Here is a 576,716-nt window from a genome sequence, read left to right as displayed (position 1 = left end):
CCTTGATGATTAATGATATCTCTGAGAAGCATCTTTTCATATACTCGGTGGCCATTTGCATGTCCTCTTTGGAAAGGGATCAGTTCAAGTCTGTTCCTCAATTTTAAAATTGGATTATTCTTACTTTTGAGTGATAGAATTTCCTTAGGTATTATGGAATATTTAATTCCTTATAATATATGATATATATATATAATATACATATGAATTATTTATTTGCAAATATTAACTTCCCATTCTGTTGTCTGTTTCCTTTGCTGTGCAGAAACTTTAAGTTTACTGCAGCTCTGCTTGTCTATATTTGCTTCTGTTGCTTGTTCTTTTCGTGTCCTATCAAACAAATAATTGCCAAGACCGGTATCTCAAAAAATTTCCCTTATGTTTTTGTCTAGGTCGTCTACAGTTTTGGCTTACTTAATGGTGAAAACTTGAGAGCATTTCTCCTCTAAGGTCAAGAGTAAAACAATGACGCCCACTCCTGCCACTGATGTTCTAGAGAGTATTAGAAGCCCTGGCCAGAACAGTTGGACAAAAAAAAAAAAAGAAATAAAGCCCGTTAACATCAGAAAGGAAGAAGTGAAATTACCTCTGTTGGCAAGAGACATGGTCCTAGATGCAGAAACACCTAGAGAACCCACAAAAAATTGTTAAAATTAATGAACTCAGTAATGCTGCAGGACACAAAATATCAGGTAAAAATCAGTTACATTTCTACCTGCCATATTTACCTTTAAATGTGTATTTGTGATACAGTCACATTATTGCTCAACTACTGAGTGGATTCATCTGATCACCAAGTCAGGCATAAACGACAGATCCCAAGACTCAACACCCTGCACAAAATTGCCCAGATCATATTTCAAGATTTTTTTTTTCTTTTTAACTCTCTTAAAGCATTATTCAGACAATTTTTAAAAGTTGTTTGCAATATATAACCTATTTTTTTGTGCTATCACCTACAATTTTAAAGAATTTCCCTAACAGCTTTCACCTCTGAAAATTCTAGTTAACCTTCAAGCCTCATTCTATTTGAATTCTATTTACCAAATTTTAACTCTCCCTCTTTCACAGGCTAACATATTATAAATGTTCCTTTTGTTACTTAGAAATTCTTTCTCATCTTCTGCCTGTTTGTTTACCTGTTTTAGTGATATCTGTTGGTATTGTCAGCTACCAAATTTTAAATTCTTTATTGGTAAGAGTGTTTTAAGAGCCTGACAGTCAGCTTTTTTGACTGGAATGTAAGGACCTGGCTTCAAGCCTCTGATTGCTTAGGCTTCCACTTCCGAAACATCCATCTCCAATAAACACCTTATCAGCTTCACAACTTGGTAAGGAGCCAGGCTGCCCCATTCATGAAGCTCTTTTTCTTTTAGAAAGCTCAGGTTGACTTAGACAAACTGACCACTTGATTGACAGCGTGCTGTACCCATTTGAGCTTTAATCCTCACTTTTATGTTTTAAATTCACCAATGACAACTGAACCCAGACAACCCGCCCTCAACCCTAATTAACATGGAACCCCAAGTCTTCTCTTTCACTGTATCACCGATGTACTAAAATTGCTGTTGTAAATATCATCAACATACAAACTCAGGTTGCTTCTCCAGGGCAAGATTAGCTAACAAACCCTCAAGCCATACACCAGTTGATCAGAGAATTATAAACTGGAGACATTCTGGCCTTCTAAACTGCAATTAAGAGATGTCACAAGACGATTAACCCCACATTCTTTGTTCTTCCCCTCTAAAAGAACCTTGGATGGAAAGACCAGGCTGGAATGTATCTGAGGCTCACTGACATCCTGTGAGAAACCCCTGCTTTGCTGCGGTCACCCACGGTCAGAGTTTGGCTTTCAGGGCACAGACCCTGGAAGCCTTGCTTAGAAACAGTGTCTTTTTAAAAGTTTTAAATAGTTAAATGGAGGGTAATTGCTTTATAATGTTGGGCTGAGTTCTGCCATATAGCAACATGAGCCAGTCATGGGTGTTATGTTCTTGCCTCTTGAACTTCTTTCCCACCTTCTACCCCATCCCACCCTCCTCTCGGCTGTCACAGAGCACAAAGTTGAACTCCCTGTGTTACAAGCAATGTCCCACTATCGGTCTGTTAATATTTTACATATGGTATTATATATATTTCAATGCTATTCTCTCAGTGTGACCCACCCTCTTCTGCCCCCACTGTGTCTGGAAGTCTTTTCTCTTTGTCTAAGTCTCCATTCCTGCCCTGCCAATAGCTTAATTGTATCATTTTCCTAGATTCTATATATATGCATTAATGCATGATATTTGTTTTTATCTTTCTAACTTGCTTCATTCTATACAGCAGGTTCTAGGATCATCTACCTCATTAGAACTGACTCAAAATCATTCCTTTTTATGGTTGTGTAATATTCCATTGTATACAAGTACCACAACTTCTTTATCTACTCATCTGTGGACAGATATCTAGGTTGCTTTCATGTCCTGGCTATTGTGAATAGTACTGCAGTGAACACTGGGGTACATGTGCCTTTTTAAATTATGGTTTTCTTAGAGTATATGCCTAGAATTGGGATTGCTGGGTCATATGGGACTTAATTAAATTTAAAGGTTTTTGAACAGTAAGGGAAACCATAAACAAGATGAAAAGACAGCCCTCACAATGGGAGAAGATAATTGCAAATGAAACAACTGACAAAGGATTAATATACAAACTATACCAGCAGCTCATGAATCTCAATATCAGAAAAACAAAGAACCCAGTCAAAAAATAATGGGTAGAAGACCTAAGCAGACATTTTTCCAAAGAAGACATACAGATGGCTAATAAACACATGAAAAAATGCTCAACATTACTTATTATTAAGGAAATGCAAATGAAAACTATGAGGAGGTATCACCTTACACTGGTCATAATGGCCATCATCAAAAAATCTACAAATGCAGGAGAGGATATGGAGAAAAGGGAACCCTCTTGCACTGATGATAGGAATGTAAATTGATACAGCCACTATTGAGAACAGTTTGGAGGTTTCTTAAGAAACTAAAAATAGAACTACCATATGACGCAGCAATCCCACTCCCATACCCTGAGAAAACCATAATTAAAAAAGACCCTGTGTACCCCAATATTCATTACAGCACTGTTTACAATAGCCAGGACAGGGAAGCAACCTAAACATCCTTTGACAAAAGAATGGATGAAGATGATGTGGTACATATATAGAATGAATATCACTCAGCCATAAAAAGGAACAAAATTAGGTCATTTGTAGAGATGTGGATGAACCTAGAGTCTGTCATACAGTGTGAAGTAATTCAGAATGAGAAAAAAGTAAAGTAGCATCTATTAATGTACATGGAATCTAGAAAAATGGTATAGATGGACCTATTTGCTGGACAGGAAGAGAGATGCAGATATAGAGAACAGACATGGGGACCCAGTGGGCAGGGGAAGTTGCAGTGAATTAGGAGACTAACGTTGACACACATATGTGACTGGGCTTCCAGAGGGCAAAGAGCCTGCCTGTCAATGCAGGAGACATAGAGGTGCAGGTTCGAACCCCCAGGTCAGGAATATCCCCTGCAAGAGGGCATGGCAAACCACTCCAGTATTCTTGCCTAGAGAATCCCAAGGACAGAAGAGCTTGGCAGGCTACAATCCAGAGTCGCAGAGAGTCAGACACAACTGAAGTGACAGCACGCACGAACACATGCATATATATATACTACCATCTGTGAAATAAACAGCTAGTGGGAAGGTCTGTATAAGACACGGAGCCCAGCTTGGTGCTCTGTAATGACATAGAGGGGCGGGACGGGGGCAGGGGAGTCTCACGATGGAGGGTATGTACACATATGTATATACATCCATATAGCTGATTCACCTTGTACAGCAGAAACTAATTTTTAAAAAGTCAATATGTGCTCCCACCATTTATCCTTTTCCCTCTACACATGTGCCTTTATCATGAGGGTGGCTCCTTTGACCAGAATTTCATAAGAGAGACATGCGTACCTTATCTACAGCCAACCCACAGCTGATATGTAGCTTTATTAATGAAATGAACCTGTATTTTGCTAATCTCTTGGGATCTGTGAATTACTACCCCAACACCACCTGGCAAAAAACGGAGCGATACAGTATGTACTAAACCATTATAATTATAGTGAGTCTAACTCGGTCATGTGGTCTACTGTCAAAACACCGTGGATTTATAATTTCACACAGAACTACAGGCCTGAACTGCTTATCCTCGGTGAACAGAACAGATCAGTGTAACCATTTTTCCCCTGGAAGTCAACCATTGAATCTATAATGGCTTAAGAACCTCAGATCTATTTCTACAGACTCTTACAGACTCCTCTCATATTGCTCTAGTTAACTTCTTGAAATTTTTTAATGAATCATAATAATCTATTCAATGATGAACTTGATAATGGTGTAATTTTCCCCTTCCTCTCAACCTGAATATTTCTTATGACAGCAGCTTTATTGAAAATATTTCCACCATGAAAGTTTTTCTTCTTGCATGATAACTCACTTAATTGTGCTTAGAATAACCTGACAGTGAATTCATTGTCAGATGACACCTTCCAGATGTGTCATCACTGTGAGAATTTTCCACTCACCCCACAGTTTTGCAGTCCAAGGAAGAATGGTTATATCTTTGGAGTCCAGAAATAGTTATATCATTTTGCTTATTCCAAAAAGCTTCACATCCCATGGGAGGTATTTGTTAAATTGTGTATTTATGACATAAATGGAAAATAGAAACCTGCAACTATGCCTGTATCAAATGTTGGCATGTTGTAAAATTATGTTTAGAATACCTGTCTCACTCCTTTTGCTTTTTCTATAAGCCATTTTGTTTTTAGGTTTTCCTTCATTACATTCAGGCTTTTCCTGTGTTTGCAAAAATTTGTCTTTTTAAAATATCAGTTCATATCTATAAACAGTGCTGCTATGAACATTCAGGTGCTTATACCTTTTTGAACTTTGCTTTATTCTACTTAATGCACTGCAGTGACCTAAATAGTAAGGAAGATCAAAGGGAGGGGGTGGATATATAGATACATGATTCATTTTGCTGCAGAGTAGAAGCTAACAATATTGTAAAGCAACTATACTCCAATAAAAAATAATTAAAAATAAAATGCACTTCAAAGATTCATAAATTTTTGGCCAAATGATGGCACTTTTATATATTTTCCTAAGAAACTCAAAACATTTTCAAATAGTCCTATCAATTGACCACATGAATGAAAGACACTTAATCTGCTTTTTTAAAGGAAGGTGAAATTATCCACCCTGAAACACATGTGACTAAGGAAATAGGAATGAATCAAAATGCAATTTCCATTTTCATCACTATGAAGTACGATTCTTCACAATCAAGTGAAGTTCAAGTGCAGGCCATCTGAATGCCCCCTCCCTTGAGCCCTATCACTTAGACTCAGCATCACACAGAGCCTGTGTCAGTCTGCTCCCCCCTTCTCTCTTCTTTTTGAGGCACCTCTTCTAACTCCCACAGAAGGAGAGGAGAGAGGCAAGTTCCTTCCCTGGCTGTCCTCTAGGAAGCTGTGGCTTTAATTCAGGATACAAGAATTATTATTAATTTCAGAGATATGAGTGAAAACAATTGGGGTGGATTTGTTTGAAAATCTATAGGTTCCCTGCAAGGTGTACACCTGGTGACCCAGATGGTAAAGAATCTGCCTGGAATACAGGAGACACAGGTTCAATCCCTAGATTGGGAAGATCACCTGAAGAAAGCATGGCAACCCACTCCAGTATTCTCGCCTGGAGAATCCCAGGGACAGAGGAGCCTGGCGGGCTACAGTCCATGGGGTTGCGAAGAGTCAGACACGACTGAGCACAAACACACACATACAAGTTGCACCATATTAATCAAAACATCAGTGCATCCTTCATCTGGAGTCTGGGCTTCCCAAGTGGTGCTTGTGGTAAAGAATCCACTTGCCAATGCAGGAGACGCAAGAAATGTGGGTTTGATCCCTGGGTTGGGAAGATCTCCTGGAGAAGGGAATGACTACCCATTCCATTGTTCCTGCCTGGAGAATTCCATGGACAGAGGAGCCTAGAGGGCTGCAGTCCATGGGGTCACAGAGAGTCGGACATGACTAAAGGGGCTTAGCATGCACACAGGCATCTTGAGTCCACCAAGATGCCCTGATGTTGTGGAAGAACCACTGATGCTGGACAATTTGATGGAATCAAAGTTAAACTTCTGGCACAATGCCAAGCCCTGCCTACCCTATCTTTGACTTCAGCATCCTACTGAAATCCTACTTCTGTCTGGCTTTTTCTTTCTTTTTTTTTCCCCCTGAATGGGTCTTCTCTCTTCTTTTTTCTCTGGCATATTTAAAACAAAATATTTTCCTGAAACAAGTTGCAGACCTAATGTATTGTTTCTAGAGTTTTGTGAGTAGTACAAGTTGTTATTGACTATTTTGAAGAATAGGTGGGAAAGAAAATTACATCATTCCCTGAGAGACATTTCTAGAAATGTATATATGTTTAAAATTTGTGTACATACATGTAAATGTATATATTGTTGTTTTTTATTTGCTAAGTTGTGTCTGACTTTCTTTTTTTTTTTTTTTTTATTTATTTATCTGACTGCACCGGGTCTTAGTTGTGGCATGTGGGATCTTATAGTTGTGGCATGTGGGACCTAGTTCCCTGACCAGGGATCAAACCCTGGTTCCCTGTAGTGGGAGCACAGAGTCTTAGCCACTGGACCACCAGGGAAGTCCCGTGTCTGACTCTTTGTAACCCCATGGACTGCAGCATGCCAGGCTCCTCTGTCCTTCACTATCTCCTAGAGTTTGCTCAGATTCATGTCCATTAAGTCAGTGATGCTATATAACCATCTTATCCTCTATTGCCCCCTTCTCCTTTTGCCTTCAATTTTTCCCAGCATCAGGTCTTTTCCAATGAGTTGGCTGTTTGCATCAGGTGCCCAAAGTTCTAGAGTGTCAGCTTCAGTCCTTCCAATAAATATTCAGGGTTGATTTCCATAAGGATTGACTGTTTTGATCTTCTGGCTGTCCAAGGGATCCTCAAGAATATTCTCTAGCACCAAAATTCGAAAGTGTCAACTCTTTGTCACTCAGCCTTCTTTTTTGATATTTAGTTCAAGAATAATTACAATATTGTGATGGTTTCTGCCATGCATCAATGTGAATCAGCCATAGGTATACATATGTCCCATGAACCCCATAAACAGTATGAAAATGCAAAAGTGAATATTATGTGTGTTTATTTACCATCCTCCTGTTTACCCACTCTTTCACTTTCCACCCACCCTACTCTCCTGACTTTCATGAGAATATTTTGTCCATGTTCTGTTTCAGACAATATCAAGGGAGGAATTCAGACTAGCACCCTGTACTGCCTGAAATAAATTCTGGCAGTTGTGTTTTACAATATATGCAAATATAGATTCACTACATTTCCTTTAAGTAAAGATCAGAGTGTACCATACACTTTGCTTCCCCAGCCCAAATACTTTTTCTTTCCTCTTTCTGAGAGTTTGGGTGCAATTATTTTGTAAGATCTTTAGTATTGTTTCCTGAATCCTCTAAATGAGAGTTAAGCCATGATAACTTAGTGAGTTGCAACCAAGGCCCTCTGGGGCTTGTGTTTCCAAATGGGCTTGGTTAAAAATAACAGCTCCATTGCTAGCTAATCCATATAGAAATTGTGGGGATTTGGTGTCCAATTCAAATAACGCTGCCTATATCTGAATCTCCTTCTGAAATGCTGGCAAATAATTAGAGATGGGAAGATTTCACCAAGCGACAGCTGTGGACATAACCTTAGTTCAAATTTTTATGAATGAGACCAAAATAGAATGAATTCTTCTGCCCTGCTTGGTCTGGTGTTTTCTGGGTTGTCCCCGCATCAGAGCCATCCTTGGAAGTGATCCCACTTCTCTGTTTATAGGGATCAATACCCAAGCTATATCCATATGTCCACAAAGGCTTACAGAAAACTGTATCTTTTCTCCAGTCTTGAAATGCTCATCAAAATTCTGCATGCAGAACTACACGCATTCTAAGTTTCCACAAACTGTACATTCACTACAAGTATTTTTTGATGCTTTTGAGTCACTCACTGAATACTCTGGATTATGGGGATGAGTGATGTAATATAAAACACAGCTTTCTTCTATCCCAGGCCACATCCCTAACATCCCCCAAGGAAATCCTCCTCATATTCTAGTCTATTGTAGCCTATCCTTCTATCTGAAGCAATTTAACAAGAATTCGTGTAACGAGAAAAGTTTCTATTTTTCTAAAAGTATCTCTGACAGATGTCCTTCCCTGTTCTTACAGAATTATCAGTAAGTTGTTCCAGCAATGATGTAAACTTCCATAGCTTTTTCCTTCCTATTTTTTTTTTCTTTTCATAGTTCTTCAATTATATCAAAACACAAATTAGTTGTATTCAACTGAATCTCACTGGTCAACCTGCATGATCACCAGACTGCCAATGCCATCATAAGATTGCCATACCAAGCCCCACGGTATGGCATCCTTGGTGTCCACTGGTGATGAAATGCATGGAGGAGGTAGGGTTACATAGAGAGCAAGTGACAATATTGCATACGCCTTTAGCACACATTGTCATCTTTACTGTCTCCTTAGTGTTTGCCTCCTCGGAGAAGGCAATGGCACCCCACTCCAGTACTCTTGCCTGGAAAATCCCATGGATGGAGGAGCCTGGTAGGCTGCAGTCCTTGGGGTTGCGAAGAGTCAGACATGACTGAGTGACTTCACTTTCACTTTTCACTTTTATGCATTGGAGAAGGAAATGGCAACCCGCTCCAGTGTTCTTGCCTGGAGAACCCCAGGGATGGGGTCGCACAGAGTCAGACACGACTGAAGTGACTTAGCAGCAGCAGCAGTTTTTGCCTTCTAGACTGTTGTACCACAGGGAAACTACGCTTAAATGTATCAGCTAAAATCCTTATTTCTCTCTTTTTAACTCATGTTTAAATCATGAACCCAAAACAATCAACTGTGGTGTCTTCTGATAGTTATTTCTTGAAAGTCATATAGATGGCTATAAACAAGCCACCCTCAATCCCTGTGTCTCAGGTCACTAAGTGAATTGGTTAAAGGGGCTAATGAAAGCTTTTAGTTATTTGTGTTTACAAATGTATCGTTAACCCACCTCAGTGAAGTGGTACCATCCCTAACCCTATTAATGAATTTCTCTGTGGGATCTAGTGAAAATGCTCTGCTGGGGAAGTTAAGCACTGGGTTCTGGTGACACTCAGATGCTGGCAGTTCAGGTATGCCGCGCTCATCTCTAGGTCTGTTTCTCCTGACGTGTACTCCCATGGATTTCAAAGAGCTAGGGAAAATTTAATTATATTTCTTTCTTATTTCCCTTTCTGTACAAGATAAAGAACATGATTAAAATTCAAGATATTGATAGTTTGTTTTCATTAGAGCATAATGATTTTTTTTTATTTCTTTTTTGTTATTTCTTATTTCTTTCCTTATTTCTTTTTTGTTTCTCAGCTGTAGTTCATTGGACTGCCCTGGTGGCTCAGAGGGTAAAACAATCTGCCTGCAGTGCAGGAAACCTGGATTTGATCCCTGGGTTGGAAAGGTGCCCTGGAGAAGGGAATGGCTACCCACTCCAGTATTTTTGTCTGGAGAATTCCATAGACAGAAGGAGCCTGGTGGACTATCACCAAGAATTGGACACGACTGAGGGACTAACACACTTCTTGTAGCACAGTACATAGAGGACAAAGAAGATTTATAATGATACAATGTTTCATGAATATGAAAAATTTCATAATATAGTTTATTTCCACCTATGAAAGTTTTGATAACCAATGAGAAGAAAATAAATTAATTGTGGTTGTCCTTCCTGGCAAGAAGTACTGGGGTGTATCATAAATCTTCAGCTAACTTGAGCATAAAAGCATTCATGTATATAGTTTTAGAGTTGTTCAGAATGATATTCTATAATGTATAGTCTTTCTTAAAGAAGAAGAAAGAAAACTGAAAAAGAAAAAAATATATTAAAAGATTTTTTTCTTCATGATAGCATTGAGGCAATTTTAACCTTAAGGAAGTTAGTTTTAATTTTCATAAAATTCTTTTTTATAGAGGTAGATAAATTTGTGTATTTTTTCTATCTGTGTCTCTATTGGTATGACTCAAAATAAAGTTGGCTTTAGGTTAAGCATATTTCATGTAGATATTTGTTAATCTTCATTTCATCCACCCATTTAATAAACCAGTTGTAGAAATAGTATTTTTGGTGAATAGTGATTGCTAATGTTCAGGAAAGAGAATTTTAGATGAGGTTTTTTTTTTACTTACTGTTGAGAGGACGCTGATGGTGTAGAATTTGGTACCAAGAGTAGGGTTCTGAAAAAGGCAACTACTTGGCAGAAAATAGAGGAGGACACTAAAATCACCTAACTAATTAACTAACAATGGGGAAGCTGGTTAGACTTGTTTTAAGGTCATACAGTACTTGGGTAAATGATAATGATTTATATACTCCAATTATTGATTTATGAGTAGTTTACAAATGGAGATGAACAGAACTTTTGGATCATTTGGCAATTTTAATGTAAAGAGAATACAATATTGAAAGTTGGAGAAATAGTGGGAGATAAGTTTGAGACAAATTTAAAGTCCAGTCTCTCTGAGCACCTTCCGCTTGTCATTCTTTGCCAGATAAATGAAACTGGCCCCAGAGGAAATGACTGTCCCACTCAGCCTGCCCTGAGGGTCTGGGGTAAGAACAAACCCGGAGCACTGCAGGCAGGATACTGGATTTCCACACAAAAACTCCTGGTGAAGTAAGCATTTTGGTTGGGGCTGTTAGCTGAGAATTGACTGATAGAAAAAAAAAAAGAAAAGAGCAAAAATCTCTTAAGCATTGAGTTCGGTTGCTCAGTCATGTCCAACTCTTTGCGACCCTGTGGACTGCAGCATGCCAGGCTTCCCTGCCCATCACCAGCTCCCGGAGCTTTATGTGTCCTCTATTTCCAAAGAAGAGGTAAACTTGTCTAATGAAAATTCCTAACCAAAAATGAATTTCTAGGTTGGCACACTCCCACCAAGAAAAACTGAGCTGCTAAAAACTTGTTTTAGGCTGAACTAAAAACAGAACACAGCTTTCCCAATATCTATCTCTGATTTGACCATGTAGGACAGGCAAGAAGAATCTTCTCAAATGGTGAAGCCAAGAACTATGGATTTCCAAGGAATATGGAAATTCAATCAGAAAACAGAAAACATGCAAATTGGTCAAAAAAAAGAAAATGGCAAAACAAAACCCCTCATACCGTTTTTAGAGTAATCTTCATTGTTTCATTCCATTAGGAGTAATTTCTAAATCCATTATACATTTCAGATCAGGGGTTGGGAAAATATAGCCCATGGGCCAAATATGGCCTGTCTCCTGTTTTTGTAGATAAAGTTTTATTGAAACACAGTCATACATATTTACTTATTGTTTATGACTGCTTTCGTGTTACATAGCTAAGTTTTATTGACTGAGATCCTATAACTTACAAGCCTAAAGATATTAAATATCTGGCCCTTCCCTGGTGATTCAGATAGTGTTTGTTAAGATGTCAAGGATCAAAAACTTTTCTCTTAAGTAAATATTTTAGGCTTTCCAAGCCAAGTGCAATATCTTTTGCATAAAGTTTTAACCATCTTTTGTAAATGTAGGAAACATTCTTTGTTCTAGGGTTACACAAAGGGCTTCCCTGCTAGCTCAGCTGGTAAAGAGTATGCCTGCAATGCAGGAGATCCTGGTTCAATTCCTGGGTTGGGAAGTTCCCCTGGAGAAGGGATAGGCTACCCACTCCTATATTCTTTGGTTTCCCTGGTGGGTTAGATGGTAAAGAGTTCTTCTGCATTGTGGAAGACCTGGGTTCAATCCCTGGGTCGGGAAGATCCCGTGGAGGAGGGCATGGCAACCCACTCCAGTATTCCTGCCTGGAGAATCCCATGGACAGAGGTGACTGGTGGGCTACAGCCCATGGGGCCGCAAAGATCCGGACGTGACTGAGTTACAAAGCACAAGGTTACACAAAAGCAGACTGCAGGCAGAACTTGTCCATGCAGCTGTGCGTGGCTGACTCCTTGCTCTGGATGGTGCTTCCTCCTATTCTGGGGGATCAGCCAGCTCTAGAAGTTGTTCCATCAGCTGCATCATCTGGATTCTCTTTCTGATGATTGCTTATCTTCCATAAGTCTTGCCTGGGCTTTTCAAATGGTAGTTGCAAGACAGAGCAGAAGTGTCCACAGTCTAGTGGCCTACGTTCAGAGGTGGAGTTCTGAAAAGTCAGTCACGTTCTTTTGGTCAAAGCACGTTATAAGGGAAGCTGGGATTTGAGAGCCGGGAAGCAGACTCCAACTCTTCATAAGAGCGGCTGTGCCTATTTAAAAATAACCATTTTTGCAACTTCTTCACTATCATGCTTATCCTTTTCCCTTACTTTCACTCTATGTTGGCTAACCTATCTTTTAGGTACATACTACAGATACCTCTATCAAGATGTAATGAGAAGGACTTGAACAGAAATGAGAGTTTCTGGGATTAGATCTGGATGAAATAGCAGGACAAAGATTTACCACGTGGAAGACTGAGAGTGCCTTTTCTACAAGCATAACAAGCATTATTAAAAGGAAGAAGAGAATGAGTGGGTGTTTGATATTCACTGGAGCGGTCCCTACAAGTCTCTCCTATTGATATTTGACATCCAAGTTCAAATCCCAATCTCCTGCATTCTTTCTCTCCAGAACTACAGGATATTAGCTCAGGTGCCCACCTTTCTCTATGACAGCCAGTACTTAAGGAAAGGCTACACTTGGCTCAGTCTCCAGGGGTTAGATACTGGTTGGTCCAAGCTGGTTAAAGTACCCACACGGCTCTGCTAGTGAGATGTTAAGGTCAAGGCATATGGGACAATCCTGGATGGTGATTGTTTGTGAGAGTGGTTCTACAACTATCAAGATGAGAAAGAGAGAGAGAATCTCATCTTTTTCTGGATTTTGCTTATCTGAATATAGTACCCTAAACCTCTATAGTCATCTTTCCATCTTGTTGAAATTTAGACTGAAAACACTGCCCACAAACGGAGAACAGCATAGCTGAAATACTAAATGTAATCTGTGAGTGCAAAGTCACTTCAGTCATGTCCGACTCTTTGCAACCCCGTGGACTCCCGCCAGGCTCCTCTGTCCATGGGATTCTCCAGGCAAGAACACTGGAGTGGGTTGCTGTGCCCTCCTCCAGGGGATCTTCTCGACACAGGGATCGAACCCGCACGTCTTATGTCTCCTCCATTGGCAGGCTGGTTCTTCACCACTAGCACCACCTGGCAAGCCCAAAAAGTAATCTGAGTCTTAGTGATGTCCCTGAGCTGTCCAGCTATACAGGTACTTCAGTCTGTTCCCCTGCAATTATATAAAAGAATACAGGCCCTGATTACCTGAGAAATTCTGTTTGTTTCCACACTCACATTCACATTATTTTAGCTGGATCACCTTACTAAAAACAGAATAATGACAACAGCAACAAACAACAAGAAATGAATGTAAACGGAGTCTCATCTGTAAATATCAGGGCTTCCCTGGTGGTGCAGCTGGTAAAGAATCTGCCTGCTGTGCAGGAGCCCTGGGTAGGAAGATGCCCTGGGGAAGGGAAAGGCTACCCACTCCAGTATTCTGGCCTGGAGGATTCCATGGGCTGTATCGTCCATGGGGTTGCAAAGAGGTGGGCACGACTGAGCGACTTTCACTTTTTAAAGAGAAAAAGGTGTGTTAAAAATGGATGGAGTGTGGGATCCCATCCCTTCCTGGATTAGGTTGAGGTGGGTAAAGAGAAACATAGAGGAGTCTTGAAAGAATTCTAATTCATGATTTCACCATGACAATCAAGACCAGTGTCTATTTAAGAGTGTTCATGGAAGTTAATTGGCAGTAGCAGGTGGTGCAGGAGGGTGGAGAGATGGAGCTTGCAAAGAAACCTGCCGACTCTTAGAGACACACAAAACGCACACAGCATTTCAGGAACAAGGCGGCTTTTACAATTCAGACAAAATTGACAGTCAAAATCAGGCTGTCTCAAAATATAACTGGATGATGAATAATTTGAGTCAAGTTCTCCCCCTGTCCTCACTCGGCAAAGTGGGGTTTAGAGTGAGGTATCATCTCATGGATGATGAGTCAGGCCTGCCCAGCTGGTAGGGCAGGAACAATTCAGGGATAGGGCATCAGGAAGACCCTGGCAGGCAGTTCAGACGGAGATCTGTCACTGCGATGGGCCTTCAGAGAATGCCTACTGTGTGCACAGGTGAATGCCACAGTGTCCAAAACAAATAAACAGCCTTTTAAAGACCGAGTAACAGAGCTATTTCATGGTACATCAGAGAGTCTGTTCAGTGTCTCTGACACAGTTTGAAAATACTTTAAAATAGGATTGAAGGTCCTACTTTAATTTAAATCAGTTATATGTTGTAGTGTTTAATATTTTATGTACATTTATATGTCCACTAATTTCCACAGTGAATTCTGTGAGACTAGAATATCTGTTTTCCATGGAAGGAAAGGAAATGGACAGGTCTTGAAGAAAATCCTTATGAGTGTGCAAATTTCCCCACTTCTTCATGAGGAAGGAGGAGAATCAGAATTCAATTTTATATAGGACTTATTGAAAAAAGTCAAATTAAAAAATAAAAAGTAAAATTGATGATACAGTAGTATTTTATCTATTTTTTTTATTTTGGAAAGGATTATAGCAAAAAAAATATTAATTAAAATATCTCCAAAATACTTAATAAAAAAGCAACAGAACATTATTTGATAAAACCAAGGGCATCTAGCCTGTACAATGTAATATCAAAATGAAAAATGTGGAAAACATGGACCTCCGGAAAAAGTAGCAATGTCTAAAATCAATAAATTTTGCCACATTGTAACAAAGATATTCTATTGATTTTTCAAACCAGCCTGTGTTAGTTTGGAAAGTTGCTGTAGACTATATATTTATCAAGATTGATTAACATGTATGTTATGGAATATTCAATTGTCAAGCTATCCAGCCAAATTATTTGAACCTGCAATGATCTGATGTGTGTCTTGTACTAGATGTGACAACAGTTTGTCCTCAGAGAACTGCTATGAAATCTTCATATTACACAGCATTTTATTACCAATAGGACATAAACAACACTCACCAACACACATAAAGACTACTTCTTAGATTTTAAAACATGATCAAATTTTGTTTTCCAGAAAACTTTGACATAATCATTTGTCAAAATATTTGAATTAGACTACGTAACACATTATTTGCTGTACTAAGTCTTTGTTTGTATTTAATAGAGTATTTTGAGAACAGTGCTTCTGCTTATGTGATCATACAAAACTAGCAGTTTCATTAAATAATCTGAAAGCATAAGGAAAAAAATAAACTTAATGGATTTGCATGACCACTGGGTCATGTCAAAAATATTATCTCTCACATAATTTGGTTTAAAAGCCGTGCATGCATGCTAGGTTGCCTCAATCATGTACAACTCTTTGTGACCCCATGGACTGTAACCCGCCAGGCTCCTCTGTCCATGGGATTCTCCAGGCAAGAATACTGGAGTGGGTTGCCATTTCCTCCTCCGGAGGATCTTCCTGACCCAGGAAAGATTTATATGATTTATATTATATATAAATTTATATTTATAAGATTATAAGATTTATATTTATATGAGTGTGTCTCATATCTCCTGCATCGGCAGGCCAGTTCCTTACCACTAGTGCCGCCTGAAAGTGAAACTCCCTCAGTCATGTCTGACTCTTTGCGACCACGTGGACTTACAGTCCATAGAAGTCTCCAGGCCAGAATACTGGCGTGGGCAGCCTTTCCCTTCTCCAGGGGATCTTCCCAACCCAGGGACTGAACCCAGGTATCCCACATTACAGGCAGATTCTTTACCAGCTGAGCCTCAAGAACAAGAATAGTACTGGAGTGAGTAGCCTATCCTTTCTGCAAAGTGGATCTTCCTGACCCAGGAATCGGACTGGGGTCTCCTGCATTGCAGGCGGATTCTTTACCAACTGAGCTATCAGGGCAGCCTTGGATAAGGCTGAAAGAACCAACAGGTATGACTCTAGTACTGTGGATAAATATTTCTTATTCAAAATAGCTATCTAGAATTATCAAAAGCAGTCTAACATTCAGTCAGATTTATTTCCTTTTTAATTTGATAAGCCATGTATTTTTGTACCATAACAATTTGAAAACAAATTAGGATAATGCATTAGATAAACATTAACTGCAATCTTACAACCTAGAAATAGCATTGTTTAAGCCAATATGTGTATAGATGTTTTCCTATACATGTGCACACATACATAAATTCATATAAAGGATAAATATATGATTTTAAAATGACCAGTATATCTCTATCTATATCACAAATACTGGACTATACCAGAGTGGGTTGCCACTACCTTTTCCAGGAGATCTTCCTAACCCAAGAATTGAACCTGTGTCTATGGCATTGGCAGGTGGATTCTTTACCACTGAGCCACCAAGGAAACCCATATAGCACAAATGATAGAAGAACCTATCAACAGCTATTGCATAAACTGAGAAAGACAGCACACCTATTTTTTGTCATATTCATTATATTAATGCTAAAAACAAAATTAAAATTAATTAAAAGAGCACACTAATATTCATAAAATCATATCACATTACTTTTTCACGAATATTTTGTCATTTGTGTTATGGTATATTTAAACTAATAGAACTACATAAGCTAAATTTAAGTATTACTAGTTCTTGATCCTTTACACATTTTATGACTGCTCTTTATAAGATTCCTAATTTTGACTAACCTCTCAGAAGTCTAGATTTAAATCTTCAGGCAATATTTTATCAACCTTGTTATTGGAGAACATCTGGAATCAGTAAATAATTCTAGAGTCATCAGTCTGTTTATGTTTTGTGTGTGTTTTTATTCTGTTGAAAGTTAGAGAGAAGTATAATTCTTCATTTCCAGTCATAGGTAACTTTTTTTTTCCAAATTATATACTTGCATGTTTGTTCCTTCTTTCTGCCCTCCCACCACATTTTTTTAATGCTGTGTCTGCATTCTTTCCACTTACTTGCCTAACACTGGGGTCTCTTCAGTTTTGTATACTACAGGGAATTTTTTCCCATACATTTTTGTCAGTTACTTTATTTCACATTTCATCTGTAGCCACAGTCATTAGTGGAATGATCTAGTATCATGTATAGTTTTCAGTTATGTCAAGTAGCCTGCGTTCATACTAATGCCAGCATATCTCTATATATACCATCTACACCATGTTTACTATTCTAACCTCACCCCTTCTGCTTATCTGTACCCTCCTATAGGATGGGCATCTCACCCTCAGCTCCTGCCATTCATTTCCTTAGTTTTTCAATGCTAGTACACACGCATATGGATTCAGAACGAACAGAACCAACGTTACTGCAGAAAATGATATCGCCTGCCTAGACCCTGGGCTGATGGAAAACCCTCTTACCTTTAATCTTACAAAAGTCACTCATTTCCAAAGTTATTTTACATCAACAACTTTTAACCCCATCCCCTGCCTGACATATGTTATATGTTAGTATTTGTAATACTGATATGTTTTCACAGTCTCTATTCTGTCCTATGAGCCCCCAACCTCTTCCAGGCTTTTATTTGCATTATGTGAAGCTGCCTCTCTATGGTGTAAAGTTTTATGAATTTTGACAAATGCATAAAATTTCTCAATTGGGAAATAATAATAGAAATGAATCTGTAATCTTTACTTTCCAAATTACTACTATGTTAGGAAGATTAAAAATATCATACAAATTGTCATCTGCCTCATTGTAACTATCCACAGGGAGAGTCTCTGTTATATATTTCATATATACAAGATAATCAAATATAACTATAAAAATAAGAAAGTTGTTGAAGTGATGTAAAACGTGTGCTCATGGGGAAACATATTAAAAAATCTTTGGTTACTGTGTCTGTGTTTTCTTGAGTTTGAAAACTAAAGTTTTTAAAATTGAATCAGATATACTGTGTGCATGAAATGTCATATAATATGAAAGTGAAAAAAATCCAAATTTGATTTTATTTTAAAAACGTATTCTGCTGATTATTATCTCAAGAAAATCATTGTGGAATAGTTACTGTTTTCAGTAGCTTTGGAAGACTGGAACTGACAGGACACCCTATGAACAGGTACTTGGTGAGGATCAGTGGTGAGCGCAGTGACCTCTGCTCCGAGCTCCGCGGTGACCGAAATGGGGAGGAAATCCAGGAAAGAGGGTTGTGTGTATCCATAGAGATGACTCACTTCGCTGTGTGCAGCAGAAACTCACACAATCCTGTAATGCAACAATACTCCAATAAAAATTTAAAGAATATAAAGTCACTATTTTTCCCCAAATAGTACATACAAGCTAATTATTATACTCGTGAAAATTTATGTAATATACTCGTAAATAAAAGTCATCCTTTCTGTCACTTGGTTTGAATAAGTTTTCAGAAGCGAAATTGATCTTGGCATTTACATTCAGAGTTATTGGCATTGTGTCATAGAATAGCACTGCCTTAAAAGATGAATCATGCACCATTTTTCTGCTGTGCTTATTGATTACCCTTCAGCATATAAAGAGCTTGTAAGGTTAAAAAGCGTTTAAAGATTTATTACCTGTATTGATTTACTTTTTTTGGTGGTGTTGAAAGCAAATATAATTCTGTTACGGCAAAAGATACAGTAAACTTTACTGCTTAAATACAAAAATTTAGCAACTTAAGGAATGTTTTCAACATGAAATAAAATGTACTATCTCTACTTGTTACCTAGATTCTTATTTCATTCTTGAGATGTGTCACCTTTCTGGTGTCTACCTCATTATATTGATTAACAAAAACTAAACAAATCTCAACTCCAGCCCATGGCATGCTTCCTTGATTATGGATATTCTTAGTTCAACTCTCCCAAAACATGATATGGGTAATTGTTTAGAATGTGACCAGACACACTAATTTTATCCACTTCCTCTATGTACATCTAGCTATGCATTTGCTTTCCTCTAGTTTATCTGAATCTCTATGTCTATATATGATTATCTAGTAAAAATGTATTGTTAGATATATGCATATATTTATCATATTTATCACATGTATACAATGTCATGCATACATATTTATCACATGTATACATGTGTGTATATGAGAAAATACATGCATGTGTATATGTATATGTCCCACATACATATGTATGCCACTTACACATATACACACATGTATAAATTTCAAATGTTTTCTGCATAAGACACATGACTTTACATGTGCTAGATTACTGTAGATTTTTAACATGGTGTTCTAAAAATAGCTTTCTGTATTTCTAGCTTGTACTTTTTATGTGAATGCTAAATGAGACCACAGTCATTACTTGATATTAGAAGATTTGCAAAGAGAACTCAGACACCACTGAAGATGCACAAAGAGAATTCAGAGACCATTGCTGCATTCACTCCGGGCAAAAGACAAATGGAAGCTTGACATCATCTGTGACAGCAGCATGTTTGGCATGCAAACTACTCCACCCTTCAGGTTTTCTACAGTTTTTAGTGTTATGTTTCCATACCATATGTATTAAGCAGGCCAAGAACAGGGTTTTAATCAGGAAAGTGAACATTTCCTTTGATGATTATAGCTGTCATTGCATTAGGGTCTATCAGAAAAGTTGTGTAAGGACTAAAGTACATCTGTACAAACACAGTTGGATGTTGTTTCACAGACTTGCAGTATCTAATCTACTAAATGTTACTAGCCTTTTATGAAACAAGCCCTTATTTCTGTTTAACATGGTAATATCACAATCATGGATTGATGAGCCTTATTATTGTCCTCTGTCCTATAACTAATACTTGATATAGACAAGAGCAAAACTGTTCAAAATTATCTGAATTCAACAACGAAAGGAACAGAGAAAAGGTTTCCAATGTCACTTATGTAAATGTATGCCTAACGGAAAAAGTGGGATACTGCTAAAAAAAAGTCAGAACATGTCAATTAAAAGAATTACAAATGAAAACATACATCCATCTCGTCAGAAACTGACAGATGTGGGAAAGAAACATCAGTATTTCAAGGTTGTGTCTTAAAATGCCCAACCATAGGGAACTCCCTGTCTGTCCATTGGTTAGGACTCCGTGCTTTCATTGCCAATGGCGCAGGTTCAATCCCTGGTCAGGGAACTAAGATCCCACAGACCATGCTATACAGCCAAAAAAAAAAGTGTTATACCATATGAGATTGCTATTTTTTAACTCTGAAACTAGAACCTCCCCACCTCTGACATTTTTTTAATGTTCTTTAAAAGGTCATATAAATATCATTTCATATTCCAGACTAAGTACAGACAAACTAGCTGTATCAAAAGTATGATTTCATACAGATGGCTAATAAATGCAGGAAAAGATGCTCAACATAGGTCATTATTAGAGAAATGCAAATCAAAACTACAATGAGCATCATCTCCATCTGGTCAGAGTCACCATCATCAAAGTCTACAAACAATAAAAGCTTGAGAGGGTGTGGAGAAAAGGGAAACCCTCTTACACTGCTGGTGGGAATGGACATCAATACAACTACTATGGACAACAGGATGGAGATTTCTTTAAAAACTAGAAATAAAACTACCATATCACCCAACAGTCCCACTACTTAGCATACACCCTGAGGAAATCATAATTGAAAAAGGCACATGTACCCCAACGCTCATTGCAGCACTATTTACAATAGCTAGGACATGGAAGCGACCTAGATGTCTATGGGCAGATGGATGGATTAGGAAGTTGTGGTGCATATACACAATGGAATATCACTCAGCTATTAAAAAAAAAAAGCACATTTGAGTCAGTTCCAATGAGGGGAGGATGAACCTAGAGCTCTTACAAAGCGTGAAGTAAGTCAAAAGAGTAAGACAATACCATCTGTTAACCCATATATATGAAGTCTAGAAAGATAGTATCAATGATCCTACAGTCAGGGCATCGAAGGAGACACAGACATAAAGAACAGACTTGTGGGTACAGTGGGGGAAGGGGAGGGTGAGATGATTTGCGAGAATAGCACTGAAACATATACACTGCCATCTGTAAAATAGATAGCCAGTGGGAGTTTGATGCGTGATGCAGGGAGCCCAAAGCCAGTGCTCTGTGGTAATCTAGAGAGATGCAGTGGGCAAAGAGGTGGGTTTAAGAGGGAGGGATATATGTGTACCTATGTCAATTCAAGTTGATGTATGGCAAAAACCACCACACTATTGTAAAGTAATCCTTCAACTAAAAAATACATTTTTTTAAATTGGAAAAAGTGATTTCATTACTTCCCACCTACCCAGGGCGCATATTTCTGTGTTCCTTTGCATCCCCAAGACATGTGGTGTGTAGCCTTCCCTCCTTCTGTCTATCGAGACTGCCTCCCAACCCAGACCATTTCTTGATGAGAAATTTGATGTAATTAAAAAAGCCCATCCCTTGTCATCCCACCTTACCTATCTTTGCTGTTCCTGACTATGAACAGAAGAGCATGTCCACTTCCTCTTTTCCTGCTTTTGAAACACCAGAGTTTGGGAAATATGCCTCCCTCCCCTTTTTTAATACAAAGTAATACAACTTCATAGATTAATCCAGAATTAATGGACTTAATGTGATGTTCTATTAATACAACTCTTTCTAATTAATTCTCCTTCTGAATTTTTCAGTGCATCACTTCCAAATATTACCCCAGAGTTGATTCCTCATCTCTTGAGCTCTGTTAAGCCTTGAGGACCAGGTTTGCTTTCCACCCTTGACTTCCCAAAGCAGTGGAAAGGAATCCACGTGGTAATGCAGGAGACTCAGGAGACACAGGTTCGATCCCTGGGTTGGGAAGATCCTCTGGAGGAGGGTATGGCAACCCACTCCAGTATTCTTGCCTGGGAAATCCCATGGACAGAGGATCCTGGAGGCCTACAGTCCATGGGGTCACAAAAGAGTTGGACACAATTTAGGACTAAACAATAGCAACAACATAGAGGTATATAGATGTCTCACATGTACACACAGGCCTGCAGGCATGGACTTATGTGAGCATTTTAGTTCTCCCAGTTCTTCAAAGCTGTGACCATTATTTCTCCTTTCCCTCATATTTTCACTTCTTCCTCTTTCCTGGGTCCATCCTTTGCTAATAATCCCTACCTTTCCTGCTAACATTGAATGAATGCATGTGTGCTCAATTGTGTCCAATTCTTTGTAAGCTTTTCGACTGTAGCCCACCCAGCTCCTCTGTCCATGGGATTCTCCAGGCAACAATACTGGAGTGGGTTGTCATTTCATTTCTCCAGGGTATCTCCCCAACCCAGGCATCAAAAATGAGTCTCCTCCATCTCCTGCATTGCAGGCAGATTCTTTACATTCTGAGACATCAGAAAAGCCCCCCCCTCAAAATTAAAACAATGAAAAACTAATATCTTCCAAAACAGTGTCACCCTATTTCACCGCTAGCCTTTGTTATCAAGGGCTTCCCTCATAGATCAGTTGGTAAAGAAGCCACCTGCAATTCAGGAGGCCCCAGTTCGATTCCTGGGTTGGGAAGATCCACTGGAGAGCTTCCCTTGTGACTAAGTTGCTAAAGAATCTGCTAGCAATGCAGGAGACTTGGATCAATCCCTGGGTTGGGAAGACCCCCTGGAGAAGGGAAAGGCTACCCACTCTAGTATTCTGACCTGGAGAATTCCATGGACTGTAAAGAGTCGGACACAACTGAGTGACTCTCACTTTGTTATCAAACTTCAAAAGTCTCTATTGATTAATATTCTTTCTGTAATTCCTGGTAAGAGTCTTCTCATCATGGTATACAAAATTATATCATGATTATCATTTTGTCATTGTAATTCTTCTTCCTTTTTTTTTTTTTTTGTCAACCAACAACACATGCAGAGTCTTAGTTCCACAACCAGGGATCAAACCCATGCATCCTGCGGTGAAAGCATGAAGTCTTAACCACTGGACCACAAGAAGATATTGTATCTGCAATATCTTCCTGGTAACTTTCTATAGTATCCAGAAACTCTGACTATTCCTTCCAAGCACTCTTCATTAGCTTTTGTCATTTAGACTCTTCGGTTTTCCTTAATGTATTAATTCTTTTTCTCACTCATGCCTTCTTCTTCTCTTCCCAGTCTTTCTAAATGTAAATGCATTGGGAAGATCTGTCGTCATTATTCACAATTGTCTAGCAGTTTTCTCATAAATTCTGTACTGTAATCATCTGTTTTAGAATAACCAAGAGAGTTTTAGACACCTGTACATTCTCTTGTTGTGATTCAAATCTACTGGATCAGAAAATCTGGAGCTGTAACCCGAATTCTCAGCTTCTAGCTAGCACTCTTAGTGATTATTCTATACCCTACAGATTGAAAATTATTGCTGTATACACCGCCCCTTTGATAGTCTCATTTAATTCTATAATTTAGTGTGTTACCTCTATGATGCTATTTCTAAAATGATATCTACAATCCTGACCTTATTTCTGCAGTCGTGTTACATGTTTCCAACTACCTGCTTGATATCATCATGTAGAGTTTCTGCAATAACCCCTTAAGGCTAAATATACTCAAATGTCCCCATTAGAGATTACTATAAAATTGATGCAAATTTAATTGATGATTAATATAAATATATTTCCAATTAATGTGACTGTGACAATTGGATGACTGGACGAGTAAACAGCTAGGTTAATTTACTGACCTTGACCTCAACATAAATCAGCTTTTGTTTTTATGATAATATCTTCCAATATAGTTTAGCAGAATGTATTTGCTTTTAATCTTCAAAATACATGGCTAGTGGGTTTTAGACATATTACACATTCTGATAATTAATAAGAACTCAGAGTCCTTGAGTGTCTCTGGTGTCTTTGTGCATGTTTAAGTATACATGAGATTTCCATTTGATTTATGGGACCGGAATAGTTTTTAATACTCATAAAATAGTAACATTTTAAAATGGGGATTTAGTCAGTTAAGCCCTTGATCACTTGAAAAAACATCTTTACACGTTGTTATGTTTTGAATTTCCTGAATGTAATACTCAAGCAACACACGTTGTAAATTAAACAGCAACTTGCCCCAGGATGCACAGTGCTGAATTCATATTTTCTTGCATAGTTTTATTAAACTGGAAGTGAGTCCAACACTTTTATAAACTTTCAGTGCGCTCAGTAGTCTGATAGATAAAAGAGTTATTTTAAATTACCATAACTGAGAATGGATGTACTTTGAACCTCACTATCAAAATTTTATAAACAGATGTGACATTCATCTGCCCATTGTATTAAAGAGAGAAATTTAAGGAAATTTAGCATACTAAAATTATAACCTAAAAATGATTATGATAAAGAAAACCTTTGAACATTTTCATGCTATTTAATATTCTATTACAAGGTCATTACACTGGAAATGCATTAGAATTAAAAAGACGGTGTATACACCTTTCTCTTCCAGTTACATAACCTTGAATATTACTTTGAAATTAAAAGGCAGGGAAAATTTGTATCTCATAGTACTGTCGTTCAAGTCATTCAGTAAGAAAATTTACAAAGCACAAAAATTATGCACTATTTCCATGCAAAAACAAACTGTGCACAAACAATCTCTCTAATATTGGGCTGCAGCCAAATTATATATAATAAGACTGTGATTGGTATGACACCATGCCCTGTAGAGGAATTCATATAGTTTTATTAGAAATTATTGGTTTGGCCAAACTGTTTGTTCAGGCTTTTCCATAATATGTTATGGTTTTATATACTCCAAATATAAGCCCAGTTCAAAATACACATACACTGATTAAATTGTTCTATATTCCACTGAGAAACTATGTATTTTTACAAAAGCCCTATTCTACGTGTTGGGCTGTCATTCTTTGTGCAATAACTTCATAGGCATCAATATGTTTTAATTAATACTTCAATTTTAACAGAGACGCCTGCCAGAGGTAATCTAATCTATTTATCTAAGGAGAGGACATAGCCTCTTTTCATTCTTATATATATAGAAAAAGATCCTGCTTATGAACTGCTGAAAAAATTTACATCTTAATTAAGAGATAGAATACTCCTTTCTCTGGACTTACTAGAGAAAAATGAACAAAAAAATGCACTTCCATTTGAGACCAAATAGTGCTGAAAAGTGGTTTCATATGATTCCAAATAACTGTCATCTGATAATTCCTACATTGCTAATATGAAGGTTTCTGAAGTCGTGTCTGACTCTTTGCAACCCCATGGACTGTAGCCCACTAGGCACCCCTGTCCCTGGGATTTCCCAGGCAAGAATACTGGAGTGGGTTGGCATTTCCTCCTTCAGGGGAACTTCCTGACTCTGGAGTCGAACCCAGGTCTCCTACTTGGCAGATGGAATTCTTTACCACTGACCCATCTGAGAAGCCCCTGATCTGAGGTACAAGAGGAAGTTTGCTTCTTACGTATGTATGGGAAAAACAGTAATTTGGAGAAAGGAATTCTTGAAAGTCTAATAGTGAGTAAATGAGTTGACATCTCAATACCAGGCAGTAAACAGATCAAAGCAGTACATGCTGGTCTACTTTTTCTCATCAAAAAGAAGCCATGAGTACCACTGGGAGGCCGTGGTAGCTAAGCAAGTGTTAGTTCTTGGGCCTATCTGACCCTCTGAGGCCCCGTAGACTGTAACCACCAGGCTCCTCTGTCCATGGAATTCTCCAGGAAGAATAGTGGAGTGGGTTGCCGTTCCCTTCTCCAGGGGATCTTCCACACCTAGAGATCAAACCCAGGTCTCTCACGTTGCAGACAGATTCTTAACTGCTTGAGCCCCCAGGGAAGCCCACCAGGTAAGTTAAACAAAGCCCCCCTCCAAGAGATGTCCATGGTGGGCACCTGTCATATGCTACCTGACATGGAAAAGGGGACTTTGCAGGTGTGGCTGAGTTAAGGATCTTAAGAAGAACTATGATTATGAAATCAGAGGTCAGAGTCAAAGAAACTGACATTTGAAACCGCTGTGCTCTTGGCTTGAAGACAGAGCAAGGAGCCAAGAGGCAAGGAAGCCAGGAGGCTCTAGGAGTTGATAAGTACAAGGGGATGAATTTTCCCCTCCAGCCTCCAGGAGGAATTCAGCCCTGCTGATACCTTGAGCTTGGCTCAGAGATACGCTGTCAGAATTTCAGCCTCCAGGATGATATGATAATAAATTCCTGCTGTTGTAAGCCACTCAATTTGTGGTCATTTGTTACAACAACCCTAGGAAACTAATACAATTGTTCTGTCTATAGACCGTCACCTGAAAAATAAAACTTGATGTAGAATAGAATAGTTCAACTTCTTCATTCATTTATACAAACATATAGTCACTTGGACAGCAAGGAGATCAAACTAATCAATCCTAAAGGAAATCAACTCTGAATATCCATTGGAAGGACTGATGCTGAAGCTCTAATACTTTGGTCACTTGATCCGAGGAACTGACCCATTGGAAAAGACCCTGATGCTGGGAAAGATTGAAGAAAAAGGAGAAGAGGGTGAAAATATGTCCTTCTCTGATCTTATATACTATAAAGTGTGATTTGATTTTTACTTAAGGGCATCACTGCTCTATCTAATAATGAAACAACTGATGTCCCAGATCCAGTGAAGAAACACTGTCAAGGGAGTTTTGAAGATTTGCTGTTTTGTTTCCGTGAGATACTAACTACATAATCTTTGATAAGTTCCATTTTAAAGTCTGTTTCCTCATCTGCAACCTTAGAAAGCAAGACAGCTTCTGTATGACACTTCACATGTTTATGATATGAAAAAGCATATCAGACCTGGAAAGAACTGCAGTGTCCTTACTTCCTTTCCCCAAGAAGAGTACACTACCTTTATATAAGATCTTCCCAACCCAGAGATAGAACCAGGGTCTCCATCACTGAGGGCAGATTCTTTACCATCTGAGCCACCAGGGAAGCCCCAAAAGCAAGGGATTTAGCCATTAGCCTTTCAATTCAGTACAACAGCACTTCCTTTGGAGGGAACAAATGTAGAGCAATTCAGGTTATTACGATTGATTCAATGGAAAAGAAGCTGACCTTAAAAAAAAAAAAAAAAAAAAAAAGAACTGTTTGAAATATGAACCAGAAAATGTTGACAAGTTCTGTTACTTAATGTGTAAGAAGCTATGCAGTGTATTTTCATTTTAAGTTGCTTATTTTAAGATAGGTAGGTAGGTAAATAGGGCTTTCCTGGTGGGTCAGCTGATAAAGAATCTGCCTGCAATGCAGGAGACCCCAGTTCAGTTCCTGGGTTGGGAAGATCCCCTGGAGAAGGGGCAGGCTACCCACCCCACTGTTCTTGCCCTTCCCTGTTGGGTCAGACAATAAAGAGTCTGCCTGCAATGCAGGCGACGCGGACCAAGGAGATCGCCTGGAGGAGGGCATGGCGACCCACTCCAGAAGTCTTGCCTGGAGAAACCCATGGACAGAGGAGCCTGGGGGGCTGCAGCCCATGGGGTTGCAGAGAGTCGGACACGACTGAATGAGTGAGCGCACACGCATGCACCTTGTTCAGAGTGTAGATCGTGGGAGGAATGGGAATGATGGAATGGAAGAAAGGAATGAAAGAAATGTCAAGAACAGATGTCTTTTGATAACAAGCTTGTTCCCTTTAGCTGAGTCCCTCCACTTTCTCTTCCCATGTGTTTTGGTAATTCCATTTCCCCTGTCATCAGTGCTCACTCCTGCTCAGAGACACTGGGGCTGTCAGCCCACCAGCATGCCCAGGGGCTGTGTTCAAGGGAACTGGGGATCAGACTGACCAGAAATCACTACTAGATGCTTTTAATTCCCTTGAAACTATAGGGAAAAGAAACATAACTCTACTTGGTTGTTATGAAAACATGCACTTATATTTCAGAAACAAACTTTCAGGCCAGGTCATTAAGAAAAAAATTACCAAGGCATTATGTGCTTTTCTAAGTGACATGTATTATCTGACTCCACATTATTATGACCCATATTGTATATCTTGGGCTTCCCTTGTGGTTCGGACAGCTGAGAATCCACCTACAATGAGGGAGACCCAGGATCAATCCCTGGGTTGGGAGGATCCCCTGGAGAAGGAACTAGAAAACCACTCCAGTATTCTTGCCTGGAGAACTCAGTGGACAAAGGAGCCTGGTGGGCTACAGTCCATGGGTCATAAAGAGTCAGACACGATTGAGTAACTAACAGTATCAGTATAGTAGTGTCGTATATCTTATATCCTTGATACTTATTTTAATACATTTAAGTCATAAAAGTGCTATAAAGTTATGACAAAGAATTTCAGTAATAAATAAAAATATTATATGATCATATCCTCTGAATCATTTTTCTTGTCTATTTATTACTTTTATTTCTTAATGGAAAATTGACTTCTGCATTTGAAATGAAATGTTTTACCCATGGAATGCATTTTATAAAAGTCACAACCTATTATATGAATTAGAGGACTGCAATTGCATGTATTTATATTCTGACTTCTCTATAGAATATAAAAATATCCATACTTGGTATTCTCCATATGATTCATGTTCAATTTAGGAGCTAATGTCAAGATATATCAGTAATATTGTAGATTAAAATTTCTAGTATTTTATATTTTGAAAGTGATTTATTTATAAATACTTATATACAGGTGGCTTGGGAAGGTACTGAATCAAATGGCTTGACAAGAAAATGACTTATTTGAGAAGAAAGTTGGTTTGAAAAAATGAATAAGTCAAAGAGAAAACAGAAAACAGGCATTTTTCTCTATGAATTAGCCTCATTACTAAGGAGTAACTCTTAAAAACCTATAACAAGAGAGATTACTAATTTTCTGTTTTGTTTTAAATAAAAATTAGAAAATATAGTATATAAAAATGTACAGAAATTATTTTTAGAAAATTATTATCACACTAATTGCTTGGTTTCCATGAAAAGTAGACAGGATGAGAAAGTACGATTCTATAATTTATACATCTGCCATTTTTTTATAATCATGAAAGAACAACTTTAAAATGCCATTTACTGCTCATTAATAATATTCAGAAGTGAGAGATAAAATGTGCTTATATTCTCCAAACGGATTTTGCCCTTTTGTGATAAAGGCGCTAAAATTGAATATTTGTGTGCTGGAATTCCACAGGGCGTCATATGCTTTGGGAAAAAAGGACACTATGTTCATTTTAGCCATCCTTTTTCAAAAGGATTCCCAATACTTCTTTAACATTTTAATAATGATAGAATTCCATAACACATTTCATCACGTTCTGTTATATTCCACAGAAAAAAATCACTTATAGGAGACACTTACTGTTGTTCTGCTTAGTTGATACAGAGATGTTTTTATTCTCATTTACATAGAAGTGTTGCATGTTTGAACACAGATCCCTGACTTTTGAATATATGTAAATGTGTACATGAATGATGACAGATGTCCCTGAAAGAAAGTGTTAGTCTATCAGTCATGTCTGACTCTTTGTGACCCCATTAACTGTAGCCCACCAGGCTCCTGTCCATGGAATTCTCCAGGCAAGAATACTGGAGTGGGCTGCCATTTCCTTCTCCAGGGGATCTTCTCGACCCAGGGATCAAACCTGGGTCTCCTGCATTGGGCAGAGTCGTTACCATCTGAGCCACCGGGGAAGCCCAGATGTCCCTGGGATCCCCACCTTCCCACTGGGACTGTCAGTGTGTTCCAGAGACTGCTGTCTGCCCGTCTCTGCGGCTGCCATGAAAAGTACTGTGCCCACGTGGCCACAGCCTGGATACCACAGAACTAAGACATTCTGTCTTCATGCAATAACTCTAGGAACTTGGTGTATAAACCCTTCAGCCTCATTGCCCATAGTGTAAAATAATGATAGAGACATCTGTTTTAGACAGATGAATTTCAGAATTCCCCCATAGTACTAAGCTGCCAACACTCACAGTGCTTCTTGCCTTCATAAAGCACCATGTAAAATAGTATTCCCTGGATAATTTCCCATGGGTCTACCAGTGTTCCTTGCCCCTTGCAGACAAAACACCCAGTGGCTCAGGGTCAGCTGCTGGGGAACACGAAATGAACACTTCATGTGCGTCTTTTTACTACACTTCATGAATAAAGACTATCAATATAGATAGACACATATTTCATATAACATTTTTAAGAATATATATATAAACACATGCTAATCACAGGGTTTGTGTGCTTGCGTGTGTGTGTATATATATCAGAGGTTTCCATAAACCTTCTCAGTTTATCACTTAATAGTGTTTTTCCCTGGTTCTCTGTTTCATCCCCACAAGCTTGCATTTCCATATGTCTGTGGTTTTTCTTGCTTCTCCTCACCCAAAATTATGTATGTATGAAAAGACACACATGTAATATCCATTACTTGTAAAATAGACAATATACTCTAGTTTGATATCTACAAATACATGTGTGTGTATATATACATATATATTTTTATATGTTGGTGATTTATATATGTGTATATATATATATTTATTTATATATATATTGGTGTTGTTTATAAGTGCTAGGTCATGTCTGTTTCTTTGTGACCCCATAGACTGTAGCTGCCAGGCTACCCTGTCCGTGGGATTTTCCAGGCAAGAATACTGGAGTGAGTTGCCATTTCCTTCTCCATCAGTTCAGTTTAGTTCAGTCGCTCAGTCGTGTCCGACTCTTTGCGATCCCACAGACTGCAGCACACCAGGCTTCCCTGTCCAGATTTTCCAGATTTGTTGGCATACTGAGTGTAGCACTTTCACAACATCATCTTTCAGGATTTGAAATAGCTCAACTGGAAATTCATCACCTCCACTAGCTTTGTTCATAGTGATGCTTCCTAAGGCCCAGTTGACTTTGCATTCCAGGATGTCTGGCTCAAGATGAGTGATCACACCATTGTGGTACCTGGGTCATGAAGATTTTTTTGTATAGATCTTCTGTGTATTCTTGCCACCTCTTCTTAATATCTTCTGCTTCTTTTAGGTCCATATCATTTCTGTCCTTTACTGTGTCCATCTCTGCATGAAATGTTCCCTTGGTATCTCTAATTTTCTTGAAGAGATCTCTAATCTTTCCCATTCTATTGTTTTCCTCTATTTCTTTGCACTGATCACTGAGGAAGGCTTTCTTACCTCTCCTTGCTATTCTTTGGAACTCTGCATTCAAATGGAAATATCTTTCCTTTTCTCCTTTGCCTTTTGCATCTCTTCTTTTCTCAGCTATTTGTCAGTCCTCCTCAAGCAATCATTTTGCATTTTTGCATTTCTTTTTCTTGGGGATGGTCTTGAACCCTGTCTCCTGTACAGTGTCACAAACCTCCGTCCATAGTTCTTCAGGCACTTTGTTTATCAGATCTAATCCCTTGAATCTATTTCTCACTTCCACTGTATAATAGTAAGGGATTTAATTTAGGTCATACTTGAATGGTCTAGTGGTTTTCCCTACTTTCTTCAATTTAAGTCTGAATTTGGCAATAAGGAATTCATGATCTGAGCCACAGTCAGCTCCTGGCCTTGTTTTTGCTGACTGTAGAGAGCTTCTCCATCTTTGGCTGCAAAGAATATAATCAATCTGATTTCGGTATTGACCATTTGGTGATGTCCTTTTGTAGATTCTTCCTTTTTGTTGTTGGAAGAGGGTTTGTTATGACCGGTGCCTTCTCTTGGCAAAACTTATATCTATGTTTAACCAGGCATAAATAATCTACATTCATCATGGTTCATATAAATTTTTATACTATGTTCAATGCCATCCAGTCTTAAAGAAATAATTGTGAATTTTTGTCACTTGAATTTATGCTTGCTAAGCATACTGGCTACAGCTACTGGCAAAACTTAGGGGGAAAGTTGTAAAAACAAACTTCACAATTCATCTACTTTTAAGGATTGCAGTTGATACTTTGTGAAACTATTCAAAATTTTATAAGTGACTCTATCATGACATTAATTTTAAACATAAAGAAATATTTTTCCATCAATAGGGCTATTTTAATATAGATTTATATGTAGAGTGGGGATATTTTCTGAAGGAAATATATATTTCTATATTGATAAATCAACATGGTATGAAAGACCTAGACATTTTCTTAAAGTATATACTTATCATATTTTTATAATCATAATGAATTCATATATTTAAATCACTTAATTTTTGCTTTCCCAACAACCCAACATTCAAGTTAAATAGGAAAAAATAATCTTGCACTGAAAGAAGCTAATTGCTTATTACCAAAGACTTGTTTGTTCTTTATCAAAAGCAAATCTTTTGTTTATATAGACTTACATGAGGTATTATTTAGACTGTGACTTATTTTTTGATACTTTAAATATTGAAATGAATTTTCACATAAAATGCATTGAGTTTGGCATATTGTATAACTTTCTGTCCCAGAAACTAGTAATTTAAGATTTTTGAAAGCAGGGAAGACTATTGAGTAAATATCATATTATTTTAAACTGCAAATAATCTATCAAGTTTTATCTTTTATGACTACTTATGGAGAAGGGGACAACAGATGATGATATTGTTGGATGACATCACTGACTCAATGGACATGAGTTTGAGTAAACTCTGGGAGTTGGTGATAGACAGGGAAGCCTGGCATTCTGCAGTCCATGGGGTCAGAAAGAGTCAGATATGACTGAGTGATTGAACTGAACTGATTTTTATAACATACATTTTCTAGATCAGTCTTAATTGACATTCTTATGTCATTAAGGACATTAAAGGACATTCTTATGTTCCTTTCATAAAGTATTTTACATTCCCTTGCTTTGAATAGTATGGAGGTTCCTTAAAAAAAATCTAAATATAGAATTACCTTATGATCCAGCAATCCCACTCCAGGACATATATGCAGAGAAAAGCATAATTCAGAAAGACACATGCACCGTAATATTCATTGCAGCCCTACTTACAGTAGCCAAAACATGGAAGCAACCTAAATGTCCATCGAAAGAGGAATGGATAAAGAAGAAGTGGCATATATATATATATATATATATATACAATAAAATATTACTCAGCCATAAAAAAAGAACAATTTCTTTTTTTTTTTGCAAAATAATACCATTTGCAGTAACATGAACGGATGGACCTAGAGATTTTCATACTGAGCAATAAGAGTTAGAGAAAGACAAATATTATACGCTATCACTTATAAGTGCAATCTAAAAAAAATGGTTCAAATGAACTTATTTACAAAACAGAAACAGAGTCACAGATATAGAAAACAACCTATGATTAATGGTGGGGGAGGGGAGGGGAGGAATACATTGGGAGATTTACTATATGTAAGATCCTGTTGTATTGCACAGGGAAATCTACTCAATACTCTGAAATGGCCCACATGGGAAAAGAATCTAAAAAAGGGTAGATACATATATGACTGATTCACTGTACAGCAGAAATTAACACACCATTGTAAACCAACTATTCTCAAAAAGTTTAAGTTCTTTTCTCTAAAAGCAAAAATACATCACCCCTAAAACGACACAGGTTTATGAGGTTATATAAGAAGCATGTAATACATAGGCCTAACGTTGGACCTCTGTCCTTTTCTTTAATTCACTAATGTGAAGCAGTTTAAACCCTGAAGAAACACTTGCTCCATTTTTCAAACACAGAATTGCTTGGGATATTTGGAATGTGCAGGAAAACCCTGGGGATCATGCATCTGTATAGAACCAAATTCTCCTAATTTGATATCATTTGCTTCATGCTAAGTAACCTGTAAAATGTTGAAAAATTGCTGGTTTGAAATATTTCCATGCCTGCCTTTCATGCCCTTGGGAGTCCTTATATAAGCAGCTTCCAAATTTTGCAAGTTTCTTGAGTTCAAGCACACCACAAAGAACATTTAATCCCTGATGCAAAAAACAGGAAATGCGCATTCAAAGAAAAGAATGAGTCATTTTTTTCCATATCTATAGGAAACAGGTTATTTTGTGTTTCCTGAGAATTAGAGTTGAATAATGCCAGTTTCAAAATGCTTTAGCATGTTATAACCATCACTGTCTTTGTAAAACTATCTGGAAGTGGTCGAGGGCAATTTATATCCATTCAGAGTGTAGGTGATGATTGGCAAAGGTATTATTCCACAAAAACTAAATGCAGATGTTATTTTGCCTGTCTCTGGAAAATGTTAATATATGGCTTTTCAGTCCATAGGAGGGAACTGCAGGGCATTAGAGATGGGGAGTGAGAACTGTGGCTGTCTCACAAATCCTGCCCACTCTCTGCAAGTGGTCAGCTTGGGCGGTGGTTGCATTTCTACTGAAGGCCAGCAGGGGGTGCCTCCCCCACCACCCGAGCTCTCCTTAACTTCCCTGCACTGTTCGTATGCCATTCAGACCAAGGCGTGGCAGGACTGTCTTCTATATTAGTCCTTGATTCCCTAGCTAAACCTTGTTGTTTCTGTTATTCCTGTCCAAACTCGGCAAGGATCTCTTAAAATCGGATTGTTTTGTGAATTAATTTTAAAATTGCATTTAGCAAACATAAGGAATACATTCTCTGTGTGGAAGCAAGGAATGCAAGAAAATTCGGTGTATGTTGTCAACTACAAATTGGCACTTGCCATCTACTTCTACAGGGACTTCCCTGATGGTTCAGTGGTCAGGAATCCTCTTGCAGTGCAAGAGCCATGGGTTCCATCCCTGGGTAAGGAAGATCCCCTGGAGAAGGGAAAGGCAACCCACTTGCATATTCTCGCCTGGGAAATCCCAAGAACAGAGGAGCCTGGCGAGCTACAGTCCATGGGGTCGAGAGAGTCAGACACGTCTGGGCGACAGCACACACCGACCTCTAGGAGGGTTAAATCATGTGCTCTGGCAGCTGCTGCCTTTCACAGCCCCTGAAAGGCGTTCATGTCAGAGATCAGAAACGAGGCAGTCTGTGCTCTGGGAGAAACTGGCAGAACAGGTCTTCAGATAGTTACATATTTTCAGGAGCAGATTTTATGAGCCCAATTCTTGTATCTCCTCATATCTAAAAAAGTACCAAAATTCTTCATGGTGGTGACTGCTCCCCATGACTAGCAGAAACCTTCTGCAAAAAATGTCTGCTTGACTGCAAGAATTCTCCTTTCACCTAAATCACATATATACTGACTTTACCCCTGTTTCTTTGAAGCAGTTTCTCAGAGCTATCTGAGGTACTATCTCCTGGGCTATAGTCCTCATTTTGCCCCCAGTAAAACAACTCACAACTCTAACATTGTGCATTTTTAAGTCAACAATATAATAAAAGACAGTAAACCAAACGACATATAATTTATGTAAAAATGTTTTCAAATTGACCTTGCAGAAAAAAATGTTCGTAGAAATTCTTTGTCTTGCCCACTTCCATTACATAATTCTGCTTCACTTACCGCCTTTCTACAGCAATGACTTCAAAAGAAAACTGTAGATAATCTCTCATTTTGAACTAAATCCTTTTAAACTGATTTAGAAGGTTTATTTTTGGAACCCACATGTCGAATAGCTCTGCATCTCTTACTGAGATGTTACAGTATAAAAACCTTTGCTCAACTTTGGAATCTGTGTTAGTTTATTAATTACTGTGGACTCATTCTAAAGTGTTTCACTAACGCTCAAGGGACTTTAATTCACAACTCATTTACAAAACACCCCGCATTAATGACACTTTTGTGGGGGCTTTTATATGCTTCATCACTCTTGTCTTCCTAGTTTAGAATATCTTTGAATTAAATTTTCACCTCTTTATTAGGTATAAACATGAACTTTTGAGTTTTCTTTAGAATTAGACAAAGAATATTTGATAAAATATTTTCATTCTGAGTGATAAACTCATCAAACTCATTTCTCTCTTACAAATTAATTAATTTGTTGACTGTAACTTTTTAAAGGTTAAAAAGGGGAATGTTCTCAAAGGCGAAATTAATAACCTTTATTTAGGCAAGTTCTTTGGCAAGTTTAATTACAGGCAAATATTGAACAAGGAAAGAAAACTTTATTGCTGACAAACACAAGTCAGAATGACATTGAAAATAGTCAATACTTCTTATCCATGTTTTATCTGGAAAATATATGATAAACTACTAGTGCCTAATTTATCTCCCCATTTAACTACAGAAAAGATTCATGTGATAGGAATTTTAAAGGGCAGCAGAATCTAATATGAACACTGATTTGAGAAAATCAATTTGATTTTTAGATAATTAGGAACTGTTTATTAGCTGAGTGTCCACAGGATGATAATTTAAATCATTTTACCAAGATATTAATGTTAATATTTTTAAATGTTTTTATATCTTTCAGAAACATGTAAATTACTGAGTTACTTTTTGCTTCCATCATTAATGTATGCAGATAACAAGATATTTAAAATCTTATATATTTTAGAGAGGTCTATTGGTATTAAGCTGGCCCATTTACCTTTTACTTTCCATCCCTATATTTTTGGTTTAGTCTATCTTTTGTTTGTTTGTTTTTTATTTATTGATTTTAATTGGAGGCTAATTACAATATTGTAGTGGTTTTGCCATACATTGACATGAATCAGCCACGGGTGTACATGCGTTCCCCATCATGAACCCCCCTCCCACCTCCCTCCCCATCCCATCCCTCAGGGTCATCCCAGTGCACCAGCCCTGAGCGCCCTGCCTCATGCATCGAACCTGGACTCCCGATCTGTTTCACATATGATAATATACATGTTTCAATACTATTCTCTCAAATCATGGTGCAAATCTTTTTACTACAGATAGCTGAATTTGTTTCTAAAAATCCATTAACCCTTGCTTTACATTTTATTTTTCAGTCCATAACATAAAAATTAACTTTTGACCTACACACCTTTGGTCAATTAATCTCTGAAAAAGGAGGCAAGACTATACAATGGGGAAAAGATATTCTCTTCAGCAAGTGGTATTGGGAAACCTGGATAGCTGTATGTTTATCAATGAAGTTAGAACACATCTTCTCACGATACACATAAATAAACTCAAACACAAGACATGATACCATAAAACCAGAAAAGAATACAGGCAAAACATTCTCTGACATAAATTGTCCCAATGCTTTCTGATGTCAGTCTCCCAAAGCAATAGAAATAAAAACAAAAACAAACAAATGGAACTTAATCAAACTTAGAAGCTTTTCCCAATATAGGAAACCACAAACAAAACAAAAAAGCAGCCTATAAATGGGAGAAAATATTTGCAAATGATTCAACCAACAGGGGTTAATTTCCAAAATGTACAAACAGTTCCTACAACCCAAGAACAAAAATAGGAAAAGGAGTAGGTCAAGGCTGTATATTGTCACCCTGCTTATTTAACGTATATACAGAGTACATCACGAGAAATGCTGGGCTGGATGAAGCACAAGCTGGAATCAAGATTGCTGGGAGAAATATCAATAACCTCAGATATGCAGATGACACCACCCTTATGGGAGAAACTGAAGAACTAAAGAGCCTCTTGATGAAAGAGAAAGAGGAGAGTGAAAAAGTTGGCTTAAAGTTCAACATTTAGAAAGTTAAGATCATGGCATCCAGTCCCATCACTTCATGGGAAATAGATGGGGAAACAGCGGAAACAGTGGCTGACTATTTTTTGGGTCTTCACAATCACTGCAGATGGCGGCTGCAGGCATGAAATTAAAAGACGGTTACTCCTTGGAAGGAAAGTTATGACCAACCTAGATAACATATTAAAATGCAGAGACATTACTTTGTCAACAAAGTCCGTCTAGTTAAGGCTATGGTTTTTCCAGTAGTCATGTATGGATGTGAGAGTTGGACTATACGGAAAGCTGAGTGCCGAAGAATTGATGCTTTTGAACTGTGGTGTTGGAGAAGACTCTTGAGAGTCCCTTGGACTGCAAGGAGATCCAACCAGTCCATCCTAAAGGAGATCAGTCCTGGGTGTTCATTGGAAGGACTGATGCTGAAGCTGAAACTCCAATCCTTTGGCCACCTCATGCAAAGAGTTGACTCCTTGGAAAAGACCCTGATGCTGGGAGGGATTGGGGACAGGAGGAGAAGGGGACAACAGAGGATGAGATGGCTGGATGGCATCACAGATTCGATGAACTTGAGTTTGTGTAAACTCCGGGAGCTGGTGTGGGCAGGGAGGCCTGGCGCGCTGCAATTCATGGGGTCGCAAAGAGTTGGACACAACTGAGTGACTAAACTGAACTGAACAACAAAAAAGCAAACAACCCAGTTGAGAAATGGACAGAGACCTAAACAGACATTTCTCTGAAGGAGAAATACAGGTGACTTACAGGCATATGAAAAGATCCTCAATGTTGCTCATTATTAGAGAAATACATACCTAAAGTACAATGAGATACCATGTCATCCTTTTCAGAGCTTCCATCATTCAAAAGTCTACAAATGAGAAATTCTGGAGAGGGTGTGGAGACAAAGGAGTCCTTCTACACTGTCGGTGGGAATGTAAGTTGATACTGCCACTGTGGAAAGGAGGACCATCCTCATAAAACTAAAAACAGAATTAATGGTCCAGCAATCCCACTCCTGGGCATGCTGCTGCTGCCGCTGCTAAGTCGCTTCAGTCGTGTCTGACTCTGTACGACCCCATAGACAGCAGCCCACCAGGCTCCCCCATCCCTGGGATTCTCCAGGCAAGAACACTGGAGTGGGTTGTCATTTCCTTCTCCACACTCCTGGGCATATATCGAGACAAAACCATAATTCAAAAAGGTACATGCGCTCCTATACTCATAGAAGCATTACTCACAATAGCCAAGACCTGAAAATAACCTAAATGCCCATCAACAGATGAACAGAAAAGGAAGACGTGGCACTTATATACAGCGGACGGCTACTCAGTCATGAAAAGAACAAAGTAATGCCATTTGCAGCAACTTAGTTGCAACTAGAGGTTATCATACTAAGAGAAGCAAGTCAGAGAGAAAGACAACCACCATATGACATCATTTACCTGTGGGATTGATAATGTGATACAAATGAAACTGTCTGTGAAATAGGAGCAGAGCACAGAGGTGAAGAACAGATGGATGGCTCCCAGGAGGGAAGGGAGGGAGAGGGAAGGCATGGGAGTTTGGGATTAGCAGAGCCAACAGTTATATATAGAACGGATAAACAACAGGGTCCTCCTGGATAGCACTGGGAACTACATTCTCTATCCTGTGATAAACCGTCATGGAAAAGGATATGAAGAAGAATATATGTGTATCACTGAGTCAGTTTATTGCACAGCAGTAATTAACACAATATTGAAAGTCAACTATACTCAAATAAAAAAGAAAAAATTAAAAAACTTTTAAAATAATAGGACTTATTAGAATAGTATACATTTTTTACAGGCAAATAATTTGAAACACTTTAAATGACAGTATATTAATGGCCTATACACTTGAATGTGATTTACATTATTCCATAGCAAAATAAATTATGTACAGGGCTATATACTTTTAAATGGTATATTAAAACAATATCTTAAAATGCTTTATTTGGAAATCATTACACTTACCTTATTTTTAAACCTAGTGAAGAATATAATTATACTTAACAGCTAGAAGCAATCTGCTTATGGAGGAGCTGAAAATTGAGGAGTTAATAAGAAATAGTCTCTCCATCTCATGTAGCACTGTGCGATATTAATGTGAGGGTCTAATTACTGTTGTGTGATTATAATGCTGCTATTATTTTAGGCTGAGATAAAGCAGACTGACGACAGCTATGCAAATATCTAATATTGTAATAATGTCTCTTAGTTTAGTAATTTATAATAAATGACCAAATCAATTAATTCATAAAAGGTAGGCAATTAACATTTTCCCTTGCATTCTTTTATGGTAGAAAAGACAACATTCAATTCTTTGTGTATTTATATATCAAAATGTTGAGTTATTCTTTATTTATTAAATTAACATAGCTAATTATGAACACTAAAAGATAACATTTCAAATTATCATGCCTTGCTTATTTCTAAAATGAAATCTCATATTATTTTCTTATATTTTTGTATCAACTAATTTATCCTCTATGAAGCACATTTTTTAAAAAAGTAACAGCATAGGTTGGTGTTTGACCTTTCATAGAAACTATTAAAACTACCTAACAATGCTTCTGGATGCTGCTTCTTTGATGGCTCTTGAAAAAGAATTTCTTTTCATTTAAAATTCACTTGTCTCCTTGGTCACATCCTGTAAACTTTCTGGGAGTGAAAACTGCAAAATGTCATCTGTAATTGCTCGTTAAACATCCTTGGATTTATTTAATAGTTCTAAATATGCATCTCTTTTATGTTCCATTTTCCCGGATATAATTGGCATGTTTATTATGAATTAAGAACAGTGAGAGTATACTCAATTGCTGTCGATTATTCACAAGTCAACACCTGGATGATTTGAGATGCCCAGTTAAAAATAACTATCACAAACATGTGAAAATAATCAAATTTATGAAGTGAATATATCTGTCAACAGCAATCCTACTGCCAAGGGGTGATAAAACTTCTCACCATGAGTGATTCAGAAGAGAGTATGCTCAATTGCAAATCAGAAAAGAATCGAAGTGTTTTTAATCTATTACATAGTTAGAAGAATTCTTTAATTTTTGTCATATGATCCATGGGAATGAAATACTTCATTTTATAACAAAGCAAAAATTAAGGGAAAAAATTTTTTAAAAATTAAAGGGAAAAATACCTTTAGAATATATGCTAAGCATGTGGAGAGTCTCAAAATCAAATCCTTAGTTTATATATATTGCTCTTTATGGATTGAAATTTGTTTTAGATCTGGAAACGCAGCATTATACACTACGATTGGAATTACAAAGTAACTATAGGGATACAATTCAGAATAGTAGAAAAACTGTTGAAACCAAATATGGAATATAAAATAGACTGTATAAACATTCAAGATGTTTATGCTAATCAGGATATATCAAAATAACTATATATTCTGATAAACTTAATCTTTCATTTTCCCTCCAAAAGTTTTTACAGGCAAGTCTCTCAGAATTTGTTCTACCATACTGTGCAGTTAAAATTATTCTTCACTCCTCTTCCTGGAAGTACCCTTCAGGAATTATTGCCAAGCAAGTTTTTGATTAAATATTAAATGTAAATGATTTTGTTTGTCATAAAAAAAGTAACATCAGTAAGTGCCTCGTGGACTTTAATGATGACTTTCTACTTAAAAGATACTCAAATGGTGTTACCGAGATACCACTGCCCCAAAAACTCCTACTTGAGGCGGTCCCAAGTAGGACTCAGAGTCACAGCAAAAATACCCCTGACATTTAATTTGACGTCACAGTTCAGCTCACGCCATTGTTTCCCTCCAAACTCAAGTTCAAGGTCGCCTGTTACTGTGCATGGACAGATTAAATAGCTCTGTTCAGAGAAGGATCGCCTATGAGTCCGGGGCTGGCTCCTGCAGGGTCCCTACTGGTTCTTTTCTCTTTTCTTGATGCATGAACTTGCATTGGACAAGAAGTGAGGAAGAAACAATACAAATGAAGGTAGAGACATGGTGTGAAAGAGGAGAAAATGCTCTTGGTATCCCTGTGCGACAGAAGCTGTGCTTAGCACTTGACACACGTTATTTCACCTAACCATGGTCCTATGAGACTGGGTTTGTCCTTCTCACTATTAGGAGAAAATTCAAATTCTTAGAGGGTAAATTTCATACTGATATTTTACAGTAACCAGAAGTCAATAACCATAGATGTTTATAAACAAGTGTACTGCTAAAATTCAGTGTTCTTTAACTATTGCTTGATTAAGTCAAGTTTTCTGAAAAATAAATGAAATAAAATAAATCCATATATATTTATCCTAATGAAATAACATGGATTGCAATCTAAATTCTAAATAATTTCATATATTACATTAGGAAAAAATGTATTTTAACCTATTTTCTTAATGATTATTCTCTCAAACTGTAGGAGTTATTAAAGTTTAAAACATAATGTTTATCTTTCAAAAAGATTTTATTAACTTAGATGCGATAAATGAGTCATATCATGCAGCTTAAAATATTAGAGGGGAATAATCTTTGATGATATTGTGTAGCATCCCATGGAGTATCTGCAAGTGAGAAATTGCCATTTAGTAGAGGGCGTCTCATACCAAAATTGCAATTTGCTCCAATATTTGTACTGCTTATTCCTTAGTTAACATATTATATAATTCACTGAGCTTAGTATTCAGGTCAACCCAACAGGCCATTAATTAAGACCACATGCGTGCAATTTTAGGATCAGAGGGTGTGCTTTAGTCTAAAAAATTATAGAAATGTACAGTCTTTTTATTTTAATAAAGTGGAAATGATCATCAGATAAATTGTATAAAATCCAAGCCTAAGTAGATAAATGAAAAACATCTAAGTCTAAATTAGGGGACATAAGCTGGAATATTAATAGAAAAGTAGAAAAGTGAGGCAATAAACAACTAGCATAGAATAAGATTAGCATGGACATTTCTAGGTTAAATTTCTCTTAAACATTTTGTCTTTGCTGATACCTCCTGCTTTTCCAGTGTCACAGTATATATATATGGTACTTATCTATTTAAATCTTACAGTGACGAGGTTGCCACCTAAGTTCTGAAAGACCATTCACCTCCAGCAAAATTCAGCTCTTTCTGGGTGTAGGACAAGAGGTCATTAGCTTCTAAAGTTTCCCCATCTTTACATTTTTTCCTCTAAAGTTCAGAGAAAACCATCACTTTTTTCTTTTAAGGTCTTCACCTGATTAATCTAGGTCCACTCAGGATAATCTCCTTTCAATTAACTCAAAAGCAACTGTTTCGGAGCACTGACTACCTCTAAAAATATTTCTTCACCTCTGGCACATAACTGATCTCTTTACAGGAGAGAGTCCTGTCAAAGAGATGGTGGTTATGCAAGGGTGTCATCTTGAGAGTTATCTTTGGATTCTACCTACCACAGCTCCCTACTTAACCATGAGATAGTATTGTACGTACTAAACGAATTATGTTTATTTAGCTACCAAATAGGCTTAGTAATCACAATGACTGCATTGGTCAGAATAGGCCAGGTTAAGCCACATTATTTAAAAAGAAAAAGAAAGTCCGATGAATTGGCCCAGCAAAGATTTCTCTTTATACTCACTGTGTGTGTCCATTGTGAGTATTGGGGGCACTTCTCTACATACATATCATGTACCTAGCATGACAGATTTCAGCATCTTGTAGATACATTATATGTCTTTCCTTCTTTGCATTCCCCACATACAATCAATTGATAATTCTTACTGGGTTTATCTCCTGGCTAACTCTCCCTTTCACATTCTTCAATGTATTAAAATCAGCCACAAATTATTCTCACTTATCTTCTCCTGACTCCTACAATCTGTTCTCACAAGCTGCTAGAATGAGCCTCTAAAAATATGGGGTGTCATCTTATTCCTCTGCTCAAAACTCTCTAAAGCCTTCCCATTTCACGTAGGGTAAGGGTCAGCATCGTGGGGGGCGTGCTTCTAGAATAGCAGTGTCAGGAGCTGCCATCCTTCTCAAGTAAAACATGGTTACTGGTGCCCTGATAGCTGCTGGAATCTGCCTGCAGTGCAGGAGACCTGGGTTCGATCCCTGGGTCGGGAAGATCCTCTGGAGAAGGAAACAGCAAGCCACTCCAGTACTTCTGCCTGGAGAATCCCATGGACACAGGAGCCTGGTGGGCTACAGTCTGTGGGGTCGCAATGAGTCGGACAGGGTTGAATGACTAAAGACATCCCTGGAAATTATCCTAAAGGCACAGAACAAATGAAGACATTGTTTTTCAGGAAACTCCTCTAAATCGCGGTCGGAGCAGAGAACTTGCTCCTTCAGCCCAGCTGAAGGCCGGCCCGCTGGGGCCGGTGTGACCGGGCAGCTGATCTGGCGCTGGGCTCAGCCCCGAGTCTGGCACACCATCCTCTGGGGTTTCTCCATCAGCCCAGCGCCAAGGGCTGAGGCTCAATTCCTAGCAGCGAGGTCTAGGAGAGGAGGTCCCCTCGTCCACAGCCCCAGCTGGCAGGGCAGAGGCTGAGAAGAGAGAGGCCCTGATTGCCCTCACCTCATAAGCACAGAAAGGATTCTCAACAGCATTTCCCATCAGTGAAAGGAAAATGAAAAGCAGAAGGCTACAGTCAAAATGCTGATGATAAGAAATACTGTTATGGATGTGGAGCAATGGGAACACTTATTCACTAACTGTAGAACTGTAAAATGCTACAGCTGCTTGGAAAATAGCCTGATAGCTCCTCAAAAGATTAAATGTAAACCCACAACTCATGCCTAGGTATGTACTCAAATTGGAAAGTGAAATGGAGAGGCACTCAGTCCTGTCTGACTCTTTGTGAGCCCAAGGACTTTGTGGAACTGGAATACTCCAGGCCAGAATACTGGAGTGGGGAGCCTTTCCTTCTCCAGGAGATCTTCCCAAATCAGGGATTGAACCCAGGTCTCCTGCATTGCGGGTGGATTCTTTGCCAGCTGAGTCACCAGGGAAGCCCAAGAATACTTGAATGGGTAGCCTATCTCTTCTCCAGGGAATCTTCCTGACCCAGGAATTCAACTGGGGTCTCCCGCACTGCAGGTAGATTCCTAACCAGCTGAGCTATCAGGGAAGCCCAAATTGTGTGTCCACACAAAAGCATGGATGTTCATAGCAGAAATTTTCCTAATAGCCAAAAAAAAAGTAAAGAATCCAAAAGGCCATCCACTGATGAGTAAATAAAACAATTGTGATAAACCTATTAATATACGGCGTTCACAGGTGGTTCAGTGGTAAAGGGTCTGCCTGCCAATAACAGAGGAGCAGGAGACTCAGGTTCAATCCCTGGGTTGGGAAGGTCCCCTGAAGAAAGAAATGGCAACGCACTCCAGTATTCTGGCCTGAGCAGTCCCATGGCCAGTGCAGCCTGGAGAGTTACAGTCCACGGGGTCACAAAGATTAGGACATGACTGAGCACAGATGTATACACCTATATGGAGATTAGTATTCAGCCATAAAAAGGAATAAAGAAATGTACCACGAATCCATGCCATGAGATGGATAAACCTTGAAAACATCACTCAGAATGAAAGGGCCACACACGAGTATACATAGTATGACTTCATTAATATGAGGAGTCTACTATAGGTAAATCTGTAGAGACAGGAGGGAGGTATTGGTTGGCAGAGGCGGGGAGCAGGGAGCTTGAGGAGTGACCGCTGATGGGTACAGAGTTTCTCTACAGAGTGAGGAACATGGTATGAAATTAATTTCATGATGATTAAATTGCATATTTAAAATAGGTGAATTGAAGAGTAAGTGAATTATATCTCAATAAAGCTTTTTTAAATGTAAATGTTCTTAAATTAGCTTATTTAGGTCCACATGATCTTTACCCTCTTTATAACCTGATTTTTCACCACTTGCTCTCAAACTCCTTTCAAATCACACTGACCTTTCTTTTCCTCATCACAATTCCCACCAGGGGATCTTTGCATAGAATGTTTCACCTTCCAGGAATGCTCCTCAAGTAATTCATGGCTAATTTCCCCACATCACCATGTCAGTGATGACTATTCTGACTTCTTTATGTAACTGAACAATTGGAACTCACCTGTACAACCTCCAGGGTTCCGGCCCCAGTTGTGGGTGTGTCTTTCTTGCCAGCTCTTACTGTCATCTACTGCCTGGTCACAGATTCATTTACTATGATTATTCTCTGTCTCATTCCAGGGACCTTTGGCTGGGGGGCTCTAAAAGTTCATGCCCGGCATAGTCATCTGATTTAATGACAGATCATTATTCTGAGCTGGGATGTTAGTATCTCCCTGCTGGTCAACAGTTGCTGACCTGCTATTTCACCTCCAGTATTACTCATGGTTCATGCCCAGCGTCCATCCCCACCATATATTTCTACCACACAGAGAAGGATCTCTCTAAACCAAATGTGTGATCCTGTACCTCCTTAAATAAATATCTGCAACCACTTTCCTTTGCAACCAAAATAACATCAAAATATTAAATTTACTTCAATGTCTTTTCCTTCATTTGTAGCCTCATTTTTCATCGGAGCCCCCCTTTCAATGACATATTCACACTGAACATTTTTTTTTCATTTATTTTTATTAGTTGGAGGCTAATTACTTTACAATATTGTAGCGGGTTTTGTCATACATTGACATGAATCAGCCATGGATTTACATGTATTCCTCATCCCGATCCCCCCTCCCACCTCCCTCTCCACCCCATCCCTCTGGGTCTTCCCAGTGCACCAGGCCCGAGCACTTGTCTCATGCATCCCACCTGGGCTGTGATCTGTTTCACCCTAGATAATATACATGTTTCGATGCTGTTCTCTCCAAACACACTGAACATTTTTATTCTCCTTGAGTAAATCTATTTTTCTTGCTGACACATCTCATGGGACAAATTTTTTTCTCTGCTTGTACTTGATTAATTCCTACTATGTTTCACATCATGACCGTTTTGCTCCCAATCACTTATCTTGATATAGTCCAGGTAAGCTATGGTATGCATCTTAGAACATTTCTCTGCATTAAACTGGTTATTCAGTGAACATGAATATTTTTAAAATAGTGAATCTCAAAGACTTATATTCACTACACATAGTACACTCAACGATGTATTCATAGCACATAGCACATAGTATTCATTCCACATGTATTTATTTGCTCTTTTATATAAAATTGCGTTGACTAAAACATTTGGTTCTGTGAAACATTTGTCTTATTATTATAGCAGACATTCTTTTATTTCTAATTAAACTGTTTCATTGTATTTTTGGGGTGATGGAGTCTGTCCATGAACAAGTATGGACATAGCTTCCAGATTTGGACAATTGCAAATGTTCCCAGGAGTTTCTTTTGGAATTATTAAAAAATGTGCATCTATTCTTTAACTGGCATTGCTAGCTTAGAGGCTCATATTTATCATACACACAGAAAACTTTCTGAAGAACTAAACCACTGCAGACAGCAGTGCAATGTGGCAGTGGATAGGGTAATAGTTAACCTAATACCAAAGAGCCAACCATTCCAGCCTTCTGTATGCACTTTCCAGATATTTTGTACATACATGCATACCAATGGACATGGGGATGAATGCTCAAAACAGCTTTCATGGCACTTGGAAATATCCCAGTCATCCATCAACATGAGAAAGCATGATTATGCATTTGAAGAATGGAATATTATACACTATGGAAAATAAGTGAACAACAGAAATACTCAAGGCACTAACTCTAGGATATAACACCCTTTTCAGAAAACATCATTATTCATAGAATTGTGACTGGGTCCTAGAATTTAAAAAGTCCTTATCTGTACATATATAACACTATATGTACATACTTATCTGTACATACATAGATAAGCTGCTATGCATATGATAGATAAAAATATATTTCAGAGACTATACTTTCTGAGAAAGTGCAGTAATTATCAGTTATTTTGTATTACGGGCTTCCCTGGTGGCTCAGATGGTAAAGAATTCACCTGTGATGCAAGAGACCCAGGTTCAATTCCTGGGTCAGGAAGATTCCCTGGAGAAGAGAATGACCATCCACTCCAGTATTCTTATCTGAAGAATTCCATGGAGAAAGGAGGCTGGTGGACTACAAACATGAACATTAAATACATACTAGGGATATCATTAAACATAATTTCTTATCTACTATTTCTATGTGTGTTTTGAAAAAAATCAAATATTTCATCCAAAAATAAGTATTAAGGTGAACTATCCAGTGGACTGCTAATACTTTGCAAGACTGAAAATAATTTTTTTCAAAAATTACAGTATTTGAATAAAGTTTCTAAAATCTTACTAGGAAATCTTTTTTTGTGTGTTTTATAAAATTTTTATTATCCATTATCTTCTTCCCACAGCTACTAACTCTTGAAACACTTATTTTTCCATGGAATAAAAAGGGTTACTGTTGATGAAGAAAGTGATTGACAATATAGAGTCATTTTCATTTTAAAACAAAACAAGAAGCATTGCCAGATGCTCTATCTCTCTTTCTTCCTCTTTGTTGGCAGTCATCCTTTTATCATTATCATATAATTTGTTTGGGGGCTGTGAAGAGGATTGAAAAGAACATTGTTCTCCAACAATAATATTTGTCTTTCTTACAGATTTTTAAAAAGCTGCATGTCTGTGTATGTATATTAATCAGAGCTGTAGTCAACTCACTTTTTCTTCTTTTCAATTTTGCATTTACATGTGGATAACATTGTACCCACTCCAAAATGAATGGAGACAAGATGAGCAAAATGAGATGAGACACAGCAAGGTAAAAAGGCAAGATTAAGATAGACAAACAGAAGAAAGACAATAAAATAGACAGAAGGCTAGGGAAACATAACCCACAAAGATGGAGTGCTTACAGAATGGAATAAAAAGGCTGGTAAGTAGAAGTGAAGTCAGCTCAAATCTATCAGGGTTCTGGCAAAAGAACACTGTCTCTGTCTTAGGCAATGAGCAACAGTTCTCTAACAGCTCTTCCTAAAGCCCTGCCTTTTCTTTCATTTAGCCAGTTTCTAAAGGAAGTGGATGCACTACTAAAACTTCCTAAATTAGTTGTAAAGTACTAGTTGCTACCTGTTACAAGAATATAAAGGGTTTTCCTGATGGCTCAGACTGTAAAACTGTCTGTAAAACCTCCACCTGCGATGCAGGAGACCTGGGTTTGATCCCTGGATTGGGAAGATCCCCTGGAGCATGGGATGGCTGCCCACTCCAGTGTTCTTGCCTGGAGAATTCCATCCACGGAAGAGCCTGGCAGGCCACAGCACATGCAGTTGCAAAGAGTCGGACATGACTGAGAGACTAACACATGGACACACACAAGAACATATCAATGATTTTCCTTAGGATATTAAGAAATAATAAAAAAGAAACAATAAATTACCATATAAATTGCTTCAGACTTTAGACTGCATTTCAAGTTTGCTATCATTTATGCCAGTGAAAGAGAAAGCTGACTTGTATTTCAAAATATAATAGACTTTTAAAAGGTATGAATATGATAGCTATTTAATTAAATAAAAAGATGTAAGAATTATTTTTAGTGGATGACTCATTCCTTATAATCCTTAGAATCTCAGAGCTAATTTCAAAAGAATTCCATTAACATATAAAGCAACTTCCTACTCTTACAACCACATAGAGCTATTTAATCTCACTCTTCGCATATTGTTTATACTAGCTTTGGATATAATTAAATCAATTTATTTCCCCTAAATGGTTCAAGTCTAAATCTTTTGGCCGTGTCCTTTGCATTATGTCCACTGAATATCTATCTCCTCAATTAAGCCAACATGGTATTACTTTTGCCTAACCAACCATAACAAATGTTCACAATCCATAAGTATTACTTTTCCACATCAACACTCTTGCCATTCTTATAGCTCAGGGGTGTATTTGCATCACTGTTATTCATGCTTTGTATCAATCCTACTGTTTTACAACCATTTTATAGCAAAAATAGGCATTCATCACTACTTCCCAAAAGTTTAACTGTAAAACATTTTAGAACATTTATGAATATATAAAATAATTTGCACAGCAAAGGAACCATTGATAAAATGAAGTCAACCAATAGAATGGTAGACAATGAAGAAACCCACGAGAGATTAGTCACTAAAATATACAAACAACTCACACAACTCAACACAAAAAAAAAAAAAACAAGAAAAAATGGGCAGAAGACATTTCTCCAAAGAAGACACACAGATTAACAAAAAGTACATGAAAAGATGTTTAACATTACTAAGTATTCAGTTCAGTTAGTCAGTCATATCTGACTCTGCAACCCCATGGACTGCAGCATGCCAGGCCTCTCTGTCCATAACCAAATTCGGGGGCTTATTCAAACTCATGTCCATCTAGTCAGAGATGCCATCCAACCATCTCATTTTCTGCCATCACCTTCTCCTCCTGCCTTCAATCTTTCCCAGCATCATGGTCTTTTCAGATGAGTCAGTTCTTTGCATCAGGTGGCCAAAATATAGGAGTTTCAGCTTCAGCATCAGTCCTTCCAATGAATATTCAGGACTGATTTCCTTTAGGATAGGCTTGTTGGATCTCCTTGCTGTCAAAGGGATGCTCAAGAGTCTTCTCCAACACCACAGTTCAAAAGCATCAATTCTTCGGCACTCAGCTTTCTTTAGAGTCCAACTCTCACACCCATACATGACTCCTGGAGAAACCATAGCCTTGACTAGATGGACCTTTGTTAGCAAAGTAATGTCTCTGCTTTCTAATATGCTGTCTAGGTTGGTTATAACTTTCCTTCCAAGGAGTAACCCTCTTTTAATTTCATGGCTGCAGTCACCACCTGTAGTGATTTTGGAGCCACCAAAAATAAAGTCAACCACTGTTTCCCCATCTATTTCCCATGAGGTGATGGGACCAGATGCCATGATCTTAGTTTTCTGAATGTTGAGCTTTAAGCCAACTTTTTCACTCTCCTCTTTCACTTTCATCAAGAGGCTCTTTACTTCCTGCCATAAGGGTGGTGTCATCTGCATATCTGAGGTTATTGATATTTCTCCCAGTAATCTTGATTCCAGCTTGTGCTTCCTCCAGACCAGCGTTTCTCATGATGTACTCTGCATATAAGTTAAATAAGCTGGATGACAATACACAGCCTTGGTATACTCCTTTCCCAATCTGGAACTGGGCTGTTTTTCCACATCCAGTTCTAACTGTTGCTTCTTAACTTGCATACAGATTTCTCAGGAGGCAGGTCAGGTGGTCTGGTATTCCCATCTCTTTAAGAATTTTCCACACAGTCAAAGATTTTGGCGAGGTCAGTAAAGCAGAAGTAGATGTAACACTAAGTATGAGAGAAATGCAAATCAAAACTACAAAGAGATGGCCTCACACTAACCAAAACATCTGTCATCAAAACATCTATAGACAATAAATGTTGGATAGGGTCTGGAGAAAAGGGAAACCTCCTACACTGTTGGTGGAAATGCAAACTTTTACAACCATTATATAGAACAGTGTGGAAATTCTTTAAAAAAACTAAAATAGAACTACCATACTATCCAGCAATTCCACAAGTGGGCATATATCCAGAGAAAATCATAATTTGAGGAGATACATGCACCCCAGTGTTCATAGCAGCATTATTTACAAGAGCCAAGACATGGGAACAACCTAAATATCAGCAGAAAAATGGATAAAAAAGATGTGTTACATGTATACTGAATACTTAATAGAATAGTACTCAGCCAAAAAAATAATATGCTATTTACACCTACTTGGATGGCCCTAAAGATTATCATAGTAAGTGAAGTAAGTCAAAGACAAATATCACATGATATCACATATGTGGAATCTAAAAAAAAAATAAACTGTACAAATGAACTTGCTTACAAACATAGAAATGGAGTCATAGACTTAAGAAAACAAACTTATGTGGGGAAATTTGCGGGAAGGGATAAATTAGTAGTTTGGGATTAACATATACACACTACATATAAAATAATAAACAAAGACCTACTATATAAAACAAGGAACTCAACTCAATATTCTGTAATATAATTAGAAAAGAATCTGAAAAAAGATATATGCATATATAAAACTGAATTACTTTGCTGTGCATCCTGGAATGTGAAGTCAAGTGGGCCTTAGGAAGCATCACTACGAACAAAGCTAGGGAAGGTGATGGAATTCCAGGTGAGCTATTTCAAATCCTAAAAGATGATGCAGTGAAAGTGCTACACTCAATGTGCCAGCAAATTTGGAAAACTCAGCAGAGGACACAGGACTGAAAAAGGTCAGTTTTCATTCCAATCCCAAAGAAAGGCAGTGCTAAAGAATGTTCAAACTACTGCACAATTGCACTCATCTCACGCTAGTAAAGTAACGCTCAAATTTATCCAAGCCAGGCTTCAGTAATACCTGAACCATGAACTTCCAGTTGTTCGAGCTGCTTTTTGAAAAGGCAGGGGAACCTGAGATCAAATTGCCAACATCTGTTGGATCATCAAAACAGCAAGAGAGTTCCAGAAAAACATCTATTTCTGCTTTATTGACTATGCCAAAGCCTTTGAATGTGTGGACCACAAGAAGCTGGAAAATTTTTAAAGAGATGGGAATACCAGACCACCTGACCTGCCTCCTGAGAAACCTGTATGCAGGTCAGGAAGCAACAATTAGAACTGGACATGGACCAACAGACTGGTTCCAAGTTGGGAAAGGAGGACAACAAGGCTGTCTATTGTCACCCTGTTTATTTAACTTATATGCAAAGTACATCATGAGACACTCTGGGCTGGATGAAGCACAAGCTGGAATCAAGATTGCCGGGAGAAATATCAATAACCTCAGATATGCAGATAACACCACCCATATGGCAGAAAGTGAAGAGGAACTAAAGAGTCTCTTGATGAAACTGAAAGAGGAGAGTGAAAAAGTTGGCTTAAAGCTCAACATTCAGAAAACTAAGATCATGGCATCTGGTCCCATCATTTCACGGCAAATAGATGGGGAAACAGTGGAAATAGTGGTAGACTTTTTGGGGGGGGGGCTCCAAAATCACACAGATGGTGACTGCAGCCATTAAATTAAAAGACAGTTACTCCTTGGAAGGAAGGTTCTGACCTAGAGAGCATATTAAAAGGCAGAGACATTACTTTGCCAACAAAGGTCCATCTAGTCAAGGCTATGGTTTTCCCAGTAGTCATATATGGATGTGAGAGTTGGACTATAAAGAAAGCTGAGTGCTGAAGAATTGATGCTTTTGAACTGTGGTGTTGGAAAAGACTCTTGAGAGTCCCTTGGACTGCAAGGAGATCCAACCAGTCCATTTGAAAGGACATCAGTCCTGGGTGTTCATTGGAAGGACTGATGCTGAAGCTGAAACTCCAGTACTTTGGCCACCTGATAAGAAGAACGGACTCATCTGAAAAGACCCTGATGCTGGGAAAGATTGAAGGCAGGAGGAGAAGGGGACGACAGAGCATGAGATGGTTGGATGGCATCACCGACTCAATGGACATGGGGTTTAGGTAAACTCCAGGAGTTGGTGATTGACAGGGAGGCCTGGAGTGCTACAGTCCATGGGATTGCAGAGTCGGACACTATTGAACAACTGAGCTGAAGTGATCACATTATTTCAAATCAACTCTACTCAAATATAAAAAAATAAATTTAAAACTGTAAAATAAAAAGACTTCTTGAATGTAAAAAAGAAAAAAAAACCAACAACGGTACAGGCTGCCACCACTTCCCACTCATTGAATACCTAAAACTAAATACCATATGATACAAATGCCATAGAATACATGGGCAACTAAACTCTTAAAATAGGTTATTGGGAATACAAAGTGATGCAGTCAGTTAGAAAGCTTCTTAAATATTTAAACATAGACTCACACGTGACTCACCAGTCTCACTTCTAGACATTTACACAACAGAGGTTAAAACATATGTTCACACTTAAAAACTGTACTGGTTTTAAGTTCTCCAAGCATAATACCCCTGAAATAGAAACAACCCACTGACAGCAGATAACCCCACTGACAACTCCTTGGATCAAATCGTGATTCATCTTTATGATGTAATACTGTATCCAAAGGTAACATCAAGCTATACGTACAGCAACAGAGACACACTTCAGATGCCAAATGCTAGGGGAAATGTCTGACTAAGGTGACCACAGACTATACGCTTCCACTTACATTTTAGAAAAGGCAAAACTACATGAACAGAAAATAGGTCAATGTTTTTCTAGATATAGGCGAAAAGGGAAGTGGCAAATACAGCTTTGGGGGTATAAAAATGTTCCTTATCTTGACTGTTATGGTGGTCACCTGGTGTAGTTTGCAACAACCTAGGGAACTAAACATTAAAGTGAATCTGACTCTATGCGAATTAGGAAATTTAACTTTCAATGAAACTTAATTTTAATTTAAAGTTAAAAAATAAAGCAACTTTGATACTCATCCCTAACCCTACCATTGAATGAACAACATAGTAGGAGAAAGAGGAAAAGTCATAACTTCAGACCAGGACAAATTATTTCAATACTCATTCTAGGCTCTTTTTTGCCTTGTTTACCTGTGTTTAATCAACATCCATACATATGTTACTTGATAACAGAGTCTCGATATAATGAGCCAGGAATGAGATGATGCACAAGGGTGCGTTTTTAAGTGAAAGGGCTTTGATTTCTCCTAGACGTATTAGACGATTCCTCCCACCATAATCAACTACAAAACTAGGCAACATAGACAATGGGCTTTAGCTATGGCTAATATCAGCCCAGGTCAGCAAGGCTTGGAAGAATTTTACTCAGCCTGCCTCAGAACAATCTCCTACCCAGGTGCAGAGAGGTTGGGTTGAGTGAGCAGAGCCCAGGAGTGTTACTGAGCAGAGGAGGCAGAAATCAAGGTGCAGATCCGCTGGAGCATGTGTGGCAGGTACGGAAGAGCGCTTAGCTATGGAGAAAAAGCAGCAGGGTGGGGGGATTCCCCTTAGATTATTGGCTACAGGCTGAGGTCTAAGTGAGCAGAGCAGAATCTCTGAGGGCTCATCAGGCAGCACCTAACAGGCATCCAAGCAGAGTGAGGATGCTTGAAATTGAACGTCACTGCTTAAGCCTCTTGCCATGGGATGCTGGTTCCCTGGCCCTTTCATATTGAAAAGATGCTCCTTACTCTAATACATCTAATTAATGTTAATTAATGCATCGCTACTTACTCTAATACATCGTTAATGCCTCGACACACACCTGAAACGCTGAGCTGCTGTATTCACAATTAAAACAGAAATTTCAAACTACTTGCTTATCACTCTATTTAAAATATTAAAATAGACTGAATAGAAGTGCAAACAACACAATTTCATGAAAATAACTGTTTTCCAAAACAAAGCTTAGGAGTGGTAATGTCATATATTTTTGCAAATAACTTAAATGTCCAGCTAAATAGAAGTCAGTTGGATTCTCAGAACTGCCTTCTTTTATCTCTGATCAAATATATTGTTCAGTAGAAGTATATGCTGAAAAATATGGCTTCACACTGCTGTGTGGCTTTAAAGGGAGAAATATTCTTATCCTTCCCTATTATCTTTGCATATTCTTCTTTGGTTATACATTCCAAATGAAAAATCTTTTTTTTTTCCCCTCTAATAGAGACTATTTGCAAAGGGCAAGCTCTGACTATATCGATGAATTGATCTTTTCCCCATGGCTGGTTTTGTAACATGAGTAAGCATCCTCATTTATAAAACATAATTTCAGTGAATTATGGTTATCTTGCAAACGTTGACACATTTCATTATACAATGTTAAAACAAACTACATTCTTAGTATCTCAATGGATCTCACGAGAAGCATTTTAAGTTTTGGGAAAATGTCACATCTCTGGTTGAAGATTAAAGTTTTCCTAAACATCCTCTCCCTTTTTTGTTCCAAATAACTCAAGTTATGTAAGTAAAAGCAAATACTGTCAGTTTTTTCTTTGGAGTGACAGATCCGACTCACTTGGTTCATTGTTTAGAAACTCAGCAAAATACACGAGTTTGAATAGATGTAATTTGTCTTTCAGTCACTCTTAAGTTGCCTCGTGGTCCATGAAAAGGGCGTGCCTGGTTCAGTTTTAAAGTTAGTCTCCTCGTGCTCTCCCTCTGAAAATGTCGCTCTTCAGAATTCAGCGCAACTGCTCTACGCTTCACATTTTGCCATACCCAAAATTCATAATCATACTCAAAGGTTCAGGATTTAATAAAGCTAGTAACTTAGGCTGCTTGATCCAGGACATTCACAAATAAAATTGTCTTTGTAAAAAAATTAAAGCGTACAGATTTGAAATATACTTACTAGCACATGTTGGTGCCACTAACTTAACTGATCTTAAGGTAGTATCAGATCAACCATTGATTTTGCACATTTTTTATAAGTGTCAACATTAGGAAAAAAGTGATAAAAAATGTACACACATTATGTTTATGAAAATGAGCTTACATTTATAGATGCCCTGAAAGCATATTTGGAGAAGGAAATGGCAACCCACCCTGGTATTGCTTGGAGAATCCCATGGACAGAGGTGCCTGATGGGCAACATCCCATGGGGTAACAGTGAGTCCGACATGCCTGAGTGACAAACACTTCATTTCAAAGCATATTGGAGACCGCAAAAGTCAGCAGACTGCATTTGGGAACAGATCCATTTAAAAACTACTTAAGATTCATCCTAAAAAAACTCTAACATATATTTACTATAGGAAGTTGAAGGTTTAGCATGATCCATACAAGGATTTTTCTGCATGTCTATAATCATTACAATGTAAGTATAATCATTTATTGTTCATTTATGTAGAGAGTATTTTGCCTTTCTGTGCTTATTACTATTTTCAAGTCTTAGTGCTCAGAACTCACCATTCCTTTAATCTTTTCCTTCACCATTTTTGCCTTATTTCTTATCTCTACTATTTTAAGTTCTGTGCAATGTAAATATTCTCCATCCATGGAATTAGAAGTATATTAATTTTTTCACCTAATATTCTAAGGTCTTAATCCCCTTTACTTGATATTCCTCAATTCCATTTTGTTTTTTGTTTAATGAAAAACTCTAGACTTTCCCCACAACACAGGCTTTACCACACTGGGCTTCCTTTTGATTTACAGAATAACTTTTTGTATCTTTCTGTTGCATTCAGTATCCCACACACTCTCCATGGTGTGAATGATTGCATTTTCTGATCAATTTATAAATGCAAATTATTCTGCTAGAGACTAATATTTACTGAGTTCTTGCTGATTACTGACTTGCCTATGCACCAACAAATTCTCTACAACACAATGAATCTTTTTCATCCAGCGTTTACATGGGGGAAATGATGCCCTATGGAAGATCAAGGGAGGTGTTGTACTATGTAGTTGGAGTGTAGCAGAGCAAACATTTTATAGGATGACGTCCATCGAACATCATTGTACCAGAGCCATCATCTTTCTCTCAGCAGTGTGTTTAGTATAATTTTAGAGGAAAAAATAACACTTTTCAAAATTACAGTGAAATGCTCTGAGTTACAGTTACCCTATAAATTGATAGCTAATGAAATAAAGAATCACACATCCTTTTATTTGGTTATCAGTGGCTAGAAAATCTTCCTTTGTTACAAATTTTTTAGCACAACATTCATAAAAATTCACGAATCAATCCATCTGAACCATTTCTTTGCTGAAGAAATAGTCACATTTTCACAGTGAATGTGTGTCAGAACTAAACACAGTAAGGGAATCTTGAGTAAAATACAAAATATTGCTCCGATGTTGTAACACTGCACAGACTTAAGTCTTGATTAATTATAACTTTGTCATTTGATTGATAGTATCATAGTAGATCACACAGACCTTTTACCTTGAGGGCCTAAAACATGCAGACAAGAAGCACTTGTGAGTGAACATGTTAAAAATTCAATATTCATGAAGATCCACAACTGAAGATTGTTTCCATAGGTCTGGGGCATTTCCAGAGATCTATATTCTTTTAAAACCTGATATATATGTACATCATATTAAGAATCATTCTACTATGATAACAATTTAAATAATATCTGAAATATAATTAATTGTGTATCAAAGTGCACGCATGCTCAGTCACTTTCAGCCGTGTCTGGCTCTTTGTGACACCGTGGACTAGAGCCGGCCAGGCTCCTCTGTCCATGGAACTTTCAGGCAAGGATACTGGACTGAGTTGCCATTCCCTTCTCCAGGGGACCTTCCCTGACTTAGAGATAGAACTCACCTGTCTTGTGTCTCCTACATTGTAGGTGGATTCTTTATGGCTGAGCCACTGGGGAAGCAATGCATATCAAAGTACTCTTTCTTAAACAAAAAGACTAAAGTAAATAATTCCTTCCATTTTCCTTTCAGGCACTAGAGCTTTCTTATATAGTTTGGAAGAAAGATTGTTGTTAGCAATAAAATCAGTATCCTATAACTAACTCTATTTTTAAAAGGCCATATCAGCTTGCTGCTCTAATATAAACATGGCCTGGGCTGTCAATAGCAAGCTAGGTGGGTTCTTATTTGCACACAGCAGGAAGATCTTTCCTGCTCATGCTGGGGTTCTCCTTTTATCTGTGGTCTAACTTTTTGCCTTTCCCTTTGGAATAAAAGTACACAGAAAGCCTTATCTGTACGTCATGCATGGACCCTGCTGCTGAACCCAGCACAGGTCACATAGTCAGGCCATCAGTATCAGAGATGGGGGATAACTTCAGACACTCCACCTGAACACAGTGGAAGGGAAGGAAGTTCATCCAATTTACTCATTTCTTCAAGATTATACAGGATGCCAAAAACTTTTCAAAAAGTTTTATTAAGAACTACAAACAATTTTCTCATATATAATCAAACTGAGGTATAGGCTGTAAATAAAAAATACAATGTCACATTTAGAATCATGACCAAGGAGAAAGTGGTTTGTCATTGTTATTTTTTTTTAATCATCAATAAAGCAAGAATTAATCATCACGATATATAGTTAGGAAGTCAGATAAGAATGGATAAATATTAGTGGATGAGATTAATAATCATGTGGAAGAGATAAGAGAGGCCCACTATGAGCTGATTGTATTTCCATGGACCACATCCTTTTAAAGCTGGCCTCCACTCATTCAGAACTTTCTGGCCCTGGGGTCACTTTTTAATTTTTAAACACATAAACTTTGTTTCATATATTTTCAGATTTTCATTCTACTTATATTTGCTTCCACATCGGTTTTGCCCTGCTACATTTGTCATTGGTTTAAATCTTAAATTGAGAGTAACACCTTTTATAGAGATCTACCAGGTCTAAATTCCTAAGACCCTCTCCTTCCTCTCATCTGTATCAATCAATCTTATTTTTCTTTATGGTTCTTTTCATCAAATGAAATAATCTTATGGAGACTGTGTTTCCTGTAACTTTATGAGACTAGGATTTTTGTTTACTGTTTTATCACCTAGAATAAATGGGACAAAGCAAGTGTTCAGATGATTTATTGAATTTTCATTAATGAGCAAAAAAGTACCATCTTTATTATGTTACTGTTACTTAGCATTTGTAAATTATATACAAAATAACTTATAAATTCACTATGGAATTATTTTGCTCATCTATATAATTTACAGATTAAAAAATTCTAATAATTTTCTGGTAACTATGGCTATTTTTATCAGAAATAAATCTGTTATAACTTTTGTGTGTGTGTGCTCAGTCATGTCCAACTCTTTGCTCCCTTATGGACTGTTGTCTGCCAGGCTCCTCTGTCCATGGGATTTTTCCAGGCATGAACACCGAAGTGGGTTTCTATTTCCTTCTCCAGGGGATTTTACTAATCCAGGGATCAAATCCACATTTCCTGCTTTTTTAGGTGGATTCTTTACTTCTTGAGCTACTGGGGCTTCCAAATTATACCTTTTGCCCAGATCAAATCAGTCTATTGCAATTTAACATAGTAGCTTTATTTTTCCAACAAAAAGATCAAAAAGTCTTCTCATTAACATTTAATAATATTTTATTAAATTTATCACTCAGTTCAGTTCAGTCGCTCAGTCGTGTCAGACTGTTTGTGACCCTATGGACTGCAGCACCCCAGGCATCCCTGTCCATCACCAATTCTCAGAACTTGCTCAAACTCATGTCCGTCAAGGCAGTAATGGCATTCAACCATCTCATCCTCTGTTGTCCCCTTCTCCTCCCACCTTCAATCTTTCCCAGCATCAGGGTCTTTTCCAATGAGTCAGTTCTTTGCCTCAGGTGGGCAAATATTGGAGTTTCAGCTTCAGCATTAGTCCTTCCAATGAATATTCAGGAATGATTTCCTTTAGGACTGACTGCTTGGATCTCCTTGCAGTTCAGGAGACTCTCAAGAGTCTTCTCCAACACCACAGTTCAAAAGCATTTATTACTACATGAAGAATAAAGGAAATACTAGTATAAACATAAGATTAAATGCTAAATTTTCTGTTGACTTATTCTAAAATTACTGCCACAAGTGAAACAAAATACACGTATTTTCATGTAGCTTGGAGACAAGGATTCAAAGAGATAGTTAGGGTCGTGAAATGAATGACACCTGTGAGTTCATGACACTGCATTTGCCAAAATTTGAATTTCAGAGCATAAAGAGTAAGCTATAACGTGTGTAATTAAAAATGTTTAAAGACGAATCTATCCATAAGATGTTACAGAAAAACCCAAACAAATTTTTTGGCATAGCCAGTATGCTCTTTGAGGGTGCTTACCCATCAGATAGAACTTCACTATTTTGACATTATGCCACTTCCCATCTCTTGCCTTTCATTATAGTGATATCTACTGTCCTTTCAAAATCCAAATTGTTAATAGATTTTGTGTTTAATTTTGTAAATTAATTTTATTTACAATTTCTAATTCAGTTTCAGAGAATCTATGTCTTAAAGAAAATCAAATATTTTTATTACACATGTTTCTTAGAAAAATATCTGACATAAATATGAACATGCCCTATATTTTTTGTTCATTCTTGTATCTAAAATAATACGATTGCTTTTTTTAAACACTTTTTCATTAGCCAAATTGTTGTTTTGTAACTTCGAGATACTCAGTAATTCATAAACTTAAACATTTTAGAAACTACTAAACACAAAAGAATACAGTAATGATTTAACTTATTTTGGTAGTTGTACTCTTTATTTTTCAAGTTAACTTCTTTATATTCTGTAAGATTAATTCAGCTGGTTGTTTAATAGATTGTTAGAAATAATCTGACCTATTTTCAGGAAATAAAAGTGAATTTCTATTTCATTGGGTGGCTATAAGAACTATAATGTGAATCCTATTAATGTTGCTTCTACAGCTAAGGACAGCTGTCCATTGATACATTGATAAGGTAGGAAATTTAAGTAATTACTCAGATATTTTAGGGAAAATAAAATGCTTCAAGTACAATACTAAAGATTTTGTTTAGGTATATTTGTTTTTCCTTTTTCATGGAAATAGAGATATAGAAAGCCTTCAGAACACATTTTGAATGCCTACCATATCTAGTTAGATCCAGTAAAATAAATTCCACTTTTTAAACAAATTTCTTACTCATAATGGAACTTTTTCTATGAATATATGGACCCCACTGGACAAGTACCTCAATCTTGAAATGTGTTTACAAATCTGGATTCAACTAAAAGTAGGTACTAGTATATGATGTGAACATGCAGCACCCAAGTATTAACTCCACATCTGGCCACAGTGTATAAACTCCCTTATCCTACTTCCTGCATGAAGTTTACATTTTCACCTCTTGAGAGGTTCCTGATCTTCTGGTGTGCCTTGGAAAATAGTATGTGTATTACTCAATATCCAAGTGGGGATTATTTTTCAAGAGAGACACCTTAGTGAGAAACACTGTCTATGACAATGCAGGAGAAGTGAGGTGGGGTACCAGGACACCAAAGGAATCTGTGCTCAATGTTTTATACAACGTAACACAACATACAAAATGTCAACACAAAAACTTCCCAATTTTCCATTCATTACACAAAATGTACACACTAATTTGAAAAGTAAGACAGTTGAGCATTAATTTTGTGTTAGATATAAGGTTTTCTGAAAACATATTCATGTTTATAATGTTTTAAAAGACTGCTGTCACCATGCTCCGTCAGGTCTGACTCTGTGACCCCATGAACTGCAGCCCGCCAGGCTCCTCTGTCCTTGGGATTCTCCAGGCAAGAATACTGCAGTGGGTTGCCATGTCCTCCTCCAGGGAATCTTCCCCACCCAGGGATCAGAACCCAAGTCTCCCGCATTGTGGGTGGATTCTTTACTGTCTGAGCCACCAGGAAAGCCCAAGAATATTGGTGTGGGTAGCCTATCCCTTCGGAGAAGGCAATGGCACCCACTCCAGTGCCCTTGCCTGAAAACTTCCGTGGACGGAGGAGCCTGGTGGGCTGCAGTCGGACACGACTGAGCGACTTCACTTTCACTCTTCACTTTCATGCACTGGAGAAGGAAATGGCAACCCACTCCTGTGTTCTTGCCTGGAGAGTCCCAGGGACGGGGGAGCCTGGTGGGCTGCCGTCTGTGGGGTCGCACAGAGTCAGACACGACTGAGGTGACTTAGCAGCAGCAGCAGCAGCCTATTCCTTCTGCAAAGGATCCTCCTGACCCAGGAGTCAAATTGAGGTCTCCTGCGTTGCAGGTTGCATTTACCAGTTGAGCTACCAGGAATTGATAACACTATATCTCAGAAAACATACTATATGATTATTTTATTTATAAAGCTTAAAAATTGCAGAATCTAGAAGAAAATATTAAAAGCTTGCAGAATTTAATTTGTCAAAGGGGCCATCATTTATATTTGATAAAAGTATTCCTGTATTTAGGAAACATAATTATAGATAGATGAGACATGGTAGGGATCTTGTAAAAAGAATGGCATCATATTGCTTGCTATTATTGGCAAAAGTTGTATTTTCCTATTTTTAGCATGACAGATAAAAGGGTATTTCTCAAGTATTAAATTGCCTTTTACTATAATTTTTCACCTTGAAGTCAATCCACAATACATGCTTTATCACAAATCAAATGATTATATATTTTCGGGTGTCTCTCTGAGCTCTTTATTCTTTCACTTTTTCTCTATTTCAGTCCCATTATAATGTCTTCAAAATTATTACTGATTCTATTTGAGAATCTCTTCATCTTTCTGATTCTAGGACAATATATTGGTTATTTTTATCCTTTATTCCGCTGTATATATTTTTGTCAAACTTAACCACAAAAATTTTTGGTTTTCTATAGATTTTATAGATTAAGAAATATTGATCTGTATGATACAGTCTTATTCACAAAGCTGTTATATGCCTCCAATGACTTATGTTTGTAATATATACACCATATAATTTTATAATTTTCCTCAATATAAAATGTATATTTTGTTGTAATTTATAACTACTCTCAATATTAACTAATTTTTGGATATTGAAAAAGAAACCTAAAATTGTATTCATCTGCTTGTTTACAGTATATGAAAATGTAAATAAGAAAGTTGATTTTTAAAAATACAGAAAAGTTGCAGAACTTTTCTAATTCTGATTACTGATCTCTAATTTATGCTGGGTTTCTGCATAATCATAATAATGTAAATAAGTTTTCAGCTTTCTATTTAATCCTTTTTCTCATACTGATTCACTGAACATATATATACCCATAAATACATTTGATGAAGGACTTGCTTCTAATATCACACTACCAATTATTAATAATGTTTGCTATCATTTTGATTTTATGTATCTTCATTTATTACAAAAATAATGAGTGTCTAATACATAAACTTCAATAATGCAATCAAAAGCAAGAGGACTGTGTTAATGGTTCAGTACTCTTGAAGTGAGTAAGGACAATTCAATTAACTTGATATTTTCTATATTTTATATCATGTTTTTTTCCTTCTAATTGGTCTGAATTAGATTTCTCATAACCTTTTTTGTTGAAGTATAGCTTATTTATAATATTAGTTTCAGGTGTACAACATAGTGATTCAGTATTTTTATAGTTTATACTCCATTTAAAGTTATTACAAGGTAATGGCTCTATTTCCCTGTTATTACGTCTCATTTTCATTTCTGTTTTAATTTATGCCTGCCTTTTCTTTTTTCTTTCTAAATTTTATAACAGATCAGTCATTCTTACCAGTGATTTTGTGAAGCAGGTTTGGCACTGGTTTTATTTTTTTATTTTTATTTTTTTGTGTAATAAAGTTTTATTAAAGTATAAAGGAGATAGAGAAAGCTTCTGACATAGGCATCAGAAGGGGGCAAAAGAGTACCCCCTTTGCTAGTGTTAGCAATGGAGTTATATACTCTCCAATTGGCATTGGTTTTATACTGTGAGATTATAGTCTTTCCCGGGTAAGTTCTAACTTATGTTTGTTGAATTTACTTAACTTTTTAATCTAAATTCTGTAGTTTCTTAGTTCACTAATTTTCTGGTTATTTATTTCAAGGCAACTATTATTATCATGTTAGAATCCAAACTGTTTTAGCTGTATTCTTTATTTTTTTCTCAATCTTAATTATGTTAGAAGGAAAACCATAATTACTATATATTAACAAACTTTTTGTTTCATTTCTTAATTTCATGCCATATAGAATTTTTTTTTATTTTTTGAAAAATGGATTCCTAGTTTGTTTGGTCTGTATATCACCAATGTTTGAAAAGTATAAATTTTTTTGTAATTCTTTAAGAGATTTTACGGATGACCACAAAAAATTCTATTTGTATGTATTGTATAAAATGTGTAACCTTGCATTTATATTTTTATGTGTTTAGTGCTATTTTGTATTTGACCATTAAATTATTACAGGGTTTACATTAATATATCTCAATGAATTATGGATTTACCTGTTTTTCCTTTTCATATTTATATAATAAAGCTCAATTACTAGGGGACATGTAAGTTTGAAATTGTTTTAACTTATGGATTTAATTTTTTTATGAAGTGATTATTTCATTTATCTCTAGTGATGCTGCCTTGAATAAATGTTATTTTGTCTGATAATTTACTCACATAAGAGAACTACATGTTAATATTGTATCAGAATTTAATAAATAACAGCTGGTGATGAGACAGAAAGCCATTAATACATATTATTTAAAATGCTGATTAACTGTTAAAAGAAACAATTATTGTATTATGGGATAGGACTTTTACACAGACTAGTATCTCTAATTTACTAGGTAGTCTAATTTTTCCCTTTAATGTATTATATTGTTACTGTCATCTATACACTGTTGAATTTCTCTTTTTTATAAATTCTAATTATATTCTGTGAACTCCTTTTATTTATCTAAATGTCCTTTGGACATTGTGCATGTTTTATTTTACAATACAGTATATAATTTTTCTAAAATTGCTTCTTTTCAGCATCATTTTCAGTTTATTATTTATCTTCCAAGATCTACACACTGATGATTTTTCATCTTCCTTTATACATTTATATGCTATTCAAACTCCAAACTCATTTGTAATAAGGATGTATCATTTTCCTGCCTATTCTATTCAATTTCCTCTCACCATTTAGAGATGTCTCCGTAGAACAGGATGAAGGATTCCCTGACTGAAGGTAAATGAGAGTTCAAAAACTATAGTTCACATCCTCAAGTCAGAAAACCAGTGAATAGGCATAGGAATTATTATTTAGTGTCCACAGTCATACACTCGAAGTAGCCTTCCCTTAACTCTTATTTCCCTCTGCATCTTTTTGCAGAATCTATTGATCACATAAAAGCACCTGTCTTTACTAACAAGGAAATTTCTATACTAAGGATCCTGTAGAAAATGCAGATTTCAAAGCAAGTAGTTCTCAGTCTCAGATTGGGAACTAATAAAATTGCGCATATTTGATTATAAATGAAACTGTTTTCAAACAAAATATGTTGAAAAGTTAAAATAAATACTTTTAACTTTGTGAGTGTATGAAGTTTTTTCAAATACAAAATAATTCTATAAGAAACAATAATTCAACTAACAGCTTTTTGATTGAAATATTCAATAGTCAAATCTGTAGCAATATGGTTTCATTTTGTTTTTGCTTTTTTTTTTTCCTTTTAAAACCCTCAAAAAAATAAGTTTTAATTTCTACGTAATGCGAGTGTCTGTGTAAGCATCTATCTAATTTCTATGGTACTGACTCTGGCTCCTGAAACCTACGTTTGCATTTCTTAGAAAGGGAAGCTAATTGTGATACTGTTTCAGCTTCATATATTTTCTGTCAAAAATCATTAATTTGTGAATCTTTAAAGGACCTTAGTTTCTTCCTGAAGCTTTTTGGTGTTAGATAATGTATTTTTAACTGAACTAATTCACCATATTTGTTGCCTCCTGATTCCTGGGTAGGTAGGTGTACTTTTACTAATCTGAAGTGCAGGGAAAACTCCTTACATCAACCTCACATTTTTTCTGTTCACAATTACTGTCCATGTCTGGCTCCTTTTGTGCTAAATGTGTGGTTGAGAATGTATTTTCCTTTTTGGATCTCTGAGCCCACTTTCCACCAAGGTACTGTTATAAATTTTGTTATTTACACACCCATTTACCATTTAGAATCCCAAGCAAAATGTCACAGGATACGATTTTGTAGGTATGGAGTCATCTTCTGAGTATGATTAAGAGTTCTAATGTTTAAATATCTTTGACTTATTTTAACATACAGAGTGGGTTGTGGTGGTGTTACTCAGTATACTTAGGTTGAGGTCCTAGGGGAAAAAAAAAGTGAAAATCACTTACTCTTAGGTTCAAAGACTATGGCACAATTTCTGAAAGCTTGTGGCAAAATACCAATTGACTCAGTTGTTTCATTTAAAGATAATTCTTCTGGAAGAGAATAAAGAGAATTGTTAACAAATGAAAAGAGTAGGAAAGATGGAAAAAATTCAAAATAGTAAATTGTAAAATAATTATTGAACAAATGTGTTTGGATGAAATTATTAGGTCTGCTTAGGACTTCCCTGATGGCTCAAGAGGGTAAAGCATCTGCCTACAATGCGGGAGACCCAGGTTCGATCCCTGGGTCAGGAAGATCCTCTGAAGAAGGAAATGGCAATCCACTCCAGTACTCTTGCCTGGAAAATTCCATGGACGGAGAAGCCTGGCAGGCTACAGTCCATGGGGTTGCAAAGAGTTGGACATGACTGAGCGACTTCACTCACTCACTGATGATTATATTAAATATCATTAGGGGATATAAGTGATAGCAAATAATTCAATGGTGTTAACTAGTTTGAACTGTGATGGTAAACACCATTCCCTGGTGGCTCAGATGGTAAAGAATCTGCCTGCAGTGTAGGAGACCTGGGTTTGATCCCTGGGTCCGGAAGATGCCCTGGAGGAGGGCATGGCTACCCACTCCAGTATTCTTGCCTGGAGAATCCCATGGACGGAGGAGCCTGGTGGGCTACAATCCACGGGGTCACAAAGAGTCAGACATGAGTGAGCATGCCAATTTGCTTTGGGGAACGTTTTCATCTTCTCCTTCTAATCTTGCCTTTAAGCCTTTAATTTTATGTGCAGAGAAAACACTTATCCATTTTGTTTTCTGATTTTTAAAGATTTTTGTAGCATATGTTCCCAGAAGAGTACCCTCCATCCACAATATCATCTTCCTGTGATAAATATTTGATCATACTTGAGATGGAAGCATTAGCTCACCTCGAAACACATGAAGATTTAATTAGAACACTGGGGCCAATATAGGCAACACAGAATCAATCTCCACTGACCAAGGAGGCCTCGATATTTCTCCTCAGCTTGACTGAACTTGATACAGGCTTCTTTCTGCCTAAAGCTCCCTGACCTCCCTGACCCACTGGCCACTGAGTCCAGATGACCTATCACACATGTCTCCACCGTTTTCTTAGACACTGTTCATTAGCAAACTTGGAATCCTGTATTCTTTTTCTGCCCTTTTGTGATATGAATCTTCTCTAACGCCTACTGCAACTTCACAATCCTGGAATATTGCTCTCAATGATCTGGGAGCCATATCTTTGAAATACTGGATTTGCCCAAAAGTTCATTCAGGTTTTTCCAAAGGAACCTTTGGGCTGACCCAATATAATCATGAAGACATTGCCCATCCCCCAGTTTCTCTGGAAGGGTTGGACCCTAACTTCCTTGGAAGTCTGGTTCCAAGTTTCAAAACTATCTCCTGTCACAAGGAAGTAAAAACCAGTTAGAAAATACAGATGGACTATAATCACCCAGATTTCCACCACCCCCCCCCCCACTTTCCTTCCATATCGCTGTCCTGTACTGACATAATTTTGAGGAATCAAGGTATTGGCTGTTCTTTATTACTACACTTGTTTTAATTTTTAGAAATTTCAATATGCATGTGTGTTTCAGTTAGATGTTGCAGTATAACTAACAACATCTGAGCTCAGCTTACCATAACACTGTTTGTCAATGATTAATCTATAGTTTTAATGGGTGCTGCTTCCAGTATCATCCGGGATCATTCACCTGCCAGAGGGTAGTTGTGTTGATGTGACTAGGTTCTTTCACTTGATCTAGTTGCTTGGGATCTTTTTCACAGTCAGCTAGTGAAGGACAGAAATGACTCATCCACTTTCCATGGAATTTCACATTTCTATAAGTAGTCAAGTAATGACAAGCTTTATACACAGCCAAAGATGTTCTCAAGGCAACCAAACAGAATAAAGAGTAAACCATGAGCACACTCATGCATAAAAGGCAGCCCAAAATGTGCTTTTGTCTAATCCAGAGATGAAACAATCTGGAAACACTGCTTTGGTCAAAGAAAGTTAAATCATGATCATAAAGTAAGTCCAGTGGACTAGAACGTTATGGAGAAAAACCATACACAGAGGAAAGTCATTCATTATCAACTGGTAGATTAATCTTTCAACATCGTAATCACTCAGTTTCCTGAACTCTTTTAAATAACTTGTTTCATCCGACTTCTCCTAATTACAATCAAGATTAAGTGTCAAAGAGGAAAAACCAGTAGAAATAATCCATCCATTCAAATACAATCCAATGAGAGGACAAAAATCTAGCTTTTTAATCTATGCCAATATAAGTATTAAGTCTGTCTCCCAATTAAAATTACATAACTCTTCACTATAGAACAATGTTAATAGATGGAGAATAGAAAGTCTTGCCTACTCCCTTTTCCAACATGAACATAAAAGATGATCTTTATATGATCATCACTTTCAGTTCATTTCTGAAAATACTCCACTCATGTGGATTTCAAACTCTAGTAAAAAGTACTAATTAGATAAAAGTATATGTTGATATGGGCTTCCCAGGTGGTTCAGTGGTAAAGGATCTGCCTGCCAATAAAAGAGCCACAGGAAATGCAGGTTGGATCCCTATGGTGGGAAGATTCCCTGGAGGAGGTCATGGCAACCTACTCCAGTAATCTTGCCAGGAGAATCACATGGACAGAGGAGCCTGGCAGGCTGAAATCCATGGAGTGGCAAAGAGTCAGACACAACTTATTGACTGAAAAACAACATATGGACATGTATTAATACATTGATATGTAAGAATATGTCCTACTTGTGACCCTATCTCCGATACTGCACTGGAGGAATCATATTGCTACAAGGAATCTGAGTTGCTTGTGTTTTCAGACACTCAAGGCATTTCCCTGACACAAGTCATCACCAGTTTTCTGCAGGGGGGGCTCTGTCTCAGAGCTTGACTTCTTTCCATCACTTACATTTCTGCTCAAATGTCATCTGTCAACACATACCCCTCCCAGGGTGCCCAGTAAAGTTTTACCTCCATTTTTTTTTTTTTTAATTCACAACACAATAATTCTAGCACATTTATTGGTTAGGTTGCTTTTTAAACTTAACTCCATTCTGTCCCACTCAATTGTACGCTGTATGAAGGCAGGGTTATTGTTTGCCCAGTTATTGCTTATTGACCAAAACAGAGGCTGATAGATGGTAGGGAGTCAGGGCATTACTGTGATCCAGGGCTTAAATAAAGGCTCACTTTGACTTAGTTAAATCTTACTATGTATAAAACAGCTTACTTGTCAGAACCTACTCTATAGCACAGAGAACCATCCTCAGTACTCTGCAATGACCTAAGTGGGCAATCCAAAAAAGAGGAGATATATGGGTACATGCAGCTGATTCACTGTGCGGTACAGCAGAAAACAACAGACATTGTAAAGCAAGGATATTCCAATGAATTTTTAAAAATTCTGTTGTCATCTTCAGGATCAGTTCCTTAAAAATCAAGTAAAGGCAGCACTTCATTGGGCCTGAACTTGTGCTTTATATTTTTGATGATCAAGACTATTACATCATAATTGAAATCATTTACCTGTTACAAAACTTAATATAACTAGTGTGAAAAAATATAAAAGAAAAGAGGCATTAAACCTATATTAACAGATGGAAACATATAGAAAAAGTGGCATATGGGAGCAAATAAATAATGCTGAGGACCAACAGTCATAAAATCAGAGATTTAAAATCAATTTTGTAGAACACAGATTACTTGTTACACGTACAAGTAATTAGTTTAATTATTTGCATTTAACTTAAAAATTACCCAAATGTTTTCTATGTGTAAAGAAGTCATTGAAACGATTTAATACTGATTAGCTGAGGTATAGTATCTGTATCAGTCAGTAGGTAGCCTCTTTGATTAAAAACTGGATGTTGGATTTTTCTTTGTGCATGTCTGAGAGAGAGAAAAAGAAAGAAAGCAATGTGAAAAGAAATAAACTCATCCTAGCTAATAAGGCATATTTGTTAAAGAGAAAAACTGAATTTTCCAATTAAATGATTCATTTAAGAGTTATAATCCATTTCTAGTATGCCAGTTGATTGGGGTGTATTATAACAATCTAAAAAAAAATTCTGAAAAGTGGTATATCACAATTAGTTAACTGTGAATTTAAATCAAAGTTTACTACTGAGTGATTAAATTTTACAAGCCTGTGACTATTTATTCAATCTTTTAATTACACTAATTACAAAGGATCTATATTTTGATGACAAAATTAAAACAACAGAACTTATTCTATCAACTTTTAAGTTAGCTACTGTAAAGTGTTTACTCATTAATTGAATTTTAATGACCTCAGGAAGGATGAATCTATTTTACCACACTTGTCTCCTCACTATTTCCTGTTAAATACATAATCTTCAACTTTGCAGCTTCTAGCTGCCCAGAACCAAAGGTACTTGCTTTTTTTCATTCCTGGTTTAGATGTTAAAGCATAAAACTAGACTCATATACAAATCAATAAACAAATTCTTTAATATAGATTTTTCCCTACTTACAACAACTATATCATTAATATATGATCAACTCTAAGAGTTTGCAGTTTAGAAAATAAGTATATACCCTAATCACCAATAGTTGATGACTTAATGAACACCAAATAAATAAGAAGGTATACCTATAAGTATTGGTGAAATTGCTTTTTGAATTTTGGTGTGATAATGTAACTACATACCGTGGCATATATAGACATAAATTTGACCTTTAATTTCTACAAATGCTAATATTTAATCAATTTGCCTAGATCGATGTTTATGAAGTTAGATTTCTTATGTGAAAGTTTAAGTGAAAAGTCGCTCAGTCGTGTCCGACTCTTTGAGACCCCGTGGACTGTAGCCCACCAGGCTCCTCCATCCATGGAATTTTCTAGGCAAGAGTACTGGAGTGGGTTGCCATTTCCTTCTCCAGGGGACCTTCCTGATCCAGGGATTGAACCCGGGTCTCCTGCATTGCGGGCAGACACTTTACCGTCTGAGCCATATAATGTTCGTGAAATCTATTATTCACAAATGTCATAAAAACATTTTCAGACAGGAGGCAAAATTAAAATTGTATAAATCAAGAATAGAGACTGGACTCAGGGAACAGTGACTGCCTTAAAATTGAAGAAAAACAGTAAATGATAAAAAACTGTTGTGTATTATCACAATTGTGCACAATATATTTATATGCTCTGAAATAAACATTTTTTTAAATATAATTTTTACTGGAAATTTAGAGTTTTCTTAAAGGAGCCAACTTTATATCATTTATTCTATGATACTAGAAAAATAGGCCAACAGAAAGAAAATTTAGAAAATCTAAAGCAATTAATTCCGAGGAATTATGTTATTTGTTTAACATTTTTATGAAGTAATTAGAATGCATTTGCAGCTAATATGAGATTCTGAATTTGGTTAGTTGTATCTTTAAAAGTAATACCTCAAGTAAAAGAAACTATCATAAAATTTTCCCCACATCTAAACAGCATGAAGTTTAAAAAATATTTCTTTGGCAGGAAGATTGTTAGCCAAAGTACAAAAAATTGTGCAGTTTCCAGGAAAATTAAATTTAGGAAGCATTTGTATAACTAAAATTTACAGGAAAATAGTATTGTTTTGCTATTTTGCATTTGTCATAGTACTCCTGTGTGTTTACGTTAAGTAGATCCTCAACATATTAACATAAAACATGGAATAAATTGACACCATCCAAAAAGTTTCATAAGCGAGAAAGCAGTAAGCCACGCTTTGTACTGACCTTTGTGACCTGTAACTAGCTCAGCAGTGCCCAGCTCTGCGTATTTACCAACATTAGCTCAGTTGCTAAAGAATCCACTGCAACACAGGAGACCCTGGTTGGATTCCTGGGTCGGGAAGATCCACGGGAGAAGGGATAGGCTACCCACTCCAGGATTCTGGCCTGGAGAATTGCATAGACTGTATCCATGGGGTCGCAAAAAGTCAGACACGACTGAGTGAATATCACTTTCACCATTAACAAGATGGTCTTTCTGTCTCCACTTCAAATATTGCCTTCTAATCTGCCACCGTCTTTCACCAGGATTAAGCTGCAGCCTCTTCTTTGATTTGGCCACATTCAGCCACCTACTCCATTTCCAATCCTCTCTCCAGGGTGTCACCTGAATTACAACATTAACCACAACCCTATTCCTCCCCCATGTAAAACTAGAAGCTGCCACATCTGCGGGTCTCATCTTTCCAATCACATGAGTCTTATTCGAGGCTCTTGAGTGTGCATTGCTCCTTCCTGCCTTTGCTAAAAGTTGATTGGCCATCTCTGGGCAGAAAGAGGGTATAATATGTGGCTTTCAACAATTAAATTCTGGACATTTTACTGTCTACAAAGACTGGCCTCACTCTTGACTTATGGTCTCTGAGTGGGAAGACCCTTTAATTGGGATATTTAGTTTGCTTTACCCTTAGAATTAGGAGAAACACAAAGTAACTTTGCTTTTTGAAATAAAATATTGTCAAACCTAGGGTTTCCCCTCCATTAACGCTGATCACACTAGGAGTCTTCAACAGCACTTAACTCTCTTGTAGCTGAGATGTGTCATTGACAATTTGAAACTGTAGTGGTTTGGTCAACCTGTTTTGTTTATTTATTTATTCTTTTTATACAGTTTACACTCAGACACACGAAAATTAGAGGATTTTTTTCAATATGTAAGATAAGAAAAGTTAATGTTACAGTGATAAGGAAAACCATGAATGTGGGACAATGGCAGCTACCTAAATCAAACATAAAAGAACTGTGGACTGTTAAGACAATAGCATTGAATAGATAAAACTAATCTTAATTTTTTTTCCCCATGTTTACCTAATTAGATAGTTGATTCTTATCTCTTTCAATTAATGCTGAGGATTGGGCTCAGGTTCAGATTAACTCTGTGATTTTCTAGTTTTCAGGGAAAAAATCAGTATCTAAAGAAAATTAACTGCCCAATAAATTGGAAAAAAGATGATTTCATCTGACTCTGCGACATTTGTGTGCATCTCTGCCTACTGCTCCATTGTTAGCTATTGGCTTAATATAACAAACTTTGGCTCTGTAAGAAGAGATGCAGGATGACTTTCCTTTCTGACAGTTTAAGTGTTATATTTGAACTTCTAAGGTGTGCAAGGAGTGATGTGTATGAGGAGGAGGCAGTTAGCAGGCTAGGCTTTAACATCCCCACTGGGACCTGGATCTCTGGCATCTGGGAACTGAATACAGAACAGGCACATTTTCCTGGATTGTCTGTCTGATATATAAATTGGACACAGTGAAGTTAGTATTTATTCTTCCTGATTTGGGGGGTCAGTAGAGCCTCCTGGTGGATGTTATCAAAAATCTCCTTCATTTCTGTTGAAATAGAGCAGACATATCAACATGTAAGCTAATCTACTTCTGGTTGAGAGTAGATGCTTTTCTTTTCAGGAGGCCAAAATTATTAGTATAATAGCAACATGAGTATCATCAACAGCTCTCTATCTAAATCCATCGGGAACATAAACTCCTCCAATGCAACATGACAGGAACTAGAAAGGCTGAACACAGACACCAGCTTTTTACGGTCCTCACTGTCCTACCTTTTCCCCAAACAATGTTTTATCACTTTAATTTGCAAATTTAAATCTTACATTTATTCTGTTAATTTTAAAAATATTTTTATATTGATGATATGGTAAGTGAAAGCATTTTCATACTTTATTTTTAGGTATTACATTAATAATGTATTTTCCTCAGTATTGCTTTGGCAACTCTGGGTCTTCTATGCTTCCATGCAAATTTTAGGATTATTTGTTCCAATTCTATTTTTAAAAATGTCATGGATAATCTGATAGGGATTGCATTAAATCCATGGATTGCTTTGGGTAGTAGAGCCCTTTATACACTTATATATCAAGTCTTCCAATCAAAGGACACAGGATATTTTTCAATTTCTATGCATTATTCTTTACTTCCTTGGTGAGGTTTATTCTTAAGTATTTTACTTTTTGACGCAATTATAAAAGGGATTGTTTACATCCTTTTCTGATATTTTACTGTGAGTGTATCATGCTTATGTTAAAGTGTGTTAATGTGCATTATTCAATATAGAAAAAAAATATGTCAACAATGTCAAGAGGCAAAGCCACCCTTCAGGGAAGAGATTGCAATTGTGTTATTTGAGTATAAAATATGCCCTATTTATTATCTTCCCTCCTTTAAAAATCTTCGTCTATTAATGTAATCAACTTTTATGCAACAATTTCAATTTTTACTTGGTGATATCATTAAAATAATTCTATTTAACTTTATGTCCTAGCTGTGTCAAACCAGCTTTACAAATACAGAAAAACATAGGCATGTCTTGAGTGTAATTTTTTTTTAATTCAAGATTACCTACATTCAGTCTTTATGTTTATACAGAAAGTTATGTTTTCAAAAGGCCTCAGAAATAAGTGTTCTATCACTGTTAAGTATAACAGATAGTTTAGGAATGTTATTACAAAATAAATCCCTCTTTCTTTGCTGTCTGACAGACAGCCAACCATGTGTAAATTACAATAATTCAGTCATCATAACCTTTTCAAGTAACTTCTGAAAGACATTTAATGTTAAAAAATAATATGTGTAGGAATATCTCAGAATAGAAAAGGTAAATGAGATGAACATGTGAAATAATATTTTTAAATAATATTATTGCAAATAGGAAAACTCACCATTAAAGGCTACCATACACTAAAGATAGGAAATCATCTGCACACAAATATGATAACACAGCTAGCAATCATGAGAAGAGGACAGTACAAACGCCAGACAATGGAGATGCATTTGAAGTTAAGAGACCAGCAACTTAGAACAATCTTTATATATAATACATATAAACTGCTATATCAAAACCTCGTGGTAACCACAAATATGATATAGGTATACACACAAAAAGCAAAACCAATCCAAACACAGAAAACAATAGAAAAAGATCAATGAAACTAAAAGCTGGTTCTTTGATCAACTTTTAACCAGATTGATCAAGAAGAATGGGAGAGGACTCAAATTGATAAAATTAGAAATGAGAAAGGAGAACTCACAAAGGACTGGACAGAAATATGAAAAGACCCTTGAGAGATTTAGTACAAGTAACCATGTGGTAATAAAATGGACCACCTGGAAGAAACAAACATTCTTAGAAAGGGACAATCTTGCAAGACTGAGTCAGAAAGAAAAGAAAATATGAACAAGCCAATCACAAGCACTGAAATGGAAACTGTGTTTTTAAAAACTTCCCATAAACATATTCCAGGACCAGATGGCTTCACAGATGAATTCTATCAAGCATTTATTTTTTAAGTGTGATGCAAAAGTAGTTTGTTATGATATCATTTATGTAAAATTAAGTAATATTTCCAGTAGAAATGATCAGCTACATCCTTGGGAATCTAGCATGTCACACAAAGGAATAAGTATTTTTGATAAAATAACACTTCAGTTATAGTGAACAGTTGATCGGAAATTTTGTTCTTAAAAAAAGAGCTTCAAACTAAATGGTAAAATCTGACAATTTTGAATTGTCAGAGCAATCAAACATTTAGGCAAGAGTTAATACCTTAAAAAAAAAAAAAGAGTTAATAACTATCATTTAGAAACTTTCAAAAATTGCAGAGGAAGGAACATTTCAAACTCATTATATGAGGCCATCATCATCCTGATACCAAAACCAGACAAAGATACCAGAAAAAAAGAAAATTATAGGCCAATATCATTAATGAACACAGACATAAAAATCTTCAACAAAATACTGGGAAACTGAATCCAACAATACATTAAAATACATTAAACAATACATTAAACATCATGATCAAGTGGGATTCATCCCAGGGATGCAAGGATTTTTCAATATCCATAAATCAGTGTGTTACACCACATTTTAGAAATGAAGAATAAAAACCATATGATCAATTCAATATATTCAGAAAAAGCTTTTGAAAAAATTTCTCATTTATAATAAAAACTATCCAGAAAAACGTTGTAAAGGAAACATACCTCAACATAATAAAGCCATATAGGACCAACCCACACCTCAAGAGCAAAAACAAGACAAGGATGTCCACTCTCACCACTTTTATTCAAAATAATTTTGGAAGTCCTAGCCCCCATCAGAGAAGAAATAAAAAGAATCTAAATTGAAAAAGTAAAACTGTCACTACTTGCAGATGACATGATACCATACATAAAAATCCTAAAGATGCTACCAGGGAAATACTAGAGCTCATCAGTGAATTCAGTAATGTGGCAGGATACAAAATTAATAAGAGGAAATCTCTTGCATTTCTATATTCTGATAACAAAAGAGCAGGAAGATAAATTAACACATTATTGACCCAGAAATTTTTGCAGAAACTAGCACCTATTACCAGAGGTGTGTTAGGTATGTGAATATTGAAATAATATTCAGGTTATTCAGGTAACAAAAGACATATTTATATGTCTCTAGTCAATAATGCATTAAGGAAACAGTCCCATTTACCATCAAAAAGAATAAAATACCTAAGGAGACAAAAGACCTATACACTGAAAACTGTAAGATGCTGATGAAGGAAATTGAAGAGGACACAGACAGATGGAAAGATATATCATGTTCTTGGATTAGGAGAATCAGTATCATCAAAACGATTATGCTACCTAAGGCAATCTACAAATTTAATGAAATTCCTAGTAAGTTACTGATAGCAATTTTCATAAAACCAGAAAATGGATAGGATATATATATAGAGGGGAACCCTCCTATCCAGTTGGTGGGAACATAAGCTGGTACAACCATTATGGTGAGCAGTATGGATGTTCCTTAAAAAAACAAAAATAGAGCTACCATATGACCCTGCAATCCCACTCCTGGACATAAACCCAAAGAAAACCTTACTTTGGAGAGTTACATGCATCCCAACGTTCATTGCACCACTGTTTACAGCAGCCAAGACATGGAAGTTATCCAAATGTTCATCGGCAGAGGAATGGATAAAGACACACACACACACAGTAGAATATTATTCAGCCACAAAAATCACATGGATGAACCTAGACATAACATACTAAGACAAAAACAAATATCATATGATGCCACTTATATGTGGAATACAAAGAAATGATACAAATGAACTTATTTACAAAACCGAAATAGACTAAGATTCCTGTTAATGTTTGACAGAAGCCAACACAATTCTCTAAAGAACTCATCCTTCAACTAAAACACAAATAAATTTTAAAAACTTATGGTTACAAAAGGGAAAAGTAGCAGAAGGATAACTTAGCAACTCAGCATTAACATATACACACTACCGTAAATAAAATAATCAACAAAGACCTACTGTGTAACACAAGGAACTCTACTCAATAGTCTGTAACAATCAATAGGGGAATAAGATTTGAAAAAGGATGGATCTATGTATAATGGGGGGCTTCCCAGGTGACACAGCAGTAAAAAATATACCTGCCAATGCAGGAGATGCAAGAGAGGTGGGTTCAGTCCCTGATGGGAAAGGTCACCTGGAGGAGAAAACGGCAACCCACTCCAGTATTCTTGCCTGGGAAATCCCAAAGACAGAGGAACTTCACGGGCTCTAGTCCATGGGGTCACAAAGAATGTGACACTGCAAACCGACTGAACACACACACGTGTGTATAACTGAGTCACTTCATTGTAAACCTGAAACTAATACAACATTGTAAATAAAGTAATATAAAATAAAAATTAAATTTAGAAGACATTAAGATAAAATTTAGCAAATTAACAAAATTATTAATAACTCAGTTCCCATCCAGTGTCCTTAAATCTCTCCTTCCAGAAACTGCTTTCTGACAAGGTGTTTGGCTGCAGACAAGCCTGGGTGAGGTGCCAAGCTGCATAGGGTGTGCGCGGTGCTGGGAGGCGTGGATTTAGGGACACCCCATGAAGGCTGGACCAGCAGAGGTGACGGTGGGGACACAGATGGGCAACCCCAAGACAGGGATTTGGAATCAGGACAAGTCAAAGTCAGTAACAGGAAAAAGTCAGCCCTCAGATGCGAGGGTGGTGATTATGTAGGGGAATAATATTTGCCATCGTAAAATGTCTCTTTCGGTTTATGGGTTATTCCAAGCTGAAAACAATCAAGGTCCAAAAAAACTCAAGAAACATCTTTGATTTTCTAAAAATTAGGCAAAGTGCAGGCTCCTGGAGCTGAGGAAGGATCTGCCAGGCTGTGGGTGTGTGGGGTGGGGAAGCCTGGCAGGGCCTATGGATCTGAGTCCACTCTGTCCCATGCTCTCTGTCTGGCCCAGGAAACATGTATTAATCAGAACATTTGCTTTTCCTTCTCCATGTAAACTGCCTTCCTCCCTTTGAAGTCCCTACACCACTCTCCCCAATGCCCTCAGACCTTATCTGTCTTTAGATGAAGATATTTAAGGTGAGAAGTTCAGCCATTTGGGTGAATTACTCAGTTTTTCTAGGTCTCTCCCATGTATATATCATTTTTAAAAGTTTCATTGTTTCCTGTTATTCTGATATCAATTCAGCTCTTGGATCAGTCAGAGAAACCCAGAAGAGTAGGGGAAAATGTCTTTCTCCAACAATTCACACTTAACCAAGTGAATAAATGTATAAATGAATCTTCTTTCTTCTTCCCTTTAAGTTTTGAGACGTGTATAAATGCACCTGAAATTTTACTAAGATCCCTGAAGTTTCTGTGTGGAATTGAATTTGAAGCAAAACTAACAGCACCTATAGTTATGAGCTCAGAAACACAGAGGTCCTGGAAAAATCAAGGTAAAGCTACAACTGTTATACACTAGGACTAGACAAGACTCATACTGGAAAGCAAGGAAAACTAAATTCTCAGGGCTTAGATTACCGAGCAACACACAAGAAGGACCCCACATGGATCAGCTCTGCAGACAGGAAGTGGACTCCAGGTTCCCTGCAGTGTAAGAGCAATTCCATAGTTTGTGAACAATCTGTTCTTGTGGAAGTTGAGTGTGTAAGTTGCTCAGTCACGTGTCCAGTTATATAGTCCAAACCCCATGAACTATAGCCTGCCAGGCTCCTCTGTCCATGGAGTTTCGGGGTGAGAATACTGGAGTGAGTAGCCATTTCTTTCTCCAGGAATGGAACCCGGGTTTCTCGGCCTGTAGGCAGATTCTTTACCTACTGAGTCACCAGGGAAGCCCCAATCTGTCCTCAGGGGAAGCAGAAAACTCTATGCTCAGAGCAGAGAGGAGCCAGGAAGGACACACACTGAAGCTTCCCCCAGTTGTGTTAACGCTGAGTTTGTAACTCCCTTCCACCCCGCACACAGCTGATTCCAGTGTGGGAGCCGGGGGGTCTCAGCCAGATCTCTCAGATGACCCCAGCCCCTCCAAGGGGAATTCAGACACCAGTCCCTTTCTTCTCAGACAAATCAGAACCTTCCTAAAATTAAGTTTCTGGAGGAACTTAATTAGTTCATTGTGCTCTCACTACAGGATTTTTTTCTTGATCTCTCAGCAAACTAAATTGAAAAATAAGTTTGACGAGAACAACTCACACCAGAGTGCTGGAAGCATCCCAACAGTCCAAAAAGGTGTTGAAAAGAACGAGTCTCTGTGCTGGGGCAAAAGTGTTCAGCGTTTTCCAGATAAGCTTTTTCTAATTTCTAATGAAATTTCAAGAGGAAAGATGAACCTTACTTGCCCTTCACAAAAATAAATGTTGTCTTTAACGTGTTCAGTGAAATAAAACTGGCCCACGAGTGATTACTGGGGACGGTTAGTGCTAGCAACTTCCCACCATTGGGAGGTGGGAGGAATCCTGAGCCCCACCACCCCTCCTGCCCTCTTTCTCCACCCCGGCTCCCCGCGTGGCCTCTGGGTGCATCACCCATAGGCCTTCTCGTTTCCACATTTCAGAAAGAAGAGCGTGAAGGCCTCTATTTTTATTCCAAAGGTGTAAATGCCTGGTTTTCCATCTCATTGCTGACCAGTCTATAGATGCTGAGAGCAAACACTTTCATGAATGCATCTGCCCCACCCTCCAAGGCTCCTGAAGGATTCTGTGAACCTGGGGAGCTTTGGTCTACTTTCTCACACTCAGTTTTGGATCAGTTCATTCTTTCGATAAACATTTCTTGACTGTCTGCCCTGCAGAGCTCTATACTGGTAACTGTTCCCCAGAAGTGTTTAGAGTTTGGGGGTGAAGATACGAGTAGAGACAACACAGTACAATAGTGATCAATTTTTTAAAAAGTGTTGAAAGAGTGAGGACTCTGGGAGCTCAGACTATTTTAGGGTTTCCAGAAAGGTTTCTGAAGGAAGTGATGTCTAAGCTGAAGTTTGAAAGTAAAGAGGAATTAGCAACCCACTGGAAATGATGTGGGAGATTCTCTAGGTCAGCTGAAGCTTTCTGTGGTGGACTCTGGCTGGGACATAGAATTCAATGCACAGAGGCTGAGATGAAAGTAAAGAAAAGGTTCCAAATGAAAGGGAGCCATTCAGCCAACAGCAAAATTCAGTGAACAGCAAAGAAAGACTGCCCCCTCCCCAAATAAAAACATGAGAAGGGCACCAAATCCAGGAGGGTTGTGGTGTCACAGAAGGTAGGGAAAGTGCGTGTCAAGATTGTGAGAAAATGATGAACAACAGGCATGAGAGACTAAAAGCATTACAGGACATCAGCCAGACCGTAAATAAGACACAACACTGGCCCACGACGTGCAGCGGCCAGCCCTGAGGCCAAATCCCGGCTTCTGCAACAGGCATCATAGGGCCAGGACTCTGGCTGTCCTGGAAAGCCTGACAGCTTTCCTACATTTTATTATTTCCCTCATTTCCACCATGAACCAACCAGCAGAAAGCAAATCTGCTCCCCTCACCAATCACACAGGATACCCTGCTCCTGGTTCGCCCACGGTCAATTTCCCTGTGCCCCCAGTCTTACACCGAGACACACCTCAAGCCTCGCCTTTTGATTTTTCATCCCAAAGCTTCACCCCTCCCCGATCTGCCCTTGAGTATCCTTCAAACACAAGAGATGGTGGTGGACACTTTGGCTACAGAAAGTTCTGAATAAATAGCCCCCGTTGGTTCCCATTCGGATGCTGTTTATCTCCCCAGGTATAATTTTCTGTCTTCTTTTTTTAAGAAGCTTGATTAGGAGGGGGAACAGAAAGAGCACAGACTCTTGCCAAGATGGTGGCAGCCGCTCAGTAATTCTTGTCCAATGGCATCTAATTTCTGACCGTTGCAAGGGGATCAAAGGACCTAAGAAAATAGAGCAGTGGGATGTCTGAAGCAAGTAAGGAAGAATTAAGTTTGCTGCTGGCTTGCCACAACTCCTGTGATGCAACTGCAGGAGTGACTCAAAGCTCCTAGGAGGAGGACTCCTGGATGCCTGCTTGGTTTGAATCTCGCCTGCTTCCTTAGACGGAAGAGGACGGCGATTAACAGCATGAAGCGTGCAGTTAGGCTGCGGTCAGAATACCAGCTCCACCGCTTCCTGCCTGTGTGCATCTAAAAGAGTCATTTCTCTGTGCTTCAGTCTCCCCACCTGGAAAATGGAGATAAAGCCACTGTTTAGTGGCGAAGTCATGTCCAACTCTTTTGTGACCCCAGAGACTGTAGGCTCCTCTGTCCACAGTATAATAGCACTGAACTTTGGGGGATGTTATTTTGAGGATTAAATTTTACTTGTAAAAACATGTACAACAGTGTCTGAGCCATATTAATTACTACCTAATTAAATAAAATTATTTTCCATGTCTTTGAAGGATTGCTAAACAGCTTTCTCTAGCCCAGATACGACATTTAAGTCTGAATCACTACATCCTATTATGTGGGTGATGTCCTTCCTTGAATGTCTCGTGGGCAAGCGTCCCAGAACACGAGTCACAATCCCATATCTCCCTGCAGTGTGTTTGATGGAACCTGTGTAGTAACAGAATAAAATTAGAATCACGAGGTCTCCATGAGGGCAACTTCTCTCCATTTCCACGGAGTCCGCTGTCAGCTTCTCAAGCAGGGTTGGTGGATAGCAAGTTGGAGGAAATTTCTAGGAGGCGTAAGAAGATGGTGATAGAGTCCCTGGGGGTTTACCACTAGAAAGGTCACACTCACCAGTGAGAATGTTTCCAGGTATTATGATCATTGACACAACAATGATGCAGCTACAAGTGGCCTCTTGAATTTTACAATCAGGAGACACAGGTTCAATCCCTGGATTGGGAAGATCCCCTGGAGAAGGGCATGGCAACCTACTCTACTATTCTTGCTGGGAAAATCCCATGGACTGAGGTGCCTGGTAGGTTACACTCCATACAGTTGCAAAGAGACGGACATGGTTGAAGCGACCAAGCACACACAAAGTCACACCTGACCTGGGATGTCATGTCTGCAGGTGACCAAGAAACCCAAACTAGGATTCTCCACTTCAAGAAAGCCTCAGTAGCATATCCCTCCAGTCTACACCACAGAGACAGACGAGACAACAGGCTGCCCTTAGTCCTATGTCCCCGGCCTGGGAGACGGCGCCCCTGAAGCCCAGGGCTGCTGCTGTGGTGACCTGCCAGCCCCTCCTGCAGCCACTTTGCACCATCACACCCAGTTAATTGTTCCAGGTGCTGTCAACTCGACTTTCTCAGTATTTCTCCAGTCTTCCTTTTGGTGCATCTTCGAAGCTTCCACAGCAATCCCAGCCACCACCATCTCCCCACTATCTTACCCTAGCCCCTGCCCCAATACCCTGAGTTCCTACATTCACTCTCCTGCAGTTTTCTCCACCAGCAGTCAGAATGTTTTAACGTTCAAATATAATTCTTCCATCTCTGCTTTAAACCTCAAAGAACCTTCTGCTTCCCAATAAAGGCACCATTATGCCCTCAGCTTGTGCCAGTCACCCCCTACATGAACTGGTCTTGATCCTCACCAGTCACTGTCCTCTCTGGGGTGAGACATCTGGTTTTTGATTTTCTGCCTCCAGGGCTTCCCATCAGTGGCTCTTCACTCCTGAACTGATCCCCCCGACTTTGAGCCATTAACTCTTTCCAACATCTCAGTCCACTGAAACACCACTGTCACCAAGACAACTTGCCTCTCATATTTTTGCTTAACAGGGTTATTACCAATGCAGTGAAATAATTTATGTGCAATTTTGATACCCATCTCTCCTACTAGACTATCAGCCCCATGAGATCAACATTCAGCCTGGACTGGGTGTTTGTTAAAGGTTTATTGTATAAATAGGAGAAGGCTGTGGAGAAGAAAGTAGATTTGCCCAGAGGATGGTGACAGATTATGGAGCAATATTTACAACCTGCTTTAGATTTAGGGCATAATTTAGAATGATAGCTATATGGTTCAGCAGTGAAGACCAGAGGTGAAATAGGTTTTTGCTTTTGTCTTTTTTAAAGTATACTGGAACAATAGAACAAGGTAGTCAAAAATCTGTCAAAAATTATTTAAGTTGATAGGATTTAAGAATGAAGACTAGTCAAGAAAGAATTTGTTTCTGGTCTCATACATATTTGACTTGGTAGTATATGCAGACTCACCAATTGAATGTAGAAATTCTGAACTTGATTTCAGGTTAAACCAGAACAAAGTGTTGAAGAAAAGGAAATAATTTCTCTGTTCAGGTACTACCTTTTAGGCTTCTATCGATTCATGGCAGAGAATCGTACAGTAAAATCAATAAGACAATAAAAACTACTAGCAAAAAAAAAAGTTCATGTTTACTAGATTACCTATTTACCTACACAAAGACCAAGCTGATTAATATAGCTCATTATTAAAGTTGCAGGCACAAACACTGTTGCTTTTATTTTTTCTTTTTTTTAAGAAATGGGCATAGATTGTTTGCATTTCCAAAAAGACACACGGTTTACTTATCAGACCATTGTGGTTGATATGAGGTTAAAATTATGTAAATTGTCTTTACAGTGATGTAGTGTTAGTTTAAAGGACTTTTTAAAGTCTTTGCTCAGAAAATGCTGAATTGGTTATCAAGTGATCCTGGACATTGATGGTTAGGAAACTAATTTTACTAGGTATTTTGCATTCACTTAAGAAGTTGTAGGACAGATAAACAACTCTGCCAGATGTGCTGTGTCAGAGTAAGTAGATTTTGTTTTAGCTGAGCCCAGCAACTCTTCCAGGGTGTCCTGGGAGACATCCCATTCAGGGCAGGACATGAAATCAGGTGTGGAGCACAGAGGCAGGACAATTTACTGTGAGTGGTTTTAACTGTCTCAGCAAAAAAAAAAAAAAAAAAAAATTCATGAAGGAAAAATGTTAGCCACCCTCTCCTTGCAAAATAGAAACCTAACAACTTTAAACATAAATGCTTGCCTTTCTTTAGACTTTATACCATTTCTGTGAAAGCTTTTTGAGATTTATAAGTGTGATTTTAAAACAATTTTCTGCTTCTTTATGATAACCCCTAAGCCCCTCTCAAAGAATCACAGATCTAAGGGTACGGCGGAGGGGTGGTAGGAATGACTCATAATCATTACACACAACTAGTTTTTAATTGCCAAGTAGTAGTGTAACTATTAAAAAAAGAAAATAAAATGTGTAGATTTCCCTTTCCCTGACTCTTTCATTGTCACAACGCTGCTTCTCTACTGTTCTTACTTCAGTTTTAGGAAAAGCTCAGAAAACTGACATCTATCCAACTCTGTAAGCACTGCTGGCAGTCAAGTTATCAGGCTGCTTACATGGAGACAGTAACTGTCCAAATTCCTCAGAAAAGCTATCACAAGTCATCATGTCATGCTGCAAGTCCACTTTCTATGAGGGCATATATGCAGGCATTAAGCAATCTGGCAAGAAAATAACAAAAAAATATAATAATGCATTTATGTTACTCAGTCTGGCTCAAAATTAACAGCTGCCGGTTAGTAATACTGTGGCTCATTTGTGCATTTCTTTCTGGAACTCTACAAATGCAGGACTGTACCAGAAATGGAGTCAACATTCCCACGAACTAATTTCCTAAATATGTTGGAAGACTGGAAAAGTGGAAGTCGCTCAGTTGTGTCTGACTCTTTGCCATCCCATGGGCTATATATTACATGGAATTCTCCAGGTCAGAATACTGGAGTGGGTAGCCTTTCCCTTCTCCAGGGGATCTTCCCAACCCAGGGAAGGAACCCAGGTCTCAGGCATTGCAGGCAGATTCTTTACTGACTGAGCCACATGGGAAGATTGAAAACTCCTATTTAAATGAGCTAGTGTTTCAATTTCTGAATTGAGTTTACCGCGAACCAATGCAATATCTCCAAATACCCACTCTCCATAGTGAGGAGGTTTAATTCAAACAAACAAAAACAACAGGGACATTCTTACATATTTAAACTTAACACTTTATCCTAGCATCCTTTCTTCCCTTTAGGAATTTATAGAAATTTACCAGGAAAGAAGGAACTATCTAATCCTTGGTCCATGTAGCAAAGAGGAAAACTAACAATTCAACTGCTAACTTTGACAGTATACTATCATATTGATAATAATTATCATCCTCTTCCTATTTCTGACACTGGAATTATTCTAAAATTTGAAAATAAAATTTAATGTCCATTGTGATATTTTGACAGTGAAATCTTTTCAAAGTGTGACAGTTTCTTCCCAGCTGACAAAATAATTGTTACTTTTGGGTTCTTAGATTTAAAACAAACAAACAAACAAACACTTCACAATAGTTTCAGTGAGGAGTTTGGCTTCACATCCAAAGGCTTCACTTCTCCCTGCACCCCCGGACACCTCCCTGCACCAGACTTGGCGCAGAGACAGCACACAGCCAACTCTGGAGGAAGCTCTGGTTAAAGTCGTTGCCCTCCACCCTCCAGGCAGCCCTGTTCTTAAGAAGACCTGTGCTCTGTGCTTGGGGACCTCCATGCAGGGGTTGCCCTGGGCTGAGACCCCCTTACGGGAGGTGGGCAGGGGTCAGGGTTGCAGTGGAGGGCAGAGGGGGAGGAGACTTGAACATCCCTTTCTGGGCCAGGTTCAGGGACTCAGCAGTCCTCCTTTCTGGTCCTTCTCTTCCCCCTTCTTTCATCTTTGATCAGGGCTCCTGGGCTTGATGTTGGGGTGCTGTAGTAGCATATTTGGAATATTTGCTCTTGTTTACATTTTTAACATCTGAGTATCTTTGGGTTTTAATAAGACAGTTAAAAGACCATGATTATTTTGATAGCTGAAATGTTGGATTTACCACTTTTTTCATTTACTGGATGTTACATTAATCTTGTTTCCTTTCTTCCATTTATTCTCAACATACAATATCTTTTGTTGAAATACTGAGAACAATCATATTTCTATTTTTCCAATATTGTTTCTTATATTTCAACTCATTTTTCTATTAATGTTGAGAATTTCAGGCTCCGTAATGTTCAACTAATCCAAAAGGAACATGCTTTTGCTCAGCACCACAGAAATATACTAAAATCTGGAATTTTTAAGAATTTTATGAATTCTCAGGGTAAATACAGTGTATTGTGTTTCTTTTATTTGTCTTAATTTTGCGTTTTATAAATATTCTGTTTCTAAAGGTTTACATAAGTGCAAGTAAAGGCCAGGATGGAGAAATGCAGAAAAGAGGAGATATTTTATTAAGACAAATATCTACTGAACTGTAATATGTAAACAATGACAACATTTATGGATATAGCTATTTCCCTTAGAAGACATCATTATGAATAGGCCTACGAAGAGAGGAAAGATAAGTGTCACCAATTATTTTTGAATTAGAATGGATGTTTCAAGAAAAATTGGTATGAATAATCATACAATGAGCAGTTAGGAGAACTGTGACTACAGTTTATCCTTTGCCTTTTAAAGGTATATTTATTCATAATCATTTTCAATTGAATGTGACAGGGATCCTACTTGCCAAGCATGAGTAGATACCAGTTATGTGAATTCTTTTCAAATAGAATTTTCCAGCTACACAAATAATTTTAAATCCTTTGGAAAACATACATACAAATATTATACTCCACAAAAATTCACCACTTTATCCAGGAATATGTGATTAAACAGTAAGATCAGTGCAGAGGACATGCCCACAACAAGGGTAAGTGAGGAGACCCGGCTCCCTCCTCCCCAGTGTCCCTGATAGAACAGGGAGGAGGGTCAGAATCTCACCGAGAAACGCAGTCTTGCCTGCTAGGAACCAGGAGAGGGGAGACCAGAGCCGGCCTCCCTGCATTTTCTACATTCACCACGGAAGGGCTGGGTCATCCCTCCCGCCCTCCCGACCCCAGTGAGGACACCGCCTCACCGTCTTCCCCAGGTCCACGCGGTCCTCCGTCCGGAACAAAGCTCCCGGGACGCCCCGTCCCAAGCGCGGCGGGAGCCATCATCACCTGGGTTCAGACACCCTCACGGTCACGTCCTTCCTGCCGGTGCCTGCTCTGTCCTCCCGGAGGAGCGCCCGGGGGCAGAGACCAGACTCTGTCACCAGGAAGGACGGTGGGGCTGGGCGCCCGGAGGGAACAGAAGCGACCGGAGCCGCTTCCCGGTTCCCGCCCCCCAGCCTTGCTCGGAGCTTCTCTTCGGCTGCGACGGCTGCACCCCCGGCAGGGGGCCGCGGAGGTCACCTGGTGCCGCTGGTCAAGCCCGCTCAGCGCCGGGGCGCCTGCGAGAGCGCTCCTGCCTGTCGTGTCCGAGCCTTTCGTCCCTCGGGGCCGAGGTCTCGGGGTCCCGGTCCCCCCGCATCAAGCGGGGCTGAGGTCTCAGAGCTCTGGTCCCCCCGTGTCCCTCGGGCCGAGGTCTCGGGGCCCCGGTCCCCCCGCATCAAGCGGGGCTGAGGTCTCAGAGCTCTGGTCCCCCCGTGTCCCTCGGGCCGAGGTCTCGGGGCCCCGGTCCCCCCGCATCAAGCGGGGCTGAGGTCTCAGAGCTCTGGTCCCCCCGTGTCCCTCGGGCCGAGGTCTCGGGGCCCCGGTCCCCCCGCGTCCCTCGGGGCTGATGTTTTGGAGCCCCGGTCCCTGGTGTCCCTCGGGGCTGATGTCTTGGGGCCCCGGTCCCTGGAGTCCCTTGGGGCCTATGTCTCGGGGCCCCAGTCCCCCCACATCCCTCGGGGATGAGGTCTCGGGGCCCCGGTCCCCCCGCGTCCCTCGGGCCGATGTCTTGGGGCCCTGGTCCCCGGAGTCCCTCTGGGCTGATGTCTCGGGGCCCGGTACCCCCGCATCCCTCGGGGTTGATGCCTTGGCCCGGTCCCCGCTTCAGAGAAGCGCCTGGAGCAGCACTGCAAGGCCCCTGAGCTGAGACACCAGTGGATCACGCGGATAGCATGGCGGCTCCGTCTCCTCTGAAGAGGCCTCATCCGGGTGGTCTTGGCATAGGTAGGGGTGATGACAAGTCCCTGAGGAGACTCAGAGACGCTCCGGGGGCGCTTCAGAAGGATGGAGACTGCCCGCCGGATAAGCGGGACCCGCTTCTCTGAGGAAACAAAGGCTGGTTATTAAAACCAGCAGCTCAATTCCAGAAAAATTGAGACCAAATCAAAAAATGGTCCAAAGAACTAAACAGACATTGCCCCAAAAAAGACTTACAGATGACTAACAAACACATGGAAAGATGCTCAACATCGCTCATTATCACAGAAATGCAAATCAAAACCACAACGAGGTACCATCTCATGCCCGTCAGAATGGCTGCTATCCAAAAGTCTACAAACAGTAAATGCTGGAGAGGGTGTGGAGAAAAGGGAACCCTCTTAAATTGTTGGTGGGAATGCAAAGTAGTACAACCGCTATGGAGAACAGTGTGGAGATTCCTCAAAAAGCTGGAAATAGAAATGACCCAGCAATCCCACTCCTGGGCATACACACTGAGGAAATCAGATCTGAAAGAGACACGTGCACCCCAATGTTCATCGCAGCACTGTTTATAATAGCCAGGACATGGAAGCAACCTAGATGTTCATCAGGAGATGAATGGATGAGAAAGTTGTGGTACACAATGGAATATCACTCAGCCATTAAAAAGGATACATTTGAATCAGTTCTAATGAGGTGGATGAAACTGGAGCCCATTATACAGGGTGAAGTAAGTCAGAAAGAAAAACACCAATACAGTATACTAACACATATATATGGAATTTAGAAAGATGGTAACAATAACTCTATATGTGAGACAGAAAAAGAGACACAGATGTATAGAACAGACTTTTGGACTCTGTGGGAGAAGGTGAGGTTGGGATGATTTGAGAGAATAGCATTGAAACATGTATATTATCATATGTGAAACAGATCGTCAGTCCAGTTTCCATGCATGATACAGGGCACTCAGGGCTGGTGCACTGGGATGACCCTGAGGGATGGGATGAGGAGGGAGGTGGGAGGGGGTTCATGATGGGGAACACATGTACACCCATGGCTGATTCATGTTAATATATAGCAAAAATCACTACAATATTGTAAAGTAATTAACCTCCAATTAAAAAACAAAACAAAACAGCGGCGACGGTCCAGGACGCCTCCCTGACCCGGGGGTTGGCAGCGATCAGCCAGGCTCACTCCAGCCCTTTGGCTTCCTGCGCCCCAGTGATTTTTCCAAAAGACCAATTAGCTCCGTGGGAAATGTTAACTAGAGACAAAAATACAAGCAGGACAGAAAAGTGTGAGCGATGCCTTTCATTTTCTTAAAGTTAAATGTCCCCTTTGTTCCCAGCAATATCTCGCCTGCCGTTCAGTCTCAACGGGAGAGAGGAGGTTTCATTGCCCCTAAAAAGCGCTTGGAGCCCTGGGCGCTGCGCTGCAGAACCACGCGCAGTGACAATGGCTTTTCTCTGTCACTCCCCGGCTCTCGCCCGTGTCCCTCTTCACCCCACTCAGTTTTTAATTTGCTTGTCATACAATACCTCTAACCTCGTCTATAAGTGAAAAATAATAAAGCTCTCAGCATGACAGAGCATCACTGTACATCACAGCACTGAAAACGGGCGCGTTTCACTCTGTTTCCAAATTCCCTTCTGCCGTGGCTGCTGCAAACCAGCAATCAAACCCCAACCCGGCCAGGGACGCCGACTCCCTGCGATCCCCGCGCTCAGGTCGACATCACGCAGGATCCTCTTTGTGAAGTTTCCAGCATCTCCCCCGAAGACATTTACCTTAGGCCGCCCTGTCACAAGTCTCAGCCACTTCAAAGACTGACAACTCACTCAAGAGAGCTTTCTGCTCGATGAACTCATGTCTGCCTCCGAGTGAGGGCTGAGGTCCTCCTTCCTTTGTTCTGCGCTGATCGACTTGTGCCGAGACTGATTTTAGAGTCAGAATTTTGGAGCTTGGGAGGATCTTGCAAATTCCATAGTACACGTCTCTGTGTATCTACAGGTTATGTGATGTGCTTGAAGGTCACCGGATTAACTAGTGGAACATCAAGCGCATTTCCCCCTGGCTCCAGGTCCCCAGCCTCACTCTCTTCCTCTGCTGTGTTAGGAGGACTGATGTTATGAAGCCCTGCACCGTCTAAGGGAGATGAGGTCAAAGATCAGCTCCATGCCTGCGCCCCCCTATTCCCAAGATGCATTAGGCAGGTCTCCATGAAGCCCACGTCAGTGATGCTACACAGCTCACTTGATGCAGTTTGATTGGCAAGTTTCTCTCAAGTTTAGCTTCAGGCTGGAACAAAGGGAAGGGTCAGCCCTAAATAAACCATCTACCAACATCAGTCTCCCACCACACAAGCACACGACCAGCAAAGGATCAAGAGGGAGTTTTATGAGAAGGAGTTTCTTTTAACGTAAACACAAGGATCTGCTATTACCGCTAAAATCCAAAACACAAACAGCACTAAATTCTGGAGAATTGGAGCAACGGGAACTCTCATCCATTCCTGGGAATAAAACGGTTCAGCCATGTTGGAAGACAGTTCATCAGGTTCTTACAAAGTCAAACGGAGGCTTATCATCCAATCCAGCAACCATGCCCCCAAGTGTTTACCCAAGTGAGTGAACTTTTATTCATACCAAAACCTGGACATGAATGTTGACAGCCGCTTTACTCATAACTGTCAAATTGGTATCAACCAAGATGTTCTTCAATAGGTCAATAAGCAAACAATGGTACATCTAGATCATAGAACAGTATTCAGTGATAGAAAGTAACAAGTTTTATCAACCACAAAGAGATGGAGAACCTTCAGTGTACACGGCAGAGTGAAAGAAGCTAGTTGTAAAGTCTACATACTGTATGATTCTAACTATGAAATTCTGGAAAAGGCAAACTTGGGCAGGAAAAAGAGTACCTTTCTAGAGTAGAAAGAGTAGGCTGCATTGGTTTCCTGGGAGGTGATGAGGTAGAACAGGTCATTTTAGGGAGATGAAACTGTTCTGTATGAAACTATAGCGTTGGATCCCCTGTGATCCCTGTGAAGGTTGCTCAGTCATGTCCGACTCTTAGAGACCCCATGGACTATACAGTCCTTGGAATTCTCCAGGCCAAATACTGGCGTGGGTAGCCTTTCCCTTCTCCAGAGGATCTGCCCAACCCAGGGATCAAACACAGGTCTCCTGAATTGCTGGCAGATTCTTTACCAGCTGAGCCAGATCCCTGGCCCCTAGGGATAGTAACCCTGGATAGGTGCCATGAATCTGTCAAAACCCATAGGACTGTACAAAGAGTGAACCCAATGTAAACTTTAGATAATAATGTATTAATATTGCTTCAATTATAATATACCACAATGCGAGATGTAAATAGGAGAAACTATGCCCCTATAAAGGGACAAATGAGGATTCTGCTCAATTTTTCTTTGAAGGTGAGACTGCTCTAAAAATAACAGCTGTTTTTAAAAGTGTAAACACCGTATATTCAATAAGAAAAACATTACCACATTGAGGTAGTTCTTGATGACATAATCTTCCACCTACAAATATTCTCATCATTCAATCCAAGTTACTGAGTTGAACCCTAGATCAAATTTATTAGGTGCTAGGTCATTGTTCCTGTGGACAGTACATTCTTGTGATAATGGTATCATACATTTGTGAATTGCTGACATAATTGCAAAGTATCAGTCTCAATTCTTTGTGTTAACTCATGAAATCTCAAGGAGGGGGATCATTAGTATCATCCCCCTGCAGATGTGAGAACTCAGGCTCTGAGAGACAAAGGGACTTGCCCCTAGTTACAGACTGAAAGATGCTGAAAGATCTGAACACAGACCACCTGGTTCTGAAATGCTTGCTAAGAACCGCTGAATTCGAGCAGAGAAAACTAAGGTAAAACTTAGGAATCTGACATGTGATTACAGTTCTTCCCAGAATACGCAAAATTCAGGGATGGAAGCAAAAATGAACAAAGTAAGATTAGAGCCTCAAGAAAACTCACTGTCAACTAATGAACTGTATTAAATGTCTGGAACAGCAGAGGGGGGACCTGAAGGAGATCTTGGTGGGGGTTGGGTGTCAGACTTCAGAGAGGATTTCTGCCAAAAGACCCTAAAAGGAAGAAGGTGAAGCAGAGGGGCAGGGGAGAGCACTTGTATGTGGGACGTGCAAGCAGTCTGACACACCTGCCTGAGCAGGGGGAAACAGTCCACGATGAGGCTGCCTGGGTCAGACCAGGGGGACAGTCCATGCTGCTGCCTCCCCGAGGGCGGCCCCGCTGCAGCATCAGCACCACCTGGGGACTTCAGACGCAGATTCTCAGGGTCCATCCTCAATCTCAGCATCTACTCAGCTGACCCTTGAACAGCTCCGGCATGACGGATACTGCTTATAATATGCTCTCCATCACAGAATTCCTCTGTATCCTCTGGTCCTCCACGTCCGCAGGTCCACATCCCAGGAGTCACCCAACCAGGGATCTTGTATTACCATGTAGCATTCACTATTGAAATAAGTGGTCCAGGCAGTTCAAACCCATGCTTAAGGATCAACTACTTTATAACCGCTCCAAGTGACTCTAGCATAGCATAAGTCACTCAGTCATGTCCGCCTCTTTGCAACCCCATGGACTGTAGCCTGCCCGCCTCCTCTCTCCATGGGAATTTCCATGCAAGAATACTGGAGTGGATGGCCATTTCCTTCTCCAGCAAGCGACTCTAATGAGGCTAAATTCTGAGAAACAGTAGTCTAAGTCAAACATTGGGATGTCATTTGGTATGAGATAGAAAGCTACAGAAGGATATTATGAAGGGCAGAAACAGGTGGAGCAAGGAAATTGTACTCAGCTAGTCAAAATGGAGTCCCAAGGTCATTCCAAGATGCTTTGAAAATACAGATCACAGAATCAACTGTGCATCTTGAACCTCCAAAGAGTTGCCCTGATGTGACTAATTTCCAAAACAAAGACTTATTGGCCATAAGTCTATTCTTTGGCCACTAACTAATACCTCAAGGCATCCCCACCTTAGACATAGATTTACCTTCCACTTACAAGCAATACTGATATGAACCCAGAGAACATATTTAGGTTACACAATCAGGAAATGAAGCCTTGGGACTCAATGAAGACGGCCTTGTTTTGTTGCTTTTTTTTTTTTTTTAAAGCCCCCATTTGAAAACTGGCTGGGGGCTACCTCTACTTTATAATGACTCTATCTCCTTTAAAATCTCACTCATCGATGAGGCTGTAGTTGGGGCATGGACTGCATAATTCACCTTGTCTCCTCTTCTGGGAGGAGGGCTCCCACTTTACTCCAGCTGGTTCAAAATTGAGGATTTGGAGGCCTTCAACAACTTGCAACAAATAAAAAAATCATGTGACAAGAGGGCAAAATCTTTGAAAAACTGGCTCATGGAGAGACGAAAATTGTACTAAGGACAATTGTACTAAGGACACAGCTGACGACTGTAAAAAGCCACCAACCCATTGTTGGCAACTGTAAGTCGGGTGATAAGGAATCAGACACACATTCGAGGAGCTGAGGAAACCACCGATACTGTCAGAAAAATTCTGTTCCTGTCTAAACTGTCCTGGTTCAGCCACTGCCTCAGGAATCTACTGGAGACCCCGTGTTTGAGATTTCTATGTAATTCGGTGGGTTGCTTCCATGAGTGTTCTATTCCACTTGTTTAGGACTTTTCGGTTTATACGTCTAAAGGGTTATGGGGAGATGGAAGCATTTATTTACTACAAAGGGATCCATAATAAAAACACACCCATCACTTTGATTTATGTGATTTCCAAGCCACTAGGATGGAATCTGCTCCCTTCCTGTGAGTACCATGAACCTCCCACGGGTGCCTTCGCAGACACATCTGTCCAGCACAGGACACACTCCAAGCCCTGGACAGTCATTTTTCAAAGTCAGTTATTCAGAGCACAGTAAACTTTAGAACAGATATTAATAATATGGATTTCCCTTGCCTGTGGCCTGCCTACTAGAGAAACATCAATCACACGTTCTGCTTTCCTACCTAGGATTTTAAACCTTATGCATTTTACTGGTTTTCTAACTTTACCATCCATGTGACTAGCAAATCAAATAATCTACCATCCCAGAACAAATGAGTGATCTAGTGATCTAGCAACTGCTACTTTTTCATTAACCACAAAAAAGGCTTGATGCATTATGAAAAAGCAAATTAGGAATTTTTGTGTAGACAATATAGATTTTAGAACACTTTCTTGAAATATTGGCTGAATAAAATTTGATTATTAGTATGTCCCAAAAAAGTGCTTAGTTGCTCAGTTGCGTCTGACTCTTTGCTACCTCATGGACTCTAGCCCTCCAGACTCTTTTGTCCATGGGGATTGTCCAGGCAAGAATACTGGAGTGGGTTGCCATTTCCTTTTCCACTCAAAAAGGTAATGTGTATTTAACTTTAATCAAATTACATTTATTGAGACAATTAACCAACTATGTCGCTCTTCAGGACAAGTTAATAAGAGATACAATAAACCTCTTCCCAAATACCATTTATCCTTTTTCTGGTTATAGAAAATCTAACACAAGTTCCCATTTTAGACTCAGACACAAATCCAATTGATAAATTATTGAAGTACATTATTGAAATGCAGTTTTGCAAAACACTGTATTTATCACTTCTGTTCACCCAGATGTCACCTGTGCTGCATACAGGCACAAGATTCCTATCTGGGCAAACTTGAGTTAGGATGAACATGTTCCTATGAGACACTGAGACAGACTGGGACCTGGGGCCCCTTCTGCAGGGCTTGCACCTGGACAAACGTCTCTGTGAGTCACAGATGCAAAGAAACAAGGGATGAGAAATGTTGTCAGGCATGCGCAGTTGGGGTAAATTAGGAACAAGATACAGAAAGGCCAAACACCAACTGCTGCTTCTGAGACGCCAGGAGCAGCAGCAGGGTCCTGTGCATGACCTCTGCACCCAGCACCAGCAAGGGGTGGGCAGCCCACCAAGCTCCCCTCCAGCCCAGCTCCCCACTCCACCCCACCCTCACCCCATTTAAGGAACCAGCCCGCCTGCTCAGGGAGCAGCAAGAATGCTGTCACTGATTCGTGCCCCTCATGCCACAGCTGAGTCCCAGTAACGCCTCACCTGAATTTCTCCTCTGTCCTCCTACCAATGAGATTGGTTAAAGAGTCCAAGAACCTGCCCTGGTAATTGTGACAGAGCAGCAGTTATAAAAATTAAGTTTACCAAATTCAACCCCTCATCACCAATGCCACAGAATTTCCAATAAAGGGGCCAAAAATTCATTAGCTCTCATTTCACATTTTATATTTGATCTGATTTGTTAGAATGTTCTTCCTCATATTGACCTCAAGTCACTTAAACTTCAATCTTGCTTTTGAGTTCTATCACTTGGGATTAAACAGTGTATCTTATTTTTTAAGAGTATCACATTCTCTTATTTTCTTCCAGTTATTTATTTATTTTTGAACTGTTCTTAACATGCCAAAGTTTTAAACCTTTTTGCAAAGTTTTAAACCATTTCACTTCCTATTCTCCAAAAAAAGTGGTTTGTCTAGTGTGGGTTTGTCAAGACCAGGATAAAAGAGCAAAGCTTAAGGAAACTAGACTTTGTATCAGATGCTTGGGGGGAAAAAATACCTGTGTAATAAAAATGTTGCAGGCATCTTTACCTGGAAATAAATGTAACTAAGTGTTCTCCCTGGAGATTAGGAGGGTTTTGCTTGGTTGGTTGGCTTTTGGCATTTGTGGGGATTTAGGCAACCTGCACCCAGTCCCCCTTCCTAAGCACCACCCTATCGGTCCTTCCATTAAAGGGAATGGACTATTAGGGCGTCCCAGCCGAGGCTAGTGGTAAGGAACCCACCCGCCACTGCAGCGGAGATAACAGACAGTTCAATCCCTCAGCGGGAAGATCCCCTGGAGGAGGAAATGGCGGTCCACTCCAGTATTCTTGCCTGGAGAATCCATGGACAGAGGAGCCTGGGGGGTCCGTTCCACGGGGTTGAAAAGAGTCGGACATGACTGAAGGGACTGAACAGGTAGACTATTAGGAAGCATGGCCACAGCAGAGGAAAACCACCCACGCCAGTGACGCTCATCACGGTGCCCGAGCTGTAAGCGGCGATCACTGAGTTTCTGAGGGAAATTCATAGATAGTGCTAAAAACAAGACAACAGGCCATAAATGGAGACACTTACACTTAAGCCACACAGAGCCAAACCAAGACAGACAATTGCAGTTTGGCTCTCCAGGAAACAGAATGTCAAGACAACCAATCAGGAGTCAGTTGATGAGCACTGGAAGGTGACCTGGCTGGGACACCCCAGTCACCCCCGAAGGAAAGTGACTTTGCAAAAACCAGCCTGCTCTTCTTGCAAAGTGTAGCTTCCCTGCTCCCGCCCCCCTCTGCTTGTAGAACTCTCATCTGTGCATCCCTCCGAGCTCCTTCCTATCTGCCGGGTTGGATGTGGCCCAAAGTGAGTGGGTTTTTACTCAAATAAATTGCTTAAATTTTTCACATGCCTCCGTTTATCTTTTAACACATAAAATATATATATATATATATATATATATATATATATATATATAAATTTCAATATTCAATTGGTTCCTAATCCAGCAATCACAGCTATAGGCATTAAATTTTTAAACACAAAGAAACAGATGTTTTGCAATAATTCGTGTACTCCTGTCAACAAGGTTCCCTGATCAATGGATCTTATCAAAGAAAGAAATTAATCTGATGTGACTTGCTCATAGTGAACTCCGTCTGGACAGTGCTTCTTAGGTCTCCCATGCATGCAAACATCCTGCTCTTTGAATAAAATGCATAAAAAGCCTGCCAGACATCACTGTTAAACAGACAAATCTCTGTTTTTCTAAATCTGACAATGTCCCATTTAAAAATCAGAATGGCTTTGTCATGATGCTTCTTGAATTTTCTACATTTCAAATAATGACCTGCCTGATTCAGCAATTTCCAATTTTATTTGCAAATGCCTTTGTTAGGAGAAGAGGAAATTTGAACCTAAAACTTGACTTCGTTAAAAAAAATTTTATGTATTTGCATGAGTTTTATATTATTATTTCTTTATTATCCAAAATAAATCAGCCAATATTTTTTCTCTCTATGTTTAAGATAAGAAGGATAGAATAATGATGCTCAAAAAAGTAAGGATTTCCTGAAGTCAAAGAACTAGTGAGTCACAGTGCCAAGTTCCAGTCTCTGTTTGGGGAAAAACAGTCCTCTTTGGGCTTTTATCTCTGTTCTTTTACACCTTTTTGTGTCTGTGAAAATAATTCAGGAGATGGAAATACAGTAGCAGTTCAAAAAGCCAGTCCTTATCATTTCACAATAAACCCTAATGGCAAAACCTTCCTCTTCTGATCTTTGTAAAATGAAAAACTAATGAGACAGATAAGTAAATGAATAAACTTGTGTTAGCATTTTGGCCTCTGCTCATTTCAGGGCACAGCCTTCCTTACATGCTACAATTCTGTGCCGACACCTTCTATTTGCCTTGAAATGAGAGCCCACCACTTCTTCTCCGTCTTGTGTGCCTCCTTTCAGAAATCAGAACTGAGACAGCTCCTACACAAACAACCTCACTGGCATCTTTAGATGCTGTGCCCAGCTCATTATGGGGAAGTTAAATAACTGCACACTGGATTGAAAGGCAAGAGAAACACAACCGTCTTGAGAGATTTCTTGTCCAAAGGCTTCTGCTGTGACATGAAGCTGACATTTCACTTAAGCTTTTGAAAACTACTCTCATAGAGGACAGCAAGGCAGGCTGGTTCTTCCTAATTTCTCCTTCCTTGGCGATAACACAGTTTTGGATAAGATAGTCACATTTCCTTATGTTCCCTCACCAACTGCTGTTTGATTACGTTCAGAGAATCACTTCAGTCAACTGTTTCTCATGTCTCTGCAGTTGTCAAACTTTGCAAGTATGTAAGTTTCACTATGTATCACCTAGGATGCCTGGTTTTAAAAATCAGGAACTTTGGTGTCACAAGCAGAATTTATGGGACATTTAGACGCCCAAGAATCTGAATTATCAAGAATATATTAATACCTTAGGGACTTTTGGTGTGGGTGCTGCATATTTGTATTTTGAGGAACATTGTTTTACTGTGTAAAAGTCAAATTTTCAAAAAGTTCCATCAGGATTTCCCCCTGATTATCTACCTTTATCCCGAGACGTGATGGAGCCAATGGCTAGAAATCAGCTTGCCTGCATCTCTTCTGCACACGTCACTCATGTTATCAGTTTGTCCATCTGGCTACATAGTTCAATCATTTTCCTGGAATAACACTTACTTCAGTGTCTCTATCCACCTGAAATGTTCACTGACAGCTGGAATTCTCTATGCAGGGTAGATATTTTTGACACATAAGATTGTTCTGCCTTCTCCATAGTTTTCTTGGTATAATATATATAGATAGATACATACATTCTTCATGTTGAATCTCAAAACTTTTTCTTCATTCTATTGAGATTACTATATGGTTTTTATTCTTCAATTTGTTAATGAGGTAAATCACATTGATTGACTTGCATATATCAGAAAATGCTTGCATTTCTGGGATAGAATGACAAGTCTTAAAGGTGAGTTTTTTCCTTATGTTTTAAAAGAAGACTATGGCTGTTTCTTACAAAACTAAAGATAGTCTTGCCATATGACCCAATAATTGTATGCCCACATATTTAGCTAACAAGTTTTAAAATTTTATACTTATAAAAACACAGAAAATATCCTACATGCCAAAAACTAGAAGCAACTAATATATTCTTAAATAGGTGAATGGGTAAACAAACTTTGGTATATCCATACAAGGGAATACTATTCAGCAACAATAAGTGTTCTATCAAGCTACAAAACAGATGCATGAAATTGAACATTTCTAAGTGAAAGATTCAATTTTGAAAGATTATATAATATGATTCCAATTGCTTGACATTCTGGAAAAGGTAAAACAGTAAAAAAAAAAAAATCAGTGATTCCCAGGAGTTTGGGAAGGAGAAATGTGGATAGTTAAAACATAGACTCATACTTTTCCCTTCACTTTTGATGATCATAGGGCTTTTGAGCCTTTCTCTTAAAACTAAGATAATTTTCTTACTTCACTCAGCTGTTTCAGCATGCATAAATACTGATGACCACTGAGATAGAAGAACTACTAAAATACTAAGGTGAACGTTTGAAATGATGCTTAATACTTCTGTTGAAAAGGAAATTATATTGAGCATTGTATGAAGTATGTAAAAAACAGTAACATATTTTGACACATCTGTGGGTATGTGTGTGTGTGTGGTTATGCCTAATTCTTTTTGGGAAAATATCTTATCTTCTTTAATGAGAATAATCTAGTTTGCAAAATTCAGGACAAGAGTCATGACAATGTTTTACTAACATACAGAAACATGTGTGAGTCATGACAATGTTTTACTAACATACAGAAACATGTGTAAGTAAGAGCACATTTACCTATTTCACATATTATGACTTTTCTAAATATTTTCATAAATTTTGTTAAGAAATTTTGAGCCTTCTACCTTGGAATAGTTCTTTGAACTTCCATGATATCCTTATGGTCATCTTACAAGCTCCCTTGTGGCTAAATTATTGCTGAGTTCCCTCTGGGCATGTATATTATAGGTTCTACCATAAATAAAAGATTTGCTAAAGTTGCTAAAGTACTTGTTGGTGTTATTATATATACTTTATTCATAACCAGAGTACCTTATTTTACTTGGTATCAGAGTATTAGAACATGAATTACATTTACTTTTGTGAAATAGGATGTGAGTAAATCAAACATCTATCATGTTTGAAGATGTTGACCTTCATGTTATCATTTAGCTATCTCATGTTTGTCTCTAATTTTATCTGAAACAGTTATCTAAGGACTCAATTAAGTTATTGCTATTTCTGTACATAGCTTATTTCCAATAATATGGGGGTGTGTGTGTATGTGTGTGTGTTAGTTTTGTTTATTTGCTTGCTTTACATTTTAGGACTGTCCACTGATATTTAGCAAGTGTGATACATAGTTAATATTCAGAACTACTGGAAAAATCACCTGAATCAAGATATTTGAGGAACTACAATGGCAAATCATCAATCAGAAGCAACGGCTAGAAAATAGATGGAAAGAGTAGAATAAAAGTAGATTCCCAAGATTTACAGCATTATAAATGCCAGGTCTTCACCTCCTCAGATTTCTGTGACCTTCTGGCATAGATGTTATAGAATGGAACTAAAGCATATTTTTCAATTGGTCCCTAGACTACTGCAAACTTGTTCTGATTGATGACATCTTCTGACTCATCTATGATCCTAAGGCCAAAGTTTTATCAGAGTCCATTAGCATGCCAAAGGCATATATACACATATATATGTATAGATCCTAAAATTTACAGAATGTTAGAGTTTAGTCTTATTATTCAGTTAGAGATGAAAGTATGGTGATTCAGATGGATGATAAATATCATCTCACTAGATGGGAGTCAAATAAGGAAATTCCCAACTGAAAATCTGAGCTAGAGAATTACAATATCATTTATTTCAAAATGTAAATTTGCCCTAACTGTAGAAGTTAAAAATATCAGTATTTGAAAAATTAAATTGCACCACAGTAGCTGGTCTGTCAGAAAATGAGATTAAAACAATTCCTATTGTAGAGATCTGTCCAGAAAAAATATATAAGAAAAAAGGTGGTCTGGTAAATCGATACAAATTGTAGTTAAGCTAAATCTAATCAGTATCGATTGAATGAAAATTTGGAATTCATGGGTGTTCTAAAAAATCTGTTTTCTATTTTTAACTGAGTATTGAAACTTTAGGAGAGTAAGAAAGATATAAAATCAGCATTGATTTCTTTCCATGGCAAAGCTCAGACCTTTAAAAATACTCATTAAAATGTGGCTTTTTAACTTCTTGTCTCTAATTGATTGCTCTGACAATGCTTATGACAGAAGTTGCTCCATTTTAAGAGCCAGCTTTTATTTTTACTCAGTATCCTCAGCATTTTCACAGGGGAATAAAAAGACATTTGTTGGAATATGAGCTTGTAATTTCCGTTATTCTTGACACACAGCTTCCACATATTAAACTGGTTATTTTCATCAAATAAAAATTCTGTTTTCTCATCATATGCTATTATTTAATTGAAAATAATTTGGCATGCATTGCATAGATATATATCTAAACCACATCTTCTTTTCACTGAAGAACGACAACATTTTTAAATTAGTAGATTAGACACAATTATTAACATAGATAAACTGTATCTTTGTACATTTAATGACACATATTTTTATCTAAGCATTTTGATTTCACCCATATAAGATAAAATGCTTTCAAGGGCAAAAAAAATGGGTGGTAGATCAATTCAGTTGGCCCTTGTTCTTAGTAGAATTCCAGGTACCTGGAAGAAAATCATGGTATGCTTAAATGTTAGGGCTTACTTAGTTAAATGTTAGTTTTTAACTAGGATGGAAAAAACAAGCTTTTTTACAAGAAGAATTTCTAGTGGATTTACTGTATGTAATCCACATGCAGTTTTGAGCAAAAAAAGGAACAAAAGACGTTAGCAGTTGATAGGATTTTTTTTTTTTTTTTAGCTAGGGCAGATTTACTCTGTTAATCTTTTTTTATGTTCTGCATAAGTTTTAATGCAAATTGGAGGCAAATATAATCAAGAGCTAATGAAACAAATTTTAGGAATCCTACTTTATGTGTGTGTGCGTGTATGCTTAGTCACATCCAACTCTTTGTGACCCTTTAGACTGTAACCCCCCAGGCTCCTCTGTCCCTGGGATTTCCCAGGCAAGAATACTGGAGTGGGTTGCCATTTCCTTCTCCAGGGGATCTTCCCGACCCAGGGATCAAACCTGGGTCTCTTGTGTTTTCAGTTTGCAGGTGGATTCTTTACCCACTGAGCCACTGGGGAAGCCTTTACTTCCAAGGAGCCATCCAAAACTCTGGGAGGAAACCCAAATAATATCTCTACATAGTCCAATATACTTGTAAACTGGAAAAAAAAAAAAAAAAAGAATTTAACTGCAATGAGTTAAGATCACTTCCTTTTATACATTCAAACTATTTTCCTATCATACTTCTATTTTGGCTGGCATTCCCTATCAACTTTGGGAAGAAATATGGAGAAACTAAATGGGGATAGATTGAGTCTGCTGGGCTATATTTTTGTAGCTTTTTCAGTTATACAGCTGCTTAGTTTCATTCTCGCTATAAATGGTGGTTTCTAGGATCACTGCGGCCAAACACTACTTGGAGGTGTATTTTGACGCGAATGCTGCCATGGTCTGAAATTCTCCTGGGGGAAGTCCTCAGGTCCCGTTTGATGGCGGCAGCGCGCACCACCGGCTCTGTCTACCTGGCACTTTGCACTTGAGCAGCTGCAGACACGCAGACGGAGACGGCTGCTGGGAGCGGGGTGGGAGGCGTGGGGTGGGACGGCAGGTGGGCCGAGGGACCGGGCAGGCAGGGGCCAGGGAATCGGCGACCGGCGCCGGCAGGCGCTTATACCTGGGCGGGGGGCGGGGAGAAAACCGTGAAATTTGCCAGTGGGGTTCTCCCTGGGAACCGGGTTCACCCCACTGCGTGATCCACGCGGGCCGCCCGCTCTCCGCCCTGGTTCTGCGTCTCAGCTTCGCAGCCCTCCAGGAGCGCCGCCTGGAGAGCAGGAAAAGGTGCTTGCTCACTTGCTCTGCCTCCTTGGGGCGGGGGCAGGAAGCCCTGCCAGTTCCGTTCCATGCGCTGCGTGCTGCAGGGGCGAGGGGACCACACTGGCAACCGGAAGCTGTTCTTCCTTCCTTTCTGTGCGGTTATTCCCAGGGCTTTCTGTTCCACTGTGTGGGTGAAGTTTCTCCAGTGGCCTCCTGAACTGCCTCGGAGGAGTTTTCCCTCGCTGCCAGCTGCTTAGCTGTTCATTTTTGCTGGAGAGACAAAGGCTGGAGTCTACTCTTTAAGCATCTTGATGACCTTGGGAAAAAAACAAGGGGGAAATTTGAACACAAAGGAAAAAAAAAATTCAAATGTTGAATTAAGAAGATAAGAATTTATCCTTTTAGGGTCTATTTTTAAAATCCGTGTACTGTAACTTCCTGGTTGTTTCAGTGAGAGCCTCTCAGTCGTGTCCGGCTCTTCACGACCCCATGAATTATGCAGTCCATGGAGTTCTCCAGGCCAGAAAACTGGAGTGGGTAGCCTTTCCCTTCTCCAGGGGATCTTCCCAAACCAGGGATCAAACCCAGGTCTCCCACATTGCAGGTAGATTCTCTACCAGCTGAACCACAAGGGAAGCCCTGGTTGTTTCAGCTGATGGGTTAAATCAGCTTTCACTGATAACTGCAGTGCTTGGAAAAATATAGCAGTCAGATGTAATTTCAGTTACCTTCCATTTTGTGTGTGGAAGCCCTGACAACCAGTTCCAGCTTTGTGTTTAATCTGTGGTAATAAACCGAAATTGGCCTAAGCATTTTCTTTTCCTGTAGTTCCCCAGTATACCCAGTACATAGTTGTTTCATAAATCATCTCTAGTTATGGTTTTACCAGAAATAAAATACATTGCATCTAGCTATCTTTTAGAGATAATTTGAATGGTTCATTATCCTATATCTACGGCTTACCTAACCTGGCTTGTGAGTCAGTATACACTTCATCAACACCAGCAAAGTGTGCATAAACAAGAGCTTTATGAGTCTTAAATGATAATTATTGCAATCTAATGAATTGCATAAATCACATATAATGAAAGCAAATAAACAAGCACACTGAGATGAGCATATTAATAACGTAAGTTTTTCAAAAGCAATGAATACTTTAATTCGTATGGTATATTTGCAGACAGCAACAACTTGGATTTTATTTGTAAAATAATTAGCAGCTAATCTAAAGGGATATAACTGATCTACTGGCAATATTTTACACTGGAAAATAAAGATTAATTTTATCTTTGAAGGAAATTATTCTGATAATATCCCTTAATTTGAAAGTCAATATTAAGAGGGAGAAAATGAAGATTGATTTAAGTTCAGACTGATGAACTTAAATTTATTTCAAAATATGAATTATTATACCATGCTTCACAATTCCAAATAATGTGTGATATGCTATCATTTTTGGTGATCTGCTCATTCAAATGCTAATTGGACGTAGCCCACTAGGCTCCTCTGTCCATGGGATCTTCCAGGCAAGAATACTGGAGTGGGATTTCTTTCTACATGAGATCTTCCAGACCCAGAGAACGAACCAGCATCTCCTGTGTCTCCTGCAGTGCAGGGGGATTCTTTACCACTGAGCCACCTAGGAAGCCCCACCAGGTAGCAAATGTAATTAGTGAAACCACTCTTTTCCTCAAGTAACATGCATACTTTCTAGGCTAATATATTTTATATAAGTATTTTATTTCTCTTGACTTTACTTAACCATCATCCTCCTGTCCACAATTCAGTTTGAAGACAAAGTTTTTTCCAATCCAGTGAACTTCCCATTTACATGTACATGTATGGCTGAGTTCCTTTGCTATTCATCTGAAACTACTGCAATATTGGCTAAACCCCAATACAAAATAAATAAATAAAGTTTGGGGGGGCAAGAAAACAAAAGATAAATATTATATCATAGTAGCACTGTCTCATATTTGAAATCTACATGTTTACTCATTGGTTAGTTTATGCTATAACAATACACCATGCTCTGTGGTAAGTTTGGTATATTAAAATGACCAAGATAAAACCTTAATATCAAAGGGTTCCTAGCTGATTGTGAAAAAGAGTTATACTAAAAAATTAAGCATGATTTAATATGTCATTTTTGTGATTTATGCCTAAGACTTAGTATTGAAGAAAGAGCCATACCCCAACTAGGCCACTGAGATTTTCTTCACTGAGGAGTTTCCCAAGTGAGCAAATTGGAAATTGTCAAGATCAGAGCTATAAATGAAGCCTAGAACCATTTTAGAGATGAAACACACCATGCCCTACCACAGTACATGTACAGAGACAAATCTCCAACTGCAAACTTCAGGAACTGAGTGGCCACTCAGAAGTAACTCTGAATAGTACAGCAGGTGGCAAGAAGCCAATGCCTGCAAAAGAACCAGCATATGGACATCAAAGTTAAAAGGTGAGGGGTGATGACCTTTAAAAAATGTCACTGTTCATGGCTTCCCTTTTTTCAGCTAACCTACTTACAGAGGTGAACCAGTTAGATCTCAAGAACCAGGACATAATAAATATAGTTTAATATTTGGAATCCATGAAGAAATGTCATTTTATAATATTTTTGATAAGTATGTTTTACAATATAGATATAATTTCCAGGCAACAGATTATTGACTGCCATTTTATTCAAGGAAAAGGATAAAAATACATACATGTCCTTATTATTTTCCCATAAGATAACTGTAGTTGCTTTCATTGATAAGTTTCACATGCATGGTATTTTTTTTAATTTAACTTTTCCATGAGAAGAACTCAAGGGCTACTTCTCTCCAATGTGTTAAAATCAATGCCCATCACTCCAAGTCTATAAAACTAGTATATTCCAGTAAATGCATAGAATAAGTGTCAGAGGAACTGTGGTACAACAGAAAAACAAAAGCCTGTACAATGGTCTTTGTCATAAGTTCTTGGCAGAGAGCTCCTAAAACCCTTGGAATGTCCTGACTGATAGGACTGTCTTTTTATAATGAGTTCTTTCTGACCATCCCTGGGTTTATGCTGATGAGTGACTCTTGGGGCCCCCAGACAACTTCAGGATGGGGACTGGTCACCAAAGGAGGCAACCATGCCACCACGGAGACAAAAATATACAATAGGAACAAGATGGTCTCTTCAGCAAGCCGTGTTGGGAAAGGTGAGCAGTGTGTGTGAATCAGTGAAGTCAGAACACAGCCTTTCACCAGACACACACACAAACTCAGAATGGCGTAAAGACTTAAAGCACGAACTGTTAAACTCCCAGAAGAGAACATAAGCAAAACATTCTCTGACGTGTTGATAAACCATACAAAGTTTCCTGAGGTCAGTCTCCCAAGCAATAGAAATAAAAACAAAAATAAACAAATGGGACCTAACCGACCTTACAACCTTTCGCACAGCAAAGGAAACCACAAACAAAATGAAAAGACAACTTACAGACTCTGAGAAAATATTTTCATATGTTGTGACCAACAAGGGCTTAATTTCCAAAATATACAAATAGCTCATACAATTCTACAACAACGAAACAAACAACTCAGTTGAAAAATAGGCAGAAGACCTAAACAGATACTTGTCCAACGAAGAAATACAGACAATACGCACATGAAAAGATAGTCGGCGTCACTGATTATCAGGGAAATGCCAATCAGGACCCCTGAATTTAGGATTGGCCAGAGAGAAACATGGTAAACTAGTGACCCCATTTGTGGCTGGCGTCTGAAGTGAGGAAAGTCTTGTGGTACTGCGTCCTTAGTATCAGAATTTAATTGAATTATAGGATATCCAGTGGGTATCAGAGAATTGAAGAATTGCTTAGAAAACTATAGAGAAACACACAAGAGAATTGGGATGTTGGGATAGACCAATAGAGGAGATTACCTTACCTAGAGAGATAAAGTCCTTAATAATGGCAATGTGCATTTGGGAAAAAAAAATAATTAGTTTTTGCAGAATCAGAAATATTTCATACAGGTTCATCAGGAGCTTCACTGGGTGTAATTTGGAAGGTCATGTAAGAAAAAAAAAAATGAAAGCAAAGATTATGGCTTCATCCCTACATGTGGTGCAGAAGAAAAGGGAACCATTTAGTGAGCAGTTCAAGGTTTTCAAAATTCAGCATCATATACATTAAAGAAGCACAGAATGGAAATGGAACATCAGAGGTGGCAGTGTCGGGGACACTCTGCTGCTGAAATAAAAATGATAGAGAGGAAATTCTTTTGCAACTGAAGTCCTAGGAATTTCAAAAGGATAGTAAAACAAAGTTTTAGGGGAGAGGGAGCACAAACTCTAGGCACGGAGGCCTCTGAGGACACAAATTTTGCAAGTTTCAGCAACATCCCTCAATCTGAAGTACCTGAATGTGATTCTCCAACTGAGACAAGTGTGGAGACAAGACAATTCCACCGCTGGGGGAAGGAGCTCACAGATGCACGGAATCCCTGCAGAGAAAAGGAGGAGTCAGTATGCTGACAGGTCCTGTAAACAAGCTTTGGAGAGGTGTGGAGCCAGTATACGCACTGTGACGGACGGTGATTGTGTGCGCTCAGTCTCTCTGTAATGTCTGAGTCTTTGCGACCTCGGCGACTGTAGCCCACCAGGTTCCTCTCTCTGTAGGATTTCCCAGGCAAGAACACTGCAGTGGCTGCTCTTTACTTCTCCAGGGGATCTTCCTGACCCAGGGATTGATCCCATGTCTTTTGTGTCTCCTGCATTGGCAGGCAGATTCTTTACCCTGTGCAACCTGGGAAGCGAAGATTAAAAAAAAAACATAATTTAAGGTTCTGATATCAAGAGATAGTAGAGACTATTGATCAATGAGACTTCATTCAAGACAGCATTATGGGACAAGAAATAGATAAAAGGTAGACAAGAGTAGAAATTCATAATATACAGATTGGTCATTAAGAAAAAGACTAGGACATCATGAAAGAGCAGTCACCATGAAAAATTCTCACTTTCGAGAAGACTGGACTATTTAAAATATTATTCCCTTAGAGTGAGCATTCTTGTTTTGATAATTGGTTGCCCTATATACGGCAACCAGTACAATAAAATCTCTTAGTTGGAGATCTCTGCTGGTTGGGTTTTATATATGTGACCATTTTATGAGATTCTGAATGTTAACAGGTTTCCGTTCTGGCAAAAGTGAAACAAAAATCACAATTTGTCTTTTATTTTCTCTGTCTTCCAGAAAAGACCCTGATGCTGGGAAATAGTGGGGGCAGGAAGAAAAGAGAATGAGATGGTTGGATGGTATCATCGGCTCAATGGACATGAGTTTGAGCAAACTCAGGGAGATAGTGAAGAACAGGGAAGACTGGCGTGCTGCAGTTCATGGGGTCGTGAAGAGTCAGGCGTGATTGAGGGACTGAATAACAACAACAGAAAAAGAATATACATACATAACAACAACAATTAAATTTCTGTTCAAATCTGAAGAAGATTGGGAAACAGAATCCAAGCTCCAAACAAACGCCTGAATAAGGCATTCTTCCTAGAAGTAAATAGGCAAAAAGAAAGGCAGGGTGGGGATATTTTTAGAAAGTAACTTTTTCAGGAGAGTACAGGTAAATTGTGTTACATTGATTGATGAATCTAATTGTCTTCAGTAAATCATAGAGCTAAATCTGTTCACATTTTTCATGTTATGTGTTCCTGAGTAAGTGGATGGTGCCAAGATACAACCCCAGAGATGTCATATTTCATATTTCACAATCTCATCCCTTTTACCTGTGGTGAATTCACTTCACAGATGAAGGGAGCATGAGGTAGGGCATTTTTTAAAAAAGCAAACAGAAACTTGACTAGAGGGAGAGAGACAATACTTGAAAATACTCTGTGATCAGTTTTCTGGACTCCTGCTCTGAAATGTTTTATTGACTCAGCACACATATTTAGCTTCGTGATTATTTGTGCAATTAAGTCAGTGTGAATACCTTATTCAAATGCCCATATTGAATGATGCAGAGATTTGAGAAGCAGAGAAGGGCACCGAGTATTTCAGCATATCTCCAAAAAGTGGCAAACTCTGGGAGATGGTGAGGGACGGGGCCCTGGCAAGCTCCAGTCCACGGGGCTCGTGAAGTGTCGGACATGCATTGGTGATGGAGCAGCAGCGTTGAGCGCACACCCCGATGTGGTCAACAGTCTTCAAACAGTTCAGAGTCACTGTCCCAGAGGCATCACTGACTTCCTGCTTTATCACACAGATGGAAGCCCTCGCTCTCCTCTTTGCTGTGAGTCTGATGCAGCTGCCAGCCTTCAGCACTGAACAATGTGGGCAGCAATACCTGTCAAGACAAACGGAAAATGAAACTGATCAGCCGGACTTACCTACGCCTCCCAAACATATTTCCCTTCTTATTTCCTCTGCAATATTTTGAAACAACCTTTATATTCCTTGACATTTAAGTAGTAAGATTATATTTTATTCAAGCACCTTTTCTTCACGTGGTATCATAGTTTGGTTCCAGACTAGGGATAAAAGAGATGTAATAGACATGAAGTGAAGTGGGAAATTGCAGAAGAGAGAAAACACAGACAGACAGACACAGAAAGATGTGATGAGATCCCTTCATTTCTAGGCTTATTACACAATTGATATATGGTGAGTCTACTGGATGAATTTTGCTGTATTTCCTTTTATTCGAGATGTTTTAATTTTGTTAGTTTCATTATGTTGGAAATTTTTATTACAATAGTTTCCATAGTAAAGTAACAAATAACCTCAGGTTAACTGTTGCAAAAATCTGCAGAGGCTTTATAGGCTTCCTTAAACAATGCAGTTTCAAGCTTACCTAGTAGACTGTAATGCATGAAAATGCGATTTTTATTGGGATGCTGAGAGAAACAGTGTGATTTTATAATCAGCTTTTCATGACAAAAATTATTCTACTAACTGATAGTCTTTTCCATGGCAGGTTTTTGAAAATATTGTATTACAAGTATCAGTTTTGTTTCTCTTCTCATGCATGGCAAGCAAAAAAAAAAAAAAAAAAAAATACTTCCATCTACTTTCAACAAAGATGAGCATATGGCTCCCTGTCAGTTTCAGATCTTTTCTCCTTGAATTGCTAACAGAAAACAATTAGCAAAAGACATCAAGCCTATTCATGAATCTTTTTTTTTTCCTTAACCCTCTTTCAAATACATAAGGCATGTTCTTGTGGGATTCATTCAATCAAAATTTATACACATTTTCATTTACATATTCAAGATTAAAAAGAATTTTCCAGCAGAAAATAAATTGGAAACGTTAAACAGCATATTTATTCACTATGAAAATAATGAAATGCCATATTTACCTAGAGAAAAAACACTTTCTACACCCAGATAAATTCATTCATTATTTCAGATATTTGTTGACACCTACTGTGTGCCAGAAACTGAGCAAGCTTGAAGCACTACTTGCTTTCCTGAAGTTTATAATCTAAGCAAACTCTGTACAATGGATTTCCAAATATACATTCAAATTCAGGAATGGGATCTCCCATGGGTTCTGCCTCTGAAATCTTAATAATGAAATGTTGATAAATCCAGAGATCTGTAAATGTGTTGGCATTAACTGTTAAATATGAAAACATATTGGAGAGTCAATCTTAAAAATGCAAAAGAGCACATAACATTTCACTATTTTGTTCAAATCTACTTGTAAAATCATTTTCTTCTTAAAATATTTCATTTATATATGGTCAAGTTTTTCTGTACTTTCAGTTAGACTGAGCACACACAATCACCTCTTTTTGAAAGTTTTGCACTGTCCTCTTAGCTCAGTTGGCAAAGAGCCCCCCTGCAATGCAGGAGACCCTAGTTTGATTCCTGGATGAGGAAGATCCACTGGAGAAGGGATAGGCTACCCACTCCAGTATTCTGGTCTGGAGAATTCCATGGACTTTGTTTAGTACCAAATAGAACTCGTAGAATGTCAAGTTGATATTGTTCGTTATTCAAATAGTCGAATACTTATTTGATTTACAATGTACTCATTTGAGATATCATAAGCTTTGATCTTTTCTAATTTTCACCCAGTCTGAATGATTTTAACATGAACTAGTTAAATCCACTCTATGAAAGTTGTGTTACATGCTCCTACTTTAGAATTCAGGGATAAAAAACTAAATTGCATGCATACTCAGAAACTAAATTTAAAGATAATGAAACATTGTTTTGTATAACAGATTTATGGTAGTGGACACAAACTCAAATACTAGAATTTTTGTCTTTACTTGAGGGCAGGAGGAGAGGGGCAACAGAGGATGAGATGGCTGGATGGCATCACCGACTCAATGGACTTGAGTTTGAGGAAACTCTGGAGGATGGTGAAGGTCAGGGAAGCCTGGCGTGCTGCAGCTCATGAGGTCACAAAGAGTCAGACACAACTTAGTGACTGAACAACAATATCGGAATTTTATTTTCTAAAAATGCTCACAGATTGGGAGAAAATAATAACAAATGAGGAAACAGACAAAGGATTAATCTCAAAAATATACAAGCAACTCCTGAAGCTCAATTCCAGAAAAATAAACGACCCAATCAAAAAATGGGCCAAAGAACTAAACAGACATTTCTCCAAAGAAGACATACAGATGGCTAACAAACACATGAAAAGATGCTCAACATCACTCATCATCAGAGAAATGCAAATCAAAACCACAACGAGGCACCATTACACGCCAGTCAGGATGGCTGCTATCCAAAAGTCTACAAGCAATAAATGCTGGAGAGGGTGTGGAGAAAAGGGAACCCTCTTACACTGTTGGTGGGAATGCAAACTAGTACAGCCACTATGGAAAACAGTGTGGAGATTTCTTAAAAAACTGGAAATAGAACTGCCATATGACCCAGCAATACCACTTCTAGGCATACACACTGAGGAATCCAGATCTGAAAGAGACACGTGCACCCCAATGTTCATCGCAGCACTGTTTATAATAGCCAGGACATGGAAGCAACCCAGATGCCCATCAACAGATGAATGGATAAGGAAGCTGTGGTACATCTACACCATGGAACATTACTCAGCCGTTAAAAAGAATTCATTTGAATCAGTTCTAATGAGATGGATGAAACTGGAGCCCATTATACAGAGTGAAGTAAGCCAGAAAGATAAAGAACATTACAGCATACTAACACATATATACGGAATTTAGATAGATGGTGGCGATAACCCTATATGCAAAACAGAAAAAGAGACACAGAAGTACAGAACAGACTTTTGAACTCTGGGGGAGAACGTGAGGGTGGGATGTTTTGAAAGAACAGCATGTATACTATCTATGGTGAAACGGACCACCAGCCCAGGTGGGATACATGAGTCAGGTGCTCGGGCCTGGTGCACTGGGAGGACCCTGAGGAGTCGGGTGGGGAGGGAGGTGGGAGGGGGGATCGGGATGGGGAATACGTGTAACTATATGGCTGATTCATGTCAATGTATGACAAAACCCACTGAAACGTTGTAAAGTGATTGGCCTCCAACTAATAAAATAATATTAAAAAAAAAAATAAAAATATAAGCCAGAAAAAAAAAAAAAAAAAAATGCTCACATTGCCAAAAAGCAAACAGTTTTTCCTTTCAGAAGAAGTTAAGGATGATGATAAATGTAGCAGCTGGTATCACCTGTAGAGATGGCCTTCTGGGGGCATATCTCTGTTACCAAAATTCTCTGAGCCTGCACAAGAATAACCAGTTTAAGCAGACAGGCAGTGAGCAGTTCCAGCTGAACTGCTGATCAAGACTGTGGTTCACTCCTGGGATTTCATCCTCTGGACAGGGAGAGGGACCGCGTGGAATTGTTGTGTTTCTTTCCTGAGAATGCCTTTGGACACAAGTGCTTCTAGTGGTTTTTATTCCCTCTGCAATTAGGAACATGAGTTATACTCTAACACACCTATAAAATACCTGTGGTCTAGACCTCCGCTCACCTGGATTCTTTTATGTGCACCTGGCAATGATTCAAAAGCACTGAGAAATCTTTTTGAAAATATATCTTCAGTTGTATCTCCTCTTGGACATCTATGGAAGTTATGAAACACCAAATATAATGATTGCAATAGTATGCATGGAAGATCATTTATCATTTATAAAACATCACATTCTTCCGCAGTCTTTCTATACAAAGATTGTCAGAATATGCAGACACATCCTTCAGTGGACATAGTAATATGGCTTTTGAAAAATGAATTGTGTGCTTAAAAATGTGTATATGAATATATTTTATTTTTAAGGCAGTGTTATTCAAAAATTGCTTAATATTTTGATGGGCTTTAAAAAGGCAGTTTTATAGGTATAGACTGTTAATAATATATATTCTACCATCCTTGGTGGCTCAGACGGTAAAGTGTCTGCCTACAATGTGGGAGACCTGGGTTTAATCCCTGGACTGGGAAGATTGCCTGGAGAAGGAAATGGCAACCCACTCCAGTATTCTTGCCTGGAGAATCCCTTGGACAGAAAAACCTGGGAGGCTATAGTCCATAGGGTCGCAAGGAGTGGAACATGACTTCACTTTCACTGTTAACTGGAGAATTTATGTGCACTGTAGTTGGATTAAGCAAAATGCTTCCCTTAGTTTAATATATGTGACAACTAAGGGAAATGTGTAGTGCATTCGACATCCTCAGCTCTCATGTATTATTTGCGGGGGGAGCTTACCAAGGATTAAGAGATGTGTAGATCTCTGAATGATTTTCCTGTCATTTAAAACCTATTAAAATTACACTTATTCAAATCTAATTTAAAAATTCATTCATTTAAGAAGTTTTTTGGTACCACAAATAAATTGTTCTGTTCAGTGAAGAAACACTTTCAAATGTAATTGATCTTCACTCTATTGACACAGAATCAAGTCAATATAGTATCACCCTGGCAAAAATGTTGACTTGAAATACCCCACTAAGTATGTCCTATTTTCATTTCCAAAAAGCTTTTGAAATACAGTCACTGAAAAATGAACATCTGTGAATCTATTATGAATCTATAGATCTCTTAGTAAATTTTATCTGAAATAAGTATATAATCTATTTGGGTAAAATCTCTGTTGAAATGACTTCTGGTTCCCTGGCTCTGTCAATTCCAAACTAGTGATTTTGTGAAATTTCTATTTTTACTTTTTAAAATTGCTGCAGGCACATAGTTTCAGAATTTGTGATTTTCAACTGACCAAAATATGCCAAAAATATTTGACAGAGGCTAAGTGACCTATATGAGAAACTAGACTACTGTATATTATATATGTGTATATATATATATATACACACACACACACACACACATATATATATATATGAGAAAGGGATACAGATGTTAACCTTTAACACTTCTTAATTGTTGCGTTATCTAACCCAGTTCTGATCTCAGTAAACGTTTTCACGGGGACGTCTGACTTCGGCAGAAACATCTGACTTTGGTATTTCTCCCATAACTCATGTTTTTATTCTCCATTGCCTCTTTATTAGTTCAAGATTTTGGTTTTGATTTGTTTAATTTTTAACAGGTAAACATATGACCTCCAAGTCATATTCCAAGAACACTCTACTCAAAGAAATTTCATCTTGAATTGTGATGGCAAACATTTTCATTACCAAAGAAAAATTGTGCCCTTACAAGCTGTGGAATGAATTAAAGATTATTATCTTTCTCTTATCCTTCTAATAACATTTTTTATACACATAAATAGGAGTTGCCTTGCTACCTTTTCCCTTTTAAAAAAATATATTTTAATAAAATCCAAACATATGTTACATACTATTGGGCTACCATGGGGATCCTCAAACAGTCAGAAATGACTTATCCCCTCAACAACAACATTTATTATACTTATACATAATTATGGCTTCCCAGGTGTCACTAGTGGTAAAGAAACTGCCTGTCAATGCTGTGAACCTAAGAGATGTGGGTTCCATCCCTGGGTCAGGAAGGTCCCCTGGAGGAGAGCCTGGCATCACACTCCAGTATCTTGCCTGGAGAATTCCATGGACAGAGATGCTTAGAGGGCTACAGTCCACAGGGAAAGAGACAGGCACAACTGGAGTGACTTAGCATGCACGAATGCATGCATGTTTTCTAATACATGTACTTGAAAGAAAGTGAAAAGTTAGTCACTCAGTCATGTCAGAATTTTTTGTAACCCCATGGGCTGTAGCTCAAAGGCTCCTCTGTCCATGGAATTTTTCACACAAGAGTACTGGAGTGGGTAGTCATTCCCCTCTCCTGGGGATCTTCCTGACCCAGGAATTGAACTTGAGTCTCCTGTATGGCAGGCAGATTCTTTGCCACTGAGCCAACAGGGAAGCCCCTGTTTTCTAACATATGTGCTTAAAGGTATGCATTTCTTTCCTCTGCCAGAGCTGTGAGGGGGTTAGTCTTGACTTTCCTAGTGAGAATCTGGAGGTAAAATCCAGGAAAAGGTGAAAGCCACCCTAAGACTAGCTAGGATACCTACAAGTGATTGACAAAATCCCCTAATTAAAACACTTCCTGTGCTTTGACATTTGTCTGATAATGCCATAATGCCGGCGGTCCCACTCATAATTTCTGTTGAGATTTTCTCAGATCTCCCCCGACTTAATGAATCCATCTGTTACCCAGGTATGTGATCTTTCTCGCTACTGTAAGAACCAAAATATTAATGTTGTTGCTCAGTCACTAAGTTGTGTCTGACTGCGACCCCGTGGATGGCTGCAGCACTCCAGACTCCTGTGCCTTCGCTACCTCCCAGAACTTGCTCAAACTCATGTCTATTGTGTTGGTGATGCCATCCAACCATCTCATCCTCTGTCACCCCCTTCTCCTCCTGCCTTCAATCTTTCCCAGCATCAGGCTCTTGCCCAATGAATTGATTCTTTGCACCAGGAGCCCAAAATATTAGAGCTTCATCTTCAGCATCAGTCCTTCCCATGATTATTCAGGGTTGGTTTCCTTTAGAATTGACTGGTTTGATCTCGTTGCTGTCCAAGGGACTCTTGAGAGTCTTCTCCAACATCACAATTCGAAAGCACTCAGCCTTTGGCACTCAGTTCTTTGGCACTCAGACTTCTTTATGGTCCAACTCTCACATCCGTACATGACTACTGGAAAAGCCATAGACTTGACTATACGGACCTTTTTCTACAAAGTGGTGCCTTTGTTTTTTAATGCACTGTCTAGGTTTGTCATACCTTTCTTTCCAAGAAGCAAAAATCTTCTACTTTAATGGCTGCAGACAATATTTATACATTGTCTCTTTAATAACAGAAAAATCAAACATCAGAAGAAATTCCACACCCAGTACAGATCCATCTGCTGGTTAATGACTAAACCTTATTTTTGTTCTCTCACTTTATCTCTTTCCTTTGCACTCACATATATCTCAGCTTTTTTTTTTTATTATTAAAATAATCAATACTGGCACTATTTGTGCCTTTAGATGCTCTTGCAGAATAGATGAATTCTCATTTATCCCATCAAGGGATTTGCATTTGTCTAAGTGAATGAATCATTGGCACCAACATTTCCTTCTGTTTGTTTTCCTCTTTTTCGCTGCCTAGCGTATATGCAGCTCCGCGGTGTGATGTTCATTATTATGCCTACTGTATTAGCAACGATGATATGGCTAACAGGCTTAGGAGAATCTGTTCATTTTATGCTTCATTTAGTAGGTAATAGACTTGTTGGTAGATTTGTGCTGCTGAAAAATCCTCCCATGCTCTCTGAGCTTGCAGTGTACATGGAAGTAGCAGGAGAAATGCCTTGTTGAAAGAACGTAATTGAATTTTCATTTACTTGCTTTCCTTGGGAAGTGGCTACATTAAAAGCAAATATTCACACCTAGTTTGAATGTTGAAGACACAGTTTAAGGCTAAGTTTTGGAGGCTTAAAAGCTATGGAAGATAATAGCAGAATTGTGGGTTTTGCATGATGGATCATGTATCACACATATAATTTGATTAAACCTTAGATGGATTCCAGGATGAAATCCTTAATAAAAAAAAAAGTCAGAGTGTCTTCTTATTCCATAGGGTTACAGTCTCTTAAAAAAGCATCACACATATGCAGTACATCATACATATGTACTACAAAGAAATGTCAGTTGCATAGGGCATGATATATATCATGTATGACTTTTTGCGAAACCACAGCCCGACAGGCTCTTCTGTCCATGGAATTCTCCAACAAGAACACTGCAGCGGGTTACCATTTCCTGCTCCTGGGGATCTTCCTGAGTTCAGTTCAGTTCAGTTGCTCAGTTGTGTCTGACTCTTTGCGACCCCATGGACTGCAGCATGACAGGCCTCCCTGTCCATCACCAACTCCCGGAGTTTACTCAAACTCACGTTCACTGAGTCAGTGATGCCATTCAACCATCTCATCTTCTGTCACCCCCTTCTCCTACTGCCTTCAATCTTTCCCAGCATCAGTGTCTTTTCAAATGAATCAGTTCTTTGTATCAGGTGGAAAAAGTATTGCAGTTTCAGCTTCAACATCAGTCCTTCCAATGAATATTCAGGACTGATTTCCTCTAGGATAGACTGTTGGATCTCCTTGCAGTTCAAGGGACTCTCAAGAGTCTTCTCCAACACCACAGTTCGAAAGCATCAATTCTTTGGCACTCAGCTTTCTTTATAGTCCAACTCTCACATCTATACATGACCACTGGAAAAGCCATAGCTTTGACTAGATGGACCTTTGTTGACAAAGTAATGTCTCTGCTTTTTAATATGCTATCTAGGTTGGTCATAACTTTCCTTCCAAGAAATAAGTGTCTTTTAATTTAATGGCTGCTGTTACCATCTGCAGTGATTTTGGAGCCCAAGAAAATAAAGCCCTGTCACTGTTTCCACTGTTTCCCCATCTATCTGCCATGAAGTGATGGGACCAGATGCCATAAACTTAGTTTTCTGAATGTTGAGCTTTAAGTCAACTTTTTCACTCTCCTCTTTCACTTTCATCAAGAGGCTCTTCACTTTCTGCCATAAGGGTGGTGTCATCTGCATATCTGAGGTTATTGATATTTCTCCTGGAAATCTTGATTCCAGCTTGTGCTTCATCCATTCCAGCATTTCTCATGATGTACTCTGCATATAAGTTAAATAAGCAGGGTGACAATATATAGCCTTGACATACTCCTTTCCTTATTTAGAACCAGTCTGTTGTTCTATGTCCAGTTCTAACTGTTACTTCCTGACCTGCATACAGGTTTCTCAAAAGGCAGGTCAGGTGGTCTGGTATTCCCATCTCTTTAAGAATTTTCCACACTTTGTTGTGATCCACACATTCAAAGGCTTTGGCATAGTCAATAAAACAGAAATAGATATTTTTCTGGAACTCTTGCTTTTTTGATAATCCAATGAATGTTGGCAATTTGATCTCTGCCTTTTCTAAATACAGGTTGAACATCTGGAAGTTCATGGTTCATGTACTTTTGAAGGACCTTCCGGACCCAGGGATCAATCCCTGGTCTTCTGCATTGCAGGAAGATTCTTTACCATCTGAGCCTTTAGGGAAGCCCAATACATATCAGATCAAAAGACCAAAGTGGCTTAATCTTCTTTATTACTCTGAGAATGTCCTCAGAGGTGATCAACATATGTCACTAGGTGAGAAATATGCCTTTAACTGGTCTTTTTTTTTTACAATTGAATAGAAAAATTTATTATTTTCATTTTCCAAGTGTTTTCTTTTTCTATCAGGGGGAACAAAAAAGAAATCTTAAGGTCAGTTGTTACTTGCTGCTAAATTGATGGTAGTCTTTGGTGGTTTAGTCTGTATGTTGTGTCAGAGTCTTGCAACCCCATGGACTGTAGGCTCCTCTGTCCATTGGGATTCTCCAGGCAAGAATACTGGAGTGGGTTGCCATTTCCTTCTCCATTTAACTGGTCTTATACCAGTTATACCAACAGTTGGAATATATCGAGTTTATAGGGGGACCTCTTGAATATACCTTTACTTTTTAAACACCAAATATATACTGACAAACTTAGCAGTTTTAAGATGATGGCCAATTTTGTTTCCTCTCTCTCTCTTTATTTTCCTTCCATTTTTTCAAGATCCAAGAAAAAATTCAAAGCAAAATGTTAAACATTTTTGTCATTGTTACTTTGGCTTATTTATCTACTGATTGTATTTCTCTGTTAATAAGGATAGGTTACTTTATGCTACAAAACCAAATAGTGCCAAGATCATCTTAGCTTAATACAAAAATGTAAGCTTCTTTTAATTTCTTTCTTTTTTTTTGAGAACTAAGTGTGCAAAATTGGTTTAATTATCTAATGATTGTGATGAATGAATTCTTATGTCTGTTATTTTAGCTTATGGAAATTTAGAATTTATAGTACAATTTTAATTTTACTCATTAGAAATGATCAAAGGCTGGTTGCATACTTTATTATTAATAATAACATGAGTTCTACAATTTAAAAAATTTAGATTTAAATTCCCAATTGATAATATTCTTATGAACAAATTGACTATGTGATCTTAAGCAAATCATAAAAAGTTCTGATCTCGATTTTGTTATGTGAAAAATAAAACTATGATTTCTACACATGGGAGAAAGAATACCACATGAGATTCCTTCTACATGGAAATAACCAATGCCATGTCTGAAACCCAGGAGATGTCAATAAATGTTACTTTTATTTTCTTCATTTTCTTAATAGCTTGATATAATAAACAAAGAAAACATGAGGTTATGCACTAAGGCGTATTAAGAAAGGTACTTGTTCTCATGTCCCTCTAGGAAAACAAAACACCCAGAGCAGAGACCTCTGCAAGTTCATTCCTTCTGAAACCCTGAAGAAGCAAAATCCTAAAGAAGATGGGAAAAGAACAAGAGGGAAAGGGAGGCATGGGAGAGGGGAGAAAGGAGGAGATGGAGAAGAAAGAAGAGTTGAGACATGGAAGCAAACTTATGGTTACTGAAGGGGAAATGGAGGGGGACGGGATACATCAGAAATTTGGAAGAGACATACACACTGGGACATATAAAATAGAAAAACACCAAGGACCTACTGCATATTACAGGGAACGCGACTCAACATTTTGTGAGTACCTATACGGGGAAAGAATCTGAAAGGGAATATATACATATATATGTATAATATATATATGTGTGTGTGTATATATATGTGTATAATTTATGTAAGCATGTATGAAAGTGAAAGTGAAAGTTGCGCAGTCATGTCTGACTCTTTGCGACTCCATGGACTGTACAGTCCATGGGATTCTCTAGGCCAGAGTGCTGGAATGGGTAGCCTTTCCCTTCTCAGGAGATCTTCCCAAACCCATGGATTGAACCCAAGTCTCCCACATTACAGCTGAGCCACTAGGGAAGCACTTATGCATGTATATATGTATACATATACATATATATATATATATATATGTATATAAATCACTTTGTTGTAAATCTTAAACTGACACATTGTAAATCAACTATATTTCAATTTAAGAATTAAGCTAATTTAAAAACATGGACAGTCTGTATCCTGCTGCCATTTTTAAGGGATTTAGAAACTACTAGGCCTGTGCTCTCTAAATGTAAGATAGCTACTGTCTTCTATTGGAGAAGGGAATGGCAACCCACTTCAGTATTCTTGCCTGGAGAATCCCATGGACAGAGGAGCCTGGCGGGGTACAGTCCATGGGATCGCAAGAGTCGGACATGCCTCAGTGACTAAACCACCAACCACTGATTTCTACAATTATATAGTCTTTAGCTTATCAAGCCCCCAAATTTGGAGTAAACTTAAGTTCATGTCTCTGATTTATCCCTCCTTGATGGGGCTGAATTCTGAAGGTAAGAAACAGCCCTTGCAGTATTCGTTAGTGCTTCAGGCAGAGTAGGAATTATGTGAAGTCAGAACAGCAGTGAGTGTAAATAAATCCACCTGTTCTAGTGGGTTTCGTGGTAACTCAAACAAATTAAAATATGCTCTATTCCAGACAGTTCATCCAACTGAACTTGATTTCCAGAGCACATGCTGATAAATAAACCACTGTTCCAGAGAGATGATTGTTATTTACATATTATATTCTTAGCACCCACATCTAGGCAAAACACTTAGGGGCCTAAGAAGCACCAATTGGGTAATTACCCAGGTGACTTAGGCTAGTATCCCTATTTTAGTTAGGTAAGTGCTCATCATACTTTTCTTCATGCTTTCATCTAATAACTAAATTTATTTGACTTTACAAGTTATCAGATTTCAAGGTGCTCACTCATTTTATCTGTTATTGTTATTGTTTAGTTGCTAAGGCGTGTCTGACTCTCTTGCAACCCCATGGACTATAGCCCACCAGGCTTCTCTGCTCAAGGGATTCTCAGGCAAAAACACTGGAGTGGGCTGCCATTTCACTCTCTGTGGGTTCTTCCCAGTGCAGGGACCAAACCAGAGACTCCTGAACTGGCATGCAGATTATTTACCAATGAGCTACCAGGGAAGCCTGACCCATTTTTAAGATGATATTAAATATTTTTAAAGCATTTAAAACTGAAATGTTCTGAAAGTTTTACTGAAAGTTCCTTAGAAAAAAATCTTTTAGCACAAAATTATTTACCCAGTTCACATTCAGCAAATTGAAATATATTTTCTAAGTAATTTATCCCCAAATTTGGACGATTTATAGAACTAGGTTTGAAAGCCATATTCTTTTTTTTTTTAACATTTCATATAATTAAAATTTATTTTAATTAATTCTGGATTGGGCCACTATGAGATAATCAGGATTATTGTGGATCCCAGTGAACTTTCAAAATTAGATGCAAAGACGAATGCCCAACCTCAGGACAGAGTGCTACGCTCTACTCTGAAAATCCAGGTGGGCCTTCTTGGGAAGTGTGAGAGCATGTTTCAAAAAGAAGGCCCAGTATGTCCATGTTCTGGTTGAGGATAAACGAACAATCCCTTGAGTAGAAGACACTATTGTATTACATTGGGATGCTTGCTAATGTGATTCCTGAAGTTTTTTTTTTTTAATTAATTATTTATTTTTTTTTTTCATTTATTTTTATTAGTTGGAGGCTAATTACTTCACAACATTTCAGTGGGTTTTGTCATCCATTGACATGAATCAGCCATGGAGTTACATGTATTCCCCATCCCGATCCCCCCTCCCACCTCCCTCTCCACCCAATTCCTCTGGGTCTTCCCAGTGCACCAGGCCCGAGCACTTGTCTCATGCATTCCACCTGGGCTTGTGGTCTCTTTCACTATAGATAATATACATGCTGTTCTTTCGAAACATCCCACCCCCGCCTTCTCTCACAGAGTCCAAAAATCTGTTCTGTACATCTGACTCTTTTTCTGTTTTGCATATAGAGTTATCATTACCATCTTTCTGAATTCCATATATATGTGTTAGTATGCTGTAATGTTCTTTATCTTTCTGGCTTACTTCACTCTGTATAATGGGCTCCAGTTTCATCCATCTCATTAGAACTGATTCAAATGAATTCTTTTTAACAGCTGAGTAATATTCCATGGTGTATATGTACCATAGCTTCCTCATCCATTTGTCTGCTGATGGGCATCTAGGTTGCCTCCATGCCCTGGCTATTATAAACAGTGCTGCGATGAACATTGGGGTGCACGTGTCTCTTTCAGATCTGGTTTCCTCAGTGTGTATGCCCAGAAGTGGTATTCTTTGAGTAATGTTATTTTCACTGAAATTAAACTTTTTGCTAGTGTAAGGTTTTAATTATTGGTACTTTATAAAAGTGCCAACTTTGAAAGTTGGTATATTTGCCCTTGCTTTTCAATGATTTATTCTGATATAATTATATGAAGAACTCAGGGAAAGAGGAATCTTGGACAAAGGCTTATGCCTGACTATTTTGTTAAAAAGATCAAGTCTAAGAAAATGAAAGTGAGTAAAAAGTTGACTAAGGAAAGCAAGGGTGGGAGAGCCAATAACACACTTCATTGTTTATCCTGTTCTACCTTCTGAAATTCTGAACAGACTCTAGCATGCATCTGTGTTCTCCCTATAGTTACTCTCATGTTTGTTTCTCTGTCAAAAGTCTACAGTCCCATCACTTTATATTATGCAATGTTATCTAAAAATCAACCTAAAATAAAATTTAAAAAATAAAGCTTTAACTCCTGTCCAGATGGAGTAACATAGACCAAATGTATCCTTCTACTGAAACTGCTAAAAAAGAAAGAAAAAAAAAAATTAACCAAATATTTAAAAAAAAAACCAAAACTGATACAGACATTGGATGTCAGCAGTGCAGTAAAGCAATTCCTGAGAAATAGTTACAAAAGCATGAGTCCTAAAATTGCCCAAATTACTGCCTCAAGCAAGTATTCAGGCCGCTGGGCACACAACGAACCCTAGCAGGATGCTGCAGTCACCTATTAGTTGAGGAATGGAAGCCGTTCATCTAAGGAGCCCTGATGGCTGGAGTCTGCGGGGATGAGAGGCAGAGAGAATTGCAGAGACAAAGACAGACAGACAGATGGACAGAGCAAGAGGCAGAGAACATAGTGGAGTGCTGCTGAGGTCTTTCTTAGGTCTCCAGGCAAAAACTGACCAGATCATGCATGGGCAGGAACTATCCAGCGTCTAAAAAATAACCACTGAGAAGAATTACAGGTAGTAATCTCTAAAGCTTCCAAAGGACCAGGAATAATTTGCATTCCCCCTGGCCAGAGTGGAAAACTTTATACTCTTCAGAGTATAGGGTAGAATACTAGTAAGGATATTGATGACTAGGCATTCTAAGAGGCCAGAAAATACAAAACACAAATAAGAACAAAACCATCAATAGAGGCAGAACTATATGAGACAAGAGGTGATAGAATCAGTAGACAGGGACTTAGGAACTTCTATTGTAAGTATATTCTTATAGCAACAAAGGTAGAGAAAAGAATTGAAAGATATAACAAAGACAAAACGTAACTTCTAGAGAGGATGGTAACAACCTCTGAAAGTAAAAATGATGTACATTGTGGGCTTAGCAACACATACTCCAAAAAGAAATATTAGTGAACTTAAAGAGACAGCAAGATAGAGAAAGAAAATGACATAAAAAAGAAACTAGAAACAATCAACAAGTTTACAAGAAAAAAAGATTAGAGAGCATGAAAAACCTATGGGGCAGTTTTCAGTGATCAATATATGTGAGTCTGGTGTGCATTTTAGAAAGAAGGAGGGAACACAGGGAGAAGAAATACTTGAAGAAACCACGGCTACAATTTTATAACATTAAGGAATAACAGGAACTCTGAGAACAAAGGATCTCAGTGACACAACATAATACATGAAGAAAATTATAATAAAGCATACATGATCATCAAATTGCATAAAAATTATGATAAAAGCAGATTAAAATGGACAGAGAGAAAACATACACAGATGAACAATGATGAGGGCGAGAGACCACTGTTCTGTTCAGAAACAACCTGGACGACAGTGAGTTGTCAAGGCACTGCGGAACAGCTATAGCCACACTGCTGCTGCTGCTGCAAAGTTGCTTCAGTCGTGTCCGACTCTGTGCCGACCCCACAGACGGCAGCCCACCAGGCTCCCCGTCCCTGGGATTCTCCAGGCAGGAACACTGGAGTGGGTTGCCATTTCCTTCTCCAATGCATGACAGTGAAAAGTGAAAGTGAAGTCGGTCAGTCCTGTCTGACTCTTCGCAACCCCATGGACTGCAGCCCACCAGGCTCCTCTGTCCATGGGATTTTCCAGGCAAGAGTACTGGAGTGGGTTGCCACTGCCTTCTTCGATAGCAACACAAATAAGAACAAAAAAAAATGTTACAAATTAAAAATTTATGTTTACATATTTCAAAGACAAAAGCAAAATATTTTCTCTGATGAGCAAAAGCCAAAACAATTCATCACAAGTAGATTGGTCCTACAATCACTGTAAAAGGACCTCCACCAGGATGAATGAAATGATACTTGGAATTTAAGTCACCTTAAATGGTAAATATATACATAAATATAAATTTTCCTCATTTTATTATCTTTAAATACATTTACCCATTTTAATCAAAATCAGTAAGAATAATAATCACATTAATTGTACACAGTACCATATGAAATTTTGTCAAATTGGATAAGAAGCAAGAACAAATAAAAATTGCCTAAAAAATTACTTTAATGCAAATATATAATGTAACATAAATGCACAAAATGTTTAAAAGTAAATGGATGGGATGAATGCCATGTTATGATGAAGCCAAGGAACATTTAGCAGTTATATTAATAACAAACTAAGTAAATTCCATGTCAAAGCTGTTAATGGAAATAATAGGGATTTTCCGAATGATCAAGGGTTAATTCATCAGGAGGATATAATAATCCCAAACATTTATGGACCTAATAAAAGAGCTTAAAAATAAATGATGGAAAACCTTACATAACTGTAAAGATACACAAATCCACAACTATAGTAATAGTAACTGGTAGAAGCAAGTTGGCAGGCAGTCAGCAAGGACCTAAATGACTTGGCCAACTCAGTCAATTTGAACTAATTGATGTTTACAAAAAATTTCCCCCAGAAGAGCAAAATATACATTCTTTGCTACATCTACCACTAACTGATTATTGTTTTACCAAATTTCCAAGAAACACCAATAAAATGTTTGGCAAAGACTGAATTCCATCAGTGAGTGTTGAGTAAATGAATAATTAATACCTGAGTATATCTCTGTATCTCCATTCTGCCAGATGACATTTAATATACAATTTAATGTAAAAATGTGGCTAGTGATATGAAATATGGTAATATATTTTCTGAATTCACAGAGTATATGCACAAGAATACAAAAAATGCTGTTGTATTTAGGAAGAATTTGCCTTTAGGTTGACTTAGCAGCAGCAGCAGCATACATTCTAATATTTAACAAGAGAGGATTATGTTTGATACAATATCCTTGATGTTTGTGTGTAATCACTGTGATAGGGACAGTCGATGTCTTCAGCGGCAGAATGAAGAAACCTCTCACAAATGACAATAGCTGCTCAGATTTGTTTTGTGAAGAAATAATATTTCCAACACCTTTTGTGTCAAATGCTGCTTTCAAAATACAACAGACACTCTTAAAATATTGTTTTGGAACTGAGGTGATACCTAGTCCTGTACATTGTTCTTTCTATTTGATATTCCTCATCACAGTTTGTGAAATCAGATTGTTTTAAAATAGAATTATTATAATTCCTATCTTCCTTATGTGCAAAGAATTTAAAAAACAAACATACATGAAGTGTGACGTCAGGCAGAACCAATTTTCCTTTTGCATTCCTCTGTTTGTTATACGAACCTGTTGTTCCATCCTACACTGTTCAGATAGGCTGTGGACACTGCCTCTAGCCATCAATCAGGCCATAACACAGGAAGTAGAAACCACTCTAGGTATTTTAATCAGTAAGAGGCTTAGTTCAGAGTAGAAGACCTTATAAAATCATGGGAACTGTTGGCAAAAAAAGAGCTAGTGACAAGCCTGCAAGGTGAATCACTGAGCCTTGCTGGCCCAGTTTTTCTATCGAATGGTTCCTAGGGGCTTAGCTGCAGGAAATCATGATGATACAAGACGGCAGGAACAACCAAAACTGCATGAAGATCATCCCTGACTTTCCGCTGCCCACAGAAACCCGCAAACAATCAGCTAGAAGGCGGGCCAGTTATTCATCAGGCGGCTGAGCTAAGAGGGAATGTATCATAGACCAGGCTATTGCTCTGATACCACAGAAGACAGAAAAAATTAGGAGGGCGTCAACAAGAAGTCCTTTACCGTATTTTTGTTTTTTTGCAAAATAACCATAGAGGTTGTACAGTTCACTTTAGTTTAATTCCGGCTTCCCAGGTGGTAACGAACCTGCCTGCCAATGCAGGAGACACAAGACACCCAGGTTTGAACTCTGGTTCAGGAAGATCTCTGGTAGAAGGAAATGGCAACTCACTCCAGTATTCTTGCTGGGAAATTCCATGACTTGGGGCTTACAGTGCATCAGGCCCCAAAGAGTTGGACACAACTGAGTACTCACTCACTCACTCAGTAGTTTAATTGAATTATTATTATTTTTAAATCAAACTGAATCAGGCTTTCACTCAGCACCACCTTTAAATTGCAGTTGTTTTTAATAATGATGGGGCACACAACCCTTTGACATTTTTCTAATTAAATATACTATTGCATTAGATTCAGTTGCACAGTGTAGTAATCCGATGTTTCTATACCTTAGGCAACGATCACAGTAAAGCAGGGCTTCCCTGCTGGCTCAGTTGGTAAAGAATCCATCTGCAATGCAGAGACGTGGGTTCGATCCCTGGCTGGGGAATATCTTGGAAGAGGGCACAGCAACCCACACCCATATTCTTGCCCACAGAATCCCACGGACAGAGGAGCCTGGTGGGCCACAGTCCACAGGGTCAGAGTCGGACACGAGTGAAGTGACGGGGCACACACAGTAAGGCCAGGGCCGCCGGCATCCTACCAGCTTTGCAGAGGTATAGACTACACTCCCTCTGTGTTCACAGCACCCAGGTTCAAGGCTTTGCTACTCTTTCTTGAATCTGATGATCCCAGCAGCCTACACAGCATCCTCACGGGGCTGTCTAATAATTGTCACAAGCAGGTGTACAATGTATGATTAATAGGTCACAGAAAGTTCGTTTTGGTTAAAGTTCGTATTAAATCATGTGTAAGGCAGAATGACTTCCTTATACTTCAACTTCCATCATTTTCCCCTTTTAACTGTAGATCTTTCCATAGAAAGTACTGATGAACAATATACTGCTCTGGCATTGCCAGCCTTCTGCTTTGTGTCTGTCCATGTTCCTTGGTGCTATGCCTACTTTTTGTTTATATACTAAATAAATATATTATATACTGCCTAGTCATCCACATCAAAGGGGCTTCCCAATCGGTCTGCAGTGCAGGAGCCATAGGATACTCAGGTTTGATCCCTGGGTTGGGAAGATCTCTTGGAAGAGGGTCTGGCAACCCACTCCAGTATTCTTGCCTGGAGAACTCCTTGAACAGAGGAGCCTGGCAGGTTACATTCCACAGGGTTGTAAAGAGTCGCAGGTGACCACAGCAACTTAGCACACACACACACAGGCCACATCAGAGGAAACTAATCAAACATAAACAAGTAAAAATAGGTGCTGACAGGGAGACCTTTTACAGGTCTCAAAGTCAGACACAGGTCAGAGTCAACTAGCAAAAAGCCCAGATGACCCTCAGTGCTCAGAAGAGAAGTTAATGGGTACACACCCATGGAATTACTTGACTTGGAGCTTCCAGAAGCGTCTTTCCATTCCACCCAGGAAAAACATCAGTTGGCAGCCAGTGCTGAGCAGGGGGAGAAACAGGGAGGCTCCTGGAAGCAAACAGTTTCTGCAGCTGCTAGGAACATCCACCCAAACCCTCTCCTGGGGCCAGCGAGCCATGACAGGTCCAGTGGGCTTCTCGAAGCCCTCCTGGAGAGTCATCAAGGCCACACTTCTGCTGGGAATGAGGGACACCAAGTTGTTGTGAGAACACAACAGCCCCACATGGGCACCAAAAACTGTAACTGAAAGCAGGGTCCAGCTGCCCCAGGCTCAAAAGTCGATAAAGAGGCAATGCTGATGGAAAGGAAAGTTGGCTTTATTTCAGACCAACACCAGGGGCTGGGGGAGGGGCAGACTCTTATCCAAAGACTGACTCCCTCCCCACCCCCCACCCCACCTCAACAGTCATGGGCTTGGGCTTTCATAGACAGAGGGTGGGGGCTGCATACAGAAGCTGCAGTCAGCTCCGATGGTCACTTTGCAACTGACCATGTGGTAATCAGATGAGAATCATCCTGACTGTTTTAGGCACACTTAACCTTCTGGTCTAGGGTCAGTTTGCTCCCATTTCCTTGAGGCCAATCCTTAGAATTGTGCAGTTTATGTCATTCTGGCCATCACACTGTTAATTTCCTCCACCTGCTGGGCGTTTCTGAGTCTATAAGACAGCTCACAGGAGAGGGCTCAGGATGTCATCTATAGTCTTTGAGGAGGAACTAAAGGTCCTTGACTAGGTTTAATGACTGGACCATTACTATGTAGCCTTGTTGTACTGTTTTCTTTTGTCTCTGCATGTTCTCACATCTCTGATTAAACTTATTCTTTGGCTAAAGTTTTTCTGCCAGCAAGAAGCCAGCTGCAGACATGAGGGGCAAGGACGATAGGGTCCTGCCCCATTTCTATAACAGGTGATCGGATGCCATTGGAAGAACGGGGCTTTTCATCTAATACCAAGTGCAAATCTAACTATCTGCCAGAAGAAAGGACATTTTAGTTACTTGGGAAACAGTTAAATGAACTCAAATTCATGAACTTCACATCCTTTCTCCAATATAATATCAATACGCCAAGCCACTTTTCTATAAACAGTGGGTAAAGCAAACTGCATGGATGGAAGGAAACTCTGGGATGTCTATGCAGCCAGACGTGCTGTTTCTGTACATGGTGTGTGGGCCAGTGGGGCCCGGATTGCCCAGGTGAACCATCATTTCATTTACTGACGCTTCTCTTCTCTCTGATCCAAAAGGAAAGGACAAAGCTGAGAACTACAAGGAAGTGCTAAATGGATACACAGGCTAAATAAAACTGTATCTGAAGCCTCCTGGGTGACTTTAGCCAGACACTGGAAATGTTCTATAGGTGAAAGATAGATAATGAATAAGCCAGTGCTTACTAAAAAATAGCTTAAAATATTCTGGTGAAAACTGACATTCTGATCAGTAGGCAGCCTAGAAGATATCACCTTGACATTCGATAAACACAGGTGTTTATTCAAAATCAACCATAGCAAAAAATGTTTATCACATTAAATTCAAAATTACCAGTTTTGATTAAAGAATCACACTTTGTTACAGATAGCTTCCCTGGTGGCTCAGCTGGTAAAGAATCTGCCTGCAATGTGGGAGACCTGGGTTTGATCCCTGGGTTGGGAAGATGCCCTGGAGAAGGGAATGGCTACCCACTCCAGTATTCTGGCCTAGACAATTCCATAGACTATATAGTTCATGGGGATACAAAGAGTCAGACACAGCTGAGCGACTTTCACTCACAGATAGGTTAGGTTACAGAAAACAGATTTTGATACTATTTGTATTTAATCCAAAGCAACACAATACAAAGCCTTCCCAGGTGGCTCAGTGGTAAAGGATCTGCCTGCCAATGCAAGAGATGCAGAGTCTATCCCTGGGTAGGGAAGATCCCCAGGAGAGGAAATGGCAACCCACTCTAGTATTCTTGCCTGGGAAATCCCATGGATAGCCTGGGGGGCTACAGTCCATGGAGTTGCAAAAGAGTTGGATGTGACTTAGCGACTGAACAGCAGCAACACAATACAAATGAGTATGTATTTTGGTGGTGATGGGCACAGTCGATATTCTGTTTTTTTGTATAGTTTTGCTCTCATCAATGAAATTTCATAAGAAAAGGAGTTCCTTTAATTTATTACACACTAAGAATACTGATAAGACTTATCAGGCTTTATGCTAGAAGAATCAAGATTTGAAAGTGAGTTTACAAGTAAAAATTTTAGCCCTAGCTGTACTGTTATCTCTTCTGACAAGAAGTTCTGCCTGCCCTGAGTTTAGGCAAATTGTGCTTAACACGGGACATCACAAGTTACCTGCTTGCAGATATTCTTAGTAACTATTTTTGCATTGAACTTTGACCTATCTGTATGAAAAGGTTCTTACAGCTTCAAAATGTATTTTGTGTCCCCCTCTGAGCCATCCCTGGTGGCTCAGATGGTAAAGAATCTGCCTGCAATGAGAAGACCTGGATTCAATCCCTGGGCTGGGAAGATCCCCTGGAGAAGGAAATGGTTACTCACTCTAGTATTCTTACCTGGAAAACCCCATGGACAGAGGAACTCGGCAGGCTACAGTCCATGGGGTCCCAAAGAGTCAGACCTGACTGAGAGACCAATACTTTCACTTTCAACGCAAAATGACAAAAACATTTGCCTCTGCAAGCTTTGCCATCTCTAATGGAGCTAACTGTGCCAAAGTTGTCAGGGTGGTACCAGGGAACATGCAGCCATAGCTGGTGACTCAGTACTTTGCATGGTTCTGATGAAAGAAGAGGTAGAAAGAGAAAAAAATTAAATAATGTACTGAAATTTGAGCAGGCACAAAGGAAATTTAGCAGCAGTGAGAAGGTGCAGGCATTTCTGCTATGAACTGGAATAGCCAAGGGCAAATAGTTATTATGAATGTCCAAATATTCACTTTTAGCAGAAAGCAGTGAAGAAGAGAATGGCAACAGCATTTATTCCCAGGAATTGATAAACTTCTTTCCACATTCATCCTGTCATTTAAGTGAATGGGTTTGCTCAGGCAAAGGGTGATTTTTTAAAATACTCAATATTTTACTCTAATGCATCCTTGCCAACACTAGAGTTATCTTTGAAAAATCTTGGCTACTTTAATACTTGAAAAATATTAACCATTAAATTCATACTTACTTGATTATTAGAGAATTTGATCATTTTTTCATATGTTTACATTTGTCATTTTACTTATGTGAATTATTTACTATCTTACTTATCCCATTTTTGTTTTGGAATTTGAAAGTTTTTGTTTTTTATTGGTTTGTAAATATTCTATAAAGATGGAGAATCTTATAGCCATATTTTAATAGTTTTCTTGGTAATTAATTTATAAGAAATTTAGAGGTTTTCATGATTACATGTAATGTAGAAATGTCTTTTCCTTTACTACATGTAAGCTTAGAAAGTTTTTCTCTATCACAAGATACTTAAGATCTTAAAGTATTTTTTACCACTGCTATTTATTTATTTAACAGTTGACAGATAAATTAATCTGTGCTTTGTTTTCTTTTATGGTGCATAGTAAAAAGCCAAAAATTTCCTTAGATAGGCAAATTCTTGAATTATATCTGTTGATTATATCCATCTCTTAAAAAATAAAATACTCGATATTTTAGTTATACAATAATACCTTTTGCAAAGACTTTTAAGGGTACGTGATGCCAGTGGTATGTAATACATACTCTAAACACTAGAGATACACATGTTATTTGAGGAACAATGCTTTAAGCTCTGCATGTTTATTATAACCCTGTTAGGTTCACATTTGATAGCTTCAGTAATTCTCTAACCATCATCATATCTTGGGTTGCCAGGCAATTCCAAAACGCTGGACTTGATGGTACCACATGCATTCCCTTCCTCCCTACTTCAATGTTGTCATCCAACCCTATATTTTGAGCTTTACTAAGGATTCAGTCTAGGGACAACCAATGGGATAGGTTGTCATATATGCTGAAGATCAAAGATATTCTTTACATACTTTATTGATATTACTAAGTAGAAATTTTATGAAGTGGTCATTTTAAGTAAATTTTATATTTAATGGAGTTTCAGTTTTACAAAAAAAAATTGAAAAAATAGTATTGACATAACATATGCTGTACACCGACCCCCCCCCCATTGTTAATATCTTGTCAGTAAGGTACACTTGTTATGATTAATGAAGTAATGCTGTCTGCTAAGTCATTTTGTGTCCTATTCTTTTTGACTGTAAGGACTGTATGTAGCCTGCTAGGCTCCTCTGCCCATGGGATGGATACATTATTATAACTCAAGCTTTCCAAGCAGCTGAGTGGTGAAGAATCTGCCTGCCAATGCAGGTGACATGGGTTTGATTGCTAGGTCAGGAAGATCCCCTGGAGGAGGAAATGGAGACCCACTGCAGGATTCTTGACTGGAAAATCCCATGGACAGAGAAGCCTTGCAGGCTACAGTCCATGGGGTCACAGAATTGGGCATGACTGAGTGACTAAACAGTAACAGTAACAACATTATAAAACATAATTCATAGATTATTCACTTTTCTGTAATCTTACCTAAGGCTCTTTTTCTTTTCCTACCCAGGAGCTCATTCGGGATATCACATTACAGATTCATCTTGTCTCCTTAGGCTTTTCTTGGCTGTGACAATTTCTAATATTCTTCTTGTTCTTGATGACATCGACAGTTTTGAAATGGTCAGGCATTTTATAGGATGTCTGTCTACTGAATTTTGTTTGATTATTGTCCATGATTAGGTTGAGTTTAGGACTGTGGGGATGAAGACCGTAAAGCGTCAGTTTCATCTCTGTATCAGGGTTCATGCCATCAGTCTAAGCATCGGTTTCATCCCCGTGTGTCAAGAGTCCACACTGCCAACCTGAAATTACGGTTGCTGTGGACCTTGGTCACCTGGATGAGGTCATACTCTCTGGACTCTATACCACTTTCCACAACTTGCCTCTCTTCATACCATAATTTTGCCACTTGCAATGCAGGAGACCCTGATTCGATTCCTGGGTCAGGAAGATCCCTTGGAGAAGGGCTAGGCTACACACTCCAGTATTCTTGGGCTTCCCTTGTGGCTCAGCTGGTAAAGAATCTGCCTGCAGTGCAGGAGATCGGAGTTTGATCCCTGCGTTGGGAAGATCCCCTGGAGAAGGGAAAGTCTAGTCACTCCAGTATTCTGGACTGGAGAATTCCATGGAGTCACAAAGAATTAGACACGACTGAGCGACTTTCACTCATGCGTTCACTTATATCATTATAGTCTCGTAGAAATCGTTTGTGTATTAGAGGTAATAACCCAAAGCTACTTTATATATTTTGTAGTTAAAGTTGATCAACCCTTGACCACTGGGGGCTCTTTCAATTGATTTGGTGACACCTGACATATATCCATCTGTGTGTGTGTTTGGGGTATACGCCTTAACATTTTCTGAAAGTATAAGACACTTTGGGTTAACCACCACTTAACTTTCCTGCCCCAGGCCTAGAATCAGACATTTCTCTAAGGAACTCTGGCCCATTTTATTGTTTTATTGCTGATCCACTTACCCACAGAGAGAATCTTGAACTTCTATTTGTTTGGCATTATGAATAAAGCTACTGTAAACATTACTGTGCAGATATTCTTGTGGATACAAGTTTTCAAATCCTTTACTGGATCATAGGATAAGACTATGTTTAATTTGGTAAGAAACTGCCAAACTGTCCCTACCCTGTCCCCACAAGTGTATCGTTTTGCTTCCCATCAGTAGTGAATGAGATGTTACATTCTTTGTATGGTGGTGGTAACTAAGTCATGTCTGACTCTTGTGACTCCATGGACTGTAATATAGCTTCCAGGCTCCTCTGTCCATGGGATTCTCCAGGCAAGAATACTGGAGTGGGTTGCCATTTCCTTCTGCATTCTTCAGTAAACTCACCAACAATTGATATTATCATTTTCTTGAATTTAGCCATTCTAACAGGTATGTAGCAGTATATTATTGTTGATTTTGATAAATTATTTTAAGATAGCATTTTCTTCTTTAATTATTTGAATTTAGAAAAGTAAATTGTTTAGATATCAGCTCATTGGTATCGATAAACAAGAAAAAAATGCTGTATAAAAGGGTAAAAAGAATTTGGTTTCTTAACCATGAAAGTTTATGTTGGTAACATATACCACATATTGAACTTGGCCAAGTCTTAGAAATTAAAGAAGAAAGGTCACAAATGATGGAAAATGTTTCTAGATACATTCTATAAGCTGGTTTCTCAGTTTTCTGAGTTATCACCTTTTGATGCAAAGTAGGTTAAAGTATAAATTAGGTAAGAATAATAACACAGGTGTGCATATTTGTGATCTCAAATATATAATCATTCCTTACTCTTATAATCATATATACAACTCATTCTTTGCCTTCTAGTATCTTATTTAATTGGAATTTGTGGATTCAACTTATTTAAAGTATTTTTATTTAGGTGACATCATTTAGATGACAAGATAATACAGGACAATTTCTTAAAACAATAGATCTTCAGAATATTTGCTAAATTCCAAGCAAATCCTGTTATTTAATTCACTGGAATATGAAATAGAATATATTTTACTTGCTTTGTGCTTAATGTGAAAGCTAGTAAATCTGCTCTCTCATTGCTTTCTCATAAATGTTTCAAAAATGTCTGGTATCAACCTGCTGCTGATCCTTTACAGGCTAAAATGATGAGGATATTGTAGACATTTTGCCTGTAGCATCTTTTATTTCTTTGGAAAGGAATTAAATAATTTAAGAGAGAGAACAATTATTTTGCTAAATAACAATACAACCTTTTTCTAATAGATTCAATTATATAGGAAATCTTTTGACTAAATTCTATCTTTGTCTACTGGCCTGAAGACATATATAATGGGGTGAAAATACTAAATATAATATCCAACAACAAACTTGTTCTTTTGGTCCAATAGGTTTTAAGTGAAAGTAAAATAACTATGTGTGGTAAAAATAAAAATGATCTGTGCAGGAATACTTTCAGTTGAACCCAAGTAAAAGAACTTTTAATTGTAGGCTTTGACAGGATGAGAATATTAATACAATGGCAGAGTGTGAACTGATACCATTGCCATAAATAATTAAATATCTTAAAATTTTTCAATAATAGCACAGCATTCCTCCTTCTTTTAAACTCTTCATCCATTTTTACCTTAATATATTATTTCTTAAATTTATTCCTTTCCAAAGAGAAGTGGCATAGTTTGAGAGAAAGAGCTCTGTCATGTTAATCTTTTTATTTCCATCATTCAGCATAAAGTTTATCATAAATTATGCACTCAGTAAATGTTCACTGGACTGTGCTTTAAACTGAATTTAAAAGGAAGTATTTCGTGGAAGTCAGACTTATATGAAACTGAAGGTACTATTGCAGAACACACTCAGTATATACTGAGCTTGCCTGGTGACTCAGATGGTAAAGAATCTGCCAGCAATGGGGGAGACGGTGGTTCGAGAGTTGGGTAGGGAAGATCCCCTGGGGGAGAGAATGGCTACCCACTCCAGTATTCTCTGTGAAGTATATACTAGCCATGTTTATACTGGGTTGGCCAAATGGTTCGTTCAGGTTTTCCATAACATCTTAAGAAAAAACTTGAACCAACTCTTTGGCCAACCCACTATTTGTCATTTAGTAACATCATACATTTAGTAACGTTATTTTCTTGGGCTCCAAAATCACTGCAGATGGTGACTGCAGCCACAAAATTAAAAGACACTTGCTCCTTGGAAGAAAAGTTATGACCAACCTAGACAGCATACTAAAAAGCAGAGACATTGCTTTGCCAACTAAGGTCTGTCTAGTCAAAACTATGGTTTTCCCAGTAGTCATGTATGGATGTGAGAGTTGAACTATAAAGAAAGCTGAGTGTCAAAGAATTGATGCTTTTGAATTCAGATGTTGGAGAAGAGTCTTGAGAGTCCCTTGGACTGCAAGGAGATCCAACCAGTCAATCCTAGAGGAAATCAGTCCTGAATATTCATCGGAAGGACTGATGCTGAAGCTGAAACTCCAATACTTTGGGTCCTGGTGCAAAGAACTGATTTATTTGAAAAGACACTGATGCTGGGAAAGATTGAGGGTAGGAGGAGAAGGGGACAACAGAGGATGAGATGGTTGGATGGCATCACTGACTCGATGGACATGAGTTTGAGTAAGCTCTGGGAGTTGGTGATGGACAGAGATGCTTGGCATACTGCAGTCCATGGGGTCACAAAGAGTCAGACATGACTGAGTGATTGAACTGAACTGAACTAATGTCATACTACCTTATATTTCCGGAAGGGAGTTTATCATGTGAAAAGTATGACTCTCCACAGAGCCTAATACTGAGAGCAAACAAAGGAAACTCCAAAGTTCTGGAATAAATTGCTTTCCAGGGGCCGAAGAGAGGACTGCTCATTTTTGTATTTACTATATTATAAAGTACCTTAACTCTAATCTCAATTGTCTAATGAATTGGCAGATTTTAATGAAAAGTTGTCTAAGTCTTCACAAACATTCAATTCTATCCTGCAAATGAAGACAGGAGGATTTGGCAAGATGTCAAATGAAGAAAATGCAACAGAGCGAACAGTTCTTAGAAATAGTATTACAGAATATCCACTTACCATTCTCAGGATTCTCCTCCTGGAGAATGTCAGTCAGCATCTATATTTGACTGCAGGAACAAGAAAAAAGACTTGGGACCTGATTACAGAATATTATATGCATATATGTGTATATATATCAGTAATACTTTTTAAAAATTTTATATCTAATTGGCTTATGTAAAATTTTTTAATCAAACAAAAATAAGGAATTTCAAAACCTGTCTTCTGTGATCCTTCTGTATTACACAGCTAAGGCTAATGAAAATAAAACTTTCAGTTGGGCTATATACATATTGCAACTATAGGATAAACAGTATGCATCTGTGCATAAACCTAGGGAAATGATTACTGCTTATTCATTTTGTTATAATATTTATTTAGAGCAGGTTTACATTTTATTAGATTTATCAAAATTTGTTTAACCAATATGTAAAAATAATATGGGAGAAGTTAGACAAAAGAAATAATGTTTAATTACATTATTTATTGTGACTATAACATCAAATTGTTTGAAAATGCAATGATAGAGTTATGATTCCATCATTAATATGTAATATGTAGATTGGAAAACCTTAGCACAAATTTTAATATCTGGTCAATATTCATATAGTGTCTATTTAATTGAATAGGGACTAAAATATATTACTAGACTAAAAATTTCTTTTGATAGGACAAGTATCAATATTTGCAAAGAAACTGATTACTATAACTGATTACCATATCTTAATTTTTACTTATTTTTCCCAGCTATAATATAGAGGTTGTTCAGACTGGGAGAAATTCATAAGTTAATTAAAATCTAATAAAAAGATAAATGTGATCATTTGTTGATGCAAAGGATCCCAGACAGTTCTAACAAATTTTGATTACCTGAAAGGTTGGGTTTTCTGAATGTAAATTTTAGCATAACCAGGAACACTTTGATCTCTATATTTATAGTTGAAAGTATACATTGGCTAATGTTTTGAACCATATTTCAGTGGAAATATATTTATTTGGGTTTTATAAACTAAAACTAAACTAAAAAGTTTAAAAACTAAACTAAACTATAAAATAAAAAAATTATTAACGAAATAAAATCCTATGTCCATTTATAAAAATAAACATATAATTTGTTCATATTTTTATTTATTTTTTTATTTTTTTATTAGTTGGAGGCTAATTACTTCGTAACATTTCAGTGGGTTTTGTCATACATTGATATGAATCAGCCATAGAGTTACACGTATTCCCCATCTCGATCCCCCCTCCCACCTCCCTCTCCACCCGATTCCTCTGGGTCTTCCTAGTGCACCAGGTCCAAGCACTTGTCTCATGCATCCCACCTGGGCTGGTGGTCTGTTTCACCATAGATAATATACATGCTGTTCTTTCGAAACATCCCACCCTCACCTTCTCCCACAGAGTTCAAAAGTCTGTTCTGTACTTCTGTGTCTCTTTTTCTGTTTTGCATATAGGGTTATCGTTACCATCTTTCTAAATTCCATATATATGTGTTAGTATGCTGTAATGTTCTTTATCTTTCTGGCTTACTTCACTCTGTATAATGGGCTCCAGTTTCATCCATCTCATTAGAACCGATTCAAATGAATTCTTTTTAACGGCTGAGTAATATTCCATGGTGTATATGTACCACAGCTTCCTTATCCATTCATCTGCTGATGGACATCTAGGTTGCTTCCATGTCCTGGCTATTATAAACAGTGATGCAATGAACATTGGGGTGCATGTGTCTCTTTCAGATCTGATTTCCTCAGTGTGTATGCCCAGGAGTGGGATTGCTGGGTCATATGGTAGTTCTATTTCCAGTTTTTATGAAATCTCCACACTGTTTTCCATAGTGACTGTACTAGTTTGCATTCCCACCAACAGTGTAAGAGGGTTCCCTTTTCTCCACACCCTCTCCAGCATTTATTGCTTGTAGACTTTTGGATAGCAGCCATTCTGACTGGCGTGTAATGGTACCTCATGGAGGTTTTGATTTGCATTTCTCTGATGATGAGCGATGTTGAGCATCTTTTCATGTGTTTGTTAGTCATCTGTATGTCTTCTTTGGAGAAATGTCTGTTTAGTTCTTTGGCCCATTTTTTGATTGGGTCATTTATTTTTCTGGAATTGAGCTTCAGGAGTTGCATGTATATTTTTTAGATTAATCCTTTGTCTGTTTCCTCACTTGCTATTATTTTCTTCCAATTTGAGGGCTGTCTTTTCACCTTACTTATAGTTTCCTTTGTAGTGCAGAAGCTTTTAAGTTTCATTAGGTCCCATTTGTTTAGTTTTGTTTTTACTTCCAATATTCTGGGAGGTGGGTCATAGAGGATCCTGCTGTGATTCATGTCGGAGAGTGTTTTGCCTATGTTCTCCTCTAGGAGTTTTATAGTTTCTGGTCTTACATTTAGATCTTTAATCCATTTTGAGTTTATTTTTGGGCATGGTGTTAGAAAGTGTTCTAGTTTCATTCTTTTACAAGTGGTTGACCAGTTTTCCCAGCACCACTTGTTAAAGAGGTTGTCTTTTTTCCATTGTATATCCTTGCCTCCTTTGTCAAAGATAAGGTGTCCATAGGTGAGTGGATTTATCTCTGGGCTTTCTATTTGGTTCCATTGATCTATATTTCTGTCTTTGTGCCAGTACCATACTGTCTTGATGACTGTGGCTTTGTAATACAGTAAGCCCAGGACCAGATGGCTTCACAGCTGAATTCCACCAAAACTTTAGAGAAGAGCTAACACCTATCTTACTCAAACTCTTCCAGAAAATTGCAGATGAAGGTAAACTTCCAAACTCATTCTATGAGGCCACCATCACCCTAATTCCAAAACCAGACAAAGATGCCACAAAAAAAGAAAGCTACAGGTCAATATCACTGATGAACATAGATGCAAAAATCCTTAACAAAATTCTAGCAAACAGAATCCAACAACATATTAAAAAAATCATACACCATGACCAAGTGGGCTTTATCCCAGGAATGCAAGGATTCTTTAATATCTGCAAATCAATCAACATAATACACCACATTAACAAATTGAAAGATAAAAACCACATGATTATCTCAATAGATGCAGAGAAAGCCTTTGACAAAATTCAACACTCATTTATGATTAAAACTCTCCAGAAAGCAAGAATAGAAGGAACATACCTCAACATAATAAAAGCTATATATGACAAACCCACAGCAAGTATCACCCTCAATGGTGAAAAACTGAAAGCATTTCCCCTGAAATCAGGAACAAGACAAGGGTGCCCACTCTCACCACTGCTATTCAACATAGTGTTGGAAGTTTTGGCCATAGCAATCAGAGCAGAAAAAGAAGTAAAAGGAATCCAGATAGGAAAAGAAGTGAAACTCTCACTGTTTGCAGATGACATGATCCTCTACATAGAAAACCCTAAAAACTCTTCCAGAAAATTACTAGAGCTAATCAATGAATATAGTAAAGTTGCAGGATATAAAATTAACACACAGAAATCCCTTGCATTCCTATATACTAACAATGAGAAAACAGAAAGAGAAATGAAGGAAACAATACCATTCACCATTGCAACAGAAAGAATAAAATACTTAGGAGTATATCTACCTAAAGAAACAAAAGACCTATACATAGAAAACTATAAAACACTGATGAAAGAAATCAAAGAGGACACAAACAGATGGAGAAACATACCGTGTTCATGGATTGGAAGAATCAATATTGTCAAAATGGCTATTCTACCCAAAGCAATCTATAGATTCAATGCAATCCCTATCAAGCTACCAACGGTATTTTTCACAGAACTAGAACAAATAATTTCACAGTTTATATGGAAATACAAAAAACCTCAAATAGCCAAAGTAATCTTGAAAAAGAAGAATGGAACTGGAGGAATCAACCTGCTTGAGTTCATATTTTTAAAATGTAAAGCCTTTAAGGTAAAATTTTAAAGTTCACATATTTTAAGAATAGCTTATTGATAACTACATTAATAAATATATGTTTTCTCACTAGTAAATAGGTCAAGGAGATCCAGCTTTTCCTTTGGGAGCTAAAAAGAATACCTTTAGGGACCATTAGGTGTATAACTATACCTGCAGCTAAATTCTAAAGCCAAGTTCTCATTTCTCTGTGTAAATGGAACTAATGGATAAAGTTTTGTAAATAGGTCAAAATAAGTTTTAACTTCATAACTCTCAATATAAAACATTTAAATTAAAAAGTAGAATTGCAATTACAAAGTAATATTGCTTATTTTTTTAATCAGTAAGCACTGAGTTCTTAAAATCAAAATGTATTATTTAAAAAAGTAATGTTTCTCTTTGTTAAGGTTTGTTAATCCAAACAAATCAAGAATATCCCTATATGTATTATAATTGGTTAGTTTTCTTCTAACATAAAACAAGGTTCCCTAAGAGTGAATGAAACAAAAACATTATTAACAGAGGTTCCAGATCTTTAAGATAGTATTTACCATTGAAAATACTTAGTAATCTCTCTGGTATCTTTAAGTTTTTAAACTTAAGTATCTGATTGTAAATCACTTATTATCTGATTGGAAATATGGCTGCAGATTAGAAATATCCCTTACTGAAGCATATAAATTCAATATACATTAGAATATAAATAAATGAAGGTAAAATTAACTTTTTTCCTTACCATAAAAGAAGTAAACTAAGTTAATTAATAATATCTTGATTGATATTTTGCAAAGTATTTTCCTGAGGATCTTCAATTATGACATATAATTAAAATAAGATTATTCATAATCCTTCTTCATACCTTAATCAAGTAAGTTTATTTCTTTATTCCAAATCAGCAATGTCTTAATCAGTCATACTTAAGAAAGCATTTAACCCTCCAATGCCAGTGTGGTTGTGAGAGACATGTTTTTAAAATACAATTTTTTAAAAGATTTCTTGGGTATGGACCATTTTTAAAGTCTTCATTGAGTTTGTTACACTGCTTCTGTTTTATGTCTTCATTTTCTGGCTGTGAGGCATGTGGGGTCTTAGCTCTGAACGAGGTATCAAACCTGCACCTCCTGCATTGGAGGGTGAAGTCTTAATTACTGGGTCACCAGGAAGTCCCTGTGGGACTTCCACTTTCTAGGTAGTTCTTATAAGAATCCCGAAAATAAAGAATTACATTACATTTAAGGATTTTAGACCAGGATTTATGCACAGAAAATATTTGTAGCTCTTAAACAGAATTAATTCCAAGAAAACATTATAGTATCTGACTTCATATTCACACTGCCATTTTAATTAATTACTTGTTTGTCAACTAATGTTTATGAACCCTTAGAATGTGATCAAAATGCATCTAGTCCCTTGGTTTGCAAAGTGAGATGGTGGTGCCTCTTCTATGAGTCAGGTGGAAGGATGTAAGAAATTACTAAGTATTTTTATAATAAACATAATACAATTGATATATAATTACAATGAACGTATTTATAAAGTGAAGAAAAGGCATGGTGTAAGAAATTCCTCTGAGGAAACAGGACAGACATTCCTCTGTAGTTATTTCAGTTAAGTGTTTTTTTGTTTTTTTGTTTTTTGCTGTAGCTGAATGTTATCTGGCACCGTGATGATGAAGTAGTCTCAGAAATCTGATTTTCCCAGACCTTATTCCTCCTAACAGGAGGAGAATCAATCTAAGAGTCAAAAGGGGTTCCTTGTGCTCATGGGGACACTTTCCAACTAAGGATATATCCTCACCAACCACCCAAACTGTTAGACACAGTCTTGGTGCCTTCACTTCATATTTTTGAATCCTTCCAATCCTGCAGAGTAAATATTAAGTTTGAAGATGAAATAGCTCAGAGACTCGACAAAGAACACTTGTCTCAGTCTAGCTTTAAAATATCATCTATTCACCACATGATGCTTCTCTCTGCATGTGGATATGGACAACTTATACCCACTTGGTGTTTCAGTTCCTGAAATTGAATTGCTGGAAATTTTCTTTCACATTTCCATTCTAGCATAACAGAAATCCTGACATTTGTAATTCCTTTATAACTTATGAGGAAAATTGTCATAATCATCAATATTTTGTAATCATCAGCAATTTTACTATTTTTGAATTTTTCAAAATCAGAAACATTTTATATCCAGCTACTACACATAAGGGGGGCATTTTATCCAATTTTATTAATACTTAATTTCATAAATTTCCTCCAAGAATTCATGCATGAATATTAAGAATTAGTCTTTTAACTATAAAATGTGCTTGGATGCTCAGTCGTGTCCAACTCTTTGTGACTACATGGACTCTGGCCCACCAGACTTCTCTGTCCATGGGATTTTCCAGGTGAGAATACTGGAGTAGATTGTCATTTCCTTCTCCAAAATATAAAATAGCCTACAATTATATTTGTGAGTTTGTTTTCCCATGCTTGCTGTTTTTGTCCATGACAGTGGTAAACTGACTGTTCCTATAATAGAGACAATTGACAGACTTATACAAAATTGAACATTAAGTTTTCACTCAAGGAACAGAAACATCACACCCATTGTTAACTTTTTTGGGAGAACAAGATGATTATGAAAATAAATACTAAAAGTCTAGTGCAAAATAAGCTTGTGGATGCTACCTGTAATCCAAAATTTACGTTAAGTAAAAGAATTGATGAGGATGACTTTCTAGCAGACTCCCTCTGAATTTTCTCAATGTGGACAAATGTGCGGTATGATATTGAGAACATGTCCTCTGTTGTTTTCCCAGCTGCCTAAAAAATAGAGGATGTGTTCAAAGTTCCCATGGATCATGGATCATGTAGCTAGCCAGGTTCTTCTGTCTATTGGATTTCTCAGACAACAGTACTAGAATGAATTGCCATTTTCGCCTCCAGGATATCTTCCCCACCCAGGGATGGAACCCACATCTCCTGAGCCTCCTGCATTGGCAGGCAGAGTCTTTACCACTGACCCACCTGGGAAGCCCCAGTCTTTGCATATGCAATTTCAATTAGTTCAGTTCAGTCACTCAGTCCTGTCTGACTCTTTGCGACCCTGTGGACTGCAGCATTCCAGGTTTCCCTGTCCATCACCAATTCCTGGAGCCTACTAAAACTCATATCCATTGAGTCGGTGATGCCATCCAACCATTGCATCCTCTGTCATACCCTTCTTCTCCTGCCTTCAATCTTTCCCAGCATCAGTGTCTTTTCAAATGAATCAGTTCTTCGCATCAGGTGGCCAAAGTAGCAGAGTTTCAACTTCAGCATCAGTCCTTGCAATGAACATTAGGGCTGATTTCCATTAGGGTGGAATGGTTGGCTCTCCTTGCAGTCCAAGGGACTCTCAAGGGCCTTTCCAACACCACAGTTCAAAAGCATCAATTTTTCGGTGCTCAGCTTTTTTCACAGTCCTACTCTCACATCCATACATGACTACTGGAAAAACCATAGTCTTGACTAGACGGACCTTTGTTGACAAAGTAATGTCTCTGCTTTTTAATATACTATCTAGGTTGGTCATAACTTTCCTTCCAAGGAGTAAGCGTCTTTTAATTTCATGGCTGCAGTCACCATCTGCAGTGATTTTGGAGCCCAGAAAAATAAAGTCTGACACTGTTTCCACTGTTTCCCCATCTATTTCCCATGAAATGATGGGACCAGATGCCATGATCTTAGTTTTCTGAATGTTGAGCTTTAAGCCAACTTTTTCACTCTCCTCTTTCACTTTCATCAAAAGGCTTTTTAGTTCCTCTTCACTTTCTGCCATAAGGGTGGTGTCATCTGCATACCTGAGGCTATTGATATTTCTCCCGGCAATCTTGATTCCAGCTTGTGCTTCTTCCAGCCCAGCGTTTCTCATGATGTACTCTGCATGTAAGTTAAATAAGCAGGGTGACAATATACAGCCTTGATGTCCTCCTTTCCCAATATGGAACCAGTCTGTTGGTCCATGTCCAGTTCTAACTGTTGCTTCCTGACGTGCATACAGATTTTTCAAGAGGCAGGTCAGGTGGTCTGGTATTTCCATCTCTTTCAGAATTTTCCACAGTCTGTTGTCATCCACACAGTCAAGGGCTTTGACATAGTCAAAAAAGCAGAAATAGATGTTTCTCTGGAACTTTCTCACTTTTCGATGATCCAACAGATGTTGGCAGTTTGATCTCTGGTGCCTCTGCTTTTTCTAAATCCAGCTTGAACATCTGGGAGTTCATGGTTTACATACTGTTGAAGCCTGGCTTGGAGAAATTTGATCATTACTTCACTAGTGTGTGAGAGAGGTACCTTTGTGCAGTATTTTGAACACTCTCTGATATTGCCTTTCTTTAAGATTGGAATGAAAACTGACCTTTTCCAGTCCTGTGGCCACTGCTGAGTTTTCCACATTTGCTGGCATACTGAGTGCACCACTTTCACAGCATCATCTTTCAGGATTTGAAATAGCTCAACTGGAATTCCATCATCTCCACTAGCTTTGATCATAGTGATGCTTCATAAGGCCCACTTGATTTTGCCTTCCAGGATGTCTGGCTCTAGGTGAGTGATCACACCATTGTGATTATCTGGGTCATGAAGATCTTTTTTGTACAGTTCTTCTGTGTATGCTTGCCATCTCTTCTTAATATCTTCTGCCTCTTTTAGGTGCATACCATTTCTGTCCTTTATTGTGCCCATCTTTGCATGAAATATTCCCTTGGTATCTCTAATTTTCTTGAAGAAATCTCTAGTTTTTCCCATTTTATTGGTTTCCTTTATATCTTTGCATTGATCACTGAGGAAGGCCTTCTTATCTCCCATTGCTATTCTTTGGAACTCTGCATTCAAATGGGAATATCTTTCCAGTTCTCCTCTGCCTTTCACTTCTCTTCTTTTCACAGCTATTTGTAAGACCTCCTCAGACAGCCATTTTGCCTTTTTGCATTCATTTTCTGAGGGACGGTCTTGATCACTGACTCCTGTACAATATCAGGAACCTCCGTCCATAGTTCTTCAGGCTCTCTGTCTGTCAGATCTAACCCCTTGGATCTATTTGTCACTTCTGTATAATCATAAGGGATTTGATTTGAAAAGACAAAAAGATAGGACACTGAAAGATGAACTCCCGAGGTCAGTAAGTGCTCAATGTGCTACTGGAGATCAGTGGAGAAATAACTCCAGAAAGAATGAAGGTATGGAGCCAAAGCAAAAACAACACCCAGTTGTGGATATAATTGGTGATGGAAGTAAAGTACAATGCTGTAAAGAACAATACTGCATAGGAACCTGGAATGTCAGGTCCATGAATCAAGGCAAATTGGAAGTGGTCAAACAGGAGATGGCAAGAGTAAATGTCAACATTTTAGGAATCTGCGAACTAAAATAGACTGGAATGGGTGAATTTAACTCAGATGAACATTATATCTACTACTGTGGGCAAGAAGACCTAAAAGAGATAGAGTAGCCATCATGGTCAACAAAATAATCCAAAATGCTGTACTTGGATGCAATCTCAAAGGCGACAGAATGATCTCTGTTCATTTTCAAGGCAAACCATTCAATATCATGGTAATCCAAGTCTATGCCCCAACCAGTAATACTGAAGAAGCTGAAGTTGAGCAGTTCTATGAAGACCTACAAGACCTTTTAGAACTAACCCCCCAAAAAGACATCCTTTTCATTATAGGGGATACAAAAGTAGGAAATCAAGAAACACCTGGAGTAACAGGCAAATTGGGCCTTGGAGTACGGAATGAAGCAGGGCAAAGGCTAATAGAGTTTTTCCAAGAGAACACACTGGTCATAGCAAACACCCTCTTCCAACAACGCGAGAGAAGACTCTACACATGGACATCACCAGATGGCCAACACTGAAATCAGATTGATTATATTCTTTGCAGCCAAAGATGGAGAAGCTTTACACAGTCAGCGAAAACAAGACCAGGAGCTGACTGTGGCTCAGATCATGAACTCCTTATTGCCAAATTCAGACTTAAATTGAGGAAAATAGGGAAAACCACTAGACCATTCAGTTATGACCTAAATCAAATCCCTTCTGATTATACAGTGGAAGTGAGAAATAGATTTAAGGGACTAGATCTGATAGACAGAGTGCCTGAGGAACTATGGACGGAGGTTCATGACACTGTACAGGAGACAGGGATCAAGACCGTCCCCAAGGAAAAGAGATGCAAAAAACAAAATGGCTGTCTGAGGAGGCCTTATAAATAGCTGTGAAAAGAAGAGAAGTGAAAAGCAAAGGAGAAAAAGAACAATATACACATTTAAATGTTGAGTTCCAAAGAAAAGCAAGGAGAGATAAGAAAGCCTTCCTCAGTGATCAATGCAAAGATATAGAGGAAACCAAAAGATTGGGAGAGACTAGAGATCTCTTCAAGAAAATAGAGATATCAAGGGAATAGTCCATGCAAAGATGAACACAATAAAGGACAGAAGTGTTATGGACCTAAAAGAAGCAAAAGATATTAAGAAGAGGTGGCAAGAATACACAGAAGCACTGAACAAAAAAGGTCTTCATGACCCAGATAATCACAATGGTGTGATCACTCACCTAGAGACAGACATCCTGGAATGTGAAATCAAGTGGGCCTGAAGAAGAATCACTATGAACAAAGCTAGTGGAGATGATGGAATTTCAGTTAAACTATTTCAAATCTTAAAAGATGATGCTGTGAAAGTGGTGCACTCAGTATGCCAGCAAATTTGGAAAACTTAATAGTGGTCACAGGACTGGAAAAGGTGAGTTTTCTTTCCAATCCCAAAGAAAGGCAATGCCAAAGTATGTTCAAACTACCGCACAATTGAACTCATATCACACACTAGTCATGTAATGCTCAAAATTCTCCAAGCCAGGCTTCAACAATATGTGAACCATGAACTTCCAGATGTTTTAGCTGGTGATAGAAAAGGCAGAGAAACCAGAGGTCAAACTGCCAATATTCGTTGGATCATTGCAAAAGAAGAGATTTCCAGAAAAACATCTATTTCTGCTTTATTTACTATGCCAATTCCTTTGACTTTGTGTATGACAACAGACTGGAAAATTCTGAAAGAGATGGAAATACCAGACCACCTGACCTGCCTCCTGAAAAATCTGTATGCAGGTCAGGAAGCAATAGTTAGAACTGGACATGGAACAAGTGACTGGTTCCAAATAGGAAAAAGAGTATGTCAAGGCTGTATATTGTTCACCCTGCTTATTTAACTTATATACAGAGTACATCATGAGCAATGCTAGAATGAATGAAACACAAGCTGGAATTAAGATTTCTGGAAGAAATATCCATAACCTCAGATATGCAGATGACACCACCCTTATGGCAGAAAGTGAAGAAGAACTAAACAGCCTCTTGATGAAAGTGAAAGAGGAGAGTGAAAAAGTTGGCTAAAACCTCAACATTCAGAAAACTAAGATCATGGCATCTGGTCCCATCACTTCATGGCAGATAGATGGGAATAGTTGCAACAGTGGCTGACTTTATTTTGGGGGCTCCAAAATCACTGCAGATGGTGATTTCAGTCGTGAAATTAAAAGAGGCTTACTCCTTGGCAAGAAAGTTATGACCAACCTAGTCAGCATATTAAAAGGCAAAGACATTACTTTGCCAACAAAGCTCTGTCTAGTGAAAGCTATGGTTTTTCCTGTAATCACGTATGGATGCGAGAGTTGAACTATAAAGAAAGCTGAGCACTGAAGAATCTATGCTTTAGAACTTTTATGTTGGAGAAGACTCTTGATAGTCCTTTGGACTGCAAGGAGATCCATCCAGTCCATGCTAAAGGAGATCAGTCCTGAGTCATGAATGCAGGGGCCCTCTTGATTGATTATAGTCCCCTTTTAAAGGAGACTGCAGAGAGCTCCTTCTCCCTTTCTACCATATAAGGACACAGAAAGATTCCTTTTGGACTGTCCCCCAGGGCTGTGAGAGAATGAATTCTGTGGTTTTAAGTCACCACTTAAATCCTTAAGGCATCTCTTGGAATATAACACATGGTCCAAGTCTCTTCATATAATTCTTTCCATTTCAAAGAATCTCAATTATACTTAGATTGAAATTTATACCTTTTTTTCTAAAATTATAGAGGCTTTTAAGCTTAGAGTGACTGGTCTTTTATCTCTTTATAGATTTTGTTCATCAATTTGAGGTTAGAAATGAATTTTTAAAACACAGCTGAACCATGATTTATAAAAGAAAAAGTGATTAATTTGACATCATTAAAATTTACAACCTCTGCTCTATAAGAGACACTGAGAAATAGAAAAAGACAAGTCACAGACTAATGGAAAATATTTGCAAAACACATTATCCGTTAAAGGACTTATATACAAAGCACTCTTAAACCTCAATAAGAGACAATTAACCCAATTGAAAATCTGTAAAATACCTTAAAAGGCACCTCACGAAAAGAGATATACAGATGGCAATTAATTAAACATGAAAAGATGCCCAACATTATCAATCACTAGGTAACTGCAACAACGTGCCATCACTTCGCATCTTATAGAATGGCTAAAGTTAAAAAAAAAAAAAAAAAAGGTCAAAATAAAAAAGAAAACAAGATATCAAGTGCTGGTGATGTGTGAGATTTTGGCCCAAACTGAATGCAACCAACATGCCCTTAAAAAAAATGACTGGATAAACAAACTATGGTACATTTAAGTGATGAGATATTATTCAGTAATAAAAGAACGAGCCATAATGCCACAAAAATACACAGAGAAAATTTGAATGCCTATTGTTTAGGGAAATTAAATTGCAAGAAAAAGCTAAAAACTCTGAGATTCCAAATATATGACATTCTGGAAAGAGCAAAGCTATAGAGACACAAAAAACAGTAGTGAACGCCAGAGACTTGGGGACAGGTGGGAAGGATGAATAAACGAAGCACAGGAAGATATAAGTCTTGATAATGTTACAAATTTCTCAAAATCCATAAACCTATACACTGAAGAGTGAATCCTGATGTAAACTATAGGCTGTACACAGACTTTAGTTGATAATAATGTATCAATATCAGTTCATCAATTGTAACAAATGTATCTATCATACTAAGGCAAAATTCTAAGAATAAACAGTGACTGCCAGTAGAGACGGTTGTATGTTAGCATTCTCTTTTATCTCCTCAATTCTCAAAATACAAAACAGTTCTGAAATCAAGTCTATTAGTTTCAGTAACAATATAATGTAGAGAACTAGATAACCTGGAGTAATTATATTAAATCAATTTAATATTGATTTCAACTCTAAAATGCTATTACTGGACATTGTGTCATGGGGCAAAATATATTATTCCACTGCATTAATGCTCTTTAAAACCTCCTGATTTAACATGGAATTTCTTTTCCCTTTGCTTCAAGCTTCTATGAAAAGGGTGCTCCATTGGAGTAATTCCCCTCATTTCCTCACTTATTCCTCCTCAACAAAATCAATAAGCTCAGTGTGTTTAAAGAACATATGATGGGGAGACCTAATGGGGCAAAATGACTCAGGGAATGAGTGGTTGTCGGGGTCAGATTATGTAAGATACTACAGCTTATTTACTTTTATCACAAAGGGAAATCCTACTAAGGCTTGTGGTAGTGTAACAATGTTACTTGATTTATGTTATAAGAGGATCATACTCTTAAATGATAGTATAGGGGTCAAGATGGGCTTCCGTGATGACTCAGTGGTAAAGATTTTACCTGCAATGCAGCAGATGTGGGTTCGATCCCTGGGTCGGGAAGATCCCCTGAAGAAGGAAGTGGCAACCGAATTCAGTATCCTTGCCTGGATAATCCCATGAACAGAGGAGCGTGGTGGGTTACACAGTCCATGGGGTCGTGAAGAGTAGGACATGACTAAACCACCACCACAGGAGTCAAGAGCAGAGATAGAAAGTGTAGCTAAAAGTCAAGTCCAATAGTCTATGAAACAGATGATAATGATGTAAGTTAGAATGGTACCTCAGTGGAAGTCTTGAAAATTAGAAAGATGAAGGAAAGAATTTGCTGAAAGAAGCAGGGGGAAAGATATGAATTAAAATTCTTTTAAAGATTGAATTATGGAAAAAAAATAGCATTGCTATTGATTGATTTGGGCACCACTGGGTCATAACAGAGTTAAGATTTAAACTAAAAGAGCAGAGCAGAGATAGATGGCCTAAATGAATAAGCTGATCTAATGGAAACTTATACTTTTGCACTACGAATAAGCAAATAGAAAAAGAAGGAAAGGGGGGCTAAAAGATATGTTATTTCTGTTTTACATTTTCCCTGAATCAACCATTGCTTTCATTGGGTTGAAGAATAAAAGCAAGAATCAATACTCAATGATTTTCTCTCTAAATATATGTATAAGAAAGAAATGTGTTTAACTGCAAGTAATAGAAAAACCTGGCAAAGTAGAATAAACACGTGGGTGGTTTTTTTGTTTTTTGTTTTCTCTCACACATATCATTACCCAAAGGCTGGGCAGCCTTAGTTCTGGTTCAGATACTCAATATGATCATCAGAAGACCAGGCTCTTTCTCATTCTGCTTTATCCAACTCGCTGCCTTGACATTTCTCCTCATGTTTATTGCATTATAGTGGTAAGAAGGTTGTTGCTTCTCTGGGCTTATGTGCATGTTCTTGGCAGGATGAAGAGGAATCATGAAGACACAATTCTCTCTCTTTACATCAGCAAAGTGAAAAGTTTCATAGAGACCTTCACAGCACACTTGCCTTACAGGTCATTGACAAAAGGTGTGTCCTGTTGCCTCTTTTGATGAAAATAAGACTCAGCCAACTGAAACTTAGATACTTACAGACAAGGAGAAAAGCTGTGGTTACCTGTTCTCACATGCTGACAACTCTGTCTCTTTCTCACACACACATTCATGTGTATATTTTCACTCATTTTAATTCTTATATTAAATCATTTTTGATAGTATATTCGGTCTTCCCATTACTGTCAAGATTAGCAAAAATACTGGACAAGAATTTTATATCTTTTTATGACCTTGAGAAGTTAAAAACACTGTGACAAGTATGTGAATTAAAAAAATGGCACATATTACTTAAAATTTTTTGTAAAAATTGCCTATACTTTTCATGTTTCATTTTAAGCAAAGGGCTGACTACATGTACTTCTTAGGGAACTGTTGCATGCTCTTAATATTTGAAATGTCAAAAATTATTTTTCTCTGGTACAGAAAAGTAACCACTCATCTCAGATTTTAATCTGCTACCTGAGACCTTAAATCATGGATCCCAGAGGGCACAGACTTCTGACCCATCCCTTTTTGTGTGTTATAAAATTCCCATCAGTGCTAGAATCTGGGTAAATAATTCAGCTTACTCATTGCTATAAAAATACCAGGGACACCGAGCACATTTTTTTGAAGTGTCCCAGTCTCTTTCAGTCCAATAGTCGAATCTGATTTTTGACTATTTTACTCAAATAGTCCAATCTGATGGTCTATTTGTCAGTATAATAAACCTAAAATCTTTTTCAGCTTTGTATGAATCTGAGTTGAATTCACTCTCCACATCATGCTCCCAAAGAGGTATCCATAATTCTTTCCAAGATAGGTGGCCTGGAACTACTACCCTTGTCCTGGGTGGTCTGTGTCAATGAGACCCTGAAGAATTTGAGTCATCCTTTAATGTACTGAGAAGGTCAACCAGGTTCTGCTTAAATCTTCCAAGATTCTTAGAAAAGAATCTGTGAGCCACATATGGAACATTTTATTTGATCTATATGTCCAGGTTCTACTTTACTTTGAGAATCTGTTGCTGGTGGAGTAATTGAAGATGAGAAAAAGTTTATTTTTTTTTCATCACCCAACCCAATAAATCATTATTTTCCTATTTCCTTTACCTTTGGCTTGCAAATGGAAGAGCTTGTTGGTAGTTGGTCTCTCTCCTCCTTTGTCTTATAATATGGAGGCCCATTAAATGAATTACACTTTCAACATTTTGCCAGGAGATATCCACAGCCAATCCACATGTTCATTACTTATTTTCCCCAAGTTGCTGGAGGAACAAATGGGTCCATCATATTGCTCTTAGGTAATAAGTGAAAGTCACTCAGTTGTGTTCGACTCTTTGTGACCCCATGGACTATACAGCCCGAGGGATTCTCCAGGCCACAATTCTGGAGTGGGTAGCCTTTCCCTTCTCCAGGGGATCTTCCCAACCCAGGGATTGAAGCCAGGTCACATAAGTCTCCTGCATTGGCAGGCGGGTTCTTTACCAGCTGAGTCACAAGGGAAGCCCAAGAATACTGGAGTGGGTAGCCTATCCCTTCTCCAGCGGATCTTCCCAACCCAGGAATCAAACTGGGGTGTCCCTCATTGCAGGTGGATTCTTTAGCAACTGAGCTATGAGGGAAGCCTATTAGGCAGTAAGATGACCTATTATTCCAAACTGCAAAGGGAAATGTCTTAGTATTTTCTAGCCTTTGGGAGTGATTTACTGACTCCATCGTCGGCCTCTGCTGTGGCTGGCCCCAGAACCAACACCACGTGTCTGTCTTTTGCTGTCTCAGTGCATCCATGTGAATCAATTTTCATAACATAGAAGAAAGCACTTATTTGACACACAATTTGACAATCTTTTTTTTATATATAGTTATTTGTTTACGTGTGGCTGCATTGGTCTTCATTGCTGCGTGGGCTTTTCTCTAGCTGTGGTGAGTGGGAGCTACTCTCCAGTTGCAGTGCTTCTTATTGCAGTGGCTTCTCTTGCTGTGGACCATGGGCTCTAGGGTGTGTGGGCCCCCGGCTCTCGAGCACAGGCTGCGTGGTTGTGGGCACAGGCACGTGGGTTGTGGGCACAGGCTGCGTGGGTTGTGGGCACAGGCACGTGGGCTTAGCTGCTGCAAGGCACGTGGGATCTTCCGGGACTGGGTGGAAGCCGTGTCTCCTCCATGGGTAGGCACATTCTCTACCACTGAGCCACCAGAGAAGCCTGAAGATGGGCTTTTTTATCTTAAAATGTTTTATTCTTAGCTCTAAATATTTTATATCTAGAAAACATTATTTGAATATATTTACTGCTTGAGTTTATTTGTAGAACATGTCAGTTATCTCCAGTGTCTTCCTGGTGTCCAGGGATTCTCATCGACACAGGCTCTGTGAGTCTTATTCTGTTTTGTTGTTTCTACTGGTATTTACATATGGTGGCTTCTTTCCTTGTATACTTTGTCAATTTTTCAACAGGGAGTTTCTCATGATTCTTTGAGGTGTGAGAATTCTTTGAATTAAAATGGATTTCTCCAGAGAGAAACCATAATTGATTTTTTCTCAGTGGCCTGGGCTCACTAGGAAGTCAGAACTGTTTTAAGTTAAATCACTGGTCTGAGTTTTAAAAATCCACTTGAGAGGATTCCATTCATTTGTCAAACGCCTAAGAGACCCGGCTGCTTTCCCTTCAGCTTCTCAGGCACACACGGCTTTCCTCCTGGCCCTGCTCCCTGCCTCCCACTCCTTCCATTCCCTTCTCTTCATTTTATTACCACTGAGGTTATCCTTCTGTTCATCACTGTGTTTTGATGATTTTCTCAGTGCCCCTCTGAGCAGGATGTGTATTTCAAGCTCCCTACTCCACCGGCCTTACATTCAGGGACCTTTACTATCATACCTATCACTTTGTTGTTCTTGTTCAGTCGCTAAGACATGTGCTACTCGCTGTGGCCCCATGGACTGTAGTCCACCAGGCACCTCTGTCCATGGGATTTCCCAGGCAAGAATACTGAAGTGGCTTGCCATTTCCTTCTCCAGGGGGTCTGCCTGACCCAGGGACTGAAATTGCATTTCCTGCATTGGATTCTTTAACACTGAGCCACTACGGAAGTCCTATAATTATTACTTAGGATGGGTCTAAACTTTTCTTCTCATTTCAGAACCTTCAGGACTTAACCTAAAGCTTAAAATTGCCCCATATGGCAAACACACTCTAGGAAAAAGTGTGTTTCAATAACTGAAGTGTCTCTCTGTCTGGTGTCACTTTATGTTTGGGAGAATGTTCTTTATATTCTTGCCAGATGATGAAAATATTCAAGAAGACTTATAATGTTTTGGCAAACATGGCTTATTGTTTTCAGGAAAACCTAGGTCAGACCTGCAAACTGCCAAATTACAAAGAATGGAAAACTTCTTTCCTTGTGCAGAAAGAACATAAAAGTTAGATTCAGACTCATTTGGCCCATTATTGCACATTTTATAAGTTATTTTTTAACAACTTTCAGAATAGTTCCTAGATGTGCAGACAATTCAATCTATATTTATATTAGTACCCCTTTTATACTATGCACTATACTTTATTTTTTTATTTTATTTTTTTATTAGTTGGAGGCTAATTACTTCACAACATTTCAGTGGGTTTTGTCATACATTGATATGAATCAGCCATAGAGTTACACATATTCCCCATCCCGATCCCCCTCCCACCTCCCTCTCCACCTGACTCCTCTGGGTCCTCCCAGTGCACCAGGCCCGAGCACTTGTCTCATGCATCCCACCTGGGCTGGTGATCTGTTTCATCATAGATAATATACATGCTGTTCTTTCGAAACATCCCACCCTCACTTTCTCCCACAGAGTTCAAAAGTCTGTTCTGTACTTCTGTGTCTCTTTTTCTGTTTTGCATATAGGGTTATCGTTACCATCTTTCTAAATTCCATATATATGTGTTAGTATGCTGTAATGTTCTTTATCTTTCTGGCTTACTTCACTCTGTATAATGGGCTCCAGTTTCATCCATCTCATTAGAACCGATTCAAATGAATTCTTTTTAACGGCTGAGTAACATTCCATGGTGTATATGTACCACAGCTTCCTTATCCATTCATCTGCTGATGGGCATCTAGGTTGCTTCCATGTCCTGGCTATTACAAACAGTGCTGCGATGAAGAGTGCACGTGTCTCTTTCAGATCTGGTTTCCTCAGTGTGTATGCCCAGAAGTGGTATTGCTGGGTCATATGGCAGTTCTATTTCCAGTTTTTAAAGAAATCTCCACACTGTTTTCCATAGTGGCTGTACTAGTTTGCATTCCCACCAACAGTGTAAGAGGGTTCCCTTTTCTCCACACCCTCTCCAGCATTTATTGCTTGTAGACTTTTGGATAGCAGCCATTAGACTGGCGTGTAATGGTACCTCATTGTGGTTTTGATTTGCATTTCTCTAATAATGAGTGATGTTGAGCATCTTTTCATGTGTTTGTTAATCATCTGTATTTCTTCTTTGGAGAAATGTCTGTTTAGTTCTTTGGCCCATTTTTTGATTGGGTCATTTATTTTTCTGGAATTGAGCTTCAGGAGTTGCTTGTATATTTTTGAGATTAATCCTTTATGTGTTTCTTCATTTGCTATTATTTTCTCCCAATCTGAGGGCTGTCTTTTCACCTTACTTATAGTTTCCTTTGTAGTGCAGAAGCTTTTACGTTTCATTAGGTCCCATTTGTTTAGTTTTGCTTTTATTTCCAATATTCTGGGAGGTGTGTCATAGAGGATCTTGCTGAGATTTATGTCGGAGATTGTTTTGCCTATGTTCTCCTCTAGGAGTTTTATAGTTTCTGGTCTAACATTTAGATCTTTAATCCATTTTGAGTTTATTTTTGTGTATGGTGTTAGAAAGTGTTCTAGTTTCATTCTTTTACAAGTGGTTGACCAGTTTTCCCAACACCACTTGTTAAAGAGGTTGTCTTTTTTCCATTGTATATCCTTGCCTCCTTTGTCAAAGATAAGGTGTCCATAGGTGAGTGGATTTATCTCTGGGCTTTCTATTCTGTTCCATTGATCTATATTTCTGTCTTTGTGCCAGTACCATACTGTCTTGATGACTGTGGCTTTGTAGTAGAGTCTGAAGTCAGGCAGGTTGATTCCTCCAGTTCCATTCTTCTTTCTCAAGATTACTTTGGCTATTCGAGGTTTTTTTGTATTTCCATACAAATTGTGAAATTATTTGTTCTAGTTCTGTGAAAAATACCGTTGGTAGCTTGATAGGGATTGCATTGAATCTATAGATTGCTTTGGATAGAATAGCCATTTTGACAATATTGATTCTTCCAATCCATGAACAGGGTATGTTTCTCCATCTGTTTGTGTCCTCTTTGATTTCTTTCATCAGTGTTTTATAGTTTTCTATGTATAGGTCTTTTGTTTCTTTAGGTAGATGTTAATAGATGCAGAGAAAGCCTTTGACAAAATTCAACACTCATTTATGATTAAAACTCTCCAGAAAGCAGGAATAGAAGGAACATACCTCAACATAATAAAAGCTATATATGACAAACCCACAGCAAGTATCACCCTCAATGGTGAAAAATTGAAAGCATTTCCCCTGAAATCAGGAACAAGACAAGGGTGCCCACTCTCACCACTGCTATTCAACATAGTGTTGGAAGTTTTGGCCATAGCAATCAGAGCAGAAAAAGAAGTAAAAGGAATCCAGATAGGAAAAGAAGTGAAACTCTCACTGTTTGCAGATGACATGATCCTCTACATTAAAAACCCTAAAGACTCTTCCAGAAAATTACTAGAGCTAATCAATGAATATAGTAAAGTTGCAGGATATAAAATTAACACACAGAAATCCCTTGCATTCCTATATACTAACAATGAAAAAACAGAAAGAGAAATTAAGGAAACAATACCATTCACCATTGCAACAAAAAGAATAAAATACTTAGGTCTGTATTATACTTTAGATTAAGAATAATTAAATTGGTTTATCTATATACAGTTTTAATCAGAAAATTAAAATTGATAAATGGGCATATCAGTATACAGATGGAGTAGAGACAGATACATTGATAGAAAGTTAGCTTGCTTAAAAGAAAGATATATTAGAATGTATCTTGGAGATTATAGGTTACTTCTTTCAATTCAAGCTCTACAGCCTCTTAAAATGACAGTCCAGAATTCAAATTGCTACCAAGATTTTTCTAGATAATGATATCAATAAAATAAGTTTATCCTCACTACAGTTTTATAACCATTATAAACTGGTCTACAGGATCTATTATATACTTTGCTTTACATTCTTACCCTGTTATTTTTAATATGTACAACCTACCCTCAACATCAAGAACATGGTAATAGAGAGTTAACTGAATAATTTCTGTTCTAACAATAAAGAGACATGAGTTGATTGCTTTAAAAATGCTTATTTGATTACATTGACTTGTATGGAGTTAAATCAAGTTGAATTGACACAATAATGATGTATATCAAAAAAATAAACTAGGGATATTCACGATCAGTCAGAGACACAGTTTGCTAAATTATTAATAATGATGAGAACAATTTTATTTCTTGTAGGATAAGCAAATTCTATTTTTTTGTTTTTTTCCTGTGCTTTTATTTATTTTCTCAATTTTTGCTTTGTATCAGCATACAGCCAACAACAATGTTTGATAGGTCCAGGTGAACAGTGAAGGACTCAGCCAGACACACACAGGTGTCCATCCAGCCTGCATGGGAGGTGAGGAAAATCCGTTTTTTTAAATTTAATTTTTATTGGAGTATAGTTGCTTTACAATGTTTTGTTAATTTCTACTGTACAATTTCTACTGTGAATCAACAACAATTTCTACTGTGAATCAATCATACATATATATCCCCTCTTTGTTAGATCTCCCTCCTATTTAGGTCACCACAGAGCAATGAGTAGGTTCCCTGAGCTACATAGTGAAGTTGCTCAGTTGTGTCTGAGTCTTTGTGACCCCATGGACTGTACAGTCCATGGATTTCTCCAGTCCAGAATACTGGAGTGGGTAGCCTTTCCCTTCTCCAGGGAATCTTTCCAACCCAGGAATGGAACCAGGGTCTCCTGCATTGCAGGTGGATTCTTTACCAGCTGATCTAAGAGGGAATCTTGAGCTATATAGTAGCAAATTCTATCTTTAATGGGCAGTACATGTTAATCATTGGTTATTTCTAAACAGAAAGCTAGAGAAAAATGGTTACTGATTCAGAGATCTTTTAAATCATATTAGATTCCACGGGCTAATGAAGGGAGTGGTAGCACAGGTGAGCACCTATGGCCATCCCTTGTTTGGCCAGTCTGCTTTACTCACATAATTATCCAAGACTCTTATTTATAAGGTGTAATTGGCCCCTGGTAACTGGCAAGCTCACCTGATGTCAATTCCCCCCATTAATGGTAGCCTCCTTCTCCCCTTAGTAGTGAAGGCTTCTGCTATGTCCTGTCCACCATCCACTGCACATGGTGGGGTGTTGCTCCAGGACCCTTTTTATGAGGTTCCCTTGTCCAGTAAACCATCGATGTCACTATAAAAAAAAAAAGACTTTAACATTTCATTAGCATTAAGGTTATCTTCCAGAATCAGTACAGTCGCTCAGTCATGTCCGACACTTTGTGACCCCATGAATCGCAGCACACCAGGCCTCCCTGTCCATCACCAACTCCCAGAGTTTACTCAAACTCATGTCCATCGAGTCAGTGATGCCATCCTCCCATTTCATCCTCTGTCATCCCTTTCTCCTCCTGCCCCCAATCCCTCCCAGCATCAGGGTCTTTTAAAATGAGTCAACTCTTCACATGAGGTGGCCAAAGTATTGGAGTTTCAGCTTCAGTATCAGTCTTTCCAATGAACACCCAGGACTGATCTCCTTTAGGATGGACTGGTTGGATCTCCTTGCGATCCAAGGGACTCTCAAGAGTCTTATCCAACACCAATCTTTCAGAATGTGTCACAGTAAATTTGTGACAGTGAAGGGAAAAAGTAACAATGAGGTCCAGACACCTGAAGAAGGAAAATCTTAGACCCCATGATGTACAGGGAAACAAGAGGCATAAACCAACTTTATTTTTCCAAACAATATTGCCTATAGCCTTCCTCCAAAAGAAAATATCCTAGACAGTTCTCCCAAACTGTGACAAGCACCTTACATTTAACTGACTACTGGGTCTACCATCCCCTGAAAGATGAGTAAGGCTACAGTTCGATCAATAGTCTCCTTAACATGGAAATGAATCCATCAGAAGCAGTCAGGGATGCTCCAAGCTCCTACATCTCCCATGCAAATGTCCACCCATACTGTGGGTATCTTCCACAGTACCATCCTCAGTCATTTTCCAGACATGAAAAATAGCTAATGACTTGAACTAATAAGACAGATAGGAGAACTACTCTAAGCCGTACCTTCAGGAACAAGGATTCAGTTATTCAAACTGAACTGGGGACCCGAAGGTCTGCCAGCCAGTTAGGAGGTCATTTTAGAGCACATATCAATCTGTACTCCTGAACTGATGTAGCTGATGCTTAAAAACTCCCACAGCTGTGAACATCCTCATTCCAGGGACACCATATATGACCTTGGGATTTCACTTCTTGTTTGAAAACTAAGCATGAACTTGCTTTTCTGCTGGAAACACTCACTGAGAGCTTAGGTCAATCCTTAGAGACCTTCAAGTTATTTCAGGAAACACCAGAGAATCATGTAATGCTAAGATGACCTGAGCTTATCCTTGATTCCTTTGGGCAGCTTCTGGGAGAGATAACTAAATTTTCATTCATGATCCCTCTTACTGGCCCCATCCTTTTTTCCTTCCCTCCCCACACAACTATTGATCTGCTCTGACACTGTAGATTAGCTTGCATTTGTCTAGAGTTTTGTATAGATGAAATGATAGACTATGTCCCCTTTTGTGTCTCTTTTCTTTTAGTCAACATGTTGGGCTGGCTAAGAAGCTTGTTCATGATTTTGGTAACATCTTTTGGAAATACCCAAATGAACTTTTTGGCCAATCCAACACTTATTGGGCTTCCCTGATAGCTCAGTTGGTAAAGAATCCGCCTGCAATGCAGGAGACCCCAGTTCCATTTCTGGGTCAGGAAGGTTTACTGGAGAAGGGATAGGCTACCCACTCCAGTATTCTTGGGCTTCCCTTGTGGCTCAGTTGGTAAAGAATCTGCCTGCAGTGCAAGAGACCTGGGTTCGAACCCTGGGTTGGGAAGGTCCCCTTGAGATTGTAAAGACTACCCACTAAAGTATTCTGGCCTGAAGAATTCCATGGACTGTAGTCCATGGGGTCTCAAAGAGTCAAACACAACTGAGTGACTTTCACTTTCACTTTCAATACTTACTTGGGCTTCCCAGGTGGTACAATGGTAAAGAATACACCTGCCAAGGTGGGAGACACAAGCAATGTGGGTTTGATCCCTGGGTTGGGAAGATCCCCTGGAGGAGGAAATGGCAACCCATTCCAATGTTCTTGCCTGGAGAATCCCATGGACAGAGGAGCCTGGTGGGTTATAGTCAATGGTGTCCAAAGAATCAGACACGACAGCACCACCACCACCATAATACTTACTTCGGCTTTCACCACAGTTTTTACATGTATCAGTAGTTCATTGCTCTCCATTAATGGTACTCGTTAATGTTCCCTTGTGGCTCAGATGGTAAAAAATTCATTTGTAATGCAGAAGACCTAGGTTCAATGCCTGGGTTAGGAAGATCCCCTGGAGAAGGGAATGGCTACCCACTTTAGTTTTCTTGCCTGTAGAATCCCATGGACAGAGGAGCCTGGCAGGCTACCACCCGTGGAGTCGTGAAGAGTCATACATGACTGAACACACTCATGATGATGGGAGTACAGACGAATGGTTGGTGTTTGAGGAGAGGGACATGATCTTGTGTATGTTATTGTGATAATTGGAGATTTCTGTTGACTCACAAAATCATGAGCATAGAAAATCAAATGAATCGAGGGGCAAGGTTCGATGGGAAATAAAGCAGTTTTATGGAGCACACAGGACTAAAAAATTAGTAGGATAGATATGATTTAGGACAGAGAAAGGGAAGACACCTTCAGGACATAAGTAAGGCAGATGTTACATGTTTACAAAACAGGGAAACAAATGACAGTAATCCATTTGAGAGGATGGACAGGCAGAAAATATATAGGGAGATTTTTAAAAGACTGACCTTTTATTATCACATATTGAGTACTGAAAAATAAAACTCACAAAAATAAACCTTGTGTTGAAGGCAACTTTAACATCATATTTTATCGAAAGGAATATCTCAAAAGAAAGACTTCCTAGTTAACACATTACTAAATGTAGATTTAACTGTTATTTTGAATTTCAAATAAGTACCTTCGGTTTTACTAAAGAAAAACAACATGTACTCTGTATCTCTCTAGGAGAATTGTGAAAAGTTGTATGAAGTCTAGAAAAGTGGTACAGATGAACCTATTTGCAGGGCAGGAATAGAATCACAGATATAGAGAACAGACATGTGGACACAAGGTGAGGAAGGGAGCGTGGGATGAACTGGGAGATTAGGTTGGACATATATACACATATACACATATGTGTAAAATAGACAGCTAGTGAGAAGCTGCTGAATAGTGCAAGGAGCTCAGCTCAGCCTCTGTGATGACCCAGATGGGGTGGGATGAGGGTGGGCTAGGGAGGGAGGTCCACGCTGGAGGGGGCATATGTGTACATAGAGTTGATCCACTATGTTATACAGCAGAGACTAACACAATATTGTAAAGCAACTGTAAGTTTAATCTATACCCTAATTAAAAAAATAAAAATACAGAAATTAAATTCATTTTTTTTAAGTTGTTCATCCTGTTTTATTTTTATCTTGGTCTGGAATCAAGCCACCCCAGTAAGGAAATTACCTGTGGGATGATTCAAGTAGGAGTCTGAAAGGGTTAAGTCTTAAAGGTATTTCTTTAGATGCCATTTCTCTGAGAATCTCCTTCTCCAGGAAAGACCAGTGACTCTGTGTTTCTTGCCACTGCTCACTACTTATCCCTGGGTGTCTGTCAATCTCCTCCTTCCCTAGACATCAGGGCACTCACTGAGGCCTCCCTCCTATTGATCAGGAGCTCGTAAGTAACTCTGCATAGTCGATCTTTGCAAATAGACTTTGTCTACTTCTTCATGTACATTAATAATTCATATACAGATGAATGCTATAGAGAAATGCTGACTAGAATAAAATAATACATGAGTACTCACTGAGTTTTTAAAAAAATATTCCCAGGCTATACATATATATATAAATAAAGTAAGTATATATGATCATAATGGAAAGAAGTTATTCTTTACTGTGACCTACCTGAATTATAAAATTAGCTTTAAAATTTTGCTATGAGTATAGAAAATTAGCAAAATCAAAATATTAAGTGGAAGAGCTATATTTTCAGAAGTGTGACAAATACTATTTTAAATTATGCACTATCTTTATTTCCACTAGTTCAAACATTTTATACTTAGAATTTCACTGAGCTCAGTTCACTTTAGTCACTCAATCGCATCCGACTCTTTGCGACCCCATGGATCCCAGCATGCCAGGCCTCCCTGTCCATCACCAACTCCCGGAGTCTACTCAAACTCATGTCCATCAAGGCAGTGATGGCATCCTCCCATCTCATCCTCTGTTGTCCCCTTCTCTTCCTGCCCTCAATCCCTCCCAGCATCAGGGTCTTTTCCAATGAGTCAGCTCTTCACATTAGGTGGCCAAAGTGTTGGAGTTTCAGCTTCAGCATCAGTCTTTCCAATGAACACCCAGGACTGATCTCCTTTAGGATGGACTGGTTGGATCTCTTTGCAGTCCAAGGGACTCTCAAGAGTCTTTTCCAACCCCAAAGTTCAAAAGCATCAATTTTTCAGTGCTCAGCTTTTTTCACAGTCCAACTCTCACATCCATACATGACCACTGGAAAAACCATAGCCTTGACTAGACGGACCTTTGTTGACAAAGTAATGTCTCTGCTTTTTAATATGCTACCTAGGCTGGTCATAACTTTCCTTCAAAGGAGTAAGCGTCTTTTAATTTCACAGCTGTAGTCAACATCTGCAGTGATTATGGAGCCCAGAAAAATAAAGTCTGACACTGTTTCCACTGTTTCCCCATCTATTTCCCATGAAATGATGGGACCAGATGCCATGATCTTAGTTTTCTGAATGTTGAGCTTTAAGCCAAATTTTCATTCTCCTCTTTCACTTTCATCAAAAGGCTTTTTAGTTCCTCTTCACTTTCTGCCATAAGGGTGGTGTCATCTGCATACCTGAGGTTATTGATATTTCTCCCTGTAACCTTGATTCCAGCTTGTGCTTCTTCCAGCCCCGAGTTTCTCATGATGTACTCTGGATGTAAGTTAAATAAGCAGAGTGACAATATACAGCCTTGACATACTCCTTTTCCTATTTGGAACAAGTCTGTTGGTCCATGTCCAGTTTTAACTGTTGCTTCCTGACCTGGATACAGATTTCTCAAGAGGCAGGTCAGGTGGTCTGATATTCCCATCTCTTTCAGAATTTTCCACAGTTTATTGTGATCCACGCAGTCAAAGGCTTTGGTGTAATCAATAAAGCAGAAGTAGATGTTTTTCTGGAACTCTCTTGCTTTTTCGATGATCCAGCAGATACTGGCAATTTGATCTCTGGTTCCTCTGCCTTTTCTAAAACCAGCTAAAACATCTGGAAGTTCACATTTCACGTATTGCTGAAGCCTGGCTTGGAGAATTTTGCACATTACTTTACTAGCATTTGAGATAAGTTCAACTGTGTGGTAGTTTGAGCATTCTTTGGGATTGCCTTTGTTTGGGATTGGAATGAAAACCGACCTTTTCCAGCTATGTGACCACTGCTGAGTTTTCTAAATTTGCTGGCATATTGAGTGCAGCACTTTCACATTATCATCTTTCGTGATTTGAAATAGCTCAACTGGAATTCCATCATCTCCACTAGCTTTGTTCATACTGATGCTTTCTAAGGCCCACCTGACTTCACATTCCAGGATGTCTGGCTCTAGGTGATTGATTACACTAAGATTATCTAGGTCATGAAGATCTTTTTTGTATAGTTCTTCTGTGTATTCTTGCCACCTCTTCTTAATATCTTCTGCTTCTGTTAGGTCCATAGCATTTCTGTCCTTTATCAACCCATCTTTGCATAAAATGTTCCCTTGGTATCTCTAATTTTCTTGAAGATCTCTAGTCTTTCCCATTCTGTTGTTTTTCTCTATTTCTTTGCATTGATCACTGAGGAAGGCTTTCTTATCTCTCCTTGCTATTCTTTGGAACTCTCCATTCAAATGGGAATATCTTTCCTTTTCTCCTTTGCTTTTCACTTCTCTTCTTTTCACAGCTATTTGTAAGGCCTCCTCAAGAAGCCACTTTGCCTTTTTGCATTTAATTTCCTTAGGGATGGTCTTGATCCCTGTCTCCTGTACAATGTCACAAAACTCTGTCCATAGTTCATCAGGCACTCTGTCTATCAGATCTAGTCCCTTAAATCTATTTCTCACTTCCACTGTGTAATTTTAAGGGATTTGATTTAGGTCATACCTAAATGGTCTAGTGGTTTTCCCTACTTTCTTCAATTTAAGTCTGAATTTGGCAATAAGGAGTTCATGATCTGAGCCACAGTCAGCTCCTGGTCTTGTTTTCGCTGACTGTGTAAAGCTTCTCCATCTTTGGCTGCAAAGAATATAATCAATCTGATTCAGTGTTGACCATCTAGTGATGTCCATGTATAGAGTCTTCTCTTACGTTGTTGGAAGAGGGTCTTTGCTATGACCAGTGTGTTCTCTTGGAAAAACTCTATTAGCCTTTGCCCTGCTTCATTCTGTACTCCAAGGCCAAATTTGCCTGTTACTCCAGGTATTTCTTGACTTCCTACTTTTGCATTCCCGTCCCCTATAATGAAAAGGATGTCTTTTTTGGGTGTTAGTTCTAAAAGGTCTTGTAGGTCTTTATAGAACTGTTCAACTTAAGCTTCTTCAGCATTACTGGTTGGGGCCCCTATAATGAAAAGGACGTCTTTTTTGGGTGTTAGTTCTAAAAGGTCTTGTAGGTCTTTATAGAACTGTTCAACTTAAGCTTCTTCAGCATTACTGGTTGGGGCATAGACTTGGATTACAATGATATTGAATGGTTTGCCTTGGAAACGAACAGAGATCATTCTGTCATTTTTGAGATTGCATCCAAGTACTATATTTCGGACTCTTTTGTTGACCATGATGGCTACTCCATCTCTTTTAGGTCTTCTTGCCCACAGTAGTAGATATAATGTTCATCTGAGTTAAAGTCACCCATTCTAGTCCATTTCAGTTCGCTGATTCCTAGAATGTTGACATTCATTCTTGCCATCTCCTGTTTGACCACTTCCAATTTGCCTTGATTCATGGACCTAACATTCCAGGTTCCTATGCAATATTGCTCTTTACAGCATTGTACCTTGCTTCTATCACCAGTCACATCCACAACTCGTGTTCTTTTTGCTTTGGCTCCATCCCTTCATTCTTTCTGGAGTTATTTCTCCACTGATCTCCAGTAGCACATTCGGCATCTACCGACCTGGGGAGTTCCTCTTTCAGTGTCCTATCATCTTGCCTTTTCATACTGTTCATGGGGTTCTCAAGGCAAGAATACTGAAGTGGTTTGTCATTCCCTTCTCCAGTGGACTGCATTCTGTCAGACCTCTCCACCATGACCTGACTGACTGTCTTGGGTGGCCCCACATGGCATGGTTTAGTTTCATTGAGTTAGACATGACTGTGGTCCTGTGATCAGATTGGCTAGTTTTCTGTGATTATGGTTTCAGTGTGCTTGCCCTCTGATGCCCTCTCGCAACACCTACCGTCTTACTTAGGTTTCTCTTACCTTGGACATGGAGCATCTCTTCACGGCTCCTCCAGCAAAGCGCAGCTGCTGCTCCTTACCTTGGACGAGGGGTATCTCCTCACGGCTGCCCCTCCTGACCTTGAATGTGGAGTAGCTCCTCTTGGCCCGCCTGCGCCCGTGCAGCCACTGCTCCTTGGAGGTGGTGTAGCTCCTCTCGGCCGCTGCCCCTGACCTCGGGCATGGGGTAGCTCCTCACGGCCATGCTTCTGCGTGATCTGTCGCAAATACCATTATTTTGGTTCAAACACTGGGAAATAAATCTATTATTAGGAGTAACCATAATGAGCAGAGAAGTTGAGTGCAAATCCTTACCTTTTTTACCTAACATACCACATTAATTTCAGCTCCTTTTCACAAAATCCAAAACTTTCCTTGACAGAAAAGTCACTAGATTCTGTCAGGGTTCATCCAGTGTATACTATTATTTGGTTTATTTACATAGGACCTACATTTGAAGGTTGATAACATTCACATGTCCTTCTAATGTCACTATGAAATCCTAACCAATGGACAATGCTGTTGAGATTTTTCTTTTGTTTTCTTTAAAATAGTTTGCTAGGATCTTCCCTGGCGGACCGTTGTCTAAAACTCCATGTTTCCAGTATGGGAGACCCAGGTGTGATCCGAGGTCAGGAAGCTGAATCCTGCTTGCCACAACTAACATCCCTGCACAGCCAAATACAAAATTTAAAAAAAAGCAATAAAATGCTTTTCTAATAAGTAAAAATCAGATTGAAACTTGCTAACAACATGCAGAAATGTAAAAATACATTCCTACTCACTGAAAGATCACAATAATTGATGGAGCAAAAAAGATATATCAAAAATCATTTTAATAATAACTTCAAAAAAGCAAATTGGGTGTTATCAGGAAAAGTGTTGTTCAGTCGCTTCAGTCACGTCCAACTCTTCTGTGACCCCATGAACTGTAGCCCTCCAGACTTCTCTACCCATGGGGATTCTCTAGGCAAAAATACTGGAGTTGATTGCCATTTCCTCCTCCAGGGGATCTTCCCCATCCAGGGATCAAACTTGCATCTCCTGCATTGACAGGTGGATTCTTTACCACTGAGCCATCAGGGAAGCCCTCTGAAAATTCATGCCTCCATAAAAGCAACAATAAATGCCAAAAAAATACCCCAAACAAACCCTGAATCAACTTTTTCAGAACTCTGGAAATTAACTAAGGTAAGTAACAACCTGAAAACATTTATTCCAGCAAGGAACTGAGTCTCATTAAGAACAGGAGCTTTGGGGCAATTAACTTGCCTTAACCTCAACCTCCACTGCTAGCTCAGCAGCAGTCTTGAAAAACAGCCCGACATTCCCAGTATCTAGGAGGCAACGTGGAGCTGGTGCCATTAGAAAGCCTCGTTTTCAAAGAATTATTATGATTTCACCTCCCTGCTGCTTCCCTGGAAGATCCAACTTAAAAAAACCTCTTTACTTACCCTGACTCAAAGATCTCCCTGAGTTCAAATTTTCTCCCTGGGAGGGTGTTTGCTAAAAATGCATTATGTGTTTAAAGTTGCTGTAGCTTAAAGGAATGAATAAAATTTGGAAAAACACTAGCCTAATCATAAAGGTTGAAAGAAAGGATCAGAGAGGAGTTAACTGGTGGTCCTGTGGTTGAGACTCCACTCTCCTAATGCAGGGGGCGTGGGTTTGATCCCTGGTCAGGAAGGTAAAATCTCACAAGCCACATCACATGGCCAAAAGGAAAAAAAAAAAAAAAAAAAAGAGGAAGAATAAGAAAGGAGATAACCACAAAGGTGAAAATCACTGTAGTGATTTTGTGTTATTTTCACATCATCATTCAAATATTTCTGTTTAGCCCAGCCTTATTTTCGCTGTGCTTTGGAGAATTAAAGGAAACATCTTCCATGCACACTTGGGAAAAGTATCTAGAGGCAGAAATACAGCTTTTGTTTTGAGACAGAAAGAGTATGCATGGGCTTCCCAGGTGGCACTAGTGGTAAAGAACCCACCTTCCAATGCAGGAGGCTTAAGAGACCCAGGTTCCATCAGGGATGGTTGGGAAGATCCCCTGGAGATATATTCCACTCCAGTATTCTTGCCTGGAGAATTCCATGGACAAAGGAGCCTGCGAAACTCTAGTTCATGGGGTTGCAAACAGTCGGAGACGACTGAGGAACTAACAGGTTCATTTTAATTCTCAGCACCCTGCGTGTATTCTGCCCTGGCAAACTAACATATTTTCTACACATATGACACAGCTTTCAGGGTTAAGATACTGACTTCCAGGCGCTTTGGTCACTTGAGCATTTGCTTTCTTGAGCAAGCCTAGAGTTAGCAGTTACCGGGTGATGGCTAGATTTAATTAATCATTATGTTCTTGGGGGAAAAAAAACCTAAGCAGAAATTAGTAAACTCTTCATTGTATAATCATTTTTTAGTATTTTTCTTTTCCTTCCTGTCCTTTCTTTCATTTCTTCCTTTTTCTTTCCTTTCTTTCTTCTATTCTTCAGGGAGATCACAGAAACACTGCACTTGTAATGACCAGAGGAATAATACTTCGTGCTTGATTTCCTAATTTGCAGAATAAAGCTAGAACCAACCACAAACTAGCCTTCCAGCACACTTACACATCTGATCAGTAAATATCAAGTGAGTGAAACTGTACTTGTCCCAAAATGTGGGACAATTTGCTTAGGAAACTTGAGGTTCTTTCTATATAAGAAAAGCAACAGAGTTTCTCAAAATTGAGAAATAAAATGAAACAAACAAAAAGATGGAAGAATGCATTTAAGCCTTTTATTTAATTGATATTCTAACAATATATTAGCATTTAAAAATATTTCAGCTATTCAGAAATAGAGTTGGCTAAATTAAAGTGTGCCAAACAGAAATCAAAATTATGAGCTGGTCCTAGTTTTCACTTTGATAATCTCTATTTCCTCCTTTTTCTCCATCTGACTGGCTCACAAGTGACAAAAATGCATTTCTTTTATCTTTCTCTGTATTGGCACAGCGTGGACTTGTAACAGGAAAACGAAAATTGAAACTCGGGAGTAAGATGAGGCTAAGAGTTTCAATGTCCACATGTAAACATGGATTTAGTCACCGCTTTCGCTCAGATGAAGGGTTCTGTATGAAGAGGCTGATCGGTAACAGACACGACGTGCCTAGACCCTGCTTGCTTCTCAAACACACAGCCTCCTTCAGGTTCTGCTAACAGCACCTCACCTGATGAGAACAGGATTAGTTTCCCAGGGCTCTTTTGCCTGTCATCAGTCACCGTAACAAGCCTTTAGCACTTTGCTCAGTAAATCAGTTGTTTCCATACATGTTGTTGTTGTTTAGTCGCTGAGTCATATCCAATCCCTTTGCAACCCCATGGACTGTAGCCTGTCAGTTTCTTTTATCCGAGGGATTTCCCAGCCAAGAATACTGGCATGGTTGTTTTTTCCTTCTCCAGGGGATCTGTCCAACCCACATCTCCTGCATTGCAGGTGGATTCTTTACCAATGAGCCACAAATGAAGCCTAATATTATGTTGAAAAATAGTAAAAATAAATAATATTTTTCTTACACACTTCCACTCTCCCAGGGGCAAGAGTATTCCTTAACTTGCCTTCCATAGGGACTCAGTGAAGAGAGACCAGGACTGCTTAAAGACTTTTATACTCTGAGGCCTTCACAAATGTATGCTGATGAAGATCCTCAAAGTTGCAGTTTGTTTCTATTTAAGATGAAGATGACAGAGAAGACAATGAGTAAACTCAGTCTAGTGTGATCAAACCACTCATCCACCTGTGTGATCTGCAACTGTTCCCAGCATTGCCCCTCCAATGTTCTCAGGCCTACTTTGCCATCAGCATATGAGTGGAGTATAAATGACTGTTTTCCCTTCCAGTGCAAGTAACTTTTTCCCTTCCTTTCAAGTAACTTTGAGATCTACTTTCTTTTTTTCTTTCACATCATTTTACTTTGGAATTGAAGTAACTGTAAGATAATTATTTTGTGCCATAGTTCTATATGTATTTTTTTAATGAATGTAGCTCAGAGACTTGTATTTGTTTCCCTTTCTTTAAAACTAAATATTTCTCATGCTATTCTATGATCATTTTTTCCCTTGTAGGCTGAAGAAATTCTTAAAAAAATCAGAATCCATAAAAATTGGTGTCTCCTTCATGGGGGATTTTATTATGTCATAATAGAAAGTGTGTCTGAAACCATACAAAACTGTGACTTATATTTCCATTTATGCTTAGATAAGATGTTTGATGGATTGTATATTATAAATTTTCTGCAGTCAGTACAAATTATTCTGTAAACTCATTGAAGGAATGGCTACAAAATATGCATCTCAATTAGGTGATCTCAGCTGCAAGTTTGTTGGGCTCCAATCATTAAGTTAAAGTAGCATATAAAAAGACGGCCTTTTCAGAGGCATAAATGATTACTAAAGTGTCTTATAAATTGTGTAATTTAGATCTGGGATGGTTTTCAAAGAACCATATTTTAGACATAAACATTTATAATATTAAAAGACCAGGCTAGGCTTGGGTGCTATTTTCTCTCAGAGTAAATGTTATAATTTCCAGAGAGGATTCCCCCACCATGTTTTTTTGACCTATTTTTACAAGTTACTCACAACAATTTACATTGGCATTCATTTTTATACTTCTGTTCATGTGGGTTTTGCCACTTCCTCACATTAGAAAGTAAACTTAATGAAGTCAAAGAGCTGACTCATAGGAAAAGACCACAGTGCTGGGAAGATTGAAGGCAAAAGGCAAAGGAGGCAGCAGAGGATGAATTGGTTGGATGGCATCACTGACTCAGTGGACATGAGTTTGAGCAAACTCGGAGAAACAGTGAAGGACAGGGAAGCCTGGTGTGCTGCAGTCACAAAGAGTCAGACACAACTTAGCAACTGAAGAACAAAAAAATATTTTTCCTTCACAATTTAATAAAAATGAGTTGCTGAACCTGTATAAAACCTCAGATGATGCACAAGTTTTAAATGTTGTTTAAATTCATCACAGTACCAGAAAGCAGAACAGAGTTTGAAGATGATGGATTTGTGGTGGTGGGGATGGTCGTGGAGGGATCTTCATGGAAGTAAAAGAATGTTGGCATGTTACTAGTAGTATTCAGCAGCTTGACTGCTTCCAGTAGGGCCCCTCAGCTAAACTGGAGGTTTGAGATTAGCACTGTGGTTGATAAGAAAAATAAGGAAGCTCCTTGACTGTCTCAAGGAAAATAAAGGAGACCACTTACCCCTGATATTTATAAATCTTAAGGAAGCAAAGGAATGAGAAAATAAAAGGAAAAGAAAAGGAATAAAGAAAAAGAAAAGAAGCCAAATTAAGAGAAACCAGGAATAAAACCTGCAGCCTAAGGGAGTGTAAATAATGGAAGAAAAGGCCAAAGAGAAAAGGTGAGCTTTGTGTGGTGGTACTTTCAATAAAACATCTCCTAAGGATGAGCCTCATTAAGGCACCTCACCTTGCTGTTGCCAGCTATGGAAGTCTTGTTTGCAAACTGCTATGTCCTTTACCCTCAAGGGTGAAGAGGAAGGCAGCACTCCTGGTAAGGGTCCTGCAGAATCAACACATGCAATTGCTCTCAACTCCCCTGTGACTATTTATGAATGCCATTATTTTGTTATCTCTTCACACCTCTAGATAATGCAGATTATCTCTTTATGTCAAAACGTTTTTGTGTCAAAAGAGGATGGCAGCTATTCTAGCTGTCACACTCTGATAGCTAACTGCTCACTGGAATATCCTTGCCAAAGCCCTTTAGCCTGGCACAGTGTGAATCATTGTCAATGGCATTTAAAAATCTGTTGGAAAAAAAATATATTTTGACTGTTCATCAAGTATTCCAATGAACTAAGATTACATCTTGTCTTTGTGAATTCAATTATTAATTGATCAATCACTTTGCCCTAAAATAACTGATGGTTTAGGATTTTCTGTGCCTCCAAGGAAATTAAATGCAAATCTCTGTCAGTCATCTGTTCACAAAGGCTCCTTTAAGGAATCCACTGGAATACAAATGGAAGGCCCCGCAGCAATTTTGGTCTGCTCTAACTCACTCTCTTTTATTTTATTTTTTTCTTAATAACCCCTTCTTTAAGGTGCCTATTTGATTCCTCTTTGACGTTTCTCCCTTAAAAAGGAAATGTGATTCCAAGGTAATATATCAAAGTACTTAACACTGATACAAATTAGAGTTCTGTCCTTTTTCTTTTTTACACAAGTTTCCAGTGGATGTAGGCTTTCAGAAGCCTGAGGACAGAATGAGCTTCGAAGTCTCAGCTATTTGGAACTTCAAGAACAGAAGTGTTTCTCCCTTTGAGATTTTTCTTTTAAATCATAAGCAGAGAGAAATAGTCATTCTCTGAAAATCTTGAATGACCAGTTTTGGGACTTTTTTTCTCCCAATACCCTCTGGTGCAGAAAAATCATTTATAAGGAATATTTTGACTGCAATATCTAAAATATAGAATATTTTCATTTTTGATATAGCTTGCACTACTGAATGAAACTATCTCCATCTTGGGCTTCCCAGGTGACTCAGTGGTATAGAATCTGCTTGCCAATGCAGGAGATACAGGAGACGTGGGTTTAATCCCTGGGTTTGATCCCTGGATTGGGAAGGATCCCATGGAGAAGGAAATGGCAACCCACTCCAGTATTCTTGCCTGGGAAATCCCATGGACAGAGGAGCCTGGCGGGCTACAAGAGTCGGACTCAACTCATCACACATAGCACACATCTCCATACAACATTATATTCTATATCATCCAGTTAGCTAGGGTACACGCATTGCGCCTTCTCTTTGTCATTGCAAAGGAAGATAGCAATGAAAAAAACTTCCTACTCATTTTTCATTCATTCATTCAAAATATTTACTTCACTCTTCCCAGATCAAACAAGGTGCAGATTTTATTATTTTAATGAAAACACTCATCTCTGCTGCTTATGAACTAACAGTCTCTTGGGGAAGACTCAGTTACTGTTCAGCTCAGTGATCCCTGTGACTACTAGTGACAGCACCTCTGAATCAGGAAATTTCTGACTCAGAGAAGAAATATTCAACCCCATATGACAGCAACACCTTTGCTATTAATATATAGGCAAATTCTTTCCTAAAGTCCAAATGAAAAAGTAATACAAAAGGGCTCAAATATTTTGACAAATCATCTTTCTTGTTTTAATCTCTGACCTACCTTGGACTCTTTTCCTCCTAAAACACCATGTATGATTACCAAATATTACTCTACTCTAAACAGTGCTAATTATCTTGTGAGTCATATTTCTATGTGGATCCACGCAAAGTTAATGAACTCCCAAACTCCACTGTCTGTACCTCTTTGTCACTTTATTTAAATCTAGCGTCTGCTTATTCTTGTTGCTGTCATTTCTCAAACTTGAGTCTCTTCCCATCACTCACTGACAAATACTGTTAATACTAATGTCTCCATTTTTCTTACTATCCAGTTACTTTTTCATTTCAAGAGATTTAACATTCATGCCCATGACACTTTTCACAGACGTAGTCTCTCAATTTCTTGGCATTTTCTCCTATGACCTGTTCCTGAGCTGAAATGTATCCACATATGAACATGGTCCCACTTTGGAGTCCCTAGACCTAGTAACACCTAGAAGTATTCCTAACAATCTATTCTCTGTGGGTGCCTTTATTTTAGGGGCTTCCCAGGTGACTCAGTGGTAAAGAAACCACCTGACAAGCAGGAGATGCAGGTTCAATCCCTGGGTCAGGAAGATCCCCTGAAGGAGGAAATGACAAGCCACACCAGTATTCTTGTCTGGAGATTCCCATGGACAGAGCAGCCTGGCAGGCTACAGTCCATGGGGCCAAACAGTATCAGACATGACTTAGGGACTAAAAAATAACAACCACCTTTATTTTCACAGTCCTTTAGAATTATTAGACACAGGATACCTGTTGCATAAACAAATTAGCACTTCTAGTCCAATGACACTTTAACTTCTTTCCTTATTAGCCACCTTTTGCTTTCACAATCCTGGCCATCCAATTTTTTTTTCAATCCAACATTGAACCAGATTTTATCAAATTGCCTCTTTGCTTTCCTTCCACTATGATGCTTTCGTCAAAACCTTATACCTGCATTGAGTCTAGCTGCCTATTTTTCCCTGTCTACAGGGTTCCAACAAAGTGTTGCTGAAGAGATATCTTAAAACCAGGCTGAATCTATCAGCTATGAATCTATGGTTTCCAGTTCATCTTCACTCACAACAGATGATTAAAACACTACATCACAGATAAAAGAGAAGGGTGGGTCAATGTTGGATCTTTCTTACTCAACATATAGCTTACCAACATGATTCCTATTTTTTTTTTGTCACCAACTTCTTGTCCTTGTTGTTGATGTATGTCTGTTCAGAATCTCTCCACCTGCCTTTTGAATAGAGTATTGCTTAAAAGCTGTGGAGTGAGCATGGGTTTGAATCTTTACTCTGCTACTTAATGCCTGTCTAACTGTAATGGTATCTGTTCAATGGCTCTGCTTTCTCACCTTTAATTAAAGATAAGTGATAAATATCATTGGTATTGCCATTGTCACTATTTCTGAAGGTCATTGACTATTCCTCCTGGTGAAAACTAATACATTTGAAATATCTTTCTCTTCCCTAATTCTGTCTTCCCCAGATTAGTTTGACTGCTATGATTGCTTTTCAGGTTAAGAGAGGTGCTCTCTTTCCTATCCAACCTTAGAGACAATTTCTGGCCTATCAATCAGTACAGTTGGCTACATTGACTTGTGTGGTTTTTTGAGACAGTTTTAAAACACACTCTCCCTCAAGCACTGAAGAACCTTTTCTCTAAGACTTAACGTGACTTATAAAGCAAGTTCCCACTTGGAACAATTGCAAATGGATATTTATTCAAATAAAATATAAACGAATGAAATCCTCTTTCAAAAAATTAGAGTTGAAAAAAGCAACTGGCAAATCACTTTCATCATGTCAGATATGATTATGTAGGGAATTTAGTTTCTCATAATGAAACAGAACAGGACCCAATGGTTCTTGTACCCAGCATCCTCAGCCTGCCTTTTGTTGGCAGAAGAACTTTCGCCAAAGAATAAGTTGAATCAAAGAAATGAGGAAATGAAGAAACAAAGGAAAACAGTCCAACAGGTCAATAATAGTTTGGTTATTAAACACAGTCAAGGACCTTTAGTTCCTCTTCAAGGACTATAGGTTATATTCAGAGCCATATCCTGTGAGCTGTCTTATAGAACAGGCCACCAGGTAGTACAAGATAATGACGTGATGACCAGACAGTCTTGACAACAGAAGCTGCCACAATTCTGAAAGCTGGCTTCAAAGAAATGGGAACAAACTGATCCTGGTACTGGAGATTAAGGGTACTTAATCAAAATGACGCTGGTCAGACCACTGTTGTGGCCAATTTCAAGATTCCTGTCAGAGCTAACTGTGCTGTTTCTGCCCGTAGCCCCCTCCCTCTGTCTATAAAAGCTCTTGCTCCCTGAAGGTCAGTGGGAAGGAATCGGCCTTTTGGCAAGAGTCTGCCTCCCTACCTCCTCTCACTGCCAGTCTCTGCGATAAAGCAAACATTCATTTCCACCAACCTTGCCTCTTCACTGACTTCAGAGCTGGGAGCAGCTGGACCCCACTTCCGACCGCAGGTTTTGGCGCTCACGTAGCTCCTCTCTGCTCTCGCGATATTGTGATCTCCCGCATTCCCAGGCAGGACTGTGGCCATGTCAGTGCCATGGGATGGCTGGGAAGAGCTCCTGCTGCTTGTCTGCTCTTGGCTTGCTGGCCTCGGGAGGGAGATTTGGGGAGACGTTCATAGCAGCTGCCGAAGCCATTTATTTCAAGAGTCCTCCCTGTTTCTCTCCTACGCAGCACTGACTACCAGCTGACGTTTTTCCTTGGAAGAACGGAAAGATTTTTCTGGAAGCTCCAAGGCCGAGTAAGTCTGCGGGTGTGCGCCCGCCTAGCTTCTCTTTTGGGCACGAAGTAGTTTGACTTGTATCTGACGTTGAGGACATTTTGTGAGCACACAGTGTCGTTTGGGCATTTTGCCAACTGCTTGTTATGTGTGTCTACCATGGAGGACCATTTGTGAACACGGAGAGGCGTTGGTACATTTTGCCAACTGGTTGTGATGTGTGTTTGATGTTGAGGACCCTTTGTGTGGGGAAGTATCGACCTGGGATTCTGTCCTCGGGCATCCTCTTGGTAAACCTGGACAGTCTGTCTTCTGGTGTGTGTGTATATTCCATTTGTGTGGTTGGTATCCTTATTGTATTTTGTAAAATAGGAAACTCAGGATCATTTTATTAGAAAAACTTAAGCTATGAGAGTAATACCAAAGAAAAAGAAACTTTTTAAAATGATATATGACAACAGTATTCTACACCATTAACTTATTAGGGACATGTCTTTGGCTGACAACAATACCATTCTTTTGAAGATAATACTTTCATCCCTCTTCTCTCTCATTCCATTTCTGTATAATCTTTTAATTGAAAACTACTTATATGAATAGTCTTCTATATCCATTTTAGGATATCTCAAATTATAGCTTGATTTACCTTCAAAAATCAACTTAATGATTACAGAATAGAAGTATCCTAGGAAAGTAGGAGAGGGAAAATGAAAAATAGTGACAATGAGTTCCTGTACTTTCTCTGAAACCCATGTAAATGTTAGTAATACCCCAGTACTTGCTCATTCATTCCATAGGCCAGTTTCCTTTGTGACGTGCTAAATGCAGTTGTTCAGAGGGTCTGGTGGCTTCTAGCAAGTAGATCAGCGCTCTCTTCTGATGGATTCACCCGTCAGAATGGTTTTTAAATATTTTCATATTATTTTGCTTCTGAAAAAGATACATCTTTCACATATCATTTAGTGTCATACAACAATCCCCAGGCGTTTTGGCACCAGAAAATGGTGACGTGGGAGAAAATTTTTCCATGGACTGAGGGTGGGAGGGAATGATTTGGGGACAATTCAAGTGCATCACATTTATTGTGCATTTTATTTCTATTATTGTTACATCAACTCCCCCTCAGATCATCAGGCATCAGATCTCGGGGGTTGGGGACCCCTGGTATAATATATAGTAGTTAGTAAGCAGTTGGTATTTTTTGAAGGACTTTGGAAATGTTAGCTAATTAAAGCTTCACAATCAGCCTACATGGTAAGAACTATTAGTTTTCTTTTCATGCATAAGAAATTGGAACCCAGAAATGTTAATTAATGTCCTCAAGGGCCACACATCATTGGTCCTGTCTCCAGAACTGATAGCTAGTGATCTTTTAGGCAGCTCTACCCAGAAATCACTAGAGTCACCTTAAGAGACCTGATACACCACATATGAATGATGCTTTGCGTGTGGTATTTCAGGTATAGATTTTAATTTAAATGTCAGTGTCTCAACCTAAATAGATTGTGAAGTGTGGTTCAATCTATACCGACCCCCAGAATGTCATGTTTATAATTAATAATCACCAGAGATACAGGCAAGTTTAATAGTGGGTTTCTGCAAACTGTAGGTAGATTTTTGTCATCTACCCTAATTTTCAGTGAGCTAAGTGTTTACTTGAGGATGACATTCCCCTATGGTACTTGGTAAACATGAATACAAGTGTTAAAAATATAATCATTTTGTCACTCTACCACATACTATCCTATTTTATCCAAGTTTAAAACCAAATGAATTGCAGGAGTAATGACACCATATGGCAATCTAATATTATAACAATTAATATTGATCCTTGTTGTTGTTGTTTAGTCTCTAAGTTGAGGCCAACCCTTTGTGACCCCGTGGACTGTAGCCCACCAGGCTTCTCTGTCCATGAAACTGATACATGAACTACATAATAAATAAAAGTAGGAATATGTAGAAAGTGTCTTGAGTTGTCTTGTTTATTGTGCCTCCCTTTGTACTATCTAGTGGTAAAGAACCTGCCAACAATGCAGGAGATTTAAGAGATGTGGGTTTGATCCCTGAGTCAGGAAGATCCCCTGGAGGGCATGGCAACCCACTCAGGTATTCTTGCCTGGAAAAAATTCCACTGTCAGAGAAGCCTGGAAGGCTACAGTCAATGGGGTCATGGTAGGACATGACTGAGTAGCTAAGCATGAACTACCTTTATTACTTGACTAAACTTGCACTAGAATACCTTACTACCACTCAGTCTTCTTCAGGAAATATCTGAATTCTTTCAGAAGACCAGTGACTTGATAATCTGAAAATCTAGTAGTATTCCTGTTTTCAACATGTCCATTTATGATATCTTACATTATAGTGAAGAGAATTTTATAAAAGCACTTGAGCTATATTTCAAGACCTCGTGGCTACATCACTAGTCCTTTACTGTTATTAAGTCATGACAGGAAATACATCTCAAGTCTGGAATCCATCACTGACACTTCTTTTCTCCCATAACCTGCATGACCAGTGGAGCATCGAGTCCTGTTGATTCCTTCTCCTGAAGAGCTCCCAAGCCTCTCCTTTTCTCTGCATCTGCACAGCCACCATATAGTTCAGACCACTGTTGCTCTTACCTGGAGAGGTGCAGCATCTCACCTGTCCTTCTAAACCCACTGGGGAGTGGATTCAGCGAAACTCATGCCAGGGTTTCATTGTAGCAACTTTTTTTTTTTTTAAATATCGTTTTAAATGTTGTCATCTTGTGCTTAGCCCCATTCATGGTGGGCAAGACTCTCAGGGAATTATGACAGTCAAGACCCCATGGCATAAGTTCTTCAGAGGTGCTTGGGAGTTTCCTGATTCCAGAGCCTTCCAGCCAGTGCATTGCACCAAATTTGCACAGGTCTAGGAAAACGGATCTGTCAGTCTACCCAGCAGTGAAATGATGGGAAGATGAAAAGCTGAATTAAGTCTATGACCAGGTGAATTCTGAGAGATGTCGGGGTAGAAAATAGCTGTCATAGAGGTAGAAAATCTCAGAGTATTCCAATTCTGAATCCTAATAAATGCAGCTAAAGAAAGATCAGATAAACACTATTTATTTGCCAGGTATGTCTTGGACCTAAAGTATTTGCATCTTAAATATGACAGACTGCATAAAAAAATATCTTAAAGATATTTATCAGCATTTCCTATCAGTGAGAACTGTACTTATAAATATTTATTGTATTTCATATAATAAATGAGTATGAATAAAAAAGCAATAGAAAGACTCTACATCTATATACTAAATTAATAATATGTAAATTATAGCAATCATTTAAAATATATCACATATTTTCAATAGATACCTAATAGAGGAGGTTTCAAAGGTGAATTAGTTATGTAAATAATTATAGTAAGGGGTTTATGCAGTCATTAGAAAAAAATTGCTTCTGAAGCTTTTATGAATTTCTGAAATACATGGGTAAATCAGGAAAGTAAATATTGTGTACTCAATCACAAAATATTATAAGGCATTTGTTATGCACCATTCATTGTTAATGTCAGTGATAAAACAATCAATGAGAAACGGCCTTGCTCTCGTAGGAATTCACTGTCCCTTAGCAGAGCACTAGACAATAATAATCATTTTTGGAAAGAGTCACTTAAACACACAAAAAAATTCTGACTTAAAAAGCTGTCCTAACTTTGGTAATATGCACTCTCCAAGGCTTAGTGGCATTGCTGGAAAGAGTTAGTAATGTAGAGACCTTTATATAGTAAAATCTCATTTTGAACCTAATGGAATTTCAGATATGGATACATTTTTAAACAAAACATTTTTGAAAATAAAACTTCAGATGTAAAGGAGGATAATTGGATCATTTGTGCACAGTCGCTCAGTCGTGTCTGACTCTTTTGTGACCCTATGGACTGTATCCTGCCAGGCTACTCTGTCGATGGAATTATCCAGGCGAGAATACTGGAATGGGTTGCCATTTCCTACTCCAGGGGATCTTTCCCACCCAGGGATTGAACCCAGGTCTCCTGCACTGCAGGCATACTTTTTACCACCGGACCACCTGGGATCATATATTTGGCAAATTGAGGAGAGCTGTTAGTTCAAAGTAAGTCTAAGTACTTCCTCCTAGGACTGATTCTCAGAAAATATGCATAGTTTAGGCCTAAATGTAACATTGAAAATGGCAATCAGCTATGACAATACATCTAAAGAAAATAAAATATATAACATATCAATTGAATAAAATGCCCCCTTTTTTTTAAGTTGTAGGTTGGTTATCAAAACAGGAAGTGTACATTTAAAAAGAAAGAAAATCTATGATTTTTTCAGTTCCAAAGAGTCCTAGGATCTCTTAATATAACTCTATACTTATAATGTTTTTTAAAATCTTCTTTCCTTAGTAACTGGGCTGAAAATGCCGTATTTGATTCTATTTGACAGAAGTGAACATAACAAATGAAAGGCAACAAAGTCATAAAAGACCTAATGATGTTGAATTATTGTTCTGTAGCACAAAGGTTATCTAGATCTTTAATGATATTGTTTCTCATATTTTAATCAAATCATCAATCATGTATCTAAGAAGATCATCCATGTGAACTGATAAAATATAATAGTTTTACAGTGAACATATCAGATATCAGACAATGCCATAGTGATTTGCAGCAATACATAATACAATTCCTATTGAAAAACACACCAAAATATTATATGTTGATATCTTGATGTTAACCAAAAATGCTTTGTGACTGAATAATGACAACAAAGCCATAGGAAAACTTGAAGGAAGAGAGATGGGTACACACAGCAGTTACCTTTTTTAATCATGGATCCCAGGTTTTTAATTATATTTTCAATTTCCTTTTTGCATAATTAGCTCTTTTCCTACAATGAACACAGTTAAAAAATAAATCCCAAAGAACAAGCAGACCAATGGAGGGAAATTTTCATGCTATTTCCATCACCCTGATAACTCTTCTTTCTCAAATTCTATTTTATTGTATCTCTTCTTTCAGTTCTTGTCATTCTGTCTGCCATGCTGTGTCAGGAAAATAACCGTAACTCAGACTGAAATATATGAAGACATTTCTTTAGCCTCAGTAAAGAATAAAGAATCATACTTCTCAGAAAATGGAAGAGTCATAAACAAAGAAACAAAAATTTAGGATCAGTCAGCTCTCTGAATTTGTGCTCCCAAGTTCTCATTAATTGGGTCACAGTTTATCTGCTGCACCTGAAATTTCAACAATTAACATTTCCTTTCAGGTTAGTAATGCAGATACAGACAATAGCTATTAAAATACAGAAAAGCCAGATGGGAAACTACATTAACATCCCATTTACTGTTAACTTAATTGAGTTTTTTTTTTTTTTTTTTAACTTTTTGCTGTCACTAAAGGATAAACAGGGGGACAGGAGGAGAATGCTGACACTGGGCTCACAGGCAGATGTGGATAAAGCTGGTAGATACCATTTAACTAAGAATGAGATTCTAGGAAGGAGCTCATCGGGGAAAGGGCACTTGAGAGAACCCAAGATGAAAACAGTGTCAAGAGAGATTTTATCAACACAATCATTGTGCCAAGAGAGACCTCCACAACTGCAGAAAGAGCCAACAGTCTACATATCAAGCAACATTATTCACAGTTTAAAAGCCCTTAACTGCCCAGGCAGGCTCTATATTTGATTTTTTTAGAATTTCTAGTTTTAAGCATCAGACATAGTATTAGCTACCATTGCTAAGATTATTTATAATTTTATACTCTTTACAGTATACTATTGTAACTTGTTATCAATAAAGATCCTCCAAAAGTCCTAACTGATTCTGTTAGTGTGGACTTTAAAAACCATCAACATATTCGTATTAAATACAGCAACAAAAATCTAAATTCTTATCATGACATCTGCTATTTTCCAAGATCTGGCCTTTGTCCATATCTGTAACCTTGTTTACAGGCTGTTTTCATGTAAATTTTACTCTAATCTAAACCCATGATCATAGAATTCCTCATCCAACATACAGCAGTTTGCTGCAGTGCTTAAATATTATGTCAAGGTGTTACTTTTTCCTTGAATAGCTCCCTTAGTTTGATGCCTGGAAAACACTTCACATTCTTTAGCATTAACAGGTAATTTTTGCTGTAAATCCTTTCCTGGCTGTGATCCATGAAGATTGATCATTGCCTTTATAAAACTCTCCCCACCCCCAACAACTACCATGTGTGTGCTTAGACCCTCTGTCATGTCTCTTTGGACATGGACTGTAGCCTGTCAGACTCCTCTGTCCATTGGGATTCTCCAGGCAAGAATACTGGAGTGGGTTGTCACTACCTTCTCCAGGGGATCTTCCCAACCCAGGGATTGAACCCAGGTCTCTTGCACTGCAGGTGGATTCTTTACCGTCTGAGCCACCAGGGAAGCCCAGCAACTACCACGATGCCTACCATATTCATTTTCACTTAATTGCTTAGATGTTTGTTTCTTTTTCCTGCTCTGCAATTAGGGCAGGGATAATCCCAAGTTCAGGGGCTTCCCTAGTGACTCAATTGGTAAAGAATATGCCTGCAATGCCAGAGACTTGGGTTTGACCACTGGGTTGGGAAGAAGGTCCCCTGGAGAAGGAAACGGCAACCCACTTCAGTATTCCTGCCTAGAGAACTGCATGGACAGCAGAGCCTGGTGGGCTCCAGTCCATAGGGTTGCAGAGTCAGACACGACTGAAGTGACTGAGCACACGCTGGATGTTGCTCCCACAGCCACTGCTAAGAGGCAGGAGTGAATTGCCCTATGCTCAACCGCTCACTCAAAGCTCAGAGCCCTGGGAGATGTGTGTCGGGTAGAACTGTGGTCTTGCCCACCACTCACTTCACTAGGAATCCCAGAGAGGAAGAATTTGGTGTTCCTATGATTCCATACAGAAAGGAGAGCAAGGGAATTTAATGTTCTTTAAATACTAAGTAAAATCAGAGAGAATAATCCCCCCCAAGTGAAACTGATTTGTTTGTGAGCTGTGAATGCAACCTAGACAACTCACATAGGCAACATCACTATCACAATTATTCTATTAATTTCATTGGAGAATTTTTCATCCTATGATTTCAAAATTCAATAAACTGCTGTATTAGATTTTCATCAGAGTTCTGTTCATATCCATTTTTGATGACATTTATAGACATTGTAAGAAATTTTAATGGTAATATTCTGTACTTATTCACAAGATTTTTTAGCAGAATAAATGTGAGACATTTCAAAATTAAAAAGAAGCATCTATGAATCAAGAGGATTTTTAGAGATAAAATTCTCTGGGGTGATTGGTAATCATTACTTAATGTGGCCCATCAAAACAAATAAATAACTGAAGACTATAGTTATAATTTTATGTGACTAATGTAAGTATGTATTTCCATTTGAAAAAAGAAACTATATTTTGAAGAATAAACTCAATCTGACATTCAAGGAACCATTAACTTCAAACCTCAGGCTTTTCCTGAAATGATAGGCCTTTCCAATGGTAAGAGAATTTTAATGAAGGGAATGGAAATAGCAAAAGAAATGACATTTCATGTCATTTTCAAACAAAATTTCCTCTGGACCCTATCAAATAAATGAAAGTAGAAAAGGATTATATGTATCCAGTCATTCAACTCATCTTAGATATCATAGTATCTCAACAACATATTTATTTTACCATCAAGCATTTCCTAAAATGTATTTTTCTTAGCATAGAAATATGTCTCAGATTTTTCCCCCATCATCAAATATCAAACAAGAGGAAATTCGCTAAATAATTTATTCAAAAACTGCTAAATCATTCAAAAACCTATGTAGTCATTGATATAAGTTTATAAACTATTGGATTACATGTTAGCATATGCTAACATTTGAAATAAATATTTAAAATAAATATTAAAGAAATATCTCAATAGTATAATCTAAATGTGTGTGAGCCTTGTATATTTCAGTCAATTGAGTCACTCAGTCGTGTCTGACTCTTTGTGACCCTGCTGACTGCAACTTGCCGGGCTTCCCTGTGCATCACCAACTCCTGGAGCTTGCTCAAACTCATGTCCATTGAGTCAGTGATGCCATCCAACCACCTCATCCTCTGTTGTCCCCTTCTCCTTCTGCCTTCAATCTTTCCCAACTTCAGGGTCTTTTCCAATGAGTCAGTTCTTCGCATCAGGTAAAGTATTGGAGTTTCAGCTTTAGCATCAGTCCTTCCAATGAATATTCAGGACTGATTTTCTTTATGATTGGGTGGATCTCTTTGCAGTCCAAGGGACTCTCAAGAGTCTTCTCCAACACCACAGTTCAAAATCATCAATACTTCAGCGCTCAGCTTTCTTTGTAGTCTAACTCTTACATGTGTCTACTGGAGAAACCATAGCTTTGACTCGACGGACCTTTGTTGGTAAAGTAATGTCTGCTTTTTAATATGCTGTCTAGGTTGGTCATAACTTTCCTTCCAGGGAGCAAGCGTCTTTTAATTTTATGGCTTCTGTCACCATCAGCAGTGATTTTTGAGCCCCCCAAAATAAAGTCTCTCACTGTATATTTGTATATTATTTATATAATAATAAGTTGGGTGTATATTTAGAGTTTACAGATGTTTAAATGTTCACGGTAAGTACAACATCATGAATTGTATCAGGTCAAGAGAAGAAAACTGAACTCTATTTTAAAAGACAAATTTCATAACTCAACACATATTATTCAATTTAATAGTATAATTTTTCCATTCTAGTTTAAACTATGAAAAGTACACGCATATTCTTATTAGATAGGTTTCTGTAACATAAGGCCTCTTGAAAGCCCTGCTGCCGAATGAAGTGTTTTGACTAAAAATTATTCTCATACTGCTTAAACAAATCAAATTGTAAGCACGTTCTTTTGAACATTTTTCTTAGACAAATCCCTTGAGTGGTTATTACCCAAAACTTTGTATAGCAGTTTATTTTTCCCTGTCAAATCAAACAGTCATTACATGAGAGAATTAAAGTAGGGCAGTTTAAATAGAATTATCTTACTAAATTTCACCTCAAATTTTAAAGAAATTTCAGATTTAAGAATGCTGAACCTAAAATAACAGGTTTGCAAGGTTGCAGAATATTGTAAAATGCTGCCGTTAATGTAAAATCCTTTCTGCAGTTATTATTTTCCATTCATCACTTTTTACCCAAAGCACACACAGCTCCAAAGGCCAATATTCTTCAAGACAAGTAGTTTTGTTAACTTTTTTAAAAAGTTCTGTGTTTTTTAAATCTGATTTCATTGAATGATTTTAAACTGTGTATGTGAGTTTAGACCTCAGCTTGTCGATGTGATGTCTAAAAAAATTATGGGATAATAATGGAAAATATCCACAAAAGGTTTATGGTACATTTATTTTGAAATTTTTATTGGAGCATAGTTGTTTTATCCACAAAAGTTTTGAGGGGCTAAGTTAGTTAAATACAGGCAAAACAGTTTTGCCTCACCACACAGGCCTTATCATTGCTCTCGGATCCAATAACTACATTGACTATTAATATTATTGTCATCATCATCATCATTATTGTTTAAGTCACTCTCTGCAGTTGCTTAATCATGCAATGATCCTTCTGTTAATACTGAGATTGACATAAATAAAGTATATCTGGTTTCTTTTCCTACAGTGCAAGTGAAAGTCACTCAGTGGTATTCAAGTCTTTGTGACCCCACGGGCTGTACAGTCCATGGAATTCTCCCAGCCAGAATGCTGGAGTGGGTAGCCTTTCCCTTCTCCATGGGATCTTCCCGACCCAGGAATTGAACTGGGGTCTCCTGCACTGCATTCAGATTCTTTACCAACTGAGCTATCAGGGAAGCCCCTACAGTAAACTGTCACAGATGTAATTCACTGTCAATTGCATTTCCTGCCATAGAGAACGCTTTCTAGATATTAAAGGAAAAGTGAACGTATTTATACCATAATAGTAAAATGGAGCTTCTAAATTCAAAAAGCACGATAGGCTTTATGCTTTATTCTCTGCAGCTAAGAAAGGGAGAACAACGCTCTTTACTGTGGAAACTCATATTTCTTTAGTCCTTCACAAAGGAAAGTACAATTATTTAAAAGTTAATTTTTGTGAGGGGGAAAAAAAAAGTGAAATCAGAAATGCTTACCTCCTTGCTGTTGACAAAAGAAAGCTCCTAAACATAACATTTAATTCAGTGTGATGAAGTTGAATATCCTCAGAACTGAAAAAAATCACTGAGATGCACCAAAGATAGAGCACTTCCCTTAAGTGTTTTTGTTTCAATAAGAAGAGATTATACACTGACCTTTTCTTTAGCTGCCTTGGTTTCTCCATTTTTAATCATTATACAAGATTTGGTAGGAATCTTTGCTGACACTTTGCTCCTCAAGGGGCAATTAAGAGTTTAGTGGAAAAGGAAAATCATTTTACTTTATTACCGAAAATGACAGCAGAGAGGCCAACATATTGGGACTGCCAAAGCATTCTCCCAATCTCAGCAACACAAGAATCCATACAGCTGTGCTTAAGGGAAATTGCATATCCGAAAAAAAAAATAAATTATACACATCACGCATAGATCTGTTACAATTACCGACTGCTATCTTACTCAACATTTAGAGCTACTTCACTTAATTTTGTACCCTCGTGCAAATAGACTTGTTCCTAGCAAATCTGCTATTTTGTTTTTTGCCTATCTTACTCTGTTTTATATTTCCAAATTATAATACTTTGATAAAGATTTTACTTTTTAGTGCCAAAAAATAAAAGGAACATCAGCATTATTTTCCCCCAAGTGAATCAATTTAAACTAAACAATTATGTTTGGAGAAGGAAATGGCAACCCACTCTAGTATTCCTGCCTGGAGAATTTCATGGACAGAAGGGCTTGGTGGGCTACAGTCTGGGGGGTTGCACAGTCAGACACAATGGAGTGACTACACCTTCATTTTTCTTTTCGAGCAGTTATGTTATTTGAGAAATATCTGTATATATATTTTAGGAAAAAATACTCAGTGTAAAATGTAATATGAAAGATTTATTATTCATTGTAACTGGTGTAATACACCAGCTACTGTAACCTCCCCCCCCGCCACCAATTTTTAGCAGCTTAGCACAGCAGAGTTTCATTTTTCCTCTCATGTTGGTGAAGGATAAATGGGGCTTATTTTCCATCCATCCTGTGGTTTCCTTGCCCCTTGGAGGCCCTGATTTTTCCACTAGAAAATTTGTATGACGGGGAGAGGGGGAACAGGAGAGATGGAGAGAGAAAGTGAAGGAAATTGAACAAGAAGACATTTTAGAGGCTCGGCCTGTTGATGCACGTGGTCTCCCTCTGGTTCACTATCTAGGAGCCAGATCTCCACGAGATTTTCAGGGGTGTGATGTGGTCTTGACATTTTTCCTGGGAAAGAGATTATGTGTGACCATCAGCATTCTCTGTAGGAGTAAGTTTCCTTTGAAAAATGTTCTAATAGGTTTCAACTTAAATTATGAATCTTCTTTGAAGAAAATGTTTATTATTTAAAACCATAATCACTGTAGCCACATCTTTCTCAATGAAGATATTAAGGACAGAAATGAAATATAATTTACATCACAGGTGTACATGCTCAGTCATTCAGTCATGTTCTACTCTGCGACCCCATGTACTGTAGCCCACCAGACTCTTTTGTTCAAGGAATTTTCCAGGCATGAATAATGGAGTGGGTTGCCATACCCTCCTCCAGGAGATCTTCCCAGCCCAAGGTTCTAACCTGTGTCTCTTGTGTCTCCTGCATTGGCAGGTGGAGGTGGGTTCTTTCCCATTGCACCACCTGGGAAGCCAGCACTAGTAGAAGCTGCAAGAGCAAACTTATAGATCCACTGTTAATCATTTATCTCTGCCCTGAGAACCCTCTGTTTCAGAGACAGAAAGCCCCTTTAACCTTTGGTTAATATCAGCCACTGAGATTTCTTCTTTATTTTTTCATTTGTTTTTTGTTTGTCTGCTGTTTCTTTCTGAAACAAAATCTGCTAAAGCAGAGAAGGCTGATATATTTTAAACAACCTGTGTTTTAATTATTTTTTAGATTGCCTGTCTCTCTGCATTAGAGTGTAGTTTTTGTGATAACAATAATCCTGTATATTTTATACTCTGATTTATGCCCAGCACCTAGAGAGTAGCTCTTATAAATGTGCTGGACCTCAGTAAATACCTGTGTAAGGCATAAATATTTAGGGAAGAGTCTCAACCCATTTATTTTGTGGAGGAAGCTACAGCAGGAAAACTGTCTTAAAATTAATCTGCTTCAAGTTTAGTACAAAATATGGTTAAAATTGTATGCACTATTTGTTTTAAAAGAAAAGGACACTTTCCTAAATAAATTTAGTAAAATAGCAAGTATGTAGAATGGAGAGAGGTATAGTGTTTCCCACTTACTAACCTGCAATTCCCTTGAGAGGAGATATCCTTCATAATATCTCTAAATAATCAACAGTCTACAGTAAATGACTACTAAGATCCCTTTGGGCTTCCCTTGTGGCTCAGCTGGTAAAGAATTCGTCTGCAATGTGGGAGACCTGGGTTCAATGGGTTGGGGAGAGCCCCTGGAGAAGAGAAAGGCTACGCTCTCCAGTATGCTGGCCTGGAGAATTCCATGGACTGTATAGCCCATGGGATTGTAAAGAGTTGGAGAGGACTGAGCAGCTTTCACTTTGGATCCCTTCGGATTATAATCTTCTACAATTCTATAGGGCTTTCCTGGTGGCTCAGTTGGTAAAGAATCCAACTGAACCACCTGGAATGTGGGAGGCCTGGGTTCGATCCCTGGGCTGGGAAGATCCCCTGGAGAAGGGCATGGCAGCGCACTCCAGTATTCTTGCCTGGAGAATGCCATGGACAGAGGAGCCTGGCGGGCTGCAGTACATGGGTTCACAAAGAGTAGGACAGGACTGAGTGACTAAGCACACACAACAGGGTTCTATAATACCCTATCTTTACAGAAAACTGTAACCCATTTATTGCCAAGGAACACTATATAAATCCAGTTAGTATTTCTAAACAGCTCAAGTGAAAAAGAATTATTTCAGGAATCTTGCTGTCTTATGAGAAGAACTGTCTTCTCATAATTGTATGAAAGTTATTGATATATCTAAGTATTCTCTACAGAAGTCAAGAGTTATGGAAATTCATCCTGTGAACTCTTCATTTTATAAATTAATTTCAGTGGTGTATGGGATTAGAAAGGCAACATCCTGTGAATGCGGCTATAAATATTTTAAGGTGTGATCTATTGTTAATGTGTGTTTTAAACATATGGAGAGGGGAGAATTAGCTCTCTATGGGCTATATGTGTTCTCAGTTCTGTTCAGCCCCTTGCAACCCCATGGACTGCAGCCCACCAGGCTCCTCTGTCCGTGGGATTCTCCAGGCAAGAATACTGCAGTGGGTTTGCCATTTCCTTCTCCAGGGGATCTTTACAACCCGGGGATCAAACCCACGTCTCCTGCATCTCCTTCCTTGGCGGGTGGATTTTTTCCCACTGAGCCACTTGGGAAGCTCTAGGTATTGATAATCACACTAGACCACCCTCTCTGAGTATGTTCCCTTCTGGGGATATGTATAATAATGATCTTCTGAAGTTGTTTTGATTCAAAAGACTAGAACATAGATAATAGTAATGGTCAATATAAAAAAAAAAAAAATCACAAGTGATGCATCTAGAATTGGAAGCTACAGTAGAAAACTTAATGCCTCTGAGAAATCAGGGAAATCAGAAAGGAAAAATAATTTTAATGCTGCCTGTAACATCCTTCAGAAAAACAGTCTCAGCACAGCCTAAGTTGTTCTTTCCTCAGGCGGGTGGTAGGAAGAGGTCAGAAGGAACTGAGCCTCAGCAGAAGGAGGAGAGGAGTCATTTGACTCTCACATTCTGTAATTAAATTGGTGGTAAATTAATTTAGTGATTCAATTTCTGCTCCTCTCACTTGGCTTTGAGCTAATTAAGATTCTCTATCATCCTGTTGAGTAGTATATCCTCAATTGCTAAAAAAACATTATAGTAGTTATTTAATAAATTCTTATTGAGGAGTTACATGAATTGATCAGTTGAAGAGCCCCATGGAAGATTGAATTGGCAGTGAATGTCTACTTATGACTACTCTGAGAAATACAAAACTGTGCTCTCAAAATTTATTAAAAAATAGTATAAAATTACAGTGATATGATTGTATTTATTTATTTACAATTTCCAAATTATAAAGACAGCATCTTTTTTTCTTCTAAAAGAGAAATAAAGGAATATTAAAACAATGTATATAAAATGGCTCAGTTTGGTGGTACATTTGGGAACTCACCTTAAAATAATATAAATGATTAAAGATTTGCCGTAAATTATTTGATAATTGGAGAAGGAAATGGCAACCCACTCCAGGATTCTTGCCTACAAAATCCCATGGACAGAGGAGCCTGGTGGGCTGCTGTACATGGGGTCGCACAGAGTCAGACATGACTGAAGTGACTTAGCATGCATGTATGCATTGGAGAAGGAAATGGCATCCCGCCCCAGTGTTCTTGCCTGGAGAATCCCAGGGACAGAGGAGCCTTGTGGGTGACCATCTATGGGGTCATAGAGAGTTGGACACAACTGAAGCGACTTAGTAGCAGCAGCATTTGATAATTAAAAGGAGAAGCTAAAACATAGTTAACCCGCTGAAGGGTAAAAAAATGCCAAAGTTCATACATAGGTATAGAAGTGCACATAGGTATAGGAGTGCAAAATTAAAAATGCAATTAATTATATTACAAGAAACATTAAATATAGAAGACCATTTTTTATAACTATAGAATTTATTAGGCAGTAGACTGAGCTCTTGAGGGAATGGATTGTAGATTTTGTACTGTGAATCATTTAAAAACTGAGCAAATTGAGCACTTAAGGATGCCCTAAAGGGAATAGTCCTTTATTAGGAATAGGATTGAAAAGATGAACTAATTTAGTTTCTGTTCATAATGTTACTTATGTTATCAATCTTTGGCTAAAAATGTATACAAAGATAATAGTCTCACTATCTACTTGAGTGGTTAGAATATATTAAATAGAATATTAATGTTACTAATTAAAGCATAGATTAAATATTATATAAAATATTAAATTTCAGATTTATAGTAAAATATATTCTCCAGGTTAGGGTTGAAATAAATTATTTAAATGAGTGCTACTGCTAAGCTTTATGAGAACTATATGCTTCTTAGATGACATATGAATATTTTTATGAGATCATTATTTTAATTTGATTAATAATGTAGCAAAGTACAAATTAGGATAAATTAAAATTTTCAAATAATAGGAAATTTTGAGCATGTGTTTATATGTAATAGCCATTTTTAATATTTTAACCTAAACTCAATCATACTTAAATTAGAGATGATGTACCATTATTTTATCACAAGTCAAGAGATTGTTATTGGATAAACTATTTCAGAATTTTGAAAAAGTGCAATTTTCTGGAAATGGTTCATAAGATGGAGTCCAACAGCTTGTTTTAAATAGTAACTCATTTTTATTTATTAATTTTTTCATTTTTTGTCTGCACCCGACAGTATATGGAATTGCAGTTCCCCTAGCAGGGATGGAAGCCCTGCCCCTACACTGGAAAGCACTGAATCTTGACCCCTAGACTTGTAGAGAAGTTCTCCTGCTACACAGTAGAAATGAACTTAACATTGTAAAACAGCAATGCTCCAATAAAAATCAGTTTTAAAAAATCCGTGCAAGAAAATTGAGGTAGAATTGCTGCAATAATACAGGCTATTCTCATTTAGAAAAATAAGTGCTCCTATCAATAAATATAGTTCTGATTTCACAACTAAAAACAGCTCCCCTGGGGGCTCGGTGGGTAAGAACCCGCCTGCCAATGCAGGGGGCATAGTTTCAATCCCTGGGTTGGGAAGCTCCCCTGGGGAAGAAAATGGCAACCTACTCCAGTGTTCTTGCCTGGGAAATCCCATGGACAGAGCAGCCTGGCGGGCTACAGTCCATGGGGTCTCACAGCGTCAGACAACACTTACCAGCTAAACAGCAGCAAACAATGTAAGATAAACTTTCAACTTCTTTAAATATTTTCAACATTCATAGTCTTTGTGCAGCTGCCTGTATGTGCCTATCTTTCTACTCTTGGGGGAGAAGTTTGCCCTGTGATCTTCTCTTTCACCTCGATTCAAGGAGAGTTGTTCCCTTTTCAGTCTGTTAGCTTTCTACTTGTTTGGATGAATTGGTGACTTCCATGTTCTTCCCACACAGAACCAGAAACCAATCATCTCCTATTCTTGTTCTCCATGACTAACTGTCCTTTCCTCTCACAAAAGCAAATTCCTCTCATAGCTAGCTCTCCTTCTTTGCCAGAAAACTTACTGTAGTATCTTCCTCATGTGTCAACAAGAATTAAATTAGAAAGTAGAGGCACTTGCCTCAAATATCTTTTTCCTTAGTCAAATGAAAGTCATTTTATCCCATTAGAATGTATTTCAGTGTCTTGAGGAAATATGAAAAGTTAGAATCATTCAATAACAAAGTACAACTACTTTACAAACACAAAAACAGTCAGTGTCTATAAAGTTAAAGTTAGTCACTTAGTCGTGTCCGACTCTTTGTGATCCATGGACCCTAGCCCACCAGGCTCCTCTGTCCATGGAATTCTCCAGGCAAGAATACTGGAGTGGGTTGCCATTTCCTTCTCCAGGGGATCTTCCCAACCCAGGGATTGAACCCAGGTCTCCCGCATTGCAGGCCGACTCTTTACCAACTGAGCCACATATCTATAAGCATATATAATTCTATAAATAAGCACTGGTAATACTTCTTAAATTTATAGTCAATACAACAAATTGAGGGTCTTAGTAAGGTTTGTGTTGCTGAACTTTACTGATAAAAGTCTTTCATGTGTTAAAATTTTTGACCTTCACAACAGTACTGTGATGTTTTTCTTATTATTATTCTTGCACTACAGGTCATGCAACTGGAACTAAGAAAAAATATATGCTTTGTTTTTGGGTGCTTAGACAATTCAGGTATAAAATAAATTTTGAATCTAGTTTTTTTAATATTTAATTTTATTTTTAAGTTACATATGCTTAGTTCAGTTCAGTTCAGCTGCTCAGTCATGTCCGACTCTGAGACCCCATGAACTGCAGCACATCAGTCTTCCCTGTCCATCACCAACTCTCGGAGCTTGCTCAAACTCATGTCCATCAAGTCAGTGATGCCATCCAACCATCTCATCCTCAACCATCTCATCCTCTGTCGTCGCCTTCTCTTCCTGCCTTCAGTCTTTTCCAGTGTCAAGGTCTTTCCAACGAGTCAGTTCTTTGCATCACGTGGCCAAACTATTGCAATTTCAGCTTCAGCATCAGTCCTTCCAGTGAATATTCAGAACTGATTTCCTTTAGGGTAGACTGACTTGATCTCCTTGCAGTCCAAGGGACTCTCAAGAGTCTTCTCCAACACCTCCGTTCAAAGCATCAGTTCTTCGGCGCTCAGCTTTCTTTATAATCCAACTCTCACACCCATACATGACTACTGGAAAAACCATAGCTTTGACTAGACAGACCTTTGTTGGCAAAGTAATGTCTCTGCTTTTTAATATGCTATCTAGGTTGGTCATAGCTTTTCTTCCAAAGAGCAAGTGTCATTTAATTTCACCATCTGCAGTACTTTTGGAGCCCAAAATTATAAAATCTGTAACTATTTCCTCTGTTTCCCCATCCATTTGTCATGAAGTGATGGGGCCAGATGCCATTAACTTAGTTTTCTGAATGTTGACTTTTAAGACAGTTTTTTCAGTCTTCTCTTTCACTTTCATCAAGAGGCTCTTTAGTTCTTCTTTGCTTTCTGCCATAAGGGTGGTGTCATCTTCAGATCTGAAGATATTGATATTTCCCCTGGCAATCTTGATTCCAGCTTGTGTTCATACAGTCTGGTTTTTCGCATGATGTATTCTGCATATAAGTTAAATAAGCAGGGTGACAATATACAGCCTTGATGTACTCCTTTCCTGATTTGAAAACAGTATGTTGTTCCACATCCAGTTCCAACTGTTACTTCTTGACCTGCATACACATTTCGCAGGAGGCAGGTCAGGTGGTCTGGTATTCCCATCTCTTTAAGAATTTTCCACAGTTTGTTGTGATCCACACAGTCAAAGGCTTTGGCATAGTCAATAAAGCAGAAGTAGATGTTTTTCTGGAACTCTCTTGCTTTTTTGATCATCCAGTGGATGTTGGCAATTTGATCTCTGGTTTCTCTGCCTTTTCTAAATCCAGCTTGAACATCTGGAAGTTCATGGTTCACATACTGTTGAAGCCTGGCTTGGAGAATTTTGAGCATTACTTTGCTAACATGTGAGATGAGTGCGATTGTGCGGTAGTTTGAGCAGTCTTTGACATTGCCTTTCTTTGGGCATGAAAGGAATGAAACTGACCTTTTTCAGTCCTGTGGCTGGAATTTAATTTTGTTTTGAAGTTTTACATATATATATATTTACACACACACATATATATTTATGTATATATATGTACATATATATTTATGTGTATATATTTATATATGTGTATATATAAAAATACATACATATATTTATGTATATATATTTACATATATACATATTTACATATATATATATTTGGAGTATAAGAGATTTACAATGTTTTGTGGTTTCTGCTGAGGAGTTTTGGTACATATATACAATGGAATATTGCTCAGCCATAAAAAGCATGAACTTGAGTCAGTTCTAGTGAGGTGGGTGAACCTCGACTTTGTTTGACATAGTGAAGTAAGTCAGAAAGAAAAAAAAATATAGTATATTAATGCATATATCTGGAATCTAGGAAAATGATATTGAGGAACCTATTTCCAGGGAAGGAATAGAGATGCATATGTAGAGAATGGACTTGTGGACACAGTGGGAGAGGAGGAAAGTTGCAGGAGAAAGTCGCATCAGCATATGTATGCTATCAGTTGTAAGATGGATAGCTGGTGAGAAATTGAGTTGTAGTATAGGGAGCCCAGTCTGGTGCTCTGTGATGACCCAGGAGAATGGGATGGGGAGGGGAGAGAGGCCAGGGAAAGAGGGGATGTATGCATAATTTTTGTTGTTTTGAACCCTGTTTTTTATTTCTTTTTTTAAGCTTTGACTCACAGTCACTCTACAGAGATTCTCCCCTAAACTATATTTTCAGCTTTATAGGAAATACTTAGGAAAAAGTCTCTTCTCAGTTGACAAATAATAACCAAGGTTATGTCTATAAATGTATCAAATCCCTCACTTTGCAGATACATTATCCTTGACCTGTTAATAACATCTGAGAGTTTGAATAAGGAGTCACAACTCTTTGATCTTAATTGTAAATTTAATGTGAGTGCAATGTAAATTTCAATTTTCTATTTATCAAAAACCTGGTGAATGATTTAAAATTTCTTCCAAAGGGCCTTGTTAGCTTTTTTAAAACTTTATTTACTTTTAATTGGAAGATAATTGCTTTGCAGTATTGTGTTGGTCTGTGCCATACATCAATATTAATCATCCATAGGGTTAGCTGAGTTTTGTGATAAAATATGATATCCATCAGAGATTTCCAACGTCATGCTTTTAATTTCCCAATGATCGGTACTCTTCAGCACATCTTCAGTTTTAGTGTTTTACAGGGATTATTTAATAAGAGTGTCTTTCCAGTGACAGCCAATTGTTCCAAGTGCAGGCATTGAGGTGTTTGCCTTTCTTTAGAAACTATTGATCAAATATGTTTCAATTCTGCCAACATTTCCCTTATGACCACCCTAAAAATAAAGCAACCCTGATCTGACACTAAGGTGCCATTCTGCTTTCAGTGAGTGAGTTTGTGTTGTTGATTGATTTGACTGAGCACAGAACTGGAGCCTGTTTACACTTGTTATGAAGAAAAGGAGAGAGGATGAGGTTTCCTTTTCAACTGTGTATCAACACAGTGATGCTTACCCTTCAAAACTGCCACGGTTCAAATTCTGCACTACATTTTGGGGGACCGCTCCTTGCCAACTGTAAGACCACACGAGTATAAAAGAATAAGAGGTTTTCTGTTTGTTTTCACTGTGAAAAAATTTCCAGCATAGTTCTGACAATATACAGTGAAGAATATCTTTTCTCTTGTTTTACGCTGAGTCATAGGCTACTACTTTCTCGACCTGAACAAAAGAATTAAACAGATCTATGTTTTTATTCATGATCTTTGAATGTCAGTGTTATTTACTGATAAATCCTTTTCTTCCAACCATTGTTCACTCAGGATACAGAGGGAAAGAAACAAAATTCTTCTGATTATCTCTGAACATCAGTTTGGCTGTGGATCAGTCCAGTTGGAGCATAGACACTTACCCCATACCCAAGATAATTAGGAAAGAGTTCTTTCCAAATGAAAGAATGTCTAGTGGATAAAAGGTCTCTTTCAGTTCCACATCAGGTGGAAATCACTGGAGGAATTATATTCAAAATAGGTGGTGGTGGTTTAATTGTTCAGTCATGTCTGACTCTTTGTGACTTTATGGACTGTAACCCACCAGGCTCCTCTGTCCATGAGATTTTCCAAGCAAAAATACTGGAGTGGGAGCAACTCTTCAATTACAAATATTCCTTTAAAATGCTGAATTACTGAGCTGAACTTTGATTTCTATTTTCTATAAAATGAATTTATACATGACCTACTTACTATGAATGTTCTGTCACGATTATTGGAAAAATCATTTTTGCGCATTTTTTCAACTTGCTTTTTAATTTCAATTCTATAAAAATGTTACAAGGATAATTCAATGATTGGTTTGCATTTGTTCCACAGAGTCTAACTCATGGGATTTATATCTTAAGGTCTTCAAATCTAAATGGGTACAGACAAATATATAATTTTAATACCTAGTATAGTGTGTTATGAAGAGTTAACAAGAAATAAATCTAAGTGAAAGTAGTTTTCATTGAAGAAGATGCTGTTTATTTGAGTTTCATGAACTCATAGTTTGAGTAAGAGGTAAACAGGAAGAAAGCTACTCCAGAAAGATGGAATAGTTTGAGCAAGTCATCAAGACTAAAACATAAGACATATTTCTAGAAATGTGACAAGTCATTTAGAATTAAAAGCATGGCATGGGAATCATTACAAAAGAAATGAAAATGAAGACAAAGAATGGAGTCAAATAAGAGAGGTGAAAAGATTTAAATTGTGTATTTTATAAGTAGTTTTTTCCCACACAAAACAGACTCTTGAAATATGAAAGCAGCCCAGAGTGGCTTGTAAGACTTTTCAGGAGTAAAAACCTATAATGTCCAAGGTTAAAGTAGAACCTTTAATAACATCAAAGGTGTACATACATGTATTTTTAAATTTTTCTCCCCAAAGTGAATAAATTTCCATTATCACCAAAATACCGTCACTGAAAGTGGCACCACTTTTCTTTTTTCCATGTTCGCTTCTGCCAATGATGACCTTGGATCTCATCCACGTTTTTGGCTGAGCAGTAACTGTCCTGACTTCTGTGATATTCCCCACTGATGAGCAGAAGATTGCATCCTTAAACTTTAGCTTGGATGGTTGGTGCTTTGAGCATTGATACGTGACCAACCCCTGGTTTTACTTCAGCATGTTTTCTCTATAAATTGCTATATGGTGGTATTGATGTCTTAGCTATTAACGAAGGAAACTTTTCTGTTATTATATGGTACAGTGGCATGATCATGAGCTACAGATTTTTAAGAACTAGATCTGAATTATGGCTCCGTCATTAACAGGCGAGAACTTTTATTTATAAAGTGATTGTAATAAAAGAACCTAGTAAGGTTTGATGATAAGTACAGTATATACTGGACGGTTTCCAGAACAGTTTCCACTTTAACTGTAAAGCACAGTTACTCCAAGTGCAACCGTGCTGTTTACCTGAATAATCCACATGCTTCACTCCATCCACATCATCTGTGCCTCCATTTTCAGGCTTCATGGTCCTTCCTCATCTCATGTAAAACATGACCCCGTCTGTGGTTCTGAAATTAATATCAATTTCATTAATTTAAAGATCTGCTTCCTTATTGCATGTTATGTAAATATAAATTAACAACTTTCAGAGTTAAATGAAAAGGTGGGGGATATGTGAAGCATATGATCCCTGAGACCATAATGACAAGTGCTTCTCTTCCAAATACTGACCTAACTCATTAAATGTGTAATGCAGTGTATGTGGAAGGTCAGTCCTGTATTTAGAATGCTTTAAATGATTTTGAACACATCAGTTCCTTCATCACATCTTAGTAAAAGCTGCCCACAATCCCTTGAGTGATAACCACGTGTCCTCTGCCCCACTCAGCTTTCCAAGTGCTGCACCTCCAGTGTCCAAGTTCTGTTACTGCAGGTCTTCTGCCCCCAAAACAGAGCCATTCAGTAAGACACTCCCTTTTAATAATTCCTCTGGGGATTTTCACCTAGTTTTGGCAGAAGAAATTCAGCCTTTGTATCAGACTCTGGGGCCACTTACAGAAATGGTTTGGGAAGCTTATGCTCATATCCACACCACCACCTTCTCTCCTCTGTGTATCACACCCATATAAGACACAATACATGGACAGCCTTAGAAGTACGTCTTTTCTGTGGAAAAGTTGCACTTTAACCTTGTTTTCCATCAGCAGAGTTAACCTTGGAGAGAGGCCAGTGCCCCGGTCATGACAGAAGAGCCCCTTTACAACAAGCGACCCTAGGGACACAGCTCCATCTCTTGTAGTGGACAATGCTAATACAGTAGATTTGTGGTAGTATTTTCAGCCATGAATAAAAAATACACAAAGGCATTGCAAGGGAAAGCACACAGGGGCACTGCAGTGTTTGCAAATAGAGATGCCAGTTGCCGTCATCTTTCGTTTGGTAAGCATTTTCCAGTAAAGCACTGTAGGGCTGCCCTGGGGGTCCAGTGGTGAGGAATCTGCCTTGCAATGCAGGACACCGGTTCCACCCTGGCCCTGGAAGACCCGCATGCCAGGGGGCAGCCAAGCCCATGCGCCACGGCTACTGAGCCTGTGCAGTAGATCCTGGGAGCCACAGCTACCGAAGCCCGCCTCCCTCAAACCCGTCACAGCGGGAGAAGCCGCCCCAGGGAGAAGCGCACGCCCGCAAGTGGAGAGTAGGCCCGCTCTCCAGAGCTGGAGAAACCCACACACTGCAGCAGAGACCCAGCGGAGCCAACAGACAAATACCGAGAAAGAAAGACAGTGCGGTGCAGTTACTATTCTACTTTCACTTTGTCAAGAGTAAATTGTCTTCAGGGATCTGCTCATTCACCTGTACAGTACTTGTGTGTGGACGTTCACTCAGAGGTCTACAGCTGTCCTCACGGACCAGGTTGGGGTGTAAGCAAGCCGTAACTTGAAGCCGTCTGTACTCCTGTGAGGAGGGTAGACACCACCATTACATGTTTCATTTTAGAGGAAATGATTGTCATAAACAAGGTCATCACTTTTTTAAAAGATCCACACAGCTTATGAATTATTTTGATGTAACCATTTGAATTTTCTGCCCTAGAAAAAATATTTTAGTGCTAGGTATCAATATATGGAAGGGAAGTATTCACCATGCTGTTCATTTTTTGTTTTATGCATCCCTCAGCACAAAGGAAGACTTTTAGGATGTTTTTCCATTAATGTGTTTGTTTAAGGAAAGCTGGAGTTCAGCAAGCATTTTTCTTGCCTCTTTGATTCATAGACTCTCCAAGGCCCTTGCTTCTTAATGCAGGGCATATTGATATACTGATTTAATATAGTAACAGCATTATTGAGATATACCTCTCCGATGCCATCAGGAACAGTGAACCAGATAAAACATTTGCAATATTAAAATCAATTAAAATTTTAAAAAATGTTAAATTGCATTGTTAGGATGGAATCAATTTATGGAGTTTATGGTTTCTGAGCAATTAAGGGAGAAAATTAGACTGGGATTTCTTGTTTCTCGTGCTCTTTTAGCCCAAGTTGTTTTGGTAAGTTAAGTACTACCAATGCCTTCTATTGAAGGCCTCTGTAAAATTTTCTATAAAAATGATGGTTTAAACTTCCACATCTTTGTTCAGTTCTACTTAAGATTGATGATGCATCATGGCATTATCGACTCAATGAACATGAATTTGAACAAATTTCGGGAGATAGTGAAGGACAGGTAAGCCTGGCTTGCTATAGTCCATTGCAAAGAGTTGGACACCACTTAGTGACTGAACGAAAACAACTTAAGATTATCAGGTTTTAACTTGTTCAAGTCAATCCCTATTGCTAATTCAGAATCTTAAAAAAGGCACGCTGACATTTCAGGGGAACAGCTATAGTGTCATGCTTTAGTTCAAGAGGAAGGAAGGAATGCTCTCTTCTAAATTATTGATAAATATTTTAAAGATTAAAGAACTGTGGCATAGTAGGGACAGTCTCCTTTCACTTCTCTGTTCCTTTGATCACATTAAGATTTCTCTGTATCATCTTTAAGACATCACTTACTGGTAATAACAGTGTTCTGCAAATCACATAATGGAGCAATAGCTAAATCATTAGGTGGGCTGTGAAGGGTGATGAAATATGAAAAAAAAAATGCTGCTGAAGAACAAAAGTCCCTAAAAATGTATAGAAAACCTAACAAGACCTGTGATTATGTGCTGGTATGAAAAAGTATGGAGGTCTGTAAGAACTGTAAAAGGGTGATTGTGTGTTTCTGTGGGCTGGGTCTGTTAGAAAAGGCTTCTGGGAGTTTGGAATCTCCCAGGATTTCAGAGCTGTGTGATTTAAATTTGAGGAAGACATGGATATAGAACATTATTCTATGTATTGCCATTATTAACTGCAATGACTCTCTTACAAATAACTCTTTCAAGTTGCATGCTGGATGCACCACTTGTAGGAACCATTCCTGGATAGTAAATTCCAGGCATGATGGAGAGGACTCTCGGCCATGGCCATCAGAATAGATGTCTTTACATTCTCACCCATGAGCCTATCAACTGATGATGAGTTCCTTTTCTTAAGAGAAGGGCTAAAAGTCTAGATGCTTTTTGACCTTAAAATCCTCAGGCTACTCCCTACAAAAACACTTAGAGAAGATGTAGAGTGTTACTTAGTCTACATCTTGTATCAAAACAAGAAAGAATTATTAGCGGCAGTATATATGGAAGATAGAAATCTGTGCCGTAGTAAGTTGACCAGTAGTTGATAAAAGTCTTGGCTGAAAAGCTAGAGAGGTGAGAAAACTTAGAAAATAAGGACTTATAAAAAAAATAGATTCTGATTAATTTTTGATAGATTTATTGAGAGAAGAGAAAAGACTGATTTGGGAATTTCAGGAGTGAAATTTCAGGTATCATGGTCAGTGATGAGTGCAGAGTAGCTGTCAATAGGTATTGTGATGTGGAGATTTAGGAGTTTAGGGAGATTTAGAGTAAAGGGGCTAGCAAAATAAATATTAGGAAATGTTCTGAAAAGAACTTAAAATACGGAAATATATCTAAAAGTAGCATGAAAATGAGAAAGTAATATAATCACTAATGTAAAGGTTATGGTCAGAAAGTCAGAATTATCTAGTGAACTTATGGTAAATAAATGTCACATAGTAAAGTGTTGTTTTGGAGAATTAAAAAGAATTAGATATTTGGAAAGTGTTGAAGTGTTAGAAGAAAAAGATTACTATAGCTCATTCCAGAGCAATAGGAAATGTGGGCGGAATTGTGAGGGGAAATTTTTAGAAGGCACGTTGTTGGATAGGGATAATAAAATTGGTCAAAAACACCACTATATTTAAAAATGTAGGTCCTGGAAAAGCTCATTTGTTTATTTAAAAAAACAAATTGGGTGTGATTTCCACAATGACACAAAATACTTAAATGTCAGCTAAGCACTGACTCTCTTTTCTATTTGTCTCCTATTTCTAATTCCCCATAACACACCACACACACACAACACACACACACACACACACAGAGCTCTAAATGTATACAATTCAGAACACTCAGGAAAAAATTAACTGATGTCAGATTATGTAAAGCTAGAATTAAAATTTCATGTGTAGAGGTATGCAACAGCATTCAATAATCAACATATTTTATAGGGAATAGAGTAATGTCATAAATATCTTTCACTTGTTCACAGATAAGCTATTCTTTCTCTTCATCTTCAGACTATTTTTAATGTAATTTTAGTACAGTTTTCTTCATATGCCTTTCCAGAATTATTTCAGCCTGTCCATCTAAGTAAATTCACTTTTATAGAATGAAATATTATAATGGAGTCTTGTAATTTTAAATAACCTCAGAGAATGGAAGCACATTTTTTCATTTTAAATTTATTTCATTTTTGTACTCATGCTGTGTCTTGTATCAGCTCTGACCTGTTTGTCATATATTCTAGGATTTTACAAGGATAACAAAACTAATTTAAAATATTTGAAGAGTAACAGAAAATAAATAAAAATTTCAAGTACTTTTCTTGAACTTATTCTTGGAGAATTAAATTATATTTCTTCAGAACATCTTAAATTAGAACTATGTTTTCAGTTATTAGTCATCCCTGTACTAGTTGACTTTTTGAAATAAGCTTTTAAGATGTATCCCAATAACAATAAAATTAATATTTTAATCACTTTGCATGAAGAAAACCAATTAAATCAATATTAAAAAATGTTTGATTCCATACAGGAAACAAATTTATTAACCTGAGGGGAAAAAAATCTACTCTTTCTTTCTAGTCTCATAAAAATTTTCTCTTTAAATATCTTTTATAAAATTCTCTGATTTCGTCTACAGATGCATCTACCTCTCAGTCTGCACATACATGTATTTATTAATGAATATATAATATACATGTGTGTATATATGTGATATATATGTGTGCATGTTTATACATACATACTTTTATTTCTCAAAAATCAGATAAATTTATTAAATAATTTTACTTTAGAAAGCAAAAAATAAAGGCAAATGTGTTAATTTCTGTTTCTTTCTTAAACCAAAAAATGTCTGTAATTCAACATTCTGTAAAGGCATTCATATGGAAATATAATAATATATAAAATGCTAATAAAAAACCAATATGGTTGAAATATTATTTTCCATATAGTATGGAAAATTTAATTCATTTAGTGAATGAACGTTTAATAATGATCGAGTAAACATTTAAAAAATGAATGCTTCACTACATTTTAAAAATGGATACTTCACTACATTTCACATCAGAGGTCAAGATAGGTATATTATAGAAACCCTAGTTCATTTTATATGGAGAGTTATATTTTATACTTATAGTGATGTACATAACACATAAATAGGATTGTTTCCTGAAAGCATCTTTTCCTAAGGTAGCCTCATAACAAAACAAGAATAAAAAACAGTAAACAGCTTTCTCTTATACCTTATGGTAACTTTTATTGTGTAATATTCTGTTTTATTTTTATTTTAAAGTTTCTGTGGTTTGTTGTCTACTTTTTTTTTCTCCCATATGATTTGGCATGTGGGATCTTGTTTCCCTACCAGGTATCGAATCAGCATACTCTGCTTTGTAAGCACAGAGTCCTAACCCTTGGACTGCCAGAGAAGTACTGGTATCTACTTTCAAAGTAAATTCACACTGCTCAATTTATGATGGGGCTTCCCAGGTGGCGCTAGTTGTAAAGAAAAGTTAGTTGAGTCACCCAGTCATGTCCCACTCTGAGACCCTGTGGACTGGAGCCCCCCAGGCTCCTCCGTCCATGGGATTCTCCAGGCAAGAACACTGGAGTGGGTTGCCATGCCCTTCTCCAGGGCAAGGAATCGAACTTGCATTTTTTAAGTCTCCTGCATTTGCAGATGGGTTCTTTACCACTAGCACCACCTGGGAAGCCCCATCATAAATTAAGCAGTGTGAATTTACTTTGAAAGTAGATACCAGTACTTCTATGGCAGTCCAGTGGTTAAGACTCTGTGCTTACAATGCAGTGTGCGCAGATTCGATACCTGGTCAGGGAAATAAGATCCCACATGCTAAATAATATGGGAGAAAAAAAAAGTAGACACCAAACCAGAGAAAGTTTAAAATAAAAATAAAACAGAATATTATACAAAGAAAACCCACCTGCAAATGCAGGAGACTTAAAAGGCACAAGTTCGATTCCTGGGTCGAGAAGATCCCCTGGAGGAGGACATGGCAACCCACTCCAGTTTTCTTGCCTGGAGAATCCCATGGACAGAGGAGCCTGGTAGGCCACAGACCATGAGGTCACAAAGAGTCTGACACGACGCTGAATATATATAAATTGTATAGCAACATATAATTTATTTTTAAATCTCATGTTTTAAATCATATTTCAATTTATTTACGAACTATATTCAAATGTTAATATAAAATAGAATTTATTTTCAAATATTGTTTCCTTATTCTCTGTACATACTTTTCAAGATATAGTCTTAACAGATGAATTGTTCATTTTTCAGGTTAAATTTAAAGCCATTTTACTGAAATTTAGATCTTTACAAATTGTTTGGGGGAGACTTTGTTTATTTAAATACTTTCAGTGCATAAGCTACATTAAGAGTTTCTGTTAGTTTTTTTTTTTTCTCTTCTTATTCTACTCTTCAGTAAATTTTTAGAGATTACTTCACTAATACTTGTGTATCTAGGACAAAGATGTAAGTAGTTACATATTAGTATTCAGATATGCAAAGAAAACATAGCTTATTTATTTTCTAGTGACTGATTTATCCTTGCTCATAAGCTCTTCTTACACCCTAAGCTGACAGAGGTCTTAAGTAGTCCATTGTATTTTCTCTTTAAAATTGTCACTTTCAATGATGAATATTGCATATTATCATGTATGCTTCCTTTATATGAAGTATCTATACCTAACCGTATCTATTTTACATGCTATAGGATAACTCCGTCTTTCCAGTGTAAAATATTAAGTCTGTACTGTGTCCTTCTCCTCTTTTGTTCTGCGATGGCGCCAGAGTACAGGTGTCGTGTGACTCCAGTGGGACAGTGATGTAGCCTAAGAGAGGGAGCCACACTTGGGTTTGCTGTCTTCTGGACTCTGCGTGGTTTCCACGAAGTGGATTTTGATCTAGTTTCTGGTCTCTTATTGGGGTTCCACTGTTTCCTTTTGGCCTTTCCGGCATCTGTGTATTGAATACTTCTTGAACTCACAGATCTAGTTGTTAGTGCCAATTATAGACACCTGCTCCCGGGTGTTCTTAAGCCGATCCTAAGATGTTTTCTCCCCATCAGGCCTGTCAGCGCCTCTGTTTCTCCCCTCAGGACTCAGATTCCCGCAGTGGATAAAATACATAGACCTACATATGTAATCAGCTCAGCCAACTCCGAGTATGATGAAGATTCACATGTAGACACATCAGAGTGAAGCGACAGAGAGAAAATATCAAAAGCAACAGAAGAAACATTTACATGCCACGTAAAAGGGAATTTTCACTTTTGACAGCAAAATAAAGACATTTAGAGAAAAACAAAACTGAGAAAAATCATTACTGGGAGACCAACCTTATAAAAAAAATAAAAAAAGAATATCTTCTTGCTGAAATCAAGGGAACCAGATGGTAATTTGCCTACTGGTGAAAAAGCAGAGAGCATCAGTAAGGTAAGTATGTCCACATCACTAGGGTGGGGAAAACCAGGCCGTGATTCCATTTATGTTTACGCTCCTGCTCTCTGGAGAAACCCAGAAGACGTGTTTGTGTGGTTGCAATGTCTTATCCATCCTTCTTATATTCCGCCATTAGCTATGACTTAGAATAAATATTTAAGTGCTTCTCTAAGGAGGAAAGGAGAGGAGGGGAGGGAATTGGTAAAAAAGTGGCTGAGATGTGCATAGCTCAGCACCTCCATTATACTGCCCTGGTTTGACATCTATCTTGCATAAATTTCATTAATTACCACCTTGTAGCTTAACCTAAATGTCAATGTTCTGTATTTATTTATCATTTATATTTATACTATATGATTTTTCCAAATCTCTTTAGGGGAGTCATTTATATAAAACTAAACAAACAAATAAAACTTACTGAATCCCCACCTTGAAAGCATAGTGTTCATATACACCAAACATTATGACTTGGTCAGTCATTGAAATTATCAGGAGATGATGACTAATTTTCTTCTCCTCAGTTAAAACAAATACACTCTCATATACTATTGCTGTTATGAAAATGAAAATAGCAAGTAACTGCTCAAAAACTAAGGTTTGATCAGTGGATTTACATGTTTTGTAATGCAGTAAACAATCTTTTACAAAATCACTAATTTACATAGAATTTATATATTTGTATAGTTTATATAATAAAACTTAAAATCTCTAATTTATAGTTTGTATATATAGTTTGCATAGTAAAACTTTCAAAGTGCCTATGACAATAGTTTGTTAAGAAAATTTAGAGTTTGATTTAAACCTTCATAATTCCTCAGGCTTTTCATTAATTATTTAGTCATTATACTTTAATGACTTAATATAATTAATGCAACTTCCAAATGTCTGACATACTCTAGGATTTTTAGCGTTTTTCTGATACAGATCAACTTCACAATTACTGCATGAAGATTTTTGCCAAGAATGTAATTTTTAAAATCAATTTAAAGAGACTTCTATCGTAAGATGGCAATGTTGACCTAGGTCTCAGATTTTTCTCCCCTCACACTTAATGATGCAACCAGGAAAAAATGTATCAAAAAATATAGTACCACAATTCATCGAAGGAAGACAAAGCTCAGTGCCACACTTGAGACTCTGAGAAATAATGTGAAATCAACAGAAGACAATATATTTTAGTTTGGGGAATTATCAACTATTATTGGTGAAAGGAGTGAAGTACAAGAAATAAAAAACAAATCCAACTAATAATGGGTTCTCTCCCCAAACCAATGGAAAACTAAAGCTCAGAAACTTATTTAAGACAGAATGTTAATTCCATAATTAAGCCACAACACAGGGAAATTCCACAAAATTCAATATTTTGTTCTTGTTTTATTTTTTCTCAGCTGGAAGGAAAGCATGAAAAGGAAGAACAGATAAACATAATCACCAAGAATTAATTATCTTTAGACTTAAATAGAGATTAACTAGATGGCATATAAAGAGATAAAAATAAGATAAAATGCTCCCCAGGAACTGGCACTCTATGGGGGATGTTTTCCCACATATTCCAGTTGTATTTTCACTCTTCTCCATTTAGAACTAATAAGGACTTGGCTAAGTATTTATGTAATTTACATTTTTTCCTCCTGTGACAGACGGTCTAGGGGTTGTAATTGCTCCCACAATTAGTCAAATCATGGAGATTACTGTGCCTATAAAAGCAATGTTTGGAGACAAAAATGCAGCTTGGATGGAATGCCCCCAAAAGAATAAAACAAACAAGCAAACAAATATTTCTTCAAATAGGTGGACTGACATTCAATAAAGGATTTCTTTTTAATGTGTAGAAGGGATTTCAACATTTACACAATGCAGAGAAGCTTCCTCTTAGCTCTTAGTCACTTAGTTCTAGTCACTATCATTAGAATATCAGATGTGTCAATTGTCCAACAAACTAAAGCATAAAGAGAAAAACAAATATTGGATATTAATGTATATATGTGCAATCTAGAAAATGATATTGATGAGCCTATTTGCAGGGAAAGAATGGAGACACTGATATAAACAGATTTATGGACCCATTTGGGAAAAGAAAGAGTGGAATGAAAAGAGAAAGTAGCATAGACATCTATACACTGTGTGTGTGTGTGTGTGTGTGTGTGCACGTGTGCACTCTATTGTATAACAGAAGCCAAAACATTGTAAAGCAATTTTCTTCCAATTAAAAATTAAAAAAAAAACTCAAACATTAAATGAAATGTTAATAATAATTTTCAGATAAATGGGGCTAGAAATCAAGGCAATAATAGCTGACCCTTGCAGAAGGATTTTAACTGCATGGGTCCTTTTGTACATTGATTTTTCTCAGTAAATATATTGGAAAAGTTTTTGGAGATTTGTGACACTTTGAAAAAAACTTACAGATGAATCATGTCATCTAGAAATGTTGAAAAAATTAAAAAATTGAGGTATTTTCCTGAGTGCATAAAATTTATGGAGATATACATATGACATACCACATATGTGTTCATTGGCTGTTTATTGGCAAGGTAATTGGTAAGGTTGCCAGTCCACAGCAGGCTCTTGGTAGTTAAGATTTGGGAAAATCAAAATTTATGTGCAGATTTTGGATTGTATGAGGGCCAACACCCTTAACCCTCATGTTGTTCTAGAGTCAGTTGTAGAGTGTGTGTGTGTGTGTAAGTGTGTGTGCGTGTGTGTGTGTGTGTGTGTGTGTGTGTGTGTATGCACACACGCTCAGTAATGTCTGACTCTTTGTGACCCCATAAATGTTATGTAATCATAGAAGATTCTTGGGAAATACATTCATGTTCAATGTGTAACCAAAAAGAAAACATTGCACACCTGTAAAAGTTCAAGAACAAATATGAGAGCAAAAGTGGTATAGTGTTCAGAAGACATCTTTTGTTACAAGCTAAAATAAAATTTCTCATATTGAATGATTTGCTCAATATAGTAAAGAACAACAAAATGTCAGCATCAAAGACCAAGTGATAAACAATGTAAACTAAGGGATATAAAAGGGAAACTTCCGATGATAATTCATTGTAGGGACAAAAAAAGACTACGTAACTAATCAAGATTTTAGAAATATCAAGATACATAATAGACCAATTAAAAAGGTTTTGACATTATTATCAGATCATAACAAGGAATGAAAACATGAAAAAGTCAAAAGCTGATTGAAATTAATAGCTATCGAAGGTAGTATATGATACAATAAAAATATACTGATATAGAGAACTCCACCGATTAAATGACAGCAGAATTACTTTCTGATATAAAGCCCTAAATCAGTGTATCTATATTGTTATAGACAAAAATTTAAGCAGGCAATTAAACTAGACATCAGTTAACTTTATCGGCAATAAACTACAAAGATAAGGAAGACACAATTTCAAATATTATGTATCAAAAGATTTACTTAAAGATATATTTTATCAACTCTTTCTTTTATTAAATTACTTATTTTCCCATGTTACATGTTGCTTATTTTCAAAAAAGATAAAAGAAGAGGAACGAGAAAAAAAGTGAAAAGAAAATGAAGGCAATGTAAGCACACCAACCAGTTTGCCAGTCAGCACACTGCAATCAATACTGTGTCTTCAAAGAATGGAGCAAGACACATCAAATCCTGAGAAGAAGAGAGTGGGAGCCAGCTTGTAATACTTGGCCAATTTCCATTATGAAAAATAGCCTAAGTTTCTCCACAAATATTAGCAAATCAACTTCAACAGTGTATAAAAACTGTAATATACCATAATCAAGTAGGATTTATCCTAGGTATGTAAGATCATTTCAACATTGAAACATCATTTAATGTAATCCATCATTATTGACAGACTGAAAAAGAAAATCACGTGATCATGTCTATATGATATAGAAATAGGTGCAGGAAAGCATTTGAAAACCCAACACCCATTCACAAAACAATAAATAAATGAATTTGACTACATTCCAACCAGACTTCAAACCTCAAACTTGCAATAGAGAGGAACTAGTTTTTGGTTTTTTTTTTTTTTTTTAAGATTTATTTATTTTTGGTTACTTTGAATCTTGCTGGACGCAGGCTTTTTCTAGTTGCAGAGAATGGGGGCTGCTCTCTAGTTGTGGCGTGCAGGCTTCTTCTTACGGCAGCTTCTCTTGTGAAGGACAGGCTCTTGGTGCATGGGCTTTAGTAGCTGTGGCCCGTGGCTGCAGAAAGCCTGGGCTTAGTTGCTCCACAGCATGTAAGATCTTCCAGGACCAGGGATTGAAGCAGTATCCCCTGCATTGCAAGGCAGATTCTTAACCACTGGACCACCAGGGAAGCCATAGAGAGAAACTTCTTTAACTTGATAAAGACCATTTCTAAAAAAACAACAGTTAATATCATACTTAATTAGGAAAGTCTACTAAGTTCAGGAACAAGGAAAGGATGTCCCGTTTCACCCTTGCTTTTCAGCATTGCACTAGAATTCCTAGTTATTGCACTGTGAAAGAAAAAAGTAATAAAAGGCTTGAAGATCGAGAAGGAAGAAATAAAATTGTCACAGATAACATACCTGTGTCAGGAAGCTCTGCTGGAGAAGGGATAGGCTACCCACTCCAGTGTTCCTGGGCTTCCCTTGTGGCTCAGCTGGTAAAGAATCCACCTGCAATGTGAGAGACCTGGGTTGGATCCCTGGGTTGGGAAGATCCCCTGGAGAAGGGAAAGGCCACCCACTCCAGACTTCTGACCTGGAGAATTCCATGGACTTTATAGTCCATGGGGTAGCAAAGAATTGGACACGACTGAGCAACTTTCACTTTCACACGCTTGTCTTGATGCTAGAACATGATGCTGTAAATATAATAGAGAACTGACAAAAAATCGTCCAAAAACAAGCAAGTGATCATAGCAGAGTTGGGGGATCTTGCGGATGGCAAGACAGTTACTAACTAGAATGGGCCTCCCATAACAGAAACCACTGAAGTTAAAGCAAACAGCTTTAGATCACCTATGTTACAGGAGGTATATTCTATGTAGTTCTTTTATGCCATAAGCACTGTCTTCTTGCTGGAACACTACTGTTACCTTTAAAAGAGGAAGTTTGTTCCAGATCTTTTGTTACTAATTGTTGACACTCTAAGCCCCATTTTTGTGGTGTTTATTTGCTCTATATTGTTGGTTTCTAAAATAATAATAATTTATATTACCTTTACAAATATTATCTCACCTATCTGAACATTCCTAAACCAATTTTATACCCTTCCCCAAAACCACACACCATGCATCCATCCACACTGAACTTATTCTCAGCAACTCTTCAAACTTATTTTCACTTTACGAGCACTTGCCCTTGCTTTTCTTTCTACCAGAAATTAAGTTTCCTCAATGTCAGCTTTTCCATGGAGGCTTTTCCTCATCTTTCCATACTTAAAATTCCCTTTCTTGTACATTTCTATATTCTGATGTTTGGCACATCATTCCGCTGTTATTTTCTTTTTTTTTTTTTCCATTTATTTTTATTCTTTGGAGGCTAATTACTTTACAATATTGTAGTGGTTTTTGCCATACATTGACATGAATCAGCCATGGATTTACATGTGTTCCCCATCCCGATCCCCACTCCTGCCTCTCTCTCCATCCCATCCCTCTGGGTCTTCCCAGTGCACCAGGCCCGAGCACCCATCTCATGCATCCAACCTGGACTGGTGATCTGTTTCACCCTTGATAGTATACTTGTTTCAGTGCTATTCTCTCAGAACATCCCACCCTTGCCTTCTCCCACAGAGTCCAAAAGTCTGTTCTGTACATCTGTGTGTCTTCTTCTGTTTTGCGTATAGGGTTATCATTACCATCTTTCTAAATTCTATATATGTGCATTAGTATACTGTATTGGTGTTTATCTTTCTGGCTTACTTCACTCTGTATAATGGGCTCCAGTTTCATCCATCTCATTAGAACTGATTCAAATGAATTCTTTTTAACAACTGAGTAATATTCCATGGTGTATATGTACCACAGCTTCCTTATCCATTCATCTGCTGATGGGCATCTAGGTTGCTTCCATGTCTTGGCTATTATAAACAGTGCTGTGATGAACATTGGGGTGCACGTGTCTCTTTCAGATCTGGTTTCCTCGGTGTGTATGCCCAGAAGTGGGATTTCTGGGTCATATGGCAGTTCTATTTCCAGTTTTTAAAGGAATCTCCACACTGTTTTCCATAGTGGCTGTACTAGTTTGCATTCCCACCAACAGTGTAAGAGGGTTCCCTTTTCTCCACACCCTCTCCAGAATTTATTGCTTGTAGACTTTTGGATAGCAGCCATCCTGACTGGCGTGTAATGGTACCTCACTGCGGTTTTGATTTGCATTTCTCTGATAATGAGTGATGTTGAGTATCTTTTCATATGTTTGTTAGCCATCTGTATGTCTTCTTTGGAGAAATGTCTGTTATTTTCTACTCATGTGTTTAATGTCTGGGACTCTACACTCAAAAACAAGCTCCTTTGACTCTACACTCAAAAACAAGGAAGAAGTTGTGTCTGTTTCTTTCAAACTCACATCTCTGACCCTAGAATGAAGAGTGTGTACTCTTCATCAGACTCAGCAAAAATTCATTCAGAGGATGGAAAAATGAATGGATACAAGAGTGGGTGAATAAATAAATGTGCACCTGGGTGACCTTATAATTGAACTTCCAAACAAGGATACTGTAGAGGCAATGTTTAATAATTTCAGCACATCAAGAGACGTAAAATTGGGACATTTATGAGCTTAACGCAGTTGATTCCGGGAAAAGGAGTAAGCATGATCACCCTATTTGTCAGTTCTAGAATCCTTGAATTCTAGATACAAAGATAACATGTTTACATGTTTACATACAGTTTCTGTTGTTGTGGTTCATTTGCTAAGTCATGTCTGACTCTTTGCAAGTCCATGGACTGCACCAGGCTTCCCTGTCCTTCACTATCTCCCAGTTTTTGCTCAAATTCATGTTCATTAAGTTAGTGAAGACCTTAAATTCAATCTTAGATATTGAATTCAACCTTAAATAGATACTTTTTAAGGGCTAGATCATATATATTCAGAGATTTTTAAAAAAAATTTCTGCTTTAATGCAAAAGCCAATTTTCAGACACTTAAACCCATCAGAGATATCAGTTCAGGCATGACATACAAGTGTCAGGCAGACACATTGACCATTTTTGTGTTTAAAACTTTGCACTTATTCTGAAGCCTTTCTATTAGATAATTTCATAGCTCAGACAGTATCAGAGAGTTCTAAATTTATACTTTTAAAAAGAGTCTAGAGTTAATTCTGCTACCATCATGACCTGAGTGGAAGATTGGGAACAAGTAATGAAACTTTCTTTGGAAGTTCTTCAACACCAAATTCAGTATATAGCCTCAACTGCAATTGAGGCTTAATTAAAAAAAAAAAGAAAAAGAAATGATGACAAGTGATTTATCACCAGGGTACTAAGACGTCAGAAAGAAGAAGAGAAAAAAAAAAGCAAAATAAGGTAACCAGACATTTATATCTATAGAAGCTGGATTGGCAGCAGGAGCTCCTGGTAGTCGCTCATTGCTGACAGACATACAGGCTGAAATTGGAAGCACAATTGATATTGATGGGTACTGGTCATTGAAGGGAATCATGCTGTTTGCAATAAATGATGAAAAAATTAAGGGCACCGCCCTAAAAGTATTACCATGTCACCCTCTTTATTGCCATATATCATTTTGCAGAGGAGTTACTGTCCAACTTGACATGGATCAGAGCCTTTCACATAGAAGAATGGAAATCACAAGTTTGTTATTTCATTTAAAAGTTTCATAATGTGCATAACTATCAAAGGAAAAATACCCATTAATATCACTCAGCAGATAGGGTATCTGTAAGTCTTATTTATCTTATTTATCTATAAGCTAAAATGAAATTATAATGACGACAACAAGAAATGCAGCCATGTTAAGTGATGTGGCACTTGATCTCAAGGCATCTATACTTGGCCAGAGGGACGGACACATTGCCTGCAAGGGCAGAACAAGAGCAAGTTTCCGAGTCCATTCTCACAAACAGTCTCCAAGGTCCAAAGTTTACTGTAGATGGAGAGCCAGCAGCTCTTTGAGCCCCGAGAAGAGATAAAGTGATGAACAAACAGAACACACAAACTGAATTCAGATGTTGTTTAGTCGCTAAGTTGTGTCCAGCTCTTTCATGAACCCATGGACTGTAGCCCACCAGGCTCCCCTGTCCATGGGATTTCTCAGGCAAGAATACTGGAGTAGTTTGCCATCTACTTCTCCAGGGGATCTTCCTGTATCTTCCTGACTCTGGATTCTTTACCAGGGAAGCCCTCTGTGTTCAAATAGAGGAATACAAAAATAAGCAACTCATTGATAAAGAGTGTGCCCCATATTGTAGTTGCTATGGTGAAAACAAAGCAAAGCCTGGGAATAAGAAATTATGTCCAGGGGACAAATATAGCATCAGGGAGTAGACATAGACATTTTAGGACGGAACGGTCAGGAATGATTACCCTAAAAAGAGACTATGAAAGCAAAATCCTCACCTAAGGAAGTGTGGACATAAGCCAGGCAGAGAGGGAGGGGAGAGCTTTCCAGAGATAAGCAAAAGTAGTTTCTCTGGTTAAAGAGGAATAAGTGGGTAAAAACATCATGCTGTATAATATGTGAAAGGGCCACAATGATATTTTGGAATTATCAGATTAACCTGATCTATTTTGACTAATATATCAGGTATTGTTTATGTTTATTTTTTCAAAAATATTGCTCATAAATATTTTGCTATAGTAAGTACAGTCAATATCCCCTTTGGGGACCCACAGATGAAAAATCAGTTAGTTTAGGTCATTGTGTGATGTTATTTAGTTTCTCTCTTTAACCAAACTGTTTTCATAAAGTATGGTTCTTCTTCTGTTGCTCTTTAGTTGCTCATTCCTGTCCAGCTCTTTGCGACCCCATGAACTGTAGCCCGCCAGGCTCTCGGTCCATGGGATTTACCAGGCAAGGATACTGGAATGGGTTGCTATTTCCTTCTCCAGGCGACCTTCCCAACCCAGGGATTAAACCCATGTCTCCTGCATTAGCAGGCGGGTTTTCTGCTGTGCCTGTCCATTAAACTTACACATGAAGCCATCCTGTCAACAGAGACTGTTTGTTCTCTTTGACTTTCCTAAATTGGGAACTTTCAGTTTTGTAGGAGTTGAGGAAAAATATCATCATCATCATAACAATAATAGTAGTAATTATAATAACAGCAATTATAACTAACCTGAAATGTGCTAGCAAAAAGTCTGGTCTATCTACTTGGGTTAAATCTGCCAGTAAATAATTTCTCCAGGATATTAATAAACAGAGTTAAGTTCTTCTCTGCATGTAGGAAGTATTCATCATTAAAATATCATTCTATGAACTTTAAATCTATAAAAGTCAAATTTAAATGCATAAAAGTCATCAAATCTATTGATGATGTAAAGTAGTAAAAATGAATTGTATTGATCCTACTAGTTTTCAAGGTTATGGATTATGCATTTCAGAAAGAAAGAAGCACCAATTTTTTTAAAAGATACTCTTGGTTCTATTAAAAAAGAAACAGCATTTTTACGATGCTTTATTGGTGCCAGCTTATCATCCCCTAAGGTTCCTGGTCCTCCAAGGGAAAAAAAAAAAAGTATCAAAAGACTGTTAGTTTTAGACCTCCTGAAAATTGCAGATAAGGGTTAGAGAGTTCATTGTGCCATTGAATCAGATTCATCTTATAGATGCGCAGATCAGGTGGGCAGACAATGTGCTTTTTCCCCATCCCTTGCCTTTTATCACAAGCAAACAGACCTGAATAAAGGCATCTACCGCCTATTATGTATCTGTGAACAACCAATCACATCTCGTTAACATAATGTAAAATATTGGGTCTTTTAGTCGGAAGTGACACTATTTTAATAGCATCACAATTTGCTCCAGACATGCTGGTCTTTCTGTAATAAGACGTTGTAAAAGACGGCAGCGAGTTAACTGTCTTTGGGAAATTGAGTGAAAAGCAGTTCACAGCTGCACTTCTCTATATAAAAGACTTGGAGAAAGCGAGAGAGTTCACATATAACCTCATTAAATAAGACAGCAAGTCTAAGTGGCATCCAAAGCTATTAAACAAACTACATTGGTCCATAATAATAAGAAACATATTTCACATCTGTTGCATGGTACAGGGCTTTTAACAAGTAAGAGGGATAACATGCTGGAAAAAGAGTCGCTCTTCTCCATCAGTATATCATTGTCAATGGCAGTGCTGTCTCAAAAGAAGCACTTATCTCATACACTTTATTGCTTGATAGCTTGCTGATTGCTTTTACAAAGCAATAAATTGATGGCCTGATTCAGTACTGACATTAGGTTATGTTCATTTTCAGTGATTGATGTCTTGAATTAGAACTCTTGTATTCTTCTCTGTTTAGGGATATGAAATGCTAAACAGGCCTGTCTGATGTCACAAATAAGGCAGAATAACTGATGCCAAATGAGCTATATTTATTCATTTAAATAACTAAATGGCTTTTCCCTCTAATAAAGTTTTCATAATTTATGTTTTAGTGTCTCTGTTCCAATTAAATTGTCTAGCCAAATTAAAAAGAAAAACTTGAAAAAAGGTGTTGCATATGTAAACTTTGCAGTTTCAAGGCAGATGAAGGAAAGACTACAAATCAGAATAAATTATTGATAAGTTGATTAGATAAATATAATAATTTGACTAACTTTCAGATTTCAAAAGTGGAATGTATTTATTACTTTCCATTAACTGGAGTTATTGTTTGGTTTTTGTAATTTTAAAATAGTACTGAAGCTAGAAAGGTAAAAATTAGTAAAACAGTAGAAGAACAGAGCTAGTGTTTTTGTTTTATTTTGTTTCTACTCTTTTTTCAGAAAATTTACTTTGGCAAACTTGATTAAAATAACTAATATTAGTTACATTCCCATAGAAAGTAGCAAATTCAGTGTTAACATCTTTAATAGTTCAAGAAAATCAAATAAGAACTGTATTCCCAGTCCTGTATATCAAATAAGGAAGCATCTGAGGTATAATTAATCTCTCTAGACTGGTGGTTCTCACCTAGGCATGATTTTACCCCCAGGGAACATTTAGAAAACGGACACATATTTGACTGTAACAACTGGGGCATTGACATTCAGTGGGTGGCCCCAGGGATGATCTTAAGATCACATGGCACAGAGGACATCCCCATACCACAAAGAATTCTCAGACCCAATGTGCCTGATGTACTGGGCTTGAGAAAACTTCCTGTAGATGCTTCAAGGGCAAGGCCAGGTCATGAGTCTCCTTGCTTACAAGTCCCTGATCCTGTTAAAATAAAACAGCTTAGCAAACAGATGGACGTTGTCTCTCTGACTGTGTTCTGCGCCTTTATATCAAATCTCTCTGCGCCCATTTGTGGAATAAGAATGTGTCCATGACCGCAGACATGGAACGGGCAGGTGGAGCAGGGAAAGGATAGTCTCAGGCATGTTAACATGTAGCCAACTGGGCATTCTGAGCAGCAAAATGGAGTCACATAAATAGTGAGGGGTTACTGGGAATAAATGAAGGTGATGTTATCACAGTGCTGATTTGATGACTGGAGTTGGGCTTTGTGAACAAGAGAATGTAACATGCTTCAGAAAAGACGTTTAAACCCATATTAAGTTTATGTGTTAGTGAAAAGTGAAGTCGCTCAGTTGTGTCTGACTCTTTGTGACCTCATGGACTATTTCTTAGCAGGCTCCTCCATCCATGGAATTTTCCAGGCAACAGTACTGGAGTGACTGACATTTCCTTCTCCAGAGGATCTTCCCTACCCAGGGATTGAACCCTGGTCTCCCACACTATAGGCAGATGCTTTCCTGTCTGAGCCACCAGGGGAGTCTTAAGTACATGTGTTAACATGCAATTAATTGGAAGAGCACTAAATTTTAGTGCCACCTTTCTTTACATTTAAAAAAAATTTTAATTGAAAGATAATTGCATTATAATGTTGTGTTAGTTTCTGCTGTACAGTAACGTGTTGGTGTTGTTCAGTCGTTCAGTCATGTCTGACTAGCTGTGACCCCATGAACTGCAGCACGCCAGGCCTCCCTGTCCTTCACCCTCACCCGGAGCTTGCTCAAACTCCATGTTCATTGAGTCAGTTTTGCCATCCCACTGTCTTGTCCTCAGTCATCCCCTTCTCCTCCTGCCTTCAATCTTTCCCAGCATCAGGGTCTTTTCTAATGAGTTGGCTCTTCGCATCAGGTGGCCAAAGTATTGGAGCTTCAGCTTTAGTATAAGTCCTTCCAATGAATATTCAGGACTGATTTCCTTTAGGATGGACTCATTTTGATCTCCTTGCAGTCTTAAGGGACTCTCAAGAGTCTTCTCCAACACCGCAATTCAAAAGCATCAGTTCTTTGGCACTCAGCCTTCTTCATGGTCCAGCTCTCACATCCATACATGACTAATGGAAAAACCATAGCTTTGACTAGATGGACCTTTATTGGCAAAATAATGCCTCTACTTTTTAATGCACTGTACAAAGGATGAGATGGTTTGATGGCATCACTGACTTGATGGACATAAGTTTGAGCAAGCTCTGGGAGTTGGTGATGGATGTGGAAGCCTGGGGTGCTACAGTCCTTGGGGTGGCAAAGAGTTGAACATGACTGAGCAACTGAGCTGAACTAGGTTTGTAATAGTTTTTCTTCCAAGGAGCAAGTGTCTTGATTTCATGGCTGCAGTCACCATCTGCAGTGATTTTGGAGCCTAAAAAAATAAAGACTGTCACTGTTTCCATTGTTTTCCCATCTATTTGACATGAAGTGATGGTACTGCATGTCATGATCTTAGTTTTTGAATGTGAATCAACCATAAATATACGTATATCCCACCCCTCCTGCATCCTTCTGACCTCATCTGGACCTCCCCTCCAGAACTCAAGACAGTGACCCAGGGAATTTTTTATTTATTTCTGCAGTTGTTCAGTTGGAGTGTAGTCGCTTTACATTGCTGTGTCACTTTCCGCTGTCCAGCAGAGTGAATCAGCGCTGTGTATCCATGTGTCCCCTCCCCTGTGAGACCCACCTCCACTCCAGGCCATCCACCCCACCCACCCCTCCAGGTCACATCGGAGCGCAGAGCAGAGTTCCCTGCACTGCACAGCAGCTTCCTGCTGCCTCTCTGCTTTACACCTGGTGGTGTCAACGTATCAGTGCTGCTCCCACAGTTCATCCCACCCTGTCCTTCCCCAGCTATGTCCACAAGTCCATTCCCTGTGAATCGTCTCAATTCCTGCCTGCAAGTAGGTTCATCAGTACAATTTTTCTAGAGTTCATATGTATATATATGTTAATATACAATATTTGTTCTCCTCTTTTTGACTTCACTCTGTATAGATTCTAGGTTCATCCACTTCAGTTCAACTGACTCAAATTTGTTCCTTTTTGTGACTGATTAATATTTCAGTGTATTTATGTACCATACCTTCTCTCTCCATTCATTTGTTGGTGGACATCTAAATCACTTCCATGTCCTGGCTATTGTAAATAGTACTGCAATGAACACTGGGGTGCATGTGCCTTTTTAAATTATGGTTTTCTTAGGGTTTGGGTGCTAGTGGTAAAGAACCCACATGCCAATGCAGGAGACATAAGAGATGAGAGTTTGATCCTTGGATGGGAAGACCCCTGGAGGAGGGCATAGCAACCTATTCCATTATCCTTGCTTGGAGAATCCCATGGACAGAGGAGCCTGGTGGGCTACAGTCCATAGGGTCACGCAGAGACGGACACTGCTGAAGCGACTTAGCACAGCACATGATTGGTAGTAGGATTGCTGGGTCATATGGTGGTTTTCCTATGTGTTTCTTAAGGAATCTCCACACTGTTGTCTGTAGCGCTGGTATCAATTTACAGAAATCTTGTGTGTGTGTGTGTGTGTGTGTGTAAAAGACAGGGAATGGGACCAATGATATAATGTTTGTGTGCCATAATTGGCTTTTATTATTTATGGAGATACAAAAAAGATCTTCATGACCCAGATAATCACGATGGTGTGGTCGCTCACCTAGAGCCAGACATCCTGGAATGTGAAGTCAGGTAGGCCTTAGAAAGCATCACTACGAACAAAGCTCGCGGAGGTGATGGAATTCCAGTTGAGCTATTTCAAATCCTGAAAGATGGCGCTGTGAAAGTGGTGCAATCAATATGCCAGCAAATTTGGAAAACTCAGCAGTGGCCACTGGACTGGAAAAGGTCAGTTTTCATTCCAATCCCAAAGAAAGGCAATCCCAAAGAATGCTCAAACTACTATACAGTTGCATTCATCTCACACACTAGTAAAGTAATGCTCAAAATTCTCCAAGCCAGGCTTCAGCAATACGTGAACTGTGAACTTCCAGATGCTCAAGCTGATTTTAAAAAAGGCAGAGGAACCAGAGATCAAATTGCCAATATCTGCTGGATCATCAAAAAAAGCAAGAGAGTTCCAGAAAAACATCTACTTCTGCTTTATTGACTATGCCAAAGCCTTCAACTGTGTGGATCACAATAAACTGTGGAAAATTCTGAGAGAGATGGGCATACCAGACCACCTGACCTGCCTCTTGAGAAACCTGTATGTAGGTCAGGAAGCAACAGTTAGAAGTGGACATGGAACAACAGACTGGGTCCAAATAGGAAAAGGAGTACATCAAGGCTCTATATTGTCACTCTGCTTATTTAACTTATATGCAGAGTACATCATGAGAAATGCTGGGCTAGAAGAAGCACAAGTTGGAATCAAGATTACAGGGAGAAATATCAATAACCTCAGGTATGCAGATGACACCACCCTTATGGCAGAGAGTGAAGAGGAACTAAAAAGCCTCTTGATGAACGTGAAAGAGGAGAGTGAAAAGGTTGGCTTAAAGCTTAACATTCAGAAAACTAAGATCATGGCATCTGGTCCCATCACTTCATGGGAAATAGATGGGGAGACAGTAGAAACAGTGTCAGACTTTATTTTTTTGGGCTCCAAAATCACTGAAGATGGTGATGGTAGCCATGAAATTAAAAGATGCTTACTCCTTGGAAGGAAAGTTATGACCAACCTAGATAGCATATTAAAAAGCAGAGACATTACTTTGTCAACAAACATCTGTCTAGTCAAGGCTATGGTTTTTTCAGTGGTCCTGTATGGATGTGAGAGTTGAATTGTGAAGAAAGCTGAGCACCGAAAAATTGATGCTTTTGAACTGTGGTGTTGGAGAAGACTCTTGAGAGTCCCTTGGACTGCAAGGAAATCCAACCAGTCCATCCTAAAGGAGATCAGTCCTGGGTGTTCATTGGAAGGACTGATCCTGAAGCTTGAACTCCAGTACTTTGGCCACCTGATGCAAAGAGCTGACTCATTGGAAAAGACCCTGATGCTGGGAGGGATTGGGGGCAGGAGGAGAAGGGGATGGCAGAGGATGAGATGACTGGATGGCATCACCAGCTCGATGGACATGAGTTTGAGTAAACTCCGGGAGTTGGTGATGGACAGGGAGGCCTGGTGTGCTGTGATTCATGGGGTCGCAAAGAGTCGGACACGACTGAGCAAATGAACTGTACTGAACTGAAGTGGTAGAAAACATAAAACAAAATTGAAATTTGAACAAACTATCTTTCTAATACAGTGGAGTAAAATAACATTTTAATTTAAATGAAGACTAAAAGTAGCAAGTGAGGTCATGTGGGATTGTGCTGAGATCTTTGCATATACATGACTGGGGTTTGGATCATATGATAAGATACAGTAAAACGCTGAAAGACTACTCAGCCAAGGCAAATTGGACAGAGCCAAAGCCACCTTTGAAATACCTAATATTCTCTATTGGGGACTCTGCTTATTTGTACAATTCTTAATTTTTTTGTCTCATGTGCGTTTTATGTGCTATGCTTAGTCACTCAGTTGTGTCTGACTCTGTGGCCCCATGGGCCATGTGGCCACAGCTGCCAGGCTCCTTTGTCCATGGGGATTCTCCATGGAATCCATGGAATATACTGGACTGGGCTCCCATACCCTCCTGTAGTGGATCTTCCCATCCCAGGAATCGAATCAGGTCTCCCACAGTGCAGGCAGATTTTTACCATCTGAGCCACCAGGGAAGTCCAAGAATACAGGAGTGGGTTATTGGTGGGTACCAGCTGAGCAACCAGGGAAGCCAAAGATTGAGACAGGGTGTTAATAATGTTGCACATAGTATTCAATAAATTTATCTCTTTTTGCTTTATTTATTGTTCAGAAAGTTCCTCCAAAATTTTGAGGAAGTTGTTTTGGACCAAAAACTAGGGGAGCCTTTTCAACTCTTGATGATGAATGTAACAGACATTTGCCTATGAGATGTAGCTTCTTCTCATGTTACCTGTGATGCAGACAGAGCTGATTGGAGACTCCATAGGATTCAGTAGGCACTGAGATCACAGTTCAGTTCAGTCTCTTAGTCGTGTCCGACTCTTTGCGACCCCATGAACTGCAACATGCCAGGCCTCCCTGTCCATCATCACCTCCTGGAGTCCACCAAAACCTATGTCCATCGAGTCGGTGATACCATCCAGCCGTCTCATCCTCTGTCATCCCCTTCTCCTCCTGCCCTCAATCTTTCCCAGCATCAGGGTCTTTTCCAGTGAGTCAGCTCTTTGCATCAGGTGGCCAAAGTATTGGAGTTTCAACTTCAGCATCAGTCCTTCCAGTGAACTCCCAGGACTGATCTCCTTTAGGATGGACTGGTTGGATCTCCTTGCAGTCCAAGGGACTCTCAAGAGTCTTCTCCAACACCTCCATTCAAAGCATCAATTCTTCAGCACTCAGCTTTCTTTATAGTCCAACTCTCACATCCATACATGACTACTGGAAAAACCATAGCCTTGACTAGACAGACGTTTGTTGACAAAGTAATGTCTCTGCTTTTTAATATGCTGTCTAGGTTGGTCATAACTTTCCTTCCAAGGAGTAAGCGTCTTTTAACTTCATGGCTGCAATTACCATCTGCAGTGATTTTGGAGCCCCCCAAAATAAAGTCAGCCACTGTTTCCACTGTTTCCTCATCTATTTTCCATGAAATGATGGGACCAGATGCCGTGGTCTTAGTTTTCTGGAAAGAGTTCTTTCCAGAACTCTTTTAGTAGCTTTCAGGAAAGAGTTCTTTAAGCTTTGCTACAAGTAATGAATGCTCCCATGTGGGACCAGCTTCCTAGGTCATGCATTGGTAAAGAATCTCCCTGCCAGTGCAGGAGACACAGGAAATGCAGATTGGAATCCCAGGAGGGTCATTGGAATCCCTGGGTCAAAAAGATCCCCCGGGGGATGAAATGGCAACCCGCTCCAGTGTTCTTGCCTGGAGAATTCCATGGAGGGACGAGCCTGGCGGGCTACAGCCTATGGGGTTGTAAAGGGTTGGACACGACTGAGCAACTGAGCATTCATGCAGGCAGGATCAGGACCCCCGAGGCAGGGGCTGAGAGGACACCGTGAGTGCTTCTATTTCCTTCTCTAACCCCTTGGAGCTTGCCATTGTTCTGAGTGATTGAGAGGACCTGTGGGGAGCAGGGGACAGTTATCTCCCGTGTCTATATAATTCCTCCCAACATCTGGGGGAAAGTGGGCTTTCTATTAAATCTAGGATAGAGAAGGGCCAAGGAAGATGTACCTTAGTATGAACACATTGTGATCACATAAAATACCTGAACATACAATGCTTCCTAAAGAAAATAACAGCAGAAGGGGATTATTAAACGTTTGACATTTCTCATTTATATGGAAAATGATGTTTTCATTTTTTAAAGTAAAGTATATAAGTTTTAAGTCTAAAGCCCTCTGTGTAGAGAAATGTAAGTTTTCTTTGTGTGTGTGTGTGTGTGTGTGTGTGTGTTTAAAGTCAGGTTTGTCTTAAACTACCACATGCTGGGAAAGTTTGAGGGCAGGAGGAGAAGGGGACGACAGAGGGTGAGATGATTGGATGGCATCACCAACTCGATGAACATGGGTTTGGGTGGACTGGTGGAGCTGGTGATGGACAGGGAGGCCTGGTGTGCTGTGGTTCACAGAGCTGCAAAGAGTCGGACACGACTGAACTGAACTGAAACTACCACGTGGTGATTGAACATTCAACTCCTAGCCTGTTTTCCTTTGAACCTAGTTAGTTAAAACTAGGATATTTGGTCGAGCGTATTTAAATATCGGTGCTTAGGTAACTTTGTGGTCATTAGTAGCAAAATCACTTCAGTAAGACATTTTCTGTAATATGCACAGTAACACAAATGCACTATTAATGTAAATTATGCAAGTAAATGAGAAAAATATCAACTAGGTGGGTAAGAAAATAGGGAATGGAGTTATAGGCATACATATGTTAGCAGAGAAGAACATAACAGGAAAGCAAGGCGCAGATGGAGGAGGGACACCGCCTCACCGCCTCCGCTCTCGTCCTCTCCCAGGCTAAGATGACAAGCCCGCCCCACACAGCGCATCAATGCTGTGTACAAACCCAAACATCATCTCTAGACACCCTCCCCCAAGAAGGCATAAGACAGGCTGACCACTCACGTTTCTGAATCCTGTCCCTCTCTGCCTCCCATGTGTGACATATCACAATCCATCTTACAGTTACTTTTGTACATTTTTCTATCATCTCCCTAGATTGCTATCTCTAGGAGGGCAGCCTTTGAATTTTTCATCATTTTATCCCCCTGGTCCTTGGCAAAGCACTTTGACCACAGTGGATTCTTAAGCGGTGCTGGTTGAATAAGTGAATGATAAGAAAGAACTGAATAGATGGAAGGATTTACACTTGAAACGTGTTAATATTTGAAGAAGTTGGCAAGCTTGCTTCAAATCTTTGAAATTATGGTGGTTTGAAATGTCTTTCCCTTTCTTCATCCCTCACAGAGATCCAAATACTTAATTCCCTATGTCATGGAACCTATAAGTCAGATTTCTGAACATTAGAAAAACCTGATGTTAATAAGGAGGAAAGTAATTTATGTGCAGGGTTTATGTTTAAATCCAGTATTTTATAAACAGATAATACAAATATATAGTAGGTTGATGGAAGTTTACAATAGGCTGATAGTCTTTGAATCTAGCTGCTTAGTGAGATCCATGAGACTATTATCATTATCTTGATGCTTTTAAAAAATATTTAATTGCTGTTCTATTTTAATAAGCATAATATACATCACATAGGCTTTATGTGAGCATCTCTAACAGTCAAGAAAAATACTATAAAATAGTTGCACTGTATTATTATGTATAATACACGGAGCACACTGGTTCATGGAAATTTGTGCTACAAATGCGTTGAGAACGTGCTACACACATTTTGGTTTTAGAAAGCCAGTTGCAAATTGCATGAGAGTGAGAAATTAATCTATTAGAACTGATTCTAGAAAGAGGGTTGAGTTGTCTCATAAAATTCAAAGATTTATCCTTTTGTAACCTTTCAACCAGATAACTTTAAATTTTAACCCTAGTTTTCTCCACAGATACTTGAAAAACATGACAAGATGTTCCTTCCAATTACATTGATAAACGAAATATTAGCAAAGAAAATACAATATAAAGCAATGGGCTTCCACTTTTCTCTTAGGAAATGACAATTATGTACTCAGTTGATGAATATCATTTTGAAATCTGTGGATGAATCTTTCATGATATTAAGATCTATTTGGAACAGCTCAAAACTAACATATATAGGGAAGCTCATTTTTTCTTAAGAATATAGAATGTTTTAGTCACAGGGCATTTTCTTTGTCTGAGGTCACTCATCCTATATGTGCAAATATTATGTTAATAATATGAGCTTTAGGCTTAAACTAATTATTAAGTAAAGTTTAAATATCTTTTAAATATCAACATTAAATCATGAGGATAAGTGCAAAAAGGCACAAGTTTTTCAACATACCAGTTGTTAGACTATGCTTACATAAGCTGAAAAGTAGAAAATCTGTGTACCTCTAATGAGGTTCATATCTCAATGTCCTCAATGAAAAAAATAAATAAAAAGAAACATCAGAGAAAATGTGACAAAGAAACAACCAAAAAATGTGACCCCCAAAATGGAAATAGTTATGTATATTTTAAGATTATTACTGTTTCTAATTTTGGTATCCAAAATGAGACCATGTTCATAATATCCAATAATTTCACTTGGCGTTCCATAAGATTTTGAACTCCTGTATTATGTTTAAATGTCTTTCCAGTTGTCTGTTAACTTTCTACACACAGTCTTCTTCCCATAACCTTATGTTCAATCTCTTGAGTTTTAACCTGTTAGCACACATCTGACCATTCAATTGTTCTCATAAGGATAAAAATGGTAAAGAATCCACCACCTGCAATGTGGGACACCTGGATTTGATCCCTGGGCTGGGAAGATCCCCTGGAGAAGGGAATGGCTATCCATTCCAGTATTCTTGATTGGAGAATCCCACAGACAGAGGAACTTGGCAGGCTGCAGCCGATAGTGTTGCAAAGAGTCGGACAAGACTGGTCAACTAACACACTCACACACACAAGGATTAAAAAAAAATGTTACTTTTAAGGTTACTATTTCATCTTCTGGATTCAAGAGCTTTTGTTTCAAGATAACTTCTGCTTTTTTTGCTGTTGTTCAGTCACTAAGTCCTGTCAGTGACTTTGTGATCGCATGGACTGCAGCATGCCAGGCTTACCTGTCCTTCATTGTTTTGACTTCAGCTACCTCAACATCTTCACTTAAAACTTCACTGTATTAACTTTAACAGCACCCATGTAACTTAAGGTTTCCTTTCTATAACTCATGGTGGAGGTGGGTTGTTGCAAGAGGATTAATGACAATTTCCAGTTGATGTTTTTCTATTCAATAAAAATGGTCATAGATACATTTAGTCTTTATATTTTTGATTGTTTAATGCAGTTACTGAATGATAATTGAAAAACGTTTTCAATACTTTTCTTCCAAAGTCAGGAAGAATGCTAATCTTATTTCACAAGCCCCTTACTTGTCATAATGTGTCTGCTACCCAAAACAACACTACATTAGAAATAAATACATTTTTAACTATCTCCTTATGGGACACCTTTATCTTTTCTCATTTCCCTTTTACTTTTGGATGCTTCGCAAAATGTATTAACAGAAGTGGAAAAAAAAAGTGGCTTGAGGTTATTTGTAATCTTGCAATTAGGGAAAAAAGACTCAAAGTTCATAGCTTATCCAGGTATAAGAAATGATTTCAGCAGATTCGTTAAGAAGTGAAAATGTCTCCAGCAGATAAAATGCATCCCAATTCTGCCAAACCCATTCTCTCTTTCCCTCTCATCAGCATATAAGACAATTACTTACTCATCTCACATAGAATAGAAATGCCCTGTTTCTACTTCACCATGCTGAAATACCGGACAAAATGAGATTCTGGATTCAAGCAACAGGAACAACCAAGCACGTTGGATTCAATTATGCCTCTGCTTTCCATCTCCTCAACAACCAACCACAAGTTAATAAATAAATAAAACAGCCACCTCTGGCCTCCAAGAATGGATGAGGAAATAATATGCTATCACTCTCCTTGAAAGCATTACCACTATAAAACCTACATATCGACCCATTCTCAGCCTTCCCCTTGGGATAGAGGTCTGTTCATAAAAATCTATGTAAATATTCTCTTCCATATATAATTTTAAAAATCCCGACTCCCTTTACCTCTCTGTATACATACTCACAAACATTAAATGAGCCTGAGTCTCAACAGACATATAAGAAATGAAAATTTTAATGTAATCTAACAAGATGCCTTCATGCAAAGGTTAAAAGAAAGCAGTTTCCATCTGTTAAAAATGTTTCACATTTCCTCAAAATGCATTCATTTTAAAATACCATATGAGATCTATTAAAACATGATTGATGAATTGTTTTGCAGTTGCATAGCTCAAAGCATTTCCTTTTATCTAAGTAAGACATTACCCAAAGGGCACCAGGTTTAGCTATATAAAAAGCAATGCTTTGAGTCTCTTGCCAGGTAGTGGCAAATACTGCCTACCTAGCTTATGGGCTTTAGTGCACCAGCTATAGTAACCGTCATTCACCCATAGATTCTTTCTTCAGCCTCTGCCTCCACGTGCTCACCTCGAGGCTTATGATGAAAGGCTGCGCTAAGTAAACCTGAAAATCCCCCCCTAAGCTGGCAAGAAACTCAAAGCAACTAAAAGATGATTCATTGCTCAGAACATCATTTTTTATTTGCAAGAGACTGGAGAGCCACAGCTGAAACTAAAGGCCATGTGAGTGAGAGAAAAAGAAGAAAGGAGGAGGAGGAAGTAGATTATTTTAGGTAGTAACTTAATGCCTGTTTTCTTTCTTTTACCATTTTCTTATGGGTAAAATTTTTATTTTATCTCAGTGTGGTAAAACACTTCATTGTTTGCAGCTTGAAGGTTGAAAGCTATTGAGCCTCACCCCTCTCTTTTCTTTCAGCTGCCTTAGGCATGGGCACACACAAGACAGCTTCAGGGCTCGGTCCTCTGGCTTCAGTAGAAGATTCAAGGTGCAGAGCTCTTTCCCTGGGGTGGGGGGAACCACTTCAGGTGGTGAGCGCATCCCCTCACCACAATAAAAGCCCCAAACTCCTTCTTCTCTTCTCCTTCAAGCTCTTTTCAGAAAAGCTTGGGAGACGTGCCCTATTCTCCCCAGAAATCTCACTATGTCAGTAACAAAAGGTTTAATCCTCTTGATCTATGTGTGGTTTCATCAATCTTGACATCTTAACCGAATTTTCAGTGGAAGCCCATCCTGCTTCTTTAGGTTGTCCCCAAGATTAGTCAGTTCATTCCAAATTCACCAGATTATTTTTATCTGAATCATATAGAATGCAAATTTAAGGATGCCATTCAAATTCTGAATCAATACATTCTTTTCTGGTGCATTCTCTGGAGTCTAAAAACTAATTCCAAAATGTTTCAGAGAATGCAATATTAACATTGTGCATAATCTGAAGCTATGCTATTCCAAAAGAACAGATGTGGCTTTAGCAAATGGAAGCTACTCACACCTACATACAAACAGTGATTTTGGACTGGAAAGTCAGAAATAGACTAGACTTCACAAAGTTTGAAAACCAACTTTAAATCAGCCCCATCCATGACTGGATTAAGGTGATCTATAAATAGCCTGACTCCAGACAGAAACAAACAAACAAAAAACATCTGGTTTGCAGGAGAACATTTGTCATAGCCTAAACTATGCCTGTTTCCTTTCATGTGCGTAGTCTAAGATGGAATCAAAGAAAACTACCAGTGGCATTAAACAACAAGATAAGATGAGTAAAGATTAATTATTTTAAAAAATGTAACACATAGTCACAGTCACTGGACATTCTAGCTATTATTTATATGATGTAGATTTTAAATAAAATGTGCTAAATATATTCAGGGAAATAGAGAACAGTGTCTAATATTTCATGTATATTTAGGAATAAAAGTCATATGGAAGTGTTCAAATTTAAAAAGTGCAGTAAAATTAAGAACTCAATTAATAGGTTTAACAGAATCTTAGACACAACTGAAGAGAAGGTTAGTGAACTTGAAAACATATCTATAGAAATTATCCAGACAAATGACTAGAGAGGGAGAGAGAAGTATGGAACATATAGCAAGAATCAACATGTAACTGTAGTCTCAGAAGAAAAAGAGAGAATTGAGAAGAAACAGTATTTGAAGATCTAACTTCTAAAGCTTTCTAGAGTTAATGAAAGATTTTAATCATCATATTCAGAAGTGCTATAGGTTTCTTTAGGATAAATATAAGAAAAGTTTACACATAGGCACTTTCTAATAAGTCTTCTTAAAATTAGTGACCAATAAGATGGGAAAAAGAAACACATTGTCTTCAGATGAGAGACAATAAGGATAAAAGATAAAGTATACCCAGTACTGTAGAAGCTATCATACAATGGAATAACATTTTCAAGATGTTGAAAGTAAATCAGTGCCAACCTAAAATGCAGCAAACCTACCTTTCAAAAATGAAAGCAAAAGTTAATATTCAAAGAAACAAGCACAAAGGGTATTTCTCAGAAAGCCATAGTAAGGGAAATATTAAAGAAGCTTGTTAAAGCACAATAGATATCAGCTGTTTGATGTTAAAAAGTGCATTCAGTAAAGAGACACACCAAAAAAGGATAAACAATGTGAGGAAATCTATCTAAATGCCATATGTAAGTAATAATAGAAATGCACTGAAAAACTTTGCATAACAATACAATGAAATAAGTGAAAACAATTGAAAGGTGATAAATGCATAGCCACACCTTGAGATCCTTGCATTGTTGAAGAAGTGTTTAAAAATAGTAATACAAAATACTAAGTTGTAAAAAATTTTAATGTGTTGAAATCGCATTCATTATGGGCAACATGGAGCAAACTACATTCTGTTCTCTTTTGTGAATTACACCTAAAATCTCTAGACAAAACACATAAAACATCTATCAAAAGATTCTGAAAGGTAAAAGAAAAATGCCAGACTGGTTAAAACCTCAGTATTCAAGATATAAACCAGCAGTGAACTCCCTGCATTGTTTTACCTCTTATAGAATATATTCCTTCCTGAGTATAGAGCTTTCCACAAGACTTTTAGGAATCACAATATCCATTCAGATTTAAACTACTTAGGTGGTGCTAGTGATAAAGAACTCACCTACCAATGCAGGAGACATAAGAGACTAGGGTTCAATCCCTGGGTTGGGAAGATACCCTGAAGGAGGAAATGGCAAACCACTCTAATATTCTTGCCCATGGACAGAAGAGCCTGGCGGGCTACAGTCCGTTGGGTTGCAAAGAGTCAGACATGACTGAGGTGGCTTAGCATGCAGACAACTAGATACTTTAGTTAAGATGTTTACAACCCCACCCAGCATCCACGGCCTACTGATAAGACAGTCTTGTGGTCTAAGACCATAAGCTGCTATGGCCCCTCAGCCACAGATACACCGCCAGGCTGCTGAAAGATGTCAACATGACATGTAAGCCTCCTCTTTGACCTTCTTTTCTACAAGGAGGTTCCTTTCCCTCCTCCCCTTCTGAAGGTGGCCCCTGTGTCATTTTGTCTTATACTGAGAAATCTGGGACTGGGAGAGCTTCTCCTCTTGTGGAACCGTGTCTGGGTGCAGGCTGATTGTGTCATCGCCTCTTGTGGATATAAGTTTTTCTTTGATCAGCGCCAGAATCCCTTCAGCCTTCTACGAGGGGTTGCGCTGTGTTGAGTGTTCACTCTAGCTGTAAATTCCAGAAACTCCACATTCATTTAGATTCCTTGTTTCTGCCTTTTCTTTTCACTTTGTGTGTGTGTGCTAAGTCGCTTCAGTCATGCCCAACTCTGTGACCCCATGGACTGTGGCCCTTGAGGCTATCTCTGTCAACGGGCTTCTCCAGGCAAGGATACCGGGGTGTGTCACCAGGCCCTCCTACCAGGGATCTTCCCAACCGTGCCTCTCTGTGTCCTGCAGTGGCATGCAGGTTCTTTACCCAGGAGTCACCTGGGAGGCCCTTCTTTTGACTTTGAGATCCTCTAAATAATCTGCTACTTTGGCCACCTTATGTGAAGAACTGACTCATTTGAAAAGACCCGGATGCTGGGAAAGATTGAAGGCAGGAGGAGAAGGGGATGACAGAGGATGAGATGGTTGGATGGCATCACTGACTCAATGGACATGAGTTTGGGTAAACTCCAGGAGTTGGTGATGGACAGGGAGTCCTGGCGTGCTGCAGTCCAAGGGGTAGAAAAGAGTCAGACATGACTGAGTGACTGAAATGAACTGAACTGAACTGAAATAATCTACTGTTGATGGGGAGTTTAGATGTGGAACCCTGGGCTTATTCTATATTCCTGAATACATTCTAGTATTTTAGGTAGCTTGTACCTTGAGAATGTGAAGTAGGAAATGGCACCCCCACACCCCCCAGAATTCTTGCCTTGAGAATCCCGTGGACAGAGGAGGCTGGAAGGCTACAGTCCATGGGGTCACAGAGACTTAGACACAACTGATATTGAGTGTACATTTCACAATGGCTATTTTCACTCTGCCTGCTATGGTGTGAAGGGTCTTTCTTGGGTCACACTGTGAGGACAAGCCAGTGTGACTGGAGGCTGAGCCCCTGGGTGTGTGAGGGCCCCTCCAGACTTGCTCATGGAGTCTCTCCCTCTCACAACGGTCCACACTGGCTCCAGAAATTCATCAGAACAACCCCCAAAGTGTCCCTTCCACTCATCTCACACAGCTGCTCTTCAGGTAAGCAGATCTTGGCGAAGACTCTTGGCAATTTGCCCTGCAAACTAAGTTTTCTGAATAGGTCCAAGAAAAGCTATCGATTTTCAGTGCATCTGGCTGTTTCTTATAGTAATTACAGGAATGATACCCTTGAAACTTTTTTACAGTTAGACTCCGGGAATCTGACTTTTAAAGCTGCCTTTCAGCTTAAAACCAATGTTGTAATCTCTGTTTTCCCTGAATCCTTTTGTTTTCTCTTTTATCAGGGGCAGTGAGCCTCAACTTTAAGGTTTATTTGTCATGGAAAGGGTATGAAGATGGAAGAATAGAAGGATAATGAAAATTGCAAAAAGAGATCATATTGTACATTAAAGTAATTTAAATCTGCTGTCTAATGGTATCACTCTCAGAACTATGTGATTAACTGGAGGCATATAGGATAGTTGCACAGTACTGTTTGCTGAGTACATGGGGATAGAGAGGCTTCGGAGCTTAGTTTGAGGAGAAGTTAGGAAAGACTGTCTTGCAAGGGTGATCCTACAAGACAGTCTGCGGTTACCATGGAGAGACAGAGGGAAATTGCTTGCAGGTGGAGATTGCAAAATAGATCTGTGATCAAAGACTTGAGGGATATAATATAAGCTTAAGGAGCATACACGTATATACTTAAGCTTAAGGAGTATGTGTATATATATGTGTGTGTGTGTGTGTGTGTGTGTGTGTATAGAGAGAGAGTATGTATATGTATTTGTATATGTACATATATATCCTAATATTTTAAAAAGTATCCGCAGAGGGGCAGTCATTTAAGTCCTGAGTACACATAATATTATTCCATGGGTAGAGAATATTTTGATTCAGATAATAGATTTTGGTATAAGAAGTTGAGAACACAGCTCACCAATATACAATTTCTAGCAAAGTTTTTCAGTGGGGTTTGCACATATTTTTTTTTGAATAACGGAAAATAAAAACAGAGAGCCAGTGTCAAAAACGTCTCTCAAGCATCCAGCTATATTGTTAAAAGCAGCAAATACAGAGCATAGGTCCTTGGCTGGTTGGGCTGAAAAACACTTTGTAACAATTACTTATCAAATGTCTGCCTTGTGTAAAGCACGATGTTTGGCAAACTCAAGGTGAGGCAAATGGCTTACACATAAATCATTGTGACAATATCTGTATCCTCAGGGAATGCTAATTCTATTCAGAGAAAGGACCAACACACACACACATAGACACATATGCACACATGAATGATAATCTTCATATGTATGAATTAATAGTAACTTTACTTGAAAAATTTATAAGTAACTTCTCTATTAAAAATATAAAAATGAAAGTTCCTGAAGAAATTTACATGAAAACAGTGGATACTTTGGGGATTATTTACATATTAAATGTTTACATTATTTCTTGGGAGTTCAAGTGTTTGGTATGGAGACATAATCCCATGGGTTTTCTTTTTATCTTTTCCTTTCTCTTTTATATTGGAGTATAGCCAATTGACAATGTTGTGATAGTTTTCAGGTGAGCAGTGGAGGGACTCAGCCGTACATATACATGTATTCATTCTCCCCTAAACTCCCACCCAGGCAGCCCCATAACACTGAGCCAAGTTCCCTGTGCCATCAGTAGGTCCTTGTTGGTGATCCATTTCAGACACAGTAGTTAGTGTGTACCTGTCAGCCTCAAACTCCCCAACCCTCCTTTCCCCTGGGTTATAATCCCATGGGTCTTCTTCTAATGCTAATTCTGTATCATTTTATCCAATGCTGTTGAAATCTGACTGTTTTGTTAGTTATCCAGTTTGGAAATAGTCAAAGCAGTTTATATGCTATCACCACTATCTACCTAAAAATAGATTTTTAAAGTGTGGAGGCAGGCAACCTCTAAAACACTGTTCTCCAAAAATTGTTAATGCAGAATGGATTCTGTTAATATCAATATGTCTTATCATTTATTGTGTATTGATGACCTGGAAGACATACTGCTTAAACTCTCTGTCTTATATAGGTATCATGACAGATTGGCAAACTGATTATCATTATTCTGGTTTTCTAAGTGGTGAAACTGAGACTAGGTGAGTTATCTAGTTGTTCAGCTAGAGAACAGACAATAGGAGTTATGTATCTAAATGCGTCAAACTCCAGGTTCACGTCGTTTGCCAGTATGTGATACTGACTTTAGGAAGGAGTATTACGAAAAACAGTACACATACTGAGTTGTTGTTGCTGTTGGTCAGACACTAAGTCATGTCCGATTCTTTGCACCCTCATGAACTGTAGTCCTCCAGGCTCCTCTGACCTCCAGTATCTCCCGGAGTTTTCTCAGATTCATGTCCGTTTAGTTGGTGATGCTTCCTAACCATCTCATCCTCTGCTGCCCCCTTTCCTTTTGTCTTCAATCTTTCCCAGCATCAGGGTCTTTTCCAGTGAATCAGCTCTTCCCATCAAGTGGCCAAAGTATTGGAGCTTCAGTTTTTGCATGTATCCTTTAAATGCATGTTCAGGGTTCATTTCCTTTAGGATTGACTGGTTTGATCTCTTTGCAGTCAAAGGGATTCTCAAGAGTCTTCTCCAACACCATGATTCAAAAACATCAATTCTTCTGCACTCAGCTTTCTACATACTGAGTATTGCCTGTTAATTCATTCATCTGAGAGAGGGAAAAAGAATGACATATGACAGTAGCGGAAATGTCCCAGGATTTTTGTTGGGAATTTCTCTAAGACATTTGAAAAACTCCTTGACATTTTGAAACTTCCTAGCCTCACTGAGGATCCCAGATGGAAGACAATCAGTGGTGGATGGGTGGGTGGGGGCAGTTTTCTGTGCATAAGGAGTTAATTCCCCAGGTTGGGAGTTTTTCCCTTTTCCACTTACTGCCAACCCCCAGCGATGTAACTCCGTGTCTCCACCCTGAGTCTGCAAACCCCCTGCTCCTCCCTGGGGCATGTGCCCTTGCTAGCTGCTGCCTATCCCAAACTGATAGGGTTTGGGTGAACAATTTCCTCACCCTTGGCTCTGGGTCCCTTTCTTTGCCCGGCACCCACCATTTCTTGCCCGAAACATTCTCCTGTGTCACTTTCAGTAGCAGTGTTGTCCTGGATGTATTTTTAAGTTGGGGTTTCCTTCTCTGAGCTAAGTTTTCATCTTTCCATCCTTAGTGATTCTCCCTGAATTTGGTTTCCTACAGCCTCTCCATTTTTTTTTTTTTTTCAACAGAGACCACACATAATTACATGTGTGTGTTTAGCATTTCTAGGTTTGGAGCAGATGTTAAGGGTGATTCCACCTTAAATATCAGCTCCTTTTTGCCTGGTTAATTCCCATGCTTCTTTTCAAGATTCACAGTAGCTGTTATGTATTTTGAAATCTGTAATTAATTTCTGATATTTAGTGCTCCTATGGCACTCTTTATTTATCTCTATTAACTGTGCTTATCACTCCTAATAAAATCACTCCTGCCTGTCTAAATCCTCTGTTAGGCTTTAAGCTTCTGGTTCAGAGAACATTAATGTTTTTAGTCTTATCTAGATCCCAGTCTGGAGTACAAAATTGTTATTAATAGGTATCTTTTGAACTTTTAGTACAAAGGGGATGGAGCATAAACATTGAAACAATGAACACTTATTCAGTTAAAAAAGTTAATTGAACTAAAATAATTGGTTTCGATAATATTTGTCTTCCATTTAAATATTCCCATTTATATTCTTTTTAGTAGAATATTTATAAAATCAAGAGCGGTAGGTAAATAAGAATTAGACTGTTTACTCTGGAACTAATTGAAATAAACACCCAGAGTCCTTTAATCTTATAAAACTTCCAGTGAAAGCTATTTTGGCTTGTGATTTAGATTTACTCTTATAAGTAACGGAGAAAAGAGAAAGCAAAACTTGCCAGTATCTTCCTTCCCAAAGGGACAGTTAAAGAGCAGTATATTCAGCAATACAGATAGGAAATATTTTCTTTATGTGAATGCTGTGCAGGGAACAGTGGTAATTACCAGTCTGGAGGTGAGTTAGAAAATCACAGACAATAATAAGATACAATTGAACTCTGCCTTTGGGAAAGGCATTACCACAGCACACAAAATCAAAAGCTCTCTAGGCAGAAATAAGCAATCAAGTCATTCACAGAGACGAAGCTGGAATGTCACAGTAGCAGAATGAAGACCCATGTGTTGAGCACACCCTGAAGGGAGTGTACCATTGCTTGCTTTGTTTTGTTTCTTTTTCCATATTTGAACTTTTTTTTAAATTACTCGTACAGTTTTCAGAATTCAATTATCGAATTTTTTAATCTAAGTCATGTTAGAGCTCATCTAGTTCTATCTTTTAATGAGTTTGAAAGCTAAGATGAAAAATCAACAAAAGTGGTAAAGGCAGATATTTCACAGAATGAAAATGTTCCAGTGACATGTAAGGTATATTTGACAGACAAAATTCACTGAAGTTTAAATTTTTTTTATTTATCTACTCTTAAATATTATGGTGCAGTGGCGAAGAATTCACCTGCCAATTCAGGAGCTTCAGGAGACATGGGTTCTATCCCTGGGTTGAGAAAGTTCGCTGCACTATAAGTCAGAAGTCTAGGCCAATGAGGTTGGTCCTTTGCTTTGGTTTGGGGTTTAGAAAGTTCAAAATCAAAGTGTTTGCAGAAGTACATTCTTTTTGGGGGGTTCTGGGATGAGTTTCCTTTAAAGCTCATTGACGGTTTTTGCAAAATTTAGTTCCATGCTATAAGAACAAGTGTCTTTCCTTCCATTTCCTTCCTTTCCCCATTCTTCCCTCCCTCCAGTTCATGATCTCAAGTACAAATAATATTTTTAGCTCATATATTGATTAATATGGGCTTCCCTGATGGCTCAGATGGTAAAGAATCTGCCTGCAATGCGGGGAGACCTATGTTTCATCCTGGGTTGGGAAGATCCCCTGGAGAATGAAATGGCAACCCACTCCAGCATTCTTGCCTGGAGAATCCCATGGACAGAGGAGCCTGGCAGTTTACAGTTCATGGTGTTGCAGAGAATCAGACACAGCTGAGCAACTAACACTTTCACTTTCTTTCACTGATTAATGTACATGCCTAATAGGCCTCTGTCAATTTCCTATTTATAATGAGACTTTGTTTCCTAAGAACTGAAAGATGAATCTTGATGGAAAGTGAACTAAAAATTGGACAAGACTAATTTCTATTCTTTACCTTGAGCTATATATTGCCTTTGTCATTTTGAAACAAGCCACTTCAAGTATTATGATACTTATGCAACCCTTTTTCACATGTACCTTAAAACACACATGTGCAGGCAAGTTTCTCCAATGTGTTAGTCATTAAAACATAAAACATAAAAACAGCCAAATGCAGGGGGCACTGTTACAGCTGAATGCAGGAAGTTGTGAAGAATTCAATGATACATTAGAAAGTCATTCCTCAGCTTGGCCAGATGCTGCAACTTGGAAGTGTTCAGTTCTTTCAAAGCTTTGCAAAAAAAAAAAAAAAGATTAAATACAATGAAGCAGTCAGCTATCTTCAACCTTCTACAGTTCATGCAAAGTCAGTAATCATCCTATGTGCAAAATCTCAATATCAAGAATTCAGTAACCTTACATTTTTCTAATATCCACTTTCATTGTGATAGTCACTTTGGTTAAAGATAATGTCATATTTTACCTTACATGCAATTATTATAAGGTATTTAAAATGTCTCTAAAAAGCTGTTATTAGTTTAATTAGAATCATTACTGATTTTGTATTCTATTAGCTAAATTACATGTGTTTAAGTGATTTTTCCTAATCCTGTATTTACTAACTGCTCTTTATTATGTCATTTTGTAAAATAGGTGTTTCTTTGGAACATAAATACTGCACTATGAGAGAAATATAAAATATTTATTTTGTTCTGAATTCTTTATGGACTTGGCACTAAACAATCATGGTAAAATGAGAAGATGAAGAAAAAGGGAAAAACAGCCGTTCTAAGAGGTTTTCCACATATTAAAAGACTTGTTTCCTAGCTTATACCACAATTGTAGTTGCTTTTTTAGGGAAAGAAATAACAGTTACATAAATATAAAGAAAGAAGAGTGTAAATGAGTGGGATATGTAGATATATTATCTAGGTCACATATGGGTTATATTCAGTCACTAAGCCATGTCCGACTGCAATCCCATGGATTGCAGCACACCAGGCTTCTCTGTCCTTCACTGTCCCTCAGAGTTTGCTCACACTCATGTCCACTGAGTCAGTTAATGCTATATAACCATCTCATCCACTGCTGCCCCTTCTTCTTTTGCTTTCAGTCTTTCCCAGCATCAGGAACTTTTCCAGTGAGTCGTATCTTTGCATCAGGTGGTCAAAGTATTGACGCTTCAGCTTCAGCATCAGTCCTTTCAATGAATATTCAGGACTGATTTCCTTTAGGATGGACTGGTTTGATCTCCTTGCAGTCCGAGGGATTGCACCACAGTTCAAAAGCATCAATTCTTCAGCCCACCAGGCTGCCCAGTCCTTGGGACTTCCCAAGCAAGAATGCTGGATAGGGTAGCCATTTCTTTCTTCCCAACCCAGAGGTGGAACCCAGGTCTCCTGCGTTTCAGGTAGATTCTTTACCATTTGAGCTACCAAGGAAGACCAATTTAGGTTATATATGGATTATATAGATTATACATAGATATAGATGTTATATGTAGATAGATATATTTCTATATTATCTATCTATAATTATAGGGGAAATCATACAGAAAGATATATTATTTCTCTTCTCTGAAATATACCCGTATCTCTTAGATGGAAATAAACATTGCTGGTTTTGTAAAGATTATATAAAATATTTAGGATCAGTTTTGACACAATAATAATAGTAATAATAATGAATTCACTCACTTGGATGAAGATTTTCAGCTGTACATCATTAGCTCTAGTGCAGATAATGTAGACATAAGCATGTTGACAAATGATTTTTATCAACTACTAAGGAGGGACCTAAAATATATAAATGACAAAATTTACACTTCAAAGCAGTAATCGTAAATTTAGGGAGATAAGCCATATACATGCCCAAAATTAATATTACTAGTGAGTGCTTTATCAGGAAGGAGAGAGAATTTGGTCAAGATTAAATATTTCCATTAGCATAAGAATATCTCCTTGAATAATAAAAATATGCTATTTGTAGTGGTATTATATGCTTTAAATATTTACATCCTACTTGGAATGAAATAATTTTTGAAAATGTCTTAAAATGAATGTCTGGTGTTCCTTTAGACAGATTTAACCCCACATATTTAGAAATTGCCAGACTATAAACAGTTATTTCTGGAGGATTTTAACTGATTGAACATTACTTTTAATCAAAATTTCAAACAAGATTATTTTATCAGTGCATAAAAGAACATTAACCCTCCTTTTCATTTTTGGTTGAAATTATCTTCTCCTTTCATATGAGTGATCTAAAATATCTTTTTCTGTTATAATTTGAAGGAGGAGCAGTACAAAATCACATTTGAGCCTTTGTTTCTTTATTTAAGGGGATTTTTTAAAAAGCCACTTATACCAATTCTGATGGTAATGATCATATTTTAATATAATGTCCTAAGAACTTAGAGTATTAAATTACATTGAGCTAATATACTTTTAAAAGTGCTCTTTATAAAATCAAAGACTTTCACATAGCAATAGGTGCTGTTTAGTTGATTTAATCATCGGCTGTAACCTGAAATGATGCCTAAAGACTTTCTATTGCTTATAACATATGTAAATACGAAAGACCCTTGTTTGCAATTTAATTAGGAAAAATCTGATACTAGGTTTTGAGGAAATATACAGTATCGGTTGATGTGCAGTCCGGCATTTATCACACTCTGCCTCATGACACTTTCCTTTGCCCAGTCACCCTGTGGAAGGAGGAGCTACAGTGTCTGTATGAGCCCGGGGCTTATCGACTGTCCAGGGATCTGTGCGCTGCAGCCTTTTTTATGGTGTGTTTGTCAGTGGCATCACCACTGCTAGTTTGCGTACTTCAGAGTGCTGGTGCAGATAGATTTGCTGAATCAATTTTATTTTGAAGCTTCAAAAGATATCGTATTGTTTTAGAAACTGTGCTAAATATCTGCCAATACTTCAGCATCAGTTTTGTTAAGTGTTGGGTCTACACCTCCAAGAAAAATTTTAAACTTTCTGCTAGCACAAATTCGATAAAAATTCTTTCCAAGAGTCCAATTTAAGAGAATGTTTAAGCTGTATAAACAGATTTCCTAAATAACTGAAATTGAAAAGTATCTCCCTTGAGGTGATGGATAGAATGAGATGAAGAAAAACAGTCTAATTATGGAAACTGGGAAAGAAATATAGAAAACAAAACAAGGGCATGCGGTAAGGTTCGGATGGAAAGCTTCTGAGGCAGTGTTGAGAAGTGTCATTTTCTCTCTCAGCAGCTTTGCCTTAGAGTCTATTTAGCGTGGTATTATCACAGCCACTCCAGTGCTTTTCTTTCTTTCTTTCTTTCTTTAATTAAACTTTTTATCTTCTATTGGGCTTCCCTAATAGCTCAGTTTGTAAAGTATCTGCCTGCAATGCAGGAGACCCCAGTTCAATTCTTGGGTCAGAAGATTCACTGTAGAATGGACAGGCTACCCACTCCAGTATTCTTGGGCTTCCCTTGTGTCTCAGTTGGTAAAGAATTCGCTTGCAATGCGGGAGACCTGGCTTTGATCCCTGGGTTGGGAAGATCCCCTGGAGAAAGGAAAGGCTACCCACTCAAGTATTCAGGGCTGGAGAATTTCCTGGACTGTATAGTGCATGGGATCGCAAAGAGTTGGACACGCCTGAGTGACTTTCACTTTTGCTTACATCTTCTATTGTGAGGTGTAGTCTATTAACAGTATTGTGATACTTTCAGGTGAAGAGTGAAGGGACTCAGACATACATTTCCATGCATCTTGTTGTTCAGTCGCTCAGTTGTATCCTACTGTTTGTGACCCTATGGACTGCAGCACGCCAGGCTTTCCTGTCCTTCACTGTCTCCTGGAGTTTGGTCAAACTCATGTTCATTGGTTCAGTGATGCCATTCAACCACCTCATCCTCTGTCACCCGCTTTTCCTCCTGCCTTCAATCTTTCCCAGTATCAGGGTCTTTTCCAGTGAGTCTGCTCTTTCCATCAGGTGGCCATAGTATTGGAGCTTCAGTTTCAGCATCAGCCCTTCCAATGAATATTCAGGAAATATTCATGATTTTCTTTAGGAAATCATGTATCCATTTGCCCCTAAAGTCCCCTACTATCCAGGCTGCCACATAACATTGAACAAATAAATGACACAAATGAACTTACCAAACAGGAGGAGACTCACATTCTTAGAGCATGAACTTTTGGTTGCAAGGGGGAAGGATGAGGGGAAAGGATAGTTAGGGGGATTGGGATGGACATGAATACACTGCTATGTTTAAAATGGATTACCAACAAGAACCTACTGTATAGCACATGGAATTCCAGCTCTTTTCTGACTGCTCTTTCCATGGTATACCTTTTGTCCCCATCATTTACTCTTCAGACTGCTTTTGTCTTTGAATTTTAAGGTTGTGCTTGCTTGTTTTAGTGGTCTGGCTGGATAATTCAGTGCAGACTCTGATGCCCCGCTCCAGTCACACCCCCGGAGTCCTCTGCGTTAGGACCCTGTAGGGGTCAGCCGTGGATGGTGCTCCAGCTCCCGGAAGCAGTGAGGCTTCTACCTGTAACATTAGGTCTGTGTGTGTGGGCTGAAGGCTGCTCTCTCACTTCAGAGAGTTGATGAGTTTGCCGCTTACTCGGGCAGGGATGCGAGAACCAGAGGATTTTTGCTCAGAGGACACAGCACTGAGAAGGTGCACAGTGGTCATGACCTTCAGGTTAGCTGTGGTTTTAGCTGCACCCTCTCAGTGTCTTTACCGTGGTCTCCCCTATAATCTTCTGAGTTGCATTGATCACATATAGCTGTGTTCACGTTGTAACACATGTATGATAATGTTCATCTTTAGGTGTACAAAAACTGAGAGATTTTCCATCCAGCTAATTAACCATCCTGAAGGAAAAAACACAAAGTATCCTCAAATATTTATACTTAATCATAAAAGGTTGGTATGTATAAAAATACAATATTTGGAAACTTTTAGGATATAATAACTAATTTGAGCAATAGAATGTAAGTGTCCAATGAAATGAATTTGGTACACAAATTATAGCACATTTGTGAGATAATATAGTGTGTCAATTTCAAATCTTTATGAAATAATATTCAGTTAATAATATGTATAATATATTTTTAGGTATGATGTACGCTTGAAAACTATCATGGTTTAAACTAAATAATAAATGTATAAATATGTTCTTTGTCAGAGTTCAGTATTTTCTTTATTTGTCACATTGTATGTAAAGCAGAGATACTATTTTTGTTAAGTATAAAAACAAAATCATTATTAATTTAAAAGATAATATGCAAAAATATGAATCAGCTCTGCTCTGTTAAATACCTTACATTTGAGTACATGTTCAGAAAAAAAAATATAAACGTATTTAATTTTATTTTCAAGTATTTAAAGTGCTTTGTAAGATGAAGTTGTTTTCAGATTTACATATTTTAATTTCCTATGTATTGCAATTCATCAATTTACTTGCCAAAATATACAGATGTCCTTAACATTACATTGTGTTACTTTGACTTTTATTTTCTCCAATTTGTATTAAATCACAAATCAAAAAGTTTACAGCATAGTTTTGATTAATTTAAGACTCAGTAGAAGCTGTTTCCTGTTTTATGTTTGACAATAATTTAGCATAATATAAAGTGGTGTGACATTAAACAACATTCCTGAATAGAATTCAGTTCCATTAACAAGCTCCATCAGGGAAATATAGCTACCTACAAATCAACCATTTTGTGTCAGTTTCATTAATTACTATGTGGGCATAATTGGTATAATACCATACTTTACTTCACCGTGTTTGAATTGTTTGGCTAGAAAAGGCAACGCATAATGTTGGATAAAGTATAACCTAAATATAATTTGAAATTACTTGTATCAGAGTCTGTCACTCGAGGAGAAAAAAAGTCATTTGTTTTGTGAAATCCATGACTGATAGTTTAGTTTTTGATGAAAATTTGTAATTAAAAATCTACAATATTAAAAATGATTTATTATTATATCCTAAAACTGGCTTAAAACTCAACATTCAAAAAACTAAGATCATGGCATCTGGTCTCATCACTTGATGGCAAATAGAGGGGAAAAACTGAAAATAGTGACAGATTTTATTTACCTGGACTTCAAACTCACTGTGTATAGTGACTGCAGCCATGAAATTAAGATACACTTGTTCCTTGGAAGGAAAGCTATGAAAAACTTAGACAGTGTATTAAATACCAGAGACAACACTTTGGCAACAAAGGTCTGTATAGTCAAAGTTATGGTTTTGCCATTAGTCATGTACGGATATGATAATTGGGCCATAAGGAAAGCTGAGCCCCGAAGAATTGATGCTTTCAAACTGTGGTGCTGGAGAAGAGTCTTGAGAGTCTCCTTGAGACTGCAAGGAGATCAAACTAGTCAATACTAAAGAAAATCAACCGTGAATATTTATTAGACGGACTAATGCTGAAGGTGAAGCTTCAGTATTTCAGTCACCTGATGCAACGAGCCTACTCACTGGAAAAGACCCTGATGCTGGGAAGGACTGGGGACAGGAGAAGAAGGGGACGACAGAGGATGAAATGGTTGAATGGCATCACCGACTCAATGGACGTGAGTTTGAGCAAGCTCCAGGAGATAGAGAAGGACAGGGAAGCCTGGTTTGCTGCAGTCCATGGGGTCGCAAAGAGTTGAACATGACTTAGTGACTGAACAACAGCAAGATATACTGTCTGCATTGATGATAGAATGCTTGCTATGCTTACCCAATGTTATGATTTTTGTGCATTAAGTACTCATAATTCATGATCAAAACTATGAACATATCCATCACTTTCAAAAGTATTCCACCATCCCTAGACCCCTAATTCCCAGGTCATCATTGATTTATCTGCTTCTTTTTTTTGATACGATGCATTGTATTTTCTAGTATTTCGTAAAAATGGTTTCATGCAGTAAGGAAGGTATTTGCCTAGCTTCTTCCTCTAACTATATTTACTTTCACTCATATTGTAGCCTATATAAATACTTCATTCTTTTTATTGCTATGTAGTATTGGGGTATGGATGTAACACATTGTATATAACCCATTCTCATACTGATAACTTTTGAGTGGTGTCAAGTTGTTGGGAAAATAGCTAAGCGTGTAATCCTTCAATATTATATTCCATTTGCTTTCAGGCAAATATTTTAGTAACTTTGCTGTAAACTTTTTCTTTGATCTATAGGTTATTTTAAAGCATGTAACATAACTTCCATATATTTGGAAGTTTTCCAGTTATCTTACCATTACTGAACTTTAGTTAAATTCTATTATGTTCCATACCCTGAGAAAACCATAATTGAAAAAGTCACATGTACCCAATGTTAATTGCAAGACTATTTATAATAACTAGGGCATGGAGGCAAACTAGATGTCCATTGATAGATGAATGGATAAGGAAGCTGTGGTACATATACAAAAGGGAATATTTTCATTATATTACATCATTTTATATAGTATAATATATATTATATTCAGTCATAATAAGGAATGCATTTGAGTCAGTTCTAATGAGGTGGATGAACCTAGAGTGTGTCCTACAGAGTGAAGTAAGTCAGAAAGAGAAAATCACATATCATATATTAATGCACACATATGGACTCTGAAAGATGGTACTGGTGAGCCTGTTTGCAGGGCAGCAATGTAGACCCAGACACAGAGAACCGACTTGTGGTCACAGGGTGGGAAGAGGATGGGACGGACTGGAGAGAGTAGCAGAGAAGCATATATCCTACTGCATGTGAAATAGACAGCCAGTGGGGGTTTACTGCATGACGCAGGGAGCTCAACTCTGGTGTCTGTGACAGCCCAGAGGGGCGGGACGGGGTGGGGGTGGCGGGGAGGTTCAAGAGGGAGGGGACGTACGTTTGCCTCTGGCTGTTCACGTTGATGTATGGCAGAAACCAACACGATATTGTAAAGCAATCATCCTTCACTTGAAACAATGTTTTGGAAAAGAAAAAATTTCTATTATGCTATGAGAACAGAACTTGCATAGCTTTGATTCTTTTAAATTTTTCTCTTTTTTTCCACATGGCCTAAGATATGTTTTACCTTGGTGGATATTCCAAGCATACTTAAAAAAATGAATGTTCCCTGTTGTTGTCTGGTTCATTATAAATGGTGGATATAGACTGTTCCCTGATAGTGTTTTCAGGTCATTATATATATATACACATATATTTATATTTATGTATATATGTATATATTATATATATGTGAATGTATATATTATATATAGGTTTTCAGTATAAATTTTGGGCCTAATAGCCTTAGCAGTTGCTGAGACCCAGGTATTGTGACCTGCATCTATAATTGTGGGTTGGTCTCTTCTTTCACTTCTACCAGTGTTTGTGTTATAAGCTTCAAACCTCTGTTCTTACAGGCCTAGTTAGGACTGTTAAGTCTTCTTCGAGAATGCCTAGCTTTCTCATTAGGAATTATCTGTTTTTATCACTGTTTTGCTCATACTGAAGTCTACTTTGTCAAATATTGATGTAGCTACTCCAGCTTTCTTGTGATTAACATTCATGTAGTCTTTTTTCTCTCTCTATCTACTTTAGTATGTCTCTGTATTTGATGCATATTTTTATGGGTATCATATTAAAATCTACCACTGTGCTAGTTTTATATTTTTCCATTTGTTCTCTGTTTCCTCTTGATTAACTCAAGTTTTGTTGTTTGTTGTTAAGAGGAAATCTTCCCTGTGTGTCTTGCATTTCTTCCTACTTTCTGAACGAAGACTGATAGCTTTTGTTCCATGCCATTTTTTCAAACATGTCTACATGGTAAATACAAAGAGAGATACAAAGGTCCCTCTCTCTAGGACACCTTATCCAGGAACATAAAATTACTATCTCCCTCTATCACCAAATTTGAGCAGTTTTGATGGCAGCACTTCTCTAACAGGATGGGGTTTCTTATACTCTGGGTTCTTGCCCTTAACATGTGTGAGCACACATTAAATGGCACATTATTCTGTGGGAATTTAGGCTTGAAGGGTGTGTACTATAGACCAAATGCTTGTGTCTGCCCCCCACCACCCCAGATTCAGTACTTTGAAACTGTAATCATCAGTGTACTGGTATTAATATTTGGAGATGGGACCTTTGGGATGTAATTGGCTCCCAAGAGTGAAACCCTCCTAAGAGGATTAATGTCCTTACAAAAAGAAATATCAGAGAGCTAGTGCTCTCTGCTCTCTTTCTCTCTTTGTCCTTCCCCCTCCTCCTACCTCCCTTCCTTCTCTCTCTCCTCTTCTCTCTCTCCATCTTTGCCATGTGAATATAAAATGATTGTCTATGAACCAGGAGGATGATCCTCACACATCGGGAAGATCCACTGGGGAAGGAAATGGCAACCCACTCCAGTGTTCTTGCCTGGGAAATCTCATGGACAGAGGAGCCTCATGGGCTATAGTCCATGGGATCGTGAGAGTGGGACACGACTTAGCAACTCAACCACCACCAGTATAACTCTTCTCTCTGTGTGTCTTTGCCACATGAAGAAAAAGTGATTGTCCATGAACCAAGAGGATGACCTGCATCAGACACTTGACATGTCTGTGCTCTTCATTTTTTTTTTTTTAAACTCACTCCTTTGCTGAGAAATTTACATCTTTGCTTGGTTGGACTCCACAGGGAAAAAAATATGACAGTTATGTTGACTAACTGCACTTTAATTGTCATGAATCTTAAAATGTGCCTTGAGGATAACATGGATCTCTTCAGGACCAATTTTGTGGTTGTAAAGAGTCGGACATGACTGAGTGACTGAACTAAACTGAAAAGAACATAGCAAAAAAAACAAAGAACACTGAGATGATAAAGCTAATGTCTAAAACCAGAAAAAGGAATCCGTGGGAGAGTCATGAGGGTTTTAAATGGCAGCACTTCTCACTGTTGTATATAGCTTTAGGAGATGATGTGAGTGAATCTGGAAACTGGGCTGGTTCCTCAGTAAGTGGTTGCAGGGTCTGGGGAAAGTGGTTAGGACCCCAGACGTCCAGAAGGTATGCTCAGTCATGTATCAGATAATATAGTTAAGGTGCTATAGTGATGCTGCATGTACTTTAGATCATCTGGTTCAAGCATACGCATCTAAAAATAGAAAATTAATCCACTTTGCTTAGACTATTCCATAGTATTGGTCTGCTCTGTATTCAATAAGTTTGTGAACAGGATCAAAGGAGCACAGATTCTTTGTCTACTACTTGTAATAAATGAGCCCCTGTCAGAACCTGTTTTGAAATTATGAAGAGAAAATGAATAACAAGGGTAGGATTTATCATGAAAGATGGGGACTAAATTCATATATGGCCCAAGAGCTGCATTCTCCTTCAGAACTGACTAAAATGTGAACCCTGAACTCGTTTCTACTGGAAAAAGTGACCTCACTCACTGACATTCAGTGTTCCAGTGATGGGTTAGAACTAACCAAAGATTTGAGTATCTCAAAGGTGGTAGCAAGATCATGTTTGGATCATGATTTTTAGGTCAAGGATTAATCTCTGTTCATTCATGCTTGCAATCCTTCACCAGCTAGCTGTTGAATCTCCACCACAGGTGTGGTGCATGCTCCCCTTTTAAATATTGAGGGTTGTGAGAGATTCCTGCCTCATTCCTAGGGGGAAAAAGAAGCTTATGAGCATAAATTTTGTTTCTTAGTTAAAACTTTGTGACAATACAGCCATCTACTTCTTTGCTAAAAGCTAATTTTGCATAAGAGTGACACAAAAAATGGGTTTCGGTATATGTGCCATTTATCAACCTATAAACAAAGCCTTTAACAGAAAACGAAAACCCTTTATTTGGATGCATGCATTGCCAAAAAATCTTATAGACTATTATAAGATTTATGACAGCTTTCACAGCATCCTTTTTTCCTGGCATCCACTTCAGTGCATTAACTTTGAAAAGAAAAACATTTGGCTTGAGTTGTGAATATGACTTCAAACAATAAAAGCAAAGGATCTGTATTGCAGCTCCTCCCTTACAGCAGCAAGCCAATATATACGTATTGAACCCTGCTTGGCACTTTTAGGTAGCTGCAGGTACACTGGAAGTGCAAGGACAACGCAGAGGTCTGCCTGGCAAATCTAGGCGTTGGTAAATTGTGAAGTATTGGTTAGCACAGTGTCAAAAACCCACAACAAAGGACCCACTTTTCTGTCTTTGTGTCTTTATTGCCTTTAAATAAGAAACAGACTTCTAAATTTGGTAAGAGTGATTTTGCAGAGTTCAAACTTCATTACATAGCCATGACTGGAAGCCCAATGTATGATTTTCAAGGAGTTGACACAGATATTCCAAAAATGTTTATATATATATGTATATATACACACACATATATATATACTCATATACTCATATATATATATATATATATATGAGTGTGGCATAAAGAAAGACTTGTGGAATAGAGCTCAACCCTGTGAAATATATTGAAGAGATCAGGTGCTGTAAATTATGTTGCACCAGGCATGTAGTTTAGATACTCTGCCTCAAGCATAAGCACCTAAAGATTTAAAAATATCCACTTTTCTTTGACTATTCCACAGTGTTGTTCTGTCCTGAATTCAATAAATACATAAAAAATAGATAAAGAGTATAAAAGGAACAGAATTCTTTTTGATTAATTTATCTCAGTTGGAGTATAGTTGCCTTCCAGTGTTGTGTTGGTTTGTGCCGTACGCCCACACGAGTCAGCCGTGGGTGTACACGTGTCTCCTCCCTCCCACTTCCCACTCCTCCAGCTCGTCACAGAGCACCAGGCTTGAGCTGTCTGTATCATACGGCAAATCTCCACTGGCTGTCTAATTTTCTGCATGGTAATGTCTGTGTTTCCTGGACACTCTCTCAGTTCTTCCCACCTTCTTCCAGCCGTGTCCACAAGTTTGCTATCTGCATCTGCATCTCCACTGCTGCCCAGTAGATTGGTTCACCAGTAGCATCTTTCTAGATCCCATATATAGGCGTTATTGTTTACTACTTGTAACAAATGAGCCCTTGTCAGAGCCTGAAGAAATTTGAAGTTGTTACAATATTTGGAATATATTATTTGTACTAATTAGCATTCAATATTATAGTGATCATTACAACACTAAAATAGCAGAACTGACCTTTATAATAATTCTGTGAGGTAGATACTATTTCTTCCCATTTTGTAGATTAGGAAATCTAGTCTAGGGTGAAATAATCAGGGTCACAATGGCTTATAAATTATTATAAATTCTGGCATTGAGAATAAAATGCTGATGTGATATCCAAAACTGTTGGTTTAAACACCATGATATGTTGTAACTTTTAAATGAAAACTTTTAAGATGATAAACAACTTGAGTTGATTTGAAGGAAAGGAATGCTTTTCATCTTGTTCAGGCAAATCATTAAAATGTATTGAGGATATTTTGAATGGAGAGCATTAATTGAGTACTTTGGAGGGTGATTTAAAAGTAGCATAAGTCTTGTTTGCGTATTGAAAGTATCTAGTTAATCTTATTGAGAAAATTATGTCACTGTAGCCTAATTTAACAGAATATGTTTCTGAGATTTTGCCACCACTGAACTACACATCTGAAAGCAGAAGTGTAGTCTTGCTTCTACAGGGCCTTCCCAGGTGGCGCAGTGGTAAAGAATCTGCCAGCCAGTGCAGGAGACATAAGAGATGCAGGTTCAACCCCTGGGTTGGGAAGGTCCCCCAGATTAAGAAATGGCCATCTACTCCACAGTATTCTAGCTGGAAAATCCCATGGACAGAGGAGCCTGGTGGGCTACAGTCCATAGGGTCACAAAACAGTCTGACACAACTGAGCAACTGAGCCCACAGTCTTGCTTCTAACATTATAAATTCCATGGACAGTTTAGCATCTCACATTGTCTCCTCAGGTTGTGGTCTTGTACCGTTTCCACAACATAGAAATTGTTGCCCAACAAATAAACTAAACTGATACCTGACTTGAAAAATGTTTCTGTACGTAAAGAGGTAAGCTAATCAAATTATAGTTTCCTTCATATTTTGTTATAGTTTTAAACATATTATTTCTTTAAGATACAAATCATTTCATATCATATCAGTTCATGTAATCATATGTAACTGTACTCTAGATTGTATCTACCAGCATCACACTAAATGGGTACATGTTTGAAAATAATACAACACTTTTCTTTTGAGTGTGACTATCAAATTCATTTTACTATGTTGGAGCTAGTACTTTAACAAAGAAGTTAAAATTAAAATTGGAATTATAATAATGCTCTGAACTCATATGTGAGTATTTTATTAAAATTGAATTCTGAGATTTTCAAACTAAATTCAGTTAAGAAGTCTAGAAAATGACTTTTTATAACCCTAAACCTAACCTTTATAACTAAGTTAAATTAAATCATATAAAATTGAGAGTTTTAAATAGAAATGGATCACTATCATGAGGAAAAATTGAGAGGGATGCTCCAATATGTTATTCAAGAGTAATTCATCTTCCAAAAGCTGTACTAATGTAAAAGCATAAGTATGATGAAATAGACTTTTAATTTTGGTGTTGTTATATTGTCAACACAAGGCTGTTTTGACCTGTAACTATGGACAAGGAAATTAATAATGAAGTTCACTGTACATCACATGGTTTTCACACACTGTATACAATGCAGAAATCAAATGTATCCAGGCCAGACTGAAAACCTAGTGCTCTTCACCAAGTCTAAGAAGCAAGATGCATTTCCTTGAAAATGCCTAAAATCAATAGTTAAAATCTAAATTTAAAAAATCAGAGTATGTAATTTCTGTAAATATGATGTATTTCTGTAATGTGCTTTTTCTACTATAATATCCTTCCTGCATTCTTCCTAACTGCTGAGACCCACTGAGCAATAACTATTTTGCTGCCTTTTGAAATAAAATAATAGGTGGTGTTTTACTAATTAAAAACACTAATCAATTTATAATAACATTATTTAATAAAAGAAACCATGACCCAATATCCCTGGAGAAAGGGCCTATTATGAGAGTAGCATAGCAAATACGTGAGATGAACCTGGAGATTATTGTATGGACAGAGTGTAAGGAAATACTCAAAGAGAAAAACAACTCAAATCGAATGAAAACATTGAGGGGTGCATCGAAGAGACAACTTAATCAAAAGGTCTCCCAGTGATCAAAGCTGGAACAATTTGAGAGACAATATAAAGTACTTCTGGATTATAACTTAAAGTATGACATAAATATATGTGAGTTGGGCTTCCCTTATAGTTGGGCTTCCTTGGTAGCTCAGCTGGTAAAGAATCTGCCTGCAATGCAGGAGACCCCGGTTCGATTCCTGGGTCGGGAAGATCCCCTGCAGAATGGATAGGCTACCCACTCCAGTATTCTTGGGCTTTCCTTGTGGCTCAGCTGGTAAAAAATCTGCCTGCAATGCCAGAGATCTGGGTTCGATCCCTGGGTTGGGAAGATCCCCTGGAGAAGAGAAAGGCTACCCATTCCAGTATTCTGGCCTGGAGAATTCCATGGAGTTGCAAAGAGTCAGACACGACTGAGCAGCTTTCACTTTTCACGTTTCAGCTAAAATAAACAAATGATTGACTAAGTAAATAAATGGGTGAGAGAGAGAGATCTGAGTAGAAGCATTCCAAAAAATTTATGAAGATGTTCTGCCATCAAGGAGATAGAGCAGAGCTCAAAATATCACCCTCCTCATGTAGGAGCTGAGCATGGTGACTTTCTTGAAAAGGACAGAGTATGAAAAGAGAAGAAGAAAGAGTAACTTTACAGTAAAGCAGCCTGATGAACAGAAAGAACCCCAGAAGGTGAATAAGAGGAATGGCAGCCACAATAGTTATGTAGGGGTGTGTGTGTGTGTGTGTGTGTGTGCGCGTGCGCGCGCGCTTAGTCATGTCCAACTCTTTACGACATGATGGGCAGTAGCCTGTCAGGCTCCTCTGTCCTAGGGATTCTTCAGGCTAGAATAACTGGAGCAGGTTGCCATTTCCTACTCCAGGGAATCTTCCTGACCCAGGAATTTTACCCTCATCTCTTGCATCTCCTGCGTTCGCAGGTAAATTCTTTACCACTGTACCAGTTGAGAAGCCCAAGTATAGCATGGGCCTTAGGTAATAATAATGAATCAATATTGATGTACTAATTGTAACAGATGTACTTCACTACTGTAAAATGCTAATAAGGGAAATAGGATGTGTTGTGTGTGGGAACTCTGTATTAGCTTTACATTTTTTTCTCTAAACATAAGAATGTTCTAAAACAAAAAATTTGTTAAAAATCTTGTCATCCTAGCAATATTGTTATAAAGATAGATTGTCCTAAAAATTATATTACTGGCAAAGTACCTGGAACAGCTAAAACAATGCCGAATTAAAAAAAAATTAAGTGGGAGGAAGTAGTCTACCTGATTTCAAGATTTATTATATAGCCAGCGTAATCAAAAGAATTTCCAGAAGGCATAGACACATGGATCAATGCAGCAGAATAGAGAGCTCAGAAATAGAACCACAAAAAGATGTCCAATTGATTTTTGACAAAGTTGCAAAAGCAGTTTAATGGAGGAAAGATAGCCATTTTCAACAAATGGTACTGGAAAATTGGATGTCCAAAGTCAAAATAATAAACTTCAACCTAAGACATACATGTTATACAAATATTAACACAAATGGATCCTGGATTTAAATATGAAACTATACAACTTTTAGAAAAAAAGAAAATCTTGGAAACTAAAGCTAGGCAAAAATGTGCAGACTTTGCACAAAAGTATGATTCATAAAAGAAATAATTGATTTCTTGGACCTCATTACAATCTTTTCTTTTAAAAAATGCTCAACAAAGACCTTCCTAAGAATATGAAAATGCAAGCTACAGAATAGGAGAAGATATTTTAATCCACACAGCCAACAAGGAACTAGTATCTAGGAAATATTAAGATTTCTCAAAATTCAACAGTAAAAAAGCAAACAATCAAATTAGAAAAAAAGCAAAAGACATGAGACATTTTACCAAATAGGAGATACAGATGGCAAACAAACACATGAAAAGATGCTCAGCATCATTAGCCACTACTGTTTTCTCATCACATCAGTTTTGCGTGAATGAAGACACATTTCATGCAAGTGAGGGAGGTATATACTCCTAAATGATGATAGATAACATCCTGTCATGTACTCATCAAGTTGAAATCTTCTAGATGCTTAATAACAGTAGCAATATTTTAATGTATTGATTTACTTTTTCAGAACAAGATTTAACAATATCATATATGAAATAATGTGGATATTCTTATGAGTAGGAAGTCAAGAAGATAAATGTGTATCTGAACACATACAGACATACACAAATTGACAATGATCAGATTGTCAAATCAGAGATTTCAGTATTAAGCTTTGCTAAAGAGGCTCAAAGACATAAGCAATTACAGACTGTCCTTTCAAAGTCCAAAACATAATGCAGAAAACTAATAAAACTATAGACATATTTATCTTCATGCCTGAGCTTTATGTTAGCATATCTTGTCTCTCCTATGCATCCTTTCTACTAACTTCCTCTTTATCTGGGCAATGAATGACAGATTTTTGCTTTTCCTTGCCTTGAATTTTTTATTTAGCTTGAGAAACCTATTTTGAACAATGTATTAATACTTATTCTAGGGAATTGGCTCTCAAAACACAACTCTATTAAGTGGAACTTAAAAGATTTTTTTAAAAGGCTCTAAATATATTCACTTTGTGATATATTGATAATAGACTAGATGATGTTTGTTTATGCCCACCGGAGACTATCTTGAAATTAATATCTTGGATCTCATTTTGTCCCCCTATTCTCTGAGTGTATCTCTATAATAATTGATTATCTGTGGGTCAGTAACTCACAATGGATCATTTGTTTCCTACCTATCTCAGTTGTGGTGCTACAGTAGAGTTGAAAATAGTTATTCATCATAAAATTAAAATGCAATTACAAACTTAATGATGAACATATTTGCTTAACTACCAATATTTTTCTTAGTTCAAAATTGCTAAAAAATTTATAGTAAATACCACAACTCCATCCCCATCAAGTGAAAGAACCAGTAAGTTGTCTCGGGTGTGACTTTTAACAAAACCTTAAATGTTGCTATGTTTCTTTAGAATGAAGTATTCAGAAATGATACCAGTTATATTTTAATGTGTCCTAATTTGCATAATCCTTATCTTGGCCTACATTTGTGCAGTATACACAAAGTAAAGTTTGTAGTTATAATTGGGGAGAAAGAATAAAAATTAGAGTAGAGGGAGGGGGTAGAAGAAATTAAAGGTTTTCAGACTGATCATATTTAGAGAGAGATAAATACTGTATAGGAGGGTGTGTATATGGAGTCTGGAAAGATGGTACTGATGATCCTACCTGTGGGGCAGCAAAGGAGACACAGACATAAAGAGCAGACCTTTGAACCCGATGGGAGAAGGAGGGGGTGGGATGATTTGGGAGAGTAGCACTGAGACACAGACATTACCATATGCAGGAAACACAAATTTTAAATGACACTGTGGACCAGCTAGACCTAATTGATATCTATAGGACGTTTCACCCCAAAACAATTTCACCTTTTTCTCAAGTGCACATGGAACCTTCTCCAGAAGAGATCACATCCTGGGCCATAAATCTAGCCTTGGTAAATTCAAAAAAAATGAAATCATTCCAGTCATCATTTCTGACCACAATGCAGTAAGATTAGATCTCAATAACAGGAAAAAAACTATTAAAAATTCCAACATATGGAGGCTAAATAACACGCTTCTGAATAGCCAACAAATCATAGAAGAAATCAAAATTTGCATAGAAATGAATGAAAATGAAAATATCCCAAAACCTATGGGACACCGTAAAAGCAGTGCTAAGGGGAAGGTTCATAGCATTACAGGCTTACTTCAAGAAACAAGAAAAAAGTCAAATAAATAACCTAACTCTGCACCTAAAGCAACTAGAGAAGGAAGAAATGAAGAACCCCAGGGTTGGTAGAAGGAAAGAAATCTTAAAAATCAGGGCAGAAATACATGCAAAAGAAACAAAACAGAGCATAGCAAAAATCTACAAAGCTAAAAGTTGGTTTTTTGAAAAGATAAATAAAACTGACAAACCATTAGCCAGACTCATCAAGAAACAAAGGGAGAAGAACCAAATTAACAAAATTAGAAATGAAAATGGAGAAATCACAATAGACAACACTGAAATACAAAGGATCATAAGAGACTACTACCAGCAGCTCTATGCCAATAAAATGAACAACTTGGAAGAAATGGACAAATTCTTAGAAAAGTATAACTTTCCAAAACTGAACCAGGAAGAAATAGAAGATCTTAACAGACCATCACAAGCACGGAAATCGAAACTGTAATCAGAAAGCTTCCAGCAAACAACAGCCCAGGACCAGATGACTTCACAGCTGAATTCTACCAAAAATTTAGAGAAGAACTAACACCTGTCTTACTCAAACTCTTCCAGAAAATTGCAGAAGAAGGTAAACTTCCAAATTCTTCCTATGAGGCCACCATCACCCTAATTCCAAAACCAGACAAAGATGCCACAAAAAAAGAAAACTATAGGCCAGTATCACTGATGAACATAGATGCAAAAATCCTTAACAAAATTCTAGCAAACGGAATCCAACAACATATTAAAAAAGCCATACACCATGACCAAGGGGGCTTTATCCCAGGAATGCAAGGATTCTTTAATATCCACAAATCAATCAATGTAATACACCACATTAACAAATTGAAAGATAAAAACCATATGATTATCTCAATAGATGCAGAAAAAGCCTTTGACAGAATTCAACACTCATTTATGATAAAAATTCTCCAGAAAGCAGGTATAGAGGGAACATAACTAAACATAATAAAAGCTATATATGACAAACCCACAGCAAACATTATCCTCAATGGTGAAAAATTGAAAGCATTTCCCCTAAAGTCAGGAACAAGACAAGAGCGTCCACTGTCACCACTACTATTCAGCATAGTTTTGGAAGTTTTGACCACAGCAATCAGAGCAGAAAAAGAAATAAAAGGAATCCAGATAGGAAAAGAAGAAGTGAACTATAAACTCTCACTGTTTGCAGATGACATGATCTTCTACATAGAGAACCCTAAAGACTCTACCAGAAAATTACTAGAGCTAATCAATGAATATAGTAAAGTTGCAGGATATAAAATTAACACACAGAAATCCCTTGCATTCCTATACACTAACAATGAGAAAACAGAAAGAGAAATTAAGGAAACAATATCATTCACCATTGCAACAAAAAGAATAAAATAATTAGGAGTATATCTACCTAAAGAAACAAAAGACCTATATATAGGAAACTATAAAACACTAATGAAAGAAATCAACGAGGACATGAATAGATGGAGAAATATACTGTGTTCATGGATTGGAAGAATCAATATTGTGTAAATGACTATGCTACCCACAGCAATCTATAGATTTAATGTAATCCCTATCAAGCTACCCACAGTATTTTTCACATAACTACAACAAATAATTTCACAATTTGTTTGGAAATACAAAAAAACCTCGAATAGCCAAAGCAATCTTGAGAAAGAAGAATGGAACTGGAGGAATCAACCTGCCTGACTTCAGGCTCTACTACAAAGCCACAGTCATCAAGACAGTATGCTACTGGCACAGAGACAGAAATATAGATCAGTGGAACCAAATAGAAAGCCCAGAGATAAATCCACACACCTAGGGACACCTTTTCTTCGACAAAGGAGGCAAGACTATACAATGGAAAAAAAGACAACCTCTTTAACAAGTGGTGCTGGGAAAACTGGTCAACCACTTGTAAAAGAATGAAACTAGAACACTTTCTAACACCATACACAAAAATAAACTCAAAATGGATTAAAGATCTAAATGTAAGACCAGAAACTATAAAACTCCTAGAGGAGAACATAGGCAAAACACTCTCCGACATAAACCACAGCAGGATCCTCTATGACCCACCTCCCAGAATATTGGAAATAAAAGCAAAAATAAATAAATGGGACCCAATTAAACTTAAAAGGTTTTGCACAATGAAGAAAACTATAAGCAAGGTGAAAAGACAGTCATCAGAATGGGAGAAAATAATAGCAAATGAAGCAACTGACAAATAATTAATCTCAAAAATATACAAGCAACACCTGCAGCTCAATTCCAGAAAAATAAATGACCCAATCAAAAAATAGGCCAAAGGTCTAAACAGATATTTCTCCAAAGAAGACATACAGATGGCTAACAAACACATGAAAAGATACTCAACATCACTCATTATCAGAGAAATGCAAATCAAAACCTCAATGAGATCCATTACACGCCAGTCAGAATGGCTGCTATCCAAAAGTCTACAAGCAATAAATGCTGGAGAGGGTGTGGAGAAAAGGGAACCCTCTTACACTGTTGGTGGGAATGCAAACAAGTACAGCTACTATGGAGAACAGTGTGGAGATTCCTTAAAAAACTGGAAATAGAACTGCCATATGACTCAGCAATCCCACTCCTGGGCATACACACCAAGGAAACCAGATCTGAAAGAGACACGTGCACCCCAATATTCATCACAGCACTGATTATAATAGCCAGGACATGGAAGCAACCTAGATGCCCATCAGCAGATGAATGGATAAAAAAGCTGTGGCATATGTACTCTATGGAATATTACTCAGCCATTAAAAAGAATTCATTTGAATCAGTTCTAATGAGATGGATGAAACTGGAGCCCATTATACAGAGTGAAGTAAGCCAGAAAGATAAAGACCAATGCAGTACACTAACGCATATATATGGAATTTAGAAAGATGGTAACGATAACCCTATATGCAAGACAGAAAAATAGACGCAGATGTATAGAACCGACTTTTGGACTCTGGGAGAAGACGAGGGTGGGATGATCTAAGAGAATAGCATTGAAACATATATATATTATCAAGTGTGAAACAGATCACCAGTCCAGGTTGGATGCATGAGACAAGTGCTCGGGGCTGGTGCACTGGGATGACCCAGAGGGATGAGATGGGGAGGGAGGTAGGATGGGGGTTCAGGATGGGGAACACATGTAAATCCATGGCTGATTCATGTCAGCGTGTGGCAAAACCACTACAATATTGTAAAGTAATTAGCTTCGAAATAATAAAAAATAAATGAAAAAAAAAAAAAAAAAAACTAGATAGCCAGTGTGAGCTCGATGCATGAAGTAGGGCACCTGAAGCCAGTGCTCTGTGACAGCCTAGAGGGGTAGGGTGGGGAGGGAGGTGCGAAGGGGTGTTCAGGATGGAAGGGACACATGTATACCCGTGGTCAATTCATATTGATGTATGGCAAAAGCCATCACAATATTGTAAAGTAATTATCCTCCAATTAAAATAAATAAATAATAAAAGAAAAAATACTGCTGTTAAAACACTGAGAAACTTAGGAGATGGGCCTGTAAAATTACTTAATACCAAGAAATCACTCTTGCCATTGCTGACAAAATTTAAGAGGAACATTACGTCAAAAGGAAGACATTCCTGAACAAAAAGACCAGTGATTGAGTGCAAGAGAAGCATAGGGAAATTCCGTATAGTGGGCATTTACTTGGGTTAGCAGGTGTAAAAGAGACTCCTTGGAACAGAGTGCCAACATGCAGAAATGTCTCAGGCTCTGCGCACTTGTAATTATGCAGTCTTTCCCTTAGGGCTTACATGCTTATTTCTCTGTTGGTGGTTGCCTGAACTTTTTAAATTAAAATTTTGATGAAAAGAAAGTTCCTGCCTTAAAACCATACTTTGCAATCCTAAATAGGACTCTAGAGAGCAATGTTAAGATTTTATAAAGATATTTTTAAAAATAAGTTTTATCTTTATTGTGCATTTCACTTTCCTCTTTACTGTGCTCTGGTTAGGAGAAAATTAATTTAGGAAATAAAAGTAAGTGGCCCCCAATGTCTTCCAAATTGTTTTCATTGTACTTTATACAAATTAAATCTGGTAAGCTTGATTGTGGCAGAGATTTAGTGGTGTTTACAGATTAGTTAGGAGTGGAAGTTTGCATTAACTTTTTCTGTTTATAGAAAAGTAGTGTATCAATTGTTTTAGGAATATTTTCCATTCACTAAGAGAGATTTTCTTCATATAAATACAGTTCTATGAACAGAGAAAAACAGGGTTAAACAGGAAAATAAAGTTCTTTATTTGCTAAGAAAAAAATAAGAACAAAATGGATTATTCTTTTATTTAGTACACATTGAATACATAAAATTGATATAGAAAAATATATAGAAAAGAAAAATTGCAACTTATATAAAAATGTGATAAGAGATTTCATAAGAATGGGAAATACAGAGTTCATAAAAAAATTGAAAACCTGGCATCTTCATTTTCAGTCCTGTCTTACATTTATTCAGTCTCTCTGACTGAAAATATCCAAATATTTATAAATATCCACTTCTTGTTTTTAATATACATCACTGAATACTAAAAATTTGCATATCAAAATGATAGGGATAGTTATACCATTTAATTCATCACCTTGCAACAAATGAAAGACAAGGGAATTTTTCATGATTCCTTTAAGTTCTAGCACAATATGGATTCAATAAATTTAGAGATAAAAATATAAATATTAAGAATACAGATGACATAAAAAGGAAGATTACTAATTTAAAACAACAAAGCAAACAATACATAGAAAGATGCTTTCCATCAGTATTCATTAGAAAAATTCACATCAGAAGTAATACAAGGGGACTTTCCTGGTGATCTGGTGGTTAAGACTCTGAGCTTCCAATGCATGGGGTGTGTGTTTGATCTCTGGTCAGGGAACTAAGATTCCATATGTCACATGGCATGGCCAAACAAACAAAAAATCACCATGAGACACTACTACACAGTTATTAGGAGAGCTAAAATTAAGCAGCAACAGCCACAAAAATTGACAACACGAAATGCTTTTGTGTGCAGAACTAGATCCCTCCTACATTGCTGATGGGGTGCGATGGTGCAGTCTCTCTGAATATTCTTACATATTTATCCAACAGAAATATAAAATATATCGTGTTTGACTCTTTGCAACCCCATGAACCATAGCCTGCCAGGTCCTCTGTCCATGAAATTCTCCAGGCCAGAACACTGGAGCGAGTAGCCATTCCCTCCTGCAGGGGATCTTCCCAACCCAGGGATCAAACCCAGGTCTCCTGCATTGCAGGTGGATTCTTTATTGTCTGAGCCACCAGGGAAGTCCCAAGATATTTACGCAACAGAAATATAACATAGATCCACACAGAGATCTGAACATGGATGTTTTTAACAGTTTCATTCATTATAACCATGAACTAGAAACAACCCAGCTATCCACCAATTTCTAAAGAGACAGACTGTGACGTGATGACCTCAAGAAATATGGACTGAGCAGTAAAATGGAATGACCCACTGATGAAGGAAATAACAAGGTTAATCTTGGAAGTTTTTTGGTGTGTAAAAAAAGCCACGTCATTTATAAAACATTCTAAAAAGAAAAAATTGTGGATACAGAAATCAGTAGCTGCCAGAGCCTGGGGATGAAGGCCTGACTGTAATGGGGCAGGAAGAGGTTTCTCAAAGTTAGAGAGATTTTCTATCTTAGTTGGGCTGGTGATTGTCCTTTGTATTTGTCACAACTCACCAAGCCTTCAAACTCATGATGGGTGAATTTTACTGTTGGTGAGTTGAATTTCATGGAAACTGACTTAAACTTTCATTATAGCAAAAGGTATAGCCATAGCTTTAGAGATATTCAGAAAATTAGCAAATGCTTTTTCTTGAGCTAGGAAACATGTTTCAAATTGTTTCACCATTTTTTTTTCTCTTTATTCTTAGAAATTTTCCATCTCCATTGTCCTCTCCTTTTATGTAGCTTAGGTCTGGGTCTTTTTGTTCACCAGAAAGTAAACATACTCTGCTCCGTGTTAGGCTTCTATCCAAAACAAAGTTTCTGGGTCTCCATATCTTCAAGAATCCAGCCAGCGCCTCCAATCTCCTCACCACTGGAGGCCACGTTTGATGCCTCTTCCCTTCCTCAGCGGGTGTGAGCTGAGAGTCCACCACGGTCGGCCGCCAAGTCCTGACAGCGACTTTCCGCAGAGGTAGCCTTTGAGGTTGTGGTTGCCATGGCTACTGGCATGTCCACATTGGAGTACACCACTGCTTTACACCAGTCAAAGAATTTTAAAATAAGGTTGATCTTATCAGATTGAAATAGGGATCATAAGCCATCTTGATATGAGAAAGTGACATCTCTGTGATGCAAATTTTATAGATACAGAATAAATGTTTAAACATACTAGTTATATGTGTGTATATATATGTACACACATATATCTATATCTATATATAATGGTCTTTCATTTCCTTGGCTCAGATGGTAAAGAATCTGTGCAATGCAGGAGACCTAGGTTCAATTCCTCCCGCCATCCAAGGGGCTCCTCTGATGAGCAAGGTGGTCTTAAACACAGCGCCCCAGATTGGTCAGAACTCCTGTACTTGGGCTGCTGCAGGTGTAACAATGTAATTTTTCTTTTCTCCTGCCCTTCACCCCACCATAGCATGAAGACTTCCCTCAGAGTTTCCATCCTCATCTCTTTTTCTGCTTTTGCCTTCCATGTGTTCACCACAAAAATCTCCCTTGCACATCTGATCACATCTTGGTGTCTGCATCTTGAAAAGAGCAATAATTATGAACTTCAAGCTCGCTTTTGTCATTTTATTGTGGTAAAATGAGTGGGAGCATACTTTAAGCCCCTAAAGAGTGACTGACACCTCCAAGCTTCCTGTCACCAAGGAGCCTAAAAACCCAAGGGAATGAAGGCTCCGCAGGCTTTCAGTTAGAGAAAAGCATTTACCAGCTTGAGTGCCTGTCTGCAGAACGTGATTTAGGGCACATTTTAATTCATCCCCCAATTTTATGTAACCCTTTCCTCTGGTCAGCCCCAGTGGAGTTTGGAGGAGAGTGGATCAGCACTCTCTGAGAAGCAAACTATCAGGAAAGTTTACATGAGAATATACAATATTTGCTGGAACTCAAAAAATTCTCAATGAGTTAGGATACTGTTTGGGGGATTTCCTATAGAATTTAAATTTGAGGAATAACACAAACAAACTTATATTTTATGTTTTCCTTTGGGCTGCTTTAATTTTGTTTTGTTATATTTTCAACAGAGCTTTTGAAAGACTGTATTTAAAGGAATCAGCAACACAAATTACTGATCTTTCAGAAAACAGGACTACGTGATATTATGGATACTTAAAGCAAGCATAATATTGTTTGTGATTCTTTTTAGCTGTATCACTTGCATAGGATATGTCTAGACCCTTTGAGATATTATGTTTAAATCTTTAGAATCTTCTTTTCTTTTCTCTTTCTTAATGTCTTGTTCAGTTCAGTTCAGTCTCTCAGTCACGTCCGACTCTTTGCGACCCCATGAACGGCAGCACGCCAGGCCTCCCTGTCCATCACCAACTCCCAGAGTTTACTCAAACTCATGTCTATCGAGTCAGTGATGCCATCCAGCCATCTCATCCTCTGTCGTCCCCTTCTCCTTCCGCCTTCAATCTTTCCCAGCATTAGGGTCTTTTCAAATGAGTCATTCTTCGCATCAGGTGGCCAAAGTATTGGAGTTTCAACTTCAACATCAGTCCTTCCAATGAATATTCAGGACTGACTTCCTTTAGGATGGACTGGTTGGATCTCCTTGCAGTCCAAGAGACTCTCAAGAGTCTTTTCCAACACCACAGTTCAAAAGCATGAATTCTTCAGCACTCAGCTTTCTTTATATTTATAGTCCAATTCTCACGTCCATACATGACTACTGGAAAAACCATAGCCCTGACTAGACGGACCTTTGTTGGCAAAGTAATGTCTCTGCTTTTTAATATGCTGTATAGATTGGTCATAACTTTCCTTCTAAGGAGTAAGTGTCTTTTAATATCATGGCTGCAGTCACAATCTGCAGTGAAATGTCTTATTAATACACCAGAAAAAAAGAAAACCTAAGCCAAATTTGTTGAGATAGAATATTATTAATACCTTTTATTTCCGTTTTCTACATCTTACCACTCTGGGTGTAATGAGTTGATACAAAAATCGAAATACATGGCTCTTATTTTCAGAAGCTCTGGTTGTGTATATAGGATCTTCTCTGTGCTTCTACATCTTTAAGCCACTGCCTTTAATGTGAAAGTCATAACATTCGCTTTTGCAGGATGATGAAGTCACACTCATCTACAAACCCGGGCAGAAGAAACTTTAGTATGTGCACAAAGAGATCATTACAGAAAGGCCAGAGAAGGGACATATTGTGATGTGCTTAATGTGACCAGCCTGTACAGAAACTCCGCACAAAAGATGATATTTGGGGGAGAAAACACCCATTAGACCATTATCATCTACCCTTTAACATTACAGTTTTAAGTACTTTTGGAAAGAGTTTTAGTCAGTCATTCTAGTTTTAAATAAATCCAGTGTAATTGACAAAATTTGTTGTTGTTGTTCAGTCGCTAAGTTGTGTCAGACTCTTTGTGACCACATGGACTGCAGCTCAAAAGGCTTCCCTGTCCTCCACTACCTCTCAGAGCTTGCTCAAACTTATGTCCATCGAGTCGGTGATGCCATCCAACCATCTCATTCTCTGTTACCCCCTTCTCCTCCTGCCCTTAATCTTTCCCAGCACCAGGGTCTTTTCCAATGAGTCAGCTCTCCACATTAGGTGGTCAAAGTATTGGAGCTTCAATTTCAGCATCAGTTCTTCCAGTGAATATTCAGGGTTGATTTCCTTTAGGGTGGACTGTTTTGATCTTGCAGTCCAAGGGACTCTTAGGAGTCTTCTCCAGCACCATAATTTGAAAGCATGAGTTCCTTGGTGCTCAGCCTTTTCTATGTTCCAATTCTCACATCCGTACATGACTACTGGAAAAACAAGTTTGACTGTTCGGACCTTTGTTGGCAAAGTGATGTCTTTGACAAATTGACAGAATATGTAAGCACAGCTTCTGGTAGCTCCTCTTTCTGCAACCAGCTAAGTTAAATTGCATTTTTCACCTTTGCTCGTTGTCCTGAAATATATTGTTGTTCCTTAGTCTCTCAGTCATGCCCCCCATTCTGTGCAACCCCACTGACCGTAGCCCACCAGGATCCTCTGTCTATGGGATTGTCCAGGCAAGAAAACTGGAGTGAGTTGTCATTTCCTTCTTCAAGGGAAGTTACATTTTTCAGCTTTGCTCATTGTCCTGAAAGATATATGGGATGATAATTAAAACCGCACATACCAAAGGATGGAAGAAAAGACTAGATCAATTTAATAAGGATAAAGTTAGGGAACTGCATTTCAGCTTAGTGATATCACATACTTCACATCTCCTTTAAGGACTGTTTGATTTCCCTAATTAACTGGTCATTAGTGGCATCAATCCCCTGCCAGCTTTAATCAAGGTTCAAACCTAAAGCACATGGACTGCTAACTACTCTCCAAGGCACGTGAATTAGCTCACACTTCTTCTTCAGATAGAGTGTATAAAAATGACTTAACAGTTCATTTTCTTGCTGCACCCCAGAGAACAAGTGAAGGAAGTATTCCGGGGTCAAAATTTGTACTTCAGCACCTAGTAATTGTCAACTGCTTTCTGTATAAGCTAAATCAAGTCAATTAAATGTACTACAATTCATTTTTACATATTGAGAAATTAAAGTATATCCAAAAGTGGGAAATGTGAGTGAAAAATTGCAGCTTAGGTCATAGAGAAAAAAGAAAAATAGTAGTCCATCTTACAATCCAACATCTCTGAATATGTGTCAGATAAAACAGTGAATGTATCATCAGTGGTCAGGGTGTTCAGGTAGGTTAATTAGAACATAGATGGGCTCTCACATGCGTCCCATCACAGTATTTTGCATAATTTTCACAGTTTTGAGCCTTTGACTGCTTCTTTATATTCTCCACTACAGATCATTCATTGCAGGGAATGCTGAAATTATATATCTGCAAACTCCGAAGCATGGACTGTGTATATCTCTAAAACTGTTAAATTTTCACAGTCTCCCTCCAGACATAAGAGCTCTCATTATCCCAGTTTTCCCAGGCTCACCCATTGGCAGAGCCCCCCGACTTCTCACTCAGCATGTCACTAATTGGTCATTCTTGCAAAATTCGCTGAAGTGGTACATTTGGTTTTACGTCCATTTCTAACTGTCAAGAACTATGAAGGGTTTAAGATTTTACTTTACTGCAAGCTGACAAATAAGACTGCCATAGTTCTACTGATGTTGGGGAAAGACACAAGACCCTTAGGTTGCACATCAAGGAATAAACTACTCAAAGCAAAAGCAGGCGCCACAGAACCAGGGTGGCCTCATCCATTCCTGTATCCCAGTTACCCCGGAGCAGTTCAGGTGATCCAAGATGGGCTCTGTAATAGGTTGCAGTTCAGGAGAGTAACCCCTGAGCCTTATTAGTGGCTGTAATACAATCATTCAGGTCCATTGTACGATGGGAGAGGTCACCTCATCCATCAAAGTTGTTTGCTGAAAAACACAACTTAGGGAAATAGCCTATAAAGAGAGAAGTCACTTCCTTGCATTCTGAGCAGCCTACCAAAACATGGAGGAGTACACAAGACCCATGAAAGTATGTCTCCCAATGTAGCTTCCATGACACCCTGGCACCAGCCTTGACATCACCAAGTTCATAATTTGTTTCCCTTTCTCTGCGACCTCAAGATACCATATATGTTAATTAATACAGTTACATTAATTGTCCAAAAGCTTCTATATAATTTTGTCACACTCTCATTTCATTAATGCCAGGTGGCTCAAGTGGTGAAGAATCCACCTGCCAATGCAGGAGGTGCAGGAGATACAGATTTGATCCCTGGGTCAGGAGGATCCCCTGGAGAAAGAAATGGCAACGCATTCCAGTATTCGCACCTGGGAAATCCCATGGGTGGAGGAGCCTGGTGGGCTATAGACCATGGGGTCGCAAAAAATTGGACACTCCTCAATACAGTCTACTTATATGAGTTCGTGTATAAAATTCTCGCATTCAAAACTGTTCTCCCTGTTAAACAACAGTAGCCACAAAACCATGTAAATTCAGCAATCCCTTGCAAATTTCATGATTAAGGATGACAGTTTAGATTTACTAAGGAGAGGTACATGCTTTTGAGACATTCAGTTCAGTTCAGTTCAGTCTCTCAGTCGTGTCCAACACTTCGTGACCCCATGGCCTGCAGCTTGCCAGGTTTCCCTGTTCATCACCAGCTCCCAGAGTTTACTCAAACTCATGTCCGTTGAGCCTTGATGCCACCCAACCATCTCATCCTCAGTCATCCCCTTCTCCTCCTGCCTTCAGTCTTTCCCAGCATCAGGGTGTTTTCCAGTGAGTCAGTTCTTCACATCAGGTGGCCAAAGTATTGGAGCTTCAGCATCAGCATCAGTCCTCCCAATGAATATTATGGGTTGATTTCCTTTAGGATTGACTGATTTGACCTCCTTGCAGTCCACAGGACTCTCAAGAGTCTTCTCCAACATCAAAATGCATCATTTTGATGCTTAAAAGCATCAGTTCTTTGGCGCTTCACTTTCTTTATAGTCCAACTCTCACATCCGTACATGACTACTGGAGAAACCATGGCTTTGACTAGATGGACCTTTGTCAGCAAAGTAATATCTCTGCTTTTTAATATGCTGTCTAGGTTGGTCACATTTTCTTTCAAGGAGCAAAAGTCTTTTAATTTCATGGCTGCAGTGACCATCTGCAGTGATTTTGGAGCCCCCAAAATAAAGTCTGTCACTGTTTCCTTGGTTTCACCATCTATTTGCCATGAAGTGATGGGACCAGATGCCATGATCTTTGTTTCTGAATGTTGTGTTTTAAGCCAGCTTTTTCACTGTCCTCTTTCACTTTCATCAAGAGGCTGTTCCATTCCTAATATGTATTTACTCTTCAACAGAATTACATATACATATATTTGAAATTTTCAAAATGTAAAAGAAGTACCCCAAACTAAAATTTTCTTACAATGTCTGACATAATTCAAGATATATAATTAAGCTAAAAATCTATATTTTGCATATTATTCTGAAAAGTATTTAGAAACTTAATAGTCTTTATTGGGAGAACTTGCCTGAATATCTCACTTGTTGATTTATATCACCAGAATGCAATTTAATAATTGAAAGCCCCAAAGCAGTCTCTCTCTCTCTCCTCAACATTCCAACTCTAATTTTCTTATGTTTGTTTCTTTCTTTACTTGAGGATTTAATGCATTTTGGGTATTATACCAAAGACCAAAAAATCAAGTTGATTCTCTTATAACCTATTAACATGAGTTTATCTACATTTTCTACCTTGTTGCATACACTTTTTAATAACTTTGTCTTTAAAAAAAATAGGGTTATTAGGAAGGCTGTTTTGATTTATTGACCCCTGTAAGTGCTGTCCGTATTTCCAAAATTGCTACTTTGTGAACATCTGGTGACTGGGGATAGAGTATCAGTGAATCAGGAAGCTTGATATTTATCAAAATGTTCTCTACTAAGAATATGCTGCTCAACCTGATACTCCATTCACTTAATTGCTTCTCTTTGGATACTCCTGGGTGCACATGAGATGCTCATTTATTCTACCTGAAAGAGTGCCAGTTCTTTAAAAAATGATGAAGTTACATTAAAAGCTTATCTGGACTCTTAATATACCTCGATCTGAAATGCAGATGAACACTTCTACCTTTAATACCTTGCCACATTCCTAGCTTTAACATGATTACTCGTTCACATCCAAATTATTTTGGAAGAACATTTCACATATCTTATATAACTTTCCAATTACATGATATATTGCTTTTAACTCTGAAAGTCAACCTCCCGACTGACTCTGTACCACAACCTTGCCTCTCCCCAACACATCCACCCAAATGGAGAGCTGCTTCTTCACTTTCTCTTGAAGAATCAGCCATTGTGTGGTAGACAAGCCTCGGACTGCTTCCTAAAGAGAAATAGCAAATATGTGTCTGCCTTCAGATCGCAGAGAAGCATGTGAACCTTTGTTGCTGATTTTTATAATGAATAGTTGGACAATGCTTTCTCATCTTATTTAGAATATATCAGCATTTCATTAATGTTGAATCTTTATATTCTGTACCTATAATCTAGAGAGCAGCATTTTTCTCTAAAAGTAAAACCTTGCTGCTAACATATAAAGAAAGCAATTTCTTTAAAGTATATCTTCTGAAGTTGTCAAGCAATACAAGGAAATGAAGCTTTAGGGCCTGACCTCTGGTGACTCAGTGGTAAAAGAATCTGCCTGCTGCGTAGGAGACAGTTTCAATCCCTGGGTCAGGAAGATCCCCAGGAGAAGGGACTGGCAACCCACTCCAGTATTCTCACCTGAGACATCCCATGGACAGAGAACCCCAGTCCATGGAGTTGCAAGAGTTGGACATAACAACAACAAATTAAAGCAGATTTATAAAGCCTGTGGGCCCCATGGCAATACTGGCAACCATGTGCTGCCACAAGTAGGGTGATAGGCAGGGGTGGGTGGGGGTGGGGGGGTCCTTGCCTTTTCGAGTGCCATGAAATATATTAATACCCAGGCACCTAAGAGTCTGACATGTCAGGGGCTGCCATTTTGCAGTATGTACATTTTGCAGACAGCATGCAGTCACACGCGTGGGTGCCTGGCACTCAGAGCTAATTGATATTTCAGCCCATCCTCACATGTTCTGTCCCAGATTTTCTGAGGCAACCCTGATACCCAGTGAGGGATCACAACTTCTAGCTTCCTTTGAGGTTAGATATGACCATTTGCTAGATTTGCCCACTGGGATGTGAACAGAAAATTCGTCTTGCATTTGACCATTCCCACCTTCAGGACTTTAGGAATAAAATTGCCCAGAGACTTTGCATTTTTGAAACCTCTTGTCCTCACACAGTTTCTGCCACAACCTCCAGTGTCAATTTCTCACAGGTATTATAATGCCCGTTTGCTCACACTTGAATATTTCTCATAGGGTCAGAACTTATAAAACGAGGAAGCAGCATCATCTTTATTGGATTAAGATCTGGGATGTCTCCAAACTCATTGGCTTCAAATTTACTTCTGTCTCCTAATTTGGGAATCTGTATTCTCATTTTCCTTAAGTCAGTCACAGATATAGCCCTAGGATTGCTGGTATCTATTTAGCAAACAACTACCGCCAGCATTTGTTCTGAGTGCTTTACATATATTAACTCAACCAAATCCTGTGAGGTTCATTCTAACTACTTCCATCCCCACTTTACAAGTGAGGATACTGGTGAGCAGAGATAATCTGTGATATTCCCAAGATCACTCTGTTCATAAGTAAGAAAGCTGGAATAGAAATGAGGCAGCTTGCCACAAAGGGAGCAGTACCATGAATTCTCCCAACTCTGCATGCAAATGTTTCCATGTTAATATTTTTCTGTGGAAGCTGCAGCTATTTTATTTATCATTCCTTCTAGCTACTGATACACTTATTCTTTCCTGATATCAAGATCTTTATTCCCTTTGGTGAACTCTATTCTCTGAGGATTTGTTGTTGTTCAGTCACTAAGTCCTGTCCGACTCTGAGACCCCATGGACTGAAATACACTAGACTCCTCTCTTCTCCACTGTCTTTGGGAGTTTGCTCAAACTCATGTCCATTGAGTCAGAGTCGGCGATGCTATCTAACCATCTCTTCATCTGTCGCCCTATTCTCCTCCTCCCATCAATCCTTTCCAGCATCAGGGTCTTTTCCAATGAGTTTGTTCTTCATATTAGGTGGCCAAAGTATTGGAACTTCACCTTCAGCATCAGTCCTTCCAATGAATGTTCAGGGTTGATTTCCTTCAGGATGGACTGGTTTGATCTCCTTGCAGTCTCTAAGGATGTCAGTTCCCATTACATGGTACCTTCCAAAATAAGATTAGAAAAGTCACCTTTTGATTACTTTATGCTTACATTTCCAGTTTCTGTCATGGAGGCAACTGAACGTAGCATTCACTAAAGAGGGAAAAGTAGAAAACACCACTCAGGGGAATTTGATTCTGCTTTCTTCTCGGGTTATGCATGCTTTTTGCACGGAGAGAACACCACAGAGAAAGAAGGCATTCTGCAGACTGACACCCTGGGGTTCCTAGCATTGGGGAAGGCAGAAAAGATGAGGTGAGGTGACTCAGAGTCATAGCCATATGGTAGAATGCAAACAAGTTCAAGAGTGATTCAGTTGAAGTCAGACTATTTTTCCCATGTGTCACTTCGTGCCTGTTGACTTTTTCTGAGAACTCTTGGAGATTGAGCACCAGTGCATGTGTACCCTTAATGCCTGTAGAAATAAAAGTCAATCTGGAAATGTCTGAAGGTAATTTGTCACCTATTATAGGTAAGAGTAACTGTATAATTCATGGTGCAAATTGAGACACTGCTGAGAATAAAGGAGGTGGTGTTAAAACCAGACCAGGACAACAGCATGCCTGGTACTGGCCCAGGCAGACAAGAATAAAGGATCCATATTTATATGACTAGGAATTTTTGTCATTTTCTAAAATGTTTTACTTTATATTTAATGCTTAGAAACTGAACTAAGGTCTGAATTAGCATTATCCTTCTGTGTTAATTGTTTGTGAAATATGGTATATTTTCAGATAGTAGTTCGATACAAGTTTAAACTTTGTATCTCAAAAGTTTCATTTCACGTTTTCAAGTTCTATATGTTTGTTCCTTTAATAATATATAATGATGTTGTTGTTATTGTTTAGTTGCTAAGTCATGGCTAACTCTTTTTGTGACCCCATGGACTGTAGCCTGCCAGGCTCCCCTGTCCATGAGAGTTCCAGGCAAGAGCACTAGAGTGGGTTGTCATTTCCTACGACAGGGGCTCTTCCTGACCTGGGGACTGAGCCTGTGGCTCCTGCTTTGGCAAGCAGGGAAACTGAGTCACCAGGGAAGCCCAGTATATAAACCTAGTTTATTAAATGTTTGTTAGTTTTCATTTCAGTAAGCTCACTTTCATATTCTTATCTTGTTCCCTCTTTAAAAAGTTTGCTTTTGTGTCTTTCATTTTTAAAAGCAAATCTTCTGTATTGAAGGATAGCAGAGATATGAAAAGTGGCATAAATTCTGAATGTTTACCTCGGTGGACTTTCACGGTAAACACACCCATAAAAGCAAAAGGCAGGTGAAGAAATAGATCCTTAACAACATTCCAGAAACCTCTTATGTGCTTCCTTTTAGTGTTTTATTTAAGAATTACTATTGTTGGACTTCTATCAATATTGAATATTTTTGTCCATTTATGAGATGTAAACAGAATCTTATCGTAAACTCAAATATTCTTCACTCAATAATATGACTGCATGACTCTTTGTGCTGAAGTATGTGACCATATGGCTCATTTCATAGCTGCACTGCGTTTCTTCCACTTTGTTAACAACTAAATTGCATCAAAAGTGTTCCTAGGTTTTGATGCATGCATTTCCTTTCAAAAATAAACTAGAATACCTTAATAAGATAGAAAAATTTACCTTAAAGATACAAATAAGACAATTTTAGTTCTTCTGTATGTGAGGAAGTTGACTATGTAGTTCAGTTCAGTCGCTCAGTCGTGTCTGACTCTTTGCGACCCCATGGACTGCAGCATGCCAGGCCTCGCTCTCCATCACCAACTCCCAGAGCTTGCTCAAACTCCCAGAGCAATACCATCCAACCATCTCATCCTCTGTCATCAACTTCTCCTGCTTCGATCTTTCCCAGCATCAGGGTCATTTCCAATGAGTCAGTTCTTCGCATCAGGTGGCCAAAGTATTGGAGTTTCAGCTTCAGCATCAATCCCTCCAATGAACAGCCAGGACCGATCTCCTTTAGGATGGACTGGTTGGATCTTCTTGCAGTTAAGGGACTCTCAAGAGTTTTCTCCAATACCACAGTTCAAAAGCATCAATTCTTTGGCGCTCGGGCGCTCAGCTCTCTTCATGGTCTGACTCTCACATCCATATATGACCACTGGAAAAACCAAACCTTTGACTAGATGGATTTTTGTGGCAAAGTAATATCTCTGTTTTTTAATATGCTGTTTAGGTTTAATATGCTTTTCTTCCAGGAAGCAAGCATCTTTTAATTTCATGGCTGCAGTCACAATCCGCAGTGATTTTGGAGCCCAAAGAAATAAATTCTGTCACTGTTTCCAATGTTGCCCCATCTATTTGCCATGAAGTGATAGGACCAAATGCCATGGTCTTAGTTTTTTGAATGTTGAATTTTAAGCCACCCTTTTAACTCTCCTCCTTCACTTTCATCAAGAGGCTTTTTAGTCCCTCCTTACTTTCTGCCATAAGGGTGGTGTCATCTGCGTATCTGAGGTTACTGATATTTCTTTCAGGAATCTTGATTCCAGCTTGTGCTTCATCCATTTCAGTATTTCTCATGATGTATTCTGCATATAAGTTAAATAAGCAGGGTGACAATATATAGTCTTGATGTACTTCTTTCCCAATTTTGAACCAGTCTATTGTTCCATGTCCAGTTCTAACTGTTGCTTCTTGACCTGCATACAGATTTCTCAGGAGGCAGGTAAGGCGGTCTGGTATTCCCATCTCTTTAAGAAGTTTCCACATTTTGTTATAATCTACATAGTCAAATGCTTTGGCATAATCAAGAAAGCAGAAGTAGATGTTTTTCTGGAAATCTCTTGCTTTTTCTATGATCCAACAGATGTTGGCAATTTGATCTCTGGTTCCTCTGCCTTTTCTAAACCCAGCTTGAACATCTGGAAGCTCACGGTTCACATCCTGTTGAAGCTGGGCTTAGAGAATTTTGAGCGTTACTTTGCTGGTGTATGAGATGAGTGCAATTGTGTGGTAGCTTGAACATTCTTTGGCATTGCCTTTTTTAGGATTTCAGTAAAGATTGACCTTTTCCAGTCCCGTGTCCACTGCTGAGTTTTCCAGATTTGCTGGCATATTGAGTGCACCACTTTCACAGCATCATCTTTTAGGATATAAAATACCTCAATTGGAATTCCATCACCTCCAATAACTTTGTTTGTAGTGATGCTTCCTAAGGCCCACTTGACTTCACATTCCAGGATGTCTTGCTCTAGGTGAGTGATCACACCATTGTGGTTATCTGGGTCATGAAGATTTTTTTGTATAGTTCGTCTGTGTATTCTTGCCACATCTTCTTAATATCTTCTGCTTCTGTTAGGTCCATAACATTTCGGTCCTTTATTGAGCCCATCTTTGCACGAAATGTTCCCTTGATATCTCTAATTTTCTTGAAGAGATCTCTAGTCTTTCCCATTCTATTTTTTCCCTCTGTTTCTTTGCATTGATCACTGAGGAAGGCTTTCTTATCTCCCCTTGCTATTCTTTGGAACTCTGCATTCCAGTGGGTATATCTTCCCTTTTCTCCTTTGCCTTTCATTTCTCTTTTCTCAGCTATTTGTAAGACCTCCTCAGACAGTCATTTTGCCTTTTTTCATTTCTTTCTTGGGAGTGGTCTTAATCCCTGCCTGCTGTACAATGTCACAAACCTCCATCCATAGTTCTTCAGGCACTCTGTCTATCAGATCTAATTCCTTGAATCTATTTGTCACTTCAACTGTATAATCATAAGGGATTTGATTTAGGTTATACCTGAATGGTCTAGTAGCTTTTCCTACTTTCTTCAATTTAAGTATGAATTTTGCAGTGAGGAGTTCATGTACTGTACCACAGCCAGCTCCCAGTCTTGTTTTTGCTGACTGTATAGAGCTTTTTCATCTTTGGCTGCAAAGAATATAATCAGTCTGATTTCAGTATTAACCATCTGGTGATGTCCATGTGTAGAGTCTTCTCTTATGTTGTTGGAAGAGGATGTTTGCTATGACCAGTGCGTTCTCTAGGCAAAACTCTGTTAACCTTTGCTCTGCTTAATTTTGTAATCCAAGGCAAAAATATCTTTTACTCTGGGTATCTCTTGACTTCCTACTTTTGCATTCCAGTCCCCTATGAGGAAGAGGACATCTTTTTTGGGTGTTACTTGTAGAAGGTCTTGTAGTTCTTCATACCACTGTTCAGCTTCAGTTTCTTCAGCATTACTGGTTGGGGCATAGACTTGGGTTACTGTGATAGTGTATGGTTTGCCTTGGAAATGAACAGAGATCATTCTGTCATTTTTGAGATTGCACCCAACTACTACATTTTGGACTCTTATTGGCAATGAGGGCTTCTCCATTTCTTCAAATGGATTCTTGCACACAGTAGTAGATACAATGGTCATCTGAATTAAATTCACCCATTCCAGTCTGTTTTACTTCACTGATTCCTAAGATAATGTTCACTCTTAACATCTCCTGTTTGACTGCTTCCAATTTGCCTTGATCCAGGGACCTTACATTCCAGGTTCCTATGCAATACTGCTCTTTATAGCATCGGACCTTGCTTCTATCACCAGTTACATCCACAACTGGGTGTTGTTTTCACTATGGTTCTGTGTCCTCATTCTTTCTGGAGTTGTTTATTCACTGATCTCCAGTGGCATATTGGGCACCTGCTAACCTGGGGAGTTCCTCTTTCAATGTGCCATCTTTTTGCCTTTTCATACTGTTCGTGAAGTTCCCAAGGCAAGAATACAGAAGTGGTTTGTCATTCCCTCCACCAGTGGACCACATTTGGCAGAACTCTCCACCATGACCTGTCCGTCTTGAGTGGCCCTACAGGGCATGGCTCATAGTTTCATTGAGTTTGACAGGGTTGTGGTCCATGTGATCAGTTTGATTAGTTTTCTGTGACTGTGGCTTTCTTTCTGTCATCCCTCTAATCGATAAGGGTAAGAGGCTTATGGAAACTTCCTGATAGGAGAGACTGATTGTGGGGGAAACTGGGTCTTGTTCCTATGGGCGGGGCCATGCTCAGTAAATCTTTAACCCAATTTTCTGTTGTTGTGTTCCCTCCCTGTTGTTTTACTGGAGACCAAACTATGGTGAAGGTAATGAAGATAATGGTGACATCCTTCAAAAGGTCCCATGAACGCACTGCTGAGCTCAGTGCCTCAGACCTTGCAGCAGTCCACTGCCCAACCACACCTCTGCCAGAGACTCCTGGACAGAGAGTCAGACCCAGACAGAGAGTCTGGCAAGTCTGGGTCTGTCTCTTGTGGGATCACTGCTCCTTTCTCCTGGGTCCTGGTGTGCACAAGGTAGTTTTGTTTGTGCCCTTTACGAGTCTGTTTCCCCAGTTCTGTGCAAGTTCTGTAATCAAGAGCACTGGCCTCCAAAGTCAAATTCCCTGGGGGTTCTCAGTCCCTTTGCCAGATCCCCAGCTTGGGAAATCTGTTGTGGGTCCTAGAACTTTCCTAACAGTGTGAGAATTTCTTTGGTATAATTATTCTGCAGTTTATGACAGAATGTGGTCCACTGGAGAAGGGAATGGCAAACCACTTCAGTATTCTTGCCTTGAGAACCCCATGAACAGTATGAAAAGGCAAAATGACAGGATACTAAAAGAGAAACTCCCCAGGTTGGTAGGTGCCCAATATGCTACTGGAGATCAGTGGAGAAATAACTCCAGAAAAAATGAAGGGATGGAGCCAAAGCAAAAACAATACACAGTTATGGATGTGACTGGTGATAGAAACAAGGTCTGATGCTATAAAGAGCAGTATTGCATAGGAACCTGGAATATTAGGTCCCTGAATCAAGGCAAATTGAAAGTGGTCAAACAGGAGATGGCAAGAGTAAATGTTGACATTCTAGGAATCAGCAAACTAAAATGGACTGGAATGGGTGAATTTAACTCAAATGACCATTATATCTACTACTGTGGGCAGGAATCCCTTAGAAGACATGGAGTAGCCATCATGGTCAACAAAAGAGTCCAAAATGCAGTACTTGGATGCAATCTCAAAAATGACAGAATGATCTCTGTTCGTTTCCAAGGCAAACCATTCAATATCACGGTCATCCAAGTCTATGCCCCAGCCAGTAATGCTGAGGAAGCTGAAGGTGAATGGTTCTATGAAGACCTACAAGACCTTTTAGAAGTAACACCCCAAAAAAGACGTCCTTTTCATTATAGGGGACTGGAATGCAAAAGTAGGAAGGCAAGAAACACCTGGAGTAACAGGCAAATTTGATCTTGGAGTACAAAATGAAGCAGGGCATAGGCTAACAGAGTTTTGCCAAGAAAATGCGCTGGTCATAGCAAACACCCACTTCCAACAACACAAGAGAAAACTCTACACATGGACATCATCAGATGATCAACACCTAAATCAGATTGATTATATTCTTTTCAGCCAAAGATGGGGAAGCTCTATACAGTCAGCAAAAACAAGACCAGGAGCTGATGTGGCTCAGATCATGAACTCCTTATTGCCAAATTCAGACTTAAACTAAAGAAAGTAGGGAAACCCACTAAACTATTCAGGTATGACCTGAATCAAATCCCTTATGACTATACACTGGAAGTGAGAAATGGATTTAAGGGACTAGATCTGATAGACAGAGAGCCTGATGAACTATGGATGGAGGTTCATGACATTGTACAGGAGACAGGGATCAAGACCATCCCCATGGAAAAGAAATGCAAAAAGGCAAAGTGGCTGCTTGAGGAGGGCTTACTAATAGCTGTGAAAAGAAGAGAAGTGAAAAGCAAAGGAGAAAAGGAAAGATATTCCCATTGGAATGCAGAGTTCCAAAGAATAGCAAGGAGAGATAAGAAAGCCTTCCTCAGCAATCAATGCAAAGAGATAGAGGAAAACAACAGAATGGGAAAGACTAGAGATCTCTTCAAGAAAATTAGAGATATCAAGGGAACATTTCAGGCAAAGATGGATTTGATAAAGGACCGAAATTGTATGGACGTAACAGAAGCAGAAGATATTAAGAAGAGGTGGCAAGAATACACAGAAGAACTGTACAAAAAAGATCTTCATGACCCAGATAATCACAATGGTGTGATCACTCACCTAGACCCAGACATTCTGGAATGTGAAGTCAAGTTGGCCTTAGAAAGCATCACTACGAACAAAGCTAGTGGATGTGATGGAATTCCGGTTGAGCTATTTCAAATCCTGAAAGATGATGCTGTGAAAGTGCTGCACTCAATATGCCAGCAAACTTGGAAAACTCAGCAGTGGCCAAAGGACTGGAAAAGGTGAGTTTTCATTCCAATCCCTAAGAAAGGAAATCTCAAAGAACGCTCAAACTACCGCAGAATTGCACTCATCTCACACGCTAGTAAAGTAATGCTCAAAATTCTCCAAGCCAGGCTTTAGCAATACATGAACCAAGAACTTCCAGATGTTCAAGCTGGGTTTAGAAAAGGCCGAGGAACCAGAGATCAAATTGCCAATATCCGCTGAAACATAGAAAAAGCAAGAGATTTCCAGAAAAACATCTACTTCTTCTTTATTGACTACACCAACGCCTTCAACTGTGTGGATCACAATAAACTGTGGAAACTTCTTAAATAGATAGGAATACCAGACCACCTGACCTGCCTCTTGAGAAACCTGTATGCGGGTCAAGAAGCAACAGTTAGAGCTGGACATGGAACAACGGACTGGGTCCAAATAGGAAAAGGAGTACGTCAAGGCTATATATTGTCACCCTGCTTATTTAGCTTATATGCAGAGTACATCATGAGAAATGCTGGGCTGCAAGAAGCACAAGCTAGAATCAAGATTGCCAGGAGAAATATCAATAACCTCAGATATGCAGATGACAGCACCCTTATGGCAGAAAGTGAAGATGAACTAAAATAGCCTCTTGATGAAGGTGAAAGAGGAGAATGAAAAAGTTGGCTTAAAGCTAAGAAAACTAAGATCATGGCATCTGGTCCCATCACTTCATGTTAAATAGATGGGAAGACAGTGGGAACAGTGTCAGACTTCATTTTCTGGGGCTCCAAAAAATGTGGGTGGTGACTGCAGCCATGAAATTAAAAGACGCTTACCCCTTGGAAGGAAAGTTATGACCAACCTAGATAGCATATTAAAAAGCAGAGACATTACTTTGCCAACAAAGGTCTATGTGGTCAAGGCTATGGTTTTCCCAGTGGTCATGTATGGATGTGAGAGCTGGACTGTGAAGAAAGCTGAGTGCCGAAAAATTGATGCTTTTGAACTGTGGTGTTGGAGAAGACTCTTGAGAGTCCCTTGGACTGCAAGGAGATCCAACCAGTCCATCCTAAAGGAGATCAGTCCTGGGTGTTCATTGGAAGGACTGATGCTGAAGCTGAAACTCCAATACTTTGACCACCTCATGTGAAGAGTTGACTCATTGGAAAAGACCCTGATGCTGGGAGGGATTGGGGGCAGGAGGAGAAGGGGACGACCGAGGATGACATGGGGGGATGGCATCACCGACTTGATGGGCATGAGCTTTAGTAAACTCCGGGAGTTGGTGATGGACAGGGAGGCCTAGTGTCCTGCGATTCATGGGGTCACAAAGAGTTGGACATTACTGAGTGACTGAACTGAACTGATGGGCTTCCCCTGATAGTTCAGTTGGAAAATAATCTGCCCGCAATGCAGGAGACCCCGGTTCGATTCCTGGGTCGGGAAAATCCACTGGAGATGGGATAGTCTACCCACTCCCGTATTCTGACCTGGAGAATTCCATGGACTGTATAGTCCATGGGGTCACAAAGAGTTGGTCACAACTGAGCAACTTTCACTTTATTTTTATTATTTTTGCCTTTATTTTTGCAATTATTGTTGCTTTTTATTTCACGGGCTTTTTTTGTTTGTTTGTTTTGTTTTTTTTTTACTGGCTGTGTAAAAATAGATCTTTTCTATGCCTCTCTGAGAAATAATTTGTCAGGGGAGTTGGAAATAGGGTGTCATATCAACTCAAGAGTCTATGGACTTACACATACTTAATAGCTTTGAACAGATTCTTATAATCCTTCAGCCCATTCCCATGTACTCTGATTTGTTGATTTGGCTAGTATAGTTTGTCTTTATAATAAGTTCAATGTTAATAACATTTTTAACAAGTAAAATAATCATATTAGAAGAAAAAGCAAAGGACAGCAAGGAAGTTAAACCAGTGAATCCTAATGGAAATCAACCCTGAATATTCATTGGAAGGACTGATGCTGAAGCTCAAGCTCCAATACTTTGGCCAACTAATGCAAAGAACTGACTCATTGGAAAAGACCCTGGTGCTGGGAAAGATTAGGGCAGGAAGAGAAGGGGTCGACAGAAGATATTGGATGGCATCATTGACTCAATGGACATGAGTTTGAGCGAACTCCAGGAGATGGTGAAGGACAGGGAATTCTGGTGTGCTGCAGTTCATGGGGCCATAAAGAGTCGAACACAACTTAGCAACTGAACACCAATAATATAATTTGTCTGTCTCTATAGTAGAAACAATATTAATGATATTTTTAACAAATAAAATAATCTTATTAGGAGAAAAAGCAAAGTGGGAAATTATTAGAATTGGGTTAGTTCTCAATTGTGATGCATGTTGTTTAGTCACTGTCTTCTCATTGCAATGCATGAGTAGATAAGCAACTTTTGACTTGGAAGCATCTTCTGAGCTCCTAACAGCAGCAGAGAATTTTTGGACTAACGATAGTTTAGATGTCTATCATGTTGCTTATAAACCATTATTAGAGTACTATTTGCATTAGCATTTAATGATTGCAATTTATATGCATCCATTGTTCATCATTATAAATATTTGATACATAGTGTTTGATTATTTGGTTATATATTTTAGTTCTTGAGTCTCTTGAGGAGTGTGATGTTCTACAACTTTGCTTATTAGCATTTGCTCTACCTGTATTCTGAGGCCACTCACAACCGCTGATCTACAACATTATAGTTAGAAGTTAGCACCCTGAGTCCTTCAACTTGAATATGTTTAAACAGACACATATGTTTATTATTTGTTTAAATTAAAAAAAAAAATTGAAGAATAGTTGACTCACAGTGTTGTGTTAATTTCTGTTGTACAGCAAAGTGATTCACACACACAAATATGTCTGTGTGTGTATATATATGTGCTTTTTTAATATTATTTTCCATCGTGTTTATCAGAGGATATTGAATATAGTTCCCTGTGCTATACAGTAAGATCTCGTTGTTTATCTGTATCTACATATAATACATTAGTCACACTGGGCGACTAAAAATCGGCTCTAGATCACTGTGTTTTCAAGTAAACTTCAAAGTGTAAACATATTATAGTCATGCGTTTCTGCTTTGGCAAAGAACATCTCACTGGATAGTTGCTTTATTGGCTTATTTTTTTCCCTCTTTTTTAACTACTAAGTGAGAAAACATTTCTCAAAAAGGCATAGAACGAATAGTTCGTGGATTCAACATTTTGACTCCCTGAATTATGTCCACCTGTTTTCAACCTAGCTTACATATGTTTGTGATGCTCTGGGAGGTTATAAGAAAGTGCACTAAACAGTAAAGGTTATAGGGATATATTTTTTTGTTTTCTTTTATTTTGTTTTATTCTCTGCCTGATGTTGTATTCCCTGCTCATGCTTTATGTCTCCTTCCTATCCAGAATGATTTAAGATCATGCTTTCCTCATTTGATGAAAACAATAGAAAGGCTCAGCTCCCATGTGGGATTGCTAACAGATGACATTGAATCACTAGGCTAACTAACCAAAACTATGTTTTAAACCCTACTTTTATCTTTATGTTTATAATCCTCTAACTATACTCACTTTGCTCACCATGCCAGGTTGCTTCAGTCGTGTCCTGACTCTTTGCAACCCTGTGGACTGTAGCCCATCAGGCTTCTCTCTCCATGGGATTCTCCAGCCAAGAATACCTGAGTGGGTTGCCATTTCCTTCTCCAGGGGATCTTCCTGACCCAGGAATCAAACCACATCTCTTTGATGATCTGTCTTGAGTTGTTTACTATTTACCCATCATCATTACATTAGTTAATGGAATTTAGGAAATGTCAGGGAAGTCTTAATATTTTCCAATAAATACACTCTGAGTAGACATTTAAGGCTGAGTTATTTTGGTCCTCATAAATCTGGCCTCTTGAAAGATAATATTTCAGCCAAAAATGGATATTTTTCTGTCACAGAAAGAAAAAAGGAAAGATGACTGCCTCTAATGGCAGGTTTATTATGAATGCTCTAATATCTGTCAACTCTGAGGAATGAGGTAGCAAGAGTCGGTTTTAAGCCCACAACTCTCTTGAGTCTGAAAGTATTCAATAACTTACTTGGCTTGAACAATTTATTATTTTGCAACCCACTCTATAAGATGACAAGATTAAATTATTCAGTCAATATTGCAGTGTTGGCTTTTGTCATGAATATATTTAATTTAATAAAAAGTACTGAATGACCCATTTATCATATGGTTATCATTTTACACATTGTATTTGTTGGCTCCATCTCTTTTTTTCATAGCACTAAGAACATTAATTAATTCATGACTATGATATATCATCCACAGTAAATGCCCCTAGAGCTCTGGCAGGTTAAAAAACTGGCCAAATATACATCTCCTAATGACATTCATCTTTGTACTTAAGGAAATTACATGTGATAATATAGGGATTCTCCAATAGGAAGTGTCTATAGAACAATTTGGTCATGATTTATTTTTCAGGGTGGATTATCAGTTGCTATGTGATTATACCACATTTCAAAGTCTGTTACAAGCACAACACCAAATCCAGGGAATTTTTTCCCCCAAATTTTAGCTCATAATAGCTGACACAGAAGTATGTGTGTGTATATATATACACACACATATATATGCATTTGAATTTAGAAATATGTTAGATTTAAAATATTTTTCAGGAGCTCTGTGCATTTTGAAAAAATAAAATTTGGTTTTCTGGGTGTATCTTTAATTATTTGAATTACTGTTTGACCCCTTGAGATGTTTTCCCCACCATTCCAAGTATTGTTTAATTTCAGTGTTTTTAAAACTGATCCCTCTGAAATTTTCCAAATTCTTGTAAGTTTTATATGGAAATAACCATTTCTTTTTCAGGCAGTTGTTGACTAGCCAATTTAGGGAGAAAACGATAGATTTTTCAGTTCTGTTTTTTCTAATATTTTGAGTGTAGCCAATTACTTGAACTTTTCTACCAATCACAGCTTCTCACTGCACCAATATCTTGGTCAAAGTAGCTTGCAATTAAATGCCGATAGTATTTAAATGAAGTTTTGATCAAAATATAATGTAATTGAAGTTATTTGGCTCTTCCAAATTGCTTGTCAAAAGATACATAACTACTCTTAAAGTGAAAGTGAAGTCGCTCAGTCATGTCCGACTCTTTGCGACCCCATGGACTGTAGCCTACTACGCTCTTGCGTCCATGGGATTTTTCAGGCAAGAGTACTGGACTGGATTGCCATTTCCTTCTCCAGAGGATCTTCCTGATGCAAAGGTGGAACCCAGGTCTCCCTCATTGTAGGCAGACACTTTACCGTCTAAACCACCAAGGAAAACTACTCTAGATGATGTCAAAATTATGTTTATCTTAGTGTGTATTTTTAATATTCCATCTTTCAGAGAAGCCTTTGTATTTCATTTGTCAGTGAATAGTGAACACAACCTTTGTTATTGTTTTATTAAATCTTTCTCAAGTCTGATGTTTTAGCATAGGTGACTCAAGACCGGAACCCCAGTGGATGCAGGCAGGAGCATTTTTAAGATGCATGATTCCCACCAAGTGGTTTGCAGACACCATGAGAAACACATCTGTAAACCAACATATCATCCTGGAGTGTATGTATGTTCATCATGTTCTACATCAGTAGTTCAAAAATTTTAAATGGTCTGTTTTCTTCACAAGTAAATTTTTTAGAGAACAATAAGGCTAAGTTTGTTGTATTCTACAGACTCAGCTTCACTTTCTAACCTTGTCACCCTCAACCCTTTGCAAATATAGTCTCAAGTCAATCTTCTATGCTTCTCATGGTATGAAAAGTAAAACATTTCCCTAAATATTTTTAACCTATCAATTTGGTCAAGTTTAGTGCAGATTCCTAAAATTTGACGTAAAAATGTCATTAAAAGTATAATTAAAGACTGAGTAGTCAATGGAAGTCTAATGGGAATGTATTGTAATTCACAGTGTTTGTATTAAAAAAAACGCCAGAAATCTTCATTTTTGCTACCTTGATATACCATTGGGCTATTGCATTGGCAACATTGAATACATCAACTTAATAAAAAATACTTTTATAAAAAAAGGTATAATTAAAGAAAATATGAACAAACCAACAACAGTGAGACACAAAAATAAAAATAAGGGGAAATACTGCTTTGTTTTGAGAATGAGGGAAAGCAGAAGGTGCAAGAATAAGTGTATGGTCTTAGGACATGGGAGCAGTAACAACACTAAGGCAATGGAGGATTATTAGCGGGTGAAGTTTTCTGCCCGGGGGTTCCAGTTATGTAATACTGCAGATGATAATGAATAACACCAACTGGGATTTTGGAAGAAACGGAATGACGAGCACTAATGGCCAACTATATTGAAGCCAAGAAAAAAGTCATTTTTGAATTAAGGTGATCATATGTTCTTTTGTTTTCATATTTTTGCATGTTAACTATAATCTTCTGGGTTAGGAAATTGTTTCGTGTAATACAATGGAATGATCGGGAGACTGCAAAGATTTGAAGTTATTTTCTAAAGTGAATTTTCTACTTTAAAAACACATTTCCATTACTCCTCACTGAATACACAGAAGCAAGAATATTCTTCTCTGGTTACCAAACACATACAAACATCTCAGCCTCATTCTTTTTGGATTTTATAGAAGGAAATCAATAAGAAGATAGATAAAAAGTCAAAGTAGCCTGCCATCAAGATGAAGCATTTCCCTCTTTCAGTGAATATTTAAGTTGTGGCATGAAATGGATCATAAAAGTTTTGGTGTATTATTTATATGGAGACGGCTATCCTGTCTCATAAGCTCTTACTGTGCTCTGAGTGTTTGGGCAACAAAGAAGCCGAGATGAGACCCAGAGAGTGCTTATCGATTGAGATAGACTCTCTGAAGTCCATTCTCTGTCCCTGCTGCGGTGTTACACATCTCTGATCCAGCTGGTTTGGAGGGTGCCTCTCATGGCCATGACTGACCTCCCAATTTGGGCTCCTCAGAGAGGTTTACATTACCTAACGAAGCTGCCAGCATTGATCCAGGCCTCTGGGAACTTGGCTCCTGCATGTGTGATGAAGGAGCACTGAGGTTTAGCCACCCTGTGTCTGCCCAGGGCATTAGCCATTCAGCCGAACGCCTTTACACCAAAGAATAAATCTGATCTTGCACAACTGATCTTCTCACCCCACGTTAGCATGTCAGAAGCTAGGACCACTGCACATTAGTGAGCTGGGAAATGATGGTAATGTCTGTACTTGTCCGACTTCTGTCTGTCATCTCATATTATTACTTATCTGTTATGTTGGAACTGGAAAAACCACACTCAGCCTTCTTTGTGTGTCTTTCCTATCACAGAGTTTGTAAATTTCAAAAAAAAAAAAAAAAAAAGATGAAAAAAGCATCTTGATAAAACAGTGGTATTTTAGACATGAAGGATTAGCCAAAATTGCCAATGCCTTATGTGAAATTTTCCTGAAACATCAGATATTTTTAAATGCGTGTGTGCTCAATCGTGTCCATCTCTTTGTGACTCCAGAGACTGTAGTCCACCAGGCTTCTCCATCCATGGGATTTCCCAGGCAAGAACACTGGAGAGGATTGCCATTTCCTTCTCCAGGGGACCTTCCAACCCAGGGATTGACCCAGCACCTCTGGCACCTCTTGCATTGGCAGGCAGATTCTTTACTACGAGTGCCAACTGAGAAGCCATTTGTAAATATGATTAACTTAAATATTGATGATGCGTCTTAATGGAATGCTAGCAAGAGCCCCACTATGTCTTAAAAAAGCAACAAAATGTCTAATATCAAACCTCTTTTAGTATAGCTAGAGATATATATAGATCCATACAGTGGGATGTTATAAGTTCGTCTAGAATTATATAAAGACAATTGCTGGTACAAGTACCTAGTTTATTGTTTTAAATTGCAGATCACAATTTAACTATCCTGTCTTTTAAAAAGAAAAAATAAAGCATGAAAAATTAAAACATTTTCATTTCTATTTTTTGACTCAAAGGCAGACATGTTTGTCTTTTTAGATGTATTTTCACAGTCAGTCCTATAAATTCAGAGATTTTATTTAATGATGAATCTAAACTCCAGAGCTGTAGTTAACTGTTAATTCCTGAGCAGGATATTGTCAGATTAGCTTTAGGGACTAATTGCTGAATGCTAACTGATCAGTTTGACATTGCAGGGGATAGAGGAAAACAAGACATGTATGGCTTCCTGTCGCCGTGTGCTGGAACAGAGCTGTGGGGGAAAGTGGTGAGGAGGGATCAGCTAGATTTTAGTTTTTCCTCCTTATCTGGTTCGTATTTATTTGGGAATGTGTTAGAAAATTCAGAAAGTTATACAATTTTTTGATTAGGTAGGAATGACTCGGTATTGACACATAACTTCATAAACAACTTGGTATGAAACACCATCTTGTCCTCTAATACTCATGCTTCATTAAAATAAATTAACGGGTACAAAACACATGAAAGCCAATTTCACTCACAATTTAAAAACTCATTTTGAGGGAGATAAAGGATCTGATACATCTTTATAACATTTTCAAAGTGTGTAATAAATTTCCCGTTAAGCAAAAGTTGAAAACTTGGTTAATGATATATTCCTGCCTTTATCTGTTTTGTTTCTTCTTTAATTATTTTTAGTCACAGTTTTGGCTATTGTCTTATCTCAGAGAAACAGTGCCTGTGCATGCTCAGTCACTCAGCTATGTCATACTCTTTTCAACTCCATGGACTCTAACCCTTCAGGCTTCTCTGTCCATTGAATTTTTCAGGTAAGTGTACTTGAGTGGGTTGCCATTTCCTCTTCCAGGGTGTCTTCCCAACCCAAGGACTGAACTCACTTCTCCTGCATTTGCAGGCAGATTCTTTACCACTGCGCCACCTGGGAAGCCCAAGAGAACAGCAGACATGTTTAAAAGATGTTTTTTAAAAAATACATTAATTTTGTTGCTGAAAAGGATCAATGAATAGGAGATTTGGAAAAAAAAAAGAGAATAAAACTATGTATAAATTTAGAACTGGTGAATAAATAGCCTCTGTTCTCATTTGGGTGGGTGCTCTCTGTTTCAACAAAAGTGAATATTCTCTGTTACATATAGCTGAGAACTTTTGCCCTTTTTTTAAATCTATATTAAAATTTTGCATTAAAATGCATTACATATTAAAAAATAAGTGTTTAAATGAAGAACATGCACAATATACAATTTTTTTTTTAAGTTTTGATTTCAATGAGAACCAACCAAGGTTCAGTTCATCATGCCCTTGCAGCTGTGATCAGTGAGAAAAACTTTGCTGTGAGTCAGTCCCAGGCTAATGTTCAAGGGACATTTCAGACAGAACATGTCTGAATACATCTTTATAACCATGTATATAGTATATATACATAAGGAGATATATATATATATATACATATATATAAGGAAACTGTGCTACCCTGGAATCAAGAGAAGGGATGCAGGAAACAGTGTCTAGTCAAAAGCAAAATGAGAGAAAATAGAAACAGACACATTCAGAGGCAACCCGATGTGAAATTATGGAAATCAGAAGACCCTAAAATCTCCCCATCTGCGTTAGGCTATCCAGGACTATCCTAATAAGTTAGAATATGATCTGGTCTGTTTTTCTGAGTGGATTATTGAAACATAGTTTTAGTGAGCAAAGTCTATATTAACAGTTTATCCAGATTCCAGTACACCACCTCACTTAATATAGCTTCTATCATTGCCTTATGCTTTTTGCTGTTTGATCACAGGGCCTCTTTCTTTCAAAGCAAATGGTCTATTTCTATTGTTGACATAAAATGCATACTGTGAAGTCACTTAATGTCCATTTTATTCATATGATCTAATATATAGTCAACATATACATATATAATGTTATTTGTACTTATTATATTTTCTTTCTAATTGTGTACCTATCTTTTTATTTATTCTATGCTAATAGACTTGAAAGGAGTTCCCAGGTGGCACTAGTCGTAAAGAACTTGACTGCCAGTTCAAGAGATATAAGAGACATGAGTTTGATCCCTGGACCCGGCCAGTGCCCCTAGCAGAGGGTGTGGCAACTCTCTCCAGTATTCTTGCCTGGACATCCCAGGACAGAGGAGTCTGGTGGTTTACAGTTCATGGGATCAAAAAAAAAGTCAGACACAACTGAGCAACTAAACAACAACAATTGAAAAAAAAACATGTTTATTAAAAACTGCTACTCTCTAAACCACAAAAAAAATAAAAAAAATTAGGGAACTAGATTAGTAACAGTGTAAAAAGTTCATGTCAGATAATAGTTTGCCATGTCAAATTTCATTTCATAGTTCATGACATCAAATGCTCTGTTTCCAGTTAGCAGGTGAGAATTGCTATCTGAGAATGAAAATTTCCTTTCCCACTCTTATTGTTAAGTGATAATTAATTTTAAATCCAGGTGGATACCTGAAAATATGACCTCCAATATCACTTTTCTGAAATCAGGGAGGTATAAACTTTTATTATGAAAAAAGTGATATTTGTGACTGTGGTGTGGTGTGCTTTCAAAAAGAAGTACTCTGTATGATCATATATATATATATGTGTGTGTGTGTGTGTGTGTGTGTGTGTGTGTGTATATATATATATATATATATATATATAATGAACTAGAAACTGGCAGTAAGAGGAATTTAAGAGCATCTATATTTAGTAGATGATAAAAAATAACATACTTTTACTCTTTTGGTTCTTGGCTGAGAACCTCTTTTAATAAAAGACAGATTGGCCTCCAGAACTTATTGAAAGAGAATACATTTCTTTGTTTTAAGCTACCAAATTTGTGCTAATGTTTTACAGCAGGCTCAGGAAACTGATATTTAAATATCTATGTATAATCTCTCATTTCTATAATTTTGTTAGAGAGAAAATGTTATATACAAGAAAATATACAGTATATAGCATTTGGGAGTTGGCTTTTTCTAATGATGCCTTTGAGATACATCCAATTTCTTTCATGTACCAATAACTTGCTCATTACTTTTTTATTGCTGACTAGTAGTCCACTGTATATGGATATACCAGAGTTTGTTTACACATTTACCCATTGAAGGACATTTATATTGTTCCCTGTTTGGGCTATTACAAATAAGGCTTCTATTAACAGTAAAAAAAAAAAGGAGAAAAACAATAGTTTAATAATATGTAACATCAGGCTTGATAATAGGTCTTCACTTCTAGTGTGTAAATCTGACTACAATAATGACATATTCTATGGCTGTTTTCCTCAGATAAATCATCACATCAGTGAGAATAAGGCAATATACTATTCCACTTGTAAGATCAGTAGGACCATACTTCTATTCTGTCGAGGAGGAAGACATTTTCCTCTACCCTTCAGAGTTTTTCTGGTTGGTCTAAGAATTAAATTGACATGGGACAGATTATCAGGAGACAAACAAAAGTTTAATAACATGTATATTTTGGAGAGACCCAGGAAAACTGAATAACTAATCAGTTATTGGCCAAAATGTAAATGGCCAAAGCTGTCACCTTAGATGCCATCATCAGCTAGAAACAAAAGAGGATGTTAGGGATAATGACTTGGGATTTCAAAGGGGAGGGAGGCAATTCACATGGAGATGAAAAAGCAAATTTTGGTAAAAAAAAAAAAAATGTTTGGTGGGCCTGCAATAGACAATGGGAAACAGAATGGACTCTGATCTCCGTGGTTTTCCCCATCACGCCTAGGCCACGTTCTCTGCAGACATCTCTGGTGATGGCTCTATTCCAGGGATAGGTCCTCTATCTAAATTCTTCTGGACAGCCAAAGAGGAAGGTCAAAGCTTCTTCCTGAGTCTTTGGGGCTTTGATTTTGTTTTTTCTTTCAGTTCAAAATAATTCACATCCCAGAGAGACACATTTCTGTGGTGGCAAATTTTGCTCTACTTCAAAAAAAAAAAAAAACAAGCATTTCTTTTCCAAGGTGATGTAACTTTGATGAGATTAGTATGTTGTTTAGTTGCTAAGTCATGTCTGACTCTTCTGTGACCGCATGGACTGTAGCCTGCCAGGCTTCTCTGTCCATGGAATTTTCCAGGCAAGAATACTGAAGTGGTTTGCTATTTCCTGATGACTATTGGGAAGATTGGGGATCTTCCCAATCCAGGGATCCAAATCATATCTCCTGCATTGGCAGGTGGATTCTTTACTGCTAAGCCACCAGGAAAACCCATGTTTAGCATGAGAAGCTGTTATTTCTTATGGGATTCTCAAGAATTACCACCTTCCCTGGAATGTCACTGACTTAAACATCAAGTTGCTTTTATGGCACCCCAGTGACTGGCTCTTCATTTATTTGAATGTAAAGCAAAGTTAATGTAGCCCCAGGGATCCATAGAGAATTGTGTAGTATTTCTTACATTTGCACATGCATACAAATCAACTAGAGATCCTGTTAAAATGCAGGTGCTGATTAGGGGACCTGAAATTCCGAATATTTAAGCAAACTCCTCAGTGATCTCCATCCTTCTGGTCCTTGGAGCTCCCTTTCAGCAGCAAAATCATCAGCCTCCTAAGAAGCAGCGCTGTGTTTGCATCACCAGTTAGTGGTGCAGTGCTCCGGACTCTGCACGTCCTGCCCTCTCTTCTGGGTCTTTCTGAGAGCCACAGTGACGCTATTGCTGAGATGCTGTTGCCTTTCATACCTCAGGGAGAAATCATTCCTGCTTCTTTCCTTCTCCTTCTCCAGGTTGGGGTTTCCCTGGTGGTTCAGCAGTAAAGAATCCACCTGCAATGTAGCAAATGCAAGTTCAATACCTTGGTGAGGAAGATTCCCTGGGGAAGGAAATGGCAACCTACTCCTGTGTTCTTGCCTGGAAAATGCCATGAACAGAGGAGTCTGGTGGGCTGTAGTCCATGGGGCCACAAAAAGTTGGACAAACAACTAAGCCACCACCACCACCACCACTCCAGGTTGAGATCCAAGGACAGAGAGAAGTGTGTCATACAGATCCCTTTTCTTTCCATTCTTGCCTCCTCATCACGTCTTCTGCTTTGACCTTTCCACCAACTCTCTTTGACCCTTCTTTGTCCACATTCTCCCACTCCTCCTGCTCCTTCTGGCTTCTCTCCTTCCTTCTTCTCATTTCTTGCATTTCATTTTCCTTTTTGAACCCCTCAAACCATGGGTTTTGAAAAATGAAATATTTCCTGCTGCATCAGTAAACAAAGGTTGTCACGATCATCAGCGATTTATAGCCACCACCAAGAAGGTGAGCTTGTAAGTCCTGAGGAGCTCAGGGAGGGAAGAGTACCTGCCATCTAGCAGCCATCAGACTGCAGCCACTCCCCATGGTGTGCCCTGGGGAGACTCAGGATGTGAAACACAGGTGGCTGAAGGGCACATCAGAGGAAGGATGTTAGTGAGCCCAGGCTCTTGCATCTTCCTGTATGTGTAGGAAAGCGCTAAATTCCTTAACTTGGGATTTCTAGTTTTGTCTGCATGCATGCACGCCTGTGTACTCAGAAGCTCAGTCATGTCCAACTCTTTCCAGTTTGGTTTAATTAATAGTAATCTTTTGTAGATTTCTTTAGGATTGTTTTTCAAATCTAGTTGAATATTCACTGACCTTGAACCCCTTTGTTAAAACCCATCTCAAATGTCAAATTCCACCTTAAAAACCTTGCCTCCCAACAAATGTCCTTGTTCCTCCTCCTGTGATCCCGTAAGATTTTAGGTGTATCTTTGCTACTGAGCTATTTTCATTGCACGATAATTATTCATTCCCCACTGTGTCTGTCCGCCTCCACCAGTATATTTTAATTTGACTGAAATCAGAAATCCTGCTCTATTTTTCATTATTTTATTTCAGAGTAGTTAATCAATAATTTTGAATGCAAAAAAAAAAAAGTAATCTTTTGTTCCTACTATGCACCCTTTGTTGCAAAATTCCTGTATATCCTAGCTGCTGCCTCCCCTTCTGAGAGCAGTTCTCTCAGGGTTACTTAAGGTGCTGCTTCCTGGCTCCAAGTTCTAAAAATTTGTGAGTAAAACATACCTCTTAACTTTTGTGAAGTTTGCTCCATCATGTCTGACTTTTTGTGATCCCATGGACTCTACAATCCATGGGATTCTTTAGCCCAGAATACTGGAGTGGGAATCCATTCCCTTCTCCAGGGGATCTTCCCAACCCAGGGATCGAATCCAGGTCTCCCATGTTACAGGTGGATTTAAATATATAAAATTATAAATTTAACATACATGTAACTCTATGGCTGATTCATATCAATGTATGACAAAACCCACTGAAAAATTAAAAAAAAATTATAAATTTAACTTTTAGATTATTTTTTTTGAATATTTTTTTAGTTGACAGCTTCATCCTTTTCTTTCTTGTTTTCTCTTGCTTTCTCCTTCTTCCTATTTCCCTCTCTCTCATCCTCCCTCCAACTTCTGAATTGATTCAAAACTGGCCTTTGTGGTAGTTTGTAAATTACACACACTCACCAGCTCAGCTCTCATTGCAGCCCTACTTGAGAAGATGGTAAAACATTCCCAAAGGGGATTTATAATTTTATGCATCTAGCAGAGATAACTACGGATAGACTAATCTTTATTCTGGATTGCCAACTTTCTATTTCCTTGTATCAATTTGAGATTTACGTCCTGTTTTATTCTTCACACCTAGGTTATAAGGAACTGTTTTAGTCTAGTTCATTCCATTACAATTTTTTTTCAGGATAAGCACAATCAATTTATTTTTTCAATAGATTCTACCTTTATTATTGTAAGCTTATAAGAAGTATCTGCCAATTGTACTAAAGTTCTGGTCCTATTATATTTGTTCTTCAGTTTACCTTCTTTGCCTCTGAGTGCTGTGTTATATGCTTTCACTACTCAGCTTTCCACACCTTTCTAGGGTTCCCTTTCCACTTACTATTTGGTTAGTTTACATCATTCTCTCCTGGCCTCTTTTCTTCCATCTGTAGCTTTCATTTGAAATAATCTCTCGAAGTTGCTCACAGGAAAGCAAGCTTAAACTCTGAACCACAATATGTTTTTGCAATAACAGTGGAATCTACAGGGATCTGGTGGCAACAGTGTGGCTGATATATTGTGTTTGCATTTTATTAATGTTTACACATATTGCTATTCTATTTCCCATCATCTCTTCACAGATGATAGCTTTGCTATAAGCTCTGCAACTTAATTATCAAAAAAAAGGTTATTAGAGCCACCAGTTCTGAAACTAGTTCTCAAGCATGAATATTGAACACAGTTTTATGCCTAAAATTTATGATTTCATGTATTTTAAATTTTATTTACATCAAATTGTTTTCGAAACAGGAACTTCATTAGAATAAATCATCTGGCTGTGATGTCATAATAGAAATGCAAAAATTCTGATCATTCCTTCAATTGATAATAGGCACTTGCACAAAACTTTATTGAATAAAATCATCTAATAAATATTATTCTAAATCACCTATAATTAGTGGAAGAGTAAACCTTATTGGCTATAAATCAAGTAACGTAAATTTCTGAACTGATCGCCCATGCAACAGTTAGTAAATTCTTGAGCTTCTATTGACTAACCAAGGAAAGGAGAAAATGTTTTATGATTTGTTGGAAGGGAGATATTTTTCTCTCCTCTTTTAGATTCTGCTGAATGGTCTAATTAATTAAATTGAGATAAGACAGATTAACAGGAGAAAACCAAATAGAAATAAGTATGTATAGGACCCCCAAAAATACGAGACACCCAAGCTGTTGAGAGTTATATGGCGCTTAGGGGCCTGGCGCTCCAAAGAGGAGGAGGAGGGTTCACAAAACACAAGACAGTAAGAGCAGGTGTCTGACGATGAGACGCTTGCCCCGCTATGTGGATCGGTCATTCATAAGAGAGAATCCCTTAGTAGGAACTCTGTCCCTGACCAAGCGCCTTTCTAAGTTAATTTAGGCAACTAAAGTGAAAGTGAAAGTTGCTCAGTTGTCTCCGATTCTTTGCAACCACTTTGAGTATACAGTCCATAGAATTCTCCAGGCCAGAATAATGGAGTGTGTACCCTTTCCCTTCTCCAGGGGATCTTCCCAACCCAGGGATCAAACCCCGGTCTCCTGCACTGCAAGCAAATTCTTTACCAGCTCAATCACAAGGGAAGCCCAAGAATACTGGAATGAGTAGCCTATCCCTTCTCCAGCGGATTTTCCCAACCCAGGAAAATCTTCCCAGTTTCTTGACGATGAGATGCTTGCCCTGCTACATAGATCGGTTATTCATAAGTGAGATACCCTTAGTAGGAACACTTTCCCTGGCCAAGCGTCTTTCTAAGTTAATTTAGGCAACATTTAGGCAACAAGAGAGGAGGTTAAGAGTACTTCCTGAGTCTTTTGGACCTTGGTTGTGATTACTTAAAAAATAATGAATGATGTGAGAGTTGCAAGTTAAGTTTTGTTTGGGGCAAAATGAGGACTACAGCCCAGGAAAAGGCATTCCAGATAACTCTGAGAAACTGCTCAGAGGGAGGGGACAGGGTTAACATATATGTGATTTTGGTGAAAGGAAAGTACAGGCAGTATAGCACATATATATTCTTTTTTTTTTTTTTTGGCAAAAGTTTCTGCTAGTCTTGAGGATCAGATATCACCATGGAAGATTTTAGCAATTTTCTAGATATGAGGAGATATATAAGAATTGGGCTCATAAAACCAGCTCCTGAAAATATCTAACTATCTAAAGACCTGTTCTGTCCTTGCCCTTCTCCCCTGAGCACAGAGTGCCTCCTTTCTGCTCTTCACCCTGAACTCCTTTCAGAGTGATGAAAGTCGGCAACTGTAGCAACACGTGATTTAATCTTTGAGAGGTACATGGCAAATACCAGTTTGTAGTTAACAGCTGACTTTGCCTCAAAATAATCCACATGCCAAAGTAACCCCTTTTGGACGCTCATTCTGAACCTCTTTAGCTGCCTAGCCTTCAACTCAGGTGGGATGCTTTTGCTTTTTAAAGGATGCCCAAAATAAACCTCTAAACAATAAAAAGTGAATGAAAAAGTCTGTTCTTTCTCACTTTCATCATTAGTAATGCACTTCCTCACACATCAGTTGGTGAAGATTTCCAAGTGAAGTTTAGAATTTCTGTTCCTGGTTTGATCTCATTGAATTATTTGGTGATTATATAATAACTGTGAAAAAATCTGTTTGTCCTAAAAAGAGGCTTTAGGCTCATGAGGCTTTAGGCTTCTTTAATTATTAATATGCTTAAAACCAAACTGGATGCCTGAAGCTACAATGAATGATACATAGCCACTGACACCTTCGCATGCCCCAAATATGATAAGAATTTTAAAAATACTCTACAATTTTCTAAAATTCTCCTAGGATTCATTCCATCCCACATGAAAAATGGCTCAAGTAGATGATTCCCTCATTTTTAAAATTCTTTCATTTCTTGTCCTTGTAAATACCAAACTTTTGGAATTTTCACCCTACCTCTCTACCTGTAACTTCCAGTCTTTGCTGGTTCTCTTTCCAAACCCATCACTATTGAAATGTCCCAGGACTCAGTCATAACACTAGTCTCTTTATTTTCCTCTATCTGCATACTCATGCTTTCAGTTTATGAATCTTGATCTTCTTTCTCTCCTCTGAGAGCTAGGTTCTGATAACCTACTGCCTATTTCACATTCCAGCTTATATCTTGATAGGCATCTTCAGCTTAACATATACAAACAGATCTTTTTAAAAATTCCCAACTCCTCATGTTCTGCAGTCTTTGTCCTATCAACAAAAATATTATTAATGCTATTCATCTGGCTCCTTAGTCCCCAGAATACTCAAAGACATTTATCTCTTGCTGTCACAGTCAACAGTCAACATATCAGCAAGCCCTGCCAGGTCTGTCTTCAAAATATATTCTAAATTTCACTTGTAGCTTCTTTTGAATGAGAAACACGGCAGTTTGAACCACAAGAGCTCTGCTTTCTTCTGACATAGCTTCCTGGGTGGTTTCTGTGTTGCCAGTCTTATTCCTGAAGATAAAACTTGTTGTATAGAAACAAGGATGATAACAGTTTAATCATGTGAACCATGTCACTTCATTCCCTTTTCCAAAACATTTCCAAAGGTTTCTATTCACAATCAAAAGATTTAAATTCCCTGACCACAGTCCACACCTGTGTGCATGCTCTGTCACCTCAGTCATGTGCAACTCTTTGCATTGCTATGGACTGTTACCTGCCAGATTTCTATATCCATGGGATTCTCCGGGCAGGAATTCTAGTTAAGAAATAAGAAAGTAAAAGTGAATAGTCACTTAGAATTTCAGTACATAAATATCAACCCAATTATTGTTTGCTTGCAGTATGGTGAAAATCACATCTTTTGGTTTTAACCAGTAGAATATGGCAAAGATAATGAAGAGTCAACCTCCTGAATAAATCAAGTTTTTATCGCAAAAGTGATGGGACATCTCTTGCTTGATTAGACAAGTATGCTACAACTAGGATTATTATGAGAAACTAAGGGTGGCCTGTACGTTATAAATACTACCCAGCTAGATGAGAGCAATAAAGAGGACCTCAATTCTGCAACTGCAATGGCCTGAATTCTGCCTACATCCACTTGAGCTTGGAAGGGTGTATTAGACTGCAGAAAGGAACTCAGACAGGCCTACAACTTGCATAAACCCTTGTGAGACCTGGATCAGAGCACCAGCTAGGTCATGTCCAGACTTCTCACCTTCAAAAATTGCTGTAATAGTAACGTGTGTTATTCCAAGCCACTAAACTTGTGATTGTTATCAATAACATCAATATAAGGCAAATGTATCAATATTAATAATTGTATTATAATACAATTTTTTTCTAATTTATAACAGAAAATAAAAACAAAATTTTTCAAATAATAGAATCTGGGTTCTAAAATAATTGGTCAGAAATGTCAAGGCCTATAGAGGACTACTTAAGAAGCACCTGGAATAGAAATAAGATTTTTCTCTTCTTTGTTGGATTAAAAATTAGATCACAGTGTAGCCAGAGGCATTTGTGCAAATTCATGGCAACTGTATATTTGAACTATTTTGTATTCCTCTATGATTATATGTATGTTTCTTTGAGATCAGATTAAGTCAAAGGATATGTAAGGTGTTCATTTGTCACAAATAATTTACATTATATTTCTTCTGCGGGAATGAAAATAAAAGCTGACTGAATTTTTCAAATAGTTGTTCTGCAATTTTAGACATGTAAATTGCCTTCCTGCTTCAGGCAATGACAACCAAGTTATACTTTGGTGTTTGAAGAATATTTGGAAAAGAACTTTTGCATTATATTCTGGTTTTGATTTTAATTGATCTTGAAAGTTATCAATGACAATGCAAGTACAATATTTGTAGGCACCCATGCATTGTTTGAAGGATGAGTTTGTCTGAGGTTGTGGTATACATTTCTGCCATCATGTAATCTTTAGGTTTCTTGGGACATTTTCTTATAAATCCATTGTAAGTCAACACTGAAATCTTCTGACCTCGTACGCACTAAGTATATAATAGTATCCATCTGTCTATCTACATACATGACAGAAATATTCAGTGAACACCATCCTCATGGAGGACATTATGGGGTGCTTCTTAATTAAAAATACCAATTTCATATTGCTGTTAAAACACGGGTGCTAAGTTGTCTCAGTTGTGCCTGACTCTTTGTGTCCCTATGGACAGTAGCCCGCCAGGCTCCTCTGTCCATGGAATTGTCCAGGCAGGAGTACTGGAGTGGGTAGCCGTGATCTCCTGCAGGGAATCTTCCCTGGCCCAGGGATCAAACCACATCTCCTGCATCTCCTGAATTGGCAGATGACTTCCTTACCACTAGTACCACCTGGAATAAGATAAAAACTCTACAGTCATTTTCAAAACTCAAGGTAAAAGTAGTTATTGCTAATGAGAATATATTTTTGCCTAGGGAATTCCATGGACAGAAGAGCCTGGTGAGCTACAGTCCATGGAGTCACAAAGAGTTGGACATACCTGAGTGAGTAACACACACAAAGAGAATATGTAACTTGAACTCCTTGTAATCAATACAATAAAATAGAAATAATGGGTTGTGTAGTCTCATTTTTAATAAAAGAAAGCATATTGTTTATTATATCAGGTGTAAGGTTAATAGTTTCTTGAAGAAAAAAATGATATTAGTGGTAAGAACTTTTGATAGTAAAACTGATGTTAGTATTTTTATGATTTGTTATGTATCATTTTGTTTCTGAAACTGTATAGCAATGAGGAAATGCTGGAAAATAATCATTTTCGTATAATTTACAGTCATTTTTTCAATAGCATTTATTAAGTCCTTCCTATGCTTGTTGTAGGTCTGGGTATACTGTCTGAAGGAAACTGACATTATTCTGTGTAGAGTCATGTACCATCCATTACACAGTAATATACATGACTCACCATTTCCCAATGAATGCTGGACAGTGTGTACAGAACAGTGATGGCTGAGAAGAAGAGTGGGATGTGAATGCCTTTTCTTCTGTTTGACTGATGGTTGTGGGAGTTTGAACCAATTTCAGCATCACTTAAGCTGGTTTGGGCCTTGTTGTGGTTATCTTCAGCCAAATTTGGTTTCAAATTTGATTTTATCTAATACCAATGAGAAAAAGATGTTTTTCCTCTTAACTCCTACTCCTGACTTCCCCATGTACCTCTGCCCTAGAAGTGGTTTCTTCTCCTCTTTTATGCCTTCATATGATGAGCTCCAGTTGCCTCCTGCCCAGGACTTACAGACTTAGTGGGGAAGGCAAGTTTGCTCTCTCTCGTGTAATCTTATTTCAGTGTCACGTGGGCTCGTGTGTGCCTGGATCTCTGTGATGCAGCTTTCTTGGTTACTTTCCCTCTCTACTTGAAACAACCCAGCGACAACTTGTACGTTTGGTAATCTTAGAGGGGTAGGATGCGTGCCCCCGCTTCATGCTGGAAGGCCTTTATGAGGACATGACTTGGCTTTATCGCTCCTCTCCGGTGGTGGAAGGTGCTTTTTCTCTCTTTCTCCCAGCCATAACGGGTCTTCACCTGGGCCCTGGGGATGAGAGGACAGCTGCCCTCTCTCCAGCGGCTTGAGACCTTTTGTCTGTTAGGGAGAAGCTCGTGGGGAGGGAGACTGTGATTGGCAGTTGACAGATGCTCCTTCACTGCCCTGCCTCAGAGGATCCAGGGCCCACGCTCCATCTTGCCTTCGGGTAGTCCCCATGTCTTTATCTATCCAACCAATTGGTAATATAGCAACCTAAGTACTCTAATGGGTTCAAGAAGAGTTATTATTTTACTGTCTATCTGGCTTTTTTGTGGTCAAGCATTAGCTTGAAAAAATGGACAGCATGACAGTTGTCAGTCAAGTTTTATTTGGGGCAAAATGAGGACTATAGCCCAGGAAAGAGCACCTCAGATAGCTCTGACAATCGATCCAAATAGGTAGGGGAGGAAGATCAGTATATATGTGATTTTGGTGAAGGGGCAGTACATGCAATTAAGTATTTATTTTTTGTAGAAGTTTTCTGCTTGTCTCATGAAGGTTACTGCTTCTCATGAAAGTCATGAGAAGCAGATGTCACCTTGAAGGATTTTAATGCTTTTCTAAAAAAAAAAAAAAAAAAGATATAAAAACTGGGCTCATAAAATTGGCTCCTGAAAATATTTAACTATCTGAAAAGACCTGTTCTGTAGGATTTTTTCCCAGAGCACAGAGTGTCTCGTTTCTGCTATCCACCCTGAACTTCTTTCAGGGTGTGTTGAAAGTCAGTGGCTGCAGCAGCACGTGACTTCATTCCTGTAGAGGTAGGTGTCAAGTGCCAATGACAAGTCCCAGTTGGTAGGTGACACAAGGAAGGGGCAATGTATTTTCCAGCCTTTAGTGTCCTCCATGTAGGTAAACACCAAAATACATTTCCAACACCAGAGCAGTATCCAGAGAAGAGAACAGTAGATTCAGTGGCTCGGGTATGGAGTGCAGGTTGGGGAAAGGAGCTGTAAATCAAGCTCCTTGATTTACAGGAGCTGTAATTCAAGAGGTGTAAATCTTCCATAAAGCAAATTGAATAAGTTCTAAGGACCTGTTGGGAAACACAGTGTCTATAATTAACCATACTGTATTGTGTGGGTCAATATTTGGTAAGAGGATAGATCTCATGTTAAGTGTTCTTACCACAATTAAAAATAAATAAAGGGAATAAAGGAGATATCTAAGGCTAAAATCAGTTGTTTTCCACAAATTTTTTCTTGGACTCTATTCTAAATATTTCTTGGCAATGGATTAGCCTCTTGCCAGAAACCCATTGTGGTTTTGTAAATAAATATTCTTCCTATAAGCCACAACATCGTGTCCAATAAACAGTGGAAGGATCTCATCTAGAGGTCAAGAAATGTTCAACAATTGAAAAGTGACAGTAGGTATTACTAATAACCCTCTCATTTAATCAGAACAATAATTCCTTGATGTAAAATTCTGTTTGTACCACCAATTACCATTAAAGAAATCAGAGCAAAGAAAAGTTATAATATTTTGTCCCAGGCCACAGCATTATAAAGATGGGAAGCTGGGATCCAGAGTTGATATCTGTGCTTGTTGCCATCATATTATTCTTCATCCCTGTCCTACTAGTGATTTCAAGACAATCTAAGGTATTATTACACTCCCATCCTTTTTGATCATGTATTTTAACTTAAGAAATGGAAGGGAATATGAAAATAGATTTCCATAGCTGAAACTGCCAATTAACTACTAAGAAGAGGAAATCCTAAGAGCCTGTGATGAGACTTGAAATTCAAAGGCTGATGCTGTCTCCTAAAGTATGTATAAGTTTTTGGTAATTTTAAAGTCTAAATTTAGAATGTTAGCACTGAGACTCTCAGCTCAGGCTTCATAATTAAGTGATAATAGGAGTATATACACCATGACATGAGACTTAGGAGCTACAGGAGCTACCGCTTCTAATATAAGATTAGGTATTAGGTATATAACAGAAAGACAAAAAAAAAAAAAAATTTAAGCAATAGTTTTTCCTGCTTTTAGTGTAATAGTCTGAGAATAAAATACTAGAAGAAAGATTTATTAATGCAAAGAAAAGGAATGCATTATAACTGTGACTGAAGGTGAAGTTAAGAAGTACATAAGATAATCGCTATTCATCACAAGCCAGCATTTGAAAGTTTGAAATATTTAATTTAGAAGTTTGCTTGAAATGTAACGAAAAGCATTTAATACAAATATAAACATAATATATAACCTGTATTAAAAGCCTCTAAATTTGACAGTAAAAGTAAGCAAACATTTGGCATCTTCAAAGTCTTTAGCAATTAGGTCATTCAGTTCAGTTCAGTCACTCAGTCATGTCCGACTCTTTGCAACCCAATAAATCGCAGTACGCCACGCCTCCCTGTCCATCACCACCTCCTGGAATCTACCCAGACCCATGTCCTTCGAGTCAGTGATGCCATCCAGCCGTCTCATCCTCTGTCGTCCCCTTCTCCTCCTGCCCCCAATCCTTCCCAGCATTAGGGTCTTTTCCAATGAGTCAACTCTTCGCAGGAGGTAGCCAAAGTATTGGAGTTTCAGCTTCAGCATCAGTCCTTCCAATGAACACCCAGGACTGATCTCCTTTAGGATGGACTGGTTGGATCTCCTTGCAGTCCAAGGGATTCTCAAGAGTCTTCTCCAACACCACAGTTCAAAAGCATCAATTCTTTGGCACTCAGCTTTCTTCACAGTACAACTCTCACATCCATACATGACCACTGGAAAAACAATAGCCTTGACCAGATGGTCCTTTGTTGGCAAAATAATATCTCTGCTTTTAAATATGCTATCTAGGTTGGTCATAACTTTCCTTCCAAGGAGTAAGCGTCTTTTCATTTCATGGCTGCAGTCACCATCTACAGTGATTTTGGAGCCCCCCAAAATAAAGTCTGACACTGTTTCCACTGTTTCCCCATCTATTTACCATTAGGGCAACATATTTTTAACTGGTGTATGCACAGACACAAAAAGTCAAGTGAGAAGGCTAATGAAGGTTGTGTTTGCAAAGGGCACATAAGTCATGTGGTTCTATTACCAAATCCACGCTCTCCAATGAACCCAACAGATGAGGTGTTGCAGCAAGGAATATGAATAAAGTCAGCTGATTGAGAAGAAGGCAGACTAATGTCTCAAAGTCTGGATGGAGTCTTGCTGGAATCTGGATGCCAGTTTCTTTTATGGATCTGAGATAGGGAGGCGGGGGTGAGGAAACAAAATAAAGAGGCCATTAGTCTTGCAGATATTGCCTAGACTGGCAAGCCTAAGGCAAGAGGATGTGTTCATTTCTTCTTTTCTGCCATCCACAGGGGGACAGGGCCCTGAACAAAGGCACTTTAACTTCACCTCACCTCTTGGGTTCATTGGAGAGCTTGGATTGGGTAACAAAACCACATAACTTATGTGCCCTTTGCAAGCATAACCTTCATTAGCCTTCTCATTGACTTTTTGTGTCTGTGTATACACAGTTAAAAATATGTTGCCCTAATGACCTGACTGTTAAAAACTTTCAAGATGTCAAATGTCTCCTTACTTTTACTATAAAATCTAGAGATTTTCAATATAGGTAGAGGAGCAAGATTCTCTGAAACTGGCTATTAATTATGATTACAATTGCAAAAGAGGCAAAAAAAGAAAGCTAAAGTCAGAGAAACAGATCAAGCATGAATGAGTCAAAATTCACTCTTTTTCATAGTTTAAGTAATTTATTTTATAAGAGAAAGAGTTAATCATGAAATCAGCAGCTGCTATCTCCTACAAGTTTCAGTGTGTATTAGTTCACTGGAGAAATTTACAGTCCTAGGTTACTGACAGACCTTAAGACTAGATGGCATGTCACACTGTGGGGATGGAGGGTTGCTGGGAGAACTTTGAAAGATAAGGCTAATGGACACTCAACTTCAGTAGAGAAGAGGGATTGGTCTCTGTCTGGATTTTATTGCATGGGTCCTTTGTGAATTGTTAGTAAAGACTAGCTTGATGTAAGGTCTGTGATTCATATGAATTTGTTTTGACAAGTTGACCCATGTGATGACATACTCCTTGATTCCTTGCTAAGAAAAAAGAGAGAGATCGTAATTATTATGAATCAGTTTTGATGAATTTATTTCCAGCATTTAGCTTCTTGATAAACAAGTATTCAAACTCTTGAAATCTCAGAAAAATTTAACTCTATATGTATGTACCTGTATTATAATTAATACTCATTTTTATAAGAATGAGTATCTTACAGGTGATTTGCCATGTTTTATGTTTACTGTTAAAATTCACATTAATAGTAAAATGATTTGCTATATATTAAGCCTAGGTAAGAAGAGGGCCTGAAAACCCACTCCAGTGTTCTTGTCTTGGAGAATCCCATGGACAGAGGAGCCTGGCAGGCTATGGTCCATAGGGCAGCAAAGAATCAGACACAACTGAAGCGACTTGGCACGTACACATGCACGTCCCTAAGTAAGGAAAAGCTGCCCACTTGAATACAAGTTCTGCATACAATGGTTTACATGTATATTTTTGTATCCTTTATATTTATTGAAAATGATCTGCATATAAGTGGACCTGCTCAGTTCAAACCAGTGTTTGTTGTTCAAGTGTCTACTGTACTCATGTAGTATTAAAAAAACAAAAAAACACACTAGAAAGATAATTTGGGATACATACTAAATTAAAAATGCAAACTTTTGCATGCATGTTCAATCATATCCAACTCTTTGTGACCCCGTGAACTATAACCCACCAAACTCCTCTGTCCATGGGATTCTCCAAGTAAGAATACTGGAGTGGGTTGCCCTTTCTTCCTCCAGGGAATCTTCCCAACACAAGAATCAAACCCATGTCTCCTATGTCTCCTGGATTGTCAGTCAGATTCTTTACCACTATGCCAAATCGCAAGAGGGCTTACTCCAATCTAAGCAATGAGAACAAAGCAGATAATACCAAATATTCTCAAAACTACATGTCACTTTCTTACTGAGGCAGGCTCTGCCACACGAGTATATTTGTGTGGCAAAATGGCTTTTGCTGGAATCTCCAATTAAAAACAAAGAGAGAAAATAAATTCTACTAGTGAAAAATCAAGTCAAAATAAAGTATCTAAATACAGTCTTTTCCAACTGAACAGGAGAAATATTTTCAGAAAAGGTTTTAGTTTTCTTAAAAAGGATCTTTGATAAAGTTAATGAAACGTTGCAAATTATCCAAGAATTCATGGCGTAAGTCATATTCTGTACACTCACTAGGTCCAAATTGCTTTTTATTTCTTCGTGGAGAGGGTGCTCTGTAGAACTCATTTTCATCACTGAGCTTTGTTTTCTACACTGTTAACTTTTCATATATTTAAGCATTAGGATAAAACAAGCAGTGAATTCCTGGATGGCGATTATACTTTTTCGTGTGTTAAAATAAATGTGTTGGAATCCCAAGATGCAATATTTTTATGCAAATGTTCAAATACCACTTTACTTTTACAAATGGAAATCTTATGGGCTCCCCTGATGACTTGAATGGTTAAGAATCTGCATGCAGTGCAGGAGATCTGGATTTGATTCCTGGGTAGAGAAGATCCCCTGGAGAAGGGAATGGCAACCCACTCCAGTATACTTGTCTGGGAAATCTATGGACAGAGTAGCCTGGCAGGCTCAGTCCATAGGGTGGCAAAGAGTCAAAAATGACTGAGCGACTCACACTACGTGACAAAAAGAAAGAAACTAGTTTAATGTCTGAAATAGGTCTCACCAAATACACCACCACGCACATAATGTTTGAAGTACCTTTTCTCTTTCCTACTGCAGAATCGCTAACAAATTGCATGTTCTGAGGCCATTTAAACTCTGCCAGGAAAGCTTTCAATGATAGTTGCTGCTTCTGAAGACTGTAACTAAAGTAACTTTTCCTTTGACCAGCAGATGACCTTAGCACCTAAATGCTGTTCCCAGGAAGAAGGTAAAGCCAGAAAATTCTTGTGATTACTCTGCAGCAGCCATATTAAAAATGAAAGACAACAACAAAGAAAGCAGTTTGCAATACTTTCCAAATAGAAATTTTACAAGTCACTTTTTGAATACATCTTTCCTTTGCTCTTAGTTTTAATTAATCGTAAAGTTACATTGACATAGAGGAAGAAATATCTCTGAAGGAAATAAAAAAATATGTAAGTATTTTGTTAAATTTCCCTCCAGAGGAGGCAGGATAAAGGAATATTTTATTGTGTTTTCCCATAAAGGAATGTACTATCTTTTAGTTAAAAATTAATCAGAATTGAATTGTATCAATGAAGCTATCATCTGCAAGGAATGGGGCATCTTTCTGAAACTGGAAGGTTGCATAAGAAAAATCTATCATCTCATATGAAAATGTGTCTAGAGGAAAATAAGAGACCAGGTGTATTATTGCACAGTTCCTTTGTTTCATTCTTCCATTAACTCTGCCTTCATTTTGTGTGTCCTTGTCCTGGATGAATGCATGTGTTCAGGTATTAATTCCTCAGCCTAAATTCCATGGAAAGTGTCGTAGACACGGGCCTCTGTGATGAAGTTCATAAGGAAAAAAAAGTTCCACATGCTGATGGAAGCTGAATGCAACAACAGCAACAACATTCTAGCTCCTCACCGTGCAGGCAGACTTCTTGGCTGGAACGAGATGCATGAACATTTATACACCATCGACTGGCAGGTATCTCTCTGGGCTCCCTACATGGCCATCTTACTGTTCTTGCTGTTCAGTCACTAAGTTCTGTCAGAATCTCTGCGACCCTATGAACTGTAGCACCCCAGGCTTCTCTGTCTTTCACTGTCTCCTGGCGTTAGCTCAAATTCATGTCCATTGTGTTGCTGATGCCATCCAACCATCTCATCCTCTGTCACCCACTTCTCCTCCTGCCCTCAATCTTTGCCAGTATCAAGGGCTTTTCCAATGTGTTGGCACTTCGCATCTGGTGGTCAAAGTATTTGAGCTTCAGCATCAGTCTTTTAGATGAATACTTGAACCTTTTATCAAGCCACAGACTGGGAGAAAGTATTTTCAAAAGACATATCTGATAAAGGACTAGTATTCAAAATGCACAAGGGATACTTAAAATTCAACAATAACAAAACAAATAATCTGATGGAAATAATTGCCAAAGACTGTGACAGACACCAAAGAAGATACAAGTGGCAAAATAAGCATATAAAAAGATGTTTCATATTGTGTTATCAGAGAAATACAGACTAAAACTATTAAAGCCATGGGATACCACTGAAGACCTTTTCAGTTCAGTCACTCAGCCATGTCTGACGCTTTGCAACCCCCTGGGCTGCAGCACGCCAGGCCTCCCTGTCCATCACCCACTCCTGGAGTTTACTCAAGCTCATGTCCGTTGAGTCAGTGATGCCATCCAACCACCTCATCTGTCTCATCCCCTTCTCCTCCTGTCTTCAATCTTTCCCAGCATCAGGGTCTTTTCAAATGAGTTAGTTCTTTGCATCAGGTGGCCAAAGTATTGGAGCTTCAGCTTCAGCATCAGTCCTTCCAATGAATATTCAGGACTGATTTCCTTTAGGATGGACTGGTTGGCTCTCCTTGCTGTCCAAGGGTCTCTCAAGAGTCTTCTCCAACACCACCACAGTTCAAAAGCATCAATTCTTTGGTGCTTAGCTTTCTTTATAGTCCAACACTCACATCCATACATGACCACTGGAAAGACCATAATCCTGACTAGGCAGATCTTTGTTGGCAAAGTAATGTCTCTGCTTTTTAGTATGCTCTCTAGGTTGGTCATAACTTTTCTTCCAAGGAATAAGTGTCTCTTAGAATGGCCAAAATCCAGAATGGGCTTCCCTGGTGGCTCAGTGGTAAAGAATACATCTGTCAATGCAGTTTTTTTTGATTCCTGAGTTGGGAAGATCCCCTGGAAAAGGAAGTGACAACCCACAATATTCTTGGCAGGGAAATCCCATGGACAGAGGAGCCTGGAAGGCTACAGTCCATGGTCTCACAAAAGTCAGGTATGACTCAGCCACTAAACAAAAAAATCAGAGCATAGTCATCAGCAAATGCTGTCCAGGATGAGGAGCAGCAGGAATTCTGATTCCCCACTGGTTGGAATGCAAAATGGTACAATTACCTTGGAAGAGAGTTGATCACTAAACATACTCTTACCATAAAACCCAGCAATTATATTCCTCAGTATTTGCCCAAAGAAGTTGAAAATCCATGTCCACACAAAAAACCTGACCACAAATGTTTATAGCAGCTTTATTTGTAATTGCCCAAACTTAAAGGCCACCAAAATGTCCTTTAGCAGATAAATAGATACATAAACTGTATTGTAGTCAGATAATGGACTGTTATTAGAGGTTAAAAAGAAATAAACTATCAATCCATGAAAAGACACAGAGAAAACCTAAATGTATATTCATAATTGAAAGAATCCAATGTGGAAAGGCTACAAACTCTGTGATTCCAAGTATATGACATTCTGGACAAGGCAAAAGTATGGAGACAATAAAAAGATCAGTTATTGTCAGAGATTCGTGTGTGTGGAGGGCAGAGGATGAACAGGCAGAGCACAAAGGATTTTCAGGGAAGTAAAACTATTCTTTTTCAACCATAATGATAGATACATGTCTTTGCACATTAGCCCAAAACCATAGGATGTTCACCAAGAGTGAACTCTATGTAAACTGTAGTGTTTGGGTGACAATGGTGTGTCTGTGTAGGTCCATCAGTTGGAACAATCATGCCCCTCTGCTGGGGGTGTTGATAATATTAACAATAATAATGTGAAGCCAGGAACTGTACAGGAAACCTCTGTTCCTACCTCTACATTTTGCTGTGAATATAAAGATATTTTTTAAAAAAGTAAAAAAAATAAAAAGTAACAGTGAACCGTATGTAGAAAAAAATAGAACCTTAACTTTAAAACTGAATGGAGAGGTTTAACAAAAGATTAGAATGAATAGAGCCAAATCAGTGAATAAAAAGTAGAGCCAAATAATTTACATAAAGTAACTCACAAAGATAAGTGATACAAACAGAAAGAAACAAAGAAAACTTTTTAAGAGGCATAGAGCCATTTTCAGATACTTCAGATATGAAGTCAAGGAAGACAGAAGAGAGCATATACAGGAAGTGACAATACTTGAATTGATAAGAGATGAGAATTTTCTTAAAGTGAAGAAAGTTCGGGAATTGGTAAACAAAAACAAACTATACCAAGCAAGTTTAAATGAAGACCACCACTTATATGTCCTATACATAGCATATATTAATGATAATAAATATATTATATAAATAATAAATGCATGTAAGTGAATATATTAATAATAAAATAATGAAATGTATTTAATAGTGGTAAAATAATTAGAGTGATAATTAAATTGATTTTGTATACCATGTAAAAATACAAATAGAGAAACTTATTAAGAACAATGATTGTAATGTTAGATAATTTTTATCAGAATATTGTTGATCAAACTGTACTGAGCTCCCAACATATATTATCTCTCTCTTTCCCCCTCACAATCCTATTTTAAAACAGATTTTCCTTAATTTAAGTTCCATGGTCAAATAGATGCCAAGTTTCATTTGCTATTCAATTTCAAAGGGTCTGAGTGCACGAATTACATTTATCTTTTTTCATTTTTTTCTTTCTTTCTTTGGTTTATTTTAAATGCTACTATATCTAACAATTTTAAGACTATAGAGATATATTTAAATAAACATCATTCTATTTTTGTCACTGTATTTTCTCCCAAATCATGCAACTTTTAAAATATCTTCAGGGTATAAAAGTATTTACCTGGAAATAATTTCTGTTTTCTTAAATATATATTCTGAACTCTATCTAACTATCTATCTATCTATCTATCTATATTTATATATATAGAGAGAGAGAGAGTAGGGCACTACTAAGGGATTGAATACAACAAAAGCAACAACAAATTTTCCCTTCATTTTTGGTAGTTATCTATTATTTTTGTTATCATTATTCATCTTTACAAGAGGACACTTATCTGCATCTAGTCTGATTAAAATATGTGTGTGTTTTTTAAATCATATGCTTTTACAAGTTACTTAGCAGCTTCAGTTTACTGTCTTTGAATTTATACCATCTGCATCTCCTGACACCTCTACCTGCATTTCTGCATCCCTTTGTGGGTCAGCAGGCCACCCAAGGCTGTGGTCAGCACGACCTATAGTGATGTCTCCAGCTTCTAGTTCATTGCCACCCTCTTTCTTGTTATTTTATGTTTCTAAATTTAAATCACTGGCTACAAAATCAATCACACAGCTTACTGTTAGTTTTTTCCTCCCTTCTCCTCCCCAGAAGTTCCATCCTAGAGATTTGTTCTAATTTAGTGAGAAACCTAGAAAAGATAAACCGATGATCACGATGTTGTATCTGTGTTGTCCCCTCCTTCTGCAGCTTCTTCCTGGATGTTCTGTGTGATGGAAATAGACTTTTAAAATGTTTGCTCCTTTTCCATGGCCTCCTTTCAAACTCAGTTGTCCTCTGGGGTGAATTAAAGATGCACAACTAGACCTTTTCAGAAGTCCTGGAGCGTACTGCAGTCCACGGACTCACAAAGAGTCGGACACAACTGAGCTACTGAACTGAAACTGAACTGAGTCACCTCTTCAAACAGTACATGGTACCCGAGCTCTGGAGAGAGGTGTCTCTGTATTTGGAATGCTCTTTCAAATTAATCCAGATTCCACTGTGGTATATTTGATAGATGATCTTCTCAATATGTGATTGGGATCTATATTTCATTTTAACCAAATGTAGATTTTTATTAATAGGTTAACTACTGTCTTCCTGTGGTTTCAAAAGAAGAGTAAGTTATTTTTAACTTTATCTTGTGCAGACTTTTAAAAAGTGAATGGTACAACTTTGGATCAATACAATTGATGGCCTAGTTAAAAAAAAAACCTATTAAATTCATTTACCATCACTAAAGTTGAAAGGTAAGCATTTTAGTATAATGCTCATTTCCTTTCCTACCTTCTCCAATGTTGCATTTACACGTGCTTTGGTGAAACCATCTGTTTTAGACCCCATTTGAGTCCATATGACACCTATTATTTAGATTTATAAGACAGGTAATATTTAGCCAAATTAGCAATCAGAATGCCTGAGTGTTTTAACATCATTTATAATTAACTGCCGGGTATAATAACAAATAGGAACAGCAGCTGCAACAAAACTCCGATTAGGCAGTCAGAGTGCAAATAATTCAAATTTATTGAAGGCCCCAGATTCACCTTCAAGTCACAGAATAACATCTCAGTAATAACTCAGCCAGGCCACAGGGCACGAACACCCTGGAGTTCATCGCAGGCGTGCTGAGTCCCTCTGGCGTGCTGCTGTCCGTGGGGCCGCAGGGAGTCAGACACGACAGCGACAGAGCAGAAACAGCAGTGTGCTTGTTATCATTCCACACTTGGTTTTCAGCTGTGACTTCCTACCGTTTTAAAACAATACATCTATGGAGCACAAAATCCAAACTATATTAATTAAAAAGGGGCAAATTTTCTTCAATATTTCAAATAACAAAAACTCACTAGTAATAGCAACACTATTAATGTAATAATTACAATTTGTTTTGCATTTACTTTTTGACTAGTCATTTTAATAAGCATTTAATGCATTCTTTCATCCTGATGATAAACTTTTAGTTTGATATTCTTCTTCTGTTTTCATGTGCAAGTGACAAAATATTGCAGTTATTTAAAGAAGTGTCCCTATTCACTGCCTGAAATCGGATGAACAAATCAGGCTCTTTTGGAGAAATATAGACCATGCACTCACAGTTTCTTTTTAAGCTACCTTGAGATTGGCTGCTAAAATAACCAAACAACTAAATAAATAAAATTAAAAACACAAAACACAAGAAATCAGCAAATACATGAAATATTTAAACAAGATAAGTACCTTCCAGGTGAATCACTTACATCAAATCTGAAAAGAAAATAATACTCAAATATAAATTTCAAAAATAAAAACAATAATGTCAATGCAATCTTGAGCAAGGAAATGATGTAGAACTTCCTCTACCAGATAGTAACCTGTTTGTTATAAAGCTGTATCACTTAATATAATCTGATATGATACAGTTGTGATAAAAATCCCAGTGAAACAGAAGAGTACAGAATAGCCCTTATATCAACATGATGTTACTACAGTTGGAGAATATGTAGTCATTTTTACAAATACTGCTGGTTCAATTGGTTTTATATATGAACAAATAAATCCATCTAGACTGTCACCTTACACCTTACAAACTAATTAATTGCAGGTGGATTATATATCTAAATGGAAAAAATAAAAATAATTATTTTAGAAGATAATGAGGAACTATCTTTTTGCCTTATTCAAAATATTTCATGGTTTGCTTTTTCTCCCCTTTTTCTTCTACTGACTGGATACTTTCAATGCCACTATCTTCAATTTTACTGATTTTTTTTTCTCCCACATGTTCAGATTTTATTGAGTCTCTTTAATGGAATTTTATTTCATTTATTGTATCTCACAGCTGCAAAATTTCTATCTGGTTCTTTTGATTTTTTTCTTTAGTATCAGCCAGGCATCGAGAAAGTTTCTGAGTAAAGACTAGTAATGGTCAAACTCAGTGAATGGATGCCTGAACAAAAAATTGAGTGAGAATATGAAGGAACAAACTATTTCTGACTAATTGACTTAAAGAATTAGGACTACCGATATGTCTCTGCTATTGAGTCTCTGGCAAGCACTTTACGATTATGGAAGCTGAAGGAGAGGAAAGTGATTTTTCATTTTATAATTCAATCCAAAGTGACCTGATCATAAAAAGGCATATAATTTTTATTCTAAAGAGGAAACAGCAGCAGACACAGAAAACATACAAAAGTCAGACAGGGATCATTCTCAAGCAGAAAGAAATGGGGCTGAGTGCATCTTAGCTATTCCATTAACTGGTGAGGCTGACCCTTCTCATCAGAAATATGAAAGGGAATCCTTCAGCCTGAAATGAAAGGGTACTCGAGGGTAACTTCAATCCTCAGGAAGAATAAAAAGCATCAGGGTAGTAACTGTAGAGGCATGAAAAACGATATGAAAGTGTTTCTGTTTGTCACTTTATGGTCTGTTTCATGTTCATTAATAATTATAACACTCCATCAATTGATTTCTAACATAAAAGAGTGTGATTTGCATAACAATTATGATACAAAGTAGGTGAATAGGACGTAAATTGTTGTACATTTCTTTCAAGCTTTGAAATTAAGTTAATATTAATTTGAATTAGATTGTTTCAAATGGAAATGCATTTTCACTTCTTTAACAATTACTGAGTGATGGGTACTAGTATGAACTTTATGTATCTGTGTACTTTAACATGTGGAAAAGCAATAAGGAGGCACATGTAATCACACTACAATGTAGTAAAGTCAGGAGAAGGAAGTGGCAATCCACTCCATTATTGTTGCCTGGGAAGTTCCACGGACAGAGGAGCCTGGTGGGTTACAGTCCCTGGGATCACAGAGTCAGGCAGGACTGAGCAACTGAGCATGCACGTGGTAAAGTCAGTGGCAGGTGGACGGACGAGGTACCCTGGGATTTCTAAGGGGGACCTAGGTTAACGTGGAGGTGATGATTGAGCAGAATTTGGGGTAGATGATGACAGGTCATTCCAGAATTATGGGAATTGTAAGCCAAAACACAAAAGAAAGAAATAGCAAAAGGATTACATGCAGAGCAAAGCAGTTGGGAGCTCACTAGGCATGCAGAGTAAAGTGGGGAGGGGTGGTGAATGAGGCAAGAAAAAAATGACACTACAAAACAGAATTTTCTTAATACACGACTATTTTGTATCAGCAGATGGTAAAATCGGTATGAGTGGCCTTGTGAACTTAAGAATAAGGTAAAAGATGTGGGAGATACGAGACTTTTACAGAAAGCTTTTACCTCTGGTGATCTTTATTGATACACTGGTTTCCTTAGCAGACACTGTGGTTACAAGTCTTCAGTGGATCCACATGTCAGCCTTTTGTTATCTCTGATAAGGGCTAGGATACCCCAGAAATCTTGGAGCATGACTCCATCTATTCTTATCCACTCTTACTGGTTACTCCTATTCAGTCTGCTGGCTGTACATGTGCATGTATGTCTTAAACATGGAATGCACGCCTGCACTCCAGGCTCTAATATCCAACTGGTCAATATTTCAATATTTCCAACTGATTACATCATGTGTGTGTGTGTGCACACTCGAGTGTGTGTGTACTAAGTTGCTTCAGTCATGTCCAACTCTGTAGACTGTACTCCACCAGGTTGCTCTGTCCATGGGGTTCTCCAGGCAAGAATGCTGGAGTAGATTCCCAGGCTCTCCTCCACAGGATCTTCCCAACCCAGGGATCTCTTATATCTCCTTCATTGTCAGCCGGGTTCTTCACCATTGGCTCTACCTGGGAAGCCCAGCCCAGGTAACGCTGATCTCTGCTGTTACATCCCTGGGCTTCCATGCTTGCTGTGTTTTCCTTGTCCTTTGAATCAGTAACAGTGAGCTTCACACAGCTATTTGTTTAGGAGGTTCTTTGAGCCATGAAGGCAGCTGAAGTATATAAGTGAAAGAAAGAAAGTGAAGTCGCTCAGTCGTGTCTGACTCTTTGCGACCCCATGGCCTGTAGCCTACCACGCTCCTCCCTACATGGGATTCTCCAGGCAAGAATACTGGAGTGTGTTGCCATTTCCTTCTCCAGAGGATCTTCCTGACCCAGGGATCAAACCCCGGTCTCCCGCATTGCAGGCAGATGCTTTACCGTCTGAACCACCAGGGAAGTCTCTGAAGTATATACGTCATTCTTATTCCAGAGCTTAACAGATAACAGAGATATAAAATTCAGAGGAAACGAGAAAGCAGAACTGGAAATGAGGAGGTATATATGGTTCACATCAGCTCCAAGTCTGCCTCCCAGTTATACCAAGAGAGAGTGTGATAATGGGTGATGATGTGTTTACTGAAAAAAGATTAACATCCTTCCAGCCAAACCTATTCATGTATCATCAGGCAGGGTAATGCCAACACATGAATCTCTTCAAGAAAGCTGGAGGGATTGTGTTCTAGAATAAAAAAAAAAAAAAGTAGATATCTGAACACCAACTGAATTTTACCTTTTTAGAAACTGAATGGGTCATGCTGGTTACTTATGTAAATCATTCAGTGAATTTATCCTTAGAAATTCAAATAATTACTTTAAGTAGTTGCTGAGTCCCTAAGTCACGTTCAACTCTGTTGTAACCTCACGGACTAGAGCCTGCCAGGCTCCTCTGTCCGTGGGATTTCCCAGGAAAGCATACTGGAGTAGGGGCTTCCCTGGCGATGCAGTGGTAGATAATCCCCCTGCCAGTGCAGAAGAAATGGGTTCAATCCCTGGTCCAGGAAGATCCCACATGCCTCAGAGCAACTACGGCTGTGTGCCGCAGCTATTGAGCTTGTGCTCTAGGGGGGCCCAGAAGCCACACCTGCTGAGCCCATGTGCTGCAACTACTGAAGCCCGTGCGCCCTAGAGCCCGTGCTCTGTGCCAGGAGAGGCCACCACAGTGAGAAGCTTATGCATCACAACCAGAGTAGACCCCCCTGCTGCAACCGGAGAAAAGTCCATGCACAGTAATGAGGATCCAGCACAGCAAAAAACAAATAAATGAATAAAATTAAAAGAAAGAATCCTAGAGAGGGGTGCCATTTCCTTCTTCATTTTAAGCACTAATGCTCTGCCAACTACATGCTTGCTGCTACTGCTGCTGCTAAGTCATATCAGTCGTGTCCAACTCTGTGCGACCCCATAGACAGCAGCCCACCAGGCTCCCATCCCTGGGATTCTCCAGGCAAGAATACTGGAGTGGGTTGCCATTTCCTTCTCCAATGCATGAAAGTGAAAAGTGAAAGTGAAGTCGCTCAGTCGTGTCCGACTCTTCGAGACCCCATGACTGCAGCCCACCAGGTTCCTCCGTCCATGGGATTTTCCAGGCAAGACTACTGGAGTGGGGTGCCATTGCCTCCTCCAACTACATGCATAGTAGTCATCTAATAAATATAATGACTATACATACATGGACATGTATAAATCTTGACACTTATACTGTTTGGGAATGCAGATAAATCTACTTAGGACTTTTGCTCATTGTTGTCACTGAAAACATCTGACATGATTTTTCATTCTTGCCGTGTACTTTGGGAATGGACTTTCAGAGAGCATTTCAATGGCGTATTTGGGACAGTAAAGCTGTTCCCTTGGTGATGGCAGTGCGGTGTGTTCCCTAAAGGCAAAGCGTAACACATCAGCCCCTCTCCCTTATCCTAAAGCATCTCAAGTAAAATAGCAATCAGAAGAAATCTGCATTTAGCAGGGGTGTACCTAGATTACATTATCTATGATCCTGTCTGTGCAGCCCTCAGCCCACATAAATGGTGGGATCATGTCATCTCATGCTCTACAAAGGCTGATGTCAGCTGGGGCTGCTCACAGACCCGCACCTGCTTCCTCTGCTTTTGTCCTCATAATTTTCGAGCATGTGTTCAGGGAGCATAATGTCACATGAGGCAGAACTGGCCTAAAAAGACTCTCATTAACCAACACTTGGAATTTCAAAAATGAGGAGACGACAATTTTTTGGCCCCTTTTGGAAAATTACTTTCAGGATGACTGATTTTAAAACTTTTACTACTTAAAGAAAAAAAGAAAACAACTAAAAATATCCCCAGAAATCCTCTAATTCTATCAGAATGGCATGCTGAAGTGGAGGGTGAGGTTTAGGATGTATTGAATGTAGTTACAGCAGATTCAGTCTATTTAAGAAAAGTGGAACATATTCTTAAGTAGCCATCAGTAGGTCATCAGATAAACTGGTTAAATCTCCATCAAGAAATTAAAAAGGTTAAAAAAGGGAATGCAGGAAATATAAGAAAATAAGCAGAAAAAAAATAGTAGAGTATGGCATCCTTGGTGGCTCTGTGGTACAGAATCAACCTGCCAATGCAGGAGATGTAGGTTCGATCCCTGGGTTAGGAAGATCCCTTGTAGAAGGAAGTGGCAACCCACTCCCAATATTCTTGCCTGGAAAATCCCATTGACAGAGGAGCTTGGTGGGCTACAGTCCATGAAGTTGCAAAGAGTCAGACATGACTGAGTGACTGTACACACATATAAACATGTAGGTTTGCATAGATAGTTTAAAATAGCATAAAAAATACAGAGATGAGGGGAAGAAACATATGAATTTATGCATTCACCAGGAGAACTTTCTTGTCAAATTTTCCGTTTGTTTTTTTATTTTTTTCAATATGATGTCTCTCTTCTGTCTGCTGTGGATCCATGGTTGCTCCATTTTTTTTTTTTTTTTTACAAATTAAGAACTCATGTTCTCAATTTTGTGCAAGTATATTAGCAATTGATCTTTTAAAGAATAATAGAATTCTGTATGTCAGTCAGATGCAGGAAGCCTCCAATGATTTTGTAATACCAATTTTATGCATTTCTGCATCACAATGGCAATATAAATTCTATCAAATGGCCATGTGCAGTAATTATTACAGAGTTCTGTAATCATAGAATGAAGCTGCTTTTGGAAATGGCCATGAATTGCTCTGCAGTTGCTAGAACAGACACAAAGATAGACAATAATAGAACATTCCAGCAAAGGCCATATGGACGTGGGAGAAGGGACAAGTACCAAGGCAATGAGGTTAAGCGAGATGGTGGATTTTGAAAGAACGAACTGAAATAGAGTGGAATGAGCAAGAATTACTTCAGCTAAATGAATCCTTAAATATGCTATCTTAAGCAGATTTTAAGTTATATGTAAGGATAATTAGAGCATACTTGTTAAAATCATCATCAACACCAGTTTTTACTTGTATATTTGGGAAAAGACACATCATTTCACAGAATTTTAAATTGCAATCTAAAAGTCAAATAGCTATTAATGGTCATTTATGTTCATAATAAAATAGGCTACGTGTGGTTTTCAATACTCACAAAACAAGATTTTAACTATGGTAGAGTAATTATGTATAAGAAATTTTCTAAAATCTAATAAACACCCTCAAATGTATAAATCAGATTGCTGTTAGGTTTTAACATTCCCTTTCTGTCCAAATGAGTGTCTCTCAATATTAAAAGTGTTTTCCAGAATTTAGGTAAAAAATAAAGTATACTGATCTATCAAGGACTTTGGGAATATCACAAATGAAAGTAAATACATAGATGTCTAATTAAGGTCCTAGGCAATTTCCCCTTGACTTAGAATGTATTTTTTCATCTTCAAATTCAAGCCTTTATTTGCAATTTCAGGATTTTAAATTTCATCAGACTTATCATCACAGTTCAGATTAGAAACCTAATGTTTCCTACTGACTGGCTCTGATGATTTTGCTTTCCTTATTCCTAGACAAAATGTTTTTGTTAATGGTGTTTGCTTTTAATTTCACATTCAGTTGCATCACCTTGATGTATCCAACTCAGTGTGTTGCCATCATTTTATTGTTAGAAATGTATTAATTTAACATATTTATAGATTTCTCAGAAGAATATAAGGTAGTCGTGATCCTCTATGATGTTTCTTCAGGTTCTTCCCAGTTGTAACATCATGCTAACTATAGTGCAGTATCACAACCAGGAACATGGCATTGATTCAATCCATCAGTCTTACTCAGATTTCATCAGTCTCATGGGCATTTATTTTAAAGTGATAGGTTCTTCCCTCCCTGGCAACCACCAGTATGACCTCCATCCCTCTACTTCTGTCATGTCAAGAAAGCAGATTATTTTCACACAGCTTAAAGTCCCTGAAATTTATACATTGCTGAGTCAATGATATGTTCCTTTTTTTGCTGAATGATATGGATTTACTCTATTTATTATAGCATCCTTCAATTGAAAGACATCTGAGCTGTTTCCAGTTTGGGTCTATTACTAATAACACCGGGCTTCCCAGGTGGCACTAGTGATAAAGAATCCTCCTTCTCATGCAAAGGGCGAGGGTTCCATCCCTGGGTCAGAAAGACCCCCTGGAGAAGCAAATGGTGACCCACTTCAGTATTCTTGTCTGGAAAATCCCATCAACAGAGGAGCCTGGCAGGCTACAGTTCATGGGGTCAAAAAGAGTTGGATGTGACTGAGCACACACATACAAATAAAACTTGTGCATATATTTGAGTACAGGTTTTTGTGATATATGAGATTTAATTTCTCTAGAATAAACATGCAAGAATAAAATTGCTTGGTTACATGACACATCATTGTCTAGTGAGGAAAGAATTCCCATACACTTCTCTGGAAGGACTGCACCATTTTACAGTCCCTGCAGCAAAGAGATTAGTTTCTCCACATTCTTTTCTACCTCTGATATTGACTTCATTTTTTAAAACTTTAGCTGTTCTTGCACGTGTGATATCTCTGTATCCTTTTATTTCACATTCCCTTAAGGACTAAACATATTGACCATCTCTTTATGTGTTTATTTTTTGTCTGTATGTTCTAAGTAAATTCTTCCCAAATCTTTTGCCCATTTTCCAATTGATTTATTTTGTTTTTGATTTTTAATGACTGTGTTTTCAAATCTCTTTATATATTCCAGATAATACATCTTTGCCCAATATATGATTAGCAAATATTTTCTCCTAGTCTGTAGTTTCTTTACATCTTCTTAACAGGCCTATTTTTTTAAAAAAATGAATTTCAGTTTATCTTTTTTTTTTCTTTTTCCTCTTTACGGATAATACATTTGATGTCAGGTCTCTCTTTGCCTAGGCCTAAATCTAAGAATTGCTTCTATTTTTTAAATTGTAAATAGGTTTATAGTTTTAATGCACACAGTTTTCTAAATATTTCTTCCAGTACTGATTTCTTTTTCCATGTATTCATTTACATAACTTTATTGGTGGTTGCTTTATTTGTTATTAATACAGTGTACCTATTCTTACAATCTACTCATTGCCATTTTCATTGCTATGTAACTGTGTCTGCATATTTTGATACATTGCATTTTTATTTTCATTCACATATGTATAACTGAATTTCTTCTAGACAGCATATAGCCAAATCATATATATTTTTAATACACTCTGACATCTCAGGCACAGAAATAAGAGAATGTGATCTAAGACCAAGTCTGCCAGTCCCCAACTATTTGAGTCTTTCCATCCCAGGCTTTAGGCATGAGACTTAATAAATAAATTCCCATTTTTAACTCACACATATTTCAGAATACTCTACCATCTCAATCTCCTCCAAATATATACCTGTGACCATAAGACTTCTAGCCACATAACATACCCTATGCCCCACCCCTTCTTAATATTTCTCTCTTGTTGAGCCTCACTATGAAATTCTGATATGTTGTTTTACATAAATTTTTCCTGCTTCATATTGAGACACAGTTGGCTAATTGCTTGAGTTTTAGCTCTTGCAAAGCTGTTCATTGAATGTACCATGTTCTTAACTCTCCCTTTCATGCTCCATTATATTTTGAGAGAATTCTGATGTAGATAGGAGCATCTTTCATCTGGGCTTGTTATAAACTGTATGGCTTAGGCAATATATCAGTATTTATTTGTGCTTTCAAATATAAATATATATTTGAATAGCTTGATTTTCCTCCATTTTCTCTCATCAGGGTCTGACAAGCTCCCTTACAGAACAGTGGGATGAGAGCTGTACACCAATCTCATTCACTCACTCTACTCTGATCAAAAGCAGTGGTTCTCTGTGATACTGACCCACTAATTTAAGACATGTGCTAAACACATCTTTCTTGCCATGAGAAATTCCTTCCTGGGCTTTCATTCAAATACATGCATTACGCTACTTCTCTAAAATCCTAGCAAATCTGCTGACATGGTCATTGGAGAATAGTATTCATGCTGGCTCTTGAAAGGCCAAGGGCAAAGTAAATTGCAAAGAACATAAATCACAGTAGACAGAGTTTTCTCCTGGTACATTTGCAAAGGGGCTTTGGCCAGGCACTGTGGCTGCCAACTCCTATCTTATCTTGGCATACCCATGGCCTGGTCCTGGATTCTCCAGATTCATAGGACTTAACTTCTGGCCTCTGTCCTTATGGAGGATAAAGTCCTTTGTGTCTTCCAACTGTCTTATTTTTTAATAATTCATCAGTAACATGATGTTAATTACAATTACTCAAATGAATTATTATAGAAATAAATGCACATAGTCATGTATAAAAATACTTAGAACCATATGAAAAGAGGATTTTTTAAAAAAGTTTAAGCACTTGATGTTAGAATTTATCCTACTTTTGGAAATATCCTGTGATACTAGAAACCTCATATATTCATGAGTTATAAAGTCTATTTTTATAGGACGGCAAATATAAAGGAATGCCCTTGTTTCTCTTTTCTCCTCTTTTCTTTGCACATCTTAATTATAGCTATTTCCTTTGGAAATGTATTTTTGGACTGTGTTACTCTAATCATCAATTTTAAAATTATTTCAGGAAAATTCTTAATGAAAGAATTCTGGCTCCAAATAATAACTAAGATACTATGGGGTTGGGGGCTTAGTCATATCTGGAAAGGACTGAATCCCTGCTCCCCCTTATTTTCCGCGCTTCCGGGTCATTCAGCCATTGTACCTCCGCTTCCGCTCAACTTCTCCTCTGCCCTGTAGAGTGCGTGACGCCACCCTGAGAAGCTCCAATACTGCCGTCACTGCACCTCAACTAACTGCCCTGGGTCTCTCTTCTGTGAAAGGACACAGCAGAGGCTGCCTGATCGAACACTTAGCCCTCAGATACAAAGGGCGGGATGTGGCTTCCGCCTGCACACACACACCAGACGCGGTGCTGAGGGGCCGCGTTTGAACCCTCCGCCCCACGGTCAGCCGGCTGTCTTACAGGTTTAATGAACGCCCGAAAAGTAAAGGGCTCCCTCAGAACAGTAAAGACCCGAGAAATGTCAGAGCGGCTTTTCCCTCGTTCTTTCCATGAATGTCGTTTTTGATAATCAACTTGCTTTGTGACAGATGCCTTTGGAATTGAATGAATCTGACATCATAATTTATGTTTCCATGACTTGGTCTCCAACCTGCCCATTTCACAGATGAGTGAGGCAGTGTACAGGGAGGATATTTGAGTCAGAACCTGTGAATCCAGTGGGCCCCACGTTATAAAATGGGCATTTTCCTATTGCCTGGCATTTCCCTAAAATAACTGAGGATTTTTAGGCTCAAGGAGAATCATCACTACTTTAGAAATTCCCATGCAAGTTTAATAATGAATATATAACGTTCATATAAATCTTGGGTTGAATTTCTAGCTAACATTGAAGAACAAGCACTGAAATATCAGTAGGATTTTTGTGTCAAAACAAAAGCAAGCGCTTATTTTTACTCTAAAATTATCAATTATATTTAATGATCCTGGGAATTTATTTCCAAATTATTTTCAAAACAAGTAGATTCAGGATAATAGAGGACAGGGGGTCACACTAAATAAGCATATAATATTTATACAGTTTATGATCAATTCAGGTCCCCCCTTTGTCATATAGCAAGTTTTCAACTTGATTCGAATGATCCCAGGAAGAACCAAAATCCTTAAGAATTGATAGAATTCTGTCTCACAACATAACACTTCATTGTACTTCACGAAACAGAATATTAAAAAACGGTTCATTTGCACAATATATGACCTCCCATGGTGGCTTAGTGGTAAAGAATACCCTTGCAGTTCAGGAGACACTGGCTTGATCCCTGGGTTGGGAAGATCCTCTGGAAGAGGAAGTGGCAACCCACTCCAATATTCTTGCCTGGGAATTCCCGTGGACAGAGGAGCCTGGGGGGCTATAGTCTATGGGGTAACAAGAGTCAGACACAGCAAGGAACCACCACCACCATATTTTTAAAAGAATATAAAGCAAGTCCAATTTCTAACCTTCTAAAGGAAAACAGGTGAGGGTGGGGACTTGCCTGCTATCTTTCTTTTTCCTTGTCGTTTTAAACGTGACACAAATTTTGATGTCAGTATTTTGAACCTGTTATTTACTACAGCTTCAAGCATGTGCCCTACTGTCTGCTTGCTGTTTGGGGCTGAGCCAGTGGGTGATAAGGTATTATGCAATTTAAAATAGCCCGAGGAAGCCTCATGGCAAAGTTTGCAGTTCATTCTGTGCATGTGTGTGTATATCTATATTTTTTTCTAGTTATGTTATTTTATTTTTGAAAATCCGCATTCAAATGGGGTTAGAGTTATATTTTGGAGTGAAGCCCAAATGTCATGACAGCTATACATGCTATTTAGGACAGACTGTTTGCAACTTAATGATAGTTATTTTCCTGTCAACTGCCATTCTACAGGCAAATATTAATCTGAGCACACGCTGCACTCATTGTCTCGAGGTGGGAAAATATACAAAACTCCATAATAATTTTGCCATCTCAGGAGAAATATCTTCAATGTGTAACTTATGAGTAGAGAAAAGATGAAGAATGAGCCCTTATTTATGTCGCCTCTTATGTGACAGTCTTTTTTCTAGGCACTGTCTTGTTATAGCAAGTCTTTCAGGAGTTACTACATAAAATGTCATTAAATTGTCTAGTCCTTTTAGTCAAATCTAAGTAAAAAAATTTTTTTAACCTGATTTTTAAAATATCTTGATTGATTCTTTTTTGATATCATTCAAACAGACTTCATTGAGGAACACGTGCCAGAAAGAAAATGATAACAAACACACATAGAAATATGAAAGATTCATATTTTCTGACCAAAATATGGCCTTCGTTAAATGTGACTGTGTTAAAATTCTACACAAATAATTTTCATTTACCAGGAATGAGTACACAAAGCATTCTCTCCCACTCACTGTGTCTCACTTTCCTCCAATTTACTATTTGAATAAAAGTAACAGTAACATGGTTTATGAATTTGATTATGCAAATCTCTTTTAAAGCTTCAAATAGCACATCATGGATATAAAAAATTAATTGAATGATCATGCACCATCTTTCTAACAGGGAAAAATATTTTGTGAGAAAAACAAATGCTTGGGTTATGTAAGTTGAGTAGAAAATAAAATGATAAATATTAATTTAAGGATGCCTTTCATACACAGTCAAAATTGATAAATCCAACTTATCTAACATCTGAATTTGTCTTTTTTTTTTGTAACAAATACAGTCACCTACTGCTGTACTGTGGCTGTCAATAAGCACTCAGCATCGTCACTGTCTTCATGAATTAGTTTAATACAGCTTCCCTTAATAATAGTATATGGAAAATAGAAGCCATAGTTTTTCTATAATCTGATTTATCAAAAACAATATTAGAGTTTTGTGAAGCTAAATCGCTCTGTGAAATAAACCTTCAGAAAATAAAGCAAATAAAATTTAGATTTTATTAAAATTTATCCTGATAAAATTTCCCTATGGTTTGCCAACCACAATGATTAAATGTGTTATTTTTCTACAGCATATTTATTATATATATATGATATATGTATAATATATTGTATATATTGTATTATATATTATAATACATAATATATGGTATATATGTTATAATATATATTATATATTATATGTTATTATAATATCAAATTATTAGAAACATTTTCTTTGTCTTCTGTAAAATACCAATTATTAGTTGAACTCATATTGATTACAAAATTAGATGTTTTACTATTTTTAAAATTTTGGATATAAAATAACTTCCCAATATTTTAATAAATATGTTGCTCTTTTTCAATATTTAGTCAGTCCCTCGTGTAACACCATGCATAAAACAATGTGAATAATACAGGACTTTAGAGGTAAGTTTTTTCAATAGTTTTCACCAGACAGAAAGGAGTAATGATGTAAGCCTGTATGCAGTGTAATCAAAGTCATCAGAAATCTTAGGTAACATCATGGAAGCTAAAACACAACAGAATAGTGTCTCTAGGATCTTCCAGGGGTTACTTTTCCAACCTGGAATTCTATCTGCAGACAAAGTATTAATTATTATAATCAAATCAATATGCTTTCTTGGAACTACATTTCTGTGTTAGAATACAATGAAATAAAACAACTTAATGTTTGTTGTTGATGACTCGATCAATTGCTGGGAAGTTAATTCAAGAGCTCATTTTACTGAATTCTTGAGATATCGTCAGACATTATATCAGTTCAGTTCAGTCGCTCAGTCATGTCTAACTCTTTGCGACCCCATGAATCGCAGCACGCCAGGCCTCCCTGTCCATCACCAACTCCCAGAGTTTACTCAAACTCATGTCCATCGAGTCGGTGATGCCATCCAGCTGTCTCATCCTCTGTCGTCCCCTTCTCCTCCTTCCCCCAATCCCTCCCAGCATCAGGGTCTTTTCCAATGAGTCAGCTCTTTGCATGAGGTGGCCAAAGTATTGGGAGTTTCAGCTTCAGCATCAGTCCTTCCAATGAACACCCAGGACTGATCTCCTTTAGGATGGACTGGTTGGATCTCCTTGCAGTTCAAGGGACTCTCAAGACTCTTCTTCAACACCACAGTTCAAAAGCATCAATTTTTCGGCACTCAGCATCACACTTCTCAACTCAGCTACTTCATGATGTGTAACAGGGTTATACAAATGGACAGGATGGTTGCTCTTAAGAGTCAGTAGGGTAAACTATCCCTTAAATACTTTCATTATAAAGGTTGGTTAGGAAGAGCTGAAATTGACCACAATTGACCCTAAGTTACTATACAAGTCTTCAAAAACTCCAGAGTTCCAAGAGAGTTGCATGAGAAGATTCTGCCAGTTCAGTTGGGGTGCGGTGGGAGACAGATTCCTGATACTTCCTACTCTGATGTCTTCTGGGAACCCTCTTTTGAAATGTTTAAGTATTTTTTTATGTCTTTGGAATTTTTGTGATGTGCAGAACTATCCACTTGTACAAATATTTTCTCTATTTTTAGATCTTCTCCTTTCCTTTAGCTCCAAGTAGAATATTATAAAATAAGTTTCTGTCTTTTGTCTTTGGTCAGCAAAAGTGAAGTTCCTTGAGAATTCCTTTGACTTTCATTAAGACCATTTCTAGAGAAAGTCTAGCTGTCAGGTATTGTCTAAATGAAATAGAAGAGCTTATGGATCTGGATCATTTAGAAATCCATGGAGTGAAGGACAGAAACGGTCTTTTGCAAACCTGGTCACGATCATAAAATGCCCAAATTCTTTGTACATGTCCCTCAAACTGTGAGGTTTTTTTTTTTTGTTGTTGTTGTTTTCTAAACTGTGAGTTTTTGTAAGACAGTTCTTTAGCTAAGGAGTATTGAAGGTCATGGTGTCCAATATTTTACCAAATACTCCTTGGACTGAAAAAAATATTTAGTTGGAGGATTAAATTGTTATATCTGGATGTCTATCATTGTTTGGAGTGAAAAACAAATTGTTATTATTTACTGCATTTATTAATGTATCTGGAACTTCTTTTACTTGCTATGTCCACCATTACTCTTTTCATTGCTATGGTGAAGGATTCAAGCACTAGTCTCTGCAAGGATTTAGATCCATGAGCAAGAGGAGCAAAGGCTCAAATCTAGTTCCTGAACTAAAGTGGGTTAAGGCCTGAACTTGAAGTCTTATGAGTAGGAAATGACTTTTAATTATTTCCCCCTAACTTGAACCTCTGAACTGAACTGAACTTTACCCTCTCATTTCTATCTCCCCCAGCAATCACCCCCTACACTGAGACACACAAATAACTTCCTTCACCAACTCTTCATCTTTCCAAAGAATGTTAATGTAGTCAATGCTGATATTCAGTAAAATCTCATTTCTATTTTTCATTTTGACACATTTATATATTTTATTCATTTTTTATCTAATTTCATACCAATATTTCCCAAGGTGATTAAAATATGTGTTTATTTGCTAAACATTTTTGAGTATATGACCTGTATAGTGACACAAAGATTTTAAGGAAGTAATGTGGGAACTGGCCTTTGGGATCTAACCCTTTAATGAATAAAATGGATTATTTTGTAACTATACATAATTGCAGAATCAGTAACTCATTGTGAGGTATCATGTGCCAGGAAATGCTGGAAGAATGAAGAATGATAGTGATGATAACACTAGTATTAATGATAGCTACTCTGTGTAATGCTTACAACAGGCCAGCTTTCTAATCTCTTTCTGCAAGCATAGTAGAGCACTAAGATGAATCAGATGGGCTTATGATACAATGCATGCTTGCTCTTACCCTTCACCTTGAACTCATCACCTCTGCAAACCTAAGCCATCCTCTGTTCCCCCTGTCTATCAAAAATAAAAATGAAAGCCCTTATCTTCTCATGAGAGTGTGTAGGTGAGGTGTGGAAACATTTGCTTCGTTGCTAAGTTGTGCCTGACTCTTTGGTGACCCCCTGGACTGTAGCTCACCAGGCTCTTTCGTCCATTGGATTTCCCAGGCAAGAATACTGGAGTGGGTTGCCATTTGATGTGGAGATGAGGGGATAGAAAAAGACTACATTGAATGGGATGTAGAGTGGTCAGAATTCCAAAGTCACCCGAGGATGTATTCACCTACAGTTGACCATGGCCACCTGAACATAGCAAGGTTTACTGGGACGGTGACAGATTTGGAAGAATTTAGTTCAACCTCTCAGTCTAAGGGGCAGCTAAGAAATCTGTCTGTAGAAATCCTCTCTGGTTATTTCATAAATCTCATAATAATATCATCCCACATATTATACTATTGTTGTTCAGTCGCTAAGTCCTGTCTGATTCTTTGCAACCCCAAGGACTTCAGCCCAACAGGCTTCCCTGTCCTGCACAAACTTCCAGAGTTTGCTCAAACTCATCTCCATTGAGTCAGTGATGCTACCTAACCATCATATCCTCTGCCACCCTCTTCTCCTCCTGCCCTCAATCTTTCCCAGCATCAGGGTCTTTTCTAATGAGTCGGCTCTTCGCATCAAATGGCCAAAATATTGGAGCTTCAGGATCAGTCCTTCCAAAGAATATTCAGGGTTGATTTCTTTTAGGATGGTCTGGTTGGATCTCCTTGCAGTCCAAGGGACTCTCAAGAGTTTTCACCAGCACCATGATTTGAAAGCATCAATTATACTATAGCAAGACCATATTGTTTTATCTTAGTTCTTACAGCAACCCTCTGAGGCAGATGTTCACATCACCTCTTTTACTGTTGCACTGGAAGAAATAAAAGCACAAAAAGCTGAACAAGGTGCTCAGGAAAGAACAGAGATTCTCTGAGGGAACAGGTTTCAAAACCCATTCTTCTTAGCTCTGCACTTTAATGACTACCGGTGAAGAGGATCACATAATTTAACAGGTAAAGGAAAGCAAGGGAAACATGTAAAATAAATTATGAATCATAAGAAAAATCTTATTTAATCTTTCTTTTAATGTGAATCAATATTGGTAGTTTACTACAAATCCAAACTCAAAATCCATCTGCTAATCTGTGTATTATTGTGGAGGATTCAGGGAATTTAAATCCTAACCTGTAAAAACAGGGCATTGTTTCATTATGCCTTAAGATCCATAGGCATCAGATGGCTCAGGGTATCATGATAAGAATAATTATGCAAGATTAAATATAATATTAAGAATATTATGTATTAAACATAAAAGTCATGGATATTTTTTTAAAAGCTGAGTTTTTCCTCTTACACAGCAGTTGGCAAATTTTGGACCCTCATGAGAATTTGTCTTCTCTAAATGGTAAATACTCGGTCAGGGAAAGACTGATCATCTGGCCCTGAGAGACAGGTAAGAAACAGGTCATCCTCTGAGAGATTAATAGTTGACCTGAAAAATACCCTAGTCCCAGTACCTGGCTGGATCTCACTGCTGTGTGTCCTGTTGACCTGGCGCTCCATGGGGGCCGTAAGGAGGAGGCTGGAAGCAGGAAGCTGGGCAGGACCAAGGGGACAGCTAACCCTGGAAGTCTGAAAGCCCAGGCATCTTTGGAGAGACTCATCATTTATCATTGAAGGAGTTCAAGGAAGTAATTAACCTTTGAGGTTTTATCTTTTTGCCTCATGCCCCCGTTCCCCCACCGCCCCACCAGCCCTGATGTTAAAAGGGACACACCATAAAAGTGCATCATAAAATGGGCAAAGGGGAAAAACACGTAAAATGTGAGGAAGAGGAAGCTGGAATCTAGGTCTCCTTGCTCAGCGTTTCCCTTGCTGGAAACTGGGGCAGCGCCTGGTGATTCTCCACTGAAATGATCATGAGGACTCGCTTTCATTATCAGTTTCAAGGGTCTAGGGAAGTTCTCTTTTTCCCCATCTCTTTAAAAAAAAATGCTGCTTTATACATCTTCCTTTGAATATCATACCCTTTCTAAGGAAAAAAAAATATCGTTTCCTAGAAGATTTCTAGAACACCATGGTTCTTCCTTCTCTCAGGAGGAATCTAAACATAAAATGATTGCAAAAATTATTTGTATAAAATATAAACTTTTAGAAAATGCAATCAATAAAACTAATGTCAACTGTCTGATATACGCAAAGTATAAAATACACATCAGAATGATATTAACTCTTTAGAAGAATGTCATCTATAGAGTGTAAGAAATCAAGGAAAAATGTGAGATGGCTTTAAATGAATTCATCACTTGATAACTTTATCATTTTCTAAGAGAAGTGTCATCTGAAACAAATGTGGGGGAAAAGGTAAACATCTCAGATTCAAGAGGGCATGTCACTGGTATATCATTTTCTGTACATTTTCTCATAATTATACATTTAGATTTTAAAAATTATTACTTATTCAGTTCCTCATGGATATCATTTGCTGAACTCTTGTTCTGTGACAGCATTTATTATATATTTTATTGTTCAGTAATATTAGTACTCAAGCAAGTTTGGAATTATTAATCTTGTGTTAGATATGAGGCCCGAGGCAAAGAAAGATGACATCACGTCCTCAATTTTCTATGCAGTGGAAATACAAGATTCAAATTCAGTCATCAGGTAGAAGTTCATACTCTTTCTACATATAAGCATTTTGGGGATTGCATTAATTACTTCCATCTTGTGGAAGTACAGTTTGTAGTATTAGAGTAAAATTCAGTTAACTCCTAGTTTGGGATATTGGGGCTTCCTTGGTGGTTCAAATGGTAAAGAATCTGCCTGCAATGCAGGAGAGCTGGGTTTGATCTCTGTTCTGGGAAGATCCCCTGGAGAGGGGAATGGCTACCCACTCCTGTATTCTTGCCTGCAGAATTTCCTGGATAGAAGAGCTTGGCGGGCTACAGTCCATGGGTCGCAAAGAGTCAGACATGACTGAGTGGCTAACACACTTGGTCTGTTAACATATATAATTACAATAGTTACAAGCAGATTCTATTTACAAATCCTTACTGCAATTTGAAAATATTTATCCTTTTGAGACAAAAGAATATGTTTCATTATCTAGTTATTTCTAGAAATAACTCTTTCTAACTCTGGCATTATACAGTACTCTTCACATGGTTTGTATTCTCCTGATTGTATTATTTTTCTATTCTCAATACATATTATTTTAAAAATACATATTATTTTTAATTTTAATAAATCATAATGAAATGCTTTTAATAAAAAATGTAATTGAATTGTCTTCTAGGAAAAATGTTATTACAACTTCACTGTATAAATATCTATATTTTAAATGATTTCTGAAGTTAAAATATTTGCCTCAAAATTTAAATAACATTTACACTAGACTCAGGAAAAAAAACTAAGAGAAAATATAAAGCTTCGAATTAATACAGATAAAAACATGGAGTTAACACATAAAAGCTTTTCTGATAATACTGTACCATATGCATCTTTAAAGTATCATACAATTTGAATTCCTTTATCCACAATGCTAGAGTTTCCATTTGCTCATTCAACATACTTTATCCCTTTTCTTCTGTTATATATATGCCACCTTTTAAACACTCATGATAATCCTTAAGTGGTATAACATGACCATAACTGCAAACATTTAAAATAATGTACCAAACATCATGGGATTACTTGATATATTATATCCTCATATTTCTTGATGGAAAAATGTCCTGTTGATGGAAACAACTTGTAAAAAGTACATACTCATGGTTTCTACAGGGCATGAATAATCTTCTCACAACTAAACCCTGACACATTTATCATAGCTTAATTTTTTTAGCCCATATTTTTTATGTCTCATCAAGGTGCAATATGCTTATAGACACTAAATGAATATTTTGAAAAAATTAACTACACCTTTTAATATATGAAGGTTGTTTATACAGCCACATAATAGGGAGTGACTTGGTAGGTTATATGGAGTTAAAATATACAGAGCAAAGAATCAGTAGATGTTCCTCTCTGTGTCACTAATCAGATACTTGAAAAGGTCACTTAATAACATAGAGCTTCTCTTCCCTCAAATTGAAATGAGGGCTGATTACATAGACAAATTTAGAAGCCCTTTGAGTGCTAATTTTCTGTTATCATTTTTTCCTAAAGAGCAAGAAGACAAATTGTTCGTATTTGAAGACAAAAATACAAGACTTCTTATTATACATTTATGAAATGAGATAATGTTATAATCTTTTTCCATGGAAGCTAATGATGTATTTGTCTTCATTTGAGATTTTTTAAAAAATATCTGCAATGTGTTCTGTGCTACATGCAAAGTACCAAATGTTGGATATACAGAAATAAAATCAATATATTCCTAGCTCCCAACATTTTTCTTTTTAGTGGGAAAGAGAAGACAAGCAATGTGAATGATTTTCCAATGCGATAAAGACTGTTCAGTTCACTTCAGTCACTCAGTCGTGTCTGACACTTCACAACCCCATGCACGCCAGGCCTCCCTGTCCATCACCAACTCCCTGAGTCCACACAAACTCATGTTCATTGAGTCAGTGATGCCATTCAGCCATCTCATCCTCTGTCGTCCCCTTCTCCTCCTGCCCCCAATCCCTCCCAACATCAGGGTCTTTTACAATGAGTCAACTCTTCACATGAGGTGACCAAAGTATTGGAGTTTCAGCTTCAGCATCAGTCCTTCCAATGAACACCCACGACTAATCTCCTTAAGGATGGACTGGCTGAATCTCCTTCAGTCCAAGGGTCTCTCAAGAGTCTTCTCCAACACCACAGTTCAAAAGCATCAATTCTTTGGCACTCAGTTTTCTTTATAGTCCAACTCTCACATCTATACATGACCACTGGAAAAGCCATAGCTTTGACTAGATGGACCTTTGTTGACAAAGTAATGTCTCTGCTTTTTAATATGCTATCTAGGTTGGTCATAACTTTCCTTTCAAGGAGTAAGCATCTTTTAATTTCATGGCTGCAATCACCATCTGCAGTGATTTTGGAGCCTCCAAAAATAAAGTCTGACACTGTTTCCACTATCTCCCCATCTATTTCCCATGAGGTGATGGGACCGGATGCTGTGATCTTAGTTTTCTGAATGTTGAGCTTTAAGCCAACTTTTTACTCTCCTCTTTCACTTTCATCAAGCAGCTCTTTAGTTCCTGTTCACTTTCTGCCATAAGGGTGGTGTCATCAGCATATCTGAGGTTATTGATATTTCTCCCAGCAATCTTGATTCCAGCTTGTGCTTCCTCCAGCTCAGCATTTCTCATGATGTACTGTGCATATAAGTTAAATAAGCAGGTTGACAATATACAGCCTTGATGTACTCCTTTTCCTATTTGGAACCAATCTGCTGTTCCATGTCCAGTTCTAACTGTTGCTTCCTGGCCTGCATACAGGTTTCTCAAGAGGCAGGTCAGGTGGCCTGATATTCCCATCTCTTTCAGAATTTTCCACAGTTTATTGTGATCCACACAGTCAAAGTCTTTGGCATAGTCAATAAACCAGAAATATAGATGTTTTTCTGGAACTCTCTTGCTTTTTTGATGATCCAGCAGATGTTGGCAATTTGATCTCTGGTTCCTCTGCCTTTTCTAAAACCAGCTTGAACATCTGTAAGTTCACAGTTCACATATTGCTGAAGCCTGGCTTGGAGAATTTTGGGCATTACTTTACTAGTGTGTGAGATGAGTGCAATTGTGCTGTAGTTTGAACATTCATTGGCATTGCCTTTCTTTGGGATTGGAATGAAAACTGACCTTTTCAAGTCCTGTGGCCACTGCTGAGTTTTCCCAATTTGCTGGCATATTGAGTGCAGCACTTTCACAGCATCATCTTTCAGGATCTGAAATAGCTCAACTGGAATTCTATCACCTCCACTAGCTTTGTTCGTAGTGATGCTTTCTAAGGCCCACCTGACTTCACATTCCAGGATGTCTGGCTCTAGGTGAGTGTAAGTGATCACACCATCCTGATTATCTGGGTCATGAAGATCTTTTTTGTACAGTTCTTCTGTGTATTCTTGCCACCTCTTCTTAATATCTTCTGCTTCTGTTACGTACATACCATTTCTGTCCTTTATCGAACCCATCTTTGCATGAAATGTTCCCTTGGTATCTCTAATTTTCTTGAAGATATCTCTAGTCTTTCCCATTCTGTTGTTTTCCTCTATTTCTTTGCATTGATTGCTGAGGAAGGCTTTCTTATCTCTCCTTGCTATTCTTTGGAACTCTGCATTCAAATGGGTATATCTTTCATTTTTTCCTTTGCTTTTTGCTTCTCTTCTTTTCACAGCTATTTGTAAGGCCTCCTCAGACAGCTGTTTTTCTTTTTTGCATTTCTTTTTCTTGGGGATGGTCTTAATCCCTGTCTCCTGTACAATGTCAGGACCTCCTGTCCATAATAAAGGGTGAGGAAGAGATAATTTAAATGTTATGGAAAATCATCTCTTAGAAATAACATATAAATAATTGCTTAATAATTTTTATGCTCACATAAAATTATTCCAGAAGTTTATGAAAATATTAAACCACAACTTTTTTGTATTAAAGACTTTTGTCATATATATATATATATATTTAGTTCAATATTAAATATTTCTACAAAATTTCATATAATATTCTGCTAAGCTTAGAAAACACCAAAGATATTGTTATTACAGATGACAAATATGAAATTTCTATTTTGCAGCAAGAGTCACGAACTTTCTAAATCAGTGCTAATTCATTTTTCAGAACTCAATATAGAAAAGACACCATACTAAGCATTACAGAGACTGTGAGTTCGGGGAAAATAGGGCATTGCAGCCTGGAGCAAGGAAGCAGTGTGTCCATTGGTATCACCTTCAGTCCCCAAATCAACAGACAGCTGTGTAAACTGACAATTGTGTAAACTTGGGAAGGTCATTCTCTCGTGACTCAACTTTCCTGTTGGTAACCATTTCTATTTATGATACCAGTATCAGCTGGAATGTGAGAGAATTTGTGATGTTATAAATACTGAGAATGTTGAAATGTAATCTAAAACCCTGAGTACTCAAAGATGTGTTTGTATTGCATTCTTTCTTAAGTGCTAAAATGTTCCTGTTTTGAAGTAAGGCACTTTTTTAAAAAGGTGAATTGGCTTTCTAAATAGCTCAAAATTATTCCAGGGAATGAAAATAATGAAATCATCCCTTTTTTGGAACTTTGTTATGTAGCCAGTAGTTTCTTGAGTGTTTCATTAATTCTTGTAACTTTAATGTGTGTGATGAGAAAAATAGATTACAGATCTCCATTTTAGAGTTGAAAGATATTTGTTGTAAGAATTACTTGTAAGAATTACTTCAGAAGAGATATTCAAAGAGGAAATAGTATTCTAAGGCATAGAATATGTAAAGGCAGAAAATGCAATAAAATTAGCTCTTCACTTACATAGATATTTAATTGCACATAATTGATACAAGAAAGTGTTTCATAGTTAGAAAAAGACATAAATTCATATACTGTATTTTTGAGATTATTTGCAAATAGTGGGAAACACATGTCATCTTTCTTGAATATTCATTTATACTTATTCTGAGAGTTTGTTTTTTTATAACTTCTGTTCTCGACTGCATTGACTAATCTATAATAACTTGAAACACTACAGAAAACCCTCTGGGAAAATCTCAAATTTGGAAAACAAATCTATCTACAATTACTGCCTTATATACATGCCTCAATGTCATCATGTTTATTTTCAAGCCAACAGATGTCTACATTGAGTCCTCTGACAGCCCTACCCTATGTATTTGTTTATGGAAAAAGTATTAAAACAATTCAAGAGGAGCTGGAGGGCTTCAATTCTATAAATAGAATGGGCAATCTGTGTCTATAGACACGTTAATGTGTGTGCCAAAAAGAAGAGTGAAATTTAAACTCCAAAACTGACCTCACACTGCACCCAAGTACAGTCACCTTAACTGTGATCCAACAGCCCCGGGGGGGGGGGCAGACTTGAATGTATATTAGGGCTACCATGATGGTCTGAACCTTCATGATTTTTTCCTTTAAGATATATTCCTTCACTAAAGGAAAAAAATCAGCCAAGAATCTATATTTGAAAGCTAGAAAAAGAGAAGAAAAACAAGAGATCACTTCAGGCTTCATTTTAAATAAATCAATTTGTTATAAATAGAACTGGAACTCCACTGCTGGGAAGAAAAGGGCACAGAGCCTCACATTTTCACTTTTACAAGATTTTGAGAACACCATCCTAGTTCTGTGAAATCCCAGGGAAAGTTTTGGTTTGCTTGCTTATTTATTTTCAATTTAAAGCGAACATTTCCTTAAAGTAACTGTATCAGAAAAACAGAACATCTTCTCAAACACTGTACCATTTATGTTTTCACACACTGTATTTGTTGAGTAAGAACTAACATTTATGAATAATGGTTCAGAAATATATGTTCATATCCTGAACCCGTGGCTATTATCTCATCTGGCAAAATATATGACTAAAACAAGGATGCTGAGAGGAGAAGCTTAGGTTATTCAGGAGGACCCTGAGTCCAACAGTTGGTGTCCTCATTAAAGTGAGGCGGAAGGGGATTTGACACAGAGGAGAAGGCAATGTGAAGACACAGAGGTGGAGTGATGTGGCCACAAACCAAGGTACCTGGAGCTACCAGTAGCTGGCAGAGACAGGGAATAAATTCCCCACTGGAGCCAACACAGAGAATGCAGCTCTGTGACACCTTGATTCTGGACTTCCACCCTCTAGATTTATGAGATAATAAAAGATTCTGGGAAAGACTGAGGGCACGAGAAGGGGGGACAGAGGATGAGAGGTGGTTGGATGACATCACTGACTCGATGGACATGAGTTTGAGCAAGCTGCGGGAGATGGTGAAGGATGGGGTTACCAAGAGTTGGACACGACTGAGCAACTGAACAGCAACAACATATTTCCATTTTTTGAAGCCACCAAGTTTTGGTAGTTTATTATGGCAGCCCTGGGAAACGAGTGCAGAAGCCACAGAAAAACTGCATGATTCCTGTGTTAGCAAAAGTCATTGTTAAAATGCTCTGAGAGATTAAATGACTTGCAAACGGATACTCAGCAACCTGGTTCCTAATATAAATACAAACACCAGAATTCTCAAAGACAATTATGTTCTTTCTCTCCACATGGTAGAGGGCAAATGCACGAATCATTTTTTATATGTTAACATATCTCATACAAATGTTCAGAATGGGGATTTGTGATATGTAACCATTTGTATCCCTTCCCTTAGAACAAACTATTTCTTTCGACTTGTACAGCCTGCTTGGTAGAGTTAGTTGTCAATATGTTTTCTCAACTTGTAGAATAATTAATGTAACTTGGAGGGAAGCTTCCTATAACAAACCGTATGGGAATACCTTTCTGTGTTGATTTCAGTCCTTCTTGTGGGAGTGCAAACCTTATGTTCAGATGCATTTGTTAAATCATAGGAATTTCATGGGGTTGAGCCATCCTCATTTGTTTTTCTATGTAAGGATAGAAGAAGCTCTTTTTTCTCCTTTCCTAAAGGAAAGTATGGAATGTGTTAAAACTCACAGGTAGCTTTGTGTGGAAAATGATACATTTTTTTCAGAGTATTTAGGAAACTAAAAGAACATGCATGTGGTTCATAATTTGCTAACATTATTTAATAGTTTGACACACATCTAGACTCTTGTTTCTTGTCATTTTCACCATTTATTATTGCTTTAATATATAATTTTAATATGCCATTATCAGTAACAAAGGGCTGCTATAATGAAATGTCATAGATCAGATGGCATAAAAGAAATATTTATTCCTCACAGTTCTGAAGGCTGGAATGTCCAAGATAATGGCATGAACAGATTCAGGTCTGGTGAGAACATGCCTCCTGGTTCATGGATGTGGTCTTCTAGCTGTACCTTCACATGCTGAAAGGAGCTAAGGGGTTCTGTGGGTCCTTTTCTGTCGATCTCATCACCCCAAAAGCCCCACCTTCCAACACTGTCATCTTCAAGATCAAAACTTCAACATTAATATTTTGGGCATTCATAGCATTCATTAGCTATTCATAGCATTCAAACATTCATTAGCGCCATAGCAGGCGCTAATCCAATGATGAAGGCTTCACCATTATGACCTCGTTACCCCCCAAAAGAACCCCACTCCCAAGTGCCATCACATTGGATATTAGGCTTTTAATATATGAACTGAGGGACATAAATATACAATCCAAAATAAATAGATTCCCAGTCTTATAAGTGACAGAACTAGGGTTCTGATGTGGGTGTTTCTCTCTGGGGTCCAGGCTGATCACTTCATGCTATTAGAACAGGAAGCTGAGGCCATCCCAGGAGGGGCCGGGACATGCCACACTTAGAAATTTGTTTCCACACTGCTAGATAATGAGGTTCCATTGCAGGATTCGAAGAAGGAAGTGGCAAGCTGTGCTTGTGCTTTAAAGTGATGATCCTGGAAATGCCATTAAGGAGGGACGGCGGGGGAGGGAACTTGGAGTCAGTCTTCAGAAAGAAGGCTACTGGGAGAGTCTGGTTGAAACTGGAGGCAGCTGGATGAGGCTGGAGGTAGAACGTGTCGAGCAGAGGAGTCTGGGGCTACATGGAAAATACTTTTGATTTGGATGAATTTAGGACACAGGATCAAATGTTCCATAAGACTTGAACCAACATAGATACTCAGTGCTTGCAAAGGTCTCATTAATACTGTAAATGTTCCATCAGCTCTTCTCATTCCAGTGAATAGACTGGTAAAAATATTAACATGAGCTTTTATGTGCTTAGTCGCTCAGTGATGTTTGACTCTGCAACCCCGTGAGGATCCACCAGGATCCTCTGTCCAAGGGATTTCCCAGGCAAGAATGCTAGAGTGATTTGCCACTTCCTACTCCAGGCAGTCTTCCTGATTCAGGGATCAAACCCCCATTTCCTGTATCTCTTGCATTGGCAAGCAGATTCTTTATCTGCTAAGCCATCAGGAAAGCCCAAATTTTTATATTTGCACTGTTTTTTCAGAACTACTTTCTTCTGTAGTGAATCCAATAAATTTATTTGCTAACAATTTGAAATAGTTTTTCTTCCTAAAACCAGACTCTCAACCAAGTGCAATGCCTTGGTTATCAGACCAATGTAGTCAGAAAAATTCACAATTACAGGGTTCAAGTAAAAGGACTATGCTTCTGATGGCATCAAAGACAATTTCCTAATAAACACTGTCATAAGAAAGTGCATTTGTGATGAGAAATTAATTATCTACTTGGACATATAAATTATCCCCCAACTCTGATATGGTATGCTTATAAGAGGTGTTAAATACTCTACTTTTAACTGTGAGTCAAAAAGGAGGAATAGATAAAAATAACATCCCAGAGATGCAAGATGAACTTTACTGATTTTGCTTTATATTGATTTCTTCCTGTAGTCTTCATAGTACACTTATTTTATTGGAAATATTACTTTGTAAGTATTATTTTGCTGGAGATAAACACTCACTAGGAAATTCTCATTGGAAATGACTTAGGTCATTAACAAAAATGCGTGTGAAGACTTTGCAGATAAAGATCTCTGCTGCTGCCATAGAATACTTGCAGTATAGAAAGATCAGGAAAGGTAAGAATATGCTATTTGCTGTGTTCTGCCATTACTGTTTTACTGTCTTACCCTGTTATATACATGTTCCTAGGAATAGGATAAAATATTTCAATGGCGTAAACATTCAGAGCTAAAGAAAAAGGATGTTAGTAGTAGTAGGAAAAGCAGAACGAGATGAGTGCAAATATAAAGGATGTAATATCACACCAGCAGAACAGAATAAAATATTAATCAGATCAAGACAAAATTAATAATACTTCAGTCCTTAAAGTGCATTTTAATTATGATTATCCCGACTGCTAATTGATCAAGAAGGTGGTGCATTTACCGAAAAATTTGTGAATAGAAACTACAGCACCTATAACTCAGGTCACACTTAATTTTTCTTTTAAAATATCACCAATGTGCAAATTTGGCAGGGTTTGTGCTAGAAGGCAAAGATACTGAGCATTATAAGCCAGGCATTGTAATAGCTTTTATGGCATTAAAAAAATAAATGAAACAAAGAATCTCCTCCTGGGTGTAGAAGGATGTTTTAAATACTGGCATTGTATATGAAAATATATAAAATAAAATGATGTTTTTAAGTACTGGTGAGAATTTAGGGTGTTTTCAGTGAGAGCGATATAGTGAGACTAAAAGGTTGCTTTGACTTGGATAACCTAAAATATTCAGCATAAGTTGAAATAATGCTTATTTCACAAGGTAAGCATCAAATGAGATAAATTCTGTAAAACCTTAAGTGGAGATCACTACCCTCAACCCACTTCCATTTTCACTCACAACCATGATAGAACATCCCTTAGGTTCTCAGACTCAAGAAGAAAACATCCATTCTAGGAACCAGATGAATTTCTGTCATCTGTCCCAGGAAAGGCCCCTCCTCTGAACGCTTTGCACACAAGCAACTTCCCTGGAACTGTGGGTGAGTAGTTAACGCCCCTAAACTGTGTGTCTGAGCACCAGTGGCTAGCTGCCCCATCCTCACTTCCTCCAGGCACACAGCCTGGGAAGCGTTCCGTGTGCATTCCAGAAATCACTCAGTACCACAGTCACGCTCATATACACCCTTCCTTCTCTCTCTGTCTCAGGCTGAACTCCCACACTGTCCTCCGGGGTGCACGTGCTAAGTCACTTCAATCGTGTCCAACTCTTTGTGACCCCACGTACAGTAGCCTGCCGGGCTTCTCTGTCCGTGGGATTCTCCTGTCAAGAATACTGGAGTGGGTCACCAGGCCCGCCTCCAGGGGGTCTTCCCAAGCCAGGGATTGAACCACGTCTCTTAGGTCTCCTGCATTGGCAGGCAGGCTCCTTACCACTGGCCACCACTTGCCTCTTCTCAAATAAACTACGTGCACACAAACCCTTGCCTCAGACTCCATCTGCAGGTAAACCCAAAGGAACATCCCGACATGTAACAGGTACGCAAATGACAGATTCCTTTTATCTGTTCTAATGCATTTAAACTCTCTCCAGTGCCGACCAAAGTAAGTGCAATTTTCTCTTTCTGGCAACCAAGGTCACCCACAAAATGACCACCAATTTTGTGTATGACACGTTGTGATACACGACTTCCCTATGGGGACATTACTCAGCTGTTCTTAATGCATTCCTTATTTCCCACAGTTGTGCTTTTCCACATGATCTTTAACTGCTCGGAATGCTCTTAATCCCATTTTTGCACATCAAAATTTTATAGAGTCTTTAAGAGGCTCATCAAATGCTATCACCTACAAAAAGCCTTTTCAAAATCTTTCCTACCAAATGTTCCTTTTCCTGTGGGGTTCAGTTAAACCCCAAGAGTGCTTTATCTGGAGCTCTTATTTAGCTTTAAATTGGATAATCAACTAGGATGTACTTATTTCCTAAACTCTGCTAAATTTTAAGCTGCACAAGCCTGAGTCCTAATGTTTTCGTATTTCTTACTTCGTTTGATGTGCTACTGATTTGTGTATGTGTGGGTATGTGTGTGTATCCTCTGTAGAGCTCTATATTAAATGGATATAATTCATAAGTAAAGTAGTTACTTTAACATTATTTTTTGTTGTAAAGATTATATATGCTAACTGCTGAAAATTTAAAAAGATAATAAACAAAAATGCCCAGATCTCACTAGCCAGAGAAAGCTATTAATATTTTGCCACTTGATACTTTTTAAATGTTTAACTAGAGCTAATATTATTTTCACATCTGATATTAAAGTTTATAGATCACATAATTAATAGACATTCTTTAAAATGTATATAAAATAAGCCATAATAAACCCATAAATTCATGATAATTTATAGGCTTGAAAATACAGAGGACTCCTTTTAAATAGATATGAAATGCAACATTTATCTCTGAATTTCAGGAAAAGTATTTTCTTGTAATGTCTTTCCTGGGTATCTGTGTGTGTGCGTGTTGTGCTAAGTCGCTTCAGTTGTGTCCAACTCTTTGTGACCCCGTGGTATGTCGCCTGCCAGGCTCCTCTGTCCATGGAATTCTCTAGGCAAGAATACTGGAGTGCTTGGCCATTTCCTCCTCCAGGGGATCTTCCCGACCCAGCAGTCACACCACCCTCTTTTAAGACTCCTGCACTTGCAGGCAGGTTCTTTACCACTAGAGCCACCTGGTAAGCCCATATAATCTATATGTGTTTATAATCTATATGCGTGTTTATAATCTAAGAAGAGTTAGGAAATATTCTGTCCTTTTGCATGTGTGTACAGAATTGGTATTTTCTTAAATATTAGCAACCATTAATAATATTATGAAACACTGCAAAACATTAAATATTTAATAAAACTCTGCATAAACTCATGTGGTCCTAGAGTTTTCTTTGTGTAAATGTATATAACTAAAATTTTATTTTTAAAGTAGGTATAGGTTTTCTCATGTTTTTCACTTTCTTCTTGAATGATTTTTGGTTAATCTTCTTTTAAGGAATTTGTCCAGATTATATAAACTGTTGACTTTATTGCCATAAAGTATTCATAATATACATGTTTATCTTTCAAAAATGTAGTATCTATAATAATATAGCTTTCTTATTCCATATATTGTTACTTTTTCCTTCCCGGTTTTATCTGTATGCCAAGGTTTATTTATTGATCTTCTAACTATTTTGATATGATTGATTCTTGAAAAGCTGTTTTCCTGTATTTTATTTCACTGAGTTCTGGTCTAACATATATTATTTCTTCTCTTAATTTGTTCTCATTTGTCTAGAGTCTTTAAAGATGAGCAGAAATTTTTATAAGAATATACTGCAGTTATATATTTTGGGGAAGAACACCACTGAGGTGAAAATATCTCTTCTTATCACATCCTTTATGGGGTGTGATGGGGATACATAAGTCAACCATACTTACCCCAGGTGATGGTAACAGCAGTCACATGGCCAAGATATTGCCACATTTTTTAAAAAACTACCTGTTATCCTTTACAGAATCTATTATTTCAAAACATGAACTAAGTCTAACCCATATCTCACTGGGGAAGAATTCAGCTCCATCACCTCGAAGAGAAGCACCCTCACCCCCGCCGCCCCCACTTCAGCTGCTCGTCTCTGACCTCTCTGCAATGTCCCTGTTCAGTGGATTCTGCCCTTCTCTCCCACTATTTTGTAAACTGTATTCTTACTATCACCACTGACCATCATTTTAGCTCACTGGTTCCTAAGATGTGAATGTTCACTCTTTCCATCTCTTGCTTCACTACACTCAATTTACCTTGATTCACGGACCTAAAATTCCAGGTTCCTATGCAATATTGTTGTTTACAGTATCGAGCTTTACTTTTACCACCAGACATGTCCAAAGTTGTTTCTGCTTTGGCCTAGCCACTCCATTCTTTCTGGAGATATTAGTAATTGCCCTCCACTCTTCCCCAGCAGTGTGTTGAACTCCTTCTGACCTGCGTGGGGTGCGGGGGGCTCATCTTCCAGCGTCTGTCTTTTTGCCTTTCATACTGTTCATGGGGTTCTTGAAGCAAGAGTACTGAAGTGGGTTGCCATTTCCCTCTCTGGTAGACCACATTTTGTCGGCACTCTTCACCATGTCTTGGGTGGCCCTGCATGCCATGGCTCAGATCTACATTGACTTAAGCAAGCCTGTTTGCTAGGATAAGGCTGTGATCCATGCAGAGGATGGGATTTTTATCTACTATGAAATATTAGGCATACTTTTTCACTCTTTTCCATTACAAAAGCATTCTCATGGCAAAGATCAGGTTCTTCTGGAAGAAATAAGGGCTCTGCAAAGGAAAAAAAAAATAGCTGAATGTGCTACACAAATGGTTTGGTATCTCATATGGCTGTATTTCTTTTGAAATTGATATAGGTAGCTGCATCCTTATAGGCTGATGTGCACCACCTGTATCTCTCGTACAAACACAGGTAAGTAGAACACCAGACATATTGGAGTCTTCAAGCTTAAGCTGTCAGCTCGTTAGCCTTTGCATAATGAGAACTGTTCTCAAAAGCATACTTTCAATGCAAACCCACTGTTACATCCAGAGCTAAACAAATTGTGGCATCAATGAACTTGGATCCTGTGATGTGTTGTGAACATGAGTTGACATGTGATCTGGAGACACACATCTCGGGATCCACACAAGTTGAAGGCAGTCTGCAGAGGGCTTTCATCGCAGTTTGAAACAGGAGAAAAAATATGCGAGGAGATCAAACCAGTCAATCCTAAAGGAAATCAATCCTGAAAATTCATTGGAAGGACTGATGCTGAAGCTGAAGCTCCTAAACTGGCTACCCAATGCAAAGAGCCGACTAGTTGGGAAAGACCCTGATGCTGGGAAAAATTGAGAGAAGGAGGAAAAGAGGGTGGCAGAAGATGAGATGGTTGGATGGCATCATCGACTCAATGGTCATAAGTTTAAGCAAACTCCAAGAGATGGTGAAGGATGGGGAGGCCTGGCATGCGGCAGTTCATGAAGCTGAAAAGACTTGGGCGTGATTTAGATACTGAAAGGCAACAACAACAACTACGGACTGAAAGTTTGTTTTCCCTCAGGACTTACAGGCTGAAATCCTAATGCACCCGTGAGGTCATACTAGGAGGCAGGGCCTTGGAGAAGTGATCAAGTCATTAGGGTGGAGTCCTCGTGACTGAGGAAACTCTATCTCTTGGTTTCTACCATAGGAGGGCAAGAGAAGACGGCATCACTTGCAGCCCAGACGAGAGCGCTAACCAGAAGCTGAGCTCTGCCAGGTCTGTGTAGGACCTCCCAGCTTCCAGGACTGTGAGGAATAAACTGGCATTTTTTAAGTGTCCCTATTTATGGTAATATTTTATAGCAGCCTGACCTAAGTCCACATCAGGTACAAAGTAGCATGAGATTAGATATCTTTATGTGCTTTGACCGCAGGAGAGGAACAGTCTGGGGGCGAAGTGCTCACGAGACCGCATGCAGCTGAGTGACGGGGTTTCCAATGATGGCAAATCAGCCCATAGAGCCCCCCTCCCTGCCCCATGCCTTGGGTGGGCTCAAGAAGCAGAGCAAATACACACTCTGATATTGATGAAAAGAGGATTCCTATGAATGCCTCTTCCTGGCTTAAGGGTAGGAGATTTGTTATCAGGCCGATACAAGAAGCCCAGCCATTGAGGCTTCCAGGTTGCAAGCATTTTTCTCTTTTGTCTTTGAATTTCTGTTAAAACCCCACCATAGGGTTTTGTGGAATACATTTAATTTTGAGATAATTCAGAGATACTTGAAAATGGTGTCTAATAACTGTGAAAAGCCCATAAAAATTATGATAGCCAAGTGAAGAACTCATAGAATGTGTTATATAAAATTATATGTTGCTTGCTCTTAGTAAATTATTTCTGAAAGACTACTACTCCTGTTCATCCCCAAGTAATATACAGAAATTGAAACCAGGATGAGAAGGACACTCTTAAATGTCAATATGCTCTGCAGAAAGGTGAAAGAGGTGAAGTTTTACTTTCCAAGTCAGCCGCAGAAGTTTGGATCCAGATGCACAAAGTAGCAACATACCCCTCTTATTTAATACAACACAGCCAAATGAGACCTCTGAAAGAATAACATAGCAATTTCTGTGAATCTGAGGGAAAGTTTTATAGGGATATGATACTGTGTTTTCTAGTCAGTAGGTAAGAGTTGTTTTGTTGTTGTTGTTTAATCGTTAAGTCTTGCCCAACTCTTTTGCGACTCCATGGACTGTAGCCCGCCAGGCTCCTCTGTCCATGGGATTTCCCAGGCAAGAATATTGGAGTGGGTTGACATTTTCTTCTCCAGGGGATCTTCCCGACCCAGGAATCAAACCTGCATCTCCTGCATTGGAAAGTGAGCATTCTTTACCGCTGAGCCCCAGGGAGGATAAGGGCGAGGTGTTTTAAACTAAAACAGTGACATACGAAAAGTGGGGACAGCCACAGAGGCTTCTCAGCCTCCACAGAAACACATGTAGGTTTCAAGTGACTCGTCAGAACCACCCTGGGTAATTGAAGGAGTTCAGGCAGTTGTGCTCAGAACTGTGCTTCTCCGGGCGTGAACCAGCATAGAGCTCCCACATATCTGCCATGAGGCTGAGTAACCTACACCTTCCAAGGACTGTCCTCAAATCCGTCTGCTGCTCGCTGGTTTCCTTATACCTCAGCACCTGTCCTCCTTAGGTTTTCTGCAACCTCCTCAACTAAACATCAAAATTAAGAAAGAAAAATTCTCTGGACCTGGACCTTGGACAGTTCACATCCTTGCACATGGTGATGAGTCCATGAATACTCCTTACACTGACAAAATGGGAATAACCATAGGTTTTTGCCTACATTAATCTCGATTAGTAGAAAATAATTATCTTTTAAGAGATATGTGGAAAAAAATCATAAACATCTAAATAGCAACTGTTGAAACCTGAGAAATTTTACATTTAGAATGAGACCCTCTGGAATAGCAGGTACCATATATGATGAGTAAATTAATAAATGTAAAGCAACTGAATGAGTTAAATGCCTTGGGTAAATGCCTCAGTTAAATGATAGTTGAATTCATAAGTTCACATGAGTTAATAAAAGAAAGTACATCAAATCAGCTATCTTTACTACACGAGTTGTGTAACACTTGCTTTTCCCTGAAGAATATTAAATGGCAAATTTCCAAAATTTCAGGGAATATTAAATATGAATGTAATTGATGGCTCAGAGAGATATTCAGCCTTTTCTAGTAAAGATTATTAAAAGCTCAGGTTCTAAGATCTACAAGATCTGTAAACACATACACACAAAGAATATGTTGTCACACCGAAGAGGTGTTTCTAAGCACAACAAAAAATTCAGGAAAAAAAAAATGTTGCTTAATATATCACCCAAAAATGTTAAAACAGAAGTAACATATTTGAAGAGAAGAAAACAGTTGATTCTCCCCGGGGAATGATTTATTGTTTTTCTAGGCCGAGAAGGTAGCCTGTGCCAGTCCCGTGTAACTGAAGGGACCTCCGCTGCTGTCTAGGGTCCTGATACCCAGGATGGTGGCGTCAAGGCCTGTATGGAGCCAGCCCTCTCAGGTAGCTGTTTTTATATCATCTAACCTCCTAAGTAGTAAGTTCAGGGCCACCAGACAAAAGGGAAGCATGTAAATCTAATAACCACCTGTGGATTCCAGGGCATGGAGCAGGAGTGGGTGCAGAGAAAAAGATGGATTGGACAGCTGGTCACCTGGAGCCTGGGAGCTCAGGTGGTGAAGACTCCGGTCAGCAGGGCAGGTCCCTCGAGGACTCCTCAGCCCCAGTGTGCCTGTTCAGTTCTGACCACTCAGCGCTCGTGGGCTGTATCCCCACTGGCCGTGTGCAGGGTCAGGGCACGTAAGGATGGCATTCCCAGTGTCTGTGTGTGAGAGCAACCGGGGGATGCAGGACGTGTCCCTGGGTGTTGACAGAGGCTGGGCTACTGAGCACAGCCCCTGAAAGTGTTCAGTTCCGTCTGTAGACGGAGGAGGAGAACGTGGGCCTCGCGATTGTTCAGTCGCAAAGTCAGATCTGAACCACGTCAGGCTTCCCAGTCCTCCACAATCTCCCGGAGCTTGCACAAACTCACGTCCATCGAGTCGGTGATTCCATCCAACCAACTCATCTTCTGTCTCCCCCTTCTCCCGCCTTCAGTCTTCCCAATGTCAAACTCATTTTCTGATGAGTTGGCTCTTTGCATCAGGTGGCCAAAGCATTGGAGCCTCAGTGTCAGCCTTAGTCCTTCTGATGAACATTCACTGTTGATTCCCTTTAAGAGTGAGTGTGGGTGAGTGGGTATCAAACCAAATCCAATGTGAGCATGAGAACCCGGATGCACTCAAACAGGAAAGTTTCCATTAGCATCCTCTTAGTTTTTCTGAAGCATGCTGCCTCCGGATCACAACACAGGGTAAAAACACAGATGCTTTTACAAAATAAGACTGCCTGATTTAAGCAGCGCATTGCACTTATTGTCTGTTATAAATTATTTAAGCTAAATTAAGCACTAGTAGGTCTCAGAGAGTATACAAAAAAAATAGGTAGAATAGATAGTTGACAGGAAAATCTATTTATCCATTTATTTATATATTTATTTTGTTTAATTATTTGAGCCTTGTACTGGTAACTTGTACCTGTTACTGAAGCAAAAGACCACAGTGACTTTAACTTCTTGTTGTTCAGTCGCTGAATTGTTTCTGACTTTGCAACTCCATGGACTGCAGCACGCCAGGCTTCCCTGTCCTTCACTATCTCCTGAAGTTTGCTTAAACTCATGTCCATTGAATTGGTGATGCCATCCAACTGTCTCATTCTGTCACCCCCTTCCCCTACTGCCCCCAATCTCTCTCAGCAACAGCGTCTGTTCCAGTGAGCAGGCTCTTCGCATCAGGTGACCAAAGTATTGGAGCTTTAGCTTCAGCATCAGTCCGTCCAGTGAATATTCAGGGTTGATTTCCTTTAGGATGGTTGGATCTCCTTGCAGTCCAAGGGCCTCAGGAGTCTTCTCCAGCACCACAATCTGAAAGCATCAATATTTCGGCCCTCCACCTCCATTGTCATCCATCTCTCATATGCACACAAGGCTACTGGAAAAAGGGTAGCTTTTACTATATGAAACTTTGTCTGCAAAGCGATGTCACAAAGTTGTATTTTCTCTCATTTTGCATTCAGGGTAATATTATCAGCTACCTGGCATCAGGCACCCAGTCCTCTTCTGTCCAGGTGCTCTGGACCACCTAAACAGGCCCACATGGGCTTAGCTGGTGCACCACCTCACCCCTCATCAAAACTGTCCTTCTTTGAGCTTATGGAGAGCCTAAATGTGGGGTCCACTCATCTCTAGGGGCATGACCAGAGAGTTGCAGAGTCAACTCTAGGTATATCAAAATTAACCAGATGGTCAACAGAGCCCTGCAGCTGGCTGCAATGGAGACAGCAAGGCCACCATGTGTCCTGTTGAAAGTGCATGTCTGCATTCTCAATCTTGTCCAACTCTTTGCAACCCCATAGACTGCAGCCCACCAGGCTCCTCTGACTAAAGCCTATTAAAAGTAGGGAGTTTCTTATTGAAAACAAGGAGAAATGGAACTTTCATGAAGCTAGCAGCTTCATCAAGCTATGCCAAGCTTGTTTTTAAGAATACATTTTTAAGGTTTTTTTTTTTTTTCCAGAATTTGGACAAATAACAACGATGATAAAATTTGAGACTATGAAAAATAGATAGGAAATACACATTTACTTAGTGTACCCAAGGAATAATAATATAAATGTCCTTTTGGTTATTTATTGGTCAGTTGCTAAGTCATGTCCGACTCTTTGAGACCCCATGGATTGTAGCCCGCTGGGCTCCTCTCTCCATGAAATTTCCCAGGCAAGAATACTGAAATGGATTGCCATTTCCTTCTCCAGGGGACCTTCCTGAGGACGGATCAAATCCGTGTCTCCTGCATCAGCAGGTGGGTTCTTTTACCACTGAGCCACCAGGGAAGCCCCGTGAAAAGGGAAAATGTTACTTGCTTAGTCATGTCTGACTCTGTGACCCCATGGATTGTAGCCCACCAGGCACCTCTGTCCAGGGATATTCCATGCAAAAATACTGGAATGGGTTGCCATTCCTTTCTCCATGGGATATTCCTGAACCAGGAATCAAACCTGGGTTTCCTGTATTACAGGCAGATTCTTTTCCAACTGAGCCACCAAGGAAGCCCCAGGGAAGCCATGTAGACATTATTAATTGCCAAATAATTGTAGTCATTATTAATTGTAAAAGTCGATTGGGCCATTACCACAGATAAACTTAGCCCATACAAAAATAATTTTTGCTCTAAATTAAATCTCTGAATAGCTTGTTTCCAAGGCAATTATATTATTTACTTTTCATGTACTAGTCGGTTTAGATATTACTAGTTGGTAAATATCTAAACCCTTCTAAGTTAATGAAACACTTGATGTGTTTGAATACTTTTAATCATTCTTGAGGGCTTCCTTGGTAGCTTGGTAAAGAATGTCTGCAATGCAGGAGACCCCAGTCTGATTCCTGGATTGGCAAGATCCACTGAAGAAGGGATAGGCTACTCACCCCAGTATTATTGGGCTTCCCCGATGACTCAGGTGTAAAGAATCCACCTGCAATGAGGGAGACCTGAGTTCAATCCCTAGGTTGGGAAGATCCCTTGGTGAAGGGAGCAACTACCCATTCCAGTATTCTGGTCTGGAGAATCCCATGGATGTAACATCCTTGGGGTTGCAAAGAGTTGAACATGACTGAATGACTTTCACTTTCACTTTCGATCATTTTTGGCATGTTTAAAGCTATGAACTTTGTTCCTATTGATTATGACCTAGGATAAAATTTTTGTCAATTTAAATATTTTTATAAAAATCTCTATAGAAAATACAATTTACAGACATAAAAATATTTGTGCATTTTTTGTAATTCAGAAAATTAATATTCTTTGTCAATTTTAAGAACAATATTGTTGGCAAAATAATTCACCTTCTTCAGCAATTCTTGAATAGATAATGAATTTTATTTATAAATATAGTGAATTTTAATCACCTTAGCCACTACACAGTCTTAGTTGATGCATTTCACTACTTGTTTTAATTTGTATGCTTCTACTTGTCAAGAAACTATATTTCCAAGTTATCACATAACAATGTCACTTTATCTGGTACTTTCCTCAATGTATTCGTTAATTCCAAAGGATGTATGAAATAACAACCACCAACTTCCAAACACAGTGAGAGGCTGTGCGAACACATGAGTGCAAAGTCCATGGTCCAGTCAAACTTACACGGAATGGTAGAGAAGCTGGGACAGATAGATCTGCACCGTGCTGCATCGGAAGTCCATTCTGAGCTGAGATTCTCAGGGAAGTCATCTCTTAAGTCTCTGTAGCTTAGCTGCAACATAGGCAAAATTCTTTTAGACACTTTAGACTTTATCACCTTGTTGGATTCTCTATTTGCATTTTGTCTGTATTCCTTTCCTTACTTAAATAGAAATTAACAGGGGGTATCCAGTTGTACTCTGAATTCCCCCTCAATGCTTTGTCTTATTTTATATTATAGTGCTATGGTCACATTAGTCTGGTCTCCCTAATAACAGTGTAGATAAGCATTTGTCTTTCTATTTTACTTTACAGGAAATTGATCAGGAAAAGGAAGTCTTGATGGTGTACACACTTTGTACGTACCTTGCTGTTCTCATAGCATGTAAAGCTAAAGATCCTTTCTCATGTTGTATTTGGTGAGACAGTATTCTTTCTGTACTGGGAGCACATTCTAACCAGGATATGTGGTTTATGAATACACTGAAAGTAATCAACAGCTCTCTATGTTAACAGTTAAATTTTACATTTTTTCCAAAAATATGTGTATTGAGTGCCTACACTTTTTAAAGGTGTTAGATTTCCAGTATTGCTGTATTGAAACAACTAACTGTTTTAAGTGATTGGCTTTAGTAGATGTTTAAATGTAAATCGTGACTTGGAAAAAGACTGTGGAAGACAGCTTCATAATTCTCTGTTTAAAGCCTCAGCACCAGACAGAGTGGCAGAGGGGGTGCAGAGTTTCCAGAAAAAGCGTGGTCCCAAAATGTCTATGCAGCTCCAGGTCAGCCTTCAATTACAGAGAGTGGACAAAGATGGCCCATGTAAAATACCAGGGAATACAACATGCATAGGTCCTTCTCAAAACTACTCAGTATGGCTTATGAATTATGAAGAAAAACAGACAAATGTGTATCAGCCTTCATATATAACACTAGGAGTCTGTACCCTCAAAACTTTGAAATTCTCAGATGGAGATTAGCAGTATAAAGATGACCCAATTAAGATTATTTAGCCTCGATATTTTATAGAGTCATAATAAAGTATCTTTCTGTTTTTCTATTTGTCTTATATTCAGAACAAACTTGTTTGGCAAAGGATTTGTCACTGTGTTTTATTACTATGCATCTGTTTATATTCTAATTATCTTGCACTTTTTAATAATACATTGACATGACTGACTATAACTACTAGAAATAAGTACATAGCTGAGAAAAATTAACTTACAAGGAAAAATAATTTGTGACATTAGAACTAATGCTCATACCACTACATAGCTTGGCTGGTTGTGTAACTTTTCTTTTCCACATGTAGGTTAAATATAAAGTCACCACAGTTCAAAATTTGTTCACACACATACACGCTTACCATTGTGGGAAGGGTAATTCAACAGTGTGCTAATTTTTTGTGGCCACATACATCTTATTTCTATTCTGATTTTATGAAAAGGTTAGAGTTTTGCTTTCAAAAAGAGCCTGTTCATGTATCAGAAAATCCAGAACATAGCAGGGGCAATGGTTTGGCTCTACCTGGCTGATCACGTAGTACAGAGTGGGAAATGATTATGGGCGGAGAGAACTGTGCTTACCGAGTGCCTGCTGCTGGCCTCCAGCCGTATCAGACAACAAGAGGAGTTTTTACTCTTAACCGAACCCATGTGTTCATATATACTAAGCGATCGATCAATTTAACTGAATTATATTTAAAGTGAATAGTTTAAGTTAAAAGATGCTGTCCAAACTGAATTTGGTATTATCATTAATATTATTCTTCATAACAGTACTTGACAAGAAAAGAATAATTAGAATTGAATCTGGTTGAGAGCTATAATAACTCACATTAGTGCCATTTTTTTCTATAAGAATTTACTGCAAAACTATGCGCTCAATGTGCTGTATTATGCATACTCTTCAGGGATGGCTAAAACATCGATTCTGGTCCTTTAAAGTGTTTCACACATGACCAGAAGGGGTACACATATCCGCATGCAACTGTTACCATATAATTGTTTTATACACACGCACATACGTGAATGAATGCATGCATGAAAACAGTATATTAAAATTTTATGTGTAAACTGGTAATTGTGCATATAATATAGACAGAAATATAAGACCAAATGTTTTTATCTTCTCTAGTATCAGATATTGTATTTCATCATCAAGCAAACTTGGGATCTAACTCTAGTTGTGACTCAGGGGTCAACAAGAGATAGGGGTAGATTTGGAGGAATGTCAGTATCTCCTAACGAGGCAATGGCCCTTCCCAAGACTATGAGGGCTCTGCCAGAAGGGTTACAGGAGACTGAATTTCTTGACTTTGTCTTCTGGCTATCTTTTCCTGTCTGTCAGCGTCTGAGTCCAATGGCAGTAGCGCAATTAAACTCCCTGCTGTCATCTGTGACTACAGACCTGCAGGAGAGCAGAGCGTGGCAGAGGGCTGAGAGTGGGTCAGAAAGACAGGAGAAGGCATCTGGGGGACAGACTGGAATGCCTGGTCTGTTGTCTGTGTTGATGTGTTCACTCCATGAGTTTCACAGTGCAGGTCTTTGCCCTGCAGTCAGGGAGGTAGACTTCCTGTGTGCCCTTCTAGGTTCTTCTGACTGGTCTAAGTATTAAATTGACATCAGGTAGATTAACAGGAGAAAATCAGGCAAAAGTGTCACAGCATTTATACATGAGAGAGACCCGGGAAAAGTGAGTTAGCCCATCAGAATGGCTGAAATTCTCACCATAAATACCGTCTTCAGCTAAAGACAGAAGAAGATATGGATGTAATGGTTTGGCATTTCAAAGGCAGTGGAAGGCAATTCCGTGAAGATGGGAAAGCAAATGTTTGGTAAACAGAAGGGCCAGGTACAGACCGTGGGACACAGAGGAACTTTAAGGAGCAGACTTGGTTAGATGCCTCCTTGTCTACCTACACACGTAGGTCATACTAGAGGTGATGGTGTTGGCCCCCTTCCAGGAGTAAGTCCGCTATGTACACTCTAGCGGCAGTGAGGGGGACGGTTAGGGTTTCTTTCTGAGACTTTTGAGCCTTGACTGTTTTCAGCTCAAAGGAATCTGCATGCCACAGTGATATATTAGCCTGGCGAATTTTGTTCCCCTACACAGATATTCTGATAGCTACTCCTCTGTCCTTATCACAATATTTGGCTTGGGAGTGTCATTTTCTATTTTCAGAAATGACTCAGCTTCATTCTTGCTAGATTTTCACTGTTGACATTCTCATAAGTAAGGTTGCCATGTTTTATTTTGTTTTTCAGAGAAGTTAGTCTTTCTACTTTACTTCCACTATTCACACCTTCAACAGTTAAGACACAAATAGAACATCTTTTTAATGTTTTTATGCTGTGACCACACATTTTTTTTTACTAGTTGCCCCACTATGGCAATCTCACAATGCTCTCAGTTTGTAGGAAGGAAAGGGATTCCCCCTGGAAGCTCTTGACGTTGTTTTTATTACTTGCTAACAAAATGAGATTTTGGCAGTTTGGCATGGTCAGTGGTCCCATGGAAGTTCAAGGTAGACAGTTTTTTTTTCAGTTAGGATGTAAAAAGTTTAGTTAATTCCCCATGATGCCTAATCCATGAAAAGGGGGAGCAGTTTACTAACCAAGAGACTCTTATTTTCATCATTTATTAGCCTGCCATTTATTCAGAAAACACTGCAGTAAGATAGGAAGTAAATGAAACCATGCCCACAGGGCAGACGTGGGGGAACACTAATAATTGTCTGCAGCACTCCTAGACTTGCAGAATACGGTCATACATTATGAATTAATAAAACACGAGAGAAACTGGGCTAAGACCCAACATGAGTATAAAAAAGAGAGCATCTCGATTTAATGCCATTTAATATAAATTGCACACATAAGTAATTTAAAATTAAGACAGCATAGAATATTCATGACAGTCTTTACATGAAAAAGTATCACAATCTGTTAATGTTGATGCCTATTGCAAATGACTGGAATTCTAACTTCAGTGTGATCTCCTCTAAAACTTTAGAAATCTGTCTGGTCCTACTTAAGAAAACGCTCCTTCCTTAATTCCTCCTTGGATTTTGTCAGCATAAATTCATAGTATAGATTTCAAGATAATTAACATAAACAAAGCAAGAGATTATATAACTCTTTAAGATAAAAAGGACCTATGTCATTACAATTGCTGTTTGAAGTTAGCATAAAAATTGGATTCAGTTACAGATTTCCTGACAAATTCTAAAATGTTAATTTAAAACTTTACCATTTTCATATCTTCATATTTCATATTCATATATTTCATATAGAGTATTCTATAATCTAAAATGGCATTCTATTTTGGAAAGGAACTTTGTTTAGTATGTTAGGGTATTGAATTACTATCACAGTCACTGTTAAAAAACCGAAGAAAAATTAACCTTGCTCCATACATATTAAATATCTACTTCAAAATTTATGGAACAGCTGGATAAATCAAAACACCTGTACTTTCATAACTAGGCAAGGAGATAATGTGGATATTATCAAGTAACTTGATATTATCATCACAACAGGAAAATAAAATTTTAAGACAAACTCTTTTTAACATATGCAAAATATGTCTATGAATGCTTCAAATTATGACACTTATAGTCTAGTAACATATGTATTTCTTCTGTTTTCACTGTTTTTATGACATATTCTGGATATGCGTTATAATAACTTAAAGAATTTCAGCCTAGGTATAAAATGGTGCACAGATTAGTCCAGCTTTCAAAGTAACAGAAGCACGCAATTATATTTTCATTTTTCCACTTACCAGCATGGCTACCTTCACCATATTTATAAATTTTTTTCCTGCTTTCAAATCTAGAAATTTGATACAGTATTTCATATAATAGAGTTTTTGGTAGATATTGAATTAGTGAGAGTAAAGTATATAGGTAACTAGAAACTTGTTGAATGACATGCAAATATAAAATATAGGTAATGATTTATGTGTTCACAGTATGGTGAAGAAGAAGGGATTATGTAGGGGAAAACAGTGAAGAAGAAAGAAAGGATAACAGAGAAATTCTAAATTGATTGTATTGCCTGAAAAAAGGTTCATAACGTTCATGGCAAAGTAAAATAAAAATTTTTAAAGTAAATAACACTTGCACACTTATTGTATAAAATCCACTGATATTAATGACTATATTTAAATCTCATGAATGGTTGTAAAATTTTATAAAATATATTTTACTTGTATGTCTTCTGTTATCCACATCAGTAGTATTCTTTAAGTTTATAGTATGGAATTATTAGTAGCTATTAATGCTACTATCACCTTGATACTGTTTTAAAGGTTGTGTTGTTGTTTAGTTGCTAAGTTGTATCCGACTCTTTGCCACCTCACAGAGTGCGGCACACCAGGCTTCCCTGTCCTTCACTATCTCCCAGCCTTTGCTCCCACTGAGTTGGTGATACTATCTAAATGATCTCATCCTCTGTCCCCCTCTTTTGCTTTTGCCTTCAACCTTTCCTAGCATCAGGGTCATTTCCAATGAGTCAGCTCCTATTTTAAAGGTAATTTCGTTAATTTCATTTGTTAATTGTTTGTGAATTTCATATAGAAGTAAAATTCATGTATCAATGTTACTATATACAGTAACCTTGCTAAACTTATTTATTAGATTAAGTAATTTTTTGATATGTTAGAATCATTTCATGAAAGTAATTCATGGCCTCTGTGATGAACTACAGCTTTATCCTTCTTTTCCAATCTCAAGACCATAGATATTTTTTTGTCTTGTGCTCTTGAACCAACAGTACAGTGTTGAACAGAAGTGATGAGAGCAGACACCATTAACTGGTTTCTAATCACAATGGAGAAATTGTTTAATATTTCACATTTATGTATAATATTTGCTGTAGATTTCACACAGGTAACTCATTGGGAAGAGACTACTTTTTTCTATTTGTAGTTTTCCATTCATCTTTATTGATGTATTTGTGTTGAACTGTGCCAGAAACATTCTTGGTATCTATTGAAAAGAGCGTCTGAATCATCTCCTTTATTCTTTCCACATGGGGATTGTCTAATTTTTGGATATTAAAGCAAACAGCCATACTGCCTGCTCGCCAGTTACAGTGCAACTAGTCTTATATATTGTCAGACTTGATTTGGTAATACGTGTTAAGAATCCATAGTGGATATCGGTCTATAATTTCTACTTCTTGTGACAACATTTTCAGGCCCCATAAGACCCCCTGGGAGTTGTTCCTTCTTGTAGATTTTCTGAAAACAAGTCTGTGCTCTGGGCTGAAGTCCCATGTCTTTTATAAGCATGAGGCTCTCATGCACGTCTTCAAAGGGCAAGTTTGAAAAGAAAGTTCAAAGTGCAAAGGGCTGTTCTCAGCTAAGTCCCTCTCCAGAAACTTTCTCAGCTTGAAGGAACCTCCATTCTCAAGGTCTTGTTTAATAAATGTCTCAGGCATCTGGGAGTTAGAGGAGTAAGGGATTGCAGACAAATACAGTGACAGGATGAAAGGGATTGATCTTCATTTGAAGCCTGCAATTAAAGCCAGAAGTCTGTCTTTCAGCATATTAGTGGTCCAGCAGATTAGTGGTCCTCTAGTCTTCCCTGGCAGCTCAGGGGTAAGGAATCCACCTGCCAATGCAAGAGACGTGAGTTTGATCCTGAGGTGCGAAGACCACCTGGAGGGGAGCATGGCAACCCGCTCCCGTTTTCTTGCCTGGAGAATTCTGTGGGTAGAGGAGCCTGGCAAGTTACAGTCCGTGGGGTCACAAAGACTTGGACATGACTGAGCGACCAACATTACTACTACTGTCCTACTTACACATCATATAATAGTAGGACCGTTACTTCATTGTCACCTGTAGACACACGGACATCAAATGATGAGAAAGAAATTCCTTCAGGTGACAAAATAGTTGCTGTGATGGAGCACTTTAATAAAAATAAGAAATGTAATACGTTTAATTGTTTCTAGATGTACTAGAGGAACTGATGAAAAAATAAGAGCATCCATCAACCATTCCACATTCAGGTAAGAGACCAGCAACTTCCATGGTTTCACTAAAAAGAAAACCTTATCTCCTCTACGTGGCCATGATTTGCATAAACATGATGCAAAATTGAATCCTGTTGGTGGGTGAATTAAACAAAAACTTAACCCTTGACCTCACGGGATCTGTTATGTTAGGACATAAGACTATTGATTTGGAAGGTGTGAGACCCTTAATACTGAGCAGGTAGGGGCTAGGTAGATTGTGTTGAATTTGGGAGCCTCTAAATCCCCAGTGCTATCAGTTCTCCTTTATCAACAGAAGAGACCACAGCCTTCTTTGGTTGGGGAAGGTGTCTAAACTTACCTCAAGTTGCAATCACCTCCCCTGCAGTAGGTGCTTCTTGCAAAAAACCTGAGCTTCCTCTGGACCTAGTCTTACCATTTCCTGTTACTCCTAATCCTATAAATAAATTTGTTTTCCAGTGTATTGCAGAGGGTCAAGTATAACGTGAGATTCTAACTAAGTGTGAGGAACAACTGAAGGCCCATCTACTGATTTATTGACAGAAAACTGGTTAAATCATTTGAAAGTGGATCCTAAGTGCATTGGATCAGTTACAGGACTACAGTGATTTATCAGGATGAAATTATCTCTATACAAGTTTACTAAACAGGGATTCTTTGTTCACTGGGTTTATTTACAAATCTGACTGTGGCTATGATGGTTGGTCGTTCCGTGGAATGAAATGTGAATCTAAAAATGGTCTACACTAAATTAAGTTAAAATGCCAGCCTTGGTTTATTATAAAGAAAAGTATCCAAAGATTTATGAAGATTGGAATGTTAAGGTAGACATATCTTCTAAGACTTATCGATGCCCTAAATTGTCCCTTACTATTGTTCAGGTGACATTCCCTTCAGGAGAGCTAGAGAGATACATTCTTAACAAGGGGCTCAGGGGCCTTGAGAACCTCCAAGATAGATGAGAAATGACAATGACATCCAAGTAGGTTGCTGGAATTCTGCAAGAATGATAAAATCCTGGGATTACAGTGACCAAGTGATGATGTTATCACCCCTGGCAAGGTTGGCAGGGTTGCTCCAGTGGGAATCAGACTCAGAGCCGTAAGAAGTGGGTCCACTGGACTGGTTGGACCTCCCAAGTGTCTCTGTCATGTGTCATCTCTGAACTGCTCAGGGTACAGCTGTCTGGTTATTTTTCATCCATTTTGTAGATTTTCAAATCATGCATGCATGGCTTAACTATCAGAATCAACAGAACTCTGTGCAGATTTCTGCAGCTCTTTGCAAATTCCAGCTCTATGGTTCCTGAACTATGATCTCTGTCCCCCCAGCTCGGGAAGAGGTTGTGCTCTGTTTCATGATAGCCCTCCTGGAAACATGATCCAGAGAGGCACTCCAGGCTAAAAACCAGTGTGACCAAAGAGATCACCACATTTGTTTTCCTTCTTTCAGGGAGTATAGTTAGTGTTTAATGACTCAATGTCTTAAAACTCTTGACTCATATCTTTCCAGTTTTCCAGCTGTTAATAGTGGGAAAAAAATTCCTGCCCTAGAGGCATTTTCCTGATCATAAGCTGCATAGTCCCCTTGGTTCTAATACTTTTTAAAAATTCAGCATCTCTGCTAAGATTTATTGAGTCTTTCCCTATTAAGATCACATTTTATTTACTTACCTGAACACATTTTCTTTTGATTCTTTGAATTTCTGTCTAATGTTGGTCTCCTTAATCCCACATCCAGGCCATCTTGTGTTCACTTTTAATCAGCTGTTACTTTTACTGTCTATAGAGCATGTTTTCCTGTTGCTTGATTTGTCTAGTGCTCTTATTATATATTTGCTTTTATCAGAAAATGGTCCTTTGTGAATTGTATATGGTGGAGTGTTTGGATTCTGTGGTCTTTCTTAGAAGAGTGCTTTTTAAAGCACTCAGTGGGTTTTCAGATTATTAGGAAAGAACTGTAACCCCTCTTCATTCTTCTGTGTGTATTGCATTTTTAATGTATGTGTGCTTGGTCGCTTCAGTCGTGTCCGACTCTTTGTGACCCCATGAACTGTAGCCCACCAGGCTCCTCTGTCCATGGGGCTCTCCAAGCAAAAATACTGGAGTAGCTTGTCATTTCCCTCTCCATTTTAATGTATATACATTCATCTTTAAATACCATATATTTTATAACAATGTATGTGTGTTATGGCCTTCTTTGTTCTTAGTTTATTTTTAATACATTAAATAATATTATTTAACATTAATAATTATTGAAAGGCTTTGATTTTAGATATCTTATGTAATTAAAACATAATTCAAATCTATATTTACTATGCTTAACTTACCAAATAATATTTTAAAAGATAGTAAAATTTCCCTGAATAGAGTACTACTATTATCTCAAAATATTGAGATGAGAAATAGGATGATGTATGTATAAAATGTTGACCAAATTTGATTCCCTACCACTGAGTCTTGAGACAATAGAAAATGAAGATAAACTGGGAAAATGGAACTGTTTATTTGAATCCTGAACTTTGGCTCTAACCCTCACTGTCTCTTCTAATGGGCTTGTCTTCTCAGCTTAATCCCCACAGGTAGATTGAAAAAACAGTTGGGAGTATATTTGTATCTTATCCTTCTGAACTTGAGAAGGTACTCAAAGAGAAACCTACTTTTCTGGGAAGGCATACTTGGAGTTTCCATGAACTGTGCACTTCATGCTTTCTCTCTCTTGAATTTTAATTTTGCCTTCGAAGAAATTAAAAGTGGAAGGCAGCTATGAGCTGTTTTAAAAATATTAGCCACATAGAAATCCTAAGAAGTAAGAAGCTACAGAAAGGCATGACCTGTACCAAGAGAAGGCTTTATTCTTTTTGCTTCTGAAAATATTTCTGTCTTACATTGATTAAATTAAGTGTATAGGATAACTTAAGTTTGCCTGTGGCCCATATGAAAGTTCTACATGAGGATCTTGACAATCTTGAATTCATGTACTTGTTTGAATGTATAAGCACTTCAGAGCACGGAGAGCTTATTAAAGTAAATTACATGCTTGGACTCCTGAATTAGAAGTGCAATTTTTAAACTGTTCCTCATATGTTCACATATCTCTTCTTATCACTAATAATGATGTTTTTTCACACTCAGGAATTTATACAGACTAAATGGAGTTTATGGATTCATGCTGTGTAATAAAACAACATTTACTGTTCCATTCACATAAACAAAATCTGTATGTATCCATTTGAATTTGAGCTTCTATTTCTCATTCATCATAGTATGCCACACAGTGGCTAAAGTCAGTTCTTTCAACAGTAGGGAATCAATGCATCCTTCTGATTTGAATAAAATATGCCATTACTACTAGAAGACAGATTAGAACTTCATTGACTAAAGATAGTAAATTTTCTATATAAAATGTCTACAAGTTTCCTCGAGAAAGAGTAAATTAAAATGACACAAAAAAGGATATTAGAAATTGATAATTGAAATTGATAACTAGATAAAATAAATGATGCTTTGTCTTTAGTCAATAGTCTGTCAAATTCTCTCTTAGGGACTTAGAGATATTGCTTTTATATTTAAGAGGTTAATTTGACAGTGTTATTTACTTACTCCAGAGCTCAAGATCATTGAACTAAAATTATGTTTCACAGTTTGATGCAAGAGATTTTAAGAAGCTTCAGATACAGTTTCCATAACTACTGCATATAATTTGAGCAAGTAGAAATGGATACAAATGGAAGTAATTCATTTACTGTCCTTGTTGGACATTCAGTTCGGTTCAGTCACTCAGTTGTGTCCGACTCTTTGCGACCCCATGAATCACAGCACGCCAGGCCTCCCTGTCCATCACACAGTCCGGAGTTTACTCAAATTCATGCCCATTGAGTTGGCGATGCCATCCAGCCATCTCATCCTCTGTCGTCCCCTTCTCCTCCTGCCCCCAATCCCTCCCAGCATCAGGGTCTTTTCCAATGAGTCAACTCTCTGCATCAGGTGGCCAAAGTATTGGAGTTTCAGCTTCGGCATCAGTCCTTCCAATGAACACCCAGGACTGATCTCCTTCAGGATGAACTGGTTGGATCTCCTTGCAGTTCAAGGGACTCTCAAGAGTCTTCTCCAACACCACAGTTCAAAAGCATCAATTCTTTGGCGCTCAGCTTTCTTTACCGTCCAACTCTCACATCCATACATGACCACTGGAAAAACCATAGCCTTGACCAGACAAACTTTTGTTGACAAAATAATATCTCTGCTTTTTAATATGCTATCTAGGTTGGTCATAACTTTCCTTCCAAAGAGTCAGCGTCTTTTAATTTCATGGCTGTAGCCACCATCTGCAATGATTTTGGAGCTCCAAAAAATAAAGTCTGATACTGTTTCCACTGTCTCCCCATCTATTTCCCATGAGGTGATGGGACCAGATGCCATGATCTTAGTTTTCTGAATGTTGAGCTTTAAGCCAACTTTTTCACTCTCCTCTTTCACTTTCATCAAGAGGCTCTTTAGTTCCTCTTCACTTTCTGCCATGAGGGTGGTGTCATCTGAATAATAATATACTCTGAATCATAACTGGTACAAGTTTTTTTTTCTTTTTTCAAACTTCTATACTTAGAGTTTCATCAATAAACAAAGGAATCTTTTTTTTTTCCTGAACCTGAAACTGTGGACTGTATTGTCCCACACTTGTCTACATATTCCTTTCTTCTTGTGAAAATCAAACATATAGAATATACTTTCTAGACTTGTTTGTCCTGAAGCCATTCACTTGTAATAACTGATAATGGAAACTTTTCTGTACTTCATACATCATATTTGTATATTCTTTTTTTTTTAACCAATCCAAGTGTCTGTGATATTAAAACCTCTGCTAACTTTCAGACGAATCCAGCTCCTATTAGTGAATAAACACTTTGATGCTCTTCTTTTGTGATCTTTATTTTCTCCTTCAAGTAAGTCCTGAATAGATTCCATCTAGTAGATTGTAGCAAACCAACTTTAGTGAACATGCTCTGAATTCTTACTTTGTTGGTTTAAAATTTATCTTCAACAGTTAGTCATTTTTACCAGGCAGCAAGTTATTTAAACTTTCTGAACCCAAACTTTTCCATTGGTAAAATGTTACTTAGGTTATGTGTTTATCGAATAATCCAGAAGATAAGGTTCTAAGGCTATTAGATTCCTCTCTGGGACATGATGACCACTTAAAACTCAGAAACCTTTAGCAACCATGATCTTTAATAAGGAGACATACAGTAAGTTATGTTGTTGCTCAGTCACCCAGTCGGGTCTGACTCTTTGCGACCCCCTGGACTGCAGAAGCCCGACCTCCCTGTCCCTCACCACCTCCTGAAGTTTGCCAAGTTCATGTCCATTGCATCGGTGATGCTATCCAGCCATCTCACCCTCTGATGCCCTCCTCTCCTTCTGCCCTCAGTCTTTCCAATCATCAGGGACTTTTCCAATGAGTCAGCTGTTTGTATCAGATGACCAAAATACTGGAGCTTCAGCACTGGCATCAGTCCTTCCAAAGAGTATTCAGGGTTGATTTCCCTTAAGATTGACTGGTTTGATCTCCTTGCTGTCCAAGGGACTCTCAGGAGTCTCCTCCAGCACCACAGTTCGAAGGCATCAGTTCTTTGACACTCTTCCTTCTTTATGGTCCAGCTCTCACAACTGTATCTGACCACTGGGAAGACCAAAGCCTTTGTAGGTTATTATCATCATATAAAGGAAGTGAATTTTCCAATGTTAAAAATAGCATCTATGAATTCTCTAGACCTTTTTGAAAATTATTGAAAGCCTTCATTAAAAAGCATTTACATTTTACATAGGAGTGGAAAGGCTCACAGACACAATTATGGAAATTTGACATCGTCAATGACGGCCATTGTTTTCTTCTTACTGTCTTATTAGTCCAAATGTACTTGATGAGTGGATAAAGGATAGAGGTTGTAAACATGTTAAGTGCTATTCTACATTTCCACCTCTCATAAGAGACATATTATATGAGAGGAAATATTCTCTAATGGCTAAATTTGCCCTCCAGCAACAAATAAGTCTACTTCATTATATAAATGAAAGGTTTAAAAATTCTTATTTTTAGAAGCAGCATAATGTTTGAATGAAATGAGAAATTCCTTCAAAGTATCTGGTGAAATTCAATGTTTGCAAATAAGACACCAGAAGTAACTGGTTTCCTTGGCTATTGCACATTCTTTAAAAATGGAACTTGCCAAATAGATGCAAATTGTATCTCTAGCTTGGACATAACTCATGTATCCAATTTCATAGGCAATTTATTCACTCAGATGTTCAGTAGACCTTACAAGGTCTACTGCCTTGTGAGGTCTACTTGCCTCATCTCATTCAGCGATGGTTCTCTGTGTCCAGTGCTCAAAGCCCATATCAAGAGATCACAAGAGATGCTTGTCATTTTCACATTCCATCACAAAGTCAGTCATGCCTGCAAATCCCCCTGTTTTCACTGAGAGCAAAGCCACAACCTATGCAGTGCTTCCTGAGTTCCTACAGAAATGTCCCGAATCCTGAGCATCTCTAACGTCTGCTCTCCCCGCGCTGACTCTTCAGCCACTCCATGCTTCCCAGTTATGCTTGGAATGACCCTTTTCCTGTTCCAAGAGTAAAATGAAAGCTCAGTCATGTCCTGTTGTCCTAATGATCTGGGAGCGAGCGACGAGAAGGAAGACAGAACACGAAGCGTGGGGCAGTGGGTCAGGGAACCTCCAGCCTCTTGGACTGACCTGCAGAGTCCACTCCGAGTGCAGCTTTTACCCCTAATTACAGACTACAAGACTTCCTTTGATCTTATCCTTCCCAGACACTACACTGCCACGGCCCAGATCTCCTTGCTTCCACCCCAGGCCGTTCCCTCCTGGGCTCGTCTCGGGAACAACAGCAAGTGTGCAGGCAGCGTTCATGCCTGACGCCGACCCGCTGTTCCAAGGCCCAGGTTTCACATCCCAGTCATACTCCCTTCTGGGTCTGGCCGTGGGGTTTGTAACAAGGAGATTGTTTTTAAGAAAAACATGGAAGATAATCATTAACACAGTTTCTTAATATATGCTGTCCTTCCAGGTGCTATTTCTGTGGAATTTCTTAAGGCTGTGAAAGTACATTATTAGGACTTCCCACTACAATGTCGGAGACTTTGCGACCCCGTGAACTGTAACCAGCCAGGCCCCTCTGTCCAAGGGATTTTCCAGGCAAGGATACTGAAGTCATTCCCTTCTCCAGGGATTTTGAACCCGAGTCTCCTGCATTGTAGGCAGATTCTTTGCTGTCTGAGCCATTAGGCTCTGCATTGATTATATCTGCTGGATTCATTCCCCTATCAGGTGCGTGGCCTCCTACTAGTCACTCTTTCTTCAGATTGTGTCAGTTCAATGAGACATTCCTGGTCATCAATGAAAATCCCTACCCCCATGTGACATTCCCTCTCACCCTCCACATTCTCCTCTTATCACTTAACATCTAGCTTCTTTTAAAATTATGTATTTACTGCATGTCTCTGTCATAATATTCATTCAAAGAGAATGAAAATTTTAGTGCATTTTCTTGATAGCTTTGTACACTGTACCTGGAAAGACAGGAGCTCAATAAATAGTTGTTAAATGGATAAATAGCAACCATTTGCCCACAGGAAGATACAGATGAATACAAAAGTTGCAACAGTTATTTCTTTTGGAGAGCCCACAAAGGAAAGGTGATGTGTGATGTGGATGTTTTTGACTAAGCTATACAAGTATTTCCTACAAAGGGAAGCATGTAAAAGTGTAGTAAAGGGCTCTCTCTCTTTCTCTCTTCCACGTTTGGCCTGACAACTTCTGCAGCATGGTCTCACCTAAATGAAATAAGATGACTATGCAGGGGAGTAAAAATCATTTGTTTCGGTGGGAAAGTTTCTTAACCATTCACTTTGTGGCACCGATATCCAAATCGCCTGTGGAGGTTTTGGGGCCATCTCTTTCTCACATATCTTTTAAGGCAATCATATTTTTATAGGCTTTATAAATCAAAAAAGACAGCTCCAGGAGCATTCATTAATGCATCAGCTTACTCTGCCTCTGATTCTTCCTTCTCTTGAACAGAAAATTAGAGCAAATTGTCTCCTTCCATCCTGTCTCCCGACTTCCTCTCTCTTTCCCCTTCCTCACCCCCTTTCCCTCTTTCCTTCTCCTCTTTCCGGCAACCCCCTCTTCCTTCCCTCCTCTGATCTAATGATACTCCTTTGAAACATACTGCTTTTTCTCAAAAGTACAAAAAAGAAAGAAAATAATTTAATGATGATTTCAATCTCCACATACTTCTATTGATCAGGCTATAGCAGGATTTTAAAAAATGTAATAGTTCAACTGAAGCTAAGATGATTTAGTGGTGACTAGATGGAGTTCTTGATTGGCAATAATCGGATCCTGAATCAGATATCAACAGAAGAGACCAGAATGATAGTTCAGCACTGTGATTCAAGATGATATGTTGTTACACAAACAGCTGATCCTGTGGAAACGCAATGCTATTACTTTAAATAGGAGAGTAAATATGAGTCGAGACTGCAAGCACCCCGAGCGCAGATCAGAAAATACCCAGTACCTAATCGCCCTGTATTATTGTCACAATTTGAATATTTTGCTTGTGATGAATATTTTAATATTAACTATTATAAAAGGAATTTGAAACAGTTCATAATCCAGTATGTACTTATTACTTTGGGATATGTTTCTGCATTTATATTGAATTATAAACCATGCCTTTTCAAAGCCTTATTGTGAAACCTGAATTAGATAATGGAGAAAATGCCTAGATTCCAACTTTAACTCTAGCTTAAAGCATATTATGCAAATATTAATAACTAATAAGGAACTCCCAATTACTAAAGGCAACGCAAAATAAAACAAAAATTATTTGCAGGGGGAATTAAGTTGTTTACCTATTTGGTTGAAGGTATATGTTGCCTTCCTATTGGACAAGCCACAGGAATCATAAACATTGTTGTTCAGTTGCTCTGTTATGTCCGATTCTTTGTCCATAAACGGAAATGGTGGATATAAAGACATTGTCCTTCGACAATGGACACAAAAAAAGAAACAAACAATTATATACAAGTATCACAAACAGTAAGCAACTTTATTTTCTCTAAGGGTGAAAATACTTTCCTATAATGCATTCTTGAAAATATCTCTTTTATTTTAATGCTACTTAATCTTTTGGGCCTCCATTGATTTGTTAGAAGTAAAGTAAAAAAGTTTTCTATTCTTGCTGAGTAAACACAATAACTTGTTTCAGAATAATGCATCATAAAATCCAGGTAATAAAATTATTAGAAACATTAGTAATAAAGCAAAACAATATAAACTGTGAATGGTTGGTTGCCATTCCCAAAAGAAATCATAATACTGCACATGGGCTTATATAAAACTTAAAATCTTTCCCTTGCTGAACTGAAATTGTGTGTATGTATATGTACAATTAAATTTTTTCCTCTTGGGGATATAATTATAAAGCCAACCTTGAAAGCATTTTAATCTGGTGTTTCACCTGCCATACCACAATCTTTAGCAGCAAGCCAAAAATAAATAACCTACACCTTGTGTAATACCTGTCACTAGACAGCGAAACAAAGTCACCATTCATCTTGCTCAGAGTCATTTTAGCCTTTAGCAGATGTGTTCTTTGAACAAATTTATTGGCCTTATGAATAAAGATTAGCACTCCTCTGTTCAAGTCTGTTGGGAAGAACGTTATTCTACTGTAAATGGACATAAAATTCAACCTAATGAAGCCTTTACAAAGGCAAAAAACAGTTTTTGAACTAAACTCTCTGAATATAGTTTGGATATTAGTTCTCTCTTGTATATTTAATGAATATATTATATTCACGAGTGCCTTCGTCCGTAATAGTGTGGATAAAGGTCGACACTTCAGTTATAATTTTAATTATACAATTAATAATGGAATTTATTTTAGTCATGAGTGCAAAAATATCTGTATACCCTGATACTGTGTTTGTTTTTCAGTTATCATGGTTTGTAAACACTGATGCATATTTACATGTGTATGACTAACAAAGAGTTACAAACAGCTCCTCTTTTAAATCCCTGAATGGTGTTACATATTTAATTATACAGTTGTAATTGTGTTCAGATTGACAGTAAGCATGCTCCGTATTCATATGTGATGTACTGTAAAACAGAATAGTAATATCTAATTTAGCTATCTGTTTTTTTAAGATTAAATAGGGTATCCAATGTGCACCTTGTGAAATACATAATCCTAAACATTTGACTGTTTTGTCTCTGGTAATAAACCAGAGTTTTCTGTAAGTTTGCTGTTTTGATCAGCATTTATTAAGTACGTTGAGCGACCTTGCTGTTGTTCAGTTGGTCCGCTGTATCTGACTCCATGCGGCCCCATGGACTGCAACACGCCAGGTTTTCCTGTCCTTCCCCGGAGCTTGTCAAACTCATGTGCATTGAGTCAGTGATGTCATCCAACCATTTCATCCTCTGTCATCCCCTTCTCCTCCCGCCTTCAATGTTTCCCAGAATCGGGATCTTTTTTAATGAGTCAGCTCTTTGCATCAGGTGGCCAAAATATCAGAGTTTCAGCCTCAGCATTAGTCCCTTCAGTGAATATTCAGGGCTTATTTCCTTTAGGATTGACTGGCTTGATTTTCTAGCAGTGCAAGGAACTCTCAAGAGTTTTCTCCAACACCACAGTTCAAAAGCATCAATTCTTCAGCGCTCAGCTTTCTTTATAGTCCAACTCTCACATCCATAGATCATCACTGGAAAAACCATAGCCTTGACTAGATAGACCTTTGTTGGCAAAGTAATGTCTCTGCTTTTTAATATGCTGTCTATATTTGTCATAGCTTTTCTGCCATGGATCAACTGCCTTTTAATTTCATGGGTGCAGTTACCATCTGCAGTGATTTTGAAGTCTAAGCAAATAAAGTCTGTCACTGTTTCCGTTGTTTCCCTGTCATTTGCCATGAAGTGATGGTACCGGATGCCATGATCTTAGTTTTCTGAATGTTGACTTTTAAGCCAACTTTTTCACTCTTCTCTTTTGCTTTCATCAAGAGGCTCTTTAGTTCTTCTTCACTTTCTGCCATAACGATGGTGTTATCTGCATATCTGAGGTTGTTCATATTTCTCTCAGCAGTTTTGATTTGAGCTTGTGCTTCATCCTGCCTGGCATTTCTCATGATGTACTCTGCATAGAAGTTAAATAAGCAGGGTGGCAATATACAGCCTTGATGCACTCCTTTCCCAATTTGGAACCAGTCCATTTTTCCATGTCTGGTTCTAACCGTTGCTTCTTGACCTGCAAACAGATTTCTCAGGAGGCAGGTCAGGTGGTCTGGTATTCTCATCTCTAAGAATTTTCCACAGTTTGTTGTGACCCACACAATCAAAGTCTTTGGTGTAGTCAATAAAGCAAAAGTAGATGTATTTCTGGAACTTTCCTGCTTTTTTAATGATCCAACGGATGTTGACAATTGGATCTCTGTTTCCTCTGCCTTTTCTAAATCGAGCTCGAACATCTGAAAGTTCACAGTTCACATATTGTCGAAGCCTGGCTTGGAGAATTTTGAGCATTACTTTGCTAATGTGTGAGATGAGTGCTTTTGTGCAGTGGTTTGAATATTCTTTGTCATTGCCCTTCTTTGGGATAGGAATAAAAACTGACCTTTTCCAGTCCTGCGGTCACTGCTGAGTTTTCCAAATTTGCTGGCATATTGAGTGCAGCACTTTCACAGCATCATCTTTTAGGATTTGAAATAGCTCAACTGGAATTCCATCACCTCCACTAGCTGTGTTTACAGTGATGCTTCCTAAGGCCCACTTGACTTCACACTCCAGGATATCTATTTCTAGGTTAGTGATCACACCATTGTGGCTATCTGGGTCATGGAGTTCTTTTTTCTTTAGTTCTTATGTGTATTCTTGCCACCTCTTCTTAATATCTTCTGCTTCTGTTAGGTCCATATCCTTTCTGTCTTTTATTGTGCCCATCTTTGCATGAAATATTCCCTTGGTATGTATAATATCCCAGAAGTGATCTCTAGTATTTCCCATTCTATTGTTTTCCTCTGTTTCTTTGCATTGTTCACCTAGGAAAGCTTTCTTATCTCTCCTTGCTATTCTTTGGATCTCTACATTCTGATGGTCATCTTTCCTTTTCTCCTTTGCCTTTCACTTTGTTTCTTAACTATTGGTAACTATTTGTACTGAACTACATATTTATATGTTAAGTGTCATGGAGAATACTTAGACAAGGGCAGTTCTTAACCCCCTGAGGTCTGTAATTTCCAGGAGTTGTAGGTGGGTTGACACATAAGTTATTGAAAGTCACATGCAACTTTATTCTTTAAAGGTTAATTTCTTTAATTTTTGAATTTGCTTATAACTCAGGAAGCCAGGAGACTTTTTAATCTCTGCTTTATTAATGCTTTTATAAAGAAATATGATAGTGCACCAAAGACATAAACTCAGATGGAGTGTATTTGTAACATTTTAAATTGCATGTATAACACAATAATTGTATTTATTTTTAAAAACAAAAGAAGCAGTTAAACAAGGAAAAGCATTTAGTACATATTACCACAATTATAGGTCTTCCCAGGTGGCTCAGTGGTAAACAATCCACCTTCAGTGCAAGAGATATGGGTTCAATGCCCAGGTCAGGAAGATTCCCTGGAGATGGAAATGGCAACTCACTCCAGTATTCTACCCAGGAAATCCCATAGACTGAAGAGCCTGGAGGGTTACAGCCCACGGGTCACAAAAGAGGTGGACATGACTGAGTGATGAAACAGCAACCACGATTGTGTTACATGCAATTAGCTATAAAATGTGTACCAGTGCACAGTCTGTTTAATTTAGTATTAAAATATCAAATAAGAAATTCTAATTTATATTGTGAGATACAAATATATATCTCTAATATAAATATACATATATATGTATGCGCACACACACACATATAGATAGATAGATAGATAGATAGATATAAAAGTTCAGTTCAGTCGCTCAGTCGTATCCAATTCTTTGCGACCCCAACGACTGCAGCACGCTAGGCTTCGCTGTTCATCACCATCTCCCGGAGCTTGCTCAAACTCATGTCCATTGAGTCAGTGATGCCTTCCAACCATCTCATCCTCTGTCATCCCCTTCTCCTCCTGCCTTCAATCTTTCCCAGCATCAGGGTCTTCTCCAGTGAGTCAGTTCTTCACATCACGTAGCCAAAAGACTGGAGCTTCAGCTTCAGCATCAGTCCTTCCAATAAAAATTCAGGATTGATTTCCTTTAGGATTGACTGGTTTGATCTCCTAGCAGTGCAAGGGACTTTTAAGAGTCTTCTCCAGCACCACAGTTCAAAATAATCAATTCTTCGGTGCTCAGCCTTTTTTGTGGTCCAACTCTCACATCCATATGTGACTACTGGAAAAACCATAGCTTTTGACTATTATTTTGATACACACACACATACACACACACACACAGACACACACACACACACACATATGTTCTGTGAATAGGATTTTGGACCAAGTCTTGTTTAAGGACTAGAGATAATTGAAAGAAAATATTCTCCAGGTTTCTGTGGTTGTGCAGATTAAAGAAACTGGCAAAAATAGAAAAGCATTTGATGTTCCAATATCTACTTCATTCTTTTATGATGGATCAGTGGGTTTTGATTGCTCCTTCAAGAGCTGAGTAGGTGAAAGGAGTTATAGCAGCTTTTAATCTAATGTTTTTGCCCAAGACAGTGAACTGAACTAAAAAGACACCCAGCTTCTGACCTGGTTAAGACCACAAGATGTCTTAAACAGAGGACCTGGGAACCAGGGCCTTGACAACAGACACTGATTTCGCAGTTGCTTTCTCTCTGGCAGAGATCCGAGTTGGACTGAGATGCCAGAACACCCTTGCAATATGGTTCTTGTCTTTAGCCCTACGGTTGCACCCTAGATGGTAACAGATAGTATGAGAAATATCTTAACTCTGTATTCAGATGTTTTAGGAGGCATTACAGGGAGAGAGTTCTCTTGACTTTCTGAAAGATGTGTGACTTGGCCAGAAAAATAATGCAACTGTTTTTCAACTTGGAATGATATAACCTGATTAAACAGTACTTAGTGTGTAGCTGGCTGCATTTGGACTTCTGCATTTAATTTCTGACATTTCAGGAAAGAGCACAGAGGTTTGTTTTTTTTTTTAATTAGGAAGATGCCTAAAAGTTTGTAAACAATTGAAGGTCTTTACAAGGACTTTGTGAATCACTTCAATTATCTATAATTTTTTATCTGTTGCTGATTATATCTGAGGCTAATTTGCATTTATCTACATTTGTCAACATTAAATTTCATTTGCCACATGTCAGCCTATTTAAGGAGCAAATTTGAAGCATATTAGAATGTAGTAGATGTAAATTGGAACACCACTCTTTAATAACTCCTTCCTCCTAGTCTCTAAATTGAAAAAAACTCAACATATTAAAAAGACACTAAATGTCTGATTTCCTTAATTATGATAAAAACTAGAGGAAAAAGAACATATTTGACTGAAAAATATTAACCAATTTATGCTTTTTGAAAAGCAACAACACTAGTTGTTTTTTTTTTAATTTCAGTTTAACAGCATTATTTTCAAAATATGACATCTGAGAAGAAACTACAGGGAGTTAATCTTTACTAATGATGTTGAAGAAACTGGCAAAGTAAAAATGGACAAATTTTTAAAAGTAAGCCTCTAAATAAATAGAATGGATTATTAATAATATCAATAAATCACTGCATTTATTTAAAATTTATTTCAATTATAATAAAGAGAAAATAAAATAATGTGCTATTAAAGAAAATATAAGCTATAATCATTGAGCAAATAGGTAAAAAATAATTTTAGCATATAAATCAGGAAGTTTTTATTATATGCAACTAAAATCTATAAGGAATGAATGTTTATGCAGCTATTTTAATATATGTTGATTTTGAGGAGGAAGGTGTAGGGTTTTCAAATAACTGGAAAACATGCTACTAACTTATGTTTATATGAATATCTTAATTGAGGTTTCAGGCTAAAAATTTTAAAATTTAAAATACCAATAAAATCATTTGCATTGTATTGTTATAGGAAAAGACTGTATTGATAGAATGTCCTGGGGATGAGTCCAAGCTAATACACATAAAAGACTAAGAGGGCCCAGAAAACTGTGTCAGCATTTTGGAAGAATCCAAAAGACCAAAATAAAAAGTGCATGTACTCAATATATATTTTCGAGGCCCTAGTTATATTCCAATAAATACTAAATTCTGATCAGAAAGTGAGTAGAAAGGAATGGTAAAAATACATACACTCCCCAAAGAATTTAGAGCTGTTGGGACTGGAACATATATTTCTGCACCCATATTCATATCAGCATTATTCACAGTAGCCAAAAGTAGCCAAGTAACTCAAGTGTTCTTCATCAGATAAATGGATAAACCAATGTGGGACACATATACAGTGGAATATTATCCAGTCTTGAAGATAATACTGACCTATGTTATAGCATGGCTGAGACTTGAGGACATTATGTTACTTGAAACCAGCCATTACAAACCAGCAAATACCATAGGGCGCCATGCACATGAGATGCGGCCTGAAATAATCCAGTTCATAGAGGGAGAAAGTAGATGCGGCATGCCAGGAACTGTGGGGGGACAGGAAAGGTGAATTATTTTTAAGTGGGTCCAGAGTTATAGTTTTGCAAGATGAAAAATATTCTGGATCCAGATGATGGTAACGATTGCACAGCAATGTGAATGGACTTAATATCACTGAATTATACCCTTAAAAATGTTTAGATAGATAAATTTTACATTATGCATGTTTTATCACATTATAAAAATATATAACCTATACATATTTATGTAATTTTACCATTTCATGTCATGTTAGCTCAATGTTTGACTCTTATTATATGGAACATGAGCTTCATATTTTATGGTTGTGGGTGTGGTTTAGTCGCTAAGTCGTATCCGACTGTTGTGACCCCATGGACTGCAGCCCACAGGTTCCTCTGTCCATGGGATTTTCCAAGCGAGATTGCTGGTGTGGGTTGCCACTTCCTTCTCCAGGGGATCTTCCAGATGCAGGGATTGAACCTGGGTCTCCTGTGCTGCAGCTGGTCTCCTGTATTGCAGGTGGATCCTTTACTGACTGAGCCACCTCGGAATTACTCATATTATACAATTGTAGTTTAATCTGACAAGCACAAAGAACAACATACATAAATTAAAATTGTCAAAGTTTAATTCAATTGATTGTGAATGGAAAGAGAAACCATAATATAACAATTGTTAGAGGAAGGCATGATAATTGGTTGCCTTGAATTACTTTTTCATCCTTATTATTATCTAAATACGTATTAATGAACAGTTTTTAAATGAGTTGTTAAATTTGGAGAATACTATTGCAGCATGTACATTTTGAAATTCCTTACATTTTCTGAAATTCAGAGACATTTTTCTTTTTAGTTTTAAGAGATGTAAATTTTAAAAAGGTAATACTTGTGAAATGTCATTAATTTTATAATCTTAGAGTTTTTAAGGATTTTATAGTTTTTATATATTTATACGTTGTTAATACATGCATTGGAGAAGGAAATGGCAACCCACTCCAGTGTCCTTGCCTGGAGAATCGCAGGGATGGTGGAGTCTGGTGGGCTGCCGTCTATGGGGTCACATAGAGTCGGACACGATTGAAGCGACTTAGCAGCGGCAGCAGCAGTACATGTAGGCCTTCCCAGGTAGCTCAGAAGTAAAGAATCTGCCTGCCAATGCAGGAGACTCAGGTTTGCTCCCTAGGTGCAGGAAGATCCCATGGAGGAGGGCATGGCTACCCACTCCAGTTTGCCTGAGAAAACCCATGAACAGTGGATCCTGGAGGAATACAGTCCAGGCGGTTGCAAAGAGTCAGACATGACTGAGCACGCATGCATGTACACACCCACACTATATAAAATAATAATTTCAGAGTAAAAATAGACCTCTGGAATTAATTTTAAAGTTTAGAATTTCCTTTTTGTTCTTTTTGTACTTAGAAATCCCCCAAGGAAAATGATACATTGTAAAGTAATTTGAACAAATTACTTTATGTGTGTGTTATGCACCAGTTTAATATATGGATAGATTAATTTCTTTCAGTTTATTTTTGAACTATATGATATTGATTTCTTATTTGATTTTGTAACAATGAATGGCACAAAACCTTGTATTAAAGAAGTAAAATCATACTAAATGGAAAACATCTGATAGATTTACTCTACTTAGGGAAATATATTTTCTAAGACATCAACCACATTAAATGCAAAATAATGTTCCCATTTATTTTACAACCATTAGTTTACCCAAAGATATAAAAATGTGTACAGAGGAGCAAAAAGAAAAAAGAAATTGGTCATTTAATTTACTAGGTGATTAATATCCACTTGATAGATGAAATATATCCAAATAAGTTGTTGGCCAATGTTTCCCTTTGGGTGATATTTGTTGAGTGATATTTCAGATTACAAAGTGATATTCAGTCAGGGATTCTACTGAAATGTACCCGTAACACAGTGCACCTTCAAGGCAAAACTCTTCATTTTGGAGTTTAAACGGTGCAATAATGTCTAACTTTCAGGAGTAAAGGAATCAATCAATATGTTGGTTACATAGCAGAGGCACCCTGGAATTTATCTGACAAGCGAGGAGATCCCAGACATTTTTCCTGCTATTCCTCCACAGCCCTATTCAGACTTTTCAATAGAAAATCTGGCAAATACAGCAAAAGGAGGAAGAGAAAGAGTAAGAAAAAATACAAGTCAAAAGTTAAAAAAATAAAAGTAACAATGATGGTGAACTCTCTGACCTTAAGTAAAAAGGAGAAAATGTACAAAGTATGGGATGAACAAAGCCTTGCTGGAATAAAGGAAATTTTTGGTTCACTGCCTCTGCAGTTTGCTTAACATACCAAATTTAACTGGGAATACTTTTTCAGTGAGTTCTTTATTTCACTATAACTTTAAGTCCATAATCAGCTTCACCATGTATCTTACAGAGTTTTCAAATCAATTAGATATACCCAAAGATTTTACTTGGGTATGTGATTATCTTGAACAATTTTGAGAATAAAATAAATCGTAAGCTCCAATGAATTCATAAGATTGGAACTTTCATGATAGTTCACAAACGAATGCAATAAAAAAAATTTGCTCTCTCAAATTAATCTTTGTATAGCCAATTCTACTTACTATTATATTCTTTATTTTAAAAGCATTGACTATATCTTCTAAATTTGGTGAAAAAGCAGTTAACTTCTAAAGATCTAATATTAGCACTGTATTAATATACCTGTATACAGTCTTATAGTCATTGTTTCATTGGTTAAGAAGAAATATCTTCAATTTGTAATAAAGACCAAATAAAGGTGATGGTTTTTTTCAGTTGAAATATTATATACAAAGAAAAGGTACACATCTTAAGTCTAAATTTTTAGTTAAATTGTATTTATCGCCTCTGTCCATGGAATTCTCCAATCAAGAACACTGGAGTGGGTAGCCATTCCCTTCTCCAGGGTATCTTCCCGACCCAGGGATCAAACCCGGATGTATATTATGCTGTCTGTTGTATGCTTGGTCACTCACTCGTGTCTGACTCTTTGCGACCCCGTGGACTACAGTGCACCAGGCTCCTCTGTCCATGGGAATTCTCCAGGCAAGGATACTGCAGTGGGTTGCCATGCCCTTATCCAGGGGATCTTCCCGACCCAGGGATCGAACTCAGGTCTCCTGCATTGCAGGTGGATTCTTTACCATCTGCGCCACCAGGGAAGCCCTCATAATGAGTTAGTTTTGCTTTTTTTTTTTTCCTTTGACTTCATATAAATGAAAACTTGCTCAATATTATTTCTGTAAAATATATTCATATTGCTGTGTGAGTAAATATTTATTAAGTGCTATTAATAGCAAGACAAACTTTCTTCTGGTCTTTATACAGAGAGCTTTATTTAAATTTGAGGTGTAATTTATTGACACATGAGTTTATGCATGAAACAATCACCAAAATAAGATGATAATATATTGATCATCTCCCAAAGTTTGGTTGATCAGGATTGCAGCTGACGCTCCTGAGTTATGAGACTTCTGAGTTATGGAAATGTCCGTGCTGTGTTTGGGGATCACGTGCTCCGACAGGTCCGATGGGGAGTCTTTGGGTGCTTTGAGTGATACTTTGCCCAGTTCAGCTAGCTTCCTCCTGCAGGTGTGCTGATGAGTACTCAGCTGAGTACCCTGAGGAGACACTGTAGACCCTGCAATCAATCCCTGGTGCCCTTGGCCCCCTGGGTCCTCAGCATCATCTCCTGAAATCAGGGATACTGCAGGGTTCTGCCTGGTTTCCACAGCCCCTGACACACACACAGCCAGGAAAACTCCCCGGCCTGATCCACAGTAGTCATGGGGCTCACCTCTCCTATTTCCCATCTCTTGGGTACCATTTTTCTTTGTTAACTGATATTTCCTCTTTAGCTACTGATTCCTAATTACCTCTTTCTTTTTCCAAGTTCCCTTTCACAAAATAACATAACACATGCAAACATGAACAGGAACGGACCCATTCCACTGGCAGCTGAAATTATCAGCTGAAAAATGTCACACATCTCTTATGGGGGGCTATTGAAAACCCCATAAACAACCTTCTTTAGATGCTGGCTTTTATTCCTGAACCCACCCTAACCACAGGGAGTCTTCATTACATCCTTCAACCCCTCAAAGTAAAATGACATTTGCATTTCTATTAGAGCTATCAGCTAGAACTCTCTTTTCAAATTCCTTCTTCCTGTACCTGGGTGGCTCACTAGCTGAGGTGTGAAATCCATATGTATATTTTCCCCCTTTGTTCTTCTTCCAGAGTAGGATTCCAAGCACTTACCAAGAATCATGGGAACAGGGGAAGATGGGGTGCATGGTGGGCTCAGGCTTTCAGAATAACTCCATCAAGCCATGTTTTTATCATGGTTTTTGCTTCAAAGGCCTAGAGAGACATGTTTTTGCTGAGGTCTACAGATGACTGAGCCCAAAGGAAAATTAAAATTAATTAAAAAGCACACCAACAGGGCTTGACATCAAAGTAACAGCTTATTGTTAACAAAGACAAATGCCACAATTGCACGAACTGAAATTATTTACAAGAAACAATTCGTTCACTTCTTTTGGTAAGCTAGTAGGGAAAAAATCAAAATCAAAAATTACTTACTGATTTACTCTGAGCTATCTCTAACTAGGATAATGAGAAATGCTCATTTCTCTTATGATCTGTAATGATCTGCATATTTGCTACTCTTAGACTGACCTGACTGCACTGCAAAGTCATGAGATGAGAAGAAAAGAAAAGAAAGTGAGTATTTATTGGCAGGCTAAAAATATTCAAAGTGCATTATAGACTTCAGATACATACATACTCAACTTTAATACTTTCACAGTAAGGGAAGTTTCAAGTTGGAACCTGCACATCTCAAGTTCTGAAAGGCTAATGCTTGTACTATTACCTACTGCTGTCCACATATTGGCCTTCCCAGATAGCACAGTGGTGAAGAATCTGCCTGACAAAGCAGGAGACACAAGAGACTCAAGTCTGATCTCGGGCTGGGAAGATCCCCTGGAGTAGGAAATGGCACCCCACCCCAGTATTTTTGCCTGGAAAACTCCATGGGCAGAGGGTCCTGGAGGGATACAGTCAATAGGGTAGCACAGAATCGAACGCGGCTGAAATGACTTAGCATGCATGCATGCGCACCACATTACTTTGCCAACAAAGGTCCATCTAGTCAAAGCTATGATTTTTTTGGTAGTTATGTATGGATGTGAGAGTCAGACTATAAAGGAAGCTGACTGCCGAAGAATTGATGCTTTTGAACTGTTGTGCTGGAGAAAACTATTGAGGGTCCCTTGGACTGCAAGGAGATTAAACCAGTCCATCCTAAAGGAGATCAGTCATGAATATTCATTGGCAGGACTGATGCTGAAGCTGAAGCTCCTATACTTTGGCCACCTGATGCAAAGAACTGGCTCATTAGAAGAGACCCTGAACCTGGGAAAGATTGAGGGCAAGAAGAAGAGGGTGACAGATGATGAGATGGTTGGATGGCATTACCAACTCAATGAACAGGAGTTTGAGCAAGCTCCAGTAGATGGTGAAGGACAGGGAAGCCTGGGGTGCTGTAGTCCATGGGGTCGCAAAGAGTTGGACATGACTGAGCAACTGAACAACAACAAGAATGCATGTCCTTGCTATGGAAAGAAAGAAAGTGAAAGTCAGTTGTGCCCAACTCTTTGCGACCCCATGGACTACAGTCCATGGAAATCTCTAGGCCAGAATATTAGAGTGGGTAGCCTTTCCCTTCTCCAGGGGATTTTCCCAACCCAGGGATCTAATCCAGGTCTCCCATATTGCAGGGAGATTCTTTACCAGCTGAGCCACAAGAGAAGCCCAAGAATACTGGAGTGGTAGCCTATCCCTTCTCCAGTGGATCTTCCTAACTCAAGAATCAAAGTGGGTCTCCTGCATTGCAGGTGGATTCTTTGCCAACTGAGCTATGAGCTTCTTGCTATAGAAGCTCAGATTAAAAAAACAAAAAAAAAACTTACTTGATGGGTCTTCATTTATTTCTACACCACATTCAGCAAGAGGAATAAGTAAGTGTAAAAGGGCCTTGATACAAGGATGCTGGAATAATGGTGGATGTCTTAGACTTTTGAGTACCACACTGCTTAACAGACATTGTAAGTACCTTCTCCAAAGTGGGTTTTTTATTTTCCATTTTCCTTGACTTGATGCTGGTCAGTAGTGTTCTGAATGATGCATTCTGCCCGTAGAATTAACAGTAGAAGATGCCAGTGATGTACTGACCGTGCCTCCCAAGGTCTGTGTAAGGGCTCTTCTTGATCTGAAATGAAGTGTGTGTGTGTACTCAGCATGACCGTCTCTCTGTGACCCTCTGGACTATTGCCTGTCAGGCTCCTCTGTCTCTGGAATTTTCCAGGCAAGAATACTGGACCTATACTATTATATCTCTAAGCTCAGTACCCATTATATTTTACCCTGGGTCTCTTACCACATTGATTACCATACTTTTGTGCCTCACAAGTATTCTTTCCTCTCCATCTATTGATTAACCAAATATCTATGATCTAATTGGGGATTAGGTCACCTGGGCTTAATTTTTCACTACATACTGAACTTAGACTGAGAGTTAGAAAATACGTCTGTGAAATACAAATATATATATACATATACATACATATATATATATATATATATATATATATATAGCTTTTACTTTGAATAACCAGACAATGATTATTTATGTATAATATAGCCTTCACTCCTTGGAAGAAAAGCTATGATAAACCTAGACACATATTAAAAAGCAGAGACATCACTTTGCTGACAAAGGCCTCTACAGTCAAATCTATCACTTTTCCAGTAGTCATGTACAGATGTGAGAGTTGGATCATAAAGAAGGTTGAGTACCAAAGATTTGGTGCCTTTGAACTGTGGTGCTGGAGAAGACTCTTGAGAGTCCGGTGGACTGCAAGGAGATCAAAGAAGTCCATCCTAAAGGAAATCAACCCTGAATATCCACTGGAAGGACTGATGCTGAGGCTGAAGCTCCAATAATTGGGCCACCTCATGTGAAGCGCTGACTCTGGGTAAGACCCTGATGCTGGGAAAGATTAAAGGCAGGAAGAGAAGGGTGCAACAGAGAATAAAGTGGTTGATGGCATCGTTGACTCAATGGACATGAGTTTGAGCAAACTCTGGGAGATAGTGAAGGACAGGGAAGGTTTGTGTGCTGCAGACCAAGGGATTGCAAAGAGTCAGGCATGACTTAGCAACTGAACAACAACAACAACAATATAGCCGTCAAAGTAGAAAACTGAAGAAGAGTCTGAATCATTAATTTATTGGTCCTTTCTAGCTCTCATCTACATCAGTAGCATCATTGTGCACAGAGTTACCCTTATCCATGACTCTATCCTGATACCAGTGAGCTAATGCTTACACAGCATATCACTAAATAGCGGCTCTTTCTGTGTGAGTCACCGTGTTTTTGAATACAGCTACAGTCCAAGTGCTCTGCCAAAGAGATGGCTGTCATTGGGTCAGTTTTACTTTCCAGGAGAGTTTGAGGGAAAAGTACAAAGAATGAGAATGTACGTGTAGAAGGATAGACGACAATCCAGTTTTCACAAAGATAAAAGTTCTTAGGAAGCATGTGTGACAGAGAGAGAAGGTTGGAAAAGGCAGCAAGTTTTGTCACATGAAACAAAGAGCACTGAGTGAAAAATATGATGACACAAAGACTTAATATGAAATCAACTGAATTATCTCTGACAACATTTTACGTTGAATAACAAAAATCAGCAATAGTGATGCTTTTGTATGTCACTGCTGACATATTATAGCTACTTTAATTACTGGATTTTTTTGGTCTTTATATGGTGAAACTATTGGTGTAATCTATGTATTTCTGTATTATGAAATGTTTTCCCCTGATGAAGATATATTCTAATGAATAAAACTAGAGAGCAAACATTTCAAGAAAAATGTCTCCATTTTTAATGTTATCCATAAGCTCTACCACTGTATCATTTTTAATTAATGAAATAAATCTCAATCCATGGAAGAAACAAAATTTAGCCTTGTTGATGACTGTAAATAAGCTGACAATTATTAACTGGGATAATATAACTCTCTATAATGAAAATCTTTTTGTAATTTTTACACACAGGTGTTTCCTTTTGGTAAATTAGATTTACTGCTTAAAAGACGTACTAAATGTTGAGTTTTTGAGAGGTACTGTTGGGTTAATAATAGTGCTTTACGCCAAATACTTAGGCAAATTATATTCCCACAATGTTTCTGTTCACCTACTTTTCAATTATTAACGGATGTTGTAATTTTTCCATTATTTTCATTATTACTGAGGATTATTTTTTTTTGTCTTGTCATTTACACTTGCATTTCTTCTTTGTGAATGACCATGTCTTCTGATCATTTTCCTGTGAAGATTTTTGTCTTTTCAGATTAGGATTTAAGAGATTTAAAAAATGTTTCAAGGATATGAATCTTATACCTGCCTATCATCTTCCTTTTACTATTTCCAAAGAGTTTTCTTTCTTAATATTTCAATGTGGATGTTATAAAGCAACAGATATATGTACGTTTAAACTGTATATGCAGTGAAATCTGTCAATCATTGCATAGTGTATGGGGTTCTTGATGGTGTTGTTATGATTTGCTTTGCTTTACATTTGATGCTATGTTTGCAAAGTCCAAATATATGAAGAATGTATTACCATTTTTCCTACCTTTGACCTATATGTTCATATGCCACAATTATATCTGCTTATAAAATATTTGCTATGCATAATGACAGTAACATAAGCTTCTTATCACCTTGTTGTTTAGATTGCAAGTTAACTGTCATTTATCCTCTGTTTCCATGAATTTCTGACAATTATAAAGGCACTGATTGACCCCTCCTGGTATGTATACATGTTTATGACCAATTACAATTGCATAAGGGATTGATTTCAGTGAGTCAAAAATAGAGACTGTAGCCATCCCTATATCAAGGAGAGCAGGTCTCTGGTTGGCAACTTCAGCCAGAGAATCAACAAAGATCTGTGCCCGTATGAACAATAACAAATGAAACAAGCAAAGAAGCAAAAAAAAAAAAAAAAAATTGCTGGGCAGAATAAAAATACAACACGTGAACTATACCTATCCACTTTTCCATGCCTCCTGCCACTACCATAATGTAGTCTTTTATGATTTTTTTACTTGAATTGCTTTGGCAGCAGGCTAAATGATCTCATTGCCTCCCATCTTTTCTTTCTAATCTATTTAACACCCTGGTGCCAGCATGGTATTTCTAAGAGCACAGATTATATGTTGCTCTGTGTACTCAGTCACTAAGTTGTATCCAACTTTTTGTGACCCCGTGGACTGCAGCCCACCAAGCTCCTCTGTCCATGGGATTTTCCAGGCAAGTATACTAAAGTGGGTTGGCATTTCCTTCTCCAGTAATGTTGCTTACAGGGTCAAAATTAATGATTTAATGCTCCACCATTGTTTTTAGGTGGACAGACTTTATTTTCTTGGGCTCCAAAATCACTGCAGATGGTGACTGCAGCCATGAATTCAAAAGAAGCTTGCTCCTTGGAAGAAAAACTATGACCAACCTAGGCAGCATATTAGAAAGCAGAGACATTATTTTGCCAACAAAGGTCCATCTAGTCAAAGCTATGGTTTCTCCAGTAGTTATGTATGGATATGAGAGTTGGACTATAAAGAAAGTTGAGCACTAAAGAATTGATGCTTTTGAACTGTGGTGTTGGAGAAGACTCTTGAGAGTCCCTTGGACTGTAAGGAAATCAAACCAGTCAATCCTTAAGGAAATCAGTCCTGAATGTTCATTGGAAGGACTGATGCTGAAGCTGAAATTCCAATACTTTGGCCACCTGATGCGAAGAACTGACTCATTGGAAAAGACCTTAATGCTGGGAAAGATTGAAGGAAGAAGGAGAAGGGGACAACAGAAGATGAGATGGTTGGATGGAATAACTGAGTTTGAGCAAGCTCCGGAAATTGGTGATGGACAGGGAAGCCTAGCATGCTGCAGTCCATGGGGTGGCAGAGTCAGACACGACTGAGTGACTAAGCTGAACCGATTGTTTTTAGGATAACATTAATATGTTAGTTGTTTTTTTAAACTGGAGTTAAAGGCCACTTATGAGCTCAGTTGAATGTATTTTTCACCTCTCTTGTACCACATCTCAGAATCTAAGTATATCACAATTGCTGAATTTATTTTTTCAGGCCCAAATGCTTCTCTTTTATTGGTTTATGGACATAATTCTAGACAGAAATGTATTTTAAATGCAATTTATCTTTTTTGCCACAACATCCTGGATTGACCTTAAGTAGAACATTTCTGACCTTCAAAGTTTATGTTGTCAATTAGGCAAATATTTAACTTTTGCTATCAATATTGTTTGGAATATTGAAATAAATCAACTATGGTTGCTTAGTAATCATTAAAATGTTTTCCTCAACTCAAAATTACATGTGTATCTATGCATATATTCTTTGAAGATATTTTCCATACATTTTCACACATGATCACTTATTGATATCTTGAGTTTGTTTTATAGTAATGACTAAAATTGAGACAATGGCCCCAGCATTACTTCTATATTTTCACTAATACAAAATTTAATTTCTGTGAAATACAAAAAATTTATATACTCTTAGGTCTGTTTTTCTTTTATGTCCTTAATCTACATAATGCATGATTCATTTGTTTGTATTATTGGAACTTTTAATGTTTTAAGTAGAAAAAGATGCCTCATATTATATTTTACCTTTCTTAATTGCCTGCTTAAATTATACTTCAAAGTTAATGATTTATTCAATTATTTTTAGTTGTGTGGTTTTCACTGATATTCAAATAAATTTAAGAAAATTAACACAAAATATTTTATCATTCAAATTTGTATTTATCCATGTATATAATTTTTCACCCCCTCTGTACATTTACATATAATTATGTATACTGAGCATATTCTGCTAAGTTTATTTCCATTTATATTGCATTTGCAATTGCAAATGGAATTTTCCCCACTGACCTAATATTTTCTGTATATTAGAAGTCTATTTGATGTGGATTATTTTATAAATAGAATACTTACTGAATTCTTTCATGTTTTCATTTTTATTGGCTTTTTAGTCATTTTAAAATATATATTTCTTTTGTATTATTTATCTGTCCAATTAAATTGGTTAGAAATTTCAGAACACCATAAAATTTTAAAAAATAGAGTAAGTTTCATCTTTCTCCTATTTCTTAATTAGCATGCTTCCCATGTCTTACTGTTAAACTTTCTGCATTTTTGTCTACACTTTTTGTTGTACTAAGAAAGTATTCCTCTTTTCATATTTCAGTTGGCTATTTCATCAGGGAAGCCTATTCAGCATCAGTAAAAAATTTTCTTTCTTATCTTGCCCAGTTAATATTATAAAATATATTTAGCTAATTTCCTAGTCCTGAATAATTCCTACTTTACCAAAATAAATCCTATTTGTTTGAGTGTATTATTCATGTGTTGTTTTATTTTATTCTCTGTGTTATTGTTTTATTTATGACTTTGAATCAATATTTATAAGCAAGACATTCATGTGCCATCCTTGTCAGCCTAGCACTATTTTGTAAATATATTGAGAAGTTATCTTTTATCCTGTTGAGCTGCCAAAAGGTATAAAAAAGAGGATGGATTATCTATTCCAGTAAATTTACAAGAATTCACCCATAAAACCATCTGGATATGCACAGTCAATGGGGAGATGCTGTTTGAAAGAGCTTTAATTTTTTTTTCATATATCTTTATATGCTTATATCTTGCAATTCTCCATGATCATTTTCTTCTAACCTCCTGTTTTTTTGTTTTCTGTGCATTTATTGCGCAGCTAATATGTTGCTCTCCATTTTTGATTAGTGGATTTTTTTTTTTACCTTTTTAAATTAATAATTTCAGTTCAGTTCAGTTCAGTTGTTCATTCATCTCTGACTTATTGCAACCCTATGACAGCAACATACCAGGCCTCCCTCCACCAACGGCCAGAGCCTACTCAAACTTATGTCCATCAAGTCAGTGATGCCATCCAACCATCTCTGTCATACCCTTCTTCTCCTGCCTGCAATCTTTCCCAGCATCAGGGTCTTTTCAGATGAGTCAGCTCTTTGCATCAGGTGGCCAAAGTATTGGAGTTTCAGCTTCAACATCAGTCGTTCCAATGAACACTCAGTATTGATCTTCTCCAGGATGGATTGGTTAGATATTCTTGCAGTCCAAGGGACTCTCAAGAGTCTTCTACAACACCACAGTTCAAAAGCATCAATTCTTCAGCGCTCAGCTTTCTTTATAGTCCAACTCTCACATCCATACATGACCACTGGAAAAACCATAGCCTTGACTAGACAGACTTTTGTTGACTGAGTAATATCTCTGCTTTATAATATGCTGTCTAGGTTGGTCATAAATTTCCTTCCAAGGAGTAAGCTTCTTTTAATTTCATGACTGCAGTCACCATCTGCAGTGATCTTGTAGCCCCCCAAAATAAAGTCTCTCACTGTTTCCACTGTTTCCCCATCTATTTGCCATGAAGTGATGGGACCAAATGCCATAATCTTAATTTTTGAATGTTGAATTTTAAGCCAACTTTTTCACTCTCCTCTTTCACTTTCATGCTTTCATCACTTTTAGTTCTTCTTCACTTTCTCCCATAAAGGTCCTGTCATCTGCATATCTGAGGTTATTGATATTTCTCCTGGCAAACTTGATTCCAGCTTATTCTTCATCCAGTCCAGTATTTCACATGATGTACTCTGCATATATGGAGAAGGCAATGGCACCCCACTCCAGTACTCTTGCCTGGAAAACCCCATGGATGGAGAAGTCTGGTGGGCTGCAGTCCATGGGGTCGCTAAGGATTGGACACGACTGAGTGACTTCACTTTCACTTTTCACTTTCATGCACTGGAGAAGGAAATGGCAACCCACTCCAGTGTTCTTGCCTGGAGAATCCCAGGGACGGGGGAGCCTGGTGGGCTGCCGTCTATGGGGTCGCACAGAGTCGGATACAACTGAAGTGACTTAGCAGCAGCAGCACTCTGCATGTAAATTAAATAAGCAGGGGGAAAATATACAGCCTTGATGACTCCTTTCCCGATTTGGAACCAGTCTGTTCTTCCATGCCCAGTTCTAACTGTTGCTTCTTTACCTGCATACAGATTCCTCAGGAGACAGGTCAGGTGGTGTGGTATTCCCATCTCTTTAAGAATTTTCCACAGTTTGTTGTAAGCATGATGTAAAGCCATAAACTTATCAGCAGAACAATGAATGACTCTATGTGCTAAGTTGCTTTATTTGCGTCCAACTCTTTGCGACCCTATGGACTGTAGCCTCCTAGGCTCCTCTGTCTATGGAATTCTCCAGGCAAAAATACTGGAGTGGCTTGTCGCTTCCCTCTCCAAGGCATCTTCCTCACCCAGGGATCAAACCTGTGCCACTGTGGCTCCCGCATTGGCAGGCAGACTCTTTACCACTGAGCCCCTGGGGAAGTCACTGCACCTTCAGTGTACTGCCGTTGTCAACATTCTGCCTGAGATTGTGCCCTGTTATCAATAAGATTTGAGAAAAATAATGCACTGGTTGATTTACTATAACAAAATGGCATAAAACTGATTATCTGTCCCCAGATGAATGGATGAAGATGTGATGAGTATGTTTACATATGTATAGCTATTGTTCAGTTGCCCATTATATATGACTCTTTGTGACCCCGTGGGCTGCAGCACGCCAGGCCTCCCTGTCCCTCACCATCTGCTGAAGGTTGCCGAAGCTCATGTCCATTCCATCGCCGATATCATCCAGCCATCTCATCCTCTGATGCCCTCTTCTCCTTCTGCCCTCAATCTTTCCCAATCTCAGAGACCTTTCCAATGAGTCGGCTGTTTTCATTAGAAGACCAAAATACTGGAGCTTCAGCTTTAGCATCAGTCCCTCCAATGAGTATTCATTGTGGATTTTCCTTGTGATTGACTGGTTTGATCTTGCTGTCCAAGGGACTTTCAGGAGTCTTCTCCAGCACCACAGTTTGAAGGCATCAATTCTTTGGCACTCTGCCTTCTTTATAGTTCAGCTCTCAAAACCTTGCATGACCACTTACACACAATGGAATATCACTCAGCTATAAAAAATGAAATCTTGCCATTTTCAACAGCATGGGTGGGCCTGGAAGATATTGTTTTAACTGAAATAAGTCACGCAGAGAAAGAGAAATATATGCATTTAGTTATACGGGGAATCATAAAATATACTAATATATCAAAATGGAAAAAGACTCACAGGTCAGAGAAAAAATTAGTGATTGTCAGAGAGGAAGGAGACGGGGGATGTAGAAATAAGTGAAAGGGATTAAGAGGTACAAGTCTCCAGTTATTAAATAAATATGTCATAGAGATATAATATATAGCACAGGGAATATAGTTAATAATAGTGTTATAACTTTATATGGTTCATAATTATAAAAATATTCAAATCATTTTGCATACTGGAACTAATATGCTATGTCAACTATACTTCTATTAACTAAGGTAAACTGAAATAATTGGTTTTATTTGGTGTATTTGCAAGTAAGCTGGAGGAGGGTACAATGGAGTCAAATGCTTGAATGCATAATTTGCAAATCTGGAACTGGGGTATTAATGGATGATGATCTGTTTAAATGGTATGATTATGGAGATTGGAGGTTAAGAAACCTAGAATGTTCATTGGGTAAGAAGTGGTCAAATAGCAGAGGCCCCTCATTGGATGGGTCATTTCTATTGGCACTCAAGTATCAGTATGTAAAGTTGATATGTAAATAATCAGGGATGTTTACTTAGGGATCCATTTGTTTTCTTATTGAAAATTTTAAACTGGTTTTCTCACTGGGGATGGTGTACAGATTGTTTCTTTCCCTTCCATCTTTTCCCCACCTAGCCTTTCTGCTTAGCTCAACTCCCCATCACTGGAGAGACTTTCCTGACCAGAGTCCTTCATATCCTGTCCTCCACACAGTGTCCTAGAGTCATTCTCCCCCCCACAACTGGCTGGCTTTGTATTCACTTGTCTCTACATCACTTGATGGTCCAGAATACAGTTTTGTGAAGGCAGAAACCTTGTTTCCCATAATCCTCAGTTTGCAATCCTGAGCGTCCTGTAGGGTGACTGGTACTCAATTAGCCCTCAGTAAATTATTAATTTTTCATGCTGTTCATGGGGTTCTCAAGGCAAGAATACTGACCTGGTTTGCCATTCTCTTCTCCGGTGGACCACCTTTTGTCAGAACTCTCCACCATGACCCGGCTCATGGTTTCATTGAGTTAGACAAGGCTGTGGTCCATGTGATCAGATTGGTTAGTTTCCTGTGATGGTGCTTTTCAGTCTGTCTGCCCTCTGATGGAGAAAGATAAGAGGCTTATGGAATTGGAGCCTGATGGGAGAGACTGACTGAGAGGGAAAACTGAGTCTTGTTCTGATGGGCAGGGCCATGCTCAGTAAATTTTTAATCTGATTTTCTATTGATGGGTGGGCTGTGTCCCCTTCCTGTTATTTACCTGTGGCCAGACTATGGTGGAGGTAATGAAGATTAATGGCGACCTCCTTCAAAGGGTCCCAGGCATGCACTGCCTCACTCAGTGCCTCTGACCCTGCAGCAGGCCACCACCGACCCACACCTCCACCAGAGACTCCTGGACACTCGCAGGCAAGTCTGGGTCAGTCTCTTGTGGGGTCACCGCTCCTTTCTCCTGGGTCTTGGTGCACAAGCTTCTGTTGTGCCCTCTAAGAGTCTGTTTCCCAGTCCCGTGTAAGTTCTGGTGGCTCTATGGTGGGGTTAATGGCGACCTGGTTATGCCACACCCAGGTCTGCGGCACCCAGAGCCCCGGCCCTGCGGCAGGCCACTGCTGACCCGCACCTCCACGGGGGACACTCACACACAGATCTGTCTCAGTCTCTGTGGGGCCTCTGGGTCCTCGTGCGCACAAGGTTTGTCTGAGCCTCTGAGTGCCTCTGGTGGGTATGGGGTTTGATTCTAAATGTGATTTTGCCCCTCCTACCATCTTGCTGGGTCTTCTCCCTTGGACGTGGGCTATCTCCTCACAGTTGCCCCAGCGCCACACAGCCGCCCAGCGATCAAATTGCCAACATCTGTTGGATCATTGAAAAAGCAAGAGAGTTCCAGAAAAACATCTACTTCTGCTTTATTGACTATGCCAAACAAAGATCTAGCTTATTTGAAAAGACCCTGATCCTGGGAAAGATTGAAGGTGGGAGGAGAAGGGGATGACAGAGGATGAGATGGTTGGATGGCATCACCGACGAGACGGACATGCGTTTGAGTAGGCCCTGGGAGTTGGTGACTCACAGGGAAGCCTGGAGTGCTGCAGTCCGTTGGGTCACAAAGAGACGGACACGGCTGAGCGACTGAACTGAACTGAACTGAAATTACATCATGACGGCAAAGTCCACAGAGCTCTTCTACCTTTACTGTGTGGCCACCATAAGCAAAAACTGATGTTTCAAAATGGACACTCAACCCTCTTTAGAATATCGAATCTTCATATTAATTCTCACAACACCTGTTATTTTAAACACCCTTAGAAGTGAGAATTTTAAAAGAAGACTGCTTTGACATTCAAGTTTATGGTAAAATACAACTTTCTGGTTACCATGCTTTTTTCTCCCCTTCTTAAAACTAAGTTATATGTATTGAATATTTTTATGTTAAGGTCTCTGCAGGCTTTTAAATTTTTTGAAACACTTCAAATTCATTTTGGAGTAAATTTATCTATATTTGGTGTTCTGTTTTTTTCTTTTTGTAATTGAGGCATATTAGAGCATCTTAATGGAGTAATTTTAGGAAGACAGGAGGAGTCATCTACTCACTTTAGAAGGATCAACTATTTTTCAATATAAAATAAATTTAAAACCAATTCAGAACATGCTGAAACATCTTCGTGTTCTTGGAGCTTAGGGCAAATTATATTTAGTGTGATTTTCAGGGTTCGTGTGTCATAAGCAATAACTTACTAATCAAGTCAACAGGATTTTATTGTCATTGATTAAATTGGTGAGTTACGTGGTCAGTCATTAAGTGTGAACACATTTTTCCACTTCTACTGAAACAGAAAAAGCCGTTGGAATCCAGTGTCGCAGTCGCTGGGGGAAGGTGATTTCTGTGTCTAACATGTATATTCTCAAATACAAAAGAAACGGAAAAAAAGAGACGATGCAAGCAATGATTTTATCCAGCTATTCATGCCTATCCAACGCTGGCTGAACTTCCATTCACTCGATGGAGTTGTTGGTTATTGCTTTTGTACCTGGATGGAAGGAGTGTGATGGGCAATCTTAGAGCAGTGTCCTGGGAGCAGAGATGGGGCCCAACAGCAGATGGTGGCAGCCAGCACCTGTCACACTGGATGTCATCAGCCCCAGAATTTTAACAAAGAATTCTTTCTGACTAATTTCTTTTCTAGAGAGACTCTTTTATTAATTACTGTTTCTCTGTCTTGCAATGAAGTACAAGTGTTTAAAGATGGCCTTGAGTAGTGTTCACAGTTAATTAAAGTATACTTTGCACCTAAGTGGTTTTCCCCCCTACCTGCTCAAGGCCAGATGTTGTTACGAAAGACACTCATATGAGAAACCCCGGTTAAGATTCAATATCTATGGAATCTATTTTCCCCATTTGCATTAAGAAAAGATTGGTTTTTTTAATAAAGCACAGTTAAAGATGAATGGATATCTTTACACTTTGAGGAACCTTTAAGTATTTGTGTCTAAGTTAAGAAAAGCGATGCTTTTAAGAGTAGAATTGCATTTATGATATTTGCGAATCTGATTTTCATTTTGTCTAGGGGATTCTGTTTGTCAGTTTCACTGTCCATGAAGAGGGCAAGAGTCTTGTGCTTCTACTTTCATATATTTTATAGATAAGACTGTTAAGTTGAACAAAGTATATTTGCACGAAAATGTGGTTGTATAACATAAGCTTTCCAATATATTAGTATTTTTCAGTATATTAGTATCAAAATGAAAGTGAAAATAGGCCATTGAGTATTGTTTAGTCTTTATTATTCCCTGAAATCTTCTTTCACATTTTTGCCAAATATGTTTTCTTGCCATATTTTTCAGTGTATACTTGGACTAAAGAACCTGGAAATTAATAGAGATCAGTAGACTATTTCTTCTGTTGCCTTGATTGGGAATATTCTTGTGTGACTCAGTGCAGTTCACTTGTAGCTCAGAATTTACATATAGACATACATTCTAAGCAGAGGGCTTTGTCATGGCCTGGGAAAGATTGTCACATCAAGGTGACTTGGGATAATTGACTCAAGCCATGATGAGACCTTGAAGCCTGGCTTTGGCTGTAGGGAGAGCAGGAAGGAGACAAAGAATGGACTTGAAACCAATCCAACTCGTGGACAGGGTGAGTGGTCTGTGGTAATGATCTTCTTTGTGTTGGGTGATGGAGAGGATGGAAGTAGTAATAAAGAAATACATGCTGAGTGGGAAGGTGTGTTGCAGAGATGATGTGGAAAAGATGAGGTGATCTTGGAAAAGTCTGGTCACTAAGGGGACAGATTCAGTTTTCTCTGCTGAGAAGACCACCAAATATCTCCCCCAAAATTGGCATTGTGTGTGATAAGGTGACTGTTGTTTTCGTTTAGTCGCTAAGCCACGTCCGACTCTTTGTGACCTCATGTACTGTATCCTACTGGACTCCTCTGTCCATGGATTTTCCCAGGCAAGAATACTGGAGTGGGTTGCCATTTCCTTCTCCAGGGGATCTTCCTGACCCAGGGATTGAACTCGTGTCTCCTGCATTAACACAGTTTGCTTGCTTCTTTAGATTGGCTGCTCCTCCTCACGCCTCTGAAAATAATACCAGGACTCACCTGTTGGTGGCCGGAGGAGAAAAGCATTTGGACCCACATGTCCTCCAAGTATTTGTTCTTCTCTTCTGCAAAGTGGCTGACATTTTTGAGGTCTGTTCTCAGAAACGTCCTGTCTGAAGGTTTGGAGTAATGTGTGGGCACCACCCATCTCAATGCTTAAGCAGTTATCTTTACAATCAGATGACGTTTTTACTTCTAAATCCTATCCATCCCTATGCCGTCATCTAAAGAACACCCATCTCATCCAGGAGTATCCCTGAGACCGCTTCCTACCAGCCTCACTGCCCCATTAGTGTGTCCTGTCCACTCCGTCTCCAGTGCACACGTCATACCCATCCACAGCTTTCCGTGATTATGGTCCCAGTCCAAGCCCCCCTGCTTCTGGTTGGAGCATCACAATCATTGTCATCTGCACACTCTATTCACAGTTGTGGCACTATAATTCATCTCCACACTGAAACCAAAGTCATTCTTTACAGAAACATGACTTTGATATTATCGTTAATCTACTTAATCCTTAACCAAACCTTTGAATTATATAAAGTGAAAAAAAAACTACTCAAACTTCCTATCGTGGTTTATCAAGGATGACAAGACCAGGGTCCCTTACCACCCTAACCCCATCCTCCTGGTGTTAGAGTCACTTTCACTCTTGACCTCATTCTGTTCTCTGGTTCATCCAATCTACCATCTACCCAGGGTCAAGTGGATTTCCAATATGGGTAATATTAAATCACTTTCTTTTAAGAACCATAGTAAGACTTCTTTCCCTCTGAGAACAAAATATGATTCCATTGTAGTTGTCTGTAAGCAGAGTGTCTGCCTAATTTAGCATCTGAGCCAAGTCATTTTTAAAATTGAAAGAAAGTGTTGGTAATAAGCTAGAACTACAGGTATAAAACTGTAAAACCAGGTTACCCTGTGTGTTTTGGTTGTATATTTTCTCTACCCTGCAAGTCATTTTGTGAGTTTTGTTTTATTTTTAGTTCTTATTTTGTATCCCTATGTGAGTTATTTCTAGGGGAATCACAAATCACTCACACCCATTTAATTTCCAAGTGTTAACAACTTTCAAATTTCCCTCTTTATTTAAATATCCTCCATTGAACTGCAAATGAACTTCCCACTGGCATGTTCAAAATTCCAAGATTCCAAAATTCATTAAACTCTATTTCTGTTATTATATGTATTGTTTTAATATTGAGTTTTGGAGACTCCTGAGGAAATTTCAGGTGGTTTCACCTTGCAAGCAAGTAGTCAGACTGGAGGTTAGCTGGCAAATTGAAACAAGAACTCGCAGAAATATTTCATTTGTATAGCATTTGATATGCAGAAGGAGTGTATAATCATCAAGTGACAAATCTGTGAAAGTTTTGACCACTGGAAATAGGATATAAATTATTTAAGCCAAATTGCATGTAAGCAAGTTCGACTAGATATTTTCTGTAAACTATTTTCAAGGTGAATTACTGAGAAATCCCCCCATGTAATACTATAAGATACATTTGAAAAGTATTATATTTACATTTTTATCTGAAAAGAATGGTACCATTTCTCTCATCCTGATGCATTTTCCTTGCCAAAGCCACATTTGTTTTCTGTGTTAACTGATTTGAAACAATCTAACTCCCTCCAAAACAAAAATAAGCTTCCACATACACACAAAGTTATCACTTTACTGGAGTTTTGAAAGCACTTGTCTCTTTAGAACTGTGAATCTTTGCAGTGAGTAACAATTATCTTCCAAAGTGGGTAAAAAAAAAGTACTGCATATAAATATATTACAGCTTAAAATTACATCTCTTGGATGCTGATAAAAGAAAGAAGTAAAACTAAGGAAACAAATAAGCCAATATTGCATCCTGCTACAATCCCCTTAGTGGCAGGCAAGATATTTCTTCATGAATAAAGATGGAGTAAACCACATTTGTAGCGTAATAAGAAAAGGTAATTAGTGTCATCTATTCAGCACTGTTAGAATTTGACTAGAGCAATTTGATTATGTTTATCACATTTTAAACTTTGAGTAAGTTTTTCAGCTCTGTAACTCAGTTAGTGGTGAAGTGTGGAGAATATAAGTCAGCTTCGTAGTATGATTGATGAGCACACGCTCAGAGGGATAGGAATGAAAAAAAGAGCAAGCAAACAAAAAAAAAAACTCAGATACTGTAATATAGATACTGGACTGGATTTAAAGTAGATCTTTTCTAAATCAGTTTGAATGTGTCGATAAGACATATAGAATGAGCCGCTGTGCCAGTCACTCAGTCGTGGCTGACTGACTCTTTGGGACCCCATGGACTGCAGCCCACCAGACTCCTCTGTCCATTGGATTTCCCAAGAATACTGGAGTGGGTTGCCATTTCCTTCTCCAGGAGATCTTCCCAACCCTAGCAGAACTTATTATCAAGCATATAGAGGATGGAATACATGTCTGTGGTAGAAGGTCTCGGTGTCTATATAGAATGAAGAGAAATAAATTTTAGGGAAAATAAACTGCTTGACCTTGTTATAATAGCAAATTAATTTCTCATTTTTAACTTAATATCAACTAAGATAATATGTTTTAAAATGTATTCATAGTAAATTAATGGAAATATTTAGAGCAAAACATCTCTTCTGGTAAAAGCTTAGGATTGAATTTTTCCCTGGTGGTTTAGCAGCAAAGAATGCGCTGGAAAAGCAGAATACTGGGATTGAATCTTTGGGTTGGGAAGATCCTCTGGAGAAGAAAATGGCAACCCACTCCAGTGTTCTTTCCTGGGAAATTTCATGGACAGTAGAACCTGGAGGTCTACAGTCCGTGGAGTCACAAGAGAGTCAGACATGACCTAGTGAGTCAACAAGAACAAGACACTGAATTATGAATGAATAAGTGTAGCTTCGTTCTTAGACATTAACATTTAGTTAAAGAGTATGGTATCTCAGGTGTTTTGGTTCTATTTTCCTCACTCATGATAAAATAATCACTCACGTGAAGCTCAGATACACTTTGAGAATCAATTAAAGCAGCCACATGTGGAGACAGTCACAGAAACACTGGCTGCTCAGGAAATCAAAGACAGAAGAATGTGGAGTATTTTGAGCCACATGAGTTCTGGGATAAAGCCATTGGAGCCTAGATAAAGTAAAAAATAAACAACAGGAAAATGCAAATCAAAACCACAAGGTGACATCAACTCACACCTGTAAGGATGACTGTTCTCGAAAAGACTACAGATAACAAGTGTTGGTGAGGATGTGGAGAGAGGGGACCCCTGTGCGCTGTTGGTGGGAGTGTTAGTTGGTTCAGCCACTGTGGAAAACAGTATGGAATTTCCGCAACAAATCAAAAGTAGAACCACCTTACCAGCATGCCTACTTTTGGGTACAAAGTCCAAAAATAACAAAGTCAGTATCTGAAAGAGATATTTGTACTCCCATGTTCACTGCAGCATGATTCAAAATAGCCAAGATATAGAAACGGCCTAAGTGCCCACTGCTGGAGAAATGCATAAGGAAATCGTGGTATGCATACAATAGAGCGTATGCATACAATACAGGCATTAGAAAAAAATCCTGACATGTGTGACAGCAAGAATAGCCCTGGAGGGCATCATGATACGTGAAATAGGTCACACAGAGAAGGACATAACTGAGGTAAACATCTGCAGGTATTAGTCATCCAGAAATCTGGGGGAATATTCCAGGTAGAAGAAATAACAGTGCTTTACAATCTCCTCAGAGCCCTTTAACTTATGTCTGTTCCCCATCCCAGAAGCCAGAGCCTCATGATTCAGGATATGCTATTCTAGGTATCCATGCTACATCGCAACCACCTTGGATATTTGTCTCTTAAAATAAAGTTATTTTACCCCATATGACAAACATGAATGTTAAGTCACTTCAGTTGTGTCCAACTCTGTGTGACCCCATGGACCGTAGCCCGCCAGGCTCCTCTGTCCATGGGATTCTCCAGGCAAGACTGCTGGAGTGGGTTGCCATTTCCTCTTCCAGGGGATCGTCCCCAAACAGGGATCAAGCCTTCATCCCTTATGTCTCCTGCAATACCAGGCGGGTTCTTTACCACTGGTGCCACCTGAGAAGCAAATCCATGACAAATACAGAGGCCGGGAATCTGGCCAGGGACAGAGTGAGCAGTTCTTCAGCGCCGTCGTTGCCATCGTGGGGCACTGATGGGACGCAGCTGGTGGATGGAGAGCAGACGCCACGCTGGCGTCAGTCACGTCTGGCGCCTGAGCTCAACTGGACTGCGCTCCTCCACTCCCGTCCTCTCAATGAAGTTCCTGGACTTCTTGCACAATGGATCAGGGTTCCGAGGGTGAGAGTTTTCAGGCAGAGGGAAAGGCAGCTCCTAGTATGTTAGCATAACAGCCCAGAAAGTGGAAGAGATTCACTAGATTGACCAAACCAACACAGGCCAACCAGACTGAAGGAAGAAGGCCATTAGGATCACCACTCTGCCCTTGGGGAGTGGGCATCAAAGGAATATTGATCATCCTTCATCTTCCAGAAGAGATCACATATTTTACAGCTATGATTTTATATAAACGGTGCTCGATTAACAGGTTATCCTCAATCATAACTAAGAAACTAGGAAAGTGAAAGTGAAAGTCGCTCAGTCATTCCAATTCTTTTCAACCCCATGGACTATAACCTGTTAGGCTCCTCTGTCTGTGGAATTTTCCAGGTCCAGAATACTGGAGTGGGTAGCCACGCCTTTCTCCAGGTGATCTTCCGGATCCAGGGGTTGAACCCAGGTCTCCTGCATTGCAGGTGGATTCTTTACCATCTGAGCCACCAGGGAAGCCCAAGAATACTGGGCTGGGTAGCCTATCCCTTCTCCAGTGGATCTTCCCCATCCAATAATCAAACCAGGGTCTCCTGCATTGCAGGCAGATTCTAAAAAGGAAACTAATAAGGAAAGGACAAATGTAAACTTCTTTTTTGATCACTAACCATACACACAACACTTGCTAAACAGGGCCATTGTGATTGCTCATCTAGTATTATTTCCTTGTGAATTTGAGAACTGGGAAACGTATAGAGGAATAGAGAGAAAATGGATAAAAACATTGGAAAAAGCATGAATCCGAAACATAGTCTTGAGGACTATAAAGGTCCAGGGTTCCACTCAAATGCCTTTATCATTGCCTTTTGGAGAAGGAAATGGCAACCCACTGCAGTATTCTTGCCTGGAGAATCCCATGGACAGAGGAGCCTTCGTAGGCTACAATCCATGGGGTTGCAAGAGTTAGGCATGACTTAACAACTAAACCACCACCAAAGCTTTGCCTCTAACTTAGTGTAGGAGCTGAGTGAAACATGCTCCATCTCCCTGGGTGTTACTTCCTCTATCTATACATTAAGGAATTTGGACTGGAAGACCACTGAAACGATCCTTCACTGTAAGAATCTAAAACTGACCATTTCCCCTTAGCCAAACCATCCCCATATTTTAGAAATAAAGTACATTCTGCTTATTATGTGACTACTTTCCTACTCAGAGCTCCCCAGAAGGCTCAGTGGTAAAGAATTTGCCTGCCAATACAAGAGATGCAGGTTCGATTCCTGTTCAGGAAGTTTCCCTGAAGAAGAAATTGGCAACCCACTCCAGTATTCTTGTCTGGAGAATTCCATGGACAGAGGAGTCTGGCAGGCTACAGTCCATGGGGTCACAAAGAGTCGGCTAAACAACATTTTCCTATTCCATCCAGTTATTTTCTGCTTCTACTAATTTTTCTGAGGTGGGAAAGGAGACACTTGGATCAAAGACAAGATTTAAACTTTAAAGTGGACTCAGGCTAGATTTTTATTACATGAAACTATGTTTGTTTTTTTTTTTTTTTTCCTTCAGGTGCTATTTATGGGGAGAAGCAAAAAAGCAGGGATGAAGGTCATGTGAACATTGAAGGCATTTGATTCAATGAGCACATTCACTCCTGACATTCTTGTCTCCTCCATCCAACAATGTGCACATCTCTTCATAGAACAAAAACCACCAGGGGTGATGCACAATATGACCAATGCCAATCAAAGCACTTCCCAGGTGACTCAGTAGTAAAGAATCTGCCTGTCATGCAGGAGCTGCAGGAGAAGCAAGTTTGATCCCTGGGTCAGGAAGATCCCCTGGAGAAGGGCATGGCAACCCACTCCAGCATTCTGGCCTGGAGAATCCCATGGATAGAGGAGCCTGGCGGGATACAGTCCCTGGGGCCTCCGAGAATTGGACAGGACTGAGCACACACACACAAATGCAAGTCACAGGCATTAACAATGGCCCAGGGCAGCTACATGCATTTCTCCCTCCTCTCACATGCTTCTTTGTATAACAACAGCCACATGTAACAATAAATACTTGAAACTCCACTTTACTAAGCCTGAAACTTTAGCAGCAAGGGAGGGCTTTCATTGACAGTCAATGCCACCACCCGAGATCTCACTTTACATAAGCTTTCCACATACACAGCTGACAAAAGACATGTATATGGTCTCTAAAAAATAACAATTCCTGCTCTCACAAGAACTCCAAGTGTGTTGATAACAGAAAAATGAGATGCTTTGAAAATCTGGAAAGGCAAACGTGCAAAGTAAATCCAGTTGAGGGCATCTAGAAAAATGCCAGTTATAAATGTAGGCAGTTTCCCATTTGCTCTCCTAGACCCATCTTCCAACAATTCAGTTTTCTTCTCGCCAGCCACAAGGATAAGAGAAGCGTTTATTCTTCTCTTCAGTAATTCCCACTACACTTTCTCAGACAATTTTGAAAAGGGCACTGTGGGGAACTTACACAATAATGTTTTAGTGCTGAAAGACAGACATTTGCCTGTGATGGCATTTCTGGGTGTGCTATCAAGTTGCATCGTGTTGGTGGCCGTGGAAGATGCTCTCTCCAGCTGACAGTGGTAGTGAATCATGATGCCTTCCCCGAGAAGTGGATCATTAGGAATATGCTGAACTGTGTCAGGCAGGTACTTCTTTGAAGCCTTTGTCAAAGTATAGTTATGCAAGTATTTAAAATCAGACACACACAGAAAAACACATATACTTCTATGAAATAACCCAAAATGACCTACCTATTTAAAGAGTGGGCAGGTCTTATGTTCACAGCGATAGGGGATGGCACAGACTTATGCCAAATGTTTACAATGTTTCCTTTAAAAAGAAGAAATAGCATGTGGCTTTATTGGTTATGGCAAATTAAAATTTCTGCAAATGAAAAATAATCCAGTCATATTGGAAAGATATTCATGGCAATATGTAATCTAGCTATATGCCCATTTAAACAAAGCAAATGTGATTTTTTTACAACTATAATTGTCATTTTGTTGTATTTCTATGTATGATTTGCATTTATATTATCCATTTCACATTTATTGAGCACCTAGTAGATGCCAGTTGATCTGGGGAACTACCAAGACATTTGATAGAAAGCTTCTTTCCTCAGACATCACACAGTGAAAAGACAACCTGCCGAAGCAGGATTCATACAAACCTCTGGGAACAAAAATCCATAGACACAAAAATGACATTAAGGTTGCTGAAATCTGGGGCACAGAAGACTGACAGCTGATGCGTGCGGGGTTGTTTTGGAGTTTGATAGCTTCTAGAATAAGATAGTGACAATGGCTAGGCCATTTTGTGAATGTACTAAAAGCACTACATTTTACACTTAAAATGATGAATTGTATGATATATTCATCATATCTCAATAAGGCTATTTTGAAAATGGATGATACAGTTCCTGTAAATATCAAGTACATATTATTTTGCAGTCTATTATCTAAAAACTGTAACTGCAAGCTATCTGTAAAAATCTAAGAAACTACAACAAAAATTGTCACTTGTAAAAACTCTTTCCAAACTTAAATTATGATCAGTTTTGAAACTTGCCAAGGGAATGACTTTCTTCTACTTACATCATTGTTCTCTGTTTTCCTGAGGGTTTCCTTAGGCTTCTCTTAATTGGGCCTGGTTAAAGATGCTGAACTTGCAGCTCTCAGAAATAAAGTGGACTTTGAATAAGGAGCTGAAATACTGTAGAATCCCTGAGTGTGAAATATCTCTTGACACTTTGGCTTTCAGATCACTCTCTGGAAACATTGCACCCTTGATAAAGACAGCGTAATGACATACCTTGAAGTTATTGGTAAGTCTGCAAACAAAGTTGTCAGGAGAACGCACTCAGAATTTCTGGTTTAAGCTGGCCAACCTCAGTTACACAAGTGCCCAAATAGATACCCCTCACCTATACACACCATGGGCAGCAAAACCTACTCTGATCCTGATCTGCCTGAGTATTTTCAAAGAAGCTTATAGTCATGCCCATAGGTTGACAGCAAAGCTGAAATAGTCAAGAGTGATAGAGATATGAAATTTTGCATTTAATTTGTGCACTTGTTTTATTAACCAACTCTGTTCCTCTATCAGTCACCCAGTTTCTCTTTCTTTTTTTTTCCCTCCTGTCCAGAGCAAAAGAGGAGGGGAAATTGTTAAGAAGGGTGTTTGAACAGAGGAAAGAATAAAAGGGACACCATATGAAAAACAGAGGAAAGTAACATTATTTCAGATTAGTCAAGAGAAAAAAAGAAAGAAAACGGATGAGCCATTTACCATAAGCACAGGAGATGAAAGAAGGGTGCTCCCATTTCAGAAGAGTCATTTTATAAGCTCTGAAATCCATTTTCCTCCTGTAAGAACTGTACATCTCATATCTGAAAGTGAGTTGCTATGTATTTTCATCATTTTTATTGTCATGTGCCTTTAACCAGTGGTGAACTAACAAATCCACAAGTAACTGCCAGCTAATCCTTTTATTAAAAGTGTTTGACAAGAGTCCTTGTCAAATCTAATAGTGGCCTTTACTCATGCTTTTAAGGCTACAAAAAGTCTGCAGTGATTCACTTCTCTAATGAAAGATTATTGCGAGAATAATAGGGACCAGAGAGACCTGAGTACAGCCCCTTATACTCTCGATCCCAATGTTCCACTCCTTCCAAGACTGTTGACCTAAAGCAAATAGACTGTAAGGTTTCTCTCCAGTAAAAATGGGTGTTTTCAGGATCAGCAGAAAATTGTGATTCTGGGATCTGCAACCATGGAAACTCACAGGTAAGTCCCCTCATGGCAAGGGAGGAAGGACGTGTTCATGAAGGGAGATGAGGGGGATTCTGTGACCAGAGTCTTTTGTTCTTCACTGGCTGAGTCCTTTCCAGGAAAAGAGTTTTTCTTCCAAATGCTGGGCTCTGCTGTCCTCACAGGGTATGAAAGTACCCCCTTCTGGAAGGTCTCACCACTCTATTTAATTCACGCTTCTGTTTATTGTTCTTGTTCAGTTGCTCAGTTTTGTCCGACTCTTTCCCACTTCATGGGCTTCAGCACGCCAGGCTTCCCTGTCCTCCACTATCTCTTGGAGTTTGCTCAAACTCATGTCCTTTGAGTCGGTGATGCCGTCCAATCATCTCATTCTCTGTCACCCCCTTCTCCTCCTGCTCTCAATCTTTTTCAGCACCAGGGTCTTTTCCAGTGGGTCAGCTCTTCATATCAGGTGGCCAAAGTATTGGAGCTTCAGCTTCAGCATCAGTCCTTCCAATGAATATTCAGGGTTGAGTTCCTTTAGGAGTGACTGGTTTGATCTCCTTGCTGTTAAAGGGACTCTCAAGAGTCTGTTTATTAAGGTTTCTGTAATTGACTTAATGACTTCTCTAGTGGCTCCTTAGTGTTTAGTTGCTCAGTCATGTCTGACTCTTTGCGACTCTGTGTACTGTAGCCCACCAGGCTCCTCTGTCCATGAATTCTCCAGGTAAGGATACTGGAGTGGGGAGCCATTCCCTTCTCCAGGGGATCAAACCTGGGTCTCCTACATTGCAGGCAGATTCTTCACCATCTGAGCCATCAAAGAGTTGGGCACGAATGAGCAACTAACACTAATATTTTGCTTCCCTGATGGCTCAGCTCGTAAAGAATCTGCCTGTAATGCGGGAGATCTGGGTTTGATCCTTGTGTTGGGAAGATCCCCTGGAGAAGGGAACTGCTACCCTCTCCAGTATTGGGACCTGCGGAATTCCATGGACTGTATCGTCCATGCGGTCGAAAAGAGTTGGACACAACTGAGCGACTTTCACTTTCACTTTCTGGTGGCTCAAAGGGTAAAGAATCCACCTGAAATGAAGGAGACTCAGGTTCCATCCCTGAGTTGGGAAGATTCCCTGGAGAAAGTGATGGCAACTCACTCCAGGGTTCTTGCCTGGAGAATCCCATGGACAGAGGAGCCTGGTGGGCCACAGTCCATAGAGTGGCAAAGAGTCAGACACAACTGAACTACTAACACTTTTCACTTTTTTGTTTATTAATCTTTTTTAACAGTTGAAATGTGCATCAAGCTAAAAAACAAACAAGTTTGCACATTGTGCTCAGAAATACATCCTAAAGTTAATATCTTCTCCCTCTTTAAAAAAAAAGTTGTCCTTCTTGAAATGAAAACTTCATTTCCTTTGTTCAAAATGGTATGGAATGTAGGTCTTCTTTGAAAAGCATAGAAAAAATTGAATCTATGAGGCTACAAGCTTTGGAGTAAATTAGAACTCGGCACAGTCTTTCAAGTTGGCCTTGAGGTCAAGTACTATTCTGCTCATGTGGCTCGTTTCTGGGCACTGAGTGCTATTTGAGTCGACCTGACTTTCAAAATGTTTAGAAAATGAGTTTTGAATAAACTTAAGTGATTTTTATATAAATGCATATTGGTCTGTTTAATGTGTTTTATTTTATATTTTCTAAAGGAAAGCTAATGAAAACTGTCCCTGAGACTTTTACCTAAAGCAGTGTCTGAAGAACAGTCTGTTGTTCCTTTAGTTGCTAGATAGTGTCTGACTCTTTTGTGAGTCTGCCAGGCTCCTCTGTCCATGGAATGTCCCAGGCAAGAATACTGGAGTAAACTTCTATTTATTGATGCTCTATATAAAGGACACATTTAGAATTATTTCCCATTAATCAAAAACACTTTCCATTTTTATGATTTTCTCTTCTTTCCCCAAATGAGTTTACATTATATACTACTTTAAAGATCTTTTTTCTTGTGACCGTGTATTTGATACATGTTTAAGAAGCCAATCGCTTTGGTGTTCTCTTCAGAGACCATAATATGATGTGTGTGTGTCTGTGTGTGTCTGTGTGTGTGTGTGTGTGTCTGTGTGTGTGTGTGTGAGTGCGCTCAGGTGCTCAGTCGTTTCCGACTCTTTTGAGACCCCATGGACTGTAGCCTGCCAGGTTCCTCTCTCCATGGGATTCTCCAAGCAAGAATACAGGAGACAGTTGCCATCTCCTACTCCATGGGATCTTCCTGATCCAGGGACTGACCCTGTGTCTTATGTTTCCTGCGCTGGCAGCTGGATTCTTTGCACCAGTAGCACCACCTGGGGAGACCGTGAAGACTCAGCCACAATGTGGATCTTCTAACTTTCCCAAATTTATCTCAAGAAACAGCCTTTGGATTTTTAGGAGATAATAGATTTTACTGCTTCTCCCCTTGCTGCACCATGGTTCTAAATGCATGCAGATCTTACTCCTCTGTGCAAAATCCAGCAGTGGGCCCCTGTTTCTGTTCAGAGAGGAGTCAAAGCCTTGGCAATGCTATTCCAGGTCCCACACAACCTGGTTCCAAGCTGCCTCTCTGGTCTCAACCTCGACTACTCAGAACTTTGCTTACTTTCTCAGCTACATGGGCCTCCAGGTGGTTCCCAAGACACATAGGTGAGAATCTTGCCTGAGAGTTTTTTCCCAGGCTCTCCCCTCCCTCCAGCCCGCTTCACTCAACCATCCTTTGAGTAACTCTCCCACCTCTTTCCAGTATTTAATTCAAATCACCTTCTCAATGAGCACCTCCCTGACTGCTCTGTTGAACACTGTCAACTGCCATAACCTCTACAGTCTCAATTCTTTTCTGTGTCTTTTCACACGGTATTCATCACCCTCCAGCATAGTACATACTTTATTTATGGTTGTGGTGGTTTAGTCGCTAAGTCGAGTCTGACTCTTGTGGTCCCACGGGCGATAGTCCACCAGGCTCCTCTCCATGGGATTCTCCAGACAAGAATACTGGAGTGGGTTGCCATTTCCTTCTCCAGGGGATCTTCCTGACCCAGGGATCGAACTCACATTCCCTGCATTGCAGGCAGACTCTTTACCACTGAGCCACTGGGAAAGCCCACATTTTATTTATTATAGTGGCTACTGATTATTTTTTACTTTTCCCTGCCATTATGTTAACAGCCACAAGAGGGATAATCTTTGTTTTGTTTTGAGAAAAATGTAGAAGCCTCAATTAAATAGAGCTGACCACCAGAAAGGGGAGCTCTCTCATCCTATAAGGGTAGCTGAGCCCAAAGGGAAGAAGAAAGACTTGTCTTTCCTGGCGAGGACCCAGCCGATGCAGAATCATGGACTCTGTTTGCTGGGACACTCCCAATGTCCTTGTCCTCTATGTACAGTGTCTTCCTTCCCTGCCCATGAGGGGACTTGCTTGTGGCTCTCCATGTTTGCAGACCCCAGAGTAGCAATTCTCTGCTGATCCTGAATATATCAACTCTTGCTGGAAAAATATCTGGTAGCCTATTTGTTTCACAGCAGCAGCTTATTGATGTTTCATTAACACATAGCAACTACTCTACATCTATGGCTCAACATAGTTATATATAATATTAACTCACATTTTGTACATGTTTATAAGCCTTAGATAGTACATTACTGACCAGTATTCCCAGATTTTAAGCTGTGTGACTATAAAGGAAATATGTCTTATTGTTCCACCATATTGGTGACTATCAAGTTGCCCATAGCAAATGTTAAACACACATTTAATGAAGGAAAAATCAGTTATTATTCTTATTGTTTCACAGACAAAGAAACCAATTTAAAAAGGCTAGAAGGCTCTCCAGAACCAGTTAATAGTGGAAAGAGATAAGGAGTCAAATGTATTTTTGAATGCAAAAATCTAATTATAGTCATAACTCTTTGGTTTTAAATTAGTTTAAAAAATAATGTAACTATTTTAAAATAGGATTAGTAATGCATGATTTTACCAATGGCAAAGCTTGCCTAAGATGGTGTGGCAATACAACGCTAATTTTGATGCTTTCTTTTTATATTAATAATCACTTGAGAAGAACAAGGAAAAGCGTTAATGCTGTATATGCATCCATTTAATACTGTGGATCACATAATTTGCATAAGAGTCCTTCAGGTCTCTTAATGACAGGCACATTCCTAACTTTTACATTCTTCTCCTGGAGAAATGATAACATTTGATCCAGTGTGCATGTAATAATTCATTTCGAAACACTGAAAGCAATGACTAACTAATATCATATTTGGAGCTCAAGATGCCAGGAGCAAAAGATGCAAATTAAAACCATTATTTCATCCTTTTTCTGTATTAGCAGGAGACAGCATGTAAAGTTACTGCCACTTGGAGCCAAAGGGTATTGTATGATTTTTGCATGTGTGGTGAAGCTCAGTTGTGCTTTTTTAATAACATATTATTTTCTGAGTAATTATTTTAAATTTAAATACTAAATTAAAATAAAGTATAATGGCAAATTCATAAAAAAAAATACTGCAACCCAGGTTATTTGAGGTCTTTGGTTAAAAAACTAAATGTTTTGTTGAAGCAAGTTTGTGTTATTCTTCATTTGTGGGTGCAGAGAAATTAAGTAACTGGCAATAATTCTCCATTATTGCCAAAAGAACCAGGTTGATGAAATATGAGTCAGTTGTGAAGCATGGGACCAACACTTTACTTTGGAAGAGAATATGTGATTTCCTTCTGATGTCTCAGATGGTAAACAATCTGCCTGCAATGCAGGGGACCTGTGTTCAATCCCTGGGTCTGGAAGATTCCCTGGTAGAAGAGAATGACAACCTATTCCAGAATTTTTGCCTGGAGAAATTCATGGACAGAGGAGCCTGGCGGGCTACAGTCCATGGGGATCACAAAGAGTTGGACCCAACTGAGAGAGAACACTTTGGCTTTCACTTTCTTAATAACTATCTTTTAATGGAATCCTCAGTTACTTCTAGAAGTAGGCCTTATAAAAGAAAGTACAGTTTATATGAAGAATACTTTTTTTCTTTATCATGAAATTCTCCATAACTTAGGACTTCTAGGACTGTGGAATCCAAAAATAAAGTCATTATTCTAGTTTGCATACTTTATTATAAAATAACATCCTTAGAGTTAGCGATTGAATACTTTTGATAAAATAACTCCCGGGTGTTCTGTGTTGCAATTAATAATTAGTGACGGCTTTTACCCTTGGAAGAGCAAATAACCAGGTGGTAAGAGTGACATCTATCTCGAGCAGGAGGATTATTTTTCTTTCCAAAATGGAAAGACTGCCCGTGTGTAGCCACGGGGTTTCCGGAACAGCAGGGCGAGGAGTCTGCCCGGGAGTTGTGTGCGTTGCACGAGCTCTTACACAAACGCTTGATTGAGTCCCCCGTGTTGCACCCGTTCAGCAGGGGAGAGAGAACACAGGCCTGGAAACAGATCAAAGCAGGTGTCAGCCGCATCCCGTCACGTGGTCCAGGCCCGCCCAACTGGGCTTCCACAGACCGTCCCAGCCACTCTGTTTCCCGCTTGCCGACCGAGGCAAGTAGCCGGAAAAGACAGCACAGTGTAAGTGATGACACTAATTAACTGGGTACAATTAATCCCATCCATCAGTTGAATACTGAATTATGTATGTCATACTCGAGAGTCAGATCTTCATCTTTGGCGATTTCTTTCATGCCTAAAATACTGAGGACAACCTTTTACCTTGCTGCACTGCTGGCTTTACATTAATAAATTGATGGCATTAGATTGAAGGAGAATGTTTATCTTTCTTTTATCTTTCCTTGATGGGAATGTGTCTGACTCTTCTAAAGTGTTTTAAAATATTTAACATAATATTTGGAATGGTATGTAGGATGCTTTAAAATGTATTTTATCTATTGATCTCTCTATCTGGGTATGCACAAGAGCAGACCTCTTATCATTGATCCTTGATGGTAGTAAAAGCTTAATTTCCAAAAGCATTATTAAGTGAAAAGTCTAAGTAATTTTGGCATAACTTGGCCCGTAGTCAGAATCTGCCCAAAATCGAAGGGCATTTAAAAATCGATAGTAGAAACAATTCTTGCTAAGTTATTTTTATCATATTTCTTCAAGCAGTGGTATAAAATAAAATCATGATCAACAACAGTATAGTAAACCTGCTGAAATATGTTTATTCCTAATGTAAAACGATTGACTGAAAATTTAGTCCTGTAGTTAATAGACAAAAGATTTGGGTTACTCTCTGCCCTCCCTCAGTCTTCCCCACTTAATTAAGGGGCATGGAATTTGGGGCAATGTCATACTTTTATTCTATCCACAGATGACTGTGTCTAAGAAACAGACTAAAGTAAACACTTCCATCAAGATCAGACAAAAGGCTTTACATAGTCTTAAGGTCCTATGACCATCCCTCCAGGAAGAAACACAAGAGAAAACTCTATACTTGGACATCACCAGATGGTCAATACCGAAATCAGATTGATTATATTCTTTGCAGCCAAAGATGGAAAAGCTATACAGTCAGGAAAAACAAGACCAGGAGCTGACTGTGGCTCCTTAATGCCAAATTCAGACTTAAATTAAAAAAATAGGGAAAACCACTAGACCATTCAGGTATGACCTAAATCAAATCCCTTATGATTACACAGTGGAAGTGACAAATAGATTCAAGGGATTAGATCTGATACAGTGCCTGAACTATGGATAGAGGTTCATGATGTTGTACAGGAGGCAGGGATCAAGACCATCCCCAAGGAAAATAAATGCAAAAAGGTAAAATGGTTGTCTCAGGAGGCCTTACAAATAGCTGTGAATAGAAGAGAAGTGAAAGGCAAAGGAGAAAAGGAAAGATATTCCCATTTGAATGCAGAGATCCAAAGAATAGCAAGGAGAGATTAAAAAAAAGCCATTCCCAGCAATCAATGCAAAGAAATAGAGGAAAGCAATAGAATGGGAAACTCTAGAGATTTCTTCAAGAAAATTAGAGATACCAAGGGAACATTTCATGAAAAGATGGGCACAAAAAAGGACAGAAATGGTATGGACCTAAAAGAAGCAGAAGATATTAAGAAGAGGTGGCAAGAATACACAGAAGAAAAAAGATTTAAACAAAAAAGATCTTCATGACCCAGATAATCCTAATTGTGTGATCACTCACTTAGAGCCAGACATCCTGGAATGTGAAGTCGAGCAGGCCTTAGGAAGCATCACTACGAACAAAGCTAGTGGAGGTGATGGATTTCCAGTTGAGCTATTTCAAATCCTAAAAGATGATGCTGTGAAAGTGTTGCACTCAATATGCCAGCACATCTGGAAAACTCAGCAGTGGCCACAGGACTGGAAAAGGTCAGTTTTCACTCCAATCCCAAAGAAAGACAATGCCAAAGAATGTTCAAATTATTGCACAATTGCACTCATCTCACGTGCTAGTAATGCTCAAAATTCTCCAAGTCAGGCTTCAACAGTACATGAATCGTTAGCTTCCAGATGTTCAAACTGGGTTTAGAAAAGGTAGAGGAAACTAAGATCAAATTGCCAACATCCATTGGATCATCAAAAAAGCAAGAGAGTTACAGAAAAATGTCTAATTCTGCTTTATTGACTATGCCAAAGTCTTTGACTGTGTGGATTTAAACAAACTGTGGAAAATTCTTCAAGTGATGGAAATACCAGACCACCTCACCTGCCTCCTGAAAAATCTGTTTGTAGGTCAAGAAGCAACAGTTAGAACCCAACATGGAACAACAGTCTGGTTCCAAATTGGGAAAAGAATACATCAAGGCTGTATATTGTCACCCTGCTTATTTAGCTTATATGCAGAGTATGTCATGAGAAATGCCAGGCTGGATGAAGTACAAACTGGAATCAAGATTGCCGGGAGAAATATCAATAACCTCAGATATGCAGATGACTACACCTTTATGGCAGAAAGTGAAGAGGAACTAAAGAGCCTCTTGATGAAAGTGAAAGAGGAGAGTGAAAAAGTTGGTTTAAAACTCAATATTCAGAAAACTAAGATCATGGCATCTGGTCCCATCACTTCATGGCAAATAGATGGGGAAACAGTGGAAACAGTGAGAGACTTTATTTTTAGGGGCTCCAAAATCTTTGCAGATGGTGACTACAGCCATGAAATTAAAAGATGCTTGCTCCTTGGAAGAAAAAGCAGAGACATTACTTTACTGACAACGTTCCATCTGTCAAAACTATGGTTTTTCAAGTAGTCATGTATGGATGTGAGCGTTGCTGAAGAAATGCTTTTGAACTGTGGTGTTGGAGAAGACTCTTGAGAGTCCCTTGTACTGCAAGGAGATCCAACCAGTCTGTCATAAAGAAAATCAGTCCTGAATATTCATTGAAAGGACTGATGCTGTAGCTGAAACTCCAATACTTTGGCGGCCTGATGCAAAGAACTGACTCATTTGAAAAGACCCTGATGCTGGGAAAGATTGAAGGCAGGAGGAGAAGGGGACGACAGAGGATGAGATGGTTGGATGACATCACCGACTCAATGGACATGAGTCTGAGTAAACTCTGGGAGTTCGTGATGGACAGGGAGGCCTGGTGTGCTACAGTCCATGGAGTCTCAAAGAGTCGGACATGACTGAGTAACTGAACTGAACTGAACTGATATTCAAGCTGATGTCTCAGCAAAATGCTTTGCCTGCAACAGGCCATCATCACTAAGTAGTGTGTTATCTAGAGAATGGTGTCCTTATTGTGCTATAACGGGGAATCCCTTGGTCCAAAGACAGTGACATAGAGGACCTGACATTCAGTGGACCCAACATTCTGTATGTCCTCAGCCTAGTTGGCCGAGACTCCGGAGGAAGGAAATACAAGTTCTTGTCTGGATCTGGTGTCATATCCAAGTCAGAGTGAATCATTGTCCCTTTGCAGGAGGAAAGGGGCCTGACGTTGTCAACTTGCCACTGGAGAGTGGTTTGGTTTCCCGGTGGGATAGTGTCACGTAGGGCTTAGCATTGGGTTAAATGGCTGGAAGCATGGACGTTCCTCAGCTGCAGTGGCCAAGTCAGTCTATGTGAGTGGGGCCATGCGTCTTTGGGCCGACACATTGGTCCTGTTGCTGGCCGTGTGATTTCCACACCCAGGAGGCCCTGTTGAAACTCCCGGAGTGGATGATGTAGGCTGAGGAGCGTCGCTGGGGCGTTACTTCCGTCAGCCTCTCTCATGGGGTGTGCTCCAGTGGGCTTCGTCATGTGATATGAAGATGTTTACGCTTTGTGCCCCCACCACATGCCCATCCACATGCCTCTTTCAAGACAGAGTCTGTCTCTTCAAGCCACATGTTGCTGAAAAACTGGACTTCTTTATGTATAAATATGAACATTAACCTTTATACCATACATGTGTAAATTAAAGAGGATCATAACCCTAACTGTAGAACTTAAGCTAACAAGCATTTTAAAAGAGGACAGAGGACTTTGGGCTAGACACATACATTTAAGGTAAAATATCAAATAGAAAAGATATTGGGAATTGGACATCATCAAAAGTAAAAATCGGTGCTCTTCAAAAGATCCTACTAAGATAATGAGAAGACCTGTCAGAGTCTGGGAGAAATATTTGCAGATCGTATATAGCATAAAAGATTTGTATCCATAATGTGTAAAGTTTAATAAGAAGAGAGCAAACAATCCAATTTAAAAAGTCAAGAAAGTTGAATAGCCCTTTTATCAGATACATAAGGATGGCAAATAAGCACATAAAAATACATGTCAACATCATTAATCAGGAAGGAAATAAAAGTTAAAACAACAATGAGATGCCAATGAACCTGCATTAGAATAGCTAAAATTGAAAAGACAGACCATGTCAACTTTGGTGAGGATATGGAAAAATTGAAATTCAAACACAGCTAGTGAAATGTAAAGTGGGAGGACCTCTTTGGAAAACAGTTTAGCAATTTCTTAAAAAATTAAACACACATAATCCAAACACTTTACTCCTATGGGTCTGAAAATAATGAAAGCACAGTCCATACAATAACCTGTGCTTGCGTGTCCATTGTGACTTTATTTGTAACACCCAAACCTGGAAGCAACCTAAATACCTACCAACAAGTCAGTGAACACAGGGGTCATACTTTACCTAAGTAACAGAACCAACTTACAATTGGAAATGAATGAATCCATGCCACACACAAAAAAAATTCAAAAAAATTAAGCTCCATGAAAGAAACATGACAGACAGAACAAGAATTCTAGGATTTAATTTAAATCAAACCTTTAAGATGTAAAGTATCCTTTATTTTATATATTTATTTTTGAGATGGGAGGGGGAAAGAGGAGAGGGAGATATTACCTAGAGGGGCTGGCATGAGAAAACATTTATGAATGATGAATATTACCATTTGCTTGATTATGCTCATTTTCATTGGCATACACATGGGTATGTATGTTAAAATGTATTAAATCATACACCTTAAATATATATGTGGGCTTCCCTGATGGCTCAGCTGCTAAAGAATCTACCTGCAATGCAGGAGACCCCAGATCGATCCCTGGGTGGGGAAGATCCCCTGAAGAAGGAAACGGCAACCCACTCCAGTACTGTTGCCTGGAGAATCCCATGGATGGCGGAGCCTGGTGGGCTACAGTCCATGGGTTCACAAAGAGTCGGACATGACTGAGTGACTTCACTTTCACTTTCACCCACTCCAATATTGTGGCCTGGAGAATTCTACGGACTGTATAGTTCGTGGGGTTGCAAAGAGTCGGACACGACTGAGTGACTTTCACTCACTCTAAATATATATAGTTTACTGTAAATTGTTTCTCAATGATACAAAATTCTTCAAAAATTATAGAAGAAATGACAACTTGATAATGCTCACGCTAAGGCATTGTAATAACAGAGTGCTCTGGTGTATTCAAAACAGTTCCTTTTTTCCTCCTCCTTCAGGAAGCCCAAGGGGGTTTTTCTCTGATATTTACATGGGAATCTGGTCAAGGTCTAGCCTTAAACCCCAAGATACTGTGGGGCCCTCCCTATCCATGGGTCCCCTGGAATGTTTAACTCAAAATTGTCCATACTGAGCCTGTAGCAATTCATCCATTAAAGTTCAGATTTTTCCATCCCAGCACTCTGTTCCTGGGTAGTTTCTGTTACATCATTTTACCTCCTCACCAGTGATTTTACTAAGGTTGTACCTTCAACATCTATTTTGAGAACTGCCTTTTTGAGAGTTTTACATTAACTAATTCTTTTCCAACAGATTCTACTTAATTTTCATGGAGAATAATGATCTCTTCTTGAATATATAGTTCATAATATTATAAAATATTTAATTCAGTTAATATTAGAAATAACAAACTCAACTGACACAGACAGGTTTTGAACAAACACAACTGAATCTTAGGCATGTAACTCAAGTGTTATATTCAGGAGTATATACACTCGCTCTAGAGAGTCATCTACCTGCTGTAAGAAATTTATTTTCCTAGGGCATTGGCAAGCATATTTTACATACAGACCGAAGATAAAACCAGCAAGCAATTTAAATTGACTATAATTAAGAAATGTTCTATTATACTCTGGCTTGCAGTCTCATTACACAGAGACTTAATACCTGCATTAAAACTTCGGCTTGGGTTTTATGTTGCAACGCTTGCTTCTACTGTTCATTAATCATTTTCACCTTTTTCTTTTTAACACAAAAATTAATTTCTTGCAGTGATCCAAATTTCAAAGAAAAGACTGGATCCTCCCTGACATATATGGCTTTCATAGTTATTATTTACAGCACACATCCAGTCAATGAAAAATAAATCTGCATTGTCATATGTGGAATGGGAAGTGGGGAATCTCATGACCTCCCACCGTTATTATCATGACAGCTGCAATCCTAAAGAAGAACCATGCACATCGCGATAAATGTATGGAAGCCCAAGCACTTCCTGCCTCTCTTCATTCCTTAAAAATAAAGCTATGCTTTGCCCAAATTAATGGTAGATTAATGGTCAATCTTCCTAAATTATTACACCACAGTAAAAAGGAGCAATAATAAAAGAGAGAAAAAAATCAACAACGCTATTAAAATAAAAATTCATATTTCAGTGCTTTCTTTATTCCAGGTGTTTTTTTTTTCCAGTGCAAGTTTCCAGTTTTCCAATAAAACAGTTGCCAAGGGAACCTCGTGCTAAACCAAAACTGCTGTCAAATGTCATCATTAAAGTGAGCAAACAGCCCCCATGGGAGTCTTCTCTGGGAGACTCTATTTATTATTTTCTAAATCTGTAAAGCTATCATTTCCAGGCTTCCTTTTGAGTACTGACACAGAAAGAAACAATCATAATTTGTAAGAATGTCAGTGAAAACTTCGCTCGCCCTCCCCCCAGAGCACTGTTCTCAGACAAAGAGATTATAGTGCGCACCTCCTATCATCCCCTTAAGAGCTGGAAAATATTAGTGGTCACTTTCAGATGGAAAGAAAACATTCTGAAACTAAGTTGAAGTAATCGCTTTTGGAACTATAGGAAGGGATTACCTATTGATATGTAGGAAAGGAAAAGACTCGAAATAGGAAATATTTTTTGTTCTACTTTTATTACTTGCTCCTGTGGCCTGAATTATTTGAGGGGAATGCTGAGTCCCTGGGGAAGTATGAACTGGCCCACTAGTAACGGCTAGTGGGAACACCACTAAATCTCCCCAGCAAGGAGATGGACGTGCACAGGGATGGAGCTGAAACTAGAACAGAGAGATTAAGAGCACGAGCTTTGAGTTCACACCACCCAGGTTCTAATTTCAGCTCCAGCATTCATTGGCTCGGTGACCCTGGACAAATGACATCTCCGTACCTCAGTTTCTAAGGCTGTTCTGTTCTCCCATGGACTGAATTGTTTGGGAGAAATGCTGAGTCCTTGGGAAGGATGAACTGCCCCACTAGTAAAGACTTAGAGTGGTAATGCTTCCAACAAGCCGAAGAAAAGATCGAGATGAAGGAAGAACAGGGAGTTGAGTAAAAGCGAGTCGCTGACTGTCTCTGATGCATTGGCCCATAGCGTCCAAGCATTGTTGGACCAATAACTGGAGGACGTGTCAAAGCTGGTTGAGGTGTTTAGAGAGTCACGACGTAGAAGGCAGATTCAAAGTTCAGGTTATCATGTTCATGCTTCCTAAAACACTTTTTCAAAATGTTTCTAAGCATCATTTGTTTTTTTAGTTTCATCTTTTTTTTTTAATCTTGAAAATAGGGGTAATTATTTTGCTGGACGATAATCTTACTTGGGCATAATATAACGACTCTAAGCTTAAAATGAGTAAATATTTAATAACTGGGAGATGCTACTAATGTTTATAACATCATTGCTAAGATTTATATTTGGTAGAGGACAGGTTATTTGAAACATCCTCTTTAATTTTTTAAGTTGAATAATTTAAAAAATGCTAAAGTTGTTTAAGTGATAAAACTCCCATACTTACTTATGTGATTTAGCAAAGGACTTGAAATTATAATCAATGTATATGAAGCTGAGTGCTTTCTTATAATGAAATGATGTCTCTGTGGAAATGTGGCTATAATGACCCAAAGTCAGTGCATTAAGATATTCTTTGGATCATCTCTCTTTATTACACATAATAAAAGATTTTACTGCAGAAAAGCTTCAGATCATGGAAAAATCACAGTGGCACTAAAATTATTTTTCTGCTCTCAGTATACCTCCTGATTACCATCATTGTCTGATCCGTTGTTTAGGTCACTATTGTGCAAATTTTGAAGACTAGAGGTTAGCAATCTGCCCTAGGAGGGAATTTCTAAGTTTTCTGTATAATACATGAAATGCAGGATTTGTTAAACTTTTCTGGTTGGATAGGACTATTTTAAAGTGAGAACACTGCCAAAACTGAGGAATGAGAGAACTGGAAAAATAGAATCATTCTTCAGGAAGCAATCTGAAGCTACAATGACATGAAATAGACCGCTCGACAGCTCACATGAGTGAACTAGGAGAAACAGTAGTAAGAGGGTGGGTTAGCTCTCCCCCACCACTCCTGTAGGTATAAATTCAAATAGCAGGGTGCAAATGGAAATCAATTATTTCTTCTGAGATGTGTGAGAATAGACATAAATATTTTTAAAAGAGACACAGATTTTAATATTTCTCTATAATTTAAATCTAGGTTAGCATGTATAAAAGTAAATAAAATGTTTTCATGTAGTAATTTTGTTGTTGTTTAGTCACTAAGTCAATTCCAAATCTTTGGTGACCCTGTGGACTGTAGCCCACTGCTCCTCTCTCCATGGGATTTCCCAGGCAAGAATAGAATACTGGAGTGGGTTACCATTTCCTTCTCCAAGGGATCTTCCCAAGCCAGGGTTTGAACTCGAGTCTCCTGCATTGACAGGCAGATTCTTAACCACTGAGCCACCAGGAAGGCCACCCATCTAGTAATTAAAGAACACTTTATCATGTAATAAATCATGCTTGTTTACTTTCAAATAAATCCTGCCATAAAATAAAAATATGGAAAACTAAGTCAAGCAAAAGGATTGATGTATTAATGTACATTGTTCTGGTTTTAATGTAATTAATAGGCAAAATTTTAGCAGTGTATTCTTGTTGTTGTTCAGTTGCTCAGTCTTGTCCGACTTTGAGACCTCATGGACTGCACACGCCAGGCTTCCCTATCCTTCACCATCACCTGGAGTTGGCTCAAACTCATGTCCATTTGAGTCGGTGATGCCATCCAACCATCTCATCCTCTGTTGTCCCCTTCTCTTGCCTTCAGTCTTTCCCAGCATCAGGATCTTTTCCAGTGAATCCACTCTTGGTATCAGGTGGCCAAAGTATTGGAGCTTCAGCTTCAGCATCAGTCCTTCTAAAGAATATTCAGGATTGATTTCTTTGGGATTGACTGGTTTGATCTCCTTGTGCTCTAAGGGACTCTTAAGAGTCTTCTCCAGCACCACAGTTTGAAGGCATGAATTCTTCTTAATATTTTTTAAAATATTTTTTAATATTAAGTGTATTATTTATACTAAAAAAAAAAAAACCCATAATGTGATCCTGTTGGCTGAGTCAATAATTTACACTGTCCTCATTGATCTCCTCTGTGAATTAATGGCTTGAAAAAAATTTTTTTCTGGAGATTGCTAACAAGTCAGTAGGTCAAAATTCCTTAATGTTTTCATTAGAATTATGATCTGATTTGAACAAACACTTGTTTAAAATATTCTGCTTGAATTCATAAATTTGTATGTATTTTAAGTCTTGAATTTACTTGCATATTTAGGATATATTCCCAGGTAAACAATGATATTATTCAGACTGAATCAAAGCTCCCTGTGTGTATGTGTTTATTGATCAGTCCTGACTCTTTGCCACCCCATGGACTATAGTCGGCCAGGTTTCTCTGTCCATGGGATTCTCCAGGTTTTGTAAATAACTCCAGTTTTATGTTGAAATGACTTTTATTCTTCACAGTATGTTAAATGAGAATTCTTTTCTATTTTACAAAACCGATAGAAATTACCAGACAGTTTAGTTCAATTAAATATTTTAAAAAGAAATCAATGAACATTATAGGCAAAATTAGGAAAGATTTTTGACCTATGATAACTTCTCTTTGTAACAATCATTACCAGCTTTACCAGCCTATGTAGGGTTGTTAGTTACAATTCCAAAATAAACTCATGACTTATGAATATTTTTAAAATAGTAGAATATAAATCTACAACTTAGGAAAAAGAAACTTCAATTGATTTATTTTTTCTTTTATAAAAAAAATTTGTATCCCAATGAAGCCATCTGTACTTTAGAGAGTAAAGCAAAAATAGATATAAAAAATAATAAGAACAATTAATCTCATACTCAGTACATAATTTTAGTTAAATATAACTGAATTTAGTAAATACGAGTTTAAAAATATTTATTTAAACATTACTTAATTTTATACATATTCTTATGTAAAACAACTTCAATGGTTACATAGAACTCCTATGATCAAACCAGTGTTTGATAAGATACCGTTGCTGTTGTTATTTAGTGACTAAGTCATGTCCCATAGTTTCCCTGACCCCATGGACTATAGTCCACAAAACTCCTCTGTCCATGAGTTTACTCAGGCAAGAATAATGAAGCAGGTTACCAAGATTTTATCTGTTTTTTGTCTTTGAGATCTAACATTATCCAATCCATAGAACAAGCTCTAATTCAAATTTGTAGAATTTGAATCACCATTCTTCTGGTTATTTAGATGTAGGTTTTGGGATAATAACTTCTTTATGCCTTAGCTTCATTTAATAAAATCTAGACCTTAGTTTTGTTCTGGGGATTAAGTTAGTTAATAATGTAAAGTTCTCAGAACTGTGATTGTGACATATTAATAGTAAACATTTACTCTAATATGCTGCAATGAAAGTGTGTGAAAGAGTCGCTCAGTCATGTCCAACTCTTTGTGTTCCCATTTAACTAACTCTTAGGGAAGTCAGAGATTATCTACTGAAAAGAAATGACTAGAAAACATGCACCAATGGAAATCATAGAAAGAAAACCGTTCAGAATTCACAGGTCAGTTTGTACTCTGTCAGGGCCCCAAAGTGGCTGTTTTTCAGCATTCCATTGGAATTATATCTGTTTGCTAATATCAGAAAGAACATGGTTCTACTTGCATTTATTGACAAGATTAAGGATGTCTAACTTTTGTACAAGCTTCTTAGAAGGTGCATTCCTTTTTCTCATCATTTGTACCTTTATTCTATTTACATCTACATCTACATTTTGTGTGTTTGTGACAGGTTACAACTAAATCTACATCTTTCTACTGAACTGTCTGATTTTTCAAAGTTGGAAACACCTTTTCTGTGATAATTTTTTTAATGTTGGCTGCTTGAGGTCTTAGTTGCACCCTGAGGGATCTTTTCCTGGGGCTCCTGGGCTGTCTACTTGTGGCTCAAGGGGCTCGGTAGCTGCAATGCTCAGGCGTAGTTGCTCTGTGGCCTGTGGGATCTTAGTTCCCCAACCAGGGGTCCCACCTGTGCTCCCTGCTGCAAGGCGGACTCTTGACCACTGGACCACCGGCAAAGTCCCCTCTGCTCTGCAATGTTGGAACTACTCTTTCTCCACTTTTTAAACTTCTTTTTCAGTTTTTATGATGTGTTTTGTCATATAAAAGTACTTGTAGGAAATTGTTACTGCTCTTTTGTTGTTCTGCCTTTGTCATTGTGCTTATTTAATATACTTCAACCAAATATTTTATATACATCCATTTGTATCCCTTTCTAATAAGTGTTGATTACTCTTTATTAAAAATTTTTATGAGATTTGTTATAGTGAATATTTGTTATATAAATATTTTGTATATTTTCTTGTACAATTTGTAATAAACCAGTCATCTAGTCACTTTGTATAAAATAAACCATGGAGATCTACTTTAAAAGAGTAAAATATCAAGGCCAAACAGTTATTCTGTATCTCAGCTTAATTATTAGAAAATGGATTGGTATAACATAATCATATATTAACTACTTTGAAATACATGTTTTTATACTGAGTATTTTCAAATATGCCATCTTATTGATAGAAAGTCAAATATTTATTGTCATCATCCAGGCAAAATATGACACAGGCATAACAGTATCAGGGGGAAATGTGAAATAAGAAAAAGTGGCCAAAGTCGTGGAATCATGATGTGAAAGACTGCACTTCTTGTGACAGCAATTTGGAGGAAATTTTCTGCCAAACAGATCAGTAACTCTGATGCTCAGGACAAACCAAGCTAGGTTCCCCACCCTCTGGACACCTTGCAGTTCATTACGTGGCTCACAGGTCAGTTTAATCAATAACACTCACCGTCTGTCCTTCTATTTAACTAGATTTTTCTTGCTAACTAGATGCCAAAATCGTTTGTTTTAGTACTGCTGAAGGAATGCATTTATCCAGCAGCTATCTGTTTATCATCTGTAGCTCTAAGTCACTGCTTCAGGTCTGAGAAACAGCAGTTCACAAAATAAACAAAAACCCCAGCCTTTTTATTATTATTATGCTTGGAGGGAAGCACATAGTAATCTTTAGAAAGTAAATACATGGGATATATTGCACGTTAGATGGTGAGAACAGCCTGTCCACGGAGAAAAGTGGGCTAAGAGAGGGCTGATGCGAAGGAGCCGCACATCAGGCCATGTGATGACCTTGGGACTTCAAATAAGCAAATGAGGTAAGAGAGGTGGAAAGTGAAGGTGAGAGTCAATCAGTCGTGTCTGACTCTTTGCGACCCCATGGACGATACCGTCCATGGAAGCCTTCAGGCCGGAAGGGGATGTCTAAGCAGAGACCAGAAGCCATGGAGGTGAGCAGGGGTGGCCTGAGGGATAATGGAGACCCGGAGAAAGCCCCCAAGAGGAGGCCCTGTACTGTGGTGGGGCCGCCTGGGCCCCAGGAGGGTGAGGCAGCCCACAATGGCTGGGACAGAGAGGAGCTTAGTAGGAATCAGCTCAGAGAGGTTACTGAAGGGGGCATGCCGATGCATCCAGCGTAGCAACCGAAATACAGAGCTCACAGGCAAAATCCCCATTGCTCTGCTCTAGCCCCAGGCTCAGCCCTCAGAGCCCTAGTTAGACGGTGTTGATGGATGAGAGGCCTGAAGAACACGGAAAAACTAACTTTACTCCAAAACTTGGTGAACAAGCGGGAACCCAACCAATCGGCTCAGTGAGGAAGAGAAACGATTCCCGAATTGGACAATGTGGCACCGGATCAAGCTCAAGGACCAAGTCCTTGAGCTCATGGGGCAGAAGGGGCCCTCCCAGGAGGGATGAAGATCACAGAGCGTGGAGCTGCGCTGAGCGTTTCAGCACTCAGGGCCCTGGGAAATAGCAGGGCTACAGGCAGCCACGTGGGCAAGAAAGGGCAAAACTCAGGGAGCAAAAGGGTGTCATGAGATGTGGTTTGAAATCATTTCAGTTAGTAAAAGTATACCAAGATTGTATTTGAATACAAAGATTTCAAAAGTACATTTCTGTTTTGAAAGATTAGAAAAAATAGCTGGGTAAGCATCAATGAAGATTTCAATATTTATAACATTTTTAGACAATTGAAGACCTTAGCTTGGTAATATAAGCTAAAATTTTAAACATGCATATGCATATTGCTGATAATGGTGATGACTGTAGACCTCATAGTTTGAAATTTCACTTTAGCAAAAGCACTCAAAAAGTGTTCTTTCCAATAACACCCATAGCTTTGTAGGTTTGCTTCCCATCCATATTGCAGAATGTTGTAATTCTAATTTTTCTATCATTTAAAAATGTAGTGTTTTTTTAATAAAAGTAGATAAAACTAAAGCAGTATACTTCTTTGCTTCTTATTATAAAACAGTTTATAAGATAGATGATAGAGAAAGAACAGCCCATGTAACTATGGTTTTAAATAGTGAAAGATATTAGAGACAATCAGGTTTATACACAATTCCTGTACTAGTCATAGTATTCAAGCCTTATTCCACGAAAGGATGTATTACTGTAAAATGACTAAAAACCCTTCTGAAGTTTGATAAACCTTGGATGGAGCATACAAAAATATTTCCTATAGAACGGAATATTTTTAACATGTGGTTTAAGTTTTATTAGTAAGAAAATAAATGGAAGATACCAAGAAATACCTTGCTTAACAAGTCAGTTTATGATTTTGAGTCTAGCTAAGGCTTAATATAAATTCCAAACACATACGTTTAAACCATATAAAAGACAGTTAACACGTTTATTCTTTATTGTATTTATTTCAGAGGGTAGACATGAATTTTTTCCAAATGCTTATAGTTGCCTGTAGAAAACATACTCTTTAAAAAAGGTTTATTTTCCAAGCTATTGTTATTTCAAGTGAGTTAAATGCCAATTTGGGGGGAGAAAATATAACTATAAATATGGAAAGGCATATAAAATAGTACTCAAAAGCAAGACAAACAGTATTAGGTCCAAAATATTATCAATTTTATTCTTTTGAATATATTTCCAAATACGATTTATTCAAAGATCATTTTCTTGTTGAAACTCAATGTCTATTTAGACAGAGAAAAAGCTCTTAAGGGGAATACAATACAGCACGATTGCTTCAAATTATACCAACCCATATATTGGTATTTTGCTAGGAAAAATCAATGGTGGTAGCCAACTCTTTACAATAGTTTCATTAAAAATCACATCTGTGGTCTGATATTTTCTTTCCTAAGTCAAAGAAAAGAACACTGTTACTTTGTTTATGCTGTTTGACCAACTACCAGCTTCAATTAAAATTCCTAGCTGGATATATTCTCTCTGAAGGAAAAGAAATCAAAATATTTTACTTATCTGGATCTAAACCAATAGTTGGGATATTGGTGGCTTAATAGTTAATACCTTTATATCCCAATATTAATATCTTTATGACATGTTAAAATATTTGAAAAAATTATGTAAAATATATTTTGTTTGTTTGGTGGTTGAAATAAATAATGAAGAAGCTATTTGCTCTTAGGATGCTTTTTTTTTAAGGAAATGTCAAATGTCTTATCTCAGTTTTACTCTCTAAAGTGAGAATTTAAGTTATTTATTCATTCAAAGACATGTATTCAATTTTACTGTTTCACTGTGCTGGGTAGTGGTGAAACCATATTGAGTTCAATAGAGAGTTAAAACAGGTGTATTTGGTCTTTCTTATGAAGGACCTATCAGAGAAGCAACCAGTCAAAGAATATTACAAACAAATATAAAGCTTCAGCTTTGAAAATCACATCCCAGAAAGTTGTGCTTTCTAAGACCATATGATGATACATTTTAGACTAAGAGTAAGAAAAACTGGAGAAATTTTGCAGGGAAAGTGATGAGTAAAAAGAAGGGCGGGAGGTGACTAAGCAAAGAGGAAGTGATCTAGTTCAGGGAAACTTGTAGACCACAGCCAGTGGGGCAAGAGGTGCGGATTCCAGGTGGTGGGGAAGCGCTGACTAGAAGGCGGTCCCTGTCAGCCAGTGCAGACCACTTAACTTTTTGATCTTCGGTCGAAGAGCAGTGGGAATTAATTACAGCAGGCTTTTTTCATAATCAGATTTCTATTTGCAAAGAGCACTGCAGTGGCAGTGTGGAAAGTAACTGTCAGTCACCTGTTCCATAGTGAAAGTGAAAGAAAGTGTTAGTCACTCAGTTGTGTCTGACTCTTTGTGACCCCATGGACTGTAGCCGGCCAGGCTCCTCTGTTCCTGGAATTCTCTAGGCAAGAATGCTGGAGTCGGTCAGCCATTCCCTTCTCCAGGAGATCTTCTTGACCCAGGGACTGAACCTGGTTCTCCTGCATTGCAGGCAGATTCTTTACCGTCTGAAATACAGGGAATGCGGGCCCCATTTCAATGACTGTCATTCAGGTCAGTAGCTAACACACCCTGAGTCTCTGCCACTTCCCAGCTTGGACTAAAAGCCATGGGATCTGGCTCGCCTGGCAGCTTTGAAGGTAGCCTTTAATGTATTTTGAAATCCCAGGAGAACTTAAATCCACATCAGGGAATAGCTGACCAAGGAGAGTGAGGAACAGAGCGGCTGGGGTTCGCATCTGCCTGTTGCCTCTAGTATCACCCCCAGACGCAGACGCCTGAATATAACGAAAAGGCTGAGGAAGGAGGCATGTGTCCCATTCTGTTTCCGGCTTGCCTGTCTCAACTGGTTCAAGGGTCTTCTGCTGTTTAATTGCCATTTTCGCTATCAGATCCCTTGGTTCTCAGGCCTTCACATTCAGATAAAATCACTCTCTTGGGGCTCCGTCTTGCAGGGGGACTTCTCGGCCTCCATAATCTTGTGGGCAACTCCTCATAATAAATCTCTTTATTTATATATATGAATCATAATATATGAAATATATAAATATAATATATGAATATATAAATCATACATATGTCTATATGAAGCATAATATATGTGCATAATATGAATATATATGAATCATAATATATGATTGTATATATAATCATATATACATCTTTATGTATATAATATATATATATATACACATATATTCTGTTTCCCTGGAGAACCCTGATTATGATGACCATTGGCTTTTGTAGCTAAATTCCCAGCTTAGTGGAAGCAGTTTTGACAGAGAAATGGTTGGCAATTTGAGTACAAGGAGGAATATGTGAAAAGTAGGGAGAAAAGATCACAGCAAACTCTTTAGAAAAGTTTGGTTATAGTGCCTAAAAAGATGCCTTGAGAAAAACTAGGTTACCCAAATTATTCAATGTTAACAGAAATGCCCTTAGACATCATAGAAAAGAGCTGTTAAAATTGTAGTCTAATATATAAATTTTAAAAATCTGTGGAGGATTGTTTCATATGATAGTCAATAGATGCAGTCTTGTTAGAAAAAAATGTAGAAGTAGAAAGGAAAGCTACATAATTCATATTAATTATATCGGATCACTTCACAATGACATGCAAGTCAAAGCCCTCAAAACCTTATGATCTACTTGGACATATAAAGTTACTAGAATAAAAAATCAATTATAAAGACTTATTTGATAAGTACATATTATTGCTAGAGTATTCTGAGGGACAATTATTTTCCTGGGGAAAAAAAATGTGTTTTAAAAATGTCCTACATTTTATTCTAGCTGAGGCTATCCAAAGGCAGATCTATTCAAATAAAGACACCGGTCTCAATTAGTGTTTGACCTAGGTCAAATCATATTTTTTGGTAGCTGCTTAATGAGGAAAATAATACAAAATGTCTTACAAGATTTTGGAAGCTTAGTTGCATGCCAATGAAATGGCATTTAGAAAACTTGTTAAAATGAATATAAAAGTGTATTGCATTAAGTTGTAGTTACTATTTTGCTGAATAAAAATCATCTCATCCTTATAATTAAGCTCAGTTTTACCGTGATCATTCAAGCAAATTATTTTGGGTAATGTAACATTACATACTTTAAAGTAAACTATGACAACAGTTGTAGTGGACAATGTGCAAGGATTTTCTAGCAACCTGACAAAGAAACCAAGTAACATAATTGAGGTGCTAACTTTGCATATCAGGGACACTGCATTTTTAATTAAATACACAAGTACTCCCCATGGATTTATGACTGGAGAATATGTATCATAAAATTAATTTTGTCTAGTTACTCAGTATTTACTGAGTGTGAACCAAAAATGGTTTAAAATTTTATACATTTGCAATTAGCAATAATCTTACCTACCATTTTCACCATAATGAGCATTAGTGTTAAGAGAAGCATTATCACGTCCAGTATTGTCTGTATGGGCTTCCCAGGTGGCACTCGTGGTAAAGAATCTGCCTGCTGATGCAGGAGATACAGGAGACTTGGATTCGACCCCTGGGTCGAGAAGATCCCCTGGAGAAGGAAATGGCAACCCACGCCAGTATTCTTGCCTGGAGAATCCCATGAACAGAGGAGCCTGGCGGGTTACAGTCCATGGGGTCACAAGAGTCAGACTTGACTCAGCAACAGAGCACACACACATTGTCCGTATGAACACCTTTCACTAAGTGACTGAGGACTCTATGACTATAGAGTGGTATCTGTGTTGCATTTATTTAGTTTTTGTATGCATTCATTAGTACATTTAGTTGTAATTTTGCTTAAAAGTACTATTTTTACTAAAAGAAATTATAGCAGTTATAACATGTGCCTCTAAGATGTGCCTACCATGATGAGTGTAATCAAGGACTCCAGTTACAGAGCTTTGAAATCCAGCAAGCACTGCTTTTCGATCAAGTCTCCCAGCCAATAAAACAGCACATCAGCAGAGAGGAGATCCCGGTGATGGGGAAATTTGACTCAAGGGCTCTCCACTGGACTTGCCAAGACTTTCCTGGACCTCACTGCAATCTACATCCCTTCTCTTGCCCACAGGTCAGAGCAGCCTCTGATAGCTCTCCTGGTCTCTCCCAGTCTCCTCTCAAACTCAGCTTGGAGATGGGTACCAAGCCCCTGCCACATTTATTGCAAATTTAATTCCATCTTGGTGCATGCTTGTTGGGGCACCTGGACTAATATAATACATTTATCATTCAGGATGACTTCATGAAAAATTATGTAACTTGGAATTTTTAGATCTATGAGGCATCTTAAGAGATCATTCCATTTCACACAGGCAATGGGAAAAAATAAAGCCTGCTCCAATACTTGGCCACATGATGTGAAGAGCTGACATACTGGCAAAGACTCTGATGCTGGGAAAGATTGAAGTCAAAAGGAGGAGCAGGCTGCTGAGCAAACTCCAGGAGAGAGTGAAGGACAGGGAGGCCTGGCGAGCTGCAGTCCATGGGGCCACAGAGAGTCGGACACGACTCAGGGGCTGAACAATAACAACAGAGGTTGAATGAATTTTCCAAGTGTGTATGGTTATTGAGAAAATCTGGGACCAATTAAGTCAGTTGATCCTTCCTGTATTTTAAATCCAGTACTAACAAAATGCAACTGTAGGCAGAAGGTGAATTGTGTCCCGAAGCAGACTTGTGTCTATATCACCTCTGAGATGAAAATGTACCATTATTACAGTAGCATTAAGAATTGTTTCCAGCAGCCCTAATAACCCAACTGTTAAAGTGTCATCACCCAAAAGAAAATAATGCACATGAACTCATGAAGCCTGTCATGGGACGCCATTACTTCTCATAAAGATCCTAAATAATAAGACTCCTTTGATTTTTAACACTTTCATGTACTATCGTGTAGACTCTTTGATTTATTTCAGTGCACTGTCATCATTAAATATTTTCTCATTGATGAAGTTTATCAAATGGATATTTTTATAATTTCCTACAAATTAACATTATTGAAGAAAAAATTAAGCATTAAACTTCCAATAACCATTGCAACAAACTACAAGATGCACTAAATGTACACTCCTCCTAGGGGAGGCAGACTGGACCTTGACGCTTTTTCTGACTGACTCCACCTTGACACTTTTTCCCTCTAGTGTTTGTTCAATGTCCATTTCAAAGTTGGATTTGAAGACAAGATGCCACAGGACAAATCACAGGAAATAGTCAGTTTTCTGGAAACTGGTTGTTTTTTCTGTTTTTTTTTTTCCATATTCTATGTTCAGTATTTTTTTTCACAAATACGCACCAAACAGTGTAACACTACTTCCATTTTATTAAGTTCATTTAGTTTATTCAAGAGTTTCAAAGAAAATTTTATTTAATAAAAATACTCATACTCTCTAGATTATAAGTATATATTGTGTAAGGTTAACTTAGAAAAATATAAAACATATATTTGACATTTAATAATATCACTAGGAAGAATTTCCTGGTGGCTCAGTATTAAAGAATTCACCCGCAACGCAGGCATTGCAGGTTCAATCCCTGAGTCAGGAAGAATCCCCTGCACAAGGAAATGGCAACCCGCTCCAGCATTCTTGCCTGGACAATCCCATGGACAGAGGAGCTTGGTGGGCCTACAGTGTGTGGGGTTGCAAGAATCAGACACGACTTACTGACTAAACCACTGCTACCACTAAACCACTACACCGTTATCACTATTCTCTCAGGTAGGAAGAAGTAAGCTTGCTTATAATTTAAGGACCAAAATTTATTGAGCAAATTCTAATTTCTGCTTTTGAGGTTACAACTCAATGCTCCATTATTTCTTAAATGTTTCTTAAATAAAATAAAAAAGAAACACTAAGAAAAGTCTTTGTGTTATATGAACCATAGTCCCACATTTTAAATTGTCTCAAGCTATAATAATTTATTAAAATGGGTATTTAACTTCAGAAAGAAAATGATAATTCAGTGCTAATTTGCATATTAATAAATGTATTTGGATCTAGAAATGCTTAGCTAGTTAATATAATTAAAGGCTATGCAGTTTAGTATAATTCATACCAAGTCCAATGAGATGGGTAATACTATATTTATCAACAGGCAAGGATAACAGTTCTCAAAGAATTTAAGTCCTTTCTCAAGGTGATGCAGCTCTTTAGTTGTGGAGTTATTATATATTTATACAGATGCATTTCAGATTATATGTGTGTTCTTACCAATGTAATACTGATTCTAAAATTGGGTTCCAAGGATGTATTCTAGCTCATTTTTCTTTCTGAGAGGTTTCTTTTTTAATTATATGCTTTCATTTTGATTATAATATAAAACTGATTAATAAGCCTATTGTGGGTGGTGAGAATGGCCACCAAATGTCTTATTGCTAATACGAGTCTAGCGCTTTTCTTTGCACCTGTGTTTATGATCAGTGTGCAGCCAAATGAGTCTATGTTTTATTTCTTAGCAAATCAAGAAACAGGGACTGCATTTAGTATCCAAGTGATAACTTGGACATGAAAATCAAGTGAACAATGCTGTAAGTGTGGAAGCAGAGGAAAACTGGATTACCACTCATATAACATGGTGCTAAAAGAACAAAGATGGCAATACTTTTATAGTTGACCGAGGAAAATATTATCATCTTGAGATTCATTCATGTTGTGCTAATTGTTTTTTACTTCCTTTTTATTGCTGAGTACTATTTCATTGTTTGAATACACCAAACTCTTTTTCTTTAGTCCATTCACTTAGTGACAAATATTTGGATTACTTCCCATTAGGATTATTAAACATAAGGCTTCTATGATCATTGACATACAAATCGTGATTTGGAAATTATTCTTTGATGAGGTTTAAAGGCCCTACTGCTTCTGTGGTACAACTGGGAGAAAGTCTTTTTTCTCCCCCAAGGATGTGATCCTCTTTGCTTTCTGTATCATAGAAAAAGCCATCCCATTTTTGGGCTCAATCTCTCTCTGAGTGCTTCCAGAATGAGGAATAGGAGTCTCCAAGCTCCAGAGACAAGCCTTCTGCCCATTCTCCTTTCCACCTCCCATACTGTGAAAACTCTTTCTAGCCCTAAAAGGAGGGGGGTTAAAAAAAAGTAAGCTGTTTTGCTTCTATGCAAAACCTATCTTCCTCAATAGGCTTTGACTGACACCCCAAGGGTCTTGCCAGCAAGGGCACCTCTCTGCAACGCCCCCTGTGGGTGCGGGCTGCAGGGCAGGCTACAGGTCTGAAGGAGACCGGGAGAGGAATATGGGGGGCGGGGGGACTATGAGATACCATTTAGGAACATCTGAGTACAAATTTTAGGAATAAGTGTTTGCACCTAGTTTCACATTTCTACATGTTTTAATAGTATTTTAAGGGAAGTAATAACAGGAATCAGTGAGGAATTTTTTGCTTTAGGAGCAGTTCATAGACTCCATCAATCTGAGTCATTTCCCAGTGCTATAGGGATTCCTTGGGGCTGCTCTGGTGGCCCAGACAGTAAAGAATCTGCCTGCAGTACGGGAGACCTGGGCTCAGTCCCTGGATTGGGAAGATTCCTTGGAGGAGGAAATGGCAACCCATTCCAGTATTCTTGCCTGAAGTATCCCATGGACAGAGGAGCCTGGCCAACTACATTTCAGAGGTTGCAAAGAGTCAGACACAACTGAACGACTAACACACACACACTAGGATTCCTCAGTGATTAAGTAAAGCTTTTGCTGATCAAGGGCTTTATAATCTCAAGTAGACAGGGGTGATAATGGACATACCATTAAGCAAAGGTAATATTTAAAATGTTCAAAAGCTGGAGCAATGTGGGGCTCAACAATGAAGAACAGACAGTTCGGGGTGGAGGAGGGAAGGATTGAGTTTGGGATTAGCAGATGCAAACTAGTATACATGGAAAGGATAAAGAGTGTTCTATTGCAGAGCATGGGGAAGGTCAGTATCCAGTGATACACCATGGTGGAAAAGAATGTGAAGAAGAATGTATATGCAGAACTGAGTCACTTTGCCGTACAGCAGAAATTAACACAACGTCATAAATCAACTGTACTTCAGTAATATATAAAAGAACCGACAGTGGATATCAACAATTGGTAAAACCACAGAGTGAACCCCAGCTGAATGGCAGCCTTGCCTAAGGGTAGTTGCACAGAGTTTATAACGTGTTTTTCCTGTATGCTTTCATTGATGTAGCTTAGCATAGCCAAATCAGTATTTTTAATCATCATGTTAGGTAATGAGACCTCAGGAACACAATTGTATTGGACACTCAGTTTGCGTCCCAAGTTTTTATGGCACCACGGTTCTTGTGTTTTCAACATCATCTCCTGGACTTGTTCCAGAATATGAAATCATTTTTGAAAGCCGAATAACTCATTTTTGTCTATTCTCAAACTTTTACAAGATATTTTCACAGGTTTAATATTTAGCTTCAAAATTGTGTCTTCTACCTCAATCTGCTAATAAACTGAGGGCAGAGGGGATAATTTTGAACTTTAAATAAATTAGAAGGTAATTCAGAACTAGAGATTAGCTCTTATAAAAGCAGAGTGTTTTATCTCGGAGAACATCTTCCATCCTTCTTATCCAGATTTCAATTTGCAGAGAGTTTTCAGCTTTCAGCTCTCCTCCTGCCTCTGTGTTCTTTTATTCCGATTTCTCAGGGCAGTGCTGGGCTGCATAGCAGGTGGTTGATATAGGCTCCAGGTCTTTCAAAAGAGCAGTTATCACATTTTTCAACAGCTCAGGTAGTAGAAATTTGCTTTTCTCACAGTCCCCCCCACCTTTTTTTTTGAAAGGTAGATTTTTGCCAACTGTAAATGGAACTCAAACCCCTGGGAGTTTAAACTCATTTCTAGGTTTGAAATCTACATTACTCAGATGGGCTTGAAACATGCAAAAATCATTTCCTTTACAGCTCAGGGATGTTCCAGAGGCTCCAAATCTGAGCCAAAACAAGAAGATTGCCAGGAATAGAGAAACATGTTAATATTTTATTACTGTTATTCTTTCTAGTGTATTAGTCATGAGGGGCCCCACAGCCTTAAATAATTTTCAATACCTCAGAATGAATATATGGTATGCTTTTTAATGATTATTTTTGTAAAATACATTTCCAAACTCCACTAAGAAAAGTGAGATTTTTTTAATCTCAGTTTTACATATTAACCCTTCAGAATGTGTTAACAGTACCTTTTCCTATTTTATGGAAAATCTATTATTTTAAAAACTAGCATATTCAAATATCTTTCATTAGGCCATCTGAGGAGAGTAGAATTTGATGGCCCAAAATACACCTCTGCTGCAGATGGATTTTCAAGCTCATTATTTTTAAGAAACAGCAAACTCAGAGAAGCTCTGATAGTTGAGCAGAAGTTATCCATTTGTAAGAGAAACTGACATTTATCAAGAGACTTGCATCTGGAAGGGGGTCTTCCTCCTCTGCACCAAGAGGAAGAGGAAGAGGCACAAATCTCTAGAAACCAGAATCCATGCAGCAAAGTGAAGTGAAATTAAGTCGCTCAGTCATGTCCGGCTCTTTGCGACCCTATGGACTGTAGCCTTCTAGGCTCCTCCATCCATGGGATTTTCCAGCCAAGAGTACTGGAGTGAGTTGCCATTTCCTTCTCCAGGGGATCTTCCCGACCCAGGGATTGAACCCGGGTCTCCCACATAGTAGGCAAACGCTTTACCGTCTGAGCAACCAGGGAAGTTCAAGGATTTAAATCTGCATTACAACCTTGCCTATGTTCATTATGCCTTTCCTGGTCCCCTCCCTCCCCTGGCTGCCCCACTCCAACATCTTCTTATATCTGGTGACAATATTTAAGGTGATGACTTGGGTCATTTCAGGGTGTTGCTCAGTCTTCCTGGTGATCTCCCAGGTATAATGGAGGTGAACATGTGATTAAACTTCTGTTGTTTTTTTCTCCTGTTAATTTCTCTCTTATTACAGAGGAGTCTAGCTGAGAACTTAGAAGGATAGAGTGAAGGTTATTTTTTCCTCCCTAAATATTGTAAATAACAGACTTTACCATCAGCAGTAGCATCCACGGGGATAGAGACATGGAATCTCCAAGGCAACTTGGGAGAAGAAAGAAAAACAAGCTCAATGTAAGAGCTCTGAAGTTAGCTTTTTCACTGTCTTATTGAGGACTATAGCCCAGGAGACCACCTCTCAGATAGCTCTGAGGAGCCCTGCCCTGGAGAAGTGGGCTGGGGGTCAGTATATATATGATTTTGGCAAAAAGGTGAGTGCAATCAAGCACACATCTAAGTAGCAGGTTGCTAGAATGGATATCTCAGTTATGATTTTAGTGTTTTTCCAACTATGGAAGATGCAAGACATTTTTGAATCTATATATATCTATAGGGCATGTCAGGGAAATAACTCCCCAAAAGTTGATACTTCTTTAAATAGTTCTCTTGATAGTGACTAACTTTACAGTTTCTAAGCTTCAAGCATAAACTCTCCCCATTGTAATTAAGACTTTTTGCTGTATTTTTTTCACATTGTGGTTTTCTAAGGTGTATTACTCATCAATTTATCAACTTTAGTTCTATCCATTTTTATTTTCAATTTTCCTGAAACCACAATCCTGCCTTCATAGACACAGTTGTCATAATTTAATAAAAAGAGAAAAGTGAAACCACAAAACCACATCTTCAGGTCAGAGATCTGCAAACATTTTCTGTTAAAGGTCAGATAATAAATATGTTAGATTTTGTGACCACATAGCCTGGTAGGAATGCTGCTTCTATTTATGATTGTTCTCCTTCTTCTTTTTATCATTATTATCCATTAAAAATGTAGAGATTGCTTGTATCTACCACAGAAAGATGCCCCCTCCCCAATACCTGTTACCCCTCACTCTAACAGTAAGACACCTGGGCCTCACCTTCTGCAGACCACTTAGTTCATGGTTCACTTTCAGGATTCATGTGTAGAAGTATAAGCAGCTTTCGCCTGAACCCCTGGGGAAATAACTACATCCTACAATGTAGCGCTTGAGTAAAGGTTATTTTGCATTTAGCCTTACAGATGCCACAATGTTAGTTAGGTAACAGTTCTTTCCCCCACCCCATTTAGTGAAGAGGTTGTCTCATGCATTTTTAATGCAGTAAGACTGTTCTGACACATTCTATCAAGAGATTCTCCAACTTCCTAAAGGTTTTCTTAAAATATATACTATTATTTGTATACATCAAGATTCATTCTTTCTAAGTTCCAGAGATGCGTGATGTCATGTATAGACCATTACAGTAGACTGTGTGTGCTACGTCGCTTTAGTTGTGTCCGACTCTTTGTGACCCCATGGACTGTAGCCCACCAGACCGTCCCTCTGTCCATGTGATTCTCTAGGCATGAAAGCTGGAGTGGGTTGCTGTTCCTTTTTCCAGGGGATCCTCCTGATCCAGGGATCGAACCCACATCTCTTATGTCTCCTGCATTGGCAAGTGAGTTCTTTACCACCAGCACCACCTGGGATGCCTTACAGTGGACTACAAAATAGTTTCATTGGTCTTGAAAAAATTCTGTGTTTTATCTAGTCTGCAGCATCCTCCCAAACCCAGAATATCTTGTACCCAGGTCTATTTACCACCTCTACGTTTTCGCCTTTTCCAGAATGCCATATAAATAAATTCATGCAGCCTTTTCAGACTGGCTTCTTTCCCTTAGCATCATGCATTTAAGATAAGTCCATGTCTATATATGCATGGTTTCATAGCTCACACCTTTTTATTGTTGAGTGGTGTTGTATTTTAGGGATAGCCTAAAGTTTATTTCTCCATTCATCTGTTGCAGAACATTTTGATTGCTTCCAGTTTTTTGCCAATTGAGAATAAGCTGCTATACACATTTGCAAATAGGTTTTGGTGTGGATCTAGATTTTCATATCAGTGGGGTAAATACTCAGAAGCATGACTGTTGGATAGTGCTCCATGACTGAATTCGGCTTCATATGAAACTGCCCAGCTGCCTTCCAGGTTCCTATACCGTTTGCATTCCCACCAGTAATACATGAATGTTCCTTTTACACTGTATCTCACCAGCAATCAGTACTGTCAGTTTTTGGATGGGGGCCAAGCTAGGAGGTATGTAGTAGTAACTCATCATTGTTATTTGCTTTCCCTGATGACAAAAGCTATCAAACATCTTTTCATGTGTTCTCTGTAATCTCTATATCTTCTCTGGTGAAATGTCTGTTTAGATCTTTGGCCCGTTTTTAATTGGGCTGCTTGTTTTTTATTGCTGAGTTTTAAATGTGCTTTGTGTATTTCTGGGACAAATGTTTTGCCAGACATTTTTTGGTAGTATTGTCAGCCGGTCTGTGCCTTGAGTTTTCATTCTCTTAACAGGGTGTTTCAGAAAGCTGAGCTTTTTAACTTTAATAACTTCCAAATAATCGTCTTTTTTATGCCATGTAGCATGATTTTTTTTTTTTTTTTTGTATTTCATCTAAAGACTCATTATTAATCTCAGGGTCACATAGATTTTCTCCTGAAAAATTTATAACGCTACATTTAGGTACAGATTTGCTTTGAGTGACTTTTGTGGAAAGTGTGAAGTGTGGGTCTGGGTTTATTTTTTGCATATGGACATCCAGTTGTTCCAGCGTCATTTGCTGAAAAGACTGTCCTTTCTGTACCCAATGCCCTTTGTCAAAAGTCAGTTGACTGTATTTGTGTGGGTGCGTTTCTGGGCTGTCTGTTCCGTCTCACTGATGTGTGTGCTATTCTTTGGCCAATATCATGCTGTGTGATTACTGTGGCTTTGTAATAATTCTGGAAACCAGATAGCGTGAATCCTTCAACTTTGTTCACCTTTCATATAAGGTTGGCTATTCTAGGCTTTTGCCTTTCCAAGCACATTTCAGGATCAGATTGCCAATATCTGCAAAGTAGTTTACTGCGATTTTAATAGGGTTGTGCCATACTTTCATTTTTATAAGGATGTATGTAATAAATCCTTTTTGGAATTTATTGCCAAAAGTAAAGTTTGCTTCTTTTCCCTGAAATCCATTAAGACCAGGGGTCATTCCTTTTTTTAATACTAGCACCAAGGAAGCAAAGAAATAAATCATATTTAGAAATTACTATAGTCATTTAATTATTTTTTTTATTGTTATCAATAAGCTTTTTAACATCCTAACCTGCACGCATACATTCATATATATTCCAACCCTACTAATGGCTGGTATTATATAGTTTATAATAGAATAAACATAAATATATAAGTAGAATAAAGCAGAAATTTAAATCAAAATATCAATAAAATTTATTACATTTTGTTTCTTTGAAAGTTTTATAAGTAGCATCAGTTTGTATTCTATGTTAAGTATAATACCTATTTTTTATACATGTTGTTTTACTGGTTTTCAAGTGATTCCTTAATAGAATTGGAGAAAATTCTTCACATAAATGCAAAGTCCTTATATCTACCAAAGAGGAGAATATGAGCAGAAAAAAATATAAAGATGTATTGGGTTAGTAAAAATTCAAAATCTTTAGTAGAGCCAGAATTGAAATTTGTAATCTTAGCAAAATATATTTAGAAATGTAATGAGGCATCAGGGGAAAATACAATGGAGCCTAATTTTACTTAAATTGTATTCATAGATGTACATTTGCAGAACAGAGAATCTGAAAATAAATTAAGACTATACAGTAATATTATTTCTTCATATTCTACACAGAATCCATGCTGCTGTTTTTGTCTACAACTTAGTAGCAGAAAGAAGAAACACTCTATTTTTAAGTGGTTAAACTACTTACTCTGGCTTACCTTTGGAGTTCATGAAGAATATATTTCATATGATGCTGGTTTTTCCTTTGAACATAAATGGCACTTTTCATCAATACCCTTGAGCAAGAACAAATAGCTACTTTTAAACAAGAAGTGTGTTGAGTAGGTATCAGGTATATAAAAGAACAACAGAACTGAGAATAGGACCTAAAAATCTTGTAAAGTTTTGTGTTCATAAAGTAGCCTACATTTTTTTTCTTATTCAAAATATATTTCAGCCCTGATCGGCAAAACTAAAATAGTATTTCCAAAATGAATTGTTTTCAGAAGCCATTTGTAAACTCAAAATGTCACCCACACAGTGCCTCTAGAGACCTCACCTCACCTCATATTTACTTAGTGAACTCACAGTTATCCTTGAAAGCCCATACCAGCTCTTTGAGAAGAGTTCCTGGCTAATCCCAAGTACATTTGGGATTCTAGTATGCTCCACTACTAATTTGCATACTTACACATTGGTGTCTACAACTAGACCCTTCTAGTTTGATAGAAGTGTAAATATTCCATCATCTTTTTCTTAATCAAATTATGCATACTCCTTGACACTGCTTGATAGGGAATCTCCGCAGTATATATATTTACTGTGATTCTGCAAGGTTCTTTCTTTTGGAAGCAGAGCCGTATCTTCAGTGAGGGGCGCCACATTTGAGATCTGGCTCAAATTCCTGCACTGAGCAAGAGGTCCAGACTTCGTATTAAGGTGACACCCTGGGTCTCCACCCTTCTTAGTTTAGTTTGATCGTAGATTCCAAGCACCATCTCTGTTGACTGCCTTTCTGTTTTGCCTCGAGTGATGCTGTGGTCTGTCAGCCACTCCACAACTCTGATTGGACCACGCGCCCAGCTTCTCCTTTGACCTTGATCAATGTGGAAATAATGGTGACCATTGACTTCTGACAGTTAAACCCACAACCTGGTCCCTACTGCTTTGGAACCCTATAATCCTCATTACTATAAACACACTGATTCTGGGACCATCCACGTTCTGGCAGAGGAAATCGGACACCAGGGCCTTCCCCAGTGCATTTCTGGGGAACATCACCCCTTGGGCAGAGCTTCTGGTCTCAGATGGCATATCCATCCCATCACCCCCTCCAAGCCAGACTTTGGCATCATCTATCTTTAGGATTTGCTTTGCCCACTATGAGCCTCTACCTTTCTCAGGCTTTTACATTCTTGGACCATTCCTGGCTCCAACTATTCTAGTTTGTGGTGTCTGGAAAGCAAATGCCAAGGAAGAACTAGAAGGGCAAGGCATTTATGGTGAGGATCGTCTGTGAACTGTAAGGAGAGGGAGTCAGACAGCCATCAGAGCGTGACGGCCTGAGGCTCCTAAAAGAGGAGGAGGAAAAAGGACGAGCCGGAGAGAACCTCAGACTGGAGCGCAGTCCTGAGGGAGTCTCCACGGAAAGACCAACGGGGAGGCCGTGATCCGAGGTCGCCCGTTGGAGGGGTTCTTTACTGCCGCAGATGACTCAGGTCTGCCATTCCCCTTGGGGTCAGTTCTCAGCTGGGCACAGCGCAGGAAGGGTGTGACCTTGGGGGGCATGTGACTGCAGATTGTGAACGTCCAGCAGCTGGAGGCTGGACTCCATATCTAAATGCAAATACATTTTTTTTTCTTTTTTCCTCACAGAATTTCATTTTAATATTTTTTCATAAATTTCAAACAGTTTAGCTAAAATCTCCTTGACTATTTTTCTTGACCAAGAAAAACCGCTCAAGAGGGCCAACAGGTAATGAAATATTTTCTAAAAATCTATTTTAGACACTTGAATATAAGAACATACTTATGAACTTAAACAAAATCACTTACACTTTCTTTCCAGAAGACATAAGCTCTTCTTTCTTTGAGTTTAATATTGCTAAAGATGAAGGGCTATTTGTTCATATGACAGAATTTAATTCAGGAATATTAAGAAGTCAAATAAAACTCAATAATTTACAGAAAACTGGTAGCACAGCTGGAAAAGTCATTATTATTGTCCTCTGCAAAGCAGTAGTTTCATGTTTCATTATTTGTTGCTGTTGCTCAGACGCCAAGTGGTGTCTGACTCTTTGTGACCCCACGGACCGCAGCACGCCTGGCCTCCCTGTCCCTCACCACCTCCCTTAGTTCGTTCATGTCCATTGAATTGGTGATGCCATCCAACCATCTCATCTGCGTTTGCCCTCCTCTCTTTCTGCCTTTAGTCTTGCCCATCATCAGGGTCTTTTCCAATGAGTCAGCTGTTCACACCAGGTAACCAAAGTATTGGCGCTTCAGCATCAGTCCTTCTGGAGTGTGATTATTGTTGCCTCTAAGATGCTTGCCCGCTGTTTAATAGCACATCGTGGTCGAGGGTAGGCTTAATGACTGGAGCTAAAATCGGCTACTGTTCATTCTGATGGGGAACAGTGTGCTTGACAATAAACTCCAAGTCTAGAGAGCACCAAGAATATCAGGCTATAGGGACATCCCTGGCAGGCCGGGGCTAAGACTCCACTGTCTCAGTGTAGCGGGTGTGAGTTTAATCCCTGGTCAGGGAACTAAGACCCCACACACTATGTGGCCAGAAAAAAAAAGAGAAAGAAAGAAAATAAAAGAAAAAAATTAGGGCATAAATTAAATAAATAAATTAAAAGGGGGAAAAAAGGAAACAACAAGATTTAACTTTCCTTCTCCCAATTGCCAAAAGGAGATATTATTCTTGGTGAAACATGAGACCATATTATTTTTTAATGGTGTTTAAAAAATTACAGCATATTAAAAATAAAAGCCCTGTGCTCCTAGAAATAAAATATTTATCTCTATCTATTGTCTATTTACCTAGCTGTGTCTTTTCTTAGTGATGTTCTTAGATTAGCATTTAAAAAATATTATTAAAAAATAAAAAATATTATTTTTTGCATTATACTAAGGGCCATGCTGTCTAACAGACTCACATGAAATGACAGGTCTTACTCAACAACAATATTTACTAATGATGGTATAGAAAAGTGAGGCATCATACCCTGGATAGTTCAGCTGCAGCTTCCAAGTCTCTTTTTCAGAGTGATGAGAGGCGATGTATATAGTAGAGAATGATATGAGGAAACCACTGAGTTTTGAAGTATTTCTGTTTTTACCACTTGTTCTTTCTTCACCTACACGTTCTTCATGAATAATGGCCATTCGCCTAACAGTTGTGCCTCATAAATGCATAGACTTCAAAATTATTTCTAATAACTTTTCTAGACCAGACAGAGGTATCTTCCTAAAAGCACTTGTGAGGACTAAGTATAGAGCTGTTAGCACTGAGGACAGAGCTGTGCCTGCGGGCTTCACATGATAAGCCAGCCTTATCACGTGTTCACAGAACATCTGGTCTGGGAGCAAAAGGGCCCAGACGCACGGAGGGGTCAGTGGCCACTGGACAAACCCGTCGCTGGCTCTTCCGGTCCCTCATTCCAAGGTAAATGACTGACATGTAATTGTTGACATAAACACAGTGAAATGGTAAGAAAAAGAGGAGACAACACTGGAGGCATCTACCTACAGAGTCATAAATCATGAAGTAATCGGACAGCTCTAGACTCCTAACACCATCTCCTAGATCCAGCTCCTCTTATATATCAGAGGAGGTGATTCATTAAAAGTTTATATGGATACCCATGTATGCCACATTCTACTTAATACTAGAAAGAATATTAAAAACTAACTAGGCCTGTTTTGCCACACATATTCTAAATATACTGGAAAACAGTATGTTGCCATAGCCTTATTATGACAGTAACGTTTCATATTGTAAATCTCAAGCAGATTTATAACACACCACGTTTGTTATTTACTTGAGAGGTAGAGGGTTTGACCCTTGTAATCACAAGAGTCATCAAAGTTCAAATGTGAATCTTAAGTTTTTTTCTCCAGTTTTTGATTTTCTGACTCACTTGACTTCCTTTCTTTTTAATTGAGAAAAATAAAATGGAGGAAAATAGTCAAAATTCTCTTTTTGGTCTGAAAACTGCATGGTTGATTCACAAGCATGGCTATTTGAGACATTAAATATTTTTCTGTTAATTGAAGAAAATATAAAAAATGATGGACAAGTGAACTGTCTTCATAGAATAAAAATAACTTGCAATCCCATTAAAATATGAAATAGAATTATCATATCTAGAACTGAAAATATTGAACTTTTTAAAGGTATCTTTACCTTTAGAAAGAAAAATGCTTCTTGTCTCTTTATATTGACTCCAGCTGCCTGACAACTTAGCACAGACCTCACAAATATAAGGAGTGATTACCCTGAAGGTATCAGTTGCAGTTAAGATCAGGTATCAGTTGCAGTTAAGACAGGAAATTGAGTTGAGAACAATTGAAATACCAGTGTAAGCTATATATAATGCAATACTAATATATAGTTAGCTGTTCTATATTGATATGTCAAAATGATGCACTTTTATATGCCATATGCTTTTAAACATTTTAATAATGTAAAGCAATCTATTTCTTTAGTATCTGAGTAATTTTCCATATAAAGACAAACATTTACGTAGCATGATATTTACTTGCATACATCAAAATATTCAACACATATTAGTGTGGAATAACATTAAGTCACGTGGCTCTTTGCAATTTAGTCATATTTTAAATTTAGAATTCAAAGACATAATGAAATAAACAAAACAAATTTGTGTCCACTTGAAATGTATTTCTTGCTGTCAGCAGAGAGAAAAGTATAGTTTTCAGTTTGATTATTTTGACATGAACACATTCAATTCTATACAAATGTTTCAGTTTCTTAACTTTCCTCTTAGCTCGCAGTTCTTAAACTGCTCCGCATAGTCTTCCTTTAATATATGTTAATTAAATCAATACTGTTACTATTTTTGTTTGTTTGCTGGGAGTAGATTCTGTCTCAGTTGAGTTTGCACGGATCAGTTTTGTAATATTTTGGGTTTATAATCCACTTTAATTCTCAGGGAATGATGGTATTTCCGTTTTTTTCATTTACTAAAAATAATTTTAGGTGGTGTCTTTATGTGTGAGACATTGTGAAAGATCATCGTGATAAAGATATTGTGAGATCTCATGAAAAATGAACAAAATATTTTCTATATTTTTATGGAGCATAGCATTACAGTATACAGTAAATTATCAAATTCTAGTATAAACAAACCCTGTTGCAAAACTGATTTTTAAAAAAAATCTGCAAGCTGCTAAAAATATCAATCAGTGGTTCTAAAGCAAGGGCGATTTCCAGCGACGTTTTGGCGGGCGCCGCTGAGATGGGGTGCGGGAGTGGTACTGCTCCCTAGTGGTCAGTGCGCAGGTGTGCGGTTAAACAACGCCCAAGAAGGTCCCTCCCAAGAAAGAGCTCTCCTGCACACACTGCAATAAGGTTGAGGCTGAGGAGCGCTAGGAGAAATTAAGGGAAAGTGGGGCTCTTTAGACTATGTGAAGGGAGACCTTTCTGAGACGGGAAGTGAAAATGTCAACTATGGCTAGCAGGAAAAGAAGCGTGGCCTCACCCGAACTTGGAAGTCTGAGAGTTAAGTCCATTGAGGACCTCAGCTACTCTAAAGATTCTGAATTAAATCTAAACAGGAGTTGGAAATCCTTTGATGAGTTTCAAAGAGAAGGGTAATATGATCAATTATGCATTTGTAAAGGATCACACTATGGAGTATGGTTGTAACATTACAGGAGATAAAACAGAGACATAGTTTATCTTAATAAACTAAGTGATAAACACAGGTATTTTGACCCTCAGTGGTGGTAATGGAGAGGAAACGAAAGTGGGAAATGGTAATACATATTTATAAAGTCAGCTTGGCAAGTTTTAGCCATGGATGTGGATGTGTTCAGAGAGATGGAATCAAGGAGGACTCCCGAGGTTTTTACTTAAACAGAGAACTAAACAGTGAAAAAATAAAAATTACGAGAAGCAAAGCATTTTATCGAGTTGGAGCACACTGGTGATGGAGGAAGGCCATCAGGAGGTGAAGGTGGGGTGTGTTATATTTGTGTGCGGATGCGTGTCCGCCTATTGGTGACCCCATGGACTGTAGCCCGCCAGGCCCCTGTGTCTGCGGGGTTCTCCAGGCGGGAACACGAGTGGGCTGCGTGCTCCTCCGGGGGCCTTCCTGACCCGGGATTGAGCCTCTGTCCGTCTCCTGGACTGGCAGGCGGGGTCTTTACCACTAGCGCCCCCTGGGACGCCCTGCAGAGCTGTTCAGGCTGGGGGGTGAGAGATGAGGAGCCAGTGGCAAACCCGGGCCTGAATCTCAGCAGAGTTCCCGACTAGAGGGTGTGCTACCGAGTCTGAGCTCCCGCTGCCCGTGCAGGTCCCGCTGCTGTTTCAGTTGCTCTGTCGTGTCCGACTCTCATGACCCCAGGGACTGTGGCCTGCCAGGCAAGAATATTGCAATAGGTTGCCTTTCCTCCCCCAGGGGGCCTTCCCCACTCAGGGATCGAACCTACACCCCCTATGTTGGCAGGTGTATTTTTTACCATCCAAGCCACCAGGGAAGCCCTGCTCTCAGAATTACAGGCCAATAAATCAAGAGACAAAGTGTTGGGGCAGGGAATAGCCACTTTATTAGGAAAGTCAGCAGACTGAGAAGACAGCAGATGAATTAGTGTCCCAGAGAACGTCTTAGCCCAGTTAGAATTCAGTCTTCTATTATACTAAAGGGAGACAGGATGTGACTGGTTGTTGCAAGCTTCTTGGAGTCCTCCAAATCCTGATGGGGATGTGGCCATCGCTGTTCTGGCAGCTGAACACTTAGGTCTGGTTACAATGTTCCTGCAAACCTCCAACAAGACAAATGTTATTTTCTGTTATGCAACTTTTTATCTCTATATAAATAAAAAGTGTTACACCTTTAAAGGTCAAGCCTGGGAGGCAGAGCCTTGAGAAAGGGCTACTCAGCATGTTGTCATTCAGTCTCTTAAGTCTGGCCCACTCTTTGTGACCCCATGGACCGCCTCATGCAAGCTCCTCTCACCTGCACTATTTCCTGGAGTTTGCTCAAATTCATGTTCGTTGAATCGGGTGACGCTATCTAATCATCTCATCCTCTACCGCTCCCTTCCCCATTTGCCTTCAGTTTTTCCCAGCATCAGGATCTTTTCCAGTGAGTCGGCTCTTCACATCAGGTGGCCAAAGTACTGGGGCTTCAGCTTCAGCATCAGTCCTTCCAATGAATATTCAGGGTTGATTTGCTTTAGGCTTGATTTCCTTACAGTCCAAGGGACTCTCAAGCGTTTTCTCTAGCACCACAATCCAAAAGCATCAATTCTTTGGTGCTCAGCCACCTTTATGGTCCAATTCTCATATCCACATGTTTCAGGATATAGGCAGCATCTTTCACAAAAATGCAGAACCAGTATGACTAAGCATAGCAACAGACCACAAAAATCAGAGCAAAGGGAATAGATCCAATATGGAATTAGGTTGTCAAGTTTGTTCTTCTCTTTCAGATTATAAATGGCATGTTTTAAGCATAAAAATGTGTGCGATCACATAGAATGAGGTGAGAGAAGGAGGAAGTATCTGTGATGGAGCCTATCCAATAGAATCTTCAGTAATCACAGTCTGCAGAAGGAAGGCAGAATATGGAGACAATGTAGAACAGAGAAAGTATTTGGGAGATGGCTGTATTCGAGAAAATCCAACAAAAGTGAGATTTCAAGAAAGAACAGAGCCTTTTGAACTGTAGTTAAATGGAAGACTTGCTCCTAAGGAGAAAAATGTAGGCATTGCATTTGTCATTAGATCTATCGAGAAAAGGGCTTCCCTGGTGGCTCAGATGATAAACAATCTGCCTGTAATGCTGGAGACCTGGGTTCAGTCCCTGGGTCTGGAAGACCCCCTGGAGGAGGGCATGGTAACCCACTCCAGTATTCTTGCCTGGAGAATCCCATGGACAGAGGAGCCTGGTGGGCTACAGTCCAAGGGGTCACAAAGAGTTGAACACAACTGTATGACGAACACTTTCCCTTTTACGTTTTTGTTGTTGAGAATAACTGCATGCAAATTTTGATCAGCAAGATCAAGAGTTGGACATGTTTGAATGAACAATAAGAAAAACTAGAAAGAATAGGTATCAAGCAATTTTAATAGGTTTGCTTTAGGGTGAGCAGAAAAATAGAACAATGAGGGGGAAACAATGTGGTATTGAAAAGATTTTGTCACTGAGACTGATTTTCTGTTGTGTTCTGTTTTTATGTTTTTGTGTTTTATTGACTTGCCATTGACATATGACATCACATTAGTTTCAGGGGTGCAGTATAATGATTCGATGTTTGCTATCTTGTAAAATGATCAGCACACCAAGGTGCATAACATCTGTTACCACTCAGTTATAGTTTTTTTCCTGTTATGAGAAAATTTAAGATCTACTCACTTAGCCACTTTCAGATATTCAATACAATATTATTGACTATAGTCACTACACGGTAAATTACTGTCCCATGACTTAGTCATTTTATAACTGGAAGTTTGTATCCTTTGACTTCCCTCATGCATTTTGCCCATCTCCCGCTTCCACCACTGGCAACCACCATCTGTTCTCTGCATCTGTGAATTTGTCTGTTTGTAGTTTAGATTCCACATATAAGTGAGATGATACAATGTTTGTGTTTATCTGCTTGTTTCACTTAGCTTAAAGCCCACAAGGGGCTTCCATGTTGTTGCAAATGGCAAAGACGTCCTTCATTTTATGGCTGAATAATATTCCATCGATGTATACTTATCACATTTTCTTTACCCATCAATGCAAATATGGTGAGGCCAGTGTCACTCAAAGGGTATAAGGTTTCTATCATGAAAGATGATTAAGTTCTAGAGGTCTGTTGTGCAGTTTCAAGCCTATAGTTACGAATACCATATTGTACACTTATAATTTTGTTAAGGAAGTAGATCCAATGCTGAGTGTTATCGCCAAAATAAAAATAAATAAATAAAATAAAATGGAAAACATTAGTAAAAGACAAATTCACACCTAGAAACTGACCTCTCAGGTTTCATTTTGGAGTGCTGGGGCAGGATCACTTTAATCTTTATCACACAGTCAGAAAATGAAGGCTTAGAGGAACTGAATGATTTTCACAAGTTATAAAATGGGTTTTATTCCACATGGTTTGGCAGGGTATTTTCATGGCCCTAAAAATCCCCTGTGCTTTACATAGGGATCCTCGTCCCCAAACCTCTGGCAGCCACTGGTATATTCTTGCTGACTTCATGTGTTTTCTTTGTGTAGAATGCCGTTGTTGTTCAACTGCTCAGTCGTGTCGCTCTCTTTGTGACACAATGCTGCCAAGTTTGGGCGATTCTGAGTAAGGTGGCTTTGCTTCTTTCACTTTGTAATTGGCACATAAGGTTCTTGGCTGGGAGGCCATGGACACAGTGGCCTGCGGGGCTATGGTCCATGGGGTCGCAAAAGATCCGGACACGACTTAGCAACTGAGGATAGCACAGTATTCCTTCTAGACCAACGCGTGACTATGTAGAGTGAGCCCTACACATCGCGTCATTAAGGCATGGCATTTTATATTGGCTCAGGTACCTTTGTATACTTCGAATGAACTCAACTAAGTTCTGATTTTATATGAGAAATCATTCAGTTTCTAAGAATCACTCCTCTTTTGCTTGCACAGAGCACCTATATTACTATGTTAGTCAGGGTTTTCCGGAGAGAAAGAACCAATAGGAGAAACATACACACAGAGATTTATTTTAGGCAATTGACTCATGCAATTATGGAGCTGACTCCAAAGGCAGTCTCCTGGCGGAACTGCTTCCTGCTCCAGGGAGGCCTGGCTTTTGTTCCATTCAGGACTTGGACTGATTGAATGAGGTTTACCCACATTAGGGAAGATCATCTGCTCTACTCAAAGTCCACCAATTTAAATGTTAATCTCATTGAAAAACACCCTCACAGAAACATCCCTGGAATACCATTTAACCACATTTCTGGGCATCTTGACTCAACCACATGGAAATGCAACATTAGCCATCACAATAATACAATGTCAGCATTTCACTTTATTTTACAGTTTGCGTTATTACTGACTGTTGTATCCAGAGGTATTAAAAAAAACAGTCAATGAGAGCTAACTTTCAATCATTAAACAATAAAAAGCATTTTTGCATCAAATATAAGATAATGGTGTTGCAAACAATTTTAGTCTTTAGAACTGCTTGGAAAAGCATAATGCTTCTTTGTCTTTCCTTTTTTGTGTGTGGAAAACTGTAATAAACACTGTAATGTTTGATTCTATTATCCTACACTGACCAATTGAAACCAAAAACTAACTTATGAAAAGTAGTTTCAGGAAGTCTGTTTCTTTGGAAAAATTTTGAACATGAAATGCATTTTGATCTGCTCGTTTTTTTTTTTTTTTTTCCATTTCCATTTCAAAAGTTTCAGAAGGCTTTTCATGTTTCAGCCCCATACCAGGCAGCCTCAGATGTGTTTCATTTTAGAATTGTGAAGATCTTTGAATCCCATTATTCAAAGTAAAATGGAATGAATTGGAGAGTTATCAACCAACATGAAGTGAAAAAAGTATTTCAGAGGAAAACCTATGATGACTTTTTTTTCAAAATTTATTCAGAAAAGACCTAAATGTCACAATCCCACCTACACGCAGGGCCAAGGCCTGTGAATTTGAGCACCTGGCTCTGGCAGACTCTCCAGCAGAGCAGCCTGAGCTGGCTCGCATCGTTTAGGTGGTCGAGAAAATTTTATATCAGTGCTACCTCTTCTTTTCCATCAAAATGCACCTGCTATTGTAGACATGGTGACCAGAAAAGCCCAATAAACTGTACACTGAGGTGTTCAATGACAGCAATGTGTCATATTTATACAATCATCTTGAACAGAGAAAGCACCTTGATATACACAATCATCTCAAATAATGGTATAATATATGTCAGTCTAATCAAGCAGGGATTTGTCCCCTTTGCTAATAAACAGCAGATAATAGGGCTCCTTAGATGTATGCAAGCGAGCCACAGTTGAGTGGATTCTAAACCGACTTCCAGAGGCTCTAGATGTGCCTAGCGGCATGTTGAAGGCAGGTATAGATATAAGGGGCTTTCCTGGTGGCTCAGTAGGTAAAGACTCCACCTGCAATGCAAGAATCGCAGGGGATGTGGGTTTGAACCCTGGGTCTAGAAGATCCCCTGGAGGAGGGCTTGGCAACCCACTCTAGTATTCTTGCCTGGAGAAACTCGGACAAAGGAGCCTGGCAGGCTACTGTCCGTGGGGTCGCAAAGAGTCAGACACAGAGGAAGCAACTGAGCAGGCATGAATGCATGCATGGATATAAGGACATTTCCACAGGATAGAGACTTTTTGAAAGATATATATTTTGTGTGGCATTTATGGAGTAAGATTTGAGAGACAAAATAAGAGACAATATTTTGCAGCAGACTTAGCTCTAGATATGGAACAGCTACAGAAAATGGAAGAAAAGCTAGTTTCTGTGGAACTCAAAAAGACAAGCTATTGAGCACCTTTTCATAGAGCTGTTGGCCACTGGGTGTTTTTTGGAGAAATGTCTATTCAGTTCTTGGCCAACAGGTCTATGCAAAGATGATCAGTGTCACTAATCATCAGGGAAATGCAAATCAAAACCACAATGAGCCATCATCTTACACAAGTTAGGATGGCTATTATCTAAAAGACATGTGTGTGTGCTAGTCACTGCATGAACCTATGGACTATAGCCCACCAGGCTCCTCTGTCTGTGGGGATTCTCCAGGCGAGAATACTGGAGTGGGTTATCTAAAAGACAAAAGACAGCAATTGTGGACAAGAATGTAGAGAAAAGGCAACCCTTGCGCTCTGTTGAAATGTAAATTGATACAACTGCTCTGGAAACAATATAGAGGTTCCTCAAAAAATTAAAAACATCTTTGATCCAGCAATTCCATTTCTGGGTATACATCAAAAAGAATTGCAATCGGTATCTTAAGGAAGCATCAGCACTCCTATATTTATTATGGCTTTATTTGCAGTAGCAAAGGCATGGAAACGACCTTAGTGTCCATCCATACACACAAAAGGAAATGTAGATGGGGCATTTTTGGATATGTGCTCATTTGCTCAGTCGTGTCCGACTCTGTGTGGCCCTGTGGACTGTAGCCGGCCAAGCTCCTCTGCCCATTGGGTTTTCCAGGCAAGAATAACAAGAGTGGGTTGTTATTTCTTACTCCAGGGGATCTTCCCAACCCAGGGATCAAACCTGTGTCTCCTTCGTCTCCTGCTTTGGCAGGTGGATTCTTTACCATTAGCACCCCTTGGGAAGCCCATGATGGGGTACAGAATGGAATATTATTCAGTGTGAGAAAACCTTGCCATTTGTGACCCCGTGGATAAACAAACAAAAATAAAATCTGTTGTCCCTGATTTAATGTAGTCTAGACCAGAGGATGCCAAGTGGGGAGATGGCACAGTGTTATCTCGTGGTCTCTGATTGTGACACAAACGGTCTGCAAGTGGCAGTGATGGGACAGTTGTCTGTCTGCCCACCATGCAGCTGAGCAGACCATGGCTGGCTGGCTCTACTGAGCTGATCCCCAGTGGCAGGGAGATTTACACACACTACCACTTATATCTATATTATAAGAATGCTGGGGATGCATGAGACAAGTGCTCGGGCCTGGTGCACTGGGAGGACCCAGAGGAATCAGGTGGAGAGGGAGGTGGGAGGAGGGATCGGGATGGGGATTACGTGTAACTCTATGGCTGATTCATGTCAATGCATGACAAAACCCACTGAAATGTTGTGAACTAATTAGCCTCCAACTAATAAAAAAAATTAAAAAAAAAAAGAATGCTGGGAAGCCCTGGTCCACGGGAAAGACATCTTCAGAGATAACGTAACTGAAGGACTCGGGTTCTTCCCGATACCCTGGGTGCTGGCTTCATCCTTGGACTGGCAGCAAGATGGCGCCACCATTACTGATAACTCCAGATGAGACTGGGCCTGTCTCCTGGGACCACGAGTTTCTTAGAAACACTTTACTCATCTGATATTTAAAAAAATATTATAGATTTTTATTTATAATTATAAATATACAGATTATATATCATATAATTATAACTATACAAGTATTTATAATAAATATTATAAATTGTAATAGTTTTAAAAAGCCAAAATATTGATCTCTTAGACATTCATGATCATGAACAAAATTATTGTTTAAAGATTCTTTTTTTTTTTCCCTTAGGACCCTATACCCCATTTGATTCAAATTTCTCTATATATTTACATTTTAGCCTATGTTCCTATGAAAATGTCTCTATCCTACACAAGCTTCTGATCTAGTAACTCTTTGCCTTTCTTACTCCACAAAGAGTATTTTCCATCAAGACATTTAGAATCTTCAAATTTGATTAGTTAAAAACTGAATACCAAATAAAATTCTTATTGGTTTTACTGTTTTGTCTTTTCTTCTTTTGAGTGTCTGCAGAAACATCTTCTTTTGTCTAATTAAATCTGTTATGATTTGAGATTGCATCACATATTAGGTATGAGATTTAAGGCAAACCGCTGATCCGAACCTTGGATTCTTCACATGTAAGACGAGTCACTGTGGGTTTTCCCTGGTGGCTCAGTGGCTAAGACCTCCCACCACTGCAGGGGGCACGGATTTGATGCCTGGTCAGGGAACTAGATCCCACTAAGTGTTCAGATGCCAGGAATAAAGATCCCACATGCTGCAGTCAAATTAATACATCAATAAATAAATATCCTTAAAAATGATGGTGAAAAATGAATTACTGTGACAAATGAAGTAAAGCATATAAACTTTTAGAATAGGACCTATCCAACTAAATTTTAGCTATTTTTGTGTAGGCTAAAAATTCCTTCAGCTGAAAAAAAAATGCCTATAAGTTTTGCTTTGTTCAGTGTTCAACACATTGCTATCATTTTTTAATATGATATTATAATAACCTCCTGTATTATTATAATATTTTTCAGTGTCAGCCACAGTATTATTGTTGTATAACGTAAAGCAATAAAGTTACATAACTGGAGCTTCAAATATCTTTAATAATAACACATTTCCTCTTCATTGAAATTAAAATATCCTGAGTTCCTTGGCCATCAATGCTAAAATTAGCACCTGCTTTATTTTTCCATTATTTTGCAAATAATGTCTAACTAGAACATACCTTCTTTTGTAGATAGTCAATGAATTTCAATGAGAATTTTAATAAGTCCTAAGCACTGTATTAGATTTGCTTTGCTGGGTGTTTGTTGTGTCCCAAGAGAGGTCTGGGAAGAAAATATATGGATAGATTCTTATTTACTATACTTCAGAGTTTGAGGCATATTGTGAATTTGATTCATTAATGCTGTATATATGGGCAGTGCTTTTATATTATCTATAATGTAACAGACGGTTTCTATTTTGTAGGAAGTTTGTTTTTGTAGACAGTTTTCAAATTTGCCCTAATCAGCTGCAGATCCAATAGAGGTTAATGACTTCTTGAATTATCAATTTTTTTAAAAAACTGTGATTGAAATAATCATACAATACAACATCATAAAAATATGTTCACACAGCTTTATCAATGTGTGCTATTTTGAATTTCAGTATTAACACTATTTGCCTAGAGTGCGGAATCTTATAGTAAATATCATTTAACATATAACATTATTGAAGGGATAGCCACAATGTGCTACCATAGAAATTGTTGGATAAATGTGTAAAGACTATAGTTTGTGAGAAATATGATCTTGTTAACATGGCAAAATGAGAAGGAACACGATACTTGAATGCTCGTATAGAAATGCAAACTAATTGTTATTTGCATACAATTTTAAGTGCATATTATTAAACTTAGACATCATTTATAAGGGCTTCCCTGGTGGCTCAGACATGAAAGAGTCCACCTGCAATGCATGAGACCCAGATTCGATCCCTGGGTTGGGAAGATTCCCCTGGAATGGGGAATGACTACCTACGCCAGTATTCTTGTCTGGAGAATTCCATGGATAGAAGAGCCTGACAGGCTGCAGTCCATGAGGTCACAGAAAGTCGGACACCACTGAGGGATTAGCACGTTACTTAACCACAGTTACTTAAATGAAGATAAGCAAGTTAATCATCAGCCAGTTTACTTCTATGTTGTAAAAGAAATATAGAAAAAGTCAACTATAAAAACGATGAATTTTAAAGGTTGGGTGAAGGAAATAGGAAAATCAAGTGAGAAAATAATGTAGAAGAAAACAGAGTGAAGAAAACAGAGTAAAGAAAACTAAATTAGACCTGGCTTCCCTTTTAAAGGGTTACATGAACCAAGTGTAACTTTGTCACGTGACTGAAATGAAAAAGTAGAAGTGCCAGCTGGTCAGTTGTGACTGACCCCATGGACTGCAGCCCACCAGGCTCCTCTGTCCATGCAGTTCTCCAGGCAAGATTGCTGGAGTGGGTATTTCCATGCTCTGCTCCAGTTTTCTTCTGATTAGGGGCAGAAATTTATTTCTACCTGCAGTAGATCTTAACTCTAAGCATATGGTGTTAGCCGAAGATGAATCTGACTGTCTAAGCTCTCTATGTTAGCAGTTCTTTTGCTGACATTACTACAAAGTTGAAAAAGACTAGTGCCTTGGCCAAGGGTATAAGAATTATTGCCAACATTACTAGATCATGATTTGATTCAAGAACTCTGCAGCGCCTTTGTTTCCACCCTTAATGAAGACATTTATACTGAGGTTAATGTTGAGACTTACAAAAGAAAAAATAGGTTGTTCCTTTTACAAAGTTAGTAACTGGAAGAGGGAAAGGAGATAATGCAAAGTATGATGAGTTTGATAAATGGTGCTTTTAGCTCAGTTTGCTGTTTAGAATGAGGTTATCTGTCATCTGTGTTGAACCATATGCAAATGCAAGACGTTGGCTTACTGCATTGTTGTAATATGTGACAAATAACTCCTCATGTATGGGCAAATAAGTGCTTCAGCGAAATCACATCCTTAGTTATTATCAGGGGATGGGGCTGTCTGTCCTTGAGACTGCAAGCCCTTGTCCCTTTCTATTAATACTAAAATAAAAGAAAAAGTAATGCTAAGCATTATAAATATACTCACAGATAGGAAACATAGACAGACATTGCTGAAGAAGCCCAGCATATTGACACAAGTAAGTTATTGCATCAGAGATGATTGGTCTTTATTCACTTTAGTCCCTTAAAAATAAATAAGATCTTCAGCCATGACTTTGAGTGGAAAAATGCAGTATTTCTGGTTTATATATATTGCATGAGAAATTGCATAATATTTATATCGCAAACCAACCACTCTGAGCTCAGAATGCAAATGCCACTGAGAAGCTCATATATGCATAATCATATCATGTCATGAGTTTTATATCTGCTAATTACAGTGATAAAACCTCAAAAGTTACCTTACTCTAGACTTACAAGAAAACAGAAGATGCTCTGGCATTCCATTCCCTGTAATGTTTTCTGTGGCTCCTCAGATCCAGTAAAAATTTGTTGGATTCTTTAGCGTGGTTTTTTATAATCCATTTCAAATTTGTGTCAGTCGTGCTTTTCAGCCTCACCTCTGGCCACTCTGCCCCAGACCTGCAGCCAATTAACCGCTGTGTTTCCCAAAGTTGCATACGGTGGAGTTCCTGCTTCAGCTTCTCTTCGAGCTCCAGTTTTCTTCATCTTAGATGGTCTCATTCACCTTCAAGGGCTTGGTTAATTTTATCCCAGATTTGCTCTTTTCTCCGTTATCTGTGCGTCTATTCTTTGTTTGTTCATTTGCATAAGATTTGGAATACAAAAAGAGAATTTCCTCAAGTTAAGGCAAAAAGGGGACAAGAGCTAGAAGGACATGGGGTGGCTTGCAGGTTTGTTTTCAGACCTCAAGTGGAACCAGAACCAGGAATGGTAGCTAACTTCAGCTCTCATGCATATGTTTTCTCCCTTTCTTCCTCTCTCTTTCTCAGGATCCATAGGATGTTTTGTCTGTAAATCTTTCTGCCTCTTTTTTCCATGTTCCTTCTTTTCAAAGACCAGTTTTCTCTAGGTCTCAAAGCAGATGATCAAACACGGCCTTTATAAGTGCATAATAGATACACACAAGTCCCTGAGTTTGAATAAAAATTTAACAAATGTGAGAATCCAATCAATTTGACCTGGGGTCGGCTGTCTACATTGAGTATAAAAGCTTTGACCACTTGGTTTGAATTTCAGCACAAGTTTAAGGTAGATCTTTTGAGTTGGACTTTTGAAAAAGCATGTTTGGAAAAAATGCATTGAAAATTCTCAATATACTTTCTAGTTTTTACTATCATAGCTTTAATGCATTATAAATATAAAAAAATAAAAGAATATAAAAACAAGATTTTTTCCACTGACAAATTGTGAGCTATAGAAAAGTATAGAACATAACATCTGGATTTTATTTTTGCCCAGAGCAAGTTTAAAATAAGTCATCAAGAAATGTTAAATGAATTGGGATGAATGCAATGCATTGCCCTGAAGATTATGTCAACAAATGTAATGTCATGAGAACTTACTAGCCTTGTTTTACAAAGGTGATTTGTGACTTTAACTTGTATATCAAGGATATGCATAAATATATTTTTTAAATAATGCACAAAGACTTGGATAAACTATAGAAGACTGTGAGGGAAGAAGAAACTAGACTCCAGAGATGAAATTTCAACTCTCAGAGAGTCATTCCAATTTTGTTTATGCTTAAGAAAGTCATGAGTGTGCATGCTAAGTTGCTTCAGTTGTGTCTGACTCTGTGTGACCCTAGCGACTGTAGTCCACCAGGCTCCTCTGTCCATGGGATTCTCCAGGCAAGAATACTGGAGTGGGTTGCCATTCCCCTCTTCAGAGGATCTTCCTGACCTAGGGGTTGCACCCACATCTCTTAAGTCTCCTGCACTGGCAGAAGGATTTTTACCACTAGCGCCACCTGGGAAGTCCAAAGGAAACAAAGGGCTTTTTAAAGCCACTGATCACTTGGGTTTTCATTCTCTGTTCTTGCGTTAACTATACCTTAAACCTAGCGACTTGAAAGAACAGCCATTTTATTTTCTCTCCCATGGACAGCCCTCTCGACTTCATTAGACCTCAGGCCTCAGGCAGATGGTTCAGATGGCTGGAAGCCAGCTAGGATGTTCCCACTGAGGTCATATTTCTGAGGACTTGATGTGAACTGTCAATTGGCTTTCTTGATTTTTCTCCACATGGTTAACCTTCCTCACAGTTTGGTGGTTTCTTACTCCATTAAAACTTTACCAATACAGATGGCCAGCTGAATTTGGTCTTGGGGTCATAAGTTTTTGACTCTCATTCTACCTGACTTTTAGTATAAACTGTATCTCCATTAAGATTGAGTTCCAATGTGAGTGATAGAAGGCTAAAATTTAGTAACTCAAATGGTGGGAGGACAGTTTTCTCGCCTGAAGCAAATCATCATCGGTTACCTAGTTTGTAGGATGTGCCAGTCCAAGATTTAGAGTCCTGTTATTCAACTACTATTAATAGAGTAGTTATGTTGCCTCTTTTTTTCTTTTTAAATTTTTAAGTTGGAGAATTATTGCTTAACAATGTTGTGGTGGTCTCCGCCATACATCAACACAAATCAGTCATAAGTATATATATATATATGTATATCCCCTTCCTCTTATTATGTGTGAAATGGATAAATAGCAGGTAAACGTTGAATCTTGATGTGTGTGCTCATGCATTGAACTCTGATGGAACCACAGAGGTTTTAGGTGTCTCTCAGCCATGGAGAATTTGGGAGAATCAAGACATATATCACAGACACATATTACAGCCTTCAATCTCCTATCAATGGAGCAGAGAGATTATCCAGAGAAACAAAAAGAAGGAGCAGCACTTTACCAGGAAATGAAACTTCCCCAGCTAACATCACATACGATGGAAAATTGAGGAAACAAACAGATGTCCACTTGTCCCTCACTGATCAGGACTCTGCAACATGACCAAACTAACTACAAGGTTGTCTGGGAAATTAAGTGCTATTTCACTGGGAGTATCATGATTCTAATTGATGATTTAAGGAAGGAAGAAAAGGAAAAATGGATTTGAGTATTGAGCTGTCAATATCTATCACAATGCCTAATAATTGGGTATGGATCAACATGCTGGGGGGTTACTGATTCCTTAACCATTCTTGATCCATGTTTATGGTTTGCCTACCACAAGAACTGCTCTGGATGCAGTTACAACTGTGGTGATCAAGAGACACAAATTATTGCCGTGGTGGTATCTACATGATGGTAAGGAGGGAGAGAGGCTTCCCAGGCAGCACTAGTGGTTAAGAACCTGCTTCCCATGCTGGAGACACAGGTTCAGTCTCTGGGTTGGGAAGATCCCCTGGAGGAGGGCATGGTGACCAACTCCAATATTGTTGCCTGGAGAACCCCCTGGACAGAGGAGCCTGGCGGGCTGCAGTCCATAGGGTCACACAGAGTCAGACATGACTGGAGCAACTTAGCACGCACACAAGGAGAGAGAGACAATGAATGCACGACCGAAAGCAAACAAGCCAAAAATGTAAGTCAGATGATACTGAGTGCTACAAAACATAAATCCAGATAATTGGCTAGGGAATCTTTCTCTTGCTGGAATTGGTAATTCAAAATGAGCTTGCCTAGGAGGTCTTCTGAGGGGGTATATTTGAGCTGAAACTTAATACACAAGAAGGAACAGCCATGCCTCAGATCAGGAAAGATCTATGAGAAGAGTCAGTGGCAAAACCCTTAAAACGTAGTTGATTCTATGGAGCACGTCAGTGGACTAGGTGAAAGCGATGGTTAAGGATTCTATGAGATTCAAACTATACACTGACCCTAGCATCATGTCACTTGTCGGCCATGAAAATGACTTCAGATCTTATAATAAAGTAATAGGCATCAGTGGGGGATTTAAAAGAGAGAAATGATATGATGTGATTTTTATTGGTAGAAACTAGACCTTTGATGGGAATCGGTCAAATCCTATCTTTAATGTTTTACATTGGCTTACTATGCAAACAGGCATTATGATTTTTGGTGACTTTTTCAAATGTTATAATAAGGACAGATCTAAAACACATTATACCACACCGAACCTGTTAGCCACCAGCTTTGGAAGTCCTATTAAAATGGATTTATTTGATTACTGTTTTGTAACCTTGAGTTTCACTGAAAGTGTCAACAAAACAGAGTGTCAAAGGCAGCATAATTAATTTGTGGTGATAGGCATTCTGTGTACACTGAGCAGGAATTATTGCCCATTGATATTCAGTCCCACGCTTTCCCTTCTATAATCTTCCCCAGTCTGGAAGTTACCAAATTTACATTTCCAGTTTTCCTGGATAGTGAAGTGCCAGTCAAGTTCTGCCACCGAAGATTTGTGAGATCTTCACATGAGACAGGCGAGGAGAAGGCAGGAGCCACTCTGGTTCACTGATGACTCTAGCATCCTCACTGACATCAGGAAAACTCACGTCTGCAGGGAGGCAGAGCTGCTAACTCTGAGGCCCTGTCTCATCATCAGGAGGTGAACGTTCAGTTCTTCTCAACAGTGGGGCTGGGGGCACAATAGCAGCAGAGGTGGTAGCCCAGAGAGGCGCTCTCTGAGATCTGAAAGCATATTTCCTTTTTACCTGAAGGGCTTAAGTGAGTTTGGATTCCCAGAAATCACAGAACTTTGCCCTTCTGCTGGTTGGATTTTCCAGTCTGTATAAGTATGTTTGAAGAGAATCAAAATTATCTGTTACTCAAAGTCATTGACTTCATTGTTGTGGTTCAGTTGCTCAGTCATGTCTGACTCTTTGCAACCTCAAGGACTGCAGAACGCAAGGCTTCCCTGTTCATCACCAACTCCCAGATCTTGCTCAAACTCATGTCCATTGAGTCAGGGATGCCATCCAACCATCTCACCCTCTGTCGTCCTTTTCTCCTCCTGACCTCAATCTTTGACAGCATCAGGGTCTTTTCAAATAAGTCAGTTCTTCACAACAGGTGCCCAAAATATTGGAGCTTCAGCTTCAGCATCAGTCCTTCCAATGAATATTCAAGGTTGATTTCCTTTAGGATTTGATTTTCTTGCAGTCTAAGGGACTCTTAAGAGTCTTCTCCAGCACCACATTTCTTAACTACATTGTATTAGTATTTTGTGACACTTACTTTAATTCAGAGTGCATTAGTACTTTAGTGTGAGTTCTTATTAACTCAGTTGTGTCCGATTCTTTGTGACGCCACTGACTGTAACCCAACCAGCTCCTCTGTCCATGGGATTCTCCAGGCAAGAATACTGGCGTGGGTTGCCATTTCCTCTTCCAGGGGATCTTCCAGACCCAGGGATAGAGCCCACATTTCCTGCATTGCAGGAGGATTCTTTACCACTTAGCCACCTGGGAAGCCCTACTACTTTAGAGATCGTGTCAAATTAATTTATTGAAATTTGTAAAAAAGTGATAATGAAATAAGATGTTTGTTAGACAACAGGACTGTATACTGCAATCCTCTGAAAGACATAGGTGAGCACATTTTTGCATTTTATGTTATGTTTGGTGTCTTACAAGCACATATACAAAAGTGAATGGTCATTAAAAGCAGAAAGAAAACAATCTAATCATCATCCAAGCAAAAGTAAATGACTTATAATATTCTTCATAAATAAAGACCAAAAATTTTGTATAAATCCTAGTGCGATAAATGAGATGAAATGAGCTACAGTAAAATAGAATATTCCCTATTCAATTGGGCTCAGTTTTTCCTAAATTTATATATGAACTGACAAATTACAATAGCTCCTATTAAAATGAACATGCTGAGAAGAAGCCAAATTTCATAAGCAAAACACTCTGATGTTATAGATTTAGCTGCAGGTAAAATGTAATGGATAAACATATGTATAAACCAAAAGATAGAAACCACATGTTTCTATGATATATTTGAATATATAATATTTTTCCCAGGTGTATCTCACCTGGGGAGTGTGGCATTTTGTAGACTATGTTTTTTTGTTTTTTTCCCCCATGGCTAAAAATTATTTTTCTACCAGACAACAAAGTTACTCTAGTTTTAACTAGGTTCTATTATAAATCATACAAATTAGACCTTAATCTTTCACAATAATAAAACAATCTAGAATAGAATATTCACTGAAACAAATTATGATTGCTTTCTTTTAGTTATAGCAAGACAGCATGTAGAATATATAGTCTTTTCTAAGATAGCTTTTGTAATAATAAGTTTGCATGATAATAATAGTTATTCTAAATTTTATCATTTTTTATTATTTTTCCAGCTTTATTGAGTTATAACTGACAAGTTACATACATTTAGAGGTATACAACATGATGATTTCATAGAAATAAACATTGTGAGCTGATCACCACATTCAAACTAATCAGCCTTCATTACCTCACACCTTCCCAGGTGGCTCAATGGTAAAGAATCTGCCTGTCAAGTCAGAGACACAGGTTTGATCCCTGGGTTGGGAAGATCCCCTGGAGAAAGGAATGGCAACACACTCCAGTATTCTTGTCTGGAGAATCCCATGGACAGAGGAGCCTGGTGGGCTACAGTCAATGGGGTTGCAAAGAGTTGGACATGACTGGGTGTGCACACACAACACACAAAATTATATATTTATTTGACTGCACCAGGTTTTGCAGCACATGGGATTTTACTGTGGCATTGTTGTTCAGTCACTAAGTCATGTCCAACTCTTTGCAACCCCGTGGACTGCAGCATGCCAGGCTTCCCTGTCCTCCACCATCACCTGGAGTTTGCTCAAACTCTTGTCTGTTGAATTGCTGATGCCATCCAACTATCTCATCCTCCACTGCCCCCTTCTCCTCCTGCCCTCAATCTTTCCCAGCATCACTTTTTCAGAGTCAGCTCTTCTCATCAGCTGTCCAAAGAATTGGAGCTTCAGCTTCAGCATCAGTCTTTTCAATATATATTCAGGGTTAATCTCCTTTAGGATTGACTGGCTTGATCATCTAGTTGTCCAAGGGACTCTCAAGCATCTTCTCCAGCACTGCAGTTCGAAAGCATCAATCCTTCAGCATTCAGCCTTCTTATGGTCTGACTTTCACATGTGGGACAACAATTAGTTTGCTATTTGTATCCAATAATATTGCTATTAAAAATAATAATGAAATGAATATGGGGATGCATGTATCTTCTTAAACTAGTGTTTTTATTTTCTTCAGAAAAATACCCAGGAGTGACGATACTGGACGTAATGGTATTTTAAAAGGTCCTACTCTGGTGTCACTGTATTAACTTTTCTTTTTTTAATCACATCCTGTCTCCTCCAGCTGTGAGCAACCTGAAATTGGAAATGTCTCATTCCCATTCATAGCATATAGTATGTAAACTTGGGAAATCAGTGATTGAATTGGCTGGAGTGGGCAGGGGATGCTTTCTGGGAGAGGTTGGACTTGCATGAAAGTGTCAGTCACTCAGCCACGCCTGACTCTTTGGGACCCCATGGCCTGTAGCTCCCCAGGCTCCTCTGTTGATGGGATTCTCCAGGCAAGCGTATTGGAGTGGGCTGCCATGTCCTTCTCCACTGCATTAACTTATTATTGCTGTACAATAAATGATCATCAACTGAGATATTTAAAACAACAACTAAAACAACAAAACTATACCAGCAAACATCACTAACATAGATAAATCGGTAGATAGCTAGACGATAGGGAGCTGGCTAGCTAGAAACTAGACAAAAAAAGTCAGCAATGAAAACAATATAGAATCATGAACAAAAATAATCAACTGATGAAACAAATAGGCAAAAGAAACAACAGTTGAGACATAGGAAAAAACACGCTATTTAAATCCAACAGTATAAAACATCATATTAAATGTGAATATGATTAATCTACCCCAAGTAGAAATGCAGAGATTGCCAAATTGAATAAAAATGTAAGACTGCACTACATACTACTTACAGGAATTTAAATACAGTTTTACAAATATGACCAAAGAATGAGAAAAGATACACCATGCTAGCTCTAATTTAAAGAAGGCAAGAGTGGCCAGAGTAACATTAGACAAAACGTATTTTAGAGCAAAGAGCATCACAGGAGACAAAGAAAACCATTCCCTAATGACGGAGCTGCCATTTCATCTGTAGGACATGGCAAGCCTCAATGTTTGGCCTTCTAGTAAAAAAAAAGCTTTAATATACATGAAGCAGACGCTCATAGAAGTACAAGAAAAAATAGGCAAGTCTTTGATTATTATTTATGCTCTCAACACCATTCTCTTTAAAAAAAAAGAAAATTGTAATGGGATATAGCCGACTAACAATGTCCATTCTTCCGCAAGCTGCCCTCCCATCCAGGCTGCCACATGACATTGAGCAGAGTTCCCTGGGCTCCACAGCAGAGCCTTGTTGGTGATCCATTTTTAATAGAGCAGTGTGTACATGTTCATCCCAACTCCCTAACTCTCCCTTCCCCAAACCTTCCCCCAGGTGACCATAAGTTCATTCTCTAAATCTGTGAGTCTGTTTCTGTTTTGTAAATAAGTTCATCTGTATCAACATTACACTCTAAATCCTTCATAGATGTAGAAGGCAGAAAAACCATTAAGGATTACAAGGCTAGTACAATATTACCAACTAACTGGATTTAACCGACATCACGGAACCCTCCAACCAACAGCAGAGAGTATGTCTTCTAGCCACTCTGTCCCGCTAGGTACCACTGGACTAAATTGTTCAGAAAGGAAGAGAAGTGAATGGCAGTAAGGGATATTTAACTCACAGGAGAGGAGTGGATTCAGAACTGTAGTCACGCCAGGTAGTCTTGAATTTAAAGCATTTGGTGGTTGATAACTGAGCAAAAATCCTTTCTACACAAAGTTTTGACCCCTTGGTTTGATTTTTGCTTTGGTCTTATAATTGTTATCCACACCTCTAAAACTGACTCCTGCAGATTTATTTTTCCATTCTGCTACCAGAGTGACAATTCTATAGCAAAAACAGGCCATCTGTGTCATTCTTCCTTAAAACTCATTCAAGAGCCTTTGTTGTATTCAATACAAACTTCTTAGCATGATTTTAAGGATCTTCTCACACTGTTTGTATCTCATGTTTGAGTTTCACTTATTATAATCATCTCAGGTAGCAGTACTTGCTTTTCTTTCTTCCTGTTATATTCTCTCCTCTTCTTGCTGTATTAGTATTGCCTTCTCTTTCCAACATTACCATCTCTTTTAAATTGTTCTTTATACTAAAATGCAGTTTATGTGTCTCCCAGTGTGGCCCTTGCAGACCTCCTATAACTGCACTGCGGACTCCTGGCTCCCTTTTGGAACCGTCTGTTCACTCACTTGTCTTCTCCACCAGTTGATACTATCTAAAGATTACATGAGCTTTTCTGGTGGCTCAGCGGTAAGGAACTTGCTTGCCAATTCAGAAGACTCGGGTTCAATCCCTGGGTCAGGAAGATCCCCTGGAGAAGGAAACAGCAATCCATTCCAGTATTTTTGCCTGGCACATCCCATGGACAGAGGAGCTTTGACAGGCTACAGTCCATGGGGTCACAGAAGAGTCAGCTATGACTTAGCGGCTAAACAACAACAAAAGATTACATACGGTTCTTCTTGTTCAGGGCATCCTGATGCTCTAGTCTGGGGGATAGGCACAAAATATACTATTTTTTCAAAACTATGTTTTCGATGATTTTTCCCTGTGAATAAAGAAGCTTCATGATCCTCTTTCTGACAGAGATGGGACAGTCATTCATCTGGATAAACATGCATGGATAATTTTGATATGTAAGGTGCTGCCCAATGGGAACAGCGAACTCCCCAAATATTCCTAGAGCCTGCTTACTGCAAGACCTCTCTGTGCACATCTGGAAAGTGTGGGGTAGACACGCTTACCCTTAGACTTGTAAAGGAAGACAGTCCACAAGTTTCTTTTCACCAATATGTGCTTAACACTCCCCTTGGCTAGACCAACCTCAGACAGGTTTCTTGCGGCCTCTGTAGCTTATCTCTCTCCTTCATTGGTCCTTAATGTTCCAGGAATCCTACCAAAGAGATGTGGCTTCTTCCTCACTTCAAACACTTGCTTTAGAAAAGTTGTTTTGTGCATCATTTCTCTGATCCTTTGAAATGCTCTTCTTAAAAGCCTCTTGACAGTTTCACAGCCCAGATCTCTCTCAAGGATCTGGGAGCCATCCCTTTAAAAGGAAACCATTAAGGAAGAAAGTACCCCCCCCCCACCATATACCATTTCCGAGGCTTTTTGCGGAAGGTGCCTTCAGGGAGAGCACCTTGCTCCACGATGTAAATTTACCCGCTGCTGTGAAGACAGGAAAAGTTTCACTTGCTAAAATCACATGCTGCACTGCAAGAGTGGCCCTTGACATATATAAAGCACACTTCCATGTGGACGTAAAACCAGGCGAATGTCCCAGGCCCTTGTGTCTTGTCGTATCTTGTGAAGCTCATCCTAGTGGAAATGCCGTTATCCACAGAGAAGAGAAATTTTATCTCCTGGGGAAATTTGTGTTTCCTGGTTAAATAATTCTTGCATAAGCAAGAAGACAATGGGGGAGAAGGCACAGTATTAATAATAAACACATATGTGTGTTGCTGTATTGCTCTAAATAACGGATCCATCGTGTGGTGGTCTTGCCAGGGCTGGAGCTGAGAAATCAGAGCAGCAAGTGGGCGTGGAGGTGGGGGCAGGAGGCTTTCAATCTACCTGAGCTCAAGGATGTGGATTAAGTGCATTCAACTTTTGAACCAACTTGATGTCAATATTGCCATCCCTTTCTTTGACTCTAAGTTTGGACAAACCTGAAAAAAGTTATAAATAATGAAAAATGGGAGAAAGCTGAGAAAGACTTTTTAGTGCCTCATCGTCTCTTTTCCTGCAGAATTGACCCATATCCAGGCTTAACAGTATTCAGCTTAAAATTCTGTATCCAGAAGTAATGCTTATCCATGACACAGGTAGAACTTTAACTCCTCAAGAGAGTGCCTCATAAAACCAGAGAACCCTTGTATTCTTTTGCAAGTAGGAATAAAACAGGGTGGACTGTTGAATTCATTCCTGATACAAGCTTCCAAAATAAGTCCAATTCCACAGCATCATCTCAGACAGGATAAATTAATAATAATGAAAGTGAATGTTAGTTGCACAGTCATGTCCGACTCTTTGGGACCAGATGGACCGTATCCCACCAGGCTTCTCTGTCCATGGGATTCTCCAGGCAAGAACACTGGAGTGGGTAGCCTTTCCCTTCTCCAGGGGATCTAACCAAACTAGGAATTGAACCAAGGTCTCCAGCAAATTCTTTACCATCTAAGCTATGAGGAAAGCCCTGAAAATTAGTTGTAAATAGTAGAGGTTTCATGTCATGAGGATTATGACAGATGTGTTCCTTCCTACTGCTTATATAAAAGACCTGGACTTTGGTGCCTGGACAGTACCTGTGTTGCAGCTTTAACTTGCCTTCTAGATATTTCTATAGATTCATAGTTTAGATATATTAATTCATAGTTTAGATATACATTTAGATATACAGATAAGTACATTCATAGTTTAGATACATTAATTGTCATCTCTGAGGTAATTCTCACATCATCCTGGAAAGATAAAAAAGGCCTGTTATTTTTGTCGTTACCATTGTTTTTCCCTTTAAGGTGATGCTATGTATCTGTTTGAGTTCACCTTTCATCTAGACTGACACTTGATATCTCAAAGGGCAATACTGCAGCCCTCTTTTTTAGGAGATAGTGAATCTTTCTACAGATCTGTAACTGCTGACATTCTATTCCTCCATATCAGGATCCTTGATGTTTTGATGCTTAAAAGAAAACTATTGATTCTTTTTTTTTTTTTTTTTGAGAAATAGAACATGTTCATCCTTTGAGGAGACTTAGGATAAAATGTCAAATATCCATTCTTTTTAAGAAATGTGATTTCAGGAAATAGCAAGTGACTGAACACACGATTTTCAAACCTTGACACCATTGAAAGTTAGGCAACATTCTGCTCACAGAAACACATTTTTGTAGCATTATTAACTGCTAAGATTACCTTCTTTCCACAATTTAAAATGTTTTACCATATTTTAAAATGTTCTATCATGGTTTCAAACAAGAGGTATTGAAAATGTATACTTTAAATATCCTGCTTTCTACAAATTAGTGGAAGTAAGACATGAGGAAAAAAGTTGAATAGAAGTTTTAGGTTGTCATACTCACTCCAGAAATGTACAGTTGCCATGGTGATGGGAGCTAGGTAAACACATAGAAAGACTGAATGACAAATGGATGAAGTAACGTCTTATTGCTAAGGCACATCTAATTTGCTATTTTTAAATGAGCATTTTTAATTATCCCTATGAAGAGACATAGGGTTTCCCCGGTGGCTTAGTGATAAAGAATTGGTTGCCAAATGAAGAAGACATGGGTTTGATCCCTAGGTCAGGAAGATCCCCTGGAGAAGGAAATGGTTAACTCACTCCAGTATTCTTGCCTGGAAGGTCCCATGGAGAGAGGAGCCTGGCAGGCTACAGTCCATGGGGTGGGCAAAAAGTCAGACATGACTTAGCAACTAAACACCAGTAATAAAAAGACATACTACATTTGAGTGATTTAAACTGCATTGTGAAGTGAAAGTGTTAGCTGTATTTCAGCAACCAGTAAGGAAGCTGAAACTCCTCTAAGCAAGAAAATTAACCAAAGTCATCTTTGATCCATCCGAGCACTGAAAGCATGTCAGCATCCATTGTATATTATCAGTAAGTAAATATGTAAAAAATGCTGAAATAAATTATTGAGCTGATTGATATAAAAATACTGTTTTTTGCTTTTGTTTATTATGCTTTTTAATGACCTAGGTAAAAAATATATATATTTATTTTATTTACTTTGTATTTTGAAAATTTTGGTGAGGAGAAAAAAACAGGGAAATAAATTTGCTTCTAATTTCTGGATTTTTTTTTTTTAATCCTTTTCCTTTTTAGCTATTGGCTATGCTTTCAGGCATGAATTTTTGCTGCTTGGTAAAAAAAAATCATGCAGGTTTATATTTTACAACAAAATTTTGAAAGCTATCTATACATGTGATTTACAATCTCAAAGAAAATGATCACAAAGATAAACAGGCAAAATAAGCTTTATTTTTAGTATCTGAGTGGTCACAAGATCAGCCAGAGTCTACCTCTTATATTATAGAGGCATTTGTTATAATATTTGTTCTATTTTTTTTTTAATGATAAGACTATTTGATGTTGGGAAAGAGAATGAGAAGAAAAGAATTTCTAGAGCCAATTTAAAAATTGCAATTTTTCAGTGGTAAGGAGTACTTACTTTTCTTTATAACTGAATCACCAGGGCATCTATAGAGCAGATGGAGGTAGGCAACACCATCATTAATTTCTGTACTAGAACTACGCAGGGGGTAAATTATTCTTGGATAATTTGAAGTATTTTCTCTCCAAAAAAAGAAATGCTATGTCTGTGGAAGATGTTTGTTTATAGGGATCTTGACTAATATTCATTTAAGTATGAATATATTCATATGTGCATGTATATATGAAACTGCTGAGCTGGTCTTGGTTATGACAAGGAAACGACTATCTACTGAAGAGATCTGGCTTCACAATGGGAACCTAAGGCTGGTCATTCAGGTCTCCCAAGCTTGCCACCGTCTTTCGTAAGGTGATCCAAGGCTTTAAGAAGGAAAGTTGTTCCTTTGTTTATTATTCACACCAACCATCAACTTTAAAAAAAAAGGGAGGGGGTGATAAAAAAGGTGCCAAATAACCAGAAAAGACAAACTTTTAATGGATTTCAGAAATGGACCAGAAATCAGCCTGGAATATAGTGAGCATTAATTCATAAACCTAAAATCATCATTGTCACAGGATTGCCTTATTTCTACCCTAAATATATTAAAATAGTCTTGAAATATCGAACTTCAAAGCATTAAAATTATGAGTAAAAAATCACTCAAATTTAATCTTAATTACTTATTATAGCAAATAATGTCAGATAATATTAGCTTTTTATTTTGAAGACATTAAATTTACATATTCTAGATTAAGAAATTAATATTTACAAAGTATTTTCTAAAAGCATTATTTCTCAAGGTATTCTTGGAAGAAAAGAGTTACAAGATCAAATAATTTTGGGAAAAACTAAATAATATGTACCATTCTTGGAGAATAACAGCACAGATTAGCAAAAGAAAAGTTATGAAAAGGCAAACAGCATTTCTTAAAATTATTTTAACAATAAACCAGTTTTCATACTTAAAAAGATGCAATTAATGTAAACCAGAATGGATCTGGCAACTGGGGAATCAGTAATAACTTGGTTGGTAAGGAATCCAACTGCAATGCAGGAGACCCCAATTCGATTCCTGGGTCCAGAAGATTCGCTGGAGAAGGAATAGGCTACCCACTCCAGCATTCGCAGGTTTCCCTTGTGGTTTAGTTGATAAAGAATCTGCCTGCAATGCAGGAAACCTGGGTTTGATCCCTGGGTTGGGAAGATCCCCTGGAGAAGGGAAAGGCTACCCACTCCAGTATTCTGGCCTAGAGAATTCCGTGGACTATACAGTCCACCAGGTTGCAATGAGTCCAACACGACTGAGCAACTTTCACTTTCAATCAAAATCTGAAATCTTAAGTCAAATGATGAAACTGTTTCTTAGTAAAAAATGTGCATGGATTGACTTCTAGTGTAGTTAAGTAGCAATGAATTTTGTACTTTATTCAAAATGTGTTCTTCATAATAATTAAGAATACTAACTAAAACATGATTACAAACAAATATCCACCGTCCCTCAAAAAAATAGCTGAAGAGATGAGGCCATAAAGGATCATGGGAAGTTGGCAGCTGCAGCTTAGATTTTAAATCTTTGTTAACCACTTCATACAAGCAGCACAATTAGAGAACTAAAAACCTATTTTCTGTCTTTAGACAAAACTGCCTGTCAAGGTATCTTAGATACCACAATATACAAGACAATGGTCTACATGGAGCCTACATGCAAGAGTCATCAGATTTCTGCATATGAAACAGAGGGTGGCAGTGGGGTGTCTGATAAGCATAGAGTGAACATGAAATTGAGCAGGTCCCCTGCCTGCAAGGGGCTTCCATGGTGGTGCTAGTGGTAAAGAACCTTCCGGTGAATGCAGGAGGCATAAGAGTTGCAGGTTCAATACCTGGGTCAGGAAGATCCACTGGAGGAGGTCATGGCAGCCCACTCCGTATTCTTGCCTAGAGAATCCCATGGACAAAAGAGCCTGGCGGGCTACAGTCACAGGATTGCAAAGAGTTGGTCATTACTGAAGCGACTTAGCACAAGCACATGATATATATATACTACATTTGGGCTTTGTGGATCAGACAGTAAAGAATCTTCCTGCAGTGCAGGAGACCTAGCTTTGATCCCTGAGTTGGGATGATCCCCTGGAGGAGGGCATGGCAACCCACTGCAATATTCTTACCTGGAAAATTCCCGTGGACAGAGGAGCCTGGTAGGCTGCAGTCCATGGGATTGCAAGGTGTCAGACATGACTGATTGACTAAACACACACAGATTTCCTTGAAGTGTATGATCTCAATAAAAAAAAGAACAAAACTGTAAAAGAAATGCTTTCCTTAAGAAACACATCCTAAATTGCAGAGTGAAACATGTAGCATGGATGACTCACAGGATCATAAGGACACAATCTACAGATTTTATGCAACAATAATGGGTGTCATAACTGTTCTGTTGTTGACTTTTGTCCCAGAATTTCATTAAATCCTCTTTGGTCTTACTACCGGTATTACTTCCTCCATTTCCTCACAAGTGGTATGACACTTGCCAAAGGTAGATCATGACAACCTCTCTTCTAGGGTTACATCGATTTTTCAGACATGCAAAATGCACCTGGTTCCATCAGAATGTAACACTAGCATTAGCTTTTGCTATTTTTCATTTGACACTTTTGAAATTGACTGTTATACCCTCAGAAAGCCGTGAGCGGGGCTGAAATCAGGGAAAAGATGTGATTATCTGTATCAGGTCACTAAGTGCATTGATGATTTTGCAAATTGGGCTTTCAAAAAAAGAAATTTCTATTTAATTAAACCTGCCAACATTATATGATTGAGGTGTATCACCTACATATACATTATTGAAAAGTCCAATTATGATGTGTTCTCAGCAAAGATCACGTTTTATACAATCAAAGAGGAATGATCACTTTCCCCCTAGAAATGTTCTAAAAGATAATCATCTGGCTCACTTTCTGCCAAAGGCGTACATAAGTGCTAGGGTCGTGTTTGGCTGAGGTGGAACGTGACAAGCTCTGATTGAATATTTGTAGGTATTTATATTTCAAAACTTTGCTTTTCATTAGGACAGAATCCTGGACCTGAGTAACTTTTCTATAGCTTCTTGGCTAACTAGACTTTTGCCTCTGCTCTTCCCACATGGCAGGGAGTGTTTATCTGCAGTGATGCTGTTGTTTTTTTAAAGAGTGAAACACGCAGGAAGGATGAGTGGTACCTGACCCTCCTTCAGGGGCAGAAGGTTCTTCCTCCTTCCTGACCCCCAGAAGCTGGGACATTTGCCTGGACTCTGACAGAAGACGTGCCCTGCCCATCAGCCAGGTTTAAAACTCTGCTCTGTGTGACAGATGGGCCAGATGAGGGTGAAATTTCCTGCCGAGGCACCACCGATGTGGATAATTTCAAGAATTCTCCTTCAACCAGGCTTCTCGTGAACATCCAAAAGAAGCCCTTGGAAACAGCTTGCTATTCACTCTAAAATTCCTGTCTGGAACTTCTAGGAGATTCCTAAGTGTCAGGAGATGCCACCCATGACCTGTAACAACAATGTGCTAAACTTTTAGCAGTCTTCTTAGCCTCTCATATTGCGGTCCTCTCTATTACTTGTGCTCTGTCAAAGCTGAAACATCCCTAGTGATCTCCTGGAGGACTTTCCCTTTTACTTTGTCCGCCTCTTTGCCTCGTGACCTCAGGACCTTGATGGGTAAGAGAAATTCTTATTTTGTAGATTATCAGATATATTTTCTTGCCTTCAGGGTGGCAATAATGCTGCCTTGCAGATTTTATACCTCTTAAGTCGAAACAGAATGCCATCAATGCTTTTTGGTATTTCTGTATAACATAATTTTAATATTTTCATTACCTTTAAGTCTGATCAAGTTATATGAAACTACTTAATTTTAATTATGTGCTCCTTAGCATTGACAACTCCCTTATTATTTCTATTCTGTCACAGATTCCCAACATGATGTAACATAGTAGGAGGTAGTTAGAAAGACAGACACTCCACTGCCTATGGGTTGGTGACCCACTGGTAAAGAATTGCCTACAAAGCAGGAAACGCAAGGGACTTAGGTTCAATTCCTGGGTCAGGAAGAGGCCCTGGAGGAGGAAATGGCACCCCACTCTGATATTCTTGACTGAAAAATCCCATGGACAGAAGAGCAAGCAGGCTACAGTCCATGGGAGTCGCAAAGAGTCAGACACAACTGAGTGTGCACACACACACCACTGCCTGTCAAATATCCTTGACAACACACTGAATGTGGACTTGAAAAAATAAGTGTGTATGCACCAGCTTTGTAATCAATATTTCCATTGCACCTATTCAAAGTTTCTCAGCAGCTTTTATTGAAATATTTTATAATGTAAAATATATTTTTTTAGTTTTTTTAGTTTTATAATCTATATCATCACATTTATTAAAATAAAAGGAAAATGAATAATTCAACTAAAAACATTTAAACAGTACTATGTTTGACATAAGGTTGAATTATAATTTTAACTATTAGATTCATTATTTCTATCTTGAATTAACACATGCACTTGACATGCACTAACACACACACTTGCACATGTGTTCGTGAATGAACACATGTACTTAAATGTAAAATTAGAGTAATTCAGTTGTATAAAATTTAGTTGGAGCCAATCAAAATATAAAATATTTGTAGCATTCATATTGAAGATATGTTATTATAAACCATACATTTATATCTATAAGAAAAACACATCTTTTCTTAGTGATTTTCCCAATAGTGTTCTGGAGTTAGGCAGACTCAGAATGTGTGTGATGTGGCTTTTACTGATGTGAAAGCTGTGGTTAAAATATTTTTATTATTTTGATGAGGGTCACAGAGCTAGACTTCCCTGATAGCTCAGTTGTTAAAGAATCCACCTGCAATGCAGGAGACTCCAGTTCGATTCCTGGGTTGGGAAGATCCACTGGAAAGTGGATAGGCTACCCATTCCAATATTCTGGCCTAGAGAATTCCATGGGATATACCATTCATGGGATATCAAAGAGTTGAACATGGCTGAGTGACTTTCACTTTCACTTCATTTAGGGGCTTCCCTCATAGCTCAGTTGGTAAAGAATCCTCCTGCAATCCTGGAGACCCAGGTTAGACTCCTGGGTCGGGAAGATCTGCTGGAGAAGGAATAGGCTACCCACTCCGGTATTCTTAAGCTTCCCTTGTGACTCAGCTGGTAAAGAATCTGCCTGCAATGCAGGAGACCTGGGTTCGATCCCTGGGGTAGGAAGATCCCCTGGAGAAGGGAAAGGCTACCCACTCCAGTATTTTGGCCTGGAGAATTCCATGCACTGTATAGTCCATGGGAATGCAGAGTCTGACACGACTGATAAACCTTCACTTTCACTTCACTTCTTTCAGTGCTTCCTAAGGCCCACTTGACTTCATGCTCTAGGATGTCTGGCTCTAGATCCAGGTCATTAAGACCTTTTCTGGACTTCCCTATAGCTCAAACAGTAAAGAATCTGCCTGCAATGCAGGACACCAGGGTTTGATCCCTGGGTCAGGAAGATCTTCTGGAGAAGTTAATGGCAACCCACTCCAGTATTCTTGCCTGGAGAATCCCATGGAGAGACAAGTCTGGTCGCAGAGTCGGACAGGACTGAGAAACTAACACACACAGAGCTAGGAGCTGAAACTCAAATCCTGGGCTGTTTTCAACCACAAAATTTTGCTTTCCTCCTCATGACCATCTTTGCATCACACGGTATCTGCCAAGTGGGTTTTGCAGCTACAGTCTTAGTGTAAGAACCCTGTAGACCTCTATGGCAGCACAGAAATATGGTCTCCTTGGCATTATCAATAATTTTGCTAGAATTTAGAGCTACACACTGTGTGGTTCATCTTGAAGTCATGACTTATTCGTGTGATCTTGAAAAATGTATTTTATGTTGCTTAGTTTTCGATTTCTCTTAAGTAAAATGGAAAGAGATGTAGGAATTAGGCTAGATAACATATGACTAATCTAATGTTGAAGTTGAAGCTCCAATACTTTGGCCATCTGATGCCAAGAGCTGACTCACTGGAAAAGACCCCGATGCTAGGAAAGATTGAGGGCAGGAGGAGAAGGGTAGACAGACGAGATGGTTAGATAGCATCACCAACTCGGGCATGATTTTGAGCAAACTCCAGGGAGATAGTGGAGGACAGGAAAGGCTGGCATGCTACAATCCACAGGGTCGCAAAGAGCTGGACGTGATTTAGTGACTGAACAACAGCAACAGATCTCTGTAAACTTTCACAATTGCATGTTATACCTTTTCTTTTTTTTAAGTGGGGATCATTGAGGTGAATTAAGTGAATCTCATAGACATTTTTTCTGCTCCTAGGCAGACATGGAAACTTGGTCAAATAAGTAGCCAGAAAAAATAAGACTGGAAATACTAATGAAAATCAAGCAGAAATATTATTAATTCTAGCTATAGAATCCTGCTAAATCAAAGCAATATAATAATGAATAGTTTAATTTGAAGATATCTTAGAATAAATGTTAGAAACCATGAGTTATTAGAGTAATAAATTATACAAATAAATCAGAAATAAAATTCTATTCCTGTTGTTTTGTTGTTTTTTGCCTTTTTTTTATTTGTTTGTTTGTTTTGGTCAGTATAGGAGCTGACTGTGGCTCAGATCATGAACTCCTTAATGCCAAATTCAGACTTCAGTTGAAGAAAGTAGGGAAAACCACTAGACCATTCAGGTATGACCTAAATGAAATCCCTTATGATTATAAGTGGAAGTGAGAAATAGATTTAAGGGACTAGGTCTGATAGAGAGCCTGATGAACTACGGATGGAGGTTTGTGACATTGTACAGGAGACAGGGATCAAGACCATCTCCATGGAAAAGAAATGCAAAAAAGCAAAATGGCTGTCTGAGGAGGCCTTACAAATAGCTGTGAAAAAAAGAAGTGAAAAGCAAAGGAGCAAAGTAAAGATATACCCATTTGAATGCAGAGCTCCAAAGAATAGCAAGAAGAGATAATAAAGCCTTCCTTAGTGATCAATGCAAAGAAATAGAGGAAAACAACAGAATGGGAAAGACTAGAGATCTCTTCAAGAAAATTAGAGATACCAAGGGAACATTTCATGCAAAGATGGGTTCGATAAAGGACAGAAATTGTATGGACCTAACAGAAGCAGAAGATATTAAGAAGAGGTGGCAAGAATACACAGAGGAACTGTACAAAAAAGATCCAGATAATCACAATGGTGTGATCACTCACCTAGGGCCAGACATCCTGAAATGCAAACTCAAATGGTCCTTAGAAAGCATCACTACAAATAAAGCTAGTGGAGATGATGGAAATCCAGTTGAGCTATTTCAAATCTTGAAAGATGATGCTGTGAAAGTGCTGCACTCAAAATGCCAGCAAATTGGGAAAACTCAGCAGTGGCCTTAGGACTAGAAAAGGTCAGTTTTCATTCTGATCCCTAAGAAAGGCAATCCCAAAGAATGCTCAAACTATTGCACAGTTGCACTCATCTCACATGCTAGTAAAGTAATGCTCAAAATTTTCCAAACCAGGCTTCAACAATACATGAACTGTGAACTTTCAAGTGTTCAAGCTGGTTTTAAAAGAGGCAGAGGAACCAGAGATCAAATTGCCAACATCCGCTGGATCATCGAAAAAGCAAGAGAGTTCCAGAAAAACATCTATTTCTGCTTTATTGACTATGCCAAAGCCTTTGACTGTGTGGATCACAAGAAACTGGAAAATTCTGAAAGAGATGGGAATACCAGACCACCTGATCTGCCTCTTGAGAAACCGATATGCAGGTCAGGAAGCAACAGTTAAAACTGGACATGGAACAACAGACTGATTCCAAATAGGAAAAGGAGTATGTCAAGGCTGTATACTGTCACCCTGCTTATTTAACTTACATGCAGAGTACATCATGAGAAACGCTGGGCTGGAAGAAGCACAAGCTGGAATCAAGATTGCCTGGAGAAACATCAGTAACCTCAGATGTGCAGAGGACACCACCCTTATGGCAGACAGTGAAGAGGAACTAAAAAGCCTCTTGATGAAAGTGAAAGAGGAGAGTGAAAAAGTTGGCTTACAGCTCAACTTTCAGAAAACTAAGATCATGGCATCTGGTCCCATCACTTCATGGGAAATAGATGGGGAGACAGTGGAAACAGTGTCAGACTTTATTTTTGGGGGCTTCAAAATCACTGCAGATGGTGATTGCAGCCATGAAATTAAATGATGCTTACTCCTTGGAAGGAAAATTATGACCAACCTAGATAGCATATTAAAAAGCAGAGAGATTCCTTTGTCAACAAATGTCCGTCTAGTCAAGGTTTTTCCAGTGGTCATGTATGGATGTGAGAGTTGGACTGTGAAGAAAGCAGAGCACCAAAGAATTGATGCTTTTGAACTGTGGTGTTGGAAAAGACTCTTGAGAGTCCCTTGGACTGAAAGGAGATCCAACCAGTCCATCCTAAAGATCAGTCCTGGTTGTTCATTGGAAGATCTGATGCTAAGGCTGAAACTCCAATACTTTGGCCACCTCATTAGAAGAATTGACTCATTGGAAAAGACCCTGATGCTGGGAGGGATTGGGGGCAGGAGGAGAAGGGGACAGCAAAGGATGAGATGGCTGGATGGCATCACTGACTCGATGGACATGAGTCTGAGTAAACTCCAGGTGTTGGTGATGGACAGGGAGATCTGGCATGCTGTGATTCGTGGGGTCGCAAAGAGTCAGACACGACTGAGCGACTGAACTGAACTTAACTGAACTGAACATGTGCCTGACTCTTACCACTCCATTTAGTTCTTCAATGCACATTATGTTAATGAAAAAAATGAAACAACTGGTTTTTCTTTAGAACTCTTATGGAATTTCTGGATTAAAATTCTCTCTCACAAACTCATATAGTATTCATTATGGAGACATTAAAGGAAAAATCTTAAAAGCGAAAATATTGGAAAGATGGAGTCTTTCTCCTTTAGTATTAAGGCTTTGGAAACACAAGGGAGTAAAATATGCATATATACTTTCATTCTTTAAAAAATCTGATCAAAATTTAATTGGAGGTAATGGAAAACAAAATTCACATTGACTGATTTCTAACAATAATCATTAAATGCAAGATTACATCCATTTGCAGCATGAATTTAATAATTTCTTGTCATCAGCTAAATTATAAAAACAATTAAAACTAAGTGATTGTTTTTATGACAATAAATTGCAACAATCTAATGATTTATAGAGTTAAGTGGAAATTACTTATGGACATTATAGTTGCAATTTTCTTATAAGTCTAAAGTTATTCTAAAATGAAAAAGCTTATTTACTAAGTTACTGGAAAAAATGTATGGACTTTCTTCCCTTCCAGAAAAAACTTGCTTCAAACTAATCATTGACTTTCCACTTTCAAATGTTGACTCCATGTGGATAAGGCATATTTTTAGATACAAATTTTATAGTTATGTTTCATTTGCTGGAATGTCAGAAGCAAGTAGTTTCATTACTAGCATTTTTTTTTGAACTTTTTTTCTCCCAGAGCTATTATCCTAAATGTGGATATTGATGGTGCTACCCATGGAGTAGAAGCATCATAGCTACATAACTTTCAGATATTTTATATAAATCTTTGGTATAATGTCACTCCTGGCAGCCAGCTGTGCTGTGATATGTCACAATGATGAATCATCAGACATGGGAGAAATCTAAAGGACAGTTATATAAGAACCTGTATTAATAAACATAATTTTCACAAGTGCAAAATGAACATTTGCATATATTCTGAAATCTTCTATAGCATTTACTCCAAAGTTTCTAGTACATGGCCATTTTTAGAATCATAATGATTTGCATGTGATATTTCACAGGGAAACAAATTCTTTCTGCTGACATATTTCAGACTGAAACTTAATTGTAAAACACATGATTATGTTATAGCAGGACCTCATGTAAGTACCTTGTGAAATTACACTAGATTTCCAGCCTGGATGGAATAGTGTTGACTCCTTTCTCCCTGCTGCTCCCCTCGTGGCTCAGTGGTAAAGAATCTGCCTGCCAGTGCAGGAGGTGTGAGTTCGATCCCTGGGCCATGAAGATCCCTTGGAGAAGGAAGTGGCAACCCAATCCAGTACTCTTGCCCAGAGAATCCCATGGACAGAGGAGCCTGGCGCGATATCAGCCATGGGGTTGAAAGAGTCGAACAGGACTGAGTGACTAAACAGAAACAACAGCTCCCTAAGAGCAAATAAAAACCCAGGAAGATATTCAAGAGACAACCAGGACACAACTCTGAAGTGAGGAAGGAGGAAAGTAAATGCTTAGGGACATTAGGTGGAGTTGGATGGACAGCAGGGAGACAGGATATCTTGCAAACCTCTCTACCCCAAAACGTGGCTAAGAGCCAGAATTTCTTGATGGAAAGAAACAAGGCAAGATGGATCGAGTAGGTTCATTCTCCCCACAGATCAAGTATGACGCTTGCCAGCAGCACCAAGTGAGTCTGGCTGGGTTGGAGAGAACTAATCAGAAGCACCTTGACTGCAGGACTCCAGCAAAAGTGCCTTCCATGCTGGACCACTGGGTCTGGGATGCCCACCTCGCCCAGAGATAACACTCCATTGACCAGGGGGATGCCCCCGCAACTGCCTCCCTCCCGAGAAGCACTGTTAGTCTCTTGTGCAAGAAATTATCTTTCCTCAGCTGGAGACGATCAGCAGCCTGGCCAGAGGACATTCCTTCCATCCCCCCATGCAGGGCCCAATGGGAGACTCAGCAACGCAGCGTGATAGTAAACCAAGTGAACCAGAATTGCCCCGCCAAGTGTCTGAGTTGGTAGGAAACTTTCTCACACATCATTATTCATCCAGTTAAAGTCAGACGCTGCTGCTACCCTGAGAAGTTGAGTCAGTCTCCCTCCTGGACACTTCCTGGTACACGGATGCTCCGACAGGCAACTGCTTCCCCCATTGTACTTTTTTCTGTGAGAAAATGAGTGTTTCCTAGGAAATCTATTCATTGAGTCCTTGAGACACCCATAACAATTGTAACATAATTTTAATGTACGTGCATGATAAATTGCTTCAGTCAGGTCCGACTCTTTGGGACCCTATGGACTATAGCCCACCAGGTTCCTCTGTCCATGGGATTCCTCAGATAAGAATACTGGGGTGGGTTGCCATTTCCTCCTCCAAGGCATCTTCCTGTCCCAGGGATCGAACCCACATTTTTTAAGTCTCCAGCGTGGGGAGTAAAGGGGGTCCTTTATCACTAGCGCCACCTGAAAAGCCCCTATTTTTTTAATGTAATTTTGCAACTGAAATACACCTCAGTTTTCTCAACAAAATAATCACTGTTGAATTATTTAACCATTGTTTCATAAATGTGATAAGGCACAATATGATGTGATGGTAAATAATATATCATGTGGCAATTTCATCACTATGTAAAATTAGTATGCTATTTGGGGTAAAAAAAAGTTGTCTTAAAATAAATATTGCATTAGTTTTGTTGGAAAATCATGTGACTGAAAATGTCAGGATATTGAATCATGGTGAGTCTTAACGACAGAGAACTTGAGGGGTTAATGATGAGGAACTATAAGTGGAGAAGCCATATGTCTCAACCACAAAATTCAGAGAAGAGCCAGAGGACACGAATCTTCATCCAAAAACATCAAGTGCATCACTGTCAGTGGCTGGCTCTTCTTAGCACCGAGAGCTAATCGACCCATGGGTAAAGAGAACGAACACAAATGCAAAGTGGTGAAGATGGTTAACTATGTGAAGTGATGTAGAATCAAATAGAATTAAACACAGAACAATAACAGAACAATTACTCTTCATACAGAAAGCTCCTGGGATTCCTCTTGCTTCCTTCCTTCCCCCTTCCTTCGTTTCTTGCACACTATGTGGAATTATTTCATTATTTTTCAACTGCTAACTCTCAAATGGAGGATTCTTGCTATGAACTGAATTCTATCCTCACCCTCCACCAAATTCACATGTTGAAGCCCCAAACCCCAGCGTGACTGTATTTGGAGATGGAAGCTTTTGGAAGGCAGTTAAATGACATCATACAGTTGGGCCTCTGATCTGATAGGATTAACATCCTTATAAGACCCAGGTGCACTGGTGGTAAGGAACCCACCTGCAATGCAGGAGACAGCATGGGTTCCAATTCCTGGGTCAGGAGGATCCCCTGGAGGAGGGTGTGGCAACCCAGTCTAGTATTCTTGCCTGGAGAATCCCAGAGGAGCCTAGCAAGCTATCATCCACTGGGTTGCAAAGAGTTGGACATGACTAAAGTCACTTAGCACCCACAAGAAGACACAAGCGAAAGGCTATGAAAACTCCCAGTGAGCAGGTAAGCTCTTCAACCCAGGAAGAGGGCTGTCACCTCAACCCAACCCTCCAGACTCCAAAACTGCAAGGAAATGCACTTTTGTTTTTTCAGCCTCAAAGCCTGTTGTGTTTTTTATTTCAGCCTGAACTAAGACAGTATTTATCACATATCTGAGCTATCAAAGATGAGGGAAGTAATTTTGAGTGAAAGATGTCATACAGGAGAACATCAGATTTGAAATGCTTTTAAGGCATGTATGATATGTGTATTCATATTTACAGTGTAATATATACGCAATTTACCAAAATGTGGATACATAATACTTTATGAAAAATGCATCTGGAATTAGGAGAATATTAGGGGTTGTAGAGAATTATGGCTGAGGTTGAAAGTTCTCAACCTCAGGGTAAGTGAGCATGAAGATGAGTCCTGACCAGGGTGTAGGTGTATAAGAGGATTTCTCACACCTATGTCTCTTTCCAGGAATGTCTCAAAGTCTAGCCCTGACCCAGAGCCCGGATAAAGAATACAAAGGGCCAGCTTGTCGTGGTGGTTTAGTCATTAAGTCACATGTGACTCAAGAATACTGGAGTGGATTGCCATCTCCTCCTCCAGGGGGTCTTTCCGACCCAGGGATCAAACCTGTGTCTCCTGATTGGCAGGTGGATTCTTTACCACTGAGCTAGCGGGGAAGCCCCACTGTCACACTAGAATATACTTAGTACATTTTCTTTTATAGAGGTTGTATACTTTGTTTAGTAAATGCTATGAAGAATGAAATATACTCTCTACACATTTCTGTATCCACTTTCTATTGTTGTGTAAGAGATTTAGTGGTTTAAACAAATTCTTTTTTTTTAAAGCTTTTCTTTATTTTTTAACTTTCATAGTGAAAAGTTGATTTACAGTGTTGTGTTACTTTCAGGTGTACAAAAACGTTATTCGATTATATAGATGCATATATGTTCCTTTTCACATTCTTTTTCCATATAGGTCGCTGATGCTGTTGTTCGGTTGCTAACTTGTGTCCGACTCTTTGAAACCCCGTGGAGCGAAGCTCGCCAGGCTTCCCTGTCCATTACTATCTCCTGGAATTTGCTCAAACTCATGTCCATCGAGTCAGTGATGCCATCCAACCATCGCATCCTTTGCTACCCCCTTCTCCTCCTGCCTTCAATCTTCCCCAGCATCAGGGTCTTTTCCAGTGAGTTGGCTCTTTGTATGAGGTGTCCAGAGAATTGGAGCTTCAGCTTTAGCAACAGCCCTTCCAATCAGTATTCAGAGTTGATTTCCTTAGGATTGACTGATTTGATCATTTCCTTGCTGTCCAAGAACCACAGTTCAAAAGCCTCAGTTCTTCAGTACTCACCCTTCCCTGGAGAAGGGAATGGCTACCTACTCTAGGATTCTTGCCTGGAAAATTCCATGGACAGAGAAGCCTGGTGGGCTACAGTCCGTGGACTCACAAGGAGTTGGAGACAGTCTGAGCAACCTTCACTTTGCATATAGGTTATTACAGAGTACTGAGTAGTTTTCCCTATACTATACAGTAGGTCCTTATTGACTGTCTATTTTATATACAGTAGTATGTATATGTCAATCCTGAACTTGTTTATCCCATGGTTTCCTTGAAGGAGGAATCCAGAACATTAGGTGGCCGGCCTGCTGACTCCTAAGGCTGAACTTGTTATGCCAGCAGATGGTGTAAGCAGACCTCAGCTCTGTCTCTCTGGAGGTCATGTCTCCACATTTCAAGCTGGTGATAGGCCCAGCAAGTTGGTTCTCTAATGGATACAAACAAGTCCTCAGTTTTCAGTTTCTCCTGATTTTTTCTGTTGTAAGAAAAAACCCACACGTCCACGCTCTTTACCTGCAGCAGCTAACACTGGAAGTCCCATCAGCTATGTATATATATATATGGAATTTTTGTTTTAAAATGTTCTGCCTCCTAAACTATTTTTCTCATGATATCATCTGACCTTAGATAAATGCTCAAAAGTTATGTTAGATTTATTTCAATCTGTTTTTCAAGAGGCTTAAATACTCCTGATTATTTTCCGCTCAGTGAAGCATTCACTTCCTACTGTTAAGAACATAATGACATAATATGAACTATTGTTCAATAAAATGCCATTGAAAAATGCAGGCCATTAAGGGGAATCAAAGTTTTAAAAAGTTTTCTAAATCTAATGAAAACTAAGAATTAAAATATGTCACATAGAAGCGAGGAGGGAACAATTGTAGCTTTGATTCTATTGCATATTCTGGCAAAAACTAATATCTGAAAAAATAATATCTGGAATATTTACTGTAGTGAATGAGTATGGGTATTAGAAACAAATGATGTAAAAGAAAGTGGAGAATAAAGGACTTTAAATAGTTTTGCTTTCAAACTAAATAGGAAAAAGGGAGTAAGAGTGTTGTGATTGATGAGCAGTTCTGGAGACAGTCACCCATCAGTTGCTTTATTTGTGGTTGAAAAGAAAGACTAAACTTATGAAAAATGAGCAAATTGTCATCACTCTGGAGAGAAAAATAAATATAAAGCAAATAGATGAAAGGAAATGACAATACTGAAAAATAAGATAACATGTATTATTTGAGTTTTATTAAAATTATAAGCATTATAGCCATAAGTTATTTTGTAGCCATAAGCCTTAAGAAAAAGACTTTTAAAAGCATTAGACAATATGTCAGTAGGAACATTTTTTACATAGAAACACTAGTTTGTGTATAAATTGTATAACTTTAAAAAAAAATAGTTTTACTTTAAGTCATTTATTGTTATTTTTCCTAATACATTTGTCTTTTGTTTTAAGGTAAGTATGCTATATCATTCAGAGTTGAATGAAACCATTTATTTCAAAAAATCATACTACCAGTGTAGAACAAAGTAATGCATACTTGTATAAATCTTGAATAAATCTTAGGCAAATTTTGCACCAATTGTTATTGAAAAGTAGAAATTATCCTTTAAGACCATTGTTGTGTCAAGGGTGGGAGAGGAGTCTGTATGGACCGGAAGAATCATTTTCATCACTAATATCCTTAAAAATTGATGCCTGAGACCTGGGTTTCTGAAATCCTTTGCTCCAACTTCAAGGCCAGAAATGGTGTCAAGTCTTTCTCACTTCACCTGTCTCTGACCTTCTTTTCTGCCACCTTCTACCTTTGGTAACTCACATAATTAGGTTGACCCAGGCAAATAATCCAGTGTAATCTCCCTACTTTAATGTTAGCTCATAACTGTTATAACTAGCTTATTACAAACATAACTGTCTCTGTAGCACTGAGACCATGCTTGCTAAGTTGATCCGGTTGTGTCTGACTCTTTGCAACCCCAGCACTGAATCTGTAACTGGACTGCAGCACACCAGGCTTCCCTGTCCGTAACCAACTCTCGGAGTTTACTCAAACTCATGCCCATTGAGTCGGTGATGCCATCCAACAACCTCATCCTCTGTTGTCCCCTTCTCTCCTGTCTTCAATCTTTCCAAGCATCAGGGTCTTTTCAAATGAATTAGTTCTTCACATCAGGTGGCCAAAGTATTGGAGTTTCAGCTTCAACATCAGCTCTTCCAATGAATATTTAGGACTGATCTCCTTTAGGATGGACTGGTTGGATCTCCCTGCTGCCCAAGGGACTCTGAAGAGTCTTCTCCAACACCACAGTTCAAAAGCATCAGTTCTTTGGCACTCATCTTTCTTTAGACCACTAGTAAAAAGAAAAAAAAAGTGTAATTTAAGGGTAGATTCTCTTTCCATTACTTAAAATATACTTCCTCGAGGATCTACTCTTAAGAAAGTGTAATTATTCATCAACCATGATGCCTATGATCTTATTTGTAAACTTTCCACTTGCTCATGTTTTATTTCTCACTACTTTTTCTCCTGTTCTTAACTTTGTCATTATAAATTCCAAATGGCCTTCTAACTGCAATTAAAATATGTGAATTCTATTACTTTAGTATAAAAATTATTTTGGTAAAAATAATATTGTTCATCCATCTATCATTGATCCCAAGACTATGTGCCAGGCACTGTACTATTTCCTAGGGCTAGTAGAGAAGTAGAGAAATCATGATCAAGTTGTCAGTATCTAATAAAAAAATGCTAACAAAAATTAACTGTGTTGTGGATAAAATCCTGTGAAAGAGCTTCACGTGCTCCTGTGTCTGGAAGGATGAATTAGCCAACAGACAAGCAGGATAATTCCATTCCACAAAAGGAGAAGAATGTGCAAGACAGGAGAACATGAAAAAAAGTACAGGGTAAGGCAGGTAATTTGGGATGATTAGATTATAAAGAGCAGAGAAATAGAGCAGCAGCTGATAGTGTAGAGAGCAAAACAGAAGCAAGAGAAATGCCAGGATATGGTCAGCCCTGGTATTTAATATGAATATTCTAATATCGTATAAGTTCATTATCACTTTAGAACCGTGTGTCCCAATTGTGCATATCTAATTTCTGCTCAAGCACTTGAGATGACAATGTGTTAACATTTATATTCTGCAACAGGAAATAGGCAAATAGTGAAAATAAGCATAATACTCATCGATTTTTTCAAACTCAGTGAATTGTAACATCATGATCAAAAGTCTGAATTTCTGAATTAAACATTAGTTTTTCTGTATTAAAGAATGATTGAATTACTAAAATATTTCTTTCAAATACAATTGCTAATTGGATTCATTTCAGAATTGCATGTAAAATCTATGTTCAACCAAACTAGAAAACTCATACACAGGATAAGTGATGTTACTATTAATAGAATATGTAATGACCTCATAATGTTGGTCATTATTCAGAGAACAGAAATGAAGATGACTCTTCTAGAGCATAGTTATTATTTTGCTGCCAAAACTTCTTGACCTTGCTTGTATTTAGTCTGTTTCATCAGCACTTTTGTGATCATTTCAACATCCACAGTAATATGGCCAGAATTTAGCGTAAAAATTTAAAAGCATCAATGTCTGAGTCCACAAGTGGATGTATTTTCTACACATGTTTTTGATTTGTTTAGTAATTATAAAGAGTTACAGGAGGTTTTCACTAAAACTAGTTAGTATCTCTCTTCTTGAAATGACAACTTTAGTTGCAGTGAGGAAAGGGTGTGAGTTAGAGATTTATCAGGGATTTAAAAAATAGCTGCTTCTCTGTGTTCCAGATAAGGGATTATGATGGTCTCAACTAAAATCATTTACAATTGAAGAGTATTGATTAAAGAACTTATTATTGAAAACTTATTAATATAACTTGAAAAGACTTTGGTTGTGGATGACAGAAAGCAGTGAAGTCACAGAGGGCCAAGTAAATATATCCAGAGATTCTATGGCTTAATTTAAAATTTTGAATATCAGAAAAACATCAAAAAGAACTTAGATAATCCAATTGGTCATTGCAATGATGCTTTTCATAATACCAGACCATATGTATTCAAGGTCAGTCAAGGTAGAGAGGTTTTTATCATCTTCAAAAATCTCATTCTTTCATATGTATTCAGATTATGTTCTTGAAAGTTTGAGAGCTTATTACTCTGATCTTGTTTTGTTTTGAGTTTGTACACTGGTATGAATGATGAGGGAAAACCTCAACATTTATCTTTTTGGATAATATTATAGAAGCTAATCCTTGAAAACTTATTTTCCACATTTGTGCCTCTCTCGTAAATGCAGTAATTTAGCATTTTTTCAATCATCCGTCTCTGCATTCTGCTGTTTGCTTCTCATTACATTACATCCAGACAGCTGGGAGCTATTCCTCCTTCTCCTCCAATTTAGTGCATGTAGCACAAGAATGTGAGCCTGGAATATTAATTATGAATGCAATGCAGTCATTTAAAAAACTTCAAAGAGCTACTGAAGGAGACAACCTAAGCACCTAATCTCATTATCCCTGACCCATGAGTATGGTACGCCCAAGTTCACAGGAACACTATCAGGGTTGCAGTCAGATATTTTAAGAATGGAGTCGAAATCACATTTATAAAAAAGATATTTATTGTTACATTGTAAAACATGCATAAAATAAAATTTACCTTTTTAACCATTCTTATGTGTGACAATAAATACTTACAGATGGCTTTGCAACAATCACCACCATCCATCTCTGAAATTTTTTCCTCTTTCCTATCTGAAGCCCCACATGTATTAAGCAATCAGCTCCCCGCTCCCCTCTCCTATCCCCTGGCAACCACCATCCTACCTTCTCTCTCTATGAATTTGACTACAATTAGAACCTCATATAAGTGGACTCACAAAACATTTGTCTTTTTGTGATTGACCTATTGCCCTTTAGCATGATGTCTTCAAGATGCTTCCACATTACAGCCTGTCAGAATTTCTTCCTGTTTAAGGCTGAATAATATTCCATTGTGTGAATAGACTGGGCTTGCCAGGAACACAGTGATAAAGAATCTGCCTGTCAATGCAGGAGATGCAGGAGACACTGGTTTGATCCTTGGTTTAGGAAGAGCCCCTGGAGTAGGAAATGGCTACCTGCTCCAGTATTCTTATCTGGGAAATTCCATGGACAGAGGAGCCTGGTGGGCTACAGTCTACAGGATCACAAAGAGTCAAACGTGACGGAGCAATAGAACATGCACACACACACATGTACAGACCACATTTTTAAAATCAATTCATCTATAAATGGGAAAACTGGGTTGATTCTACTGCTACTATTTTGAATAATCCTCTTATAAAAATAAACATATAGGTATCTGTTTGACTTCCTATTTTCAGTTCTTTTGAATATGTATACTTAGAAGTAAAATTGCTGGATTTTATGGTAATTCTGTTTAAATTTTCTGAGGGATTGCCATACTCTTTTCCATAGTGGCTGTATCATTTTATGTTCCCACTAGCAACATACAAGAGTTCCACTTTCTCTGCAACCTCTCCAACATTTGTTTTTATTATTTTTTAATGACAATCATCCTAGTGGGTGTGCAAATACCTCTTAAAGTTTTGTCTAAACAGTCCTAGGGCCGTGCAAGTACGCTCAGTTGTGTCCAACTCTTTGTGACCCATGGACTGTAGCCCACCAGGCTCCTCTGTCCATGGGATTCTCCAGGCGAGAATACTGGAGTGGGTTGCCATTTCCTTCTCCAGGGGATCATTCTGGATTCTTTACCACTGGTGCCACCTGGGAAGCCCAAATAGTCCTAACAATAAGGTAAATGCAATTCTAGTAAAGATAAAAAATGTAATCTTGTACCTTAACTTGCTAGTTCCCAGATCAAGAGTTCTCATATAGACAATAATAAGGTACTAAAATTACGCAATATATTTGAGGTGCTGTGTAAGGCTACAGTGCCAATCATAGTAAATATGTTAAGTATCAAATTAGAAATGTGTACACATTAAATTTATGTAATTTGATATGTCAAATGAATTTAATAATTAACAAAAAAGAATTCTCAAAAACCATAGCAAATTTCCATAATAAGGTATTGTGTGTATCTCAGGGGCCTATGACTATAGTTTGGCAATTGCCTGGAAGGACTCTTAGGACTTAACAATAAATTAAACTCATGGATAAGATTTATTTGAGCAAAGGATACAGGGCAGCAACATAGGAAAATATATACATTGGATTGTCCAAAAAGTTCATTTGTGTTTTTCCCCTAGGCCAAGCCAATACACTGAGGCTGATAGAATTCCTTAGCCTAGGCTTCTGAGGCTTCCTTCTCTCTGCAAAGACCATAGGATTTGCTTTTTTTTTCCATCCCCAAACAACAAAGACACACACAGGATACTTGCAGCTAAGGATGCCCACCCAAGTCATGGGATCCGTGATTTGTAAATGGGCCTACTCCAAGCTCAGCAGTTTAAAACAACAAATAGTTATTCTATCATAGCTAATGAGAGACTGGAATCTGGGTGGCTTGGCTGGGAGCCTCTGGAGGAAGGACCCTCCTGAGGCTGCAGACAAGCTATCAGCTACGGCTGCAGTTATAAGAAATTTTAACTGTGGAAGAGGATCCACTTCCAAGCTCATTCTGCTGGTGGTTGGCAGGCCTAGTCTCACACAACACAGGCCCGTTCACAGAGCTGCCTTGCACCATGGCAGACAAATCCCTGGAGGAGAGATACGAAAGAGGGAGACAAAGAGGAGTGTGAACATGCAACACAGAGGCCACAGTGTTCTTACAACTGTCTGCTTTGCACAACCCACTCTCGGAAGTCATATCCCATTGCTTCTTCTTTATGCTGTTAGCAAGAAGCAAGTAACTAAACCCATCTCATATTCAACAGGAAGGGACTACACAGGGGTTATGAGCTCCAGGATCTGGTTTCATTGCGTCCACCTTTGAGTCTGTTTCCACATAATGTAGAATGTCCACACCAAACTCTTGGCTTTTTAATATCTTATGTTAATTATGTTTCTTAAGTTACTCCAATACTATGGCCACCTGATGCAAAGAGCCAACTCATTGAAAAAGACCCTGATGCTGGGAAAGATTGAAGGCAGGAGGAGAAGAGGGCGACAGAGGGCAAGATGGTTGGATGGCATCACCGACTTGATGGACATGAGTTTGAGCAAACTCAGGGAGATGGTGAAGGACAGAGAAGCCTGCTGCAGTCCATGGGATCCCAAAGAGTGGGACACGACTGAATAACCGCAGTAAGAATGATACTTACACAGTGGGGTGGGGTGGGGATTCTGGTATTTTCAAAGGCCTCTAGCTAACTAAATTGTGTTTCGGACGGGAATAAGGGTACCTAGACCTTCATCTACTCTGTATTTAGGCCTCTTAGCCCAACACTGAAACCTCAAGTGACCTCTTCACTTTCTGCCATTAGGGTAGTATCATCTGCATATCTGAGGTTGAAGATATTTCTCCGGGCAATCTTGATTTCAGCTTATGATTCATCCAGCCCAGCATGATACTACTCTAATGGCAGATGATGAAAAGGAAATAAAGAGCCTCTTGATGAAGGTGAAATAAAAGAGTGAAAAAGCTGGTGTCAAACTCAACATTCAAAAAACTGAGACCATGGCCTTGGGTCCCACCACTTCAGGGCAAATAGATGAGGAAAAAGTGGAAACAGTGGCAGATTTTATTTTGAGGGGCTCCAAAATCACTGTGGATGGTGACTGCAGCCATGAAATTAAAAAGCACTTGCCCCTTGAAAGAAAAGTTATGACTTAAACTAGTGTATTAAAAAGCAGAGATATCACTTTGCCAACAAAAGTCCATCTAGTCAAAGTTATGGTATTTCCAGTAGTCATGTATAGATGTGAGAGCTGGACCATAAAGAAGGTTGAACACCAAAGAATCAGTGCTTTTTGATTGTGGTGCTGGAGAAGACTCCTGAGAATCCCTTAGACAGCAAGGAGATCAAAGCAGTCAATTCTAAAAGATATCAACCCTGAATATTCATTGGAAGGACTGATGCTGAAGCTCCAATACTTTGCCACTTGGTGTGAAGAGCTAACTCATTGGAAAAGACCCTGATGCTGGGAAAGATTGAGGTCAGGAAGAGAAGGGAGCAACAGAGAATGAGATGGTTAGATATCCTCATCAACACAGGGGACATGAATCTAAGCAAACTCTGGGAGATTGTGAAAGACAGGGAAGCCTGGCGTGCTGCAGTCCATGGGGTCTCAAAAAGTCAGATGCAACTTTACTGAACAATGACAACAAGTGACCTCAGATATTGGACTTTGACTTTTTTTCTGTAGGGAAAGATTGGAAAACACAGCTAATAAAAAGACCTGGCAGCTCTTTTTCAGCTAATTATAATGAGATTATGTAAAGGAGAACGTCACTATCCAATATCCTACACAGGTAATGATGCAAGTTAAATGGGGATGTGAGATAATTATATCCAATGATATAATTAAAAAGAACATCATTTAAGTTAATAACTCCCAACATAGATATGAACATAATAATCACTGGGAGTGCAAAATTTTAAAATCCCAAATATCTAATCCTGCACAAATTCTCTAAGTCAGAATTCCTGGGGTCTCCTTGTATGACTGAAGAAGGTGACAAGTGATTAAATTGTGTGAAGTCTTTTGGATAGCCCTTGAGCTAAAGAGTGACTGTTTATGGCTTTTGTTGAAATCTTCTTTTCTTTATTTTGTTCTTTTGATTTTATTTTTTGATATATATATTTTTAACGGAAGTATAGTTGATTTACAGTGTGTTTTAGTTTCAGTTGTACAGCAAAGGGATTCAGATATATTTGTAGTTGTTTGCTCGTAAGTCATGCCTGACTCTTTTGTGACCCCGTGGACTGTAGGCCGCCAGCCTCCTCTGTCCTTGGGATTGCCCAGGCAAAAATATTGGAGTGGGTTGCCATTTCCTTCTCCATCAGATATATTGGTTTGGCCAAAAAGTTCACTTGGACTTTTCTGTAACATCTTATGCAAAAGCCTGAACTTTTTGGCCAACCCGATAGACAGATAGATAGATTCTTTTACATGTTCTTCTCCCATGTTGTGGTTGTGGTTCAGTCATTCAGTCATGCCTGACTCTTTGAACCCCATGGACTGCAGCACTCCAGGCTGCCCTGTCTTTCATTATCACCCAGGACTTGCCCAAACCCATGTCCACTGAGTCGGTGATGCCATCCAAGCATCTCATCCCCTGCTGCCCCTTCTCCTCCTGCCCTCAATCTTTCCCAACACTGAGGTCTTTTCAATGAGTCAGCCCTTCGCATCAGGTGCTCCCAAATACTGGAGCTTCAGCTTCAGCATCAGTCCTTACAATGAATACTCAGGGTTGATTTCCTTTAGGATGGACTGGTTACTGAGGAGAGTTCCCTGTGCTATATAGTAGGTCCTTCTGGTCTATTTTACATACAGTAGAATGTGTATGTTCCTTCACAAAGAGTGAAGGGGGGAAAGCAGGCAGGTGCCCGGGCCAGTCTGACCCTCTATCAGTTCTTTCTCTGAGTGTGATCGCACATGTAGGATCACACAGCTCACTGGTGAAGACATGACCCTTTTCTCTCCCTCCAACCACCCACTCTCAGGCCCTGCAGGGTTGAGTCTTGTACCACATTTGGGAAATTCTCCACTGCTCAACCCAGGATCTATAGCTCAGTCAGTAAAGAATCTGTCTTTAGGAGATGCAATGCAGGAGACCCGAGTTCTATTCCTGGGTTGGGCAGATCCCCTGGAGAAGGAAATGGCAACCCACTCCAGTGTCCTTGCCTGGAGAATCCCAGGGACAGAGGAGCCTGGTGGGCTACAGTCCATGGGGTCGAAAGAGTCGGACACGACTGAGCGACTAAACCACCACCACCACCACTTGTATAAGTAGCTGCGAAGGGATGACCTGTTCGACAGATTTGCCAGGCTCTTCCATGAAATCTGCATGAGCAAGAGAAACAGTAAATGATATTGTAAAATCTAATCATAGACCCTGCAGTGGAAAAAAGGTGAGAGGGAATGATGATGGCAGGGATTCCAGGTAAAAGTCATAGAGCTGTCACAAGACCAGAGAGGCTTGGACTGGCTGGAGATAGGGAGGCAAGTATAACTTTACTAACAAGAATCACAGTGGCTTGGACTATGGAGCATTATTAAAGGAAAGAGCCAACATTGGTAAGTTTGAAATACGTTTTCATCATAGATTTCACACAACTTACTATTGGAGTAAAGTGTTTGAGAGAAAGAAATAATGAATAATACCTCAGATTAAATACAAGTATTTTAGTGAAGTATTTTGAACAGGTGACTCTTGGGCAGGATAAATTTAAAAAAAAAAGTCTGTTCTTTAAAAATTTCAGATATCTATTTGAAATTAATTTCCTATTGTCAATTAAGCAGTTAGATGCTCAAAATCTGGAATTTTATGGCAAGTTCAAGGATTATATATAGAGATTCAAATAAAGACATATTATGGACACAACATCAACACATATATACACGATATGACACAGAAGAGAGATGCAGATGGAAGCAAGAATCTTGTTAGAGATGAGGAGGCTCTGTATTCATTGGCTAACTCTAAATTGCAATATTTTCTTTCTTTTTTTGCAATATATCAACACCCAGGAAACAGTACACACACACACACACACACGCACACACACTAGCTTTGACCACATCACCCTTCTCTTCTTTCACCCCATTGCCTGACTTATGGTACCTTTCCTGACCCATGGACACCAGTTTATTTGTTTACCTTCCTGTTTTTTCATCACAACAAACTCATCTCTGCCTGAAGATCTTTCCATTAGTCTGTTCTTCTGACCTGGGATATTCTGCTCCCTCATCTTCTCAAACTACAATGTTCCCCCAACAATCTACACCGAACTTTACTTCATTACTGCTGAATTTTATACTAGAAATGTCATAGTATTTTCAATTCCAATTTTATACTATAAGTTGATGGTGGTCATCTCTGTTTCTATTCCTCTCCCAGACTCTGTCATTTCCAGGCAATGTAATGGCTTTGTCATCCATCTTTTATTGTTATTTAAATGTTATCACTGTCAATATGTAGGGATTTTCTTACAGATCTTATTTTAAATTTAGTTACACAAACTGGTAAGAGCAATTCAAAATTATAAATGAAAACTGTCTTCATTCAATTCACATTTCATTAAATCAACAGAAGCTGTATTGGCAGATAGAGGCTCTGGGAAAATTACTGCAACATCCAGAGATGCCTTAATTATTGAAACCTCAAGCTGGAGTCTTTACAGAGATTCACACTCACAGTACAAAGAGTAGAAAACTTGAATAATTGATAAATTTACACATCACACTGTTATTCACTGGTAAAAACAGAACCTTCAATTTTAAGATATGGCTTTTATCCATTTCTTTCAAAAAAAAGAATGCCTGGTGCTTTCAGAAGACACTAGTGAATTCTTAAGATTTCACATCAGGGACTTGCAAGGCCATTCAGTGACCAGGATTCTACATTTCCAATGCAGGGGTGAAGCTTCAATCCCTGGCCCAAAAATAAGATTCCATATGCTGTGTGGTGCAGCACTCCCTGCAAAATATATTTCACATTGATTGTCATTAAAACACCGATGACTTTGCAACAGTATGAAGTATGACTTCAGAAAATGTGATGTAAATGCCTTCTCATCACTACTGTTGGAAAAACTCAAATGAATCATACTTTAGATCAGCTTTGTCCAGTAAAATATTCCATGATGATGCAATATTCTCTAAACGAACTGTGTATTATATAACTATCAGCTGCTTACAACTATTGAGCACTTGAAATGTAGCCAGTGAGGCAGAGAAATTGATTTTATTTAACTTTTAAAAACTACTTAGTATTTAAATGGCCACATGGAGTTCCTGGCTACTGCATTAGTACAACTTAAACAAAAAAATGATTCCATCTCTTCATTATTATTACTAATTTTTGGCTGTGCCATGAGGCATGTGGGAACTTAGTTCCCACACAAGGTATCGAACCTGTGTCCCCTATGGTAGAAGGGCAGAGTCTTAACCACTGGAGGTCCAGAAAAATCCAAAGTACAGCTTCAGATATTTTGAATATCAAGACAATTTTTTTTTCAGAAAATTGCACTTCTTCTAAATTGCTATGATTGATCTTAACATCAAAGTATTTGGAGGTAAGATTTTTTTTCAGTTTCTACCTCAGTCATCAAATTGCCAACATCCAATATATCAGAGATCAAATTGTCAACATCCATTGGATCATCAGAAAAGCAAAAGAGTTCCAGAAAAACATCTATTTCTGCTTTATTGACTACACCAAAGCCTTTAACTGTGTGGATCACAACAAATGGTGGAAAATTTCTAAAGAGATGGGAATACCAGGCCACCTGACCTGCCTCTTGAGAAACCTGTATGCAGGTCAGGAAGCAACAGTTAGAACTGGACATGGAACAACAGACTGGTGCCAAATAGGAAAAGGAATATGTCAAGGCTGTATATTGTCACCCTGCTTATTTAACTTATATGCAGAGTACATCATGAGAAACGCTGGGCTGGATGAAGCACAAGCTGGAATCAAGATTGCCGGGAGAAATATCAATAACCTCAGATATGCAGATGACACCACCCTTATGGCAGAAAGCAAAGAAGAACTAAAGAGTTTCTTGATGAAAGTGAAAGAGGAGAGTGAAAAAGTTGGCTTAAAGTTCAACATTCAGAAAACTAAGATCATGGCATCTGGTCCCACCACTTCATGGCAAGTAGATGGGGAAACAATGGAAACAGTGAGAGACTTTATTTTGGGGACTCCAAAACCACTGCAGATGGTGACTGCAACCATGAAATTAAAAGACGCTTGCTTCTTAGAAGAAAAACTATGATCAACCAAGACAGCATATTAAAAAGCAGAGACATTATTTTGCCAATAAAGGTCCCTTTAGTCAAGGCTCTCGTTTTTCCAGTAGTCATATGTGGATGTGACAGTTGGACTATAAAGAAAGCTGAGAGCTGAAGAATTGATGCTTTTGAACTGTGGTGTTGGAGAAGACTCTTGAGAGTCCCTTGGACTGCAAGGAGGTCCAACCAGTCCATCCTAAAGGAAATCAGTCTTGAATATTCATTGGAGGGACTGATGCTGAAGCCGAAGCTCCAATACTTTGGCCACCTGATATGAAGAGCTGACTCATTGGAGAAGATCCTGATGCTGGGAAAGATTGAAGGCAGGAGAAGAAGGGGTTGACAGGGGATGAGATGGTTGGATGGCATCACCGACTTGATGGACATGAGTTTGAGCAAGCTCCGGGAGTTGGTGAAGGATGGGGAAGCCTGCAGTGCTACAGCTCATGGGGTTGCAAAGAGTCAGACTGTCAGATAAGACTGAGTGACTGAACTGAGCTGAACTGAACCTCAGTCATGCAGAATATTGGGGGAATATTTCATTAGATTTTCAAGAAATCTATTTTTAAAACTTCTTTTGAAATCTTAAATATAAGACTTTTAGACTTTCCTTTGAATGACAATTTATATTTTCAAATTATATATGAATAAGCTTTAAATTAGGCTTCCCTAATGGCTTAGTGGGTAAAGAATTCACGTGCACAACAAAGGAAACTATAAGTAAGGTGAAAAGACAGCCCTCAGGTTGGGAGAAAATAATAGCAAATGAGGAAACAGACTAAGGATTAATCTCAAAAATATACAAGCAACTCCTGAAGCTCAATTCCAGAAAAATAAATGACCCAATCAAAAAATGGGCCAAAGAACTAAACAGACATTTCTCCAAAGAAGACATACAGATGGCTAACAAACACATGAAAAGATGCTCCACATCACTCATTATCAGAGAAATGCAAATCAAAACCACAATGAGGTACCATTACACGCCAGTCAGGATGGCTGCTATCCAAAAGTCTACAAGCAATAAATGCTGGAGAGGGTGTGGAGAAAAGGGAACCCTCTTACACTGTTGGTGGGAATGCAAACTAGTACAGCCACTATGGAGAACAGTGTGGAGATTTCTTAAAAAACTGGAAATAGAACTACCATATGACCCAGCAATACCACTTCTGGGCATACACACCGAGGAAACCAGATCTGAAAGAGACACGTGCACCCCAATGTTCATCGCAGCACTGTTTATAATAGCCAGGACATGGAAGCAACCTAGATGCCCATCAGCAGATGAATGGATAAGGAAGCCGTGGTACATATACACCATGGAATATTACTCAGCCATTAAAAAGAATTCATTTGAATCAGTTCTAATGAGATGGATGAAACTGGAGCCCATTATACAGAGTGACGTGAGCCAGAAAGATAAAGAACATTACAGTATACTAACACATATATACGGAATTTAGAAAGATGGTAACGATGGCCCTATATGCAGGGCAGAAGGAGAGACACAGATGTACAGAACAGACTTTTGAACTCTGTGGGAGAAGGGGAGGGTGGGATGTTTCGAAAGAACAGCATGTATATTATCTGTGGTGAAACAGACCACCAGCCCAGGTGGGAGGCATGAGTCAAGTGCTCGGGCCTTTTGGGCTGGGAAGATCCAGAGGAATCGGGTGGAGAGGGAGGTGGGATGGGAGACCAGGATGGGGAATTCGTGTAACTCTATGGCTGATTCGTGTCAATGTATGACAAAACCCCCTGAAAAATTAAAAAAAAAAAATTAAAAAAAAAAAAGAATTCACGTGCAATGCAGGAGACTCAGGAGGCATGGGTTCAATCCCTAGGTTGGAAAGATTCCCTGGTTAGAAAGATCCCCTGGAGAAGGGCATGGGAACCCACTACAGTATTCTTGCCTGGAGAATCCCATGGACTGAGGAGCCTGGCTGCTACAGTCCAAAAGGGTCAAAAAGAGTCTGACATGCCTGAGTGACTAAGCATGCAGGCAAGCTTTAAACTGGAAAGAGTGCGCTAAGAAGTCAGGTTTTTCTAACAGAAAGTTCTGAGAAAAGGAAAACCTTAGAAAAATAGGGAAACAAACGCATTTTCTTTTATAATAAAGTTGAGATTTGTTAAAAGGTAATACTTGAAATTCACAATGCTCAAGTAAGTCCAAAAGTAAACAAAATACGCTCCTTTATAGGACTTTGTAAATTTAAAAAAAATCGTCCTCAAAGGAGAAACAAATAAAATTAAGATAAATAGTCAAAAGTGTCTTTCCATTTGTAAGGGAAAGTTTTAATTATTAAATAGCTTTTGTAAGGACAGTCAGAAATTCCATTTCTTAAAATAAAACCCAATAGACTACACATTATAGCTATACCTGTTATAGTTTTAAAAAAAATTTCAAAGTCAAATGATGCATAAAATGTAAGAATGGAACACAGATGAATTCATTATTAGTTTTAAAATAGTAGAATTTAAAAAAAAATCTGTTGGTTAAGTTGAAAATTTGGATGTATTTTGCTAAAAATACCACCTTGATCTCCAGATGGTTAGTTTGGCAAAAATTCTTGAGTCATAAGTGATAATAAAAATATCTGTTATTTGCAGAGCACATTGATGTCATTAACTTGTTCTGAACCACCAAAAATTTTAAAAAAAGAGAGAGATTTTTAGAGGTTCAAACTCAGATTTTTGGAGTTCAAATGGTAAAAAATCTGCCTGCAATGTGGGATATCTGGGTTCTATCCCTTGTTCAGGAAGATGCCCCGGAGAAGGGCATGGCAATCCACTATACTACTCTTGCCTGGAGAATTCCATGGACAGAGGTGCCTGATGGGCAGTCCATGGGGTCACAAAGAGTCAGACGTGACTGAGTAAGTAACACACACACAATCCATTTCTTATACCTAGAATTTGGGATACTTGTATAAGCATAATAGAACTCAGTTGACATACTAATTATTAATCCAGGGAGTCAATCATCCAATAATAGTTACTTAAAACCCTTGTAAATCAAAGCACTCATCATCATTCAAGCAGTATGGATTAATATAAAAATGCATGTGCCTTACTTCTGGTGGACCCACCCGGGACCCACCCTCACCCAATGACTGAAGGCAGAGTGTGCTACCAGCCCTATCAGACTAGCGATCAGCCACGGTGTGTTCTCTAAGAACTCACAGTTCTGCAACTATGTGCTTGTAAAGGAGGTGGACAAGGAAAGTATTAGTTAGGATGTGAAGTTTTCATTGCACGAAAAAAAATTCATTCTAGTGTTCCAGTGCTCCAAAGTCTTTGGATTCTTTTCATTATGACAAGAATTTTGAGTGTTATGGAAACAATTAGAACTCCTCTCTCAATGACTTAATTTAGACATAGAAGCTAGAATCTCTAGTAAGTGTTCTTGCACTAATACACCCAGTCCCTGCTATAATTACATCATCCTCTCACTGATTTTTGTTGTTCAGTCACTGGGTCGTATCTGACTCTGCCACTCCCTAAACTGCAGCATGCTAGGCCTGCCTGTCCTTTGCTCAAACTCATGTCCATTGAATCCATGGCATCATCCAACCACCTCATCCTCTGTTGTCCCCTTCTCCTGCCTTCAGTCTTTCCCAGCTTCAGTCTTTAAAATGTCTCTGAATCTTGGGCTGGCATGGGAAGCCTAGTATTGTGCTGAGTTCCATTTCTCTGAATCTTTTCATCTTATATTTCACCATTTTCCATCTTCAGGCTCTGACTTGTTCATCATCAATGCACTAAATTTTTACGAGACCTTGTGAGACTATGAATTGAACTGACATTTTATCTCGGCCACTCACAAAATCAATAGCTGAGTTTTCCTTTTAAGTATCTTTGTTGTAGGCTGGAAGAGATAAGAGGTTGTTTCAATGGTTCTGGAATGAGCTAGGGATGGAAGCTTTGGAGGATTTCATTCTCTCTCTTCTCTAAGCTGTCTTAGAGAAGACATGAGCAGCTGTGCATGCTTAGTCCCTCAGTCGTGTCTGACTCTTTGCAACCCCATGGACTGTAGCCCACCAGGCTCCTTTGTCCACGGAGATACTCCAGGCAAGAATACTGGAGTGGGTTGCCATGCCCTCCTCCAGGGGAACCTCCTGACCCAGGGACTGAACCCAGATCGCCCGCATTGCAGGTGAATCCTTTACCATCTGAGCCAGCATGGAAACCCAAGAATACTGGAGTAGGTAGCCTATCCCTTCTCTAGGGGATCTTCCAGACCCAGGAAATAAACTGGGTCTCCAGCATGGCAGGTGGATTCTCTGCCAGCTGAGCTACCTGGGAAGCCCCTAAGCTGTCTAGTTCTGGCTAAATATGGCATCACTACCTCTCAGAACAGAATCTTTGCCCTGGGTTATTGAGTTCACCAAGCCCCCATGCTGGGTCACTATTATCAGTCAGGGTCCCAAGAGGTAAAAGAACTTTCAAAAGGAGCCAGAGAGGAAAGGTAAATTAAGGCTGCTTTAAAAGTTACAAGCAGAATTCATTGATTCATCCCAGAACTAGTGAGAGAAGAAAGACTCTTAGCAACCTGAACTTAGTTACAGAGCACCTCCGCAACCCCCACCTCACCCCTCTGCCAAATCCAAGCTCTGCCCAGAATCCCAAGGAGTGACCTCATCAGGTGCCGAGAATGTAATTAATGAAGTGAAGATGAAGTCACACCAGAGTTCCTGGCTTCTTAGTTCATGTGGCTAGTGTCCTTATAAGGAGAGAAAGGACACAGAGACAGAAACCCACAGGGAGAATGTGTGATGACAGAGGCAGAATTTGCAGTGGTGAATTCACAGAAAAAGGAGCAGCAAGGACTGCTGGCGATACTAGGAACTGACACTGCAGTGCATTCTCCCAAATCTTTTTTTCTTTTTTTTTCACTTTCTTTTTGCATTGGGGTATAGCGGTTTGGGGCTTTCCTGATAGCTCAGTTAGTAAAGAATCTACCTTCAATGTGGGAGACCTGGGTTGGATCCCTTGGTTGGGAAGATCCCCTGGAGAAGGGAAAGGCCACCCACTCCAGTATTCTGGTCTGGAGAATTCTGTGGACTGTATGGGGTCGCAAAGAGTCGGACACGACTGAGCAACTTTCACACTTCACACAGAAGATGAACATGCTGTGATAGTTGCAGGTGAACATCTGAGGGGACCCAGCCGCGCACACACATGGATCCACTGTCCCCCAAGTCCCTCTCCCATTAACACTGAGCAGAGCTCCTGGGGCTCTGCAGCAGGGCCTTGTTCATGATCCATTTTAAATAGGGCAGTGTGGACATGTCCGCCCCAAACTCCCCAACTGTCCCTTCTCCCCAGCAACCGTACTTTCATTCTCTAAGTCTGTGAGTCCCTTTCTGTTCTGTCAATAAGTTCATTTATATCATTTCTTTTTATATTATGCATATAAGGAATGTCATAAGATATTTCTCCTTCCCTGACTCACTTCACTCAGTATGACACTCTCTAGGTCCATCGACCTTGCTGCAAATGGTGCTATTTCATTCTTTTCAAATGACTAATATTCCACTGAATGAATGTTCCACATCTTTATCCATTTCTCTGCTGATGGACAATTTAGGTTTCTTCCATGCAAACCCTTATCTTTTAATGATTTTAAGCCAGATGATAACTCTGTTAGCTATTTTTTCCACTTGGTGCTCTTGTAGTTATTGAGTAATTCAAATTAAGGGCAAGGAGGGAGACTCTGGCTTTAAACATGGACAAGCATGAGTGTGGTGAAGCGATCACAACCACTGCAGACCTCACACCATGTGAAAAATCTGCTACCCACGTGATGCGTACATGCCCTCTCCCACCCCTCCACCCCTCTCTGTGAAGCCAGGCTGGATAATAATCCTGGCACAACTGGTTGAACACTGGCTTCCACCTTTCCTACAGTTGATTGCTGCTTAATACTGAAATTGAAATATCTTGGGACTTCTACCCAAATGCAGATTAAAATCAATCTCTCCCCACACACTCTCCCTCCTTTGCTCTCCTCCCCGTCCCCCGCCATTTTTTTGCATTATTATTTTTTCCACATTCCATTTCCAGGGAAGGATACTTGTCTGATCAAATATGGATCCCACTGCTTTGCTCCAGCGGCAAGTAGTAGGGGATGCAGTTGAGGCATAGTTTCCTGCCTTACCCAAGCTTTAAAAAGATATTTGGTGACTGGATATACAAAAGATTACACTCCTACCATTTCTTTTAAGGAGCTATTATACAAGCCTCCACATTTATTATTCATATCCCTCTTTTACAATAGATTGTTCTCAATTAATGTAGAAAATCTCATCCCAAACAAGTTGAGTTAATTATTACATAATGAATTTTTAAACAAGAAATATTAAGTAAAGTATTTCTGATTTTCAAAAATATGCTCCTCACACCAACTCCTATTATCCTTGAAATTATATGAAGAGTTCAAGATTCTGTCAAATTAATTAATTGTTTGTTTTAACAATTTACATACTGAATTGACTAAAAAGCAAGAAAATTTGAAAACAATAATTAAAACGTGAGTAAAGTAGTTCCTTAAAACATTATGAAGCTTGACCTAAAAAATTAGAGTGTAAAACTGAGAGATACAATCTCAGTTATACAAAAGCCTGGATGATTTTTATATTTTACTATTTTATATTTTGCTCTCTGAAACTTGAAACTGGGAGTCTCCTGTAGAATCCCTTCATACTCACATGACCTCAGAGAGCAGCCCTGAAACAATCATCCTCAACATCTCAGATGAGAGAGTGCTCAAACACGTGGTGGAACTCACCTCCCTGAATTTTTGCAAGCTTCAGTTAGAAGGACATTTACTCACAAGGAGAATGTTCTTCCCTCAGAAGACTGGGCAGAGCAGTAAGACTAAGACCTTGCCTTCTGGTACCCATCCACCTCCACTGTCAAGAAGGCCCAGACACGCAGCAACCTTTGCCCCTGACACTGTCAGCCTTATCATTCACCACGGTCTAGCTAGAATTCATTAAGACTTTAGGATGGTTCACCACAGTCATCAAGGAAACTCAGACTTCTGGGTCTCCACCAATCACTAAGGAATAACCCCCTTGACGCTCTATATACTTCTGTTCTGCACCTTTCTCCATCTCTCTACCATCTCTGAAAGCACATCCTTTCTGGAATTCAAGGGCATTGTCACTGAAAGCCCTGTATCCTGATCCTATTCCTTGAATGCCCCCTTCTCCTTTCACTCTTAGGATAACCTGGCTTTGCATGGCAGACACCGTTTTCCTTGGGGTCTCCTAGCCCTGGTTGCTCTTCTTCCCAAGATCTTCTGTCTCTCCAAACCAGGAGTGGAGTTAGGGTCTTCTTAGATTCTCATGACAGCTTTTCTTTTGTTTTTTACCATTTATTTTTATTAGTTGGAGGCTAATTACTTTACAATACTGTAGTGGTTTTTGCCATACATTGACATGAATCAGCCATGGGTTTACATGTGTTCCCCATCCTGAATCCTCCATCCCACCTCCCTCTCCATCCCATCCCTCTGGGTCTTCCCAGTGCACCAGGCCTGAGCACCCATCTCATGCATCCAACCTGGGCTGGTGATCTGTTTCACCCTTGATAGTATATTTGTTTCAATGCTATTCTCTCAGAACATCCCACCCTCGCCTTCTCCCACAGAGTCCAAAAGTCTGTTCTGTACATCTGTCTCTTTTTCTGTTTTGCATATAAGGTTATCGTTACCATCTTTCTAAATTCCATATATATGCATTAGTATACTGTATTGGTCTTTATCTTTCTGGCTTACTTCACTCTGTATAATGGGCTCCAGTTTCATCCATCTCATTAGAACTGATTCAAATGAATTATTTTTAATGGCTGAGTAATATTCCATGGCGTATATGTACCACAGCTTCCTTATCCATTCATCTGCTGATGAGCATCTAGGTTGCTTCCATGTCCTGGCTATTACAAACAGTGCTGCAATGAACATTGGGGTGCACTTGTCTCTTTCAGATCTGGTTTCCTCGGTGTGTATACCCAGGAGTGGGATTGCTGGGTCATATGGCAGTTCTATTTCCAGTTTTTTAAGGAATCTCCACACTGTTCTCCATAGCGGCTGTACTAGTTTGCATTCCCACCAACAGTGTAAGAGGGTTCCCTTTTCTCCACACCCTCTCCAGAATTTATTGCTTGCAGACTTTTGGATAGCATCTATCCTGACTGGCGTGTAATGGTACCTCATTGTGGTTTTGATTTGCATTTCTCTGATAATGAGTGATGTTGAGCATCTTTTCAAGTGTTTGTCAGCCAGCTGTATGTCTTTTTTGGAGAAATGTCTGTTTAGATCTTTGGCCCATTTTTTGATTGGGTCATTTATTTTTCTGGAATTGAGCTACAGGAGTTGCTTGTATATTTTTGAGATTAATCCTTTGTCTGTTTCTTCATTTGTTATTATTTTCTCCCATTCTGAAGGCTGTCTTTTCATACATCATAGGTTGAGACAATTTTTATGTTTTGAACAACAAGGAAGAGGAAAACGCCAACCTTAGTGTGATTCCTTTCAGCAATTGTAAGTATCCGTGGAGGACTAGAAAAGGGTTCTATTTCCCATCACAAAAATGATAGCATAATAATTCACACTGATAGTATAGTCATTGCTGGAAAGCACCATATAATTTACATGTCCAGAAGACACTCTCTTTTCAATTAAACTAATAAAAATTAATTTTATGCCAGTAAAAAAGAATGAGTACTCAACTATTATGACACTGCATTGTCACACATCCTCATCCTCACTGTCATGAATTGTTCAAAATTCTCCTCAGCTTGAACAAACTGATGCATAATAATTTCCTGTGTATTGCTTTACCTAAGATCTTAAACTCCAGTCCCATCTCATGACATGTTAAGGCATGTAATAGACTATGTGTCAGAACTTTGCATTTTTGTTATCCTTGTTTAAAACACCAAGCTAACAAACCTACAATCAGATCAGAAAGCCCTTTGCAAAGCCATTGCTTTATTTTGGAAGAGAAAAATCTCCAGAAGACTTATTAAATCTGGAGTCCTTATTCATATGGAAATGCTATTTATTATTTCCAGGAACTGATTTGCATCTCCCTAGCTTGTAAATCCTTGGAGGTTGGGGCCACACTCGAGAGAGCTCCTTTCTCCCTGCCAAGGGTTCTTTACCGCAGTGGTGGGTGCCCGTTGGGCACAGGGAAAGTGTTGATGATGGCAACATCATAAAGTAAAATTACATTGTCTTTGAGGCATTATCTACAGAAACTGCACATCCTATTCTTATTAGTGCATTATATCTTGATAAAGGATTTGTCTCAATAAGCCTGTAGCACTAACTTACTTGAATTGATTATATATATCACAGTTTAAATGGTTTTCATCTGACCTATTTTAAATTCATTGCTTTATAATTTCTTTATGAGACAGGATAAGTAGGAGTAGGCAAGAGGATTCTCTTCTATTACATTGTGATTTTTATGCGTCGGAGCATATTTTCCCCATGCCAAAGTCAGTGAGGTCTATTTTTCACATCTAAGGAATTATACATGGGAAAAAAAGTTAAATGTGATAAATTAAACTCATTTACTGATTTCTATAAGAAATTTACACTTTTTTTCCGCAAAAGTAGCAATTACTCATTAACCACCCAATTGGCTCACGCCCTTGTGCATAAGCAGGCATGCACACACATACACACACACCAAGTTAATGATGCTTTTAATAGCATTGCCTTTTATATTCGTCTTAATAGGACTTTACGAATATCTGCTTCACTATGTCTGCTGGATGTCTTCTTTTTATCTAAAGTAAATAGCATAAATCTTTCTAATTTCATTTATAAATCTACCCCATATCTCTTCATTCTTTGTTAATCTGTCCTGAGGTTGTCTTTTAAGACATATGTAGGTTAATCTGAACCATTATTCACTCAGTACATACTTCCCCCACGAAGTCCCCAAGAGTTCACCCCAACTCCTTTCTTTTCTGTAGGGATTGAATAAACTGTTTAAGAATAATAAAACTTCCTGATTCAAATCTTTTTTGGGTTTTTCTATGTGTATTTAGTTCTTAGAAAAATATACTCTTTCAGTATACTTATCATGGAGTTTTCTTTAAGAGCACGCAATGGAGGGTTAATAACTAAAGCAGAAAATCAGCATGTTTTAAGCACATGGTGAATTATGTTTTTATTTCTAATTAATTAGGACTAAAGTATATTGTTAACGAATGTTCCTTGTTCTGTTGTCTATTCTCAATTTCTTATTTTGCTGTTAATATCTTGACATAATTAATTCATATATATATATATGTATATTTATGTACACACACGTGTATGTGTATGTATTTCTAAATTCAACTTATTTCTGAGAATCTGAGTGTTAGCTCATTGAAATGTCTGTTAGAATACATCTACACCCTCTGGCTCTTATACAATTAATGACTGTAAGATTCATGTCACATGGCTCGACAAATTCAAACATTAGCAATTTACTTATTTCTTTACTTATATATATACTTTTAATTTTTAAGTTAGGATATGTCAAAACCTACCACTTAATTTTTTGAAAAAAATATATCCACTCAATTTTCCCTGAGCAATTTTTCCTGTGATGCTTTTCTCCCTTTGATTGTTTTTCTTCACACAATTATTTGGAAATCATTCCAGGAAAAAAATAAATCTGGAACTTTAAGTACTAATATATCTATTAGAATGAAGGAAACAGTGGAAAAAATATTTAAACATTTTTAGTTTATTTTCCTTTTAAATTAAAATTTCAGATTAAATATTATTTGGGGGGATGTGGTCATTTTATGGTTATAATCATGTAGTGTGCTTTCTTTCTGATAAGTTTAAAACAAGAGAGGAATCATATTTTTAACATATTAATATAATTGCTATATTTGATTTTTCCACAAATATTTGTATATTTCAACTCAAACACATTAATCAGCTTATCACAAAACAAAGTCATTGATTAAGATTTTTGTCCTTGATTTAAATATCACTAATGTTTTTGTCTTTTGTTTTTCTTTATAAAGAAAGCTGAGCGCTGAAGAATTGATGCTTTTGAACTGTGGAGAGGACTCTTGAGAGTCCCTTGGACTGCAAGGAGATCTAACCAGTCCATCCTAAAGGAGATCAGTCCTGGGTGTTCATTGGAAGGACTGAAGTTGAAGCTGAAACTCTAATACTTTGGCCACATGATGCGAAGAATCAATTCATTGGAAAAGACCCTGATGCTGGGAAGCTTGAGGGCAGGAGGAGAAGAGGACGACAGAGGATGAAGAGGCTGGATGGCATCACCAACTCAATGGACATGCGTTTGGGTAAACTCCGGGACTTGGTGATGGACAGGGAGGCCTGGCGTGCTGCAGTCCATGGGGTCGCAAAGAGTCAGACACGACTGAGCGACTGAACTGACTGACTGACTGTTTTTGTCAGGCTTCTCAGGTGGCTCAGTGGTAAAGAATCTGCCTGCAATGCAAGAGATGTGGGCTTGATCCCTGGGTCAGGAAGATCCCATGGAGAAGGAAATGGCAATACACTCCAGTATTCTTGCCAGGGAAATGCCAGGGACAGGGGAGCCTGGTGGGCTACAGGCCATGGGGTCACAAAGAGTCAGACATGACTGAGCGACTAAAAAACAAAAAAAGAAACAATGCTTTTTGTCACATTTGCTCTTATTTTGTATTGATTCTAACAGAGTCACATTTCAAATTGATTTTTTTTCTTTAAACGTGCATCACTTGTCTTTTTATTAAATAACAAGACTTCTATTGTGACATTGAGACAAAACCAAAAGAAGAAGTCTTCTCCATTCATTTGCAGAAGAACCCTCTTTGTAATATTTTAATGAGATACTAATCTCTTCACTTTTTAAGTCCTATTTCTGTATCTGCTTTACACTTGTTAGTGTCTTTCTCTTCCAGTTTCCACTGAAGTTTCATTGCCAAAGGAAGCACTTTAAATAGCACAGCTGATCTTTGTGTTGAGAGAGAGGGGATGTCTAATCATACCCCAAAATGATGTATTAGGGCCTCCCTCTATTTCGACATTTATTATCCTTTTTCAGTATTCATCATTGTTATGCTCGATGTCCGAATCCCCGAGTGGGAAGAGAGAAGGCTTTCAAGACAATGCAACTCGCAGGAAGGGAAGTTTATTACTGACTCGAGCCAGGACTCCCTGCCGCAACCAACGCAGTGGTGCGGGTCAGAGAGCCCCGAGTTCAACCTGTTACACAAAATTATCAATACTTTCGCGTGGGTGGGACTTTCCTGGGGGTTTCCGCCCCGTTCCTAATTTCCTAATTGGCAAACATCGGTGAAAGCTAATTGGTCCTAATTGGCAAACAGTGGTCATTGTTAAGCGAAAGCTACCTGATAGTAGGAAGTCCTACTCCTAATCTAAGTTGCGTTACTGCTGCTCGCCTCACATTCCCCCTTGTCTGTTGTTCAAGTAGAGGAATCTTCCTCTTTTCCATCTTGGGCCACTGACACTATAAGTGGACCCAGGAGGGTGGAAATTAAGGTAGTTGAAAACAAGACTCAAACCATCTCTGCTGGGCTTCCCGTTCTCTTTCTAATCAAGACCACCTCAGACAAGGAAGTCAAAGACTTCTCTAAATGACTGAGATTCTCTTACCACTCTTGTATGGTCTGCATAGAAACCTCACAGACCCTACCCTGTTGGAGAAAAATCAAGTCATCTACAGCAGCTCATAGGAAAGCCGTTGGCCTTGCAGAGTTAGTAAAGCTTGATTCACCCATATCTGAGGTACTTGGCCCTGCGGGTTGCGCCACACTCGGGTCTACCAAATCTCTGTTTCCTACGTCCCATTCCCGGGGCCCATCACAAGAGGTTACACAGCTTCAGCTCCTGCAATAATCAGCAGGAGAATTAGGAGACCTCCCGGCAGACGAGTACGGGTGAGGTCTTGCCTTCCATTCTGCTCCTGTTCTTCCGGTGTGGCTTGCCACACATGATTGCAGTGAACCCAGGGTCCAATCCCGTCGACTTTTACAGCAGTAGGAGTGGTAATGAAAACAACATAAGGGCCTTTCCATCTAGGTTCTAATACACACAGGAGGGGTCTTCCATACAGAATCTCAAAAGGGCAGCTTATAAGGGGTGTTACGTGCCTGAAAGAGTGCGAAGAGAAGGAGGGTCACCCAGTCCCTGCCAGTCTCTATTGCCAACTTCGTTCTGATTCATTTTCTCAACCTGTCCTGAGCTCTGGGGATTATATTCACAATATAACTTCCATTTTGTCCCCAGAGCTTAGGCCAGCCCTTGTACAATCTGGCTCACAAAGGCAGGTCCGTTATCAGAGCCCATAGTCACCGGCAGCCCATACCTAGGCACTATTTCCTCTAAGATCTTTTTAACAACCACTGTTGCTGTCTCTCCCTTATCGGGGAAGGCTTCCACCCACCCTGAGAAGGTATCTCCAGAACCAACAGATAGCGATACCTGTACTTGCCTGGCCTTACCTCAGTGAAATCTATCTCCCAGTGTTGCCCTGGCTCTTCCCCTCGGTACCTCGTTCCCGTGTGCTGCTTTTTTCTCCTGTCCTCATCATCTGGCACGCTTTGCAAGCCTGGATTATCTCTCGTTCAGTTGTATTTTATCAACACGCAGATTCAGTCCATACCCAAGCTGCTTCTTCAGAGACTCTGGCATCTCAGGGGGAGGAGGGCGAGGGAGCCTGAAGTAGACCTTCACAGAGTGCAGTCAGAGTGCTGATCATGATGATGCGGGCAAAGAGTCTCTTCCATACACCTCTAATTCCAAGTCTCTTGAGAACCTGAGAGGTTCTGCTACCCTTCTCTTTATTCAACACAGATACCACGGAATCAGCAACAGTTTGTTCAAAGCAGGATCTGTCTCATCCAAAGAGGAGCAACCCCCTTGTATACATTTTGGGAGCTGCATCCCTCAGAGTATAACCTGGTTGTTTGAATTCGAACCTTAGCAGCTTCCATAGGAGCCAGAGCAATGTTCAGCACTGGCAGAGGCAGCCAAATACAGTGATGTGCGCCACAGATAGACATTTTCCTTTCCAAGCATGTTGCTGTACAAAACCTTGAAGACTTCATAAAAGCCAAACTTGCAGAGCCCCTGCAGGGAGTAGCCAATGAGGGTCGGGGCCCATCCTTTGACCAAACCACGGAAACCATCCACTTTGAGTGTAACTGAAAATCCATTAAGAATGCCCTTGTACTTCTGTGGGTCCGCCTGCATACGGCATTTCGCCAAATCCAGAGGAACAACAGCAGTGTGTGTCAGACCACAACTTAAGACCCCACCAAAGCCACACAGTGCATAAAACTTCACGGAGCCATATTCTACCGCGGCGGCTCCCGCTTTCCTTTGCCCATCTTTTACATAGCTGCTCCCATCGGTGAACCATACTAGCTCACTGTTGTCTAGGGGTACATCAGTTAAGTCTTTTCGTGCCGCCACGGCCTCCGCCAGTATCTCGCTGCAATCATGGAGCTACAAACAGCTGGAATGGCTTATTTGGGTTAGGCAGGGCAAGGGCTGGGGCTTCTAGTAGGGCCTGTCTGAGTGTCTGGAAAGCCTGTTTCATTGGCTCAGTCCAAGTCCAGTTTGGGGTCTTTATTCCCTCATACAAGGGCCAGGCCTTCTCAGCAAACCCCATGATCCACAGTCTGCAATATCCAACAGTCCCCAGAAACTCTTTCACCTGGCGGGGGGTCTTGGGCTCTGTTATCTGCAATATTGTTTCCTTCATGGCCTGGGTTAGCCACCTTTGCCCCTGCCTGATCTTATACCCCAAACAGGTGACCTCTTGCCAGGCTATTAATTGTGTAGCAGAAGGACTTCTGGGTGGCAAGTCCGATATTCATAGAGGTCCTCACTCAGAGCCTCTTGAACCTCTGTGGGATTACCAGTTGGCCTTCCCCCTCGGTCCACTCAAAGGCAAATACCCCCTGGCTCTGGGCCGCCAGGGATAGGCTGAAAAAGGCATCTTTCAAGTCCAACACAATGTACCAAGTGTACTCAGGCAGCAAACTGCTCAGGAGGATGTATGGGTTAGAGACAGTGGGGTGTATGTCACTCACCCATTTGTTGACTTCTCCCAGGTAATCTGTCCCCCCTGGCTTCTTCACTGGCAGTAAGGGGGTGTTTCAAGGGGATTGACACCGCTTGAGAATTCCAGCATCCATGAGACGTCGAATGTGGGGAGTGATCCCCCGCCGAGCTTCCTGGCTCATGGGGTACTATCTCACCCTCACAGGAGTTGCCTAAGCCTTTAGCTCGCCAGTCCCATCCCTGCCATTTCAGCCCAGGCCAACGGGTATTTATTCATCTCTTAAGGCTAGGGATAAGACATGTATCGGCTGTCCAAGTCCATAACCATTCTCTCCCCAAGAGTTCTCACCTGCTTAAGCCTCTCTAGAAGAGACAGATGTTTTCAATAGCCCACCACTGATCAGCAAAGTAAAGTGCCACAGCTGTGAGTGAGTAATTTTCTGGGTCTGATCTCCACCATAGAGAGGTACAAAGCCTATATTTGACAGGCTAATTCCAGATTTTCAGGGTCCCCATACCTCAGATCTAACATGTAATCTTCAGCAGAATTTTCCAGTTCCTCATGACTGCAATTATCCAACATATCCACAGGGAATGCCATCGGCCACAACAAGTCTCTTCCAAGTAGAGGGGCTGGGCATTCTGGTATCACCAAAAACGAATGGGACTCCTGGTGGGTCCCCAGATCTTTTTGTCCCCATGGCTCCTTGCACCAAGCTGGTCTACCATTAAGCCAACGGGTTTCCCTTCCACATATATGGTTACCCAGGATTCGGGGAGGGGTGCCAAGTCTTGACTCCCCTAGTCACTGCCTTCCCCCGCATATAGAACTCGAGTTCCAGGGGAGATTCTCTCTCTCTGGGTCGTACCTCTCCTCAGGTCCCTCTTAGGGCACTCGTTTTTCCAGTGCCCCTGTTCTCTGCAGTAGGCGCACTGATCTTTCTTTAGGGCCTGCTTTTTTGGTTTCTCCTTTTCTCTCGTCCAGGGGTCTCGAGGTTCCCTCAATTCTGTCTGGGCTAGCTCCCTCTGGTTCTTCCGCTTTTCCCTCGTTCTATATTCTCTATCTTCCTTCCTGATCTTCTCAGCTAATTCCCTTTCCTCCCGTTGAATTCGTTCTTCCCTTTCTTCTGGGGTCTCCCTATACCTTTTCAGCTGCTTTCAATAAATATCGTCTGTTTTGTAATTTCTTCCTAATATCTGGGGCTGCCTGATTTACAAATGCTAACAGAACTGCAGCATGTGACTCCTCAGCCTGGGGGTCCATAGGTGTATATTGCCTGAAAGCTTCCATTAGCCTCTCTAGGAAGACTGCCGAGCTCTCAGTGGGACCTTTGCCAAATCTGTCAGCTTTCTTGCTGTGGCCCGCAGGCCTGCCATCAGAGTCTGGCGGTACACTCGGAGACGCTCCCTACCTTCTGCTCGCTCAAAATCCCAGTTAGACCGCAACAGAAGAAACCCCTCGTCCACAAGATGAGGCTGGGCGGTTGGCCTCCTGTTGACCCCTGGGACCCGTTTCCGCGCTTCTGCCAGAATTCGCTCCTGCAACAGCTGCTGACAATCGTAGTGAAAGCAGAGTTTCACCTGGTTGGGCTCTAGTTACTGAGGCTCACTTATTGTAGGGCCTTCAAAGTCCGCCAGAGTGTAGCCCTGGCCGGGACTCATCAATTGCCCCACAACCATTCGCCTGTTCACTGAAACTCCTGCCTGAAAAGAGTCTAATTAAAAACCAGAGACAATGCCGGCACACACACAAACACGGACAAACACGGAGAGCCGAAGACAAACACACAGACAGACAAACGTCGGTCGACAACACAGTTTCGGGCCCCCTGACCAGACCAGACTCGGGATCAGGAGAGGAACTCTCCTTCCCACAGAGCCGGCTGCCTTCCAGCGCGCTCGCTGGCCTCAGCCTTACGCCGGCTAGAGGAAGCTTTCTCCTGTGCCAGATACCTCCCTTGCTTTACAGCAGGACCCCGGAATTACTCTGGGCTTTTCCTGTGCCAGATACCTCCCTTGCTCTACAGCAGGGCCCCGGATTTACTCTGGACTTCCTGTCCTGAAACAATGCCGGCACACACACTAAAGACAAACACATGGGCAGCTGACAACACAGCGCTGGGTGTTCAGGCCCCCTGAGATTTCCTGAGCACCGGTGCTATTATCTATCCTTCCTTTCTGTCCTGGAAGTGTTCTCTTCCCACGGTAAAGGGATCCCGGACGAGCCCCCAAATGTTATGCCCGATGTCCGAATCCCCGAGCGGGAAGAGAGAAGGCTTCCAAGACAATGCAACTCGCAGGAAGGGAAAGTTTATTACTGACTCAAGTCAGGACTCCCTGCCGCAGCCAACGCAGTGGTGCGGGTCAGAGAGCCCCGAGCCAAACCTGTTACACAAATGTATCGATACTTTCGTGTGGGTGGGACTTTCCTGGGGGTTTCTGCCCCATTCCTAATTTCCTAATTGGCAAACATCGGTGAAAGCTAATTGGTCCTAATTGGCAAACAGTGGTCATTGTTAAGCAAAAGCTACCTGATAGTAGGAAGTCCTACTCCTAATCTAAGTTGTGTTACTGCTGCTCGCCTCACAATCATCTCCACACTAAGTTCAAAATGACTCTTTAACCATCTTATAGAATTCTACATGGTTTAAATATGACTCCTTCCACAACCAGTGGAGTTGGAAGCAAGCTTTTAACCATCTATGTAGACACAGTGTATATTGGAGAATCGAGACTCCCACCACCCCCACCTGCCTAGGAAAGAATCTTTCCTAGGATTTTGTAAACCCCGGTGAATTGCTGTGTCCATCATTTCTGAGTTGTTTTATTTCTGAGCTCACATAAGTCTATGAGTTCTAAGATTTTCCACCACAAATCCATTCCAGCCTCATGAGATAGGGAAATATTACCTGGGACACTTACACTAGTTAAATGGATATTTAAAGATGAAGGGCTGCCTGTGCTTTACCTTTAAGTCTGTTGAAAGAGAGGATGGAATGCCCAGAAGTACCACAGAGAAGACTGTATGTGTGTGCTCAGTAGCTCAGTTGTGTCTGACTCTGTGTGACGGCATAGACTCTAGCCTGCCAGGCTCCTCTGTCCATGGAATCCTCCAGGCAAGAACACTGGAGTGAGTCACCATTTCCTCTTCCAGGGGATCTTCCCAACCCAGGGATCAAACCCTTGTCTCCTGCACTGCACACAGATTCTTTACCTCTGAGCCACCAGGGAAGCAAGCAGCCAACCAAAGTCTGAACAAGAGTGAGAAGAAAGGCAAATGAAACAGGAGATCACCAGTTTAAAGGCATCAGTGGGCCATGGAAGCATAGACAATGAAAGAAACTAATCTGCAGACATGTGATACTCATTTAAAGAATCCTTGGAGAGATCTGTCCATTACTACCTTAGCCGAGGCATGAAGCAGCATCATTAAGAGTGAGAAATCTGACAGAAGATCTCCCAATGGGCTGCAATAGGTCAAACACAAAACCATCTGTAAAATCCCCAGTATTGTTATGGAAATAGACAGTATTGCAATAGAAATATCCAGATTTCTTTCTCATTTGTAGGAAATGTGGGGATTTGCTGTTCAGTTGCTCAGTTGTGTCCATTTCTGCAACCCCATGGACGGCAGCATGCCAGGATTCCCTGTCCTTCACTGTCTCCCAGAGTTTGTGCAAACTCATGTCCATTGAGTTGGTGATGCCATCCAACCATCTCATCCTCTATCACCCCCTTCTCCTCCTGCCCTCAATCTTTCCCAGCATCAGGGTCTATTCCAATGTGTCGGCAGGATAGAGAATGGAATTCAGCACTAGGAGGACTCAAATCAGGAGTTAGAAATAGCCTACAAGAAACCAAGCTGTCCCTGGGTCTTTAAATAAAGTCAATGTCACAGATAAGTCATGGGATTCTTAGACTAAGACGTTAAACAGACACAATCAACTGGAAAGGTTGAAACTATATTAGAGCCTGATTTGGATTTTCAAAAGCAAAAAAATATTTCTTACAGCCATTGGGTAAATTTAAATGTGAACTCCATACAAGATGAAACTATAATTATTTTTATTTTTCAAGTTTGATAAATGCACTACTATTGATGGCTATTTTAAATAATTAAAAATTTAAGAATCCATAGTGTTACCTAAAGACAAGGGGTAAAATGGGAGAAAAAAGTGAAGATCTTCTTTCAAGAAAACTGCTAATTAATATAAAATGATGAAAACCCTGAATTTCACAACGGTGCATTTCAAATAATTCCTTCAGGGAATATTAATGTCTCAGGGAACTGTTGTTAAGGATGGTAATTGGCCCCTTTCTTCCTGAGATGAATGCCAACATATTTAGAGGTGAAGCTATATGACTTCAGAATTGTACTTTCAAATGTACGTCACATGGGTGCTGTGTGCATGTGTGTGTGTGTACGTGCATGCGTGAAAGAGAAAGGACAAATATGGCCAATTCTTGGCAGTCTTCTTTTATCTACTTGGTAGTAGTTTTTCAGTGTTTATTTATATTTGAAAATTTTCTCTATGCAGGAGAAACTGAGACTAAGCAATCTTATGTCACTCTTTAAAACAAAAAACAAAAAACACCTCTTTATGTTGAAAAGACACTGTAAAACCAAGCTAATTAGAATGTAGAGATAATGCAATATATTAACATATATATTCCTGACCAGAGTACTGGTCAGGAAGAAGATGGACAGATTAGATAAACAAATGACAGATGCAATGATAGAAAGATGCATGATAGGTAGAAAGAGATGATATAATTGATAGATATAGATGACACACACATACATACATACATGATAGAAAGATAGGCGGGTGAATAGATTTTTAGACAGATAGTTTAAAAATGTAGACCCACATCACATGGAAGTAATTAAGAAAGAATTTTCCTGTTTATTTAAGCATGTTATCATCCATAATAAGTAGTTCAGCAACAACCCCCAAACTGCATTATACTGTGAACCCAGGTTATTTATAAAATATTGTGGATTGATTTAATATTTGTGATGAAATCAAAATATCTCACAATATTTAACCCCAATGAGAAAAGCATTTCACATAGAATAGTTTTCAACAAAAAATATTCATTTCTACCCTAAACTAGAAATTCATAGGTTGGGTAAGTGACAAACTAACTGCTGTTTTCTGTTGTAGAGCTAATAAATGACTTGATATATTTCCCCTCAGAAGTGTTTTAGTTTAGGTGGCTTATTTTTACAATTTCAAGGGAGGGTAGACGTCACTGAATATCTTGGGAAACATTAATAAAATGTGATGACAACAGCTTTTAACACTAGAACCACTATCACGGCAGGCCTGACTTCTGAGTAATCTGGAGATGACAAAAAGGATGATGCTGAGCAGAGCTGAAAGCTGTGCAGATTGCCTTCACTCTCCACTCTTAGAAGACTCTGAATCGAGCCCTCTGTAGCAGCCTCCAAAATGCAGCAGGTAATGCATCAAATGTACATGCTATTTTAGGCAAAGCCTAAATAAGTCTGGTCTTTGCTCTATGCTCTATGAGTAAGTCTACACATTCCAAGCCTGTCCCCAGGACAAGTCTACAGATGCAGAAATAATTATGCATTTTCCCAAATTCCCTGTGTTCATGTCCTCTTTCTTCCACTTTCCACATAAAATAATTTTTTAAAAGAAGTAACCTTTGTGGGTATTTAGTGTTTGTCTTGTTTCGATAATTAATGCAATTAAACTAGCTGAGTGGGATATGTACATCTCTTAAAATTTTTAATGAAATCTATTTTGAATGAATCAGAAGTGAATTTTGTCGTTTCTGTTACTTTTTATCAGATAATTCTAGGAGCCATTCAGGAATATATTTATTTAAATTCATACCAGATTTTTAAAAGAAGTTATCTAATTATTGCAACTCATTAAAAAATCCTCATTTTAAATTATATTTAATAATAAATTCATCTAATGCCTGAAGAGCAATAAATAATTTCCTACTATTTTTTAAGAATGTGATCTTCTGATTGAAGCCCATACATTGGGTTTTTGAGTGACCTGGCCACAATTTTAAGTTAATTTGTCACTGTTAGCTTATCTATCTGTGATACAGATATTTGTTAAGCATCTCTGATCTGTCAAAGATGTTGATAAACCTGGATTAATTTTTAATCAGGTGAATTGCTACAGGAGGAATTTTACACATTTCATGGAGTCCTTGCATCTCTAACTCCATGTTTTGAAATCCTGTGGAGTTTTTTCTCCTGGACAACATCCCAAGCTTGTAGCTGTGTCTTCACTACATTTTTCCAAGAAATCCAAACACACTCAGCATTTCATGCAGTGACAACTTTTCTGAAGGCCTGAGGGCTTCCTGGATAAGAGCACGTGACACCTCTCCTCTCCACCCGTCTGACCCTCAACTCGTGGCTTCCGTGTGCCCCTCCAACACTTGCTCTGCTCGTGTGAGATGCTCCAGGCATACAGAGGGCCCTGAGAAAGCTGGTCCAGCCTCAGACTCTGACAGTCTCTCTGAGGGGAAACGGTGCTGACAGGTCTGCCAACCTATCTTAACCCTGCTGGAACTCTCTTCATGCATTTGTCTCATAATTTTACATAAAAATAAAAATGGTTTTGATCCCTTCAAAGGGATTTACCTAAAAAAATTCACTAAAAATCTTAGGAAAAAATCCATAAAGTTACTTTTTCCCCCCCTTTTCTGATTCCATGTAGGTATTGGTGAGGGTATTTGTGAGTTCAGAGTCATTATTTTGTAGGGTCTGTAGTCCAGTTTCTAATACCAGGCCTAAATGGTTATGCTGGGTCTCCATTCCAGCCTTGACACTTAATAGGTCCATGTGTTTGGGGAAGGTCCTTTCTGAGGCTTCGATATTTCTTCTATAAAATCTGAATAAGAGAATACCATCTCACGGGGCCGCTGTAAGGATTAAGTTAGTTACAGCATCGCAGGTACTTACAGAGGTATCTGGTACACACCAAGCTTTACAGATGTGCTAACTCAAGTTTAAAGGGGTCATAAACTAGCCCTCAGACTCATTGAACTCAGTGGCTGATGAAAAAAGTATGAATATGGCACCTTCCGTAAAGTGTCATTATATGGCTGAGTCTCTCAGGAGTACACATGATCTCAACCTGCTGATTTTGTTTTACTTTTTTCTTTCCAATAGAAATTAGAGCAAAAATACCTCCCATTTATTTTTTAACTTTTTATTCTATATTGGGGTATAGCAGATTAACATTATTGGGATAGTTTCAGATGCACAGCAAAGGGACTTAAACATACACATGGGTTTTGTTTTTCTTTCCAGTAGAAATTAGGGAATAAATATCTCCCATTTACTATTTTTTTTTTAATTTTTATTACTTGGAGGCTAATTACTTTACAATATTGTAGTGGGTTTTGTCATACATTGACATGAATCAGCCATGGATTTACATGTGTTCCCCATCCCGATCCCCCCTCCCACCTCTCTCTCCACCGGATCCCTCTGGGTCTTCCCAGTGCACCAGCCCGAGCAGTTGTCTCATGCATCCAGCCTGGGCTGGTGATCTGTTTCACCCTGGATAATATACATGTTTCGATGCTCTTCTCTCGAAACATCCCACCCTCACCTTCTCCCACAGAGTCCAAAATTCTATTCTGTACATCTGTGTCTCTTTTACTTTTACTTACTTTTTAACTTTTTACTTTGTATTGGAGTGCAGCAGATTAGCTATTTGTGATAGTTTCTAGTGAACGTCAAAGGGACTCAGCCAAACATACACGTGTATCCACTCTCTCCTAAACTCCCCTCCATCCAGACTGCCGCCTGACATTGAGCAGAGTTCTCTGTGCTTACAGCAGGGCCTTGTTGGTTATCCGTTTAAAATATAGCAGTGTGTGCCTGTCCATCCCTTACTCCCCAGAATCTTAAGATTGTATTATACATAGAAACCACTGAAGATGTTGAGTGAGTGAGACTATGTCTGAATCTGCTGTTTCCATAATTTTATTTCTTTAGGTTTATATCTGAAGTTCGTATCCCTGCTGTAAAATCCAGGTGTTTCTTTCCAGCTGTCTCTGGACAATCCCCATGAGCTATCTCTAAGACAGCCTGCTTTCAGCATTTACTGTGTGGAACTAATGGTCTTTCCTTCACATAGCTGCTCTATCTTCAGCCTTCCATATTTCAGTGGACTTACTGTCAATTTCCTTGCTCAAAGGAAAAAAGGAAGAAGTCATCTGAAATAATGCTCCTTTCCTTTCCCCCATATCTAGATGTTTCACTGTTGTAGTTTTGCCAGTCATCTCACTGGGAAAATGTTCATGAAACAGGCCAGTAGAATTGCAAAGTAGGAATGATTTGGAATTTGCATGGTTAAATAAAATGTCTTTATCTGTGCTATGTAGGTGTATGTAGTGACACCGGGGGCGCACACAGCAGTTCATCATCAACACGGTCAGGAGAGTGGACTCAAGTGGATCCTGAAAGCCCAAGGCAGGTCTATGAGCCAGTGGTTCTGACTTTCAGGACACCGCTCTCTATTTCTTCTTGGGTGACTCCCAACCCATTTATAGGAGCTCACTATAGATAGTTGCCTAAACAAAAAACTGGTTTACAGATGGTTCTCCAAGACAAGTTTGAATCCCCAGAAATTGTTTTATTTTGGCCTGGTATCCCATTAAGTCTTGCCCTGGAGACAGAGGGGGAGAAGATGTCTCTCTAATTTGGCAGAGTTTTAAGTACTGCATCTCTTTTCAAGTTTACTATGGAAAGTCCTAGTCTCCTCATTCATCCCACAGCCCTGCCCTGGAAACAGGTTCATCTATACCATTTTTCTAGACTCCATGTATATGTGTTAATAGACAACATTTGTTTTTCTTTCTGAATTACTTCACTATATCTGACTCTAGGTCCATCCACATCTCCACGAATGACCCAACGTTGTTCCTTTTTATGACTGAGTAATATTCCATTAGATATATGTTCCACATCTGCTTGATCCAGTCATCTGTCGAAGGACATTTAGGTTGCTTCCATATCCTGGCTATTGTAAATAGTGCTGCGGTGAGCAGTGCATGATGTGTCCTTTTGAATTATGATTTTCTCAGGATATATGCCCAGTAGTGGGAATATTGGGATTGTTGGATCATATGGCAATTGTACTTTTAGTTTTTTAGGAACCTCCTTACTATTTTCCATGTAGCTGTATCAATTTACATTGACACCAACACTGCAAGATTGTTCCTTTTTCTCCACACCCATGCTCTGGGATGACCTAGATGGTTGGGATGGAGTGGGAAAGAGAGAAACATCCAAGAGGGAAGGAATATATGTGTACATATTAGATGATTCACTTCATTGTATAGAAGAAACCAACACAATATTGCAAAGCAATTATATGCCAATAAAAAATTAGTATTAAAAAAAAGAGATCACCATCCATGTTTTTGAGGTTTGAATTGGAATATTAACAATAAATTTTAGAGAAGCACTGACTTTTGTGTTCTCCAAATAATTATTTAATTTATCTGCCAATTATCTGAATGCAATCACAAGGTGTTTCCTAAGATTAAGCAACTTCAGAGCACTTTTTCAATAGTATACATTTCATTTCCTCCTTCAGTTAATAGCTGCCTATGGAACTAAACATGATCATTCGAACATAAAATCATAGAATGTCAGTATTTGAATGGAACTTTTAAGTCACTAACTCCAAATAGTATCTGATGCTTGAATTTCCCTATTATTTCTAGTTTTTTATTCCCTTGAGTACTAAATATAAATTTTCTATTGAATGATAAATGAGTAAATTATGAATAAAGCATACTTTATTTATCATGCTAAAAATAGTGGCAAGCATTGTAGATATTGTTGGGTTGGAGCTTGGTCGCAAACACTGACACCTAAGATTTAGCTTCTTAAATATTTCCTTATAATGTCAAGCAAAACTTTTAGAAGTCAAATTTATACGTATCTAGTTTTCAGATATTTTGATGGAAATGATGATGCAGATGACACCACCCTTATGGCAGAAAGTGAAGAAGAACTAAAGAGCCTCTTGATAAAAGTGAAAGAGGAGAGTGAAAAAGTTGGCTTAAAACTCAACATTCAGAAAACTAAGATCATGGCATCTGGTCCCATCACTTCATGGCAAATAAATGGAGAAACAATGGAAACAGTGACAGACTTTATCTTTTGGGGCTCCCAAATTATTGCAGATGATGGTTGCACTCATGAAATTAAAAGACGCTTATTCCTTGGAAGAAAAGTTATGACCAACCTAGACAGCATATTAAAAAGCAGAGACATTACTTTGTCAACAAAGGCCCATCTAGTCAAGGCTATGATTTTTCCAGTAGTCATGTATGGATGTGAGAGTTGGACTATAAAGAAAGCTGAGTGCTGAAGAATTGATGCTTTTGAACTGTGGTGTTGGAGAAGACCCTTGAGAGTCCCTTGGACTGCAGGGAGATCCAACCAGCCCATCCTAAAGCAGATCAGTCCTGAATATTCACTGGAAGGACTGATGTTGAAGCTGAAACACCAAACTCCATTTGGTCACTTGGTGCGAATAACTAACTCACTGGAAAAGACCCTGATGCTGGGACAGATTGAAGGTGGGAGGAGAAGGGGACAACAGAGGATGAGATGGTTGGATGGCTCACCAACTCAATGGACATGAGTTTGAGTAAACTCCAAGAGTTGGCAATGGACAGGGAAGCCCAGATTCCTGCTGTCCATGGGGTCATAAACAGTTGAACATGACTGAGCAACTGAATTGAACTGAGCTGATTTTAAAAGAAAACAACTCATTTTATTTTTTACTTTTTAAAATCAAGAGATTCTGCATCTTTTTGAAAAGTCTTCATTGAACTTGATTCAATATTGCTTCTGTTTTATGTTTTTGGCTGTGGGGCATATTGCTCCCAGAGCAGGGATTGAACCCACACCCCTTGCATTGGAAGGCAAAGTCTTAATCACTGGACTGCCAGAGAAGTTCCTAAAATACTCTTATTTTAAGATTTGATAATTTAGCAGTGAATCAATAAACTATTTGGCAAATGTGGTATAAAAATCACATAAATATACCAATACACAACATATCTAAATATATGTCTCCAAGAAGGAAAAAAAGGTGAGAAATTTACACTGAAATCTGACTAAAGAGAGGTATGTAGTAGTGAATCTGTTTCAAAATCAAAATTGTTCTGTATTTTTTTAAGTTACCTGATTTTATTTTATTTTATTTTTTCAATTATTTTTATTAGTTGGAAGCTAATTACTTCGCAACATTGCAGTGGGTTTTGTCATACATTGACATGAATCAGCCAAGTTACCTGATTTTAAATCTCTGTATAGACTCTTAAGGAGCTTCCCTGGTGATTCTGACAAAGAATCTGTCTGCAATGCAGGAGACCTGGGTTCGATCCCTGGGTCGGGTTGATCCCCTGGGGAAGGGAATGGCAACCCACTTCAGTATTCTTGCCTGGAGAATTCCATACAGAGAGAAGCCTAGACTCTTAACTTGTTTGAACAAACCAACCAATTATTTTTCCTTATGCATATTAAAGAAACATGACATATTAAAGAAAGGGAAAGTCTTCTTGAAGTCAAGTCTACCATGGACTGTTTATTGAATGTCTTTTCATAATTTTAACATCAAAGACCATTTCTATACTCAAGTTTAGAAAGGTCAGGCTCTCCATTCCTGAATTCCTCTTACATCTCATCAGCTGTTGGCACAAGTGATGATGTCTGATGCAAACTGAAGGAAGTAGCAGTCACTACAGTTAGATACATAGAAGAGAGTAAAATAGGATGATAGTATTATTATCTGCATTCAGAAGAATAGGGAGTTTGTCCAGCCATCTTTCTATTGCTCACCAGAAAGAAGAAACAATCTCAATAGGGGAAAATACTAGGCAAACCAAGAAAGGTAGGCATGGCAGGATTTGCTCCTTGCTTGCCCAGCAATCGGCACAACCTCCTTTTGTTAACAGTGTCCCCGCATCAAACAGTGTAGTGACATGACAAGTAGCTACTTTATCCCCTTCCAGGGATGAGATTACTGGATGATGTGTGTTTCTCTTAGTCCCAAAACTGGCCTCTTGTGATCTGAAACTCTGTGGCTAAAGAATGAGCATAACTACTTCAAAAATACCTACTATCATGTAATGGATAGTAAACAAAATAACTGCCATGAAAACTACCAGTTGGGAAAGGCACACAGAGGAGGAAATAACACATTATGTAGCTGAAATTTGATGGAAAATGATAGCAAAGATTTGATGCCATCTTTAGCAATCAAGTGGTCTCTTTTGTAACCGATTTGTCTGTCCCAGATTCTGCGGCTTGCATGATTATCTCCCTTGCCAATTATCTTCCATGTCCACAACTGAGAACTAAACTGGGGTGCTTTTCTCCTTCGTGGAATACACTACGTAAAAAACTCAATTCTTGTCTGGACAGGTTTGGAGGATTCGAGGATTTATCTGGGAGGATGAGCAATCACAGACTTTTGTTTCACACTGCTGAGGTTTCTGGGATCCTAGGGCTCCTCGAAGTCATTGTCTAGAGCAGAGGTTGGCAAACCACAGCCTCTCTGCCTGTTTTTATATGGCCTGCTATCAGGAAATGCTTTTTCAGTGTTAAACTTTTATAGATCAAAAGAAAAATAATAATTCCTCACATGTGAAAATCTTGGAAAAGTCAAATTCCAGTGCCCATAAATAACATTTATGGGAACACAGTCAACTTTTCTAGAAAAAAGCTCTTAAAAATTATTTGGAACTGAGATTTCATTACAATGCCTGGTTATAAATTTAATATTTATAAAATCAATAACCTTCTCTATGAGAAACAGAAACTTAGAAGATATTAGAGCATGAAGCTCCAATTTATAAAAACATTCAGAAAGATGTAATACCTAGGAATAAAATGAAATGAAACCTATAGATCTATACAGTGAAAACCACAAAATGCTTTTTAGGTACCAGAATAAAAGTTCAAAAATGTTAAAAATATTCACAACATTTATGATAGAATAATTAATATAAAATAAATCTTATAACTCTCTGTGTGAAATACTCCAAGTATTATTGTAAAAATGACATTCACCCCAAGATAATAAGTATGTAAAAATATGCACAATTATACTAATAAAAGTTTTCACATACTGAATTTTCATAGATCAACATTTTTATAACCTTCAGAAGAGTACAAAACTATGTTCCAATGCACTGCTGGTTCTTAGATGTGACCTGAAATAAATACAACTTCACTGAAGGAAATGTAGCATCTACCATAATTCCAAGACACATTCCAGAAAAAGACAGGTGTTTATTTCTAGAAATCTGCTCTAAATATATACTCATGCGATAGCACAAAAGTAGAAATGCAAAGCACTTTTTTGCCACGTTGCTTGTGATAAAAACAATCAGGAAGCCATTTAAACATCTATCCACATAGCACTGGATAAATAAAGTATGTCCATGAACACAACGGTACTTAGATGAAGTCAGACCACTGGTGCGTGAGGTCATGAGGCAGTGTTTGGGGGTGTGGGTCCGTACAAGGCAGAATAATTCTGAAGAGTGCCTCAGAATGGTGTCATTGGTGAGGTACTGGAATACATTAGCCTGTGTCCTTCGGTAGCCATTTGCAGTGGTAGAAAAATTTGATTTTAAAATCCTCAACCAAAAGCATTTTAGATCCCATACTCAGATTATTCTCAACACTGAAATGCAAAATTTTAGGGTTTCCAGTTATTCATTATCTGTAAATTAAGAGTGTCCAAAATTATTTCTAAAGAGAAATCTGGTTAGGCTTACAGGTTGATTCCTATATCTTAACTTTAATAAAGGCATATTACTCTTGGAAGCAGGTCCATTGTTATGCAGGAAAAATCGTACTGGGTGCTCATTAGAAGCAGAGCCTGGGTGCGTGCTCAGTCGCTTCAGTAGTGTCCAACTTCTTGCAGCCTATGGACTGTAGCCTGGCCCACTCCTCTGTCCGAAAGAATTTCTCAGGCAGGAATACTGAAGTGGGTTGCCATGCCCTCCTCAGGGGATCTTCCCAACCCAGGGATTGAACCTATGTGTCCTGCAGCTCCTGCTTTGAAAGTGATTCTTTACCGCTGAGCCGCTGGGGAACCCTAATAAAAGCAGACATTTGGAGTCAAACAGACTTGATTCTAATTCTGCCTCTGCATTTTCTAGATAAGAAACCAGCCTCATTGTCATACCTATTAGAATCGGTCTTTTCACATATAACTTGAAAACATAGAACTTAGCCTCATATACCTGCTATAAAGGAGTCAATAATACAGTACATGTACATTACTCATCATGGTACCCAACACTTATGAATATCCAACAAATCATGCCATTGCTATTATTCATTGTATTTTTTCACCTAGTTTTGAACTCAGACAACTAGACCTCAAGAACTTGAAAAACAGTAAGCATCTTGTGCTCATTACTGCCAATCAGCTTTCAGTAACTCAGCTCAAAAAGGAATCATTGGAAGATTGCTTCTAATATCTTTACCTTATTTATTCCTTGAAATATGCAACAGAGGTAAGGGAGGACCTTGACTAGAAAAGCAGGGAAACTGACTAGGGCATCCTGCTGCATCTACTTTAACCGATGCAGTGTATTTTGATTTGCTTATATATCGAAATTAATTTTATTCAAAAAAATATTCTTTCAGTAAAAATGCAAAAGTTCAAAAAAACTCCACATTCTTCTATCTTGATTAAATCAGAGAACTAAAAGGATGTCTCCATAAGCATTCGTATCTCTTGAACTTATTTCATAGACTTACATCAAGATAGGCTCTAAAAACAGATGTTCAATTTCACTAAATGTTGTATAATTTATGAGGGTCTTTAAAAGAAATGCTGCCTTATGATGGAAATAGGCTGGTGTTAAAGGATGCTGTAAAATCAGATGTTTCCAAATGAGGAGTAACTACGGAACTCCTGGGTTATAGACACAGTGACCAGCATAATGGACACCACTTCCTTCTCCATATTGGCTTCTAGAATGCTGGAGGCCAGCTTTGCGGCCCTGTCATAGCAAGTGGGAAAGGTTCTTAAGCATTGATTTTTGTATTAGTTTCATTTTGGGATCCATTTTATGAGTCCCTGACTTTGTAGTCTTCTTCTCTTTCCCACCTACTTCTATTCTAAGACACCCTAATGCATTTTATGTATCTATTGTTTCAACAAATATTTATTGATCTTCTACTAATGGGCCAAGAACTAGGATGGACAGAAGTAGAGTGGGTTACAGAGTATATGAACTTGCCAACAGGAAAGTTATATTCAGTGCAGGCATCCTTTAAAAGGCAGTACACTAATTAATTACCTAATCAAAAACGATCCTGGTGGACAGACCAGATAAACCCACGTCCAGAATAAGTGTCCGCTCCAGTGAGGAAGAACCACAATGTCTCCATGATGGAAAAGGTCCAAAATAATCAACCTGCCAACCAGAAGACACATCCAGGGAGTGGAGCCTGGCAGGCTTTAAGCCTAGTGTCTTTGCTGGCAGACAGGCACTCAGGGCTGGCAGTGGTTGCATTAACTTTGTGCATGTCAAACTCACGTGGTTCAGTGAAAACTTCACCTTCATTTCAAGCACCGGGCCAACCTTGTTTGTAAACCCATCATAAAAGCTTGTCTGTGGAAGGATGCTGACTCAGACCTGCCCTCCAGATGTATATGAACCTGAGCCTCTCCAGGCTACAAGGAAATCCACTTATAGACTTATGGGGGTTCCCTTGTATGTGATGATTTTTCTTTTTTAATCTCTTGCTGTTTTCCAAATTTTCTCTTTGCTTTTAATTTCAGACAGTTTTATCATAATATGTTTTGCAAAGGATCTTTTTGAGTTGAACTTGTTTGGAGACCTGTTGAGCTTCATAAATTTGGATGTCCCAGTCTCTCCCCAGATTTGGAAAGTTCTCAGTCATTATTTCTTTCAACAGTTTTTTGCTACTTTCTCCCTCTCTTCTCTTTCTAAGACTCCAGTGATACCCAGATGGTCTCTTTAAATAGTATACCACAGTTTACAGAGGCTTTCCTCAGTATTATTCTTTTTTTTCACTTTGTTCTCCTCTGAGTTAATAACTTCAAATGACCTGTCTACTACTGCACAGATTTCTTATTCTAAGTTGATGTTCTTTAGTGCATTTTCGTTTCATTCATGATATTCTTCAGCCTTAGAATTTCTATGTTTTTTAATTATTTCTCGATGTTAAACTTCTTTTGTTCATGTGTTGCTTTCCTGAATGCATTTGACTTGCCTTTCTGGGGGGTTTTGGTAGCTCCCTGTGTTTCCCTAAAGCAATTGCAGTTGGTCCTTGGACAACAGGGTTTGGGGTAAGTGGGTCCACTTACATAGGAGTTGATTTTTTTTTTTTAATAAATACATACGTCAGTTCTACGTGATCCATGGCTGGACAGCTCTGTGGATGTATATCTGTGGACTGTAATGGCTTATGTGGATTTTCTCCTGCCCTGCATTGTTCAAAGGTCAACTGCATTTTGAGTTCTTCATCAATAAATTTGGAGATCTCCGTTTTTTTTTTTTTTTTTTTAAGAGCTGGTTGCTGGAAAATTCTTATGTTCCTTCAGTGATGTCACATTTCCTTGATTTTTCATGTTCCTTGAAACCTTGTGTTGCTATCTTTGCCTATGAGGAAGCCATGCAATCCTCCAGTCTTAACTGGCTGACTCTAGGGTGGGAACTTCTATCAGGTCTTGAGGGAGCATTGAGCTTTCTGAGACCATTGATGGATACACCCGCCCCACACTTCTTTTTCGCCTTTGGTGGAAATTCTTAAAATCATATGCCATCTCTCCATCCTGAAATGCTAGGTCAGGTGTGGGCAGTCTGCTCTACGCTCTCCCCAGGGTGGTGTTGTTGAGTCCTCACATTCACGTGCGTGTCTGCGTGCTCAGTATCTCAGTCATGCCCAACTCTTTCATGACTCCATGAACCGTAGCTCAGCAGGCTCCCCTGTCCACGGGATTTCCCAGGCAAGAATACTGGAATGGGTGGCCAATTCCTTCTCCAGGGGACCTTCCAGATCCAGGGATTGAGTCCACGTCTCCTGTGTCTTCTGTATGCAGCTGAACTCTCTACTACGGAGCCACCTGGAAACCCCCTCAAGTCCATGTGTTTTTCCCAGTTCTGAGGAACTGGGCCAGCTCTCTGCATGTGCTCATTGGCCACCTGCAAAGTCTCACTCTTGCTACTGTCACTAGTGTTTGTGGGGCCACGGCCACATGGTGGGGGTCAGTGGAGGTGAGGTGCCCAGAGCGCTAGCCATGCCCATGGGCCACTTGGGGGACCCGGAGGCAAAATGATCCGGCAGTTCACTGACAGGTTTCCTGACGGGGTCTGCAGAACCTCTAGCAGGATCTGCGTTCCTGGGATGCCCTACAAGAGAGACATACTGCAGTGAGCTGTTCCTCTCGCCCTCTTCAAAGCCTTATCCTGGATCTTTTCCGCTCCAGCGCTGTGCTAGGACTTCTCCACTGGACTCCCTTTTCCCACAAAGCTTCTCTGGTATGTGAGTGATTGTCTGAATCACTACTCTTTGTCGGGGAAGGTGTTTGAAGACTAGTATTCCACCATGTTGATGACGTCACTTTTATCTGTATTTTCTAATAAAGCAAACTGAAGGGTATTATCTGTGATGCAAACCACATATGGTTTATATTTTCTTTCTTTCTTTTTTTTTTTATTAGTTGGAGGCTAATTACTTCACAACATTTCAGTGGGTTTTGTCATACATTGACATGAATCAGCCATAGAGTTACACGTATTCCCCATCCCGATCCCCCCTCCCACCTCCCTCTCCACCCAACTCCTCTGGGTCTTCCCAGTGCACCAGGCCTGAGCACTCGTCTCATGCATCTCACCTGGGCTGGTGATCTGTTTCACCATAGATAATATACATGCTGTTCTTTCGAAACATTGCAGCCTCACCTTCTCCCACAGAGTTCAAAAGTCTGTTCTGTACTTCTGTGTCTCTTTTTCTGTTTTGCATATAGGGTTATCATTACCATCTTTCTAAATTCCATATATATGTGTTAGTATGCTGTAATGTTCTTTATCTTTCTGGCTTACTTCACTCTGTATAATGGGCTCCAGTTTCATCCATCTCATTAGAACTGATTCAAATGAGTTCTTTTTAACAGCTGAGTAATATTCCATGGTGTATATGTACCACAGCTTCCTTATCCATTCATCTGCTGATGGGCATCTAGGTTGCTTCCATGTCCTGGCTATTACAAACAGTGCTGCGATGAACATTGGGGTGCACGTGTCTCTTTCAGATCTGGTTTCCTCGGTGTGTATGCCCAGAAGTGGGATTGCTGGGTCATATGGCAGTTCTATTTCCAGTTTTTTAAGAAATCTCCACACTGTTTTCCATAGTGGCTGTACTAGTTTGCATTCCCACCAACAGTGTAAGAGGGTTCCCTTTTCTCCACACCCTCTCCAGCATTTATTGTTTGTAGACTTTTGGATAGCAGCCATCCTGACTGGCGTGTAATGGTACCTCATTGTGGTTTTGATTTGCATTTCTCTGATAATGAGTGATGTTGAGCATCTTTTCATGTGTTTGTCAGCCAGCTGTATGTCTTCTTTGGAGAAATGTCTGTTTAGATCTTTGGCCCAATTTTGATTGGGTCACTTATTTTTCTGGAAATGAGTTTCAGGAGTTGCTTGTATATTTTTGAGATTAATCCTTTATGTGTTTCTTCATTTGGTATTATTTTCTCCCAATCTGAGGGCTGTCTTTTCACCTTACTTATAGTTTCCTTTGTAGTGCAGAAGCTTTTAAGTTTCATTAGGTCCCATTTGTTTAGTTTTGCTTTTATTTCCAATATTCTGGGAGGTGGGTCATAGAGGATCCTGCTGAGATTTATGTCAGAGAGTGTTTTGCCTATGTTCTCCTCTAGGAGTTTTATAGTTTCTGGTCTTACATTTAGATCTTTAATCCATTTTGAGTTTATTTTTGTGTATGGTGTTAGAAAGTGTTCTAGTTTCATTCTTTTACAAGTGGTTGACCAGTTTTCCTAGCACCACTTGTTAAAGAGGTTGTCTTTTTTCCATTGTATATCCTTGCCTCCTCTGTCAAAGATAAGGTGTCCATAGGTTCGTGGATTTATCTCTGGGCTTTCTATTCTGTTCCATTGATCTATATTTCTGTCTTTGTGCCAGTACCATACTGTCTTGACTACATGGAACTTTAAGTAATAAGAGATCGTCCAAAAGCCTCCATACCTACACTGAAACCAACCATCACCCAAGAGCCAATAAGTTTTACAGCAAGTCATACCACGCAAATTCTCCAGCAACTCAGGAACATAGCCCTGAACGTCAACATACAGACTGCCCAAGGTCACACTTAACACATAGACCCATCTCAAAACTCATTACTGGGCACTCCATTGCTCTTCAAAGAGAAGAAATCAAGTTCCACGCACCAGAACACCGACGCAAGCTTCCCTAACCAGGAAACCTTGACAAGCCAATCGTCTAACCCCACCCACTGGGTAAAACATCTACAATAAAAAGGAACCACAGACCTCCAGAATACAGAAAGCCCATTCCAGACACAGCAATCTAAACAAGATGAAAAGGCAGAGAAATATCCAGCAGGTAAAGGAACATGAAAAGTGCCCACCAAGTCAAACAAAAGAGGAGGAGATAGGAAATCTACCTGAAAAAGAATTTAGAATAACGATAATAAAAATGATCCAAAATCTTGAAAACAAAATGGAGTTACAGATAAATAGTCTGGAGACAAAGATTGAAAAGATGCAAGAAATGCTTAATAAAGACCTAGAAGAAATAAAAGAGTCAATTAAAAATGAATAATGCAAAAAAAAAAAAAAAAGAATAATGCAATGAATGAGATAAAAAACACTCTGGAGGGAACCAAGAGTAGAATAACGGAGACAGAAGATAGGATAAGTGAGGTAGAAAATAAAATGGTGAAAATAAATGAAGCAGAGAGGAAAAAAGAAAAAAGGATCAAAAGAAATGAGGACAACTTCAGGGACCTCTGGGACAATGTGAAACGCCCCAACATTTGAATCATAGGAGTCCCAGAAGAAGAAGACAAAAAGAAAGGCCATGAGAAAATACTCGAGGGGATAATAGCTGAAAGCTTCCCTAAAATGGGGAAGGAAATAGCCACCCAAGTCCAAGAAACCCAGAGAGTCCCAAACAGGATAAACCCAAGGCGAAACACCCCAAGACACATATTAATCAAATTAACAAAGATCAAACAGAAAGAACAAATACTAAAAGCAGCAAGGGAGAAACAACAAATAACACACAAAGGGATTCCCATAAGGATAGCAGCTGATCTATCAATAGAAACCCTCCAAGCCAGAAGAGAATGGCAGGACATACTGAAAGTAATGAAAGAGAATAACCTACAACCTAGATTACTGTACCCAGCAAGGATCTCATTCAGATATGAAGGAGAATTCAAAAGCTTTACAGACAAGCAAAAGCTGAGAGAATTCAGCACCACCAAACCAGCTCTTCAACAAATGCTAAAGGATCTTCTCTAGACAGGAAATGCAGAAAGGTTGTATAAACATGAACCCAAAACAACAAAGTAAATGGCAACGGGACCACACCTATCAATAATTACCTTAAATGTAAACGGGTTGAATGCCCCAACCAAAAGACAAAGATTGGCTGAATGGATACAAAAACAAGACCCCTATATATGCTGTCTACAAGAGACCCACCTCAAAACAAGGGACACCTACAGACTAAAAGTGAAGGGATGGAAAAAAATATTTCACGCAAACGGAGATCAAAAGAAAGCAAGAGTCACAATACTCATATCAGATAAAATTGACTTTCAAATAAAGGATGTGAAAAGAGACAAAGAAGGACACTACATAATGATCAAAGGATCAATCCAAGAAGAAGATATAACAATTATAAATATATATGCACCCAACATAGGAGCACTGCAATATGTAAGGCAAATGCTAAGGAGTATGAAAGAAGATATTAATAGTAACACAATAATAGTGGGAGACTTTAATACCCCACTCACAACTATGGATAGATCAACTAAACAGAAAATTAACAAGGAAACACAAACCTCAAATGACACAATGGACCAGCTAGACCTAATTGATATCTATAGGACATTTCACCCCAAAACAATCAACTTCACCTTTTTCTCAAGTGCACACGGAACCTTCTCCAGAATAGATCACATCCTGGGCCATAAATCTGGTCTTGGAAAATTCAAAAAAATTGAAATCATTCCAGTCATCTTTTCTGACCACAGTGCAGTAAGATTAGATCTCAATTACAGGGAAAAAATTGTTAAAAATTCCAACATATGGAGGTTAAATAACATGCTTCTGAATAACCAACAAATCATAGAAGAAATCAAAAAAGAAATCAAAATATGTATAGAAATGAATGAAAATGAAAACACAACAGCCCAAAACCTATGGGACACTGTAAAAGCAGTGCTAAGGGGAAGGTTCATAGCATTACAGGCTTACATCAAGAAACAAGAAAAAAGCCAAATAAATAACCTAACTCTACACCTAAAGCAATTAGAGAAGGAAGAAATGAAGAACCTCAGGGTTAGCAGAAGGAAAGAAATCTTAAAAATTAGGGCAGAAATAAATGCAAAAGAAACTAAAGAGACCATAGCAAAAATCAACAAAGCTAAAAGCTGGTTTTTTGAAAAAATAAACAAAATTGACAAACCATTAGCAAGACTCATTAAGAAACAAAGAGAGAAGAACCAAATTGACAAAATTAGAATTCAAAAGGGTGAGATCACAACAGACAACTCTGAAATCCAAAGGATCATAAGAGACTACTACCAGCAGCTCTATGCCAATAAAATGGACAACTTGGATGAAATGGACAAATTCTTAGAGAAGTATAACTTTCCAAAACTGAACCAGGAAGAAATAGAAGATCTTAACAGACCCATCACAAGCAAGGAAATTGAAACTGTAATAAAAAATCTTCCAGCAAACAAAAACCCAGCACCAGATGGCTTCACAGTTGAATTCCACCAAAAATTTAGAGAAGAGCTAACACCTATCTTACTCAAACTCTTCCAGAAAATTGCAGATGAAGGTAAACTTCCAAACTCATTCTATGAGGCCACCATCACCCTAATTCCAAAACCAGACAAAGATGCCACAAAAAAAGAAAACTACAGGCCAATATCACTGATGAACATAGATGCAAAAATCCTCAACAAAATTCTAGCAAACAGAATCCAACAACATATTAAAAAAAATTATACACCATGACCAAGTGGGCTTTATCCCAGGAATGCAAGGATACTTTAATATCCACAAATCAATCAATGTAATACACCACATTAACAAATTGGAAGATAAAAGCCATATGATTACCTCAATAGATGCAGAGAAAGCCTTTGACAAAATTCAGCACTCATTTATGATTAAAACTCTCCAGAAAGCAGGAATAGAAAGAACAAACCCCAACATAATAAAAGCTATATATGACAAACCCACAGCAAGCATCACCCTCAATGGTGAAAAACTGAAAGCATTTCCCCTGAAATCAGGAACAAGACAAGGGTGCCCACTCTCAGCACTACTATTCAACATAGTGTTGGAAGTTTTGGCCACAGCAATCAGAGCAGAAAAAGAAGTAAAAGGAATCCAGATAGGAAAAGAAGAAGTGAAACTCTCGCTGTTTGCAGATGACATGATCCTCTACATAGAAAACCCTAAAGACTCTTCCAGAAAATTACTAGAGCTAATCAATGAATATAGTAAAGTTGCAGGATATAAAATTATCACACAGAAATCCCTTGCATTCCTATATACTAACAATGAAAAAACAGAAAGAGAAATGAAGGAAACAATACTATTCACCATTGCAACAAAAAGAATAAAATACTTAGGAGTATATCTACCTAAAGAAACAAAAGACCTATACATAGAAAACTATAAAACACTGATGAAAGAAATCAAAGAGGACACAAACAGATGGAGAAACATACCGTGTTCATGGATTGGAAGAATCAATATTGTCAAAATGGCTATTCTACCCAAAGCAATCTATAGATTCAATGCAATCCCTATCAAGCTACCAACGGTACTTTTCACAGAACTAGAACAAATAATTTCACAATTTGAATGGAAATACAAAAAACCTCGAATAGCCAAAGTAATCTTGAGAAAGAAGAATGGAACTGGAGGAATCAACCTGGCTGACTTCAGACTCTACTACAAAGCCACAGTCATCAAGACAGTATGGTTTATATTTTCATAATTGGTTCTTTGATGTGGTTCTTAATAATTATATATGATGGACTTCCCAGGTGGTGCTAGTGGTAACAAACCTGCCTGCCAATGCAGGAGAGTAAGAAACACTTTTGATCCTTGGGTCAGAAAGATCCCTTGGAGGAGAGCATGGGAACCCACTCTAGTATTCTTGCCTGGAGAATCCCATGGACGGAGGAACCTAACGGGCTACAGTCTACAGGTCTGCAAACAGTCAGATATGACTGAAGCCACTTAGGATGCATGAATACAGTTATATAGGACACTGACTGTTTACATTTGTTAAAAGCAAGTTTTTAAGATGTAACTTCATTTTATGTAATCTTGAAAAAGAAGCTTTAAAACTTCATGTACATGTCACACAAAAATAGCAGTAGCCTTGAACTCTTATTTTAATACTCCACAAAGCTTTTCCACACATCCTATATGGCAGAATCCTATTTCACAATGAATTAACTGGAATTATCTACCAGTGCTATCATATAGACTTCATTCTAGACTCTGTTGACCTTAGTTTGCAAACTAATAAAGATTATAAATGGGCTCAAAAATTTACTGGGCAGACTGTATGAAATATATAAACCTGTACTATTTTCATCATATATTTACCCTACTCTCTAACTTTGTCAAAAACAATCATTACAAAATCAAAGATTTGTACCTCACTTTTAATACATTGTGTCAACTGTTGAGAAAATTTCATCTGCCTCTCCATTTTCCACTGATTTCAATTCCAATAAAAATGCTATTAGATGTTTCTTAATAGCAAGAGATAGTTTGATAAAAAATTAGCTAATAAGTGAGATTCATGCATTAAAAGTGTTATAAAAGTCATCATTTATCCTCCACAAATTCCATCTTGGAATATCATTTTGGCTTTAAAAATATAATATGGAACTAAAACTTCAAGTGACTTTTTGAAAATGTCATGGAAGAAATTAATGCAGATACATTGGGAATAGGTCTCATTTTCCATCCATCCCAATAGGCCAGATCTAAGTGGGAATTCATTTCAAAGAGAAATAGAAACTGTGATCACTTCTATGTGGCTTTAAATAAGACATGCACATTATCATTAAGAGTCTGAAATCAAAAGGACAAGATCTAAAGTCATATTTGGGAACAGGGCCGTGAATAACAGAGCACATAAGCATGCTGGATAGTTTTAATTTGAAATCAGGAAAAGGGAAATCAAGTCAAATTTTGCCAATTAAAAGTAGTCATTTTATTTTTTCTGGTGAAGGAAAGAATCTCCAAAATATTCCTACGCAACTGGCATCTTGCCTGACTCACCTAGGCACCAATTACATGTCTTACCGATATGAGGAACTTTGAATGATTAAAGTCTTGATGTATTTTTAGAAATAAAAAATGTTCCTCAGGGTTTCACAATATTTGTATGTCCTTGGGGGGGAAAAATGTTCTAGACAGAATTATTAAAAGCACTAAAAATAAATCAAGCCATCGAAAGGACAAAATTATGAAGAATCAGCAAAATATTTTTGCTGCGTGGGCTTAGTGTAATGTATATTCTTCCTTGACCACACTGGCAAAACCATCACATGAAAAGTAATTAGGAACTTCAATGGGGAAAATATGTACTAAAAGTATTTACTAGAAAAGAAGGATAGGGATTCCATACAATTTAAACATAGACAGATCATCCTCAACTTATGACCCGGTTACATCTCGATAAACCCATCAAGCTTAGTGGCTCAGTTGTGTCCAACTCTTTGTGACTCCAGGGACTGTAGCCCACCTCCTCTGTCCCTGGAATTCTATAGGTAAGAATACTAAAATGGGTTACCATTTTCTTCCTCCAGGGGATCTTCCCGACCCAGGGATTGAACTCCTGCATCGTTAGGTGGGTTCTTTATCACTAACACCACCTAGAAAGCCACAATAAACCCATAGTAGGTTGAAAAAAATGTAAGTAAAAAAATTCATTTACTACACCTAACCTACCAAACATCAAAGCTTAGCCTGGCCACCTTAAATGCACTCAGAATAGTTGCATTAGGCTATAGTCTGGCAAAATCATCTAATACAAAGGTATCAATCCTAAAGGAAATCAACAGTGAATATTCATTGGAAGGGCTGATGCTGAAGCTGAAGCTCTAATACTTTGGCTACCTGATGATAAGGAAAGATTGAGGGCAGGAGGAGAAAAGGATGACAGAGGATGAGATGGTTGGGTGGCATCACCGACTCAGTGGACGTGAGTTTGAGCAAGCTCTGGGAGATAGTGAAGGACAGGGAGGCTTGGTGTGCTGCAGTCCATGGGGTCACAGTTGGATCTGACTTGGCGACTGAATGACAACATTTTACAATAAAATGTTAAAGACATTCTATAACTTACTGAGTACTTGACTGAAAATGAACAGCATAATGGCTGTTACTTGGGCACAGGATGGTTGTAAACGTATCAGTTGTCTACCCTGGTGACCCACCCCATGGTTGACGGTGGGCTGCAGCTGGATGTCCCCCTAGCATCATGGGAGAAGCTCAGACAGCTCAGTCAGCCTAGGAAAAGATCAAAATTCAAAAACAAAAATTTTTTAGCAGCTTGACCAGAACTTCTATTACATAGTTGAATAAAAACAGTGCTTTATTCTGAGCTTAAATAACAGCAGATTTATAATATTATAAGCATTGTAGCTCCGGTATTCTTGGGTTTCCTTTATGGTTCAGCTGGTAAAGAATTCGCTTGCAATGTGGGAGACCTGGGTTCAATTCCTGGGTTAGGAAGTTCCCCCTGGAAGGGGGAAAAGCTACCCATTCCAGTATTCTAGCCTAGAGAAGTCCATGGACTGTAAACAGTCAGACACAACTGAGCAACTCTCACTTTCAAACATTATATGTTTTCTTAGTTTGCAAAGACTTACTTTTAAAATCATAAATAGGGGTTTGATTTTTTTTTTTAATTTTTTATTTTGTGTTGGGCTTTCCTGGTGGCTCAGCAGTAAAGAATTTGCCTGTAATGCAGACAGAGGAGACACTGGAGGTGCAGGTTCATACCCTAGGTTGGGAAGATGCCCTGGAGAAGAAAATGACAACCTACTCCTATAATCTTGCCTGGAGAATCCCATGGGCAGAGGAGCCTGACGGGCTACAGTCCATGGGGTTGCAAAGAGTCAGACACGACTGAGCAACTAATATACACATCATGTGATATGCCTTTCAGTGGCAAGATTTAATTTATTTCCATTGCAAATGTGAGAGTATTTCTTACATTTTATAAACCCATGAGAGCTGCTTAGTCAGAGATGGTTAGCAGGAGCTACAGAGGAAGGTCTTTTATTAAATCAAATCACTTAATTACGTCTCCCCACCTGGGGTCATTATAAGCTAGACAGGCTGCAAATTTAATGAGAAAAAGGGCAAACTTGCTTAGACTATGCATTCAGGTCAGTTTGACAGGTAAAGTTGTTCATTTTCATAAAGACTGAAAATTAATAGAATAGGAAGAAAGTATGATGGGGAAGACAATTCTTCAGCTTTTTCTGTGTAGAGTGTTAGAAATGCAATATTATTATGAAAATGTGACTGTTATTATATTCAGAATAACTTATTTGGAATATGGTGTATTCTCAGAATCTTTGACTCACCCATGTACACATGTATTTGTTAAAATGTTGTTTAGTCTCTAAGTCATGTTGGACTCTTTCTGACTCCATGGACTGTAGCCCGCCAGGCTCCTCTGTCCATGGGATTCTCCAGGCAAGAATACTGGAGTGGGTTGCTATGCCCTCCTCTTGGGGATCTTCTCGACACAGGGATTGAACCGGGGTCTCTTCCACTGCAGACAGACTCTTTACCAGCTGAGCTATTTTATAGTCATAGGTATATCTGGCATACATATTTATATGCCAGAAAATGGCCTAGCATCAGGATACAGCTCCTACATTTAAGAACTTACTTTGTTTTAAACAAGTCTGGGAAACTGCCACAATCTAGAAAAGTCTGAGACGACATGATGACTAACCGTGTAATGTGCTATTCTGGTTGGGAGCCTGGAACAGGTAAGGGATATTAGGTAAAAACTAAGACAAGTATAGATTTTAGTTAATAATTCTGGATAAATTATGGCTTAAGAATGACGCATCTTTCTCATAAATGTACCATGCTCATATAGGTTATTAACCACAAAGAAAACTGAGATGGGTGCATGGGAATGCCCTCTACAATCTTCGCAATGTTTCTGCAAATCTGAAACTACTTTAAAATATATCCATATGTCAATAGCTATTTAAAAGCATTAAATTGATTGGCCAATTTTTTAGTTACCATAATAAATGCTGCAACACATCAGTGCTAAATAATTATATTATTAAAGAGATTTTGACATTTTTAAGAAATTTATGATTGTTATTTACAATTTGACATCTGAAGAATTTTTGCTGAATATTTTCATCCTAATTTTACCTTCGGGTTGATGAATACATTTTAATGATAAATTCAAAGTGATATAAATATTTAATGACAGAAAAATTATAATTTTTGTAAAATATTTAGCAAAAGTAGATAGATGGTAGATGAATAGAAATACAGATATCCAAGTACTACAAGTGAAATTTTAGTGATTTTAATCATTTACTTTTAAGCAGTTGCTTTATGTAAGATTATTAAACTGGGATCAGGGGTGCTCTAGAGATTATCCTCAGCATCTGATAAAATAAGTTTGGCTCATTTATTGGTTAATTTTCAAGTAAGTCAATCTATATCTTTCTTTCTTTCAAAAATACTATGTTTTTTCATCAAAACTGCCAATTTAAACTTTACTAATGGAGAAACAGTAGATTCTAGATTTGTGTGCATGCTAGGTCACTTCAGTCATGTCTGACTCTTCCGACACTATCGACTGTAGCCCACCAGGCTCCTCTGTTCATGGGATTTCCCAGGCAAGAGTACTGGAGTAGCTAGCCATTCCCCTCTCCAGGGGATTTTCCTGACCCAGGGATCAAACTCAGGTCTCCTGCATTGTAGACAGATTCTTGGCCATCTGAGTCACCAGGGAAGCCTATAAGAGAATCATTGGACCAAAGTTAATACAGGAAAGCTCATTATTATCTTCAGGCAGCTAATCTGGACCAGAAGTCAAGCAATCAAATGTTGTGTCAGATGCGGTTCCTACAAATAAAACTGAGTGGTCGGCCACTGAGGGAAAGTGAAAGTCTCTCAGTCGTGTCCAACTCTTTGTGACCCCATAGATGATACAGCCCATGGAACTCTCCAGGCCAAAATACTGGAGTGGGTAGCCTTTCCTTTCTCCAGGGGATCTTCCCAACCCAGGGATTGCACCCAGGTCTTCCGCATTGCAAGTGGATTCTTTACTGAGCTATCAGGGAAGCCCTGATTAGCAACTAAAAGGTCACTTATTCACTATTAAAATGTTTACCCAAATGTGAGGACCAGATTGCAAATTATTACAGCTTTTGAGATATATAATTTATATTGTCCAAGATTCTGGGAAAGTACTATGACTTTAAACAGGAGATCAGACTCTTCCTGCAAAATCCCAAAGTTAGCAAATAAGATTTAAAATCCAATGAGCTAGTGTCTCCCAGAGCTTTTTCCTGTTGTTTTTAAGTCACTAAGTCATGTCTGACTCTTTGAGACCCTATGGACTGCAGCACACCAGGCTTCCCTGTCCTTCACTATCTCCTGGAATTTGCTCAAACTCATGTCCATTGAGTCAATGATGCCAACCCACCATCACATCCTCTGTCGTCCCCTTCTACTGCTTTCAGTCTTTCCCAGAATCAGGGTCTTTCCCAATGAGTCAGTTCTTTACATTAGGTGGCCAAAGTTTGGAGCTTCAGCATCAGTCCTTCCAGTAAATATTCAGGACCGATTTCCTTTAGGATTGACTCGTTTGACCTCCTTGCAGTCCAAGAGACTCTGAAGAATCTTCTCCAAAACCACAGTTCAGAAGCATCAATTCTTAGGTGCTGAGTCTTCTTAATGGTCCAACTCTCACATCTGTAAAAGCTAGAAAATCCATAGCTTTGACTATATGAACCTTTGTTGGCAAGGTGATGTCTCTTCTTTTTGATACACTGTCTAGGTTTGCCATAGCTTTTCTTCCAAGGAGCAAGCATCTTTCAATTTCTTGACTGCAGTCACCATCCGTAGTGATTTTGGAGCCCAGAGCTTGAGTTTAGGACAAAGGGAAGCCTCAGTTTAATCTTTGACTCCACTAAGAACCAAGTCACCATCTGGACATCACGTATCCTCTCTGCTACAGTTTCTTCAAATCAAGCAGAGGTACAATAATGTCATTTCAAAAATGTTCTGGAAAGAAGAAAAGTTATGAGCACATAGCATAATGCTATTGTACTGAAAAAATTTTTAAAAACTAACTCCCTATATGCTCTTGAAAAAGAATGTCCCTAAATTTGAGAAATATTTTATATCTAGACTTAAATGTGTATTTCTCTGGTAGTGAATACATTTCTGGTGGTGTCAGAGAGCTCTTGGCAGTTTGACACACCATTCCATTGCTTTATCACAATGTGAAAAACACTAGATGCACAAAATTAAAGTTCAGGTTAATCAAAATATTGCTTGACAAAGCAAATAATTGAATTGCACTTGCCGTGCGCTGTGGTAGACAGTAATTAACATGCAGCATCTCCAACATTTGAGCACAACTTCCAATTTTCATTTTAACATCATAGAATGCTGTCTACACATTTTTTAATGGTACCCATGATAATAATATATTCTCTTTTTAATCATATTCCACGTTGCAAGAAATGAAGCTTGCAATTTTCCCAGGTGCTTACCAAATGACTACAGCAAGCTAATTCCATCCCCCAAGTTAAGAGTTTCAATAGAGCGCACATTAACAGCCTGCTTCTGTTCTTCCTGTACAACAGAAGGTAAGTTAATATGTGCCTCAATTATATCCAGTTTGTGCATTTATAGCACCCTGCGGGCAGCAGTATGAAAGCTCTAAATGTACTTATCCTGCTTTTTTAATGCTCTACTCCATTACAGTAGAGTAACACTGAGAAAGTGAAAAGGAAGCAGAGTGAAAGAAATATAAGAAAGGTACTAAAGAAATAAATAGGAGAAAAGCATTATTTAATGGGGAATCAATAAGAAATGCAAATCAAAATCATTATTTTAAAACTTTTTAAAGTTTTATCTGTGTTGATGTATATATAGGTGAAGGAAATTCATATAAACATGCCCTATTCTATATGCATTTTATTTTTGCAAAACTTTGTTTAGTTTGAATTACAAAATGATCAAGAATATCTTATTTGTCAAGAATAGTCTACAAATCAAATCACACGAGAAAGATTTATAGTCTCTATAGGGAGATAGACATTGTTATACCTATAATTTGTGCAGGCCAATCCATCAATCCCTTTAAATTCAAGACAAACCTGCTTTCCTCCACTTCTTAATAACCTTAAGTAGTTAGCTTGATTTGCAATATGTAATTTGAATTTATAATGTACGGCTCCAAGATATTTAAAACACTGTCCCACATATGTGTGTGAGTTACCAATTTATAGGCATATGAGATAGTGATTTAAAACTCAGAAATCACAAATTAGGCACAACATTTACTCTCTTTTTCTTTCGGCATTCAATGGCGTGTGGTCTTATTGCCAAGGTGAAATCTCAAAACAGTGTAGAGAGAAGGATAAAGTAACTAATGCATATTTTGATTTTTTTCTGCTTTCAGTATGTAGCATGATAGAAGATAAAATTTAAATGTGGCTCACATTTAAACACACTCTTAATGTAAACCTTTAGACATCTACGTAAAAAATCATGGATAGTTGACAAAACATTTTCTAGGTTACAGATATATATGTTCCATATATCAAACTTTGATGACTATATTTCCATTTTTATCTTTCTAAGATATTAAAAATAAGATCATTTGCCAAAGATAACAGTTTACACATTAATTTTTAATTTTTATTATGACCATGGGAAAAATGAGAAATAAGAAATATTAATCCAAGTAACTAGCATTTAAATCATTCTACTGCTGACAACACTTGCCTGGGTTTCCTCTTTTCTTTCACGTTTATTTGATTTAAACTGACATCATCTGATAACTCTCTTTTCTGTTACCTTAAGGACATCTTCCAATTGTGATGTTGAGCAGCAGTGAGGAAAAACTATTCCTCCTCATTTTGTTGATGCACTCAGTGCTTGTTACTTATTACCTTTGAAATTCTATTGACTTGAGCAGCTCTCCAGGTTGCAATGGGCAACACACTGAAAATATGTCCAATACACTTGAGAGGAGAGATCACTTTGTGGTTCCCAGTAGATATAGAGCCAAGTTGTAAAACATATAAGGAAGAGAACTGCCAGGTTGCTGGAGAACTTAAAGTCAACTTTCGTCTCTTCAATTAATTTTCATGCATGCTAAAAAATTGTCCTTTCTAAATTATGGTGTATAGTGTTAGTTGCTCAGTCATGTCCAACTGTTTGCGACCCCCATGGACAGTATCCCACTAGGCTCCTCTGTGCATGTGATTTCTCCGGCAAGAATGCTGGAGTGGGTTGCCATTCCCTTCTCCTGGGATCTTCAACATGGTTAATTGCACCCTTGTTAAAACTTTTTCATGGCTAGTTATAATATTAAAGCAAAGACCAAACATGGGCTTCCTAGGCGGCTGAGATGCTAAAGAATCTGCCTGTAATGCAGGACACCTGAGTTCAATCCCTGAGTCAGGAAGATCTCTTGGAGAAGGGAATGGCAAACCCACTCCAGGATTCTTGCCTGGAGAATCCCATGGACAGAGGAACCTAGCAGGTTATAGTCCACGGGGTCGCAGAATGTCAGACATAGTGACTGAGCAACAGCTTTCTCTGGAGAAAAGCCCTTCACATTGCTGTTGTATACAAAGGGGGAGTTGGTTACCAATGAAGAAACTTAACTTTCCATCACTAAGTCTTCAACTCTGACCACAAATGTAATATATTAATGAGAAACCTTTACTGATTTAAACCTTTTAAACCTTTTAAACCTTTACTGATTTAAAAATAATTTCATGGCACTGAAGTATGAAATCCTAGAAGCGTAAATCTAAGGAAAATTATACATATACATAACAAGTGTGCACAAGCACTCAATGCCAAAAAATTTGTGAGTATACAAAAATTAAGCAAATCAAGTATTTTCTCCCCCATACCATTAGTTTTGTTTCTAACCATATCTGTGTGTAAGAATTATAACTTAACTGGGTTAAAAGAGGATGAAGAGAGGAAGAAAATGAAGCACTATATAATGTATTAGCAAAAAGAGCTATGCTTTCTGAGGGGAAAAATGTCTTCTATCATATTTCAATCCTCTTTTTCCAGTTGCCAGCTAGTTGGGGATGAAGGGGAAAAAAGAAAGCAAAACCATTAAACTTCCCACACAATCGTCAGTCATAGTCAATCTTGGCCATACTGTTAACCTTGTATTTATCTTACTTCCTCTGTGAGGTTTGAATCTTTCCTTTTGATATCACAATAATTTCTAATCTTATAGTAAGATATAATGATGACAATGTGAAGAATGAATAAAAATAGAGCATAAGGAAGTTCTAAATGTAATGATTTTTCAAAGTTTCCTAGGAGACACCAGAACCAGGTCTTTAAAACAGCACTTTGTAATGTCGAAAATAGTTTTTTTTCACACAAGTTTTGCTATAGAGTGGCATTAAAAAACAAATTAAAAATGTATGCCAAGCTAAAAATCCTTTTGAATAGTAACTATGTCACTTAAGTGTGCCAGCGCCTCAATCTACTTGTCAGCAGAAAGCAAAACCAAACCAAACAAAATGTGTCCCAAGTCTTGTCTCTTGATATCTGCTTCAGGGACTTAGGAAATAATTGCTAACTTTTAAGGCTATGTGCCATTTTCAGACAATGAATTTTTTAACTCGACAAATCCATTCTATAAAAATTAATAATGATTTTGACACAACTAGATTTCTGCTACTGTTATACTCTGTTATACTGAATATATTGCTACTGTTTATATATATATATACATATATTTCTACTACTGTAGATTTAATATGGACCTACATTTCTATTCAGCTGTTTTACTGTTATTCTGCTGCTGTCCATATTATCAGAATTATCAGAATAAACAACTAGAAATCTAAGTCATCATCTCCACTCCAAATGACTCAATGGGATGATATGCTTCTGGAAAATGTCTTAATATTAGAACCCCAACAGAGGAGACATCAAATTCATCAGTAGAACTGTAGCTATGACTCTATCAATAATCCATGGCACTTTTGTATTCCCGTCTGAGGCTGTTATACAGTTTTGGATGACAGCCTACTTCTACTTCATCATATGATCTGCCGGGACAGAAACTCATAACTGACTTTCAACACAGAGCTTTCATATAAAAGCAATAACCACAGCCCAGGAGTATTGGGAGGGGTCAGAAGAGTGCCCTGGTGAACAGGAAAGTTTGGGGAAAAGCAGTTTGACACAAAGTGACAAAAACAAGCCCAGAAGGATGGCTCCTTAAATGTTAAAGGCAGGAAAGAAATGGGCATCTTTGAAAGACAGGCATTTGGATGTTTTTTTTTTTTTCTATTGTGTTCTTTTAGGAGCTGTGGTTGTTGGTTTTAAATTGCTCTGTACAATTTCCACACGTACACAGTCTCCAAGGGAGGATGAGATCAAAAATTCTCCTGTGAATGCGCCTCTCGCCAGATCAGTGGGTCTATTGTTTACAAACAGTCCATATCTTGAATCAACTTCTCAAAATTACGCTTCATTGTTTTCAAAAATCTCTCCAGAGAACCAATATGGGTGTGGTTAAGAACCTATTGGGTGGTTTGTAAGAGTCATGATGGCTGATTGTTAAAACTTCAGTAATTTTGTGAACTAGTTATTAAACACAGACATTATTGAAAATTACATTACATAAATTTACAATTAAATAAATTATACTAAAACTTAGGTCATATGTAAAAACATCACTCAAAATTTTTTAAGCACATTTTACTATTAACTATACTCCTGAAGGTATCTATGTCTCTGTGTCTGTGACATAGAAATGCTATAAAATTATTTGCTGCCAGGCATCTTTTCAGGCTTCCCTGGTGGCTCAGACAATAAAGAACCTATCTGCCTGCGATGTGGGAGACCTGGGTTCGATCCCTAGGTTGGGAAGATCCCCTGGAGGAAGATATGGCAACCCACTTCAGTAGTCTCGCCTGGAGAATCCCATGGACCGAGGAGCCTGGTGGCTACAGTCTATGGGGTCGCACAGAGTTGGACACGACTGAGCGACTAAGCACAGCGTAGGCATCTTTTTACAGCTCTGTGCCTAGCAAAATCTAATTGCTTTGTCAGTGGTTTCAAATCGGTCAAAGTGGAAGTATGTCTATAACGAAGACCATGTGGGACCTTCCCGGGACAGGCCTTCCCCCATGTTCTCTGCTTTAGCTCCTCTCTGAAGTACCTAGATAATACTATTTGATGCACATGTCCTAAGCTAGATGTTAAAAACCTCCCACCAAATGGAAGATGTTAACTACTTGATGACCACGAGCATACAGCCTTAGCCCGCCTGGAGACTAACGACTGAGAATGTTAACACCCCACCATCCCTGAACACCGCCCTGCTCCCTCACATCAGCCAATCAGAGATCCCCTACCCTCCCCAGAACACGGCCCTGCTCCCTCACATCAGCCAATCAGAGATCCCCTACCCTCCCCAGAACACGGCCCTGCTCCCTCACATCAGCCAATCAGAGATCCCCTACCCTCCCCTGAACACCGCCCTGCTCCTTCACATCAGCCAATCAGAGCTCCCCTACCCTCCCCAGAACCCCGCCCTGCTCCCTCACATCAGCCAATCAGAGACTTCTGCACCAGCTGATCGCAGACCCTGAAGCCCACCTCCCTCTGCTGGCTTTTAAAAGTGTTTTGCCGAAACACTGTGGGAAGCTCAGGGCTTTTTAGTGCATGAGCCAGCTGTCTCCTTGCATGGCCCTACAATAAACCTTTCTCTGCTCAACGTTTGTGTTAGGTCTCACTGTGCATGCCTACATGCTTAGTTGTGTCCTACTCTTTGCGATCCTTTGGACTGTAGCCAACCAGGTTCCTCTGTCCATGAGAATTTCCAGGTGAGATCACTGGAGTGGGTTACCATTTCCTTCTTCAGTGCAGTGGATCTTCCCGATCCAGTGATCGAATCTGCATTGTACATAGGGCACCGGAACTTGTGTTAACGTCTGCACCATGGTAATCAGCAGATGCTACAATTCGGAACTCCACTTCTCACTAGGAGAGGTGGTTGGTTTACCAGCTTATCACTGTGTTACAGCGTTCTATGTTATCAACACCAGGCTTCACATTTGCAAAGAGAAACTTTATATCTGCCACTATACATCTTTATTGAAATATAATTGAATATTTTAATCACTCCTTTTAAATGCTATTAGAGATTTTTAAAAATGATTACTATAAAACTCTCAAGGTTTTTATTAAACTTAGCAATCATGATTATCAATTCATTACAGAAGAGCAAAATGGTAAATTGCTAGAACAATTTCAAAGTAAAATATCTTTTAAAAAATAGTACCATCTTTTAAGTTTAAAATACAGTTGTCTTCAATATCCACGAAGGATTGAGTCTGGGACCCCTGCAGATACCAAATTTGTGGATGCTCAAGTTACTTAAAATGGTGTAACATTTGCTTGTAACTGCGATTGAAAAATGTTGCTTGTCATATCAATAAACAAAGGATGTGGCACCCATCAAGTCACTACAGCTACCCACTTACAATAACTGGTAACTATTTTATAAGTTTTGGGGTTTACCTGAACTAACATCCATGTGAATAACTATCAACTTGAGGAAATAAACGATAGCATCTGTGAGGCACTGCCTCTTATGTTTTGGAGAAATGAATGAAGATGTGCCTTTGAACTTAGCACCGCTCTGTCACCTCACTCCGGCTGCACAGCTACAGACTTCACTGTCCTTGGGCGGCGGGAGGAGCCACTTGGACCAGGTGGGAGAAGAGACACAGATTAGCTAGATGTGCATGAACATCAGCAAGGTTTTGGAAGTACAGCTCGAGTAATTTTGGCAAAAGACTATGGAATCTATATGAAACAGAAATGGGGGCTCACCTCAATAACATATACATATTCAAGCTCTAAACTTACAGAATTTAATAAATAAGCTTTAATTCAGATCTAAAGGGCAGCTTTCTCAAAAGCTGAGAAATAATTTGGACTAGTTAAAGAATGGCTGGTACTGAAAAGGACCTTAAGAAAGGTTTACATCAAGCCTAAGTTTCTCAGAAAGATAAATGTTTATCCATCCAAGTTCTGTGGCATCTATTCTACTTGAAATATCTCAAGAAGTAGCCCATTTGACATTTGTTACTAATCTAGTATATGGTTTAATGATTGCCATAAATCACTTGATGGACATGGGTTTGAGCAAGCTCCAGGAGTTGGTGATGGAGAGGGAAGCCTAGTGGGCTTCAGTCTATGGGGTTGCAAAGAGTCGGACATGACTGAGTGACTGAACTGATAAATCACTTTATGTTTTAGAATTTCTCCTTTAGTGCAGTTATATCCACATATGTTATATGAATTGTCATTATTAAAATATGAATTAGCCCTTAACCATTATGTAAATATAGACTATTGGCAATGATTAAGCTTCAGTAAAGAAACATGAAACTATAGAACTCAGATTTTTTATAATGTTTTTCAGAGCTGAAAATCACAGTTGTTTACTTGATTAGAGTATAAAAGTACTTAATACTAGAGCTAGAAACATTTTTTCTGTTTGTATAATTTACATACTGCTTATATTTTAAATGTATACATCATAGCTATATTCCTATGACAGTTAAATAAAATATTACGTCTATAGTGGTTGTTAAAAAGTTATTACATTCAAACTGAAAAATGACAATGATTTAAAATATGTTTTGCTAGGCCAAATGCTTTGTATAAGTGATCACTAAAAAAATAAAGAATGGCTATAAAGGTAGGTAGTGACAATTATTGCTTGAATGTTCATACATTTTTCTTTTGTCTAAATAAGCTATACTCTTCCATTACTTGAAAAACAAACCAGCTGCCTGGCTAATTATATATATATATGTAAACACACTGAATTTTAAAAGCATTTTTTTCCAAAATGCAAGTTTCAGGTTATTAAAATCCTTTGTGAATGTCAGACTAAAAAGATACAGCTAATTCTTTCTGAGTTCTATGGGGAATGTATATTTGTGTGTTTGTTGGTGAGTTTTTCTAGTTATAATAGGATGTTTCTCATTCACATTTTAAGTTACTACATAAATATTTGGGAATCTAACAGATATAATTAGGTAGAACTAATTGCTTAGGTAGAAACAGCTACAAGGAATTCTTTACTGAAATACCTGTTTCTTTCTTCACTCTGCTGGAAAAGGAATTTAATTGAAATTAATTAACTAACTGATTTGTTTATTGGAGGGAGGGCACACTGCATGACCTGTGGGAACTTCAGTTCCCCAACCAGGGACTGAATCTGGGCGACAGCAGTAGATGTGCAGAGTCCTAACCAATAGGCCACCAGGAATTTCTATAAATTTAAGTAAATATATCAAACTGAGTTTAGTGGATATTGCATGTGTGTAAGTGTATATGTTAAGTTGCTTCAGTCATGTCTACCTCTTTACAACCCTATGGACTGTAGCTCACCAGGCTCCTCTGTCCATGGGATTCTCCATGTAAGAATACTGGAGTGGTTGTCATGCCCTCTTCCAGGGAATCTTCCCCACCCAGGGATCTTAGAACCCACCAAGGATAGAACCCACGTCTCTTGTTTCTTGAATTGACAGGTGGGTTCTTTACCACTAGCACCACCTGGGAAACCCAGATATTACTTTATACCCCCCAAATGTTTTCTATCTCATGACCCCAGGTGAAAGTGTCAAGAGAAAGGAACTATCCCTTACTTTCATTTACTTGACAGCTTTTCATTACAGCCATGATAGCAATCATATATCTATTTTTACAAATGTTGTGTCTATACTGTAGCTATAAAAAGAAAAGATAATTCTTTAGAAATAAAGAAATAAATTATATTTTTAAAATAAGTTACATGGTAAAAAGTTATATCAGCTTCCATTAAAAATGTTTTTTCCATAATTCACACTTATAACTGTTCAAGCTCCCATTTTCCAGAAAAAGTTCCTGAAATTAAGGAGATTAATAGGGCTAAAACCTCTTTGAAGAAAAAAATAATAAATAATAAAGCTAACACACTTGTAAAGAAATTGCAAATCCCTTAACCCTCAGTCTAATTTATTTTTCCTTTAAGATGTTAATCTGTTTGGTTAAATATACTGAAAAAATGTAAATTGGTGGCTCTTTGTAAATCACAGTTAAGAAAGAAGGTAAGTAAAAAAATGAATAAAATAATGACATCCTCAGCAGAATCAGTGTAGATCTGTAAAATTGTACTGGACCTAGATTGGAGCAGTGATCAAGAAATAAACTGGGGGATTTAATAAAAACTCTCCTTATTCATTTCACTCTAGCCGAAGGAAATACAGTCCAGGGCTTGAGGAGAAGAATGAATGAAGAACGTGTTCATCTTCACTTCTGTGTTGTTTGGTCTCATGTGAAATCACAGTGTGAACAAACAGAAAAATGAGTCTCAGAAATAGAAGGCAGTTTAAATGCTGTGGTTAAAGAAAGTGAAAGGAAGATTCAACTCACAATCTACTGGTTTTGAATAACTTTGAAATTCTGAGAGTAGTTTCTTGAGTGTGAACCACCTCAGAGGCTGCAGACAAAGAAGACAGCTTGGTGGCAGATCAGTGACTGTGGGAGCCCTAAAGACTTGCTTATGCTCACTCTGTTTGATTTATGGCTTTAAATAGGTATTTCATTGTCTAAGATCTTCTGAAGACTTACATGTATTTAAATGGTCATAATTATGCTTTAACCAATTTGATAAAAAATTGGTTCATACCACTCAGTATTTCAGGATACACAAATAAGTATCTGTAGTTAATGTTTCCTTTGCCATGCTTCCAAAAAAATTGCATATATTGGTGATTATCCTGAGAGTACTGACTACTTAAGGATAAAAAGAGAGTAATTTTTTCATTCATTTATTTGTAAGTGAAGTAAGTGAAAATGAATTTATATCTACATTAACAAACAGCTGTTGGGTAGCAAAGAAGAATGCTTGTTTGTTTAAAATATTGTCTTCTAGCCATTGTGGGTTTTCTATTTGTGTATGTAATCAAGCTGTAACAAACCAGTAAATAGTCACTCACTGAATGAGGCTAAAAGATTCCTATGCCTACATTTTTGTGTTCATTAAAGACCAGTCTCTACAAGGGGCTTCCCTGATGGCTCAGCAGCAAAGAACCTGCCTGCAATGCAGGAGACATAGCAGACACAGGTTTGATCCCTGGGTGGAAAAGATCCCCTGGAGAAGGGAATGGCAACCCACTCCAGTATTCTTGCCTGGAAAATTCCATGGACAGAGGAGCCTGGTGGGCTGCCGTCCATTGGGTAGAGAAGAGTCAGACAGAACTGAGGCAACTTTACAAACTCATATACATCATATATATTTTAAACATATAAATATATATGTTTATGAATATCTATATAAATTAATTCTGAATACATACCAATATGTAAGTATAGAGTGAGATATTTAATAAATGTAAGCCTCCATTCTGTCAGTGCTAGAGTAAAATTATGACTTTCTTAAAACATATTTTGATAACAGCTCCATCTTAAATAAATAGAAAACCTAAGGAAACAACACATGATCTTCTTGAGAAGCTTTTCCTATCATCTACCATTCTTTCTCACAACAATCACATATCAAAATTCAGTGCACAATTATATACCTAGATTCTTAGGAACAGGGATAAACTCATATGAATGCACACACCTAGCATGCTGCTCTTGGCCTTCTACATACCCCTCCCCACTAAAAGGAACCAGAAATTCTTGGAAAAATAAGCATTTCAAAAGCTGGCATAAAGAAGTTTCAAGAGGAGACTCCTATCAATCAAAAAATAAGGAAATGCTAAAAGAATGAAGGCAGCATGTAAAATTGACATCCAAAACCAGCTTGACCATATCTCCTAAAATCTGAACATCCAAATATATAATAATAACTTTATTACGCTTGATGAATAAAATAAGAATCTGAGTCCATATTGATCTAAAGAGATTGACAGTTTCCTAAGAACTGGAATATTAACAGCATGTTACATTACCTCCCCATAAAATACTTTTTTTGATTTATAAAGGGAAAAGAGTAACTTCACAGCAAAGGCACTTTACAGATATCATCGTAATCAAATCATTAATGTGACTTCAGTAAGTAATGATACAGAAGGAAATCATATCCTGAAAAGGCCATGGTATCATTCACACCCTGTGACGTTCCTGCCTGTACATAACCTGAATCTAATCATGAAAACACATCTGAGAAACCCAAAAGGTATGACATTCTAAAAAAAAAAAATAGCTGGCCTCTAATCTTTAAAGTGCCAAGGTCAGAAAGGTCAAAAAGATGAAAGGATGATGAGGGATCTATCCAAACCAAAGGAATCGCTAGCCCATATTCTCATAAAACTGAGAACATAAGGAAAACTCTCCATGTTTTCAGAAAGAAAACAACAATAACAACAGCAATAATAAATAAAACAAAGAACCACAACATACAGAGAGGTGTCAGACTTCCCAGGAGCAACACGATGTGCTAAAAATCATGGAATAAATCCCTATGTTTGAATGAGAAGAATATAAATAATCTACAATTGCCTGTCCAGCCTAAGAATGAATCCAATATCACTACTGAATGCAATTTTTCAGCTGTCCAACAAGGAGAGTACGTACACATGATTTTTCTAAGGTAGTTTATTGCAAACATGCAGAGCAAAAATGAAGCATTTTGTGAATATGCTCAGTCATGTCTGACTCTCTACGGCCCCATGGACTGTAGCACACCAGGCTTCTCTGTGAATGGGAGGAAGTGTTCCAGGCTAGAATACTGGGCTGGGTTGCCATATCCTATTTCAGGGGATCTTTCCCACCCAGGGATCAAACTTGTGTCTCCTATGTCTCCTGCATTGGCAGGCAGGTTCTTTACCTCTGAGCCACCTGGAAAGGTCATATAATATAATTGGCAACATTTCACATCAATCAAAGGTATCAGTGGAAAAGAGGAAAAGTGTGAACCCCAAGAAACAATTGAAAAAATATGGAGAGTGCAGTGAAGGGAAGTTCAAAGGTAACAGTTAAGTACAGGGCTCTAGGGCGACAAACGATCTGGAGACAGGGTAAATCGGATCACAAAAGTTCATTGTTAAAGTTTCTAGGTTGGGTCATAAAAGATCATTGCCAAATTTTCAAGAACTTGGGAAGAGTCAGATTTTAAAACATTGATAGCTTAAAATTGGCTCTAGGCAAACACCATGAAAGAGGGCTTCCTTTTTACCCCACTGCTGGCAAACTCTGCCCGTTGTTAAATGTTTGCCATCACCCCTCTGAGTAATGTTTTGTTTAAGATAAGTATAAATCAGTATCAGTATCAGTTCAGTCGCTCAGTCGTGTCTGACTCTTTGCGACCCCATGAATCACAGCACGCCAGTTCCTCCCTGTCCATCACCAACTCCCGGAGTTTACTCAAACCCGTGTCCATTGAATTGGTGATACCATCCAGCCATCTTATCCTCTGTCATCCTTTTCTCCTCCTGCCCCTAATCCCTCCCAGCATCAGAGTCTTTTCCAATGAGTCAACTCTTCGCATGAGGTGGCCAAAGTACTGGAGTTTCAGCTTCAGCATCAGTCCTTGCAATGAACACCCAGGACTGATCTCCTTTAGGATGGATTGGTTGGATCTCCCTGCAGTCCAAGGGACTCTCAAGAGTCTTCTCCAACACCACAGTTCAAAAGCATCAATTTTTCAGCACTCAGCTTTCTTCACCGTCCAACTCTCACATCCATACATGACCACTGGAAAAAACATAGCCTTGACTAGATAGACATTTGTTGCCAAAGTAATGTCTCTACTTTTTAATATGCTTTCTAGGTTGGTCATAACTTTCCTTCCAATGAGTAAGTGTCTTTTAATTTCATGGCTGCAATCACCATCTGCAGTGATTTTGGAATCCCCAAAATTAAAGTCTGACACTGTTTCCACTGTCTCCCCAGCTATTTGCCATGAAGTGATGGGACCAGATGCCATGATCTTAGTTTTCTGAATATTAAGATTTAAGCCAACTTTTTCACTCTCCTCTTTCACTTTCATCAAGAGGCTCTTTAGTTCCTCTTCACTTTCTGCCATAAAGGTGGTGTCATCTGCATATCTGGTTATTGATATTTCTCCCGGCAATCTTGATTCCAGCTTGTGCTTCTTCCAGTCCAGCGTTTCTCATGATGTACTCTGCATATAAGTTAAATAAGCAGGGTGACAATATACAGCCTTGGCATACTCCTTTTCCTATTTGGAACCAGTCTGCTTTTCCATGTACAGTTCTAACTGTTGCTTCTTGACCTGCATACAGGTTTCTCAGGAGGCAGGTCAGGTGGTCTGGTATTCCCATCTCTTTCAGAATTTTCCACAGTTTATTGTGATCCACATAGTCGAAGGATTTGGTGTAGTCAATAAAGCAGAAATAGATGTTTTTCTGGAACTCTCTTGCTTTTTCAAAGGTCCAGCGGATGTTGGCAATTTGATCTCTGGTTCCTCTACCTTTTCTAAAACCAGCTTTCAACAAGAGATTAGCCCAAAGCAAAATGGTGAAGTTGGATCTGTATTTGTATCTCTTCCTTTCCTTTACATCTGCCGAATCAGAGACAAAACTAATATTTGTAGATTTCATTGACCTTTAATTAATTTTTAAATCCAAATAATACCGATGAACTTCTGTTGATTAAATTTTCTTTCATGAATGCATCCTAAGTCACTTCAGTTGAGTCTGACTCTTTGCAACACTATGGACTGTAGCCCACCAGGCTCCTCTCTCCATGGGATTCTCCAGCAAGAATACTAGAGTGGGTTGGTATTTCCTTCTCCAGGGGATCTTTCTGACCCAGCGATCAAACCTGCATCTTTTATGGCTCCTGTGTTGGTAGGTGGGTTCTTTACCACTAGTGCCACCTGGAAAGCTCAAATTTTCTCTTAGCCTCCCCTAAAGTCCTATAGCTAGCAATATCCCAATCTGATTTTAACTTTCAATGCATTTCCTCAAATGCTGTTGCCTTAGTGAATTTGATGGTTTTCTACACCCAGTTTTAATCTTCCTAACTGCTTTTGAAAATGAACATGGTTAGCCTCCATGTATTTGTGTTTTTTACAGGTTTTTTCCTGTAATTGATATTGTATCTTATGTCCCAGGAATCCCACTCCTAGGTATACATGTGTACATAGCATCACTGACTCAATTGGCATGAATTTGAGCAAACTCCAGGGGATAGTGGAGGACAGAGGAGCCTGGTGTGTTGCAGTCCATGGGTTCACGAAGACTTGGACATGACTTAGCAACAGAAAAACAAGAACAAGAAATACAACATGTAAAACCTTGTTCATGGTTGCATTATTCCTAATAGTCAAAATTTGGAAAGAACCAAGTGCCAGTAACAGTAGAATGGGCAAATTAATTGTCGTATATCCACACAGTGGGATATAAAGTCCTCAGTTGCTCAGTCATGTCTGACTCTGCGATCCCATGGACTGTAGCCCACCTGGCTCCTCTGTCCATGGGATTTTCCAGGCAAGTATACTGAAATGGGTTGCCATTTCCTACTTCAGGGTATCTTCCCCTCTCACGGATTAAACCCGTGTCTCTTGCATCTCCTGCATTGACAGGCAGATTCTTCACCACTAGCATCACTTGGGAAGTCCAGAATATAGTAGATCAATGAAAATGAATAAAATGCAGCTATATGCAACAACAAGCATGAGTTTTAAACATGAACTTTTGAGTGGATGAAATCGGACACAAAGAATACATTTCATACGATTCCATTTATGTAAAATACTAAAGCAGACAGCGAGCTTCCAGGTTAGTGAATGGGTGGAGGTGCTGGAGGCGTGGCTCAGAGAGGGCGCAGACGCTCAGTCCCTGGGCCGTGCCTCGTGCATCTCTTCCATCCAGCTGTTCTTGAATTTCACTCTTTGATAATAAACTGGTAACCTGGTAAGTAAAAATTAAATAGGCAAAAGGAAAAAAAAAAATGCTCAGTTACTTGCTCTTTTCTTTTTTTCCTTTTCCTTCCTTAAGGCAGCGTTTGCATTTTATCTGGTCACATACTGAACTGTACAATCATTGTAGGGTGCACAATTACCATTGAGAACCATCTAGTAGTTCTCAAGGACCACCAGCATCTTCCCTGTCCTGCCCCCCACCTCCTGGATCAGAAATACTGTGAGTTGGACCCAGTATGCCCTGTAATAAGCTCCCCAGGGGCATCTGTTGCACATCGAGTTTGAGACCCAGTGCTTCACACTGCGTGATTTGTAAGGACAGAGATTGTGTCTGTTGACTGCTAGAGAGCCTGGAATAAAATGGATATGGGATTTTTAAAAAAATGGAAAGGATGAATGCATTAATCCTTTTAAAATCTAAATTCTAAAATACTTCGTACAAAAAAGAAGAAACATCTGTAAACTTCTCTTGTGTCTGGAGACCACTCTCCCCAGAAAGGATTGCACATTAGCATGACTTCAATTGATTCCTTTTTAAATCCTCATTTCCTCTGAAACGATATTGGGAGAGACCAGTCAATGTGCTTCCGTTACTGACAGGAAAGTGTTCAGAGTGGAGGAAAGCACAGAAATATTATTTTCACGCTGATCCTTAGACAAAAAGAATATTTAACCTGCGATGGTTAGTCTCCTCTTTGGAGCCCTGCAGCAGGTTTTTTTTTTTTTTTTAAGAAAAATGGAAAAACAGTAAACGGAATTGAGCTTAGGATCCAGACACGAATAGTGAGGGGAAAAAAATCAAAAGGTGTTTTTGAAAGAACGATCTTACAGCAGCTTTAATCTTGGAAGTCTCCCAAACAGCTTACACACAGAGGCCATCAAGCCACAGGTGCGCTTTGCACAAGCAGGTGAGCAAAATAAAGACGCTGTCGGGCTGCAGTGAATTCTAGTCCATAATGCAGTCATCCCAAGGTGCCCTTCTGCATCTGGTATATATCTTAGTGCGTGTAATTTTTAGCTGGTACATTTCAAGAACATAAAAGATCTCACAGAACCAAATGAGGCTATACGATAGTCAACAGTCTAATGAGGCAGCCCTTGCAATCGTTACTAGCAACATATTGAGGACGACTTTTGTGTTTATCAAAAGAAAAAGATAAATGGCTTCTGTTTTCATTATTCCTAAATGGATGTTTTAGTTAGTAACCAGTATTGTTCAAACTAGAAATTTTTTAAAGTCTCAAAGCCAAAGGGAAATGGAGAGTTTAATACATACATACTTCGTACTTTAATACTTCATACAATGTAACAATTTTAATTGAAAGAATTGAGATGGTGGGGAGTTCTCGTGGTCTCCTGGTTAAGACTCTGGGCTTGCCCTGCAGGGAGTTGGATTCCTGGACAGGGAACTAAGATCTCACAGACCATGTGGCCAGAAAGAAAAAATCAGGAATTCTATTAACTTTAGATGTAGCAACACTGGTGTGAACAATGACAAGATGGAGGTGTCAATTTTGCCAAGAGGCAAAAGGCAAAATTAAGTTTATATTTCTTAGTTCCATGCACTAAGAAGTCCAGCAAAAATCTTGCAGATGCATCTTTGTTACTCAGTTATTTAGATGTTTATGTCTTTACACAGATTTAAAAACAGAATCATCTATAGCTATAATAATGAATTGAAAATAATTATTTTCCAAAATGAAAATTTTAATCTGATCTAATAACTAAGAATCATTTCTTTAATTGCCCTTGAAAGAATCCATTTTTAATTCTAAGAAGTGATGCTACTAGAATGATGAAAAGTTGTCCACATCACTAGAGAAAAAATCTTGGAAAATTCAACAGCTCCAGAGGGTACTGGTTTGGATTTTAATATATGTCCCAATAAAAATATTTACCAACTATATCTATTTTCTATCATTGCCATAACCAATTATCACAAATCAAGTGGCTTCAACCACACACATATATCATCTTATAGTCTACGTTCAGAACCATACATGAATCTCCTTGGCTAAAACCCAGGTTCTCCAGGGCTGTCTTCCTTTGTTATGCAGGTTCAAGGGTAGAATTCCTTTCCCCTCCCCTTTCCAAATTCTAGAGACTGACACTCCTTGACCTGAAGTCCTTGTCCTCCGTCTTCTAGCTAGCTTCTCACCCCTTGTCTCATACCACATTTCTTTCTGAGTCTTCATTCTCCTCTCACATTTTTGCAAATTTAAAAGCTCCTGTCCTGACACTAAGCACCACCCCCTGAATGCTCCCAGCCAATCTTCCACTTTTCAAGTCAGCTAAGCATGGCTGAGCGATCTAAGGTGCTGGATTAAGGCTCTAGTCTCCTCAGGGGCAGGGTTTCGAATCTCACTGCTGCCAAGTGATCTGGGAGGGCTTCCTTGGTGGCTCAGATGGTAAAGAGACCACTTGCAATGCAGGAGACCTGGGTTCGATCCCTGGGTCAGGAAGATCCCCTGGAGGGGGAAATGGCAACCCACTCCAGTATTCTTGCCTGGAGAATCCCATGGACAGAGGAGCCTGGGGGGCTACAGCCCACAGGAGTCACAAGGAGAAGGACACGACTGAGTGACTAACAGTTTCACATTTCACATGACATATGCAACCTCAATTCCCACTCACCAAGCAACATGGTGCCTTCCAGGGTGTGAAGATAAGGATGGGGATGTCTTCCGGGGTTCTTGCTCTGCGTGTCACACCAAATATCCAGGGATTTTAGGAAAATATTCACTTCTTAATAGATGTTTTACAACAATTCCCTTAAAAACAATAATCTGTAAAAGTAGTTTGTTCTTTTATTCCCAGGACATGCTTTGTATGGCCATTGTGTTTGGTAAATATTTTAATACCACTCCCAGCAGATCTTGAAACTGTGGTCTTTGTGCCCATGGCCAAAGACATTGCACATAAATAACAAATTCCAGTGTTGAAGTTGAATGCAGTTCACAAGTTAAAATAAACTGTTTTCATTATTTTTCATTTCTTGTAGAGTTTTTTCAGTGTAGTATAGAAAAAAGCAGTATCATAGCATGAAATTCTCTAACCATTTATGAGGAGTGTTTAAAGTTTTCTTTATGTAAAAAGGTGAAACAAGCCATTGCATTTTACAGTGAAGATAAACATAGTCAGGAAATAAAAATGTCAAGACAGTATTGTAACTTTTAATACAGTTTAATGACCTTCTAAATTATCCACCTACCTCCCACTACTCAAATAGCATCCTTCATGCTACAGCTATCTGCAGACAGATGCCCAACAGCTGTGAACCTCTGCAGGAGACACAGGAGACCCAGGTTCAACCCCTGGAGGAGGAAATAGCAACCCATTCCAGTACTCTTGCCTGGAGAATCCCATGGACAGAGGAGCCTGGCAGGCTACAGTCCATGGGGTTGCAAAGAGTCAGACAGGACTGAGGCACACACACATACGCAGGGTAACACTGTCACACAGTCAGTAGTCCCCCGTTTCCCTCAGGACGAGGCTGTGTGCCTTGTTGGAGATGCATACTGTCCTTCACCATGGGTCCGATGTACCTGCCCAGACCTATCTCCTGCACCTGAGCCCCTCTCGTGTCAAAGAGATGCCTCCTGCGCTCTATTTCTACTGCACGCTTTGCTCCCCAGAACGTCCTACCTGCCCTGCCCCTTCTGTTCTCTGCTCTGAGGTTCATCTAAGTTTTGAAGAAATACTAATAAAAACCCACATTCCCCAAAAGTCATCTCTGGGCCACACAGCTAGAAGTGACATTTTCAAATCTGAAACGATGTCTGCAAAATGATGATGCTATATACTCATCAATCTTGAGAAAGTTTCTAAAGATAGTATTTTTTTATTCAAGTATAGTTGATTTACAATGTTGTGTTCGTTTCAGGTGTGTGGGTAAGTGATTCATATATATGCATGTATGTGTGTGTGTATATATATGTATATATATACACATGTTATTTTATATATATATAAATATATATTTATATATTTATATATATATATATTTATATAAATATATATTTATTTATATATATTTATATAAATATATATACTTATTTATATATATTTATATAAATATATATATTTACATATAATATATAATGTATATATATATATATATATACATACATACATGTTATTTTTCAGATTCTTTTCCACTATAGGTTACTATAAGATACTCTATAGAGGTCCCCAAGCTACACAGTAGGTCCTTATTTTATCTATTTTGTATGTAGCAGTGTGTGTATATATATATATACATGTTATTTTTTCAGATTCTTTTCCATTATAAGTTACTAGAAGATACTCTATAGAGGTCCCCAAGCTATGCAGTAGGCACTTGTTTTATCTATTTTGTATATAGCAGTGTGTATCTGTTAATATCAAAGTCTTAATTTATCCCTCTCCTTCTTTCCCCTTTTGATAACCATAAGATTGTTTTCTATGCCTTTGACTTTCTGTTTTGTAAATAAGTTCATTTGTGTCATTTTTTTAGAGTCCACATAAAAGTGAAAGCATATGATATTTATCTTTCATGGTCAAGTCTTTGATATTTTGCCTTCATGTAGCTGTTGATGCTACCATATATTAATTAGCAGATTTTACATTTCTAGAAGACCGCAGCCGTGTCTGCTGTATCTCTGTCCCCACCATATCACTCAACATGGGAGATTTTCCAATGACATTGTTACTGTACTTTGCTGAGTAGTAGAGGGTCATGGGAAATACCTCTTCTCATTTCCTTCAGAAAAGTTTTTTCCTAATAAAATAATTGGCATTATTACATCCTTGAAAGTTTGTTTTCACAAAATTGGACATCTTTGTTTGGGTATGTTTGGGTAAGAAATACCCATACAATTTTATTTTATCAGTGTTCTCTCTGAACAAATATAATGAGATCAATATTTCTGAAGAAGTAATACATGTAGAAGAGGAAATACCATTGTAAATAAGTCCTTAAGATGGCACCAAGTTTAATGTTATACAGCAATTATACCTTAAAAAGAGAGAGATGGCCCCAAGCTAATGAAATCAACTCCTACCAAATGGGTCCATTATTTGGATAATAAATGTGATATTATTTAGGTCTTAACTCAAAACATTATTAAGCGAAAACCTAGGAGACTGAAGGAGTTTGCATAAAAGCTGGAAGAACCCAACTAAAAATAATCAACTGTACAGCCAGCATTCAGGGACCATTACCAGACAGGGTTATTTGAAAGAGCTTTATTAGCTTTTCATAGGAGCATAAGATATAACTCTTTGCAGCATCGTTCCTTACTCTTCAATTTGTCAATACTGTAAACACCCGAGGGAAAAGAGCTTATGCAGCTTTTCCCCCAAGAAAACCTGGGCAATGAATGCTACACTGATTTTGAGACCAAAATGTGTCAGTGTTAAGTTCCTTCCTTTCTTATAGCAAGTTTATATTCTCTGTTAAACTTGCGAATTGATATGCACTATATCCTCACAATCTCGTTTTAGAAATACAATTAACTCTATACTTTTTTTTTTTTAAGTTTTCTAACATGGTTCTGTTTTGCATTCGTCATGCTTAGGGGTGACACATGAACAACATTATACCGATGCCATACTACCACTAACAAGATCACCATAGAAGGTGCCATATATAGCATTATTTTATCACAGTGAGAAAAATCCCCAATTCACAAAACCTCAGCTGAGCAAAATGTCCAGGAGGGCAACATTTTAAGCATCAACTCGGTTTAAATGTTCGTATTTGGTAAAAATAACGAAGCAGTTGCATTCCTGTGTTCTGTGACACCCATGAACAGTTGCAAGTGACCTGATTACCTTTAAAAGAAAAATTAAAATACATAAGCATAAAGTTGGCGTCTCTGGCGGCTCTGTGTAAAGAATCTGCCTGCCAGTGCAGGAGACTTGGGTTCGATCCCTGGGTGGGAAGATCCCCTGGAGGAGGAAACGGCAATTCACTCCAGTGTTCTTGCCTAAGAAATCCCATGGACAGAGGAGCCTGGTGGGCTACAGCCCATGGGGTTGCAGAAGAGACGGACAGGATTCAGAGATTAAACAACAGCAAGGTGTGAAGTATGAAGCAAGGCATCTCCGTTTATATCTGGTAGGACCCCTATTCTGATCATTGCAAAGGATTCCATGACCTTTCGATCAATTGCCAGGAAATGAGGTATTTGTTTCAGTGCGTGCCCATGTCTCCCTCTGAGTCTACAGACCTCAGAATGACACTGGATTATTAGGAAACCTACATAAAATCATCCCGTAATTCTCTGGTTTTAGTGTTTGTCGTACTTACAGCTAAACTGTCAACAAATAGTTTTTCAGTAGTGCATAAGTATTACTAAGAAAATATGAGATCCAAAAATAGTAAACAAAACCAGGAAACCTATTATTGCCACTTACTAATGTCTTTTTCCTACACTCGAAGGCATTTAATACTTTTTAATAGTTGAAATCATATTTAACTATGTTCTGATGCCTTGCGTGGACGCAAATAGCAAAAGGATAGAATGATTAACTGCCTGTGATGCTACTAAACCCAAGCTGATCAGTTTTTCTTTTATCTGATTTCCTACAGTTAAATCTGACTAGAATACCATCATGCTAAATTACATTTTATTTTGAGTTACTAGGTGTATTTAACTATTAAATTAATTTTGAATCACATTTTTCAAACAGGCTCAGTGAGGAGAATTTTAAACAGCCGTTTTATCAGGTGAATTAAGCAACAGTTTGCATATATAACCAGTTATACATCTCACCCATAACTATGAAAAATAGCCAGCTTAGAATTAATTGGCAACAAATAAACTGCATAACTGTAATTCCCTGTCATTCTTTGAATAGCAAAATCACTTCAAACACAGAAAACTTGAAAAAGGCTTAGATTTAAATGATGGATAATTTCAAGCAAATTTTCTGCTATTCTTTCATTTTTAAGAATCACTTGACTTAAACGTGAATAAAACATCAGCTATGGAAAGGTCAAGGCATCTGTTGCCAGGTCACCAATCACACAGTGAATTTATTGCCTGTGATCTGGGTAAACAAACAGGCATTGTCATGGAAGCCAGACCTGAATCAGTTTGTGGTCCTGGTCTTTGAGACCTGTCACCATGCATCAGAATCATTGTCATTTAGCCAGCATTTTCCTTCCCAAATTACCGCTGAGAGTATCTCGTGGAGGCAGGTACCTATTTATAAATTCACTTTATGGTTTTTGAAATGTGGTAAGTCAACTTAGAGAAAAAAAAAAAAACTCTCAAGCAAGGAAAAAACATTATTTGACATAATAAAACTATATTTACTTGGAAGAGAAAAAAACTGTATATATATATATATATATATACATATATATAATATTTATGTGTGTATGTGTGCTCAGTCACTCAGTTGTGTCTGACTGTTTGTGACCTCTTGAATTGCAATCTGCCAGGCTCCTCTGTCCATGGAATTCTCCAGGCAAGAATAGTGGAGTGGGTAGCCATGCCCTTCTCCAGGTATCTTCCCAACACAGGGATCTAACCTGGGTCTCTTGAATCTCCTGAATTGGCAGGTGTATTCTTTAATAACTGAACCACTGGGGAAGCCCATATGTATATATATATATGTGTATATATATATATATATATACATGACACATATATACATATATTTTCTTTTAATTTATTTGCTAGCATTTATTTTTGGCTGCGCTGGTTCCCGGTTACTGAGCACAGGCTTTCTCTACTTGCTTTGAGTGGGGACTTTTCTCTAGTTGTGCTGCTGGGGCTTCTCATTGTGGTGACTTTTGTTACAGAGCATGGAATCTAGGCACTCAGGCTTCAGTATCTGTGACTCTCAGACTTAGCTGGCCCTCAGCATGCGGAACCCCCTTCCCAGACCAGGGATTGAACCGCTATCTCCTGCACTGGCAGTCTTGATTCCAGATTGTGCTTCCTCCAGCCCAGCATTTCTCTTGATGCACTCTGCATATAAGTTAAATAAGCAGGGTGACAGTATACACCCTTGACATACACCTTTCCTGATTTGGAACCAGTCTGTTGTTCCATGTCCAGTTCTAACTGTTGCTTCTTGACCTGAATACAGATTTCTCAGGAGGCAGATAAGGTGGTTTGGTTATTGAGAAATATCAATAACCTCAGATACACAGGTGACACCACCCTTATGGCAGAAAGTGAGGAAGAACTAAAGAGCCTCTTGATGAAAGTGAAAGAGGAAAGTGAAAAAGTTGGCTTAAAACTCAGCTTTCAGGAAACTAAGATCATGGCATCTGGTTCCATCACTTCATGGCAAATAGGTGGGGAAACAATGAAAACAGTGACAGACTTTTTTTTTTTTTTTTGGCTCCAAAATCACTGCAGATGGTGACTGCAGCCACGAAATTAAAAGACACTTGCTCCTTGGAAGAAAAACTATGACCAAACTAGACAGCATATAGACATTACTTTGCCAACAGAGGTCTGTCTAGTCAAAGCTATGGTTTTTCCAGTAGTCATGTATGGATGTTCGAGTTGGACTATAAAGAAGGCTGACCACTGAAGAATCAATGTTTTTGAACTGTGGTGTTAAAGAAGACTCTCGAGAGACCCTTGGACTGCGAGGAGATCAAACCAGTTCATCCTAAAGGAAGTCAGTCCTGAATATTCATTTGAAGGAATGATGCTGAAGCTGAAGCTGCAATACTTTGGCCACCTGATGAGAAGAATTGACTCATTGGAAAAGACCCTGATTCTGGGAAAGATTGAAGGCAGGAGAAGGGGATGACAGAAGATGAGATGTTTGGATGGCATCACCGACTCAATGGACATAAGTTTCAGCATGCTCCGGGAGTTGGTGATGGACAGGGAAGCCTAGTGTGCAGCAGTCCATGGGGTCATGAAGAGTCAGACACGACAGAGTGATGAAACTGAACTGAACTCCTGTTTGGCAGGTAGAGTCCTATCCACTTTACCAACAGGGAAGTTCCTATATATGTTTTGATCACGGTTTTGCTCTCATTCATCTGGCAAAACAGTTCTGATGAATAAAATAATCTCAGCTTCCAGAGCACTAATTATGTGCCAGGCCCTGGCATGTAATATTATTATATTTAAGAATAATGAGATATCAAAATAAATATTTATTTTTTAAAAAATTTATAAATAATAAATATATTTGTTAAAGTAAATAAATTATTTTTATTTATTTAAATAACTACTACTTTATTTGTTAACATTTTAATAACATATTAAAATAAGATTTTAATTTCATCCCCACCACGTCCTCAAAAGAGAGATGCTATTATTCTTTGACAAAACAGGACATCAGAGCTCAGAGAGGTTAAATGAGGTACTGCTAGTCATTGAAGAACCGGGGCTGGAATCCAAGCCTGTCTAGTCACAGAGGTGACTGCATCCATTTTTTCAGATGGCTGAGAGGCTGAAGCAACGGGAATGTATCTTCTCACAGTTCTGGAGACTGGAATCCAGGATCAAGCTGTGGGAAGATGTGGCTGCTCTTGCCCGAGGCTTCTCTCCTCAGTTTGCAAAAAGATGCCGGCTTGCCATCTTTGCTAGCATTTCTCTGTATGCCCATCCATGGGTTCCCTTTCTCCTCTTATAAGGACACAAACCATATTTGATCAGGGCCCCACCCTTATGAGTTCCTCTAACCTCAGTTACCTCTTTAAAGGCCCTATCGCCAACCATAGACCCACTGTGGGCAGGGCTTCAATGCATAAATAAACTAAGGGTGGGATGCAAAAGGGATTCAGGTCAGCCCATAGGAGCAGCACCCTCCCCACACCACACAAGCCTCACGAAGGACCTGCATGCGTGCTGTTGTCCTGCACCCCCTGCTGCGCTGGGGATTGAGACGTGCAGTGCACTAAACATGCCTCTATCCTCCAGAACATCCTCTTCTAAAGAGAGCAGCAGACAGACACAGATGAGGCCAAAATGCCCTGAGTACTCTCGCCTGAGACAGACTCACTCATTGCTAAGGGGTATGGGGCAGTCAGGGTTGTCACAGTGTCTTCAAAGAGACCCTTGCAACGTTCAAGTGTTTGGAAAGACTTGGAAAGCATGTGCTTATGTTGAAGACTATTTATGCAGCTGGCTTATGAGTTAGTAAGGCTCAGCATAGTGTCTGCTTCCATGCCCTGTAGAGTTGGTACTAACACTAGCTTGGGTTGGGTGGGTACTGTGTAGAGAGAGGCAATGTAAGAGATGCTATATTTGTGACAAATGATGAATGACATACTCTTTCAGTTGTCTTTTAATAAGATCTGTTCAATTTTCCAGCCACACTGTGTATTATCAAGGTCCCTGGCTGGTTTCCATTGTTTGAGTCCACAAGTTTGACCACAGTCCTAATGTTCCCCTCAGCTTAGTTCATCTTTAGATGAGTTTCTTCCTTATATAACCTTACCTCTTCTTTCTCAGAGCATTTACTTTAGAAATATAATTACATCTTACAGTTGCAATTTCTGGCTTCCCAGTTGGCCCAGTGGTAAAGAATCTGCCTTCCAATGCAGGAAACATGAGTTTAATCCCTGGGTTGAGAAGCTCCCCTGGAAAAGGAAATGGCAACCACTTCAGTATTCCTGCCTGGGAAATCCTATGGATAGAGGAGTCGGGTGGGCTATAGTCCATGGGGTCGCAAAAGCTACAAAATTATTTCTCTGTCCTTTGGAAACATGTATGTCTCCCTAAAGCTCTGCCAACTGACTTTTAATAAGACCTGTTCAGTGTTATGACTCAGGTCATGTCTCTTGCAAGGACCTGGAGCCATCTCTTTGGTAGATAAACATCTAAGGAAGATGATGATCATGTCAACTCGTTTCTGTGAGAGGGTCAAGTCCTCACTTCAGTGGGTGGGTGTCTTCGTTCAAGCTGTAAAACTACCTTCTGCCATCAGGATTTGAGAAAATTCTCTTTGTCTGCATCTCCACTGTTGCTCTGCAAATAGATTCATCAGTACCATCTTTCTAGATTCCATATACATTCATTAATATGTGGTGTTTGTTTTTCTCTTTCTGACTTACTCACTCTGTATAACAGGCTCTAGTTTCATCCACCTCATCAGAACTGACTCAAATGTGTTCCTTTTATGGCTGAGTACTATTCCACTGCATGGATGTACCACAGCTCCTTCATCTGCTCACCTGTCAGTAGACATCTAGGTTGCTTCCATATCCTAGCTATTGTAAATAGTGCTGCAATGAACATTGGCATACATGTCTCTTTTTAAATTATGGTTTCTTCAGGGTATATTCCCAATAGTGAGATTTTTGGGTCATGTGGATAACCAGCGGGAGCTTGCTGTATAATGCAGGGAGCTCAAACCTGGTGCTCTGTGACAACCTAGCAGGGTGGGATGGGATGGTAGGTGGTAGGAGGTCCCAGAGGCCGGGTGCATATGTGTGCCTGTGGCTGGTTCACGCTGACGTATGGCAGAAACCAACACAATATTATAAAGCAATTATCCTCCATTTTTTAAAAAATGAATTAAAAAAAAGATTTCAGAAAATTTACTTTTCCTTTGGGAAGGCCATTTAGAAAACACAGGTGGAAAAAAAAAAGAAAGAAAGAAAACACAGGTGGCTTCTGACTGACTCCTACCCCAGCTCTTGAAACTGCAGATTTTCATTTCAGAGGAGTTGAGTTTCACCTCTTTTCCCTATTGCTTTAGGGAAAGAAGGTCTTCCTTACCTGGTTAACTACATTTGGCAATATCTTTACTTCCCAAGGCTAACAGGCTGATCATGGCCTGAATTGCACACATTTTGACTTGCCTTTCAAGTCAATATCCAAATTCCAGGGGCCATGAGAGACAGCTCCAGGGCCCAGCCTTGGGTAGGAGAACAATTTCTACAACAACATGAGACAAAACCATTATTTTGACTACTTCCATCACTGCCAAGAACATAATGATGCTTACGTATACTGGTTTTTATCATTCTTGTTGACTCATAGTTCTTTTCTTAAACCACTGTTTCTGGGAACATCCATAGTTCTCTTAATTCAACAGCAACAAAAATTGAAGAAGCTTGTGCTGAAGACAGGCAGTAGAGTCTGGAAAAAACAGTCTATCAAACTAATGAGGGACCATCTATGGAAAATTAGTGTTCTGAAGCAGCAGGGAATGTTTGGGCAAACACTGGTGGATAATTGAGAAGGATCTCACCCTCCTCCCATTATCCTTGTCAACTGTAAGACAAACCTCTCTGCATTTACAAAAACCAAACTCTCACAAGTTTGTTGTGTAACATCGTTAAAGGGACATAGTTAGAAAGTTAGGTAGAAGTTATACTACTCTGTACAAAAAGTTTCACATCTACTGTCTTATTTTACCTTCACAAGCACCCTGTGAATTTGCCTCTTTGACTGCAGAGAAGAAAAAGTTAAAGGACTTCCCTGGTGGTCCAGTGGCTAAAACTTCACGCTTTGACTTAAGGGGGCCCAGGTTCTACTCCTGGTCAGGGAATTAGACCCCACATGCCACAAATAAGTCATCCCAGTGCAGCCAATATAAACAAATAAGCATTTTTAAAATGGAAATTACTTTTTTAATTAAAAAAAGAAATAATTAACAAACTGTAGCTTGCAGCTCACAAACTAGTTGTAAGGCAGAGTTAGGGTTCATACCAATTCACGTTCAATGGGAGGTGACATGTTTGCAAAGCACCATGTTGTCTTCTTTCTTCTTTCTCTTTTCACCACCACATAGTTTTCACATCAATTTATTAGAATATGGCTCTAACAACAAGGCTGTGAGACAGATATAATCACCTCCATGTTTATACAAATGCAATAAAGATCAGAGAAGTTGGGTAATTCCCCAAGAGTCAGAGATGTCAAAACTTGCAAGCTCATTCATCAGATTTAAATCCAGCTTTGAAGCAAACCTGAAAAGGTTTATTTTGTTGCGGGTATGACAGCAAAGCAAGTCTGAGTCACTGGCAAGCTAATCTAGAAATAAAGCTCTCAGTGATTTCTTTCTAAAAAAATAAATTATGTAGAGAAAATTTAACTGGACTTTATTATTTTTCTTATAATATGATTTATTTGTTTTTGATGATAATACTTTCACACCAAGAAAAAAAGTGCAAGTAATCATAATAGCATAATTTCTATAGATTATTCCACTTTTTATGATAAGTAGGCTTTTTCACAAAGTTGTTAGATCTGTCCTGCTCAGAGAAAGAAACCTTGCCTAGTCAATTGAAATGCCATAACTCAAATTAGAAAACTATTTTATAAAACAAGTTTCTTCATGTGGCTAGAACTCATTAATTGCAAACAATAAAACATGTGATGTTGGAAACACATATATTTAAACATTTAATATTTAACATGTTAAGTATACTTCAAAATATTTAACTATGAGTTATTTTCATGTCCCAAATCTATTTTGACTCTGGGCACCTAATGATAGCACATTGTACTCAAACAAGAATGGGAAACAGAATAAGGAAATGCCCCAAATCTCAAAGGATTTAATTCATTATTTCTACTAGCAGTGAAACATAGTGAAGTATTGCTTATTAATATTATTTTTTTTAAGTTATCCCTTTGGACCTCTGTCCCAGCCATTTCAGGTGACTGTCCTAATTTCAAATGCATACAGCGAGATTTCCCTAAAGTGCTGTTTATGTTCATGGTTTCCACTTCTTCATCTCCCATTCTTTATTTATTCAATCTCCTCAGACTTTCATCCCTGTTAGTCCACTGAAATGGAACTTGTCTAGCCAAACATTGTGGTCAAATCTTTGTTGATATAACACAGAACCCCCAGTCATTCCGTATGAGTGGTGCTAAGTCGCTTCAGTCCTGTCCGACTCTTTGCTACCCTTATGGACTGCAGGCCACTGGGCTCCTCTGTCCGTGGGATTCTCCAGGCAAGACTACTGGAGTGGGTTGCCATGCCCTCCTCCAGGGGATCTTCCCGACCCAGGGATTGAACCTGTGTCTCTTACATCTCCTGCATTGGCACGCGGGTTTTTTTTTTTTTACCACTTGCGCCACTTGGGAGGCCAGGAGTGATCATGGCTCCTTAAAAATCATTCCTATCTGCTCTGCAGAATTCCGTCTTCTCCTGGGTCCTTCTGTCCCACTCACTTCTCTTTCTTAGTCTCTTCGGAGCGTCTCCCTCTGACCTCTCAGTGGCATGTGTTGTTGCTGTTCACTCGCTAAGTCGTATCTGCTTCTTTGCAGCCCCACGGACTGTAGCTCACCAGGCTCCTCTGTTCTCCACTGTCTCCCGGAGTTTGTGCAGATTCATGTCTGTAAAGTTGAGGGTGCTATCTAACCATCTCATTCTCTGCTGCCCTCTTCTCCTGTTGCCAATGGCATATGGCCCTATCCATTTTTCCATCTGTTTAATTCCCTGGAGTATTTCAGTGAGTCCCAGGTTACACATCACCCAACAGCTGGTGATGCCTGACTTTCAGTTCCAGGCTTCTGTATATTCAAATCGTGCCCTGAATGAATCCATCCCGCTAACCTTACCTGCAAAGCTCCGGAAGACGGGAGCCACCCCCACCTGCGTCCTTGACCTCATCCCTTACCTGTCTGCCCCATTTTCTGTTCCCAGTGCACCTAGCCCTTGTCTTATCCCCAGAAAATCACAGCTGCTGTACCTTCTGCCTGAAACATCTCTGGATCAATTTTAGATGGTTTACAGTTTCACATCATTTGAGTCTCTGCTCAGAAAGGTTCTCATAACCTTATTTCGATAGCAATGCCTGACTCTACACTTATACCAGCTATTACCTCATTTCTTCATTTGTCGCTAAAGAAAAGCATCATATTTTGTATTGGCTCGTCTGTTTCCTTATCATTAGCAATGTCAAAGGCATCACAGGGACTTTGTCTCTTGTACTCGGCTCCTTGACCTCAGCATATAGGAAGATTTCAGTGACTATTCTGAACTAATGATAGAATAGTAAATGAATGATAATTTTTAGTGGTCCAGTGAGAAGATATATGATTACCTCCAGAAGTAAATACCGGTATCAGTCTTTTTCCTCATCCATAAACAGCCTCTAAGAATCACTGTGTGTTGTGAAATTCACTCAGTCATGTGCGACTCTTTGTGACCCCATGAACTATACAGTCCATGGAATTCTCCAGGCCAGAATCATAGTGAATATTGAAAATTTTTGTTAATGTATAGTTCTCACAATACACCATTTGGGGCAATGATATATAACTTGCAGCAATGCTTTATTTTGTGGTGAAGGAAATAGGATAATAATCAAGACTTGTAACATTTAGACTCTAGGAGCTTAAGAACTTTGAAAACTCACTGCAGCAAAGAAGGAAATAAGGAATGGAGGGAAGGAGGAGCCCGTATCATAGTCTGGAAGCAAGATTAAAACCACTTTATGTGCTTCCAATGCTGGGGTTACAAGTAATGAAGGGCAGAGTGACCTCTAACTACTAAAAGTAAAAAATTGTCTTCTGGCACAGGAAAATCTTCTGAACACACTGTAGTTGGTGAAGGCTGTATGTATCATTTGTCTCAAAAAATAAAATACAGCACATTTCTTTGCATACATTTTAACTGCTCTTAGTATTGCTACCATCATCTTCAAAGGATTTACACTAGTGACTTTTATAAATTATTATTTTTTTTAAACAGAAATGCTCCTTGCATAATTCCCACAAGTGGCTGAATAAGTTGTACTAAATCCTCGTCATCTTCTCTTTCTTCTACACTCTTTTATCTGTCTTCCATTTTTCCCCAGAGTCATTGCTTCACTTTTCTTTCTGATCCAACTTTGTGGTGATATCAGGGGGATAGACTGAAAAATAATGCAAACCAATCAATAAAGTAGAAGTTTGTAAGAGATTTAAGGAAAGCCATCTTTCCAATTTTAATGATATATTACAATACTATATTTTATGAATATTACCATTTATAATTTTCAAAAGACTCTTAACAAAAATTCATCTTATTTAAAGTTTCATTACCACCTTCTCATAGAGTAAGTAGGACAGATATTATTTCTTTATCATAGGAGTAAAATCTTAGTAACTGGGGAATTCCTCGTAGTCCAGTGATTAGGATTCTGCCTTTCAACTACAGGGGCCTTGGGTTCAATCCCTGGTCTGGAAACTAAGATCCTGCAAGCCACACTGAGCAGCCAAAACAAAGCAACAGAAAACTTAGTCACTGAAGACATAATCACTGTTATTCTGGAAGATAAGCTTTCTAACATAGGTCGAACATCAGTGCATGACTTGATCTCACAAGGGTAAAGGACAAAATGTGAAATCTAAGTTAGCAGTCTTTTAGTGTTCCCAGGCTTCCCTCATAGCTCAGTTGGTAAATCATCTGCCTGCAATGCAGGAGACCCGGCTTTGATTTCTGGGTCAGGAAGATCCCCTGGAGAAGGAAATGGCAACCCACCCCTTGCCTGAAGAATCCCACGGACGGAGGAGCACAGCGGGCTACAGTCCATGGGATCGCAAGAGTTGGACATGACTTAGAGACTAACCACCACCATCATCAGGTAAATCAGAAAGGGAAGCAGAACAATTATTTATTCCCCAGTAAACCACTCCTTTTTCAAAATGCATAGAAGCTTTTGTTTATAAATAGTCTTCAGTTCAGTTCAGATCAGTCGCCTAGTTGTGTCTGACTCTGTGCCACCCCATGGACTTCAGCACACCAGGCCTCCCTGTCCATCACCAACTCCCGGGGCTTGCATGAACTAATGTCCATCGGATCGGTGATGCCATCCAACCATCTCATCTCCGTCGTCCCCTTCTCCTCCTGCCTCAATCTTTCCCAGCATCAGGGTCTTTTCCAATGAGTCAGTTCTTCACATCATGTGGCCAGAGTATTGGCGTTTCAGCTTCCACATCAGTCTTTCCAATGAATATTCAGGACTGATTTCCTTTAGGATGGACAGGCTGGGTCTCCTTGCAGTCCAAGGGACACAAGAGTCTTCCCCAACACCATAGTTCAAAAGCATCAGTTTTTCAGTGTTCAGCTTTATAGTCCAATTCTCACATCCACACATGACTACTAGAAATATCATAGCTTTGACTAGACAGACCTCTGTTGGCAAAGTAAAATGTCTGCTTTTTAATATGCTGTCTAGGTTGGTCATAACTTTTCTTCCAAGGAGCAAGTGTCTTTTAATTTCATGACTGCATTTGCCATCTGCAGTGATTTTGGAGCCCAGAAAATAGTCTCTCACTGTTTCCCCATCTATTTGCCATGAAGTGATGGGACCAGATGCCATGATCTTAGTTTTCTGAATGTTGAGTTTTAAGCCAACTTTTTCACTCTCCTCTTTCACTTTCATCAAGAGGCTCTTCAGTTCTTCTTTGCTTTTTGCAAAGCAAAAAAAAAAGTATGGTGTCATCTGTATATCTGAGGTTATTGACATTTCTCCTGGCAATCTTGATTCCAGTTTGTGCTTCATCCAGTCCAGCATTTCTCATAATTTATAGCCTTACTGAGGTACAATTCACTCTCAAAAGCTGTACATATTTGTTATATGCAGTTTGATGAGATTGGATGCAGGCATACCCCTCTGACACTATCACTGCAGTCAAGAAATATGCAAGCCAAACTTTCAGTGAAAAGGTATTTTAAAACTACAACAAGTCCATTGTCATAGTCAGGTCTTACCAGGCATTATCAAAAGAATAACAAATAAAAATCTTAAATTTTGATATCCAGATTAATCCAACATTAATCTTCCAAACCGAGTCAGTGGCAGCCTGGCTATACCAAGTTCCTGTGTGGTCCTTGTCTCCGCCCACTGCCAGTCACTATCACCACATCACCTCAATTACAATCCCTTTTTCCCCGAGTCCATGCCACTTGGAGCTCAAATGTTCCTTCTTTCATAATTAGTTGCTTGCGTGCTCAGTTGTGTCCGACTCTTTGTGACCACATGAACTGTAACCCGCAGGCTCCTCTGTCCATGGGATTTTCCAGGCAAGAGTACTGGAGTGAGTTGCTATTTTCTCCTCCAGGGGATCTTCCCAACCCAGGGATGGGACCCATGTCTCCTGCATTGGCAGGGGAGTTCCTTACCACTAGCACCACCTGAGAAGCTTAGGAGGAGCCATAACCAAGTCTTGGTTTCTGAGAAAGCCCTAGAGAGTGATGTCAAGGAAATTTCACAGAGACCTTGCTCAACTTATCTGCCTGAGAGTTTCTTAGAGTAAAACTGATTCTGAATAAGATTATTCTGAAAGACTCCTGTTAGCAGAGACTTTCATCCACTTGATGCATATGTATAGATTATGCTCCACAAACCTTCAGAGGTACTCAAAGGTTGGCAGGTCAGACTGGTACCATAGCATCTCTGGTCCAGCAAATTTTATGACTGTTCTCGCCTTGAAATACTACTGTACTTAGTAGTCAAATATTCTTTCTCTGTCCCTGACGCAATCAATTTCCATATTTCAATTATAAGACACTAGAAAAGTTTCCACAAATTTCCAACTGGACTTGTACTTTTAAAATACTCTCTCCTGGTCCAACAGTGAACCAGCCTCATAGCCTTCAGGGCACTCTTTTTAATCAGATTTTTACCCTAGTGCTGTAGGATAAATTAAATAGGATGGCCATTAATTAGGATTGCAGTCATGCACAATCACTTCGATGCCATCGCCGGAATCTAGGTCTCCACGACAGGGCCCGAGCCAAAGAAAACAGCTTGACTCTGCTTAAAAAAAACAAAGAAAAATAATTTTCATCTTCTATAAATTTATGGTAATGTGTTCTTCTTACAGCTTTCTGCGGGCTGGAGAGGAATGGAATATTTTAGGCTTCCTTGCAGCTTGAGTTAAGGAACATCCCTCTGGGTACTGAATCTAACCTCTTTCCTCTGTCTCAACGCTCCCATGTGTCAAGAGTCAGAATGGCTTATTTCTGAGATGGTTTTTTAACACTGTGTATGCTGCCAGTGAGTTTGGGGAACAGGAAATCTTTTATTTTTTTTGGCCTATAGTTAATTTAGCGTGTTGTGTTTCTGCGGTACAGCCAAGTTAACTTACACATACATTCGCTCATTTTTAGGTTCTTTGCCCATACAGATCATTAGAGTACCGAGTAGCTTCCTGGGCTATACGGTAGGTTCTTATTAGTTATCCGTTTAATATACAGTGGTGCGCATTTACCAATCTCAGCCTCCCAATTTATCCCTCCCCATCTTTTCCCTTAGTAAACATGCTTGTTTTTTACATCCATGACTCTATTTCTGTTTTATACAGTTTTTTTAGAGTTCAGATATAAGCAAAGTCATGATATGTGTCAAACAGGAGATCTTTTAGATTTTGTAAGCTCTATGTTTAATCCACCAACACTCCTGACTTGATATTTTCTAGAATTAAAGGAGGGGCTGGACCTATCTCACTTCTTTTTAAAGCATCCATATTCCTGTTGAAAAGACCATGCCTTGTGGACCTGGACATGACTTGGCACTGTCCCTGGAGTCACGTCCTTTGCTAGAGAATAGAATTCCTTACCTTTGTTGTATGGCAGAGGCTAAATGTGTGGTCAGCTTTTGGACATTCCCCCAAGGAAGTTTATCAAGAATAAAAGAATGCTATATACAAAGTCATATAGTCTAGTTATCACCCTCCTGAGACATTCGCTCAGATAAAGTTTTACTGGAAAAAATACGTCAAATAATGAAATTAAACAATAAAGTTGTCTTACCCAGCACTTTCTGCTGTTTTGGTAAACAACATTAACTAAATGTAACAACATGTGTATAAATAATAGTGACTTGAAAATACAGCAGTAGCCATACATAACGAATTATTTTGCAACCAGGTGTAACAAAATTTGGTGTTATTTTTTGGTTGCCATGGATGGAAAGAGAAACACATAAGCAAGACCATGGGATAAAGCTGCAAAACCCATGTGTCTGTGAGCTATGGTGTGAGGCTTGATGTCAAGGTATATTAAGACATGCGCTTTGACACTTGGGGAAAGCTGGGTTGAGAGGGATTTGGAATGGCCCAACCACAAGTCCCACTCCGCTCTCTACTTGCAGTAAAGATCCTCTAACCAATCATTGCCATAGAAACCAATTACAGTGTGTATATATCCATAAGTAAGGGGTTCAGTTCACTGACAGCCCACAGAATTACCCAAACAAGCCAGTCTTGTCCTCTGGGAACCAGGAACCACCTCACCCTATTGTTACTACAAAGCCCTCATCCCACCATTTCTGCTTGTTCACTCTGTTCCTGAGTGCAACCCCTGTGTGATCCTACAAAATATGTAGTACTCTCCTTTCCTGGGCTATGGATTTATGTGACTAATACACTATCATCAAGCTCATCTTTCCAGAGTCATGGGTCTGGTCAAGTCTGGCGATTCCCATAACCCTAGGGCAGGAATCCCTCCTTCCCCAACAGGGTGAAAAGGAAGCATTTCCATATACTTTTGTAAATTTACATTCACAGATTGTTCTTACATCCATATTTTTATCTTTGAACTAAAGATCAAAACATAGAACTTCTTATTAAATTCTGATGCTCTCTTTTGTTCTTAATCTTGGAATTCACTTCATGAAAGATTCCTTCCCTGGGTAAAATCTTCATCACACCTTAATGGGAACTAGCATTGTGACTCATGTGTCTCCAGCCAAATGGACCATTTTAAAATTGTTTCATGGTGGGTTAAAGGGAAAGAGATTGAGGAGAAATGTTCTGTTCCAAAAATAATTGAGCCCATGTACAATGATTGATAAGTGGATATTTTGTGGGGAGCATTTTATAGAGTTGTTATCTAAGAGATTTTCTAGAATATGAAGTTGTCTTTCTATTATATCATAAATATCATAAACTTGCATCCCAAATACTGAGAAATATGAGCTAGTCTAGAGTTACAATGAAAGTAGTCAGGCAGACATGATTGAGGGTTTTGAAGTGTGCAAGAAAATCCCCCTTGTACAAACATTTCTTCCTTTGCTGAGATTCCTATTGTTGTGTCCAATTCTTTTTGAATGATTTATTCAGAAAAATCATTATAAAATAAATAAATTATCTGGTGTAAGTAATATGTTTACATTTGTTTTTCAAGGCTAAGTGCAGCATTCTCAAGGAATGTGATTGAAAATAGAATGTCAGTCAGAAAAAGAGATTTTTGTTTTTAGTGTTTCTGCTAATCTGGGGATACTTGCTGCTCACCTGTCACAGTGAGGGCAAAAATCAATGACTTGTGATGTCACAGGGGAAGGTCACTGAAGATGGATTGATGTCACCTCTTTGTCAACGGCTCTTTCTACATAATAGCTCCTGGCATTTTAAAAAAATTATTTGAAGTCGGTTTTGTATTAACCTCCTTGAGTAATTGAGATCAAATGTGTGCATGTGCATGCTTAGTAGTGTTTGACTCTTTCGTGACACTAAGGAATGTGGCACACCAGGCCCCTCTGTCCGTGGGGTTCTCCAGGCAAGAATATAGGAGTGGGTGGCCATTCTCTTCTTCACAGAATCTTCCCAAGCCAGAGACTGAACCAACTTTTCCTGCATTGACAGGAGGATTCTTTACCACTCTACCACCTGGAAAGTGGAGATCAAGTGAAATAATGTATGTAAGATGCCTAGTACACCCCATCCCAATAAGTTCCTCAATAAATGCTAGCTGTTTAGTGGGTTTTGAATATTTACTTGCATTATTCTTAGTTGTATAAAAAAATCCAATAGGTTTTATTTTTCTTTCTATAATTTAATCATTCTCATTATTTTTCTATCTCCCTAGGGTGAGGGACAAACCTATATACTTTCTACCTATGCCTACCTTTGTCTGTGTGTAATTAGTCTAATCGGGTTCCCATTCAATAATTTTAAGAATTTAAATGCATATCCATGTATCTTTAGGTATTTAATTTATACGGCATACATGTCCAAGTCGAAGGCTTTAGCCACCTCGAATGCCTTGTGATCCCTTCCAATATGGTGTCTGGGTCTATAAGGAGGGAGGGTAAGAGCTACATTATCTCACGGTCAGGCTCCTTGGTTTCACCCTTTTTGGTTCCTTAGGTTCACTCATTTCAATCTAAAACAGCACAAAAATGAAAGAAGTGACTTTATACTTCCTTTATTTTTCATCCTAAATTTTCAAGACTGTTGGGACCTACACTTGCACTCTGTTATCTAAACCTTCATATCTACCACTTAAGGGAAAACATGATTGCTGAAAAACTTCTGTCAGCTCAGAAATGTACCCTTCTCTTATTTGAAAGACAATTCAGGGTACATAAATAGCATCTCTGGCCCTGATGGAATGTTTCTCTCATTCCCTGTGAGAGCAAATCTCATGATTTAGCCAGACTGGAGGGTAGAATGAAACCATGATAGATAAAAAGAAAACCAGAAGACAACAGATGAATATTTTCATAGTTTATCCCTGTTGCAAATATTAGTGCTCATTAAAAAATTCTGACAGTCACATAAACTCCCAGAGGAAAACAAATCCAGTTTCCATATATAAAAGTGTGATGATTCAATTTGAAAAGCCTCACATCACTGCCCTTCAAACCAGCAGTCAAGTGCGTTCTCTAAGCAAAAGCAAAATAAAACTTTTAAAAAGTCTAGTTGTGTAAAAGAGTCATAAATTTCTCAGGCCAGATGGTATTAAGTCCTAGTCTGCCAAATACCTACACCACTTACAGTATTACAGTAAATGAAATTAGCACTAGTTGGCACTTTGAATTGTCAAGTGCTAATTTGCTAGACGTCCACAATCTCCATTATGCTTGCTACATGATAGTAGCTGTTTTTATAGGCACCATTTTAAGAATGTATTCATATTTTTTTCTGAAACCATAGTCATTTTTGACAGGTATCTGGGTCCCTCTTTGGAGATATACACAAAAAAAGAAGTATGTTACAAAAGGAAATCTTTGGGACCAGCATCTTTTTTAACTCTAATATTCTGTGATTCTAGAATTTTATTATCATGCTAATTTTGACTCAAGACCAGATTTGTCTTTGAGTATTCTTCCACAACTATTTCTAAAATGTCATCTGCTATATAAAAGGCTCTAGGACAGTGTTAACAGTCTTAGAAGTGGGTAAGTATGTCAAAGCCATCACTTACAATTTAATAAATGCTATAGATGCTTTTCTAGAAAATTCATACATATATAAAATCTAAAACAAATATTTAGGGTTCACTACATGCATGAAATGTTATGGAATTATGAAAACCATGATGAAGTACTTTGCTCTTCTTATGTATGTTGTCATAATTTAAAAGACTATCCCAAATCCACCTATCAGAAGCTATATTAATATATTCTTTAGACTGATAACATGCATCTAGGTATATATATGTATCTATAGAATTACACACACCACACACTGGGTCAGTTATCATTGTTTAAATTGGTCGATGACTGCTTTCAGTTCAACAATATCTTTTCCATTCTCTTAACAGTAGATAATACATTTTGTGTGTTTATACCCTTGGCCCTATTAAAGGTGTTTTACACAGATGATCTCTAAACCTATAAAAAAAAAAAAAAAAGAAAAGAAAAGAAAAAGCAGGGTATCATTTTCCCCTCCAGACCTATAGGAAACTCAGACTCAAGATTTTGAATCATGTATCCCAACCAAGGTCACCCTGTTAGACTATGACAATCAGGTTCACAACTCTGGCTTATTCTAACTCCAATGTCTGTTCCTCTCCTCACACAATACTTCTATTTAAAGAAAATAAATCATCGAATGATCCTTTCTATCGCTGCAGTTCTCAGCAGCAGTCTAGAAAGTGGGTGTGGGGTAGGCAGCAGGCAGCTATATGATTTTAAACCTACCCATTAATTGGGATGCACCATGGAACCTACAGAACGGGTCTCTGAGACGCCTAAGGAAGAGAAGCAGGGGTCTGGTGTCCAAGGCCACTATGTATGCAGCAGAGGCATCGAGAGATTTCTCCTGCAGGAGAGGTGGTCTTCCTAGTTCCATTTCTGATAACTTGGAGAAGCATATAGTCTCCCGAGCAATTCTGATTTCCCTAGGTTTCCTGTTTTCCTCCTTCCCACACCAGGGACCTGTGGGGAGAGAGAAAGAGAGAGAGAGAGAGAGAGAGAGAGTGTGTGTGTGTGTGTGTGTGTGTGTATTTGGGGCCAAAGAGGAAGATGACGACCTGGAGCTCCAACACGCACTACCCACCGCCAGCAACACCCCCTTCCCCGAGAAGAGGGAAGGCGGTCTGGTTTCTAGGAGGATGGAAACTTTGCTCTTATTATTATGGAATAGGCAGTCCAATGAATCATCTCCTAGAGCTGCTTTCTGCTCTCTGGGGGATGGTTCCTGTTTTCTAGGACAGAAGCCTTGCTTCAGGCAGGAAATCTTATTAGCTCTCCCACTCCTCCTGGTCTTCCTGACAACCTGTATATCTTCCTAAATTGAATAACCATAGTTCCTACTTGCAGGTAGGCATTGCTTTTTTTTTTTTAACTGTTAGATTTAAATCAGGAATTGAAAAGTCACACATAGTTTAATCATCACCTAGATCTTTTATGTGTCTATCTCAGACCAAAACAAATATTTATGTGGCTTTCGCAATATCTATGCCTTGCATTTGTATCTCTTCAATAAAGAAGTTATTCTTATTTTTTAAATAGGAATTATATGGCACTTACTAGGTACCAGATAATGTTTTAGATGTTTTACAAATAATCACCATATTCCTTAATTAATCCGAGAGTTCTCTCCCTCGCTGTTGTCTCCACTGTACAGAAGAGAGAACTGAGGAACAGAGAGGTTTGCTAATGTGCTCGGGAAGGTGCAGCCAGTAATGGCAGAGCTGGGGTTCAGTCTGAGCAGTCTGGCTCCATTAATCTGTGAACTAATCATGAAATCGAGCACATGCATCTCAGTGTATCTGAGAAGCAGATTAACATCCCCTTGGAGATGCCCACGTGGGCATGTGAAAATGGTGCGTTCATGGGAAACAGGGATCAAAGTGGCACCCATGGAATTGACGCTGCTAATCAGACAGCTTTGAAATGGGGAGACTAAGCTGGCTTGGTGGGTCCAATGGGTCACAGCGCTCTTTCAAGGTGAGAAAGGGAAACAGGAGGTTTGAAGTCAAAGCGGGAGAGGAGATGACAGAGGCAGAGGTCGGAATGACGTGGGGTCATTAGATATGGGATGTGGGCAGCCTCGAGGAGCTGGGAAAGACGAGGGAAGTGATTCTCTCCTAGAGACTCCAGAAGTTGTGCAGCCCAGCTGTTCCATTTTAGACTTTTGACCTCCAGAAATGTAAGATAGTAAATGTGTCTTGTTTAAAGCCGCTCTACTTATGGTAATTTGTTACAGCAGTAAAAGGAAACTAAAACGATTACGTACAAGTGACAGTCAAGTTCAGAACTCAACCCTCAAAACGTAGGTTCACATTTATCAGGTATGTGAACCTCAACAATTAAGTGAATTTTCTGCATCTGTGCTATCATTTCTGCAAACTGGATACAGGCATATTTATTATATATGATCACTGGGTCTGGGTTCCCCAGAAGGTGAAAAATGCTATCACCTAATATGGAGACAGCAACGGCACCCCACTCCAGTACTCTTGCCTGGAAAATCCCATGGGCAGAGGAGCCTGGTAGGGTGCAGTCCATGGGGTCACTAAGAGTCAGACACGACTGAGCGACTTCACTTTCACCTTTCACTTTCAAGCACTGGAGAAGGAAATGGCAACCCAGTCCAGTGTTCTTGCCTGGAGAATCCCAGGGACGGTGGAGCCTGGTGGGCTACCATTCATGGGGCTGCAAAAGAGTGGAACATGGCTGAGTGACTAAGCAACAACAAAAATGTAGCTTTATTTTTTGGGTGAAAATTTCCCCCAGGAACTGTGCAGATTAAAATATCTAGCATATGCACAGCCTTGTGAGATGGTTAAAATAGTATATGGGAAGCATCATCTGCAGAAAGCTGAAATATTCTCTATACTCAAATATTGGTGATGAAGAGGATGATGGTGATAATTATCAATAGAAGGTTGGTGGGAGCAGGGTAGGATTGAGTCAGAGACTTGGGATGTGCACTTGATTGTATCTTGTCAGTGCTTTGGAAGCAGACTTGACTTCAAATATGACTCCACCACCCACAATCTCTGCTTTAGGGCAAGTTTGTTCCAGTGTTAAACCATCTAGAAATTCCAAGTTCATAGGGTTGTTAGAAGGTCCAGCTGAGTTGACACATGGAGGCTAGAATGTAGCAGGCACTCATAAAATGTCCTTTGCAGGATTAGAATGCATCGCTCCATAATTCAGTTGACTGGAGACATTGCACTCAACATTTCAAAAACTATCCATCCCCTTTTAAGTGATGCAAGCATTTTGGAATTTTCCGCTTTTGCCCAAATCCAGCATGATTCTTACAAATGCATTCTATGTTTTATGTTCTCAGTAATACTGAACATCTGGTAGCACTCAAAATCAAAATAATATGTAGTGATTCTGCCAAAATCAAAGTTACCTAAGACTAAATCAATAGCTAGGAAATAATAGCACTAATAAAGTACTGGGATTGGAGGTTGCAATGAAAAGTGACAGTCATTGTAGGTCCACTGCGTATCTATCAAAAACTCACCTCATTAATGCAGTCAGCCAGTATTGATTTCAAGGACAGAGTTTCTATGCTAAGATGACAACCACAGAACTGATTCTGCTCAGGCAGGAAAACAAACCCGAAAAACAACTACCAGTCAGTTACCGAAGCATGTTACTGACTGCCCTCCTGATAAGGTCTACATCCTTGGCGTAAAATTCACCTTGGGTTAGTAACATACAACAGAAAGAAAAAGAAATGCGATTATAGGAAAATATGAAAACTAAGTTACTCTCAAATGGTTTATTTCTCCAGTATTTTGATACTGTTTTATATTTTCATATTTTTACAAGATGATCAAAATGTAAAGAATTTTGTTAATTATATTTGTAAATGTCTCAAATTCTTAGGTTTCATTCAGTGCTAATGAAGTCAATACATGACTCATCTACTAATTACAACTAGAGTTCTTGAGATTTTTCTGAGCAGAATATTCAGTTGTAAAATGTTCATTTCAAGTGTGACACCTAATAAAATGTTCATTTCAAGTGTGACCTGAAGAAAAAATAAAAATCTTTGAAGAGGAAGAGAGTGTCTCTGTAGTCATTATAATTTGAAGACATGAATTAAAAATAAATAATGCTAATATATTACCACTTTCCTGTGCAATTGAGTGATTTTTGAATTCTGGACAATAAACCATGTCAGTACTGTTTTTGGTGGAATGCCTGTTTGTTAAATTGTAGGTGCATCTCTTTAGAGTAGCAAGCCATTCTTTTAAACTAAGCTTAAAATAATTTATATTTTAATATGTATACATATGAAACACTGTGTATGTGTGCTTAGTCGCTTGTTCATGTCCGACTCTGTGTGACCCCAGGGACTGTAGCCCATCAGGCTCCTCTGTCCATGGGATTCTCCAGGCAAGAATACTGGAGTAGATTGCCTTCTTTCCCTTCTCCAGA

Source organism: Muntiacus reevesi, chromosome 4 (genome assembly GCF_963930625.1).
Source record: "Muntiacus reevesi chromosome 4, mMunRee1.1, whole genome shotgun sequence".
Taxonomy (NCBI): domain Eukaryota; kingdom Metazoa; phylum Chordata; class Mammalia; order Artiodactyla; family Cervidae; genus Muntiacus; species Muntiacus reevesi.
This window is presented reverse-complemented; position numbering follows the sequence as displayed.